The sequence below is a fragment of the Entelurus aequoreus genome, linkage group LG07 (genome assembly GCF_033978785.1).
Source record: "Entelurus aequoreus isolate RoL-2023_Sb linkage group LG07, RoL_Eaeq_v1.1, whole genome shotgun sequence".
In the NCBI taxonomy this organism is placed as follows: domain Eukaryota; kingdom Metazoa; phylum Chordata; class Actinopteri; order Syngnathiformes; family Syngnathidae; genus Entelurus; species Entelurus aequoreus.
Genome location: NC_084737.1, coordinates 58,605,286 through 59,088,773, shown reverse-complemented (window position 1 = coordinate 59,088,773; position 483,488 = coordinate 58,605,286). Strand labels below are relative to the sequence as shown.

The following is a 483,488-nucleotide window of genomic DNA, read 5'->3' as shown; positions in this document are numbered from 1 at the left end:
TGCAAGCCTGACCTTCCACCTTGCCGTTTGCAGTCTAACAGATCGAGGTCAAATGCTGCTATAATGAACGTTAGACATAGTTTGTTTCCTCACTCTGCTGACTCTCATGGCCCGGAGACATGCGTGATTGCACAGACTAATGCAGATTATGATTTTATGTGATTAAACAGAATTCTTTAAACAAGCCATTGAGAAGTGTGGTGTTCAAAGCGGCCTGCCAGATGCTAATGGGCTCTCAGCAACCATCGCCAGTGAGCTGAATGCTGACATGCACAACCTGCTTTTTACATGTCAAGGTCATAGACTCTGTGTTTTGTTTCACTCAAAGCTGCTCAAACTGTGTGTGTGCGTGTGTGTGTGTGTGTGTGTGTGTGTGTGTGTGTGTGTGTGTGTGTGTGTGTGTGTGTGTGTGTGTGTGTGTGTGTGTGTGTGTGTGTGTGTGTGTGTGTGTGTGTGTGTGTGTGTGTGTGTGTGTGTGCGTGCGTGTGCGTGTTTATGTGTTAATGTGTAATGTGTATAAGTATCTGCGTGTGTGTGTGCATAGGAAAGAGTAAGAGAGATTATTAAGGTCATGCCATGAAGCTAAAAGACCTTTCAGCTTGTGAGGCTATTCTATTGATTAATCATTATTTTTATGTACGGCTGTCAAATGATTAAAATATGTAATCGCGATTAATCACATTTTGTCCATAGTAACTCGAAATTAATCCAGATTAATCGCAGAAAAATATAATTTTTTGTCATTAATAAGTGGACTCCAGACAGATAATTTTTAAAGTTTTTAATACCATGACTGGACAATTAATTTAAGGCTTTAATTAAATGTTTTTTTTAAACATTATGCGTTTTAAAACGGCTCAACATATAAAGGGTATGAACACATTTTTAAAGAGAATGGAAAAAATACTTGCAGTAAGTTGGTGTCTTGCCACATTTTCTATTTGTAGGAATACAGAATTAGTATTCTTGCTTTACAGTAGGAGCACTTGCATTTAGAGGAGAGGTGCTACCAGATAGCAGTTTCACGCATTAATAACATAAAATGTGGATTGTTACGATCCTGCTTTGATTGTTAGGTGATATTTTTTTCTACATGATTAAGAGTTTCTGATATTCTGTACTTTACATGTTGTACAAGTTAGTAGTAGTAGTTTATTTTGGACATGTTAAAAACAAAGCAAAATAAGAAATAATGGAAAAAAAAAGAAATAATCTTGATAACATTACAGTAAGGTACAGAAATAGAAACAATTATTTCACAATGAAAACACATTAAAAAAAAATGTAACAATACATAATGCTTAGGTTTTTTCATATCCAAAAAGGAGTGGGAAGAAGTGAAACATATTTACTCCCAACCCTTATTTACAAATCAAATAACTAGTGTTCTTATCATCATTATTATTATATACAAAGATTAATTTATAAAATATATTATCAATAATCTTTTACCCACTTTATTTGTAGTTCCACAAGCTTTTTAATTTTCAACAGTTTTGAATGCAAGAAAAATGCATTTGTGTGATCCCTATATCCTACCTTATGAATGACCCTTATTGCTTTCTTCTGCAGGGTGATGAGTGGATATAGTGTGATTATGTAATTATTGCTCCAAACTTCTACACCGTAGTGCAAGTTAATTGCATTCATATATCTGCAGGACAATGTTTTAACCTTCTCTACTTATTTATTAATAAAATGTAATATTCCGCCTGTTAAACATTCGGACTATCAATCAGAAGAGTTTATAAAACAATATACAATATTGTAATATTGTGTAGTAAACTGTAATTACCCGATGTGGGCTGCAGAGGGCAGTGGCAAGCATGCCTGCAGTATTAAAGCTAGTCTCAGTGGTAGCAAAGAAGAAGACGAGATTGTTCAAAGAGTCTTCCTCCATCATTATCGCCGCTGCCATCACAATACACTTCATTTCAATCTGCCAAAAAACATTTATTTAGGTAGAAATATCGCAGAATAACAGAATGGCATGATCGTACTCTGAGACGATTTTTTCGTTGTTGTTTTGGTTAAACTGGATGTGAAGCGCAGCGCTATTATTGTAAAGCCGCCAACTGGACGTGTGCGATTGGTACGAGAAAAGATTTGACATGTTTTGACGAAAATTTCCGATAAAAGTGAATTGAGACTTCCTCTCTACCGTCTTCGTTTCTGCTGAGCTTGTATTCAATCTTACCAATGCAGTTTGAGTAACAATCTACATTTTATGTTTTCAATGCACTTTAATGTAATTCAAACATGGACGTGAAGCTTCTCCTCACTCCAAGCAGCAATGTGCTCAGCGTCCCCTCCAATGGTGTCGTCTCATGGCAACTGAAGGTAAAATTGTCTTGTCTTGTGTGGAGAACAACTTGCCATGGCTTAGGATCTGCGATTTCCATAAGGTCCCCCTTTCTTTGTGCATTTCTGCTAGCTATTTTCGAGCCTAGCTGTGGCTCAACAGTAACTAGACACCGTTACACATGTCCCTAAACTATGGAGCGGGTTGAGGGTCAAAAATGTAATCCGCGCATTAAAAAAACGATTGCAGTCAAAGGAACTTATAGTTAACGCGTTATTATCGCATTAACTTTGACAGCTCTATTTTTGAATTATACTAGTTACTGATGTCTTTATATGACCTAATGTTGATTAGGCAAAATCAACAGTAGGAATTGGATAATTCAGTGCAGTTGTGCTAATTAGCTTAGCACTAAGCACAAGGGGCACGGATACATTCCTTTAGCTTACAATGTTTCTCTAAACCACAAACTATTGTTTAGGGCCCACACAGCATTTTAATCATGCCTGCTTAACATCTCTAAATTAGATATATATTTTTTTCATCCATAGTGTAGCTAGAAATTATACTAATGTTGAGTTTGGGTTGCACAGCCAACCTGTATCTTCAACTGTACTAAAATTGGCTTGAGCAGCATTTTATATATTGAGCCATCCAAACAACTCTGTCAACCATGGTGCAAACAAAAACAGCACAAGTCAACTCATCATACTTGCCAACCCTCCCGATTTTCCCGGGAGACTCCCGAATTTCAGTGCCCCTCCCAAAAACCTCCCGGGGGAACCATTCTCCCGAATCTCTCCCGATTTCCACCCGGACGACAATACCGGGGGCGCGCCTTAAAGGCACTACGTGACTACAGGTTGTAGTCACGTACGCTTTTCCTCTATACAAAAAGGGTGCCGACCCAGTCACATATTATATGCGGCTTTTACACACACAAAAGTGAATGCAATGCATACTTGACCAACAGCCATACAGGTCACACTGAGGGTTGCCGTATAAACAACTTTAACACTGTTACAAATATGTGCCACACTGTGAACCCACACCAAACAAGAATGACAAACACATTTTGGGAGAACTTCCGCACCGTAACACAACATAAACACAACATAACAAATACCCAGAATCCCTTGCAGCACTAACTCTTCCGGGACGCTACAATATACACCCCCCGCTACCACCAAACCACGCCCCCCACCCCCCACCCCATCCCCCGAATTCGGAGGTCTCAAGATTGGCAAGTATGCAACTCATATGTGAAACATAAAAGTTAACTATATCCAAACACAAGGGAGAAGCGGTAGAAAATGGATGGATGGATGGAACTCACATCCATCCACACACATCTACACTCTCTACCCACCTGCATTTTTGCTTTATTTTTGCCTGAGGTCGTTGGGTAATTTGAGTGTTGCTGACTTTAGCTTGCATGAATTTAAAAAAAGCATGCCATGGCAAACTTAAGTGCCCCTGATCATTTACTGAGATAATCAAGATTATATTGTTATATTGTAAATCCATCCATCCATCCATCCATTTTCTACAGCTTGTCCCTAAATCCTGCATCCTTTATTATAAATGATAAATAAATAAATGGGTTATACTTGTATAGCGCTTTTCTACCTTCAAGGTACTCAAAGCGCTTTGACAGTATTTCCACATTCACCCATTCACACACACATTCACACACACATTCACACACTGATGGCGGGAGCTGCCATGCAAGGCGCTAACCAGCAGCCATCAGGAGCAAGGGTGAAGTGTCTTGCCCAAGGACACAACGGACTTGACTAGGATGGTAGAAGGTGGGGATTGAACCTCAGTAACCAGCAACCCTCCGATTGCTGGCACGGCCACTCTACCAACTTCGCCACGCCGCCCCTTATTATGATAATTATTATAATCATTATTATTATTATTATTATTACTATTGTATTATTTAATCATGTAGGGGTCCGGGATGGAATCCCGGTCAGGGCGTATGGTAACATACAGCCGTGACGCCATACCTCAGATGAGCAATACAATAAATGATAGACACATACCGGCTTGAATATCACTGAAGTCTGTGTCAGGTGTTGGGGAAAGTGGTCACTCTGGCGAGAAAATGGCTACAGGAACAAACAATGACATTTCAGGAGAAGGGACGAAAACAATAATCTCCCACAACAAAACTAAGTGGCCGTAACAAGATATCCAAGCAAGTGTGGCCAAAATGAAGAGGTGGACAGCACTGCAAAATTCTACACACAATGCCCCACAATATGAAAATGTTTTTAGAAATGTTTGCAAATGTATTAAAAAATAAAAATAACAATAAAAAAACTACATGTATTCACACCCTTTGTCAAAAGTGATCTCAGGGGCATCATGTTCCAACTGATCATCCTTGAGATGTTCCTACAGCTTAACTGGTTAAATTAAGCTGGTTGGACATAATTTGGAAAGGCACACACTCTCTACATATAAGGTCCCACACTTGACAGTGCATGGTAGCGTAAAACAAAAATGAAATCAAATGAGTTGTCTGTAGACCTCCAAGACAGGATTGTTTCGAGGCACAAATCTCAGGAAGGGTACAGAAAATTATCTGCTGCTTTGAATGTCCCATCAAGCACAGTGGCCTCCATCATCCGTAAATTGAAGAAGTTTGGAGCCACCAGGACACTTCCAGGAGCTGGCCGGCTGACTAAACTAAACGATTGGAGGAAAAAGGCAGAGTCAGGGAGGTGACCAAGAACCCGATGGTCACTCTGTCAGAGGTACAACATTCCTCCGTGGAGAGAGGAGAACCTTCCAGAAGGACGACCTTCTCTGCAGAAATCCAGCGATCAGGCCTGTATGGTAGAGTGGCCAGACAGAAGCCATTCCTTCGTAAAAGTTTGGCAAAAAATCACCTGAAAAACTTTCAGACCATTAGAAGCACAATTCTCTGGTCTGATGCGACATAGACTGAACTATTTGGTGTCATGATCCACGGTCCGGATCACGTTTTGTTTAGTTATGCTGTTAGTTTTGGACTTCCTTAGTTCCTGGTTTCACTTCCTGGTTTTGTTTTGTTTCCATGGTTACTCATTAGTTTCACCTGTTCCACGTTTGGACTTACACACACCTGTCTCACGTTTTCACATTTTGAGTCACGTACCTGCTGTCACTATTATTTAAGCTCCCAGTTGCCAGGCTGTCTTCCTGGCAACATCACCTTCTCTTCACTAGATAACTTTTACCCATGCTTCCATAGTTCCTGCTGAACTTTCCATGTCAAGTAAGTTTTTGTTTATTGTTCATAGTTTTGTGCCCACATGCATGTCTTTTGTTTCATAGTCTAGTTTTGTATTTCCGCCTATTTTGCGCACCTTTTGTTTTCATAGTCTTTTTACCTCCGCTGTGAGCGCCTTTGTTTATAACTTTTTGAGCTTTGTTAGTGTAAAATAAAATCATGTCCTTACCTCCACGCCATATCCACTTCAGTTCATTTGCACCACGGGAGAATAAATCACGCCAAAGACCAAGTCTTGACATTTGGCATGAATGCCAGGCGCCATATTTTGAAGAAACTAAGCACCACTCATCACCAGGCCAATACCATCCCTATAGTGAAGCATGGTGGTGGCAGCATCATACTGTGGGGATGTTTTTCAGCGTTAGGAACAGGGAGACTTGCCAGGATAAAGGGAAAGATGAATACAGCAATGTAAAGAGACATCCTCAATGAAAACCTTCTCCAGAGTCCTCTTAAACTCAGGCTGGGGTGATGGTTCATCTTTTAGCAGGACAACCCTAAGCACGAAGCCAATATATCAAAGGAATGGTTTAGGACAACTATGTGAATGTTTTTGAGTGACCCAGCCAGAGCCCCGTTTTAAATTCGATTGAACATCTCTGGAGAGATCTAAAAAATGGCTGTGCATCGACATTTCCAACCTGATGGAGCTTGAGAGTTGCTGCAAAGAGGAATGGGCAAAATGCCCAAAGATAGATGTGCCAAGTTTGTGGCATCGTATTCAAAACGACTTGAGGCTGTAATTGCTGCCAAAGATGCATCAACACAGTATTGAGTAATGGCTGTGAATACTTATGTGCATGTGATTTCCTATTGTATTTTTTTAAATAATTTGCCAAAAAATTTAAAGAAAAACTTTCACATTGTCATTAAGGGGTATTGTGTGTAGAATGTTGAGGACAAAAATTAAGTGATTGCATTTTAGAATAAGGTTGTAACATAACAAATAGTGGAAAAAGTGAAGCAAGTTAAAGGCCTACTGAAATGAATTTTTTTTATTTAAACGGGGATAGCAGATCTATTCTATGTGTCATACTTGATCATTTCGCGATATTGCCATATTTTTGCTGAAAGGATTTAGTATAGAACAACGACGATAAAGATTGCAACTTTGGGTATCTGATAAAAAAAAGGCTTGCCCCTACCGGAAGTAGCGTGACGTAGTCAGTTGAACATATACGCAAGGTTCCCTGTTGTTTACAATGATGGCCGCATGAAGTGAGAGAGATTCGGACCGAGAAAGCGACAATTTCCCCATTAATTTGAGCGAGGATGAAAGATTTGTGGATGAGTAAAGTGCAAGTGAAGGACTAGTGGGGAGTTGAAGCTATTCAGATAGGGAAGATGCTGTGAGAGCCGGGGGTGACCTGATATTCAGCTGGGAATGACTACAACAGTAAATAAACACAAGACATATATATACTCTATTAGCCACAACACAACCAGGCTTATATTTAATATGCCACAAATTAATCCTGCATAAAAACACCTGCGTGTTTGTTATGCTAGCTCCTAGCTCCTCTGCTAGCTCCTAGCTCCATAGAACACGCCAATACAATTCAAACACCTGATCAACACACACAATCACTCAGCCCAAAAGACCGTTTACCTAACCCAAGGTTCATAAAGCTTATATATTTTTAAAAAGTTACGTACGTGACGCGCACATACGGTCAAGTTATCGAATGTTTAGCAGCCAAGGCTGCATACTCACGGTACCTGATATTCAGCTGGGAATGACTACAACAGTAAATAAACACAAGACATATATATACTCTACTAGCCACAACACAACCAGGCTTATATTTAATATGCCACAAATTAATCCTGCATAATAACACCTGCGTGTTTGTTATGCTAGCTCCTAGCTCCTCTGCTAGCTCCTAGCTCCATAGAACACGCCAATACAATTCAAACATTTGATCAACACACACAATCACTCAGCCCAAAAACCGTTCACCTAACCCAAGGTTCATAAAGCTTATATATTTTTAAAAAGTTATGTACGTGACGCGCACGTACGGTACGGTACGTGTTATGCTAGCTCCTAGCTCCTCTGCTAGCTCCTAGCTCCATAGAACACGCCAATACAATTCAAACACATGATCAACACACACAACCACTCAGCCCAAAAGACCGTTCACCTAACCCAAGGTTCATAAAGCTTATATATTTTAAAAAAGTTACGTACATACGCAAAAAAAAGCCAAAGCTGCATACTCACAGTAGCACGTCTGCGTCTTTGTCATCCAAATCAAAGTAATCCTGGTAAGAGTCTGTGTTGTCCCAGTTCCCTACAGGCGTCTGTGTATCCAAATCAAAAGTCCTCCTGGTTAGAGTCTCTGTTATCCGAGTTCTTCCATCTTGACTGCATCTTTCGGGAATGTAAACAAAGAAGCGCCGGCTGTGTACTGTTGTGGCTGACTACGTTCGAAAAATACGTCCATTTCGCACCGACAACTTTCTTCTTTGCTTGCTCGGCTTCCTTCTCCATAATGCAATGAACATGATTGAAACAGATTCACGAACACAGATGTCCAGAATACTGTGGAATTATGAAATGAAAACAGAGCTTTTTCGTATCGGCTTCAATGTGGAAGGCATACCCGTGTTCGCCGGGCAACGTCACACGCATACGTCATCCTCAGAGGCGTTTCGAACCGGAAGTTTAGCGGCAAATTTAAAATGTCACTTTATAAGTTAACCCGGCCGTATTGGCATGTGTTATAATGTTAAGATTTCATCATTGATATATAAACTATCAGACTGCGTGGTCGGTAGTAGTGGGTTTCAGTAGGCCTTTAAAGGCCTACTGAAATGATTTTTTAAAATTTAAACGGGGATAGCAGATCCATTCTATGTGTCATACTTGATCATTTCGCGATATTGCCATATTTTTGCTGAAAGGATTTAGTAGAGAACATCGACGATAAAGTTGCAACTTTTGCTCGCTGATAAAAAAAAAGCCTTGCCTGTACCGGAAGTAGCGTGACGTCACCGAAGGAAGGATTTCTCACAATTCCCCATTGTTTACAATGGAGCGAGAGAGATTCGGACCGAGAAAGCGACTATTACCCCATTAATTTGAGCGAGGATGAAAGATTAGTGGATGAGGAACGTTAGAGTGAAAGACTAGAATGCAGTGCAGGACATATCTTTTTTCGCTCTGACCGTAACTTAGGTACAAGCTGGCTCATTGGATTCCACACTTTCTCCTTTTTCTATTGTGGATCACGGATTTGTATTTTAAACCACCTCGGATACTATATCCTCTTGAAAATGAGAGTCGAGAACGCGAAATGGACATTTACAGTGACTTTTATCTCCACGACAATACATCGGCGAAACACTTTAGCTACGAGCTAACATGATAGCATCGTGCTTAACTGCATATAGAAACAAAAGAAATAAATCCCTGACTGGAAGGATAGATGGAAAATCAACAATACTATTAAACCATGGACAGGTAACTACACGGTTAATGCTTTCCAGGCTGGCGAAGGTTAACAATGCTGTTGCTAATGACGCCATTGAAGCTAACTTAGCAACCGGACCTTACAGAGCTATGCTAAAAACATTAGCTCTCCACCTACGCCAGCCAGCCCTCATCTGCTCATCAACACCCGTGCTCACCTGCGTTCCAGCGATCGACAGTGCAATGAAGGACTTCACCCGATCACAGATGCGGTTGGCGGCCCGGAGACGGAGGAAGTTAAGGTGAGTTCGCCGGCTAGCGCTTCTGCTATCCATCTCTCAGTCCTCCTGGTTGTTGCTGTAGTCCGCCGCTAATACACCGATCCCACCTACAACTTTCTTATTTGCAGTCTCCATTGTTCTTTAAACAAATTGCAAAAGATTCACCAACACAGATGTCCAGAATACTGTGGAATTTTGAGATGAAAACAGAGTTTTTGGTATAGGATTCAATGGGTCCGTATACTTCCTTACCAACCCTTGACGTCACGCGCATACGTCAGCATAAAAAAACGTTTTCAACCGGAAGTGTGGCGGGAAATTTAAAGTTGCACTTTATAATTTAACCCGGCCGTATTGGCATGTGTTGCAATGTTAAGATTTCATCATTGATATATAAACTATCAGACTGCGTGGTCGGTAGTAGTGGGTTTCAGTAGGCCTTTAAACACACACACACACACACACACACACACACACACACACACACACACACACACACATGTACAGTATATGATTGTGACAGAAAATGTATTAATGTTTCTGAATTCACAATGTCATATCTAAATGGACAGTTTATTTTCATGTTTATCACACACTTAATACATTTTACACCATACCTGTTAATGATCCCCCACAGTTGAATTTTAGGTGAAAACCTCTAATCTAAATCATCAGAGGCAAGCTTGTTGCCGTGAATTATTTAAGGCCACACTTCTTGCCCGCATGGCCCACGAGCTGCTGTAAGTCTCCAGGTCTGACAGACAGTATATTCATTCAGCCAGGAAGCGCATGGTCTGATCCCCTGTCCATCTATCCATGGCTACAGGGTTCACCTGGGGCCTTCACTTTGTCTCTAGGCTGCACAGACGTAAGCTGAACATCAAATGTTACCTCATGTACGGTAAGTCCTTTTCATGACAACTCAGACTTTTTAAAATAATGCTATAGGTATGACAAAGAGGAATGGACAAGCACGCTTGATATCATTTTTAAAAGTGGTATTTTATCTGATATTTGGGTGTTATTTCTATTTGTTTTCATGTTGTTTGTCAGGTTTTTGCCATATTTTTGTTTGAATATTAAACATATTGGGGAGGTTGATATGTTTATGGTTCAATAGGAAATTGAGTGAGTAGTAACAAATCCTCCAAAAAAGAAATAGTGGCCCAAAGTTAACATACTCTTAAGGTCAATGTTTTATTGTTCATTTTTACAATTTTAAATCAATAATCCTTCATCCATGTACTTTCCGGGTTGCTACCTGTGAAATTAAATTCCATTTTTTGAGTTGGTCCGTCATTGTACCTTGGTTTTGCATTAGTTAATTTTAAAGAATGTCACAATCATAACTGGTGAGCTTGTGGACTTCTTGCAAAAAACATTTCAGCGAGTATATCTTTTTTATAATCCATCATTCTATTCATCATGTACTCACCAGGAGAGACAGTTATTCACATCTTATTAATCCTTCACTTCCTACAATTAAAACAATATATTCAGTCTGTTTTACACCCATTTCCGAATTTATTTAAAATCCAAATTATTAACTACGCCATTTGTTGTTCTTATTAATGTACTGAAGAATTTGTCTTTTGTCCACTTATTGTATTAATACTTGTTCCAAAAAGGAGAACAATGATTCATACAAAAGTTTACAAAATTATCCTCTCATGCATTTCCACAGCATCTCACTGTGTTAATTGAGCAGTGGAGGTTGACGGATAATTTCAACAAGACAACTTACAATACAGTGCTTCAGAGTAAGTGTGTTCCAATCTATATTCAAGCAAGGCACTCAAATCATTATGACAAGCTATAGTCACAGTACGCTACATGCAATGAAAATGGAACTTTAATGTCATTGCACTTAAAAAGTAAATCAAAAGTACATTTTCAGTACAAGCACATTCAAGATCAGACATACCTCATACAGTGTAGGCAAAACAGGAACACTTATGGAAAAATGTAAGAAAAAGGTGAAACGTGGGAAGAAGAGGAGGGGAGGAAAATCCAGTCCCAAACTAAACTCCTGTGGGGGGAGGGTGGCTCAGTTTGAGACCAGGAAATAACATCGAGCAAAGCACATATCAATATAGAGACAAACAACTTAAAGCGTTCAAAAAGGGGGAGGGCGCGGGCACCTAGCCCGAAGCTGCTGCCATCAGGGGCACTGCTCCCTCATACCACGGGGTGTGAAGCGACAAAGAGGTGGGATGTGGGGCTTGAGGTGTGTGGTGCTCGCCGGGTGTTATTGCAATAACACAGCCAGTCAGTCCAACAAAAGTCAACAACCAACAGGTGTGTGTTAATGAAAGACAGGGAAGGAGTTTAAAGCGTCTTCGCTGCACTGTTCTTTATGGACAGTCTTGAAGAAACAGACCTGCCACGTCGTTCCAACCGAGGAAAACAATACATATTAGAATGGCTGTGTTTGAGCGAGCGAAAATAAATTAACACATTTCACTCTAATAGTCTATTTCTGGTCCTCAAATTCATCATACTTTGCAGAGCAGACAGCTTCCCCAAGATGTTATCCAGTTTGCGATTTAGTCCAAAATCACAAAAGTTTGAGTGCCCATAGCTCTGCCCATTCTTTCAATCATTTGTGGTAGCTTTGGGCAAGCATCTTCCAATTTGTCGATATTCCAGTGCAACGCTTACTCTAATCAGCAGATGTCCTGTTATCATGATTCTGAATAGACAGATATCTTTAACGTCCTCGACTGAAAGAATCACCGCTTCTCCCAAGAATTCACCACATGTCTCGCAACAACGTTCCGTCAAGAGAGGCAGGTACCTACGGACCCGAGCTTCTCATCAAGATGATTTGGTCAATTTTGTTGAGAGACGAGTTAATCAATTCCATTGTTTAGATTTTGGAAAGCACTGCAAAAAGAGGCTTCGAGAGTGTTAAGTCAAGACAAGACAAAAGAAGCAAAAGCAGGGAGATAAGGGGAGAAGGAAGGAAAAGCGTCCACTTTCGTTTAGAGCCAGCGAGAGAGAGAGAAAAAAACATACCTCTGTTTTAGGGTCACTGTTCGGTTCATCAAATACATATAACTGTTTAGTTTGGGTGAACATTTGAATGGATAACAAAACGTTAACTGCTGGGATGAAATGCTCAAATAAAAATATAACAACATTGATAATGCAATTAAGGTCAAGTTACTGTATTTTATAATAAAAAATCTAACTAATAATAAAATAATTGTATTTTTAGAGTGAGCTGAGGACCTATATAAAACAAGTAGCGGGCCAAAACCAGCCCCTACTTTGGACAAACCTGGTCTACAGCATTTTTTATTTTTTTTAAAGAAAATAGCTACAATGCAGACAGGTGCAACAGTAACAGTTTTAACAGTTTGAATTCCAATGTTGTCTCCATTATCGCAGGGGTTACGTTCCAGATCCCGAAGTGGTAGGTACGCCATTTATTTGAACACTATATGCAAAAAAGTCTTTATAAGCTCTCCACAAACTCTACACGGCTTCCACACACTTATCAACACTTCCTATGCTTTTAAAACATGTCATACACTCTAAAACTGACACAATTTTAACATGAAACATTTAATTTATTATTCAACTCTCAATGTAGTCAAAAGTACTTTATAATCCATGACGCACTGAGACAGCAGTAAGTGAACCGCAAAGTGGCAAGTGAACAATATATTCATTTATGTATAGTTAAGGAAAGTTCTTTATTGACTGAGGTTCAGTATTCATAGTTCCACCTTGTAGCCTCTTTCCCAATCTCTACTAAACAAGGCCAGGACACTGCTTTCCTCGTATCCACTTCAATTGTATTATATATATATTAAATAAACTTTTAAATGTACACTTATTTATTACATCTTGCAACATTTTTAACTTCATGCAGAGGTACATAAAACTGCTGGATGCTAACTCATAATACATCAAATCAGTGGCGGAACAAGTCTGGAGGGCGAGCCCCATGGTGGGGCCCCCTAATTCCAAATAACAAAGCTCATCCTAACATAATTTTACAACATACGCATGCCTCTCTGGGTTTACAATCGACAAGCTTTAACCAGGTTTTCAAAAGTTAGCCAGCCAGCCATTTTTGCTGAAATATGCATTTTCCCGACATGTATTTATTTTCTTGCTTTCGCCACAGCATCAGCACGTTCACAAGATGTAGAAAAATTATTATAGGGGATCTGATTTTTTTTTTTTTTTTTCATTTTGCCTGTCATTCACACTCATTATGGAAGACAAGATCATGTTGCTATTTTGTATGCATTCTAAATAAACCTTAACAAAAGCCCAACTATTCAAATTCAACAGTTCAAATTCAATGCGTTAAGCTTTTCAATCTGGCCCGCCGGACATTCCCAAATCATTTGTTGGATCTTTAAGATTGAAACTGTAGCTGCCATTATGATGTGCAGTGATGTTTTCAAATTACCGTAAGTCTTGAACTATACAAAGTATTTCAATGGTTGGAATCTGCGCTTTTGCATGATATACTAGTTACTATGGTAATCTAAGTCACAGCAGCTCAGACGAGGCACCAAGCACTGTGGGTGGGGAGCGTTTCCACAGAGCGGCTAGCCTAAAATGCAGGTGTCAGGGACAGACGCGGGAGGAGATTTTTACAACAAAGTTCTAAAGCTTAGGGATATACTGTATATTAGATGTATCAGATGTATCCTCATGGGAGCGCCTCAGTTGATCAAGATAATATATCCAGAAGTTATTTTTTAAATGTTAACACATTTCTTTAAAACATGCTGTAAAAATGCATATCTGTTGAAAATATGTCTTGTAATAGCTACAAGCTGGAGGATACATGTTTTAATAACGATACAATTAAAAAAAAAAAAATAGTTAAAAGGTTTTATGGAATAATAAGTGAACATCATTCGAGGAATGCAAATGATGCATTTGTTCGGAATTAGATGACTGATTTAAACATGTTAGAAAAATGACACATCGTATTTGTGTCCTTTAGATCAGACCTGGGCACATTAAGGCCCGGGGGCCACATGTGGCCCGTTAAGCTTTTCAATCTGGCCTGCCGGACATTCCCAAATCATTTGTTGGATCTTTAAGATTGAAACTGTAGCTGCCATTATGATGTGCAGTGATGTTTTCAAATTACCGTAAGTCTTGAACTATACAAAGTATTTCAATGGTTGGAATCTGCGCTTTTGCATGATATACTAGTTACTATGGTAATCTAAGTCACAGCAGCTCAGACGAGGCACCAAGCACTGTGGGTGGGGAGCGTTTCCACAGAGCGGCTAGCCTAAAATGCAGGTGTCAGGGACAGACGCGGAAGGAGATTTTTACAACAAAGTTCTAAAGCTTAGGGATATACTGTATATTAGATGTATCAGATGTAGGCGGGTTTTTTTACCCTTCACGTTCATACTTGGCTGGGTTTGTTGCATTTTTGTTGTGTTTCGCTTGATTGTAAAATATGTCGATCAAGAAGGGGTGTGACGGTCATATGTTATCAATATTCAGTGTTTTATCACTCATAGTTAATATTGTAAAACCCACATTCTTTATTTTCATGTAAATTCTGGGTGTCTCATTCGGCCCCCGAGTCAAAATAATTGCCCAGGCCTGCTGTAGATAAATTACCAGTAAGCTTTGTCATTTAATCATTGGGACAAGTGGTAGAAAATGGATGGATGGATGGAATATATTGTATTTTTAACCCTCTCAGTTGTTCAAAATGGGTACAGTAAATAGCAAGTTATGCATAAAGTGTTAGGCAGCTGTATGAGCATGCTAAGCTTCCTCATTAACATGACACATTTAGGGACTAGACATCTACAATGACCAAAGAATGGCAAAGTTTGGGCCCCCAAAGCTGTTTGATTTTGCCATATTGAGGCAGCGCTTTTCACTTTCGGAACGTACCTTATGAGACCTCTAGTATGCAGTTTGAAAAATGCACAGACAGGCGTAGCAATTTATCGACTACGGCAAAGTTATTGAGTTCATTTTAATTTATTGTTCGATTAGTTGACTGTGACAGACTCTCACTGTCGGGGTTCCATGGACCATCAAGAACGGACATGACTTTGAGCAGGGTTGTGACTTTGTTTATTTTTTCAAATAAACCTTAGTGCAGGTCATTTTTCAGCTCCTCTTCTCTGCTCGCTTTTTGGTTCACTTTTCAGCCTCCCTCGTCTTCGTCTGCGTCTCCCGCTTGGTGGCTTCCGCTCCTAATGCGCTGCTGGCTCTCCAACTCCTTCTGCCCCGTCGTTCTCGGCTGCTGCCCTTTTACGCACTGGGAGGGGATTACACAATTGTGCGCAGCCGGGCGATCACACACCTGATGTCTATTACGGCAACGATCCCAGCGCGCCCCTCCTCGCTGCTGGCCCGCCGGCCACGCCTCCTCGCCGCCATCTCGGGGTCGGCTGCGCCGTGCCCCGCCTCGCTGTCCGTCTGCCGGCCACGCCTCCCCACATTGACTTACTACTATCGGCCTAGTCCTACAATTGTATAACAATGTTTAAATACATCCAATCCCATCCATCCATTTTTTACCGCTTGTCTTTTTTGGGGTCGCGGGGGTGCTGGAGTCTATGCCAGCTGCACAAGGCGGCTTACACCATGGATTTAGTGCTTTTAAATTTAGTCCAACTCCTCCTCCTCCCTCACTACCGTTATCATGGAAACAGGCTCCGCCTTCTTCCATGCTTTCAGTAGGTTCAGATGGTAGATCTGAGTGTGTCCGCCCGGTCGGAGCGTCAAACCTCGTAATCCACATCACCTACTTGCCGCGTGACCTCAAAAGGCCCTTGCCACTTCGCAAGTAATTTGGAGCTAGAGGTTGGAAGCAATACAAGCACTTTTTCTCCTGGTGCAAATTTTCGTAGCTGGGTCCCCTTGTTATACGTGCGCTGCTGACGCTCCTGAGCGGGAAGCAAATTCTCGTGTGACAAGTGCCCCACCGTGTGGAGTTTTGCTCGCATGTCCATGACGTACTGAATTTCATTTTTGCTGGAGCTTGACCCTCCTCCCAGCTTTCTTTAATGACGTCCAACACGCCGTGAGGCCTCCGGCCATATAATAGCTCAAAAGGCGCAAAACCTACGGAGGCCTGGGGTACATCCCGCATCGCAAACATTAGGGGATCCAGCAATTTATCCCAATTTGGTTTGTCCTCGTGCATAAATTTACGGATCATGGTTTTCAGCGTTTCATTTAATCTCTGCACCAGCCCATCTGTTTGTGGATGGTATACGCTGGTGCGGATGGCCTTAATTCACAGTAACCCGTATAGTTCCTTTATCGTGCGTGACATAAAGGACGTGCCCTGGTCGGTCAGATGATCTGAAACAGAGCTTGCGCAACACTCTTGGCAGAGATAGAGCGCAGAGGCACTGCTTCGGGATAGGGTTGCGTAATCCACCAGGACTAGCACAAAGAGGTATCCCTGTGTGCTCGGGTGGAATGGTCCGATGAGGTCCATCCCAATTCTCTCGAAAGGGACCTCCATAAGCGGTAATGGGCGCAAGGGCGCCTTTGGGGTGGCCGCTGGGTTCACCAGCTGGCAGTCTGGGCAGGCAGAGCACCAGCAGTGCACGTTTGCCAGGATGCCCGGCCAAAAAAATCGGACCATGACCCGATTAAGTGTCTTACCGTACCCCATGTGGCCAGACATGGGATTAAAATGCGCAGCCTGGAAAACCATTTTCCGGCAGCATTTTGGCGCCAAAATGCTGCCGGTTTGAGTGTCACGGCTCACTCGATATAGCCTGTCCCTAATAATTGAAAAGTGGGGGAATACCCGCGCTTACCCCGGGCGCATCAGCTGACCGTCGATGTAATCGACCTGGTCCCAGGCCGCATGCAAGGTTTCATCACGGGACTGCTCGAGGGGAAAATCCTCCGTAGGTTGCCAATGGGGACTGTTGGATGAACCCGCGTCGCCACTGAAAACCCCTTTCCTACGATCCGTGAACGCATCCCCACACATTGTGTCACCAGATGGTTAAACCCCGGCCAATTTGTCCCTAAAATTACGGGGTGCGTAGTGCGCGCCTACGGCAACTTTGACACTATGCTTTTGACCATAATACCAAATTTCCACTGGCACAATAGGGTACTCGTGCACATCCCCATAAATACACCTAATTCCCCCCGTGTCGCCTGCCTCAACGCCCCGGGTCGAACCAGGTTTTGGTGGATCATGGACTGTTAGCAACCCGAATCCACCATCGCCTGGTATGTACTCCCGCACCCTTACCGGGACACAGTACGTCTCCCCCAGATCGGGGGCGGGCGCTGGGGGGCAGACAACCTGCATCGCTTGCCCGACCTCCATAAGGGAGCAGTGCCGTCGCACGTGCCCGGGCTGTCCGCACCCACAGCACACTGGCCCTGGTCTCCGAGGTGCCGTCTGCGGGAGAAGCCCCCTCTCAGCAGCACCGGTACCTTGGAGATAAGGAGGAACAAAGGAAAGATTATAACCCCCCCCCCCCCTCCCGATGTTACTTGTGGATGGGTGTGGTGTAGGTATGTCCGTGCTGGGAACCTGCTCGCGGGTTGCGGCCGCCTCCGCCGGGCGGGATCGTGGCTCCAGGGGTGCCTCCTCCGGTGGCGCGAGTCGTCTGCGGGGTGCTGGGGTGGGCTTGGGCCTTTCGGCCGTCCTTGTGGTCGCCTCCTGCTGGACCGCCAGATGATCCTCGGCGATAGTCACCGCCTCCATCAGGTCCCGCGGATCGTGGTATCAGACCCACGCGGAGGTTATTGCCGGGATGTAGTCAATAAATTGTTCGAGCAAGATGAGCTCGAACATCTGTCCGATCCTTCGGGTTGTAGTCACCAGGTCGCCGCGTCACAAAGCTACTGCGCCAGGGCGAACGGGCGGTCCTCGGGTCCCAGCCGCAGGGCTCGGAACCGGCGTCGGTGGTCCTCGGGGTTACTGCCGACCCGATCCAAAATTGCGTGGCGCAGGTTGGAGAACTGCACTCGGGCGGCCGCCGGGAGACTGAGTGCCGCCCGCTGCACCTCCTCCGCCAGGAGCGTCAGCAGCTTTATGCCCCATTCTTCTTCCGGCCACTTACATGATGTTGCCGTGGCTTTGAAGACATCCAGGAATGCGTGGGGATACCCTGCCTCCGCCATGCGCTGCATGGAGCCCGTCTCCCCCGCTCCTGATGTCCCTGCTGCCCTGCCCATTATCATTTGCAGCACTTGAGTCTGCTGCTGGCTCGCCGCTGATACCTCGGCCAGAACTCGACCGAGCGCCTCTAGGGGGCTTGGGGCCGACATCTCTTCTGTGGTCCTGCTATATCGGTTCGCTTTTCAGCCTCCCTCGTCTCCCGCTTGGTCGCTTCCGCTCCTAATGCGCTGCTGGCTCTCCAACTCCTTCTGCCCCGTCGTTCTCGACTGCTGGTGATCAAGGGGATGGGTCAAATGCAGAGGACAAATTTCACCACACCTAGTGTGTGTGTGACAATCATTGGTACTTTAACTTTTAAGTTTAAACTCTGCGTCATAAGCGTGTCTCTTAATAGGAGCCATTTTGGGGTCTTTACATAAACATACAAATGGAAATGAAACGGCACGCCTCGCGCAGTCATATATCCCAGCATGCACCGCACGCTTCTTCTTCTTCTACGGGGGCGTACTTCTTCTACGGGGGAAAATGAAGTCTGCGGTTGCTTACCGTAGTTGCGATTGATTGATTGATTGAAACTTTTACCTGTTGTCGGCTCAATATTGGCACCGGATTATAAAGCGCACTGTCAGCTTTTGACAAAATTGGAGGTTTTTAGGTGCGCCTTATAGTGCGGAAAATACAGTATTTATTATTCTTCTATTAACTCTAGGACCCAAGTGCCTCTGCAGGGATGAAGAGAGATGTGACTCTGAGATGCCTCATAGAGTACATAGGAGAGAGTGGACAGGAGCTAATCTCTGACTACTGTGTAAGTATTGTTTAAAAGCAGGTTTGGATCAGTCTGAGGTACAAGCTTAAATTGGGTTTACTTTTATGTGAACTGACTGAACCAGCAGTTGTCAGGTGGAGGTCGAGCATGCAGCTAGTTGGCAGGAGCCCCAGGATAGCCAATTAGCATAGCACCACAGAGTGATGCCTTTCTGTCTTGTGTTTCTGTTTGCCCTAAAAAAAAACAATGCAAACAAAAAATACTCCCCTTAAAAAAGCATTAAAACATTTACTCTATATATATATATAACATATTACTGTTTGTTTGTTTATTTGTTTTAATTTCCGGTGGTTCTATTCAGGTTTTTTTATATGCAAATTAAAAATGCCAATAAAAAACATGTGGCTGGAAATGCATATTGTACCAAGTTTAATGTACGAGATCTCAAATTAGAATTCAAAAGTTTTCAAAATGGTCTTCACAAAAGTAATCATTATCTGAATTAAATCATACATCCATCCATCCATCCATTTTCTACCGCTTATTCCCTATTAAATATAAAATTAGATGTTTGTTTTTTTTAATTACGGTTTTTGTATCTCAAAGGTAACTGCAGAGAACTTCATGAGGACCTGAAAATGAAGAATATGAGCATCTACATCTGTCGTGAGCCAAATGCAGTAGGAATCATCATTGAGGGAGTACCAGTCCTTACTCATCTTGGAAACCTGGCCAAAGCGTGCTGCCTACTTCTGGAGTTGACGTTTGCACTTAATCTTGAGTATCCATCCAAACTTTCCAAAACATTTGAGGTGTTTCAAAGACTTTTTGTGGGACTCGACACACTGCGCCCAAAACCAACCCCCAAATTCATGACTCTCAAAAACAAGCTTCTAGCTTAGGCAGTGAGCCATGACTGTCAGCTTGCACTTTTGAACAGCTATTTTCTTGTGTCTGTTCAAAATCATTATACATTGTTCATTGAGTGGAATTCTTCAGAATGTTGTAACAGTTTGTCCTGTTCAGGTTTTATACAAAGCTTCAGGTCATCGTTTCTGGTGTGTAAATTAAGTTTTTTTTATGTTTTATACACACTAAATTGCCCCACTGTGAAGCTCCAGCTGGTCAGAAGGAGGGATCTGTGAGTTGTTGTTGTTAAAATGTTTCAAAATATACACACTGAAAGACACTACTGTGAAGGTGTTCTGCTTGTGAATTGTCACAGAAGTACAGATAATCTTAATGTTAAATTGTTTTAGCAAGAAACTGTACTGTGAATGTTCTAAGTAAACTTGAGATGCTGAGGTCATGCATTCATTTATGCACTGAATACTGATGTTCTTGACTGTTAATACTGTGCAGCTTATTGAAACAGTTTGGATATGGCTTGTGAAAATGTTTTAATAATATGTATACGGTTATAAAAAGAAAACTACTGTTAAGGTGTTCTAACAGCACTTTAAAAAGATGAGGTCATGCATTCTATGCACTAAATATCGATCACAATTGAAATATGGATGTTGACTGTTCATACTGTCCAGCTCATTGCCAGTTTGTATATGGTAATGATTTAATAAAGGTTGGAATTTGATGTCTTGATTTTTTTTATTATCATCTAATTAATTATTTTAAGCAGTTTCCATTTTCAAAACAAAGAAAGTGTAAGTTGGTCAAAATTCATCAAATCGAGTACAACATTTTTTTTTCATTTAATTGTTACTTATTTTAATTAAGTCTTGTGTGTTTAAAATGCTGATGTTTTTTACATTGATTTTACTCAATTTATTGGCTTTTTCTGTAAACGCAATTTAATCTTTTTGCATAAATCGAAATGCATATTATTAAGTTCTCCTTGCTCAAAATACCAATTAGTTGACTAAACTAACAAAAAGTGCTTGGAAAATGTTGCCTTATTTTTATTGAGTTAGATCTAGGCAACAGTTTTTACAGTGTACTTGGACTCCAAGTGTATTTTTTGGAAAGTATTGACAATATTGTCGTTAGCGATTCACTTGTAAACTATTTGCACACTCCCCAGCTCAGAGCCGAGAGAGGGCCCTGAAGGGACACCCGCACCCCCAGTCACCCGCCCCTCCAACAAATGCAGCTTCTTCTATCTTGTAGAGTTGTTTTTTTTTCAAAACTTCATCAGGAAGTTCCCTGCAGCCACTGCTATTAATGCAATTGTTTTGTCAACTGTTAATTAGAGACCCCAGATGTTATCTGCTTCTGTAGACCATGTAAATGTAATACAATTGAAGCAAATACTTGCCCACCCTGTATTTAGTATGAATAAAGTGGGATGTCCTTCATGAGCCCTAATCTTACCTGTTTTTTGAACGATTTTCTTCAATGTCAACCACACCCATGTGTGCTTTTCAGTTAAAGGGAATTGCACTTGCTCCTATTTCATAAAACCACTTTTTTTTTTTTTACCTATTAGTACCTGTTTTTGTGTATTTGGAATCTGCATTAGTCCCAAAAAATTGAAATCAAACCATAGAGGCATTGCAGATTTTTTTATAAAACAATCCCATAGCAAAGCAAAATTGAAGATGAGATCTCATGTATATCTTATATACATCTCCTAGACATAAAAGAGCACTAATCGAGACCAAAGTAGTTTTCTCATTCTTCTCAGATGTATCTCCTGAGAAATAAGGCTCACAGTGAGCACTGTGAGAGATCTCAAAGTTGTCTCACAGTTATCTCTTTTCCCGATTTCAACTAAGACCAAAATGAGAGATGAATGAGCTGGTCTCCAATATGTCTCAATTATGTCTCAGTGAGAGATATACATGGTTTTGTTTCTCACTACTCACTGTTTGAGTTCTCAGATGTCTCTTTTCTATTTCGGCAAAAATAAAATTGATGAGTATTGGTTTCAATATGTCTCAATGATGTCTCAGTGAGAGATATACTTGGTCTTGTCTCTCACTGCTCACCATTTGAGTTGTCAGATATGCCTCTTTTCTATCTTAGGAAAAATAAATGTAAAATAAATTTTAATTTGCACAATTTAATTATACCTCAATCATACTCCAGTTTATCTCATGCCAACATTTGAAGAAAATAATTAATTCAGGCAATATGGATATATGGTTTGTAATATGGTTTATTTACATAATGTTCTACTTAATTTGTTGATTTCTTATACACACGCCATGTACAGTAACTCAGTGACTACAATTGTGAGATTTAAAACTGAACCCAAACAATACTGATATGATCACAAGAAACTTTTTAAGACCTTTTAATATTTGTGAACTTTCTAGAGCAATGGTTCTCAAACTCTTTTCACAAAGTACCACTTCAGAAAACATTTGGCTCTCCAACCACCATGATAAGGACTAATATTAAAATACAGTAGTGTAGTAGGCTTAAATATTCATAAAAAAAGACATTGTTTTTTTTTTTAAAGTACATTTAATATATTGGCCACTGAAATATTACAGACAATGCAAAAACTTAATCAAAAATGATACTCCGTATACAGTACATATTTACAGACTTTTACAGCATCCACGGCAACATCACATCGGTGTGTATTTTCAGAGCATTTATAACAATGATCAAATATTTGATTTGTGGCTTCTTAGGCCAGTTCAGTTCTTAATTAGTTAAAACTTTTCAAGTGTGTTTGGGAAATGAACTGCAAACACAATGCCAGGCATAGATGTGAAGTCAAGGAAAACAACTTTACCCAATATGTCATCCAAGGATACTACTGTACTGGCAGAGGTTTCCAATAGGGGAATAACATGACTGCATGCACCATTTGTTACACTATCTTCCAGCAAAGAAAAACCTGCATGTTTAAATTCACGAACGGGGGCCCATTTGGCACATGATTGTGCTATGGTAAAGAAGAAATCAATTTGTTCATACTTTGTTTGTCTGTCATTTGAAAAAAAACTGTAAAATTGTTTCTTCTATTACCTTTATCATAGTGTTTTGATGTGAGATAATTTCTCTTAACGTGTGCCCTGTGAAAGATGCCTACTGTTCCAGAATTGATGCAGTGACCAGCATGTACAGTATTTGCAATGCAGAGAGGTGAACTGTGTCCAATGGAAGTTCACTAGATGCTCCATATAGTTTAATCCTAGACAAATCTTTGTTTTCCAACAGAAACTATCATCTTTAGTCATATGTCTGTAAAATTCAGCTATGACATTCCCTGGGTTAATAGTTTGTGAAATAACAGGAATAGACTGCACAAGTTAGACTGCATTTACCATCTGCATAGGTATATTTTGAGTACCATGTATGAGCCTTAGCAAATATCCATTTTTGTCTTCAAAGTGGAAACATGAATGAGTCCATAATGGACCAAGGGCCCTGACATTGTCTGCCAGGTGCACAAGAAGGTGTACATTTGCAGTTTCGTACCGCTCACCATAGAGTGTAGCCATTTGAGAACAAACATTCCACAATAGTTTTTCTGCATGATGGATCTGTTCAACCGATATAGAGTCCATCAACATAATGAAAATGGCTTCACTTAGTAGAAGGAAATGGTTGTAGTACATTGTTGCAAGAATTCCACGGAAAATAACCGTTTTTTGATTGATTTGTTTGATTGAGACTTTTATTAGTAGATTGCACAGTACAGTACATATTCCGTACAATTGACCACTAAATGGTAACACCCGAATACGTTTTTCAACTTGTTTAAGTCGGGGTCCACGTTAATCAATTCATGGTCCATAGAACAGCAAAAGATCCCGGTATTCTGATGCTTTAAAAAACATTCTGTGAGATGCCACTGATCGAGGCTATGTAGTTGAGGATGGAGGACAGTCTTCCTGAAATCGCCTGTCAATTTCTTTGTTATTCTTTGCCATGCTAAAGGGCTGACGTGCCTTTGATAAGGTTATACATTTTAAGTTTGCTCAGGCAACAGGGACCCTTTACCCCTTTGACAATGGTTTTGGTTTCATTTGCGATTTTTCATATCCAGTACAAACTTTTAATTGGTGCGCAGTGGCCCATTTGGATCTCTATGTTGGAATGGAAATACATGGGTGTATCCTCTTTCCCCGGTTTCCTGGCTGTTCGCATTTATGACATCCAAATTTCCCATTGTATTGCACTGAATTAAGGACTAATGCTTTAGCAGGCAAGTCGCATGTTCCAGCAATGGTGAGCACTTTACACACAAAAGGTTCACATGTCAACTCTGCAGGTTGCACAATAATTCCATTGTCTGCAAGCTTACTCAGTGTGTCACTTAGTGGTCTCAAAAATGTACCGTATTTTTCGGAGTATAAGTCACACCAACAGAAAATGCATAATAAAGAAGGAAAAAAACATATACTGTATAAGTCGCATTTTTTGGGGAAATGTATTTGATAAAACCCAACACCAAGAATAGACATTCGAAAGGCAATTTAAAATAAATAAAGAATAGTGAACAACAGACTGAATAAGTGTACGTTATATGAGGCATGAATAACCAACTGAGAACGTGCCTGGTATGTTAACGTAACATATTATGGTAAGAGTCATTCAAATAACTATAACATATAGAACATGCTATACGTTTACCAAACAATCCGTCACTCCTAATCGCTAAATCCCATGAAATCTTATACGTCTAGTCTCTTACGTGAATGAGCTAAATAATATTTGATATTTTACGCTAATGTGTTAATAATTTCACACATAAGTCGCTCCTGACTACAAGTCGCACCCCTGGCCAAACTATGAAAAAAACTGCGATTTATAGTCCGAAAAATACGGTAACCATGGATGGTTTTGAATCCCCATACCAAAGTCCAGCAAATATCATATTCTCTCTTTTTGTGCGTTCCATGAAGCTTAATTCATTGACGATACATTAAAAAGGCCACACTGAAAACTTGGAAGATTTGAAAATAGGTACCCCATAGGTGTTCCAAGTAAGTGAGATGTTTTTAGGGTCACTAAGAGGACCACCCCTGTCGACAAGCTGTTTGTAAACTTCTGCATCATATATAGCTTCAATGTTGTTAGCATCTGCCTTCTTTCTGCTTAATCTAAAGTTAAGCTTCTCCTGAAAACCTGGCTTGAGGAACAATGACCTTATTTGAGCCTTAATTGGAACCTCTATAAAGGATGAGGATCTTTATTCTGACACACTGGCCCCACAAGACAGGAATTTTATTTGTTTACTTTCTAACGGCCCAAAACAATTACTGCAGTATTTATGTAATAAAATAGGCGATGATGAAGAGCGGGATAAAAAAAAGTTTTTGAACTTCTGTACACTGTTTAAGCAGTCTGTATTCAGACTATCGGGACAAAGCAACTTGAACATTTTGAGCAAATCGCTTAGGGCCTAATCAGTGACTTTATGACAGTTTACATAACCCATGATGATCAGAAGGCACTCTGAAACGGTTACTGATGCATTGTCATATATTGGTTTGTCTGTTGTGTCCTAGAAATTTGACTCTTCTGCACACTCCTCACTCAAACTATCTTCAAATCATTCATTAAACGTATGTCCGTCATTGTACATCCAATCCCCCATATCAGGGAGAGCTTCCTCAAATGATTGAGATGGATCATACTCAGCATCGACATGTAGTTCAGTTGTTAGGCCATCAGGAGGATCTATGAGGGCTGATCTGGAAAATGGTTTTCCATTGTCTTTGATAGAGTCAAAAGTAGAAATATTTTCATGTGCTGAAATTAAAATAGAATAAAAATCATTAAAGGTTTTTTATAACATTTTGTCACAAGGATAAAACGTATAACGTCTCAGCATATCGCTCACATTCTTACACTCAAAAATGTGTCATATTTTAGCAGGATTTGCTTTGTGACAAAATTCACAACAAAACATTAGTCAGACACAGAAGACGGTGGGTCTACCTGGCAGGTAGGGAGAGGCTTGATGTTCCAGAGTGGTACATCCTGCATGGACACCTGGAGGTTGGATGTGTTCCATTTGAAGAGCAGTGTTTTGGGCTCCTTCAGGAGGCACCGCCTCCTGCAGTGTTCCCCTGCTGCTACCTCCTGACACAAAGAAGAGGAACCAAAAAACTCAAAAGATTAAAATTATTTTAAAAAAAGAAGAAAACATGCAAAACAAGAAGCAAGATCACATAAATTGAACACATTATACAAATCCAGCTAATGGAATGCTTTTTCCCCACATCTTGAACGCATTATAGTTCATGTTTACATATCTTCTGTGTTTGTGGTAACACATAATCCACAGTATTAAATGTAACTCATAACAATACAACACACACTATAAAAAGAAAGTGTGGAACTTCAGTGATAAACAATGCCAATTATTAGTAAATACACAGCAGCAAACCAAACCTATGAGAAAGGATCTTGACGAGGGATGCAACATTATTGTAAATATTGCGTTATTTTGGCTTCAACATTCTCACAATAATGCCGTGATGTGTGACGCTATCAAACGAGATCTCTCGTCAGTGTGTTTTTTCCTGACAATATTAAGTGGGCTGATCTGAGAAGTAAACTCGATCTCCCATGATAACCCGCGCAGTGTGGGACAACACAGTTCAAACAGGAGACATTATATAGAGGAAGTGTGCAGGAGTGACGGGAACGTTGGTGCTTCGTAGATCCGAGGAATTGTTGCTGTGAAATATCTCTGTGCCTATAACTGCCGTGTTAGATTAAACTAAAATAAAGTCTGCATACTGCAAGGTAAAGCATGCCACGTTCATCCCGACCATTTCCAAGTCGACCCAGAGCCGTTGCAGCTCACCAGAGGAAATGCACAAAATAAGAAATGTGCCGACACTACACACCACAATGTCTACAATAAGTTAGGGAATATGAATAATATATTAGAATGAGTTATATGTTAGAACCGTTTTTGGAAAATATTGTTGACGTGAAACCAAGACGCCAGCAAAGGAAAATATCCATTTGTGAGGTATTTACATGATTAAAAGTCAAATTATTAGTTACCTGTAACTCTTAAGAATCAGTATTCTACAAACTAATACAAAAATGTCCACTGCAAAGGACAGTTTCTTAGGAAGTTAAAAGTTTAAAGACACTAAACTAAACAGCAGTGATGTAACAATATCAAAATGTCATATCACCGTTACTGTGACCAAAATGATCACTGTTTGCATTATCATCGCAGTATTGTTGAATGTGCTCAAAAAGTAATCATATCCAAACTCATACCAAGTTGCATTAAAAAAAACCTTACCAGACACACAATATAGTTTTTTGGCAGAAGAAACATTATTGTTTTACATTTGTTACACTGAATGTTTACTGTTTATGTCAGTTTCAAGACACTTATTTGAAAGTTTTGGTTTTTGTTTGTCTTTGTGTGTTACTTGAAATTCTGGATGATTTTGCACCATTCCTTTGCACTTAAAATACCTGTTTATAATAATAAATAGGACTACAACATATGAACATTATGTTTGTGTTCAATTACAGTAAGTGTGTTTATCCTAAACACTCCTGCCACTTCATTTAACACACTTTGACATTTTTGTAACAATATCTTACCGTGGCTTTAACACTGTGACAATATAATACCGTGAAATGTTGATATTGTTACATCCCTAATCATGATCTGATGTTACTTACCAGCATTAACTTGAAGATGAAAAAGTTCAAAGAAGATTAATTACACATGCTGAGATAACTCATATTTCAAGTTTCATTCTTCATACGTAATGCTACTGTATTCAGGGTAAAAGAAAACAATATTTCCATGCTTGTTCCTGACAAACTGTGGACAGCTTTTTATCCATCTATCTGGTCTGTAAATCTCAATCAGAACTAATTCACATAAATGGGTTATACTTGTATAGCGCTTTTCTACCTTCAAGGTACTCAAAGCGCTTTGACAGTATTTCCACATTTACCCATTCACACACCCATTCACAGACTGATGGCGGGAGCTGCCATGCAAGGCGCTAACCAGCAGCCATCAGAGGCAAAGGGTGAAGTGTCTTGCCCAAGGACACAACGGACGTGACTAGGAAGGTAGAAGGTGGGAATTGAACCCCAGTAACCAGCAACACTCCGATTGCTGGCACAGCCACTCTACCAACTTCGCCACACCGTCCATAAACAAAGAACACGCATATACATATAACTTACTTAGACATTGCTCATCAGTCTCCACATTCACATTGGTGGCTGCAGGACGGAATGACTGCAGGAAGAAAAATAAAGTATCACATATTATATCTGCTGCCAGCTTAATGCACCACCACTATGCCAGTCTACTCACCAATTGTACAGTCCTTCTTGATCGTTTATTTGAGTCGACTTCTTTACCAGTTCTTCTCCATCGTTTTCCAGGTTTTCGTTTTGTCATTTCGACACTCCAATACTATGTAAATACAGACAAAGTTTGCTGGAATATACTGTGTGACTTCTTAAATGTAAAACTCAATATTATATTGAAGCAGTGTTTGTTCAGTAATTTATATTGTTACACTTCCAATGTTCTCTGTACATTTATTTCTATCATTGTTATTTCACTATGGGATGTATAAAGTGTATCTTATCACTTGCGATGCAAATAAACTCAAACTCAACTCAACTCGGTGGAGGTGAGTATTGTAGCGGCTGGCTACGGGGTGTTAGCCAATGACTTTGACTGGGGGGCGGGACTTCCGGGAGGGATAGGGTAGTGACGTTGATAATAGGGAGTGGTGGTTCAAGTTTTGCCGGGAAAAGGGTTAGAGTCTAACCTTTTTCCCGACAAAATTACATCTTGTGCAATAAAGACAAGAAAAACAAAGAAGTCGTATGTGTTATGTTAGTGTTAGAATACAACTAAGAATGACGACAGACACCAACTCTAGTTGACTCTTTACTCGGGAGCTCCTCAACTTCCTGTCCCACTCCCAAATGGGTCCGTGGTACAACACACTCAACAACAACCATTCCTTTACAGAACACCTCCCCCTTAAGTTTGACCTCTTCTTCAAAGCCAATGGTTATCTAAAATTATCTCTTTAAATGCCCCCCTTGACATTACCTAAACATTTGCCGTATGAAATCTTACTTACTTATATCTTTCTGTAAGACACACTTAGTGCATAAACATATATCTTATATAAACTGTATAACCCTGAAAATCAATATTACTTTTTCTTTTCAAACGATCAACTTACTTCCCATAAACTTCAAGCACATGAACAGTATGAATCAGATTACAATCCTCTTTCCTTTCTGTTTTTTTTTTTTTTTTTTTTTCTCACACACACCACATTGTCTCAACAGTCCTAAAGATCCAGACGTCTAGGAGGGCATGAGACTCGGCCTGATGCTGTGATGTACTTGTTAGATGCGTCTGTATCAGTATTTACGTGTCTGTTTGTTTCTGTAGTGGTGCGTGCAGGTGTGCTTGAGTTACCTGGCTCTGGAGTGTGCTCTGTGTAGTCTTGTGTGTCAGGCGTCTGTGTGTTGTGAATTGGGCGCATGTGTGTGCGATTACGCCTAAGTGAGCCCTCTTCAGTGTTGATAATGTAGGATCTCGGTGTAGACGCTTTCTGCACCACTGTCCCGTGTTTGTTTTCTTTCGGCAGCCAAACCTCTTGGCCTGACTGCAGCTGCGGCAGGACCCGGACTCTGTGGCGCTGGTTGTACCGGCGCTGCTGTTTCTCCTTCGCTCGCCTTTCCTCCTTCCGGAACTGCCTAATGCCTGGCCACCGAGGACGAAGTGCAGCGGGAACTTGGGGAATGTCAGAGCGGATCTGTCTCCCCATTAGGAGTTGTGCTGGAGAGTAGCCACTCTCCAGCGGCGTGGCGCGGTATGTCTGCAGCGCCCTGGCCTTGTCGCCGCCTCCTTTCCACAGCCCTTTGACTGTGGCAACAGCCCGCTCCGCCTCGCCGTTGGCCTGTGGGTATCTGGGGCTGCCGGTGACGTGAGCAAATCCATATGCTCTGGCGAAGGTCTGGAACTCTGAACCGCTGTACTGCGGCCCATTGTCGGAGAAGACCGTCTCTGGTGTCCCATGGCGACTGAAGACGTCCTTGAGAGCAGCCACTACTGTCTCCGCAGTAGCTACTTCGAGGTGTGCTACTTCTATGTAGCGTGAAAAATAGTCCACTACTAGCAGGTATGTACTATTTTTCCAAAAGAACAAATCCGTGCCGACACGTTGCCAGGGTCTCTCCTGCACTGCTGTCGTCAGCAGCGGCTCTCTCTGCTCTGCACGATGCTGTGAACAGGTGTTGCAGTTCTCCACCATCTGTCTGATGTGGCTCGACAGTCCTGGCCACCAGACCGCCTGGCGGGCCCTAGCTCGGCATTTAACGACCCCTTGATGCCCACTGTGTAGCTGCTGTAAGACTTCCCCCCTCAGCTCACCTGGAATGACGATGCGTTGGCCTCGGAGGAGCAGCTGTCCATTCATGGTGAGGTTGCCTTTTTCAGGCCAAAAGAGAGCCAGCTCTTGGGGCAACGCATGTCTCTCAGGCCATTCAGTCTCACAGTATCTGATCAGCTGCGCACAGATTGGGTCGGCTTTCTGCTTTGCTGCGATGTCGTTTAGACGGTGCTCTGTAGCGGGGAAGCTCTGAGTGACGGCGTCCAGGAACACTTTGACCTCGGCCTCTTTCTCCTTTTCCTCCGCCGTGAATGTGTGTTGGATTGGGGCCCTGGATAACGTGTCCGCTGTTATCAAGCTCTTCCCCGGCACGTGCACGATATCGAAACAGAATCTCAGAAGCCTCAGCCTGAACCTCAGCACTCTCGGTGGGAGTTCGTCGAGAGCCTTGGTGCTAAGCAATGGCACTAGGGGCTTGTGGTCTGTCTCCAACCTGAATTTCAGTCCCAGCAGGTAGGAGGACAGACGCTCACACGCCCACGTAGCTGCCAGAGCTTCCTTTTCAATCTGAGCGTAATGTCTTTCGGTGTCTGACATACCTCTTGAGATGAAGATGATTGGTCTCCAGGCTCCGTCTGACTGCTGCTGGGTGAGGACGCCCCCGAGACCAAAGGATGAGGCGTCCGCCGACACGCACGTCTCCGCTGTCGGTGAGTAGGCAGCCAGCACCTGTGTGGAGCTGAGCTCCTGTTTGAGTCTTTTGAAAGCCTCTTCTTGTGGCGCTTCCCAGCACCACTCGTTCTTTCCGCACAGCAGGTCTTTGATTGGGCGTGTGTATGACGCGAGGTGCGGCAGGAACTTGCTGAGGTAGTTGGCCATCCCCATGAGTCTCTTCACCCCCTCGACGTCCGTTGGTGCAGGCATCTCCTGTATGGCTTTGATCTTTTCGATGTCCGGTGTCACACCATCCACGGAGACTCGGTGGCCCAGGAAAGTGATGCTGTTCTTGCTGAACTCACACTTCTCCCCATTCAATGTTAGTCCCTCCTCCTGGAGCTTCTTCAGGACCTGACAGAGTCTCTCGTCGTGCTGGGTCTGGCTGTCCCCGTAAACCAAAATGTCGTCCGCGTGACACACTGCGCCTGCGCAGCTCTCCAGCATCTGCAACATCCGCCGCTGAAAGTGTTCAGGTGCAGAGGAAATCCCGAACGGCAAGCGGTTGAACGCGTACCGTCCGAACGGGGTGATGAATGTCGTCATCAGCTTACTTTCCTCTGCTAGCGGGATTTGCCAGAAGCCGGAGGTGGCGTCCAGCTTTGTGAACGTTTTCGCCCCGGCCAGCATGCCCAGGGTGTGGTCGACAGCGGGGAGGATGTATCTCTCCCTCTGAATCCACCCGTTTAAATGGGTTAGGTCTACGCACAGCCGCATCTTGCCGTTGGGCTTCGGCACTACGACTAAGCCAGCACACCAGGGTGTGGGTTGTGTCACCCTGGAGATGACACCCATGTCGACCATGCGATCCAGTTCCTTCTTGACTTTGTCGCAGAGGGGAAGAGGCACGCGGCGTGGGGAGGACAGAGCGTAGGGGACTGCATCGGGCTCCAGGGCGATGGTGTAGGGCTCCTTTAATTTCCCTAACCCGGTGAACACAGTGGGAAACAGCGCTTTAAAGTCCTTCTGCTGTGTTTCCACTGTATCAACACGCCGCACCAGATCGAGGGCCTTGATCGCTGGGAGGCCTATCAGAGGCTTGGACAGTCCATTGACAACATAAACATCCTGTCTGGTTGTTTTGCCCTTTGCCGTCAGACCCCCTTTAAAACATCCATCAACCTCAAGTCTGTGTTGCCCTGGGCCATACAGCACTTTTCTTGACTGTTGCAGTGCCCCGTGGATTTTTCTGAAGTAGATTCTGCTGGGAATCGCGTTGACAGCAGCCCCCGTATCCAGCTTGAACGCCAGCTCTCGTCCGTTCAACTGTAGCATTCCGATCCATTCATCCTCTCCCTCTGAGCTCACTTCGCCCAGGAACGCAAACTCAAACTCCTCCTCCTCACTCTGTATGATGTCGTGCACACTTTTAGCTGACCTGCATATTTTGGCAAAATGTCCTCTTTTGTGGCACTTGTGACACTCGGCATCACGAGCAGGACACTCTTTCCATGGGTGTTTTTTCGTGTTCCCACACTTGCCACACCCTGTTGTCTGCACTCTTTCCATGGGAGTTTTATTGTATTCAACTTTTCGCCCCATCTGGTTCTTTGTTATTGCTTCTACATGACCTGCTGACGGCTCTGCCCCCCTCAGCCCCGGCTGTTGTTTTTTCACTGCTGCACTTTGCTTGATCTGCGTTATGGCTTTTTCTAGGGTGAGTTCTGCATCTAGCTGTAAACGCTCCGACAGCCTCGCATCTAGGATCCCGACAACTAGTCTGTCCCTTATTAACTCGTCCCTCAGAGTACCAAACTCGCAATGTTCAGCTAACGTGTGCACGGCGGTGATAAAGGACTCCACAGTCTCGCCTGGTTGCTGACATCGCCGGTTAAAGCAGGCCCTTTCATAGATCACGTTCCGTTTACTCACGCAGTGTTTTTCGAATGCTGCCGTGACGTCGTTGTAGGACTTCTTTTGTTCCTCCGTTAGCTGCAGCGCCTTCAAAACGTCCTCAGCCTCCTCCCCCGCCGAGTACATAAAAGCATTCACCTGGAATTCCTGAGACTGCTTGTCCAGTCCAGATGCAATTCTATAGCGATTAAATCGCGTACTCCATCTTGGCCATTCCTCTGGTTTCGAAAAGTCAAATTTACTTGGCGGGAAGTATTGAGGCACTTGGGGCAGCGCTGCTAACTGTTGCTGTTGTTCGTCCATTTTTTTTTTATTTTTTTTTTCTTACGTCGTCTTTTTCTTTTTCGTTGTAATCTTCTCGGTTACACTGCTCGTTACTACCGTACCACTAACGTCACTCAGTTTCTGACACCATGTTATGTTAGTGTTAGAATACAACTAAGAATGACGACAGACACCAACTCTAGTTGACTCTTTACTCGGGAGCTCCTCAACTTCCTGTCCCACTCCCAAATGGGTCCGTGGTACAACACACTCAACAACAACCATTCCTTTACAGAACAGTATGAGCCTGCATTCCTGGGATTATTACAGTATCATAGCTTCTAGCAAGGTGGTTGCACCGTTGAATGCAGCATTTATACCTCAATTTTCGTAACACGGTGACGTTACAGCAGTTTAAAAAATACTAACTCGTGTGTGTTAAAGTAATTTAAATACCAAAACAATAAATGGTATTACTTACTTTCAGTCGTTATTCCTTCGATGCAGAATTGTTTCTTCCAATCGAAATCACATCACATCCGCCCACTAAATGCGCATGCGTGTTTTCCAAGAAGAGCAAATCTCGCGAGAATGTTGTTGAGACAGATCCGCATCTCAAAATTTAGATAAAGTTGATTTTCTCCTTATATGTCCATCTGAAAATAGCCATTTTTGGCTATGTGTAACTTTCAAAGGAAGGCAATTCAGAAAATTCACGCCTTCTATCAGACAGCGGCGGACATGACGCGTTGTTTGCCATCAACGTCAGAAGAAGAAGAAGCGGGAAAACAGTAGGTGGCGTAATATTTTAACGTTGTGTGCGCCAACCTCGAACTAAAACGAGGAAGAAGAAGAAAGCGAAGAAGAAAGAGAAGAAGAAGCGGGAAAGTTTTTGGAAATGACGACCGCAACGCTTGCGACAGAAGACTTGGAGAGGTAAGTATCCTAATATTTTTTAGTTGGTCAACCATGTAATGTTGTGAAGTGAAAATATTTAACTGTTGTGACAACGAGTGGTCCTTTAGGAGGTTGCGGTAACGCTAATGGCGTCTGCCCAACAAGTAATGTTAGTATACATAATGACCTTCACAATTTGATTCTACAGTGCATATTAATTTGGGGGTTTGACTTAAAAATGTTTTACAATACTGTTGTAGGTAAAGTAACAATCGACAAAGAAGGTCCGGGCTGCATTTTATTGGTATGGCTGGCTAGTAATAAATAAGAGATGACATCCAAAAGTGTTCAATGATTAACAAATTTGCTCCGCCATTTTGAAAGCAGCAGTACATTTGATTATTTGTTGGCAGTGGCCAGTATGTTTTGTATCATGCTATTGATTTTATAAACTGCATATATATTGGAAAATAAAGTAGCTGTGTGTGTAAAATTTGAAACATTCATTCATTTAAATGAAACCAGTATTATCAGACAGGTCTTGTTAAGACTAGTTACGTGATATAAGAATCATTTTCCTGTGATACGTGTTTAAAAAGTTATGATTGTCTTAACCTGGTCAAAATGCACCAATTTATGGTCAACCTCTTCAATACAAAGTCATTGGGGCTCGATATTTTATTCATGACCTTTTTTGTTAAAAATGCCATAACTTTCTTAATATGTACCCTATTATAAAAAGGTGCCATCAATCCCCCCGCAACCCAAAATAGATAAGAATTAAAATAAGAATTAAACTGTCTGGGTTGAGTTTTTTTTTACTATAGCTAGAACGATCATAAACAATCATTTTGTTTACTTGTTTTTGACAGAAGTTAAATATGATTCACCCAAATAGTTAACATCCATATGGAGTGACCCCATATATGTAAATACTTTCCATTTATATTATAGTTTAATCCATCTATTTTCTACTGCTTTTCCCTTCCGTGTCGAGGGGGGTGCTGGAGCCTATCCCAGCTGCGCTCGGGCGAAGGCGGGGTACACCCTGGACAAGTCCACACAGATCGACAGACAACATTCACACACTCGCATCAATTCAGTGTTGCCAATCAACCTATCCCCAGTTTGTGATCCAAAATTTGTTTTTTCATTAACAGGATGGACAAAAAGAAAATTACAACAAAAAAGAGGTTAAGAGTTCCCACAAAGAAAATGAAGGACCTGCATAATTCTCCTCCCCCAAGTGAGCAATCTGGTAAGTCTCTATGTATGTGTGGCAAAGCGGACTACGGATAAAACAAATTGCAGTGTAACATGTAGCTAACAAACTGGAAACAGGACTTTATTAGTTTGTTTAGTATTTAAAGAACAGCTGAGAATGCCACCTTGGGAAAGTCGCCCCAAGGAAGTTAGGTAACAGTACCCTAATTGTAATGAGGCCACACACCTCTAAGACAGCGATGGGCAAGCTCATCCTACTGCATATGCTTTAAAATGCAAATAGGGATGGGGAGAGGAAATAATCATAACATTGTTGTCCAAATGAGGTGACAAATACCAGTCCAAATTTGTATACTCAAATAAAACATTTTAAACACTTTCTCTTTTGCACTCTCTCTTCCAGGGTGTTTGGCATTCGTCAGATGGGAGGACGGTTATACCGGCAAAATCTTTAGACATTTTGTCAAGATATGAAGCTCCTGTGCAGATCTTAGATCTTAGAACAGGAGATTCTGTTTTAGCAAAGTGGTCAGATGGTAAATTTTATAGGGCAACTGTTGAATATATTTCAGGAAAAGATCAGACTCAGTCACCAAAAGGCTGCCAAACTCCGCAGGAGTCATTTTTAAATATGTTGGAAGCCAATGAGCCATCACACTCAACATCAGGGTCTGACACCATTACAGTAGATCGGAACCCACTGTCTGACATGATAGTATCACAGCGCTGAATCTATCAAGTGACGGGGCACTTGTAACAGGCAGCAACACTGTTGGACCATCACCACCCTATGGGTAAGCTTGACATTTATTACCTCATGCCTATGGGGCTACAAGTTCAAAACTCTTTATAAAATCAAATTTGGTAAATTTCCAAACCAAAAAAACAGCATTAACTGAAATATTATTTTATCTGCCATCAAATAATTGTTTCAGTAAATAGTATGTGAATGACAAATACAAATATTTAATGTATTTCATTGCCCAAAACTCAACATCTGTATCCACTTTGATTTCAGGATTAAAAGTTCTGAACTTGTTGACCCTGAAAACAATTATTTGCCATATATTTTATTACTTTTTAACCATGGTCAAAATGTTCATAGAGTGTAAATATCCACTCTACAATCTCATGTGTCAAAACTAGGGAGTAACAAAATGAACATTTCATGTCATGGTTACAATTGTTATCACAGTATTGATGAATGTGCTCAAGAAGTACTTGAACACACACTGAAATTTTATAAACAAGTTTTGTTGAGGAAAAAAAATTGTTACACAATATATACTTTCCTAATAGAAGAAATCTAAGTTTTTAAACATTCAGTTTCACGTCAAAATATAAATTCCGCATTTTTTAAAATGAAATATAAATAAAAATATATAGAAATATAAATACTAGTGTAAGGATGGGAGTTGAAGGATGAGTGTCAAAAAACAGAGCTAACTTTGCTTTCTTATCAGCAATCGAGCATTAACGAAACACCCTTGGGTTCTCAGAGCAACACACAACACCGGAAATGTGTCCCGTGAAACCTGTCCGACCGGAGCTTTCAACAATAACAAAAGTTCCATGGATGAATTAAGTAAACAATATCAAAAAATAGGATCCTAACAAAATTTGTGGAACGCTCACCTCGGCCGCAGGTACTTGCTGTTGCTCCGCACTGATTTTCAGGACAGGGAAACCAAAACAAGCTTACTAGTTAGCATAATTAGCATCATCGAGCTACCTTACTTGTTGTTGATACTGTTTCGTGATTGGCTGTTGGTGTGTCCCTTCCATTGCTCAGTAAATACTGTTAACTGATTGTCTGTTATAGTATGTCCCTGCCATTGCTCAGTAAATACTGTTAACTGATTGTCTGTTATAGTATGTCCCTGCCATTGCTCAGTGACACTTCCTGTTTTCTGTTTGCTGGGTTCCCTAATGCAGCGAATCTTGCTTGCTCGAATATTTTATCGAACGCATTTAATATTGACATGATTATGTGTCTATCGCGATATATATTTATTGTTTTATTGCCCCAGTGCTATGTAGTATTGATTCTTTAAAAAAATAATTGGGGCTTGCATGGGAGCACTACGTGCGGATAGAAATGTTCCTCTTTTTTGTGAATTTTCCTCTTCTTTTGTCAAAGGTTGCTCACATGCCTGTACTTCCTCTGTGAAATAAAGGAGGTAGGGCGGAAATCTCAATAAGCAATAGTTTAAAAAAACATATTCAAACCAAATATAAGTACTGGTTTGACAGTTTATACTTAATTGTACATTTCATAAATAATCCTGAGATATATAAAGTAATAACTTTTTGGTGATAGTCAATATGTATAACTTAATATTAAAAAATCTGTCATAATCTGTTAGTTGGTATTGTTGACTAAGTGAGTTGTCTATTTCCTTGCAGTCAAGATCAATCAATCATCAATCAATGTTTATTTATATAGCCCTAAATCACAAGTGTCTCAAAGGGCTGTACAAGCCACAACGACATCCTCGGTACAGAGCCCACATACGGGCAAGGAAAACTAACCCCAGTGGGACATCAATGTGAATGACTATGAGAAACCTTGGAGAGGACCGCATATGTGGGTAACCCCCCCCCTCTAGGGGAGACCGAAAGCAATGGATGTCGAGTGGGTCTGACATAATATTGTGAAAGTCCAGTCCATAGTGGGACCAGCAGGAACCATCCCGAGCGGAGACGGGTCAGCAGCGTAGAGATGTCCCCATCCGATGGACAGGATAGCGGTCCACCCCGGGTTGGGAGCAGAGTAGAAAAGAAAAGAAAAGAAACGGCAGATCAACTGGTCTAAAAAGGGAGTCTATTTAACGGCTAGAGTATACAAATGAGTTTTAAGATGAGACTTAAATGCTTCTACTGAGGTAGCATCTCTAACTTTTACCGGGAGGGCACTCCATAGTATTGGAGCCCGAATAGAAAACGCTCTATAGCCCGCAGACTTTTTTTGGGCTCTGGGAATCACTAGATTTCATCTTCAGTATTGGTCCAGTTCCTTTGTGTTTGATGTGAAATGTTTCTGTTTAGGAGTACCGTACAGAACGATTATAGATATGGTAAATTTTGGTCATGGTACATTTATTTTCATTATTGGTACGTCCATCATAGAGTAAGGAGAACAAATAATTTATGCACTGCTGATTTTGTAGATTAAGGTCTGTTACTTATATTATTATTATTATTAATAATAATATCATTATAGGCACACTTCAATTGTAAGTGATAGAATCCAAAACAAAAATCCGTAAAATCACATTGTATGAATTCTTTTTAAAGTAATTGATGTGCATCTTATTGCATGAAATCCATATTTTATACTTCAGATAAATGAGGTAAAAAAGAGGAAAAAAATGCACATTACCTGAAAATCATACAATGTCATTTTTTGTTTTGTTTTATATTTTACAGAATCACCAGTCTATTAAATACTTGTTCTCCTTTGGCCGCTGGAAGTTAAAATGCGGGTCAATTCAGTAATTTTTTTGTAGTTCAGTATTTCTCAACTCTTTTGATATTGCATATATATATATGGACAAGTTGGGTTTATAGAATGGTAATCTATGGTTCAATGAAATTTCATGATAGGTTTACCAAAGAGGGAACCATCGGTCCATCACCCTACAGCGGCAATACAGCTATACCATCACCGTATGGCCTCCACGTTAATTGTCAATTTCTAGCCTACCACCGTATGGCCTCAACATCAAAGGTCCATCTCCCTACGAAGACCATGCATCCTGCCCGTCACTGCATGACTTCAACACCGCTGGCCCATCACCAAATGTCTACAACACCTCTGGTCCTTCACCCGGCGTACACACCCAGCTAGCTGGCAAGCTAGCTGGGTTAATCCACCTGACAAAAAAAACCCAGCTTTCCTGGCACCGGACAGGAGACATGCAGGCAACCCATCTGTCGAGGACACTATCTCATATCGACCGCAGGCAGAAAAATCATGGACGCCATGTGATGGATGTAGGAAGGAGTTCGAAAAAATCCTGTGAGAAAAGCAACGACTCGAAGTAGTCCTCTTGAAAATAGGCAAGTAATTAATGCTAATTTGTTCATAATGTAATTGTTATGTTTACTTAAATTTGTGATTGGGACTTAACACATTCTTTTCTCATTCTGGTATTGTTTGTGCTATTTTTTTCCCTTTCAGATCCGGGCCAAGTCAGAGTACTCCAAACTGTCTGCGACCTGGAGACAATTACAGCGATGGCCCTCCTCAACAATCGGGCCAGCAGGTACTCTTTCCTGAGAGCGGCGTATTCATATCATCGTTCCACCTTGCTGCCATGAGTCATGCTTCAAAGCCCAATTGTATGCGTCTATTCCACGCACTTTTTGACCACTTTTTTACAGTTGAGTGTCAAAATGCTGTCCCTTTTGGTCGCCCTGGAAACAAACCTGCTGGAACAGGAAAGCGCATCCTTGACCGGAAAAAAGTTGAAGGAATCCTAAGTAAGTTTTCCCGAACTGAGGGTGTTTTCAGGCCAAAATTGTGTAACAATAATTAAATAGAAGTTCAATACAAAAAAGTTTGATCCCTTATTGATTACAGCACACTAGAAGCATAACTGAATGTTACATAATTACAGTTTGTGATTGGCCAAAAAACTAGCTTTGTGATAAGCAATATAGTGTTATGTCCATCAACTTGAAGTGTGGTTGTGTCTATTAATGTACTGTATGTCCAGGGTTTCCGCAAGGCATTAAATGGATTTTGCGTAAATTAAGGCCTTAAACGGCAATAAAAAGCATTAAATTCGTTGTCCAGAGGCATTTAAAAAATGTAATACAATTGTAGCACATGACCGATAGTCAATATGTTAAACGGTAAATGAAAATTAACTTAAGAACGTTACGGTCATCGAAATTGCTACGTCTGTCTGTGTGTTTCTTTTTTTTAGCTGTAGCTGTTAAACTGCATACAAGAGGTATTGTAAGGTGGGAACGCGACAAAAGCACTGCCTCCATACGGCAAAATGAAACTGCACTAGGGGCCTAAACTTTTCCATTCTTTGGTCACTGCAGGCGTGTAGTCCTTTACTGTGACACCATGTCAGAATAATGGGGAAGCTGAGCTTTTTTCATACACAACTCGTTTATTTCAATCACCTCCACTTCAACACATATGAGCTAACTTGGCTAACATTAGCAACTGTCGTGACGCAGACGCCTCAAGTGATCTACGCTGGCTTAGGATGGTCAAACAAGGCAATTTTCACAGCAGACCACAATTCTTTTATTCTCTGATGTTCCCACAATAAATGAATACAATACAAGACATGACACTCGATACATAACTTGCTATTTATTGTAAACATTTTAAACAGAGAGGGTGTAAACTACAATATATTTAATATGTTTAATTGACATACCTTTTTTTTGCATCTTATTGGCATTTTTCCAAATATCGTTCTGTATTTTTCTAAAATGTCTACGGCCATGCACAGTCAAAACACCAGATGCTACTCCAGAAAAATAAATAAATACAAATACATTGTCCAATTAAACAGCTTTGTAAGCCAATTCTAATACACTAGATAGTAACAGTTAATGTAAACTTTTCAACTAATTAACTTGTCTAATGCTTACAACTGTGTGTATACAGATAATTGTAAGCTTTTGACTATATATAATAACTATATGCAGTTGCACATGGGCATTACATTTTTTTAAGTACCAAAAAATGGGATTAAAAAGCATTAAATTAGATTTGCATTATTATTATTATTATTATTATTGCATTGCATAGATTTGATACCTGTAGAAACTCGGATGTGGCAAAATTACGAATGCCTGATTATTATGTTATTGTCTTACAGCGTATGTCCTGAGATGCGGTACCCTTCCTGATTGGGACAATATTGAGGAGGCCAAGCTCAAGAAAGCTTTGGTAAACAAATGTTGGGCCAGAGCAGGTTTTAAGTAGGCCCTGGTAACTGCCAAGTTCATTCTGGGGTAGGATGTTTCCTTTGTAAACATGTTAATATTTTGGTCTGGGGTTGCACAGTATATATTGTATAAAATTGCCATATGATGTAGCTTTTAGTACCACGTTATACTGTGACAATGCATATTGAGCTGTGCTGTGTCTCGCAAATTTGGCACCGATGCAACCTCACTAACAAGCTAGCGGCTAATATCCCTTCACAGTGCAAAGCTGTTTCCAAATTTAAAAAAAATAATACAACTGGAAATGACGCAGTATGTTACTGCTTACATAATCAGGTATATTAGTAGCTTTTGTAACCAATTTCAAAATGTTTCAATGATCATTTATGTACCAAATGTTGTATTGTTATCTCAGGAGGCTGTTCTATTGTTTTCAACAGTGTTTCTTAATCACAGGGCTGGGGCCCACTGTTTGGCTGCGAGTACCCCTTGGGGGCCGCCAACAAATATCTGTTTCTTAGCTGTGGTCCGTCCATATGGGATGCAATGGTACTCAGTTTTAACACACTTTAGTGTAAGATGACTAATTCAGTGTTTGTATTTGAGTGGACCCCAGACCCCTTTGTAGTGGAAAAGTTGGTTGGGCCCCAAGGTAAAAAATGTTAAGTATCCCTGGTTTTCAATGTGTGATTATTTTTTGTATGTAGACCAGTTCCAAACAGCCCGGTTACAATTTTATAAATGTATTTCCGTTTTTGCTTGGAATATTTAAAAAATGGAAAATGTTGTCATTTACTCACCCTCTTACTGAGATGAAGTCAGGTGGGTTTTTTTAACTACGGTACATGGTTTGCTCAACAAGGAGTTAAAAAAACTACACCTGACTTTTTCACGTGTGGGGCGGTATAGCTCGGTTGGTAGAGCGGCCGTGCCAGCAACTTGAGGGTTTCAGGTTCGATTCCCGCTTCCACCATTCTAGTCACTGCCGTTGTATCCTTGGGCAAGAAACTTTACCCACCAGCTCCCAGTGCCACCCACACTGGTTTAAATGTAACTTAGATATTGGGTTTCACTATGTAAAGCGATTTGAGTCACTAGAGAAAAGGGCTATATAAATATACTTCACAACAACAAAGTGAGTACTTGGGGTTAAATTAATTTATATTTGTATTTTTTGTATATTGTTTTCTATGTTGTTTTAATTATTGTGAATGTCAATATGTACATTATGTTTGTAATAATTAACTACATTTAAATTGTTGTATTTAATCTATTTTTATATCTTATGTTTTGTATTTTTGTATAGCCAAATAAAGTTATACACCTTTCAATATTTGAGTATTTTTTTTACTGTTATTTCTAATTAAGTCAGATAATTGAACTCTCAATTTGTTCTCATTATTCTCAAATTTGAGATATGATGGCTTTGTTAAGACTTTTAAGAGAAATAATCAAGACATGAAAGAGACATACATAAGATCTCTTTTATTGCTCATACATCTCATTTATTTATCTTTAATTCTCCTTCAAAATAAATGAGACATAATTGAGATCAGTGTCATACATATATGAGCTCTCTTCAGTGTATCCCACTTCTCAAATATTGCTCAAATGGTTGTCTCAACTCAACCTCCTTTGTCTCAGTGATGTCTTGTCTCTTTTTTGCTTATTTATTGCTCCTAAGGGTCCCTTAGGAGCAATAAAAGAGAAACAATTGATCACAGAATTAGACAGATATAAGAAGCTCAAAATGTTCTCAAGATACGAGATCAAGCAACAGATGAGCAAGCACATTTTTGCTATGGGATCTTGCGTTCCTTAATATTTCTTTTCAAACGAGCTGTTCAGAATTTCTCCAATTTGTGACATTTTCCCAATTGGTGATGTCAGCGGATATTTCCATATCCAAAGTTATTTGCGCGAGTCCCCATTGTAGTCAATAAGTTCCTTCTATTTCTCTATCCTCTTGTTGTGGGGCAGACTGTCTCATACATACACATGCATCTTCTGCTGTTGTCATTTCCAATACAAAGTAGTGTATACTTCTAACTTGTATCTGTCAGTAGACTCAATATGGAAGCGCTAAAAACTATAACACGGCTGACGGGGAGAAGTCACAGTCAAAGTGGAGGCACGTAAATAGGACTGCCCACAAAACGGCGAATCAAAAAGTGTTTTCAGGATGGTCTGTAAAACAAAATCTACACAACATTTTTACCAAAGAATCACAATTACATGTTATGTAGGCAACAAGAGAGTGTTTCAAATCTAATGTTGAATATTTCTGGTTTTGCTTAGCGATCTCGAAGCAATTTTATTTGGTACATGTAATGATAAGTGTGACCAGTAGTTGGCACTCAAACGTAAGAGATATGTGTAGACTGCACTATGATGGCAATATGACTCAAGTAAACAACACCAACATTTTATATGTTCCATTGGAAATATAGAAAATAACACACGGCGCTCTAAAATCTACCAAAATGTTTTAGTACGACTTTGGTTAGCTATGAAGCGCACCGCTTGATGTGCTTCAACATCCAAGTATTATTATGGTGTGTGTATAAGGTAAGACATAGTATCTGGTGTTTTGTTTCGCAATATTATGCAATAGCAACTTTTCTTACCTTCTGGTACCTGCTGATGTGTATTTTGGGATCTGCATAAATCATGAAAAATGTTGTGCGTCCGCCTTTGTCCGTGGTGACACCGTAGTTGATAAGCTTCTTCTTTTTCTGTATCTTCTTGTAATGGGACATTCATCCTCCGCTGTTGCCATTTCTAATATAAAGTAGAGTAAAGTTCTTACTTATATCTGTCAGTAAACTCGCCATGAAAGCGTTAAAACATACTGGTGTAGTGGGTTTACATTATTCACCCAAGGAACTTTATTTATTAAAGAGTTCCGGTCGGACGATTTTTTACGGGACACATTGCCGGTGTGTTGTTGTTTCCGGATGAGGAGATGCTGCTTCGTTATTGATTTAAGTAAAGTCTGAATGTCATTAAAACAGTTAGCTCCATCTTTTGACACTTCTTCCACTCCCGTCCTTGCACGCTTTACCGCTACAACAAAGATGACGGGGAGAAGACGCTGCCGAAGGTGAGCGACGTAAATAAGACCGCCCACAAAACGGCGCATCCAGAAGCGACTGTCAGAAAGCGGCTAGAAGATGATCTGTAAAACATAATCTATGCAACATATTTACCAAAAAAACACCACTACATGTTATGTCATACTTGCCAACCCTCCCGTTTTTACCGGGAGACTCCCGGTATTCAGCGCCTCTCCCGATAACCTCCCGGCAGAAATGTTCTCCCGACAAACTCCCGGTATTCAGCCGGAGCTGGAGGCCACGCCCCCTCCAGCTCAATGCGGACCTGAGTGGGGACAGCCTGTTCTCACGTCCGCTTTTCCACAATATAAACAGCTTGCCTGCCCAATGACGTCATAACATCTACGGCTTTTAGAGAGTAGAGTGCACAACTGCGCACACAACAAGGAGACGAAGCAGAAGAACTAAGAAGTTACAGCCATGGCGACGCTGTCGACGAGCAAGATGAAGAAATACACTTGCAAGTTCCAAAACGAATGGAAACAAGAATTTCAGTTCATCCAGGACAGTTTGAAGGGGAAGGGGTATGTATGTTACCTGTACATTTTGTAGAACAGACTTCTCCATTGAACACGGTGGCCGAAATGATATACTCATTCATGAACGGAGAAGTTAAACAGGACAATGCTGCCATCTACTGGATAGCCTCCGGAACACTGAAATTCAAGTATTTATTTTATTTATATTTATAATATATATATATATATATATATATATATATATATATATATATATATATATATATATATATATATATATATATATATATATATATATATATACACACTACCGTTCAAAAGTTTGGGGTCACATTGAAATGTCCTTATTTTTGAAGGAAAAGCACTGTACTTTTCAATGAAGATAACTTTAGCAACTATCACACTCCAGTGTTCTAATGGTACAATGTGTTTGCTCATTGGCTCAGAGGGCTAATTGATAATTAGAAAACCCTTGTGCAATCATGTTCACACATCTGAAAACAGTTTAGCTCGTTACAGAAGCTACAAAACTGACCTTCCTTTGAGCAGATTGAGTTTCTGGAGCATCACATTTGTGGGGTCAATTAAACGCTCAAAATGGCCAGAAAAAGAGAACTTTCATCTGAAACTCGACAGTTTATTCTTGTTCTTAGAAATGAAGGCCATTCCACGAAATTGTTTGGGTGACCCCAAACTTTTGAACGGTAGTGTATATAGCTATAATTCACCTAAAGTCAAGTATTTCATACACATATATATATATATATATATATATGAAATACTTGAGTTGGTGAATTCTAGCTGTGAATATACTCTCCTCTTAACCACGCCCCCCACCCCCGACCACACTCCCCCACCCCCCACCTCCCGATATCGGAGGTCTCAAGGTTGGCAAGTATGTGTTATGTAGACCACAATAAAGTGTTTTCAATTTAGAAACATTTAATCATAATATGACTCCTTTAATGCGCCCTATAATCCGGTTCGCGTTATACATGGAAAAAAAAGATAAAAAATAGACCATTCATCAGCAGTGCGCCTTGTAATCCGGTGCGCCCTATGGTCCGGAAAATACGGTACTCTCTAACCAAGAGTACAGTCTCCAATAACAGATAAAGTATATGAAGACGCTAGATTTTACAACAAAAAACACCACTTAGAGGTGTGTTAAATTCTATATATTAACAAAAGAAATAATTTTGTAAAAATGCATACCTGCTTAAGTTTTTAAGATTGCTGATTCGATAATATTGCTGTCAATCAAAAAGGGATTCAGCCTCAGACATATCATCCAATCATCATGCGAAAGCTCAGCGCCTAAGCCACTATGCACTTCCAAAGACACAGAGTGTCCAATGGGCGGAATGAAGCCGAGTATTAATCCAATGGCCGTCTAGTTTCGCTGCAGTGGACAATCCACTCAAAGCTCCCCAACAAAAGTCAATTGACGCTCAGCCTCAACTTTGTATACAGCATTATGACACAACCACAATGTATGGGAAGAAAATCACGTCAGCTGTTGCAAAAGTAGCTAATTCTAAACAAAACAAATTGTAGAGCATATTAATTCAAAGAAATGAAAACACAAAAGTATATATTTCACCACTTATCCTTTTTGACATTTTAGAGGAAGCTCAGCTTCCCTTGCAGTCTTAGAGCAATCATCCCCGTAGCAGGAAAAGTAATTATTGCCCTAACTGTGTGCCGTTGAGAAATGTTTCATCAGATTACATTTTTATTTTTAGTGTGCACTTTTCAAAGGCAGTGCCTGTTGAGTGACGTGTGACGTCAGCGAATAAGAGTAGAGTTAGCTCAGCACTTGCTGTGTGGATAACTGGTATGGGATTGGATGAAAAGCAGTCCCTGTTGAATGTGTTTTTACTGCTGGTTAATAAAGCAAAAGTAAAAGCCTATCGGTGTCTTTTCTTGGCCACAAACGGGGCATTATATTAATGAAGTGTTGCTGCAATTCTTCGGGTTTCCCTGTTTGCATTGTGGCAAAGGTTGAGAAAAGGTTGTTTTGATTATATGCGTGTCAGCGTATAAAGTTAAGCGTTTATTGCTAACATACACACTACTCGCATAGCATTCAGAAGTTTAGAGAACGATAAATGAAATTGACCTGTCAAGGTTATAGTGCATTCTGGGTGGCCACAAGAATCAACTGCAGCTGTGCACGACTGCTTTGACACAGCACAATGGGACATTTTTAGACAGCCTGCAACATATGATGGTGTGAGAGAACTACAGGAACACATAGACTTTATTATCAGTTATATTGAACCGTGCAGATGTGACGGTGATGAAAACAATGACGATGTAGTCTAGCCAAAAGCTATGGCTGACAGGGAGAGTTGCGCGCCTTGCTGAGAACACGTCATGCGGCATTCAGATCCAGGGATCATGAAGCCTGTGCACTGGCAAGAAGCAGACTTGAGCATGGAATGAAATAATCAAAGAGACAGTAGGCGACTATTATGAACTACAAACCACCCTGCTTGTGGCTGTGTCATTCTGACCCTTGCTTCCAGACATGCTAATTTTTTGCTCGCAACAAAGCTAAAAACACTCCTATGCCACAAGCACCTGATACACCGGGTACAACAACTGTCCACAGCTCAAAGTATTAAACCAGGCAAAGCTGCAGCACCGTGTAACATATTTAACATCTCACTTCAACAGGCAGTAGTGTTTATCTGCCTCAGCAATGCCACCATCTTTCCAATACTGAAAAAGCCAAAGCCAACTACCCTACCGCCCTATAGCTCTTACACCAGGGGTGTCCAAAGTGCGGCCCGGGGGCCATTTGCGGCCATGCAGGCTGTTTCTTTCTTTAAAAAAATTATAATTAATCAAAATCAATGTTATTATGAATTATTGACTTATTCAAAGCTCCATTTACATCACATTGAATATTCCACTTTGAGATAGTTTTTTGGGAAATGTTGCATATTTTGTGTTTGCCATTTAAAAAACAAAGTTTTTATTTTTTTTATTTTTTAAAGAAGGGCCTAAAACAAACAAACAAAAAACATAAACAACAATAAAAATTATAATTGACGGATAGATCTGAAGTTGACCTTGAGACAATTGTGTCAAAAGCAAAAAAAAAGGATGATTTTTTTTTTTTTTAACTTTACTGAGCAGGAACTTTTTGGATCCCCAATCATTTTAGTGCGACTTTTTTTTTTGAGTGTCATTGCTCAAAAAATAATAATTAATTAAAATCAATGTTGTTATGAGTTATTGACCTGCTTAAGGCTCCAATTATTATATCATCCAAAATATTCCACTTAAAATTTTTATTAGGTGAAAATATTGCATACTTTGTGTTTTTTCCATAAGAAAACAGGATTTTATTTGACAAAAAGGGCATACAACTTAATATTGACCTTCAATAATAATACTATATAATGTGAAGTGAACTATATTTATATAGCACTTTTCTCTAGTGACTCAAAGCGCTTTACATTGTGAAACCCAATATCTAAGTTACATTTTTAAACCGGTGTGGGTGGCACTGGGAACAGGTGGGTAAAGTGTCGTGCCCAAGGATGGGGCAGAAGCAGGGATCGAACCTGAATCCCTCAAGTTGCTGGCACAGCCACTCTACCAAACGAGCTATACCGTCCCAATGATGACACATGATAATGACACATTTTTTTATTTATTTGATCAAGCCTAAGAGGTCTCAATGTATATGTTTTTAAACATATATTGTATTGGTTTTTAAAATAAAAAATATCAAAATGGCCCCCGCTTGCTTTGATTTTTCAGTGTGTGGCCCTCAGTGGAAAAAGTTTGGACACCCCTGTCTTACACCAATTGTAGGGAAATGTTTTGAACGCCTGGTCATGCAGGATATCGAGAAGTGCCTTCCTGCACACCTCAGCCCACTACAATTTGCGTACAGGTCCAACTGCTCCACAAACGACGCAGTATCTACTATGCTTCACCTAACACTGTCCCACCTTGAGCATGAGAACACCTACACCAGGCTTCTGTTCTTGGACTGCAGCAGTGCATTTAACACCAGTAAACTGCAGCAGCTGAAAGTGAGCATTATCATCTGCAACTGGGTGATCAACTTTCTGATCCAGTGCCAGTAAACAGTTAGGGTGAGCAGCTGAACATCAAAGCCAATCACGATGAGCACAGGATCCCACAGAGTTTACATTGACAACGACCTCTCCAACCCCAAAAACAGCTGCTGTCTTCAAAAAGGCACAGCAGTGCTTTCACTCACTTCGCAGGCTCAGGAAGACTGGACTTCCTATCATGCACCTGACAACTTTCTACAGAGGTACAATAAAAATTACTCTCACTTTAAGAGTTTGAACCCAGGACCTTCGTATTGTGAGGCACATGCACTAACCCCTGTCCCACCGTGCTGCCCCATTAATCGATATATCGATAACATTTCTTTACATTCAACTACATCGATCTGTGCTCAGCAAGTTTGCCTTCCAAAAGGCAATCAATCAACTTTATTGATAGTAGAAAAAGGAAAACATTGGATTTAAGAACGGCCGATTTGATATGCAGTTTAGGACTTTTAATGATTAGGACGTTAAACAATATTCAAGTCTGTCATCGCCATCATTTATCAAAACAAGAGTAGCAGATATCTACGGTGGCCGAGAAAAGTCACAACAAATAAAAACACTACAAGACAATACCATGAAGCCACATAGCAACAAATTTCAGCTGCAGCACAATTGCAAAAGCTACAAGAAATTCAAATGCCACAACACAATAATATAAAACCACAAGGCAACTTTCAGCTACAAAGGATGTGACGGACACAACGGGAGTGACAGCGGAGCAAGTTACGGCTTCCAACTTCCTCCACTGTTGTAAACAATGTAATGTGTAGTGTGTGTGAGAGAAAAACATTTAAGTTGTTTATGTGAGAGCATTTCAGTAGTGTGTATAAGAGTGTTTCAGTAGTGTGTATAAGAGTGTTTCAGTAGTGTGTGTGAGAGTGTTTCAGTAGTGTGTATAAGATTGTTTCAGTAGTGTGTATAAGAGTGTTTCAGTAGTGTGTGTGAGAGTGTTTCAGTAGTGTGTATAAGAGTGTTTCAGTAGTGTGTGTGAGAGTGTTTCAGTAGTGTGTATAAGAGTGTTTCAGTAGTGTGTATAAGAGTGTTTCAGTAGTGTGTATAAGAGTGTTTCAGTAGTGTGTATAAGAGTGTTTCAGTAGTGTGTATAAGAGTGTTTCAGTAGTGTGTATAAGAGTGTTTCAGTAGTGTGTATAAGAGTGTTTCAGTAGTGTGTATAAGAGTGTTTCAGTAGTGTGTGTGAGAGTGTTTCAGTAGTGTGTATAAGAGTGTTTCAGTAGTGTGTATACGATTGTTTCAGTAGTGTGTATAAGAGTGTTTCAGTAGTGTGTGTGAGAAAAAAAAAATTCTGTTGTTTATGTGAGAGCATTTCAGTAGTGTATGTAAGAGGTAATTTTGAATAATGTCCCTAACGGCCCCTCATACGTGCGTATGTACCTATTTGTGCGCGTATGTATGAATATGAATGTATGCATGTATAAATGTATAAATAATTGTGTGTATGTACGTATGTATGTATGTATGTGTGTATCAGTGGCGTGCAGTCACTAGAGGCAGGGGAGGCGGGGCCTCACCTGCCATCATGGAAAGAAAAAAAATGTAAAAAGAAAAAAATAATAATTAAATTGTTGTATGTATCCAGTGATTATACTAAAGTTATTTTCCATTTAACTTCACCAGTTTTAGATTATTTTTATTTTTATTTTCACATTTGCCGTTCAAATACTGAGAAGAGACGGTGCGGTGATCAGCAGCCAGTTGAGGCACGTCACTGTTTTGTGCCTCAACATGGAATGTGCGCAATGACTCGGCTAACTGCTGAGCTGCTGTGCAGTGGGACTGTATTGCTATATGAATTATATTATACATTTCCATAGTTTAGTTAGCTGAGGTATATAATGTACAGTGTATTTTGTCAACAACTGTATGTGTGTAACATATTTTTTCAGCTGAGCATTCATAAAACTGCTGCCAAAGACGTACTGTCTGAGGCTCGCAGTAATCCAGCCTCCTGGTGGTAGAGGGCGGTAGTGATCCCAGAGATAATTCCTTGCCGCAGAAGAAAAAAAAAAAGTTAGCAATAATAAGTGCAGCGTTTTTTAATTTCCTCTCGCCTGAACTTTTATTAAAAACATGGAGGATTACATATGTAAAATAAAACAGTTTTCTAAACTGGACTTTCAATCGAAGCAGGAGGTAATAATTAGAGGTAGACCAACGCCGGAGCTAAAAGGTTTGCTTTTGACTTCGGGACAGAAGACTCGTTCTTTTCAAACGGCGTGGTACACACGCAAAGGCTGGATGTCCAGCAAGAAAGGTAAGACCACAATAATGTTTTTTTTATTAAATGTGCTTTTTTGTGTGCTAGTTTGTATGTGTAAAGAATGCTGGTATGAGCTTTTAAACATAACCCGTTAACTGCTGCCAATCACATGGTGAATAAGATACTATTTAGGGTTCATATGTTTGTAAATCTGACTGTGATGATGCAGTGCCTCACCAGACATTAACCTCACCGCACGCCACTGGTGTGTATGTATGTACAATTTGTCTCGCAGTATGTGCGGCAGCCAACGTGTGGCCCCAGCCACCAAGAGAGCCCAACCCAAATTTTTTCATTACTAATTGTTTACACAATTACTAATTTGATTGAACAAAAAACTGTGTCCGAGGAATTTGTCTGGCGTTCAATCTTGTCAACCCGCTGTCTTGCGTATGAGCGCATGCACATACACACAAGCAGTCCCATAGAAGCAACCAACAATCTGCAGTCATGTTGTTGTTCTAAGAACCAGCAAAATGGTAGGCTTTCTACGAAATGGCTCATATAAGTCAAATCTTAAAACATGAATACAGTAGGGGGTAACATTGAATCTAATGAAAATAGTGGCGTCTTGTCGGAAGAGCAAAATGTCAATACAAGCAGATGATTAATTCCTCATCCAGTGGCGTCAATAACTACAAAGTTTGATTCGCAATATGGCCACTTCATTATAAATTTCTCTTTTTAATTTCACATTCACAAAAGTGCAAGGTAACATGCCAACCCTGAGTACTAGATAGATAGATAGATAGATAGATAGATAGATAGATAGATAGATAGATAGATAGATAGATAGATAGATAGATAGATAGATAGATAGATAGATAGATAGATAGATAGATAGATAGATAGATAGATAGTACTTTATTGATTCCTTCAGGAGAGTTCCCTCAGGAAAATTTAAATTCCAGCAGCAGTGTACAAAATTGTAAAAAGTAAAAAGTAAATAATGGGGGTATAAATGGAGACAAAATAGAAAAAATAGTACAATAGAATAAAAATAAAAAGCAACGATGAGAATAAAAATATAACACTAAAATAAGAATATAACAAGAGAAACTAGGCAGTAGTGACCATGTTATGAAAAAGTATTTCACTGTTATTGTTTTGCATCCCCTGTCATCCTAGTACCCCACCTCCCCCTCAGAGAGGAGTTGTACAGTCTAATGGCATGTGGGACAAAGGAGTTTTTGAGTCTATTAGTCCTGCACTTGGGATGAAGCAGTCTAGCACTGAACAGGCTCCTCTGGCTACTGACAACGGAATGCAGAGGGTGACTGGCATCATCCAGGATGCTCACTAGTTTTTCCACAGTCCTCTTCTCTGCCACCGTCACCAATGAGTCCAGTTTTATTCCGATCGTAGAACCGGCCCGCCTGATCAGTTTCTCCAGTCTGGAGCTGTCCTTCTTAGATATGCTGCCCCCCCCAGCACACTACGATGTAGTACAGAACACTGGCAACCACAGACTGGTAGTACATCCACAAGAGTTTTTACAGATGTTGAAGGAGTGCAGCCTCCTCAGGAAGTACAGCCTGCTCTGTCCTTTCCTATACAAGTGGTCTGTGTTAACAGTCCAGTCCAGCTTATTGTCCACCCACACCCCGAGGTACTTGAATGAGTCCATGGTCTGTACCTCGACTCCCTCAATCACAATAGGTTGTGACCTTGGACTCGACCTCCCAAAGTCAATGACCAGCTCCTTGGTCTTTGTCGGATTGAGCTGCAAGAGGTTCCTGTGGCACCAGACAACAAAGTCCCTCACCAGCCTCCGAAACTCCTCCTCTCTGCCGTCCCTGATGCACCCGACGATGGCTGTGTCATCCGCGTACTTCTGGATGTGACACAGCTCTGAGTTGTAGCAGAAGTCAGCGGTGTACAGGGTGAACAGAAGAGGGGCCAGCACCGTTCCCTGCGGTGCTCCGGTGCTGCTGATCACAGTGTCAGATGTGATGTCCTTCAGTCTGACGTACTGTGGCCTATCGGTGAGGTAGTCTGAAATCCAGGCAACCAGGCAGTGTTCCACTCGCATTCTGTCCAGCTTGTCCTGGAGAAGGCGGGGCTGGATAGTATTAAAGGCACTCGAGAAGTCCAGGAACAGGATCCTCACAACGCCATTTCCCTTATCCAGGTGTGAGTGGGCTCGGTGCAGCAGGTAAAGGATAGCATCCTCCACACCAACGCCTGCCTGGTACGCAAACTGCAGGCTGTCCTGGGCATGTTGCACCTGTGGTCTGAGGAGGCTGAGAAAGAGCCGCTCCATTGTCTTCATTATATGAGAGGTGAGCGCCACTGGTCTGTAGTCGTTCAGCTCACCGGGGCAGTTCTTTTTGGGAACTGGAACAATGCACAACGTCTTCCAGAGGGTGGGCACTCTCCCCAGCTGCAGGCTGAGGTTGAAGATCCGCTGGAATCACCACACCTGATGCCACCAGTATCTGGTTCAGTGGCTGGTGGTATTTACCCTGCTAAACTACACCCTTTTCTGCACCTATACCGGGGGTCAGCAACCCGCGGCTCTAGAGCCACATGTGGCTCTTTAGCGCCGCCCTAGTGGCTCCCTGGAGCTTTTTGAAAAATGTATGAAAATGGAAAAATATAAGGAAAAAAATATTTTGTTGTTTTAATATGGTTCCTGGATGAGGACAAACATGACACAAACCGTCCTAATTGTTAGAAATCCCACTGTTTATATTAAACATGCTTCACTGATGAGAGTATTTGGCGAGCCCCGTTTTGTCCTACTAATTACAGCAGTCCTTGAACTCCCTGTAGTTTGTTTACGTACAGCTTTCTGCTACAGCAAGACGTGTTTTATGTCACCCCTTCTTTGTCTCATTTTGTCCACCAAACTTTTTATGCTGTGCATGAATGCACAATAGTGAGTTTTGGTGACGTAGTTGACTTGTTGGCGTGCTAATCAGGCATATTTGGTCAGTGCATGACTGCAAGTTAATCGATGCTAACATGCTATTTAGGCTAGCATCATTATGCCTTGTTTGTAGGTATATTTGAGCTCTAAATTTGTTTTACTTATGTCCTCTGTTTATTTAATTTATATTTGCATGTCTCATGACACATTATCTGTATTTAATATTGGCTGAATTTCTGACAGTTGTTTGTGTGCAATTATAGACTACAGCAAACGTTACACAGCTTGCAAAGGTTGTAATAAATCCATTAGAAGAAGACAGCCTGATGTTTCCTATAACTTGGAAACAAACGTCTATAACTTTGACTCTTGTAAGCCAGTAACTTCCAGGAGTTATCTCACCCTATGAGAAGCCTCTATTTTACTCATGTTTTCCAATTTTGTAAAAATGTGTAGAATAAATATTACATATTAACATTGCTGTCAACGAAGATCTGTGTCTGTCAGCGACAAATAGTAATTTTGATAGTAGGCTAATATAGCTAATATAGACACTAGGGTTGTACAGTATACCGGTATTAGTATAGTACCGCAAATTAATGAATCATATTCGGTACTATGCCGCCTCTGAAAAGTACCGGTCCGCCACCCCCCCCCCCCCCCCCTGCCCCCGCCGTCGTCACGTCATGTCATTGCTGGTTTACGAGCAGACGAGCAGGTTCGGTAGCGCAAAAATTATGGAGTACTTACAAACGGACAATGTGTGTTGACAGAAAAGGGAGAACGGATGCATTTTGGCTTAAAAACTAACGATAAAGGTGAAGCTATAACACTGAAATGCCCACAGGAAGAGGGGCTTTAAGACATGGCTAGCTAGCTAGCGGCTAAAGTCCAGCCCCAGTCGGCAGTGTTTTAGCTATACTTCTAAATCACTAATCCTCGTTTCCATTGCGACAAATACAGTAAGTTTCTTACAAGTATCATCCCTGCAGGACGAGGAATAGCTAAAGATGCTTCACTACACACTGTGTAACAAAATGTAAACAAACGCCATTGGTGTATATACACCTGACATCCACTGTAATTATACCAAGTACAGGAGCATATCTTGTCGATACCACTATGATTACGTCGATATTTTTTGGCATCACAACATTAAATTATGTTTATAAACTCAGGAAATATGTCCCTGGACACATGAGGACTTTGAATATGACCAATGTATGATCCTTTAACAATTTGGTATCTGATTGATACCCAAATTTGTGGTATTATCCAAAACTAATGTAAAGCATCCAAACAACAGAAGAATAAATGATTATTACATTGTAACGGAAGTGTAGATAGAATATTTTGAAAGAGAAAGTAAGCAGATATTAACAGTAAATTAACAAGTAGATTAATAATTCATTTTCTACCACTTGTCCTTAATAATTTTGACAAAATAATGCAATGAGAAATGACACAATATGTTACTGTATACATCAGCAGACTAACTTAGGAGCCTTTGTTTGCTTACTTACTACTTTTCATAACGAGGGGGGGGGGTCGCAGCTTGCTGCAAAGTTTGTTCTCCCGGGATGCAAACTGACTTTTCCGGACAAGGCGTGAAGGTAGGAACATATTTAATTATTCAAAACTCAAAAAGGGTACAAAAACAGAAAACAACCTGAAGGCAAGCGTGCCTATCGCATGCAGAAGCTAAGGCAAAAACTTAGGACATGAAACTATAAACATGAAACAACTAATCAAACTATGGCATAGAACAAACAAAACTTACTGTGGCATGAAACAAATAACTAGCAAAAAACTTGGAATCGGACATGAAAACGAGCAATGACGCCAGGCAAAGACAGGCTTAAATAATAGTCTCTTGATTAGAGCAAGTGCGTGTCCCGAACACATGAGGCAGGTGAAACTAATCAGTTGCCATGGAAACTAAAACAAACAAGGATGTACAAAAACAGGAAATAATGTAGTCTTAAAACTAACAGAAAATAACAAAAACATGATCCAGACCACAGATCATGACACTACTAAAAGACAAGTTGTCTTGTATGTTCACTATTTTATTTAAGGACAAAATTGCAATAAGAAACATATGTTTAATGTACCTTAAGATTTTTTTGTTAAAATAAAGCTGATAATGCAATTTTTTGTGGTCCCTTTTATTTAGTAAAGTATCGATAAGTACCGAAAAGTATTGAAATAATTTTGGTACCGGTACCAAACAAATTTGTTTTTTGTATTTTTGGTCCAATATGGCGCTTTCAACATTTCGGGATGCCGACCCCTGACCTTACACCCTACAATGGTCTTTTAAAGGCCTACTGAAACCCCCTACTACCGACCACGCAGTCTGATAGTTTATATATCAATGATGAAATCTTAACATTGTAACACATGCCAATACGGCCGGGTTAGATTAGTAAAGTGCAATTTTAAATTTCCCGCGAAATATTCTGCTGAAAACGTCTCGGTATGATGACGTTTGCGCGTGACGTCACGGATTGTAGCGGACATATTGGGACACCATTGTGGCCAGCTATTAAGTCGTCTGTTTTCATCGCAAAATTCCACAGTATTCTGGACATCTGTGTTGGTGAATCTTTTGCAATTTGTTTAATGGACAATGAAGACAGCAAAGAAGAAAGCTGTAGGTGGGATCGGTGTATTAGCGGCTAGCTGCAGCAACACAACCAGGAGGACTTTGAGTTGGATAGCAGCTTTGGCTTCCAAACATTTGATCGCTTGCCCGTACGTGCGTGCCGCTATGTGCATGTCACGTACGTAACTTTGGGGACATATATGTGCTGTATGAACTTTGGGGAGGTGAACGGTACTTTGGGCTGTGGGATTGAGTGTGTTGTGCGGGTGTTTGAGTTGTATTGGCGGGTTATATGGACGGGAGGGGGGAGGTGTTTGTTATGCGGATTAATTTGTGGCATATTAAATATAAGCCTGGTTGTGTTGTGGCTAATAGAGTATATATATGTCTTGTGTTTATTTACTGTTTTAGTCATTCCCAGCTGAATATCAGGTCCCACCCGCCTCTCACACCATCTTCCCTATCTGAATCACTTCCACTGCCCTCTATTCCTTCACTCTCACTTTCCTCATCCACGAATCTTTCATCCTCGCTCAAATTAATGGGGTAATCGTCGCTTTCTCGGTCCGAATCGCTCTCGCTGCTGGTGGCCATGATTGTAAACAATGTGCAGATGTGAGGCGCTCCACAACCTGTGACGTCACGCTACTTCCGGTACAGGCAAGGCTTTTTTTTTAGCGACCACAAGTTGCAAACTTTATCGTCGATGTTCTCTACTAAATCCTTTCAGCAAAAATATGGCAATATCGCGAAATGATCAAGTATGACACATACAATGGACCTGCTATCGCCGTTTAAATAAGACAAATTCATTTCAGTAGTCCCTAAAAATTTTTGTGGTCCCCTTTATTTAGAAAAGTATCGAAAAGTACCGAAAAGTATTGAAATCATTTTAGTACCGGTACCAAAATATTGGTATTGGAACGACTCTAATAGACACTTACACCATGTGTTGACTTAATTAAAAACACTTATAAAAGGCGTTTAGTTTTTTGTGGCTCCAAACAAATTTGTTTTTTTGTATTTTTGGTCAAATATGGCTCTTTCAACATTTCAGGTTGCCGACCCCTGACCATACACCCTACAATGGTCTTTTAAAAGCTGTACACCAGCACAGTGGCTGCATGGTGAAGGCTGATTGAGAGAATGCAGCACTGGCATTGGCTGCTGTCTCAATAAACTTTAGTCTGCATCCTCCAATCGCACTCTGGAAAAAGAGAGAGAGAGAGAGTCCCGCTGTCCTGATCACTAATCTTGTCCCGGCAGTACACCGCCTGCCACTACACTGGGATCTTTCCAGCGCGTCCGCAGTGACTCATTGAGACATCGTGTCATCTGTGGCGATAATACCGCATCTCTCGTCTGTCTCGCCTCGCGCGCACACACGCGCACACGGGAGGCAGAGTCGGACCGTGAACGCAACATCGCACCCGCGCTTTTTCTCCTTTCGGATATGACCAGCAGCGACCCATCGGACGTGGATATAAATGCACGCGTGTCTGGACCTGCCGACGGGACTTAAGACGACAGAGGTAAGAATATTGTAGTATGGCGCCTTTTTTTTTTTTTTTTGGGGGTGGGCTCAATTTTCTGTGCGTTTTCCCGTCACTTATGACGACATGCAATCATTTGTTAGACTGTTAAACATATTTTTTTTTTACGTTGACGACCATGTTGAGTGGGGACTCCTTTTACTGTTCCGATCCCCACTGAGGAAAGGCTCAACATTTTTTTTTTGGTAATGACGGTAGCGCGGAGGAGACTGATCACGTGGGCGCACGCATGCATTATTCGTGCTCGTGTGGCCTCACAGGTACATGCGCGTGCACGTGGGCGGCTGGCTGTTTAAACTGGGCCAACGCAACAGCGCGCTCACTTTTTCGCAAGGGAGGCAGGAGACAGAAACACTGCACCCCCCCCCCTCCAAAAAAAAAAGAAAAAAGTGTGTGATCAAAATGCATCAGACGCTGGCATCCTCTGGACTCACCATCTTTGCCAAGCAACCACAAGATGGTGGTGTGAGCGAAGAGGGGTGAAGGAGGTTTGGGTAGGGGCATTTAATAAGCATGCAAGTACAGCAGGGGTGGGCAATTCATTTTTACCGGGGGCCCATGAGCAACCCGAGCACTGCGAGGGCCACATCAACAACATTTCAATACAATTTTGCTCAATATTATTTTTGATATATACCGTAAGATGAATAATAATAATAATAATAATACTTTCATTTAACCTAACTTAACTTTATACCAAAAGCACTGCTTTGGAAATCATTTGTACCCCTTTCAGAGATCACATTTAGTTCCCCTTAAACATCCTCATGTTGCACAATGAAATGTAAGCATAGGATGAAGTGTGCATTCCTGTAACTTTCTTTAGCAACAGCATTCCATGATTAATATAAATAAATTAACATGAATAATAAATGACAGTAAAATAAGCACACGTATGACTGAGGAGTCATAGTGTAAATTTGTGTGGTGTTTGAGTTGTCCGACTTTTTGTGTGGCCATAAACACACCAGTGGTTTAGTGGTGTGCGTGTTGGTGACATATGACAAGTTGGTTTTGGCCTGGTTTGTACGGCAAAAAATGACTAGTTTTTTGAGATAGAAGTGTTTTACTGATGTTTTTGGTGTGGTTAAGGCCGAATGTAAACAGTTTTGCTCAATAAAGTGATCGATAGAATTCGTGTCCTCGAAGCATCTCTATAGACGAACACTGTTAGGGCCGCTTGTTGTCACTGTCACTCAAAGTTGCATTGCAAAATTACACATAATAAATGTGTTTATTTTGTTTAGAATTCAGATGGGATTTGATTTGGTGCGCGGCATTTTTTTGCTGTGTGCAGAGGACGCTTGAGCAGTGCGCAATTGCGCTGGCGCGCACCTTAGAGGGAACGTTGCTTGGCAGTCCATGTCTTGTTGAAAACACGCCATCCGTCATCAACTTTTCTCTTTTTAGCGTCTCGGGTGTAAACCGTGCATCACTTGTCGCTGTGCACCTTCACTCACTGGTTACACACGGACATAAATAACACTTTTCAAAATAAAAGCAGCACAGTTGTATTGTGCGCACGACATAGATGTTTTTTCAACTTTATTTTGTAATTTGTGATTGCAGCTGTTCACATTCACTCACAATCACGCACGAGCATACGTCCACACGGAAGTAATACAAATAACGCTTTTCAAAACAAAAGCAGCACCGTTGTATTGCACACTCGACATAGATACTTTTTAAAATTTATTTTGTAATTTATGATTGGCCTCACGCGGGCCGGACAGGGACGCACAAAGGGCCGGATGTGGCCCGCGGGCCGCAGAATGCCCAGGTCTGCTGTACAGGGCCGGGTTCTAGGCAGGGGGCAGTCAAAAATGGATGGGGGGCATCATGTGTACACGCCGCTCCGTCATGCTCCAGCACGTTTTGTCTGTGCTAATACTGCAGTAACATTGCCTTCTTCATTGAAATTGGTTGTTAGCTATAGTATGGGTCTGATTTAATACGATCCAAATACCACGCTCTAAACAGTGTGTGCAACCAATAAAATAGCATGTGTTGCGTGTGATTTACTAAGACTGCGTGGGCAATTGTAAAGTGGCGCAGACGGCTTTTTTTAAATGAGGATTTTGCGTGTACTAGGGTTGTCCCGATATCAATGTATTTCTATACTCTTCAATACTTTTTGATACTTTTCTAAATAACGGGGACCACAACAAATGACATTATTGTCTTTATTTTAACAAAAAAATTTATGTTAAGAAACATGTGTTTCTTATTGCAAATGTGTCCTCAAATAAAATAGTGAACATACGAGACAACTTTTCTTTTTTTAGTAAGTAAGCAAACAAAGGCTCCTAATTTGTCTGCTGACGTATGCAGTAACCTATGGTGTCATTTCTCATTCTATTATTTTGTCAACATTATTAAGGATAAGTGGTAGCAAATGAATTATTAATCTACTTGTTCATTTACTGTTAATATTTGTACTTTCTCTTTTAACATGTTCTATCTACACTTCTGTTAAAATGTAATAATCACTTATTCTTCTGTTGTTTGATACTTTACATTAGTTTTGGATGATATCACAATTTTGGTATCGATCAGATACCAAGTAGCCACATAATCATACAATGGTCATAATTTATGTCCCCATGTGTCCAGGGACATATTTCCTGAGTTTATAAACATAATACACATTTAAAACAAACGAAAAAACATTTTGTGATGCTAAAATATCGATGTAATCATAGTAGTATCGACTAGATTCGCTCCTGTACTTGATATCATTACAGTGGATGTTAGGTGTAGATCCACCAATGGTCTTTGTTTACATTTTGATGCCGGTGAGCTACGGTGTGTAGTGAAACATGTTTAGCTATTCCTCGTCCTGCAGGGATGATACTTGTAAGTAACGTACTTTAATTGTCGCCATGGATGCGAGGATTAGTGATTTAGAAGTAGCTAAAACACTGCCGACTGCGGCTGGACGTTAGCCGCTAGCTAGCTAGTCATGTCTTAAAGCACCTCTTCCTGAGGGCGTTTCAGTGTTACAACTTCACCTTTATCTTTAAGCCAAAATGCGTCCGTTCTCTCTTTTCTGTCTACACACATTGTCTGTTTGTAAGTAATCTGTGATTGTGCGCTGCCGAACATGCTCCTCTGCTCGTACAATCAGCGCCGTCACGCCCGTTAAACAAAAAGAGGCGATATAGTAGCGAATATGATTAATTAGAATCGCGGTACTATACTAGTTGTATACCGTACAACCCTAGTGTGTAGTATTCGGGGCATCGCCATGGAGCAGGCATGTGATTGTTTTCGTCTATAGTCAGAAATATGTCTTCTTTATCCCTGTAAAAATACTTTAAGAACATTTCCGTTTTTTTTTGTTTTTTTTTCGACCTACAATGTGTGTTAAAATCTTGATCCGTCTCTTTGCCATACCTGCCAACATCTACGGTTTTCCCGTAATTAGTACGTTTTCTGATAATCCAGTGGTAAAAACTACAGTTTTCCTTTAAAAATGTATAACTTAAAAATCAAAGCTAAATAGCAGGCAAATCCACGGACAGGGGACACAATATACAAGAAAAATCCATGTTTGGTTGGTTGGTTTACTATGATGAGTCTCGATTGGTTAAGATTAGGGCAAAACATTACAGAAAGATATGGCGACCCATCGAATCAGGAAGGGAAATCACAACAGACACGCACATCCCAAATGACGACAAGAGAGTCGGAGAAGAGCAGAGGGAATATTCAAGCGGGCGATTTATATATATATAAAAAAAACTAGTAGAAGATGGCAGAGGGATTCTCTTCCTTAGATGTTTCTTTTAGCGATGTAGACGACATCCAGGGTTTTAAACCCACAATGCGTCTACTTGGCCACATTTGGACAAATGTATGTGTCTGGATAAAACATTAATTTTAGTTGTTTACCATGTAAGCCCTAATCAAAACTGCTCTCGACATGGAAGACGTGGAATACACATTTAAGAACACACATGATTGTGGCAGACATGTCATGACTTTTGCTACAGTTAGCCTGTCCAAACACTACATTTCATTTTAATTGGTGTTTTAGAACAAGACAGGAGCTGACATTTCGTTAACTATATCTACTGTTTCTATTTTGACATTGAATAGTTGAATCATTTTGAAACATAAACAACATGGCTGCAATATATTTGTTATTTCATGCTATAAATCACATATGGCTGTTCAGATAAAGGAAGTTAGCTAATAGAATAAACATTGTTTGTACTCTTTATTATTTTTGTATGATTTTTGCATATAGAGCATTTAGAAGTGGAGAGGGAGTCGAATGTGAACACAAGTTTTAATTACTGTAGTGACTAAATAACATAGTGAATGAAACAGACAAAGTGATTCATTTGGATGAATGGGGAATGTGGTTATGTAAACTATGTTGATAATTTTTCAATTATTTAAGCAGAATCAGTATCACAATCAGAAATACTTTATTAATCCCAAAGGGAAATTAAGATTTTCAGCACAATCCCATTCTAGAGCAGACAAACATTACAGGGAGACAGAACGGATAGGCTCCAGCACCCCCCGCGACCCTCAACGGGACAAGCGGTAGAAAAGGGATGGATGGATGGAGAACGGGATTGCTGACGAGTCTGCCAACTTCTGGTGCCCCTTACAAAAAAGGTGAGAAACGTGGGGTGGTGAAGAAAAAAAAAAAATTCAGTCTAAGCTGGAGAGGGGGTCCGGACTGAGGCCAAGAAAAAGAAAAAACTCATAGCCATAGCACACATAAGCATGTGTGTAAGAGGGAAACATTAAAGAACAAAAAGGACATTAAATGCATTAAAAGAGCAGAGTTGATGCAACCAGCCATTTCTACATACAGCCTAAAAAAAACAAAAAAAAACATACACTGTGGTGGCCTCTGCGGCGTTCCATGCCATCGTCTGCTGGGGTGGGGGGAGCATGGCCAGAGACAGGAGCAGACCCAACAAAGCAACCAAGAGAGCCAACCCACCAAACACTAAAACATATTTAAATGGTGCTTCCATGGAGATACTCTCATTTACTGCACATTCAAGTTTCCATGCTCGTACCGGTGGCATTTGCTATGTTTTCAAACATGCAGGACACATCTACCACTTTTTATGGGCATTTTAGAAGCAGTCGTGCATTGTATCTACATGGACACTGTCAAGACTTGGTCTGTGGCGTGGTTTGTTCTCCCGTGGTGCAAAGGAATTGGACCAAACGTGGCGTGCAGGTGAGGACATGTTTAATATATTAACTCAAAAAAGGCTCAAAAGGGGATAAACAAAAGCGCTCACAGCGGAGGGAAAAAAACTTGACTATGAAAACAAAAGGCGTGCACAATGGCGGAAGTACAAAACTAGACTATGAAAACAAAACACTAGCACAAAGGCAAAAAACTATGAACAATAACAAAACTTACTTGACATGACAAGAGGGGCAAAAGGAAGAGCAGCATGGATCATGAGGGTGAACAGAGTGATGTCGCCAGGCCGACTGCCTGGCAACAATGGCCTTAAATACTAGTGACATGATTAGTGAAAACGTGAGACAGGTGCGTGACATGAGGATGTGAAACAGGTGCGTGACAAGACAGGTGAAAACTAATGGGTGACCATGGAAACCAAACCAAACAAGGAAGTGCAACCAGGAACTAAAAAAAAAGCCCAAAACCCAAGCAAAACAAAAACATGATTAACACAGACATGACAGAGCCCCCCCCCTTACGGACAGATCCCAGATGTCCCAACACAAAAAAATGAACAAGAGTCATGGGGGGGGGGGGGGGGGCGGGAGGGGGACATGGCGGTGGGTCGCCAGGCCAAGTGGCCCCGAATCCACCGAGGCATAGTCATGTGGCGGCGGCGAGTGGAACGCCGCCGCCACAGGCGAGGTGGGTGACCCGGGAAGGGCCACATCCGTGGCAGACGATGACGTGGGCGCACTTGGCGTGGCGGAGGACCAGGCAGCGGCCATATCCGTGGCCGACGAGAAGACAGGTGCGGCGTCGTCGTCATGGCAGGCGTAGAAGCAGCAGATGAAGCAGGCGGCGAAGCTTGGCGTGGCGAAGCTTGTCGTGGCCATGGTTGGTCTTGGCATGGTTGGTCTTGGACTTGGTCTTGGCATGGTTGGTCTTGGACTTGGTATGGTTGGTCTTGGACTTGGTCTTGGACTTGGCATGGTTGGTCTTGGACTTGGTCTTGGCATGGTTGGTCTTGGACTTGGTCTTGGCATGGTTGGTCTTGGCATGGGTCTTGGCATGGTTGGTCTTGGCATGGTCTTGGCATGGGGGGTCTTGGACTTGGTATGGTTGGTCTTGGACTTGGTCTTGGACTTGGCATAGTTGGTCTTGGACTTGGTCTTGGCATGGTTGGTCTTGGACTTGGTCTTGGCATGGTTGGTCTTGGCATGGGTCTTGGCATGGGTCTTGGCATGGGGGGTCTTGGCATGGGGGGTCTTGGACTTGGCATGGGGGGTCTTGGACTTGGTCTTGGCATGGTGTGTCTTGGCATGGGGGGTCTTGGACTTGGTCTTGGCATGGTGTGTCTTGGCATGGGGGGTCTTGGACTTGGTCTTGGCATGGTGTGTCTTGGCATGGAGGGTCTTGGACTCGGTCTTGGCATGGTGTGTCTTGGCATGGGGGGTCTTGGACTTGGTCTTGGCATGGTGTGTCTTGGTCTTAGCATGGTGTGTCTTGGTTTTGGCATGGAGCTGCGACTGGCGGCACTGGGCGTCGTGGAGCTGCGACTGGCGGCACTTGGCGTCGTGGAGCTGCGATTGGCAGCACTTGGCGTCGTGGAGCTGCGACTGGCGGCACTGGGCGTCGTGGAGCTGCGACTGGCGGCACTGGGCGTCGTGGAGCTGTGACTGGCGTCACTTGGCGTTGTGGCGCTGCGACTGGTGGCGCTTGGCGTCGTGGAGCTTGGCGTCGTGGAGCTTGGCGTGGAGCTGGTGGAGGTGGCCTAGCTGGAGGCTGTGGCTTGGCAGGTCGAAAGACTGGTGGTGGCGGCCGTGCTGGTGGCTGTGGCTTGGCAGGTCGAAAGACAGGTGGTGGTGGCCGGGCTGGTGTCTGTGGCTTGGCGTGATGAAAGACTGGTGGTGGTGGTCGTGCTGGAGGCTGTGGCTTGGCGTGACGATGCTGAGCCACCCCACCTGAACAATTCCCAGCCCTAGCCCCCCCCTCAAGGAGCGGATACCAGACGCGCGCCCTGCGGTCTGGAATCGTTTCTTTGGGTGGGTGGAGGGTGGTCAGGAGGGGGGCAGAATCTTCCCCTCCAAACTGTCCAAAAAGTCTTTCTTTCCCCCCCAACTGGGCTTTTGTGGGTGAAAAAAAAAATTGTGACTTGGGCGTGGCTTGAGTCCTGGGGGGCGGGGCATGGAATTTGGGTGGCTTGGATTGAACCGGTAAAGAATTTGGAAAAAAAATCTCCAGGTCTGTGGAGTGCTCCTTGAGCTGCCAGGCTGGCTGACTTCCATTTCCGCCCGGAGGGGGAGGAGCCCGCAGGAGTGGTGCATCCTGTCCACTCGCGGAAGTCTTTCCTTGGCGACGTTTCCGGGGCGGGAGTGACGCGCCGATCGGCACCAGCTTGCCTCCGGGCCCCCACATCATCCCCCTGCGCTCCCTGGGGGAAAAGCGCAGTGTTTCCCCTTCCATAGCGTGCAGGACTTCCCACGCTCCCTCGTCCAATTTTGCGGAAGAACTCTTCTGCTGGCGACATCTGTCAAGACTTGGTCTGTGGCGTGGTTTGTTCTCCCGTGGTGCAAAGGAATTGGACCAAACGTGGCGTGCAGGTGAGGACATGTTTAATATATTAACTCAAAAAAGGCTCAAAAGGGGATAAACAAAAGCGCTCACAGCGGAGGGAAAAAAAACTTGACTATGAAAACAAAAGGCGCGCACAATGGCGGAAGTACAAAACTAGACTATAAAAACAAAACACTAGCACAAAGGCAAAAAACTATGAACAATAACAAAACTTACTTGACATGACAAGAGGGGCAAAAGGAAGAGCAGCATGGATCATGAGGGTGAACAGAGTGATGTCGCCAGGCCGACTGCCTGGCAACAATGGCCTTAAATACTAGTGACATGATTAGTGAAAACGTGAGACAGGTGCGTGACATGAGGATGTGAAACAGGTGCGTGACAAGACAGGTGAAAACTAATGGGTGACCATGGAAACCAAACCAAACAAGGAAGTGCAACCAGGAACTAAAAAAAAAGCCCAAAACCCAAGCAAAACAAAAACATGATTAACACAGACATGACAGACACCATTTCTTTTTTCTTTTCTTTTTTACTGCTGAAGGTGCATGGGAGAGAGGCTGCACTTAGTCCGGTTAATACACAAAAATGCATACTTCAATAGGTTTTTTTCATATAAGAAATATTTTAATGTTATATATTTTATGTGAAAAAAACAAAAGTAATTTAAAATCGCTAAAGTACACCAAAACGCATCAATTTGATTTTGTTTTAATCAGCCTCTTAAGTCCCGTAGCAGCTACATTTTTTAAATAAAATTATGTTGCTGAATAGACAATGTGTCTACATTTTTTAAATTTCTGACACATATGACGGCGGATTGTCCATCGTCTATGCGGCACAAACACTTATCCTGCAGCCGTGTGTGGAACTGTTAGTTTGCACAATTACTAAACAAAACACAAATTAAAGCTTGCAAAACAGTGAGGAGTGTTGATAAATCACATTGCGTGTGATAAGTAATTATATTTGCATTTTTTCCTCCCAGTATTGTGAGCATTTTGATGATCGTATATTTTGCATACTAATGAAGACAGAGACGCAAAATTGATTATTCTGCTCACTGAAGAGACGCAATCCACTTTGCACAGGCTTAATAGATCAGCTTTGCTTGTGCTATCAAATTTTCACATGTATTAGTACTAGGGCTGGGCGATATAGCCTTTTATTAAAGGCCTACTGACATTTTTTTTAAAAATTTAAACGGGAATAGCAGATCCATTCTATGTGTCATACTTGATCATTTCGCAATATTGCCATATTTTTGCTGAAAGGATTTAGTAGAGAAAATCGACGATAAAGTTCGCAACTTTTGCTGGCTGATAAAAAAAGCCTTGCCTGTACCGGAAGTAGCGTGACGTCACAGGAGCTAGTATTCCTCACAATTCCCCATTGTTTACAATGGAGCGAGAGAGATTCGGACCGAGAAAGTGACGATTACCCCATTAATTTGAGCAAGGATGAAAGATTCGTAGATGAGGAACGTTACAGTGAAGGACTTGAGAGGCAGTGATGGACGTATCTTTTTTCGCTCTGACCGTAACTTAGGTACAAGCTGGCTCATTGGATTCCACACTCTCCTTTTTCTATTGTAGATCACAGATTTGTATTTTAAACCACCTCGGATACTATATCCTCTTAAAAATGAAAGTCGAGCACGCGAAATGGACATTTAAAGTGACTTTTATCTCCAAGACAATACATCGGTGACACACTTAGCTACTGAGCTAACGTGCTAGCATCGTTCTCAAATGAAGATAGAAACAAAATAAATAAACCCCTGACTGGAAGGATAGACAGAAGAGCAAAAATACTATTAAACCATGTACATGTAACTACACGGTTAAAAATTCTCATTCTGGTAAGGCTTAACAATGCTGTTGCTAACGACACTAAGGCTAATTTAGCAACTTAGCAACCGGAACTCACAGAAATATGTACTCTCTCCTTTTTCTATTGTGTATCACGGATTTGTATTTTAAACCACCTCGGATAATATATCCTCTTGAAAATGAGAGTCGAGCACGCGAAATGGACATTTAAAGTGACTTTTATCTCCAAGACAATACATCGGTGACACACTTAGCTACTGAGCTAACGTGCTAGCATCGTTCTCAAATGAAGATAGAAACAAAATAAATAAACCCCTGACTGGAAGGATAGACAGAAGAGCAAAAATACTATTAAACCATGTACATGTAACTACACGGTTAAAAATTCTCAGCCTGGTAAGGCTTAACAATGCTGTTGCTAACGACGCTAAGGCTAATTTAGCAACTTAGCAGCCGGAACTCACAGAACTATGATAAAACATTAGCGCTCCACCTACGCCAGCCAGCCCTCATCTTCCCATCAACAGCCGTGCTCACCTGCGTTCCAGCGATCAACGGCGCGACGAAGGACTTCATCCGTGGGTTTGGCGGCAAGCATCAGCTAGGCGTCTTCTATCAGGGTAAGTAGTCCTTGTTGTGTTGCTGTAAGTATTGTACTTAGCCGCTAAGACACCGATCGATCCCACCTACAACTAAGGCTGAAACGACGCGTCGACGTAGTCGACGTCATCGGTTACGTAAATACTTCGACGCCGTTTTTGTGCGTCGACGCGTCGCATATTTACGTCACGCTACCGTCATGGCGAAGCGCAAAGCAGACGATCAAAGCAGACGATGCGAGCGGTGCGAGTGAGGGGGAAAAATCACGCCAAAAGTCGTCAAAAGTGTGAAAGTATTTCAATACACAGCCTAATAATGTTGTTGTATGCACACTGTGTCGAGCGTAAATGGCCTATAATAGCAGCACAACGGCTATGAACGAACATTTGAAAAGAAAACCATCAACTAGTCAATTGTCCGCGTGAGCATACGTTGTCATCATTACACAAAAACATGAATGTGTCATTTGTATCTGCTAGGGGTGTAACGGTACGTGTTTTGTATTGAACCGTTTCGGTACGGGGCTTTCGGTTCGGTACGGGGGTGTACCGAACAAGTTTCTAAGCTAAAGCTAACTTTAGCTGCTAAAGTCTTAACAAGCTGCTTTGCTCATTCTGCCTCTGTCTCAGCACGCAGCATTGTCCCACCCACACAACCATCTGATTGGTACACACAAAGCATTATCAGCCAATCAGCAGTGCGTATTCAGAGCGTTACCAGCCAATCAGCAGTGCGTATTCAGAGCGCATGTAGTCAGCGCTTCAGCGTCTAGCAGATAGGTGTTTAGCAGGTGAGCATCAGGCAGCGGACTCTCCCCAAATGATAATAAACACCTCCCAGTCAACTACTAGTAACATCACTATGAGCCCGTTGACCTTCTAGAAACTTAAACTGCAGCTCAGCTCACTCGCAGTCCTGGCTTGAGGTGAAGGCTAATTACCTCTCAGTTCCAGCCACATCGACCCCTTTTGAGCGCCTATTTTCAGCTGCTGGGAATATTGTAAACAAGAAAAGAAGCAGAGCATGTAGACATGCTAACCTTTCTTCATTACAACTGTTAGTCACTCACTGGAATGAGTAGAATTGGTTATTGTGTACTGTGTTGGACTGGATGTTTATTTTGCACATTTTAAAAGCAATACTTAATGTTTACAGTGCTCCAGAATATTTAGATTGGCACTTTTTCGTATTGGATGTTTATCTTTATTTTTGCACATTTTAGCAAATAAGCAATACTTTCACTTTTGTTGAAATGTTTACACTGTTGTTACAGAATATTTCGTTTTACACTTTTTTGTATTGGATGTTTATCTTTATTTTTGCACATTTTAGAGCAAAATAAGCAATACTTTTACTTTTGAAATGCTTATACTATTGCAGAATATTAAGATTTGCACTGGATGTTGACTTTTATATTTGCACATTAAAAAGCAAATAAGCTACTTTTAATTTTGTTAAAGGTTAAAAGTTTTAAATGTTTACATTGTTACAGAATATTTAGTCATGTTGTCAATGTTGACTGAGTGGCCATACTTCTTTTTTTTTGTAAATAAAAGCCATGCCTTTTGAAAAAACTGGCCTACATTTATTTTTTCATCTTCATTTTGAATAAAAAAATAATCGGTAAAAGGAAAAAAAATCTATAGATTAATCGGAAAAAATCTATAGATTAACCGATTAATCGAAAAACATAATCTATAGATTAATCGATAGAAAAATAATCGTTAGCTGCAGCCTTACCTACAACGTTCTTCTTTGCAGCCTCCATTGTTCATTAAACAAATTGCAAAAGATTCAGCAACACAGATGTCCAGAATACTGTGGAATTTTGTCGAAGAAAACAGAGCTTTGTGTATTGTGTCCAATAGGGCCCAAACACTTCCGTGCATTTTATGACGTCACGCGCATAAATCATATCCAAAGGAGATTTTCAACCGGAAGTGTGGCTGGAATTTTAAAATTGCACTTTATAAGTTTACCCGGCCGTATTGGCATGTGTTTCAATGTTAAGATTTCATCATTGATATATAAACTATCAGACTGCGTGGTCGGTAGTAGTGGGTTTCAGTAGGCCTTTAATATCTCAATATTTTTAGGCCATGTCACGATACACGATATATATCTCGATATTTTGCCTTAGCCTTGAATTAACGCTTGATGCATATAATCACACCAGTATGATGATTCTATGTGTCTACATTAAAACATTCTAGTTCATACTGCATTCATATATGCTAATTTTAAACTTTCATGCAGAGAGGGAAATCACAACTAAGTCAATTTACCAAAACTGTATTTATTAAACAGTTATTAAATGTAATTTAATTATACTAAATTAAAGTGCACTTTTTGTACAGAACGCCACTACTATATTTTAAAACAAATAAAGTGCACTTTTGTGCATGGTGTCACGCAAGATATTTCAATAACTGTCAAATAAAAATTAGCTGCCAAATAAAAATTTGCTGCATACCGTATTTTCGGACTATAAGTCGCAGTTTTTTACATAGTTTGGCCGGGGGTGCGACTTATACTCTGGAGCGACTTATGTGTGAAATTATTAACACTTTACCCTAAAATATCAAATAATATTATTTAGCTCATTCACGTAAGAGACTAGACGTATAAGATTTCATCGGATTTAGCGATTAGGAGTGACAGATTGTTTGGTAAACGTATAGCATGTACTATATGTTATAGTTATTTGAATGACTATTACCATGATGTTTTGCGTTAACATACCAGGCACATTCTCAGTTGGTTATTTATGCGTCATATAACATACACTTATTCAGCCTGTTGTTCACTATTTTTTATTTATTTTAAATTGCCTTTCAAATGTCTATTCTTGGTGTTGGGTTTTATCAAATACATTTCCCCAAAAAATGCGACTTATACTCCAGTGCGACTTATATATGTTTTTTTCCTTCTTTGTTATGCATTTTCGGCCGGTGCGACTTATACTCTGGAGCGACTTATACTCTGAAAAATACGGTAATAGGAAATGAAATATTGCATGTCCTTCGCTATGTGGTAGGTTACTGCGTATGTTATCTCCTTCGGTTTTTGACTATTTTTTTCACAAGGTGTTGATCTGGAAATGGTTGCTTGGGCATTTTGTTGGGTGACACCGGCCGGAGATGTTGACATGCGGAGTTTCAAGCACTCTTCATTCTCTAGCGGGTGACTTTTCAAATGATGCTACAAATGAGCAGTAATGCTACTTTTTGTAGCAACACTTTTGCCGCATACTTGACATATTACTGTTGTTTGTTCAACATCTTCCCGCTTGAAGCCAAACCACCGCCAGACGATGTACCCCGTGCTGTTTTTCTTGGGAATTAATTCTTCCTTCATTTGTTACCAGATACGCACCTTCTTTCTCTCGTATTACCACTCGCACCGCTCCGCCAGCATCACAGCTAACGTTACCCATGCTGCTAACTCTCTGCTCCGCGAGAGCATATGACGTTGCACGCAGGACAGTATGTGACGTATGTAAGAAGGTGTGCTTGTTTTAGGTCTCTGTGAGAAGGAGAGACAAGAAAGAGTGAGAAACGCCTGTGGTGTAATGCCCGCAGCTAAAAACAACTGCGTGAGAACGTATACTCGAATATCACAATGTAGTCATTTTCTATATTGCACAGAGACAAACCCGTGATACATCGAGTATATTCCATATATCGCCCAGCCCTAATTAGTACATGCAAAACCTTAGTAAATCAGCACCCATGTGTCCAACTCCAACTTGCAGAAGAGGATTGCACTTTGTCAGGCCTCTACCTTCACACCTGTTCGACTTAGGTGTCCATCCTGGAGACTAAGTTCCTGCTGGTAGCTTTTAATCACAAATGGTAGAAATCTCTCAGGGTGGAAACTAAAAAAAGAAAAAGAAAAAACATATCATTAATCCATATTTTATCAACCAACACAACATGTATCTTAACTTGATGGTCCAATATTTACACAATTAAAAAATACAGTAGTTTTATGAATAATACAAAAACAATCTTCTCAAACTTGTTTAGTTTATCATCAGGTCAGCTGCATCATGCCTCACAGTCTCTGCATTCTCCACTCATTCTCTCTCCCACACACACACACACACACACACACACACACACACACACACACACACACACACACACACACACACACACACACACACACACACACACACACACACACACAAAAGGAAAACTTAACCGCACTGCCTACACTCTTGACATAGTACTGTTTTTTTTATCAAGTTGTGTTTTACTGTACCAACTAACAGGGAGTCCTGTTCTTTTAAATGATATGTATTTCATTGTGTTCTCTGTAAGGCTGAAACGACGCGTCGACGTCATCGACGTCATCGGTTACGTAAATACGTTGACGCCGTTTTTGTGCGTCGACGCGTCGCATATTTACGTCACACTACCGTCATGGCGAAGCGCAAAGCAGACGATCAAAGCAGACGATGCGAGCGAGGGGGAAAAATCTCGCCAAAAGTTGTCAAAAGTGTGGGAGTATTTCAATAAACGGCTTAATAATGTTGTTGTATGCACGCTGTGTCGAGCGTAAATGGCCTATCATAGCAGCACAACGGCTATGAACCAACATTTGAAAAGAAAACCATCAACTAGTCAATCGTCCGCGTTAGCATACGTTGTCATCATTACACAAAAACATGAATGTGTCATTTGTATCTGCTAGGGGTGTAACGGTACGTGTTTTGTATTGAACCGTTTCGGTACGGGGCTTTCGGTTCGGTACGGGGGTGTACCGAACGAGTTTCTAAGCTAAAGCTAACTTTAGCTGCTAAAGTCTTAACAAGCTGCTTCGCTCCTCTGCCTCTGTCTCAGCACGCAGCATTGTCCCACCCACACAACCATCTGATTGGTACACACGAAGCATTATCAGCCAATCAGCAGTGCATATTCAGAGCGCATGTAGTCAGTGCTTCAGCGTCTAGCAGATAGGTGTTTAGCAGGTGAGCATCAGGCAGCGGACTCTCCCCAAATGATAATAAACACCTCCCAGTCAACTACTAGTAACATCACTATGAGCCCGTTGACCTTCTAGAAACTTCAACTGCAGCTCAGCTCACTCGCAGTCCTGGCTTGAGGTGAAGGCTAATTACCTCTCAGTTCCAGCCACATCGACCCCTTCTGAGCGCCTATTTTCAGCTGCTGGGAATATTGTAAACAAGAAAAGAAGCAGAGCATGTAGACATGCTAACCTTTCTTCATTACAACTGTTAGTCACTCACGGCGGCACTTGGCGTCGTGGAGCTGCGACTGGCGGCACTTGGCGTCGTGGAGCTGCGACTGGCGGCACTTGGCGTCGTGAAGCTGCGACTGGCGGCACTTGGCGTCGTGAAGCTGCGACTGGCGGCACTTGGCGTCGTGAAGCTGCGACTGGCGGCACTTGGCGTCGTGAAGCTGCGCCTGGCGGCACTTGGCATCGTGAAGCTGCGACTGGCGGCACTTGGCGTCGTGAAGCTGCGACTGGCGGCACTTGGCGGCGTGGAGCAGGTAGCGGAACTTGGCGTGGAGCAGGTAGCGGAACTTGGCGTGGAGCTGCGACAGGTGCCTGGCGTGGAGCAGGTACTGGTGGCGCTTGGCGTGGTGGAGCTTGGCGTGGAGCTGGGTGTGGAGCAGGTGGAGGTGGCCTAGCTGGAGGCTGTGGCTTGGCAGGTCGAAAGACTGGTGGTGGTGGTCGTGCTGGAGGCTGTGGCTTGGCATGACGAAATTCAGGTGGTGGTGGCCGAGCTGGAGGTTGTGGCTTGGCATGGCGAAGCTGACCCACCCCACCTGAACAATTCCCAGCCCTAGCCCCCCCCTCAAGGAGCGGATCCCAGACGCGCTCCCCGCGGTCTGGAACCGTCTTTTGGGGTGGGTGGAGGGAGGTCGGAAGGGGGGCAGAATCCTCCCCTCCAAACTGTCCGAAAAGTCTCTCTTTTTCTACCTGGGACTTTGTGAGTGAGAATTTTTTTTTTGTGACATGGGCGTGACTTGAGTCCTGGGGGCGGGACATGAAAACTGGGTGACTGTGATTGACATGCTCTTATTTCTAAAAACATGTTTTGATAGTGCTCTATCTTGGACTTAGAGTCTTTTGCTGGGGGCGGATGATCAAAAGAAAAAGAGTTCAGAAAAAAAAATCCTGGTCTGTGATGTCATCCTGGGGAAGCCAGGCAGGCTGTGGCCCATTTCCGCCCGGAGGGGGAGGAGCTTGCAGGAGCGCTGCGTTCTGTCTGCTCACCTTCCCTGACGTCCTCGGTCTGGAGCGGCGATTCCGGGACTGCGGTGACGCAGCGCCATCCTCTGACCAAATGGAGCTAATCGGAATTAGCTTGCCATTTGGCCCCCACATCAAATCTCGGTCCCCCATGGCACCTAGCGCTTCCCACCTTCCTTCCTCCATCCGCCAAGTTGCTTGCGGAAAAACGGATTGCTGGCAACATCTGTCACGACTTGGTCCTTGGCGTGGATTGTTTTTCCGTGGTGCAAAGCAACTTAACTGGACATGACGTGCAGGTGAGGACATGTTTTAATATTTAAGCTCAAAAGGGTATAAACAAAAGGCGCTCACAGCGGAGGTAAAAAACTTGACTAGGAAAACAAAAGGCGCGCACAATGGCGGAGAACTATGAATATTAAACAAAAACTTACGTGACAAGGAACTGTGAACATGGCATGAAGAAGCGTGATCATAAAGGGTGCAGAGCATAAATATGGAGCATGAATGTGATGTTGCCAGGATGAACAACAGAAACAGAAAAGCTTATATAGTGACATGATCAGTGAAAACAGGTGTGTGACTCTAACCGTGAACAGGTGCGTGACATGACAATGTGAACCAGTTGAAACTAATGGTTGCTATGGTGACAAATAAAAGTGCACAAAAAGTCCAAAACCAAATCCGAACATGACTAAAACAAAATATAATCACAGACATGACATGCAGAATATTAAGATTTGCACTGGATGTTGACTTTTATATTTGCACATTAAAAAGCAAATAAGCTGCTTTAAATTTTGTTAAAGGTTAAAAGTTTTAAATGTTTACATTGTTACAGAATATTTAGTCATGTTGTTGTCAATGTTGACTGAGTGGCCATACTTCTTTTTTTTTGTAAATAAAAGCCATGCCTTTTGAAAAAACTGGCCTACATTTATTTTTTCATCTTCATTTTGAATAAAAAAATAATCGGTAAAAGTAAAACAATCTATAGATTAATCGAAAAAAATTATCTATAGATTAACCGATTAATCGAAAAAAATAATCTATGGATTAATCGATAGAAAAATAATCGTTAGCTGCAGCCTTAGTTCTCTGACCAGGAAGCATGTAAACACTTGCAACGTGAGAAAGTCCACATTGATGCAACTAGTAGCCTACATATTCGCTTTCATCGCCATTTAAACAGGCATAGCAACTGGGGGCTCTTTTCAACAGAACACCTAAAGCAGCAAATACACGCAGCTTTAACTTACAGTTGTGTCGATGTCACGATCGACGGCTCGCCTGCATAAAGCATCATATATTGCAAAAATAAAATGTGTTCACATACTGCAATGTAGAGCACAATACACGTTAAATCCACACCTTTTTGTTCTGGCGAGTTATTCAACTTGAATTTCCTCATCTCAGAAGGAAAATAATCTGATATATTCCGAACTTCCATCCATCCATTTTCTACCGCTTGTCCCTTTTGGGGTCGCGGGGGGTGCTGAAGCCTATCTCAGCTGCATTCGGGCGGAAAGACGAAATTACATATAATTGGATTTTGTTTCTAAGAACTTTTAGTCTTGTTTTTAATTCGTCAAAATTGGTTTACTGATGGCTGAGGGGAGGGGTGTGCGTGTGTGTGCGTGCGGACTCGCAGAGCCTCTGACACAGCAGAGGGACAGAAAAGAGGGAAGATGATAGTGTTGTAGCGTGTCCCTTTTCAACCGATTTCTACGCTACTGCAGATAATTTTGCCAACTTGTCATAAATACATTTTGTCGGTATGTTAAAATGTACTTTCTAAACGTCAACATTTAAAAAAAAAGGCGATTTAACTTGTAAATAAACAGAAATAAAAGTCAGCTAACAATGGAGTCAATGAGAGGTCCTCTATTCAGCCCATATAGCCCTCTCAATAACCATCCAAAAAACGGCAATATTGCTTTACCATATTTTCCGGACTATAAGGCGCACATAAAACCCTTTTTTTTACTCAAAACTCGACAGGCGCCTTATAACCCGGTGCGCCTAATGTAAGGAATAGGTTTGGTTGAGCTTACCCACCTCAAGGCTATTTTATTTCGTACATTGTGTAATGATAAGTGTGACCAGTAGATGGCAGTCAAACATAAGAGATAAGTGTAGGCTGCACTATGATGGGTCTCAAGTAAACAACACCATCCCATCCATCCATCCATTTTATACCGCTTTTCCCTTTTGGGGCGCTGGAGCCTATCTCAGCTGCATTCGAGCGGAAGGCGGGGTACACCCTGGACAAGTCGCCACCTCATCTCAGCACCAACATTTTAAATGTTCCATTGAAAATATAGAACATTACGCAGGGCGCTCAAAAATCTATCAAAATGTTTTAAGTACGACTTTGGTAAGATAAGGATTGTCGGCGCATTAAACATATGAGTATTATTATGGTGTGTGTATAAGGTAAGACATATTATCTGGCGTTTTGTTTGGCAATATTATGCAAAAGCAACTTTTCTTACCTTCTCGTACCTGCTGATCTGTATTTGGGATCTGCATAAATCCTGAAAAATTGCGTGCGACCGCGCCAACGCCGTAGTCGATAAGCTTCTTCTTTTTCTCTATCTTCTTGTTATGGGACATTCATCCTCAGCTGTTGCCATTTCTAATATAAAGTAGTGTAAAGTTCTTACATATATCTGTCAGTAAACTTGTCATGAAAGCGGTAAAACATACCGGTGTAGTGAGTTTAATTATCCACCCAAGGAACTTTATTTATTAGAGTTCCGGTCGGACGTTTTTTCACGGGATGAGGAGATGCTGCTCCGTCATTGATTTAAGTAAAGTCTGAATGTCATTAAAACAGTTAGCTCCATCTTTTGACCCTTCTTCCACTCCCGTCCTTGCACGCTACACCGCTACAACAAAGATGACGGGGAGAAGACACTGCCGAAGGTGAGCCACGTAAATAACACGCCCACAAAACGGCGCATCCTGAAGCGACTGTCAGAAAGCGTCTGGAAAATGATCTGTAAAACATAATCTATGCAACATTTTGACCAAAGAACCACCATTACATGTTATGTAGACCACAAGGAAGAGTTTTCAATTTAGAAAAAAAAAAAAAAAAGACTCCTTTAATGCGCCCTATAATCCGGTGCGCCTAATATATGAAAAAGATCAAAAATAGGACATTCATTGGCAGTGCGCTTTATGATCCGGTGCGCCCTATCGTCCGGAAAATACGGTATTTAGATTTTGTGACCTGAATATTAACCAAGTATTAGTGATATTGGTATTATAAGCGCTAACACAGACAAACATGGCACCGTGATCACAGAGAGCTACTAGCTTGTGCTGCTGTATTGACATGATTGGCTGGTGAGTTAACTGCAGCATTGCCTTGGAGCCCGTGAAAGTTTATTCCCATCCATCCATTTTCTACCGCTTATCCCTTTATTCTAGATCATAAATAATGCCTTTCACCTTGATAGTAGTAGGATGAGGAATTAATCCGACAAGTTGGTCAATATTGGCATCCGGTTTAGATGGTGAAAGAGACACGAAAAGACGCTTGGTTAAATCCGAGAATTATGAGTCATTCTTCATCTAAACAGGAATATATCAACATCCTAACAGTTGGCATCCCAGTGAGAGCAAACATTATATAGTAAGTGATATTTTATTATGTTTGTTGTCTCTCATGATGTCTGCAGTGAGTAATAATCAGTGATGTTGTCAAAGGAAAAAGCCAACTTTGTGATGCGTTTTTGAAATTATTGCGCCACAGTATGCTTTAAATGAGCAAAATACGTACATTTTACATGTTATTATGAATGTGTCTGTAACTATATTACATACATGTATATAATTACAGGGTGTATATAAAACCTTAATGGAGGTATTTGGATGTTTTTTTAAGCGCTTTATTGGCAAAATAGAGTAACTGCCATAAGCTCCATTGTAAGCAGACTTTTGCTTGCATTTATTTACGAGTTAGAAGGGGGAAAAAACATACAGTATGTGTGCTTGTCTAATAAAAAGATTGTGAAAGATAGGCATAATTCCAGAAAAAGTGCAGTTCCCCATTAAACTTTAATGAACAACAAATAAGTAATTTCAAAGTGTTATTCAAAGTAAATCAATAAAATACGGTACTATAACTTTTAGGGATGTAATAGCACGCCAAAATCAAGGTTTGGTACCAGGCTTGTGCAAAATTCTGAATTTGGTACTGTATTTTCATTAGATTTATTTGAGGAAGTTGAGTTTGATTGGCTCTACCCCACAAGATGTTCAATTGGAAATAATAAAAAGTGTAATAACATTTATTGCAATTCAGATGTTGTCACGATTAACAAAGTTATTGGGTTAAAGGGACCGTTTGCATTTTGCTCAAAGTTATAATTAAAAAAAAAATATGAAAAGATCACCGCTAGCTCACTTATGTTAACAGTAGTGGTATAGCAGAACATATATTTATTGTAAATGTCAACATGTTTCACGACTACTAATGATATTGAACAAAAATTGCTCACTGTTTTCTTGTGAAAAACATGCAGGGAGGTCATGCATGTACACAAAAGCAGTCCCAGAGAAGCATAATTAGATAGTTCTGACAGAATATACATTCAATGATACCTAACATTAGGGTCCATGTATGTTTTGGTATTTATATTTTCTTTCCATAAATGGGATTGAAAAACAAAAAAACATTTGTTTATTTGAATTTCGTTTTAAAATACAAACAAGAACATTGAAAAACAAAGACATTTTATATTTTGGTTTTGAAAAGAAAAATTAAGATCCCAAGTAAACAAAAACAGAAAAACAGACCAAAATGGATCTTAATCTGACACCAGAAGTCTTTATTTTCAAAGTAAAAGCAAGGATTCTCCGATACCCGTGTGTCTGGGTAAAATGTACACAGAAAATATTTTAGACATGGCACAAGGTCTGGTTTACAGATATCTATATTAGGGCTGGGCGATATGGCCTTTTTTTAATTTCGCAATATTTTAAGGCCATATCGCGATACACGATATATATCTCGATATTTTGCCTTAGCCTTGAATGAACACTTGATACATATAATCACAGCAGTATGATGATTCTATGTGTCTACATTAAAACATTCTTCTTCATACTGCATTAATATATGCTCATTCTAAACTTTCATGCAGAGAAGTAAATCACAACTAAAAAAATCACTATTTTTTTCATACGGTGTTGATCTGGAAATGTTTGCCTCGGCATTTTGATGGTGTGGACGTGTGGCACCAAACGGAGATATTGACGTGCGGAGTAAGCACTCTTCACTGTCTAGCGGGTGACTTTTCAAATGATGCTACATATTAGCAGTGTAGCCGAGTGTCCTGGGTTCGCCTATACCAGGGGTGTCCAAAGTGCGGCCGGGGGCCATTTGCGGCCCGCCACACATTCTGCAAATGCTTTTGATTGATTGATTGAAACTTTTATTAGTAGATTGCACAGTACAGTACATATTCCGTACAATTGACCACTAAATGGTAACACCCGAATACGTTTTTCAACTTCTTTAAGTCGGGGTCCACGTTAATCAATTCATGGTACAAATATATAATATCAGCATAATACAGTCATCATACAAGTTAATCATCAGAGTATATACATTGAATTATTTACATTATTTACAATCCGGGGGTTGGGATGTGGAGGGGGTTGGGGCGGGGGGGGGGGGTTAGGTTTGGTTGATATCAGCACTTCAGTCATCAACAATTATATCATCTGAGAAATGGACATTGAAACAGTGTAGGTCTGACTTCGTAGGATATGTACAGCGAGCAGCTATTGCAATTTTTTTTAAAACATTTTTTAAAAAGTGTAATGAGGTGAAATCTAACGAGAACATGTTGCAATGTTGACACAAAGCTGTCATGCAGGCTGTTTTTTTTTCTTTTGTCTTTCCTAATTTTTCTTTTTTTGCCATTGCTCAAAAAAAAGACAAACAAATTAATGTTATAATTAATTACTTTCAAGGCTCCAATTACTTAAAAAATGTCACTTTAAAATGTTTTATGTGGAGAAAATAGTGCATATATTGTGTGGTTGCCATATGAAAACATCAAAGTTTTCTTTAAAACAAACAAAATAATAGTTCAAACGTAAAATCGACAGATATATCTGAAGTTGATCTCGTAACTTAAGTGTTGAAAGTAAAAAAAACAACTAATAAAAATGTATCACTTTATGAGTGGGGCACCTTTTGGATCCCAAATATATTTAATGGGATTTTATTCATCTTTACACTGTGATTACTCAAAAATAATAATGAATTAAAATCAATGGTGTCCTGCATTATTGATCTTTTATGGCCCTAATTATTTAATTTTACTATAAAAAACAAAGTGGTCTTTGACAAAAAAGGCATAAAACCTTTTTTTTTTTTTTTTACTTCATATCAACCTGAAGTTGATTTAGAGATTTACTGTAAGCGTTAAAATGAAAAATAATAATTTGACTTATTTTTAACATTTAATGACCGAGACCCTTTTTTTTACCTTAAAGGTAAAAAAAAAAAGAAGAAAATCCATATGTTTTGCTATGTTTTGAAATTGAAAAATATCAAAATGGCCCCCGCTTGCTTTAATTTTTCCATGTGCGGCCCTCAGTGGAAAAAGTTTGGACACCCCTGGCCTATACAGTGTATTTATCTAATAAAGTAATAAACGGGAGACATTAGAGCAGGTTCGATAGCCACCGCTTCTTTATTGTCAACATCACACACTTCCTTCCACAACCACACACACCCTACGTCACAGCCCTACGGCAACAACTCTGGAGGGACAAAACTCCTCCTCCTTACCTATCACACTTGGGACACCCTGAACTCTTTGTTACAGCAGTAATGCTACTTTTTATAGCAACGCTTTTGCCCCACACTTGACAAATTACGGTTGTCTGTTCGACGTTCGACATATTCCCACTGGAAGCCAAACCACCGCCAGACGATGGACCCCCTGCTGTTTTTCTTGGGAATTAATTATTCCTCCATTTGTTACCAGATTCGCACCTTCTTTCTCTTGTATTACTGCTCGCACCACTCCGCTAGCATCACAGCTAACGTTAGCCATGCTGCTACCTGTCTGCTCTGGGAGGGCGTATACGTATGTGACGTATGACGTGACAGTATGTGACATGTGTAAGAAGGTGCGCTTGCTGTCTGTGAGAAGGAGAGCCCGGAAAGAGCGAGGAGAGCCTGTAGTGTAATGCCCGCAGCTAAAAGCAACTGTGTGAGAACGTATACTCGATATCACAATATAGTCATTTTCTATATTGCACAGAGACAAACCCGCGATATATCGCATATATCGATATATCGCCCAGCCCTAATCTATATGCACATGTAATACGAAAGTGAAGGCAACAAAAAATTTGATTGCACATTATAGTACATTTTTTCTTAAAGGACACTCCGCGGTTCTGTCTTTAAAATCGCTACTTCCGGTCGGAATATGAAAACATACATTTTAGTCAGATTTTCAGTTTTAGTTTCTGTTGACATGTGTGTAGATATTTCTGTAGAAGTCTTGGATCTTTGTGCCACGTCTTAAGTATTTTCTTTACATGTTAGCCAGCGTCACAGGCTCACGGTACCGTAGTAATTATCTCAGCTTTTAGACAATCAGGATTCCTCCAAGGACGCTCCATTCATAACAACATAAGACTGCCAAGGACATTATTGACAACAGGGATTTAATTACACGTATTTTGCTCTTCTTCATAGAGCACTTGACTCACTAAAACATGACTTTCTTTATCTAATGCTGGAACACACTGGATTTGGTATTAGTTTTAGCAAATCAAGGACTTTATCATAATATTAATAGTTGTGCCTCTCAGGCACAACCCCAGTTTCCTAATCAAGGTAAGCATTCTTCAAGGGTGTCTGTCATCACCATATTTGAACCTGCTGGCACAGAAATAATCGTCAATTAGCAGATGGAACAACTATTTTCCTAAAAATGAAACACAAATTCCAACTGCTATTGAAAAGATTCAAGAATTATCTAATATATCAGGACTTTGCCTAAACATTAAAAAAATAGAATTGTTTCCTATACATGAATATGTTAATACAGATATTTACAATGTCCCTGTAAATTCTGAGGCAAAATATTTAGGTACTAACCTATCCAAAAAAAAAAACAAATTAACTCTCAGAAAATAAAATTAAAGAATGCCAAACTAAAATAAATGAATGGCAACAAAGAGATGTGTCCATACTTCGACATATTTCGAAAGTTTATCCAGATGTATTTATCCTGGTTATTCTCATTTCATACCTACTAGAATAATAATAAACATAAAACAACTCAACTTCAATTTAATTTGGAGAATTAAGACTCATTACATGAAAAGGGGCAACATGATAAAATAATATAAATATGGAGGACAATAAGTTAAAAATGTGTTTAAATCAGTGGTTCTCAAACTTTTGCCACCAAGTACCACCATAATGACCAACATTAAAATACAGTAGCACTGTAGGCCTACATATTCATTAAAAACAAGGCAGAGGTTTTATTTTGCAAGTATATAATATATTTTTCTGCCACTCTAACATTACACACAGTTCGAACAGTAACACTATGTGTGAAAATAAAACACTTTACTTTAATCAAGTGATTATTTGGCCGACCACGAGTTAGAGCCCTGGGGCCGTACTTATCAAGCTTCTTAGAATTACTCCTAAGAAGTCTGCTAAGAGTTGACTTAAGAGTAAATAAATTATTCGCTGAAAGCTGCACTTAAAAGTTAGTTATCAAGCGTCTTACTCACACTTTCAGCGAAGTGTAGGACTGAATCTTAAGTGTCACACTCAGAGCTGAATTACGACATTACTATGTGCCGTAAACGGAATTTTAGGTGACGTCATTTCTGTGTCCATAGAAATGACCAATCACGGAAGGGAATCCATTGTCTAAGAATAAAGAAATATCTTGGAAATATTTAAGTGGACAATGGGAGTGTATATTTTGACAATAAACTGCAAAATAATACAAAACAAACTAGTCCCCGCCGGCACTCACACTACCGCTCCCTCTCTTCTATCGCCCACACACTCACTGACGTCACTCACCTCACGGCCACACACATACGCTACTGTCATAAAATGTTCTTTCCAATTCATTAATTAGGCAACTAATTTGAAACTGGTGTGGGTGGCTCTATATATACTAGCCCACTGCAGACACATGCAGAAATCAACAAGGAATGGAAAAGTATTAAATCTGTGACAAAAATAGAATCCGCTCTGTCTAAACGATACCGTTTGATCAGCTGCTCGTCATCAAAAAAAAAAAAACATTGTTCCGTTCCCTGAACGTTCGCGCACGTCTCTCTCGCCTCAGTGCCATCCCTTGCTGGCAACTCCTAACCACTTAAGACACCTCTGAAGGTCTCTTAAATATCGTGGAGAGTAGGAGTGATTCTTAGACTTAAGAACGTTGATAAAAAGCTTTTATTCTTAAGTTTGAGAGTAGGACTAAATTTCGCAAATTCTCAGGACTTAAGTGTAAAATGGCACTCTAAGAAGCTTGATAAGTACGGCCCCTGGTACCACTAGTGGTACACATACCACAGTTTGAGATTGGATTTAAATGGTATATTGACATTGAACCGGTGGAAGTCATGGATTAAAAAAAAAAATCCTTCTGGTACTGCATACCCCCAAAAATATTTGATAAATTACAAGGATTGAAGTTCCATTATATGTGACTTTTTGCTGTTAAATTATCAGACTTTCACAAGCAGATGTATTTTATTGGAAGTACACACATAACTTGTCCCCTCATCACATTCCAATATGAAAGAATAGATTTATTTGACACGTAATCAAATGGTTGTACTATGATGGTAAGTATTTGGTGGGTTGTAGATATTATGGATGCACAAAGAAACTTGCTTAATTATGAGCAACACATTTTCCACCACTTTCTGAATTTAAACAAATCGCACAAAGCATTGCCAAAACAATTGTATTTTATGTTATTAATTGTAATCCAGGCAAGCAAAACAATAATGCTAGTCTTACTAAATTTGATGAAGACACAATTTGAAAATACAAACATATTTCTTCCATTACCAGCCGAGGTGAAAAAAACTCACTTTAAAACCACAAACAATATTTATCCATATTTTTGGTTAAGTAAAAAAGTTGTTAGGACTTGGTCAAGGTGTTGACCGCAGATGCAGAGACGGGAAGGAGAGTCTTTGATTAAGACCAAAAGGTTAAAAGGTGATGGAGCAAACACGCACACCATATAACATAGCCAATGAGCGGGAACCTCAGAGGTCGGCGGGGGGAAAGGCCAGGTCACACGGATCATTGGAAAAGTCCACAACAGATATCTTCTTCACTCAGGGAGGAAATAAAAACACACAGAGGTTAGGTGTATAAAAACAAGGGTGAAAAAACGTACCTCGACTTGGCGGTCAAGCAATATAATGCAACGTGGAAGGAACAGGAAACAATAACCAGCAAGGCACACCAGCAAGGCAAAGGCAAGGCTAATGAACTGATTAGCTGCAGGTGTGCCTCAAGGTCCGCCCCTCGCCCAGGAAGAATGAACTGAAAAAAGAGGCACAACAGGGAAAATGCAGGGACAAGATAAAAGGGAAGGAAGGACAACCCTAAAACACAAAACAAGTATTGACAAATGTCTTTGTTGACACAAATTTAGCTTAGTTTGGCATTCTTTAATTCTATTTTCTATGCTTGTTTTCTGAGAGTTTAAAAAAAAAAAATTGATAGGTTAATAATTCAATATTTCACCTCAGACTTTACAGTGACATTGTAAATATCTTTATTCACACATTCATGGATAGGAAACAATTCACATTTATAAGATCTAGGCAAAGTCCTGATACATTAGATCATTCTTAAATATTTTTTTGATAATAGTTGGATTGTGTTCCTAATTTTGAAAAAAAAAATCGTTGTTTCATCTGCTAATTTACTATTATTTCCGTGCCAGCAAGCTCTAATATGGTGGTAACAGTTATCCTTGGGGAATGTCCACCTTGATTAGGAAACTTAGTAGTAAGACACAACTATTAATATGATTATAAAGTCCTCTAATTATCTCCCGAAACTTAATACCAATTAAATACTTGAAACCAATTAAATCCACTTGAGTAATGCTTACCTTGATTAGGAAACTGCGGTTGTGCCTGAGACTAGTAAGACACAACTATTAATATCATGATAAAGTTCTACAAACCCCGTTTCTATATGAGTTGGGAAATTGTGTTAGATGTAAATATAAACGGAATACAATGATTTGCAAATCCTTTTCAACCCATATTCAATTGAATGCACTACAAAAACAAGATATTTGATGTTCAAACTCATAAACTTCCTTTTTTTTTTGCAAATAATAATTAAATTAGAATTTCATGGCTGCAACACGTGCCAAAGTAGTTGGGAAAGGGCATGTTCACCACTGTGTTACATGGCCTTTCCTTTTAACAACACTCAGTAAACGTTTGGGAACTGAGGAGACACATTTTTTAAGCTTCTCAGGTGGAATTCTTTACCATTCTTGCTTGATGTACAGCTTAAGTTGTTCAACAGTCCGGGGGTCTCCGTTGTGGTATTTTAGGCTTCATAATGCGCCACACATTTTCAATGGGAGACAGGTCTGGACTACAGCCAGGCCAGACTAGTACCCGCACTCTTTTACTATGAAGCCACGTTGATGTAACATGTGGCTTGGCATTGTCTTGCTGAAATAAGTAGGGGCGTCCATGGTAACGTTGCTTAGATGGCAATATATGTTGCTCCAAAACCTGTATGTACCTTTCAGCATTAATGGCGCCTTCACTGATGTGTAAGTTACCCATGTCCTGGGCACTAATACACCCCCATACCATCACAGATGCTGGCTTTTCAACTTTGCGCCTATAACAATCCGGATGTTTTTTTCCTCTTTTGTCCGGAGGACACGACATCCACAGTTTCCAAAAACAATTTAAATGTGGACTCGTCAGACCACAGAACACTTTTCCACTTTGTATCAGTCCATCTTAGATGAGCTCAGGCCCAGCGAAGCCGACGGCATTTCTGGGTGTTGTTGATAAACGGTTTTCGCCTTGCATAGGAGAGTTTTAACTTGCACTTACGGATGTAGCGACCAACTGTAGTTACTGACAGTGGGTTTCTAAAGTGTTCATGAGCCCATGTGGTGATATCCTTTACACACTGATGTCGCTTGTTGATGCAGTACAGCCTGAGGGATCGAAGGTCACAGGCTTAGCTGCTTACGTGCAGTGATTTCTCCAGATTCTCTGAACCCTTTGAGGATTTTACGGACCGTAGATGGTGAAATCCCTAAATTCCTTGCAATAGCTGGTTGAGAAAGGTTTTTCTTAAAATGTTCAACAATTTGCTCACGCATTTGTTGACAAAGTGGTGACCCTCGCCCCATCCTTGTTTGTGAATGACTGAGCATTTCATGGAATCTACTTTTATACCCAATCATGGCACCCACCTGTTCCCAATTTTCCTGTTCACCTGTGGGATGTTCCAAATAAGTGTTTGATGAGCATTCCTCAACTTTATCAGTATTTATTGCGTCCTTTCCCAACTTCTTTGTCACGTGTTGCAGGCTTAAAATTCTAAAGTTAATGATTATTTGCAAAAAAAAAAGTGTTTATCAGTTTGAACATCAAATATGTTGTCTTTGTAGCATATTCAACTGAATATGGGTTGAAAATGATTTGCAAATCATTGTATTCCGTTTATATTTACATCTAACACAATTTCCCAACTCATATGGAAACGGGGTTTGTATATTTGCTAAAATATAGAACCCAGAATATAAATAGTTCTCCTTGGAGGAATCCTGATTGTTTGAAAAGCTATAATTATTACTACAGTATTGTGTTCCCGTGACGCTGGCTAACCATCCATCCATTCATCCATCTTCTTCCACTTATCTGAGGTCGTGTCGCGGGGGCAGCAGCCTAAGCAAGGAAGCCCGGCCTTGCCTCTCCCCAGCCACTTTGTCCAGCTCCTCCCGGGGGATCCCAAGGCGTTCCCAGGCGAGCCGGGAGCCATAGTCCCCCCAACGTGTCCTTGGTCTTCCCCATGGCCTCCAACCGGTCAGACGGGCCCTAAACACCTCCGCAGGGAGGCGTCCGGGGGGTGGTTCCCCTTCTTAAAGAGAGGAACCACCACCACGGTCTGCCAATCCAGAGGCACTGCCCCCGATGTCCACGCAATGCTGCAGAATCTTGTCAACCAAGACAGCCCCACAGCATCCAAAGCCTTAAGGAACTTCTTGCAGATGCCATCCACCCCCGGCCCCTGCCACCGAGGAGCCTTTTAGCTACTTCGGCAACCTCAGCACCAGAAATAGGAGAGCCCATCACAGATTCCCCAGGCACTGCTTCCTCATAGGAAGACGTGTTGGTGAGATAGAGGAGGCCTTCAAAGTTTTTCCTCCACCCATCCACAACATCCTGAGTGGAGGTCAGCACCACACCATCCCCACCATACACGGTGTTGACACTACTGACCCCTCATGAGGCTGATGGTGGTCCAGAATCGGTTCTAAGCCGTCCGGAAGTCGTTTTCCATGGCTTCGCCTTACTCCTCCCATGTCAGCGTTTTTGCCTCTGTGGTCACCAAAGCCGCACACCGCTTGGCCTGTCGGTACCTGTCCGCTGCCTCCGGGGTCCCATGAGGCAACCCTCACACCAGCGGGTTCTGGGATTACCGCCACGACAGGCACCAACCACCTTGTGGACACAGCTGCGATCGGCCGTCTCGACGATAGAGGTAGAGAAACTGAAAAGCAGACCAAAATTAATGTGTTTTCATATTCCAACACGAAAAAGGAAGTTTAAAGACAGGACCGCGGACTGTCCTGTAAGAAAATCTGTACGATGATGCACGATCGAATCCCTTTTAGCCTCCACTTTAGTATTATATGTGCATATAGATAAAGGGTTTTTCCTGGCTCAAATTGAGGCGGCGGTGGTACAATTCTGACCATGCGCCATAATTTTAACACAACATTTTTTCAGTTTTTATCAGTTTACGGTAATATGCTGTAAAGAACACTGTAAAATGTATTGACATTTTTATCAATTTGATGGGTAGTTTGTTGTAAAATCATAAGTCAAGCAGATATTTAAGTATTTATTTTTATTTAGACAAAAAATGTTTGGAAAGTATGATAATCCATCCATTTTCTACTGCTTATTCCCTTCGGGGTCGCGGGGTTGCTGGAGCCTATCTCAGCTAAACTGCAATATTTGTTGCAATAATGGATACTATTAAAGTTAAAAGGCATGCAATTTCAAGCAGTACATACTGTACATTTTTTTCTGTCAAAATGAAAAAGAAAAATCCAATACATGTAGTGAGAAAATATTAAGTACTTTATTAACACATATCATTTCCAGGTGTTTGCGGGCCAGATAAAATGTTGTCGCGGTCCAGATATGGCCCCCCTGAGTTTGACACTTGTGGCCTAAGCGCTTGCATAAGAGAATGATTGGCTCATAGCTTGTTCAGTGTTTCCCCCAGAAAATGTGTTAGTTAAGGTGGGGAGGGGGCGTCGCCTGGGATAGGCGGCCGGTCGGGGAAGGGGGTGGGTGGGTGGAAGGAACAGTGTCGCCATCACGTCTCCACCTCATCGCTGACACCACAGCCTGGGGGGGGGGCAATAGACTACCGCTTGGGGCGGTATAGCTCGGTTGGTAGAGTGGCCGTGCCAGCAACTTGAGGGTTCCAGGTTCGATCCCCGCTTCCGCCATCCTAGTCACTGCCGTTGTGTCCTTGGGCAAGACACTTTACCCACCTGCTCCCAGTGCCACCCACACTGGTTTAAATGTAACTTAGATATTGGGTTTCACTTTGTAAAGCGCTTTGAGTCACTAGAGAAAAAGCGCTATATAAATATAATTCACTTCACTTCACTTCACTTCACTTCACTACAGACTCTGATTACATTGAACACATTGTTTATTAATAAATAACCAAAAAACAATGTCTTATAATAAATAAAAATATTAAAGAAATAAAGAAGCCTACAATTTTTTGTTGTGTTTTCCGCTACATTTGCATAATGGCGATATACGATATATATCTCGATATTTTTTCCGTAAAGTACAAACAAAACACAAAACAGTCCTAGTTACCTGAGATACTAAGTATGTCATTATTATGACTTAGTAAGTCAATATTTTCGGGGTCGCGTGTGGTGCTGGAGCCTATCTTAGCTGCACCCTGAAAGGGACAAGCGGTAGAAAATGGATGGATGGAAGTCAATATTTTGACTTAGTAATTTGAGGTTAGTTTGTCTAAATTGTCAGACGATTGCTTGTCTGATGTCTCCATCATGTCCAGAAGTTTCTTCTTTATCTGGACGTCTTCTTCTACTGCATTCAGCAACTTTGTCTCGATTGGAAGTTTCCGTTGTTGTCTGTCGTGCTTGTGGCTGTTGAGTTTTGCCTAGTGAAAAAAAAATAAAAAATTATAAGGATTTTTACAAAATTACATTCAACAATCATGAATACATTATTTGGGATAAACCCACCTTAGCACAGGTGTAAGATAGTGACATGTTATTTACAACATGTCAAATGGCCCTCAACATCGTCGGGAAACAATGTGTGTCAATAAAGCACTTCGAGGTATTTTAATTTTGACTGAAAAAAATAAAAATTTATGCAACTGAAGTTTTACTTAACTCAATATTATTTATAACAAGAAACTACTCAAAGCATTTTTAATACAACCTTATTTAAATACATCTAAAACAGCTGAACTTTAATATATGCTTGCCATCTTGACTTCTGATTCCAAAGCAAGTATTTTTGTCACACTGTTGTCAAACAATGATAATATTAAAACAAATGGGCAAAATATGATTCCACATTGTTGAAAGTGGTCATCTGAGAGCATTTGTAATTGCATTGCAGTTCATATAATTTTTTTTTGATGCCCCAGATATACAACATCTATCTGCCTTTTAACAATATTACTTCCTACTAATGAAGTTAGCGCCCACATACCTGAAGTAGAGCTCTTCTCTCTTTCACCACAGAAGATTGTGGATTGCTCCTATTGGAATCTTGCTGCTCTTGTACATCATTCAACATATCTTTGTCTGTGACCAGGCTGTCAAGGGTGAATGGAGAATCCAAACTCCTGTGAGAGCTTGTGTCAATATCTGATGTTTCTATTCCAAATTGAATGGATGTAGTTGATGGAGACCCGCCCGAGATCTGCTCGCATAGTTCGAAGTACAGCAAAACAACTCTACCGTAACCACTTCTTCGACCTGCGTCGACTGATTATCTGTAGTCTCCACGAATCGCTTTCAGTTTAGTGCCGATGGTTGTTTTTGTGATGTCCTGTTTCCGATGAGGAAATTCCTCAGATGTCCCTCCAAGTCCGTACCGCTCCAAAATAGGGTAAGAATGTCACCATACTTGAACTGGCAAGTTTCCCAGTCAACACTTTGTTGAGTTTTGTTAACTTTTAACTCCAAAACGATGCTTAAAAGTATATCATTATTTCTTGCCGTGACCCGCCATTTTTGCTATATGCCGCCTCCGGAAATGACGTTTTGGATGTTTCTGATTCGCTAAAATGTTCTTAAGTCCTAGGCTACAGCGCCCCCAGTATTTTGGCATGCGTATGACACTCAGCGTATGTGTTTGCTTGGGGACAGTAATAGTTTTTTAAATGCGCACGTGTGGCTGGAGATCTTGTTAAGACGTTAGTTTAGGCGGTGGCTTTTTGTTGTTAATGCGGCCACCTTAAAAACAGAGAGCCACCGCCTAAACTAAAGTGTTTTTATTTATTTTTTTATTTATTTTTTTGTCCTGTCCAGCTTCTCAGGCAAATCATATAGTTGATGTAGATGTCCATATCGGCTGTTCAGATTTACTTTACAAAAGAGAAGTGTAGGATACTTCTTGAGAGTACTCAGGAATCTCCACCTGAGACAGGATCTACTGGTGTCCTTCTACCGCTGTTCTGTGGAGAGCATCCTCACATACTGCATCTGCGTATGGTTCTGCAGCTGCACAGCAGCAGAGAGGAAAGCTCTCCAGAGGGTCGTCAAATCGGCCCAAAAAATCATCGGGTGCCCCCTCCCCTTCACTAGTCACTTTATATTTTTTACTGTCTCGTTTTTTTACATTGCCTCTTAGAGTGGTCCTAGGCCATATTGCATATTGTGTATATTGTGTTGTTTTTGTATATGGTGTGGTTTCTTCTTTTTTTTTTTTTTTTGTTAAAAATGCAAAGCACCTTAGGGAAGCACCTAAATTTTGTTGGACCTGTACCTGTACATGCACAATGACAATAAAGATCATTCATTCTCTTGTTGCCTTATTTGTAAAGCAAGGCAAGGCAAGGCAACTTTATTTGTATAGCACTTTTCATACACAAGGCAGACTCAAAGAAAATAAAAGCAACATTAAAATGCAGACAATAAAAATAAAAACAGTGCGAACGTTAAAAGTTAAAAGATTAAAATATTTAGCTGAAAGCTAAGGTGAACATAAAAGTTTTCAGTCTAGTTTTAAAAGTAGTCAGAGTTGGGGAAAGTCTGACATATTCAGGAAGTTTATTCCAGCTCTTTGTTGCATAGTGACTGAATGATGCTCTCCCTTGATTTGAGTTTACTCTGGGAACCGCTAACAGATTGGTCTCAGAAGATCTTAGTGATCTAGAGGGCTTATGTAGTCGGAGCATATCAGTGATATACTTCGGCCCTAGACCATGTAGTGATTTATATGTGAGCAGGAGGATTTTGAAATCAATTCTCTGATGTACAGGGAGCCAATGTAAGGATTTAAGAATTGGTGTAATGTGCTCACATTTTTTGGTGTTTGTATTTGACTTTATTAAATGTATTTATATTATAATTTGGTGCTAAACTAAAGTCTTAACAAGCTGCTATGCTTCGTACTGCCTCTGCCTCTGTCAGTATGTCGCTGCAGCACCCAGCATTGTCCCACCCAAACAACCATCTGATTAGTTACACGCAGAGCGGTAACAGCCAATCAGCAGTGCATATTCAGAGCGCATGTAACAGCCAATCAGCAGTGCATATTCAGAGCGGTAACAGCCAATCAGCAGTGAGTATTTAGAGCGCATGGAGTCTGTGCTCATGGCACAGGCAGGCAGAGGAGAGACGGTGCGGGTTAGCAGAAAGGTGTTTAGAAGGTGAGCATTGTGCAGCGGACTATCCCCAAATTATAATAAACACCTCCCAGGCAACTACTTGTAACAGCCCTATGAGGCCGTTGACGTTCTACAAATATAAGCGGAAGCTCAGCTCGCTCGCAGTCCTTGAGGTGAAGGCTAATTAGCTTTTAGCGTAACATTAGCTAATTTTGCGGTGTGCATGTGCGTGCGTGCGTGGGTGTGTTAGGTACAGCAAAGTCCTGTCTGTCTGAGAGAAAGACAAGCATTATTGACCTACAGTTAAGAACTACCTCGCTGTGGGGGGAAGGAGCCTGAGCTAGTGCGCGAGGTGGAGAAGTTCCGACTAGACATAGTCAGACTCACTTCGACGCACAGCAAGAGCTCTGGAACCAGTTCTCTCGAGAGGGGCTGGACTCTCTTCTACTCTGGCGTTGCCGGCAGTGAGAGGCGACGGGCTGGGGTGGCAATTCTTGTTGCCCCCCGGCTCAGAGCCTGCATGTTGGAGTTCAACCCGGTGGACGAGAGGGTAGCTTCCCTCCGCCTTCGGGTGGGGGAACGGGTCCTGACTGTGGTTTGCGCTTACGCGCCAAACCACAGCTCAGAGTACCCACCCTTTTTGGATTCACTCGAGGGAGTACTTGAGAGTGCTCCCCCGGGTGATTCCCTCGTTCTACTGGGGGACTTCAACGCTCATGTTGGCAGCGACAGTGAAACCTGGAGAGGCGTGATTAATGGCTGCCCGGATCTGAACCCGAGCGGTGTTTTGTTATTGGACTTTTGTGCCCGTCACAGATTGTCCATAACGAACACCATGTTCAAACATAAGGGTGTCCATATGTGCACTTGGCACCAGGACACCCTAGGCCGCAGTTCCATGATCGACATTGTAGTTCCGATCACCACCTGGTGGTGAGTTGGCTGCGATGGTGGGGGAGGATGACGGACAGACCTGGCAGGCCCAAACGCATTGTGAGGGTTTGCTGGGAACGTCTGGCAGAGTCTCCTGTCAGAGAGAGTTTCAATTCCCACCTCCGGAAGAACTTTGAACATGTCACGAGGGAGGTGCTGGACATTGAGTCCGAATGGACCATGTTCCGCACCTCTATTGTCGAGGCGGCTGATTGGAGCTGTGGCCGCAAGGTAGTTGGTGCCTGTCGTGGCGGTAATCCTAGAACCCGTTGGTGGACACCGGCGGTGAGGGATGCTGTCAAGCTGAAGAAGGAGTCCTATCAGGTTCTTTTGGCTCATAGGACTCCTGAGGCAGCGGACAGGTACCGACAGGCCAAGCGGTGTGCGGCTTCGGCGGTCACGGAGGCAAAAACTCGGACATGGGAGGAGTTCGGGGAAGCCATGGAAAACGACTTCCGAACGGCTTCGAAGCGATTCTGGACCACCATCCGCCGCCTCAGGAAGGGGAAGCGGTGCACTATCAACACCGTGTACGGTGAGGATGGTGTTCTGCTGACCTCGACTGCGGATGTTGTGGATCGGTGGAGGGAATACTTCGAAGACCTCCTCAATCCCACCAACACGTCTTCCTATGAGGAATCAGTGCCTGGGGAATTTGTGGTGGGCTCTCCTATTTCTGGGGCTGAGGTTGCTGAGGTAGTTAAAAAGCTCCTCGGTGGCAAGGCCCCGGGGGTGGATGAGATCCGCCCGGAGTTCCTTAAGGCTCTGGATGCTGTGGGGCTGTCTTGGTTGACAAGACTCTGCAGCATCGCGTGGACATCGGGGGCGGTACCTCTGGATTGGCAGACCGGGGTGGTGGTTCCTCTCTTTAAGAAGGGGAACCGGAGGGTGTGTTCTAACTATCGTGGGATCACACTCCTCAGCCTTCCCGGTAAGGTCTATTCAGGTGTGCTGGAGAGGAGGCTATGCCGGATAGTCGAACCTCGGATTCAGGAGGAACAGTGCAGTTTTCGTCCTGGTCGTGGAACTGTAGACCAGCTCTATACTCTCGGCAGGGTCCTTGAGGGTGCATGGGAGTTTGCCAAACCAGTCTACATGTGTTTTGTGGACTTGGAGAAGGCATTCGACCGTGTCCCTTCGGGAAGTCCTGTGGGGAGTGCTCAGAGAGTATGGGGTTTCGGACTGTCTGATTGTGGCTGTCCGCTCCCTGTATGATCAGTGCCACAGTTTGGTCCGCATTGCCGGCAGTAAGTCGGACACGTTTCCAGTGAGGGTTGGACTCCGCCAAGGCTGCCCTTTGTCACCGATTCTGTTCATAACTTTTATGGACAGAATTTCTAGGCGCAGTCAAGGCGTTGAGGGGATCTGGTTTGGTGGCTGCAGGATCAGGTCTCTGCTTTTTGCAGATGATGTGGTCCTGATGGCTTCATCTGGCCAGGATCTTCAGCTCTTGCTGGATCGGTTCGCAGCTGAGTGTGAAGCGACTGGGATGAGAATCAGCACCTCCAAATCCGAATACATGGTTCTTGCCCGGAAAAGGGTGGAGTGCCATCTCCGGGTTGCGGAGGAGACCCTGCCCCAAGTGGAGGAGTTCAAGTACCTCGGAGTCTTGTTCACGAGTGAGGGAAGAGTGGATCGTGAGATCGACAGGCGGCTCGGTGCGGGGTCTTCAGTAATGCGGACGCTGTAATGATCCGTTGTGGTGAAGAAGGAGCTGAGCCGGAAGGCAAAGCTCTCAATTTACCGGTCGATCTACGTTCCCATCCTCACCTATGGTCATGAGCTTTGGGTTATGACCGAAAGGACAAGATCACGGGTACAAGCGGCCGAAATGAGTTTCCTCCGCCGGGTGGCGGGGCTCTCCCTTAGAGATAGGGTGAGAAGCTCTGCCATCCGGAGGGAGCTCAAAGTAAAGCCGCTGCTCCTCCACATCGAGAGGAGCCAGATGAGGTGGTTTGGGCATCTGGTCAGGATGCCACCCGAACGCCTCCCTAGGGAGGTGTTTAGGGCACGTCCGACCGGTAGGAGGCCACGGGGAAGACCCAGGACATGTTGGGAAGACTATGTCTCCCGGCTGGCCTGGGAACGCCTCGGGATCCCCCGGGAGGAGCTGGACGAAGTGGCTGGGGAGAGGGAAGTCTGGGCTTCCCTGCTTAAGCTGCTGCCCCCGCGACTCAACCTCGGATAAGCGGAAGAAGATGGATGGATGGATGGAGTTAAGAACTAAGTTATTTCACTTTACCTTTTTCTGTGTTGAAGCAGCAAAAAAGGAAATTATGTTAAATGAAGAGTTTCTGTCTCTGATAGTTGATATAATAATGTAAATGCATCATAAAGCCTACATGAACTCCATGGTGTTCAGGGATGAATAGTCTCTCCTATTGCTATTGTACAATTTTTGCAGCTATAGTTACATTAATCATTAGTAATGTAGCAGCCCAGTTTTGAATGGTAGGGTCCCTGCTATCACATGTTGATAAAAATATAACATTTACATAATAAAAATCAACTACAGGCTTCCCAAATGCTGTAATAAATTAAGCATGATGAGTTGAGCATATGTCAGCATGTGGCCCCACTTTTAACTCTTTTTTTCAAACGCTCATTGCAAACGCTTGTTTACAGTAAGTCATTAATTTGACTTAGTTACCTGAGATACTATGTATGTCATTATTTTGTCTTAGTAAGTCAATATTTACTAAGTCAAAATAATGACATAATTAGTATCTCAGGTAACTAGTACTGTTTTGTGTTTTGTTTTTACTTTACGGAAAAAATATCGAGATATATATCAAACACTAAACGAATGTGGCAGGGCATACAGGTCATCGCGGACTATAAAGCTGCCCCCCGTGCCTGTGACAACAGTATCAGCTTCCTAAATTATCTTAACAACTACTTTGCGAGGTTTGAGGCACTTAACACCACTCCGACGAGAAAATCCATCCCTCGCCCTGATGAGCAGCCGCTCAACCTGGACATAGCGGATGTCCGGAAAACCCTGAGGAGAGTGAACCCTCTGTAAGCACCGGGACCTCATGACATTCCGGGCAAGGTGCTTAGGGGATGTACAGACCAGCTGGCTGGGGTTCTCACAGACATCTTCAACATCTCGCTGACCAAGGCTGTGGTGCCATCATGTTTTAAGACGGCCACAATCATTCCAGTGCCTAAAAAACCCACAATCTCCTCCCTCAATGATTATCGCCCCGTTGCACTCACCCTCATCATAATGAAGTGCTTTGAGAGGCTGGTAAAGGAATATATTGGCTTCAGACTTCCCCCCACATTCGACCCATACCAGTTTGCTTATCGCCCTAACCGCTCCACAGAGGACGCCATCTCCTCTGCACTCCACCTGAGCTTAGAACATCTGGAAGGAAAGGACACACACGTGCGGATGTTGTTTCTGGACTTCAGCTCAGCATTCAACACCATAATCCTGCAGCACTTGGTCAGCAAACAGGCCCCCTTTGGATTCAGTACCCCCCTATGCAACTGGCAGCTTGACTTCCTCACAGACAGACCCAAGTCTGTGAGAGTGGGCAACAACACCTCCAGTGCCATCTGCCTGAGCACCGGCTCCCCCCACGGCTGCGTCCTGAGTCCGCTGCTATTCACGTTGATGACCCATGACTGCTGCGCCAGGGTCACTACTAACCACATTGTGAAGTATGCGGACGACACAACAGTAGTGGGTCTCATCCGTGACAACAACGACATGGACTACAGGGAAGAGGTGAAACATCTGGTTGACTGGTGCATAACTAACAACCTGGTCCTGAATGTCGACAAGACCAAGGAGATCATCGTTGACTTCAGGAAGCACCAGTCCAGTCACGCTCCACTCTTCATCAACGGCACAGCGGTGGAGATGGTAAGCAGCACCAAGTTCCTGGGGGTGCAGATAACTGACAATATAACCTGGTCCCGACACACCGGAGCTATTGTAAAAAGAGCTCAGCAGCGCATGCACTTTTTGCGTCGGATGAAAAGAGCACAGCTCCCTTCCCCCATTCTCACCACATTCTACAGAGGCACTATAGAGAGCCTACTGACCAACAGCATCTCTGTCTGGACTGGAGCCTGTAGTGCCTCAGACTGGAAGTCTCTGCAGAGAGTGGTGAGGACGGCGGAAAAGAGCATCAGGACTCCTCTTCCTCCTATCCAGGAGAATGCAAAAAGCAGCTGCCTGACCAGGGCTCAGAAAATCTGCAAAGACTCCTCCCACCCCCACCAAGGACTGTTTTCACTGCTGGACTCTAGAAAGAGGTTCCGCAGCCTCTAAAGCAGAACCTCCAGGTTCTATAAAAGCTTCTTCCCTCAGGCCGTAAGACTCTTGAATGCATCATAATTATCCCCTCAACTCCCCCCAAAATGGATTAACTCGCTGGAATAAAAAAAGACAATATAACATACATCCATAAACATGGATACATATAAAAAAGTGCAATATATTTATCTGTACAGTAACCTATTTATTTATTTATAAATGCACCTTATTGCTTTTTTAATCGTGCACTACCATGAGCTAATGTAACGAAATTTCGTTCTTATCTGTACTGTAAAGTTCAAATTTGAATGACAATAAAAAGGAAGTGTAAGTCTAAGTCTAAATATTGCCATTCAGCATACGGAGCGGAAAACACAACCAAAAATTGTAGTCTTATTCATGCGACGAAGCCGGCCTACTTCCCCCCCCCCCCCCAGGCTGTGGTGGCAGCGATGAGATGGAGACGTGATGGCGACAGGCCAAATTACACTGTTCCTTACACCCACCCAGCCACTTCCCCGTCCGTCCGCCTGTCCCGGATTACGCCCCCTTAACTAACAAATTTTCTGGGGGAGTCACTGATTTACTTTCCAATAATTTCTACAACTGTTATTTTTTTGTGATAGACTCATTGGAGCACATACTTGTGGTCACAAAAAACATTTATGAAGTTTGGTTCTTTACTTAAGTTAAAGTTAATTGTTACACACACACTAGATGTGGTGAAATTTGTCCTCTGTAACTTTTTACCACAACTGTATATATATACTGTTTGTGTATGTGTGTATATAAATACTGTTTGTGTATGTGTGTGTGTGAGTTGAGTATATATACCAATATGTATGCGTATATATGTACACATACATACATACATACACATATATATGTGTATGTATGTATGTGTGTATATATATATATATATATATATATATATATATATATATATATATATATATATATATATATATATATATATATATACAGTATATACACATACATATATACACATACATACACATACACATTTATATGTATGTATACATACATACATACAAACACACACATATATGTGTATGTATATATATTTATATATATATATATATATGTATATATATATATATATATATATATATATATATATATATATATATATATATATACAGATGTATATTTATATACAGTATATACACAAATATATGTATGTATACATACATACATACATACACATTTTTTATATATATATTTTTTGTAAATATATATATATATATATATATATATATATATATATATATATATATATATATATATATATATATATATATATATATATTGTACATACACAAAATACCGTAAAATATTGTAACAGTTCGATACGGTTTATATCACTATTGTCACATCTAACTGACTACTAAGGAGTGAAATTACTGCCAAAACTCCACAGACACACAAGAACAACTATTTTCTTCAATTATCAATCAATCAATTAATTTACTTACTTATATAGTCCTTAATCACAAATGTCTGAAAGGGCTGCACTAGGGTGACCAATGCAATGGATGCCGAGTGGATACGGATAATAATGTGAGAGTCCAGTCCATAGTGGGGCCAGCAGAGGATCCTCTTGCATGTAGACAAGTCGGGCCGCCGAGATTTCACCGACTGATGCATAAGGAGTGGTCCACCCCTGGTCCCGACTTGGAACAGCTAGTGTCTCCATGGAGGCTGATCCGTGGTCACCTGATAACCTCTCCACGCAGGAGAAGGGGGCATAGCAAAAAAGAGAGACAGCAGATCAACTGGTCTGAAAAGGGGTCTATTTAAAGTCTATATTTAACCCACAGTTGGGAAATTATGTTTTAACAGTTTGTAACAGCATGTTCAGCACGCAATTTCCTAAGTTCTTTTAACTCAGAACTTATTCGACCTGGAAATAGACACAAACTAAAATGTTGAAAAGTGATTGCATAGATTAGATTACAGGGTTTGTTTTTAATCATGTGTGTCCCATCTTCCAGTGAACTCTGCATGTAATTGTAAAACGAAAAACAAACATTTGACCTCTGCATTTGCATCTGTCTGGTCATTCGTGAGGTCTTTCTGGATTTGGTGCAACATTTGTGCTTGCTACACATTATGGTGCATGCAGTGTGAAACTTTATCATCGCAACTAAAAGCTGCATTATTGTTATCTAAAATGTAGGACATCGTTTTTAATTTCAAATAATTTGGGAAAACAGGTACAAATAAAACCTAATGTACAGGCAGCCATCCTACAGGATATCCATTCAGACATAAATTTGAGATGGCGCTCAAAGCATCGAGTTGTGATTATACTTTATGAATGAAAGCCAATTCCTCTAAAACATTCTCAAGGAAATGTTGGCAGGAGAATAATCCATAATAATGGTTATGTTTGTCAGCAGAAAAGCGTACTTTCTTGGCATTGCATGGCGTTTCAGTCTGCTAGAAGTGTTGCGAATTCCTGCTGGTCTTAATGTTTTAAATACAGGTTGAATCAATTGTTCTTACAGTATATCCACTCTTGTTCTGACATACAATTTACAAAGATGAGTACTGTACATGAAAACAATACCTGCTCTACTAAACTAGCTATTACCTAATATAACCATTACCTCATAAAATACACTTTAGCGTACTAAAGGTTTGCGTGTATTACAACATATGCAATTGCTATAGCGCACGCAAAGCTAATTTACTAAGCTTATACGCAGAGGATTGCGTCACTTAAGAGGGTCATATTATGATTTTTTTTTCTAAATTTTAAACACTTCCTTGTGGTCTACATAACATGTAATGGTGGTTCTTTGGTCCAAATGTTGCATAGATTTAGTTATACAGACCATCTTCAAGACCCTTTCTAAATGATCTTCTCTTTATTTAGATGGCTCCACTTGTGACGATCTGTCACTTCACTTCTGTTTGTGTGTCCTTGTTTTGTGTTTATTTCCTGTCAGCGCTCTAATTTGATTTCCATTTCCTGCATGTCTCCTCTTAGTGCTCGTTTCCCTCATCTGTCCCTGATTGGCAGCCTGGCACACCTGGTTGCAGTTGCCAATCAGGCTGCTATTTATGCCTGCATTGCCTGTTCCTCAGGGCTCGAGAATTGACTATGTTTAGAAACTTAATATGCATGACTACTTCTCCCTATTTTTAATATTAAAAGACTCTTACCTGCTCATCACTCTCCTTTTTCCTGCATCTTGGGGTCACACCTACCATGCGAGTTCGCGACACCACTTCTACAGTGTCTTCTCTCCGCCATCTTTGTTGTAGTTTTTAGCGCTTTCATATCAAATCTACTGACAGATTAAGTTTAAAATATACGCTACTTTTGTATTAGAAATGGCAACAGCGCAGGATGCATGTGCATGTAGGAGCCAGTCTGTCCCACAACAAGAGGATAGTGAAAAAGAAAGAGCTTATTGACTACAGCGGACCTGGGCAAATTAAGGCCCGGGAGCCGCACGCGGCCCGTTAAGCTTTTCAATCTGGCCCGTTGGACATTCCCAAATTGTTTTTTTAGATCTTTAAGATCGAAACTATAGCTGCCATTATGATGTGATATGTCACGCTTTTGCAATATATACTAGTTACTATGGTAATCTAAGTCACAGCAGCTCAGACGTGGCACCAAGCAGTGTGGGTGGAGAGCGTTTCCACAGAGTGTTTCCAGAACGTCCAGCCTAAAATGCAGGTGTCAGTGACAGACGTGGAAGGAGATTTTTACAAGAAAGCTTAGTGATATATCGGATATATCAAATTGTAGGTGTTTTTTTTATTTTTTACCCTTTGCGTTCATATTTCTCTGTGTTTGTTGCGTTTTGCTTAATTGTAAAATATGTCGATCGAGAGGGGGTGTGACGTTCATATGTTGTCAATATTCAGTGTTTTATCGTTCATAGTTAATATTGTAAATCCCACGTTCTTTATTTTCATGTACATTCTGGGTGTCTCATTCAGTAAAAAAATGTTTTAATTCCGTTCCGTTTAAGGCGGTCTGTCATAACATTTTTAGCTTTCAATCAGACATTATTGTGAGGTTTTGTATTAGTGTTCCTAAAAATAGATATACCGGCCCCCAGACATATTTTTTCTCTAAATTTGCCCCCCCGAGTCAAAATAATTGCCCAGACTACAATGCGGACCTATTGAAAGCCCTTCAAGTAAATTAATACCATATATCAGACCTGGGAATTCTGCGGCCCGCGGGCCACATCCCGCCTGAGGCCAATCATAAATTACAAAATACATTTTAAAAAGTATCTATGTCGAGTGTGCAATACAACAGTGCTACTTTTGTTTTGAAAAGCGTTATTTGTATTACTTCCGTGTGGACGTATGCGCGTGAGTGAATGTGAACAGCGGCAATCACAAATTACAAAATAAAGTTTAAAAAACATCTATTTCGTGCGCGCAATACGTATGTTATTTATGGACGTATGTCCGGGTGTAACATGTGAGTGAAGGTGCACAGCGACAAGTGATGCACGGTTTAGCCGCGAGACGCTAAAAAGAGAAAAGTTGATGACGAATGCCGTGTTTTCAACAAGACATGGACTGCCGAGTATTTCTTTCCAGAAATTAAAGGTAAAGCCGTGTGCTTAATTGGTGGTACACAGCTTGCTGTGTTTAAAGAATATAATTTGAATCGCCACTACACGACGAAGCACGAGGAAAAATACCGGAATCTGTCCGATGAAGAGCGCGCAAGGGAGGCTGATGCTTTGATAGTAAAACTGCAAACTCAACAAGGACTTTTTGCCATATTTCACACCCCCAGAATGCAGCCGTCAGGACATGTTTCGTCATTTCTCACAAAATCGCCAGAAAAAGTAAGGCGTTTTCTGACGGAGAGTTTATTAAGGAGTGCTTATTGGACTCTGTTGCGCTGATATGCTCGGAAACTTGGAGCTTCAGCTGAAGAACAGAACGGCCGACTTTGACTGTTTTTCGCTGGCTTTGGATGAGAGCTGCGATGTACGTGACACCGCCCAGCTGATCATCTTCTTACGTGGGATAACTGCTGACTTTCAAATCATGGAGGAGCTGGCAGCCATGCAGTCAATTAAAAGGGACAACCACAGGTAATGACTTGTTCACATAGGTAAATGCGTGTTTGGACATGTTAGGACTGAAATGGGACAAGCTGGCAGGTGTGACAACAGATGGTTGTCCAAATCTGACGGGGAAAAATGTTGGACTTTTAAAGAGGATGCAGGATGAACTTTAAATTAACCCTGTGCAGAAATTGACATTTTTGCAATACATCAGGAAGTGTAGTGTAAGCAGTATTAAAAATAAAACCATCAAAAGCAATCTGCTTTTGTATAAAGTTAAATTAGGTTAAATGAAAGTATTATTATTATTATAAATTATTATTATTTATCTTACGGTATATCAAAAATAATATTGAGCAAAATTTAATTGAGATATTGTCGAAGTGGCCCTCCACCAGTGCTCGGGTTGCTCATGCGGCCCCCGGTAAAAATTAATTGCCCACCCCTGCCATATATGAAGATATCCGTTGATTTCACACTTGGGATAAATGTCACCAAATGCGGCAAATTCCAAACAACTGGTTTCCCATAAGTATGAAGGAAGGCAAGACTGTTTTATAATAATCTCCGCAATGCCTCCATGGTTTGATTTAACAATTTCGGGACTTATGCAGATCCCAAATACACAACAGCAGGTAGAGAGTGAGAGCCAGGGAGAGAGAAGGGCAACCAAGCAGGCAGGAAAACAGAGCCCTTTCTTGCAAACATGAGGAAGAGGAGGCGGCCAGGCAGGCCTGAACACAAAGTCCCTCCCACAAGGCCTGGGCTGTAACACAGTATAAGAGAAAGTCAAACACAGATACAAATACATGGAGGAGACAATTTTCTGGGAGTAATAGTAGATGACAAAATGAACTGAAAATCTCATAAAAATTTAACAGAAGTTTGCAAGAATTATTTCAATAATGAACAAAGCAAAATATTTACTAGACCAAAAATCACTTTTATATTCTCTACTGCACGCTCGTGTTACCATATCTCAGTTATTGTGTACAAATTCAGGGAAATAATTACAAAAGCACACTTCATTCACTGACGGTGCATTTGCAAACAGTTACAATTATGTACAAAGCAAACTATAACCTGCTACCTAAAATATAAAACAATTCCTCTCATCAAAAGAGGAGACATACAACCTTAGAGAAAAATCTAAATTAAAACACTTGTATGCACGTACTACACTTTTAGTATATCAGTATGTGGAATTAAATTATGGAATGGGTTACGCAAAAAAGTCAAACAATGTATAAATATGATCGATTTTAAGAGGCTGTTTAAACTTTAAGTGTGTATACAAGGAAGAAACGTTTCGATAAACATCTTGATTTTTATTGAAAATGAGTTATTATTATTCTCATATGTGAATCATATTTACAATGTATTGATTTAAACTATGTTACGATTTGAAAAAACAAGGAATTAATTAATATATTACAAGTTGCTATGAAATGGAAATGTGTAGGATTAAATAAGATACTTTTTGGACATGTTGTAGTGAGAAATGAAAATGTGTAATATGTGATGTAACATGTTGAAATGGTATACATGTTCGAAATAAACCGAAAGAACAGCTTATTGTAAAAATAAAATTGGTTATTAATGAAATGTATTATTAGATAATACTTTTCATCCATAATACAAAGCGCTTATACTAAGGTATATGGACATACTGTGACGGGACAGCGGGAGAAGAAGACGGCAGAGAGGCGATGATGTCGTTAGCTGTCAGCGTGTTTAATGACAGCTTAGTGTGTAAGTGCGGTGTGTAACTATACAGCTAAAGAGATATAGTGTGACTAAGTGTGAGACTTATCTGAGCGTGGTTGCCAGAGGGTGTTGAGGGTGCGTGTTTAGATCCAGGCGGAAGTCCAATAAGGGCAAAGCAGGCTCGAGCGTCGGAGGGCAGGTGGATGGTCGAGGACAGGAGCGTGGCGTCGTGGTCGGTGGGCAGGCGTGAGGTCGAAGGCAAGGGGGAATCCACAGGTGGTCCAAGATGACGAGACACACAACTCGACGACAAGGAAGGATGATGGGAAGCTGCAGGACGACACAACATAAGAGACAATGAGCACGACAGGGAGGGAGCACAGGGAGAGAGTAGTCGGGAGCCGGTATGCGCCGCCGGTTTGCGTTACGACACATCCTTTCAGATGCCTTCAATAAGGCAGCGCGGGCAGACCTTCACACTTTGCGGCATCGTCTCAGGTGGGCTCGGGTGGAAGGGACTGCCACTTCGATCTCCTGGGAGGGAAATAAAGGAGGTTGAAATCCTTGCCAGCATTCAAAAGGGGGCATACCAGTAGCTGTGTAGGTCATGGAGTTAAAGGAGTACTCCATCCATGGAATGAACTTGCACCAGGAGTTGGGCTGTTGAGCAGCCATACAGCGCAGCATGGTCTCCACCCCCTGGTTGGCCCTTTTCGCTTGCCCACTGCTCTGGGGGTGGTAGCCTGAAGTCAGGCTGACCGTGGCCCCGATCCCCTTGCAAAAGGCTTGCCAGTCCGGGAAATGAATTGGGGGCCACGATCAGACACAATGTCGTGGGGATTCTGTGAATTCTAACCACATGCTGGACCAGCAGTTCTGTGGTCTCGGCCGAGGATGGGAGATTGGGCAAGGGTATGAAACGGGTTGCCTTGGAAAACCTGTCGATTATGGTGAGGATTGTGGTGTTGTTACCTTTCGAGGGGGGGAAGTCCAGTGATGAAGTCAAGAGCGATGTGGGACCAAGGTCGACTAGTGATGGGAAGAGGATGTCAGAGTCCAGCAGGAGGGCCTCCATGTAAGGCCATCAGAAGCGGCATCGAATGAATGCTAGTGATCTGTGGTTTCCGGGATGACATGTAAACAGACTTGAATGTGCCCAGTCGAGTACCTTATTCCTTAAGGGTTGCGGGACGAAAAGTCTATTGGGGGGTCCTTTTCCGGGACCAGGGTCAGAGCGTAGGGCCGTCCTGACCAGGCCCTCGATCTCCCAAGTTACCATCCCGAAGATGCGGGGGAAGGATGGTCTCTGCAGTTGGTCTAGTGGTGGGTTCCTCGGAGAAGATCCGCCAAAGAGCGTCAGCCTTAATTGCGTGAACCGGGTCTGTAGGTGAGAGTGTAATCAAATCGGCCGAAGAACTATAACCAGCGTGCTTGCCTATCGTTAAGTTTCTTTGCAAAACGGATGTGGATGAGGTTGCGGTGGTCGGTCAGGACCAGGAACGGATCTTTGGCCCCCTCCAGCCAGTGTCTCCATTCGACAAAGCTTCATGGACGGCCAACAGTTCTCGGTTCCCTGCATCATAGTTCTTTTCGGCTGGGGTTAGGCGTCTAGAAAAGAACACACAAGGGTGCAACACATTATTCTCATTTGATCTCTGAGACAATACTGCCCCAATCCCGGAATCAGATGTGTCTACTTCTACAGTGGACGGCTTGTCAGGGTCAGGGTGTATCAAGATGGGAGTGGAACTGAAGCTCTTCTTGAGGCTCAAGAATGCGCTGTCTGCCTCCTTGTTCCAGACGAAAGCTGTAATAGTAGAAGTTAGCGCGTGGAGAGGCGCGGCTACCTTGCTGAAGTCGAGTATGAAGCGACGGTAGAATCCCGCAAAGCCTAGGAATCTCCTAAGCTCAGTACAAGTGGTGGGTTGGGGCCACTCCACCACTGCCTTGACCTTCTTGGGGTCAGCTCGGATCTTACCCCTCTCGATGATGGGACGGCATGGCGAAGTTGGTAGAGTGGCTGTGCCAGCAATCGGAGTGTTGCTGGTTACTGGGGTTCATTTCCCACCTTCTACCTTCCTAGTCACGTCCGTTGTGTCCTTGGGCAAGACACTTCACCCTTTACCTCTGATGGCTGCTGGTTAGCGCCTTGCATGGCAGCTCCCGCCATCAGTGTGTGAATGTGTGTGTGAATGGGTAAATGTGGAAATAATGTCAAAGCGCTTTGAGTACCTTGAAGGTAGAAAAGCGCTATACAAGTACAACCCATTCATCATTTATTTATTAATGACCCAAGATGTTTACCAACAAAGAATGGAACTCACACTTCTCTGCCTTGACAAATAGACGATTCTCGAGGAGGCGCTGGAGAACAAGGCGTACGTGCTGTTGATGATCCAGCAGGTTGTGAGAGAAGACCAAAATATCAAGATATACGACCACAAACTTCTCGAGCATGTCTCTCAGCACGTCATTAACGAGAGCCTGGAAGACGGCTGGGGCGTTGGTCAGGCCGAAAGGCATGACCCGGTACTCGAAGTGGCCTAGGTGTGTGTTGAAGGCCGTCTTCCATTCGTCCCCCTTCCTAATCCGGACAAGATGGTATGCATTGCTGAGATCCAGCTTGGTGAAAAAGGTTGCAGGGGCAAGGGGTTCATGATGAGGTTGAGTTTGCGGTAGTCATCCTTCTTGCCGACAAAGAAGAATCCAGCGGCTACCGGTGATTTGGAGGGGGTGATGATACCAGATGCGAGTGATTCCGTGATGTAGTCAGACATGGCCGTCTTCTCTGGTATGGACAGGTTTTACAGGCGGCTAGAAGGGAGTACTGCGTCGGGTACGAGATCGATAGCACTATCGTATGGTCTGTGCGGGGGTAGTGATAGTGCCTGTGCCTTACCAAATACAGCTGCAAGGTCAAGGTAGACAGCGGGAACCCCAGATAGTTCAGATGGGGATGACTTGAGCTTGGGGTTCTCTGAAACGGGGGCTGCTGCCTTGATACATCTAGCATGGCATGCCATGCTCCAGGCTAGGATTCTCCCTGAGATCCAGGAAATCTGGGGGTCGTGCTGGCGAAGCCATGAATGGCCGAGGACAAGAGAAGCGACGGGGGCGTTGAGGATCATCAAGCTGATTTGCTCCGTGTGGTTGCCTGACCGGGATAGTGTGACCAGTGCTATACGGTGGGTGATGGGTCCCAGGTGATGCCCATCCAAGGCCTGAGCTGGTAAAGATTTGCCCAAGGTCACAAGCTCAATTCCGGCTTGACAGGCAAAATCACGATCCATGAAGCTCTCATCTGCTCCAGAGTCCAAATATGCTCCCACCTTCAGATTCTTTGACTTCCAAGATAACGTTGTGGGGAAAAGAATGCCAGGGTTGCTGCGACCCTGGGGAAAGGTGGTGTGGCTCACCAGTACTCCGCTTACTAGTGAGCCTGATCTTTTGGTCGTGTGGGGCAGGTCTGGATCACGTGACCCGCACAACCTCAGTAGAGGCAGAGGCGCTGCCGGAACCTCCTCTCCCGTTCCTCCGCGGCAAGTCGTGTCCTGCCCAACTCCATGGGTTCCACCCCTCTGGTAGGTGCGAGGAAAAACCCAGACTGGTCCGCCAAGTGGGCGCCTTCAGCCCGATCTCTGGCTGCAGTAGGGGAGTAGGAAGCGGTCCGAGTCCCCCACGCCGGCCGTCTGGCTGCGAGTCTTCGTTCCGCTGCTCGTTCCTTGAGCCTCTGGTCCATGAGCAGGGCCAACTGGATGAGGTCATGGTAGGTGGCTGGTCGGTCTCGTAACAATCCGTCCTTGATATCTTCGGAGAGGCCCCGACGGTAGGCGCTCAACAAGGCCTTATTATCCCACCCGCTGTCGGCAGCCAGGGTGCGGAACTCGAGGGTATAGTCTGCAACAGAACGAAAACCTTGCTGGACGGAGTGAAGACGTGAGGCGGCGTCTCCTCCATCGGCCGGGTGATCAAAAACTGCCCGGAAATCAGAGCGAAAAGCAGCAAAGTCCGCGCTGAGACCAAGGTTGCGGTCACCAGCTGACGTGGCCCACTGGAGAGCCCGTCCGGTAAACAGAGAAAAAATAAAGGCTATCTTGGCCACGTCAGAAGTGTAACGGGAGGGCTGGTGATGAAAAACCATGTCGCACTGGACCAGGAAGCTACGGCAAAACTCCCCTTCAAAAGCTCTGGGACTAGCGATCTTCACTTCGCAAGATGAAGGGGGCAGCATGGGGGCTGCCGCGGCGGAGGCCGGGGAGATTAAGTCCAGTCGAGCCAACAGGCTAGCAAAAGCAGCATCCTGTTTGTTTTCCAGTACGCAAAAGCGCTCTTGGTGCTGCTGGAGTGCCGTGTGCATGACCGTAACACTGGGGATGGGGGAGGCTCGGGAGATGAGCTGGGTATGTGTCATGTCTTTGCCGTCTGGTTCTGTCATGGCCAGAACGTACTGTGACGGGACAGTGGGAGTAGAAGACGGCAGAGAGGCGATGACGTCGTTAGCTGTCAGCGTGTTTTATGACAGCTTAGTGGTAAGTGCGGTGTGTACTTAAACCAAAGAGATATAGTGTGACTAAGTGTGAGACTTATCTGAGCGTGGTTGCCAGAGGGTGTTGAGGGTGCGTGTTGAGATAGAGGCGGAAGTCCAATAAGAGCAAAGCAGGCTCGAGCGTCAGAGGGCAGGCGAATGGTCGAGGACAGTAGCGTGGCGTCGTGGTTGGTGGGCAAGAGTGAGGTCGAAGTCCCGGGAAGGCAAGGGGGAATCCAGAGGAGGTCCAAGATGACGAGACACACAACTCGACGACAAGGACAGATGACAGGAACCTGGAGGACGACACAACACAAGAGACAATGAGCATGACAGTGAGGGAGCAAAGGGAGGGAGTATGCACATGTGGGAGAGCTAGAGACGTGTGGGCTTACTGTACTAGGTACGAGAAACTACGTTCTGGCGTCGGATCTCAGGTTGCGCTGGCTTATGAAGGCCGATCGCTCATCACGGGCAGGTGCGTTGATTGCCGATCGACTGCTGCCGCGCGGAAGCACGCCCGCAGCGGAGAGAGAGTGCCCATGGATGCCCGTGGGCGCACAACAGGAGGAGACAAATACATTGGATTGGTTTAGCATCTTTAATGCACAAAATGTCTGCGATGAGGTGGCGACTTGTCCAGGGTGTACACCGCCTTCAGCCCGAATGCAGCTGAGATAGGCTCCAGCACCCCCCCGCGACCCCAAAAGGGACAAGCGGTAGAAAATGGATGGATGGATGCACAAAATGTTTTAAAGTGACCCTTGACAAAATTCTGGACTTTTTACCTCGAGAGTTGTACGGTATACTTAGACTTAGACTTAGACAAACTTTAATGATCCACAAGGGAAATTGTTTAACACAGTAGCTCAGTTACAATGATGGAAAGTGTAAGGATGGAAAGGACAATGCAGGTATGAATAGACTAATATAGCGATAAAAAAATCTAACATATATACGAATATATACATAATATGTGTACAGAATAATATATATACAGATATATTATATTATGTCTATAACATATATACAATATATACCAACGACCATGTACAATATTACAGTATATACAGTATATGTGACAGCAGCAGCACAAAATAGAGAGTAGATCCAGCAGGAAATAGAAAATAGACATTATAAACAAAGAGAAGTAGCTAACATGTCAGGTGTCAGGTAATAGGCAGATGTCATCTATTGCTGTATGGCGAGTGATTATACAGCTGGATGGAGTGTGGAATGAAGGAGTTCTTGAATCGCACAGTGCGGGAAGGAAGCTGAAGGAGCCTGTTGGAGTATGAGCTCCGCTGTCCCTTAATTGTCAGGTGGAGTGGGTGGGCAGGATTGTCTATGATGGCGAGCAGTTTGTCCAGTGTCCTGCTGTCCCTCACTGACACAAACGCCTCCAACTGCGTGACAATAGTTTGACCGGCTTTGCGGATCAGTTTATAAATCCGGTTTGAGTCCCTTTTGCTGGCGCTGCTCCCCCAACCAACCACTGCAAAGTACAGTGCACTGGCCACAACAGACTGATAAAATATCTCCACAGCTTGCTGCACACATTAAAGGACCTAAGCTTCGTCAGGAAAAAGAGTCTGCTCATGCCCTTCTTGTAAACAGCTTTGCAGTTGTCCTTCCAGTCCAGTCTGCTGTTCAAGTGAACTCCCAGGTACTTGTACTGCTCCACTACTGCCACCTCCCGGCCCTGGATCTTGATGGGCTCCACCGTGGTCACTCTCTTCCTGAAGTCGATGACCAGCTCCTTGGTCTTGTCCACATTAGGACCAGATGGTTCGCCTGAGACCACTCCACAAAGTCAGCGATCAGTGTCCTGTACTCCAATTCCTGTCCCTCTCTGATACACCCGACTACAGCAGAGTTGTCAGAGTATTTCTGCAGGTGGCAGGACCTGGAACCTGTACCAGGACCGGTACTAATAAAGTACCGCGACTGACGAGGCCGCCGCGTCGTGACAATCGCTTTATTATTAGTTTTCCAGGACACAACCGGACCCGTTTATTACTCCACTGCACAGTGCACATGCTCCCTCTCTCTCCACGCTCCTTTACAAAAACACGTTGAGGCACTCTACAAGAATAGTCACCGCCTCTACATCCTCAGGAGGCTAGGATCCTTCAACGTCTGTACAAAGACGATGAAGATGTTCTACGAGTCAGTGGTGGCGGGCGCCTTCTTGTATGCCGTGGCCTGCTGGGGCAGCGGACTGAGAGCGAGGGACGCAAACAGGCTGGACAAGCTGGTAAGGAAGGCCAGTAACGTGGTGGGAGTGGAGCTAGACTCTCTGGCGGTGGTGTCAGAGAGGAGAAGTCTAGCAAAGCTCCTAGCCATTATGGACAACACCTCCCACCCACTACACTCGGACCTGGCGGAGAGAATGAGCACATTCAGTGGAAGGCTCAGACTCCCAAAATGCAACACGGAACGACACAGGAAGTCCTTCATACTGACAGCCATCAGACTGTATAATGCATATGTTCCTTTTTGACTCTACTTAAATGCATAATAGACTGTATTTATGTTATTCACATGTGAATGATGCTGTATAATAGACTGTATTTATATTATACACATGTGAATAATGCTGTATAATAGACTGTATTTATGTTATTCACATGTGAATAATGCTGTATAATAGACCGTATTTATATTATTCACATGTGAATAATGCTGTATAATAGACTGTATTTATATTATTCCCACGTAAAAAATACCTAAGTGTTTATTGTCTATTGTGAGCGAACTGTGGTGCTGAATTTCCCCCTGGGATCAATAAAGTACTTTCTATTCTATTCTATTCACTCACTCACTGACTCAGCCAACACATTGCCATTCTTAAAAACACACATACTGTAGGCTACTGTCATGAGTTAACCAGCTCCCCTGCTGTGTACATGTAGATACGTAGACGTGCACACAGCTGCTTGGCTTTATGCCAAATATTAGCGGAGTTAAAACTGCCCATTTAGCGTCAATTAATGCAAGTGAAATGTACGAAAGCCTATTGTGTGCCTTTAACCAGTTTTGTGATGTTCCTATGCCTTTAAGTTGATAGGTCAAGCTGTGACGTCATTTCCCCTTTAAAGCACGTCTTTGTCAGAATAGCCGGTTTCAATCAGTGGTGGCAGCCAGCCTTGTGTGCGTTGACGACTAAATGTAAGTTTTGTCACATACTGTTACAGCATTTGAACTGACTGTCGTGCCTTGCTACTTCTGCAAATGTTTGGTGCATTGTATGCTAAGATCAGTTGTTTTTGGGTCGATTGAGAGATAATTAGTCTCGTTGACGGCGTTTACATTTACGTGCAGTTTATTTAACGTCATTGCAACTGCGATGGCGGAGTTTGGCCTTTAGATGGCGACAGAGACCACATAATCGCCATGTATGGCTCTGAAGCTTAGAAACTTGTTGGAAGTTCATACATAGTTAAATGCAGTATATATGTTGTTGTTATGCACACCTTTATATTATATTATGTTATATTATGTATGCATATCCATGTATATTGCTGCATATTAATGAGTATATAATTGGATTGTAATTTTTCCTCTTTTCTTTGTTTGTTTAGACCACACACACACACACACACACACACACAAAACCATACACATTTAAATCAACAATAAAGATGATTAAAGGATTCTCTGGCCGGAATCTGTCCATTGTGTCCCAACTCTAAAAGAACTACTATCCCTTCCTTACATTGGTCCTTCGAGCCGGATAGAGTTCCACCATCAGACACTATGGAGTCATCACCTGCTGATCACCAGCCCTCTGTCAGGCCAAAGAGAGACATTCGACTACCACAGCATTTGGCCCCTTACGATGTCACCCTCCTTCCCTCTCAACTGCCTGCTGCCCAAATCTCCTCACTACCAGTAGGACAACACGGTGAAGCAAGGCCAACCAGAGCTAGGAGTGCGTCAGAGTACCAGTCATCTGCTTCTTCACGTCGATCCTCTCGGCGATCGCATGGGCTTCAACTGCTCCAAAATATTCCGGATGTTCAAACAGCTGCCCTAGAGGAGCGAATTAAAGGTTTGGAGCTTGCTGACCTACAGCAAGAAATAGAGGAGGAAAGGAAAGCTGACTTGAAGGTGAAGAGATTGGATGCACAAGCTAAAGAAGGACAAAGACTACAAGAGGATGCTCACCTTGCCAAGGAGAATATGGCAAGGGAAATGGAACGGCGCAGACACTTAAAGAAACTGGAGAAAGACTTACACATTGCCCGTATTGTCAAGTCTTTCCTGTCGGAGTCTGAAGATGATGCAATGTCAACAACGTCAGCTCCGCCCGCTACTGACATGCTTCAGCTCCCATCAATAACTCCAATGAAATCCGCTGCCGCTATCCCGATTACACAGCCATTGACAACGATTCCCATTCCTGTGCAAGGTGCACAAACTTGTGTCCCGACTTTAGTAGCCCCCACTACAACTCCTGCATCTGTGTCTTTCACAAGTCAACATATGCCAGTCATTCCCACATCTAGTTATGCATCAACAATGACACATGCAGCCGCAGTGCCACAAACCATGCAAACTTCTGTACCACAACCACCAGTTCCAGCTGGTGCACCTCCTCCTGCTGGGCAGTATGTTCAATACCCATTACCATCTGCTACTCCAGCCCCGGCAGCACCACCCTGGTCCTACCCGGGCATCGAGACGCTGATCGCTACTTCCTATGGCATTCCCAAACCAGTACTTCCAAGGTTTGAGAGTGGCCGGGAAAGTGATTTCGCCCTACTCAAGATGGCGCTAGAGAACTTGATGAATAGTCATCCTCACCTCAGCGAGCAATATAAATATCAAGTTCTACTAAATCAGCTCAAACTCCCTAACGCTCTGCAGTTAGCCAAGTCATTCATGTATGACCCAAACCCGTACACGGCTGCGCTAGGGGCTCTACAAGACAAATATGGCCAGCCTAGACAACTAGTACAGAGTGAACTAGGAGCTATCTTGAACTCACCAGCCATCAGAGTGGGGGATGCAGAAGCTTTCGACACCTTCGCTCTCTCAGTTCAGACCTTAGTTGGTATGCTGCGGACTTTAGAGGGACCCCTTGGAGGCGAGCTCAAATGTGGTTCTCACGTTGACCGCCTCATAAGTAAAATGCCTCCTGCTCACCGAGACGGATTTATGGAATACTGTCTTTGTCGAGGCATTCTACAGCCAGGTACCAACCAAACTTACACCCTGCCCGACCTGGCATCCTGGCTTCAAGTTAAAGCTCAAGCTAAGCGCCTCGCCAGCCGAGTCACTCACCTCTACAACCCGGGGCCTCCTCCTGCCAAGAGGGATTATAATAGTCCATGGCCCAAACAAAGGACAGCATCAATTCTCTTATGTTCTGGTGAAACCGGTAGCAGCCAGAGCACCAATCTGACAAAGTCACAACCCTTTAAACCTAGTCCTTATTGTCCATTTTGCAACAGTAAGGAGCATTATCTCAACTCATGCCTGGACTTCAAGAAACTGAATACCAGTGAGATTACTAAGTGGATCCAAGAAGGTAACAGATGTTGGAAGTGCGGTCGTGGCCACAAAGCTGCAGCATGTACGCTTAAACGCCCTTGTAACTTATGCAAAGAGACGCACCTCACAGTACTGCATGACACGATCCAAGAGTCATCTCAACAAGTCCTGATGATGAGTAACCAAAATCCCACAGTCTACCTGGAACAGCCTCGAAGCCCTCAAAGAGTTTTGCTGAAAGTTGTTAAAGTGCTCTTACAAAATGGAGACCGCACTCTAGAGACATTTGCTGTGCTCGATGATGGTTCTGAGAGAACACTCATCCTCCCCTATGCAGTAGAGCAACTACAACTTGCTAAGCATCCTGAAACCCTTCACCTGAGAACTGTTCAACAAGAAGTGAAAGTGCTCAATGGTTCGTCAGTCAGCCTTCACGTCTCTCCCATTTTCAAGCCAAGCAAGAAGTATTGGATTAAAAATGCCTTCACGGCTGAGAATCTGAGCCTATCTCAGCACACATATCCAGTAGCGGCCCTCCAAAAACGCTACGAGCACCTCAAAGACCTTCCTTTGCTCCCTATCCATCGAGCGCAACCGCTACTCCTCATAGGTTCTGATATGTCTCAGCTTCTTGCTCCTACAGAGCCGGTGCGAGCAGGCCCATCTGGCGGCCCCATAGCAGTCTGTACCAACCTAGGCTGGTCCCTACAAGGTCCGTCTGTGATTTATGCATCTTCCCATCAGCCTTCCTGTCTGCACGTTACCACTGAATCCCCATATACCGAACTTTTCAAGAATGTGGAACGTCTCTGGCAGATCGATACTCTCCCTTACGTCAGCGAGAAGATTGCATCTCGTTCCAAGCAAGACCAACAAGGTCTCTCTCTTTTACAGACTGACTCTAAGCGTGTACCTGTTGATGGTATCCAGCGCTACGCGACACCCCTGTTACGTCGCCAGCCAAGCACTATGCTATGTGCACCCTCAGATGCTGTAATGCCAAACTTGCGCAGCATTGAACGCAGGTTGGCCAAAGACCCTCACCTTGCAACCTCTTATCGTAGAGAGATGGACAAACTTATCAAAACAGGATACGTTGCTGAGATTCCTTCAGAGGAGGCAGCAAAGAGTACTGAGTCGTGGTACGTACCACATCATATGGTGCACCACAATGGGAAAGACAGAGTGGTCTTCAACTGTTCTTTCTTCTACAATGGCCAGTCTTTGAATGATCATCTCCTCCCTGGACCAACGTTGGGCCCTACTATGATTGGAGTCCTCTTGCGGTTCCGATGTCATGCAATAGCCATAAGCGGGGATATCAAGTCAATGTTTCACCAGATCCGCTTACTTGACCATGATAAACCACTCCTTCGATTCCTGTGGCGGAACATGGACAGGGAATCTAGAGCGCAGATCTTTGAATGGCAGGTCCTACCTTTCGGAACAACCTGCAGCCCCTGTTGTGCAGTGTACGCCTTACAGCAGCACGTCAGGGACTATGAGCCACCAGACTCTCTGCTCATGCAAGTGGTTGAGCACTCCTTCTATGTGGATAATTGCCTCCACAGTCTGAGTAAGGTTGAAGAAGCCAAAGCTCTCATTGACACTCTGCGTGAACTTCTTAGCAAGGGAGGTTTCGAGATCCGACAGTGGGCTAGCAACATGCCAGAAGTTGTGGCCCATCTACCACCTGATGCACGATCAGCAACTAGTGAGCTGTGGTTATCCAAAGCAAGTGATAACCTCCACGAACCCACTCTTGGACTATGCTGGGATTGTTTGAATGACACGCTAAGTTTCAACCGTCACACAACAGAATCATCAGTTGCCACTCTTCGAAATGTCTACAGTGTCCTGGCCAAGCTTTATGACCCCCTAGGATTCATTGTACCATTTACCACTCGGTGTAAGGTGCTCATCCAAGATATGTGGAAGTCCAACCTTGGCTGGGACGACCAGATCCAGCCTGCAGATCTCCTTGACAAGTGGTCAACCTGGGAAATGATCCAAGAGCACCGCTGGAATAAGGGCCCGCACTTCCTTTACCTGCCAGAAAATGAGTGGCCCAATTTGCCTTCATCTGAACTGGAACCGGATGCCACAGAGCTAAGGAAATCCGCCTTCGTTGGAACTATTTCCTGTGCTTCATCCACTCAGCTTACTGATTTCAGTAAGTTCTCCACATGGAAACAGCTTCTACAAGAGACAGCTAGCTCCCTTCATGGGGCGGCTGATGCTGGTGCTTCATCCCCACCTTCCGCCGTGGATTTTCTGCAAGCCGAAAAACTTATATTGCAAAGGGTTCAAGGAGATTGTTTCCCAGAAGAGTTGAGAGCGCTCAAGGCTGGACGGTCTCTGCCTTCAGACAGTCGACTTGCATCACTTTCACCAGAATATGAAGGAGCCACAGGATTACTCAGAGTTGGTGGACGGTTGCGGCATGCGGAGAGTTTAGATTGGGAGAGAATCCACCCTATAATCTTGGATCCAAGCCACCATGTGACAAAGCTTGTCATAAAGGAACATGATGAAGTAGTGTTGCACCCTGGCCCAGAAAGAGTTCTTGCTGAAATACGACGTAGATTTTGGATCTTAAGGGGCAGAGAAGCAATACGGAAACATCAGTATACATGTCTAGAATGTCGTCGTTGGAAAGCCAAGCCTGACATTCCTAAAATGGCTGATTACCCCCCTGCTCGACTGCGACTTCATAAGCCACCTTTCTATTCAACTGGAGTTGATTGCTTTGGACCTCTCCAAGTGAAAATTGGGCGCCGCACAGAGAAACGATGGGGTATTATCTATAAGTGCATGACAACTCGTTCTGTACACTTGGAACTACTGGAGAATCTTGATACGGACGCATTCCTGCTATCCTTAAGAAGATTCATCTCACGACGCGGCAAACCCTTTGAACTCCTCATGGACAATGGTACCAACTTTGTTGGTGGAGAACGTGAATTACGTGAAGCAGTTGCTTCAATGGAACCACAGTTGAGAGAGCAACTTGCAGAGCACCAGATTTCATTCCGATTCAATCCTCCAAGCGCACCACATTTTGGGGGCACATGGGAGAGAGAAGTAAAATCCATTAAGACAGCACTCAGAGTTGTTCTCAAAGACCAAACAGTCCCTGAACCAGTATTACTGACAACATTGATAGAGGTTGAGGCATAATGAATGCTAAACCTCTTGGTTACCTGTCTTCGGACGCCTCAGACCCAGACCCAGTCACGCCCAATCTCCTTCTTATGGGCCGTCACGATTCATCTCTACCTCAAGCAATCTACGATCCCTGTGGTCTCGGAAAAAGACGTTGGAGGCACAGCCAAGTCCTAGCAGATCACTTCTGGTCATCTTTCATCCAGCATTACCTGCCAGGGCTTCAAGAACGTAACAAGTGGAGGAACGATGGCAAGACCCTTTTGGCCGGTCAAGTTGTCTTGATAGTGGATCCTCAACTCCCCCGAGGATCGTGGCCTGTAGGACGGATCACTCAGACACATCCAGGAGCAGATGGACGGGTCCGGACTGCCAGAGTACAAGTGAAGAATCGCACCTACCTTCGCCCAGTCGCCCGACTGATCATGCTTCCACCTCTTGATGACGAGGACAATACCTCATAGACTTTCTTCTAGTTCCAACTGCCATACGGACAGTTGGGGGCGGCTGTGTACGAAAGCCTATTGTGTGCCTTTAACCAGTTTTGTGATGTTCCTATGCCTTTAAGTTGATAGGTCAAGCTGTGACGTCATTTCCCTTTAAAGCACGTCTTTGTCAGAATAGCCGGTTTCAATCAGTGGTGGCAGCCAGCCTTGTGTGCGTTGACGACTAAATGTAAGTTTTGTCACATACTGTTACAGCATTTGAACTGACTGTCGTGCCTTGCTACTTCTGCAAATGTTTGGTGCATTGTATGCTAAGATCAGTTGTTTTTGGGTCGATTGAGAGATAATTAGTCTCGTTGACGGCGTTTACATTTACGTGCAGTTTATTTAACGTCATTGCAACTGCGATGGCGGAGTTTGGCCTTTAGATGGCGACAGAGACCACATAATCGCCATGTATGGCTCTGAAGCTTAGAAACTTGTTGGAAGTTCATACATAGTTAAATGCAGTATATATGTTGTTGTTATGCACACCTTTATATTATATTATGTTATATTATGTATGCATATCCATGTATATTGCTGCATATTAATGAGTATATAATTGGATTGTAATTTTTCCTCTTTTCTTTGTTTGTTTAGACCACACACACACACACACACACACACACAAAACCATACACATTTAAATCAACAATAAAGATGATTAAAGGATTCTCTGGCCGGAATCTGTCCATTGTGTCCCAACTCTAAAAGAACTACTATCCCTTCCTTACAGAAATAACTGAATTTTGTAACAAATTCCTACAATTTGTGTTTTATCTTCTACAATGCTTATCTATGTACAATTATCCATAGTTTTGTTTTTAGTATGTATTAATACATGTATTTTTCTTAAAGGACAGACCAGGAGGGGCAACCATAAATCATGAAGCATTTCATAAAATGTCAATAAAGCGTTTTATCCTATTCTAACTTAATCCTTGATTATGGCAGACTATATGTAATATGGAAAATTATAAATTATTCTTTGAGTGCAACAAGAAAAGCCTTTTGATTTTTAACCATCTAAAATTGTTCTTTGAGTGTAATAGGAAACATATGTTTAATGTACTGTAACATTTTCTGTTAAAATAAAGGCAATATTGACATTTTTTGTAGTTTCTTTTTATTTGAAAAGTATCAAAAATTATCCATATACATTTTGGTACCGGTACCAAACTATCGGTATCGGGACATCCCTAGTTCCCTTACTGTACCAGAAAATGAACAAAAACGATTTTACTGAATGTGTTTGTACTCTTTTGCTTGTATAGATGAGAGATGGAGCTTACATTTTATTCATTATGTCCTTAAAAAGTTTTACATTTGACCTGTTCAAATCTATAATAATTTATACGAGCACATATGATTTATGCTGATAAAGTATAGGACAGATATCAGTATTGGCCAGTATCGTATTGTATCAGCAAAGAAAAGGTTGTTTCGGGACACCCCTCTTATTAAATTAAGGTTCTTTATTGGCAGAATTAGTTCTAGCGTCTCCTTAGTTCCAGCTACTCCCACCTTTACTGGACGTTTCCGGCTCTCTGATTTTGTCTTATGCCCGTCTTCATGACCATTTATGTATTTCACTGGAACGGCCAAGTGTTTTCAAATAACCAAACAGGCTTTTCAGTCTCTGGCTTCTCCTCGGCACTATTGCTAGGATGGGTTGCACTGCCTTCTGCCTTCATGCCTTCTGTGTCTCACCTAATGTATACCGTGTGGGAAGTCGGTACGCCTTTGTATGCCCAATCGAAAGTTTCCTACCGAAAAATCTCATTGCGAACACATGTATTGCTACACTCCTACTGTTAATTGTATTACTATGACTGAAAGTAATTATAGAAAATGAAATAGTGTTGTTGTTTGCCACTCTTCTGTCAAAACTGTTACCCCAAAATATGTGGGCATATAATTGCCACGAAATGTCACAGTAACCAAAGGTTACTATACCCCAAAATCCTTATATTAGTTATTTAACAGCCGTTTCTAAATACTTGTCGTTAGAATGTGCTAGGGCTGGGCGATTATCACGGTTAATTTTGTCATATCATCCGATTACGATATAATATCAGAATTTTTAGTAAATAATTTTTAGTAAAAGCTGATTTTCCTGTGCAGGATTATGCCGAGTACAGTTGCATCTCTTTTGTTTACTATTGCAGCTTTTAACAGGCATTTCCGCCATGTTTGATCAAGGTAATAGCTGACAACTGTCATTTTGTTCATATCTATATTTTTGTTGACTAGAGGTGCAACAGTACAGATAACCCAAACTCCGGTCTGTACCTCAGTTTTAGGGGCCACGGTTTTGCTTTGTTTTTGGTATATTTTGTGGGAGTAAGAGAACATTTTTTTTTGTTCAAAGGTCCTTTTTTTTGTTCAAAGGTCCTTTTTTTTGTTTGTCATCACAGTAAACAAAGTATCATAATACTATATGACTTTTCCCAAGTTAACATTTACTAAACAACACTTTCAAATGGTAAATTATTACTTAAATTATTTGATTACTTGTATAAATCAGTGCCTCTCACCAGTGGTTTGGCAAACAGCAAGCTGTTACCCAGATTGTAGATTTTTTTAAACTCAAATACTGTAATTTATATTTAATGAAAGTATATTAAAGTGCAGTTTGAATTTGAGGTGCTGTATAAAATAATATATACCAACACATAAAACATGTTTAATGATTATTTCAGGGAAAACATTTTTTTATCCATGAACTCAAAAATGATTTGAACAAAAAGTGTTTGCATAGTTGTTTAGTACAAGTTATATCTAAAGAGTTGAATAAGACCAAACACATAAAGAAAATGTCAGATTAAAAAATATATAATAATTATGTGTGTGTGTGTGTGTATATATATATATATATATATATATATATATATATATATATATATATATATATATATATATATATATATATATATATATATATATATATATATATATTTTTTTTGTATTATTATTATTATTATTATTTTTTTTTTTTCTGATTAAATAGCAGGTGTGTTTATTCTCCAAGTCGGAACCAATACAGTAGTTTAGTCACAAAGACATGTTGTGCATGCCTGTGAGTGCACATACAGGGCAAGATGATATAAAACCAAAACAATGCCAGTAAGACTTGGTATCGAAACAAAAAAACACATTTTATTTCACATCCGCATCCATTTTTATGGTTTTAAACTAATGGTCGTTTTTTGACCGGGGGAGGACTCCGAATGGAACAATACTTTGTTATATTTCTACGCGGCGAGAAAGGAGCAACTTTAAAATGCAAATATAGCTGTATTTATACATTCAAATATTTAAAACACCAGTCATGTGAAGCTTGGCGTGACATTAGTAATGTACATTTTTGTTCAAATATGAGACTTTGACTATGGTAATGTTGGCTGTGCAGACTACTTAATTCCCAAAGCTTTTTTTAAGCATGTGGAAATAAAGCTTTACATTTTTTTCTTTCTATTTTTAGACCTAAATAGGTTGACTCATGTCTTATTGTATTGTATTGTCGAATATTATTTTGACTGTATGAATTAATATACAATGTGCTGAAACTACGGCTGTTGCGATTCCTTAATTGCAAATATTACAAAATAGGTGAATATATTCAGCTATCCTAAATGATATACCACATAACAGTTACAAGTACATTTAAAAGTACAACCATTTACAACAGAATTAAAAACAAAAACATCATCTGCTAGATAAATTGTAGATATGAGGGATTTAAAATTAATACAAAAAATATAGGTTGGACCTTTGGAGAAGATTTCTAATACCAATTACATGGAAAAATCTTTTAAAATAATATTTGTGATGTTGCTGTGTTTAATTTAACAATAAAGCCAAAGAAAACTTCTGCCTTTCTGGAACTTCATTTGGGTTTTATCCAGCGTACAAGTGAGCAAAGGTGATGGTTGACTGCCATATAACATTTTATTTAAAAATGTAACTAATAAAGCAATCATTTTATAAATCTTCCAGCTATTAAATAGGAATAATAGCTTTACAATTACTTTACTTTGTTTGTAAAGAGAATAATGGTGCCCCCGTTAAGAATAACAATGAATTAATGCGTAATAATAAATTGCAAATTTAATAAATAACAAAGATATCCTAAAAACCTCTTTGTGCTGAAATCTACTGCATATATGAAACCAATTCTCAACTAATTTGACCGGAGTGCTTTACGAATTAGGTAAGTAATCATATATTATGTATAAAAAACAATATTTTTCTCTGAGCAGGAGATAAATCTGTTGACAGCAACACACATAGGCCTACTCAAGACGAATGTAAAAAAACTAAAACTTTTAGAATAGAATAGAATATAATGCCTTTTATTGTCACTATACACAGGTACAATGAGATTAAAAGCAACTCCAGTATCTGTGCGACAGTCTATAAATATGCAAAACTTAGGAAGGAAAGAAAATAAAAACAGAGCAAAAGGAGGTTAGGTGCACAGTCCAGTCCTGAGAACAAATGTTCTGTATGTGTTGTTTAAATATTTTACTATATACTGTACATATATACAGAAGCATTCAGACTGTGGGTGGAAAGTAACAATTGCACAGGTGTTAAACTATAAAATCAGTTTAAAATGTTGCTTCATAGTTTCATAGTTTGAAGCTTTTTTTAAACTTGATTTAGACACCATAGGACCTCCCGTCTTCTTCTGGTGTTATACTTTATGCCCAAGTCTCGTAAAACTGCTTCTGGCTAAACTTGTAAGTAGGGATGATGTTTGATAAGAAATTATCGAGGTCGAGTCTATTATCGAATCCTCTTATCGAACCGATTCCTTATCGATTCTCTTATCGAGTCCAGATAGGTTGTTGTATATGGAAAAAAACACACAATATTTGGTTTAACAAAAGCTCACTTTTATTATGTTAGAAAACAATTTAATCTAAAAAATAAATAAATATTGACTGTTACCCCCCTAAAAAAATAAAATAAAATAAATAAATATTGACTGTTGTTACCCAAAGTATATTAAGTGGGATTTTTTATAAAAACAAATATATACAGTAACACGAAAACAACCTGTCTCTGTGATCACTATAGGTGTATAAATAATACTATAGTGTTAAATAAAATCAGTCCCTTGGGCACAAAACTGAAAATAATACAGCTCTCCAAAAAGTGCACTTCTGCTGCTATTTGACATAACTGTTTGTTATGATGCTTTGACATTTTTGCACTTTATTTCTTTATTGAAAGAAAATTCTATGAAGAGAAAAGTTGTTTGCAAATGTGGTTACAATGCTAAAAAATGAAAAGTTAAAGCTAAAAAAAGAAATACACTTTATTGAGTTAACATTATTTAAGATGTGATGAGCTAGGGAATATTACAACTACACTACCCAGCATGCAACGGGAGTGACAAGCATGCGCGGTAGCCCCGAAAAGTGTTGCATGTCGTCACCCGTGAAAGTAAACGTCAAGAACTCAGCCAACACGCCTCGTCTGCATTATTTATAATTAGACAGACAACACATAAACAGTGTGATTTGTTTTGTTTACAAGGAAAGAAAAACAAAAGTTAAAAAAGGGAGATATATGTTGTATATATATGTATGTGCTGCAGTGTTGTATATATATGTATGTGCTGCGGTTGCTTTAAGAACGTTGCGACAGCTGCCGTAAACGAGGTGCGTTGCTAGCCTGGTTGCTATGTTTCCGGTTGGTCGTAAAAGTGTTCATGTGTTTGTACCCTGCTCAAATCTCTCAGTAAAGTTATTCATTTGATTATACCTTTTGTTTTGAACTTTATTACACCTTGGAGCGCTTTTTCCCGTCCATTTTTTTCCTGCTTTCGCTATCTGCGCCTAATGACTGAGCTACGTGACGCCATTTCTTGTGATGTCACGCGGAGCATTTCTGGTCGGGACAGGATTCGTTCCGAGGGATTCGAATAAAGAACCAACTATTTTCTTTACTATAGTGGTCTCGATAACGGGTACCGGTTCTCAAAAAGGGATTTGAGTCCGAGGACTCGGTTCTTTTCTGATCGAACAACCGGGAAAACCGGTTTCGAGTATCATCCCTACTTGTAAGCCTTGCCCACAAACACCCTACTGTTTTACTACTGTGGTATCTTCTAACAGACATTTCCGGCATGTTTGATGGAGGTAATATATGCTAACACTGACTAACTCAAATTATTCACAGTCATCTATCACGATTATACAATACACACAATTTGTTTTCCTCTCTCTTTTTTCTTTTTTTTCTTCATTTATGTGTTTACTAGGAGCCTCGCAGGGGACATGGTGGGGAAATTTTTGTTAGCAAAACAAACAAAAAAAACAACTTTTTTTTAAATATCCTGAGAAACTGTTGCAAGATTGTGCGAAACCTTTTCGAGATCTTGAGATAGTTTTCTATATCAATAAAATATAGGTGAATATGATTTTTAACTGATTTGAAAACAAAGTTGTCTTACTTACGGTTTAAAAAAATCATGGCTATTGTAATTTTTTTGTATTAATTAAAAACATTTATAATGTAATTTTTGTTGACAAACGTCTATGTTACATGACATGCAATTTTATTTAAAATATTCTTGAATATCCAAATCAAGGCTCGTACTTTTTTTTGTACACAGCAGTCATTCATTTAACATTGTAATTGTTTTTTCTTTTGTAGTGTGGTCCTATGCAGGCTGGTTTTATTATTGTTAGTATTTATCTTTAATTGCCACCAACCAACAAAAACATGCTATCAGCCAAATATGGTCGCCGGGCCAGACTTTGGACGCCACTGGTGTAGAACAACATGTTTACAACAGGGCGCAACACAACATGCTCAAATGCACAACATACAGTAGATGTTATATGTGGATGATTGTTAGCAGTTGTAGTTCAAAGTGTCAGTGACATTTTCCAGATAAGACCTGGGGAGCCTAAGGCGGAATCATTTTGTGATTGAAATGCAAATGATGGAGCGCTACTTCATTGGTATTCATAAGACTTATCTGCTATAATCAGTAAGAGTGAGCACAATGTTCACCATCCTTGGCCAAGGAGAGTGGCTATTCAGCCCCATCACTCACCATGAAGGACAATTTATCATCAAGTACTGTGTTAACACAAATACTCTATGACTTGTCAGTATATATAAGAAAACACATTTAAAATGCTTATAACCTTGCTTGAACAATAAATGACAATTTCTTCTCTGCAATAAATATTTTACTTTTTTTAACATTTTAATGCTGCAGATGTAGCCGCTGTTATTCCCTTATACAGTGATGCATATCATTTATACATAACCACTAATGTTTGCAACAAATGAGGGGGACCCTCTGGCTGTATTCAAACTACTTAAAGCAAACATGACTTATATTCTAAAATAGATAAAATACTTCAACCCACCCGTGGGTGTCTTACATTCCCATGGTGAAGTGGCTATGAAAGACTCACTATAATTATCAATAAATAATCAATTACATACTGTACTTATTTAGATAGGTCATGCACAGTATACACTATACTAGTTTCCTGAACACGAGCTCACTGTCTTAACAGCTGTATAATATGTTGTTAAATGGACTTTAGACACTACGGCAGTGGTCCCCAACCTTTTTGTAGCTGCGGACCGGTCAACGCTTGAAAATTTGGCCCACGGACCGGGGGTTTTTTTTGTTTTTTTTTCATAAAGAAATACAATCATGTGTGCTTACGGACTGTATCCCTGCAGACTGTATTGATCTATATTGATGTATGATGTATATATTGTGTTTTTTATGTTGATTTAATTAAAAAAATAAAAAAATAAACATTACTTGCGGTTGGGGACCACTGCACTACAGTACCAGTTTATTTGGCGGGTGAAGGACGCTGTAATACTACAGAACATTTGAATAGTACAATGGCATCTGTTCACATGAAGACATACGTAAGTGGTCTCCTGTATTGCTGGGACACATCCTGTGTTGTGTTACATTGTAGAAATACATTGTAGAAAATTACAGGAAGTTTTGAACTTCCTGAGTAGGTTGAGAAAAAAAAATAGTACAGAGACAACAAAAGATGAAAAAGCCAAAAATATAAAGGGAGAGTTTTTTTTTTTTTTTTACAATTGCAACCAAAAGAGGTCAGACTGCAGTGAAATACACTATGTTTACATGCGCACAATATTTCTAGATTAACCCAAATAAAATACATATTCTGAAAACCTATGAGACACATAAATCGGATTGCCAATTTCAAAGCATTTTCTGGATATTAAAAACCCGATTTGGACCCCTGGCATATACGTCATATACGTCACCTGAATATTTGGTCAGGTAATCGTGTAAATCGCTATTGCACATGCTCACTGATCAGATCACAAATGATTGTGGATTTGTTTGGCTGAGTTGCACTGAAGTTGTTTAGCGTGTAGATGTGTAAGAGCAAGGCACACTTCCTGTACCTCACTTTGAATGTGTACTGTGTTGGACACGGCTATTCAACTGCATGATGAAGAAGGCCACAGTTTCAAGAGCCCAAAGCTCAGGCCGGACATATACATTTGGAAGTTTGCCCCGACAGGTTATATTCCTTGGAGAGTGCGTTTACCTAATTACAAAAAAAACACATCGGCACTGTCATAAATTCATTATTTTGCCCTCTTTAATCGGTTCCTGCGTGTGCAGCTAGACAGGTAGTTAACAATATGAAGAAACAGAAGCTCCAGAAGTTTTGTTGTGGGTTGATGTTCCTTCTTTTGAATCATTTTCCTTCTTTAGTTTTATTTATTTACACTTCTTCCTTAATTTAGGTTTGTAAGACTGAAAATATAAGCATAAAGTAAACATTACAAAAAATGTACGTCCATTGTGTATTTTACACCAAAAATGTCCATTGTGTATTTTACATCAATAAAACAGGTTTAGTGTTAATACATTCACACAATAAACTACAGATGTTTATGCATATAGAAATTAAACATTATCATCTACATTGCACACAATGTGACTCATCACAGTTAAACCTAAGGTGTAGCATTATTGCTCTCTGCTGGTCAAATTTAGCACTACATGTAATTGAACGACCACAGATACAAAAGACATCACAAAGTCATAAATTTCAATACAAAACGAGCTAAATACCTTTACGCACACTCTCTACTTACAAAGATTTGACCAAGTTTCGTGATGAAGCTTACACATGTGGATTTTACCGTTGTCCAACTTGTTGCTTGCTGCTTGTCTAGAACACTATGTCCGGCACTTAAAATAGTCCGAAAGGAAACAATGACTCCAACTCTTGCTAGGAGCAGAACATTCATACTTTGTTGTCCAGTCGTTGTTAAATGTCCGATTTTTTGCAATTTAATATATTAATCTTCTACTCACCCCACTGCTGCTTCATTGTGACACATATGTGGGATGATGGGAGTCCTGCATACATTAGCCACCCTAGTTCAAAAGTTTTCATCAAGCCTATTTTGGTGATGATCGGCGGGCCAACAGAAAAGCTTGTGGCCCACGGGCCGCCATTTGAATAGACCTGGTGGATGGAACCAGTACGTGCCGTAGCAGAATATCTGGTAACACACCTACAGATAATGATTTTGATCAGGCAACAAAAAGGCACACATTTAGTCTTCAGGGTCCAGCTTTTTGGCTGAAAAACTATATTTTAGTTTTGTTCTGACATCATGACGTTATTGCCATCAATATTTTAAATATGTTGATTCACATCAAAAGTAGAATATTCTTATTGGATGAAAACGATAAGAATCTTAATTGCGTGCATGTCAACATACTCGTAGACTTCAGGCTAACACATCAGGTAACGTGTTAATTCAATACTTTGAGAATCCCGTGTCCATAGAGAAGTAGAACTCTGTGGCTCCCATTGAAGCTTCAAAACAATCCTCTGGACTACACAGAATTCAATTGCTAACATGACATCATATTACATCAAGCTGAGTTGGAAACATGTTGAAACCTTTTTAGCCTCTGATGATGTTGTAGTTTTGTTCTTGTCTGCATACAGCCTTAAATCCCTCTGGGAGGCTTTCGGAAGTGGAGCGTTTTGTCTGCCCATTACTGGTCCGCAGGGTTGTTTTTCTTTTTTTTTTTTTTTAATACCCCAGATGCTTTGACCCACACCCCCAGCGCTCAGTATGCCCTGCACAGATTGACCTGGCTTCTGTCAAAATTAGTCCGGCTGCATATTTTTAGTGCAGAGAGGGAGTGCTTCTGGGTTGCCGATGAACTCTGCTGCGCCATTTCTTGCAGAACCATTGTAATTGTTTAGATTGAGCACGGTCGACTCTGGCGGCCATGTCGGAGCCAGAATGACAGACAAAGCTGAACGGCTGTTTTTTCTGTGCTTTGTCTCAGGCAACAATTTGATTTCCTACAGCTTATAAGGAATATTATTTCCACTAAAGATGAATAACTCAATCTAAAAAGTTTGGAGGATAAGGCCATTAAATAAGTAGTCCAAACTACTTATTTAATGGTTGGACCGATCATGTACTGTGTTTTTCGGACTATAAGGCACACTTAAAGGCCTACTGAAACCCACTACTACTGACCACGCAGTCAGTTTATATATCAATGATGAAATCTTAACATTGCAACACATGCCAATACGGCCGGGTTAGATTAGTAAAGTGCAATTTTAAATTTCCCGCAAAATATCCTGCTGAAAATGTCTCGGTATGATGATGTTTGTGCATGACGTCACAGATTGTAGCGGACATTTTGGGACAGCATTGTGGCCAGCTATTAAGTCATCTGTTTTCATCGCAAAATTCCACAGTATTCTGGACATCTGTGTTGGTGAATCTTTTGCAATTTGTTTAATGGACAATGGAGACAGCAAAGAAGAAAGCTGTAGGTGGGAAGCAGTGTATTAGCGGCCGGCTGCAGCAACACAAACACGTAGAGAACTGGGACAACAGACTCTTACCAGGAGGACTTTGAGTTGGATAAGCGCTACCGTGAGTACGCAGCTGCGGCTTCCAAACATTTGATCGCTTGCCCGTACGTGCGTGGCGCTATGTGCATGTCACGTACGTGACTTTGGGGAAATATATGTGCTGTATGAACTTTGCGGAAGTGAACGGTACTTTGGGCTGTGGGATTGAGTGTGTTGTGCGGGTGTTTGATTTGTATTGGCGCTTTATATGGACGAGAGGGGGGAGGTGTTTGTTATGTGGCATATTAAATATAAGCCTGGTTGTGTTGTGGCTAATAGAGTATATATATGTCTTGTGTTAATTTACTGTTTTAGTCATTCCCAGCTGAATATCAGGCCCCGCCCGCCTCTCACAGCATATTCCCTATCTGAATCGCTTCCACTGCCCTCTAATCCTTCACTCTCACTTTCCTCATCCACAAATCTTTCATCCTCGCTCAAATTAATGGGGTAATCGTCGCTTTCTCGGTCCGAATCGCTCTCGCTGCTGGTGGCCATGATTGTAAACAATGTGCAGATGTGAGGAGCTCCACAACCTGTGACGTCACGCTACTTCCGGTACAGGCAAGGCTTTTTTATCAGCAACCAAAAGTTGCAAACTTTATCGTCGATGTTCTCTACTAAATCCTTTCAGCAAAAATATGGCAATATCGCAAAATTATCAAGTATGACACATACAATGGACCTGCTATCCCCGTTTAAATAAGAAAATCTCATTTCAGTAGGCCTTTAAAAGCTTTTAATGTTCTCAAAAATCGGCAGTGCGCCTTATAACCCGGTGCGCCTAATGTAAGGAATAATTCTGGTTGGGGATACCGACCTTCAAAGCTATTTTATTTCGTACAAGATGTAATGATAAGTGTGACCAGTGTAGTCACACATGAGAGATATGTGTAGACTGCATGATGACGCTTATAAACAACACCACAACTTTAAATGTTCCATTGAGAATATAGAACATTATACACATCGCTCAAAAATCTGTAAAAATGTTTTAGTATGAATTTGGTAAGCTATGAAGCCGCACCGCTTGATGGATTGTCAACATACGAGTATCATTATGGTGTGTGTATAAACGCCGCAAAATGGCCCCCATTAGCAAAACACATTACCTGTGTTTTGTTTTCCAATATTATGCAAAACCAACTTTTCTTACCTTCTGATGTGTATTTGGGATCTGCATAAGTCCTGAAAATTTGGCGCCCTTCCGACATTGTAGTCAACAAAGCTCTTCTTTTTCTCTACCTTCTTGTTATGCGGCATTCACCCTCCGCTGTTGCCATTTCTAATATAAAGCAGCGTAAAGTTCTAACGTGTATCTCGCTATGGAAGCGCTAAAATTTACTTGTGTAGTGGGTTTAGATAATTCACCCATGGAACTTTAGTAATTAGAGAGCTCCGGTTCGACGTTTTTTCAGGTGACACATTTCCGGTGTTAGTGAGCCACGGATGAGGAGATGCTGCTCCGTTATTGATTTAAGTAAAGTCTGAATGTCATTAAAACAGTTAGCTCCATCTTTTGACACTTCTTCAACTCCCATCCTTGCACACTACACCGCTACACAGCGATGGCTTGAAGATGATCTGTAAAACATCATCTATGCAACATTTTGACCAAATAACCACCATTACATGTTATGTAGACCACAAGGAAGTGTTTTCGGTAATCCGGTGCGCCTTTTGTATGACAAAAAACCTGACTAACCCGCTCATCGGCAGTGCGTCTTATAATCCGGTGCGCCTTAAGGTAATGTAAAAAATCAAAGGGTCTACTTTCTGTTACCTTACAATGTTTTCTCTTGGTTTACAAGATCATAAACGTGCACACATAATGCATACAACCTTGCGAACAGTTACATTAGGGTTTTCTACACCTTTATTTATTTGTGGTGGTCTGCCCACTAATGCTATTGAACCGCGACAGAAGGGTTGGGCGCTTTCGTAAATATGTTTTTTGGTGCTGTCTGCTCATCTTCGCTCACAATCAAATTATGATGTGTCTGTTTGGCATATCGTTACAAATCTGTCCACTTCTGCTTGTGTAAGGAAGCCGCAGGTCAATTTACAAACAAAAGCGACAAACAAGCTCGATGCTACAGTATGAACGAACAAATGGTCATCACACAGATAAACAGTCTTACTCACCCTGTGAACTAGGAAAGAAACAGCACAACACTTAACAAGAAAGTTAACCCAACACAATAAACTACCATAAAATGATTGATTACAAAAAACATGTAACTTTAATGGGCAGCACGGTGGTACAGGGGTTAGTGCAAGTTCAATTCCCGGGCTCGGGGTCTTTCTGTGTGGAGTTTGCATGTTCTCCCTGTGACTGCGTGGGTTCCCTCCGGGTATTCCAGCTTCCTCCCACCTCCAAAGACATGCACCTGGGGATAGGTTGATTGGCAACACTAAATTGGCCCTACTGTGTGAATGTGAGTGTGAATGTTGTCTGTCTATCTGTGTTGGCCCTGCTATGAGGTGGCGATTTGTCCAGGGTGTACCCCGCCTTCCGTCCCAGTGCAGCTGGGATAGGCACCAGCATCCCCCGTGACCCCGAGAGGGACACGCGGTAGGAAATGGATGGATGGATGTAACCTTAAGTGTTATTTACAGAGTACCTGTAATGTAAGGCATGCTGAGTATTCCAGCAACAACTCTCTTTGATCCTAAAATATAATGATATTAAGATGTACAATGAAAATACCTTGCCCATATTTTGGAATTCAAATGTTGACAGGTATTACGATGACATGTACGTTATCTATAAACTCAGTACACACTTACATGGAAACCAGGAAACGTGTACCACTGCAAGAAATGAAACTTACGCCAGTAATCATGTTGTTGGTAACCCACCTTCACAGACAAACTTCAGACCTGTGGGAAACACTATATTTCACAAGAAAGAGTAGTGAAAGTAGAAAAAGCGCCATTCCATCAATCGATCACTCTTTCAGGAAACAATCGTTTGTGTTATGTTATGTTTTAATCCATCAGTTCTTTCGTCACATTTTTCTACTAACTTAATTTCTGATAATTTGATATCATTTTGGTCAAAAGTCAGCATTAATTCTAAGTCTTAAATGATTTGAATTCAGACTTCACCTTGCAACTGACTCTTGTGTTTTCCCTATTATTCAGGCTTTCAGCAGGCTGGACCTAAGGCATCTGTGTCCTACATCTTTTCCTGTTCTGGATGTTCAGACGTGATCTTCAACAACCAACATTCTCAGGATGGGAAACTCTGAGGAAATCATGTTAATCTGCCAAGACACTATCTCACAGTTTTCAGCTTGAGGAAGAGAAACAAGCAAAGTGCGGTGGAACTTTGACCATGACGGACCAGGCTCAATACAGCAGGAGCATGTTAACTCGCAGCGGCCCTTCATGGATGTATCCCAACATGGCTTTTTTGTTGCTCTGGATGGTGCTCATGTCCATCTGTGTGGTCAGGACCCAAGGTCAGCAGTACCCTGTAGTCACCACCAACTATGGAAAGTTGCGAGGTGTGAAAGTCACATTACCCAATGAGATCCTGGGACCAGTGGAACAGTATCTAGGGATTCCATATGCATTGGCCCCAACAGGGGAACGAAGGTTTCAGCCACCGGAGCCGCCCATGTCCTGGCCAGGCATTAGGAATGCTACTCAGTTTGCTCCAGTTTGCCCTCAGTTTTTGGAAGATCGCTTCTTACACAACGATATGCTTCCTGTGTGGTTCACAGCCAACCTGGATACAGTGGTAACTTACGTGCAAGAGCAGAGCGAGGACTGCCTACACTTAAACATCTTTGTCCCTACCGAAAATGGTAAGTTCAAGGTTTTTTTTGTCGTGTTTGGGGGTCTTCACTCAGAAAAAATTATGCGTCTTTTACATTAACAATACAAAAACGATGAACAGAGGCCAATGGCATTCTGGGGTGTTTATGTTCCTAATTGACTAAAGAACTAGAAACAGTTTGTAAATTGTGCAGCATGCGGCAGATGAGCTGATGCAGCTGCAATGCATGTTGGATGACTTTCCTTTTATAGGAGCATGGGTGTGGGTTGAGCAACGAGTACTGGTGTTGTCCTAATTGCCATGTGCCCCCTTCTCCAAGCAACATGCCAACATAATATTTCTACCTAATGATTTTTGGGTGATTTTTAACAATATCTGGTTGGATAAACACAACACTGCACTCAGATCTAAGGTATCCCATTGGGGTATTGCTTGTCCATAGAGCAGTTTTGAAACTTTAACAACTTTCTAGGTGAAACTGTCAAGAAATAAGACACTAAAAATTAGAGATGTCCGATGATATTGGCCTGCCGATATTATCGGCCGATAAATGCTTTAAAATGTAATATCGGAAATTATCGGTATCGGTTTCAACCACCCAATATTCCTGAGAGACTCACGAATTTCAGTGCCCCTCCCGAAAATCTCCCTGGGCAACCATTCTCCCGATTTCCACCCGGACAACATTATTGGGGGCGTGCCTTAAAGGCACTGCCTTTAGCGTCCTCTACAACCGTCGTCACGTCCGCTTTTCCTCCATACAAACAGCGTGCCGGCCAAGTCACATAATATATGGGCTTTTACACACACATAAGTGAATGCAATGCATACTTGATCAACAGCCATACAGGTCACACTGAGGGTGACCGTATAAACAACTTTAACACTGTTACAAATATGCGCCACACTGTGAACCCACACCAAACAAGAATGACAAACACATTTTGGGAGAACATCCGCACCGGAACACAACATAAACACAACAAAACAAATACCCAGAACCCCTTGCAGCACTAACTCTTCCGGGACGCTACAATATACACCACCAAACCCCGCCCCCCCAAACCCGCCCACCTCAACCCGCGCCCCCACCTCAACCCCGCCCGCCCCCCTACCCCCCCATTTCCCGAATTCGGAGGTCTCAAGGTTGGCAAGTATGCTCTAGTATACTCTGGACTGAAGCTGTGTGCCTTCATTGTTTTTGTAGCTGTTGTTATGAGGCATGTTTAAAAAATATAAAAAATAATGCACTTTGTGAAAGTCAAAGTATAGTATTTCCCATAGTTGTAATGGGTATCAGGATTATCTCAGGGAAAGCATGTCCCAACTTCCAAGCTGCTGTTTTGAGGCATGTTAAAAACAAATTATGCACTTTGTGACTTCAATAATAAATATGGCAGTGCCATGTTGGCACTTTTTTCCATAGCTGGAGTTGAAGTTGTTCTCTTATTTTGGAAAACCTTGTTTTTGATTGATTGATTGCAACTTGTATTAGTAGATTGCACAGTACAGTACATATTCCGTACAAATGACCACTGAATGGTTAATCAATTCATAGTAAAGTTACATTGTTTAATGCATCCAGCGGGGCATCACAACAAAATTAGGCATAATAATGTGTTAATTCCACAACTGTTTATATCGGTATCGGTTCATATCGGAATCGGTAATTAAGAGTTGGACAATATCGGTATATCGGATATCGGCAAAAAAGCCATTATCTGACATCTCTACTAAGAATTGATACAAATGACTGATGAAGACACAAGGCTTTGTCTTTAAGTATTTTTCTCCTGAGAACCAACACCATTTGTGTTTTGCATAACAGGACTATTTATTTCCAAAATGTGTAACTCTGACAAAATGAATAGTTTGAAAATAAATGTCCACTGCAGAGGACACTGTGTCTCAGGAGGATATGTAACATTTTTAAAATTTAGAATGGTGCGAGGGGCAACTGGAACATACTTGCCAATTAACTTTAAAGCTTCAGTTTAGGACCACAGATCTTTTCGTCTTTGGCGATAAACTTCTTCACCATTTTGTATCCCTTTTCTGCAACTAACCAATGTATCCATTAGAATTTTGCAGAAATATAGGCAATGAATATGTCAACTACCAGGCTCAAAATGCTTTATTTTAATCCATTTTCCCCACTTGTATACTCACAAATAAAAATACAGGGCAAAAGAAAGCACTGTGTACTCTGAAACGCGAGGGGACGAGTTTGGTCATTTCAGCTTTCTCAGTTTTACGCATTTCTTGCCAATAACTAATTTACTGGTAGAAGCCAGTTAGTCAAATTGATAGCATAGCTTTCTATGGCTCTTACATGCAGTCAGTAACGTTTAAATCTGCTCTGGTTTTGTCATTAGGGTGCTCCTCAAAAGGCATAGAAAAAAATCACTGACTGCTGTTGTGTTAGTAATACTAGGTCCATGGATATTCCCAGTCATCATGTTCAGTTTGTATTCGAGGGCGTTTTGCCTCTCATCCGAGCAGGCTTCATTGGTTCATGCTCCCAGACTTAGATCGGTCAGATCTTGTCAGGCTGGATCTGAGAAAGCCTGTAATACTAGTTTCCACAGAGATTAGTGCATGCTTAAAAAGCCAGCTGCGATGATCCATTGGTGGAAGTATATTCATAAAAGAGTGTTTGTTAATTAATTTAAAAGTGTGTTAAAAGCTGGTTTCAACTGAATTTATGCAATAATACTTTTTTAGTGTGTGTAAATTGAGTAAATGGTAAACAACAGCTTTAATATGGATGCTTGGCTGTCACTTTTGACTAGGGTTAGGTACTGAAACTTGTATCATATGCAATCAGTGCCAAAGTAAACGGTACTAACCAGACAGAAAAAATAAGTAGCTTGGTGCTTCGTTTCAGTGCTAAATGACTGTAGTGCTTGAGGGTGATATTGTACAAGTAACATCTGTAAGTAAGTACGCAGAGTCTGACACCCTTTTTTAAAGTGTATTGCTGTATCTTAACACACCAACAACAGCCCTAAATACAACACCGTTAACACTGCAGTGCCAGGCTCGTCAGTAGCCACAACAACACATTATGTTTAATACCAGCACTGTTTCCAAAATACCGATTTCATACTACTACCAGTTAAAATTTATAATATACAGTGACAGTTCAAGGCGAAATACTACGCCTGGGCGATATGGCCTAAAAGTAAAATTACCGATTGTGTCCCCAAAAATTCGATTTACAATTTTTTCAGATTTGTTTCCGTAGTTTTAAAATAAAACAACATTGAAATACAAATTTAATTCAAAACAAGTGTTTCTTTTATTTAATCAAAAACTAGTAGTTTGAAAATACACTGCATCTTACTCCTGGCAAAATTCTAATTTGTATAATGTTTTTAGACCAGATATAAATTGTGCTTTTAATGGAAATACATTTCAAATAATTAAATTAAAAGCTCACTTTGGGAAGCAATACTTATGCTTCAATAAAATACTATTGTTTTAACAAAAATGTAGCATTGACAATTGCATGCAAATAAACATTGAGATCATTAAAGTTTACTTTCAACTTCTGTTTTGAATAACATACTTCTGTAAATAAAAATGGACATACACATATACATTGTATTCAAATAAATAATGAAGTAAAACATTGAGAGGACTATAGCAAACTTGCCAACCTTGAGACCTCCGATACCGGGAGGTGGGGGTGGGGCGGGGGCGTGGTTGGGGGCGTGGTTAAGAGGGGAATATATTTAAGCTAGAATTTACCAACTCAAGTATATATATATATATATATATATATATATATATATATATATATATATATATATATATATATATATATATATATATATATATATATATATATATATATATGTGTATATATATATATATATATATATATATATATATATATATATATATATATATATATATATATATGTATGAAATACTTGACTTTCAGTGAATTCTAGCTATATATATATATATATATATATATATATATATATATATATATATATATATATATATATATATATATATATATATATTTTATTATACATATAAATAAAAGAAATACTTGAATTTCAGTGTTCTGGAGGATATCCAGTAGATGGCAGTATTGTCCTGTTTAAGAGTGTCACAACATTGCTGTTTACGGCAGACAAACTGCTTTACGGTAGACTAAACGTGACTGCTGTTGTTGTGTGTTGTTACCGCGCTGGGAGGACGTTAATGAAACTGCCTAACAATAAACCCACATAAGAAACCAAGAACTCACCCTCGATCATTGTACAGTTATAACGTCATTGGGCAGGCAAGCTGTTTATATTGTGGGAAAGCGGACGTGAGAACAGGCTGTCCCCACTCAGGTCCGCATTGAGCTGGAGGGGGCGTGGCCTCCAGCTCCGGCTGAATACCGGGAGTTTGTCGGGAGAAAATTTCTGCCGGGAGGTTATCAGGAGAGGCGCTGAATACCGGGAGTCTCCCGGTAAAAACGGGAGGGTTGGCAAGTATGGACTATAGTTTGTTTTAGCCTTTTTCATTCACACATCTTGGTGGTGTGTAGCGCAACTGCTTTAGTGATCGCTGTACGCATTGTGCTTCTTTCTCATCAAACATTGCATCATCATACATACCTGGTGTAAATGATTCCACCATAGTAAGGTGATTTTTCGCCGTGTAGTTGTTGTTGTTGCGTCTTGTTCGGCTCATGAAGAGTTGTATTACCCGCACTCGGCTGAAGGCTTCGGTTTCAGATGTTGCAATTCATTTTTTAAACACATGTGGAACATTTGTTCCACGATGTTGCCGCAAAACGAAAGTACTGACAACACTTTTCATTTCTTGAGAACAAATGTATCGCTCTCGTTAGCGTTAGCATTAGCCATGTTTTGCTCTGTGTGCTGCTAAGGAAGTACAGGGGTGGCGCAAGCTACGGAAGCTCCTGAGGGGCAAAAAGTAGGCCAGAGCAAGAGGTGAAAAAAAAAATGCAACAAAAAACTTGAATATAGCGACAAAATCGATATGGCCCAGGACTACTAAATGCTTATGAGAACTTCAAACTCTGTAGGAAGTGACATGTCACTTACATTACTGTAAGTGCACCTGTCACTGCTTCCATCAATTGTTACTCAACCCACCCTGTGATTTTGCCTTTTGTAATGCCAAAGTATCTTGACAACCAACGATCAGGTAGAGATTACTTCTATTACCACATCAAGTGACTTGACAGATTAAGTGACATAAATTCCTAAAAATTTGAAAGCTAAATCCACTTTACAGCTGTAGTCAATGGTCATGCTGAGTCTTAAACAGAGACAGACATACTGTCCTTCCTCCTTTATCATCAAATCAACATTTTTGCTGACTTTACTGAGCAGCCACGACAGAGACACAAGCATAGCCATGTCTGGTACTATGGTCATCATCACATTTTCCCTTTGGCATCCCTCCTACTGTTCTGTCATTGTTAATGTTCCTGGACTTGACTTGCATGCTTGATTGTTAAGGTCTGTACTAAATAGGGTATTGTTTGAATTTGGACGATTCCAGTTCCCAACAATTCCCAATTCTGATTCTTTTTAGAGGCAGAATAAAAAATAATACTATTCTCACAAGGCTATTTTTAACAAGTGTAGAAATAAATACATGAATATCAATCCTTTGAACTAGAATGAAAATGTTTCTTTCCACAGGAGTACACGTTCAAAAACATTTCACTTTATTTGTTCATCTTTCTCGGTTTTACGCGTTTATTGCCAATAACTATTTTACTGGTAGAAGGCTATTTTTAAATAGTATACACATAAATACATGAATATCAATCCTTTGAACTAGAATTAAAATGTTTCTTTTCACAGGAGTACACGTTCAAAAACATTTCACTTTATTTGTGAAAAACATTTACACATATCGTTTTGTTTTATGTGTGAGGGATGTCCCTATCAGGATTTTATGCTGCCAATTCTGACGATGAAATTGGCAGTTACCGATAACATTTATTATTTGTATGTTTCTTAATTCATTGACAATGCAACAATTTCAACACAATATTTAAACGTGTCCCCTATTTTCTTTAATTACAAAACACAAAACCAGTGAAGTTGGCACTTTGTGTAATTCGTAAATAAAAACAGAATACAACGATTTGCAAATCCTTTTCAACTTATATTCAAATCAATACACCTACTCAGTGGCCTTGTGGTTAGAGTGTCCGCCCTGAGATCGGTAGGTTGTGAGTTCAAACCCCGGCCGAGTCATACCAAAGACTATAAAAACGGGACCCATTACCTCCCTGCTTGGCACTCAGCATCAAGGGTTGGAGTTGGGTGTTAAATCACCAAAAATGATTCCCGGTCGCGGCACCGCCGCTGCTCACTGCTCAAATGCAGAGGAAAAATGTCACCACACCTCGTGTGTGTCCCATTTTTATAGTCTTTGGTATGACTCGGCCGGGGTTTGAACTCACAACCTACCGATCTAAGGGCGGACACTCTAACCACTAGTTTTTGAAGCTTTTCAGGTGGAATTCTTTCCCATTCTTGCTTGATGTACAGCTTAAGTTGTTCAACAGTCCTGGGTCTCTGTTGTGGTATTTTTGGCTTCATATTGCATCACACATTTTAAATGGGAGACAGGTCTGGACTACAGGCAGGCCAGTCTAGTACCCGCACTCTTTTACTATGAAGCCACGCTGTGTTAACACGTGGCTTGGCATTGTCTTGCTGAAATAAGCAGGGGCGTCCATGATAACATTGCTTGGATGGCAACATATGTGACTCCAAAACCTGTATGTACCTTTCAGCATTAGTGGTGCCTTCACAGATGTGTAAGTTACCCATGCCTTGGGCACTAATACACCCCCATACCATCACAGATGCTGGCTTTTGAACTTTGCGCCTATAACAATCTTGATGGTTCTTTTCCTCTTTGGTCTGGAAGACACGACGTCCACAGTTTCCAAAAACAATTGAAATGTGGACTCTTCGGACCAAAGAACACTTTTCCACTTTGCATCAGATGAGCTCGCGCCCAGCAAAGCCGGCAGCGTTTCTGGGTGTTGTTGATCAATGGCTTTGGCTTTGCATAGTAGAGTTTTAACTTGCACTTACAGATGTAGCGACAAACTGTAGTTACTGACAGTGGTTTTCTAAAGTGTTCCTGAGCCCATGTGGTGATATCCTTTACACACTGATGTTGTTTTTTGATGCAGTACTGCCTGAGGGATCGAAGGTTCGTAATGTCATCGCTTACGTGCAGTGATTCCTCCAGATTCTCTGAACCTTCTGATGATATTACGTACCGTAGATGGTGAAATCTCTAAATTCCTTGCAATAACTCGTTGAGAAATGTTGTTCTTAAACTGTTCGACAATTTGCTCACGCATTTGTTCACAAAGTGGTGACCTTCGCCCCACCCTTGTTTGTGAATGACTGAGCATTTCATGGAAGCTGCTTTTTTACCCAATCATGGCACCCACCTGTTCCCAATTATCCTGTTCACCTGTGGAATGTTCCAAATAAGTGTTTGATAAGCATTCCTCAACTTTCTCAGTCTTTTTTGCCACTTGAACCAGCTTTTTTGAAACATTTTGCAGGCATCAAATTCCAAATGAGCTAATATTTGCAAAAAATAAAGTTTTCTAGTTTGAATGTTACGTATCTTGTCTTTGCAGTCTATGCAATTGAATATAGGTTGAAAAGGATTTGCAATCATTGTATTTTGATTTAAACAACCTGCCAACTTCACTGGTTTTGGGGTTTGTACATACAATTGTTTGATCATAACAATTCTCATTCTTTCCGAACATGTTTTATTGTAAATTTGTAAACAGGAGATTATTCTATTGTAACTTCATAAGCATGTTTCAAACAAACTAAACCAAGTCAATAGTACACAATAACTGAACAAAAGTAAAAACTACTGTCTATTACTTATTAAAATCCCTTGGTTTTTACCCTCAAGGTCCCATCTGTGTCCAGGAGATTGTTCCCTGAGTTTGTAAACATTTACAGAAACGAAAAGAAAAAAACAAGATTTAATAAAAATAAAAATAGTATAATATCAATCATGTAATTATATTAACCTTAGTATCAACAATAGGGCTGCCAAGTTTCAGAAAATGACAAGAGTGAGACTTTAGTGACATGATGGGTTGGAAAAAATAAGGCCTTTTTTTTTAACACCGATTAGGCCTCTTTTAACGTTGATTTTATACCTTAAAGGCCTACTGAAACCCACTACTACCGACCACACAGTCTGATAGGTTATATATCAATGATGAAATCTTAACATTGCAACACATGCCAATACGGCCGGGTTAACTTATAAAGTGCAATTTTAAATTTCCCGCTAAACTTCCGGTTGAAAACGTCTATGTATGATGACGTATGCGCGTGACGTCAATCGTTGAAACGGAAGTATTTGGCCCCATTGAATCCAATACAAAAAGCTCTGTTTTCATCTCAAAATTCCACAGTATTCTGGACATCTGTGTTGGTGAATCTTTTGCAATTTGTTTAATGAACAATGAAGACTGCAAAGAAGAAAGTTGTAGGTGGGATCGGTGTATTAGCGGCGGACTACAGCAACACAACCAGGAGGACTTTGAGATGGAAAGTAGACGCGCTAGCCGCCGACCTCACCTTGACTTCCTCCGTCTCCGGGCCGCCGACCGCATCTATGATCGGGTGGAGTCTTTCGTCGCTCCGTCGATCGCTGGAACGCAGGTGAGCACGGGTGATGATGAGCAGATGAGGGCTGGCTGGCGTAGGTGGATAGCTAATGTTTTTGGCATAGCTCTGTGAGGTCCCGTTGCTAAGTTAGCTTCAATGGCGTCATTAGCAACAGCATTGTTAAGCTTCGCCAGCCTGGAAAGCATTAACCGTGTATTTACATGTCCATGGTTTAATAGTATTGTTGATTTTCTGTCTATCCTTCCAGTCAGGGGTTTATTTATTTTGTTTCTATCTGCATTCAAGCCCTATGCTATCACGTTAGCTCCGTAGCTAAAGAGCTTCACCTATGTATTGTTGTGGAGATAAAAGTCACTGTGAATGTCCATTTCGCGTTCTCGACTCTCATTTTCAAGAGGATATACTATCCGAGGTGGTTTAAAATACAAATCCGTGATCCACAATAGAAAAAGGAGAGAGTGTGTTACAAGTTGATAGATGACATCATTGCCTGGAGGAGAGAGTAATAACGTAGTGGGAAACATAAAAAGTAAGTTAAAAATGCAAATTATGGCTAGAACTTTAAATAATTTTTCGTTAAGTTGGACTTTTCTTTTCTACATTGTTACATGTAAGAGTATCACATTTGATCAAAAGACTAAAGTGTTGTGATATATTAAGGACAGAACCAAATCTATTGACTGGCTCATTAACATGAACGATGGGTTTATTTTTATTTTTACTGTGACGGTGACGAAACACCTACATCTCACGCTGTAGACCAATTAAGGCAGAAAAAGTGGCAGAGTGGGTGTGCGTGTCCTCTCTGCTCTTACGAGAATGGAATGAACTTCATTGTGATTGCACTTAAAAGTACAAAGTAATGTATATTCAGTACAAGCTGTCTTAAGAGCAGACATTCAGTAGACACCGCAGCACCGTTAGTACGTTGAGGCCCATTATTAGAGTGATACGCGCTTTCATGTCTCCAAAACATCCAAAAAAGTCGCTGGATTTGTTGCTAGTCGCTTTTGAGAAAGAAAGTCATTAAGAGAAAGTCACCAAGTTGACAACTCTGCGCTGAGGTGAGGGTGAAAGATCGAGACGTCAAGACCCGCCTTAGGTTGCTTCTGATTGGTTTACAGCTAGATTTAGGCATACAAATTTATGGATTGGTTCTGGGATTGGTTATTTTGGTCAGTCAATCAGAATTACTCAAACTGCGGCAAGTTGCAGGGAAAAACATTTATTATGAAAAAAAATATAAATTGCGTATTGAATAGGGAAATATAAGTGTGAGAAATGTCAAGTGTGGCATGAGAATGGGGTAAATTGCGTGACTCTCACGCTCAAAGTGTGAGGCTTGGCAGCTCTGCTACACTGTGGATTAATGGCTCGATCCTCCTGTTACGTGTGCCAGGCAGTGATCGACAACAACATAGCAACCCAACTGTTGTTGTTACATTATTCTCTTTCCAACTCCTATTAAAACTACGTGTTCATTTCCTGTTGATAATTGTTTACTTTCTGCTGTAATGCTCTTCCATCTACACTTCTTTAACTTTACTAAGCACTTATTCCTTGTGTTGTTTCAAGCTAATTTAGCAGCTAGTTTAACTATTAGAATGCCTGCTCTGACTTGCTCTTACTGTGTGTGTAACATTTTTATTCTTGTCTTCCTGTAATACTGATACTAATGATACATAGTGGCAAATTTAGTTTGTTTGCCACTATAGAGGATTATTTACTGAGAGAAGCTGCTCCACACAGTGTATGGAGATGGACAGTTAGCTGCTTAGCCACATCTGTGGCAGATAACTCTTCCGGTTGGCATTATAAGATAAAATAAAATAATACTATTTATTGAGCTTGCACAAGCATACACAGTACACCAGTTCAACGAAATTTTGGGCACATAATGTTCTCCTCAGTGCAGAACAGCTAAATAATAAGAATATTTAGAAACAAATATAATACCATATTTTCCGGACCATACGGCGCACCGCCGATGAATGTTCTTTCTTCATATATAAGGAGCTTTAAAGGTGTCGTATTATTATTATTTTTTTCTAAATTGAAAACACTTCCTTGTGGTCTACAACATAACATGTAATGGTGGTTCTTTGGTCAAAATGTTGCATAGATTATGTTTTATAGATCATCTTCAAGCCGCTTTCTGAGAGTCGCTTTTGGATGCGCCAATTTGTGGGATATTTACGTGGCTCACTTTCGGCAGCGTCTTTTCCCCGTCATCTTTGTTGTAGCGTGCAAGGACGGGGGTGGAAGAAGTGTCAAAAGATGGAGCTAACTGTTTTAATGACATTCAGACTTTACTTAAATCAATGACGGAGCAGCATCTTCTCATCCGGAAACAACAACACCGGAAATGTGTCCCGTCAAAAACCGTCCGATCGGAACTCTCTAATACAGGGGTCGGGAACCTTTTTGGCTGAGGGAGCCATGAAAGCCAAATATTTTAAAATGTATTTTCGTGAGAGCCATATAATATTCTTTAACTCTGAATACAACTAGGTGCGTGCATTTTTAAGTAAGACCAACATTTTTAGAGTATAATAAGTCTCTTTTTCTTTTTAATAACATTGTTATTCTGAAGGTAACCAATAATAAATCAAATACTTCTTACCATTAATGCTGCATGGTTTTGCTGATGGCTTTGTAGTCTGGTTGATACGTGGTTATTTTTAACACTGTGATGACCAGCGCAATTATTCATTACTTATCGTGTTAAGCAATGTCAGCTAGGATTTATCTGAGAGCCAGATGCAGTCATCAAAAGAGCCACATCTGGCTCTAGAGCCATAGGTTCCCTACCCCTTCTCTAATAACTAACGTTACTTAGGTGGATGGCCCTGCGATGAGGTGGCGACTTGTCCAGGGAGTACCCCGCCTTCCCCCCGATTGTAGCTGAGATAGGCTCCAGCGCCCCCCGCGACCCCGAAGGGAATAAGCGGTAGACAATGGATGGATGGATACTTAGGTGGATATAGTAAACTCACTACACCAGTCTGTTTTAGTGCTTTTATGGTGAGTTTACTGACAAATATAAGTAAGAACTTTACACTACTTTATGTTAGAAATGTCAACAATAGAGGATGAATGTCCCATATTGAATGTTCCCTACCAGAACGATGGGGCTGCACCACGCACTGTGGGATTCTTCTATTACCCCCAACTCCAGCATGAATTTTAATTCCTCTCGAACCACTTTGCGTTTGTGTTCGGGGAGCCTGTAGGGCCGAGACCGCACCGTAAGCCCCGGGCTGGTCTCAATATGATGTTGGATGAGGTTCGTGCGGTCGGGCCAAGGGGAGAACACATCAGAAAAGCGCCGCTGCAGCTTGGCAACATCCGCTTTCTGCGCTAACGTGAGCAGATTGTCACAGAGGAGTGGGAGGGCAGGACCTTTGGCCCGAACTCCTCCTCCTCAACCACCGTTACCATGGAAACAGGCTGCGCCTCCTTCCATGCTTTCAGTGGGTTGATATGGTAAATTTGGGTGTCTCCGCCACGGTCCGAGCGTCAGACCTCGTAATCCACATCACCCACTTGCCGTGTGACCTCAAAGGGTCCTTGCCACCTGGCGAGTAATTTCAAACTGAATGTTGGAAGTAACACAAGCATTTTTTCTCCCGGTGAAAATTTTCTTAGCTGATTCCTCCGGTTATACACTCGTTGCTGACGTTCCTGGGCACGGAGCAAATTCTCACGTGACAAGTGCCCCACCGTGTGGAGTTTTGCTCGCATGTCCATGACGTATTGAATTTTGTTTTTGCTGGAGCTTGGACCCTCCTCCCAGCTTTCCTTAATCACGTCCAAAACCCTGCGCGGCTTCCTGCCGTATAAAAGCTTAAAAGGCGCAAAGCCTGTGGAGGCCTGAGGTACATATTACATATTACAGAAAAGAGCAGTGCGGATCATTCACAACGTTGGTTATTTAGAACATACTCATAATCTGTTTATGCAATCAAAGTTGCTCAAATTTGATGACCTTGTTAAATATAATACATTAATAATCTTATATAAAGCATTTAACAAATTATTGCCTCCTAATCTACAAAGTTTTTTTATAAGACGAGTGCAGGCTCATAACTTGAGAGGCTTTGGATATTTCTTATTGCCGACAGCTCAAACCACTCTAAACGTTTTTGTGTCTGTAAGCGGAGTAAAACTATGGAACAAACTGGACTTACAACACAAGCAATGCCAAACTATTAATCGATTTAAACTATTATACAAACATGGGGTCTGGTTCAAATATAGAGATAAGGGTCTTTAATTTGACCTGCTGCTGTACTCTGTCTGAAAGTCTTACATGTGCTCAATGTTTTCTTACGATTATTGCTATATTGTCTATTACTATTATTGCTTTGTTGTCTATTACCATTGTTGGTATATTCATTATTCCTACATTGTTGATACAAATTATTGTTACAGAGTAATAATTATTGTTACCTGTGGTAATGCCACTATGATACAACATCTCTATTATAATCCATGGAACAAAGTAAAAGTGAAACTCATGTGAATAATCATTGAATGGAGAACTGGGGGTGGGATTAAATAAATTATCTTCTTCCCACTCCCTTTCAGGCAAAACTGGACAATCATGCATTAGGTACTATACATTACCTTTTGCACTATATTCATTTATATTATTATGTGTTGTCAATTTTGTACTTTTTTTTATGTCATTGTCTGAAATAAATAAATAAATAAAAAAAATAAAAAAATGACCTCCATGAGCGGCAATGGGCGCGGGCGCCTTGGGGGTGGCCACAGGGTTCACCAGCTGGCAGTTCGGGCAGGCAGCACACCAACGGTGCCCGGCCAATAGAATGGGACCATGACCGGATTGAGTGTTTTATCATACCCCATGTGGCCAGCCATGGGATTGTAATGTAACCATTCCCCGGCGGCATTTCGGCACCAACAACTGGGTGGTTTCCTCTCCTGTTTGAGTGTCACGGCTCACCCGGTATAATCTATCTCTAATAACTGAAAAATAAGGGAATACCCGCGCTGTTCCCGGGCGCACCAGCTGACCGTCGATGTAAGCCACCTGGTCCCAGGCCTCGCGCAGGGTTTAATCTCGGGACTGCTCAAGGGGGAAGTCCTCCGTAGGGTGCCAGTGGAGGTCCGGGGGTGCTTCCCGCGAAGCCCCCGCCGGTTCCCCCTCGGCAGTATCGGATTAACCTGCGTCGCCACTGAGAACGGCGCGGACATTCCCCTTTCCTACGGTCCGTGAACGCACCCCCACACATTGTGTCACTAAACGGTTAAACCCCGGCCAATTTGTACCTAAAATTACGGGGTGCGTAAGGTGCGCACTTACAGCAACCTTGACACTATGCTTTTGCCCATTATACCAAATTTCCACTGGCACAATAGGGTATTCGTGCACATCCCCATGAATACATTTAATTTTCACCCGTGTTGCCTGCCTCAAAGCCCCGGGTCGAACCAGGTTTTGGTGGATCATGGACTGCCTACAGCCCGAATCCACCATTGCCCGGATGTACTCCCTTGTGCCCTTACCGGGACGCAATACGCCTCTCCCGGATCGGGGGAGGGCGCTGGAGGGGCGACAACATCATCTGTCAACTGCTTTATAGCCGGCTCCTGCACACGCCCTGCCCACAGGAGACGCGCGGGCCACGCCCCGTCCACACCCACATTGTTAATTCTACACTTCGTTTGCATTCACTCACTATTGGTAACATACACACCCCACACATTCATCAAAGGTTTGAATAAACCTTCTAAACTGCAGTTCTGCCTTGGTGTCGCCTCCTTCCCTTTGCCTAGTACACAACAGTATGTTAAAGCATATCAAGCTGTGCGGCTTCATAGATTACCAAAGTCATACTAAAACATTTTGATAGATTTTTGAGCGCCGTGTGTAATGTTCTATATTTTCTATGGAACATATAACATGTTGGTGTTGTTTACTTGAGTCATATTGCCATCATAGTGCAGTCTACACGTATCTCTTATGTTTGACTGCCATTTACTGGTCACACTTATCATTACACCATGTACCAAATAAAATTGCTTCGAGGTCAATAAAAAAAACCAGAATTAATCTGTACATTAGGGGCACCGGGTTATAAGACGCACTAAATCGAGTTTTGAGGAAAAAAAAATATTTTAAGTGCGCCTTTTCGTCCAGGAAATACGGTAATTTAAAAATTAACAAGGAAAAGAAAAAGAAAAAAAAATAGAAATAAAGTGTTGATGAAAATGTTTTAAAATAAAACAAACTGGAATTTGATACACTCATTTTACAAATTTGACATTGCAGCATGTTATTGCATACATTAAAACAAGTTAAATTAACAGCATTGTTGATTACACTTATGTATGAAATGACACACTTGTCACATGTTTGTATTTAACAGGACTATGGCCCGGTTACAAAAAATGTCTATTTGTTATTTGTTCGGGTTTTCAGCAACCTGAATCTTCTGCCTGAGGGCAGCAGCTGAAACATCCGTTGTCCTGAATGTGTACTGTCTTTTAAAATGCTGTGTGCCCTCCTGAGACAACAGGTGCTATAGAGGTCCTGTTGGGACGGAAGTGAGTGGCCAATTAATTTTTTGGGCGGTGTTGATGATCCTCTGAAGTGCGTTTTTGTCTTATAGGGAGATGTTGCACTGCTCAGATATTCACATATTACCTAATACTACAAGAAGGTTAAAGGCCTACTGAAATGATTTTTTTTTATTTAAACGGGGATAGCAGATTTATTCTATGTGTCATACTTGATCATTTCGCAATATTGCCATATTTTTGCTGAAAGGATTTAGTATAGAACAACGACGATAAAGATTGCAACTTTTGGTATCTGATAAAAAAAAAGGCTTGCCCCTACCGGAAGTAGCGTGACGTAGTCAATTGAACATATACGCAAAGTTCCCTATTGTTTACAATGATGGCCGCATGAAGTGAGAGAGATTCGGACCGAGAAAGCGACAATTTCCCCATTAATTTGAGCGAGGATGAAAGATTTGTGGATGAGTAAAGTGCAAGTGAAGGACTAGTGGGGAGTGGATGCGATTCAGATAGGGAAGATGCTGTGAGAGCCGGGGGTGACCTGATATTCAGCTGGGAATGACTACAACAGTAAATAAACACAAGACATATATATACTCTATTAGCCACAACACAACCAGGCTTATATTTAATATGCCACAAATTAATCCTGCATAAAAACACCTCAGTGTTTGTTATGCTAGCTCCTAGCTCCTATGCTAGCTCCTAGCTCTTAGCTCCATGTAAGCCGCCAATCCAATTCAAACACCTGCACAACACACACAATCACTCAGCCTTAAAGACCGTTCACCTAACCCAAGGTTCATAAAGCTTATATATTTAAACAAAGTAACGTACGTGACGCGCACGTACTGGCAAGCGATCAAATGTTTGGAAGCGCAGCTGCTACTCACGGTACCTGATATTCAGCTGGGAATGACTAAAACAGTAAATAAACACAAGACATATATATACCTTATTAGCCACAACACAACCAGGCTTATATTTAATATGCCACAAATTAATCCTGCATAAAAACACGTACGGGTTTGTTATGCTAGCTCCTAGCTCCTCTGCTAGCTCCTAGCTCCATAGAACACGCCAATACAATTCAAACACCTGATCAACACACACAATCACTCAGCCCAAAAGACCGTTCACCTAACCCAAGGTACATAAAGCTTATATATTTAAAAAAAGTTACGTACGTGACGCGCACGTACGGTCAAGCGATCAAATGTTTGGAAGCCAAAGCTGCATACTCACGGTAGCACGTCTGCGTCTTTGTCATCCAAATCAAAGTAATCCTGGTAAGAATCTGTGTTGTCCCAGTTCTCTACAGGCGTCTGTGTATCGAAGTCAAAGTCCTCCTGGTTAGAGTCTCTGTTGTCCGAGTTCTTCGATCTTGACTGCATCTTTCGGGAATGTAAACAATGAAACACCGGCTGTGTTGTGTTGCTGCTGACTTCCTTCGCAAAATACGTCCGCTTTGCACCGAGAACTTTCTTCTTTGCTTGCTCAGCTTCTTTCTCCCTAATGCAATGAACATAATTGCAACAGATTCACCAACACAGATGTCCAGAATACATCCAGAATGAGATGAAAACAGCTATTTCGTATTGTCTTCAATGTGGAAGCCATACCCGTGTTCCCCGGGCTACGTCACGCGCATACGTCATCCTCAGAGGCGTTTCGAACCGGAAGTTTAGCGGCAAATTTAAAATTGCACTTTATAAGTTAACCCGGCCGTATTGGCATGTGTTGCAATGTTAAGATTTCATCATTGATATATAAACTATCAGACTGCGTGGTCGGTAGTAGTGGGTTTCAGTAGGCCTTTAAAGGCAACTTTGTCAAATTTAAAACATCCATCCATCCATTAATACCGCTTGTCCCTTATGGGGTTGCAGGGGTGCTGGAGCCTATCTCAGCTGAACACCGACGGAAGGCGGGCTACACTCATTGGAGACGGCGTGGCGAAGTTGGTAGAGTGGCCGTGCCAGCAATCGGAGGGTTGCTGGTTACTGGGGTTCAATCCCCACCTTCTACCATCCTAGTCACGTCTGTTGTGTCCTTGGGCAAGACACTTCACCCTTGTTCCTGATAGCTGCTGGTTAGCGCCTTGCATGGCAGCTCCCGCCGTGAATGTGTGTGTGAATGGGTGAATGTGGAAATACTGTCAAAGCGCTTTGAGTATCTTGAAGGTAGAAAAGCGCTATACAAGTATAACTCATTTATCATTATTTATTTACACCCTGGACAAGTCGCCACCTCATCAAAGGGCCAACACAGACAGACAACATTCACACTCACATTCACACACTAGGGTCAATTTAGTGTTGCCAAGCAACCTATTCCCTGGTGCATGTCTTTGGAGGTGGGAGGAAGCCGGAGTACCCGTAGGGAACCCACACAGTCATTTTATACGAAAACAAATATAACAAAAACACACCAGCTACATTAGAGGTTTAAAGGCCTACTGAAATGATTTTTTTTTATTTAAACGGGAATAGCAGATCCATTCTATGTGTCATACTTGATCATTTCGCGATATTGCCATATTTTTGCTGAAAGGATTTAGTAGAGAAAATCGACGATAAAGTTCGCAACTTTTGCTCGCTGATAAAAAAAAAGCCTTGCCTGTACCGGAAGTAGCGTGACGTCACAGGAGCTAGTATTCCTCACAATTCCCCGTTGTTTACAATGGAGCGAGAGAGATTCGGACCGAGAAAGTGATGATTATCCCATTAATTTGAGCGAGGATGAAAGATTCGTAGATGAGGAACCTTACAGTGAAGGACTTGAGAGACAGTGATGGACGTATCTTTTTTCGCTCTGACCGTAACTTAGGTACAAGCTGGCTCATTGGATTCCACACTCTCCTTTTTCTATTGTGGATCACGGATTTCTATTTTAAACCACCTCGGATACTATATCCTCTTGAAAATGAGAGTCGAGAACGCGAAATGGACATTCAGTGCCTTTTATCTCCTCGGCGAAATGCTTTAGCTACGAGCTAACGTGATAGCATCGTGCTTTAACTGCATATAGAAACAAAAAAATAAACCCCTGACTGGAAGGATAGATAGAAAATCAACAATACTATTAAACCGTGCACATGTAAATACACGGTTAATGCTTTCCAGGCTGGCGAAGGTTAACAATGCTGTGCTAACGACGCCATTGAAGCTAACTTAGCAACTTAGCAACGGGACCTCACAGAGCTATGCTAAAAACATTAGCTCTCCACCTACGCCAGCCAGCCCTCATCTACTCATCAACACCCGTGCTCACCTGCGTTCCAGCGATCGGCAGAAGGACGAAGGACTTCACCCGATGCGTTTGGCGGCCCGGAGACGTAGGAAGTCAAGGTGAGGTCGGCGGCTAGCGCGGCTAGCGCGGCTAGCGCGGCTAGCGCGGCTAGCGCTCCAACAAAGTCCTCCTGGTTGTGTTGCTGTAGTCCGCTGCTAATACATTGATCCCACCTACAACTGTCTTCTTTGCAGCCTTCATTGTTCATTAAACAAATTGCAAAAGATGTCCAGAATACTGTGGAATTATGAAATGAAAACAGAGCTTTTTGTATAGGATTCTACGGGTACCATAACTTCCGTTACTCTGACTTCGTAACGCGCACACGTCATCATACCGCGCGACGTTTCAGCCGGATATTTCCCGGGAAGTTTTAAATGTCACTTTATAAGTTAACCCGGCCGTATTGGCATGTGTTGCAATGTTAAGATTTCATCATTGATATATAAACTATCAGACTGCGTGGTCGCTAGTAGTGGCTTTCAGTAGGCCTTTAAAAGAACACATAGAAAATAGAAAATAGCACCCTATTGGTATCCACGTAAATGTTGCAAAACCCCCCTATACTGTCCATCCATCTATTTTCTATCGCTTGTCCCTTTCGGGGTCGCGGGGGGTGCTGGAGCCTATCTCAGCTATTTTACTATTTTAACTCTCCGTCTAGGGCAGCACGGTGGAACAGGGGTTAGTGCATGTGTCTCACAATACAAAGGTCCTGAGTAGATCCTAGTTTGGGATCTTTCTGTGTGGAGTTTGCATGTTCTCCCCGTGACTGCGTGGGTTCCCTCCGGGTACTCCAGCTTCCTCCCACCTCCAAAGACATGCACCTGGGGATAGGTTGATTGGCAACACTAAATTGGCCCTAGTGTGTGAATGTGAGTGTGAATGTTGTCTGTCTATCTGTGTTGGCCCTGTGATGAGGTGGCGACTTGCCCGAATGCAGCTGAGATATGCTCCAGCACCCCCTGCGACCCCAAAAAGGGACAAGCGGTAGAAAATGGATGGATGGAACTCTCTGTCTAAACTATAGTTGGGTTATTCTGGATGAATTAATGATTTTTTGTTATGGTATTTAGCCCTTTGGGTAACAGTATTCAAAACGGTGGCTGCATTGTATCATTGAATAGGGACGGCGTGGCGAAGTTGGTAGAGTGGTCGTGCCAGCAATCGGAAGGTTGCTGGTTACTGGGGTTCAATCCCCACCTTCTACCATCCTAGTCACGTCCGTTGTGTCCTTGGGCAAGACACTTCACCCTTGCTCCTGATGGCTGCTGGTTAGCGCCTTGCATGGCAGCTCCCGCCATCAGTGTGTGAATGTGTGTGTGAATGGGTGAATGTGGAAATACTGTCAAAGCGCTTTGAGTACCTTGAAGGTAGAAAAGTGCTATACAAGTATAACCCATTTATCATTTATTTATTACCGTATTTCCTTGAATTGCCACCGGGAATATAGTATTTGCCTTCCTAGAATTACAGCCGGGTCAAACTCGTTTCGCAAAATAATTAGCGCATGCTTGGCACTTCCGCCGGGTCAAATATGAGTCATTAAATGACTCTCGCCTCCTGGTGGTAGAGGGCGCTAGTGATCCTTCTTGCGACTACCAGTACTGCAGGAGACCGGTACTGCAAAAGAAGACAACAAGCAGCAAGCATGAGCAACGATCGTTTGCTTGCACTTTTACCATGGAGGATTACATATCTAAAATAAAACAGTTTTCTAAACTGGACTTTCAATCGAAGCAGGAGGTAATAATTAAAGGAATATCTCCAGAGACTTTTAAAACTGAAGAAAGATAAGGAAGACTGCCTTTGATCAGAAGCAGCTGCACATGGACTCATTTACAAGTAAAGGTAAGACCATAATAACGTTTTTTTTATTAAATGTGCTTTTCATGATAAGGTAAGCGCCGGAGTGAGAAGAGGTTTTAAAATAATTAGCGCATGCTTGCCCATCCCGCATGGTTTTGGTAACCGCAAGAGTGAGAAGAGGTTTTACATTAATTAGCGCCCCTGCGGCTATTCAAGGAAATACGGTATGTCATTTCTTTATGGTCTTGGTCTGCTCAACTACAGTATCTAAAACCAGACACTTGTTGTGTCCATAGGATGGGCAGGTGTGAATGTTTTTGATTATGGCCATGTAAGTGGTTAGGGACCTGTCCCTATGATTTACTGTATTGTTCTGGACTACAGATGCATCGAAAGTTCGGCCACTTAAATTTTTGGGCCAAAATTGGCCTAACATTGTATCCCTGGCCAAAATACTGTCATCACCGAAACAGCACTGCCAAAACAAGATGTTTGTATGTCGAAAGCAAGAAGCATGCGATGTGGACATACTTTTGTACTTCAACATAATCGAGATAACACGTTTTGCAGATTGCTGTCTGTGGGTCTGAGTGGAAATAATAAGAGGACAGTGGCGGGGTAAGTGCCAGTTGGGGCTGCTGTGTGAGGCTTGTGTGACCATCTGTGAGCATTTGCTGCTTGTCAAGTTGCTGCAGAGCGGCATAAGTTAAGTGTCTAATGAACAATCTCCAATAAAACCAGAAAATATGCTAGATTTGTCATTAGTTGTTTTTAAATAATACGTACTGTACAGCAGACTTTTACAGCTAAATGTGTAGATATATTTTATACATACACCTTCCCCCCCAGATACATTTTTTTCTCTCAATTTGGCTCCTGAGTCAAAATATGTTATGCCTTGGCGAGAATGAGGACTCAGGTGCAGAAGGGGGACAATTGACACAGGCTTTATTTAAACAGTTTTCTTTGAACAGAGTGATTAAAACAAAGCGGCTACAGAATCTAGATTTGATACATTAGAGTAACAAAAGACATATAGGCATAAAGCCATAAACGGAAAATCACTCCATAGGGATGAAAAAGGCAATAGCAAAATTACACACAAATCTAATAACAAAAAAAACAACAATCTATGATTAGCTACAAAAAGGTACATCACTCATGCGGAGGAGACAAGAAACTATACACAGAAAGTACGCTATAAAGAGCTGAGATAACTACAAACTAAAGCGCTCCAAGAGGAGGAAAAAAGGAAGGCAAGGCACTATGAAATAACACACAAAAAACTTGACCAAAAACTTTAGCAAACGAAATTCACTCTTTCTCAAAGGAAACAAAGAAATCAATAAATAAGGCGAGGCAATACTTAGCAACTTGGTTCGAGACTGTGGGCGAAGGCTGGCGGTATGTGACGAGACGATATACTCTGGCACAAGACAAGAGGAGGACGAGACATTTATACACATGAGGGAGGGTGACACAGGTGGGCACAATCAGGCAATCAGGAGAGACATCAGACCAGTGAAACGGGTGGAAGGGCAAGTGACCTGAAACGAGAGGGAGAGTTAACCTTTCAAAATAAAACAGGAAATGACAAGACAACATGAAACCAGACGAAACCCAGACAAGACTTCACCCAGGTGTGACAACATATTTGCCCAGCTCTGCTCTTTAGGGTAAATTGTTGAGTGAAATGTTGCCTATCATTCACAATTCTTATGTAAGACAAGAACATATTTGTGTGCTGTTCTTATGCATTCCAAATGAATATTAGCAAAAGCCAGCAAACAATGCATGTTGTTGGAATTTGATCTATGCTGCCTATAAAGCGCTCTAAAAAACATCCATCAACATGTTATATTTTTTCTCTCTGGCTCTCAACAAAGGCAGATACTTGTCCTTCCCTCTCACCTTTTCTTGAAAGCACCTACTTATTCGGAATTATGATGACAGGACATCTGCTGATTGAAGTAAGCTTTTCCCCTCGTGTATCGACAAATTGGAAGATGCTGGCAGCTGTTCAAGGTACCCCAAAGCTGCCACAAATGATTGAAGGATGGTCAGAGCTGTAGGCACTCAAACTTTTGTGGTTTCTGGACTAAATGGCAAACTAGATAACATTTTGGAGAAGCTGTTTGCTGTGCTCTGCAAGGCAAAGTATGATACAATTGCGGACCAGAAATAGACAATTGGAGTGAAATGTTTTAATTAGTTTTCGCTTGCTCAACACAAACATTGTAATTTGGATTGTCTTCCCTGGCCTTAACGATGTGGCAAGGGTGTTTCTTCGAGACTCACCCTAGAGGATGATGCTCCAAATTTATTTACCGTCTTTTACGGACCCACACCTTTTGGTTGTTGACTTTTGTTGGACTGGCTGTCTGTGTTATCAATATAACACTGCGATCACCGCGTTTGGGGAACAAAGCGACTCTTCAGGCTTACACCAGAAGCAAAATAGATCCACTGAAAATACTCGTTACACACACACCTACCTCATCCTCTACATCCTAGGCTTCCTTGCTTCACTCCACCCCGCCTCCCTGTAATATTATGACCAAAGCAGACTTGCCTCCTTCCTCGTTGCAAGTCTCGAGTTGTGTGTCAAATGTGCTTTGATTGAGGTTTTTTTCCCCCTGGTCTCAAACTGTGTTAAATATCAAAGTTGACCAACTTTTCGGTTTATCGCCACAACCTTCTACTATGCAAGTGAAAGGCATGAATTATAATCTAAACAACTTTTACCAACTCAGAGGCGATGCAGCAGCTCGCCGGTTCAGTTTGTCAACAGTTGTATAAGCTAGTTTCCGCTCTTTGATCAAGGCTCCGCTAAAAGTACTTCCACAGTGTTTGCTCTTACAACAACAATGTTGCTAATACTTGGTTAACATGTAGGTCACAACATGTAAATTGAGTATTGTTGGCGGTTTGTCGATGGTTTTTAGAGGGGTTTATAGGCGCGATAGGAGATCCCCAATAGCTTCATTGTTAGCCACCTTGTACTTTCCGTATATTACAAATTACAATGCATAAAAAAGAGAAAGATTTGTGTTCTTGTGTCACGTAGGGATTTTGTGAATGATAGGCAAATAAAAAAAAAGTGTACTTCTCGGTTTAAGGTCATTTAGTGATTAAATGTTTTATTGAAAATGGCCAATGGTTGCATTTTCGGCTTTTGGACAAATTACTTTTATCAAAGAAACAAAACTGCTGTAACCAGATGTTGTGATGACGTAATCAGGAAGCAAGGGGTTGCCCGAAGTGGAGGCAACACATCTGCGGGCTCAACAAACATTCCAATATATCAGAGAAACACATGTGGACATCGATCTGCAAAACATGCAATGTTAAAATGATCAAGAGGGCGTTCTTCTGCAAAATGTTTCATCACTTGAAATCCCAACTTTCCAATCGCCATTCTGATTATCTGGAAAACACAGCACAGAAAAGGAAAAGTACCCTCTAGCATGTCGACTTAGTCTGTGGTGCCTTTAAGTATTTTGCCTGTAAATTATTTTATTTTATATTGTTGCAATACCAGTGGTAAATAAATGTTTTAAAATATTTTTTTATTGTTTAAGGATACCATATTTTCTAGACTATGTAGCACACAATATTAGCCGCACCCACTAAATTTCTAAAAAAATGTTTTTCATATATCAACCGCACAGGACCATAAGCCGCAGATATATAAGTTGTAAAATGTGTTATTTACACAGAAAGATCCTGTAAATGTTTATTTACATACCTTGTTTCCAAACTGTGTCTGTGAGAGAGCAGTAAAATGGCTGCTCAAACAAAACAGAAGTCATCGTCATGAACCCACTAGCTGCGGAAGCTAGCTCCCCAATCAGCTAAACAGACACAAAAGCTCCATGTGACCTTTTGTTGAATTTACTGAGAAATTTGTGAAACTGAAACAATACAAAAAGAATGCCATTGTAAGTTAATAATACTAACAAAGACACTCGTAATTGTGTTAGCATATTAGCTATTGCTAACAACGCTAGCGTCATTACATTATGATAGCACATTAAAAATATGCATGAAAACACTCCTACAGACAGCACACATGGAGCAGTTTAGTAAGTATGAACAGTTTTAGTTATGATGTAAAACTTACAGAGTGGAGTGATGAATGAGAAATCCATATCCATATACTGTATGTAGAAACGCAATGGATGGCGAGGAAGACTGAACAGCACTCCGGTTGAAAAAAACAAAGCACTACCGGTAAATGGAAGGACTCTGATCTGCAGTCAGCGAAAGAATAAAACATTGTATTTGCCTGTTTTTTTGGAAAACCTTTTGTCATGCTCGCCAGTGAAGAAAAATCCACAAATTAGCCGCTCCGTCTCATAAGCGGCAGGGTTCAAAGTGCAGTCAAAAAGTAGCGGCTTATAGTCCGGAATTTACAGAAAATATTAATTTGTACACTTGCAATGCCTTCATTTGAGTGAGGTCAGTATACAGTCAATGCCATAAATGCAATGGTAATAATAATTGGCATAATAATTTATTTCTGTGTTTCGGTTTTCAGCCTTGGTGTCCACATATTTTTTTGTTTCGGCCAAGAATGTGGAAGCAGAAATAACATGCTGTTGTAAAAAAAAAAAGAATAAATAAGACATGGCTATTTAGTTAAAAATAAACAAGTTTTATAACTTTTATATGAAAGGTATGCCTAAATGACTTTACATAGAAAATATATCGTGACAATCATTGGTACTTAAACTTACATAGCCAAATAGCCTGCCTTAAACTTTGAGTTGTGACAACATAGCACTGTTAATGGTTGGCAAAGAGCTAACATTGCTGAACATCTGAACTTGTTTTTCTCCCGTTGCACATGACATCCAAATGAAATTCAGTTTGTCTCTGAAGTGTCACAGTCAATCCCATTCAAGTAACATGACATCTACATAAGTCCAAATCACAGACGTCTTTTTTTTTCCTTCCTTAAAATGCTTCACCTTTTTCTGTTTTTCCTCAACAATGGGAGCAAATTCTCACAGAATTGATGCAGAATTCAACAGTAATCAGGCATGTGATTTTTCCGTCTAAAGTCGGAATTCCGTCTTTTTTAATCTCGGGGAAAAAAAATAAATTATCTCCCGTTTTTCCGTTTTTTTTTCCGACCCTAAATCAAGATTCGAGACGTAGTTTATATTACGCCGTAGTTGATTGGTCGATATATTCCTTGTGACCAATCAGGACATCTGTTATGAATGATGACGTTAATAACGTCATCATTCATAATGGTTATTAGCGCCATTTTCCATATGTAAACGATGTCGGTTCTCGAGAGAAAGGACGCTTTACGAGTAAAAGAAATTGATAAACATGTCAAAAATAAGTTTCGATGGGACTGGATGGAAAGGGAAATCACTGATACTGTTGGGAAGAAGGAAGTTACGACTTTGTTCAGTGATTTTATTCGGAAAATCGATCGTCCCGGAAAGGTTTTGTGATAATATTGACTATGGATCACGAGGTCTCAAGGCTTTGGAAGTACATGTGAAACGCCAAAAACATATGAAACAACTTGAAGCAAGGAAAACACACTTTTCACTAGCTGGTACTTTTGGATGTCAACCGAAAGTGAGCAAACCTTACGGACTTCATCTTGTTTACATCTACAACTGCCGTAGACATCGAGAGGAAAGATCCACCCACTTCAGTTGCAGACAGGGTTGTTAATAATGAGGTAAGCTAAAAAATATTTGCTTGCGAAATACGCATGTTTGTTTTAAATATTAACCAATTATTGCTTTGCGAAATATAAATGGTTTTTTCTAAAAATAAAAAGCCACGTGAAAATATATTATGAAATTACAGAAATTCAAAGAGTCGCATTATTGATTCTAGTTAACAATTTATTTGAAATAAATTTGCATATAATACTATTTTGTAATATTAAGTTCTTATGTAGTCTGTTGAAACTATTGTCAGTGGTGTAACAATCTTGAAGGTAAATATTTTCACACTTGTTTCATGCAATATGTCAGTGTCCTCACATTATTATTATTTCCTATTTTCAAATATGAGTAAACAATACTAAACATGTTTAATTATTTTCATAAATGTATATCCTATTTTGGCGAAAAGAATGAAATGTTTACATTACATTACATGAACTGAAGTAATGTGGTAATACTGTAAATAAACTGTAGATAATAACACTGATCAATGTGACACCTGTGGATGTGAAATGAACACAAGATGTAAATATTAGTGACTAAATACTGTTGGGACTGAACCATATACAGTGATTCATTAGGATAATTGGGTTATGCATGTTCTATTAATGATGTTTTCATGTCTTTAAACACTAAAATATTTTCTTCAAATGGTGCTGTCTTTGTTCATTTTAGCATGTTAAATTGGTGAAAAACCAGGAGCTTCTGGACCTGGCTGGGGGCCTTCGTCCCCCAGACCCCCGGAAATTGTTTCAGTCTTTTTCATTGTGGTCAAATCACATGCCTGAGTAATGATGGTGGCAGTGAGCAAGGTATTTTTCTATATTTTTACCCAACAAAAAGCCAAACTCCATTGCATGGCAGACATTTTTTTGTTTTTGATGCCCCCAATCTACCTAGTCCGCTGTTTTTAGTCTTTGACTAACCCGGTCAAGAAATTGTCCCAGTAATCTTTATTTTTCATTTTGTAGCTGCGTAAAATACAGATTAAACCAGGCTTTGCATGCAATTTTGCATCCTCGGGGGAATCCAACCCTGCCCCCACCCCAAAAAAAAATCACCTCACCTGTACATTTTAGGCTTTAGGTACAAACAAATATGTCTGTTACACATTTTCCTTACTCATGCCCACTCAGCATGATAATAACACACATTGCAGAGGTACGTATATGTCTTGCATTTACAGTATTTGTCACCCCCTGGGACATAAAGCAATTAAAAAGGATTTGTTTAAAGGACACCCTTTGTTTGTAGTGAGATGTGCAAGTACCAGAAAACAGGCATTGACATTTTCGAATCCCAGTTATGTGGGCAGTTGTTCAATTTTTTATGGATGTTGGTCCGGAGAGACCTAATCCTCACTGAACATTTATTTGTAGTAAGGAAGAAAGGCAGCAGCCAGGCGACTGTGCCCTGTGTTCCAACTCGGAGTCAGCCTTTAGGGACTATACGGAACAATTTGACTCATGCCCAACAAACCTGTTGACCAAGGTGTTCCTTGCCTCCAAAGTTCAAGTATCCCAGGGTTTAGTTTACAGGTGAGGCAAGTACCAAGTGTGAGATTGACAGAACCAAATATTTTGTCTCCGCAGGGTGGCCAGTAGAGGTAGCTTATATATCTAGTCCGAATGCCTCTGATGAGGTGTTTAATGTCCAACCCGGAGTAAACTTATGTTGTGCTGCTGACTTGGGAACACTTTGGGTGTCGCCCTAGTGAACCAGAGTAGGTGGCCGAATATTAGGAAGTCTGGGCTTACCCACTGACACTCCTGCCCCTGCGTCCCCCGACCCAGATAGATGAAAAATCATGGATAGATGGACATTGATGGCAGCAATGCCACCATTACTTAATACAAATGAAAACTACAATTGCATGATTAGATGCTATCCCACCGGGCCTTCCTCCAATTGTTTTTAATCACTATACATGTAGAACATACACTACATCAGGGACAGGCAACTTTTATGATGGCTTTGACCAATCAAATGCAACTGACCATGACAAAGGCTCGGACGACCCAATACATACTACAGAAATTACCTAAGCTTAGGAGACAGACTTTATTATCTTTTACAGTGCAAAAGAGTGTATCAGAATCAGAATCATCTTTATTGGCCGGCAGGGGTCGGCAACCCAAAATGTTGAAAGAGCAATCAATATTGGACCAAAAATACAAAAAACAAATCTGTCTGGAGCCGCGAAAAATTAAAAGCCTTACAATCAGTCTTATAATCAGGCATGTGATTGTTCCCTCTATAGTCGGAAATCCATCCATCCATCCATTTTCTACCGCTTGTCCCTTTCGGGGTTGCGGAAAGTGCTGGAGCCTATTTCAGCTGCACACGGGCGGAAGGCGGGGTAAACCCTGAACAAGTCGCCACCTCACAGATAGACAGAAAACATTCACACTCACATTCACACACTAGGGCCAATTCAGTGTGGGAAATCTGTCTTTTTTTTATCTCTGTAAAAATCTAAAAAAATATTTTCCGTTTTTCTACGTTTTTTCTGACCTTCAATGTGTGTTAAAATCTTGATCCGTCTCTTTGCCATACCTGCCAACAACTACGGTTATTGATAATCCATTCCGGTTTACGACCGCAGTGGTAAAAACTACGGTTTTCCATTCAAAATTATTAACTTAAAAATCGAAGTTACGTAGCGAATTTCCCAGTAGCTTGGCAGTAGCTTTGTTACTTTTTAAACAAGTAGCGATTTCCGTAGCTTAGCTATTTTTAGAACCATGTAGCGGTTAGCGAAGCTACATGCCAGTGCAACTGCACAGACAGGGGACAACCAACATACACTACCGTTCAAAAGTTTGGGGTCACCCAAACAATTTTGTGGAATAGCCTTCATTTCTAAGAACAAGAATAGACTGTCGAGTTTCAGATGAAAGTTCTCTTTTTCTGGCCATTTTGAGCGTTTAATTGACCCCACAAATGTGATGCTCCAGAAACTCAATCTGCTCAAAAGGAAGGTCAGTTTTGTAGCTTCTGTAACGAGCTAAACTGTTTTCAGATGTGTGAACATGATTGCACAAGGGTTTTCTAATCATCAATTAGCCTTCTGAGCCAATGAGCAAACACATTGTACCATTAGAACACTGGAGTGATAGTTGCTGGAAATGGGCCTCTATACACCTATGTAGATATTGCACCAAAAACCCGACATTTGCAGCTAGAATAGTCATTTACCACATTAGCAATGTATAGAGTGTATTTCTTTAAAGTTAAGACTAGCTTAAAGTTATCTTCATTGAAAAGTACAGTGCTTTTCCTTCAAAAATAAGGACATTTCAATGTGACCCCAAACTTTTGAATGGTAGTGTATACGAATAATTAATGATGATTGGTTGGTTTACGTTTAAGAAAATCCATGATTGGTTGGTTGGTTTACTATGATGAGTCATGATTGGTTAAGATTAGGGCAAAACATTACGAACAGGCCAATCAGAGGCAAGATATGGTGTGTCATCGATCAGCAAGGAATCACAACAGACACGCACATCCCAAATGACAACGAGAGAGTCAGAGAAGAGAAGAGGGAATATTCAAGCGGGCGATTTATATATTAAAACAACTAGTAGAAGATGGCAGAGGGATTCTCTTCCTTAGATATTTCTATTAGCGATGTAGACGACGTCCAGGAAACCCACAATGCGTGTACTTGGCCACATTTGGACAAATGTCTGGATAAAACAATGCCCATAACATTCATTTTAGTTGTTTACCATGTAAGCCCAAGTCAAAACTGCTCTCAACATGGAAGACGTGGAATACACATTTAAGAACACACATGATTGTGGCAGACATGTGATGACTTTTGCTACAGTTAGCCTGTCTAAATGCTGCATTTCATTTTCATTGTTTTTTTTAGAACAACACAGTTTTGATAATAAACAATAAACATCTTGTTCATTATTTCTACTGTTTATATTTTGACGTTGACTAGTTGAATCATTTTGAAACATAAACAACATGACTGCAAAACATTTGTTATTTTATGCTATAAATCACACATGGCTATTCCGATAAATGAAGTTAACTAATAGAATAAACATTGTTTGTACCCTTTATGATTTTTGCATTTGGAGCAGTTAGAAGTGGAGAGACAGAAATTGGCTATAAAATCCAAGGCAGAATCCACTAAAGCAGAAACAAAAAGGAAAATGCAAGCTGCTCAGAAATTTGCCAGGAAGGCTCATGTCAGAGCCCATCCATCCATCCATTTTCTACCGCTTGTCCCTTTTTGGGGTCACGGTGGGTGCTGGAGCCTATCTCAGCTGCATTCGGGCGGAAGGCGGGGTACACCCTGGACAAGTCGCCACCTCATCGCAGGGCCAACACAGATAGACAGACAACATTCACACTCACATTCACACACTAGGGCCAATATAGTGTTGCCAATCAACCTATGCCCAGGTGCATATCTTTGGAGGTGGGAGGAAGCCGGAGTACCCGGAGGGAACCCACACAGTCACGGGGGGAACATGCAAACTCCACACAGAAAGATCCCGAGCCCGGGATTGAACTCAGGACTACTCAGGACCTTCGTGTTGTGAGGCACATACACTAACCCTTTTCCACCGTGCTGCCCTCATGTCAGAGCCATCAAAGAAAAAATGCCAAAGTAATGTGTAAATAATGTAAATAACTAGATGAAGCATCTGTGGCTGTGAAGTGAACACTAGTCAGGTTGTAAATACTGTATAGAGTAGGCTAACCCATGTGGTTCCTGTGGTTGTGAACACAAGTTGTAATTACTGTAGTGACTAAATAACAGTGACTGAAACAGACATAGTGATTCATTTGGATGAATGGGGTATGCATCTATATAAACTCTGTTGATAATTTTTCATTTCTTTAAACACTAAAACATCTTTAAATGTGCTTGTTTTTGCAAATGTTTGCATGTTTAATTGCTGAAAAACCAGGAGCTTCAGGGAGGGGGGTGGTTTACCGTATCAACCCTTGCGGATCCTGAGATCCTCTGGCACTGACCTTTTAGCTTTACCAAATACTCGAACAAAGACCAACGGTGAGGTGGCATTTAGCCACTTTGGCCCCCACCTGTGGAACAGCCTGCCAGAGAGCCTCAGGACAGCAGAGACAGTTGATTTAAAAAATAAAAAAAAAGAAGGCTAAAGACACACCTTTCTAATCAGGCTTTTTACTTGTCATGTTAAACTCTTATGTTTTTTATTATTTAATGTGTTGTTTTCTATCCTATTTTAATAAAATTACTACTATTACTCTCTCAATGTTATGTTTTTATTAACTCATTAATGTATTATTTATATTTTATTTTGACATCTATTTTATCATATGCTTTATACTATTTATTAAATGGCGTTATTTTAATTATTCTCCTGTGCGTTTTTCCTCAAATCCTCAGTTCCAGGCCAAGTTTGTTTTTTGTTGTGTTATTGTCAATAATGCTGTGTGTGTGTGTGTATGTGTGTGTGTGTGTGAGTGTGTATGTGTGTTTGCGCGTGCGTGTTTGTGTCAGTGCATGCATGTGTGTGAGCGTACAGGTCTTTTCTTGTTTTATTTTTTTTGTACAGCACTTTGTGTTTGCCACTTGCCTGTGTATAAAAAAATATATATACATAACGTTTGATTTGATTTGATTAAATCACTTACTTCATTTTTTATTTTATGATAATAATAGGACAAGTGGTCTGCTGATAACAGACACCAGTGATCCTCTACTAGTTTTCATAATCTATGACGAAAACAACAGAAAGAGGAAAAGGAATGACAGAAGGACATTTCAAAGACTATGCGCAGAGAAAAGTATGATTGCTTTCATGATTGATCTGAGAGAACAAAGTTGGGACAATGTGTACAGTGAAAATTATGTAGATGATGTATATTGTATTAAAAAAAAAAAGTACTTTCATAATTCTGAATGACAAACATTGTTCGTGGAAACAACCGAGTAAGAAGCAACATAAGAACAATCAGCCATGGATGACAATGGTATTGAAAAATGCTTGTAACAAAAAAAAAATATATACTTTTGTAGAATATTTATAACACAAAGATCTATAGAGGCAGAAAAAAGGTACACATCACATAAAAACAAGCTAACAAGCATCTTACAAGCACGTAGAAAATATTATTTCAGCCAATCTTTAAACAGGAACAACAACAACATGAAACGACAAGGGGCATCTTAAATAGCATCATCAAAAATGGGTCTAAAACAGATTACCCTCAATATTCCTCAGATGTAAAAAAGGACAATATGAACAAAGTATTTGAAAGCTTTAATAACTAGTGCGTAAAGATTGGACCAAATCTGGAGGAAAAGATTTCAGATCAAGTCTCATTTGAGGATTTAAATGATTATATAGACAGAAATTCCAGCTCGATGTTTGTTCCTCACTAAAGTGACAGAAGAGGAAATCATCAAAATTAATTTGTTGCCATGTATTAACATGGCAACGATAAAAAGGTTATTAAAGACATTTCGGAACCTTTAATGTACATCAGTGACCTTTCATTTCAAACGAGTAAATTCCCAATTAAAATGAAAATTGCAAAACTTGTACCAATTTATAAGACTGGAGACAAACACCACGGATACAGAGCCAAAATTTCAACATCTATGGCATTAATCTCAATTACGGATATTACCAACGCAATACATCATAAACCGCTTTCAGCGGCAGTGTTTATGGATCTAACAAAAGCATTTGACACAATTAATCCTTCCATTTATACATTTTGTACCGCTTGTTCCTTTAGGGGTCACAATGGGGTGGCTGGAGCGTATCCCAGCTGCATTTGTACACCCCGGACAAGTCGCCACCTCATCACAGGGCCAACACAGATAAACAGATAACATTCACACTCACATTCACACACTACGGCCAATTTAGTGTTGCCAATCAACCTATTCCCAGGTGCATGTCATCATTAGAACAGGGGCTGGTCTCAAAGTTCATAAGAAGCTACTTAACCAACAGGAAGCAATATGTAAAGTTACGCGAACAAACGTCTGCAACTCTATAAAACTCTGCAAAACTATATCTTGTGGCATACAATACTGGGACCAAAAGAGTTCAACCTCTATATAAACAACATTTGTAAAGTTACAAGGGAGTAGAGTTGTCCCAATACCAATATTTTGGTGACGGTACTAAAATGTATTTCGATACTTTTCTAAATGAAGGGGACCACAAAAAAAAAAATATATATATATATATATATATATATAAATTGTTGGCTTCATTTTAACAACAAATCTTACGATACATTAAACATATGGTTCTTATTGCACTCGAAGAACAATTTTAGAAGGTTAAAATACAAATTAAAAGGCATTAAACACATTTTGTTGCACTCAAAGAACAATTGACAATGTTATATATTACATATTGCCATAATCTGGGATTAGGTTAGAATATAATACAAAGCTTTATTGACATTATTCTTTATGATTTATGGTTGCATCTCATGGTGTATGCTTTGAGAAAATTACAATCATTTGTAAATACTAAAAACTAGGGCTGGGCTGAGTTTGTAATATATATCGATATATTTTTGAACAAGATATGAATTAAGAAAATATTGCAATGTCGATATAATTTATTTCACGCTAAAATGACTAAACACCGCTTATTTGTTGTGTTCCTTGTTGCCCCCATTGAGTAGTCAAATCATTTTGAAACAAACAAAAAGATCATAGTCACACAATTAAGTCAAGTCATTTACTTGGCACTGACCACAGACATGTGGTCTGGTAGGACCACAGAACCGTACACGTGTGACAGTCCATTACATCGTCGACTGGGAATTAAAAAGTGCCTGCCTGCAAATGATTTGTTTTTATCCTAGTTTGATACATGTTGTATTATTTGCACAGTTATGTTATTTATTTTTTGTAGAAAGAATATGTTTCTATTTTATTCATACATTCTTTGTTTTTCTATTTTATTTATGTTATGTAATTCTGTGCTATGTATTCTGTGTTTCTTCTCTGTGCTGTTAATACCCATTTTGACTAACTGGGTTAATAAAAGTGTCACTGACTGTTTAAAGTACAGTTGTCATTCACTTCAATTTCAGTGAATCTCGCTCAAAAATGAATCTTTATATAAATATTTTCCCCGGAAAATATATCGAGATATATATCGAATATCGAGTTTAAGTAAAAATATATCGAGATATACTTTTTCGTCCATATCGCCCAGCCCTACTAAAAACAATACTACGACTACAAGTACACAGATAAGACATCTAGCAGGTAAAACACACATTGTTAAAAATAAAACACAAATTGTAGGAATTTGTTACAAAATTCAGTCATTTCACGTGCTTTATAGTTTACTTTACATGGGCGGTTTGGAGTATACCATACTGGTATATGTGTACAACAGGGGAGCTAGTTAACTTTATTACCTGTCGATCTAACTGCTTGTTATTTAATTGTTTAGCTAAGTTTGAGGCAAAGGTGGTAAAATGTAAATTATGCCACCTTTGGCAAGGAATGTTTTAAAGCAGTGCTTGCAGCACTTCTGTGTTTAAAGTGTCACCTTGATCGATGGTTTCGAATCCCAAATACCTCCATCTTGCGCTTCATGCACCCTTTTTATTAACCAGTAGAATTGCCTTTATTTACCATTTTTCCTTCCCTCGCTGTTTCTCCTTGTGCGCTCTATGAGTGTGTGCCCACTGACACACTAAACATGTTCCTCCCCTCTGTACGTCACCGTCGCATGGCAGCATGCGAATGAAAAACAGTTAGGGTATTTTTTAAAGGCCGCAGTACCGTTTTTACTTTATTAGTACTGGTATACCGTACAACCCTACAAATGACTTACAGTTAGTACTATTTGCAGACAGCACACCTGGGTTTTGTTCAGGAGAGACCACACACAAACTGATACAAATAATTCCAAAATAAATTTACAAATTAAAGAGGTGGTTTGACAAAAACAGACTATCCCTGAATGTCAGTAAAACTAAAATAATCATATTTGGTAACAACAGAACAGAATGTCAAACAGAAAATTTAAATTGACGATGAATACATTGAAAGATTAACATCAATTTTTGGGGTGTTATAATAGATGATACAATGAACTGGTAATCTCATATAAAAATAAATATACAATACAAGGTGGCAATAAATATTTCAATAATGAAAAAAGCTAAATATGTTCTGGACCAGAAATCAATCCATATTCTCAACTGCTTACTAGTGTTACCATATTTGAGTTATTGTGCACACATATGGGAAAATAACTACCAAACTACTGCATTTATTAACAATGTTACAAAAAAGGTCAGTGAGAATAATCCATAACGTTGGATATAGAGAACATTCAAACCCTTTATGTATTGAATAGAAAATATTGCAATTCAAAGAAATAGTGCTTTTGCACACAGCTAAAAATCATGCACAAAGCAAACTAAATTATTCTCAACAAAAAAGAAAAAACATTAATCTTCGGGAAAATCTAACTTAAAACATTTGTATGCACACACAATACCTAAGGCCTTTAGTATATCAGTATATGGAATTAAATCATGGAATGGATTAAGCAAATAAATCAAACCAAGTACTGATGTGATCCAGTTTGGGAAATCGTTTAAACTCAAAGTGTTAACAAAGTACAGGGAAGAGGAATACTGAGTAAATCTTGAACCTAATTGATGACCTATCACATATTCAGTAAACTATGTTAACTACCTACCTATGTGAATTGTATTGATATTTATTTATTCATTTATTGTTGTTGGGTTTAAGAACAAAACAGGAAGTTCCAACATGTACAATGAGCCGAGTTACCAGAGAGGGACACTGGAAAAACTAGTCTAGTCAAACTATCTAAAAAAACCTTAATACAATTCACAATCTCCTGAATTAAATTTTTTCAGGGGAACATAAGAACTTGTTTTTAAACAATACATCTTTTGAGAAAAAAAAATACTGCATTTGTGCATCAAAAACTTCACAATACTAGTAAGTGTAGCTAATAATACTTACCTGGGCGTAACCTTGGACAATAAACTGACCTTTGATCAGCACACCACGGACATTCAAAAAAGAAGTCAACAAAGACTGTCAGCCATCCGAAAACTTAAAGGACTCTACGTTGCACCTCATCTCCTGTTATTACTTTACCAAAGCATTGTTCAACCCATCCTTATGTACTGTTCCACATGTTTTTTCACCATGCTTTCTGTAACCAACCGGACCAAACTCACATGCATTACAAACGTAGCAGCTAAAATCATCGGCCTACCCACACCCAACATTTCAGACTTAAAGGCCTACTGAAACCCACTACTACCGACCACACAGTCTGATAGTTTATATATCAATGATGAAATCTTAACATTTCAACACATGCCAATACGGCCGGGTTAACTTATAAAGTGCAATTTTAAATTTCCCGCTAAACTTCCGGTTGAAAACTCCTTTGGATATGACGTATGCGCGTGACGTAGCCAGTAGAACAGAGGTATGGCTCCCCCATTGAAGCCAATACGAAATAGCTCTGTTTTCATCTCATTATTCCACAGTATTCTGGACATCTGTGTTGGTGAATCTGTTGCAATTTGTTCATTGCATTATGAAGAAAGAAGCTGAGCAAGCAAAGAAGAAAGTTGTCGGTGCGAAGCGGAGTATTTTGCGAGGGAAGTCAGCAACACAACACAGCCGGTGTTTCATTGTTTACATTCCCGAAAGATGCAGTCAAGATCGAAGAACTCGGACAACAGAGACTCTTACCAGGATGACTTTGACTTCGATACACAGACGCCTGTAGAGAACTGGGACAATACAGACTCTTACCAGGGTTACTTTGATTTAGATACACAGACGCAGACGCGGTACCGTGAGTATGCAGCTGCGCTTCCAAACATTTGATCGCTTGCCCGTATGTGCATGTCACGTACGTGACTTTGGTTAAATATATAAACTTTATGAACCTTGGGTTAGGTGAACGGTCCTTTGGGCTGAGTGATTGTGTGTGTTGTGCAGGTGTTTGAATTGTATTGGCGGGTTATATGGACGGGAGCTAGTATACTAGCTCCTAGCTCCTAGCTATAGCTAGGAGCTAGGAGCTAGCATAACAAACACCTAGGTGTTTTTATGCGGGATTAATTTGTGGCATATTAAATATAAGCCTGGTTGTGTTGTGGCTAATAGAGTATATATATGTCTTGTGTTTATTTACTGTTGTAGTCATTCCCAGCTGAATATCAGATCCCACCCGCGCGCTTCCAAACATTTAATCGCTTGCCCGTACGTGCATGTCATGTACGTAACTTTGGGTAAATATATAAGCTTTATGAACCTTGGGTTAGGTGAACGGTCCTTTGGGCTGGTTGTGTTGTGGCTAATAGAGTATATATATGTCTTGTGTTTATTTACTGTTGTAGTCATTCCCAGCTGAATATCAGGTCCCACCCGCCTCTCACAGCATCTTCCCTATCTGAATCGCTTCCACTCCCCACTAGTCCTTCACTTGCACTTTCCTCATCCACAAATCTTTCATCCTCGCTCAAATTAATGGGGAAATCGTCGCTTTCTCGGTCCGAATCGCTCTCACTTCTGGCCGCCATCACTGTAAACAATAGGGAACTTTGCGGAAATGTACAACTGACTATGTCACGCTACTTCCGGTAGGGGCAAGGCTTTTTTTTGTCCGATACCAAAAGTTGCGATCTTTATCGTCGTTGTTCTCTACTAAATCCTTTCAGCAAAAATATGGCAATATCGCGAAATGATCAAGTATGGCACATAGAATAGATCTGCTATCCCCGTTTAAAAAAAAAAAAATCATTACAGTAGGCCTTTAAACCACAGGTCCATCACTCGACTGGCAAAAACAATAGTCCAGGATATCACTCACTCACTACACCAATACATCATCCCACTACCATCAGGGCGCAGGTACAGAACTATCAAATTCCGGAGGGCCCGCCTCAGGAAAAGCCTTATCCCTGCAGCTATAGCCGCCCTTAACAGCAGGCCCGGCCGACCTGTCTGACAAGCCTGTAAATGTGTGTTGGTCATGTAGGATGTCTTTTTGTTATTTTTTTTGTGATGTGTAATGTCTATTGTTCAAATGTACGGCAGTGACAATGAATTTCCCCAAGGGGACCAATAAATCTAAATCTAAATCTAAATCTAATACATTTTAATTGCTAATTTCAAGATCACTTTTAAGTTTTTAAAGCTTAGATATAATGTATTATTTCACAAAATCTTACCAAGACAATGTTGACTTGTTCCATTGGCAGACTTCTTTGCTCATTAAAACTACAAATAACTAGCTCTTTTTTTTTACTCTTTATAAGAGGGGTATTTTTCTAGTATAAAAAGTTGAGGCAGCAGCAAGTAATGGCTTAGAAAAAAGCTTTATAATGTCTTCCAAAATCAGTGTATTTGGTTAAAGGAGTGGACACTTTTCAGACGTTGTGCTTGAAGGGCTACTGTACTATCACATGAAACTGCGCATCCGTGGGGCCGGAGAACGCCGAGCCGTGGGTGGAAGGGCAAGCCATAGCAGGAAGGGAATGTTGGCTGTAAGGCTGTGGAAACTAGACAGCTGCTGAAGATTTGGTTTCCAAAGGTCGAAAAACAAAGTAATTTCAATATTTTGCTATAAACTACAGTATAGTAATGCTAGCAACTAAACCTGGATGTTTTCGGGCGGATCTTACGGCGTTCATTGTGGCATTTTCTACCTCATCTTGGGCGGGGAGGCTTGTAACTCAAATTATGCTCGCAACTTAAAGCATAACAAAAAGGCAAGGGACAGCATGTATTTCAAAATGCTCCTAAGTTAAGATACCATTTTATGTCTGAAATTCACCAATTTTTACTGTATTGTACTATGACAGGACACAATATGCATATATATATATATATATATATATATATATATATATATATATATATATATATATATATATATATATATATATATATATATATATATATATATATATTAGGGCTGCAACAACTAATCAATTAAATCGATTAAAATCGATTATTAAAATAGTTGCCGATTAATTTAGTCATCGATTCGTTTTATCTGTGCTATGCGCATGCGCAAAGTTTTTTTTTTTTTTTTTTTTACTAAACATTTATTTATAAACTGCAACATTTACAAACAGCTGAGAAACAATAATCACAATAAGTATGGAGCCAGTATGCTGTTTTTTTTTCAATAAAATACTGGATAGGATAGAAATGTAGTTTGTCTCTTTTATCCGATTATTAATCGATTAATCGAAGTAATAATCGACATATTAATCGATTATCAAATTAATCGTTAGTTGCAGCCCTAATATATATATATATATATATATATATATCTATATATATATATATACATATATATATATATATATATATATATATATATATATATATATATATATATATATATATATATATATATATATATATATATATATATATATATATATACATATATATGTTTAAATGTGAGCGTGATTAGGGCTGTGTAAATTACTGAGCATGCAATATTTTAATCCACGAAGGTTAAAAAAGGTGACTACATTCTTACGTCCATTAAACACATAACTGCTACAATAACCAGGACCCATTTTTGGAATGCTGGGTTACACCTGAGGCCCATTCAGCTGTGCATGTTTTATTGCCTGTCAATGGTAGAAGAACAAAATCAGCACGAAGAGGAATATCTCACTTATTGAAATGCCTTTGCACCTGACGCAGGCCAGGCATAATGTTGATGTTCTAGCCTCGAGTCTGTCATCACATGAGAGATTTAGGGCGATAAAATGAGCTTGTGTCTGAGGAAGGGAAACAAATTGAATGATGTTAGTCAGTGATTGAAGCATGTCACACCGAATGACAACAAATACTTTATAGTGATTGTGATTCAAAATCCTTGTAACAGTGGGCCGAAGCAGGATATATATTGTTCTTATTATGATGGCAATGACATAAACTAAAGCCAGAAGTTCAGTTTGGGTCGCTGTGATATAGTTCAAATCAGTAAGGGCTGTATATGTGATTGCGGAATAGCGATAGCAATAATGGCATCTACAAAGATGGTATGATGTCTTACCAGCAAGACTACATGTATTCCACCCATGATTTCAAAAAAGATTGTCGTTCCAGATTGCTCTGGAGCAGTGGTTCTTAACCTGGGTTCGATCGAACCCTAGGGGTTCGGTGAGTCGGTCGGCCTCAGGGGTTCGGCGGAGGTCAAAACACACCCGACTCATCGTGTAAATAAAAACGTCTCCCTATCGGCATATTACGGATACGGCAACAGCAGAAGTCAGACTGATTTGCAAGTGTGTAATTTATTGTGAGTTTATGCACTGTGTTGGTTTTGTTGTTTGAACAAGGTGATGTTCATGCACGGTTCATTTTGTGCACCAGTAAAAAAAACATGGTAACACTTTAGTATGGGGAACATATTCACCATTAATTAGTTGCTTATTAACATGCAAATTAGTAACATATTGGCTCTTAACTAGTCATTATTAAGTACTTATTAATGCCTTATTCGGCACGGCCTTATTATAACCCTAACCCTTTAACCCTGGCCCTAACCCTAACCAAATAACTCTAAATTAAGTCTTTGTTACTTAGAATATGTTCCCCTAGTGCCCAAATAACTCTAAATTAAGTCTTTGTTATTTAGAATATGTTCCCCTAGTGTCCAAATAACTCTAAATTAAGTCTTTGTTACTTAGAATATGTTCCCCTAGTGCAGTGGTTCTCAACCTTTTTTCAGGGATGTACCCCCTGTGAACATTTTTTTTAATTCAAGTACCCCCTAATCAGAGCAAAGCATGTTTGGTTGAAAAAAGAGATAAAGAAGTAAAATACAGCACTATGTCATCAGTTTCTGATTTATTAAATTGTATGACAGTGCAAAATATTGCTCATTTGTTGTGGTCTTTCTTGAACTATTTGGAAAAAAAGATATACAAATAACTAAAAACTTGTTGAAAAATAAACAAGTGATTCAATTATAAATAAAGATTTCTACACATAGAAGTAATCATCAACTTAAAGTGCCCTCTTTGGGGATTGTAATAGAGATCCATCTGGATTCATGAACTTAATTCTAAACATTGCTTTACAAAAAAAGAAATCTTTAACATCAATATTTATGGAACATGTCCAAAAAAAATCTAGCTGTCAACATTGAATATTGCATTGTTGCATTTCTTTTAACAGTTCTTTTTGACAGACATTTTAGTGAGGGTCAAACCATCATGGCATTGATGTTCAGTTTATGAACTTACATTCATATTTTGTTGAAGTATTATTCAATAAATATATTTATTATAAATTGTTGCTATTTTTAGAATATTTAAAAAAAATCTCACGTACCCTTTGGCATACCTTCAAGTACCCCCAGGGGTACGCGTACCCCCATTTGAGAACCACTGCTCTAGTGTCCAAAAAACTCTAAGTAAGTCTTCGTTACTTAGAATATGTTCCCCTAGTGTCCAAAAAACTCTAAATAAGTCTTTGTTACTTAGAATATGTTCCCCATACTAAAGTGTTACCAAAAACATATAACTTTGTCTTGAATTTGAAAAAAAAAACCTTTTATTTTTCACTAAAGAAGGGTTCGGTGAATGCGCATATGAAACTGGTGGGGTTCGGTACCTCCAACAAGGTTAAGAACCACTGCTCTGGAGTCATAATAGTGATATCGGATAATAAAAACAAAAATAATGTGTGATATCTTATTATCTTTTGGCACAGAAAGAAGCGAGAGGAAGGAAGAGGAACAGAAATAACCAGTTATGGTGTAAATCATAAATAAAAACAAAATACAATTACTTGCAAATCCTTTTCAACCTATATTCAGTTGAATACACTGCGAAGACAAGATATTTAATGTTCAAACTGGTAAACTTTGTTAATTTTGCAAATATTAGCTCATTTGGAATTTGTTGCATGCAACATTTTTTTAAAAAGCTGGCATAAGTGGCAAAAAAGACTGAGAACGTTTGGGAAAAAAATGGGAACAGGTGGGTGCCATGATTGGGTATACAAGCAGCTTCCATGAAATGCTCAGTCATTCACAAGGATTGGGTGAGAGTCACCACTTTGTGAACAAATGCGTGAGCAAATCGTCAAACAGTTTAAGAACAACATTTCTCAACGAGCTATTGCAAGGAATTTAGGGATTTCACCATATACGGTCCGTTATATCATCAAAAGGTTCAGAGAATCTAGAGAAATCACTGCACGTAACATTGAATGCCTGTGACCTTCGATCCCTCATGTGGTTCTGCATCAAAACTCAACATCAGTGTGTAAAGGATATCACCACATGGGCTCAGGAACACTTCAGAAAACCACTGTCAGTAACTACAGTTTGTCGCTACATATGTAAGTGCAAGTTAAAATTCTACTATGCAAAGCGAAAGCCATTTATCAACAACACCCAGAAACGCCACCGGCAGATGGACTGATGCAAAGTGGAAAAGTGTTCTGTGGTCTGACGAGTCCACATTTCAAATTGTTTTTGGAAATTGTGGACGTTGTGTCCTCTGAATCAAAAAGGAAAAGAACCATCCTTATTGTTATAGGCGCAAAGTTTAAAAGCCAGCATCTGTGATTGTATGGGGGTGTATTAGTGCTCAAGCCATGGGTAACTTACACATTAATGCTGAAAGGTACATATAGGTTTTGGAGCGACATATGTTGCCATCCAAGCAAAGTATTTTTCATGGACGCCCCTGCTTATTTCAGCAAGACAATGCCAATTTTGCATGTGTTACAACAGCGTGGCTTCGTAGTAAAAGAGTGCGGGTACTAGACTGCTTATAGTCCAGACCTGTCTCCCATTGAAAATGTGTGGCGCATTATGAAGCCTAAAATACCACAACGGAGACCCCGGACTGTTGAACAACTTAAGCTGTACATCAACCAAGAATGGGAAATAATTCCACCTGAAAAGCTTCAAAAATTGGTCTCCTCAATTCTATTGGGAAGTCAGACGTGCGCTGCTATGGAAACAGAAATTATTGCGAAGAAGAAGTCAGTCCCGAAAAAGATTAAATTATTAAAATACGGTAAATATAGAACATATTACATATTGTTATGACTGTGTCTGTGAGTACATTATATATAGACTTGCAGTGTGTATATAAAACGTTGATGGAGGGTTTTGAAGTTGTTTTAGAGGGCTTTTTAAGGCTACAGTGGGGACTCCCATTAGCTGCATCTTTCAAGCATTATGTTCCTTCAAGCATTATGTTCCTAAACAAAAAATAAGGGTGTTCTTGTCTCTCATAATTATTGTGATCGATAGGCAACATTTCACAAAAAGTGCAGTTCCCCTTTAAGTGGGGATCCTATTATGCAAAACCAACATTTCTTACCTTTTTACTTACTTTCTTTTCAGTACATTTAGTTGTATTAGGGATCCCCATCAGTCCCGAAAATTTAAAATCAGGGCATGGTGGAGATATTTAGTTACGTCAATGGATATTTCCATTTTTGGGTTAGTTTCTGGGCGAAACTATATCGGGATCTGAGATTTGGTACATATCACCCTACACTCGTGTTATCGACAGCACAGTTTAGGGATGTTCTCTGTGTTTAATTAAGCATTACAGTAGTCCTTATGATGACATTGGGTTTATATGTATGAGTGCAAATGTGTATGTTGTTTGAGTGTTAATATTTAAATTGGGATATTTAAGACATTTCATGTTGCTCCTAAATTTTTACTGTGTTACAAAGTTTTTTTCATTTACTACTACTAGTGAAAAAGCTAATCGTAAAGCCCTATACGTATATAATAAATATACATAATACATGTTATATATATTATGTATATATTCTTTGTATATATATATATATATATATATATATATATATATATATATATATATATATATATATATATATATACAAAGTAAAGAGTAAAAGCGCTGTATTTTACAATCTGCAGTAAAGTATTCACTGCACAAGCTCTTCAATCAGCCAATTCATGGGTTTACCTGTTCGCCAATCAGCAAACCCAATTAGCCTTGAGACAAGCCCAGAATCCCGTCTTGCTATCACTTCCTGATATTGCTCTGTGCCATGCTTGCAGATGTTAGCTATTTCGGTAGACCAGAAAAAGTAACGTCCGTTACAATCACTTGGTAAGGAACAAAAATATTCCATGAATATGTGTTTATACATGTTTGATGATATTTTAGAAGATTGATGATCTCTATATTTGCCGTGTTTATACTCCAGTGTGTAGCGCTAGAACTGCACGAGCGCTACATGCTTCCACCAAGCTTCACAGACAGTGCGATATAGGACAGACTAAATAACTGCAAAAACACCACTGATCACTTTATATTTTTGCCGGCTTTTTAATTGAATTAATTTCTTTCAAATTCACAATTGACCTGTCATTATTGATGTTCAGTATTACTAGCTCTTAAAAATCATAAAATCTTTTGATCCTCGTCCTTTGAAAGCTACTGACCTTACTTACCTGAGCTCTCATATTATATTACGATAGAAGGGTTACAACATAAACCCGCATCAGCAATTAAAACATATCTTATGTGGTACTGTCAAAATTAAAATTGCAAAAAACATTTTAAACGTGAAAAAATAAAGAAATAAAATATTTGAACTCACAATTTGTAGGACCTTTTCAAGCTTCCGGGGTTGGCCGACATCGTCTCACAAGATGTAGTTTCTCTTTAAATATCCTTTTTGAAAATGGCCTTGCAAATATATGTGTTGTCTTGTCTAATCATAAAAGATTCAGACAAGGCGTGTTGGCTGAGTTCTTAAAGTTTACTCCACAGCGTGCTCATCAATAACATCCAGCATGGCTACATTCAACAACTTAAACGGGGCTATTGCGCATGCTCTTCACTACTGTGGCATGCTGGGTAATGGAGTTCTTATGTTACCTAGCTCATAACATCACAGTATATACCTGCCACCTAATCAACGTTTTCTTCTCCTTCGTTGTGGGTCAAAACTTCCTACCAAGTCTCGTTAACATCAGGCTACCTAGAGAGGCTACTGTCAACAACTTGTGATCTGATTGGCTATCGCAACTCTCTCTCAACTCTATGTGTTCTCAAATTTATCAATTCATTCATTCAATGTCACGTTCAACGTGAGGCCATCTAGAAGGCCTTACTGACAACAACGCGCAATCTGATTGGTTATCGCAACTGTCTATCAAACCTCTGTCCCCGTTCACCTACAGTGCATGGACGCCCGCATTGTTGATTCTAGCTGAATTCTGATTGGATACAAACTGTAACCTAAAATCAACAGCACTGGAAAGAGCATAATATGACATGAAGAGAATATGAATAAATTTTGATATTTAGGGAAAGTAAATTACAAAAAAAATTGTATCTTAAATTTTGATCTTGATTACTGGTTATGTTAGGCCAGCAGAGAAGGCCTTGCTGGCCCTGACGGCACACCACAGAAAATTATTACACAAATGTGACTGCAACCAAATGTTAAATGAGCAGTGATTTGAACTGTTACTACTCTCATTTTAATAAACAGCAGTTCAGTAATATATAACAAAAGAGCAAGTGTAAACTTGCGCTGTTGCTGCAGTGGGATCACTGCCTGGGCGGTCGGTGTGTGTGAAATCCTATTGAGCCTTGGTTCAAGAGATTTCTTGTGTTGCCATTCTATCATTTTACTTGACCTTTACATATTCTACAAAGTACGTGACCTATTAAGATCATCTATGTCTTTGCAAAACCACAAGTGTTTCCACGAACTGGACCGCAGTGGTTGGCTTGACATTTTTCCTGTTTGTCTGTTTCTTTTCTGGTATCCGCCGTTATTGGTAAATGGTGGATACCAGAAAAGAAACAGACAAACAGGAAACCAGATACATAACCTTCTCAGCGGCCTAGTGCTTAGAGTGTCCGCCCTGAGATCGGTAGGTTGTGAGTTCAAACCCCGGCCGAGTCAACTCAGCATCAAGGGTTGGAATTGGGGGTTAAATCACCAAAAATGATTCCCGGGCGCGGCACCGCTGCTGCCCACTGCTCCCCTCACCTCTCAGGGGGTGAACAAGGGGATGGGTCAAATGCAAAGGACACATTTCACCACACCTAGTGTGTGTGTGACAATCATTGGTACTTTAACTTTAACTTATTGTTTTGATGACTGATGGCGCGTGGCGATGACGTCACAGACGGGCAGACAGACTCGGGTAACGTTTAACGTCATTATCATTAAAAGTGCAAAAAACACTTTCAGAAAAAGTCTGTTCCTAAATCCCAAGTTCTCATTTCTAGTATTGATGACATTGATTGATTGCCTTTTAAAACTTATATTAGATCGATATATATCTTCCGGAAGACCAACCTGCCGAGCACAGATCATGGTAGCTGAATCTTAGGAATATAAATCGATAGATCGATGTAGTGGATGAATCATTACACCCTTAATATTTTGCCATCCTTGCTTATTCATTTTAATGGACTGCAAATATAACTCAGACATGGGGAAGAAGAAGACACAAGGAAATAGGAATCAAGAAAAATTGGCGTCACAAGTTACTACATTTTGAGACCCTTGGGCTGGCCTTGTGTTCATGTTCATCCAAAACATGAGACGACAAAAAGCTGCAGCAGTTGGATCGTCACGTTTGGACTTAAACTGGCTGAAAGGCACTGTTTGGCGGATATTGCTTCAACTTTGTTCAGCCAGGGAAACTTAAACTCCAGCCTGCAAATCAGACACCAACTCAGTGGAGCAGACATTGATTCGCTGGTATCCCAGCCACACAGGGATGTCTATTTGGGCAACAACAACTAATAGAGTTACACATCCAATGCTTTTCACTCCTGCACAAAATGAAACCAACAAATAAGTACCGTATTTTCCGGACTATAAAGCGCACTTCAAATCCTTTATTTTTTCTCAAAACTTGACAGTGCGCCTTATAACCCGGTGCGCCTAATGTCCGGAATAATTCTGGTTTTGCTTACCGACCTCGAAGCTATTTTATTTGGTACATGGTGAAATGATAAATTTGACCAGTAGATGGCAGTCAAATGTAAGAGATATGTGTAGACTGCAATATAATGGCAGTCACACACAAGATGTATGTGCAGACTGCAATGTGACTCAAGTAAACAACACCAACATTTTATATGTTCCATTGAAAATATAGAACATTACACACAGCGCTCAAAAATCTATCAAAATGTTTTAGTACGACTATGGTAAGCTATGAAGCCGCACCGCTTGATGGAATGTACTGTGCTTCAACATACGAGGATTATTATGGTGTGTGTATAAGGTAAGACATATTATCTGGTGTTTTGTTTCGCAATATCATGCAAAAGCAACTTTTCTTACCTTCTGGTACTTGCTAATCTGTATTTGGGATCTCCATATGTCCTGAAAATTTGTGCTCGTCCGCCTTTGTAGTCCGTAGCGACACTGCAGTCGATAAGCCTCTTCTTTTTATCTATCTTCTTGTTATGGGACATTCATTCTCCACTGTTGCCATTTCTAATATAAAGTAGTCTAAAGTTCTTACTTACACTACCGTTCAAAAGTTTGGGGTCACCCAAACAATTTTGTGGAATAGCCTTCATTTCTAAGAACAAGAATAGACTGTCGAATTTCAGATGAAAGTTCTCTTTTTCTGGCCATTTTGAGCGTTTAATTGACCCCACAAATGTGATGCTCCAGAAACTCAATCTGCTCAAACGAAGGTCAGTTTTGTAGCTTCTGTAACGAGCTAAACTGTTTTCAGATGTGTGAACATGATTGCACAAGGGTTTTCTAATCATCAATTAGCCTTCTGAGCCAATGAGCAAACACATTGTACCATTAGAACACTGGAGTGATAGTTGCTGGAAATGGGCCTCTATACACCTATGTAGATATTGCACCAAAAACCAGACATTTGCAGCTAGAATAGTCATTTACCACATTAGCAATGTATAGAGTGTATTTCTTTAAAGTTAAGACCAGTTTAAAGTTATCTTCATTAAAAATAAGGACATTTCAAGGTGACCCCAAACTTTTGAACGGTAGTGTATATCTGCCATGAAAGCGCTAAAACATACTTGCGTAGTGAGTTTACATTATTCACCCAAGGAACTTTAGTTATTAGAGAGTTCCGGTCGGACGATTTTTCACGAAACACATTTCCGGCGGATGAGGAGATGCTGCTCCGTTGTTGATTTAAGTAAAGTCTGAATGTCATTGAAACAGTTAGCTCCATCTATTGACACTTCTTCCACTCCCGTCCTTGTACGCTACACCGCTACAACAAAGATGACAGAGAAAAGACACTGCCGAAGGTGAGCCACGTAAATAAGACCGCCCACAAAACGGCGCATCCTGACGCGACTGTCAGAAAGCGGCTTGAAGATGGTCTGTAAAACATAATCTATGCAACATTTTGACCAAACCACCCTTACATGTTATGTAGACCATAAGTAAGTGTTTTCAACTTAGAAAAAGAAGGGAAAAAAATTACTCCTTTAATGCGCCTTATAACCCGGTGCGCCTTATATATGAAAAACAATAGAAAACAGACCATTCATAGGCAGTGCGCCTTATAATCCGGTGCGCCCTATGGTCCTGAAAATAAGGTACAAAAAAAAACTTTAGTGTCTGTTGTTAAGTTCATTTTTAAAACATTTTTTAAATACAAACTAAAATGTACAGCCACTTGCATTTTGCGAGTATGCAAATTGGATGATGACATACAGCCACACCTATATGCGGGTTAAGTTATTTTAACATATATACAGTTTCAAAATAATGCATCACATATTTACTTTTTAAAAACATTTTTTTACAACATATGTAAATTAGGAAATATTGTTCGACAACCAACCGTCACAACTTAGTCCAATTTATTTTTGTGGGAAACACTGATCAGATTACAAATACATATCCCGTTATACATTCAAGTTGTAGACCTGCTCTATAGGGGCCGTATAGTAAATACAATTACCTTGTCTTTCCGGGTGCCCCGCCTAATAAAATGAGCTGCAGTCAATTCAACGAATGAAGACCTGACCTGGTTGGATGGGTTTCCTCAGAGACCGTTGCAGCAAGCATCGTATCAGTTAGAGCCGATAACAACTGAATAGCATTGTTGTTTTATGTGCGCCTGCTGCTTCAAGGTTGTTTCTGCTGCCCACACCGCTCCATTGGACCTCTTCTAATGTTGAAGTGCATGACAAGCTGGAGCAAGTCTGCTGCACTGCACACTGCGTGTGTAATTTACAGTGGTGTACCCAATGAAGGAGAATCTAGCCTGGGGTTGGTTCTTGTCGCGCCTCATCCTCAGCCTCCATGCTACCTCGCTTGCTTGTAAAATAGATGCAGGGACATTAGGAAAGCAGAAGCACTCGCCGACAGCCCATCACTGATTAATAGCCTGTCACTGCTGCTTTCTTGTGCCCCGCTGTTGTATGTTGGAGAGAATGGAAATCAAATATCATTCCTGCCCTTCCATGTATGAAATCTTGCAAATACTTGGTCAAGTTAAAAACCTGATACAATTGTATCTGTTCTAAAATTACATAACCAAGAAATTGGCTTGGCATGGCTTGATTTTCAACATGATTGCTAGCGTGTAAACAGTCATAACACTTTGTTTCATTAGAGAAGAGCAAAGGGCAGTCACTTAACAATTTACAGGTAGAAATATGTAGGTTTCGACTAGATGCTTATCAGGAAATTGTCATTTTGGTTGGTCTTTGTGCCTCCATGTCTATATGTCAAACAATCAGTCACAGCAGAATACTAAGTGCCAGACACAAATAATCCGAATCAGAATCAGAATTAGAATAGTTTTTATTGCCATTGTTTGAGAACGGGTTCACAAACTAGGAATGTTTCTTGGTGCAATTGTGCAACTTTAACACATAACACAGAATAGGTAATGAAATGAGCTGTGCCTGAGCTATCAGATCTTATTATTGTTCATGTGCCTGATGGCCGAGGGGAAAAACAATGCTAATAAGATGCTAAACCATTATTTACATATCAAAACATACATTTAGTACATATAATTAGTAGTTATAAGGGGTAAAATTGCACGCTATATTGTACTTAACCTGGATATTAGGTCTCGGCAACGTGTATATATATATATATATATATATATATATATATATATATATATATATATATATATATATATATATACAGTACAAGCCAAAAGTTTGGAGACACCTTCTCATTCAATGTGTTTTCTTTATTTTCATGACTATTTACATTATAGATTGTCACTAAAGGCATCAAAACTATGAATGAACACATGTGGAGTTATGTACTTACCAAAAAAAGGTGAAATAACTGAAAACATGTTATATATTCTAGTTTCTTCAAAATAGCCACCCTTTGATTACTGCTTTGCACACCCTTGGCATTCTCTCGATGAGCTTCAAGCACACCTGTGAAGTGAAAACCATTTTAGGTGACTACCTCTTGAAGCTCATAGAGAGAATGCTAAGAGTGTGCAAAGCAGTAATCAGAGCAAAGGGTGGCTATTTTGAAGAAACTAGAATATAAAACATGTTTTCAGTTATTTCACCTATTTTTGTTCTCCACCTGTGTTAATTCATAGTGTTGATGCCTTCAGTGTCAATCTACAATGTAAATAGTCATGAAAATAAAGAAAACACATTGAATGAGAAGGTGTGTCCAAACGTTTGGCCTGTACTGTATATAATTTACATTGTATACTTTACAGTTGTTATCTGCAGACAAGTACACATCAAACATTAAAGTGGAGTCTATGGCCAAAAAAACCCTATTATTTTTTACACAGTCAGATGCATCTGCTCGATATGTTAAGTGATTATCTGTTTCAAGGTTCTCCTTTTACTTTGTTTTAGTGCAGAGTTTATAATCACCCCCTACATATTGACTAATCAGCAGGTTTAATCACAACTGCTTTAACTGCAAATTACACAACAGGAACAAATGGGTCAAAACGGAGAGGAGACAGATGGCGAGTTTGCCGTCTTAATTTCAAGCTGGGTTGTCATGTTGAAATGATAGTTCAACTACAAACTTAAAAAAAGGGTCAAAACAATGTTCCCATTTTTTGGCTGATTCTTTGTTTGTGTATTTATTGTGCTGTTTGAAACCATAGCCAGATCTTTTTATAATCTATAATTATAAATATTCATAATTTAATATTTATAATTTCATAATTAACTTTTTATTTTACTTAATCATGATATATATATATATATATGTATATATATATATATATATATATATATATATATATATATATATATATATATATATATATATATATATATATATATATAATATATATATATATATATATATATATATATATATATATATATATATATATATCGTATATTACCAAATAGTAGCCCGGGCGTTTATTTTACAAAATGGGGTCAGACCCCGGGCGGCTATTAGGACATGGGCGGTTATTTGCACAAGGCTTTTATTTATTTTTGCACCAGCCTGCACCAGGCCATTATTTGGTTACAATGGTTACTGTCCAGTATTTTTTTTTCGTACAAACAATTTTAAATGTAAAAGCTATTGTAAACATACAAACAAAAAAACAAGACTATCAAAAGACAAGAGATCAACAAGGCCTCAACATGGCAGTACTGCAACAATTGTCAAATAGAATACCAATACTAAAAATAAATACACTTTTTAAATAAAGCAGCCTACTGGGAAAAATAAAATTATGGTACCAAGTACTCAAGTATTAAAAAACACACCATCAAAACAGAACAATAATACTGTCACTTAAATAAAATAAAGGCTACAGTACTCCAAGTTTTAAATAAAGCAGCATACAAGAAAAATACAATTATGGTACCAAGTACTCTATAAAACCATCAAAACAATAATACTGCAGCAAACGCAACCCCAAATGCAACTCAACCCCACTCATCCTCCTCCTTCTCCTCCTCCTCTCCCTCACCCCCCTCATCATCATCCTCCTTTTCAATCACAAGTTCATTGAGGAACTGCTGTTCCTCATCACTCTCCTCCTCTTCCTGAACCACAGCAGCAGCCTGCTGTCTAGCCCTCAACAGCATCTCTCTGCCTGCCTGACATGGCTGTCCCTTCTTGAAGCAGTAAATGAGCTGGTCCTCACTCCCATCAGGTGCCACCGTCAGCCCACACACCTTGTAGGATACCAGAAAGCAACATTCAGCTATGGCTACTGTTTGCAACACGGACACACACATACACACACACACACACACACACACACACACACACACACACACACACGATTAAGCCAGCCACTTGTTGCACCAAACACCACCCCGGTGTCACTCGCGGTGGCATACAACTCCTTTGCCTTAATGCTGATCATTTTGCGGGACACACGGTGGTTCAGTCCACGAACGTGATGTATCCACTGACACAAATTAGCATCAAGCTCGTCGCTCACTTTCTTCCTACCTCCATCCGGGGGGGGGCGTTTTCCATCGATTGCCGACTGAGATAGTAGTTCTCCCTTTTTTTGTTTCCATTCTCGTACACGTTTTTGGTCAACGTTAAACTGCCTGGCCGCTGCCAAACCAGAATTCTGCTCCGCATACTTCACAATCGCTAGCTTGAACTTTAAGTCAAGTCAAACTTTCTCTTCTTCCCCCTTAAAGTATTCCCGTCCATCAGTTGTGGTGTACCGGTATCCTGTTCATTCAACTCACTGCTACTGTTGCTTGCCATGTTGAAACTTTTCCTCGTGGGTTTGTTGTGTGTTACGCTATATGCGGTGACCCACTGCAATATGTTGATTACCCAGAATCCCCACGTGACGTCTGCTGTTACCGTAATGACCAGAATTATTGCACCTTTGCTTTTCCTTTTAGCTTATAAATTGGGTTTAATGAAAATTAAATCAATATGATTTTAATCTAAATTATGCAAATAACAGCCCATGGGCGGCTATTTGGACATAGGCGTTTATTAGGAAGAGGCTGTTAATTCACAAAATGGGCTCAGACCCCGGGCGACTATTAGGACAAGGGCGTCTATTTGCACAAAGGCGTCTATTTGGTAATATACGGTATATATATATATATATAAATATATATATATATATATATATATATATATATATATATATATATATATATATATATATATATATATATATATATATATATATATATATATATATATATATATAGCAAAGGCTCTGCAACCAGTCCTCTCAAGAGGGGCTGGACTCTCTTCCATTGGGGAGTTACAAGCAGTGAAAGGCAATGGGGGGGGTGGTGGTATTACTTGTTGCCCCGCTGCTTAGAGCCTCTATGTTGGAGTTCAACCCAGTAGACAAGAGGGTAGCATCCCTCCGCTTCCGGGTAAGGGGACGAGTCGTGACTGTTGTTTCTGCTTATGCACCAAACAGCAGTTCAGAGTACCTGCCCTTTTTGGATTCACTAAAACGAGTACTAAAGAGTGCTGCTCCAGGTGATTCCCTTGTTCTGCTGGGGGACTTCAACGCTCACTTTGAGCATGTCACGAGGGAGGCGGTGGGCAATGGGTCCGAGTGGACCATGTTCTGTGCTACTATTGTCGAGGTGGTTGGAGCTTGAACCCGGGATGCTGTCAAGCTGCAGAAGGAGTTCTATCGGGTCCTTTTGGCTAGTGGGACTCCGAAGGCAGCGGACAGGTACGGACAGGCCAAGCGGTGTGAGGCTTTGGCGGTCGCAGAGGTAAAAACTCAGACATGGAAGCCGGGAAGTAATGGAAAATGACTTACGGATGACTTCAAATTTGAATATTCTGGACCCCTCCTGAGGTGGCAGATGGTTATCTGCCACCTCAGGAGGGGGAAGCAACGCACTGTCAACACCTTGTATGGTGGGGATGGTGTGCCGCTGACCTCGACTTGGGATGTTGTGGATCAGTGGAGGGAATACTTTGAAGACCTCACCAATCCCACCTAAACATCTTAATATGAGGAAGCAGATTTGTGGTGGACTCCTATTTTTCGGACTGAGGTTACCAAGGTAGTTAAAAAGCTTCACTGGCTCCTGGTCAGGCAAAAAAATCAATTACAAAATCCTTCTAGATACCTTTAAGGACATCCACCACTACACCCCTCTTTATTTGTCTGACCTCCTCCGCATCGTTACTCCAGCACGCTCCCTCAGATCCTCCTCTTCCATCCACCTTACTGTGTCATCAACCCGCCTCACCGTTACTCTGCTCCCAAACTCTGGAACTCTCAACATCTGCAAAATTGACTGCCTTCATACATTTAAATCAAGACTCAAAACTCATCTGTTTAAAATTGCTTACTTACTATACTGTCCTCTATTTGTTTGTTACATGTTCATTGTATCCTTTTATTTTATCATTATCTTTTAATTATTTGTATCTGTATATTGTAAGGGGTCCTTGGGTTTCTTGAAAGGCTTTAAATTTATTATTATTAATATTATGGGAGTTTGCCCAACCAGTCTACATGTGCTTTGTGGACTTGGAGAAGGCGTTTGACAGTGTCGCACGGGAAGTCCTGTGGAGAGTGCTCAGGAAGTATGTGGTATTGGACCGTCTGATTGTGTAAGAGCTTGGTCCGCATTGCTGGCAGTAAGTCGGACCCATATTCAGTGAGGGTTGGACTCCGCATGGGCTGCCCTTTGTCAGTGGTTCTGTTCATAACTTTTATGTACAGAATTTCTTGTCGCAGTCAGGGCGTTGAGGTGATCTCGTTTGGTGAATGCAGGATTAGGTGTCGGCTTTTTGCAGATGATGTGGTCCTGCTGGCTTCATCTGCCCAGGATCTTCAGCTCTCACTGGATGGGTTCGCAGCCGAGTGTGAAGCAACTGGGATGAGAATCAGCACCACCAAGTCTGGGTCTATGGTTCTCGCCCGGAAAAAGTTTGGAGTGCCATCTCCGGATTAGGGAGGAGATCTTGCCCGAAGTGGAGGAGGTCAAGTACCTCAGAGTCTTCTTCACAAATGAGGGAAGAGTGGATCGTGAAATCGACAGGCAAAGCAGTGCGGCGTCTGCAGTGATGAAGAAGGAGCTGAGCTGGAAGGCAAACCTCTCAATTTACTGGTTGATCTACGGTCCTATCCAACTCCATCCATCCATCCATCTTCTTCCGCTTATCCGAAGTCGGGTCGCGGGTACAGCTGCCTAAGTAGAGAAGCCCGGACTTCCATCTCCCCAGCCACATTTTCCAGATCCTGCTGGGGGATCCAATGGCGATCTCAGTCTAGCTGGGAGACATAGTCCACCCAACGTGTCCTGGGTCTTCCCTGTGGCCTCCTACCGATCAGACGCGCCCTGAACACCAGGTGTTCGGGGGGCATTCTGACCAGATGGCTGAACCATCTCAGCTGGCTCCTCTCAATGTGGAGGAGCTGCGGCTTTACGCTGAGCTCCTCCCAAATGAAATAGCTTCTCACCCAATCTCTAAGGGAGAGCCTTTCCACCCGACGGCAGAAACAAATTTCAACCGCCTGTACCCCTGATCTTGTCCTTTTGGTCATAACCCAAAGCTCATGACCGTAGAGGCCTACTGAAATGATTTTTTTTTATTTAAACGGAGATAGCAGATCCATTCTGTGTCATACTTGATCATTTCGCGATATTGCCATATTTTTGCTGAAAGGATTTAGTAGAGAACATTGACGATAAAGTTCGCAACTTTTGGTCGCTGATAAAAAAAGCCTTGCCTGTACCGGAAGTAGCGTGACGTCGCAGGTTGAAAGGCTCCTCACATTTCCCCATTGTTTACACCAGCAGCGAGAGCGATTCGGACCGAGAAAGCGACGATTACCCCATTAATTTGAGCGAGGATGAAAGATTTGTGGATGAGGAACGTGAGAGTGACGGACTAGAGTGCAGTGCAGGACGTATCTTTTTTCGCTCTGACTATAACTTAGGTACAAGGGCTCATTGGATTCCACACTTTCTCCTTTTTCTATTGTGGATCACGGATTTGTATTTTAAACCACCTCGGATACTATATCCTCTTGAAAATGAGAGTCGAGAACGCGAAATGGACATTCACAGTGACTTTTATCTCCAGGACAATACATCGGCGAAGCACTTTAGCTACAGAGCTAACGTGATAGCATCGGGCTTAACTGCAGATAGAAACAAAATAAATAAACCCCTGACTGGTAGGATAGACAGAAAATCAACAATACTATTAAACCATGGACCTGTAACTACACGGTTAATGCTTTCCAGCCTGGCGAAGCTTAACAATGCTGTTGCTAACAACGCCATTGAAGCTAACTTTGCTACGGGACCTCACAGAGCTATGCTAAAAACATTAGCTATCCACCTACACCAGCCAGCACTCATCTGCTCATCAACACCCGTGCTCACCTGCGTTCCAGCGATCGACGGAGCGACGAAGGACTTCACCCGATCATCGATGCCGTCGGGGGCTAGCGTCGGCTAGCGTCGGATAGCGCGTCTGCTATCCAAGTCAAAGTCCTCCTGGTTGTGTTGCTGCAGCCAGCCGCTAATACACCGATCCCACCAACAGCTTTCTTCTTTGCAGTCTTCATTGTTCATTAAACAAATTGCAAAAGATTCACCCGCACAGATGTCCAGAATACTGTGGAATTTTGCGATGAAAACAGAGCTTTTTGTATTGGATACAATGGTGTCTGAATACTTCCGTTTCAACGATTGACGTCACGTGCATACGTCATCATACATAGACGTTTTCAACCGGAAGTTTCACGGGAAATTTAAAATTGCACTTTATAAGTTAACCCAGCCGTATTGGCATGTGTTGCAATGTTAAGATTTCATCATTGATATATAAACTGTCAGACTGCGTGGTCGGTAGTAGTGGGTTTCAGTTGGCCTTTAATGTTATTTGTTGTATCACATGGTTCAAGTCAGTCAAAAATGTTTTATGCTAATAGTAATAATGGATTAGATTTATATAGTGCTTTCCTAGATGCTCAAAGCGCTTCACAGACAACTGAGAACCCATCATTCATTCACTCCACATTCACACACTGATAGTGCCAAGCTACATTTGTAGAATAGTTTAAATAAGGATTTCATTTTAAAAGCTTAAAATACAATATAAATAAAATTAATCTTTGTTGTAAGTTGATCTATATTTATTTCAGTAGAGAGACAAAGGGTAGATAGAGCGAGAAAATAGGACAGGGGGGATTAGTGACAGGGGGAGGTATGAGGTAAAGCAAACAGAATGCAATATGTCTTTAGAAAATATATTAAAATTGAATAGATACAATAATAATAGTACATAGAGGAAACTTCCCTCAGATATATCTCACTCAGTATTTATTATGGTTGGTTGGTTTAGCTTATTTCAAACGTGCATACAATGTTATTTGAGAGCACAGACTCCTCTAGCAGTTGCACAATTTGACATGCTCGAAAAGGAGCAGGGAAAAGCTGGGCTTAATTAATCCTACCATCACAGCAATCACCAAAACGTTTGTTCACTCTCTGTAATCTAAATGAACTAATATAGTATGAAATATGCAAACTAAATTAAAATGGCCAGAAATTATCATTGAGGTAAAATTGGCCAAAAAAGTAACTGTATTGAATCCAAAAAATCTGATAACACGCCTTACTAGCGTCAAAGTCAAAATTCTAAGCTTTTTATGTCAATGACTGTGTGTCCTATTTGCAGATATCCACGACGAGAATGGCTTAAAGCCGGTCATGGTTTACATTCACGGCGGATCCTTCATGGAAGGAACCGGCAACATGATCGATGGCAGCATCCTGTCGAGCTACGGCAACGTCATCGTCATCACAATCAACTACCGTCTCGGGGTTCTGGGTGAGTGCCCCAAAGAGGACCTTTTAATTAGTTTAGTTATGGCTGATTGAGTCTTAAAGTGACATTGGAGGATCAATTTAATGACTAATTCACTCTCACTGTTGCACCAATGAGCGGATCATTGTGGTGAAGGACATTTGCTCTATACGGTATGTGCAAGAAGATGAACAGTACAGACCCCTCGTTAAACCCTCTTTAATTGCATTCTGGAATAATTGCTAACTTGTACTGGAAATGTGTGTAATGCCCAGCAGCTGATGTATCATTGCTCAGCTTTATTACTGTGTGGGTTACCGGTTGCTCATTGTCTCTTAAAATGACATTTTGCCACGTTAGCCCATGTTCACATCATGCACAACACAACATGAAATATGTTAGCAAGGGTCACATGTCAGGTTTAGAATGCATTAGAGCAGGGGTGTCCTATCTTTTTTTATTCCATAATTGAACAATGCAGACTTGAAGATACCAAAACCACTCAGATGTAGGTAAATATATGCTGACCATCTGGACAAATCATTAAAATCTTAGCTTTGTGTTATAGGTAACAGCACATTACTGCAATATCAAATAATATAGCTTATATCTCACTCATAATGTACTAGTTTTAGTCTGAGAATATGTTGTGGGTCAATAAAAACAAACAAGAAGTTACTTGCAATCCGTCATCCATGTACCACACTTGTTCAGTCGGTTGGTGCTATTTCTCAACTGATTTGAACTCGACTTGAGTTGTCGCCTATTCAGCAGCATGTGAGCATATACTTTTTTCACTTTAATTCACGTCTATACAGTAAAGGCAACATCAATGATAGACAGAAAAACAATGATCTTAAAGCACATCCAATCAGAATGCTCATCTTTATACTGCTCAAAACCTAAAGGTGGCATATTTGCATGGTATTTAAAGTGGCATGCACTCTACATGCTGTGTGACATTTTTATATCGTATACTGTATATGTTTTAGAAAATAATGTAAAAATCATTTTATTTCGGTTTATGCCTTTTTTTTTGCACTTTAACTGCACGACATTTATCTTTCATTGCCGATGCGAGAGGTTTAGTTTTCTATCACAGTTGCGTTGCTGCGCACCACTGCACACATGCTAGCGCTGCTCTGCTCACTATATGCTTTACATGTCATTCGTTATGAGGCTAAGCCTGTCTGCACCGCTCGCTATATTTAGTTGCCTAGCTTGAAACAAAGGTGTTCTGTGAGAGGTATGCAGTGTGGAGAGGAAAAGGGAGAGAGAGAGCTTGCAGATAAGAATATTGATAGAAAACACAGAGGAAGAAAGGGATGTTGATGATGCAAATTTGGAAAACCTGCCCAATAGCAAAAATGTGCTGGGCCTCTATCGCTACTTAATTGGCACACGGTTGAGTAACTGTGTTTTTGCTGCTAGACACCAACAGTGGTCAACAGCTAGCACGTTGACATGCCCTAAAGCAGTGTTTCTTAAATAGTGGGTCGGAACCTCATGGGGGGTCGCAGTCAGGTGGCAAGGGAGATTTTGATGATTTGTATCTACGGTCTAGTTTTCATATTAGAACGATACACAAGCCTGTAGCTAGGTGACAGCAGTGGTCAATTTTACTCGCTGTTCTACCCTGTAGAAGTAGTAAGTGCACATGATAACATGTGCAAAGAGCTAACAGAGACAGAAATATGGAGATGTTTGTGACAGGAAAGGAAAGAAAAAACGGATTCTTCAGCTGCAAAGAAAACAATTGCAAATAACCACAGTAAAAAACAACAACCTAAATACGATGAAGCATATTCTTGGATTGGGCATAACTAGTCGGAAATAAGGAAAGGCTATGTGGCATTCTACTACCCTTTGCAACATCCTATCTCTGTGAGATAGCATTTTCTACTGCTGTTGCAATAAAAACTAAGTACAGATCTCTGCTTAACATTGAGCGAGGGTTTAGAGTAGCAATATCACGTTTGAAGACCAGATTTGAAACGAGGTGCAGTGCAAAAAGGGATCACTGCATTAAATAGGAGCAGAGTCTCTCTTGTTGTTGTAGAAGTAGATTTTCTGTGAGTGATGACAACTTGCATTGACGTTGAATGTGTTCATATAAAACAGACTAAAGCTGTGACATGAGTTTGAAATAATATGTAAAGGTTAATTGTCTTTCATAAAAAATGCTCAAACTTATGCACAGTAGATGACAGTTTAAAATATAGGGTTCAAGGCTTTTTAAAATTGTGTTATGTATAGATTACAGTATATGTGCAGGGAATGTAAATGCAAATATGAATTTTCATCCCTTTTATTATATATATATATGTATATATATACATTTATATACAGTAGTTTGGACACACCTTCTCATTCAATGTGTTTTCTTTATTTTCATGACTATTTACATTGTAGATTGTCACTGAAGGCATCAAAACTATGAATGAACACATGTGGAGTTGTGTACTTAACAAAAAAAGGTGAAGGTGAAATAACTGACATGTTTTATATTTTAGTTCCTTCACAATAACCACCCTTTGCTCTGATTACTTTTTCGCACACTCTTAGTATTCTCTCGATGAGCTTCAAGAGTAGTCATAAGAAAGGGTTTTCTTTCTGGGGTGGGGGACGTAACAGAAAATATTTGAGAAGGACTGGATAAAGCAAAGAAGACAAACAATGTACTGCTCAGTGGCCTTGTGGTTAGGTTGTGAGTTCAAATACCAAAGACTTTTAAAATGGGACCCATTGCCTCCCTGCTTGGCAGCGTCAAGAGTTGGATTGGGGGTGAAATCACCAAAATGAAAGTCCTTCTCAAAATGAATGCTGCTGCTCACTGCTCCCCTCACCTCCCAGGGGGTGGAACAAGGGGATGGGTCATATGCAGAGAGTAATTTCACCGCACCTATTGTGTGTGTGACTGTCAGTGGTACTTTAACTTTATATGATCTAATTTAAGAAACTGTTCAAACACAACGTGCTCACAAAGTACAAAGAAGAAGAATATTGATAAACATATTGAACCCAATCAAAAAATGTGACTGTCCTATTCATCTCATAATGCGAACCATAAATTATGTAACTATTTATTTATGAGAACTTTAAATATTGTTTATTTATGTATTTAATAATTACTTACCCATTGTATATAATTATATTTATTTACTCATTTATTTTTGTCACCGTTTTTTCCCAAATTAAGAACAAATTGAGAACAAACAAATGTGTTAAAACTGCTACGATACAAAAAAAGGGTAGGATTAAATAAGACTGTTTTCTTCCTACCCCTTTTTGGACATGCTGTAATGAAAAAACTGGAAATATGTGATATATTACATTGTAATTGTACGCATGTTCGAAATAAACTGACACCAGCACCAACCAACCATCAAACTTCAGATGAAAATCAGTTTAAGTTGTTGCAGATGTAATCTGCGCTTCTTTTATTTATCTACTTTCATAATAAGGTAATTATATTAAGTATGTAACTCACACAGTGTGTTCTACAAATAAGGCAAGGCAAGTTTATTTAAAGAGCACAATCCATGCACAAGACAATTCAAAGTGCTTTACAGAAAATTACAAAAAGGGAAAACATTCAATAATAATCATACAAATAATCACAATTCACATTAAAATCATAAAACCCTCATAAAAACAATTATATCTAAAATTCAAATAAAATAGTTAAGCTACAGTATAATAATATTAGTTGATATGCACAATTAAATACAAGTGTTTTGAGGCTGGATTTTGATATCAACATGCAAGCCATGATCAAACATCGACATTTAATCTTCATGTAAGTTAAGAAAGATATCCGATCAGCTGAAGTAAAATATTAACAGCTTGATGACTAATGGTGTGGAACAGTTTTCATCGCCAGGCCCCGCCCACTACGAATAGGTATGAAAAGGTACTGACCCATCAAGCACTTCAGGGTGTCATCATCATCATACACACTAAATACAATCAATGTCTGACCTTGTGCAGCTGAGTCTCAAAAGCTCTGCACATATGGCACTAATGGAGTTGATATCAACATGTAGTCATGATCAAACATCAACATTTAACTTTTATGTAAGTTAAGAAATATAGCCGATCATCTGAAGTGAAGTGTTAACAGTTTGATGGCTGATGGCGTGTAACAGTTATTATCGCCATGCTCCACCCACTACGAATAGGTATAAGCAGGTACTGACCCGTCGTGCACTTTAGGCTGTCATCATCATCATCATACACATGATGTGTATGATGATCATACACAGAATGTCTGACCTTTTGCACTTTAAATGAAGCTGCTAAAATACTGTAACTTGACCGCCCACTGATTTGTAACTCATATACCCTCTATGTATTGTACTTGTATTCTAAATCGCTTATCATTATGTAATTTCAATTTTGTTGTGTATTTTTAATCCTGTGTAATTTTAATTGTGGATGTTAAATGCGCCATAAAAGGACTACAGAACGAAATTAGCATGGTGCTAAATATGGTGCAGCCATCTTCTTAATATAACTGCACATTGTCCTTCAAATAAACAAATACAAACAAACAAATATACTGATCTTGGATGGAGCGTCAACAAAGGGAAAGGGACCCCTTTGTTGACTATGGTGATGTTATTGGAAATAGTCACCGCACATAGTTGTCAGAAAAGTTGTGCCAGTTGGGGAACTTTCTTCGAACATCAAAACTGAAGTGCAGTATGTGAACCGAACCAAAGTAAAATAAATCTCTCCCTCAGAAATCCTAACGGTTCTTGAGTCAGATTTCTCAGAAAGAACTGGAGTAAACGAGTCAGTTTGGGAACGAGAGATTAGAACAATTAACAAACGTGCTTGCTGCCATTCTCGACCTGTCAGCACAGAGGCTTAACAGCAGTTCTCTAAGGACATTTCTTTATGAGGTTATGGCGATTTTCAACAGCAGACCACTCAGTGCAGAACATCTGCATGATCCAACGAGACCAGAACCATTGACCCTTAATCATATCCTGACAATGAAGTCTACTGTAATTCTGCCTCCACCCGGACAATTTGTCAGAGAGGATCTGTATCTTCAGAAGAGATAGCGCAGAGTCCTGTATTTGGCTAATGAGTTTTGGGCTCGCTGGAAAATGAGTACCTGTTGAGTTTGCAACTAAGACAAAAATGGCAGAAAACCAGAAGGAATACAAAGGTCAATGACATTGTCCTTCTTCAAGATGATCTAACTCCACGCTGTAAATTGATACTGGCCAAGATTATTGAAGTCTTTCCAAGGTCAGATGGTAGGGTGAGAATGGTAAGATTGCTTGTGAGCACTACTTCAATTGATACGAGGGAACTTAGACTTAGACTTAGACTTAGACTTAGACAAACTTTAATGATCCACAAGGGAACTTGTTCAACACAGTAGCTCAGTTACAATGATGGAAAGTGTAAGGATGGAAAGGACAATGCAGGTATAAATAGCATGTAACTAAAACAGTCATTCTGGACAGACCTGTACAGAAAGGTGGTTACTCTAATAGAAGCAGACTCAAGTGAAGTATGTTAAAGTTGTTTGTTGCAACAGTTGCAATGTTAATATGAGAAGAATCCCACGTATTGAGATTTGTGATTCAGTGGGAGTGTAATAGTTAGATTTATATGTGCATGTGTTGTTATTTTGTAACCTAAATTTGTGGTATCATTTTGAGTCTGAAGAAGCTTTTATTGTGAAGTGGCATATACCAGAAACATTGTTGCGCTGCTATCACACTGTGTGGCAATTGACACATACACAAAAAGGAAGAAAAGACTAACTTTCCAGTCGTGCTTCTAGCTGACTAGTCCCTTCATATATAGCATACAGCCAACAACGTAGTTTATTTTTCTGTTACATGTATCTTAATTTTATCACATTGTTTCATGCTTATGTGTCGAATATATGTATTTTCTTTTTGCTAATATTTGTGTATGTGTTTTACTTAGTTTTCATGGTGGATCTGAGGAGCAATCTAAGAATAAAGAAGCCACTTGTGTCTGTACGTGCTCAGAGGCACTTACAAAACGGCGCCGGTGCGCATGCTGCAACTTCGTTTCCAGGAAGTAAGCAGTGTTGCCTAAAATGTATTAATACAATTAAATAATAAAACATTTAAACGGTATTACTCACCGTCTAGAATTTTACCACGGTAAAACAGAGAAAACACAACACTTGATGTTGTCTTCAATGACAAGATTTGTTTTATTCTTCCGTTGGAAAAAGCATGATATTCAGGTGTAATTAAACTAATGACTTTCTATATCATTCCCTAAACTAAAAAATATTTATCACTTTTTAAAATTCACCTATCCTGGGACAAGCGGTAGAACCTGGTAGAACGGACAATCCTGTTACAGTATGTTCGTTTACAACATTAATTTGAACTTTGTATAAATTCTACAGCACTGCAGCATCATTTCTGGTGTTAATCAATCAATCAATCAATGTTTATTTATATAGCCCTAAATCACAAGTGTCTCAAAGGGCTGTACAAGCCACAACGACATACTCGGTACAGAGCCCACATACGGGCAAGGAAAACTCACCCCAGTGGGACGTCAATGTGAATGACTATGAGAAACCTTGTAGAGGACCGCATATGTGGGTAATCCCCCCTCTAGGGGAGACCGAAAGCAGTGGATGTCGAGTGGGTCTGACATAATATTGTGAAAGTCCAACACATCAGCGAAAGTCCAGTCCATGGTGGGGCCAGCAGGAACCATCCCGAGCGGAGACGGGTCAGCAGCGTAGAGATGTCCCCATCCGATGAACAGGCTAGCGGTCCACCCCGGAGCAGAGTAGAAAAGAAACGGCAGATCAACTGGTCTAAAAAGGGAGTCTATTTAAAGGCTAGAGTATACAAATGAGTTTTAAGATGAGACTTAAATGCTTCCACTGAGGTAGCATCTCTAACTTTTACCGGGAGGGCATTCCATAGTATTGGAGCCCGAATAGAAAACGCTCTATAGCCCGCAGACTTTTTTGGGCTCTGGGAATCACTAATAAGCCGGAGTTCTTTGAACGCAGATTTCTTGCCAGGACATATGGTACAATACAATCGGCAAGATAGGCAGGAGCTTGACCGTGTAGTATTTTATACGTAAGTAGTAAAACCTTAAAGTCGCATCTTAGATGCACAGGAAGCCAGTGCAAGTGAGCCAGTATAGGCGTAATATGATCAAACTTTCTTGTTTTTGTCAAAAGTCTAGCAGCCGCATTTTGTACCATCTGTAATCTTTTAATGCTAGACATAGGGAGGCCCGAAAATAAAACGTTACAGTAATCGAGACGAGATGTAACGAACGCATGGATAATGATCGCAGCATCGCTTGTGGACAAAATGGAACGAATTTTAGCGATATTACGGAGATGAAAGAAGGCCGTTTTAGTAACACTCTTAATGTGCGACTCAAACGAGAGAGTTGGGTCGAAGATAGTACCCAGATTCTTTACCGAGTCGCCTTGTTTAATTGTTTGGTTGTCAAATGTTAAGGTGGTATTATTAAATAGATGTCGGTGTTGAGCAGGACCGATAATCAGCATTTCCGTTTTCTTAGCGTTGAGTTGCAAAAAGTTAGCGGACATCCATTGTTTAATTTCATTAAGACACGGCTCCAGCTGACTACAATCCGGCGTGTTGGTCAACTTTAGGGGCATGTAGAGTTGGGTGTCATCAGCATAACAGTGAAAGCTAACACCGTATTTGCGTATGATGTCACCTAGCGGCAGCATGTAAATACTAAAGAGTGCAGGGCCAAGAACCGAACCCTGGGGAACTTCGCACGTTACCTTAACATAGTCCGAGGTCACATTGTTATAGGAGACACACTGCATCCTGTCAGTAAGATAAGAGTTAAACCAAGACAAGGCTAAGTCTGACATCCCAATACGCGTTTTGATACGCTCTAATAAAATATTATGATCAACAGTATCGAAAGCGGCGCTAAGATCAAGAAGCAGCAACATAGATGAAGCATCAGAATCCATCGTTAGCAATAGATCATTAGTCATTTTTGCGAGGGCTGTCTCCGTAGAGTGATTTGCCCTGAAACCGGATTGAAAAGGTTCACAGAGATTGTTAGACGCTAAGTGTTCATTTAGCTGCTGTGCGACAATTTTTTCGAGGATTTTCGAGATAAACGGAAGGTGGGACACCGGCCGGTAGTTCACCATGAGGTCAGGATCGAGGTTAGGTCTTTTGAGTAGAGGATGAATAACCGCTTTTTTGAATGCTGGGGTCCTGGCAAGAGTCCTCCAAAAGCAGCTGGAGCAATATGAATCGAGACAGTCTGGCCTACGAGATACTTCCTGGTTACGTCAGTTGTCCCCGCTCTTAGTGAAGTGAAGTGAATTATTTTTTTTCTCTAGTGTCTCAAATCGTTTTACATGGTGAAACCCAATATCTAAGTTACCTTTAAACCAGTGTGGGTGACACTGGGAGCAGGTGGGTGAAGTGCCCAACGACACAACGGCTGTCACTAGGATGGCAGAAGTGGGGATCAAACCTGAAACCCTCAAGTTTCTGGTATGGACGCTCTAACAATCGAGCCACGTCGACCCACTCTTACATTTACGTCACCTATCTGCAGCTCAGTAGCACGAGCTTTAATAATGGTAAAATTTAGAGTAGAATGTCGAATTGTTTTTTGTGTTCTGTTGGTCCTTTACCTTGGTTTAGAGGAAGCAGATTAGAGCCACCAGACCACCGGCGTCTGATTTTCCTGCGGTTATAGCCGACCAATCAAGGGAGATGGGTGTCATGAAGATGTGTCACGTGCTGACAATCATTCTTATGCTGTTATTCCTAATTATTATTTAATGGTGGATTTATTTTTTTGCTTGTCAATGCTTTTTGTGGGCCTGGGTGATATGGCCTAAAAATTAAATCCACAATTTTTTCACCAAAAATTATAATTCAAAACAGGTTTGTCTTTTATTTTATCAAAAACTTGTATATTGAAATGACACTGCAAAGACTGCATCTTACTCAGCACAATTCTATTTTGAATAATGTTGTTCTTTTTAGATCAGATATAAATTAATACCTATAGATAATCTGTAGTTAATATTCCGTATATTCAGGCTCAATTATAAAAGGTTCTGGATTGTCATTTCACCCAAAATAGTCTTTATTTTCTCTCACAAAGTATTGTAGCATGTACATGTTCTATTAGTTATAGGGCATTATCCAACAATATGCAATCGTTGTTAAAGGGAAAAACGAACATTGTGATGCATCTAAGGAATGTATACAACGCCATATGCTTATAATGACCAAAATATGTAAATATTACATGTTATTATGAATGGGCCTGATACTACATTACATATTTAAAATATAATATAATACAATAGCTTTATTGTCATTGCACAAAAAAATACAACAACATTAAATATATGAATTAAAATAGTTACAGTATAAGATGATGATGGAGGCTTTTTGATGTTTTTAGAGCGCTTTATAGACGAAATAAAGCGAATACCCACTGGTGTGCCGTCAGGGCCAGCAAGGTCTTCTCTGCTGGCCTAACATAACCCGAAATCATGATCATAATTAAAGATTAAAAAAATGTTTTTATTTACTTTCCCTAAATATCTAAAATAATTCATATTATCTTCATGTCATATTATGCTCCTTCCAGTGCTGTTGTTTTTAGTTTTAGTTTGTATCCAATCAGAATTCAGCTAGCTTATGTTGCCATGCTGTACCAAATCTGCCCGAGGCCTTCAGAATCAACAATGCGGGCGTCCGTGCACTGTAAGTGAGCAGACACAAAGAGTTGATAGACAGTTGCGATAGCCAATCAGATCACGAGTTGTTGTCAGTAAGGCCTTCTAGCTGGCCTCACGTTGAACGTGACATTTACACTTCCTGTGATTGGATACTCACCGGGACCGTTAGCGGATGAATTTGAGAACGCATAGAGTTGAGAGACAGTTGCGATAGCCAATCAGATCACAAGTTGTTGACAGTAGCCTATCTAAGTAGACTGATGATAACAAGACTGTGATTGGATACTCACTTGTCATTCCAAAGTGAGTATACATTCACATTCAATTTAGCAGGAAGCAGGAAGTGTTGCGCCGTAGCCATACCGGCATAGCAGAGAAGGAGAACAAAATGTTGATTAGGTGGCAGATATATATTTGCAAGGCCATTTTCAAGAAGGATATTTAAAGAGAAACAACATCTTGTGAGAAAATGTCGGCCAATCCCGGAAGCTAGCTCAGCTGTTCTGGCGATGAAATGGGGAAATGCTCGTCATTTCCACTCGAATAAGCCGACGACATGTGGCACCACTGGCTTATACGGCGTCGAATAGGTGCTACAAATTGTGAGTTCAAATATTTTATTTTTTCACTTTTAATAAGTTTTTTGCAATTTTAATTTTGACAGTATCACATAATATATGTTTTAATTGGTAATGTGTTTTAATTGATTTTTAAACGCGCCATAAAATAACCTGTTTTGTACACTGTTGAGGTGATTCAATGGCCGCTTATTCCCTTCGGGGTGGCGGGGGGCGCTGGAGCCTATCTCAGCTACAATCGGGCGGAAGGCGGGGTACACCCTGGACAAGTCGCCACCTCATCGCAGGGCCAACACAGATAGACAGACAACATTCACACTCACATTCACACACTAGGGCCAATTTAGTGTTGCCAATCAACCTATCCCCAGGTGCATGTCTTTGGAGGTGGGAGGAAGCCGGAGTACCCGGAGGGAACCCACGCAGTCACGGGGAGAACATGCAAACTCCACACAGAAAGATCCCGAGGCCGGGATTGAACTCACGACTACTCAGGACCTTCGTATTGTGAGGCAGACGCACTAACCCCTCTTCCACCGTGCTGCCAATTCAATGACCAGTAGTGCGTAAATGTGTTCCTGTATAGTATTTCTCCAGCAATGGTCATGTGGTGACATAAATTATGGTATTTTGAGAGGTAATTATTGAAGTCGGACATCACTGAAGACCCCCCATGGCGAGTACCATTACCTTCATTGTTAGTGAAGTGAATTATATTTATGTAGCTGACTTTTGCTTGCGTTTATTTGTGAGTTAGAATGCATAGAAAAACTCATTGTCTTGCATAAGGAATGTGAATGATAAGCAAAATTCCATTAAAAAAACCTGCAGTTCCCTTTTAAGCAAAAATCACTTATCAGACATTGGATAAATGGAGGGCAGTGGATATTGTTAATGCTTTTGAAGATTATAACAAAGATAAGAACTGAATAACTTTTTAGTAGTGACTCTTTGCTGTCACACAGGAAGCTAAAACTAGTCAAGCATGACTTCTGTTTTACTTTGGATTTTGTTATACTGTGTAAAATGTGCTGAATGTCAGCCGGCTCCTTAGGTTCAAAAGAGCTTTTGACAGTTAATCTTAAGTGCGTGAATATTTGTTTTGTCTTTCTATGGCAGTACCAAAGGTGCACACATTTTCAACACCGCCCAACATTACTCTGAAGATATAGTTCAATACTGATGAATGAAATAAAATAAATTAAATAAAACTTGCGTACTGTTTACTAAGTAATTAAGAATTAATAACAGTAATAATATTATTAAACATATAGTGCTAATTGCAATACATGTTTTATCACCAAGATTCAATTGATGAAATAAATACATATCAGGATTTCTCCTCTAGCCTACTGGTGGACAAATCGGACCACATTTGGTCTTCATAAATTGCATTGCGTTGCCTGAAAGGATAATTTGTGCATACATATTTTGGTTGTAGTAAGGTGCTGGATGTGCCGGGAGACCTCTTAGATAACACTATGCACCATCTGGCTGTCACATGAGCCATATTGTGGGTGAAGTTTCATTTCTCGATGTGCCAAAGCCACATGACTCATTTATGCACCCCTCCACCTCTGGGGCTGTTTTTTTTGTAATCTGTGCAAATGTATGCACATGTCATGACAATGGTTGCATCAGTACGACATAATATAGGAACGAAAGTGTACAACTTACAAATAGAATTTAACATGGAAGACATGATACATTGCCATGTGCTGTCATATCTTTGAACAGGAAATACATTTTAATTCCACACTACTTTAGGATGACTGTTTCTTATGACTTTCTTCCCATTCCATTATTTTACATGACAAATGTGGTTTGCAATGAGCCTTAAAGGCCTACTGAAACCCACTACTACCGACCACGCAGTCTGATAGTTTATATATCAATGATGAAATCTTAACATTGCAACACATGCCAATACGGCCGGGTTAACTTATAAAGTGCAATTTTAAATTTCCCGCTAAACTTCCGGTTGAAAATGTGATGTCAATCGTTGAAACAGAAGTATTCGGACACATTGTATCCAATACAAAAAGCTCGGTTTTCATCGCAAAATTCCACAGTATTCTGGACATCTGTGTTGGTGAATCTTTTGCAATTTGTTTAATGAACAATGAAGACTGCAAAGAAGAAAGCTTTAGGTGGGATCAGTGTATTAGCGGCTGGCTGCAGCAACACAACCAGGAGGACTTTGACTTGGATAGCAGATGCGCTATCTGACGCTAGCCGCCGACCGCATCTATGATCGGGTGAAGTCCTTCGTCGCTCCGTCGATCGCTGGAACGCAGGTGAGCACGGGTGTTGATCAGATGAGGGTTGGCTGGCGTAGGTGGATAGCTAATGTTTTTAGCATAGCTCTGTGAGGTCCCGTTGCTAGGTTAGCTTCAATGGCGTCATTAGCAACAGCATTGTTAAGCTTCGCCAGGCTGGAAAGCATTAACCGTGTAGTTACAGGTCCATGGTTTAATAGTATTGTTGATTTTCTGTCTATCCTTCCAGTCAGGGATTTATTTATTTTGTTTCTATCTGCAGTTAAGCCCGATGCTATCACGTTAGCTCCGTAGCTAAAGTGCTTCGCCGATGTATTGTCGTGGGGATAAAAGTCACTGTGAATGTCCATTTCGCATTCTCGACTCTCATTTTCAAGAGGATATAGTAAATCCGTGATCCACAATAGAAAAAGGAGATAGTGTGGAATCCAAGGAGCCAGCTTGTACCTAAGTTACAGTCAGAGCGAAAAAAGATGCGTCCTGCACTGCACTCTAGTCCTTCACTCTCAAGTTCCTCATCCACAAATCTTTCATCCTGGCTCAAATTAATGGGGTAATCGTCGCTTTCTCAGTCCGAATCGCTCTCGCTGCTGGTGTAAACAATGGGGAAATGTGAGGAGCCTTTCAACCTGTGACGTCACGCTACCTCCGGTACAGGCAAGGCTTTTTTTATCAGCGACCAAAAGTTGCGAACTTTATCGTCAATGTTCTCTACTAAATCCTTTCAGCAAAAATATGGCAATATCGCGAAATGATCAAGTATGACACATAGAATGGATTTGCTATCCCCGTTTAAATAAAAAAAAATCATTTCAGTAGGCCTTTAGTAAGTTGTACTGAAGTCATCAGACACTGTTCTGGTCAGTGTGGCTATAGTTTAGTAAAGCTGCATGGAATCTGCACCAACACTTTAAATGCATTTGTACATGTCTTGAATTGTGTAGAAATGCTTCTGAGTTCGGATCTGGACCGCAGTCTGACAATTATTGATGGCTGACGGGGTATCTATGCTCAGTCTATGTGCAAAAAGAAAATACGGCATTGTGGAGTTGTACAATAAATGCTAACTGAGTTAGTAAACATTCTCTGGGCAAGAGCCGCTTTTGCCCATGCGGCCCATATCTTCTTCTTGCATATGAAAAAGCTACGTAATCTGCTCAAGATGTCGCAGGCACCGCACTGTCAGGATTAGGGAAGGCCAAGTCAACGATAATGTATTTAGAAGACGCAGTACGAGGCACCCTTACAGCACATGACCTTGAGTCTAGTCAGTTGGGTGCCGACCCCAATGTGGTAGTGTGGTGTTAGGAAGGCCTGGAAATTGAGTGGGTGAGATGTTCTGCCATTAAATTCTACACGAGCCCAGTGTATTGAAATCGGAGTCACGTAGTTTGACTGCAAAACATGAAAAGGGATGACGGGATGACAGACGTTGATGGTAGACTCTAAAGTTTAGAACACAATTGTGAAGATATTAGTGGGGGTCTGTCACGTCCTTGTTCACTACCATAGATGTTTGATGTTCTGTCTGAAGGGATGGAGGTGAAATTCCGTCTAGAACGGGTGAAAGCTTAGTTGGGGATGGACACAGGTATGCTTTGATGATCCCTTAGGACAGGGGTCGGCAACCCGCGGCTCCGGAGCCGCGTGCGGCTCTTTGATCACTCTGATGCGGCTCAGCGGCATACTTGCCGACCCTCCCGATTTTTCCGGGAGACTTACGGATTTCAGTGCCTCTCCCGGAAATCTCCCGGGGCAAACATTCTCCGATTTTCACCCGGACAACAATATTGAAGGCGTGCCGTGATGGCACTGCCTTTAGCGTCCTCTACAACCTGTCGTTGCGTCCGCTTTTTCACCATACTATCTGCGTAAGTGACTGCAATGCATACTTGGTCAACAGCCATACAGGTCACACTGAGGGTGGCCGTATAAACAACTTTAACACTCTTACTAATATGCACCACACTGTGAACCCACACCAAACAAGAATGACAAACACATTTCGGGAGAACATACGCATCGTAACACAACATAAACACAACAGAACAAATACCCAGAATTCCATGCATCCCTAACTCTTCCGGGCTACATTATACACCCCCGCTACCACCAAACGGAGGGGGTGGGGGTGGGGGGGGGTTGCCAGCCATGGTGCTGCAACAGGTGCTAGCCATGGTGCTGCTACTGGTGCTAGCCTTGGACTTGGCGCTAGCTTTGGTGCAGGTGGAGGTGGCCTAGCTGGGGGCTGTGGCCTGGCAGGCCAAAAGACCGGTGGCGGCGGCCAGGCCGGAGGTTGCGGCTTAGCAGGCCGAAAGACCGGTGGCGGCAGCCGGGCTGGAGGCTGTGGCTAGGCATGGTGATGCTGAGCCACCCCACCTGAACAGTTCCCAGCCCGAGGCCCCCCCCCCCTCAAGGAGCGGATACCAGATGTGCTCCCCGCGGTCTGGAACCGTTTTTTGGGGTGGATGGAGGGAGGTCAGGAGGGGGGCAGAATCCTCCCCATTAAATTGTCCAAAATGTCTTTCATCTTTTCCCACTTGGATTTTTGTGGGTGCAGAAAAAGAAACATTTTGTGGCATGGGCGTGGCATGAAAATCAGATGGCTTGACATGACTTGTTCTAATGTCCAAAAACATGTTCTGATAAAGTTTAGTTATTGACATGGAGTCTTTAGTTTGGAGCGGTTGACTGAAAAGAGAGTTGAGGGAAAAAAAATGTTTGTCTGTGATGTGATCCTCCGGCGACGGCGTGACGTCATTCTGGAGAAGCCGGGCAGGAAGCAGCCTTTTTCCGCCCGGAGGGGGAGGAGCTTGCGGGAACGAAGCGACCCGTCCGCTCGCGGAAGTCTTCCCAAACGTCCTTTGTCTTGGGCGTCGCTTCCGCGGCTGGGGCGATGTGCCAACGTCTTCGGACCAAACGGAGCTCAATGACACCAGTTCTCCATTTGGCCCCCACATCAGGTCTCTGCGCTCCACGGAGGAATAACGCAGCGTTTCCTCTTCCATCGCGCGCAGGACCGCCCATGCTCCCTCGTCCAAACCTCTTGCGGAAAAACTTTTTGATGCTGGCAACATTCTGTCAAGACGTGATCTGTGGGTTGTTCGTTTTCCCGAGTTGCAAGGAAGGTTGGAGTGGACAAGACGTGCAGGTAAAGACGTATTTATTTTTTACACTAACAAAAGAAACAAAAGGCGCGCAAAAGGCGGAAGTACAAACTTGGCTAAGAAAACAACACTAGCACTTAGGCAACAAACTATGGACGTGAAACAAATAAACACTTAGTGTGACAAGAATAAACAAAACTCACGTGGCAAGAAACAAGCAGCATGAAAACTATGGCAGCATGACAATGGCATGTGTAGTAAGGATATCAGATAGCATGGGTGTCAAGGAGGTAAACAGGGGTAATGTCGCCAGACCGACTGCCTGGCAACTACAAGCTTAAATACTGGTGACATGATTAGTGAAAACAGGTGCGTGACTCAAAATGCGGAACAGGTGAAACTAATGGTTGCTATGGTGACAAAACAAGGGAGTGAAAAAGCAGGAACTAACTGTCCAAAAACCAAACAGAACATAACTTAAACAAAAGATGATCACAGACATGACAGATTCCCCCCTCAAGGACAGATCCCAGATGTCCAAGAAACCAAAAAACGAGTCATGGGAGGACGGGAGGGGGACTTGGCGGTGGGTCGCCAGACCACGTGTCCCTGAATCCACCGGGGCAGAATCAGTGTGGCTATTTTAAAGAAACTAGAATATAAAACATGTTTTCAGTTATGTCACCTTTTTTTGTTAAGTACATAACTCCACATGTGTTCATTCACAGTTTTGATGCCTTCAGTGACAATCTACAATGTAAATAGTCATGAAAATAAAGAAAACACATTGAAGTACAGTATATATATATATATATATATATATATATATATATATATATATATATATATATATATATATATATATATATATATATATATATATATATATATATATATATATATATATGTATATATATATATGTATATGTAGTCGCCACTCAGAATGATTCAGACGTTAAGTTTCAGACAGGTACCTTTAATTCTCTGATTCTTGCGTACCATGTGTACAATGTGTACCGCGAAAACTGCAGAATAAACAAATACAAAAATGACCTTTGCTGTAGTATCACAAATAATTCTCATCACAAGCTTGCAAGTGTTTTCTTTATTTTTCACACTCACACTTCACGCAATGTTAGGGACGGCGTGGCGAAGTTGGTAGAGTGGCCGTGCCAGCAATCGGAGGGTTGCTGGTTACTGGGGTTCAATCCCCACCTTCTACCATCCTAGTCACGTCCGTTGTGTCCTTGGGCAAGACACTTCACCCTTGCTCCTGATGGGTGCTGGTTAGCGCCTTGCATGGCAGCTCCCTCCATCAGTGTGTGAATGTGTGTGTGAATGGGTGAATGTGGAAATACTGTCAAAGCGCTTTGAGTACCTCGAAGGTAGAAAAGCGCTATACAAGTATAACCCATTTATCATCTGTAATGTTGTCAACTTGGCGACTTTCCCGCTAAATCTAGAATCTTTCCAATTCCTCTTACTGACATTTTTTCTCAAAAGCGACTAGCGACAAATGTAGCAATTGTTTTGAATGTTTGGAGACATTAAAGCACGCAACACTCTAATGTCTCTAACTGACAAGCAGTGCTGCTGTGAACTGTTCCTCACTGAATGGCTGCTCTTAGACGTATTGTACACACTTTCCCGGCCTTAAAATAAAAACGCTACGCTATACATTGGGTTCAACTACATTCCGGGTTTCCCCTTAATGTATTTGATTATAATGTGCGCCACGGCTTCATATTCGCCGCCGCAACTGACAAAAGAAAGTAATATCATTTATTGTAGCGTCCAGAAAAAAACAAAGTCTGACGCCCTTTTTTAGCTTTTATTGCCAATGTATATGCTCACAATGGGCCCAATTCAAACAAGTATTTCCTCCGGGCACACACAGCTGTCTCCATGCTTCACTCCTAGACACATAACACTTCTTCATTCTCCGCCGACAGTGTGTTTACAGACAATGGGAAAAATTACCATCATAAAACACTAACATACACATTACCACCAGCAGGTAGTTATAGTATGAATGGCTACATATAGATATTATTTGCGCAGTATTGATTGATTGATTGAAACTTTTATTAGTAGATTGCACATTGAAGTACATATTCCGTAAAATTGACCACTAAATGGTAACACCCGAATAAGTTTTTTCAACTTGTTTAAGTCGGGGTCCACTTAAATTGATTCATGATACAGATATATACTATCAAATATATACTAACATCATAATACAGTCATCACACAAGATAATCATCAGAGGATATACATTGAATTATTTACATTATTTACATTATTGACAATCTGGGGTGTGGGATATGGAGGGGGCGGGGGGGTTAGGTTTGGTTGGTATCAACACTTCAGTCATCAACAATCAGCATCAACAATTTCATCATCAGAGAAATGTACATTGAAACAGTGTAGGACTGACTTGGTAGGATATGTACAGCAAGTAGTGGACATAGAGAGAGAGATCAGAAAGTACAAGAAAACATGTCTACATTTGATTATTTACATTTGATTATTTACAATCCGAAGACGTATTATGTGGAAGGGAGGGTGTTAGTTTAGGGTTGTAGTTGACTGGAGGTGAAGGAGGGTAGAGATGCCCTTTCTTTTATACCTGTTGGGAGTGCATTCCATATTGATGTGGCATAGAAAGAGAATGAGTTAAGATCTTTGTTAGTTCGGAATCTGGGTTTAACGTGGTTAGTGGAGCTCCCCCTGGTGTTGTGGTTATGGCAGTCATTTACGTTAAGGAAGTAGTTTGACATGTACTCAGTATCAGTACTGACTAATGATACCTGAACAGTGCTTCCGAAACCGATGTGTTGACGTAAGCTATACGCACAGGGTTGTCTGGAGCGCAGGCAGCGTGTCCGCGCTGTTGACGTACTTTAATATATTTGAGATATACCCAAGGACAGTGATCTTCACAATTTAAGATGACACTCGCGGCTTTTAATAAGAGAAAATCTCCCAGCAACGCGAAGCAAGTGTGATGTCAGGCTCTCTGCAGCTTGCTTTTCGAGCAACAGAAGTAAAGAGTCTCTAAACTCGAGTACAGTCTCCAATAACTTCAGAAATAGATGCTAGATTTGGTGCCAGATGTTTTTATTAAAGAAAGAGTGACTAAAAGGATTGGAGAAATTGCTTTAAAAAAAATAAAAAAAATTCTCAAAAAAGTACATGAACACATAGAACAAAACAATATTATGTAAGAAAAATATATATGTTAAAACTATATTTAATAACAAATGTGTTTTAAATGTATCATCACATTTTTGTGCAATTTTAAACAATACATGCATCATAGCAAATCATGCGATGACGTCATATTGACCACGCCTCCACCGCCACAGGTATTTTGGCAATTTAGGAGAACATTTGACATTAAAAAAAAGGTTTTACATTAAGATCATGCTTTGTCAGAGATATTTTGTACTGTTATTCGATGATATTTGCACCTAAATAAATGCTAGTACATCAGTTGAGGAATGTGGGGGCTGGTGGGATAGGGGGAATTTTTCTGGCTGGCTGGAATATTGTGTCTGGTCGAGTCTTCAATTACAGAATATTAGCAGGCTGAATATTAAATTGTATTAATTAACAGAGAACGTTAAAACACATTCATGCAGCAATATGAAGACCATTAACTTTTACAACATGTAATGTACAGAATATCAGAAGCATTTTTTCAGGTAGAAATATCACAGATTACAGCAGGGATAAACTCCAGCCCCCTGCGACCCCAAAAGGGACAAGCAGTAGAAAATGGATGGATGGATATTACCAAACATCTTTGACAATCAAAGCATGATCATAACAATTTACATTTTCTGTTATTAATGTGTGTATCTAAACATGGTGTAGCTCCTCCTCTGAATGCAAGTGCTCCTAAAGCAGGAACACAAATTCTGTATTTCTACAAAATCTGGCAAGACACCGACACACAGCAGGCATGTTTTATTTTATTTTTTTTTTATTGTCATTAAATGGTGTTTGTCTTTTAATGTTTAAAACACATTTCATTAAAGCAAATTAATTGTCCGTTGATGGTGCTAAAAAAAATTATCTGTCTTGGGTACACTTGTGAATGATGAAAAATTACATCTATCCTCGATTAATCGCGATTATTTTTAAGGTAACTATGAACAAAATGCGATATCGCAAATAAGTATTTTAATTGGTTGACAGCCCTAATATATATATATGTATATAGTATATATTGTGGAGTCTCACTCCAAAAACGCCTGACAGGTAAGCACATCACAGGGGAGGAGCCAGGCCATGGAGGCAGAGTGGAACACAGAGGACAACACCCCAGCCTAGGCCACATCATCGAGGGGCGGTACGTACCGCTGTATCTACTCAAGCAGCCTGAAGTGCCACCAGCTGTGCGGCCGGGTAGGGTCCAGCTACAAACTGTTCTTCACTCTGCCTCATTCAGGTCTGGCTCTCCTCTGTGTCAAGGCAGGTACATCAGGCGGTAACCTGAGACGTCCACTATTTCCCCATTAATGACATTGCTGGTTAAATGCTTACTGATATTTGTTTGTCTTATTTTATAGGCAAGTCCAGAGGACATTAAAGGGAGTGTTAATTGGGAAAGATTGAGAACCCCGGATGGGAAAAATGTATGTTTATTAAATGAGACTTTAAGTTTGATGCTTCCATACCCTGCCCTTCCTAAAAACACTTGTTCAATAAATGCCTCGTTTCGGATTTCTGCAAACCGTATATTCCGTGTCTTGATGTGAATCAGGTGCCACAATATATATATATATATATATATATATATATATAGATAGATAATTGCTGAAGGCATCAAAACTATGAATGAACACATGTGGAGTTATGCACTTAACAAAAAAAGGTGAAATAACTGAAAACGTTTCTCTGCAAGGACAAACATGGCTGCCAGTAGGTTATAATCACTCCGACATTCTCTTTGCTTCTTGGTGATGGAGTGACAACAGCGGGAAATGTGTGGCCGCTGTTTCGTGACAATTGTCAGAAGCAACTACCCACTGTGGTCATGATTCAAATGATGAGGTGATGCCGTCTGACATGAAATAAAAAGGCTGCAGCTGCACTTCAGACTCTTGCTGTGAGGAAGAAAACAATCCTGGCTGGTGTTCATGATTGGGATTAAGGTTGGATCTTTTGTTGCTTTGGCAAATCAATCAAAAGGTTTGACGAATGGATGTCAACGTGTCCCTCCACCATATTTGGCACATCATGCCAATTACAGCCCCTTTCCTGCTTCCTCACCCACTGTGATTGTGGCGCTCTTCTTAAAAGTAAACAGAAGTGGGAAGAAAGGATAGTGAATATAATTGCGTGCTGCTGCAAATGAAGTTGGAAGGCCGCCAAAGTGAAACGTGATTGTGCCATGTGCGGTGGATAAGAAAGGAGAGTTGCAAATCTCTCGCAAAAATGCAAACTTTAACATTAGAAAACACAGACAAAACAAAAACATGTTATGTATATATATCTTGGGACATATTCTTCAAACATACCAGCCCTCAGAGCCAATATAATATATGCATGTAAGGGGCACAGATGGAACGTTTAAAACGGGCGTGACCGAGCTGTCAGCAAATGATTTCAACTCAATGAGTTATTTTTCCACTCCATGTCTTAAAGGCCTACTGAAATGAAATGTTCTTATTTAAACGGGGATAGCAGATCCATTTTATGTGTCATACTTGATCATTTCGCGATATTGCCATATTTTTACTGAAAGGATTTAGTAGAGAACATCGACGATAAAGTTTTGGTCGCTGATAAAAAAGCCTTGCCTGTACCGGAAGTAGCGTGACGTCGCAGGTTGAAGGGCTCCTCACATTTCCCCATTGTTTACACCAGCAGCGAGAGCGATTCGGACAGAGAAAGCGACAATTACCCCATTAATTTGAGCGACGATGAAAGATTTGTGGATGAGTAACGTGAGAGTGAAGGACTAGAGTGCAGTGCAGGACGTATCCTTTTTCGCTCTGACCGTAACTTAGGTACAAGAGCTCTTTGTATTCCACACTTTCTCCTTTTTCTATTGTGGATCACGGATTTGTATTTTAAACCACCTCGGATACTATATCCTCTTGAAAATGAGAGTCGAGAACGCAAAAAGGACATTCACAGTGACTTTTATCTCCACGACAATACATCGGTGAAGCACTTTAGCTACGGAGCTAACGTGATAGCATCGTGCTTAAATGCAGATAGAAACAAAATAAATAAGCCCCTGACTGGAAGGATAGACAGAAGATCAACAATACTACTATCAGGAGACACCGAACCAAACACTGGAACTGGAACCACACGGTTAATGCTGTGCCGCCTGTCGAAGCCTAGCAATGCTGTTGCTAACGACGCCATTGAAGATAACTTAGCTACGGGACCTCGTCAGAGCTATGATAAAAACATTAGTGCTCCACCTACGCCAGCCCTTATCTGCTCATCAACACACGTGCTCACCTGCGTTCCAGCGATCGACGGCGCGACGAAGGACTTCACCCGATCATCAATGCGGTCGGCGGCTAGCATCGGATAGCGCGTCTGTTATCCAACTCAAAGTCCTTCTGGTTGTGTTGCTGCAGCCAGCCGCTAATACACCGATCCCACCTACAGCTTTCTTCTTGTCAGTCTCCATTGTTCATTAAACAAATTGCAAAAGATTTACCAACACAGATGTCCAGAATACTGCGGAATTTTGCGATGAAAACAGAGCTGTTTGTATTGGGATACAATGTGTCCGAATACTTACGCTTCAACCATTGACGTCCCGCGCAAACGTCATCATACATAGACGTTTTCAAGCGGAAGTTTCCCGGGAATTTTAAAATTGCACTTTATAAGTTAACCCGGCCGTATTGGCTGTGTTGCAATGTTAAGATTTCATCATTGATATATAAACTATCAGACTGCGTGATCGGTAGTAGTGGGTTTCAGTAGGCCTTTAAGCTGTATCGTCTTTTGTTGCGCCCTAAAATGTGTTATTTTTTTCATATCATCCAATCTCGATTAATATCACGATTATTTTTTTTATTATTAAAGCAAATTGTCCTGTGCAGAATTATACAGAGTACCGCATCCCTACTGTTTACTACTGCAGTATCCTGTTACAAACATTTCCACCATGTTTGATCGAGGTAGTATATGCTAACAGCTGACAACTGTCATGTTGTTCATATGTATAATTGTCCTTACTAGAGGTGCAACGATACAGGTAACCCATGCCATGGTCCGTTTTGGTTTTTAGGGCCACGGTTTTGCTTCTTTTGCGGGGGTAAAGAGAACAACTTTTTTGCCTCTCAAATTTATTTTGTTTTTTTGCTTGTCATCACAAACATTCTGCAGTAAACAAAGTATAATTGGTGTAGAGAATACTAAAATACTTGTATTTCAAGTTAACATTTACTAAACAACACTTTCAAATGATAAATTATTATTTGTAATCTTTAATTACTTGTATACATCAGTGCTTCTCACCAGTGCTTTGACAAACAAGCAGTGACCCAGATTGTGGAGTTTTTAAAACCCAAATTCTGTGTCTTATATTGAATGAAAATACATTTAAGTGCAGTTAGAATTTGAGGTACTGTAAACTAATGTATTCCAAAAAAAGTTTAAAAAAAAGTTTCATGATTATTTCAGGAACAAAATGTTGTTGTTTTTTTATCCACAAACAAACAAAAAGAACACAAAGTGTCTGCAGAGTTTTTTTTAGACCACATTATATCAGAGAAGTAGAATATTTGCAGACAAAACAACAAAACGTCTGATTAAAAATATTTAGATATGAAAATGCCTTTTTTGATTAAATTAGTGGGTGTGTTTATTCTCCCAGTCAGGACCAATACAGTCACATAGACGTTCTGAGTGCCTGCAAGTCTTCATTCAGGGCAGGATATCTGGGGCGCTGCAGCAGATAGTGAAAGTAAAGTGTGTCACTAGAGTTGCTGCTCCTTTTAAATGTTATGTTTCAACTTCTATGCTAGTGTTGGTCATATCTCTTTATTTTGTTCTTCTGGGCTGCACTTCCAGCTGTGTAAGGGAGAAGAGGCACAATGCTGATTGAACATTCATTACGTTGTGATGAGCCTGACTTTTGCGACTGGACATACATACTAGTGAAACATTATTCCAAGAGGTGTGTGTGTGTGTGCATGAGAGAAAAACATTTTAGTAATGTTTCTGAGAGTGTTTCAGTAGGGTGTGTGAGAGAAAAACATTTTAGTTGTTTATGTGAGAGCATTTCAGTAGTGTATGTAAGAGTGTTTCAGTAGTGTTTATAAGAGTGTTTCAAGAGTGTATGTAAGAGTGTTTCAGTAGTGTTTATAAGAGTGTTTCAGTAGTGTATGTAACAGTGTTTCAGTAGTGTGTATAAGAGTGTTTCAGTAGAGTATGTAAGAGTGTTTCAGTAGTGTTTATAAGAGTGTTTCAGTAGTGTATGAGAGTGTTTCAGTAGTGTTTATAAGAGTGTTTCAGTAGTGTATGTAAGAGCATTTCAGTAGTGTGTATAAGAGTGTTTAGTAGTGTATGTAAGAGCATTTCAGTAGTGTTTATAAGAGTGTTTCAGTAGTGTATGTAAGAGCATTTCAGTAGTGTTTATAAGAGTGTTTCGGTAGTGTATGTAAGAGCATTTCAGTAGTGTTTAAGAGCATTTCAGTAGTGTATGTAAGAGCATTTCAGTAGTGTTTAAGAGCATTTCAGTAGTGTATGTAAGAGCATTTCAGTAGTGTTTATAAGAGCATTTCAGTAGTGTATGTAAGAGCATTTCAGTAGTGTGTATAAGAGTGTTTCAGTAGGGTGTGTGAGAGAAAAACATTTCAGTTGTTTATGTGAGAGCATTTCAGTAGTGTATGTAAGAGTATTTCAGTGGTGTGTATAAGAGTGTTTCAGTAGGGTGTGTGAGAAAAAAAGATTTCAGTTGTTTATGTGAGAGGTAATTCTGAATAATGTCCCTAACAGCCCCTCATACACAAAAGCCCTTTCACACAGACACACGCAAACGTACACAAACACACACATTCACAGACACACACAGGATCACAGTCAATAAAGGTGGATTGTTCCGTGCAGGATTATACCAAGCACCGTTGCTTCCCTACTGTTTACTACTGCGGTAACTTCTAACAGACATATCCGTCAAGTTTGACCGAGGAAATATGCTACAAGCTGATCACCGTGGTCGAACTCACATTAATCGCGATCAACGATCACAATCATATAATAGCCCAGCCCTAATTGTAAGTATTGTACTTATCACACATCAGCAGTTTAAAAGTCAAAAGTTTACATACAGCAATGTTAATATTTGGTTACATGTCCCTTGGCAAGTTTCACTGCAATAAGGTGCTTTTGGTAGCCATCCACAAGCTTCTGGTTGAATTTTTGACCACTCCTCTTGATAAAATAAGTGCAGTTCAGCTAAATGTGTTGTTTTTTTTACATGGACTTGTTTCTTCAGCATTGTCCACACGTTTAAGTCAGGACTTTAGGAAGGCCATTCGAAAACCTTCATTTTAGCCTGATTTAGCCATTCCTTTACCACTTTTGACGTGTGTTTGGGGTCATTGTTCTGTTGGAACATCCGACTGCGCTCCAGATCCAACCTCCGGGCTGATGATTTTAGGTTTTCCAGAATAATTTGGAGGTAATCATCCTTTTTCATTGTCCCATTTACTCTCTGTAAAGCACTAGTTCCATTGGCAGCAAAACAGGCCCAGAGCATAACACCACCACCGCCATGCTTGACGGTAGACATGGTGTTCTTGGGATTAAAGGCCTCACGTTTTCTCCTCCAAACATATTGCTGGGGATTGTGGCCAAACAGCTACATTTTTGTTTCATCTGACATCACATGGACAAAGATAACACCTTCTGGCGTAAAGTTCTGTGGTGCGTCTTTTGTATGAAAATAGACCCGCTCAACGGCAGTGTGCCTTATAATCCGGTGTGCCCCATGGTCCGGAAAATACGATAGCTACTTTGTCTGGATTGTAAAAAAAACATTACAATTGTTTACTTGTTACTTTATCGAATTTAAATCACCCACTTTGTCATTGTAGAAAATAGTCTGATCACCGCTACAGGCTGCACCGCATTAATGCACGGGCTTCAGCCCAGGGGGAGCATACCTAATCAGTGGGTCCCGATTTTGACGGCGGAATGCAATGATTGGTATTCATAGCTGTCAGTCACTGACAGCTCAGCTTTGTGGAGCCGTATTGTACTCTCTCAGCTGTGTTGTTTTTTTCCTACTGCTCCGAGCAGAGGCGGAAACCAAGGTTGCCGGTGTGAGAGGCCAGTATGCTGACTACTGAGCTAAAAGCACAGGTAATCTCCCAGATCGCCAAGTAGGTACTCTGGAAGGAGATGTATTCATGAATAAATTATTTTTAAAATGGATATTTTTGCATTGTTTTCGGGGGAGCGCTGTATTGAGCTGGGGGGTGTTGTTGAGGTTTTTTAGGGGGAAGCAAAACTCCCTCAACCCCCGGGGCTTCCCCTTGAGCCAAGGTGGCACCGGCAACAGGCAAAGAACCAGCTCCAAATTAAAATTCCAACATTTTTGTACACCCTGAACGCACCATTGGCGTATCACACAAACACCAGACTCTACGTGCACGTAAAATGTAAATTAGTCTTAATAATGGAACATTAATCCTCTGTTTTACCTGCAATGTTTGTGACCTTATGAAGAAAAAGTGAGGAAGAGGGACGGTCTCACGATGAATCCGAGGGGGACATGTCTACACATGTGTAACACAGTCTGTGTTTCTCATTTGAATTGCAACATTGTTTGCACAATGGCTTTGGCAATGTGGCTGGTGTCATGCACTCAATATACAGAGACAAGTATTCACAGAAAAGGCAATTTTGCAGTAAAATTGTATTTTGTTATTCTTCGAACTCATAGAGCCAAGCAATTTGTTTTACAACATTGCTTCAAAAATAGTTACTGCATGAATCCTACGAATCAAGAATCAATACTGATGCATTTTTTCTTCAGAAATAAGTATTTGTATTCCCATTTATATATGAATATTTAAGTTAGGGGTTCACAATAAATATAATAATCTGTGTGACATAATTCTTAACATAATAATATTATACATTTAAAAAGTACTATTTTATATTATATTATGTATATTAAGAGACATCCGATAATAAATAAATAAAGACAAATAGCTCCAATAATGGCTACAATGGCATCAAGCACTCCTTACCTCCTACAGTATTTTTTATTTTTTGTATTTATTTATTCATTAATTTGAATTAGGACAATGCATATTCATCAACATAGAGCAACAATGTAAATATTCCGGAGTTAGCACAATAGCTAATTTTCATCTGTTGTGATGTGTAGTTACAGTAGGGAAGGGATTCGTTTGGCTCCATTCCTGGGTGAATCTCGCGTGAGTGTGGTTAATCAGTTTCCAACGCAGTCTGCTGATGATGATGGAAAATGCCACCCTACATAGCAACTGACACTGTGGTCAAAGTTGGAATTTCCACAAACACATTTTAAGATATTAAATTCGTCACGTTTCATGTGTTAGGTAAACTGCGACGGCTAGTGATGATTTGAATCCCCTTCTTACTGTACGTGCCTTGCTGTTGACCTGCCATAAACTCCACCTGAGCTCATTTTAAACCAACACGGCATCGATCGTGTGGGACTTCTTCACCGTTTCCGAGGAAGGTAGATGTTTGAGTATACAGACACATGGACACAACTTTGTTCTGCTCACATCTGTGATGACTCCCCGTAATAAATCAAATACAAAACAAGTACACAGTATTGCAACAAATAATCATTAAATGTACTCCAGTATTATTATACAAATATATATTCAAGTAACAATTGAGTAGGTATTTCTTTTCTTTGCACTAACATATTTTAACTTAGTGTAACAGTAATGGAAGATGTCTCAATAAGTAAATACAGAAATTCACCAGATACAGTAGGCCTTTACTGCTTTAGTGACAAAATTCACTTATCCTTCCTTAAAACTAAACAGACTACCGTATTTTTCGGACCATAGGGCGCATCGAATTATAAGGCGCACTGCCGATGAGCGGGTCTACTTTCATACAAAAGGTGCACCAGATTATAAGGCGCATTAAAGGGGTCATATTATGATTGTTTTCCAAATTTAAAACACTTCCTTGTGGTCTACATAACATGTAATGGTGGTTCTTTAGTCAAAATGTTGCATGGATTATATTTTACAGATCATCTTCAAGTCGCTTTCAGTCTGTCTCTTAAGGATGTGCCGTTTTGTGGGCGGGCTCTTTTACGTGGCTCACCTTTGACAGCGTCTTTTCTCCGTCATCTTTGTTGTAGCGGTGTAGCGTGCAAGGACTGGAGTGGAAGAAGTGTCAAAAGATGGAGCTAACTGTTTTTTAATGACATTCAGACTTTGCTTCAATCAATAACTTAGCAGCATCTCCTCATCCGGGGCTCACTAGTGCAACAACGACGCCAGAAATGTGTCCCGTGAAAATCCGTCCGATCGGAACTCTCTAATAACTAAAGTTCCTTGGGTAAATTATGTAAACCCACTACACTGGTAGTTTTTATTGCTTCCATAGCGAGTCTACTGACAGATATAAGTAAGAACTTTACACTACTTTATATTAGAAAGAGGATGAATGTCCCATTACAAGAAGACAGAGAAAAAGAAGAAGCTTATCGACTACGACTACAAAGGCAGATGTGCACACATTTTCAGAACTTATGCAGATCCCAAATACAGATCAGCAGGTACCAGAAAGTAAGAACATTTGATTTTGTTCTATATTCTCAGTGGAGCATTTAAAGTTTTGGGGTTGTTTACTTATTTTGCAGTGTACACATTTATTTTATGTGTGACTGCCATCTACTGTTCACACTTATCATTACACCATGTACCAAATAAAATAGCTTCGAGGTCGGTTAGCACAACCAAATTATTCCGTAAATAAGGTGCACCGGGTTGTAAGGCGCAATGTCGGTTTTTTGAAAATAAAAGGATTTATAGTCCAAAAAATACGGTACACTGACTCGTCCCAGAAACTGTGTCTGGATAATGTTTTTGTTATTTTCTGTTAGTTTTAAAACTCCAAGAGTTCCTGTTTTTGTACATCCTTGTTTTTTTTAGTTTCCATGGCGACTGATTAGTTTCACCTGCCTCATGTGTTCGGGACACGCACCTGCTCTAATCAAAATACTATTATTTAAGCCTGTCTTTGCCAGTTAGTCGGGCTGGCGTCATTGCTCTGTTAATGCCACAGTTTGTTTCTTGCTATGCCATAGCTTATGCTAGTTGTTTATTTTAACTCCAAGTGCGATCAGCCTTGTTTTCCGTTTGTTGTACCTTTTTGAGAGAAGATAATTAAATATGTTCCTACCTTTGCGCCTTGTCCGGAATAGTCCGATTGCTTCCCGGGAGAATAAACCTTGCAGTAAGCTGTGACCCCCCCGTCTTGACAGAATGACAGAATACACATTTCAGCAAAATATACACACGTTAATCATTAACTATGCACAGTAGCTTTCTATATATACAACAATAGTAATACATTAACATTTGTTTCAAAATCAGCATTGCCATTAGCTTTAGCATTAGCTTGATCATGTATAAAGCCTTGTTGACTGAAAATACATATATGATACACATACACCCTTTCAAACATGTTCAGTTTAGTTTCAGTTTATTTCGAACATGCATACCATACAATTACAATGTGATGTTTAAACACTATAAAGACACACTCAGGGGTAAAAAGGATTCGCATAAAGGCACTTTTACCTAAGAAGGCAGATGTTTGAGTATACAGATACACAAACACAACTTTGTTCTGCTCACGTCTGTAATGACTGCAAGGAGGAAGTCAGGTGTCCCAGTGTAATTGTAAGCTTATTAACATTAAAGGAAACAACACCGCGGTCTTTCCTCGTCTCCCACCGTGGTTACAGTGAAGCCAAGTGCTACTACATACACTTCAACATATTCTGGTACAGCAAAACAAGCATGTTCCCCGAGGTCACATGCGCCACCCTCTGGCATCGCACCGCGCCCCACTATTTCAGAAGGAATGCATGACAGTAACATTAGCTCCATATAATACAAATTACTGTGATTTACTGCTGCCATTAACATTAAACATTTTTAAGATTGCAATTATAAAATATAATAGCCATTCAACTCAAAAGATTATTCTGCTATTTACAATTACAGCAATCTACTGGTGCCTATAGTTACATCTTGTCACACATTCATGCCAGCAATTCAACTTCAAATGTGAAACGAGAATGTGATATACTCAATACATGCAAAGTGAGATATGTCAAGCTTCAATTTGTTATCATTTTGATGACCATGGCTGACAGTTTTTGAAAACCCCAAATTTTCTGAGATTTTCAATTTGAGGTTTTCATTGGTTGTTAGCCACAATCATCACAATTATATCAAAAGAAGGCCTGAAATATCTGGAGTTGCATGTTATAAACCTATGTCATGTATTAAATTCACTTTGCAAATCTAAATGGTGGAATAAATGAACCTCTGCACAATATTCAAACATTTTTGAGTTTCACCTGTATATGTTAGAATCCCTGCGAGGCAGTGAGAACTTGTCGCTGTGCACGCTTGACTGTATGCGAGAGAAGTTTGAATTCCCCCGAAAATTTGACTTTATTGCTGGTTGTATATACTGTTATTGTATACATTAGATACTGGTTTATCCTCTTTAATAAACGCCCCCTTCAATTACCAAATTTAGATGCAGAATTACTTCATAGTGATCACGAGTGACCAAAATATTAATCTCAAATTTAGCGGATCCAACATCAAATTATTTAATAAAATATATATTGGATGATTAAGTATCTATTTTTAATTGCCCATGTAAAATTGTATTAAAGTCTGATCGTGCTAAATACTGTACCTTTTCTTTTTTTACCCGGAATGATTGAGGCATACCCAATGACGCCTGATTGCTTCGTCATACAACCATCTCTGTGTATGCTATATTGATCCATATGAGTGTGCTACAATAAATACGATAACAATAAAATTAAAATAGGGGTTCTAATATTTTGCATATACTGAAATCTACAAGTTTATAACATGTTATTGTGTTGGGATGAATAATAAGAAATATACAGTGTTTTTTGTTGTCCATCACAGCTTTGGTTGTAAAGGACAACTGCACTCTTTTGGAATATTGTCTATAATTCACAATCCATATCTGAGAAAAGCACATGTATAATTTTTTTATATTTTTCAATGCCTTTTTATTGATAATACTGGTTAATATGCAGGTCACAAATTGTAGATGGGGAATTTTTGGCGGTATTTTGGATGTTTTTTAGAGGGATTTATTGGCGTAATAGATAACTCCCATTAGCTTTATTGATAGCCACCTTATACTTGCCGTATATTTCAAATTACAATGCATAAAAAAAGAAAAACAACAGAACGACAGCATAATTTTGCTACAAAAGTAACTCTAACTCCCTCAATTTGGTAGTCAAATTTTGATCTTTACCTGAATAAAAAAATTACATGCAGGATATTAGACATATATAAATTCTATAACATACATACACTTTACCATTAATGAAGATACTGGCTTTCAGGACAAATATATAGTTACGCTTTGACAAATTCACCTTTGTTTGAGTCTTCCACGCCTCTAGGTGTGCATAAACTACAATTGAATCTAAATAAAAATATCAATAGATGAAAAGAAGAAAGTTATCGGCTTGAAAAATATATATTGTGCATCCCTAATTTAAATATTAGCGTTTGGACAAGTAGGTGTGGGTAAAAATGTTTTGTGCTCCCAGTGTTGGGTTGCTGTCATCAGGTGAGCTGCTGCATTCTGCACCATCTGGAGGCAGTGCAGGGAGGACTGGTCAAGGCCGAAATACATTGAAATGCAGAAGTCAAGTCTTGATGTAAGGCTTAAATGTACCTGGTGGCGTAAGAGTGATTGTGAGAAAGGTGAGGGAGCAGCCCAGAATTCCAAGGGAGAAGCTGCTTAATAATGTCAATGGAGTTGGGAGTATAGTCAACAAGAAAAGCCTTAGTAACACACTTTGTTCGTGCATCCGAGGTCCCTCTGCTCAGGGAGACGTTTGAAGTCTGTTTAAAGTCTTCCAGTTGCACTTTCCTTAAAATAAACACAATAAACTAGAGGTTTTCAAATTGGGGGCTATATTGGGCGCACAATTTATTGTAAGAACACAATTGGTTAATAATGAGATGTGTTATTATATATTAAAGTAATTTGCTTGATGACCATTATAGGTGATACAGCTAATATAGCTTATAATACAGTATATGTACCTACATTAGATTGGTTTTAGCATCTTTAATGCACAAAATGTATCAAATTGGCCCCCACATTATCTTATTTGTTTTGTATCCTTGCTGTACCGGAAATTAACTGAAATAATTTTCCTTCGTGTTTTTTTTTTTACATTATTGCCAGTATGGATGTACACTGAACAAATATATAAACGCAAAAAATGCTCCCATTTATCATGAGTTAAACTCAAAGATCCAGATATTTTACTATATACACAAAAGCCCTATTCTCTCAATTAGTGTTCACAAATCTGTATAAATCTGTGTTAGTGAGCATTTCTTCTTTGCCAAGAAAATCCATCCCACCCCACAGCTGTGGCAAACAGTGTTGCGTTAGTTACTGAAAACCAGTAACTAGTTACAGTTACTGGTTACTTTTATTTCAAAATTAACTCAGTTACTAATACCAAAAAGTAATGTGTTACTGTGAAAAGTAACTATTTAGTTACTTATATGTTGTATTTATTTTTTTAATGCCTTTTTAGCCTTCATTTCAGTACTGTTATTGCAGTGGAGAATAATACAATCTGTTGATCAACTTGACATGCATTTGCATCACTGAACTCTGCTAAGCAATGTGGTCTACATACAACACACAAAGACAAGGATATGTTTCAAAGGGCCAATTTGTTTCAGGCCAGAACAAATTGACAAAACTATTTTCAATAGCTGCAACCTAACATACATAAGTAACAAACAGCATAATAACAACATAGCTGTAAACCAAGGAAGGCACACACTACATACACAAAGCCTAACCAGGTGTTTTTTTCTCTCAAGAAATTCTGAAATAAAATCATGTCTGAAGCCCAGAACACTCTACACATTTCCCCAGTTTTAGTTTAGAGATAAGGAAAGATTGGCCTGGCCCACTAGCATCACTCTTTATGTTTGTGAACTTTATAGTCTATACATTTAGAGTGATGTGATAATCAAACACTCTAGAAGTCTAGAATGAAAGAGTATATAAGAGAATTGACAGAGTGTGTGTACCTTCAGTGCACAGTGCCTCGTTAAAATCCAGCTGCTGTTGGAGGTGGAGGTGAAGTGTGTCTCTCTTTACTAGCTTCGTCAAAGCATATTGCTTTTGTAGCTGTTTGAGCAGATTTGAATTGCTAGTATAGGATATTTGACCCAAGACACAACTTACATTTAACTAAAATGTTCTTTTCTTTGTGGTTGACAAAAAAAAGTAGTGAGAATATCTCCATGTTAAAAAAGTCGACTTCTGATGTAAACACAGACACGCCCCCTCCCACACACACACATACACAGCGTGCACCTCTTTTCCGGTCGTCTCTTCTGCAGCGCTCCAATAAAACACACTCATATCTTCTCAGTTTCTAGCCGATACTACATAAAAAATAACATAAAATAACACAGTAACGCATCATGTAGTAGTAACGGTAACTGAGTTACTGAATATAAAAAATAACGCGTTAAATTACTATTTACCGCCGAAAGTAATGGCGTCACACTAACGCGTTACAAAGTAACGCGTTAGTCCCAACACAGATGGCAAATCAAGATGCTGATTAAACAGCATGATTATTGCACAGGTATGCCTTAGGCTGCCCACGATAAAAGGCCACTCTGAAATTTGGAGTTTTATCAAACAGCACAACGCTACAGATGTCGCAAGTTTTAAAAGAGCATGCAGTTGGCATGCTGCCTGCAGTAATGTCCACCAAAGCTGTTTCTTGTAAATTGAATGTTAATTTCTCTACCAAAGCAATCTCCAAAGGCGTTTCAGAGAATTTGGCAGTACATCCAACCGGCCTCACAAGCGCAGACCACATGTAAACACACCAGCCCTGGACCTCCACATCCAGCAGGTGCACCTCCGTGATCGTCTGAGACTAGCCACCCGGACAGCTGCTACAATTGGTTTGAATAACCAAATAATTTCTGCACAAACTGTGAGAACCCGTCTCAGGGAAGCTCATATGCTTGCTTGTTGTCCTCATCGGGGTCTCGACCTGACTGCATTTTGAATGCACAGAGATACTGTGACCTATTGTTGTGCTAAATTATGTTTAATCAGCATCTTGATATGCCACACCTGTGAGGGGGATGGATTATCTTGGCAAATAAGAAGTGCTCACACATTTAGACAGATCTGTGAGCAATATTTGAGAGGATAATGTATTTTGTGTTTATTGTAAAAGTTTTACATCTTTGAGTTCAACTCATGAAAAATGGGATCAAAAACAGAAGTGTTGCGTTTATATTTTTGCCCAGTATAAAATTGGTCCTAAATTGTATTAATTATGGTCCAAACGTTTTAAATTTGACTAGTTCAAACTTGCAGAGACACTGACTACAAAATAAATAATACAAGTAGATATGATTTATATTGTATCAATATTGGTATCGGCCAATACCCAAGGCTGTAATATCAGTAAACTATCTGGTCCCTGAAGTGAAACATTTGTATCGAGACACCCCTTGTTGTTACACTGGATGCCCTTTCCGACGCAACACTCACCGCAAATCGAACTCATGCCTTCTGTGATAAAAAGGCCTTAGACCACCTGGGATCTATCTTACAATAAACCTATCAGAAAAAAAAACAACTCTCGCTACATTAATTTGTTTATGTCATATATAATAGGGTTTTCTTTTTTCATGATTGAGCTATTATCGACTCATCGCTGCAAATACCGTGTTAGCATTTGCAGTGGCGGGCCGTGCATTTCCCACCTAGGCCTTCAGTGATGTCCGACTTCAATGATTACCTCTCAAAATATCATAATTGAAATACTATACAGATACACATTTACGCCCAACTGGGCATTGTACAAAACGGGTTATTTTCTGGCGCATTTAAAAAAGCAATAAACCCGCATCAGCAGTTAAAACATATCGTATGTGGTACTGTCAAAATTTAAATTGCAAAAAACATTTTAAACGTGAAAAAATCGACAGCTGAGCTAGCTTTCGGGGTTGGCCGAGATGGTCTGACAAGATGTAGTTTCTCTTTAAATATCCTTCTTGAAAATGGCCTTGCAAATACAGTATATGTGTTGTCTTGTTTAATCATAAAATATGCAGACGAGGCGTGTTGGCTGAGTTCTTAAAGTTTACTCCACAGGTGCTCAACCAAAACATCGCGGCCGGCATGTCTACATTCAACAACCTAAACGGGGCTACTGCGCATGCTCTTTACTACTGTGGCATGCTGGGTAATGGAGTTCTTATGTTACCTAGCTCATAACATCTAGAAGGCCTTACTGACAACAACACGTGATCTGATTGGCTATCGCAACTGTCTATCTCTGTATTTCCCCGATCGTTTACAGTGCACGGACGCCCACATTGCTGAATCTGAAGGCCTGTGGCAGATTTGGTACAGCATGGCAACATAAGCTTGCTGAATTCTGATTGGATAAAAACTCTATACACTATAAAACAATTGGAAGGAGCATAATATGACATGAAGAGAATATGAATACTTTTAGATATTTAGGGAAAGTAAATAAAAAATTACTTTTATCTTTAATTATGATTATGATTTCTGGTTATGTTAGGCCAGCAGAGAAGGCCTTGCTGGCCCTGACTGCCCACCACTGAGCATTTGTTTTTGTTTTTTAAGAGCAGTCATCTGTGGTTTTATATGCCTGACTGACAGCTGAGGTAGAATGGTAATGTGAAACAGTAAACTGTAGTGACGCCAGATGACTGGCTCGGTGACTTTAGTTGGAGGATCTCTAGCGTGTCTGGGAATACACAGATGTCATCGTTAATCTTGAGGCCTAAAATCACACTCTTGTTATGGCTAGTAGGCGCACAAGCTCTGTGCTCCTTGAATAAACTTCCCGCTGACAGACCTTTTTTACCTGACAGAAAAGGGGCTGTCATGACAGGATGTTCCAAAAGATTTCTTGTCTGCGAGCTGTCATCTCGTCTCATTCTACTTCATTCAGCTAGCATGACAGAGTCAGATCAACAGTTATCTGAGTTCATGTTTCAGAATGATGCTCATTCATCTGCAGAGATGCTGCCACAAATCCACCATGGGCAAGCACACGATACAGTGTGTGGAACCTACCTGTGAGTACAAAAATTGCACAGAAAAATGATATGTCGATTTCAACATGCTAAATGATGAGTTGTTTTTATTTTACTTAACAAGCTGTATCACAAACACTGCCATTGTACTGCCGCCGTCATAACAGCTTGGGTTGCCAACCACCCCTTAAAAACAGAATTGTTTTTTTATTTAGAAACACAAATATGCATCCTACAATTAGCCTAAGGCTATGTCTACACTAAGCCGGATAACACCTTAAACAAATAATTATTTAGCCTAAACCCCGTTTCAGCCACACTCAACTATAGCTTAAGGTCCCCCTCCTCGGACAATTTTTTTACATAGGTAAGTGCGCCGTGTATTTCTTGATTCTCCGGCTCTTAGCTTTGTATGGACTCGTTGATCGTTTACAAACTAATTTCAGAGAGGAAATGACATCAGAAAGAACGCGCCACAGCCAGCTTCATAATAAAGCGGTTTCGTAACTCGGAGGTAACCACTGGAAATATGGGGGCAAGTCATCCAGACATGCCCATGTTTCTCCTTCCGTCTGTACAGACCCTTGTGGAAATCACACATGAATACATTAAAGGCCTACTGAAACCCACTACTACCGACCACGCAGTCTAATATATCAATTATGAAATCTTAACATTGCAACACATGCCAATAGGGCCTGGTTAACTTATAAAGTGCAATTTTAAATTTCCCTCTTCCGGTTGAAAACAGCTTTGGATGATGATGTATGCGCGTGACGTAGCCAGTGAAACAGAAGTATCGGTACCCCATTGAAAACAATACAAAATAGCTCTGTTTTCATCTCATAATTCCACAGTATTCTGGACATTTGCGTTGGTGAATCTTTTGCAATTTGTTTAATGAACAATGGAGACTGCAAAGAAGAAAGTTGTAGGTGGGATCGGTGTATTAGCGGCTGGCTGTAGCAACACAACAAGGAGGACTTACTTGGATAGCAGACGCGCTAGCCGACGCTAGCCGCCAACCGCATCTGTGATCGGGTGAAGTCCTTCGTCGCGCCGTCGATCGCTGGAACACAGGTGAGCACGGGTGTTGATGAGCAGATGAGGGCTGGCTGGCGTAGGTGGATCGCTAATGCTTTTATCATAGCTCTGTGAGGTCCGGTTGCTAAGTTGCTAAGTTAGCTTCAGCGTCGTTAGCAACAGCATTGTTAAGCTTTGCCAGGTTGAGAATTATTAACCGTGTAGTTACATGTACATGGTTTAATAGTATTGTTGATCTTCTGTCTATCCTTCCAGTCAGGGATGTATTTATTTTGTTTCTATCTGCATTTGAGCCAGATGCTATCACGTTAGCTCAGTAGCTAAAGAGCTTCGCCGATGTATTGTCGTGGAGATAAAAGTCACTGTGAATGTCCATTTCGCGTTCTCGACTCTCATTTTCAAGAGGATATAGTATCCGAGGTGGTTTAAAATACAAATCCGTGATCCACAATAGAAAAAGGAGAAAGTGTGGAATCCAATGAGCCAGCTTGTACCTAAGTTACGGTCAGAGCGAAAAAAGATATGTCTTGCATTGCATTCTAGTCCGCCACTCTAACGTTCCTCATCCACAAATATTTCATCCTCGCTCAAATTAATGGGATAATTGTCGCTTTCTCGGTCCGAATCGCTCTAGCTGCGTTGAAAACAATAGGAAAATATGAGGAGGCGAACAACTGACTACGTCACGCTACTTCCGGTAGGGGCAAGGCTTTTTTTTATCAGAGACCAAAAGTTGCGAACTTTATCGTCGTTGTTCTATACTAAATCCTTTCAGCAAAAATATGGCAATATCGCAAAATGATCAAGTATGACACATAGAATTGATCTGATATCCCTGTTTAAATAAAAAACAATTCATTTCAGTAGGCCTTTAAGAGAATGCGATTGCAGCTATTTCGGATACAACACTTAGACGGCAAGAGAACTTTCGAATGTCGAGATCAGCTGTAATTATACTTACCAAAAAACTTTGTCCAATTGTCGAAGGAGAGTCAATGAGAATGCAGGCTGTACTTTCGCATGTCCAATAAAGATTTGATTAATTTATGATGTCTCAGGTGTGATTAATTCCAATAGGGCCCCACAGCACACTGGATTCCAGTTAATTGAAATACCGCAACACTGGATATTGTTCAGATAACTTAAATTTAAGAACTTTCACACAAAGCAACGCTGGAGGTGACTATGACGTGCGCATTTTCGGCGCATATGTATTAGGGCGCGTTGCGCCGGCTGACAGAGGGGTTGAGGGGGTCTTAAACGACCATTGTGTGTGTGTGTGGACAAGGATAAGGTTAGGTGGGATTTACCCTGGCTAACTTTAGCCGGTTTAGTGTAGAACGGGCCTAAAAGGGACACCTCTCTGTCTTTTATTCTCATGAGTAACATAAATAATTTGTAGAATATCAGTGGAATTAACGACTGGGTGATTTATATGACATTTTATGACAGACTTATTCCAAGCCCTCTTCTGTTAATCTCTGGCAGTGTAATAATCAGTGGTGTGCCGTCAGCGCCAGCAAGGCCTTCTCTGCTGGCCTAACATAACCAGAAATCATGATCATATTTAAAAATAAAAGTAATTTTTAATTTACTTTCCCTAAATATCTAAACATATTCATATATTATCTTCATGTCATATTATGCTCTTTCGAGTGCTATTGTTTTTAGTTTTATTTTGTATCTAATCAGAATTCAGCTAGCTTATGTTGCCATGCTGTACTAAATCTGCCCGGGGCCTTCAGAATCAACAATGCAGGCGTCCGTGCACTGTAAGTGAACGGACACAAACAGTTGATAGCCAATCAGATCACGAGTTGTTGTCAGTAAGGCCTCCTAGTTGGCCTCACGTTGAACGTGACATTTACGCGTCCTGTGATTGGTAACCGGTACCGTTAGCGGATGAATTTGAGAACACACACAGTTGATTGACAGTTGCGATGGCCAATCAGATCACAAGTTGTTGACAGTAGCCCCACTAGGCAGCCTGATGTTAACAAGACTGTAATTGGATACTCACTTGTCATTCCAAAGTGAGTATCCAATCACAAGTTGCAATTTAGCAGGAAGCGGGAAGTGTTGACCCACAAAGAATGAGAACAAACGTTGATTAGGCGGCTGATATATATTTGCAAGGCCATTTTCAAGAAGGATATTTAAAGGGAAACTTCATCTTGTGAGACAATGTCGGCGATGAAATGGGGAAATTTCCACTCTAATTAACCGACTACGAGGGGGCTATACGGCGTCGAATGGGTGCTACAAATTGTGAGTTCAAATATTTTATTTCTGTATTTTTTCACGTTTAATATGTTTTTTGCAATGTTAATTTTGACAGTACCACATAAGATATGTTTTAATTGCTAATGCGGGTTTATTGATTTTTAATTGCGCCAGAAAATAACCCGTTTTGTACACTGTTGGTGGTGTTTCAATGCACAGTAGGGCGTACATGTGTTTCTGTATGGTATTTCTCCTGCAATGGTCAGGTGGTGACATAAATTCTGGTATTTTGAGAGGTAATCATTGAAGTTGGAATAATAATACACCCTCCTGTCTTTCAAGACAGAAGGCACAGGTTCAATCCCTGACAAAAATTCAAGGTTTTGAGTCAAATACCATAAAAAATGTTTTACACATATGACAAATGACAGGCGAGGTGGTTCCACTTCCTGGGTTCCTTCAACTATTAGCCAACGCCACCGGTTTGTACAAGAAGTAATCGCATCAAACATATTTTTCTTTTGACCCGACTTTACAACATACATGAATTTGATTGAGCAAGTTGCCACTTGACGTGTAACTTGACGTATTATTTTCTTTGTCTTTATATTCGTTTCTATTATGAAAGTCTGCTTTCATTCCGGGTTCTTCCCTGAAAAAACAGCCAAAAGACCATAGAACATTTTTTGAAAGCAGAGCATGACAATCAGGAGTCTAACAATCAAAAAACAGTGTGACCTATTTAAAATTTAAGATGATGGCGGATGTTCCGAGTGAAAATAAAGTCCTAAAGAATTGGCATCTCAATTCAATCATCAACACAATCATGTTTTACATGCCTGTAAATATGTTCTTATATTCTAAGGACAGTGAATGGATCGCAACTGCACTGTTTTGACGTTTCGCCTCTCATCTATGCAAGTTTCAGTTTAATTTGTGCTTTAAAGGTCTACTGAAACCCCCTACTACCGACCACGCAGTCTGATAGTTTATATATCAATGATGAAATCTTAACATTGCAACACATGCCAATACGGCCGGGTTAACTTATAAAGTGCAATTTTAAATTTACCGGGAAATATCCGGCTGAAAACGTCTCGGTATGATGACGTTTGCGCGCGACGTCACGGATTGTAGCAGACATTTTGGAACAGCACGGTGGCCAGCTTAAGTCGTCTGTTTTCATCGCAAAATTCCACAGTATTCTGGACATCTGTGTTGGTGAATCTTTTGCAATTTGTTTAATGAACAATGAAGACAGCAAAGAAAAAAGCTGTAGGTGGGATCGGTGTATTAGCGGCTGGCTACAGCAATACAACGCCGTCCGCCAACGCGCCGCTGTCCTCACTGGTGTCTGGGTTGACTTCCTCCGTCTCCGGGCCGCTGACCGCACCGATGATCGTGGTGAAGTCCTCCGTCGCGCCGTCAATCGCTGGAACGCAGGTGAGCACGGGTGGTGATGAGCAGATGAGGGCTGGCGTAGGTGGAGAGCTAATGTTTTTAGCATAGCTCTGTTGAGGTCCCATAGCTAAGTTAGCTTCAATGGCGTCGTTAGCAACAGCATTGCTAGGCTTCGCCAGGCGGGACAGCATTAACCGTGTGGTTACAGGTCCAGGGTTTAGTTCAGTGTCTCCTGAGAGTAGAAGTAATAGTAGTATTGTTGATCTTCGGTCTATCCTTCCAGTCAGGGGCATGTTTCTTCTGTTTCTATCCGCAGTTAAGCACGATGCTATCACGTTAGCTCCGAAGCTAAAGTGCTTCGCCGATGTATTGTCGTGGAGATAAAAGTCACTGTGAATGTCCATTTCGCGTTCTCGACTCTCATTTTCAAGAGGATATAGTATCCGAGGTGGTTTAAAATACAAATCCGTGATCCACAATAGAAAAAGGAGAAAGTGTGGAATCCAATGAGCCCTTGTACTTAAGTTACGGTCAGAGCGAAAAAAGATACATCCTGGCGTACTGCACTGCACTCTAGTCCTTCACTCTCACTTTCCTCATCCAAGAATCTTTCATCCTCGCTCAAATTAATGGGGTAATCGTCGCTTTCTCGGTCCGAATTGCTCTCGCTGCTGGTGGGAATGATTGTAAACAATGTGCAGATGTGAGGAGCTCCACAACCTGTGACGTCACGCTACTTCCGGTACAGGCAAGGCTTTTTTATCAGCGACCAAAAGTTGCGAACTTTATAGTCGATGTTCTCTACTAAATCCTTTCAGCAAAAATATGGCAATATTGCAAAATGATCAAGTATGACACATAGAATGGACCTGCTATCCCCGTTTAAATAAGAACATTTCATTTCAGTAGGCCTTTAAAGTACTAGTACAGTAGAAAAACAAGTTGGCTTTATATGCATATTTGTGTTTCATTCTATCCATTAAACTATATGCAATTGTATTTTTACAATCCGCAAAGTATGTGAAAACACAGTTTAAGTGTCACAAAATGCCACAAATTCAGTCAGCCATCTTGAATATTATGCTTTGAATACCTTTGGCTATTTTCGGAGATTGACATCACAGTAGTAACACTTCTGTACTCTGACAATATTATCAGATCAGTCATACTGGAAATACGCAAAAATTGGAAAGAGATGTGGTGTTTATCATTCACAATCCTTATACAAGACAAGAACACATATGCTTGGCTTTTTTTATGCATTCGAAATCGTAAATAAATAGCCAAAAATGTATTCAACAGATCGAGGGTCCTCTCATTATGCTCTCTCTAAAAACATCCAGAAACTGCCAACACTATTCCATTTACATGACGTGACCTGAAAATTAACCAAATATGAGTGATATTGTTATTGTAAGCACCAATGCCGATTGGTATTTTAGATGTATTGATGGCAGTTAGGGGCAGCACGGTGGAACAGGGGTTAAGTGCATGTGCCTCACAAAAACGAAGGTCCTGAGTTCAATCCCGGGCTCAGGATCTTTCTGTGTGGAGTTTGCTTGTTCTCCCCGTGACTGCGTGGGTTCCCTCCGGGTACTCCGGCTTCCTTCCACCTCCAAAGACATGCACATGGGGATAGGTTGATTGTCAACACTAAATTAGCCCTAGTGTGTGAATGTGAGTGTGAATGTTGTCTATCTGTGTTGGCCCTGCGATGAGGTGGTGACTTGTCCAGGGTGTACTCCAGAGGTGGGACCAAGTCATTGCTTTGCAAGTCACAAGTAAGTCTCAAGTCTTTGCCCTCAAGTCTCGAGTCAAGTCCCGAGTCAAGACAGGCAAGTCCCGAGTCAAGTCCAAAGTCAAGACTGGAAAGTCTCAAGTCGAGTCCCAAGTCCTGCATTTTGAGTTTCGAGTCCTTTCAAGTCCTTTTAACCACAGACTAATATTTTTACACAGATTGTGTATGCTTTTAAAACGCTGTATGTATTTATTAAAACAAGTGCATTTGAAATTGCAGGAAAAAAAATAGTGCTGACTTTGCAATTCATAATAGCACTATTAACAGTAATTTTAATAGTTTAAACAATTTTAAACATTTAACTCATTCCTTTACAGAATAAACACATTTGCAAAAACAAACATTAACATACTATTGGTTGTATTTTATGAAAATAATATTACCACAGAGTTGAGAAGGAGCAAAGATCTTCAATATTTGTATGTGAAAATCACAAATAAATCTTCTGGGGGAGGATGACGCCCCTACATGGGTTTGGTTTACAAACTTTCAGCCCCACCTAAAACAAAATTCACCAGCCGCCACTGATTATGATGCATTCTCATTTTAGGCAAAATATAAGACAATACTTTCTTAACAGTATAATTGTAACCAGGAATAAGTCTTCAAGTAACAATATTCAAATACTAACATTGTTGGGTAAGACAGAATTTGGTTTTATTCTGAATCCAGTGAAACAGATTGGTGGTTTTAGCTGATATAAAAACTTTCAGGTGTTTATATATGTTTAAGTATTTGGCAGACGCTTTTATCCAAAGCGACATACATAAAAAATACATACATAACAATCACTGTAAACATGATCATTTAAGGGAAGAATGTAATACAAAATATCAATACAAAGTAAGGCTGCAGCTAACGATTATTTTTCTATCGATTAATCTATAGATTATTTTTTCGATTAATCGGTTAATCTACAGATTATTTTTTCGATTCATCTATAGATTATTTTTCCTTTTACCGATTATTTTTTATTTTATTTTATTTAAAGTGAAGATGAAAAAATAAAAGTAGGCCAGTTTTTTCAAAAGGCATGGCTTTTATTTACAAAAAAAAAAAGTATGGCCACTCAGTCAACATTGACAACAACATGACAAAATATTCTGTAACAATGTAAACATTTAAAACTTTTAACATTTAACAAAATTAAAAGTAGCTTATTTGCTTTTTAATGTGCAAATATAAAAGTAAACATCCAGTGCAAATCTTAATATTCTGCAATAGTATAAGCATTTCAAAAGTAAAAGTATTGCTTATTTTGCTTTAAAATGTGCAAAAATAAAGATAAACATCCAATACAAAAAAGTGCAAAACGAAATATTCTGTAACAACAGTGTAAACATTTCAACAAAAGTGAAAGTATTGCTTATTTGCTAAAATGTGCAAAAATAAAGATAAACATCCAATACAAAAAAGTGCCAATCTAAATATTCTGGAGCACTGTAAACATTAAGTATTGCTTTTAAAATGTGCAAAATAAACATCCAGTCCAACACAGTACACAAGAACCAATTCTACTCATTCCAGTGAGTGACTAACAGTTGTAATGAAGAAAGGTTAGCATGTCTACTTGCTTTGCTTCTTTTCTTGTTTACAATATTCCCAGCAGCTGAAAATAGGCGCTCAGAAGGGGTCGATGTGGCTGGAACTGAGAGCTAATTAGCCTTCACCTCAAACCAGGACTGCGAGCGAGCTGAGCTGCAGTTTATGTTTCTAGTAGGTCAACGGGCTCATAGTGATGTTACTAGTAGTTGACTGGGAGGTGTTTATTATCATTTGGGGAGAGTCCGCTGCCTGATGCTCACCTGCTAAACACCTATCTGCTCGACGCTGAAGCGCTGACTACATGCGCTATGAATACGCACTGCTGATTGGCTGATAATGCTTCGTGTGTACCAATCAGATGGTTGTGTGGGTGGGACAATGCTGCGTGCTGAGACAGAGGCAGAGAAGCAAAGCAACTTGTTAAGACTATAGCAGCTAAAGTTAGCTTTATCTTAGAAACTCGTTCGGTACACCCCCGTACCGAACCGAAAGCCCCGTACCGAAACGGTTCAATACAAAACACATACCGTTACACCCCTAGCAGATACAAATGACACATTCATGTTTTTGTGTAATGATGACAACGTATGCTAACGCGGACGATTGACTAGTTGATGGTTGATGGTTTTCTTTTCAAATGTTCGTTCATAGCCATTGTGCTGCTATGATAGGCCATTTCCGCTCGACACAGTGTGCATACAACAACATTATTAGGCTGTGTATTGAAATACTCCCACTTTCCCCTCGCTCGCACTGTCTGCTTTGCGCTCCGCCATGACGGTAGTGTGACGTAATTATGCGACGCGTCGACGCACAAAAACGGCATCGACGTATTTACATAACCGATGACGTCGACTACGTCGACGCGTCGTTTCAGCCTTAATACAAAGTGTCAAGACAGAATAAACTCTCTGCTGCTGCAGCAACAGAGATACAGTCTATAGGTCCCTAAGATATATAGATATCTAATGTATTCATACATTGTTTATGTAGGATATACGCATGTATATATAACCTAATCATATTGTTTCTTCAATTTAAAAATAGCTTACCGTTTTTTCCCCCTTCTCTGGGATTATATTCCCAGTTTTGATCTCGGACGTCTGGTCACTTATAGCGTATAAGAATATTATATTACTGTTAAGCAAACTATGAATAATAAAACTTGCCAAAACATGTGTCCGTTATCATAGCTACACGTATGACAAAAAACCGCGTGAAAATCAGTGGTATTCAGTGAGGTAAAATGAATTAAATGCGCTGACAGTTCATTGCTCCTGACAAATTAATTGCACTGAATGGAGCGGATCACCACTCCAAGATGGCGGCCCCGCGTCTCGTCTGCGCCAGTAGGCAGTAGCGCTCGATGCTGCGTACCCTTATAAGATGTCTATGGTTATAACGTTAGCAGTGAGTTTACAGCCTCACTCATTTAACTACACAGCAAATAAAAGTCATGTTACTTAGCCAATAAACGTTAGCTTACATTCAAAACTTACCCTTCTTTGTGCAACTTCAAATGTCGAACGAAGTTGGAAGTTGTTGCGTCTCCGTCTGTAATATTCGAACTGCGTGATTTGCATACGCAATTCGTTTTTTGTTGACCAAGTCGTAGTTTTTATACCCGAACAAAACCAACTTTGGCATAATTGTTTCTCTCTGCCGCATTGTTTGACAACTCTTGTTCGGTGGTTGTCCTGCAATTTGATTGGATGAATGCTGTGTGATGAAAACAACGTATAACTAATTTGATTGGCTGTTGTACTGAGAGCACACCAGCTGACAAGCAGCACACACGCTGATAGACAGACAGACACGTACAAAATGAAAGATACGGAGCGCTCCCAAATAACTTTTTAAGCTTTGGGTTTTGGGGAAAGTAGCAAGTCATGTCAAGTCAAAAGGCTCAAGTCCAAGTGAAGTCACAAATCATTGATGTTAAAGTCTAAGTCGAGTTGCAAGTCTCTTTACATTTTGTCAAGTCGAGTCTAAAGTCATCAAATTCATGACTCGAGTCTGACTCGAGTCCAAGTCATGTGACTCGAGTCCACACCTCTGGTGTACTCCGCCTTCCGCCTGAATGCAGCTGAGATAGGCTCCAGCATGCCCCATGACCTCGAAAGGGGCAAGCGGTAGAAAATGGATGGATGGATAGCTAGATAGCAGTTAACTAATGCTAGCTTAAGCTGCTATTGTTTTCCACACTGAGCCGACGGCTGCTTCTGCTTCGTCTCAAACTTGCTAAAAGTAAATTATAGACTATAATTCATGCATCTCTCACCTGGTAGTAGACAAATGTGGCCATGGTCTGACAGGCTGGTCGACTTTCACATCCACCGATATGGCGAAATAGACCCTACAGGACGCTTCCTGCAGGAACTTTTTTTTAACCCTTCGTGAGGATTGCGATTGAATCTTCATCTGAACGGAAGTATGTGAGCGCCCCGTCGGTCGGCATCCCAGCGAGAGTGGAAATATTACAGTAAGTGTTTGTTATATTCTGGTTTGTTATTGTTAGTTTGTATGTTTAGCACATAGCAATGCTGCGAATGCTAGTATCACAATGAAACTGCATCCATCACACGGCTTCTGAAACTTATTGCTCACCCTCTTTGTGTTCGAGCTCCAAAATATAAAATACTGGATCATAATTTTTTCCAAAAATAATAGTTGTCGGGTCTCACTTGATTAGCATTGTTGTTGATAGAAGGGGTCTTTGGTTCCTAGCATGACGTCACGTGATCACGTGACTGGCTCTCATTATCTCTCAAAATGGCTCGGGAATTTCTGTGAGTTCGATACTATTTTGATCATATCTATTTATTTGCAAACTTTGGAAGTCTTATGGTGTCATAGATCCGATATATTTGATAATAGCTTCAATATTGAGGCAACTTGTTTTTCCTCTCTACTGAACGGGACAAGCGGTAGAAAATGGATGGCTGGATGGTACTTTAAAGGCCTACTGAAACCCACTACTACTGACGACGCAGTCTGTTAGTTTATATATCAATGATGAAATCTTAACATTGCAACACATGCCAATACGGCCGGGTTAACTTATAAAGTTCAATTTTAAATTTCCCGCGAAACTTCCGGTTGAAAACGTCTATGTATGATGACGTATGCGCGTGATGTCAATCGTTGAAACGGAAGTATTCAGACACCATTGTATCCAATACAAAAAGCTCTGTTTTCATCGCAAAATTCCACAGTATTCTGGACATCGGTGTTGGTGAATCTTTTGCAATTTGTTTAATGAACAATGAAGACTGCAAAGAAGAAAGTTGTAGGTGGGATCGGTGTATTAGCGGCTGGCTGCAGCAACACAACCAGGAGGACTTTGACTTGGATAGCAGACGCGCTAGCCAACACTAGCCGCCGACCGCATCGATGTTTGGGTGAAGTCCTTCGTCGCTCCGTCGATCGCCAGAACGCAGGTGAGCACGGGTGTTGATGAGCAGATGAGGGCTGGCTGGCGTAGGTGGATAGCTAATGTTTTTAGCATAGCACTGTGAGGTCCCGTAGCTTAGTTAGCTTCAATGGCGTCGTTAGCAACAGCATTGTTAAGCTTCGCCAGGCTGGAAAGCATTAACCATGTAGTTACAGGTCCATGGTTTAATAGTATTGTTGATTTTCTGTCTATCCTTCCAGTCAGGGATTTATTTCTTTTGTTTCTATCTGCAGTTAAGCACGATGCTATCACGTTAGCTCCGTAGCTAAAGTGCTTCGCCGATGTATTGTCGTGGAGATAAAAGTCACTGTGAATGTCCATTTCGCGTTCTCGACTCTCATTTTCAAGAGGATATAGTATCCGAGGTGGTTTAAAATACAAATCCGTGATCCACAATAGAAAAAGGAGAAAGTGTGGAATCCAATGAGCCCTTGTACCTAAGTTACGGTCAGAGCGAACAAAGATACGTCCTGCACTGCACTCTAATCCTTCACTCTCACGTTCCTCATCCACTAATCTTTCATCCTCGCTCAAATTAATGGGGTAATCGTCGCTTTCTCGGTCTGAATCGCTCTCGCTGCTGGTGTAAACAATGGGGAAATGTGAGGAGCCTTTCAACCTGCGACGTCACGCTACTTCCGGTACAGGCAAGGCTTTTTTTATCAGCGACCAAAAGTTGCGAACTTTATCGTCGATGTTCTCTACTAAATCCTTTCAGCAAAAATATGGCAATATCGCGAAATGATCAAGTATAACACATAGAATGCATCTGCTATCCCCATTTAAATAAAACAATTTCAGGCCTTTAAGGGCAGATGGGACAGCTCTAGTCTCAATAGGACTAGATGCTCAAATACTAGATAGGACAGCTCCAGACTAGTATTTGACCATGATGAAACCTGCTCGGATAAAAAGAGAAAAAACACATTCTAAAACAGCCTGAACAGTCTAGTTACTGTGATCTACTTAAAGTTAAGTTAAAGTTAAAGTACCAATGATTGTCACACACATACTAGGTGTGGTGAAACTTGTCCTCTGCATTTACCCATCCCCTTGTTCACCCCCTGGGAGGTGAGCGGAGCAGTGAGCAGCAGCGATAGCCACGCCCGGGGAATCATTTTGGTGACCCCCAATTCCAACCCTTGATGCTGAGTGCCAAGCAGGGAGGTAATGGGTCCCATTTGTATAGTCTTTGGCCGGGGTTTGAACTCACGACCTACCGATCTCAGGGCGGACAGTCTAACCACAAGGCCACTGAGCAGGTGGCTTGTTTTCCAAATTCTGATTTAATCATATTCCACTTTTAAAATAGTCTCCTTAATTGGTAAAACCAAATAAATACATCTTGGGAACAGAAACCTGTGGTGACGGGGTATTGAGTAGAATCAGCATTCTTGTAGCTCCATAATGGAAGCGTGAGGCACACACAGAAAACAGTTGGGGACATGCATTTTATTTTCATGCCACTTGTATTCCTTCTATCGTAATATAAAATGAGAGCACAGGTGATTATGGTCGGTAGCTTTCAATGGACCAGGATTAGAAGATTTTACGATTTTTAAGAGCTAGTATTACTAAACATTAAGAATGACGACACAGTAATTGTTTCTTGCATCTTGTATTAGACAACTTGACAATATAATTACAAGAAAACCCTCCCAATTTGGTTGTTGAGGCCCTTTTTGTTTGTCCGGTAAGTGCTATTTTTTTAGTCTGTCCTACTGCGCTGTCCGTAGAGGTGGGAAATGTGTCCAGACCATGATTCTGCTTGGCTCACCACCCAACTCCTGCTGGTACTGTCCAAATCAGGGTATCTTGGCTTTCTCCACGGGTCCAGAAACAAATCTGTTTTCCTCCATCGGCTTAGGAACACTTCAGAAAACCACTGTCATAACTATGTTCTTCGCTGCATCTGTAAGTGCAAGTTAAAACTCTACTATGAAAAAAGCACAAGCCATTTATCAACAACACCCATAAACGCCCCCGGCTTCGCTGGGCCCGAGCTCATCTAAGATGGACTGATGCAAAGTGGAAAAGTGTTCTGTGATCTGACGAGTCCACATGTCTGTTATAGGCACAAAGTTCAAAAGCTAGCATCTGTGATGGTATGGGGGTGTATTAGTGCCCAAGGCATGGGTAATTTACACATCTGTGAAGGCGCCATTAATGCTGAAAGGTGCATACAGGTTTTGGAGCAACATATGTTGCCATCCAAGCAATGTATTTTTCATGGACGCCCCTGCTTATTTCAGCAAGACAATGCCAAACCACATTCTGCACGTGTTACAACTGTGTGGCTTCGTAGTAAAAGAGTGCGGGTACCAGACTGTCCTTCCCATAGTCCAGACCTGACTCCCATTGATACGGAGACCCCGGACTGTTGAACAACTTAAGCTGTACATCAAGCAATAATGGGAAATAATTCCACCTGAAAAGCTTCAAAAATTGGTCTCCTCAGTTCCCAACTGTTTACTGAGTGTTGTTAAAAGGAAAGGCCATGTAACACAGTGGTAAAAATGCCCCTGTTCGAACTATTTTTACACAAAGTGCCAACTTCACTGATTTTGGGTTTTGTAATTGACTTTCATTCATCGTTCATATTTGACCCTTTCTAATATGGAAATAATAAGGCTGTCGATTTGGAGTCTGAATTGTAAAATTGTATAAATGTGATAAGACAGAAACTTAAATACAGTTTTTAGTAACATTAACACTTTTGTAACAATATCGCTCAGTGATGCTGTAATAGTAACTGTATGTAGAGACCTACATTATAAACAGTGTCTCGTTTCAGACATCTCAGATATATCCCACTGCATTGGAGGAAAACAGATTTGTTTTTGTATAGAGGTTGAGTATGGTCCTCTGAGACTTCACATAAAGCATCGCTGTCATTTGTTGAGGCCTGCAGAAATCCTATTTTACATAATGACTGCACACAACACAAACAGATTACCACTAGGTTCCAAAGAGAAATGAGGTAATTAGCATAATATCTGTGGGGCTTGAGCGTTTCTAGGATACAAAGCCAAACAGTGATGTAGCTCAATAACTTGAGGGCAGCGAAGGAAAGGATACCAAGTGGGCCATTCTCAATCATGGGGGTAAACTCAGTTGAATCCTACTGAATGTGCACAACCACGAGCAATCATGTCCTGCAGCCACTGAGTTGTGTGAGGTCTGCATTTATTCCTTCATGCACTTACATGAATGACCTCTATGTGTGACCAAAGTCACTGAACTACTGTTAACTTGGGGTGAAATTGTATTTGTCACCTGATAATCTGGTATGTAACATTCAGTCCGGATTCCCCACACAATACACATGTCGACTTGTTAAACAACAACTTATAAAATTGTTATAAGTGAACCTTTACATAACATTGTATTAGGGTTGTACGGTATACCGATATTAGTATAGTACCGCGATACGAATGAATCATATTCGGTACTCTACTGCCTCTAAAAAGTACCGGTTTATTTAAGGACAAACTTGCAATAAGAAACATATGTTTAATGTACCGTAAGATTTTTTGTTAAAATAAAGCCAATAATGCAATTTTTTGTGATCCCCTTCATATAGAAAAGTATCGAAAAGTAAAATATCAAAATACATTTTGTTACTGGTACCCGGTACCAAAATATTGGTATCGGAACAACACTACATTGTATTATTAACATTATAGAAAACAAAAAGATGATAGAAATATAGATCAACTTAAAACAAAGAAGACTGTACTTTTGTTACCTTTGAGTTTTAGTCCGGAAAATAAAATATTTAAAGGGCATCAGTTTGCCTGAAATAATAATAATTTTAAAAAAACGTATTTAAACTATAATCAGTAAATAATAATTCATTTAAATTGATCAGCAACATTAACTCAGGAGCACAGTATATAAATCAATTCAGCCTACAAAACAAAAATTAAATAAACAATTTGTGCTGATTATAATTTTTTTTATAAATCAAGATGAGGAAGTCAAGATTAATGGCTGCAATGATCACATTTTTCAGTGCATGGTTTTTCAAAGCCGGGTTTGCAGCATGGTACTGCATAATACTGATGTTCCCCGGGGTCACACACGTCAGCCTAGTATCACACCCTACCCCGCCAGGGGGGGGGGCCCGTCCCAATTATTTCAGAAGGACCGTCTTTCATCGTTAATGCCACCAGTTTGGGAACACCCGTTAAAATACGTAAACAGACAAAGACAGGTGCATAGCGACTACACAAATCTGCATTGTGACCTATAACACAGACCTAAAACATTGATGTTTTGTTCATATAGTTTAGCATTGGATTGGTTTTAGCATCTTTAATGAACAAACAGTATCAAAATGCCACCTGCCACCTTTGCTTTTTGTGTTTGTGGCCCTCTGTGAACAATTAGACACTAGTGAACTAATCTTTCATATTATTGAATTGTTCATGTTATCATGTCCAGAACCTGTGGTGTCTTGCTATGTTTTCAAACATGCAGGAGACATGTACTATTTTTTGGACATTTTAGAAGCAGTTGTTCAGTGAAGCTACATTGACACTATTTGTTTTCTTTTTTTTTTACTGCTGAGTGCGCTCATTGGTGAGAGGCTGCCCTTATGCCGGTTTAAAGACGCAAAAATAATGCCTGTTTTTTTTTAATGAAATATATTTTGATATTATATTTTGTATGTGAAATAAAAAAAACAGCGGTACACAAATATTAAATGATACCAAAACGCTTACATTTAATTTGTTTTAATACATTTTTAAATCCTCTAACAGTTATAGAATTATAAAATGATGTTGCTGATTAGACAATCCGTCTAATATTTTTTATTTCTGACCGTCCAAAATGTTGAGACACAAACGTAGGATGGATGATTGACGTCTCTACAGCGCGAGCATTGATCCTGCAGCCGTGTGTGGAACTGTCAGTTTGCAAGTTCTTCTGACACGTGCTAAATAAAACACAAAATAGTGCTCGCAAAACAGTGATTAGTGTTGATAAATCACATTGCTCGCACTAAATTATTATATTTGCATCTTCTCTTCCCAGTATTGTGGCTGTTTTGATGACCAGCATATATTTTGCATATTAATAAAGGCAGAGACGCAAAATAGACTGCACGCCTAAAATATGCTCACTTAACAGACACAATACATTTTGCACACATTTAGTACATCATCATTACGTGTGCGATCAGATTTGCACGTGTTTTAGTACGAACCTTTGGTAAATCAGGCCCTTAGTGTACTGAGAGTGAACTAAACCGAGGTACGTACCAGATTGTGATGAACTTGTTATGCTTTAATTAATGTGTAGACTTAAGTGAGTACCACAGAAATGTTTTATAGTCTAGAATTGTACCCCAGAATTTACCAGTACGATGAGGCTGTACATTTAAGTGGATAGAACTAAACATGCACTCTTGGGACCTGTTTAGAACATAAAAAACTGTCAAAATGCAAAATTGTTCCAAATGTTGTATGTTAATATAAGCACTCAGCAAAGTGTGAACAGACACTGCACAAAACTGAACAGCAGTTCATGTGTGCATTGATGCAAGTGCTAACACAACACAAGTGGCACTGTTGCTAGGACATTCTGAAGTACAATAACAGTAGTCATATTTTCAGGGAAAATATTGTACAATATATCTTATAGACTCACTCTCCTATTTCATGACGGATTTGCGACCTGAGATTTCTTCGAAAAATGTTTCTCCTCGAGCCTTTCATGACTACCTCAGCTCTCTCCTTCTCTGACTCTGTTTTTCTCTTTTTATGGTCACGTCCATCCGAATGGCTCTCTCTATCCGTCACAGCCAAGGATGGCAAGGCTACAAGGTTAATATGGAGCTATTGCTATGAAGACTACGGGGGAGTTGGTGTGTTCATAAAGCCTTTTTTTTTTTTGCAGAAGCATGTCTTTAGTAAAACCATTGCATGGCTCTGTCTGTTGGCCCCAAGGATACAACTCTCATATTTACAGATATTCTACAGAAAAACTTAATGTGTTTTAAATAATTTTTATAACATGTACAATATACAGTCAGTGTTGTAAATATATTATATATATATATATATATATATATATATATATATATATATATATATATATATATATATATATATATATATATATATATATATATATTACATTTTGATACCAGTACCAAATTATTGGTATTAAGGCTGCAGCTAACAATTATTTTTTCTATCGATTAATCTATAGATCATTTTTTTCGATTAGTCGATATAAATATTTTTTTCCGATTAATCTATAGATTATTTTTCCTTTTAACGATTATTTTTTTTATTTAAAATGAAGATGAAAAAATAAATGTAACCAGTTTTTTCAAAAGGCATGGCTTTTATTTACAAAAAAAAAAAAGTATGGCCACTCAGTCAACATTGATAACAACATGACAAAATATTCTGTAACAATGTAAACATTTAAAACGTTTAACATTTAACAAAATTAAAAGTAGCTTATTTGCTTTTAATGTGCAAATATAAAAGTAAACATCCAGTGCAAATCTTAATATTCTGCAATAGTATAAGCATTTCAAAAATAAAAGTATTGCTTATTTTTCTTTAAAATGTGCAAAAATAAAGATAAACATCCAATACAAAAAAGTGCAAAACGAAATATTCTGTAACAACAGTGTAAACATTTCAATAAAAGTAAAAGTATTGCTTATTTTGCTTTAAAATGTGCAAAAATAAAGATAAACATCCAGCACAAAAAAGTGCCAATCTAAATATTCTGGAGCACTGTAACCATTAAGTATTGCTTTTAAAATGTGCAAAATAAACATCCAGTCCAACACAGTACACAATAACCAATTCTACTCATTCCAGTGAGTGACTAAGAGTTGTAATGAAGAAAGGTTAGCATCAATGTTCCCTCTAATTTTTCATGTGTGTGAGCAAACGGACAAACTCCCTGAGCATTCAGTGGAGCACATGTGAGCAACATCAGACATGCACACTGTGGCACACCAGCGTCACACCTGTCCCAAACCTGACATCATAACAATTTAAATGTTTTATTAAAAGAATTTTCTGATATAAGTGATGTTGCCCTCTTACAATGACAATAACAAAAAAACATGTTTTTCATGACCTATGTGCTAGTATTGTATGTCTGGCTGCGGGTCCTGCCTTTAAAAGAAATGTTCCCCCTTTCAGACATTACATTTAGTTCCTGTAACGTTCTGTCTTTAAAATACATCTTTTTATTAGCATTTATGAAATCTAGTGACAATATTTCATGAATAATATCCTTAGATTAACATTCTTAATAAATGTCAGTAAAATAAGCACACATCTGATTGAGGAATCAGAGTGTTACAACCTGGCATTTACACATTGTGTGGCGTTGAGGTTGTTCGACTTTTTGTGTGGCCATAAACGCAGCACTGGCTAAGTGCCATGAGTGCGTGTGTTGGTACAGGTGAGCGAGCGAGCGGCTTCTGTTGATATGACGGATGATAACGTTGGTTTAAACCTGGTTTGTATGGCAGAAAATTACCAGTTTTTATAGATAAACGTTTTTTTTACTCATGTTTTTGGTGTGGTTACAAACAGTTTTGCTCAATAAAGTGATTGATGGAATTCCTGTCCGTAAAGTGTCTCGACAGACGATAATTGAACTGTGTTGACAAATAATTTTTTATTCATTGGGGCCACTCTTGTTGTCACCTGTCACTCACAGAGTTGCATTGCAAAATCATACAGAATAAATTGTAATGTGTTTATTTTGTTTAAAGTTCAGATGGGATTTTTGATTTCCTGCGCGGCATTAATTTGCTGTGCGCAGAGGACGCGTGAGCGGTGCGCAATTGCGCAGGCGCGCACCTTAGAAGGAACGTTGGTTAGCATGTCTACATGCTCTGGGGTCTTTTCTTGTTTACAATATTCCCAGCAGCTGAAAATAGGCGCTCAGAAGGGGTCGATGTGGCTGGAACTGAGAGGTAAGACCGATGATGATGATGATAGTATAATTAAAGTGAAAGTTAATTGTTCGTTTGTACATAGTATATGTAACTGTTAATGTTGTAAAAGGTATTTGCACAACTGATTAACGTTAGCGTTAAAGAGGAGCGTGTCTTTGTAAACACTGAACAGGCACGCCAAACGCGCCTCTCAGAGCGAAACGGTGCTTTAGTTTATGAATTTACAACGCAGATAGAAATGACACACTCATGTTTTTGTGTAATGATGACAACGTATACTCACGCGGACGATTGACTAGTTGATAGTGATGGCAAGAACGCTGTCGGCTGTTTTCTTTTCAAATGTTCGTTCATAGCCGTTGTGCTGCTATGATAGGCCATTTCCGCTCGACACAGTGTGCATACAACAACATTATTAGGCCGTTTATTGAAATACTCCCACACTTTTGACGACTTTTGGCGTGCTTTTTTCCCCTCGCTCGCACCGCTCACATCGTCTGCTTTGCGCTCCGCCATGACGGTAGTGTGACGTAAATATGCGACGCGTCGACGCACAAAAACAGCATCGACGTGTTTACGTAACCGATGACGTCGACTATGTCAACGCGTCGTTTCAGCCTTAATTGGTATCAGGATTTTGGTACTGGCACCAAAATGTATATCGATACTTTTCGATATTTTTCCAAATAAAGGGAACTACAAACATGTCAATATTGGCTGTATTTTAACAGAAAATCTTACAATACAATAAACATGTTTCCTATTGCACTCAAATAACAATTTTAGAAGGTTAGAATATAAATTAATAGGCATTAAACACATTGGGCGTTTCTTGTTGCACTCAAAGAACAATTTACAACCTTCCATATTACATATAGTCTGCCATAATCAAGGATTAGGTTAGAATATAATAAAACGCTTTATTTACATTATATAAAATGCTTCATGATTTATGGTTGCCACTCTTGGTCTGTGCTTTAAGAAAAATACAATTATTAGTAAATACTAAAAACAAAACTATGGATGAATGTACACAGACACGCCATGTAGCAGGTAAAACACACATTTGTTAAATATAAAACACAAATTGTAGCAATTTGTTGTCATTTTACTTGCATTAGTTGACTGCTAATTGGGCAGTTTTAACTCCCCTAATATTTGGCATCAAGCCAAGCATGGGTGTGTGCGTCGACGTATCTACATGTGCACAGCAGGGGAGCTGGTTATCTCATGAGAGTAGTGTGTTTGTGTTTAAGAAAATGGCAACGTGTTGTCTGAGTGACGTCAGTGAGTGACTGGGCGAGTAAAGAGAGAGAGAGGTAGTGCATGCACTGCATTGTAGAATAATGAACAAGTCTGGTTGTGTCCTGCAAAACAAACAAAGCGACCAGATTCTCACAAATCGGCGACTTCGTCATTATGACCTAAAGCGGAGCTTAGCAGACCCATTGACGGGTAAAGTGAAGTGGGTTAACCCACGAAAACATCGACCCTAAAGGGAACGTCTGCCCTGTGCTCCTCTACTACTGTCTGCATCGGAGCAGAACACCAGGACAGGTGTAACAACTGCATTATACCTGTCACTATTTTAAACTCCTTGTGCAGATCTGAATGCTTATTATTTAAATGTTTACCTAAGTTTGAAGCAAAGGTGGTAATACTAATTGCCGCATTTGGCAAAGCGTGTTTTAAAGCAACACTTTAAAGCGTGTTGCTTCCTTGTTTAAAGTGTCACCTTTATCGTTGGTTTTGAAGCCCAAATACTTCAATATTGCGCTTCACGCACTCTCTTTATTAACTAGTAGAATTGTTGTTTTTTGCCATTCTTCCTCTCCAAAATGTTATTGCTTGTATGCACTTTGTGTGTGCGTTTTGACACACTCAACATCATGCGCCTTGGCTCTGTACTGACCGCCACATAGCAGCATTCAGATGAAAGAACGGTACCGGTACTTTTCAAAGGCAGTATAGTACTGATTTCAATCAATTAGTATCATAGTACTTTATATACATATATATATATACACATATATTTTTATATATATATATATATGTATATTTTTTATATGTATATATATATATATATATATATATATATATATATATATATATATATATATACACACACACACACACATATATATATACATATACATACATATATATATACTTTTATGTATATACATGTGTATATTTATGTATGTGTGTGTGTGTATGTATATATATATATATATATATATATATATATATATATATATATATATATATATATATATATATATATATATATATATATATATATATATCATATTAGGGGTGTCAAGTGATTCTTTTTTTAATCATATTAATCACACTCCAAACCTGTGATTAATCAGGATTAATCTCAGGTTATTATTTGCATCCCTAAATACAATTTGCTGAAGAAAATACCCTGATATTTGGGTAAATATGCAATTTGGTCGTTAGAATATCATGCAGGAATGTTTTTTTAAATGTGTTGCTGAACTGCAAGTCATTAATTTGCTCAATACTTGGTGAAAATGAGTATAATAAAAATTACGAGCACATTTGTAAGGTCTTTGAAATTTACAACAATCTTGCAAACAAGGTACAGTTACTAATCGATAATGTAATAAACGCATTCATAAACAACTTAACATAGTGCACCATTTAACCTTTCTTAGTTTAAACAGTTGTTTAAACAAACTGCTGATCTCTTGTTTTTGGTACAATGCGACCCGAGTTCGTTGTGATTACTTACAGATGTCCAACGTTCTCCTGGAAGCAAAATCATTTCACATTCAGTCCGTAGTTGCAAGTTGATGCTCTTGTTGGTTTAGTACAGTTGGTTCATCCTTGCTGCAATTGTGTCTCTCCAAGGTAGTGTACCACAAATCAGCTGTGCTGATATACAGTATATAGGGTTGACAACTCCCTGAAAAAAGAATAAGGGACACCTTCGCATAGATCAACCAAATGTTTTGGGGCCTTTTTATATTTTTGTGAAACAAGTCTTATAGGAGTGTTGCATATGACGTCATATCCATTTTTTTTCTTCGCGGCTTCATTGACATGATGGTCAAGCAGCTTGAGTGTAACATTAAAACAAGTGAGAGTGAGTGTAGAATTTGAGCAGAAAATGCCCTATTGCTGTTATGTTCCAGTCGCTCAATTACAGAGATAAGAAATAGCTTTCATGGAGTCCTGAAAGAATTGGCTCATAAAGGTAATAAAGTCAGGAAAAAACAAAAGTGCGTCAAAAGAAATGGCTCTTAAAAATATCACTTTCATCATTTTATGTAATACAATCGGACCATGCTTGTGTCAGCAGCGACCACTTTCTGTGATGCAATCGAGTTTATCCTCTACTATACTAGTAGTGTTTGATAGCAGAACTAAACGTAAAGAATGGACAAGAGATCACATTGTGTTCTTTTGTGGTTGCTACGCCTAAATATAACTAGAAGACCTGCTTGTGCATATAAACTAACATCATGTTAAGTCCTAGTAACAAATATTGTGATTGTTGGTCCATAGCAGAAACTAAACGCTTAGTTGTTGTGCACGAAACCCAAGTGCTTTATTTGACAGGGATGACCACATTATAGCGTCTTTGGTGATATTTGTTAGCATCAAGAAAATATCCTTAATAGTATTAATAAGCTAGATGAATAAATCTCTCGTAGGCTCAACAGCAAATGCTATTGCTTGCATCGTGCAGCTTTATGACAGAGCAGGTCTGCAACTTTCATCACTCTGAGAACTACTCTGACAAAAAAAGAGGTGAGATATTTGTGTATTTGTGTTGACTGGCAACATTTCAATTGTCCTTCATTGTTGAAGGAATTATCCACTCAGTGTGGTTATTGTCTTTTTTAGAGATGTCCGACAATATCGGACTGCCGATATTATCGGCCGATAAATGCTTTAAAATGTAATAACGGAAATGATCGCATAGGTTTCAAAATTATCAGTATCTTTTTAAAACGCCGCTGTGTACACGAACATAGGGAGAAGTACAGAGCGCCAATAAACCTTTAAGGCACTGCCTTTGCGTGCCGGCCCAGTCACATAATATCTACAGCTTTCCACACACACGTGAATGCAAGGCATACTTGATCAACAGACATACAGGTCACACTGAGGGTGATGGTATAAACAACTTTAACACTGTTCGTCATGCCTTAATGATGACTCCAGGTGGAAACTTTTCTTTCGGCACCGTCTTCCCCTTGAAAATCACCATAAGTGGCAGTTTCCTACCATTAGCATAGCAAGCTAGCACAACAGTAAAAGCCCACTTCTCTTACTCCGTTATGCGTATCGATTCGCTACCATGCTGGTCCCCTTCTTCTCCACAGTGTGCTTCACCGGGATGTCGAAAGTGAGCGTCCATGTTGGTAATGTGTTTGTGGGCATTTTTTTTAATTTACAACCCACATAGCAGCACTATATGCTCACTGGGGGCGTGCCTTTTGCATCTTCTCTCACCTGAAACCTTCACCCTATAATGTCTGCATGCTGTCCTCAGTCACGTCCGCCTTTCCTCCATATAAACACTGTGCCGGCCCAGTCACATAACATCTACGGCTTTTGGAACTCAGTGCACACACAAGGTGCACACACAACAACCTATATGGATTCGATAAGGAATCGGTTCGATAAGAGGATTCGATAATGGCATCGACATTGATCATTTCTTAACGAACATCATCCCTATATATAATATACATATACATTGATACACATAAATAAGGTTTACACTAGAGATGTCCGATAATGGCTTTTTTGCCGATATCCGATATTCCGATATTGTCCAACTCTTAATTAATTAATTATCACCCGATACGATATATAAAGTTGTGGAATTAACACATTATTATGCCTAATTTTGTTGTGATGCCCCGCTGGATGCATTTAACAATGTAACAAGGTTTTCCAAAATAAGAGAACAACTTCAACTCAAATTATGGAAAAAAGTGCCAACATGGCACTGCCATATTTATTATTTAAGTAACAAAGTGCATTATTTGTTTTAACATACCTCAAAACAGCAGCTTGGAATTTGGGACATGCTCTCCCTGAGAGAGCATTAGGAGGTTGAGGTGGGCGGGGTTGGGGGGCAGGGTTGATGTGGGGGGGTTAGGGGGTAGCGTCCCGGAAGAGTTAGTGCTGCAAGGGGTTCTGGGTATTTGTTCTGTTGTGTTTATGTTGTGTTACGGTGCGGATGTTCTCCCGAAATGTGTTTGTCATTCTTGTTTGGTGTGGGTTCACAGTGTGGCGCATATTTGTAACAGTGTTAAAATTGTTTATACGGCCACCCTCAGTGTGACCTGTATGACTGTTGATCAAGTATGCGTGGCATTCACTTTTGAATGTGTCAAAAGCCGTAGATGTGACTGGGCCGGCACGCAAAGACAGTGCCTTTAAGGTTTATTGGCGCTCTGTACTTCTTCATACGTCCGTATACACAGCGGCGTTTTAAAAAGTCATAAATTTTAATTTTTTAAACCGATACCGATAATTTTGAAACCGATACCGATATTTTACGATATTACATTTTAAAGCATTTATCGGCCGATAATATCGGCAGTCTGATATTATCGGACATCCCTAGTTTACACATCTGTTTTTGACTTTGTTATTTGTATTTCTGACATCTTTTACTTTTACCCTGATACATTTGTCTGAACCATCTGTCCAAAATAAAAGTTGGGTTTGTGATGTTATGTCGGTTGGTTGTCATAGCAACGCTAAGCGCCTCGCTTGACATGTCCACTGAAATGACAAGTGGAATCCCTGCCTGCTGCTCTGCTAGCTGGCTGTAAACTGTGCAGTGGATCTCTAGAATGGAGGCCTGTCCAATGAAACGGTGGAATAATGAGACAAGTTTCTGTTCAGGTATCTATTCCGTATTTTGCAGCCAGCGAGCAGGAGAGCATTCAGCAGCACTGAGGCTTTAACCAACTTTTCATCACAGATACCGCAACGCAAGACAGCAATGTGTAATGCATATTGGCAAAGCCATTGTACCGAGAGGCGGGCGCTCGGTTTCGACCTAAAATACAACATACTCATTTAGCCACCTACTTTCCACATAATAACACCGTCTCCTTTTTAATACGCATGTTTGCCGAGCAGTGTAGTATTAGCAGCGTAATCAAAACAGTGAAAAGCAGTTTCTCCAACTGTTGGAAGGCAATTCAGCATCAAAACTGAACCACTTTAGGCTGTTGTCACGTTTTTGGATGCTGGAAACAATAAAAAAGTTGAAGCAGATTTTTTTGCCTTTTTCCGTTTGTAGTTGCTGTAAGAGCCAGCATACTTAATTGGTGTTGATTTTTGTAAGTATTTTCATTTTTATTGTATTTGGATCTACTTATACTTTGTCTTGTCTGTCTTGTCACAGTCTCATATAAAATCAACAATAGTAATGATAGTAATGATATCAAAGCAAATATAGCTATGGCATCGGAATCAAATCGTTAACGGCTGATATCCAAATTCAAGTATTGGGATTGGATTGTGCTGAAAAAATGTGGATGGGTGCATCCCAAGTGACATTAGTCACATTGTTTAAATACTTTTACTTTTGGTACTTAAGTATGATAACTTTCAAGTAACATTCTAAAAGGTGACTTTTACTTTTACCAAAGTCATTTTCTGGTGACATATTTGTACTTCATACAAGACTTGTTTCTGCATTTAACTCATCTCTAAGGAGTATTGAGTGCGAGACCCGAAACCAGGTGGCCGGGTCGTAGGTCGGACAAGCAGCCGATGTGTGTGATCTTGGGAGGGTAAAGCGGGTATGTGTCTTGCCTGAGGACACAACATAGACTGGTATGGAGAAATCTGGACTTGATTCCCGGCCCTCCATTTACTGGACAACTACCTCTACCTCTTGAGCTAGGCCTCTCCCGACTGAGATAAACTATGAGATTGTAATGGTAGCTTAGAGTGTGCATTATTTCAGGGTTGGCCATAAGTTGTAGCCAATCCTTGCACAACCCATACTGATTGTTAGTACTAAATCAATACTCTGCCTCTCAGGATTTTGGAAGCTTTTCACGAAACTGATCAGGACCTGAACATATTTACTGCATTTACTTAAAGTATATACTGTGTAGCATTTACTGAACAATGTGGCTAAATTATTGGTTGCAATTTTTTTACACCAATATTGTTAGCAGTGGTATTTTAATTTTTTTTAACTGGTTTCTGAACATTCGTCCCTTTCACCCATTGGACAGCTAATGGATTTCATAGCAAAGCATTTGGATGACAGATGGTATGTGGTGAGGTGACAGTTGTGGGCTGTTCTGTGAGGGAGTGTGTGTCGTGTGTGCATGTGTGTGTAAGGGCAGCTGTTGAACAAGAGGATTTAATGCCTTGTGACCTAGATTGAGCCTAAGCAGTCCTCCTCAGTGCTGTTTTAGAGTGAATGAGTGTGCGGAGACACAATACTGTGTTATCGCTTGTTGCAGCACAAATCTGCAAACACTCCTGGGTTTGCAGCAGGGAGTCTGACAAGAATACAAATGACTGTTAGGATGTGACAGCAACGTGTTTTCAAGCTGCTTGCACTCCATCACTGTCCCCTAGATGTCCTCTACCAAAGACCAATTGTCCCTAAAGCCCTTCCAAACCCTACTACTCCTGCAGTAATGTCACCTTAACCTATAAGATACTGCCTATAGGTACATTAACTCCCTCTCTACCAATACCTCATTCTCCTTTAATGTGCAAGACAACAACAGTAAGTTTTTTTAAGTATGTTTTTTATTAAATTATTGTATTTAATCTTTTTATTACTGCATTGTTTGTGTCCTCTATGTGTTTTGTGTACAGAGTTAATGACATAAGTGGTATTTTGGGTATCATTGAGCTATATATTTGAACACTAAAACTTAATTGCCTGTTGTGTAATTTATTTTATTTTATTAGTTATTTATTTTTACCCCATATTTGTTCCCACTACCGCACCTTAAGTTGGAGTCCTTAATCTCGTTATATGCAAATATAATGACAATAAAGTACATTTTATTCTTCTATTCTATTCTAATTATGGGCCCGCTGCAGTGCAAGCACCCATTCACATGCTGATAAGCAGCAGAGAATTGGTGCTTGCAATGCAAGCTGCCCATATTATTATTGCTCATACTTTTAACTTTATTATTATTATAGCTCCGCACGTTTCTCTTACGTCTAATACGAGACGAACCGGCCAACGAACCCCCACATATACCGTCAGAAAGGTCTTCAAATTGGGAACATCTCGTATTACCATGGCAACGCTATTATGAAAATTAATCTCTACGGGCCCATTGAATAGGTACGCAACTGTCATAATGGCCATCAGAACGCTCCAACCTGCGAGATTACCTTCTCTTGTAGCTCAGCCATTCTTTCACGTAGGTCAGTGCTTAACATCTCATTTTGTTCACCCACTTGTTTATTTTAACCATAGCTAAGAAGTTTTTTCGTCCAATGTTTGGTTTTGGCTGGATGGCCATCGGAAGGAGGTGAGTGCCATCGGCCTTCCTCCATTAAAGCGGATGGCCTTCGCAGTAATTTACTAGAGCGTGAAAGCCCTGAAAATGTGCTTTTTTTTTGGTGAACAACCTGTCCTCACGACCACATCTTTTATGCCACTGTCTTGTGTTTCGGTGAAAACGTTGACACACATGTCCTCTATCAGAAAATGTCACTTTTATGGAGGTCATGTGTCCCATTTGGCTTCTGCTGGCCCTCAAAGGTCCATGGCACACATAGCAGGCCCATCAAAATTTCCGCGGGAATGTTCTAGTTTACAATACAATCGTCAAAGCGGAACTTGTTCCTAACCCAAGGACCATTTGTAAAGTAAAAAAGTGGGCACACTATCACAATTTTTTTAGAAGAAAAATTATCATCATTAATTTATCACCAAACCAGTCAGAAACAATTGTACAGCAAATCATGTTGTGGTGATGGTTATATTTTGGACATTATAAACAAGTTGCAGTACTTCCTCCACTTACTAGCCCAATAAGTTATATGACCAAGTTTATAACTCAAAACACTCTCAAATCAGTGTCTCGTATTGAAATTAATTTAAAAACATTTCATCCATGCTCGGTCTCCCCTAAATACAACAATTTTAACATGTAACATTATTTTTAAAAAGAAAGACAAACGTTTGGATAATACATTTTTTCGCAAAAACGTACTCTACACAACTACAGTAGTTTTATGAAGTAATGAAATATTGATGTACAGCATTTACCTCTTTCAGCAGACTGAAAAATACTTCCATCCATCCATTTTTTTTAACGCTTGTCCCTCTTGAGGTGGCGGGGGTGGCTGGAGTCTATCCCAGACTTAAAAATCCTATTTGGTCTGTTTTGATTGGTGTCTTGCCGTCTCATTAGATTCAACATGGACAATGAGCTAAGTTGCCGAAGAGGGAAGGCTGGGCAATGTCCATAACTTTGGCTCCTATATAGCGAGTAATGGCGTGAAAATGCGGATATTCTTAGTTATTCTATCTTCCACATTCATAGCAGTTGGAGAGTAGAGTGAACACTTTTCAGGCAATGCGCTCAAGGGGCGCGGGGTCACTTATCCCTGGGAGTTGCTGACTTCCCTTCAGACTGGCTCGGAGTAGACTGAGAAGCATCAGAACCAGACATGGAGGACATCACAACCCGAGCCGTGGGTGAAAAAACAAGCCTCACCAGCATCAATGAAGACTAGAAGCTGAACTGGGACGGTATAGCTCGGTTGGTAGAGCGGTCGTGCCAGCAACTTGAGGGTTGCAGGTTCGATCCCCGCTTCCGCCATCCTAGTCACTGCCGTTGTGTCCTTGGGCAAGACACTTTACCCACCTGCTCCCAGTGCCACCCACACTGGTTTAAATGTAACTTAGATATTGGGTTTCACTATGTAAAGCGCTTTGAGTCACTAGAGAAAAGCGCTATATAAAATGTAATTGATTGATTGATTGATTGATTGAACTGCTGCTGATGGTTTCCAGTGAAACCAGTGAGACTATAACAAGGCAAAATAATTGGATGTTTAATGACCCCTAAATAACCTTCAAATGCTGATTTACTGTAGTCTTCTTTCTGTATAGCAAACCCTAATCAAACAGAAAACGAAGACAGGAATGTGTGCCAATAAGAAGCCCAAATCTGCTATATGAAAATAAAATAAAGGAACATTCAAAGACACTGAGCCAAAATATTCCTGGACAGCAAAGGATGAAAACTTGGCAAGGAATTACTCGCAGGTTTAAAATAAATGAAGAGAGCAGAAAAGTGGAGTGGTGTGTGACAGCAAGAAGTCATTTTCTTTCACTGTGTGGACTTTTTAGATTTTAGCAGTTGTGCTATACTGACAAAATCTGTAAAGTTCTCCCTTTGCTATTCTGGTTTTTACTTCAACTTCCTCAGTTCAAAAACATGTGTATTTAAAAAATGAAGTTACAACCAAAGCAAGTTGCCTTCCCACATCCTTGCAGGCCTGTCCTAATTGTAGACTTGTTATCTATTGCCAAGACTCAGGAGACATGGTGTACCGAAACATTTCATTTTGGAAACCAATGCCTTTGCATTCGCACTCATTCCGTTCTCTGCCCAATGCAGATCTGCCATGGCTGGCTATGTTCCGGAAGCAATTTGGAAATGTAAGAGGGTGGCTGACATTCCAGGTCTACTCGGTGATGGAGAAAGGCAATGTGGGGAGGGGAGACGAGCAGAGAAGGTCTGGAAAGACTGCAGGCCTGCTTGTGATTCCTCTGCGCTGAATATTTAGCAGGAGCTTTGTCAGATATCTTTTGCCAGGCTTGTCAGTTCCTAACAGCCCATGTTTGAGTGCAGGCCATCGCATGTCCATGATGATTACACTTTAATGATGTGGGTGTTGGAGAGAAAGCAGGCCTGCCCCGGGCAGGCCCATCATGGCTGAAAACGAAAGAGCGGAAGCAGAAGACACTATTAAGGAATGATTGTCCGAATCTGACAAATCCCCTGACATTTGTTGACTGACCACATTTAATTGATTAAACATCCAGGGTCCACAGAAGGATATTCCCAGTTGCTTTACCTCTATTTTTCACGTAAAAAACTGTTTATATTTGGTTGGTTGGTGTGTTTTTTGCAGTTCTATTATTTCACTTCGACGTTAGGACCAAAACATCAAACATCAAATCAAGGAGCATTTCATTTCATTACTTAAAGGCCTACTGAAACCCACTACTACCGACCACGCAGTCTGATAGTTTATACATCAATGATGAAATCTTAACATTGCAACACATGCCAATACGGCCGGGTTAACTTATAAAGTGCAATTTTAAATTTCCCGCTAAACTTTCGGTTGAAAACGTCTATGTATGATGACGTATGCGCGTGACGTAAATCGTTGAAACGGAAGTATTCGGCCCCATTGAATCCAATACAAAAAGCTCTGTTTTCATCTCAAAATTCCACAGTATTCTGGACATCTGTGTTGGTGAATCTTTTGCAATTTGTTTAATGAACAATGAAGACTGCAAAGAAGAAAGTTGTAGGTGGGATCGGTGTATTAGCGGCGGACTACAGCAACACAACCAGGAGGACTTTGAGATGGAAAGCAGACGCGCTAGCCGCCGACCTCACCTTGACTTCCTCCGTCTCCGGGCCGCCGTCCGCATCTATGATCGGGTGAAGTCTTTCGTCGCTCCGTCGATCGCTGGAACGCAGGTGAGCACGGGTGTTGATGAGCAGATGAAGGCTGGCTGGCATAGGTGGATAGCTAATGTTTTTGGCATAGCTCTGTGAGGTCCCGTTGCTAAGTTAGCTTCAATGGCGTCGTTAGCAACAGCATTGTTAAGCTTCGCCAGCCTGGAAAGCATTAACCGTGTATTTACATGTTCCTGGTTTAATAGTATTGTTGATTTTCTGTCTATCCTTCCAGTCAGGGGTTTATTTATTTTGTTTCTATCTGCATTTAAGCCCGATGTGCTATCACGTTAGCTCCGTAGCTAAAGAGCTTCGCCGATGTATTGTCGTGGAGATAAAAGTCACTGTGAATGTCCATTTCGCGTTCTCGACTCTCATTTTCAAGAGGATATAGTATCCGAGGTGGTTTAAAATACAAATCTGTGATCCACAATAGAAAAAGGAGAGAGTGTGGAATCCAATGAACCCTTGTACCTAAGTTACGGTCAGAGCGAAAAAAGATACGTCCTGCACAGCACGCTAGTCCTTCAGTCTCACGTACCTCATCCACGAATCTTTCATCCTCGCTCAAATTAATGGGGTAATCGTCGCTTTCTCGGTCCGAATCTCTTTCGCTGCATTGAAAACAATGGGAAAATGTGAGCAGCCCTTCCTCCTGTGACGTCACGCTACTTCCGGTAGGGGCAAGGCTTTTTTTTATCAAAGTTGCGAACTTTATCGTCGTTGTTCTATACTAAATCCTTTCAGCAAAAATATGGCAATATCGCGAAATTATCAAGTATGACACTTAGAATGGATCTGCTATCCCCGTTTAAATAAAAAAAATTCATTTCAGTAGGCCTTTAATAATGTGTATCACTCCAAAAACGTCAGTGTAGAATATGTAATATCAAGATACATGAAATGACAGCCAAAGCGAGGAAGAGTCAGGCCTGAGCAGGCCTTTCCAAAGCTATTACGTGTCTTTCAACATCAATTACCCACTTCATAGCAGTGTTTATTAAAAGTCACATTCTATCTTAGTAACCAAATGGCAGATGATATTTTAAATGGAGTTGTTTCCACCAATGTTTCATTGCCTGTATTTATTTTCGATTTTAAAGCGGATCCCTCTCCTTTCATCATCCACCAAAAGCACATCCAAATGCAAAACAAACGTGACATTTTGATCTTGGCTTTTTTTTATTCGATATACACGGTTCAAAGACTTCTTTGACATTTCAAATCTGCACATCTGCAATGAGTTAAAGGGAGCCTCGTCATGCTCCACGACTTATAACCCGACGCGTGAATATGACACTTGTTTCTAACCAATGGTACATCTGTTCTAGAGTATTAGGATCTGAAGTCATGACTTGCCCTTGACTAAGTGAAGCTGGAGTACCTGGAGAGAACACACAGCAGCGAAATGAGAAGTATATTTCCCGCAGAATGCGGATAACCTACCAAATAGTTCCAGATTTATAATGCAAATGTTTTAAGTATGACACATATAGAAGCAGTAAGAGAAACATGTGAATAAGTGGCATTGAACGCGTTTAGGAGAGTCAATGATAAGTAACCATTGTACCAAATACTTTATATTTATGATGAACGACAACACTGATAATAAAACAGTAATTTAATAAAATCAAAATGATTTGACGAAGTACATAGTGACATTTCTAAAATGTGTTAGTATTTATAGTAAATAATAATATATTTTTTTGAAATGGTATTATTTATTGTAACTTGAATCTCCATGTTAAGGAATAATTCAAAGCAATTGAAAATATGTATTTATGTATAAATCTCTGTATAATAATGTTAAAGTATACTCATTCTCGTCTGTGTTTGATAAACTAATGGCAAGTTGATGGAAGGAGGATTTTAACCATGCAGCAATTGTAAAGTATACAGTCTATATTTCTCTTTTGTTAGAATATGCAAGGTTTATGCGGAATAATCTTGCTTTAATTACAAAACATATATTATATTGTGTGGTTTACAAGCATCTTTGCACATGGCTGCTTGTGCCTGTGAGTTGTTTGTGCAGCTCTGCACACTGTGCAAATGTCTCCCCATGGATGTCAAATAGATTCTAATTAGCTCTGCAGAATTTAATTACCATACACTGGTGGATCACTAGGGTAGGTCTCGGCTGAATGCATGTGTAACCAATCACAGTTTTTCACAGCTAAGCGTCGCTCACTGCCGCATAATGTCTGTGGTACATAAATTCTCTTTTTTGAAAATGACCTTCCTTTTACTTTTGCTCTTGTGCATAACCCAGTTTCAAGTGTTTGGCGGTGATTGAACATTTTTGTTACATTGAAAGCTATCAAAAACTGCCATAGCAAATAATTTATGAATTCAATCCATTCAATTAATCGCAATAGAAAAAAAGGCCAACCTTTATGGAGAACCTAACTAGCGCAGACAGAACAATACACAACATTCTCGTCTGACGCCACTCAAAGGCTAAGTGCTATCTTTCTATCTGTGTTCCTCTAATTGTTTTACAGCTTTCGTTATTCCTTCTCCAACATCATACTTGCCAACCCTCCCGTTTTTAGCGGGAGAATCCCGATATTCAGCGCCTCTCCCGACAACCTCCCGACAGAGATTTTCTCCCGACAAACTCCCGGTATTCAGCCGAAGCTGGAGGCCACGCCCCCCCCAAAAAAAGTCTGCCGCAGCTGCGATTGGACCTGACCAGCCTCCGGGTACAAGTACTGGAGTACCAATTGCTTGCCAGGGAAGATCTTCCCCAGGAAGCACGGATTGACCGGTTTTGGGCCATGCTAGGGAGAGATGGAAGATTCCACACTCTCGTGCATTTGATGAAAGCACTTTTGTGCGTGCCACACAGCAATGCATCATCAGAGAGGGTGTTCAGCATGGTTAGAAAAATAGTGACAGAGAATAGAAAGAGGATGGACAATTCAACCCTTAACAAAGCATTGTACTTTCAAGTACAACAATGAGTAGATGAGTGTTGTGTGTGTGTGTGTATATGTGTAAATAAATGAACACTAAAATTCAAGTATTTCTTTTATTTATATAATAAAATCAATATATATATATATATATATATATATATATATATATATATATATATATATATATATATATATATGTAACGGTGTAGAAACAGACGTTCATTATGCTTGATTAAATTATGAATGAAGTGTTGCAACAGCGCCTGTTGCTTGCGAGAAGTGGTATGTACTTTACCTGCGGGAAGTGCTCAGAACTGTGACGCCTTCCAATTGATAATCCCGTGACCCAAGTGGACTCACAGTCTCACAATTTGCACTGTTTTGCAGGACACTGTAATAAAAGAAATTCATAATCCACCTGGTGCCAGTGATATGTTGAAGCGACAGCAGTGTGGAGCTGCATTTTGCCACATACAGTTGTGGACCGTCATATATATATATATATATATATATATATATATATATATATATATATATATATATATATATATATATATATATATATATATATATATATGAAATACTTGAGTTGGTGAATTCTAGCTGTAAATATACTCTCCTCTTAACCACGCCCATAACCACGCCCCCCCACCCCCACCCCCGACCAAGCCCCCCCCACCTCCCGATATTGGAGGTCTCAAGGTTGGCAAGTATGCCAACATATTTTGCAGTCTTATCAAACTTACAAAGCACACACTCACCGCCTCACTTTCAGCTCGCTAGCTGCTATGCTAGCGAAGCTAAGCTAGTCCCAGTCTGGAGCTACTGCGTTGTTTGCCATTTAAAAGCTAAGTGCTATCTTTCTATTTGTGTGCTCCTAATTGTTTTACAGCTTTCTTTAATCCTTCTCCAACACATCTGGTAGTCTTATCAAACTTACAGAGCACCCACTGTCTGTTTCACTGCCTCACTTTCAGCTAGCTAGTTGCTAAACTAACGAAGCTAAGCTAGTCCCAGTCCGAAGCTACTGCACTGTTCACCGTTTAAAAGCTAAGGGCTATCTTTCTATTTGTGTGCTTCTAATTGTTTTACAACTTCCTTTAATCATTCTCCAACACATGTTGTAGTCTTATCAAACTAGTCCCGGTCTGAAGCTACTGTGCGCCGAAGGCAACAAAAACTTGACTCAGTGAAAGAAACAATATGATTATGGCTTCCTGTTCTTCGTACACCTTATTCATGGATAGGTTGACTCTTCTAATTTATATAATAATATAATAATTCTAATATAATAATTCCGTAACTTTAGGCGCCGCAGACACGTTTGCTAGCGTTAGCTGTAGCAAGCTGACTAGCCCAGTTTGCCTACAAGCCACGGTGAACCGGTTGAGACGCATAACAGATTTAGCCCTTTAGCTAGTCCTACACCTCAGTCCACCGGACACCACACCTTAGTCACAGGGGACTCCATCACCCGGAACATACAGTTTAGTAAATCAGCCATAATTAAGTGTATTCCCAGGGCCCGAGCACCCGACATTAAAGCTAATCTTAGGGAGCTGACTCGCAACAGGTCTCATAAACACATACAACAGGCTAATCACACCACTAGCTGCGCGAACATAGTTGTACATGTCAGCTCCAATGACCGAGGATGAGACAATCAGAGATTACGAAGAGGAAAATAGCAAAGACTTGTAATCTCGCTAGAAAGACGTCTCGGCATCGAATACTTGTCTCGGCCCTGTCTGTGAGAGGCAATGATGAGATGTATATAATTTCGCCACACCTAGTGTGTGTGTGACAATCATTGGTACAGATGAGTTTTTACCACTTAACGAGGCTTGTCCTCCTCACTATCGGAGTGCACATATTGCCCTTCTCCTTAAAAGGGGTGGAGGGGTCGCACTAATATCCCTTACCTAAGTAATAAATATAAATAATTTGAGGTGCTTACTATGAGGTCTGCCAAACCGCTACCTCTCCATCTGGCTGTTATCTATTGTCCCCCTCGGCCCTATTCAGACTTTATCAATACATTTTCAGAGTTAGTTGTTGATTTAGTGACACACGCAGACAACATATTTTATAATGGGGCGTACGCAGACAACATATTTATAATGGGGCGTTTTAATATCCATATGAATACCCCATCAGACCCTCCGTGCATGGCGCTCCAGACTATAATAGATAGCTGTGGTCTTCCACAAATAATAAATTAACCCACACGTCACAACGTTAATACGATATATCTACTCCTTGTAGGGGTGTCACAACCTCCAAAAGCCGATCACTACCTTATAAAATTCAAAGTTCTGACTCATTGTCAACAAACTACTAATAACCAACGCTTTAGCAGCCGCCCCATTAATGTTGACACAACTACGACTCTTGCTGGCCTACTGCCCTCTGTATTGGCACCATTCACTAATTTAAAAGTTTAGAATTGGATTGGGCTCTATCGATAACCTCACTAACAATTTTAACGATGCCCTGCACAACACCACTGATAGTATAGCACTGCTAAAGCTAAAAAGGCCCCTAAAAGGCATAACCCCAGGTTCCCAGAACAAACCAGAGCTGTTGAACTATCATGTAGAAGCAAATGGCGTGTGACTAAACTTGAGGTTTTCCATCAAGCATGGAGTGATAGTTTGATAACTTATAAATACGCTCTTACAACAGCTAAAACTAAATACTACACAAATCTCATCCATCTCAATAAAAACGGTCCTTAATATGTGTTTAACAAAGTAGCGTCGCTAACCCAACAAGAGACTTCTCCCAGTAGCTCCACCTTCTCGGCTGATGACTTTATGCAATTATTTACAAAAAAATGTTACTCATTAAAAAGGAGCTTCAATTGGGTTCTCCTAACGCAGATACAAATATATGTACGATGGATATTGAACTCCAAAATAATCTCTCTCTTTTTGAAGAAATAACATTGGAGGAACTCCCGCGACTCGTAAATGGGACAAAACAAACATGTTTACTTGACCCACTTCCTGGGAAACTTATCAATAAGCTGTTTGTAATATTAGGTCCATCAGGGCTAAATATTACTAACTTATCACTTTCCACTGGTACTGTTCCCCAAGCATTCAAAACAGCGGTTATTCACCTTGTTCAAAAGACCTAACCTCGATTCTGACCTCATGGTAAACTACCGGCCGGTGTCCCACCTTTTTTTTATCTCGAAAATCCTCTGCAAAATTGTAGCACAACAGCTAAATGAACAGATAGCGTCTAACAATCCGTGAACCCTTTCAGTCTAGTTTCAGGGCAATTCACTCTACTGAAACTGCCCTCGCAAAAATGACTAATGATCTATTGCTAACTATGGATGCTGATGTGTCATCCATGTTGCTGCTACTTGATCCGATACCGTCGATTATAACATTCTATTAGCATGTATCAAAATACGTATTGGTATGTCAGACTTAGCCTTTTCTTGGTTTAACTCTTATCTTATTGACAGGATGCAGTGCGTCTCCCATAACAACATAAACTGGGTAAGGTAACGTGCAGAGTTCTACAGGGTTCGGTTCTTGGCTCTGCACTTTTCCGCATCTACTGTATATGCTGCTGCTAGGTGACATCAAACGCAAATACTGTGTTAACTTTCACTGTTATGCTGATGACACCCAACTCTACATGTCCCTAAAGCTGACCAACAAGCCAAATTGTAGTCACCTGGAGGCGTGTCTAAATTAAATCAAACAATGGATGTCAAACAACTTTTTGCATCTTAATGCTAAGAAACGGAAATGTTTACTGCTAGACACCGGCACTTATTTAATAATACCACCTTAACATTTGACAACAAAACAATTGTGTCATGTCTGTGATCATGTTTTGTTTAGTTATGTTTTGCTTGGTTTTGGACACATTTTAGTTCTTGTTTTCACTCCCTTGCTTTGTCACCATAACAACCATTAGTTTCACCTGGTTCACATCCTCATGTCACGCACCTGTCTCACGTTTTCACATTTCGAGTCACGCACCTGTTTTCACTAATCATGTCACCAGTATTTAAGCTTGTTGTTGCCAGGCAGTCGGCCTGGTGACATTATCCTTTCTACCTCTGCTACCTGTCATTCCAAGCCATTGTTCCATGCACGTTTTTCATGCCACAGTAAGTGTTGTATATTTCATGTTTATAGTTTTTGCCTTTGTGCAAGTTTTTGTTTCATTAGCCACGTTTTTGTACTTCCGCCTTGTGCGCGCTTTTCGTTTGTTCTTTTTGTTAGTGTAAAAATAAACATGTCCTCACCTTCACTTCTGCCCGCGCCAACTTTCCTTTGCATTCCGGGAAAACAAGACACCCCACAGTCCACGTTTTGACAAAATTGTACAAAGTGACTCGTTAAAGAATCTGGGTATTATCTTCGACCCAACTCTCTCATTTGAGTGACACATTAAGAGTTTTACTAAAACGGCCTTCTTTCATCTCTGTAATATCGCTAAAATGTGTCCCATTTTGTCCACCACCAACGCTGAGATCATTATTCATGCGTTCGTAACATCTCATCTCGATTACTATAACGTATTATTTTCGGGTCACCCTATGTGTAGTATTAAAAGATTACAGTTGGTACTAAATGTGGCTGCTACACTTAAGACAAGGACAAGAAGGTTTGATCATATTACGCCTATACTGGCTCACCTGCACTGGCTTCCTGCGCACTTAAGATGTGACTTTAAGGTTTTACTACTTACGTATAAAATACTAAACAGTCTAGCTCCATCCTATCTTGCTGATTGTATTGTACCATATCTCCTGGCCAGAAATCTGTGTTCTAAGAATTCCGGCTTACTAGTGACTGCCAGAGCCCAAACAAAGTCTGCAAGCTTTAGAGCGTTTTCTATTCGGGCTCCAGTACTCTGGAATTCCCTACCGTTAACAGTTAGAGATGCTACCCCAGAAGCATTTAAGTCCCATTTTGCTCTGCCCCGCTCTCCTGCGTGGAAAGATTATCAGGTGGCCGCAGATCAGTTTCCACACGGGATGTACCACTGTTATATGCATCAGTTGGTGACGTCTCTGTGTTGCTCACTTATATACGTACAAGAGGATCCACTGCTGGCCTCACTATGAACTGGACTCTCACATTATTTACTTTTTCTTGCCCTGGTGTGTGATCTGAGCTGAGGATGTCATTGTGGCTTGTGCAGCCCTTTGAGACATTTTTAATATATATATATATATATATATATATATATATATATATATATATATATATATATATATATATATATATATATATATATATATATATATACCGTAATTTCCGGACTATAAGCCGCACCTGACTATAAGCCGCACCAGCTAAATTTAGGGGAAAATACAGATTGCTCCATATATAAGCCGCACCCGACTATAAGCCGCAGGGTTTTGATGTGTAATTAGCGTAGTATATCGGGGTTCCTGCTACCACGGAGGGGATTGTCGGGACAGAGATGACTGTTTGGGAACTCAAAGCGTCCCATTTATTAACAATAAATCTTTCAATCATTCAATCAAACTTTCACATCTTTGACATGGCGAACAGCATTCGTGCAGAGTACAAATAATACAACGGTGCAAAGTAATACAAAGTGCTCGCCTGTACGTTATCAAAATAACCAGCCTACCGGTATATGAAAAGTCAGTCTTTAATCATTGTGTCATCGTCTTCCTCCTGCGTACTAAAACCACCGAAATCCTCTTCGTCGGTGTCGGAGAAGAAGAGGCCGTAAATAAGCCGCACCCTTGTATAAGCCGCAGGGACCAGAACGAGGGGAAAAAGTAGCGGCTTATAGTCCGGAAATTACGGTATATATCACTTCCGATTGATTGTCATTACCTGCCATGACAGGTCTGGCTTTAAAAAGTATATCATTTCACAGTGTTTAGTTAGTGTCAGCACTCCTTCCTCCCTGTTTTTCTAGGGCGGCGTGGCTTGGTTGGTAAAGCGGCCGTGCCAGCAACCTAAGGATTTTACGTTTGATCACCGCTTCCGCCATCCTAGTCACTGCTGTTGTGTGATTAATAAAAATAAACTTCCTCAGTCTTTTTTGCCACTTGTGCCAGCTTTTTTGAAACATGTTGCAGGCATCAGTTCCAAATGAGCTATTATTTGCAAAAAAATAACAAAGTTTTCCAGTTTGAACATTAAATATCTTGTCTTTGCAGTCTATTCAATTGAATAGAGGGTTGAAATGGATTTGCAACTCACTGTATTCTGTTTTTATTTACGATTTACACAACATGCCACGGTGGAAGAGGGGTTAGTGCGTCTGCCTCAAAATACAAAGGTCCTGAGCAGTCTTGGGTTCAATCCCGGGCTCTGGATCTTTCTGTGTGGAGTTTGCATGTTCTCCCCGTGACTCCGGGTACTCCGGCTTCCTCCCACCTCCAAAGACATGCACCTGGGTATAGGTTGATTGGCAACACTAAATTGGCCCTAGTGTGTGAATGTTGTCTGTCTATCTGTGTTGGCCCTGTGATGAGGTGGCGACTTGTCCAGGGTGTACCCCGCCTTCCGCCCGATTGTAGCTGAAATAGGCTCCAGCGCCCCCTGCGACCCCGAAGGGATTAAGCGGTAGAAAATGGATGGATGGATGGACAACATGCCAACTTCACTGGTTTTTGGTTTTGTATTAATATCTCCGCCATGCCTCCATGGTGTGATTTAAAATTTCCGGGACTTATAAAGATCCTAATACACAAAACCAGGTACCAACAATTATGAAAAGTTGGTTTTGCATTATAAGAGCCCTATAGGAGAATTGTAAGAAATTGCAAGAAAAAAGTAAAAACATTTGAATGATTATTTCATCTTAAACATACAATTTAATTACAGCTTGACCAAGCTTTGAGTTGTGTTTACTTTTTTTGTTTAGGAGACGTCTGACCAGTAGCGGCATAATATTTTCAGCCGCACTAATGTTGTGGTTAATTTTGCATCAAACAATGTCAGGGGATTTCACCAACATGACCTGTCTGTCTGAGGAGACATACTGTAGGATCAGTGCTACATGAGGAGGAGTTGGGGGAGGGCTAGGGGCCTTCGCGGGCGAGTGAGTACCGCTGAGCAGTTTAGGGCAGAACTCTCACAACTACTTGGATGTCAAAACATATTTGGGGGTGAAATGATTACAGAGAGTCATTTGTATTATTAGATGAATGAAGAAAAAAATGTGCTCCAGCAGCAAGGGCACTTTTCTCTTGGAGAGCCAAAGAACTGGTGCTTAAACACCACTAGGGGTCTATATGTGTGCATACCTGACTTTAAGCCAGTGTAGGATGAAAATTAAAAACGAAAAGTGAGATACACCGTTATTACGATGAAATAAAACAGTAAACCAGATTTGACCTCCACAAATACATTTGGGGCTACCTGTTACGCCCCTGCTCATTAACACTTTACAGTATAATACGACCTCTGTGAATGTAGCGTGTCAATGCAACTCTGTACAGTGGATAGTATCATAAATGTTTTTCAACACAACTCTTAGGCGCATGGTCTGCCAGAGAATAAAAAGACACAGCATGAGTGAAACACCGCATTATGTAACCATGGTGAATGTTGGAATAGTGTAATACATTTTCACCCTTATATAAACGGCACATTTGTTAATAAAAATTGCCACATTCTGTAATAATCCATAACTTGTTACATATTGCAAAATTGTTACATATTGCAAGATTAATGTGGATGCTGCACTTTTTTTAAGAAAATGTAACAGGTTGGTGCATTATGTAGTAAACCTTTAAAACTGATGCCTTAAGTAGGTAAGGTAATTTATAAAAATACAAAAATACCTCATCAAAATAACTCACAGGGTTGTGCCATTTACAAAAAAAAACCCAAAAAGAAGCAAATTAAGTAAGTGAATTTGTATTTGAAAAAAAATGTGTTTCCGATTTTTGATTACTTTTTGTTTCTCCCGCCGTGTGCACAAACAAAAATTAGACAACGGCATCAATTTGTTTTGAACACTCAATGATTGTCAATGTCTCATTCAGTGGAATTAATCTCGAGCGAGAGGGCCAAGCGTGTTACGTACATCGAACAGCTGTCTGACAATCACTCTTTGCATTACATTTTACAAACTTGCATCATAGAAATCAAGAGAGACTCAAATGATCCACAAAATTGAAATGGTGTCATTAAATGAATCCATCAATCCAATATGAAATTGTAAATGCTTGACTATGTAGAGACAGAAGTGACATGTTTGTCATGTAAATGAGATAATTACTGTAAGATAGGGCTAGTTTATATATATATAAATTACTGTAAGATAGGGCTAGTTTATACAGGTATATATATATATATATATATATATATATATATATATATATATATATATATATATATATATATATATATATAAACTACCCCTATCTTACAGTAATGATCTTTTTTTTGTTTTTGTCAGTTTATATATATATATATATATATATATATATATATATATATATATATATATATATATATATATATATATATAAACACTGTTACAGTAACCCCTCTTTAATCGCATCTAAATTGTTCCGAGCCTGACTTGGGTAATTTAATGTTCACAAAGTAGGATTTTTAATTACCCTTAGACATAATTATGGAATCACCAAACTTCAATGATATTCATTCAGTTGTTTAATTTTGTAGAAAAAAGAACAGATAACAGACCAGACATAAAACTATAGTCATTTCAAATTGCAACTTTCTGGCTTTATAAAACACTTAACAGAAATCAAAAAAATAGATTGCGGTTGTCAGTAACAGTTTAGTTTTTAGATCATGCAGAGTAAAACAATGATGGACTTTGAGGAAAACATATGGAGTCATGATATACAAAGAAAAACTGCAACACTTAACTTTTACTTTTTTTCCACCACCTCTGGCTTTTATAATAGCCTGCAGTTTATAAGGCATGGACTTAGAAAGTTTGCTCCAACTATCTCTGATTGCTTTTGTCAGATCAGCTTTGCAGGTTGCAGTCTTGTCAAGGGCCATGGGTTGTATTTTCATATTTAGAGCATACAAACCGGTTTACCACCTCCCAAATAAGTTTGTTTTTAAATATTATTGTATTGGAGTCCACTAGAAATGAAATAACACCCATATAGCCACATTCTCACTCATTTTACCTTGAGTGTATCCTACTCAGTAGTAGCCAGAGGATCCTTTAAGCGCCATTGCTCTGGTCATTGCCGAGGCTTCCAGCACCGTCTCTACAGTACATGGAAATACTTTGTCACATTCTGGGCAATTCCTCCTACTTGGAACTTTGCTTTGATGTCCTCAAACCACGGACCGCCACAAATTTGGTAAACTGGATCATTGTGGCGAAGATTGCACCAACATTAGTCGTGTACTCAGCATTGAGTGTTCTGCCGATAACATTTGACATAGCTCATGTCAAATGCTCACCAATGTGGAGATGTGTAATTAATGAGGCAGGAGTCAAAAACAAAGTGCATCAACAGTTCTACACTTAACATGAAAAACAGACATATAAACAATGCTCCAATGGCATGACAATGGAAGCTTCCCTTAACTTTGAAATGGAAGTTCACCTTGGTGCAGGGGTCTTTAACGTTTTCCAGACCAGGGACCCTCAAACTGATAGAGAGATGGAGCGGGGCCCCCTTACTTATATATTTTGAATACAATTGTGTTTTAAATTAAACTGATCTTAACGATACTTTGTTATTGTGCAGTACTAAGATATTCAACAAATACCTTATTGAGCTGCTCATATCTAGCTCGCAACTGGAGCGCTAATCACTAGCCTGATATCACATGGACAAAGACAAGACCTTCTGGAGGAAAGTTCTGTGGTCAGATGAAACAAAAATTGAGCTGTTTGGCCACAATACCTAGCAATATGTTTGGAGGAGAAAAGGTGAGGCCTTTAACCCCCGAAACACCATTCCTACCGTCAAACATGGTGGTGGTAGTATTATGCTCCGGGCCTGTTTTGCTGCCAATGGAAAGGGTGCTTTACAGAGAGTAAATGGGACAATGAAAAAGGAGGATTACCTCCAAATTATTCAGGACAACCTAAAATCATCAGCCCGGAGGTTGGGTCTTGGACGCAGTTGGGTGTTCCAACAGGACAATGACCTCAAACACACGTCAAAAGTGGTAAAGGAATGGCTAAATCAGGCTAGAATTAAGGTTTTAGAATGGCCTTCCCAAAGTCCTGACTTAAACGTGTGGACAATGCTGAAGAAACAAGTCTATGTCAGAAAACCAAAAAGTTTAGCTGAACTGCACCAATTTTGTCAAGAGGAGTGGTCAAAAATTCAACCAGAAGCTCGCCAGAAGCTTGTGGATGGCTACCAAAAGCGCCTTATTGCAGTGAAACTTGCCAAGGGACATATAACCAAACATCAACATTGCTGTATGTATACTTTTGACCCAGCCCAGCAGATTTGGTCACATTTCCAGTAGACGCATAATAAATTCATAAAAGAACCAAACTTCATGAATGTTTTTTGTGACAAACAAGTATGTGCTCCAATCACTCTATCACGAAAAAATAAGAGTTGTAGAAATTATTGGAAACTCATGACATTATGTTCTTTACAAGTGTATGTAAACTTTTGACCACGACTGTATATATATATATAAATATATATATATATATATATATATATATATATATATATATATATATATATATATATATATATATATATATATATATATATATATATATATATATATATATATATATATATATATATTAGGGCTGCAACTAACGATTAATTTGATAATCGATTAATCTGTTGATTATTAATTCGATTAATCGATTAATAATCGGATAAAAGCGACAAACTACCTTTCTATCCTTTCCAGTATTTTATTGAAAAAAAACAGCATGCTGGCACCATACTTATTTAGATTATTGTTTTTCAGCTGTTTGTACATGTTGCAGTTTATAAATAAAGGTTTATTAAAAAAATATATATATATATTTTTTTTTTTTTTTCAAAAAGCCTCTGCGCATGCGCATAGCATAGATCCAATGAATCGATGACTAAATTAATCGGCAACTATTTTTATAATCGATTTTAATCTATTTAATCGATTAGTTGTTGCAGCCCTATACAGTCGTACATATATATATATATATATATATATACAGGGTTTCCCGCAGCGCTCTGTTGTTAAGGCGGAAGAGCCACCGCCTAAACTAAAGTCTTAACAAGCTGCTCCGCTTAGTTCTGCCTCTGCTTCTGTGAGTACGTCTCTGCAGCACCCAGCATTGTCCCACCCACAGAACCATCTGATTCGTTACATGCAGAGCGGTAGCAGCCAATCAGCAATGTGTATTCAGACATGTAACAGCCAATCAGCAGTGTGTATTCAGAGCGCATGGAGTCAGTGCTCCTGCGGTGAGGTGAGCAGAAAAGTGTTTAGCAGGTAAGGCAGCGGACTCTCCCCAAATTATAATAAACACCTCCCAGTCAACTACAAGTGACATCACTATGAGCCCGTTGACGTTCTAAAAACATAAGCGGCAGCTCAGCTCGCTCGCAGTCCTTGAGGTGAAGACTGATTAGCTTTTAGCGTAATGTTAGCTCACTGTGCGGTGTGTATGCGTGTGTGCGTGTGTGTTACGGACAGCAAAGCCCTGTCTGTCTGAGAGAAAGACAAGCATTATTGACCTACAGTTAACAAGTTATTTTACTTTACCTTTTTCTGTGTTGATGGAGCTGTGATGAAGCAGCAAAAAATGACATTATGTTAAATGAAGAGTTTCTGTCTCTAATAGTTGATATAATAATGTAACTGCATCATAAAACCTACATGAACTCCATGGTGTTCAGGGATGAATAGTCTCTCCTATTGCTATTGTACTATTTTTTCAGCTATAGTTACATTAATCATTAGTAATGTAGCAGCCTAGTTTTGAATGGCAGGGTCCCTGCTATCACATGGATAAAAATATAACATTTACATAATACAAATCAACCACAGGCTTCCCAAATATTGTAATAAATTAAGCATGATGAGTTGAGCATATGTCAGCATGTGGCCCCACTTTTAACTCTTTTTTTCAAACGCTTATTGCAAATGCTTACTTACAGTAAGTCATTAATTTGACTTAGTAAGTCATTATTTTGTCATTATTTTGACTTAGTAAATTACTAAGTCCAAATATTGACTTACTAAGTCATAAAAATGACACACTTAGTATCTCAGGTAACTAGGACTGTTTTGTGTTTTGTTTTTACTTTACGGAAAAAATATTGAGATATATATCGTATATCGCCATTCAGCACACGGAGCGGAAAACACAACCAAAAATTGTAGGCTTCTTCACGCGACAAAGCCTCCTTCACCACAGTCTGTAGTTTATTGCCCCCCCCCCCCCCCCCCCCTCCAGGCTGTGGTGGCAGCGACGAGGTGGAGACGTGATGGTGGCGACAGGCCGAATTACACTGTTTCTTACACCCAACCATCCCCTTCCCCGTCTGTCCGCCTGTCCCTGGCGACGCGCCCCCTCCCCCTGGACAGACACCACCTATATATATATATATATATATATAGCGTTTGCGCATGTGATTAATAAAAATAAATTATTTTGTATTGATTAACTATTTCAAAAAATCTCTATCCATCTACATGTACACTACACCCTTGAATTGTGTCAAGTATTAGCTGGATTTTTTTAACACTGCAGGCTTCTGTAAGTTATTGTATGCTGACTTTCAGCTTTATGTAAGTAAATTCCACAACTCTATAGTCAAACGTCCGCTTTATCCAATGATCAAAAATAGGCTGAATAAATCTCATCCATGTCGTTATTACTAAAAAAAATGTGAGGGCAATAAGGCGCATGACTTCTGTATTTCAAATCTTGCTGCAAGGTCTCCAAGTGCCATTGACTTAAAAAAAAAATATTGTGCTGTTTATTCAAAGAAACCAAACACAACATTTAACTTAAAATAACGACGCTTACTGTAATGGTAATAATAATGCAGTGAAATATGAAGTAAACGCCCCTTGTTCTTGCTGGCTAATCAGCAGCTTTCACCAATATAGAAACCGAAACTAGCCACTATATACACATTTGCTTGAGACTTTGGAAAGGGACAAAGAGAATGTGTGATTAAGGATTTTTGAACGTATGGCTTGTTAGGAGTGTGACTCCAAGATGTAGAGATGGTAGGCAAAGTGCAGAAAAGGAGGTATTTTAATTAATACAGGGTCTCAGCAGGTTTCAACAAGTCAAATTTAAGACTTTTCTTAGACCATAATAAATATAGTTTAAGACCAGTTCACATGCATATGACCAAAAAAGTACAAACACTTAAAGGAAAATCAGAGGGCCAGAATGACTTGGAAGTACTGTATATTAATTTATTCACAGCTCTTTCACATTGGAAAACAAAATGGTTAAAGTAACTAAATACACCAGAAGCCTCTACAAAAAAATGTGTTGGCATTTTTTAGATTTCCCATAAAACTGTTTTCATTTAACATTAACCAGAACATCAGCAATGATAGAAGAAAGCACAACAATTTATTGTCCGTTAAAGGGTCTGTTTGGCAGTGTTTTGCGGCTGTCAGAATTAAGGCAAATAGATAAAAACATCTACAGTGAGCAGTAGTGTTGTTGTTTTTGAAGAGAACTGTGGTTCCCACATCCACATCACACATTATGTGACTGCTCATGCTCATTATTTCACAGTATTTTTAAGTGGCTCAGGAATCTCTGAGATGTATTTTATTTTGATCATATCTATTTGCCAGCAAATGTGAGTCATTTGATGTTGTAAATCAGGAATATATGATAATCGTTTCAATATAAAGTCAACTTCATTGTTCCATTATGCTGGTACTTTAAATCCTTGAGCCTCATCAGTATTTGCATGCTATAATAAATCTGCATGGCTAGCATCTCTTCTCCCATTCTTCATTCTATTGTTCCTATATTTGCTCAACTTAAAGCCACTCATTTTCATGCACAGTATGAGCTGACCCGGGCATTTGCAATAACCATGAAGCAAGGTGTCGAGAGCAAATGTGGGTAGTGCACACAGACACAAATAGGCAACTACATGTTACAAAACAAGCCCAAAGGACGCTTATAATAGCGAATGTGGTGACGTTGGTTTTACTTGGTCTCATTGTACCAAAGACACCTGAATAAAGTGGAAAAGAAAACATTTGGCAAATCCCAATGAAACAAAACGACAAACATGCAAAAACAGTGTGCTTTCTAACACTATAATATTTTTACATTAGATTCAGTTTTTGACGCCCTTTTCAGTTGATGGCATAGGCTCCACGCTAAAAAACAGGCCAAAAGTCTTTATCTGGAAAAGAAAGATGTGAAACAAAAAAATATATATTGAAACTGTAATGTACTATACTGTAATTAGTAATGTACTAAACTGTAATTAGTAATGTACTAAACTGTAATTAGTATTGCGGTACTATATTAATACCGGTATACTGTACAACCCTACTTTGAACATGTGTAAAGTGTAAGAAAATCCATGTATATATTTTGGTCATTCATATCCAGGTATTTGTGTGGCCTCAAGTAGGCTTGGGCGATATATCGATATATACTCAATATATCGCGGGTTTGTCTCGGTTTGTCTCTGTGTGATATAGAAAATGACTATATCGTGATATTTAAGCATACGTTCTCACGCAGTTGCTTTTAGCTGCGGGCATTATGCTACAGGCGTTTCTCACTCTTTGTTGTCTCTCCTTCTCACAGAGACTTAAAACAAGCGCGCCTTCTCACATACGTCACATATGTATACGCCCTCGCGGAGCAGAGAGGTAGCAGCATGGGTAACGTTAGCTGTGGTGCGAGTGGTAATACGAGAGAAAGAAGGTGCAAATCTGGTTACAAATGACGGAAGAATTAATTCCCAAGAAAAACATTGTCTGCCGGTGGTTTGGCTTCAAGCGCGAATATGTCGAACAGACAACAGTAATTTGTCAAGTGTAGGGCAAGAGCGTTGCTACAAAAAGTAGCATTACTGCTAATATGTAGCCCATCCATCCATCCATCTTCTTCCGCTTATCCGAGGTCGGGTCGCGGGGGCAGCAGCCTAAGCAGGGAAGCCCAGCCACTTCGTCCAGCTCTTCCCGGGGGATTCCAAGGCGTTCCCAGGCCAGCCGGGAGACATAGTCTTCCCAACGTGTCCTGGGTCTTCCCCGTGGCCTCCTACCGGTCGGACGTGCCCTAAACACCTCCCTAGGGAGGCGTTCGGGTGGCATCCTGACCAGATGCCCGAACCACCTCATCTGGCTCCTTTCGATGTGGAGAAGCAGCGGCTTTACTTTGAGCTCTCCCCGAATGGCAGAGCTTCTCACCCTATCTCTAAGGGAGAGCCCCGCCACCCGACAGAGGAAACTCATTTCGGCCGCTTGTACCCGTGATCTTGTCCTTTCGGTCATAACCCAAAGCTCATGACCATAGGTGAGGATGGGAACGTACATCGACCGTAGATCGACCGGTAAATTGAGAGCTTTGCCTTCCGGCTCAGCTCCTTCTTCACCACAACGGATCGATACAGCGTCCGCATTACTGAAGACGCCGCACTGATCTGCCTGTCGATCTCACGATCCACTCTTCCCTCACTCGTGAACAAGACTCCGAGGTACTTGAACTCCTCCACTTGGGGCAGACATGTAGCATCATTTGAAAAGTCACCCGCTAGAGCAGGGGTTGGCAACCCGCGGCTCCAGAGCCGCATGCGGCTCTTTGACCACTATGATGCGGCTCAGCTGCATACTTGCCAACCCTTCCGATTTTCCCAGGAGACTTACGTATCTCATTGCCTCTCTTAGAAACCTCCCGGGGCAAATATTCTCCAATTTTCACCCTGGCAATTAAATTAAGGGCGTGCTGTGATGGCACTGCATTTATTATACTCTAATGCATATACAAACAGCGTTCCTGCTCGGCCACATGTTGAATGCTGTAAGTGACAGCAAGGCATACTTGGTTAACAGCCACACAGCTTACACTGACGGTGGCCGTATAAAACAACTTTAACACTGTTACGTTACAAATATGCGCCACACTGTGAACCCACACCAAAAAAGAATGACAAACACATTTCTGGAGAACATCCGCACCGTAACACAACATAAACACAACAGAACGAATACCCAGAATCCCATGCAGCCCTAACTCTCCCGGTCTACATTGTACACCCCCCGCTACCACCAACCCCCCCCCCCCCCCCACACACACACACACACACACATCAACCCCCCTCCCTGCGTCGGTTTAGGTGGGCGGGGTTTGGTGGTAGCGGGGGTGTATAATGTAGACCGTAAAAGTTAGTGCTGCATGGGATTCTGGGTATTCGTTCTGTTGTGTTTATGTTGTGTTACGGTGCGGATGTTCTCCAGAAATGTGTTTGTCATTCTTTTTTGGTGTGGGTTCACAGTGTGGCGCATATTTGTAACGTAACAGTGTTAAAGTTGTTTTATACGGCCACCGTCAGTGTAAGCTGTGTGGCTGTTGAACAAGTATGCCTTGCTCTCACCTACATGTGAAAGCAGAAGCTGCATACAACATGTAGCCGAGCAGGTAAGCTGTTTGAGCAGTCTGTAGAGGGCGCTAAAGGAAATGTCATCACGCCCTAAATGTCGGGTGTCTCCCGGAAAAATTGGGAGGGTTGACAATTATGGCGCTGTCTAGTGCCATTCATATAAAACTTGCAGGCCGCACTAACATTAAATTGTCGTATCAAGGTGCGAGCCGGGGCGTGTGTCTGAGACCCCTGGTTAAAACATAGCACAAAGCAAAAAAAACTTTGTATGCAGTGTTAATTCATTTTAAATTTCAAAAGAGTTTTGTGGCTCCCATTGTTTTCTTTAATTAGTGAAACTCGTCAAAATGGCTCTTTGAGTGATAAAGGTTGCCGACCCCTGCGCTAGAGAATGAAGAGTGTTTGAAACTCCGCATGTCAACATCTCCGTTGTCACCAACAAAATGCCGAGTATGACAAGAAAAAGTCAACAACAGAAGGAGATAACGTCCGCAGGAACCTACCACATAGCAAAGGACATACACTATTTGATTTCCTATTATGCAGCTCATTTTTATTTGACAGTTATTGAAATATCTTGTGTGACATCATGCACAAAAGTGCACTTTATTTGTTTTAAACTATTGTAGTGGCGTTCTGTACAAAAATTGCACTTTAATTTAGTGTTGTTTTAATATGTCATCTTAGTGACATCATGCACAAAAGTACACTCATAGCTTGTTTTAAAATGTCTCTGACAATCTTGCACTTTCTGTTTTGAAATGACATGAATGTTTGTGCCACTGCTTAACAACCGTTTAATAAATACAGTTTTGGTCAATTGACTTAGTTGTGATTTCCCTCTCTGCATGAAAGTTTCAAATGAGCATATATTAATGCAGTATGAACAATAATGTTTTAATGTAGACACATAGAATCATCATACTGCTGTGATTATATGCATCAAGTGTTCATTCAAGGCTAAGGCAAAATATCGAGATATATATCGTGTATCGTAACATGGCCTAAAAATATCGAGATATTAAAAAAGGCCATATCGCCCAGCCCTAGAATCAAGATAATTTGACAAGGTAACTTTACCGTGCAGTTAGAGATCTATGTGTAGATGTACAGAGATATTCATGTCAACTCTACAGTTGTAATAGTGATTGATATAGCTCTATTTCTCTATTAGTGATTTATGGACATAACACCCTTCCAATCTCATTCAAAGTTTTCCCTTTTTCACACAGTATCTTAAGTCTCTACAGTCTTTCAGCTATTCCCCCATTCCTCATCACAAGGCCATGAAATGCCACGCTCAAAATCACACCAGCTTGCTGTAGCCTGCCACTCCCTTAAATGGCATGCATTTCAGTTTGCCTCTGTGCCGTTAGTCACAGAAGATTATGTGCAATACCAGGCATGTCCCAAGGTCCCTTGCGGGTATCAACACTTCCAAATTACAAAGCTAAGCTCGTATAGACGCTGCCCGAGATGCTAGTTGACTGTTTAAGCTAAGCTGACTTTGCAGGGCATATCTCACATTTGCCTTCCCGTCATTTCCTTTGTTAATTAACGTTTCAACTTCCAGCCATGGGGGTAATTATCTTCTGGACATAGAGCACAATTAACTAGTATAACCGTCATGTTGTCAGAGAGCGCTGGCTACTGCGATAAAGGCCTGCGCATGGCCAACAGCTTCGCTTTTCTCAGCCCGCTAAATAAAAAGAATGTGAAGATCATTTGGATGTGTGCGTGTGTTTGTGTGTGCATGAAATGTTGACTTCTGGCTTTTGGTGGTCTCATATTAGTTACAAATGGTTCAAGCTGCCACAGACTTGATACCCCAAAGTGGCCAATGTAGCTGAGGTCACAGGCCAAATCAGTAGCTATTTGTTCTCAACGGCTTTCCGTCCCAGTGTTAATCAGATTCTCATTGAACTCTCCAAGATTATTTTTGGAAGAAAGATAATTGAATGGAAAAGCACTTCACACAGCCATAATTGTCTGAATAGCTGGCAACACAAGTGAGTACGAAAATTGTCTATATACTGTATATATATATATATATATATATATATATATATATATATATATATATATATATATATATTTATATATATATATATATATATATATATATATATATATATATATATATATTTATATATATATATATATATATATATATATATATATATATATATATATATACACACTACCGTTCAAAAGTTTGGGGTCGCATTGAAATGTCCTTATTTTTGAAGGAAAAGCACTGTACTTTTCAATGAAGATAACTTTAAACTAGTCTTTACTTTAAAGAAATACACTCTATACATTGCTAATGTGGTAAATGACTATTCTAGCTGCAAATGTCGGGTTTTTGGTGCAATATCTACATAGGTGTATAGAGGCCCATTTCCAGCAACTATCACTCCAGTGTTCTAATGGTACAATGTGTTTGCTCATTGGCTCAGAAGGCTAATTGATGATTAGAAAACCCTTGTGCAATCATGTTCACACATCTGAAAACAGTTTAGCTCGTTACAGAAGCTACAAAACTGACCTTCCTTTGAGCAGATTGAGTTTCTGGAGCATCACATTTGTGGGGTCAATTAAACGCTCAAAATGGCCAGAAAAAGAGAACTTTCATCTGAAATTCGACAGTCTATTCTTGTTCTTAGAAATTAAGGCTATTCCACAAAATTGTTTGGGTGACCCCAAACTTTTGAACGGTAGTGTATATATATATATATATATATATATATATATATATATATATATATATATATATATATATATATATATATATATATATATATATATATATATATATATATATATATATATATAGTTACACAGCAAAAGTAGCTTGCTAGATTAAAGCTACATTATATAAACATGTAACTTAACGTACAACTTTCCACCAAGCAAAAGTAAAAAGTCTCAGTTTGATAGTTTATTAGAATAAACACTAGCTAGAAACATGCCCTTTGTCTGGCTTGTTTTTTTTTTTAAAACACAGGAAACCAATTAAATGAAAGGCAGTGAAACAATAATAATGATAAATAAACAGAATAATATTTACTCTAATGGAGACAGCACAGGATACATTACTGTTTTAACAGAAACCCCACTGTTTGTATGTATTTTAGTGTGCATTTTCTTTGGCCCAAGCCTATATTGTTATTAATTTTCTCTGCCTACAGTAAATATAAACAGCATCTATCTATATCTTGACATAAAAACAATAACTTGCGTGTTGTTTGGGAACAGTTGATAATAGTTATTAATATAGTAAAACTTTGAACTGAACTTACCTTAATGTGTGTTCTTAAACGTGTATTCCACGTCTTCCATGTCGAGAGCAGTTATGATTTGGGCTTACAAGGTAAACAACTAAAATGAATGTTTTGGGCATTGTTTTATCCAAACGCATACATTTGACCAAATTTGGCGAAGTAGACGCTAAAGAAAAATCTAAGGAAGAGAATCCCTCTGCCATCTTCCAATATGTTTTTTATTTTTTTTAAATCACTCGCTTGAATATTCCCTCTTCTCTTCTCCCGACTCTCTCGTAGTCATTTGGGATGTGCGTGTCTGTTGAGATTTCCCTTCCCGGTTTGATGACCCGCCCAATCTTGCCTCTGATTGGCCTGTCTGTAATGTTTTGCCCTAATCTTAACCAATCGTGACTCATCATAGTAAACCAACCAACCATTCATGGATTTTCTTATATGTAAACCAACCAATCATCATTGATTTTTTCTATATATTTTTGTACCCTGCTCGTGGAGTTCAATCAATGTCAATCAATGTTTATTTATACAGCCCTAAATCACGAGTGTCTCAAAGGGCTGCACAAGCCACAACGACATCCTCGACTCAGATCCCACATCAGGGCAAGAAAAAACTTAACTCAATGGGATGACAGTGAGAAACCTTGGGGTGTGGGGACCCCCCCTGTTGTTGCACTAGTTAATTTCTCTATTTCTTTTCTCTTTCTCTTCTCCCTCTCTCTTCTTTTGTAGCTTTGTAGCTAATCTACCTGCTACATTGGTCTAAAAATAGCTATGCTATGGAAATCGCTACTCATTTAAAAAGTAGCAAAACTACTGCCAACTAGGGCTATATATCTTGATATATTTTTTGGTAAAAGTATTCATATAAAGATATTCATTTTTGAGCGATATTCAGTGAAATGGAAGTGAATGACAACAGTACTGTAAACAGTCAGTGGCACTTTTATTAACCCTGGTAGTCAAGATGGTTATTAACAGCACGGAAAATAAACTGTTTAAGTAGTACTGAATGACATCACATTCTGCGATGAGGTGGCGACTTGTCCAGGGTGTACCCCGCCTTCCGCCCGATTGTAGCTGAGATAGGCTCCAGCGCCCCCCGCGACCCCGAAGGGAATAAGCGGTAGAAAATGGATGGATGGATGGATCTTTCTACGTAAAATAAATAACATAGCTGTGCAAATAATACAAAATGTATCAAACTCAGATAAAAAAACACATGCTCATGTAGGCACTTTGTGATTTTCCTTCCTATCTTGCCTCTGAATGGCCTGTCCCTAACCAATCGTGACTTAACATAGTAAACAACCAACCAATAATGGATGTTCTTATACGTGCAAGCACGTCTTGGAAGGAGGGGTTTACTAGCAAAGGGAGTGGGAAGCGGGGGAGAACAAGGAACACAACAAATAAGCGGCTGTGGAGGGGGGTGTGGTTGGCGCGCCTCCTGCGGGAAGGGAGTGTGTATGGCCCGGCTTCGAAGCCCAGCTGGCAGGTGAGTAGATTGCCCAGCTGGGGCTGGTTGTCTAATCACCTGTCGCCTTTATCAGCAGCGTCCGAGGCCATGAGAGGGGGGCGGGGAGAGAGAGCAGATGACACACACACACACACACGCTGGAGAGACACACGAGAGACGCACGCTGGAAAGAAGCTGGAGAGACTGAAAAGTCGCAGAGCAGAGCACTGTCGCTGTGCGTAAACGAAAATAAAAGATTGTTCAAACAAGACTTCCTGTGCTCCAGTGCGAGGCTGTCAGTGTCAGGGGAACCCACGGCAGAGGAACTGCTACAGCGGCGTTTGGTAATTTTAACGTGAAATAAATTATATAGATATTACGATATTTTCTTAATTCATATCTTGTTTAAAAATATATCGATATATCTTACAAACGCGATATATCGACCAGCCCTACTGCCAACCTACTGGAAAATGTAGTTAAGCTACGTAGCTTCGCTACATGTAACGGGCTACTGCCCGTCACTGGTTTTGCAGTCCGCTTTTTGCCCCCGGCAACATTTTTAAGCCCAATGCGATCCCCCAGTCAAAAAGTTTGGACACCCTTGATCTCAGCGATCATTTCGCCACCTGTTGCTGTCAAAACATGATCCTGTGACTCCTTGGCCATGTCAGGTGGACAGCAGCAGCGAGTGGTCGCAGCACCGGAGACCGAGGAGAATGTCACGTAGCTCTCCTGTACTTTATTATTACATTTAGTAATCAAACAAGAGTCAAAGTATTTTGTATCTTTTGTTATATGCTGGCATGTTTACATTTTAAATATTTGAAAACAAATCTATCCATCCTTTTTATCCCGCAATTGTCCCTCTCGGGATCGGCGGGGTGGGGTTACGTATGGCTGTAGCGTAAACTGACCATACGTCCTCTTTTCCTCTTTTGCGGGGCTGTCGGGCTGTCCGGGCTGTCCGGCCAGAAGTTCTTAAATGCCTCAAATGTCCGGCATTTTGAGTTAGGGTTACGTGTATTTTCAATGTACGTTCAGGGTTAAGAAGGGGTTAAAAACAAAACAAATTGTGAAGGTGTGCGCAGCAGCATTCGTGAGGGAGGGGCAGAGACAGAGAGAGCGAGAGAGTTATGATAAACGCGCATGCGTCGCCAGGCTCTGCTTTTTATCGATAGATTTATCAGATTTTTTATTATTAAAGTTAAAGTTAAAGTACCAATGATTGTCACACACACACTAGGTGTGGTGACATCTGTCCTCTGCATTTGACCCATCCCCTTGATCTCTATAGCAGGGGTGTCAAAAATGTGCCCCAGAGGCCATTTGCGGCCCACAGCTAATGTTTTAAAGGCCCACGGCACATTCTAAAAATACTATTAAAATAAACAAAAACGTAACAAAAGTGAAATAAAAAAGCTTAAAGGTGAAATGTAATTTAGAAAAAGTTGCAATGTTGACTAATTAAAACAAAACTGTTTTTTTTTTTCTTTCAAACTGTCATTGCTCAAAACATAATATTGAATCAAAATCAAAGTTATTATGAATTATTGACCTATCCAAGGTTCCGATTACTTCACATCAAATATTCCACTTTGAAAAATATTTTTGGTGGAAGATTTTGCATATTTTGTGTGTTTGTCATTAAAAACATAGTTTTGTTTGACAAAAAAGGGCGGACAACAAACAAACAAAAAAACAACATAAGAAAAACTAAAACATTTTGAAATGAGGAATAAATCTAAAGTTGATGTAGACTCCAGAGATTTAAGCGTTAAATATAAAATGTATGTATGCCCTGGCACACCATTAGCATCATTTCATGACCGAAGCAAAACACTTTTTACACTTTTATAGTAAAATATATACACCTACAACTTATTAAATGAAAACATAGAAAAAACTACCAGCAGTGGTAAAGTTTAGATCCATGAAGGAAAGAAGAAAGTGAATGAATGTTTATAACTGAATACATTTACATATGTATACCATTTTAATTTTTATTTTTTAATGAATTAAGTAACGTTTATGACAACCTTTTTCCAAAACACAAAATAGAATGTGAGATATAACAGGATAATGCATACGTTTATAATTGTTTTTCTAAACGCTTACAAAAAAGTGGGACCCCAAAAATTTACTGTGAGACCCCATTTTGAAAATTCCTAGCGCCAACACTGCTGTCAACAGAGGAGAAAAAATGCTTTAATTAAATAAATATATTATTTATAAAGCAAGTTCGAAGATCATTGGCAAATTTTCACCTAGTCCCGGCCTTGGCGTGCTGCCCGCCTTAGCACGCATATATGTGTCCTCTTTTTGGGATTTCAGAATATGGTCAGCTTACTGTTGCGACTATATTTTAAAACGGGGTGCGACACTAATTTCCATGAGTCCCTTCTGGCCACATAGCTTCTTCTTCAATTTCTTCCTGACACACCCATGTTTTATTTTTTTTTACATTTCTGCCTGTAGCACGGTGTCAGAGGGGTTAGTGCGTCTGCCTCACAATACGAAGGTCCTGAGTAATCGTGAGTTCATTCCCGGCCTCTAGATCTTTCTGTGTGGAGTTTGCATGTCCTCCCCGTGACTGCGTGGGTTCCCTCCGGGTACTCCGGCTTCCTCCCACCGCCAAAGACATGCACCTGGGGACAGGTTGATTGGCAACACTAAATTGGCCCTAGTGTGTGAATGTGAGTGTGAATGTTGTCTGTCTATCTGTGTTGGCCCTGCGATGAGGTGGCGACTTGTCCAGGGTGTACCCCGCCTTCCGCCCGATTGTAGCTGAGATAGGCTCCAGCGCCCCCCGCGATCCCGAAGGGAATAAGCGGTAGAAAATGGATGGATTTCTGCCTGTGTTCAGTTCTCAGATACAGGCAATGACAGGCTGAAGGAGAAAGAAGCACCTCCTACTGACTTGTGATTGGTCAGAATGTGCCAAGCTCAAGCACATGGCTATTTTTAATATGATTTGCATATGAATCAGGGGGCGTGGTCTAAGTGCCTAGCCTTGCACACATCTGCGGAGGATTCCAAGTATAATGCGATGTAACAAAGAAATTATTTTGGATTTGTGAGTGCCAACACTTTCATACAACTTAATTTTTACTGGCCGTTTTATGGATTTGTTCGTACGTCCATTATTAGTAGGAAAGCCACGCAACTCTCTGTACATTAGGCCCATGGTAAATTCCATTTCATTACCAAGTGGATTAAAGGCAGTGCTAATTATATATGGTGCTCATAATAAATATGGACACTTTATCCCATTTTCTAAGGCAGAAACTATTAAGAACCTTGCTGCATTTTCAACAACAAAAAAAACGTTGTCTAAAGTCAAACCTAAAGTTCAAGATCTTTTGTTAGGGGCGGTTCTTGTGCCGAAGATTGGTTATTTGTGGAACACAATTTGTGTTTCTAGTTCACCCACCACGTTTAAGTTGCAAACCTCTTCAGCTGGTTCATTTTTACAACATTGATTTTAAACATTTGGAAAATGGAGCAAGAAGAAAGCGTGTGTTCGGAGGAATATGTTCAGCAGCGACACGAAACGACTGAGTGTGTGTAGGAATAGCTGACAAACTGGAAGATTTACATGTAGGGCACGTCAAAACAAATTGGTTAAAAGTTGAAGCCTCAGCAAGATGATAAACTGAAAGCTGAGGATACAGTATACTGAGGATACAGTATATGGTAAAAGATACATGATAGAGGAGGCAGTAAATGAGTGGAACAAAGATACATCACATAAAACATCCACAATTCACTCCATTAAATGCTGTAACAGAAGGAAGTATCTTCTATCGTGTTCGCTTGACTGGACTCTGTTGTGGGCGGTCTCAAACCACTGCGGTGACCAAATAATGTGTAGTTACAAGATAGTAATCTAGCCTTAACTTTGAGTTGCAGTGGTAACAAAAACCACATAGGGCCTGATCAATTAAAATCCAAATAATGAGTGCTAAAGGCCTACTGAAATGATTTTTTTTTTTATTTAAACGGGGATAGCAGATCCATTCTATGTGCATACTTGATCATTTTGCGATATTGCCATCTTTTTGCTGAAAGGATTTAGTAGAGAATATCAACGATAAAGTTCGCAACTTTTGGTCGCTGATAAAAAAAAGCCTTGCCTGTACCGGAAGTAGCGTGACGTCGCAGGTTGAAGGGCTCCTCACATTTCCCCATTGTTTACACCAGCAGCGAGAGCGATTCAGACCGAGAAAGCGACGATTACCCCATTAATTTGAGCCAGGATGAAAGATTCGTGGATGAGGAACGTGAGAGTGAATGACTAGAGTGCAGTGCAGGATGTATCTTTTTTCGCTCTGACCGCAACTTAGGTACAAGGGTTCATTGGATTCCACACTTTCTCCTTTTTCTATTGTGGATCACGGATTTGTATTTTAAACCACCTCGGATACTATATACTCTTGAAAATGAGAGTCGAGAACGTGAAATGGACATTCACAGTGACTTTTATCTCCAGGACAATACATCGGCGAAGCACTTTAGCTACGGAGCTAACGTGATAGCATCGGGCTTAAGTGCAGATAGAAACAAAAGAAATAAACCCCTGACTGGAAAGATAGACAGAAAATCAACAATACTATTAAACCATGGACATGTAACTACACGGTTAATGCTTTCCAGCCTGGCGAAGCTTAACAATGCTGTTGCTAACGACGCCATTAAAGCTAACTTAGCAACGGGACCTCACAGAGCTATGCTAAAAACATTAGCTATCCACCTACGCCAGCCAGCCCTCATCTGCTCATCAACACCCGTGCTCAAATGCGTTCCAGCGATCGACGGAGCGACGAAGGACTTCACCCGGTCATAGATGCGGTCGGCGGCTAGCATCGGATAGCGCGTCTGCTATCCAAGTCAAAGTCCTCCTGGTTGTGTTGCTGCAGCCAGCCGCTAATACACTGATCCCACCTAAAGCTTTCTTCTTTGCAGTCTTCATTGTTCATTAAACAAATTGCAAAAGATTCACCCACACAGATGTCCAGAATACTGTGGAATTTTGCGATGAAAACCGAGCTTTTTGTATTGGATACAATGTGTCCGAATACTTCCGTTTCAACGATTGACGTCACGCGCATACGTCATCATATATAGACGTTTTTGTAGTGGATTGTCCGAAGCTTAAACAGGCAACAAAAGTAGTTTAGTACAACAAATTTATTTACCCATTATCAGAAGTGCAGGTTGAATTAAGTTGGCCGTGCAGACAGACCACATGTTACTCAAGACACACACAAGCCAAAATCACTGTCGAGTTCCGGTCTTCTGCCATTTTTTATATGTCTCTTGTGCGTCATTGTTTGTTATCTAATGCGCCAATGTCTTTTGGTTATCCCTATCTGTTCCATAACAACGCGAATCCTTTAGACAGTCAACACATTCTGTAGACAGGTTGGCCCGACTTAATATTCACTTTTGTCCCACTGGCACAGAATAGAAGATAAATTAAATGAGCGTACATTCTTATTAGACATGCAATCTAGGTCAAAGGTCAGAAATTATACTACATACCCGCCTTCCAGGGTCTTAAGACCCTGGACCAAAACAATTTCTGATGTAGACCACTAATCTCTACCACAGATAGAGGCAAAAACCTCAATATTTTTATACGAGGCAAAAATTCCGTCTATGACCCTCCTTCAGAGCGATCGCTGTTACCAGCCTGCAGTAAAACCATCTCACAGAACACAATTAGTGGCCTACCCTTTGATTTAGTAAAGGAATAACAAATACTTTGATCATGAACATCATTGAACATAAATAGATGAATGTATATAGACTTATGACTGTAAGACATTTGCAAAAATATTTTTCCTGGCATTTGCAATGGATGTAGTTACCAATATTGTTAATTACCAATTAATTTTGAACACACAACTGAATTTCGTATGAGTCCATGTTCGATTAGAGCTCGTATAGATGGCTCGGTGGTGCCTCAGGCTGGTGGCCTGCCGACACCTCGTTGGGCTTTTGGCTGCCTTGGTGAAGAAAGAGATCCACTCAAACAGTCTGTCTCTGTCTCTTCTTGGGGTGTGGTTCAGTCCATTGGGCAGACTGTGCAATGGCATGTGCGCGCTGGCCGCTTTGGGGAAAACTCAGGTAGAGTTGGAGCTGTGGGGGCTTTGGGGAAGGCTGGGGCAGAGTATGGGGCGTGGGGCTTTGGTCCAGGCCCTCGGCTTGCTTCAGGCCTCCTCGCTGCTTCGGCACTCCCGATACTTCTTTCCACAGCTGCTGGAGTCCCGGTGGACACATTGGCTGGCAACCTTAGTTGTTCTCGTCATCGCTGGCAAGGTGTTGTCTCTCCTCTCGGTTCCTTCCAGTCAGGTATCGGGTGTTGGTCATGGATTGGCTTTGACCGTGCCCCTCTTAGCGAGTGCAAGGGAATCTGGAGTGGCTGCTTTCATCCTCAAATCTGCACAGAGGAACTGGCACACAAATTCTACATTTTGCAAACTTACCATTTTGGTCTCATGGTCTTTCCACCTTCCTAGGAAGCTGCTGGTCCTGAGAAGTGCTGATCTTGTGACTGAAGAAGATTAACCTGTTTTCTTAAAATAGGTGCCGTTGTTTGACCTAATCTTTTTGGGAAAACCATGTCGGGATATTAGATAATTCACAAAACATTTAATTACTGAATTGACACCCTCCTTTGAGGTTGGGGTTGCTTTCGCCAACCACTGCAATTGTCAATCTAAATCATTACGTTCCTTTATCCTTGTACCGGATTGATCATATTGATTAAATAAAACCTCAACACGCTCAAACTTGACCCAATCCAAACTCACCTCCCCCCTCTGTCCCTCTCACAGGGACAGTGTTAGTCGTAGTAATAGTAATAGTAATAGTAGTAGTAGTATTAGTAGTTTCAGAAACATCCAAGAAAAAGAAAAGGCAGCTGATAGTCAAGTGCAGCAAGAACAGAGGCGGAGGACAGGTCATGTTTGAGGTCACTGTTGGCTTTTGCAATAGTACTTTGATATTTTACAACACCTAGTGAATTATTGTGGCCTCAATAATTCACTAAATAGTTGTATTTAATTTAGTCTATCTATGATGGGACAATGCACATAAACATTAAGTTCAGAAACAGATATGTTCTGTACCAGATTATATCTAAATAGGTACTTTCCATCTGTAGTCCCTGGCTACCTAAATTAAAGGGATCCAAAAATCAAGCAATAAAATTATGACACTAATTAATCATAATAAATATATACATTCATAATAATCAATAATTAATCAAAAAATAATCATACTGTAGCATGTAATCAATGATAAGAAAAGTCACCAAATGCCCCTTCATGGACACATACTTACCATACAATACAACCACACCTTATTTGCATCATCACACAAAGACCATACATGCTCTTGTTCACATCTGTCATCATTCGTAAAAACAACCAAGATTTTAACAGCCATACCTCACAATTTACAACAAAATGCTCTCATGGATAAATATACTACACATTAAGTTGATGTGTCAACATAATGCCCCTCTTAGTGACCGTGTGAGCAGCCTTGATTGCTCCAAAGCCACTTTTTAATTTCAAATTTTCTATTCCTTTTGTTATAACATGGAGAAGGCTAATTGGTCTGTACATGTTCTGGTCTTCTTTATTTCCTGCTTTATGGATTTAATTATAGTAGCAGTTTCTCGACGTGGTAGGGAAAGTGTTTTCCGTTATTGATTTATTTATCAATCGTTGTTATACGAGCAATAATACAATCCTTATATGTTTTTAGGAAGATAGTGTCCAACCCATATATATATATATATCTCTAGATTGTGAGTCTGATAATGCAGTGAAGATTTTGTTGAACTTTGTTTCATTTGTTAATTCTAAAATTAGTCCATCCTGAATAAATGACAATTATATTTATAAAGGATTTTGAATTGTCGCTATTTTAAAATATTTAAAATCTCAGGTACCCCTTGGCATACCTTCAAGTACCCCCCTTTTTTGTCCAGGCGGAAACACCATACCCTCCTTTGAGAACTACTGGTTTAGCCTATAAAAAAAATCCTTTGTCTCATACATCATTAGACTGTACAACTCCTCTTTGGGGGGGGCTAGGATGACAGGGAATGCAAAACAATAACAGTGCAATACTTTTTTATATCATAGTCGTTACTGCCTAGTTTCTCTTATTTTACTGTTCTATTTTTATTCTCCTTGTAATATTTTTCTATTTTGTTTCCATTTATACCCTTATTAGTTACTGTTTACTTTTTACTTCTTCTTCCTGAGGGAACTCTCCTGAAGGAATCAATAACGTGTTATCTGTCTATCTATCTATCTATTACTAACCCGAGCACAATTCATGACGTCATGCTCATCTTGCAGACAGTTATTTCCATTTAGTTTTATTCTCTACATGTAATTCTACATGCACCAATGTCACATAGAAATTTGCTTTCTTTGTTATTTATTTACATTATTATTTCTGGTTTACTTGCTGTCTGTTTACTTAAGTTCTCATATTTTAGTCTGTCTTCCTGCTGATTAGAATTTGTTTAACGCTTCTCTACGTTTTGTTTTGACAATGGCGCTGAGTGTTGGCGCCTCTTTTCTGTACTTCTTCAGACTCTATGTTTCACAGTTTGCACAGATGCCCTTAGATGTATTAGAATATAAATTTAAGTTTTATTTTATTGTGTGTTTATTCCTAAAAAAATTAAAATGTCAATGTATAATCAATTTATCTGTATCAAATGTAAATTCAATATTATTAATTTATTTGTTGTATAACTATTAATTCAAAGTTACAGTGTGTCGTACTCTATGATGTGCGTGTGTGTGTGTGTGTGTGTTTGTCTCAACTTCAACCCAGGAACTGGATGGATCAGATAAGCAACAAGGCTGTTCAATACAATATATTACACACATAATTAATGACTAATGAATTTAACAATGCTTCAATGTCCCAGTCCAAATGTATGTATTGATATTTAAATGTTTATTTATTCATATACAGTATATTTTATTTTTCCTATTATCAAAACCAACCTGTCAGCCTTCTCTTCAGATTGAGTACAGCTGTCCACTATATATATTTATATATAGTTTTTTATTTATTTATTTATTTATTCTTTAAACCTAGCTCAATGCTAAACTAATCCAATGCTATGCTAACTCAATGCTAACCTAGCTTAATGCTAACCTAGCTCAATGCTATGCTAACAGTGTCACACCTCTTCAGCCCAATGCCTCGTACAGCTGACACTCACACAGCCTCGCCACTTCTGACACACTCTTATCTCAAAATGTCTCCCAGCTGAGACTCCTTTTTTTTTTCTCTTTATATGCGTCACACAGTCACTCACACAGAGAATTTACCAGCGAGCAAGAGCCTTTTTTCCCGTACTCAAAATCTCAGTGTGTAAAACAACTGTAATATCGCACAGTCACAATCACCAGTATAGTTAAAAACAAATTCAAATGACTGGAATTCGCTCGCAGCGCCAAAGAGGGGGAGCGTCCCTGCTTAGGCTGCTGCCTCCGCGATCCAACCTCTTGATAAGCGGAAGAAAATAATTATATGGATGGATCATTCACTCATGTGTTTTCTGTACATAACTTTGTCTATTTTCTCACACGCACACACATTTTGGACAATTTCCCAACTTTTACAGATAGCGGGGCTGTGAGAAAAGCGTGAGGGGAGAGGTTGATTTTTTCAGAGGGGAATTAAAACAGATAAGAAACCAGGTGCTACACAAATGTTAATACAATACGCGGATATATATATATATATTTAAAAAACACACATTTTTATCCCACAAACCACGCCCCCCTGGTCCGGACCAATATAAACAACCAACTAATGCACGCGTGCTTTTGTGGAATCGGCCGTCTCATAACACACACGCAGGTCATTCTTACTCATATAACGGCGATTAACCCGTTTAGCGGAGCAAACCCTGCTTTTCCTTCCTGACCAACACGGATAACCGGCCTAAGGCGCTGTAGAATCACCAGGAATCACCCACCAATCCTACAGTACATCGTGTCTGGTCAGTCCATATAGTTTCACCAAGGCTCTACCATATGGAGCCCTTAACTCTATCCATCTATACTGCAGCAAATTTCCAAATTCGTGACAACTTGGCTCAGTTGATCTCCTTTACCGGAGTCACTGAACGATCACCTTATATCAGGCTTTTTACCCGGCTGCAGTTTCCACATAGACAGATACGTAGGACCTTCATAGACGTCATAAATTTGTGTGGACCAAATGTCACACCAGTTAGCCAACCTTGCCTTAAATTTCGCTGTGTCCAACTCCGGCTAACCTAATGTACTTGCAGAAAAAAGCATCCTCTGCCAACAACGACAGAGGATGAAGAGGTTAAAAGAAATTTTTCGTCTCACATCGTCTATGCTTCTACACTCCAAACCACCAAAATTCTATCAACAATCCCCTTATGTTAAAAACAAGAAATCACAAGTTTTCAACAAACACACAGACAAATGATCACATGTAAAACAACTCAATCCAACCATAATTTACCCCATTCCAGGTTGTTTTTGGAGAACCTGACTAAACCTATCTTTTATCAAAAATAGATTCAGCAATTAGTCTTATTGATCCGGCTCTCTCCAGGCAGAAAATGTTTACACTTTAAAGCAAACTGCTTACCTTGTATTAGATGCGCGCGTGCAACACACTGTCTGCCTGATAGAGAGAGCGGGAGCGGTCTTCGACCTGTAGCTTCTAAACCATCCTGTTCGTGACGCCAATTTGTGTAGTGGATTGTCCGAAGCTTAAACAGGCAACAAAAGTAGTTTAGTACAACAAATTTATTTACCCATTATCAGAAGTGCAGGTTGAATTAAGTTGGCCGTGCAGACAGACCACATGTTACTCCGGAGCAAACAAGACACACACAAGCCAAAATCACTGTCGAGTTCCGGTCTTCTGCCATTTTTTATATGTCACTTGTTCGTCATTGTTTGTTATCTAATGCGCCAATGTCTTTTGGTTATCCCTATCTGTTCCATAACAACTCGAATCCTTTAGACAGTCAACACATTCTGTAGACAGGTTGGCACGACTTAATATTCACATTTGTCCCACTGGCACAGAATAGAAGAGAAATTAAATGAGCGTACATTCTTATTAGACATGCAATCTAGGTCAAAGGTCAGAAATTCTACTACATTTTCAACCGGAAGTTTAGCGGGAAATTTAAAATTCCACTTCATAATTTACCCCGGCCTTATTGGCATGTGTTGCAATGTTAAGATTTCATCATTGATATATAAACTATCAGACTGCGTGGTCGGTAGTAGTGGGTTTCAGTAGGCCTTTAATAGCGTGGGCAAAGTAAAAAAAGAAAAAAAAGAGTACTTCGGTGGGAATGTTGCTTGAGGTGATCTACCAAGACTGTGTTCACAATTGATAACAAGTGCAACATTGGTGCAGTCTGCCCTATTTAATATAGGGCAGTTTTATTTAATAGTATAGTATTTAATATATCCATCCATCCATCCATCTTCTTCCGCTTATCCGAGGTCGGGTCGCGGGGGCAGCAGCCCAAGCAGGGAAGCCCAGATTTTCCTCTCCCCAGCCACTTCGGCCAGCTCCTCCCGGGGAATCCCGAGGCGTTCCCAGGCCAGCCGGGAGACATAGTCTTCCCAACGTGTCCTGGGTCTTCCCCGTGGCCTCCTACCGGTTGGACGTGCCCTGAGGGAGGCGTTCGGGTGGCATCCTGACCAGATGCCCGAACCACCTCATCTGGCTCCTCTCGATGTGGAGGAGCAGCGGCTTTACTTTGAGCTCCCCCCGGATGGCAGAGCTTCTCACCCTATCTCTAAGGGAGAGCCCCGCCACCCGGTGGCGGAAACTCATTTCGGCCGCCTGTACCCGTGATCTTGTCCTTTCGGTCATGACCCAAAGCTCATGACCATAGGTGAGGATGGGAACGTAGATCGACCGGTAAATTGAGAGCTTTGCCTTCCGGCTCAGCTCCTTCTTCACCACAACGGACCTATACAGCATCCGCATTACTGAAGACGCCGCACCGATTCGCCTGTCGATCTCACAATCCACTTTTCCCTCACTCGTGAACAAGACTCCTAGGTACTTGAACTCCTCCACTTGGGGCAGGGTCTCCTCCCCAACCCGGAGATGGCACTCCACCCTTTTCCGGGCGAGAACCATGGACTCGGACTTGGAGGTGCTGATTCTCATCCCAGTCGCTTCACACTCGGCTGCGAACCGATCCAGTGAGAGCTGAAGATCCTGGCCAGATGAAGCCATCAGGACCACATCATCTGCAAAAAGCAGAGACCTAATCCTGCAGCCACCAAACCGGATCCCCTCAACGCCTTGACTGTGCCTAGAAATTCTGTCCATAAAAGTTATGAACAGAATCGGTGACAAAGGGCAGCCTTGGCGGAGTCCAACCCTCACTGGAAACGTGTCCGACATACTGCCGGAAATGCGGACCAAGTTCTGACACTGATCGTACAGGGAGCGGACAGCCACAATCAGACAGTCCGATACCCCATACTCTCTGAGCACTCCCAAAAGGACCTCCCGAGGGACACGGTCGAATGCCTTCTCCAAGTCCACAAAGCACATGTAGACTGGTTGGGCAAACTCCCATGCACCCTCAAGGACCCTGCCGAGAGTATAGAGCTGGTCCACAGTTCCACGACCAGAACGAAAACCACACTGTTCCTCCTGAATCCGAGGTTCGACTATCCAGCGTAGCCTCCTCTCCAGTACACCCGAATAGACCTTACCGGGAAGGCTGAGGAGTGTGATCCCACGATAGTTGGAACACATCCTCCGGTTCCCCTTCTTAAAGAGAGGAACCACCACCCCGGTCTGCCAATCCAGAGGTACCGCCCCCGATGTCCACGCGATGCTGCAGAGTCTTGTCAACCAAGACAGCCCCACAGCATCCAGAGCCTTAAGGAACTCATCCACCCCCGGGGCCTTGCCACCGAGGAGCTTTTTAACTACCTCAGCAACCTCAGCCCCAGAAATAGGAGAGCCCACCACAGATTCCCTAGGCACTGCTTCCTCATAGGAAGACGTGTCGGTGGGATTGAGGAGGTCTTCGAAGTATTCCCTCCACCGATCCACAACATCCGCAGTCGAGGTCAGCAGAACACCATCCGCACCATACACGGTGTTGACAGTGCACTGCTTCCCCTTCCTGAGGCGGCGGATGGTGGTCCAAAATCGCTTCGAAGCCGTCCGGAAGTCGTTTTCTATGGCCTCGCCGAACTCCTCCCATGTCCGAGTTTTTGCCTCCGCGACCGCTGAAGCCGCACACCGCTTGGCCTGTCGGTACCTGTCCGCTGCCTCAGGAGTCCCATGAGCCAAAAGAACCCGATAGGACTCCTTCTTCAGCTTGACGACATCCCTCACCGCCGGTGTCCACCAACGGGTTCTATAATTACCGCCACGACAGGCACCAACTACCTTGCGGCCACAGCTCCAATCAGCCGCCTCGACAATAGAGGTGCGGAACATGGTCCACTCGGACTCAATGTCCAGCACCTCCCTCGTGACATGTTCAAAGTTCTTCCGGAGGTGGGAATTGAAACTCTCTCTGACAGGAGACTCTGCCAGACGTTCCCAGCAGACCCTCATAATGCGTTTGGGCATGCCAGGTCTGTCCGGCATCCTCCCCCACCATCGCAGCCAACTCACCACCAGGTGGTGATCGGTAGAAAGCTCCGCCCCTCTCTTCACCCGAGTGTCCAAAACATGAGGCCGCAAATCCGATGACACAACTACAAAGTCGATCATGGAACTGCGGCCTAGGGTGTCCTGGTGCCAAGTGCACATATGGACACCCTTATGCTTGAACATGGTGTTCGTTATGGACAATCTGTGACGAGCACAAAAGTCCAATAACAAAACACCACTCGGGTTCAGATCCGGGCGGCCATTCTTCCCAATCACACCTCTCCAGGTTTCACTGTCGTTGCCAACATGAGCGTTGAAGTCACCCAGTAGGACAAGGGAATCACCCGGGGGAGCACTCTCCAGTACTCCCTCGAGTGTATCCAAAAAGAGTGGGTACTCTCAACTGCCGTTTGGTGCGTAAGCACAAACAACAGTCAGGACCCGTCCCCCCACCCGAAGGCGGAGGGAGGCTACCCTCTCGTCCACCGGGTTGAACTCCAACGTGCAGGCTCTGAGCCGGGGGGCAACAAGAATTGCTACCCCAGCTCGTCGCCTCTCACTGCGTGCAACGCCAGTGTGGAAGAGAGTCCAGCCCCTCTCGAGAGAACTGGTTCCAGAGCCCTTGCTGTGCGTCGAGGTGAGTCCGACTATATCCAGCCGGAACTTCTCTACCTCGCGCACAAGCTCAGGCTCCCCCCCCCCCCCCCCCAGCGAGGTGACGTTCCACGTCCCAAGAGCTAGCTTATGTAGCCGAGGATCGGACCGCCAAGTGCCCAGTATTTAATATATTTAATATTTAATATATTGTACTATCATCTGTGCCCATGGAGATATTCATTCATTTATATGCTCCAATGGTGCATGTTGTAATATTTGCAGCAGACATATGTAATATGAACCAACTTTACTAGGCGATATAAAAGTGCAATCTAGACGACAGAACCTATTCTTAGCACGCTGTTTGACGCCGGTGTTGTGATGTTAAGAAAATATATATTGCATATTTTTCTTAATCTCCAGACTGAAAAAACAAATGCCATTATAAAAATGCAACCAGACACTAAAAAAATACAAACATTTAATCAGTCCTTAAGTCATCCAGCAGCTATACTATGCTGCATAGACAAACTGTTGAATTTTTTTTCTTATTTGAACACTTACACAAACGGAGGATTCTCACTCCATCGTTTTTCTATCTCACAGCCATTTGTGCGTAACTTTGCCAGCTTGCCTTAACATTCCAGATGTGCCAAATTTAGACACAAAAAAGCTTCTGCAAAACAGTTTTGGTCTTGATAAATCACATTGGGAGCACTAAATGACTATATTTGCAACTTCTCCTCCCAGTATTGTGGGCATCTTGACAATCAACATATATAATGCATGTACATAAAGACAAATGTATATGCACACTTAATTTTTTCATTTAAGAGACACAATCCTTGGTGTACAAGCTTACTAGATCAGCTTTGGTTGCGCTATCAAGTTTGCACATGTTTAAATACGCGCAAACCTTTAGTACAGCGGTGTCAAAGTCAAGAATTAATTATCTACTTGATTAGTATTAGAACAGGCCCGCGGGCCACAGCCGCCTGCTGCTGTTTTGCACGCACCCATACTCCATCAGTGTTGGCACTAGTAATTTTTAAAGTGGGGTCCCAGGGACCCCATCAAGTCATAAAAATGGGGCCCCACAGTAGATTTTTGGGGTCCCACTTTTTTGTAACCGTTTTGAAAACAAATGTTAAATGTATGCATTATTCTGTTATATCTCACATTCTAAATTGTAATTTGAAAAAAGATTGTCATAAACGTTACTTAATTAATTTAAAAAAGAAAAGAAAACACATTTTTATGCATATGTAAATGTATTCAGTTATCAAGATTTATTCACTTTCCTCTTTCCTTCATGGATCTAAACTTTACCGCTGCCGGTATTTTTTTCTATATTTTTATTGTAATATTTTCAGAATGGGTTTGTTCTATTTTTGCCCAAAGTAAGACAAAGAAAACAATCTGAAGTTGTCTTTATTTTTTTAGTTTGAATGCCATGCTTTTGATAGTCCGGCCCGCGTGTACACAGATTTTCCTCCATGCGGCCCCTGAGCTAAAATGAGTTTGACACCCCTGCTTTAGTAGATCAGGCCCATACTGTATTGTTTGTCAGTTATGGATCCCAAATTCAGAGCCAAACAAGGTCCCAGTCAATAAATACCTTTAATGCTTAGCAGCAAAAAAGAGAAAAATTCAAAACAGGAAACAAAAAACATGCCAATAATGATGGTGGAACAAAGGAGGTAACAAGTGAGCAGGGCAGTGTCATGAGGAGAAAGGAGGACAGGGAACAGGAACTAGATAAACCTGCAGGATAAACAGCTCTAAAGAGCTTAAATGAGAAACATTCAATATTCAGAAACTACTTGCAAACAAAGATCCTGTTATGGTCCCCCTCCTGTGTCCACGTAGCCTATATACTTCCGACACTGATTGTTACTTTGTTACTCTGGTACTCTTGTTTTGTTCTGTATACTGTACAGTATTTTGTATATTGTTTGTATATTATACAGGATTGTAAATGTTTATTTTTTTATTGTATAGTAGTCTGTTTATTAAAATTCATATGTTTTATCTTTATTACTACTTGTGTGATTTATTTTTATTCCATATTTGTTTCCACTACCTCACCTTAAATTGGAGTCCTTAATCTCGTTGTATGCAAACATAATGACAATAAAGTCTATACGCTTAATGGCAGAATGGCTACAGTTGTGCCTCAGGAAGTCATAACATCTACGAGGAAGCACAACGAGGTCACAACGTCAATGCACAAAAAACTACGGAAGAAACAAAACTACAACAGAACCTAACACCACAAAGATTACCAAGAACTGATTTACCTTGGTAAAAACTAATGGGATTTTGGTGGAAAAAGAACGTCTGGGTACAATTTAGACATGTTAACTTTGGGACGTACTCTCGTGTTTTGCCAGTTATTTACTGTATACAGTATATTCATGGAGTAGGTTGAGTTATTTTCAGAGAACAGTAAATCTATACTCCTTTCCAAGCTGTACACTGACTACTAAATTGTAGCTATTGTAAAGTTGCATTGTCCATTAAGAATATATAATATCATGTGGAGTGTAATCACTTTTGTGAGATGCAGTAGATAGATGGATCTGACTCACTTGACTTGTGAACATTTGGTGTTTCTTCACGCCATCGTCCATGTACTGCCGCTATGTTTTGGGTGTCATTCATGCTGCTGTCAGTCATGTTTGTCAACGTAATATTTGATGGCTAATTTGCTCTGACATTTAGGTGATAAAGTCAGGATTGAAAAAACACTTAGAAAGATTGATCAGATAACCAACGCCTTTTTGTTCATTCCTTTTTGGAGGGGAAATGTGTAAATAACATTAGATTAACATTTCCATCATCATGGCTGCATCATAAACTGGGAGCTCATATCGCCAGTGTTATTTACATATTACTAGTGTCATAGGAAAGCTTTGGTCTTCCGAGGGAATAAATAACCCCAGCTGCACAATGAGCTGGAAGTTGGGCCAAGTCTCCTTTGAATCTCATTTCCCACACCAGAGCCGTATATCAACATTATGTTCTGCACAGAGGAAAGATTAAGCGGTCTGTAGAAAAATATGCTCCAAGTCCCGGAATATATGGAGTAAATTGGGCAGGTGTTGACAGGGGTGTTTTAGAGACTGGAGTGTACCGTATGGATAGAACATTTTTTTGGGGGGAAAAGGGGAGTGTTATTCCAATTATCATCAATCAATCAATCAATCAATGTTTATTTATACAGCCCTAAATCACAAAAGTCTCAAAGGGCTGCACAAGCCACAACGACATCCTCGGCACAGAGCCCACACAAATGACATCGATGTGAATGACTATGAGAAACCTTGGGGAGGATCGCATATGTGGGTATCCCCCCCTCTAAGTACAGGCCCTAGTGGATACAACATAACAGTGAGAGTCCAGTCCATAGTGGGGCCAGCAGGAGACCATCCCGAGCGGAGACAGGTCAGTAGCGCAGAGACGTCCCCAACCGATGCACAGGCGAGCGGTCCACCCCGGGTCCCAAATCTGGACAGCCAGCACCTCATCCATGGTCACCGGAACCGGAAACACCCGGCGAGGGGGCAAAGGAGAAAAGAAAACGGCAGATCAACTGGTCTAAAAAAGGGGGGTCTATTTAAAGGCTAGAGTATACAAATGAGTTTGACTATTCTCATTGTTATGATAGTTAACCGATTACGGAAAAGTAGTCCTTTCCTTCTTCATTTTTCTTGCCCACGACACATTCTGAAATTCGATTTTGAAAATGATTCTAATCTATCTAATCCGTACTTGCCAACCTTAATATATGTACACACATACAGTATATACACACACACACACACAAACACACACACACACACACACACAAAAGAAGTACTTGAATTTCAGTGTTGAATTTCACAGTTGTTCTACTAACTGTACTGTACTTGCTGCTTACTTAATAAAAAAATACTATTTAACAATGTAATCTTAAAATACGGGACGACTCCGTATTATAAAGGAACGGGTGGTAACCCTGTACACTCACCTTTCACTATTTGAGTAGCCTTTGTTCTGCCATTTGCTTACTGGCGAGCGATCTCTGAATCCGGGAACATATCCTTCACGGATTTGTTGAAAACATCCGCAAATGAGAACGGGATGTTGCTTGTAGCTATCAGCATAGCCATCTTTTTCTCGGCATAAGTTACACCCTCGGGTCTCCATTTAGCAAGGTGGCCCATAATACTGGGCTGTGACCGGTGCTGCGTTGCCGCAGCCTTGTACTTCTCTGACCGTTCATGAGTGACTATATCCGTTCGGCCACCGTTCAATGGAGAAGCCTGATCTACAAAATTTGCAGGCAGCATACCCCTTCCCCTTCGAGCTGTCCTGGATGAACTGAAATTCTTTGTTGCAAGCGTACTTCTTCTTACTCGTCGTCGTCATGTCTCTTCTTCTGCTTCGTCTTCTGTTCTGATTGCCGCGCTTGACTTCGAGGTGTAACCGTTATTATTGTCGGCGCCCAGTGAAGGATGGTGTAGCAATATTGTTGTCCAGGTAGAAATCGGGACAAATTTGTGAGAATGGTGGCCCAGGAGATTTTCGGGAGGGGCACTGAAATTCGGGACTCTCCCGGGAAAATCGGGAGGGTTGGCAAGTATGATCTAATCTTGTCTGAATATTCTGACTGATCTGAACTTTGTGAAACATGTGGAAGTTGTTCAACATACATCATCTGATGCACAACCCTGCACAAACCATTTTTATTGTTTTCTGTGTCGGGTCCTACAGACACTTAGGGATAGGAATCGAACCGGTTCCCAGTGTACCAATTCCTTGGAATCGCTTGCCATTTTGTCAAGCGATTCTCTTAACGGTTCTTCAGGGTGATGATGACATCATTACGCCATATCCTTAGTGACGTCAGATCGCAAAATGGCGATGCCTGGTTGGAACAGACGCTAACATTTTACAAGAAAAGATTGCAATAGCGCTACTTGCAATAATTATAAGGCTGCTATTTCATCAAGAGAAGGGCATACGAGCAATATGCTGAAACATTTGAACGCAGACATTGAAATAATTGAATGAAAGTCACATTTTTGAACCGCTCCGATCTCATCCCAGGCAGCAATAACGCGAGAACGTCATCTGAATACAACAGGTACTAACTCACCGCCTATAATGTTAGCGCAATTATTTGTTCAATTGAAATGAATGCCTTCTCATGAGGAGAAACAGATTCTGACTGGCTCCGAGGCGTGCAGTTCCCGCTCCAGTTCACGTCTGCCGCTCGACAAATTTCACCAAGTTTGTGGTCAAAAGCTTGCATCTATTTGCTACTCCTATTTTTTGGTCGGTGAATGTTCAATTGTAGTCAGAAAATAGTTGTGTGTTTTCCTCCCACCAGATTTTCCCTCAAAAAAAAGTCAATTTATGTCAGCATTTAACTTCAAATGTGAAACAAATATGTGATATTAACTCATTACATGCAAAGTGAGGTATGTCAAGCTTTTATTATCATTTTGATGATCTTGGCTTACACTTTTTGAAATCCCTTATTTTCTAAGACTTTCAATTCAAGGTTTTCATAAATTGTAAGCCACTATCATCAAAATTATAACCAATAAAGTCTTGACATATGTCACTTTGCATGCAACGAGTTAATTCTACCGAAGAATATTTATTTATTACATTTATTTACAAAAAAGTACCTTTTTTTTCTTCTATACTACATTATATTGTAGGCTTTGTGGGGTCATGTTGCCTCTAAACTAAACAAAATTGAGGCTTATCAATTTTTCTCGTCTTTTTTAAGTATCGATAAGAGAACCATTAAGGAACCGAATCGTTAAGCAGAATCGAAAGTGGAATCAGAACCGGAAAAATCGTATCAATTCCCATCCCCCCACAGTCACCCTTTGCCTGGCGCCCCAACCAGGGTTGATCAAGCCCTGGCTGGTTTCCAAGTGGCTACAACCCCCACTTGTCCCCTATCTTCAGACATAGCCATCTGGATGCCTTCTCTGCTGCCTCCTCGTTTGACTGGACGGCCCTCCTACTTTGCTCTGTGATGCCCTGAAGTTCTGTAGGCCTTTCTTGGGGAATGGCAGGCAAATCCCTGACAGTCAACTTCCACTGGCATGCACCTGGTCGGCCAGTGGAGATAAAACTTGGCCATTCACTTTCAATGGGAATGTTGTCAGAAAATATGTAGTATTATGGAAAATGCAGCATTTTTGGGCGGAACATAATATTATAATATTTATAACCATCATGTCAATGTCTGTAGAAATAGCATGTTAAATGAACTGAAATTTCCTACCAAAAATTTGCAAATTTACAGGAAAAGTGGGATGTGTTGACCTGAATATGTTAATGTTTAAATACTTTGAAATGGTTACAAATGGCAAAAAGTTTATTAATTAATTCAATCATTCAAGCCATTCATTTCGATGGGAATTTTTGGGATAGCACATTTTTGGGATAGTTTTAGAATTCTTAAGATCACAAGCTATGTTGTCTATTAAATGTAGAGTTCCAACAAGGTAATTTATTCTTGTTGATCATAGATTACCTGAATGTTAAAAATTAGCTGAAGGTTTGGAGATTTGTCAAGTCTGTTTCATAGAGGTGGGTATGACTGAATCTTGTGCAATACAAATAAAACACCATTTGTATGTCTATTTGTTTATAAAATATGTAGTACAGTTCAAATCTATAGACAGTTCAAATCTCAGTCTGAGCTTTCCTACGTGGAATTTGTATATTTTTCTGGTCTGGAGTGGATTCTCTCCTGGTACTCCATCGTCCTCCCTCATCCTACATACACGCATGTTCAGCTAATTCGACAAAATCATCCTTTGGTGTGGATGGGAAAACCACTGCAGGGTAATTGCTGTTGTTGGTATATTTGTGTGTGTGTTTTAACCTCTTTCTGGCACATCAGATGAGGTTGACAATGGGGAGAACAAAACATGACAGTACAGATTTATATGTGAAGTGGATACAGGGTTGGTGGTCCCCCCGTAGGCTGTAAAAGGCTGCCAAAAGCCATGTAATCCTCACCAGCACTTTGTTGTAATGCGTTGGCAAACCTGAAGCAGCTCTCTATCACATAGCCACCTGCTGTCTGTCGACCTTTATTATTTATATTTTCATCACTGACCCGGCGGTCCTTATCTTTTGCAGTTGATACTAAATTTGTCAAACTTTTGTTCAACTCTCTGGGAAACGCTCTTGCTGAGCTAAGCACTGGCAAAGAGAAGCCCCCAGTTGCCCCCAGCAGCCCTTTTAGAAATACCCAATCGGTTTGCTAATTCATACAAGTTACCAAAGGATATGGATGAGCTTGCAACCAATCTATTGTGGCCAGCCATTGGAAATTATTTGTGCCTAGTGGCTCATAAACACACATTATTGATATTGCTTGTCTGAGTATTACTTTCTGTAGGTTTATTTTCGGGAATGCAGCCATTGATTACACCTGCTTCTGAAGTTTTAAACTGGTGCATTAGCCTCAATGTGTCCAGAGCTGCCTGAAGACGTGGCAAATATAATTGAGATGAAAATGCCCCTGTTGCTATGATTTACAATGACATAACAGTCATTCATAAAGGAGAAATATCGTCTGTACTATCCGTACAAACCACATTCAATCAAACCTGCAGGTTGTAAGCTGAAGTTTATCTTCTGTCTTTTTTCATCACTGCAGGGTTTCTGAGCACTGGAGACCAGGCGGCCAAAGGCAACTACGGACTGCTGGATCAAATCCAGGCTCTCAGGTGGATCAAGGAAAACATCCAGGCCTTCAAAGGAGACCCAAAGCGAGTTACCATTTTCGGCTCTGGTGCTGGGGCCTCATGTGTCAGCCTGCTGACCCTCTCGCATTACTCTGAAGGTACATCTATTCACTCGCACGCACTGAGATTTTCCAACATGTGTACAGGACTTCATCTGTTGCCAAAGTCTGGTTTTATTTTTGGACTTCTTTACAAGGTCATATTAAGTCATCACGGTACATTAAATGTATTGTGATAACCACATTTTTCTGGGGTCTCATTTATAAATGAAGACAAAACCTGGCCTGAAAAAAGTGTATGTCTCTATTTATGCCATTGTTGTGATTTATGAAGGAAAAAAAAACGGGTAGGATAATGTCTGTACCTCCCATGCCAACTTTTGAGTTGCCTTACGCACATTATGGAGGCAGCTTAAAGTGGCCCTATCATGCAAAACCAAATGTTTACCTACTGGTACCTGCTTATTTCTATTTGGTATGTGCTTTAGTCCTGAACATTTTAAATAAAACCAGGGAGGCATTGCAGAGATATTTACAAAACTCTTGCCATCCTCCCTGCTTCCTCCAAACGTTCCGTTTGGAAGATGTCAGTCCTGTGACGTGTTCAGACCTGTTACGTTTGCAGATGTCTCTATATATGGTAAAGGCTTACTGAAAGGTCTTCGTGTGAATCCCCCATTTTAATTTATCGTTCGAGCATTTGAAGGCCAAATGAGGTATGACTCTAAGACCAAAAATACCCTCTTATTTTTTGTTTTAACCAGCACAAGTCACTAGAAAAACGCTTAGCCTCAAATGAAGTAAAACGTGCCTTACTTTTAACTTTTTTTGATTTGTGCATTGCGACTTCAAATTAGAAATCGCTGCGAGTGTGTGCCATAAGAGTCGTGCTTCTCACAAAATTTAAAAAAAAGATGGATTTTCCAAAAAAATACTTGCAATGGCATTCAATCGATCGCAAGGGGACTGCTTAGTTTGTCTTGGAAGACGTTTTGCCGCTCTTCCGAATAGGCTTCATCAGTTCGTGCTCATAGACTTAGATTGTTCAGATCTAGTCTGGACTAGGACTAGCTCTGACCTGAGATGACAATGACCTGGATGAATGAGAACCTACATAGACTCGGTGCCTACAATTTACGGCAATGGAGGAGACAATAAATTGGTAAGTAATAACAGTAGGTTAGAAATGTGTATATGATACCTTAGTATTTTTAGTTCATGTTGTTGTGTAGCTTAGCTTTCTAATGTAAGACAATTGTGTCACAGTAAGTAACGATTTTTCCCAAAAACTACTTTAAATTGGATCAGTGACTACTCTTTTTGGCAATGAACCAGTTAGTATTATAATCTGTTATTACGTTCACGATGACGCTCGTAGCGTGGTTTACTGTATAGCCGGCTTGAGCCTCCATTGTTTACAAGTGTTTGAAGCAGCATCAGTCAAAGTATTAACATGATATAGAATATAAAAGCATTTTATGGTCAAAATACACATGTATGCGTCGAGGATTAAGCATTGGAAATAGACAGACTCTGTAGAAGTTTAACCTTAGTGTATATTTACAGACCTGCAGCCTGTGGCGTCTGCTTCCTTTCGCTCATCCGCCTGCTTTGTCTCCTTATCGCGCTGACAATAAAACACAGTAAGCCCATAGATCTTGCTATATCATCTGAAATGTTGTGTCTTCATAAAAAGTCAGTCAAAACAGATGGTTGGTGCCGGTCATCGATGTCCAAAATAAAAGCTAGTAAGCTAAAAAACTGACAAATGTGGAATTTGGAGCCCAGTTATGCCGAATTTATGGTGTGCTTACCCAAAGTCAACTGGAAACGGCCCCGACCAGCTTGACCAAACAGACAACTGTCCATCGAGTAAGTCATGATAATATTATTCCTAATACATGTAACACATCACCGTACACAGTACATACGCTGTTGAGCTTGCTGTGTACAAACAAAAAAATAAATAATACTTAACAGATACTGTAATATAATTGTTCATGTTTTTCAGTCAGGACAGATTGTTGTCCTGTCACATTGTGTTGTGCATTACAAACTCAAAAGCCATTCAGCTGTTGACACAGTTGCTAGCTTACTTCTTGTTGTAGCTAGACAGCTTACAGCTAATACCGTGGCATTGCAATGTGTTCCTACGCTAGTAAAACATTTCCTAAGTGTTCGCTCTTACAATATCAATGTTGCTACAGCTTAGTTATTATACAGGTTACAGAACGTAAATAAAGTATTGTTTAGACTGACCATACGTCCTCTTTTCCCCGGACATGTCCTCCTTTGCGGGGCTGTCCAGGCGGGGTTTCTTAAATGCCTCAAATGTCCGGCATTTTGAGTTAGGGTTGCGTGTATTTTCAATGTACGTTCAGGGTTAAGGAGGGGTTGAAAACCAAACAAATTGTGGAGGTGTGCGCAAGCAGCAGCATCCGTGGGGGAGGGGCAGAGACAGAGAGAGCGAGAGCGAGGGAGTCAAGAGACAGACAAGACACAAGAGAGAGATGCCGAAACGTAAATGCAACTTCACGGATGATTTGCGGAAAAAGTATCCGTGTTTCGTCCTGGCCGTGACACATGGGAAGCAGAATGCACTGTGTGCAAAGCAGGTACGTATGTATCTGTGGCAAATAAAGGGGCCAACAATCTACAAGCCCATATCGACACTACAAAGCACAAAACAGCTGTGCAGGGCGAGAGCTCGTCTGCTAAATTGACAGAGTACTTTGTGCGACCTGGAAAAGGAGAAGACATTGTAAACGCAGCAGAGAGTATTTTAGCATTCCACACAGTCAAACACCATAACAGTTACAGGTCGATGGATTGCACCAGTGCTTTGTTGAAAAAAAGTATTCCCAGACTCAGACACGGCAAAAAAGTTTTCAAGTGCACGCACCAAAACAGACGCGATTGTCAACAGTGTTGTAGTGCCCCACAGCATCGACATTGCGCTAGAGGCGCTCAAAGAAATAAAGTACTGTGGAATCGCTACAGATAAATGGTAAATGGTTGTACTTGTATAGCGCTTTTCTACCCCTTTTTAAGGAGCCCAAAGCGCTTTGACAGTATTTCCACATTCACCCATTCACACACACATTCACACACTGATGGCGGGAGCTGCCATGCAAGGCGCTAACCAGGCCCATCAGGAGCAAGGGTGAAGTGTCTTACTCAAGGACACAACGGACGTGACTAGGATGGTAGAAGGTGGGAATTGAACCAGTAACCCTCAGATTGCTGGCACGGCCACTCTCCCAACTTCGCCACACCGTCCCGATGGGAGTAACCATGGTGCAGTAAAAATATTCCCAATCATAATCCAGTATTTTGACTGGAAGAAAGGTGGTGTACAATCAACATTGCTTGAGGTCAAAGATACACCTAATGAGACAGCTGACACCATTGCAAACTACTTGAGTGAAACACTGAGAAAAAAATAATTTGTCAGAAAAATGTATTGCATTTACTTGTGACAACTGCAACACAAACTTTGGAGGAATCAGACGTAATGAAGGGGGGAAGAATGTGTATGCACATTTGAAGAAGTTGCTGCAGAACAAGACGCTGATCGGTGTGGGTTGCCCAGCACACATAATGAACAATTGTGTCCATCATGGTGCAGACACACTTGATATTGAAATTGAGAATATCATGTTCAAAATCTACCAGTACTTCCACATTTGCACTGTGCGCACTGAGAGTTTGAAGGAGTACTGTGACTTTGTAGATGTTGAATACAGAAAGCTCCTTTCCCACAGCAAGACACGATGGCTGTCATTATTCCCTGGAATCGAGAGGCTGCTGCAGATGTTTCCAGCATTAAAGGGATATTTTCTGTCACAGGAAAAAACACCTGTAATGATCAAGAGGTTTTTTTGAAAATGAATTCAGTGAAATTTACCTCTGGCACATGCATTCACTCATGTGTGTGTTCGACTCACCCATTAAAGAAATGGAAAAGGAAAATAATTCCATTGTTGAAGTGCGTAACGTCTTGCAGAGAGTCCACTCAACACCTGAGGAACGGCAGAGAAACAGCTTCATGTCCCTGAAAGTTAATTGACTCCTGGCACAGAAGCGCACAGATGGACATGGAAAAGAATGTGAGCAGTTCTGTGCTGATGTACAGGGTCTCTACAGTGCATGGCTGCAGTATCTCCAGAAGTGGATGACACTCATGGAAGACTTCACCCCATTCATGTGGTTGGATCTGAGTCAGACACCAAGTTGGAATGATGTGGAAGCCTGCATCAAGTACCTGGGAGAAAAGGGGGTGCCAATTGATGATGCCAAGTGTTTTGATCAGGTCACCAATCTCAAGAAATTCACTGAGAGTAGCAACAGTGATGGAGAGTTCAATGGCCTTCAAGTGCACCAGAAGTGGTGCAAATATTTTTGAGAAGGCCAAAAGCATTGCATGTTACTCAGAGCTACTGAAGACTGCACAGTTTGTCTTTGCCCTTCCTTCTCACAATGGAAATGTTGAGTGGACCAAGGAAAAGAGCAGGTTACCTGTTGAGTCATTGAAAGGGCTTCTATTAGTACAATACAACTTCAAAGAAACATCCTGCAAGGACTTCCATGCTTATTTGATGAGCAACCGGAAACTGCTGAGGAAAATAAGCTCTTCAGCTAAATATGCATGGGCAAACAAGGAAGGCCAGGGAGACGAGGAGGACAATCAGGGAGATGAAGAAGGCCAAGATGACTAAATAAAAAGAAACGTGATACGCTACTTCTCCTTTTTTTTGTTTTAAATTTTGACTCGGCATTATTTATATATTTTTTTTTACATAAGCCAAAAATAATTGGCTAATAAATGGTACCTCTGTTTTTGTTGTTTTAACTGATTTGTGAAATACTCTTCACCTATGGTGTGTTCTCTGAGAACCTCTGTTTTTGTTTCAAATGTTTTGAGGCATTATTTATATTTTTTACATTAGAATGGTCCACCAGAATAAGAAGAGACATTTTAAAGAATGGGCTGCTACCTGTTTTTTGTTTAAATTTAATTTAAAAAAGTGAAAATACCAATGATTGTCACACACACACTAGGTGTGGCGAAATTATTCTCTGCATTTGACCCATCACCCTTGATCAGCAGCGGTGGCCGCGCCCGGGAATCATTTTTGGTGATTTAACCCCCGATTCCAACCCTTGATGCTGAGTGCCAAGCAGGGAGGTAATGGGTCCCATTTTTATAGTCTTTGGTATGACTCGGCCGGGGTTTGAACTCGCAACCTACCGATCTCAGGGCGGACACTCTAACCACTAGGCAACCTGTTTTGAGGCATTATTTATGTTTACATTGTATACAAGAGGTTATTTTGAATATTGCTACCTCTGCACTTTTTCTAAAACGGTGAATGTTACAGAATATAAGTGTGACTTATTTTGTTGTACTGTCAACATAGGAGAAAAAATGCTTTATTTAATCAAATATATTTTTTATAAAACAAGTTTGAGTATCATTGGCAAATTTTCACCTAGTCCCGGCCTTGGCGTGCTTGCCCGCCTTGGCACGCATATATATGTCCTCTTTTTGGGATTTCAGAATATGGTCAGCCTAGTATTGTTGGCGGTTTTTAGATGCATTTTTAAAGTGATTTAAAGGAAGTATACTTTGTTCCCACTAGGTGCATTGCTTGCCACCTAAAACGAGCCAATTATTATAAGTTAGAATGCAAAAAAAAACAAAAAAACCTTTGTCTTCTAGTCTCTCATAAGGATTGTGAACCATAGGCAAAATTCTCCCCCAAAAAGTGCAGTTCTCTTTAAAAGAAGGTGTTGATAAGACGTCCCTGCTGTGAGATGTTACATCATGTTGGTGATGTACAACCTCTTATGCTAATAAAAATGCTAATCATCTTTTTTACACCTATTACATATAGTACTGATAAGAATATCAATGAATACCGGTATCAATAAGGAATATCGATATTGGTATCGGTTGTGATAAAAACCTAACAATATACATACCTAGTAGTAGGTTTATTTTAACAGAGACAGAATATCAAGAACAACATGTGAAAACCATTAAATAAAAGTTATAATATAATTCGCATTTAATGAGGTAAATTTATATTTGATCCCCCTGCCAACCATCAAGAATTCTGACCCCAGCAAATTAGTCATGTGTCAGTAAGAGTCACGTCCTTTTAAGAAAGTAGTCAACTCATTATGTGGATAAAAGACAGCTGTCACACAAACACTCTCTTCTATTCAAACATGTCAAAGACCTCAGGAACAAGATTGTTGACCTGCACAAAACTAGTATAAGCTACAAGACCATCTATAGAAAACATGGTTGGAAAGAGACCACTATTGATGTAATAAATAGAAAATGAAAGAAATACAAGAGAACAGTTAATCACCCTTGCTGGATAACTGTTAGAAAGATGATGGACTGGCCCAAAATTAATAATCACCAAGGATTCTGAACTCCACAGACCAAGAAGCACAGCCAGTTTGAAGTTTGACAATCAACACCTGAATGATTTAGACAAGGCTTGGGGGGAAAAGACTCAAGCATTTCATCCAACCCTCTCCTTGGTTCGACCATGTGAGCTATACACCCCACTACTACAACACAACAAAAAGATAAAGATGTCGTACGGAGACTGGTGTTGTGGTATGCTGATCGTCGGTAACCTGGTTGTCAACATCTCCAAAACAAAGGAGGTGATTGTGGGCTACAGGAAGAGAAAGAATGATCTGCAGCCCATCCACATGAAGGGGACGCGTGTGAAGATGGTGCCAAGCAACGTTCCGTCTAAGGTGCGCGCCTGTGCAATTGCGCACTGCTCAAGCGTCCTCTGCGCACGGCAAATCTATGCCACGCACAAAATCAAATAAAAAAATAAGCGCATAACAATTTTCGACACACGGACACGACAGAGAAAACTATTTTCGTCATCACTGTTCAAATATTGTAACGTCTGTCGAGACGCTTTGAGGACATGAATTCCATCCATCACTTTACTGAACAAAACTCTTTATTGTCGGCCATAAACACATCACCAAAACATTAGTAAAAAAAAAAGATATCTAGCAAAAGTGGTCATTTTCTGCAGTACAAACCAGACCAAAAGCAACTTTGTTATATCAACAGCAGCCACTCGCTCTTTCTCACTTGCGCCAACACATGCACATATGGCACTTAGCCAGTGATGCGTTTACAGCCACACAAAAAGTCGGACAACTCCAACACCACACATAAAGTGTCATTCCAGGTCATTACACTATGATTTACCAATCAAATGTGTGCTTATTCTAGTCATTTATTAGGAATCTTAATTTATAAATATTAATCATGAAATGCTGTTAGTATATTAAATAAATACTAATAAAAATATATTTTTTACAAACAGGAAGTTGCAGGAATGTACACATGATCCCCTGTTTACATCTCATTGTGCAACATGTGAATGTTTTAATGGGAACTAAATGCAATGTCTGAAAGGAGTACAAATTATTTCCAAAGCAGGACCTCCACCCAGACAAACAATACAAGTACACAGTTCGTGATAAACAATATTTTTTGTTATTGTCATTGTTAGTGGGCCTAAACACTTATATTAGAAATGGAAATGACTGCTGTCATTTGATTATAATAATAAGAGAATGGTGTCTGTCTATCTGTGTTGGCCCTGCAATGAGGTGGGGACTTGTCCAGGGTGTACCCCGCCTTCCGCCCGAATGCAGCTGAGATAGGCTCCAGCACCCCCTGCAACTCTGAAAGGGACAAGCGGTAAAACATGGATGGATGGAGATTGAACTTGTTATTTAGTCAGGTTTGGGACAGGTGTGCTGCTGGTGTAGCCACATTGTGCACGTCTGATGTTGCTCACATGGGCTCCACTGAATGCGCAGGGAGTTTTTGCGTTTGCTCACACACATGAAAAATTAGAGGGAACATTGGTGCCAAGCTTTAAGTTCCTGGGCCTGCACATGGACACTGACCTCCAATGGAGCTTCAACTCCTCGGCGGTCGCAAAGAGGTCACAACACCGGCTCCACTTTCTGAGGATTCTCAGGAGGATCAACTTGAAGAGGGAGCTGCTGACCTTCTTCTACCACTGCTCCATAGAGAGGGTGCTGACATACTGTATCTCTGTGTGGTCTAGCTGCACCACGGCGCACACAAAAAGATCATCAACACCACCCAAAAAAAATCATTGGCCACCCTTCTACCCTCTCTACAGGACCTCTTCAGCACCCGTTGTCTCAAGAGGGCACACAGCATTTTGAGAGACAGTACACATCCAGGACACCGGATGTTTCGGCTGCTGCCCTCAGGCAGAATATTCTGGGGGCTAAAAAACAGATGAATAGACTGGAAGACAGTTTTTATAACAGGGACAAAATCCTGTTAAATAAGAATATGTGACTGTATCATGTGTTATTTCAGGCACAAGTGCAATCAGCAACCAAATGCAATACATTATTTGTGTGAAATAAACCAGTGCAAATATCTGCTGTCAATGTAACTTGTGTTAAATGGTGTAATATTCTGCTGCCAATGTCATGTTGTGTTATTTGTTCTAGTTTTTATATTTTTTTCTCTATACATTTGTTTTTGAATATGTATTTCACCATTCACGTATTATTATTATTATTAATGCACTGAGGGGAGAAAATGTGCCCAAATGTTGTTGAACTGGTGTACTGTGTATGCTTGTACAAGGACAGTAAAGACTCTTTTTAGGTTAGGTTAGGTTAGGTTAGGTTAGGTTAGGTTTCTTTATTAGTACCCAAAGGTAAACTTGTTTTGCAGCCAGCAAGATCACGACATCCATACATACAGAGAAAGTAACATCTTAGATATGCAATACAAAGACCTACCACATAACAAACATTGCCAAGATCACAAATTAGTACATCAATCAATCAATCAATCAATGTTTATTTATATAGCCCTAAATCACAAGTGTCTCAAAGGGCTGTACAAGCCACAATGACATCCTCGGTACAGAGCCCACATACGGGCAAGGAAAACTCACCCCAGTGGGACGTCAATGTGAATGACTATGAGAAACCTTGGAGAGGACCGCATATGTGGGTAACCCCCCCCCCCTCTAGGGGAGACCGAAAGCAATGGATGTCGAGTGGGTCTGACATAATATTGTGAAAGTCCAACACATCAGCGAAAGTCCAGTCCATAGTGGGGCCAGCAGGAACCATCCCGAGTGGAGACGAGTCAGCAGCGTAGAGATGTCCCCATCTGATGAACAGGCTAGCGGTCCACCCCGGGTTTGGAGCAGAGTAGAAAAGAAAAGAAAAGAAACGGCAGATCAACTGGTCTAAAAAGGGAGTCTATTTAAAGGCTAGAGTATACAAATGAGTTTTAAGATGAGACTTAAATGCTTCTACTGAGGTAGCATCTCTAACTTTTACCGGGAGGGCATTCCATAGTATTGGAGCCCGAATAGAAAACGCTCTATAGCCCGCAGACTTTTTTTGGGCTCTGGGAATCACTAATAAGCCGGAGTTCTTTGAACGCAGATTTCTTGCCGGGACATATGGTACAATACAATCGGCAAGATAGGCAGGAGCTTGACCGTGTAGTATTTTATACGTAAGTAGTAAAACCTTAAAGTCCCATCTTAGGTGCACAGGAAGCCAGTGCAAGTGAGCCAGTATAGGCGTAATATGATCAAACTTTCTTGTTTTTGTCAAAAGTCTAGCAGCCGCATTTTGTACCATCTGTAATCTTTTAATGCTAGACATAGGGAGGCCCGAAAATAAAATGTTACAGTAATCGAGACGAGATGTAACGAACGCATGGATAATGATCTCAGCATCGCTTGTAGACAAAATGGGACGAATTTTAGCAATATTACGGAGATGAAAGAAGGCCGTTTTAGTAATACTCTTAATGTGTGACTCAAACGTGAGAGTTGGGTCGAAGATAATACCCAGATTCTTTACCGAGTCACCTTGTTTAATTGTTTGGTTGTCAAATGTTAAGGTGGTATTATTAAATAGATGTCGGTGTTGAGCAGGACCGATAATCAGCATTTCCGTTTTCTTAGCGTTGAGTTGCAAAAAGTTAGCGGAAATCCATTGTTTAATTTCATTAAGACACGCCTCCAGCTGACTACAATCCGGCGTGATGGTCAGCTTTAGGGGCATGTAGAGTTGGGTGTCATCAGCATAACAGTGAAAGCTAACACCGTATTTGCGTATGATGTCACCTAGCGGCAGCATGTAAATACTAAAGAGTGCAGGGCCAAGAACCGAACCCTGGGGAACTCCGCACGTTACCTTAACATAGTCCGAGGTCACATTGTTATGGGAGACACACTGCATCCTGTCAGTAAGATAAGAGTTAAACCAAGACAAGGCTAAGTCTGTCATCCCAATACGCGTTTTGATACGCTCTAATAAAATATTATGATCAACAGTATCGAAAGCGGCGCTAAGATCAAGAAGCAGCAACATAGATGAAGCATCAGAATCCATCGTTAGCAATAGATCATTAGTCATTTTTGTGAGGGCTAGGTTAGGTCTTTTGAGTAGAGGATGAATAACCGCTTTTTTGAATGCTAGGGGAACAGTGCCAGAGGAAAGGGATAAGTTCATAATATTTAACACTGATGGACCTAGTAATACAAAAAGATCCTTGATAAGTTTCCCAGGAATTGGGTCAAGTAAACATGTTGTTTGTTTTGTCCCATTTACACATTTTGACAATTCCTCCAATGTTATTTCATCAAAGAGAGAGAAACTATTTTGGAGGGCGGTATCCGTCGTATATACAGTCGTATTTGTGTTAATAGAACCCAATTGTAGCTGAGATGCATTGTCTTTAATCTCTTTTCTAATGACTTCAATTTTCTTATTAAAGAAATTCATAAAGTCATCTGCTGAGTGGGTGGAGCTACTGGGAGGAGTCCCTTGTTGGGTTAGCGATGCTATTGTACTAAACAGAAATGTAGGATCATTTTTGTTGAGGTGGATGAGATTTGAGTAATATTTAGCTTTAGCTGAGGTAAGCATGCGTTTATAAGTTATTAAACTATCACACCATGCTTGATGGAAAACCTCAAGTTTAGTCGCACGCCATTTGCGTTCCAGCTTTCTACATGATAATTTCTGGGCTTTAGTTTCTTCTGTAAACCATGGGGTACGCCTTTTAGGGGCCCTTTTTAGCTTTAGCGGTGCTACAATATCAATGGTGTCGCGCAGGGCGTCATTAAAGTTGTTAGTGAGGTTATCAATAGAGCCCACATAATTTGGGAATGGTGCCATTACCGAAGGCAGTAGGTCAGCAAGAGTCGTCGTTGTGGCAGCATTAATGTTGCGGCTGCTATAGTAGTTATTATTATTATTATTAGTTTGTTGACAATGAGTCAGAACTTCGAATTGTATAAGGTAATGATCGGACATTACCTTAGTGTACGGGAGTATCGTAACTTTAGAGGTGGTGACACCCCTGACAAGCACTAGATCTATCGTATTACCGTTGCGATGCGTGGGTTCATTTATTATTTGTGTAAGACCACAGCTATTAATTATAGTCTGGAGCGCCACGCATGGAGGGTCCGATGGGGTATTCATATGGATATTAAAGTCCCCCATTATGATTATATTGTCGGCGTGCGTCACTAGATCAGCAACAAACTCTGAGAATTCACTGATGAAGTCCGAATAGGGCCCAGGGGGGCGGTAGATAACAGCCAGGTGGAGAGGCAGCGGTGTGACAAACCTCAAAGTGAGCACCTCAAACGAGTTATATTTATTATTTAGGTTAGGTGTAAGATTATAGTTTTCATTGTATATTAGTGCGACACCCCCTCCCCTTTTAAGAGGTCGGGCAACATGTGTATTGGTATAGCCAGGAGGAGAAGACTCATTTAGCGCAAAAAAATCGTCTGGTTTGAGCCAGGTCTCGGCGAGACCAACGACGTCAAGTTTGTTGTCTCTAATGACTTCATTAACTAATAGCGTTTTGGAAGATAATGATCTTATGTTTAAAAAGCCCATATTATAGGTAGTGGGCTGTTTTGAGGATTGTTTGTTGAAATTATCCGAAGTAGCAATATTAATAATGTTGCGTTTATTATGCGTATTGCACTTTAAATAGTTTCGACCATATCTAGGAATTGATACGACGGGGATATTCAGATTGTTTGCTTGATGTTGCGATAAACTGAACGCATCATAGTTAGCTACCTCAGTACAATGTATGTCTGCCTCTGACACGGTCACAAAAGAAAAAACATTATGTGAGTTGTGTTTTATTCTAAGAGAATTGCTATGTGTGCAGGGATTATCCAGCCTGACGCCGGCTAGTTCTAGTTTAAATGGCTTCTTACCCGGAGACTCCACGCTTCTTTGGTTAGCTTTTCTCTTTGTTGTTAGCCCAGCTCGGCATCCCCGCTTCTGCTTCCGCTCGCACCGCTTATGTCGTCTCCATTGGCGGTCACCGCTAGCACTTGACTCCGCTGCTACAAAGGCCGCTCGATGTAGCCCACGAAGTATTCCCATGCTAGCGAGGAGGTCCACCGTACATGCATCTTTCAGTCTATAACGACCCGATCCATCCACATCCAGAATTGTCTGTCGGTCGTATGTGATCACAGAGTGTTCACGCTTTGAGCCAGCCATGAAATTGACAGAAAAGACGGGTGTTTTTTGCCAAATCGCTCTACACTCCCAAGAGCGTTAGCATAGCCGCTGCATTCCCATGCGCCGCCATTTTGCCTCTGTACATGTACTCAAAGTTCCCCATAAAAAGGATAAAACATATACAATCACAAACAGATACGATTTGGGACAAGCCAGAATAAACAATATAATAAAATAATAAATGATAAAATAATAAATGAAAGAATCCATTGCACTAAAATACACTTAGGCAAAAATAGGCACGACAGCTTATTTAGTTCTGTGATGACAGCTGGGACAAAACTACATCTGTACCGTTTTGTTTTGCCTCTTGGGACTAAAAACCTCCGTGCAGGTGGGAGAAGCTGAAAAAGGCTATGAAGGTAGTGAGATACATCAGTTATAATGGAGGAAGCTATCCTCACTACCTGGATGTTGTAGAGGGTGGCTTAAGACAACTGAGACTCACCAATTAATTTACCTGACACTTTAACAATTTGATTTAGGGAATTCTTGTCCTTTAGTGACAGGTGACTGAACCATGAGACCAGGGAGAAGGACAAAACAGATTATATAAAAGCACGGTAGAACATGATGATGCCATCATCATCATGTTGACAAGGCCATCCTTGTCAACATTGGAATGAGACAGTTTTCTCAGACAGTACAAACGTTGGTGAGCCTTTTTACATACCGCATCACAGTTAGCTTCTAATTTCAGTTGTTTATCAAGTTTATCTATGTTATCTTAAATTATTGGCTAGTTTACAGTAAGGAAGAGATTCATATGGCCCCATTCCTGGCTGGATCTTGCATCAGAGGAGTAGGGGTTTATTCATTTTGCAATGCAGTCTGCTAAAAATGATAGAAAGCGCCACTCTACGAAGCAACTGACGCTGTGGTCAAAGTGGAATTGCCACAAAACACATTTTAAGATCAACAACAGTGGTTCTCAAACTTTTGTTTCACAAATTACCACCTCAGAAAAAAAGTGTCTCTCCAAGTACCACCATAATGGCCGCCCTTAAAATACAGTAGCGTAGTAGGCCTAAGTATTCAATAAAAACAAGGCAGAGGTTTTATTCTACAAGTATATTTAATATTTTTGTCCACAGTAACATTACACCCAGTTTGAACAGTAACACTGTGTTTAAATATAGGGAAATAAACACTGTACTTTATTCAAGTGATTATTTGGCATACCACTTAAAGGCCTACTGAAACCCACTACTACCGACCACACAGTCTGATAGTTTATATATCAACAGTGTTGGACTAACGCGTTACAAAGTAACGCGTTACTGTAACACCGTTAGTTTCGCCGGTAACTAGTAATCTAACGCATTATTTTTTTATATTCAGTAACTCAGTTACCGTTACTACGTGATGCGTTACTGCGTTACTTTACGTTATTTTTTATGTAGTATCGGCTAGAAACAGAAGCGCTGCGGTGTCTTTCTTCTGAATATTCCTCTGTCACACGCCGGAGAGAAAAAAAGAGGCGTGTGTGTGTGTCTGGGTGTGGCTGTGGGTGTGGGAGGAGGGTGGGGGGGCGTGTCTTCGGTTCGGCACACACGTGATCCGCGGTTGATGTATGAAACAAAGAAAAAAGGTGTCCGCACGTTCAGTCCACACACAGCGTGGTCATGGCGAGTGGAGTAACGGAGGAGCTTGAACGCCCCGCGCCATTTAATCGGTGGTGTTTATAGGTGCAGACTCGGTTGTGCAAAACGAGGCTTTTAAACACATGCTGAACGTGCTTGAGCCACGTTACGACATCCCGTCGCGCAACCACTTCAGCGATAAGATTTTGCCAGATCTTTATGAGCAGGAGAAGAAAAAAGTTCTGGATGATGAACTATCCCGAGCATCATCTGTTGCGCTCATGACAGAAGGGTGGACGTCCTGGGGAACTTTGTGACGATAAGCGCTCACTTTATCACAGCAGACTGCCAGATAAGAAGACACGCCCCCTCTACGAGAGTCACCTTCCGCAGGTATTGACACAAGCAGTGGAGGAATGGAGGATAAAAATATCCAAGTCACGTGATAATGCCAAAAATCAAATAATTGCAGTGAATGAGGCAGGACTGGACCACAGGTAGTGCAAGTAGTGAATTTGGCATCACATCTCAGTCAATAGGATGGAGCGCCTCCTTGGGAGGATCAGGAAGGAGGTTACCTACTTCCACCAAAGCACAACAGCTGCTCATGTGCTTAAGACAAAGCAAGAAATGCTAAAGCTGCCTACTCATAAAGCTCATACATGATGTCCCAACGAGGTGGAACTCCACTTATGATATGTTGGAGCAGCAGGCAGCTATATACTCTGCATTGACCCACAACACCCTGCAGAAAAATGTCAAAGACATCATCAACCTGTCTGATGATGTGAGAGTGGCAGAGGAGGTCCTCCAGGTGCTTCAACCCCTCAAAAGTGTTACATCTCTACTGAGCACTGAAACTTCACCATCTGTGTCAATGATCCTGCCACTGAAAAACAAGGATTTTACAATCCATGGCTCCAAGTGTGGAAGACAGCACCATCACTCCAGATGTCAGGCTTTATTTCACTATCTATGTTTCAAGGAAGATGATGTGCCTTCTTATGTTGCACTTTCAGTTGTTTTTTATTAATGGTCATTGGTCCAAGTTTAAAGAAAGGAGAAATGCCTTTTTATGTTGCACTGTTTTTCATTAATTATGTTAAAAGGAAAATAAAAATGCATGTCAAGTTGATCAACAGATTGTATTATTCTCCAGTGCAATAACAGTACTGAAATGAAGGCTAAAAGGGCATTAATGGGAGCTTTAAAAAAAACAACAAGCAAAAAATAAGTAACTAAATAGTTACTTTTCACAGTAACACATTACTTTTTGGTGTAAGTAACTGAGTTAGTAACAGAGTTACTTTTGAAATTAAGTAACTAGTAATTGTAACTAGTTACTGGTTTTCAGTAACTAACCCAACACTGTATATCAATGATGAAATCTTAACATTGAAACACATGCCAATACGGCCGGGTTAACTTATAAAGTGCAATTTAAAATTCCCGCCACACTTCGGGTTGAAAAACTCCTTTGGATATGATTTATGCGCGTGACGTCACAAAATCCACGGAAGTGGTTTGTACCCCATCGACCCGATACAAAAACCTCTTGTTTTCTTCGACAAAATTCCACAGTATTCTGGACATCTGTGTTGGTGAATCTTTTGAAATTTGTTTAATGAAAAATAATAATACCTGGGATTTTCTAAGTACCCAAAGTCGCTTTACATGTTTAAAAACCCGTCATTCATTCACACCTGGTGGTGGTAAGCTACTTTCGTAGCCACAGCTGCCCTGGGGTAGACTGACAATGGAGCCTGCAAAGAAGAACGTTGTAGGTGGAATCGATCGGTGTATTAGCGGCTAAGTACAATACTTACAGCAACACAACAAGGACTACTTACTACGCCTAGCCGATGCTTGCCGCCAAACCCACGGATGAAGTCCTTCGTCGCGCCGTCGATCCTGGAACGCAGGTGAGCACGGCTGTTGATGGGAAGATGAGGGATGGCTGGCGTAGGTGGAGCGCTAATGTTTTCATCATAGTTCTGTGAGGTCCGGTTGCTAAGTTGCTAAATTAGCCTTAGCGTCGTTAGCAACAGCATTGTTAAGCCTTACCAGGCTGAGAATTTTTAACCGTGTAGTTACATGTACATGGTTTAATAGTATTGTTGATCTTCTGTCTATCCTTCCAGTCAGGGGTTTATTTCTTTTGTTTCTATCTTCATTTGAGAACGATGCTATCACGTTAGCTCAGTAGCTAAGTGTGTCACCGATGTATTGTCGTGGAGATAAAAGTCACTTTAAATGTCCATTTCGCGTGCTCGACTCTCATTTTCAAGAGGATATAGTATCCGAGGTGGTTTAAAATACAAATCCGTGATCCACAATAGAAAAAGGAGAGAGTGTGGAATCCAATGAGCCAGCTTGTACCTAAGTTACGGTCAGAGCGAAAAAAGATACGTCCATCACTGCCTCTCTAGTCATTCACTGTAACGTTCCTCATCTACGAATCTTTCATCCTCGCTCAAATTAATGGGGTAATCGTCGCTTTGTCGCTCCGAATCTCTCGCTTCATTGTAAACAACGGGGAATTGTGAGGAATACTAGCTCCTGTGACGTCACGCTACTTCCGGTACAGGCAAGGCTTTTTTTATCAGCGAGCAAAAGTTGCGAACTTTATCATCGATTTTCTCTACTAAATCCTTTCAGCAAAAATATGGCAATATCGCAAAATGATCAAGTATGACACATAGAATTGATCTGCTATTCCCGTTTAAATTAAAAAAAATCATTTCAGTAGGCCTTTAATGGTGCCCACACACCACTATTGGTACACGTACTACAGTTTGAGAATCACTGATATTCAACGCTCTTTTGCCATTTAGCGGTTAAAGTGGATAGAGCAATTACCCAATTCATCACGTTGCATGTGTCAGGTAAGCCGCGGCAAATGGGGCCCTTCTTACTGTACGACTTTGTAAAGGGGTACACTTATAAAATCAGCAGTGTATCAAAGTAGTGTATTCAGCCAATTGTGTGTGGTTAGAAAATCAATCAAACACTTGTTTTTGGTCATCACTCACACAAAGCGCTTGTTTATATCCAATGTGCCACAACTATTTCTCTCTTCTTTCAATTTTAAAAGTTACACGATAATCAGTCCATCATAGCTAATCACAAAAATCCAGCATTAATATTTAAAGGTATGTCAGTGGTATTATTGTTAGTCTGCTCATAATGCGGGGCAAAATATGTACTTTTTCTTTCTTGTGTTTTAAAAAAAAAAGAAGATTACAAGCAGCTGTGCCTGCATGCTTTATACATATCCGTCAACATTTGCATTCAAAATATGGGAAATCTCTCAGGAAAACGGGTAAGAATAAGGATTCTGAATGTGAGTGTGAATGTTGTCTGTCTATCTGTGTTGGCCCTGCGATGAGGTGGCGACTTGTTCAGGGTGTATCCTGCCTTCCGCCCGAATGCAGCTGAGATAGGCTCCAGCACTCCCCGCGACCCCAAAAAGGGACAAGCGGTAGAAAATTGATGGATGGATAGATGGATTTTCATCACAAATCCCAGTTAAATGAATTAACTAATGGCCTGGACTCAAAGCAATGTCCTTTACATCACCAGATCATGTCACTACTGTGACCACTGCACTATCCACTGTGACACACTTTCTTCGCAGTTTGTGGATTGAACACAGCAAAAGGTTTTCCCGTGAGAAACCCAGAAATATTACAAAGATGAAAATAAAAACAGTTCTGGACTCCTTCACGGAGTTCAGATATTTTTCAAACTGGCTCATGTCATTATTTCCTCAATGTTAAAGAAAGTATGAGCAAAGTGTGAGCAGCTGTCTGCTCTTCTTTAGGTAAAGTTAATTACACTCCTATTTGTCAAGATGTTTATGCAAAGTTGGGATTTTTGGCAGGGATGTCTTTTCTGTTGTCTGCATGTCCATCCATCTCTGTCATGTTGGTAGTTTGATTGAAAGTCACTGCGCTCCTTTCACGGCTTGTGGAGTGTACCCGATGCAGTGGCGGCAGTACTCCTGATGGGTCCTTTTTTTGTAGAGAGCAAAATCTGGGTAAAAATGGGACTCGGAATACTGCAGGAAAATGGACAAAAATGGGATTTACCCACACAAACGGGAAAGTTTATAATTTTTTGTGCGTATGCATCTTCCATCCATCCATCCATTTTCTACCGCTTATTCCCTTCGGGGTTTCGGGGTTGGCGCTGGAGCCTATCTCAGCATCTTATGCACACTTTTTAAATTAGATGATTCTGACACTATCATTTTTAAGAGCTTAATTAGCCAATTTATTTTTATTAACAGTCAAACTACGTCCATTTGTAAGCTCAGAAGCATACCTGTAAATCCTGGGTTACTTCAAAGTTACAGTAATACAAATATTCGTTACAAAATGCCCAGGCACATTATCCCTTATCTGTAGATCATTCCTATTTTGATTTGACGCATTCTGAATGACTAGCTTGACCAAATCTGAATGTTCTGACGGAACGTGAACGTTGCTGGCATCAAATGTGTTAATTAACAGTGGCAGCAGCAAAAGATTGGATGCTGCTAGCCAAGCCTGGTGGGAAATGTCTAATTTCAGCCCAGAACCTACTTTTCATGTTGGCCTGGTTGAGTCATCATTGTTATCTGCCTACATAGAAGAAATATTGAAAGAAAAGAAGTACAAATACTGAAAATCTATTAAATTGTGCCATAGTGATCTATACCTGCTGAACTATTTTAGGATTATAATAAAGCAGTTCTTATGTTGATATGTAGTTATGGTATTTATTATATCCACCAGTGACTATGGATTTATAATGGTCTGTTCGCCATTTGTGTCTTTTATAAAGTACATAGGATCTCAAGATAAGCCAACAATAGCAAGTGTTCCGTCATCTATAGTGAGGTTCTGAACTTTTTACATTAAAATGTTATGTCATTAAAAAACACTACAATAGAAAATAGCCATGGCACTGCTTTAATTTATCATGAAAAGTGACCTAGAAAAACTCCCTACCAATGAAGTTCAAATTGAAATACTCAGAAGAAGGATGCGTGGCAGAATCACAATGGTAGGCCACAACAACAAAATAGAAAATTAGACGTGATAGGTGTGGTATTCATGGACAAGGATGTAGGAATCGATGTGCATGTAGAAAGATAATTTGCCAGTGTAATGACACAAATGGCAAATGATACAACATGTAAATCTGATTAATTATCTTTATGAAATTAATAATCATCATTTGTCTGAAATATGTCCATTTTCTAAAAATGTTATTAATAGCAAGATACATAACTTACATATTTTGCATACTGTATGTTTATTAATAGCTCCAAAATAATTTCAACTTAAATTAATGCACAAACCTTCCTCTACTACAACTACTACTACTACTAATAATAATAATAATAATAATAATAATAATAATAATAATAGTAGTGAATATAATAATAATAATAATAATAATAAAAATAGTAAATAAATAAATGATAAATGGGTTATACTTTTATAGCGCTTTTCTACCTTCAAGGTACTCAAGGCGCTTTGACAGTATTTCCACATTCACCCATTCACACACACAATCACACACTGATAGCGGGAGCTGCCATGCAAGGCGCTAACCAGCACCCATCAGGAGCAAGGGTGAAGTGTCTTGCCCAAGGACACAACGGACACAACGGACGTAACTAGGATGGTAGAAGGTGGGGATTGAACCCCAGTAACCAGCAACCCTCCGATTGCTGGCACGGCCACTCTACCAACTTAGTACTATTATTATTATTATTATTATTATTATTATTATTATTATTATTATTATTATTATTATTATTATTATTATTATACTAAAAAAACACTTGGAGAGCCCAGACCTCATCCAGGTTCTACCTTCCAGAAGTAAAAAATCCTGGATCCAGACTGGGATCCAGATCACCTCCAAATTATGACTTGTTCCTTTGGGTAATTAATGGTTCAGTCTAAAGTAGCACTGAAAAGTAAAAAATCCCAGAGAAAAAACGAAATGTGCAAATAAGAGCCACCACGAAAAAGGCCACTGTTGACACCCGTTTTCAGATTATCGTAACTGTCAAATCAACCTGTCAGTTGCATCATGGTGAATTCCATAATATGTATCTGCAAATGTCATTGCAGTTTATTCGTTGTTTGTCTTTTTTATTGTAAAAACTGTCAGCCCCGTAATAACATGTTTATTCTCTGAGATAACGTATGTGCTTCAGCCTGTCAGGATGAAGACTAACTAATCTCCGTAGCCCCTCACTCTTTGCTAATTATTCTCAAACTAAACCACTTTTGTATTACCCCTGACCTATTGCTAAACAATAAACCTTCAGCTGAAACTCTGGAAAATAATTTGGGTGCATCGTTGGATCCAACTGAAATCCAACTCTAATTGACCTTAGGGAGTATTTAAACATGCCATGCATTAATTTTGTGCGCATGTCTCTGTGTAAATTGCACTAATTCCCACTGCTATTTTTAGATATGTTCCAGAAAGCCATCATTGAGAGCGGCACTGCACTCTCCAGCTGGGCAGTCAACTACCAGCCTGCTAAGTACACACGAGCCCTGGCAGAGAAAGTGGGCTGCAACATGCTGGACACCATCGACCTGGTTCAGTGCCTGCAGAACAAGAACTTCAAGGAGTTGATTGAGCAGTACGTGACGCCAGCAAAGTACCACATTGCCTTTGGCCCTGTGATTGACGGCGATGTGATCCCTGACGACCCCCAGATCCTCATGGAGCAAGGCGAGTTCCTCAACTATGACATTATGCTGGGCGTCAATCAAGGCGAGGGATTCAAGTTTGTCGACGGCATAGTGGACAGCGAAGATGGGGTCTCTGCCAATGATTTTGACTTTGCTGTGTCAGACTTTGTGGACCACTTGTATGGCTACCCTGAGGACAAGGACACTCTGCGTGAGACAATCAAGTTCATGTACACTGACTGGGCAGACAAAGAGAATCCTGAAACACGGCGTAAGACCCTTGTAGCACTTTTCACAGACCACCAGTGGGTGGCACCAGCAGTGGCTACAGCTGACCTCCATGCCCAATATGGCTCCCCCACTTACTTTTATGCTTTTTACCACCACTGTCAGAGCGACATGAAGCCCAGCTGGGCTGACTCAGCCCATGGCGATGAAGTACCCTATGTGTTCGGGATTCCAATGATTGGCCCAACAGAGCTCTTCAACTGTAACTTCTCCAAGAATGACGTGATGCTAAGTGCTGTTGTCATGACCTACTGGACTAACTTTGCCAAAACAGGGTGATTATTCTTTTTTTATTAATTGTTTACCTATTATCGAATATGTTTGCTTTAGTCTTCCAATTAATTATAATAATATGATCTGAAATAATGCCATATCCATCTCCTAGCTTTGTATACACAAAAAAACCCAGCAAAAGACAGCAGGTGTAGGCAACATTTAAGCAATGCGACTAAGCTGCAAATCACACAAGATGCAAAATAACTACAGCGTTATTACTGTACTTTGTATCTCTTGGTTTATTCTATCAATATTGTTGCCATGCGGACACAAGACACAATGATCGGAGAGACTACACTTTTGGGAAACAGTACCAGACAATGTTTATAAGTTCATGGTCAAATCAAGCAGATTGCAGAGATGTGAATAAGTATATGTTTTTCCCATACAGATTATACAGTAGGCAGTCAACAACTTGACTTATAGCTAACTCGACTAGACCATGTATTTTGGTATGGTCTCAAGAGGTATCTTAAAGGCCTACTGAAACCCACTACTACCGACCACGCAGTTTGATAGTTTATATATCAATGATGAAATCTTAACATTGCAACACATGCCAATACGGCCGGGTTAACTTATAAAGTGCAATTTTAAATTTCCCGGGAAACTTCCAGTTGAAAACGTGTAGGTATGATGACGTTTGCGCATGACGTCAATGGTTGAAGCGGAAGTATTGGGACACAATACATCCCAATACAAACAGCTCTGTTTTCATCACAAAATTCCACAGTATTCTGGACATCTGTGTTGGTGAATCTTTTGCAATTTGTTTAATGAACAATGGAGACTGCAAAGAAGAAAGCTGTAGGTGGGATTGGTGTATTAGCGGCCGGCTGCAGCAACACAACTAGGAGGACTTTGAGTTGGATAGCAGACGCGCTATCCGACGCTAGCCGCCGACCGCATCGATGATCGGGTGAAGTCCTTCGTCGCGCTGTCGACCGTAGCTAAAGTGCTTCACCGATATATTGTCGTGGAGATAAAAGTCACTGTGAATGTCCATTTCGCATTCTCGACTCTCATTTTCAAGAGGATATAGTATCCGAGGTGGTTTAAAATGCAAATCCGTGATCCACAATAGAAAAAGGAGAAAGTGTGGAATCAAATGAGCCTTTGTACCTAAGTTACGGTCAGAGCGAAAAAAGATACGTCCTGCACTGCACTCTAGTCCTTCATTTTCACGTTCCTCATCCACAAATCTTTCATCCTCGCTCAAATTAATGAGGTAATCGTCGCTTTCTCTGTCCGAATCGCTCTCGCTGCTGGTGTAAACAATGGGGAAATGTGAGGAGCCCTTCAACCTGCAACGTCACGCTACTTCCGGTACAGGCAAGGCTTTTTTTATCAGCGACCAAAAGTTGCGAACTTTATCGTTGATGTTCTCTACTAAATCCTTTCAACAAAAATATGGCAATATCGCAAAATGATCAAGTATGACACATAGAATGGATCTGCTATCCCCGTTTAAATAAACACATTTCATTTCTGTAAGCCTTTAATACTGCAATACTGCAGCTATTGCAAGTACATAGAAGATTGACATTTATTGGCATGCACAGCAATAGTGAGGTTTTGGGTCACGGGTCACAGAATAGGTGTGAAACTTAAATTTGAGTAATTGGGTTCAGTTTCATTGCAATCCATATGTTGCTTCCACATTTTCGTTTTGTTACTGTTTTTTTTGTTGTTTTTTTCAAGATATGTTCTAACCTGTCTGGGATTATTTAAATTGGCCTCACCGACAACATTCATTACAGAAGACACTTGAACATTTTTTTTAATATTATTATTAAACAAGAAATATGACACAATGTTAAATAAAAGCATTTGATTTTACATACATTCTCATTAAGAGAACAAATGTAGCATGTTACAGTATACTGTACCTATTGTAACAGAGTCCCTGTTTTGATACCCTTGATTGAAAGAAAGCCTGGTGGGATCATATTTAAGTAAGCTCACAGTTCGGTGAGCAGGGAAGGCTTTTAGCATTCTGTTGTATTTGCCAGTTCAGCTGCAGAGAAGTGGCATATTGTCCCAGCATATGTTAGCGCAGAGAAGACAGGCGTTGTGTTGAACCCCACCACATGCTAGCAGCCCTGTGTATATAATCCTCATCAAGTCGCTGCTTGGGGAGCAGACATTGCATTATGAAACCTTTCATAATACCAAAAAATAAGAAAAACACTATATAAGTAACTATAAGTAACACTATAATAATATCTGGTAGATAAGACTTACTAAATTAGAAAAAATGTGTCAAATGTTTGAGTGGAACAAGTTGTAAGGAGTTTAACGCACCAAATGCCAGTACAAACAGTAAGAGCCAATCCACCGAATCAGAGCCATGCGTGTTGTGATTCTCTCAAAAAACGAACGTTTAATTTCAGGGGTTTTTGTCCAAAACTAAAAAGGACTCATTTGAGTGACAGGACTGAAAGTAACGAGTGAGTTTTTAAGCATATATTTAGCAAATACAATAAAAATTGTTGCGTTTGGACCAGATGTTCCTCCAAGGGAATTTAAGTTACTGGTCAATCCCCAGTTCTTTTGATGACATATAAGCTGAGTTTGAATTATCACCAGAACAGAATAGGTATTTAGTAATTTATTTTCAAAGCTTTGAAGAGACCAGCCTATGACAACACATTCAATAGCGTAGCCAAGTTGATCTGAAAAACTCTCGGAAGTGCTGTGTTCTTCAATATGTCAATAGCCCACACCCTCCGGAAAAAATACACATGTCTATTGTTCTACTTTAGCCTGAAACAGGATGAGATAAGGAAGGAGTACTGCTACTCCCTGCATACCGAGCCCAAGGTAATTCAAAGTGTACCATCGGTCATGAAAATGGAGAAAAAAATAGAAAGAACACAAGATGGAACACTAGCTATTTCAAACATGACTATAGAAAGAAATAACTCTTAAATATGGATATATGTAGATATCTATCTCCGTCAATACAGAATAGCCATATTTATGCTGATAATACGTATGTTGACAGTCAGCACATTGAAGTGATAAAGAAAGAAATGTTAAAGTGTGAACTTATTTTTGGCTTACCTGTGGATTGACGAGGATCTGATAATAATGTGGTAATGTGTTAACAAGTAACAGGACTATGCCAAAACCCAGAGACACGAGTAAAGTGGGATTTTAAGATTCATTGTTTTCTTTAAATAAATAAATAGGTTTGGATAAAACACATTTGTTTGTCTTTTCTGAAGTATTTAAATATGTTTGTTTCATGGCAACGAGACCATGCACCAAATAACTTCGTCAGAGTTGAATTAATCTTTAAAATTGTATTTATTTTATATGCAATCGGTCAATTTATATTACAATTAAAATTGTTGCGCATTTATAAATGTTGTTTTACTAAGACGCAAAAGGCCCCGATGAGAGTGGAATGGCCCACAACTGTTTCTGCAAACTTAAATGATAAAACATGATAATTTGTACTTTGTATTTTCTCAAGAGATATATATGAATAGAATGTTATTACCGCATACATTGATTTCAATTATGATACCATATACCTGGGCTGTGCTCAAATAGTGAGGTCTACTGTGTACTTAGTTTCACAAATGTTGACACTGACTACATTTCCATGCACTAAATTAGTATGATTTATCAAATAGTTCGGCTCTAAAGAAGCATCCCACAATCCATGGAAACACCTTAATCTGATCATGTTTATCTTTTGAGAAACCAGACTAACACACTTAGATTATGCGATTGGAAACCAGATCGCTCAAGTGGGTGTGTGCTTACAGAGAGGACCCTCTGTATCGCGAGTGCGCAAGTTTCAACACGTGGCATATAACCTGGAAGCAGATACCATTGAATCAAAACAGGCAACTACTGGAATTAAGAGGAGACTATATTTGCTTAAAAAATTAAAAGAATGGAACATTTTGAAGTGCATCGATGGGAGAAAAAACAGAAGAAGAGATGTATTATTATTAGATGGTAGCTAAGGCAATGGAGAATGTGGCTTCATTCGGAGTCCAGAACAAAATACGAGTGAGATGGAAGAGAAGCAGGCAAACTAAAAGCAAAAAAAGAAAGCGTGCACAAACCTCTTCACCCTGCAGGTGTGCACTCCAAACTGATTAGCAATGGCTCTGTATTCAGCATAATTGGCAAACTCGTCCCCAGCAATAGCAACCCTCTGCAGCGGTATTGGGGCAGAAACTGTCTTTTCCTTTGGATTTAAAACTCCTGCCCTTAATCCACATATTTTATTAAATAAAATCTGAGACATTAGAAAGTTTTGTTTCCATGATTCTTGGTCCGAAAATTCCTTCGAAACAACTCTCCTGACAGTTTTTCTTTGCTTCGGACCTGCATCTGCTGTGAGACCTTCTTGGTATTACCGTCATATTCGTGGCGTAGTCTATGATGATTTTCTTGATGCTGTATGCTATTTAATATCGGCATAGCCATTAGAGACGTAATATCTGTAATCTGTGCCAATATTACAGGACATCAGGTACACGTACACAAGAACTGGGCTGTTGACTTGTAAGGAGCTGCAGATGCCTAGTTTTGGTGTGACGTCACAGTCAACCGGAAAAGCAATACATTTACTCGCGCTAAAAGGAAATAAGCGCCCACCCAGTGTACTGTAAGCACATACGTGTGACCAATAGTCGCATTAGAAAGTGTGCATGGATACTGGGACTTCACATGTAGGTGTGAAAATACAAAAAAAAAACTACTTGAGAAATCAGTTGACTTTATTGCATGGAAACAAAGTCGGTGTACCACTGCCCCCAATCGATTACTGTTGCACCATCGCAGTATTGACCAGTTTGTTGTCCTTACTTTGGTCACCTCCTTTCACTTTTGTTTGTTGCTCCTCAGCCGCCATTATTTCAGTTTAGTTCTTCCCCTTCTGCTACCTATTTAAGAGGGTGACTGTTGTTTGTTGTTGACTGTTGGGGTCCATCACTGCACACTCATATTTTAGGCCATTTTGAACACCTAGCTACTGACAGTGCACTGCATACTTTCTCTGTGTGAATGCACTTTTGCACTGAAAATAATAAGTATAAGTAGCAAAGTGTGCAAATTGAAACACAGACCTGGTATTGCTGTTCATTTGTATTACGCACAAAGCTACATGTAAGTAACATTTAGCTGAGCTCAGGAGCTGCCGTCAAGTGCCAGTATATAATGTTTTTCTCTGCTATTTATTTTTTTACAGTGACCCCAATCTGCCAGTCCCACAGGATACAAAGTTCATTCACACAAAGCCCAACAGATTTGAGGAGGTAGCCTGGACAAAGTACAACCCCAAAGACCAGCTCTACCTTCATATTGGTCTCAAACCTCGAGTCCGAGACCACTACCGTGCAACCAAGGTTGCTTTTTGGCTGGAACTGGTGCCGCATCTCCACAACATAAATGAATTTTTCCAGTATGTATCAACTACCACTAAAATACCGCCGCAAGACACAACACCGTACCCTTACACCAAGCGATTCCCAAACAAAAACAACTGGCCCTCCACTACTCGCCATCCGGGTTTGCCGTCCTCTAACACCAAGCACACCACAGACCGGCAGAAAAGTGGCGACTTCACCGAGGAAGCCACCGTGGTGATTGAGACCAAGCGGGACTACTCCACCGAGTTAAGCGTCACCATTGCTGTGGGAGCCTCCCTCCTGTTCTTGAACATCTTGGCCTTTGCAGCATTGTACTACAAAAAAGACAAGCGACGGGCCGACTCAACCCGCCACGTTCTCACCCCGCAGCACAATTCAACACCTGCCAACGCGCCCCCTGCCGCCAACGACATGGCCCACCTGCAGAGTGAAGAGTTGATGTCGCTGCAGATGAAGCAGATGGAGCATGAGCACCACCGCGAGTGTGAGTCGATTCAGGCGCATGACGCTATACGTCTCGCCTGCCCTCCTGACTACACGCTCACACTGCGCCGCTCACCAGACGACGTACCGCTGATGACACCCAGCACCATCACCATGATCCCAAACTCACTGGCTGGTATGCAGCCTCTGCACAACTTCAACACTTTTGGAGGCAGTCAGAACAGTACCAACCTTCCCCATGGCCACTCTACAACGCGGGTATAGCTCTGCCGGGATTGGACCGGACCAGATTCCCACTTGAAGCAAGAACCAGTAAAACAAAGTCAAATGAAAGAAATGGACAACGTGAAGCACAGACTCCAAAGTTCAATGAGATGTTATTTTGCTATGCTGCCTTCTTGACAAAGTATACATGGTATAAATTGATGTCTTTTTAACATAAAATAAGAAATGTGAATGTTACTATAATAACTATGTGGAGCTAAGCTTCATTAAGTTTTTTTTAGAGTTTTACCAAAATAAGAACCCAAGTAGTGACTGTTGCGATGCATTTTAATACTAAACAAAACTATTGCATTGCAACAAGGACATAAAAAGGCAACCTCTGTAATATTCTATTCATTATTAAAAATGTATCCAACTCTTAACTACAGGGGTGTCCAAACTTTTTCCACCAAGTGGCCACATACTAATAATACAAAGGATGCGAGGCATCCACCCATCTTCTTCCGTTCATCCAAAGTCGGGTCGCGGAGGAAGTAGCCTTTCATCTCCTCCTCAACCCGGAGATGAAAATCCTCCCTTTTCCGGGCGAGAGCCATGGAATCGGACTTGGAAGTGCTGATTTTCATCGCAGTCGCTTCACACTCAGCTGCAAACCAATCCAGTGAGAGCTGAAAGTCCTGGTCAGATGAAGCCAGCAGGACCAAACCATCCGCAAAAAGCAGAGACCTAATCCTGCACCCACAAACTGGAATCCCTCAGTGCCCTGACTGCACCTAGAAATTATGTCCATAAAAGTTGTAAACAGAATCGGTGACAAAGGGCAGCCCTCACTGGAAATGGGTCCGACTTATTGCCGGCAACAAGCTCTGACACTGATCAAAGAGGGAGCAGACCGCCACAATCAGGCGGTCCGATACCCCATTCTCTCTGAGCACTCTCCACAGGACATTCCAAGAGACACGGTCAAATGCCTTCTCCAAGTCCACAAAACACATGTAGACTGGATGGGCAAACTCCATGCATCCTCAATGATCGTGCCAAGAGTATAGTTGGTCCACAGTTCCACGACCATGATGAAAACCAACCGGAACACACCCTTCAGTTACCCTTTTTAAATAGAGGAACCACCACCCCTGTCTGCCAATCCAAAGGCACCGCCATAGATGTCCATGCAATGCTGCAGAGTCGTGTCAACCATGACAGCTTTAAAGCATCCAGAGCCTTAAGGAACTCGCTTGGCCTGTCGGTACCTGTCCGCTGCCTCTGGAGACCCATGAGCCAAAAGGACCCGATAGGACTTCTTCAGCTTGACTGGTTTACCGCCACTGGAGGCACTGACCACCTTGCGACCGCAGCTCCGATCGGCTGCCTTGACAATAGAGGCACGCAACATGGTCCACTCGGACTCAATGTCAGTGCCTCCCTTGTAACATGTTCGAAGTTCCCCCAGATGTGGGAATTGAAACTCTCACTGACGGGAGACTCTGCCAGACATTCTCAGCAGTGGATATTTTCCAACTGTTAAAAATACTAAAAACAATCAATAATGTTAATTATATATAATCAAAAAAGCCTGCATGTCAGCTTTGTGTTAATAGCAAATTTTCAACCTCTCCTTTTTTTCCTCTTTTGTGTTTTTCTTACTTTAAGAATGTGACGCAGGCCAATAAAAATTGAGATGTGGGCAGCAGATGGCACTGTTTGGACACCCCTGCTTTACTGAGTGACAGAACATAAATTTACAAAAACAAATAACAGAAAAACTGTGGCAATCAAAGAAGGGCGAAAAAATCATGAAAAAATACTTTAAAGAATTCTCCTGTTGCTGTTTTATTTTGCCTGTTTGGTTCTGCGCTTTCTATTGAGGTGTAAATATTGTATACTGTATATATTTGTCATTATTTTCCCCATGATTCAGTCCTATTTTTTTGCAGTAGACCAAAACAATTCAAGCCTTTGGATGTTCAAGAGGACAAGCGTAAGCATTGTTTTAAAGTTTGTAAGATTATTCTGAGGTGAATTTTAATCCTCATTCCAGACTTGTTTGATGGCCCACCATGTGATCTGATCACATGTTTGCTGGTTTTACTTCCAAAAATGTTCTTTGTGATCTTTTTGTAATTGTCCCTTTGTTTTTCCATTCCACTCTGCTCTTTACTTACAATGTGCTCAGAAATGCATTATTACAGACTTTTTTTTAAAGGCAGTACTACTATTAGTTGTAAAGGAATATTTGTTGATATACAGTATTTCAAGTTCCACTCATATGCTAGCAATATGTAAAATAATATGTTGGCTTGTAATATATTTTGGGTGACAAAGCAAGTGAATGAATGTACATATTATTATTTATTCCTGTAAAACAAAAGCAAAATAAATTGCTAATTCTGATTATGATACAAATGGGATAAAATATTTGCTCAATTAATTTCTATTTAAAAAAAACTTGAAAAGATTTTTGACAACCTTTGGAAATGGTTAGTTTAACATATTTGATTGCTGTTTTGCCTTAAGTGATACAATAGATATTTCTGGCTGAACAACTGTATAAAGTTTTTCTGCAATGTTTTTTTAATAAAATATCAAAGTATTTTCTATAAAGAGAGAGACTACTTGAACGCCTCAACTGAGTCTGATTTTGAATATTTAAACGTTAAAGACAATCCTGGAAGACCAAGTTTTTAAACGTGAAGGTACAAACTTACATTTTAGTACACTTGGTACATATTTTTGTTGTTGGTCACAGTATTATTAATTTCTGTCTGGTTGCACATTTCTGACCTTCTTGTGGTGACTTTGACATGTAATATATACAATAATACAAACAAATAATACAAAATGTATGGGTGTAATCAACATCCCGGTTTGGTACTGTACGTTACAAATGGCTAGTCCAAACCAGCTATGTTTTTATTCCTGAATTAGGACTTGCATGTTCTCGTCACCATTAATTCGGTCAATGACTCACACGGTCACACCTGCTACACAAGCAACATTTTTAAAAGAAACCAGGTAATAGATTATTAAATATGCAACTGTTACACTTACTGGGTTTGTGTAAATGTATTAACCCCATGGAAACACCAGGAGATTTGTTTTTTTTGCCTCAACTCAACTCTCTTTTCCAGTTTCCATCCGAGATGAATAGGTGTCCCAATTTGCCGTTGCTGAATAACAGACACTGAGTGAACGAACCCTGGCATCCCATTGTCATTGCTCAAACCCTCAACTTCTACTGATTTAGAGATAGTAGATGAAGGTCTGACTGAATCAACCTGCAGCTGTGAGTCACTCATGAACCAATCATTGAGAACTGAACAACAGCCTCAGCCTAGTGACTGGTGATCTACACCTGTGAATGTGCGTTTGTGAAGAAGGTTGCTGATAACGATCTGTTAGCGATCGCATTTCTTTTTTTTTTTAAATATGCAAATGAAGCAGTGATTTTCAATGTATGTTGTTTGTGTAGCAGTAATTTATTTGATGTTTAATATGCTAGCTAATATGCTAACTCTCATTTAATTTGAAGGTAGTAATACCAACATTATTTTGTCAAAGGGTCAGTGTGTCACGCTTGGGTCTCATTTTAGTATGTAAGTAAGTACATTTTATTTATAAGGCGCTTTCCACGGATAAAATCACAAAGCGTTGTACAAAAACATTGTCAGGACATGGACTATGATGCACTTTCCTGCGTGGGTTGGTTTTCCGAGATGCAAACGAACTGAAGCGGACATGGCGTGGAGGTAAGGACATGATTTTATTTTACACTAACAAAGCTCAAAAAGGTATAAACAAAATGCGCTCACAGCGGAGGTAAAACAACTTGGCTATGAAAACAAAAAACTTGCAAGTGGGCACAAAAACTATAAACATTAAACAAAAGCTTACTTGGCATGAGAAGATCAGCATGGACTATGGAAGCATGGGTAACATGGGTAACAGAGTTATCATCAAGTGTGGAGAAGGTGATGTCGCCAGGAAGACAGCCTGGCAACTGGGAGCTTAAATAATAGTGACATGATTAGTGACAGCAGGTGCGTGACTCAAAATGTGAAAACGTGAGACAGGTGCGTGACATGAGGATGTGAACCAGGTGAAACTAATGGTTACTATGGTGACAAAGCAAGGGAGTGAAGAGACCAAAAACCAAGCAAAACATGGCCAAACAAAAACATGATTAACACGGACATGACAAACATAGGTGAAGTAAAACAACAATTTAATTAAAACAACTGGGACAACATCATAAAAAAGGATACAAAGTGGATTAAAATTGATAGTTTAAAAGGTGCATTAACTAAAAGCTTTACTAAAAAGAGAAGTTTTCAAATGTTTCTTAAAAGTTTCAACACAGTCAAGATCACGGAGGGACTGGTGCAAATTGTTCCAGAGTCTGGGAGCTATAGCCTGCAATGCCAGGTCTCCACGGGTTTTAAAACAAGTTTTTGGGATCTTTAGAAGACCCTGGTTGTGCCCTGATGAGTAGGGGCATAGCAAGTCAATGACCTACTGAAGGGCCCCACCATGCAATGCACGGAATGTCAGGACTAAAATCTTAAACTCAATGCGTAATTTAACTGGTAGCCAATGAAGACTGGATAGAATGGGGGTAATATGGGCTGTTCTGGGTGCACGGCTCAAAAGTCTGGCAGCCGCATTTTGTACAGTCTGAAGGTTCTTTAGCGTTGACTTTACTGATTTTACTGCGCGGATCGTCCTCCCAAGATGCAGCAGGAACTCCGGAGGCAATGTGCAGGTAAGGAAACGATTTATTCCTCATAAATCATTCAACATACCAAAAGACAAGATACAAAACAAAGGAGACGTGTGCCGATTGCACGGGGAGCTAAGGTAAAACTTAGCACAGGAACCGTGAGCAAAGAAGTAAGAAATCATCAAACGTAACTGTTGCGTAAAGCAAACAAGACAGCCAGACCGAGTGTGGCGAAAGGCAGGAATAAGTAGCTCTCTGATTAGTGCGCGGGAGCGTGTCCCGAACACTAATCAGAGGTGTGTGTGTGGCCCCAGCCTACAGGGTGTTGTGATGCGTCCAGTGCAGTAGTTAGAGGGAAGGTTCCATGTCTACTTCCCTCCTGCTTGCTAACCTCTCGCTTACAGACACTGCCACTGGCTAGCCCTTGTGGTGAACGGAGAAGCAGCATTGTGCGTCAGTCTTCTCCTGCCAGTACACAGCCTCTCCTTCACCAGGACTCCTGTCAGGCCTCCACGTGGCCACACACGGTAACTAGGGCCCCGCGGCCCAAGGCAAACATGGCAGGGGATCTCGCGGCCCAAGGCAAACATGGCAGGGGGATCTCGGAGCTGCAGTGGTCCCCAGAGGCGTGATGCCTTTGTGGACAAGCCTTGGCATCACCCAACCACTGCCCCGCTGCCTTGTGGGTTAGTCTGGAAAGACAAAAGGCTAGGGGAGCACACCCTGAGAGAAAAGCAAGTGCTGGTAGGCGCACCATAGACAGACCGGAGCTCTGACAGCCTCCTGCAGCTGTGAGGAGATGCCGGTCGTCCTGGGTTTCCCTTGCCACCGGATGCAGCTCCCCACAGCAAAGAAGTGACGTTGGAGTCTGCGCGTCTCCCTCGTCGAAAAAGACCTCAACGGCGGAGTGGGCGGATGATGGTTGCATAGTAGCTCCACAACGGTCACTAAGGCGGAGGAAGGCTGCAGCAAAGATGGGCCCCCAATTGTCTTGGTCTCCATGCCATTGGACCCTGGCCTTCTCTTTGCCAAGGACAGTGTGGTGGCTGTCTTTGCACCAGTCTCCCCACGTTAAAAGATTTCACGCACAGGCGTTCTCCTGAAGGCAATCCCCCCATTAGGAGGACAATCATACTCGTTTCGAGTGATCGCCGACGACGAATTAGAGGCAGGTGAAAATAATCAGCACCCATGACAACCAAGAAACACAAACCCAGAGGGGCTGAAACAGAACTAAGGGAGTCTTAAACTAAAACAAAACATGATCCGGGCAACGGATAATCACTCAAAGGTCAATTCTACTGGCAGTTTTTACAAGCATTCATTTAAAAAGGTCACAAGTAAATGTTACAGCGTTGGTCTCACTCCCGCAAAAGTTTTTCTAATGCGTACGTAAGCAAGTGCCTCCACAAGCAAGTCGCTGCTCGAAGTGAGCCCCAATTAATAATTATTCACTATAGTAAAAGAGAAGATAAGTCCAATGGATCAGGAAGTCCACGAGAATGGGGAAGAGCTCAAGGAAAAATAAGCAACGAGAGTTCACGAAGGACAACGAGATGACGACAAGGGAGTGCTATCAATGAGAGTATTTTTGTCAAAAAGATGTGTAGCTAATTAGGATTATTATTCTAATTTAAAAATATTATTATCTGAGGCTAGTTTCTCTTTTCTAACAATTTGACCACAGATAAATGTAAAATATTAGATAAGAGAATAAAGCAATATGAACTGCTACAGCCTCGCTCTCGATTGAAGTCGCTGTGAATGTGAGTGAGTTGTGTAACTTGTGCGGCTCTGGAAGTTGACACTAGCTATGTGCACATGGACATATTTAATTGGATTAAAAGCTTAAAAATGATTCATGTAAACACTACAATTAATGTAAATGTAACTCTGATCAAGACGGGTGGTTTTTGCCGGTAGTCATTCAGACTGGAGCGAATGTAAACACTTCTTCTGAAGTTCGGGTCGAAATCATCCTTTCTGTGCATGTCTGCATGTCAGCTATAGAATGGTCGTGGAGGGGGGGGGCTCAATTTAAGAGTTTCAGAATTAAGAGATGTCTTGCTGCTATCTCCCCCCATTCAACATGTACAGACGTACTGCTGGGTTTGTTGATCTAAAACTGAGACTAGCAAAAACAAAAGTATGGTCTGGAGTGTCATGTGTGGTTGTAACAGTAAAAGGAGGGACCCAGTTGTCGTCTCAACGAGCTGTTTTATTCACCATCTTACAGCTACTCCAAGTGCAAAGAATGACGTAACACGAAGACAAGATATCACAACATGGAGGGTTTAAGGTGTGATGCTTCAAAATGCATGTCAAAATAATATAATATTTTCAGGGTCTATGTACACCAGGCCTGGGCAATTATTTTGACTCGGGCGCCAAATTTAGAGAAAAAAATGTGTCTGAGGGCCGGTATATCTATTTTTAGGAACAGTAATCAGTGTTTCCCATAAACTGCCAAGATACCTGTGGTGGTGGGGGTGTGGCTATGGGCGTGGTCACCATGACATCATCGAGTAATTTGCATAATTTACTACAATGATATGATTCTCTCTAAAAAGGCTCAAAAAATGTATACTTACTAATTAATAATAACAGTTTTGTTTTAAACGTCCATCCATCCATCCATCCATTTTACAATATAATTACAACACTTTATGTACATATTTATATACAGATTTGAACAATAAGTTATTCACTGAAATATATTTATTAATTATGGTTCTTACAAAAATATATATCTTATAAAAGCTAAAATGTCTCTTAAAGCTCTGCCCCTTTAATTAGTGCATACTAAATAATTTAACTTTAGCCTACTACTACAACCATATTATTTACCAGCAACATAAAGTGAAACAGAGGCAGAGGTGTCCTGCCACAGTCAGTAACAAATAAACAGAAAACAGTAGTGGTCAAATACAAATAAGGCAACAAGAGAAATGTCCTACACTTCTCTTTTGTAAAGTAAATCTGAACAGCCTATATGGGCATCTACATCAACTATATGATTTGCCTGAGAAGCTGGACAGGACAAAAAAAAAAAACATTTTTATTTTTTTATTATTTTTTATTTGTGGCGGACGTAATTCTTTCGTGGCGGGCCGCCACAAATAAATGAATGTGTGGGAAACACTGCTAATACAAAACCTCACAATAATGTCTGATTAATGCTAAACACGTTACGACAGACGATGAACGATAAAACACTGAATATTGACAACATATGAACGTCACACCCCCTCTCGATCAACATATTTTACAATCAAGCGAAACACAACAAAAATGCAACAAACACAGCAAAATATGAACACAAAGGGTAACAAAAAAACTACTATCTGATACATCTGATATATAACTAAGCTTTAGAACTTTGTTGTAAAATTCTCCTTCCATGTCCCTGACACCCGCATTTCAGGCTGGCCGCTCTGGAAACGCTCCCCACCCACACTGCTTGGTGCCTTGTCTGAACTGCTGTGATTTAGATTACCATAGTAACTAGTATATCATGCAAAAGTGCAGATTCCAACCATTGAAATACTTTGTATAGTTCAAGATTTACGGTAATTTGAAAACATCACTGCACATCATAATGGCATCTACAGTTTCCATCTTAAAGATCTTGAAAATCTTAACAGGCATGTGGCCGTCTGGGCCCTAATTTACCCAGGTCTGATATAAATGGTAAATGGATCGTACTTGTATAGCGCTTTTCTACCTTTTTAAGGAACTCAAAGCGCTTTGACACTATTTTCCACATTCACCCATTCACACACACATTCACACACTGATGGCGGGAGCTGCCATGCACGGCGCTAACCAGGCCCATCAGGAGCAAGGGTGAAGTGTCTTGCTCAAGGACACAACGAACGTGACTAGGATGGTAGAAGGTGGAGATTGAACCAGTAACCCTCAGATTGCTGGCACGGCCACTCTCCCAACTTCGCCACGCCGTCCCGTACACAGTCACATTCTAATCTTGTCCCTTTCGGGGTCACGGGGGGCGCTGGAGCCTATCTCAGCTACAATCGGGCAAAAGGCAGGGTACACCCTGGACAAGTCCAGTATTCGCAGGGTCAACACAGATAGACAGACAACATTCACACTCACATTCACACACTAGGGCCAATTTAGTGTTGCCAATCAATTTATCCCCAGGTGCATGTTTTTGGAGGTGGGAGGAAGCCGGAGTACCCGGAGGGAACCCACGCAGTCACGGGAAGAACATGCAAACTCCACACAGAGAGGTCCCGAGCGCAGGATTGAACCCAGGACCTTCGTATTGTGAGGCAGACGCACTAACCCCTCTTCCACCGTGCTGCCCCTAATCCAGATTATGATCGGTTTAAATAAATGTTGCGTTCTGGCATCATGAAGTGTTTGTTATTTCAAGATGCGGAGGACAGCATGCAGCTTGCAGGTAAAATCAGTGCTATAGAAGACAAAATACAAAAAGTGCAGTGTCGCTTGGAAACGCTTGGCAAAACTTTAGCATAGCATAAATGTGAAAAGTAGGTAGTAGTGTAAAGTTCAGCATCAACATAACAGTCACATGGAGCGAACAATGAACCCGCGCTGCGTGAACAGTGAGGGTGTATAAGGGTGCATGACTAGTGTTGGCAGCAGGTGGGGACACTAACCAATAAACTCGAGTCTGGTGTGTAGCTCAGTGCTCCTAGCAATGGGAACATACACAAAAAGGAGGAAAGAAGGGCATACATGTCAAACATAGGCAAGAAGTACAACGAAAACAAGACAAAACATGACCTGTGGTATGGGTAATGACGCAATGAACTGATTCACCATAACTGATGGAAGACTCACTAAATAACCCTGGCTTTTTAAAAAAAAAAGGTATTTAATTCGACTGTTGGCGATACGCATAGTATCTCTCGTACACTAAGGGGCGATTGTGGTCATTTCAGCTTGTTTATCCATGTGGGAATGTAAATACAGTGGAAAAGGCAAATGCTACATGGAAGAGCTAGTAGCTTTCAAGTTATGTCTCTGATAACTACAACATTCCACTGCTGTTTGCTATTAATGTTTTAGTGTGTTGAAATGACACTTGTGGTTATCATGATTAGCGGGTTTGTCTCTGTGCGATATAGAAATGACTATATCGTGATATTCGAGTATATGTTGTCACACAGTTTATTTTAGTTGCGAGCATTACACTGCATGCGTTTCCCACTCTTTCTTGTCTTTCCTTCTCACAGAGACATAAAAAACAAGCGCACCTTCTTACGTACGTCACATAAAAAGACATAAAAAACAAGCACACCTTCTTACGTACGTCACGCGTGCAACATCACACGCCCTCCCCGAGCAGAGAGGTAGCTACATGGGTAACATTAGCTGTGATGCTAACGGTGTGTTGCGAGTGGTAATACGAGAGAGAGAAGGTGCGAATCTGGTAACAAATGGAGGAAGAATTAATTCCCAAGAAAAACAGCATGGGGTCCATCGTCTGGCGGTGGTTGAGTTGAGTTGAGTTGAGTTGAGTTTGAGTTTATTTCGAACATGCAAGCTTACAACATGATACATCACAATTTCCAGTTTCTCTTTTCAACATGTTCGAAAAGGAGTAGGAAGAAGCAGAGCTTATTTAATCCTACCTCTTTTCTTTACATAACAGTTGCAAAACTTTTTGTTCACTTCCTGTTCACAATTTTTTCACAATAAACTCCATAAGTAATCACAATAAAAATAAATAAATAAATAATAGTAAGAATTTAATAATAATAATTGGTGAAGTAAGTCATATTTCATATGATGAGATAAGTAAGATTACTTTAAGAATGAATGAATGGATGGATGAAATAAATTGAGAATGTTTGTCATGGTTCTTCTTCTTTGTACTTTGTAAACACTTTAAGTTTGAAGAGTTTCTTGAAGTGTATCATATTAGTACATTGTTTGATTGCTTTGCTTAATTCATTCCATGATTTAATTCCACATACTGATGTACTGAAGGTCTTAAGAGTTGTACGTGCAAACAAATGTTTTAAATTACGTTTTTCTCTAAGATTATATTTCTCTTCTTTTTTTGAGAAGAATTGTTGTATATTCTTGGGTAGCAGCTTATAGTTTGCTTTGTGCATAATGTTAGCTGTTTGCAAATTCACTATGTCGTGGAATTTCAGTATTTTTGATTCAATAAATAAAGGGTTTGTATGTTCTCTATATCCAACATTATGTATTATTCTAACTGATCTTTTTTGTAACACCGTTAATGAATGAAGTGTACTTTTGTAATTATTTCCCCATATTTCTACACAGTAGCTCAGATATGGTAACACTAGTGAGCAGTAGAGAATATGAAGGGATTTTTGGTCTAGAACATGTTTTGCTTTATTCATTATTGACGTATTTCTTGCAACTTTATGTTGTATATTTTTTACGTGAGATTTCCAGTTCAATTTATCATCAATCATTATACCTAGAAATTTGGTTTCGTTTACTCTTTCAATTTCTATTCCGTCTATTTGTATTTGTGTTTGACTTTCTTTTCTACTGTTACCAAATAGCATTATTTTAGTTTTACTGAGATTCAACGATAGTCTGTTTTTGTCAAACCATCTTTTTAATTTGTTAATTTCTTCTGTTATTATTTGTATTATCTCCTGTGTGTTCTCTCCTGAACAAAACGCTGTTGTATCATCCGCAAATAATACTAACTTTAAATCTTTTGTAACTTTACAAATGTCATTTATATAGAGATTGAATAATGTAGGTCCTAGTATTGATCCCTGAGGTACACCACAGGATATATTTAGCGTTGTAGACGTGTGTTCGCCTAGCTTCACATATTGTTTCCTGTTCGTTAGATAACTTCTTATCCAGTTTAAGACTAACCCTCTGATGCCATATCGTTCTAGTTTTTTGATTAAAATATTGTGATTAATTGTGTCAAATGCTTTAGTTAGATCCATAAAAACCGCTGCCGCACATTTTTTACTATCTATTGCATTGGTAATGTTTTCTGTAATTTCAATTAAAGCCATTGAAGTTGAAACATTATCTCTGTATCCATATTGGTTCTCTTCGAGTATTCTATTTTTATTTATGAAACTTTCTAATCTGTTATTGAACAGTTTTTCAATGATTTTAGAAAATTGTGGAAGTAGAGAAACAGGTCTATAATTTGTAAATTGATGTTTGTCTCCAGTCTTATAAATTGGTGCAACTTTAGCTATCTTCATTTTGTTTGGAAATGTACCTGTTTGAAATGATAGGTTACTAATATACATTAATGGTCCTGAGATCTCTTCAATAACCTTTTTTATCGTTTCCATATCAATTCCGTTACAATCAGTTGAAGTCTTAGATTTACATTTTTTCACGATTGTAACTATTTCCTCCTGTGTCACATTACTGAGGAACATGGAGGTGGGATTTCGCTCTATGGTATCATTATAGTCCTCAATTGGAACTGGGTCTGGAATCCTTTCTTCCAATTTTGACCCAATATTTACAAAATAATTATTGAAGCTTTCAACTACTTCCTTTATGTTGTCATTTTTTTAATTTTCATCCAAGAAGTATTGAGGGTAGTCCCTCTTAGTTCCATTTTTAATAATGCTATTGAGGATGCCCCATGTTGCTCTCATATTATTTTTGTTCCTGTCCAATAATTCACTGTAATATTCTTTTATACATGATCGTAGTATGTCTGTTAACTTGTTTTTATACTTTTTGTACTTAATTTCTGCCTCTATAGTTCTTTGTGCTATACATTTTCTATATAGTGTATTCTTCTTTTTAAAATTATTTTTTAATCCTTTTGTCATCCATGGTTGATTATTCTCTCTCTGCTTGTTACTGAGTTGTATCCATGGACAATGTTTGTCATAAAGTATTATGAACTTGTTTAAGAAATGTTCATATGCTTCATCAACCTCTTTTTCATTGTACACATTGTCCCAATCTTGCTTTTGTAGCTCAATTTTGAAGGCAGTCATCCTCTTCTCTGTGCATAGTCTTGGAAATGTCCTTTTGTCTTCCATGTTCTTCTTGTAGTTTCCATCATATATTGTAAAAACTGGCAGATGATCACTAACGTCGGTTATAAGTAGACCACTTGTAGTGTTATTATCAAAATCATTGGTAAAAATATTATCAATAAGCGTGGCACAGTGTCCTGTGATTCTGCTTGGCTTTGTGATTTTAGGATATAGACTGATGCTGTACATTGTATCAATGAAGACATCAATAGACTTTTGCTTGTTGGGGTTCAATAAGTCAATATTAAAGTCACCACATAAGAACATTATTCGTTGACCATTGTCCATGTAAGTTGCCTTGATCCATTCTTCAAATGTTTCTAAACTTGACTTAGGTGATCTATATATACAACTGATGAATATGTTTTTGCTTTTTTCCTGACATATTTCAATGGTTATACATTCCAAGATATTATCTAAAGAAAATTACATGTTTTTTACCACTTTGTAGTTCAGGTTCTTCATCACGTACACAGCTACTCCTCTTCCATTTTTGTTGGTTCTGTTGATGTAGTTTAGTTCATATCCCTCCAGATCAAAATCTATTCCTTTTTTTATCATCAATCCATGTTTCTGTGATAGCAATCACTTTGAAGGGTTCGTTGATGTGTTCCAAAAAGTTCTTAATGTTGTTGTAATTTGCATACAAGCTTCTACTATTAAAATGAATAATTGACAATTTGTTATCACATTCAATGTTGCTATTATATTGTTCATCTGTATAATAAAAACAATTATTACTGATGTGGGAGAAAAAATTCGTATCTGGATCTATATCATTTTCCAAATCCTGGTTTTTGTGATCTTTGATGCAGAAATTTTTTAGTTCCATATTTTCTTGTTCAACAATCTTTGATGTTGTTTCAATAATCTCTATAAGTGTAGGTGGATGCAATCCTGAATCTAGGTCCTCTTGTTTAGTCGTGCCTTGGAACATAGTAGTGTCGATGCTGAATTTAGGTGCTTGTTTTCTGTCAGAGTCCATTATCATCGTTGTTGTGGTAGCTGTGTAAACTTTAAAAATTGTCCAGGTCCTTGATGTCATGGACAACAAGTACTCTTGCTTCTGGACTTCCATTCAGCTTGATGTAGATTTTACAGTTGGCGCTCCAAGTTCCCTGGATTTTTTCCTGCCTTCTCAAGTCGTGTGCTTTCTTGGCGATTCCAGCATTACGTTTTGTGAGATGCTCATTCATGTACACATTTGTTCCCTTCAGCTTCTTTCCCTGTCTCAGCAATGCCAGTTTAGATTTTCTGTTCACGAGTTTCACAAGGACGACTGGAGTGGCGTTGTTGTTTCTTCCGTTCAGTGGGATGCATGTTTCGATGGTATTAATGTCAATTTCAATTTCTTTTGATTGCAGAAAGTTGACCACTTGCTGCTCTGCTGAGACCATATCCATTTAATCTGGTTCACCTTCATTATTCACAGCTTTCGCATAGGATCTTGGTTTAATTCGGTGCCCTGTCACGATGATATCATTCATTCGTTTATCCCATACTTGCCAACCTTGAGACCTCCGATATCAGGAGGTGGGGGGTAGGGGGTGGGGGGGGCTTGGTCGGGGTTGGGGGGGGCGTGGTTATTTACAGCTAGAATTTACCAACTCGAGTCTTGTTCACGAGTGAGGGAAGAGTGGATCGTGAGATCGACAGGCGGATCGGTGCGGCGTCTTCAGTAATGCGGACGCTGTATCGATCCGTTGTGGTGAAGAAGGAGCTGAGCCGGAAGGCAAAGCTCTCAATTTACCGGTCGATCTACGTTCCCATCCTCACCAAAGGTCATGAGCTTTGGGTTATGACCGAAAGGACAAGATCACGGGTACAAGCGGCCGAAATGAGTTTCCTCCGCCGGGTGGCGGGGCTCTCCCTTGGAGATAGGGTGAGAAGCTCTGCCATCCGGGGGGAGCTCAAAGTAAAGCCGCTGCTCCTCCACATCGAGAGGAGCCAGATGAGGTGGTTCGGGCATCTGGTCAGGATGCCACCCGAACGCCTCCCTAGGGAGGTGTTTAGGGCACGTCCGACCGGTAGGAGGCCACGGGGAAGACCCAGGACACCTTGGGAAGACTATGTCTCCCGGCTGGCCTGGGAACGCCTCGGGATCCCCCGGGAGGAGCTGGGGGGCGTGGTTATTTACAGCTAGAATTTACCAACTCGAGTATTTCATATATATTTTATATATATATATATATATATATATATATATATATATATATATATATATATATATATATATATATATATATATATATATATATGTATGAAATACTTGACTTTCAGTGAATTCTAGCTATATATATATATATATATATATATATATATATATATATATATATATATATATATATATATATATATATATATAGCTAGAATTCACTGAAAGTCAAGTATTTCATACATATATATATATATATATATATATATAAAATATATATGAAATACTCGAGTTGGTAAATTCTAGCTGTAAATAATATATATATATATATATATATATATATATATATATATATATATATATATATATATATATATATAGCTAGAATTCACTGAAAGTCAAGTATTTCATACTTCAGTGAATTCTAGCTATATATATATATATATATAGCTAGAATTCACTGAAAGTCAAGTATTTCATATATATATATATATATATATATATATATATATATATATATATATATATATATATATATATATATATATATATATATATATATATATATAAAATATATATGAAATACTCGAGTTAGTAAATTCTAGCTGTAAATAACCACGCCCCCCCAACCCCGACCAAGAAGCATTTGGGACATGCTTGAGGAGGTTGAGGTGGGCGGGGTTGGGGGGGGGGGGGGGGGGTTGAGGTGGGTGGGGGGGTGGGGGGAAGCGGGGGGTGTATATTGTAGCATCCCGGAAGAGTTAGTGCTGCAAGGGGTTTTGGGTATTTGTTCTGTTGTGTTTATGTTGTGTTACGGTGCGGATGTTCTCCCGAAATGTGTTTGTCATTCTTTTTTTGGTGTGGGTTCACAGTGTGGCGCATATTTGTAACAGTGTTAAAGTTGTGTATACAGCCTCCTTCAGTGTGACATGTATGGCTGTTTCACAATGCCTTGCATTGTGAAATGCCGTAGATATCATGTGACTGGGCCTGCATGCAAAGGCAGTGCCTTTAAGGTTTATTGGCGCTCTGTACTTCTCCCTACATCCATGTACGCAGCGGCGTTTTAAAATGTCATACATTTTACTTTTTGAAACAGATACCGATCATTTTGAAACCGATACCGATAATTTCTGATATTACATTTTAAAGCATTCCAATATTATCGGACATCTCTATTATTAACTAACATTGCAACTGAAAATAGTCTATCTATCCATCCATCCATTTTCTACCGCTTGTCCATTTCAGGGTCGCGGGGGTGCTGGAGCCTATCCCAGCTGCACTCAAGCGGAAGGCGGGGTACACCCTGGACAAGATTCCGCCTCAACCCAGGGCCAACACAGACAGACAACATTCACACTCACATTCACACACTAGGGCCAATTTAGTGTTGCCAGTCAACCTGTCCCCAGGTGCATGTCTTTGGAGGTGGGAGGAAGCCGGATTACAAACAAGCAAAAGCAACCATTTATATTGTTTTGGCAAATGAAGGGAAAGATTTGAGCATGGTTGCAGTTTGTGTTCATTAAGCTAGCAACAGTGGGCCATCACTCAACCGCAGTCCCACACCTGTCATTCAAGCACCCCTCTCTTCCTTCAGCGCCCCCCACCACTTGCCAGATAGCCGAGGCGAATCGATTGTCAAGGTGAAAAGCAAGAAAACCAAACAGGAGTGTTGTGGTTGAAGGTTACGTGCAGTTGTTGCCTCTGCCTGTTTGTGGAATGAGGCTGAATTGTACTATTAACTGCAGTAAGACTCCAACATCTTTTAATTCCTGCCCTCAACTGTGTTTTTGTGGGTCTAAAGCCCCTTTATTTAATTGAACATTTGCCTTCTGTCATTTCTGGACTTGGTCCATCCATTCCTTTCCGACATAGATGCAGCAATTCAACATGGCAAATTTCTGGAAATAGGAATGTTAACTCACTTCAGCAACACCACCCTCTACATATTATAGATATAAAACCTTTTATTTTACATTTGACACTAAAGGCCACAGTGGTATTAATAGGATGCAAAAGGGGGGTGGAACCAAACATCTTTTCGTGTCATTTTTGCACTTTCCAAGCCCTAAATGGCTGTCAAAGTGTATCAACTTGTTGGAATACCTCTTCAGACTTCTTCTGTCTAGGTGAGATGCATGATTTATGAGCTACAATAAACTTAGAGGTTGCAGGGACACGAAGAGAATCTCTTCTTTCTAATATGTGATGCATTACATTGTAATTGTATTGTATGCATGTTCGAAATAAACTGAAACAGAATACTTACTTATGTTGACTTATATCAACTTACTTATATGGGTATGCCAATGTAAAAGTTGTAGTTTATACAAAGCTCAGCTTTGAATGTTGTGTGTCGGCAGGGCCGGCTCGTGGCATAGGCCGTATAGGCAAATGCTAAGGGCGCCGTCCATCACGGGGCGCCACGCCAGTGCCACAAATGTTGGAGAGAAAAAAAAAAAGTTGGTACTATTATTTCTAAATACAAAAAATAATCCCACGTTAATTAAAATGCAAAGTAAAGATTATTTAATAGAAATATTATTTGTTACATAATTAATTTGAGCACTGCTGTGATTTGGTTAAAGATAATCATAACATAACATTCTCATATAATATGTTAATTTGCTTTCTTTAAGTAAAAAAAAAAGGTCAAAGACAAAGCTATTCGGTTTCTTGTGAATATACCTGTATACACTTCACTGCCGATGTGGGGGGGTGGGGGGCACCTAAAATCTTGCCTAGGGCGCCAGATTGGTTAGGGCCAGGCCTGTGTGTCGGCAATGATTACCAAGCTTTAGCATGCTGAGCAACGGATGCAATAATGTTTGTTCGGGTGTGAGTGAAAGTTAATTTTGTTTAGCTTTCCTAATGAGGCAAGCACCAGGCAGAAGTAGATTAACTTAACTCTTGCACCAACAAAATGAGGAGGTGGGGCTTGGCAGCACTGGCCAGCCATTCGGTCGTCCTCAGGAGTATGACCAATCACAGCACAGTAGGCTTGGTGGGAGGTGTACATTAAGAAAGGCCAAGGGGTTGAGTTAATTACAAAGAACGTTTCTGTGGGATACAGAACATATTCAGAATTTATGAAGCTCTACACCAGGGGTGTCAAAAAGTCAAGGCCCGAATTATCTATGGCCCCCGGGATGATATTTGATTCGTACTAGAACCGGCCCGCAGGCCACAGCCGCCTGCTGCTGTTTTGCACTCACCAATACTCCATCAGTGTTGGTGCTAGGAATTTTCATAATGGGGTCACAGGGACCCCATCAAGTCATAAAATTGGGGTGCCACAGTAAATTTTTGGGGTCCCACTTTTTGTAACCGTTTTGAAAACAAATTATAAATGTATGCATTATCCTGTTATATCTCACATTCTATATTGTGTTTTGGAAAAAGGTTGTCATAAACGTTACTTAATTTATTTTAAAAAATAATACAAAAGAAAACACATTTTTATGTAAATGTTTTCAGTTATAAACATTCATTCACTTTCTTCTTTCCTTCATGGATATAAACTTTACCGCTGCCGGTATTTTTTTTGTATATTTTTATTGTAATATTTCCAGAATGTGTTTGTTCTAATTTTGGCCAAAGTAAGACCAAGAAAACAATCTGAAGTTGTATTTATTTTTTAATGCCATGATTTTAATAGTCCGGCCCATGAGTGCACAGATTTTCCTCCATGTGGTCCCCGAGCTAAAATGAGTTTGACACCCCTGCTCTACACAGATTTATAAATATTTGTTTGCATGTAATCATGTGTAGGAGTCCAAACATGAAATAGGAGTGGTTCCCTTTTTATCATTATGAATATTATCCAAAAATCTATATTCTCTAGAACTTACAATGTTTTTTTTCTTGTAAATATGCCATTGTGAGCATCTTGATTTGACTAGCAAAAGGCCCTTTAAGTATGTTGAGACTTCAGATTTGCTTGTGAAGAATTGCACAAGTGACCTCTGCTATCCATTATTATTAATATATTAAAATAAACAGAACTTTGTTGACCCCAGTACGGGTGTATTTTAGGCTGAGGAGTTCAATGATGAAGATATAATGCAAACAAGAGGCAAACAAGACGTAGCCACCTGTGATGGTTTATTGATGGGGAGGGGCTCAGAATAAGACGTCATTGAATAGAGCAATATAGGATGTCATGTCAAAGTCTACAAAGGACACAATGAAAAGTCGCTGGTCACTTTTTTTTTTTTTTTTTAAGTGATTAGAAGGGTCTGATTAAACAGTGCTACAAAGGCGCTAAGATGGCGACACTGACCTGCTATGTCTTCTTTTTCTTTGGCAGACCTGGTGCCTCATGTATAAAATTGGATGCCATTTTAAAACATTGCTAAACTTTTGTGTGTAATGCTTTATCTGCAGGCTGGTGGCCATACACAAAGTAAAAGAGGCACCTTCCGACCTATGTATAGAGTGCTATGCCAATTAAAAATAAGCAAAATAATATGTCAAAGACCAATGTGACGGACTCGTGCCGTCTTATGGGTTCCCTGGACCCTCAAATGGAGACATCTTTGAGCCAGTTTGACTTTTGTTTATTTTTGCAAATAAAACCTCCAGTCCAGGTCGCTTTTCAGCTCCTCTTCCTTGCTCGCTTGTCGTCTGTCTCGGGCTCTCCTCCTCTCTCGCGTCGCGTCAGCTTCACGTTGGCTTCGTCTCCTACCGTCTCTCCCCCCGACGTTCACAGCTGTCGCCTTTTTAAACAGTGTGAGAGGATTGGATGATCGTGCCCAGGTGCGCGATCCGTGCACCTGGGCACGATTGCGGCGTCGCTCCCGGCGCGCCCCACCTCGCCGATCGCTCACCGTCCCCATCTCCTCGTCGCCATCTTGGGCCGGGCTCTGGCGTGCCCTGCCTTGCTGCTCGCTCGCCGGCTCCGCCTCTCCACAACCCACTACACTATAACTGCATGTACCATAAAACTAAAAGATATATTTGTTATTTAGGTTCTAACAAATAAACACCACCGGGTGTGTCTGAAAAACTGGAGCTCTATGCATGGTTGAAAGAGTGCATAAAACTATGTAAACTTTTTGCACATAATTTTTTTTCCAAACACTGTTTACTGTTTAACGTTTGCGGTGAAAGTTGCGCTTGCCTGCAGACACAATTTTTTGTGTGCAGCTACCATTATGAATGAGGACACAGGGTTTACGCTTGCGGGGCCGCATGTTAGTGGTAGTTGTCGTGATGCAAATGAAATGCACAAATGGAGCTTGCGGGTAAAAGGAATATTAATTACACCAGTAGTCAAACTCTACACAAACACTCTTTGCAGGGGTGTGCACATAAAACAGAACACTAGTGCGGTTAAGAGCACACAAAAAGACGATACGGAAACTCAAAACAAGGCTATACTTACGGTGAGGTGTGCCACAGCAGTCAATTCTCGAACGCTGACTAAAACGCCAGGCTGGCTTAAATAGCCTGTTGATTACTAACTCACCTCAGGTGGACTTAACAGCGCTCTGAGGCACGAGTCGCTTCAGGAAGGACGAACTAAAACAGGAAGAGAAACCAAAATAAGAGCGCTAGACCGGAACTAGATCATCAAACACAGGAAAATGCCAACAAACTCAAAATAAGGCACGGCCTGGTGTGATAAGCCGTGACAGAATGGACCCCCAACAAAAGGGATACCAGACGTTCTAGAAAACACAAAAACGAAAAAGTCCGAAGTCACGGGAGGGCGGAGGTAGGATTCGTCGGTGGGTCACCTTGCCATGTCCTCGCAACCAGCAGGGAAGAGTCAGATGGCAGCGACGAGTAGTCAGCCGCTGCGGCTGGCGAGGAGGGTGCCCACGAAATGGCCATGTCCGTCCAAGGAGCTGGACGCAAGTAGCAACGGTGCACCAGTAGCTTTAACAGTCCATTTCAGGGTCCTGGGCATTGCTGCCAATAGCGCGGAGGACATCTATGATAGGCCACAATGGTGGTCGCTGAGGAGGCTGACCTGAGCAAGGACGGTGTCTTAGCCGCATAGAAGGTCCACATCCGGGTCCTGGGCGTTGCTGCTAATGACGCAGAAATTGTCTATGGAACGGCCACACTCTTGGCCGATGAGGAGGAGGAGGGCGCCTCCACAGCAAACGAGGGGGACGATTGCCAGATGAGCGCTTCCACAAAAGGCGAGCAGAAGGTTGGGCAGGTTGCTGGGTAGGAGATCTGGCAGGCTCAGAGCTAAGTACGAGGATGGCAGCTACATGGGAAGACCCGCTGGAGGCGAGGACGGCTGTGTCGTGGGAAGACCCGCTGGAGACCAGGATGGCGGCGTTGTGGGAAGACCAGCTGGAGACAGAGGTGGCAGCGCCGTGGGAAAGCCCGCTGAAGACGAGGATGGCGGCGCCGTGGGAATATCCGCTGGAAACAAAGATGGCGGCGCCATGGGAAGACCCCCTGGAGACGAAGGTGGCAGCGCTGTGGGAAAGCCCGCTGAAGATGAGGATGGCAGGGTCGTGGGAAGGCCCGCTGAAGATGCGGACGGCGGCGTCTGCAGGCCCGCTTGAGACGCGGTGGGCAGCATCTGCAGGCCCGCAGGAGATGCAGATGGCGGAGATTGCAAGCTCGCTGGAGACGCAGATGGCGAAGGTTGCAGAGCTGGAGCAGCAGGTGGCTGGGCTTGTGGCGTTTGCAGAGCTGCAGCAGCAGGCGGCTGGGTTGGAGGTCCAGCTGGATGTAAGACAGGTGAATGCGGCCATGCAAGAGGTGGCAGCCTTGCTGGACGTAGGACAGGCAGCGGAGCCCATGTAGGAGGTAGCAGTGTGGCTGTGAGCAGGGCCGGTGGCGAAGGCCGTGCAGGAAGTGGCTGCTTGGCTGGACGCAGCTGTGGCTCCCCAGTTGCACATCTACCAGCACTAGCCCCCCCCCCTCCCCCCAGATGCTATGAACCACTGTGGGAGAACCAGTCACGGGTCGGAGGATTTTTGATTGATTGATTGAGACTTTTATTAGTAGGTTGCACAGTGAAGTACATATTCCGTACAATTGACCACTAAATGGTAACACCCGAATAAGTTTTTCAACTTGTTTAAGTCGGGGTCCACTTAAATTGATTCATGATACAGATATATACTATCATATATACTATCATCATAATACAGTCATCACACATAATCACATTGAATTATTTACATTATTTACAATCAGGAGTGTGGAGGGGGGGTGGGGGGGGTGGGGATATGGACATCAAGTAGTGGACATAGAGAGAGAGAGAGAGAGAGAGAGAGAGAGAGAGAGAGAGAGAGAGAGAGAGAGAGATCAGAAGGCATAAGAAAAATAATCTGCATTTGATTGTTTACATTTGATTATTAGCAATCCGGGGAGGGTGTTAGTTTAGGGTTGTAGCTGCCTGGAGGTGAACTTTTATAGCGGTTTTGAAGGAGGATAGAGATGCCCTTTCTTTTATACCTGTTGGGAGCGCATTCCACATTGATGTGGCATAGAAAGAGAATGAGTTAAGACCTTTGTTAGTTCGGAATCTGGGTTTAACGTGGTTAGTGGAGCACCCCCTGGTGTTGTGGTTATGGCGGTCATTTACGTTAAGGAAGTAGTTTGACATGTACTTCGGTATCAGGGAGGTGTAGCGGATTTTATAGACTAGGCTCAGTGCAAGTTGTTTAACTCTGTCCTCCACCTTGAGCCAGCCCACTTTAGAGAAGTGGGTAGGAGTGAGGTGAGATCTGGGGTGGAGGTCTAGAAGTAACCTGACTAGCTTGTTCTGAGATGTTTGGAGTTTAGATTTGAGGGTTTTGGAGGTGCTAGGGTACCAGGAGGTGCATGCGTAATCGAAAAAGGGTTGAACGAGAGTTCCCGCCAGAATCCTCAAGGTGCTTTTGTTGACCAGAGAGGAAATTCTGTAGAGAAATCTCGTTCGTTGGTTAACCTTTTTGATTACCTTGGTTGCCATTTTATCACAGGAAAGGTTAGCCTCTAGAATGGAACCTAGGTAGGTGACCTCATCTTTCCTGGTGATGACACTGTCACCTACTTTTATGGTGAAGTGATTGACTCTCTTAAGTTTGATGTGGGACCCAAACAGGATGGATTCTGTTTTACCCAAGTGGATGGATAGCTTGTTGTCAGCGAGCCAGGTGCAAGTTCTACAGAGCTCAGCACTGAGGATTTTCTCCACCTGTGACTTGTCCTTGCCGGATACCAGCAGGGCAGAGTCATCCGCAAACAAAAACAATTCACAGTCACATGCCGATGACATGTCGTTTATGTATATTAGGAACAGTAAAGGTCCCAATATACTGCCTTGGGGGACTCCACAGCTCACCGAGAGGGGGGGGGACACGGTGCCGTTCACCTCTACCACCTGCTCCCTCCCCTCCAAGTAAGACTGCATCCAGCTCCAAGAGGTTTTGTTAAATCCGATTGCTCTGAGCTTATCCAACAGTATAGCGTGGTTAACGGTGTCAAAGGCCTTCTGAAGGTCCAGCATGACCATGCCGCAGTATTTGCCCGCGTCCACCTCATGTTTGATGTGGTCGGTCAGATAGAGAAGGCATGTGTCAGTGGAGTGGTTAGTTCTGAAGCCGGATTGGAATTTGTACATGAGTTTATTAGTGGCAAGGTAACTATCGACCTGTTCATAAACTATTTTCTCCATTACTTTCGAAATGGAGCTGAGAATAGAAACAGGTCGGTAGTTGCCAGGTTCCAATTTCCTTCCTTTTTTAAAGAGGGGAGTTACTCTTGCTATCTTAAAATCTTTTGGTACTTGGCCTTGTGTAATTGATAGGTTTATTATGTGCGTGATGATCGGGGCAATGATGGAGGCAGAGTCCCTGAGGAATCTGGAGGGAATATTATCAAGGCCGGTGGCCTTGTTAGGGTGGAGCGCGCTCAATTTTTTAAACACCTCATCAGCTGTGACCATTTCTAATTTGAAATCATTGTTGGATACTCCTAGCTTTCTGTAGAAGGCTTTAATGTGTTCTACACCAAAGCGACCAGAGTGGTGGGACAGCTTGTTGACAAGAGTTGCAGCTATGCTGGTGAAAAAGGCGTTAAGTCTGCTAGCTACCTCCATTTTGTCTGTAATGAGGGAGTCACCCTCCTTGATGCTGATGTTGGTGAGTCTGGTTTTAAGTTTCTGGCTGCAACCAGGAAGCTGGTTGTTGAGAATTTTCCAGAGCTCACGTGGCTTATTCGTGTTTTCCTCTATTTTGTCGTTAATGTAATTTTTTTTTAAGGATTTAGTCAGGTTGGTTGACTTATTTCTTAATTTATTGCATTGCTTTTTGAGAGTTGAAAGGAGTAATTTGAGGTTGATATTATTGGGTTGTTTATCTACTTCTGTTTTACATTTTTGGTATTCAGAGTATTTCCTGTCTCTGTCTTTTATGGCAGCTAATAGGTCCGGATTCATCCATGGTTCCGAGCGGGCTTTGATCCTGACTGTTTTCACGGGAGCCATGTCATTTAGTATCTTTAGGAACGCCGTTTTGAAGCGATCCCAAGCGACATCGACCAGGTTGCTCGCGAGCACAGGGGACCAGTCCCACTCATCTAATTTTAAATTGAAATTGTCATTGGAGTATTTTTTGAGGGATCTGGATTGGGCTGTTATGTGGCCATTGGCTTTAGGTTTAGCTATTTTACGGGTGCAGAAGGTTAGATAGTGGTCGCTAAGACCACAGATCATGACCCCACTATTTTTTATTTTAGGCAGGTCTGAAGTGAGAATGAGATCTATGGTTGATTGGGTGGAATCACACACCCTTGTGGGTAGCGCTATTAGCTGGGAAAGACCGTGCAGATTACAAAACTTGCTGAAGGATCTGAAGACAGGCGCATCTTTGCGTTGAATATCTGTGTTCAGATCCCCAGTTATAATTTTCTCCATGTTGTCTGTCCCCGCCAAGCATTCTTCCAAAGCCCCATAGAAATCACTCTGATTAGGGGGTCTATAAACAGTCCCTATTAGTACCGGCTTAGCATTTTTAAATTTGATTTCCGCCCACACAGATTCCAGGTTATTGTGGTTAAGATCAGTGCGAGTTATGTATTTAATATCCTGGTGAATATACATACAAACGCCCCCACCATGTTTATTCCTATCCTTTCTGATAACCGAAAAGTTTTGTATTTCTATCTCTGAGTCAGAAATACTTTGATCAAATTTGGTTTCAGAGAAACACAAGATTTTTACCTTCGTGTTGAGGAACATTTCTCTGATTTGGTCGAGTTTGGCTCCAGAGAGGCTGTTCACATTAAGGTGGATGATGTGTAGTCCACTGGAACCAAAAAGAGCATCAGAGTCCACTGTGTTGTGGTACTGACCAGAAAAATTGTTGGTTATTATTGCTGTTGCAGTTGAAGAGCAAGGAGAGAGAGGAGAGAGAGGCATATTGATCGTCCTCCAGGTGAAGGGGGAGGGAGAGAAAGGGGGAGGGGAGGGAGAGGGAGGAGGAGGCCAGGTAGGGTTGCTGGGGGATGGGTTGGGTTTCCTTTTGGCGGGCTTTTTTGAAGACAAAGAGAAAGAGAATAACGAAAATGTTTGTGTAAAGGCGCCTCTAAATCCTGTGTATGGCGCGTCCTCGGCCGTCCGGGACCGGGGAGAGGTCGCATGGACCCCCGCCATCTCGTGCAGTTCCCCGCAATCACCGATGTCTGGGTCGCCGTCCACCGCAGCCGCCGCGTCGTTCACCGCCGCTGAGTCGCTGCCTTCTCTGATGACCGGGTCGTCCTCCACCGCCGCCGCCGAGCCTCCGACCGTGTCGATGAACGGGGCGAAGTCCTCCGCCGAGCCGCCGACCGCAGGAGCACAGGTGAGCTTGAGCTGAGACGAGCCGGTAGCCGAGTTAGCTTCGATGGCGACGCTAGCAGTAGCATTGCTAGTCTTCGCCAGTCGGGACAACATTAACCGTGTTGTTGCAGGTCCAGGGTTGAGTTCAGTGTCTCCTGATAGTAGAAGTAATAGTAGTATTATTGACTTTCTGTCTATCCTTCCAGTCAGGGGCATGTTTCTTCTGCCTCGATGTGCAGACAAGCACGATGCTAACACGTTAGCTCCGAAGCCAAGGTGCTTCGCCGATATATTGTCGTGGAGATAAAAGTCACTGTGTATGTCCATTTCGCGTTCTCGACTCTCATTTTCAAGAGGGTAGAGTATCCGAGGAGGTTTAAAATATAAATCCGTAATCCACAGTAGAAAAAGGAGGAAGTGTGGTATAATCCGAGCAGTTGTTTGGATTCCCGATCGGGAGCGAAAGAGGGTGCGACCGCTCATCTCGGCGTCTCAGTAGTAGTAGTAGTAGTAGGGGACTTGGCTTCAGTTTTGGGAAACTGGAAAGTCACTTTGGGCGGAGCTTGAGTCATTGACAGTTGGGGTGGCTAACTGTCTTCAGCCTTTAAAAAAAAGGCCGAAGACTTTTGCTGTTCCTCCACCAGCATGTCTGCGTGATCCAGGAAGGAAAAGTCTGTGATAAACCAGTCACTTGGTGGGTGCGTGGCTGTGCGGCCCAGTCGCTCGCGCTTTCTTGCACATGCCTTGTGCACTGGTGGCTGGCGTCATCCTGTTCTTCAGCAGGCTACACTATCTAATAGCCCCTAACCGTGAAAAGAGAGGCAAAGTGGTCAATGGGGTTCCCGTATTTAACCCCCTTTGGAGAGAAAGGGTGCAGCGCTTGAGCCCCCTACAGCAGAGGAGGTTGAGTGGGCTGCACGTTGTGACAGTGTGAAGAAGCTGGCTTCCGCCTTCCACTTGGCCAAACAGTTTCATTAAAGAAAGGATGATTCTCCGGTCCCCAGACAATCAACTACTCCGGTGAGTCCTTCAACGCTTCCAATTCCTCAAGCACTTTTCTCTCAAATTCTTCATCCGTATACTCCATTGCGAAATCACATGTTGGCTCAAGAATTCTGTCACGCTTCCGGGGCCGGGGCCGCATGTTAGCGGTCGTTGTCGTGCTTTCGAGATGCAAATGAAATGCACAAATACCGCTTGCAGGGAAAAAAAATTTTAATCACACCAGTAGTCAAGCTCTATACAAACACACTTGTGCAAGGATGTACACGTAAAACAAAACACTAGTGCTGTTATGAGCGCACAAAAAGACTATACGGAAATTCAAAACAAGGCTACATGTACGGTGAGGCGTGAAAAGAACAACAAGTGTGCCACTGCAGTCAATTTTCGAGGCTGTTGATTACTAACACTACTCAGGTGGACCTAACAGCGCTTTGAGGCAGGAGTCAAGTCGCTTCAGGAAGGACAAACAATAATAAGAGCGCTAGACCGGAACTATATACCGTATTTCCTTGAATTGGCGCAGGGAATATAGTATTCGCACGTCTAGAATTACTGCCGGGTCAAACTCGTTTCTCAAAATAATTAACGCATGCTTGGCCTTATCGCCGGTTTATTATTGAAGCTGGATCAAATTCGTTTCGCAAAATATTAATTTTATTATCGCATGTCTGTAATTTTCGCCGGGTCAAACTCGTTTCGCAAAATATTTAGCATATGGCTAGAACTTCCACCGGGTCAAATTCGTTACGTCACGAGTGACGCATCTGTCCTCATTTTCAAAATGGAGGAAACTGCTTTCAGTAGTTTACAATCGCACAAAGGAAAAAAGATAAAGAGCTTTTCAGTAGGATTTAAGGTCCAAGCTATTGAATACCTGTACAGTATGCTAAAGAGAACAGTAAGCAGCTATGTTTTATTAATATACCGTAGCTGCGTGTGTGAAATACTGTATAAGTCATTAAATGACTCCCGCCTCCTGGTGGTAGAGGGCGCTGCCGCGCTAGTGATCCTTCTTGCGACTTCCGGTACTGCAGAAGAAGTGAACACACGCAGCAAGAGATTTTTTTTTCTGTCCTCTGCCTGAACTTTTAAAATGGAGGATTACATACATAAAATAAAACAGTTTTCTAAACTGGACTTTCAATCGAAGCAGGAGGTAATAATTAAAGGAATATCTCCATCGAAACAGAGACTTTTAAAACTGAAGAAAGAAAATAAGGAAGACTTCTATAAACAAGTTATCGATGCTTTTGGTCAGAAGGAGCTGCAAATGGACTCCATTTATAAGTACAGGTAAGACCATAATAACGTTTTTTTTAATTAAATGTGCTTTTCATGATGGTATGCTTACATCACACTCAAAGCGCACGCCTAAATTTTATGGATTCCTTTTGGTAAACGCCGGAGTGAGAAGAGGTTTTAAAATAATTACCGCATGCACGGCCATCCCGCCGGTTTCCGGTAAACGCAGGTGTGACAGGAGGTTTTAAATTAATTAACGCCCCTGCGGCTATTCAAGGAAATACGGTAATCAAACACAGGAAAATGCCAACAAACTTAAAATAAGGCCCGGACTGGTGTGACAAGCCATGGCTTTTTGGGTGGATGTTGCCTATCATTCACAATCCCTATGTGAAACAAAAAAAAATCTATTTTTTGTGTATTCTAAATAGAAAAACAACGCTTGCAATAGATGGCTAACAATATAGCTAATTTAAGTAATCTGTTTCGCCTTTAAAGCATTCTAAAAAACATCTTAAAACCGCCAGCAATACTCCATTTCCATGCTGTAAACCTGCATATTAGCCAAAGATTAGCGACAAAGTTAGAATAAGAGTTAATGCCGAGGAACTACTTTAGGCAACACAACGCAGAGGAAGTACTGCAGCTATAGTCATACTGAGTCGGTGAGCTGCTGGATCGCCTCTGAGTTTTTAAAAGTGAATTCTAGATTATAAATTATGCCTCGCACATGTGTAGGAGAAGATTGTAGCCAACGCTGAAAACTTGGTCAACTTTGAAATTCAACTTAAAACCAAAGACACCGCTAGGAGTGGTGTTTCACTAGAGCCGGATCTGTTTACCACTCAGCGTCTAAAACTTGTAGCTCATCCTACTTATATTCAGGCTCAAAAACACAAGGTTCTTATCCTCATTGGCTCTCATAAAGTCTGTCATGATTAGTAATAGTTGTCGTTGTTGTAGGAAATAGTGACCGTTGCGATGCGTTCTGTAAAAATCGATGCGCTCAAAAATAAATGATCCAGCAATGCTTAAAAAGACCAAAATATGGTAATTAGTCCATGTTATTATGGATGTGCCTGTTACTACTTTACATACATACTTACAGCATGTATATTAAACGTTGATGGATGTTTTTGGAATTTTTTTAGAGGCTTTTATATGCGGAATAGATCAAATCCCATTGTTAGCCACTTATTTGTGGTATTCTTAGGTCCCGATGTGTTGTTTTCTGTCCCCGCACCTGTTCTCACTTTTGTCTGTCCCACAGAGTGGCGTGCCGAAAGCTCAAAACCACAGGGCACACCTGAACCCAATTAGTGGTCACACTATTTAACTGTGCTGGTGCAGCATGTTGGCGCCGGAGCTTTGTTTTTCCTATGACGTTTCCATGTTCGCAATATCGTCTGTGTACCAGCTACTTTCAGGTGATCAAGGTCTGCCTAATTACTCCTAGCTTTGCTTCGCACCCTAGTTTATGTTTTTTAGTTTTTTTTCCTATTTTAATGGTGTGGTTGTTTATGCCATCATTGCTTTTTGTTGTCTGATTTTTTAGCGCCCTCACAGTAAAGAGGAAGATTTATTGCTTGCAAAACTTTCCAGCTTTGGGATCCACACGACCCAAACGCAACACTATTGGTTGTGTTTATTTGCGATTTAGAATGCATAAAATAGAGAAAGACATAGGTGTTCTTGTCTCACATAAGGATTGGGAATGAGAGGCAACATTTAAAAAAATGTCCAGGTACCCTTTAAGAAACAAGTTGGGATGCATACCGCTACCTTCCATCCATCCATCCATCCATCTTCTTCCACTTATCCGAGGTCGGGTCGCGGTGGCAGCAGCCTAATCAGGGAAGCCCAGACTTCCCTCTCCCCAGCCACTTCGTCCAGCTCTTCCAGGGGGATCCCGAGGCGTTCCCAGGCCAGCCGGGAGACATAGTCTTCCCAACGTGTCCTGGGAAGACCCCGTGGCCTCCTACCGGTCGGACGTGCCTTAAACACCTCCCTAGGGAGGCCTTCGGGGGGCATCCTGACCAGATGCCCGAACCACCTCATCTGGCTCCTCTCGATGTGGAGGAGCAGCAGCTTTACTTTGAGCTCCCCCCGGATGACAGAGCTTCTCACCTTATCTCTAAGGGAGAGCCCCGCTACCCGGCGGAGGAAACTCATTTCGGCCGGTTGTACCCGTGATCTTGTCCCTTCGGTCATAACCCAAAGCTCATGACCATAGGTGAGGATGGGAACGTGGATCGACCGGTAAATTGAGAGCTTTGCCTTACGGCTCAGCTCCTTCTTCACCACAACGGATCGATACAGCGTTCGCATTACTGAAGACGCCGCATCGATCCGCCTGTCGATCTCACGATCCACTCTTCCCTCACCCGTGAACAAGACTACGAGGTACTTGAACTCCTCCACTTGGGGAAAGATCTCCTCCCCAACCCGGAGATGGCACCGCTACCTACTTTATGGATTTGTAACGACAAGCTACATTCACAGTCGGTCCCATTATAATGTGTTTATGAGCGAGGGTGAAAAGGTAAATCTTTTTTTGTTTGGAAACACTGCACATGGCCCTTAACAGGGTGTTTGTGCTTGTGTGCGTGTGTGTGTTTGTGTGTGCTCGTAATAATCATTCTAGAGATTTGTGATCTCAATTCTAAGGTAGAATTTGCAGAATTTGGAACTTTACTAGTGGGGCGGTATAGCTCGGTGGCCGTGCCAGCAACTTGAGGGTTCCAGGTTCGATCCCCACCTCCGCCATCCTAGTCACTGCTGTTGTGTCCTTGGGCAAGACACTTTACCCACCTGCTCCCAGTGCCACCCACACTGGTTTAAATGTAACTTAGATATTGGGTTTCACTATGTAAAGCGCGTTGAGTCACTAGAGAAAAGCGCTATATACATATAATTCACTTCACTTCACTACTAAAAAACAACCAAAAAATAAGGACAATCCAACCACGAAGGCACTAAGGTGAATTATGCCGTGTACCATTTTATTAAATGCTTGTGAACTAGCATGTATTTGTATTTGGTCACATAATCCTTTAGAGGATTATTCTAAGGGAATATGCTTTTAAATAAGTAGCTTCAAAAGTACACATGTCCATCACAAGCTCTCCAGAGAGTGGTGGCTCTTGCTCCCAGGACATTGGGGAACTTAAAGGATAGCAGCAGTTGGATTTTAGGAAGAGGCGGTATAGCTCGGTTGGTAGAGCGGCCGTGCCAGCAACTTGAGGGTTGCAGGTTCAATCCCCGCTTCCGCCATCCTAGTCACTGCCGTTGTGTCCTTGGGCAAGACACTTTACCCACCTGCTCCCAGTGCCACCCACACTGGTTTAAATGTAACTTAGATATTGGGTGTCACTATGTAAAGCGCTTTGAGTCACTAGAGAAAAGCGCTATATAAATATAATTCAATTCAATTCAATTCAAAAGAAGTGTAAACACAATAACGACATCTGGTAAGAGCTTCCCCGCTCCCCAACCCCACCCCGGTAGGAGTAGGGATCAGGAGTTGGAGGTCACCCAACTTAATTGAGCAAAGTGACAATGCCCAGGTGTTGTCTGCATTTGTACAAACAAACTGGGTGTTGTCCAAACTGGTTGGCCCCAAGGCTAGAACAACAAAGAGTAAGTGTCTTTGTGTAAAATGTATTTAAGGACACATGTCCAAGAAGACAAGAGAAGAGTAATCAGGCCCAAACTCTTTCTCCTGGAAACTGCAGTCTTAGTCTGAGGCTCGCTGAAACAAATAAAGCTTTTTGTTCGACGATTCCTCGTTGGCGTCTTCTTGGTTCATCACCCATCACATGACCATCAAATGTACAACAGCACAAACTCAGAATATATTTTGCGACATCTTGCAAAACCTCAGACTGGACATTAGAGACATGTTGACTTTGGTTGAAATCCGAATCAAACAACCTCAGGAGGCTTTCAACTTTAAAAAGTGAACTTGATAAGACCTTTGAGTAGGCCTTGTAATGACCAACATTCTACCGGTTTATAATCGCCTAAAAAGGTTACAACATTTTTGTTACAGTGCTCTATTTAATTTATGATGGGAAATGCATGGCCTTGGATGGCATGGCATTTGGCCTTACATAGTGCAAGTTTTTATTTGTGTCGTGTGCTGCATTGCTTGACTGGGGATGGATGGATGCACTGACTGTAAAGTGCAATGATGTAATGATGATGATGTACAAGCTTCACAAGCTGCTGACACTGTCCATCAACACCTTGCAGACATGTTTTTGTGCACACATTTTGTCTGTGGGCATGATGGACCCAATACCTGCTGCTGCTATATGAAAAGAAATATTGCAAAATAATGAATGTTGGCTGGCTTAGATGGCAGCAGGGCAGCGATCAGCGTTTTTATTTGCCCCAACAAGGTAGGCAACCGATTGTGTTTCACTAAATGTAAGGGCTTCTGTCTCATGTAATCGCCCTGAGAAGGGAGATGTTTGAGTATACAGATACGAGGACACAACTTCGTTCTGCTCACGTCTGTATTGACTGCCAACAAATCAAACACCAAACATGTACAAGTACACAGTATTGCAACAAACATAAAATGCACTCTAGTATTATCATACGGATTTTACATTCAAATAATCGAGTAGGTTTTCCTGTTCTTTGCACTAATAGACTTTACCTTAGTGTAACAGTATTTGAAGATGTCTCAACAAGTAAATACAAATGTTCACCCAATACAGTAAGCCTATATTGTTTTAGTAACAAAAGTCACTTATCATTTTTTAAGATTAAACAAACTACACTGAATTAGTCCCAGAAACTGTAGTAAATACACATTTCATCAGCAATATACACAGATTAATAATTAACTACGCACAGTACCTTTCTATATATTTAACACTGTTGATGCAGTTAGAATCTGCTTCGTCATCGGCAGTGCAATTAGCTTTAGCATTAGCTTGGTCATGTATGAAGCCTTGTCGACTGAAAAGACACATATCATAAAAATATACTCTTTCAAACATGTTTAAACACTATAAAGACACATTCGGGGGTAAAACTATTAACATAAAGACACTTGTACCTGAGAAGGGAGATGTTTGAGTATACAGATACGAGGACACAACTTCGTTCTGCTCACGTCTGTATTGACTGCAAGCAGGAAGTCAGGTGTCCTCTAGTATAGCTCCCAGCACAACGCACCCCCTGCTGGAGCCGTCCAGTACTACAATGGCTCTTATTAATGCTGGAATTACAATAACATTAGCTCCATATTCTACAAATAACGGTGCTTTACTGTTGTCATTAACAATAAACATTTTTAAGTTGCGAATATAAAATGACATAGTAATACAACTCAAGAGCTTACTTTGCTACTTACAATCACTGTATTCTACTAGTAACTAAATTTACATCCTGTCACACTCACACCTACTTTGGGAATCTAATCATGATTGCACTTACATCCAGCCGCTACAGATTGGTGTTATCTGCCCTTTAATTCCCCCCACAATAATGGAAGACTCAGACGCGGTCCAGTCTGCAGTCCCTCCATGATTTCGCAGGCTTTTTTTGTGATTGTTGCCGCCTGAAATTCCGGGAAGTGTCTTTATTGCCTTTTTTGTTGTTGTGCCGCGGAGCAGAAAACAGCTCCAGACCAATTTTTAAATGAGTCACCCCATTAACTGTAACACAACAGTTTTTTTTAAATCTCTCTTGTTTAAAAATTTAAATGGAAATTAAATGAATTTTGTGGCAGCTTTGACAAAAAGTTGTGTCAAAAGTTGCAATGTTTTGTCGATTGTTTCATTTAGGAAATTCCATTAGCTTGTCATTTTGTCAATTAACTTTTTTTACATGTTCTTGTGAGTAGCTCCTTCAGTAACAGACTGTTAAATCCACAGTGCAGTAACACACTTATGTGATTACTGTGATCTGCTTTTTTTCTTGGTTTGAAAAACATTTGCATTGTGGGTGTTAAGATATTGCTTTTGTTTTATTTATCCACACATAGTAGGGCTGTGAAAAAATAAATATTCTTAATTGAATTGGGATTCTTATTTGTAAAGATTCTGAATGGGTTATAAAAAAAATCAAAAATGTATTTTAAATAGAGGTTATTATTTCAATCCATCACTGCACTTACATGCTGTTTGTCTGGTGACGTCCTCCGTAGTGTATTTCCAGAAAGGGGGCTGGACCTGCGCCCTAACTTTTGATGTTGCTAATGTTTCACCATGGGGGACAAAGAAATACAGCCAGCCCTGTCTTACGGTCCGGTGCTGTTGTCTGGTTGAGAGGGGGCGCGTAACATAAAGGATAGACGCTATGGACAGGTTAGTTCTTAAAGGGGAACTGCACTTTTGTGGGAATTTTGCCATTTGTTTACAATTATTATGAGAGACAAGAATTTGCATCCTTTTTTTTTTCTTATAGGATTTTATAGATGATAAGAAAATGCTTGTAAAATGCGGCTAATAGTAGTCACCATTGTAGCCTTCAAAACCCTCCATCAACCTTTTATATACGCACTGCAAGTATATATATATAATGTAGTAACAGACGCGTTCATTTTAATATGTAATATGTTCAATATTTGCCGTGTTTTGAACATTTTAATCAATCGGGACTGATTCCTTCAGGGCATTGATTTCTGTTTCCATAGCGGCGCACGTCTGATTTCTGGCAGCAAATGTGTGTTCACACTTCCGCAAACAAACGTGAGTGGGTTGTAATCATTGCAAAATCCATGACAGAAAATGAATTTTTTTTTTTTTTGACAAATGGGGATTCACAATGTAGAGGTTGCCCTCTAGTGGGTTCTCCTGACACTGGCACGAGAGCCCGGTATTCAGGATTCAACAACATTTTATTGAGTCCACGCCTCAGCAATCGCACTCGACTTTTCAGTCCCAGTCTCTCCTGCTGCTCTGCTCTGCTCTCCAGCGGGTGTCTCGTTCTGCTCTCCAGCGTGTGTCTCTCTCTCGCTCCAACTCCAACTCCAACTCCAACAGTGTGACTCGGCCCCGACTGCTGCTGATAAGCATGGCAGGTGATAGGATGATCAGCCCAAGCTGGGTAATCCAATCACCTGCCAGCTGTGCTCCGAGGCCGGTCCTTACACACCCCGCTCCGCGGTAGGCCCGCAGACCACGCCCCCCTCCACATACCTCCACCACCAGACTCAGGCCGGGAAGCCGTCCGGCTGCGTCACGAATTGGTATAAACCGTCCGGAGTGGAGAACGCCGTTTTCTCCTTAGACTCTGGAGACAATGGAATCTGCCAATAGCCCTTGGTCAAATCCAGTGTCGTAAAAAAATGAGCAGTGCCCAGCCGATCCAGGAGCTCGTCGACCCGGGGCATGGAATTATCCCCAATAATCCGTACAGCTCTTTCACCGTGCGTGACATAAAGGACGTGCCCTGGTCAGTCAGAATCTCTTTCGGGATTCCGACTCGGGAGATGACTTGAAACAGCGCTTGCGCCACACTCTTTGCAGAGATGGAACGCAGCGGCACTACTTCGGGATAGCGAGTTGCGTAATCCACCAAGACTAGCACAAAACGATAACCCCGGGTGCTCGGGTGAAATTGTCCGACGAGGTCCATGCCAATCCGCTCAAACGGGACCTCCATGAGTGGTAAGGGGCACAAAGGCGCCCTGGGGGTGGCCGCTGGATTGACTAGCTGGCAATGCGGGCAGGCCGCACACCAGCGGCGCACGTCTGCCCGGATGCCTGGCCAATAGAACTGGACCATTACCCGGTTGAGTGTTTTATCATACCCCATGTGTCCAGGCATGGGGTTAAAGTGAGGCGCCTGGAAAACCATTTCCCGACGGCTTTTAGGCACCAACAACTGGGTGATTTCTTCTCCCGTCTGAGTGTCACGACTCACTCTGTATAATCTGTCCCTGATTAATGGAAAGTGATGGAATACCCGCGCTATTCTCGGGTGCACCAGCTGACCATCAATGGATATCACTTGGTCCCAGGCTGAGCGTAGAGTATCATAACGTGACTGCTCAAGTGGAAAATCTTCCATGGGGTGCCACTGGGGAGCCGGGGGGACTTCCCGCGAAGCCCCCGCCGGTTCCCCCTCCCCCTTGGCAGTGTCGGATGACCTACCGATCGTGAACGCTCCCCTGCACACTGCTTCACTAAATCATGAATCTCTGCCCAATTGGTTACCAGGATTAAGGGGTGCGTCAGGTGCAAATTTACAGCAAACTGGACACTATATTTTTGTTTATTAAATCATACTTGCCAACCCTCCAGTTTTTAGCGGGAGAATCCCGGTATTCAGCGCCTCTCCCGACAACCTCCCGGCAGAGATTTTCTCCCGACAAACTCCCGGTATTCAGCCGGAGCTGGAGGCCACGCCCCCTCCAGCTCAATGCGGACCTGGGTGGCGACAGCCGTTCTCACGTCCGCTTTCCCATAAATAAACAGCTTGCCTGCCCAATGACGTCATAACATCTACGGCTTTTAGAGAGTAGAGTGCACAAAAAGGAGAGAGAGTTCTTGGTTTCTTACGTGGGTTTATTGTTAGGCAGTTTCATTAACGTCCTCCCAGCGCGGTACCAACACACAACAACAGCAGTCACGTTTAGTCTACCGTAAAGCAGTTCGTCTGCAGTAAACAGCAATGTTGTGACACTCTTAAACAGGACAATACTGCCATCTATTGGATAGACTGCAGAACACTGAAATTCAAGTATTTTATTTATATATATATTTAATAAATTTAAAAATAAAAAAAAAATATATATATATAAATATATATATATATATATATATATATATATATATATATATATATATATATATATATATATATATATATATATATATATATATATAGCTAGAATTCACTTAAAGTCAAGTATTTCATCCATATATATATATATATATATATTATATATATATTTGGAATACTTGATTTGGTGAATTCTAGCTGTAAATATACTCTCTATACCCCCCCCCCCCCACCCCCCCACCTCCCGATATCGGAGGTCTCAAGGTTGGCAAGTATGATTAAATCGAATTTCCACCGGCACTACAGGGTATTCGTGAACATCCCCATGCACACATTTAATTTTCACCCGTGTAGCCTTCCTCAACGCCCCGGGTCGAACCTGGTTCTGGTGGATCATGTACTCCCCGAATCCTTACCGGAACACAGTAAGTCTCTCCCGGCCCGGGGGAGGGCGCCAGAGGGCCGACAACCCGGATCACCTGCCCCACCTCCATACGCAGAGATTTCTGACGCAACCTCCAGCACGCCTGCGCAGGCGTTTGAGAAGCCGTCTGCGGGGGAAGCACATCATCCGCAGCAGCCGGGACCTATGCGGCAGAAGAAAAAAAGGACAAGTGAGTAATCCTGGGCCAAGGGATCGGCGGACCCGCCTCGGCCAGTACTGCCTGTGAGGCAGAAGAAGAGGAGGAGTCAATCTTTCGGTGCCTCAGCATGCGGTGCGCGCTGCCTGCGCGGCCCCGGCACTGGACGCTCGGCCGCTTCTGCTGCCTTCTCCACCTTCCGCGTCTCGCGGTGCACCGTAAGGTGGTCCTCCGCCAACACCACCGCTGCTGCCAGGTCTTGAGGCCGATGGTAGCGGACCCAGGCCGATGTCCGCGCCGGGATCGCCTCCAGGAATTGTTCCAGGACCACCAGGTCCATCACTCGGCCGTCGGCCTTCCCCGGCTGTAGCCAGTGCGTCGCCGCGTCCCGGAGCTGTTGCCCCAGAGTGAATGGTCGATCCTCCGGGCCCAGACGCAGTGCCCGGAATCAGCGCCTGTGGTCCTTGCTGGAGCACCCCATCCTGTCCAGCATCGCCTGCCTCAGGTCCTGGAAACGCACGCAGGAAGTCGGCGGCAGGCTGAGCGCCGCTTGCTGTGCCTCTCCTGCGAGCAGTGGCAGCAGCCGCACTCCCCACTCCTCCTCCGGCCAGCCGCATGCCACCACCGTGGCCTCAAAAATGTCCAGAAATGCCTGGGAGTTCTCCGTCTCGGTCATGCGGTGAATGACCGCGGCCGCTGAAGTCGGCGAACGCTAATGATGGCGCTGCTGCTCTGACCCGGTCCACCAGCGACTGCAGGATCCGGGTCTGTTGGGCCAGCTGGAGTCAGAGCGCCTCTCTTTGCTGCTGGCTGGCCGCCGTCACCTCCGCAAAAATCTGCCCCAACGCTGCCAGGGGGTCGGAGGTTGTCATCTCTGTGATCAGGTTTGTTGGGCGCCAAAATGTAGAGGTTGCCTTCTAGTGGGTTCTCCTGACCACCACACACTGGCATAAGAGCCCGGTATTCAGGATTCAACAACGTTTTATTGAGTCCATGCCTCAGCAATCGCACTCGACTTTTCAGTCCCAGTCTCTCCTGCTGCTCTGCTCTGCTCTCCAGCGGGTGTCTCGTTCTGCTCTCTAAGATGTGTCTCTCTCTCGCTCCAACTCCAACTCCAACTTCAACTCCAACTCCAACAGTGTGACTCGGCCCCGGCTACTGCTAATAAGCATGGCAGGTGATTGGATGGTCAGCCCCGGCTGGGTAATCCAATCACCTGCCAGCTATGCTCCGAGGCCGGTCCTTACACACCCCGCTCTGCGGCAGGCCCGCAGACCACGCCCCCCTCCACACACAACCTTTTGAATTTGAAGCTGAGTATACTGAGGATGAACTGCTGTTTATAGAAGCGAGGACAAAGGAAGGGCGTTACGTTGGAGCAGACGCAAGCCGAGAGAGTGATGTGAAAGTGACAACGCTATAAATGTGGAACTTGGAGCCAAGCTATTTGACATGAATGGAACGCTTACCCAAATAAACCGGAAATAATATTTCTGGCCAGCCGAACCAATCACACAACTATCCATCGAGTGAGTCACACTTTAATTTTAATCACAATACACACAGCATATCATGCGTGTTATTAAAACTCCAGTACAAAGAAAACATGAAATGTGGGCTAATACTTTACAGATACTTTAATATGATTGTTCATGTTTTTCAGTCAGTACAGATTGGTGTCCTATCGCATTGTTGTGCACTAAAAACTCAAACGTGTTTTGTAATGTCGTAGAAGCTAGCTTATCTCTTTCCTTAGGGATCTTTTACGATTAATACCGAAGCAAGTCAATGTGTTACTGCGCTAGAAAAAGAGTTCATGTGTATTCGCTCTTACAATAACAACAGTTTGGTTATTATACAGATTACGGAAAGTAAATTAAGTACTGTTGACGGTTTTTGAAAGCATTTTTAAACTAACTAGCGTAGCTCTGCTTTCCCCGTTCCTCTACGTAGCTGCACGTGCCATCAGTCCATCTTAGATGATCTCGAGCCCAGAGAAGCTGGCGGCGTTTCTGGGTGTTTTTGATAAATGGCTTTCGCTTTGCAGAGTAAATGGTAAATGGCAAATGGGTTGTACTTGTATAGCGCTTTTCTACCTTTTTTAAGGAACTCAAAGCGCTTTCACACTATTTCCACATTCACCCATTCACACACACATTCACACACTGATGGCGGGAGCTGCCATGCAAGGCGCTAACCAGGACCCATCAGGAGCAAGGGTGAAGTGTCTTCCTCAAGGACACAATGGACGTGACTAGGATGGTAGAAGGTGGGGATTGAACCAGGAACCCTCAGGTTTCTGGCACAGCCACTCTCCTAACTGTGCCACGCCATAGTAGAGTTTTAACTTGCACTTACAGATGTAGCGACAAACTGTAGTTACTGACAATGGTTTTCTGAAGTGTTCCTGAGCCCATTTGGTGATATCCTTTATACATTGATGTCTTTTTTTAATGCAGTACCACCCGAGGGTTGGAAGGTCCGTAATATCATCGCTTACGTGCAGTGATTTCTCCAGATTCTCTGAACCTTTTGATGATATTACGGACCGTAGGTGGTGAAAGCATTTCATGGAAGCTGCTTTTATACCCAATCATGGTACCCACCTGTTCCCAATTAGCCTGTTCACCTGTGGGATGTTCCAAATAAGTGTTTGATGAGCATTCCTTAACTTGCTCAGTCTATTTTGCCACATGTGCCAGCTTTTTCGAAACATGTTGCAGGCATCAAATTCCAAAGGAGCTAATATTTCCAAAAAATAACGACGTTTTCCAATTCGAACGTTCAGTATCTTGTCTTTGCAGTGTATTCGATTGAATATAGGTTGAAAAGGATTTGCAAATCATTGTATTCTGTTTTTATTTACGATTTACACAACGTGCCAATTTAATTGGTTTTGGGTTTTTTACATCTATAGATGTATATATATATATATATATATATATATATATATATATATATATATATATATATATATATATATATATATATATATATATATATATATATATATACATATATATATATATACACTACCGTTCAAAAGTTTGGGGTCACATTGAAATGTCCTTATTTTTGAAGGAAAAGCACTGTACTTTTCAATGAAGATAACTTTAAACTAGTCTTAACTTTAAAAAAATATACTCTATACATTGCTAATGTGGTAAATGACTATTCTAGCTGCAAATGTCTGGTTTTTGGTGCAATATCTACATAGGTGTATAGAGGCCCATTTCCAGCAACTATCACTCCAGTGTTCTAATGGTACAATGTGTTTGCTCATTGGCTCAGAAGGCTAATTGATGATTAGAAAACCCTTGTGCAATCATGTTTACACATCTGAAAACAGTTTAGCTCGTTACAGAAGTTACAAAACTGACCTTCCTTTGAGCAGATTGAGTTTCTGGAGCATCACATTTGTGGGGTCAATTAAACGCTCAAAATGGCCAGAAAAAGAGAACTTTCATCTGAAACTCGACAGTCTATTCTTGTTCTTAGAAATGAAGGCTATTCCACAAAATTGTTTGGGTGACCCCAAACTTTTGAACAGTAGTAGTATATATATATATATATATATATATATATATATATATATATATATATATATATATATATATATATATATATATATATATATATATTATATATATAAATGTATATATATATATATTAATTTATAGATATATGTAGATATTCATTTATAGATATATATAGATATTAAATTACATTTGAAAAAAAGCTCCTTTCAAGTTAAAGTGACAACAGTTTTTTTACAAAATGTCAATCGAACCCATCCACTGTAAGTGTTTGAATAGATATTGACCTGAGTGCAGTTCAAATCTGTCAAGTGATTGTAATACAAAAACTTCTGTGAGTGATTCTATAGTTTTCTGGCTATAATAGCAACATGAAGCCAAAAGAACACTCCAAAGAATATAAAGAAAGGACGATTGAAAAGTTTACACTGCAAAAACTAAAATCTAAGTAAAATTAAATATCTCAAATAAGGGTGGTATCTGCTTATTTTCTGTCTGATAAGATAATTATTCTCACTAAGCAGATTTTATGTTAGAGTATTTTACTTGTTTTAAGGGTTTTGGTCCTAAATTATCTCAGTAAGATATTACAGCTTGTTGCTGTGATTTTATGACCTATATTGCGTAAAACATGCTTGAAACTAGAATATCAACTGTTGCAAAGCAGTGTCATCAAAACTCACAAGTATAAAACTACTTTTTTAAAGTAATAACTTCTTATTTCAAGCATGAAAAAAGAAATCATGACTTTGACACAATTGTGTCTCATATTAAAACAGATAAATGACAGCCAAATGGACTTTGCTGTTTTATTTTCAATGAAACAATAGAAAATACGTACTCATATAGTAGTACAGTTGGCACAGTACAGTAAACCGACAGTTAATATTTAAACATTTGACATGTGACATTTCAAACTATTTTGAACAGAAATAGTTCATGCACATTTAGATAAATTCTTCAAAATTACAATTAAAAAAAATTTGGCCGGGGGCCGGGCTGTATATATGCGCACTAATTGACTGAAAGAGCACGCACTTGGCGCGGTGATGTCATGTAAACGAAGGAAAAATGCATTTTTAGACAATATGATTTGCCTGAGCGGCTAGTAGACCCCGAGAGTAACAAGCGGTTGCATTGTTGCCTTTCCATTAAGAACAATAAACTAGTTTTTAGTATAAGTTTGCTGGTTTCAAGAAATGTAATGCCGAGCGCATATCATTATGTCAAGATAATGGCACTAGCATTTACTTAATTTAATAATGTTTTTCAACATATTGAGCAAAAAGGTCTCTTTTTTTCTACCAAGAAAAGTGCACTTGTTATTAGTGAGAATATACTTATTTTAAGGTTTTTTGGGTTCATTGAGGTTAGCTAATGTTACTTGTTTTGGAAAGTCTTGACAAGCCAAATGTTCTTGTTCTATTGGCAGATAATTTTCCTTAGTTCAAGTAAAATACCCCTAATTTTTGTAATTTTTTTCCTTGTTTTTGAACACTGACTTTTTGCAGTGTAGAACAGGACTCTTCATCCCATGGAGTTCATAGATCCATAATTAAGAATTTGAAGGAGTATATTGTGGTACTTTTCAAAATCTCCCTCAAGATTTTTTATAGCCATTGTTTGACCTCTCTGTTCACCAAGGGCCTAATTAAGAAGTGTATTCTGCTTTGTCATTGGCCCAAGCTTCCACCAGTAAAGCATGTTTAAAAAATGTGTCCTACCAAAAGGGTCACAAAAGGTGCTGAGACTTAAATTATTTAGCAAAGAAGGTGAGGGTTTCATATATAATCGTTGTACAGGTCAGGTCGTGTGGATGTTTTCAATACAATTATGTAAAGATGAATTGTTAGTGAGGGGAATAAGAGGGTTTCAATTAAAAACCTGAATTGAACTAAATAAAGTCAAGTACCTTTTAAGTGAAAGCAAACAGAAGTTTCTGTAGCCATGTACAGTAGGTTCTTTCTGCAAAGGAAGTAATACTTCCATGTATTATTGAGGACAAAGGTAGGCTTAGTTCCTGCAAATCAAACAAAAGGAAATGGGCCACACCTGAGCCGTGGAGTGAAAAGTAGGGATTAAGTCTTTCTTCTGGTTTCGGCTGGATTTGTTTCAGCTTTTGTGTGACTTTATGTAGGCCAGGTGTAAATAAATTGCACATGCAGCCTTGCAAATCTTCAACTTCCAACTTAATGTGAATGAAATCGATTGGATCTAGAGCAGATGTACTTTCTGAGCTGTGGCAATCAGAACAGACAAGGGGTATCAAAAGGATTATTTGGTGGGCTTCATAATCCTCTCAGGGTTTAATTCATGGTGAGAATAAAGCTCCCGTTGCTTAGGACCTGTTAGCTTTACTTTATTTGGACAGGTTTTTTTTGAGGACATGCAATTATGCCCAAGGAAAACCATTGATGATATATTATGATGTCAATTAAACTGTGTGTGTGATTCTAGAGCATCTGGAAAATGTTCACAGTGCTTCACTTTTTCCATATTTGGTTATGTTACACGCTCGCCTTTGGGAACCATAACCGGCATCCGCTACCGAGCGGGGGGTTTCGGGCACCCAACTCGCCTCGTCCCACGGAGGGAGGTGGGGGGTTTAATGTCTCCCGTCTAAAGAGAAGGGGGCAGCACGGTGATACAGGGGTTAGTGCATGTGCCTCACAATACGAAGGTCTTGAGTTCAATCCCGGGCTCAGGATCTTTCTGCGTGGGGTTTACATGTTCTCCACGTGACAGCGTGGGTTCCCTCCGGGTACTCTGGCTTCCTCCCACCTCCAAAGACATGCACCTGGGGATAGGTTGATTGGCAACATTAAAATTGGCCTTAGTGTGTGAACGTGAGTGTGAATGTTGTCTGTCTGTGTTGGCCCTGTGATGAGGTGGCGACTTGTCCAGGGTGTACCCCGCCTTCCGCCCGAATGCAGCTGGGATAGGCTCCAGCACCCCCCGCGACCCCGAAAGGGACACGCGGTAGAAAATGGATGGATGGATGGATGGTTATGTTAAAGCCTTATTCCAAAATGGAATAATTTAATTTTTGTCCTCAACATTCTACAGACAATACCTCAGATTGACAATATGAAAAGTTGCTGTTTTTTTATTTGCAAATTCATTAAAAAAAACAACTAATTACAGCATCAAGTATTTTTGAATAAGATGCCACAAGCTTGGTACACCTATCTAGCAGTTTCGCTTATTTCACTTTGCCTATCCCTCTTTGCAACACCACTCAAGTTCCAGAGAAGCGTTGGTTTTCATTTGGCATTTTCTCTGTACATTGCTGCATTCTTCTTAGTTGAGTCAGTAAGGTGACCGAAATGGTCTCTCTACGCTACAGCATTCCTCTGTGGAGAGAGGACAACCTTACAGATGGACAAGCATCTCTGAAGCAACCCACCAAACAGGCCTGTATTGTAGAGTGGCCAGAGAGAGGCCATTTCTTAGTAAAAAGTTTGCCAAAATGCACCTGAAAGACTCTCAGACCTTATCGTGGTAGAGGAATGTGCATGTCCCAATGATCCTAGGAGCTATGTTGTCCGGGGGGTTCTATACCCTCTGGTAGAGTCTCCCAAGACAAACAGGTCCTAGGTGAGAGATCAGACAAAGACCAGCTCGAAGACCTTTATGAAGAAGAAACAACAAGGATTCAGATTTTCCTTGCCCGGACGCGGGTCACCGGAGGTGGATCTCATCGGCGAGCGCTTGGTGGCCGGGCACAGCCCGAAGAGGCAACGTGGGTCCCCCCTCTAATGGGCTCACCACTCATAGGAGGCGGGCATAGAGGTCGGGTGCAGTGTGAGCGGGGCGGCAGCCGAAGGCAGGGCACTTGGCGATCCGATCCTCTTTGAGATAAGCTAGCTCTTGTGACGTGTAACGTCACCTCGCTGGGAGGGAAGGAGCCTGAGCTGGTGCGCGAGGTGCAGAAGTTTAGGCTAGATATAGTCGAACTCACTTTGACGCACAGCTAGGTCTCTAAGGGGGAGGAGTATATTTATAGCTAGAATTCACTGAAATTAAAGTATTTCTTATATTTATATATATATATATATATATATATATATATATATATATATATATATATATATATATATATATATATATATATATATATATATATATATAGTACAGTAAACAGTAATGAAAACACAGTTGTTCTAATAACTGTACTGTACTTGCTGCTTACTTAAAAAAAAATAACACTTACCTTTCACTATTTGAGTGGCTTTTGTTCTGCCATTTGAGTACTGGAGAGCGATCTCTGAATCCGGGAACATATCCTTCACGGATTTATTGAAAACATCCGCAAATGAGAACGGAATGTTGCTTGCAAGGTGGCCCATAATACTGCGTTGCCGACGCCTTGTGCTTCTCTGACTGTTCATGAGTGACTATATCCATTCAGCCACCGTGTTATGGGTTATAGATAAACCTACGGATAACGGAGACATATATAATAGTCTCTTTTTCAGGTGAGAGACGACGCTAAAGGCAGTGCCTTTAAGGCACGCCCCCAATATTGTTTGTCCGGCTGGAAATTTTGGATATTACAACTTGCCGTAGTTTTGAAGCAATGCATGATGGGAATCCGGATATTATGTGTCAGTGTATTAACGTGCCGGCTGGAATAAACACACGCTGAGAAATAACTCCGTGCCTGCCTACTTTATGGGTTATAGATAAACCTATGTGTAATATTCTTAGGTATTATGATCTCCGAGCGGTCCCTGAAGTATACACGAATATGATTGGCCCAAGGAACGAGGAACTTCCTGTTTTAGCGTTGCCTGAAATGTGATGTGTTATTCCAAGAGTCGTGAATAAAAGTACCGTTAGCAGCACGTCGTGTGTTGGCTCAGCTTATTTCAAAAATACGGAACAAGACACTATGGATAATGGAGACATATTTTATAGTCTCCTTTTCAGGTGAGAGACAACGCTAAAGGCAGTGCCTTTAAGGCACGCCCCCAATATACTGTAGTTGTCCGGCTGGAAATCGGGAGATTTTCGGGAGAGGCACTGAAATTCGGGAGTCTCCCGAAAAATTCGGGAGGGTTGGCAAGTATGCCGGAGGCAGCGGACAAGTACCAACAGGCCAAGAAATGTGCGGCTTTGGGGGTCGCGGAGGCAAAAACTCGAACATGAGAGGAGTTCGGGGAAGTCATGTAAAACGACTTCCGGGCGACTTTGAAACGATTCTGGACCACCATCCGCCGCCTCAGGAGGGGGAAGCAGTGCACTGTCAACAACGTGTATGGTGAGGATGGGTGCTGCTGACCTCGACTGCGGATGTTGTGGATTGGTGGAGGTAATACTTCGAAGACCTCCTCAATCCCACCTACATGTCTTCCTATGAGGAAGCAGTCCCTGGGGAATCTGTGGCGGGCTCTCCTATTTCTGGGGCTGAGGTTGCCGAGGTAGTTAAAAAGCTCCTCGGTGGCAAGGGTGAATGAGATCCACCTGGACTTCCTTAAGGCTCTGGATGCTGTGGGGCTGACAAGACTCTGCAACATTGCATGGATTGACAGACCGGGGAAGTGATTCCGCTCTTTAAGAAGGGGAACCGGAGGGTGTGTTCCAACAATCGTGGTATCACACTCCTCAGCCTTCCCGGTAATGTGTATTCATGTGTACTGGAGAGGAGGCTACGCCGGATAGTCCAACCTCGGATTCAGGAGGAGTAGTCCTGGTCGTGGAACTGTGGACCAGCTCTATACTCTCGGCAGGGTCCTTGAGGGTGCATGGGAGTTTACCCAACCAGTTTCCATGTGCTTTGTGGAGAAGGCATTCGACCGTGTCCCTTGAGAAGACCTGTGGGGAGTGCTCAGAGAGTATGGGGTATTGGACTTTCTGATTGTGGCGGTCCGCTCCCTGTACGATCGGTGTCAGAGCTTGGTCCGCATTGCTGGCAGTAAGTCGGACCCGTATTCAGTGAGGGTTAGACTCCGCCAGGGCTGCCCTTCGTCACCGATTCTGTTCATGATTTTTATGGACAATATTTGTAGGCGCAGTCAGGGCATTGTAGGTCTCTGCTTTTTGCAGATGATGTGGTCCTGATGGCTTCATCTCGCTGGGATCTTCAGCTCTCACTGGATGGGTTCGCAGCCGAGTGTGAAGCGAATGGGATGAGAATCAGCATCTCCAAGTCCAAGTCCATGGTTCTCGCCCGGAAAAGGGTGGAGTGCCATCTCCGGGTTGGGGAATATATCTTGCCCCAAGTGGTAGAGTTCAAGTACCTCGGAATCTTGTTCACGAGTAAAGGAAGAGTCGGCATGTTCAGTAATGTGGACGCTGTATCGAGCCGTTGTGGAAAAGAAAGAGCTGCTCCTCCATATCGAGAGGAGCCAGATGAGGTGGTTTGGGCATCTGATCAGGATGCCACCTTGACTTCTCCCTAGGGAGGTGTTTAGGGCACGTCCGACACCGAACACCTCAGGATCCCCCGGGAGGAGCTGGATGAGGTGGCTGGGGAGAGGGATTCTCTGCTTTGGTTGACCTCGGATAAGCGGAAGAAAATGGATGGATGGATGGAGATATACTGTATATATATTTATATTTATTTATATATCTATATAAATTATATATCTATATAAATTATATATATATATATATTTATTTATATATCTATATAAATTATATATCTATATAAATTATATATATATATATATATATTTATATATATATATATATAATTTTATATATATTTATAGATATATAAATTTATATGGCGAGTTGTTCTCCCAACAAGAAAGGACTATTTTTCGCCATGAGAAGCAAACGCCTGTTGTGCGTGTTGAAAGAGGTGGGTGGTGCTTCACTTCCGTGTTCAGATTACAGTTAAGGTGCAGTGTTAAAATAACATTCAGATTGTTACTGTGACTGCTTTAGTAAGTAAGATGACATAAAAGCTCAACAGAAATGAAAGATGGTCGGCAGGATGCCGAAAGGAGACTTTTTTATTGCAAACAGTCAAACCAACAATAAAACATGTCAAACCAATCACACACTTTTCCGGCTTCAAAATAATACACTATACATCCGGTTTAACTACGTTTAGGGTTTCTCCTTGATGTAGGGGCTTCTTATTAGCCGCCACACATAACAAAATAAAGTAATATAGTGTATTGTAGCATCCAGAAGAAAGTAAAGAAATTCTGACGCTCTTTTTAGTTTTTATGGCCAATTTTATGCTAACAACGTGCCCCATTTCAACAAGTATTTCCTCCGTGCACACACATCTGCCACTTTGCTTCACTCTTAAACACACAACACTTGGTCATTTCCACTGAAACGGTGTGTTCACAGACCATAGGAAAAATGACCACCATAACACTAACATACACATTAACAGCACCCATACGCATGGAGTTGTCTGAAGCGGAGGCAGCGTGTCCACGCTTTAAACGTACTTTAGTATATTTGAGATATAGCCGTAAACAGCATTTTTCACAATTTAAGATGACACCGACTGCTTTTAATGAGGGAAAGACTCCCAGCAACTCGAAGCAAGTGTGACGTCAGGCTCTCTGCAACTCGAGTCCCTTTATGTCACGGACATGGCGCAACAGAAGTATCTAAACAGTCTGTAAACACGGGTACAGTCGCCAATAACACCAAAAATAGATGCTAGATTTGTTGCCAATTGTTTTTCTCAAAGAAAAAGTGACTAACAGGATTGGAGTAATCTCTAACAAAAAATGTTTTAAACATCTCAACAAAGCGCATGGTACAATAAGCAGCAACGATTTAGAAATAGAACAAATCGATATTATGTAAAAAAAAATATATAATATGATATTACTTTCTGTGTGTAGTTTGCATGTTCTCCCCATGACTGCGTGGGTTCCCTCCGGGTACTCCGTTTTCCTCCCACCTCCAAAGACATGCACCTGGGGATAGGTTGATTGGCAAAACTAAATTGGCCATAGTGTGTGAGTGTGGATGTTGTCTGTCAATCTGTGTTGGCCCTGCATTGAGGTGGCGACTTGTCCAGGGTGTACCCCGCCTTCCGCCCAAATGCAGCTGAGATAGACTCCAGCACCCCCCGCCACAAAGGGACAAGCGGTGGCAAATAGATTGATGGAATACTATACTCAATAGTAACATATTTATTTTAATTGTATTTTCAAATTATTTTGCCTTTTAAAAGAATATATGCATCATAGCAAATCATGTGATGACGTCATATCAACCGCACCCCTAACCACGCCACCACCGCAACAGGTATTTTGGCAATTCAGGGGAAACCTGTTACGGCTCAGACTCCTGCCACCGCCTCTCATCCATATGTGCGCTCCAGTGAGAGCACAGTGGGCCACGTCCACAGGCGTTCCCTCTCCGCTGCAGGCCCACCTCCGCACGGCTGCAGGAGACCTGCAATCAGTGCACCTGACCGTGATGAGCGATATTTGTTTATAAGCCTGCTCAACCTGCTATCCCGCGCCGGAACGTAACCTTCTGTTGGCGTACAGTAAGCAATCACCGTCAATAAAACAAGCAATAAATGTCAATAAAACAAAATAAATATGGTTCAACCCCCCCTCACCTCAGAACCCCATCATCATAAACACACAAACAGTTAAAACAGTTGACACTTTTAAATACCTGGGCGTAACCTTGGACAATAAACTCACCTTTGATCAGCACACCATGGACATTAAAAAAAAAAGTCAACAAAGACTGTTAGCCATCCGAAAACTTAAAGGACTATACCTTGCACCTCATCTCCTTTTATTACTGTACCAAAGCATCATTCAACCCATCCTTATGTACTGTTACACATGTTTTTTCACCATGCTTTCTGTAACCAACCGGACCAAACTCACACGCATTACAAACATAGCAGCTAAAATCATCGGCCTACCCACACCCAACATTTCAGACTTAAACCACAGGTCCATCACTCGACTGGCAAAAACAATAGTCCAGGATATCACTCACTCACTACACCAATACATCATCCCACTATCATCAGGGCGCAGGTACAGAACTATCAAATTCCGGAGGGCCCGCTTCAGGAAAAGCCTTATCCCAGCAGCTATAGCCGCCCTTAACAGCAGGCCCGGCCGACCTGTCTGACAAGCCTATAAATCTGTGTTGGTCATGTAGGATGTCTTTTTGCTATTTTTTGTGATGTGTAATGTCTATTGTTCAAATGTACGGCAGTGACAATGAATTTCCCCAAGGGGACCAATAAATCTAAATCTAAATCTTATGCAATCTTGCTCTCTCTCTCTCTGTGTGTTTCTCTCCCGTCGTGTTTGATTTGGTCCCATGTCTTCCTTGTCCTTCCAGCGGTCTGCCTTTGTTCCCGTGTTGGCGAGCTGTGCGTCTCGTCCCTTGCTTACCGGACTGCCCTTTTGGATTCTCGACCTTCCGCTTGGACACGGACCTTCTACGCCCCACTTAACCCCCGACTATCTACCTGCCCACGGACTGCTTTCTTGCCTTGTCCCTCCTCTCCTTCAACATTACGGTACCACACAACAGTTAATTCACACAGTCTCACACACACACACCTTGGATTTTTGTCACATTTCATTCTCTCGCTAAGTATATTGTTGTTTGATTATTATATATATATATTGTATTATATATAATAAATCATAGAGCTTTACTGCCCCCTTGTGTCTGTGCTGTCTCTCCCTCTTCTAAACGTAAGAAAACCCAGACGTTGAAAAACCTAAAATGTCTTACATTACGATCATGCTTTGTCAGAGATGTTTTGTAATGTTATTCTGTGATATTTGCCCCAAAAGAAATGCTAGTACATCAGTTTAGAAATGTGGGGGCGGGTAGGGTGGGTCAAGTGATTTTTCTGGCTGGCTGAAATATTGTGTAAATTCTTTTATAACATGTTCTGGTCGAGTCCTCAATTACAGAATGATTAGCGGGCTCAATATTGCATTTTATTTAATAATAGAGAAGGTTAAAACATTGTCATGCAGCAATATGAAGCCACCCCCCCTAAAAATGATATGTCTAGGGTACACTTATTAATGATGAAAAATTATACCTATCTGCGATTAATCGTGATTAATTTTAAGGTTTTTCTGCATTCTTTCGTATCTCAAGTTATCATTACGTATATGTATTGTTGCATTTGAACAACTGTATTGTTGATAATAAAGGTAAAGTATTGGTATTGTTCATTATCAATAGCGCTATTTCTATTGGTATTTGTACTGCTCCATTTGTAGTGTAATAATGCTCATTGTCATTTCTGTATTATTTTTTATTTTCGCTAACTGCTTATTTGCTATTACTTTTACCATCATATTTGTACATGTCATATTTGCTGATGTTGCTCTATTGTTGTTGTTGTTGTTGTTGTTGTGTTTGCTGTTGTTGTTTTTGTCTCTCTGTCTAATCCCCCTCTTGTCCCCACAATTTCCCCCTCTGTCTTCCTTTTTTTCTCTTTCTATCCCCCCCTGCTCCGGCCCGGCTGCACCAAATGATTATATAAATACATTTAATAAAGTCAAATACAAATAACGCAACAAGAGAAGTATCCTAGACTTCTCTTTTGTAAAGTAAATCTGAACAGCCGATATGGGCATCTACATCAACTATATGATTTGCCTGAGAAACTGGACAGGACAAAAAACAAACAAAAAAAACAATTTTAAGGTTAACCATCAACAAAGTGCGATAATCTAAACGTTAAAAGTATATCAAACAAACCTTTGAAGAAGTGATCCCTGCAAACTTGTACGTTCTTCAGCTCAATCTGCTGACTGGAGTGCGTGCTTGTTGTTTTTTGTAAAATCTTGCACTCTTTCACCCTTTTTGTTTACCTCTCGACAAACTCTGAAGAAACTTTTATTCTTTCCGCGTTTTGGACAATTCCAACAGCCTGAAACAATGCAAGCAAAGCATTTTTCTTCAGAGAAAGGCAACAGAACCCCTTCTATTCTGTCAGCTCAACTTTGAGCGAATATCTGCAAATTTGTAAAGTGACAGCACTCTGCTCACAGTATATATACGAAATATCGGTCAAGAGAGTTGGGCCATATTATGATGATCTGAGAGATTTCTGAGACCATTTAGGTCCTCAGGCATGCTTTAATATGACAATAAAGTCTAGTAAATACTCTCTGCAAGAACCGATAAAACATATACATAAAACAATAAAACACACCAGTACCTAAAAAACCCACAATCTCCTCCGTCAATGATTATCGCCCCTTGGCACTCACCCCCACATAATGAAGTGCTTCGAGAGGCTGGTAAAGGAATACATTGTCTCCAGACTTCCCCCCACATTTGACCCATACCAATTTGCTTATCGCTTATCGCCCTAACCGCTCCACAGAGGACGCCATCTCCTCTGCACTCCACCTGAGCTTAGAACATCTGGAAGGAAAGGACACACATGTGCGGATGTTGTGTCTGGACTTCAATATCATCAACACCATCATCCCGCAGCACTTGGTGAGCAAACTGGCCCCCCTTGGTTTCAGTACCCCCCTATGCAACTGGCTGCTTGACTTCCTCACAGACAGACCCCAGTCTGTGAGAGTGGGCGACAACATCTCCAGTGCCATCTCCCTGAGCACCGGCTCCCCCCAGGCTTGCGTCCTGAGTCCGCTGCTGTTCACATTGATGACTAGGGTTCCAAAGGGGTGGAAATTTACCACGGGAAGTTAAGCTCGGGAAGTTTGGAAATATTGACCATTTTTTGATTATTCAAAGTTGGACACCGTCCATGAGAATGAATGGAAATATATGGGAATTAATGGGGAATTACAATAATTATATATTATTGGGCACTTGTCAATATGCTGCTGCATCTTTGAGGCATTTTTGACGTAGCTCTTTGCACAGTATTTGCAAATGTACACAATCTTTCCACCTACATTGGTTGGGGTGAAATGTCTCCACACATCAGATGGTGTACGTGGCATTATTCTGTTTGTATTTATTTATTCTTGTAAAACACTAATGCAATGCCACAGACAGATATAAATAGTCAGCTAAACAATTGGAGTAGTCTTTAAAAATATTTTACTGATGGAAAAATGAATAGAAATAGGCTCGACGTCCATTGCACCCGGTCTCCCCTAGAGGAGGGGGGTGGGGGGGTGGTCACCCACATATTCGGTCCTCTCCAAGGTTTCTCATAGTCATTCACATCGACGTCCCATTGGGGTTGTGAGTTTTTCCTTGCCCTTATGTGGGCTCTGTACCGCGGTTGTCGTTGTGGCTTGTGCAGCCCTTTGAGACACTTGTGATTTAGGGCTATATAAATAAACATTGATTGACATTGATTGATAGATGAATAAATTAACACTCAATCAGCATGCTAAATCAAACTATAACCTACATTCTTGTATGACAACAGAATGGCTAGCAGAACAGAAGGCAGAGGAAACTACACGTTTTGATTTAGTATTTGCTAGTTGAACTTTACAGATCACAAAAAAGGTAAATTTGGATCGCTAACGTTGTTAGCATAAATTAATGGGATTTAACATCGAGAAAATTAGCATCACGGCTAAAGGAGAAATATTTTCGGTTAATTATAAGACTGTGGTGGTACATAAACCTAGCTAGCTAGAGATATTGGCCCCAATATAATTTAACAAGTACAGGAACAGCTAGCTAGCTTGAGTGGAAGTCTGCTGGAGTAGTCTAGAGTCATACAGTAGCAAGCACCTCTATTAAACTTAAATACCATAGATCAAATATATTTACCCCAGTAATATCATCAAAACTTACCTGACTGGATGAAGTTCTTTGGCTCAAATAATAGTGTGGCCTCAATAGCCCTGCTGTAGTGTGTAGCATGCTGGGAATTATCTGTGTATGTGATGGAAGAATGCACTCCACATGTGATGGAGGAATGCACGGTGCAGGGTTGAAATTCTACTGAATTTGCATTAAATCAGGTTGTTATAGCTAATAATCATGCAGAAAGATCTATCATGTTGCATTCAATGTTTATTCCCATTAATTTCCCATTAATTCCTGTTAATTCCCATATATTCCCGTTAATTCCCATGGAAGGTTTCCAACTTTGAATATTCCCTGAATTTTGCAACCGAATTGATGACCCATGACTACTGCGCCAGGTCCACTACTAACCACATTGTGAAGTATGCGGACGACACAACAGTAGTGGGTCTCATCCGTGACAACAACGACATGGACTACAGGAGGAGGTGAAACATCTGGTTGACTGGTGCAGAACCAACAACGTAGTCCTGAACGTCGACAAGACCAAGGAGATCATCGTTGACTTCAGGAGGCACCAGTCCAGCCGTGCTCCACTCTTCATCAACGGCACAGCAGTGGAGATCGTAAGCAGCACCAAGTTCCTGGAGGTGCAGATAACTGACAATATGACCTGGTCCCTACACACCGGAGGTCTTATAAAAAGAGCTCAGCAGCGCATGCACTTTTTGCGTCGGATGAAAAGAGCACAGATCCCTCCCCCCATTCTCACCACATTCTACAGAGGCACTATAGAGAGCCTGCTGACCAACTGCATCTCTGTCTGGACTGGAGCCTGCAGTGCCTCAGGCTGGAAGTCTCTGCAGAGAGCGGTGAGGACAGCGGAAAATATCATCAGGACTCCTCTTCCTCCTATCCAGGAGATCGCAAAAAGCCGCTGCCTGACCAGGGCTCAGAAAATCTGCAGAGACTCCCCCCACCCCCACCAAGGACTGTTTTCACTGATGGACTCTAGAAAGAGGTTCCGCAGCCTCCGTAGCTCTGTAACAGCTTCTTCCCTCAGGCCATAAGACTCTTGAACGCATCATAATAATACATGATAAATAAATGATAAATGGGTTATACTTGTATAGCGCTTTTCTACCTTCAAGGTACTCAAAGCGCTTTGACAGTATTTCCACATTTACCCATTCACACACACATTCACACACTGATGGCGGGAGCTGCCATGCAAGGCGCTAACCAGCAGCCATCAGAGGCAAAGGGTGAAGTGTCTTGCCCAAGGACACAACGGACGTGACTAGGAAGGTAGAAGGTGGGAATTGAACCCCAGTAACCAGCAACACTCCGATTGCTGGCACAGCCACTCTACCAACTTCGCCTCAATTCCCCCCAAAAACGGATTAACTAGCTGGAATATAAAGACAATATAACATATATCCCTAAACGTGGATGCATATGCAAAAGTGCACTACATTTGTCTGTACAGTAATCTATTTATTTATATCTGCACCTTATTGCTCTTCTATCTTGCACTACCATGAGCTAATGCAACAAAATGTCGTTCTTATCTGTACTGTAAAGTTCAAATTTGAATGACAATAAAAAGGAAGTCTAAGTCTAAGTTTAAGTCTTTATGAAAGTATGAAAATATGTGGACGTAACTGACTTTGTTGCTGTCACATTAAATCAATGAACACATTTCTATGTATATACACCGAGGACTGAAAGTCACCAGTGGCTTAAAAATCCATTTCAAACCCCTGACTGGTGAACAATGTCACAGAGAGTTAAGAGCTATGAGTTCCTGCGAGGTACAAATGTGATGTCGTTTGGTCCTGTTACTCTGTCAGAGCAAGAACCTGAGTGATTTTGAATAATACCTATTCAGACGTGCTTGAGATGATTAATATGAGGCCCAATGGTCATCTCCCCAGCAAAATGTGAGTGGCAGTTCATTTAGCTGTAGGATATGTTGATACTGCTGGGTTTAAAAGAAAAACCAAAGGGAAAAGACAAAATGGAGACAGGTAGTGATAATTCCTTCATGGCAGCCGCTCTCTTTTGTGATGACCCACTGAGTATTGCTTTTGGCAGCTACAATTATCATTCAGCAGCACTTAATGATGCTGTTTGATATCTGCCAAGGTAATTTAGTGGGAAAGATTGAACCAAGACTCTTTTTTTCTCCACCCCCCACCTTTCTGGATTGTGAACGACCTCTGTGCTTGAAATGCAAATTATTTTGGCAGTGACAGTGTCCCGCGTCATCTCTGCGACAACATTTGCTCAAAAGCTTTGGAGGTAAGAGAAATCTTCTCAGTAATATTTACCAAACTTGATGTCAATCTAGATAACGGTAGCACGAGTGCACAAGGACTAAGCCGGAGGTTAAGGTCATCAGAGGATTTTCTGTACAGTTTTTTTATAGTGCTAATGCAAATTTCCTTCAAAATAATTTCATTGTACATGCTGAAACAAGTATTCACACGTACTCGACGGTATGTTCACTTGTGACAGTTGAATTGAGACGGACTGTAATAGACCAACCAGAAGAAGGAAAATCGGTGCAGTAAGAGGCTGAGAGAAAGCATCACACCAACAAAGACATTTCCTTTGGCCAAGAAAGGGATGTCATCCTATGCAAGGACACTGTGTAACACACATACTGTAGGGCCTGATCTACAACAGGTAGAAAGCAAAGCTGTGATCTACTCAGGCTGATCTACTAAGCCTGTGCACAGAGGATTGCATCTCTTAAATCAGCAAAATAGCGAGCACAATCCAGTTAGTGTGTTTGTCTTTATGTATGTAAAGAATATATGTTTATTATTAGAATGCTCACTATAGTATGAGGAGGAGAATCAAATGTAATCATTTAGGACTCACAATGTGATTCATCATGCCAGAGTCTGTTCTGCGTCCATATTTAGCACAAACGGCCGCACCACGATCAGTAGGAGGGATCCGCTGCAATGGAGAAAGAGTACCTTCCATGTTTGTGTCAACAATCAACATATTTCTGTCGGAAATTAAAAAAATGTTACACATATCGTCTGTCCAGCAATCCAAAAAACAACATTGTATTTGTGAAAAAATGTACCGTATTTTCTGGACCATAGGGCGCACCGTATTATAGGGCGCACTGCCGATGCATGGTCTATTTTTTATCTGTTTTCATATACAAGGCGCACCGGATTATAGGGCGCATTAAAGGAGTCATATTATTTTTATTTTTTTCTAAATTGAAAACTCTTCCTTGTGATCTACATAACATTTAATAGTGGTTCTTTGGTCAAAATGTTGCATAGATTATGTTTTACAGATCATATTAAAGTTCAAGTTAAAGTTAAAGTACCAATGATTGTCACACACACACTAGGTGTGGTGAAATTTGTCCTCTGCATTTGACCCATCCCCTTGTTCACCCCCTGGGAGGTGAGGGGAGCAGTGGGCAGCAGCGGTGCCGCGCCCGGGAATCATTTTGGTGATTTAACCCCCAATTCCAACCCTTGATGCTGAGTGCCAAGCAGGGAGGTAATGGGTCCCATTTTTTTATAGTCTTTGGTATGACTCGGCCGGGGTTTGAACTCACAACCTACCGATCTCAGGGCGGACACTCTAACCACTAGGCCACTGAGTAGGCCTAGTGGCCGCTTTCTGACAGTCTCTTCCGAAAACGCCGTTTTGTGGGCGGTCTTATTTACGCGGCTCACCTTCAACCGCGTCTTCTCCCCGTCATCTTTGTTGTAGCGGTGTAGCGTGCAAGGACGGGGGTGGAAGACGTGTCAAAAGATGGCGCCAACTTTTTTAATGACATTCAGACTTTACTTAAATCAATAACGGAGCAGTATCTCCTCATCCGGAAACAACAACACAGGAAATGTGTCCCGTGAAAAACCGTCCGACCGGAACTCTAATAACTAGAGTTTCTTGGGTGAATAATGTAAACTCACTACACCGGTTTGTTTTAGTGCTTTCATGGCGAGTTTACTGACAGATATAAGTAAGAACTTTACACTACTTTATATTAGAAATGGCAACAGTGGAGGATGAATGTCCCATAATAAGAAGATATAGAAAAAGAAGAACCTTATCGACTACTACAAAGGCGGAGGCGCGCAATTTTTTAGGATTTATGCAGATCCCAAATACAGATCAGCAGGTAGCAGTAGGTAAGAAAAGTTGCTTTTGCATAATATTGCGAAACAAAACGGCAGATAATATGTCTTACCTTACACACACACCATAATAATACTCGTGTGTTGAAGCACATCAAGCGGTGTGGCTTCATAGCTTACCAAAGTCGTACTAAAACATTTTGATAGATTTTTGAGCGCCGTGTGTAATGTTCTATATTTTCAACGGAACATATGGGGCGGCACAGCGTGGTGGGTAGGGCAGCCGTGCCAGAAACCTGAGGGTGTACAAATGTAGCTTACCACCACCAGGTGTGAATGAATGATGGGTTCTCACTTCTCTGTGAAGCGCTTTGAGTGTCTAGAAAAGCGCTATATAAATCTAATCCATTATTATTATTATTATATAAAATGTTGGTGTTGTTTACTTGAGTCATATTGCCATCATAGTGCAGTCTACACGTATCTCTTATGTTTGACTGCCATCTACTGGTCACACTTATCATTGCACCATGTACCAAATAAAATAGATTTGAGGTGGGTAATCTCAACCAAACCTATTCCTTACATTAGGCGCACTGTCGAGTTTTGGTCATGTCTGTTAATCTTTTCCTCCAATCAACAGCCACAGGTTTCTGCTTTGCCACTTCCCACATATACACATAAATAATTTCTTACCAGCAGCACATAAGTGTCTGATACAGTGGTCACCCCTTTCCACTACATTGGTTGGTCGAATCATTTCAATTAAAATAAATATTATTCCCATATTTTTGTAATTTGTTTTGAACTGTCCCAATTTTCATCCCAAAGACTTTCTTTGATACATTAGATTCTGTTATATTTTCTTTAATCCTCAGTTGAGCAACATTCAACTCTAAAACCTTAAAATAGAGGGCGATATAGCGCTACTACATTTTCATTTTTACTACTGGGCAGCTAATAGTCGATAGGCTACATTCTGGTCACGCTAAGTACGGCCAAAAACTTTTATATTGTAGCACTACTTCGATCCACACTCCCTCTACCCCAAAACAGCCACATTGCCTATGTTTCCTCTAAATGAGTTTGATTTCTCAAATAATTTGGCACTAAAAAGGCATGAAAACCCATGGAAACACCTTAATCCAGAGGTGTCCAAACTTTTTCCACTGAGGGCCGCACACGGAAAAATTCAAGCATGCGGGGGCCATTTTGATATTTTTCATTTCAAACCGTTACAAATTATATGGATTTGTTTTTGTTTTTTTTAACCTTCAGGGCTCTCTGGGACCATAAAGGGTCTAAGTCATGTTAAAAACAAGTCAAATTATTATTGTATTTTTTTATTTAACGCTTACAGTAAATCTCTACAGTATATCAACTTCAGGTTGATGTAAAGTTAAAAAAACCAAAAAGGTTTTATGCCTTTTCTGTCAAAGACAACTTTGTGTTTTATAATAAAACTGAAATATGCAGTGTTTCCCCCACTGCCCAAAACATTACGACAGCAATGTTTGATGTGAAGTAATTAGAGCCTTAAAAAGATCAATAATGCAGGACACCATTGATTATAATTCATTATTATTTTTGAGTATTCACAGTGAAAAGATAAATAAAATCCCATTACATATATTAGGGATCCACAAGGTGCCCCACTCATAAAGTGATACGTTTTTATTAGTTGTTTTTTTTACTTTCAACACTTAAGTTACGAGATCAAGTTCAGATATAACTGTCGATTTTACATTTCAACTATTATTTTGTTTGTTTTTATGCTCTTTTGTCAAAGAAAGGAGCCTTGAATAGGTCAATAATTCATTATAACATTGATTTTTTTTTTTTGAGCAATGGCAAAAAAAGAAGAAGAAAGATAGACAAAAGAAAAAAACAGCGTGCATGGCAGCTTTGTGTCAACATTGCAACTCATTCCACTTTTTGTAATGTTTCCAGAGTGTGTCGCGGGCCGGTAAACAATTAGCTGTGGGCCGCAAATGGCCCCCGGGCCGCACTTTGGATACCCCTGCCTTAATCTGATTGTGTTTGGCTTTGGAAAAGTTGGATTGAGACACCTAGATTTTGCGATTGAAAACCAGTTCTCTCGAATGGGTGTGGGCTGCGGTAGGGGAACCTTCGTATCGCCCATGCGCCAGTATTAACGTGCTGAATATATAACCAGGAAGCAGATCCCGTTCAATCAAAACATAGGCAACAACTGGAGTGAAGAGGAGATTATATTTGCTTCACAAACGAAAAGAACGGAACATTTTGAATTGCATCAATTGGAGATAAAAAGAAACAGACTTATTGAAAAAGGTAGCTCCAGATAAACTACAGAACAATTACGAGTGAGATGGAAGAGAATGAAGCAGGTACATCACAATGCAAAGAAGAAAGTAAGCTAAGCTTGTGCATGACAATAGCAACCCTTATGTGATCGAGGTACTAACGGTATTTTCCTTTGAACTTAAAACCCCTTCTATCAAGCCGCAGAGCTTATTAAATATACTTTGAGACTTTCAAAAGTTTTCTTTCAATTCTCAGTCCAAAAATTCCTTCCGAACAACTCTCTCACCATTCTTTGCTTCGAAACTGTGTCGAGCAACTCTGGAAGGACCTTCTTGCTCGTAGAGCATCTAGAACAGTGGTTCTTAACCTGGGTTCGATCGAACCCTAGGGGTTCGGTGAGTCGGCCTCAGGGGTTCGGCGGAGCCTCCGCCGTTGAGGTCAAGACACACCCAACTCATCGTGTAAATAAAAACTTCTCCCTATCGGCGTATTATGGATACCCCCCAAACAATTTTCCCTCTTATTTTTCATCTGATTTGCAGGTGTGTAATTTGTTGTGAGTTCAAGCACTGTGTTTGTGTTGTTCTTTGAACAAGGTGATGTTCATGCACGGTTCATTTTGTGCACCAGTAAAAAAAAACAACTTTGTCCTTAATTTGAAAAAAATTTTTTTTTATTTTTCACTAAAGAAGGGTTCGGTGAAGGCGCATATGAAACTGGTGGGGTTCGGTACCTCCAACAAGGTTAAGAACCACTGATCTAGAGCAATACTTTACTACACTGATTTGATGAATAACTTGCTTTGAAATCATAAGTCAAACAGTATTTATTTCTAGTTTAACAAAAAATATTGAATGTATGATCATATATTTGTTACATTACAATATTTATGTTTAAAATATATGCGATTGCATTGAGTACATGTATTTTTTCTGTCAAAATGGAAAAAACTAATACATTTTGTAAGAAAATATGAAGTACTTTAATGACGCATATTATTTCCAAGCTTTCGAGGGCCAAATAAAATGATGTGGCGGGTCAAATCTGGCCCCCGGGCCTTGAGTTTGACACATGTGAGTACATTTTCATAAATATTGTATCCCCTGCTGATTTTCTAAGTTCAACATTATACATAAATATGAACTGTGTAGAATAGGTTTAGAGACATAATGAGAATTACATCTAACTTACAGCCAAGATATTTAGCAACAATAAAAAAAACTAATGTTTAAAATGAAGGTCAAATATTTGGTGGTGCTTGTGGTAATTAAGTGGCAAAAAACAAAACAATAGCAACAAGCTCCCCCTGGCTCACGTACGCCCCCGTGGTAACTCTTTATGTAGTTTCTCTGTAGAATTTTTCTGTATTTAATAACAATAATATTAACCGGGGCAGGGAGGGGTAGCATCCCAAGCTGCAGCTCCTGCAAGGGAGCACCCATATAACACTGCGAAAAACCATGAAGACACATAAGATCAAGATAGGCTGCCTGAGGAAACCCGTGGTGCAACGCACAGGGCCAGTACCTTGTACGGCCCTGATGAGACGGAGGAGGACCCAGGCCCGGACATTCCCCACAGTGCCTGGAACCTCCAAGCACCACCGGCGCAACCCCGGGGCAGACCGTCGGAGGGGGGACGCGTGGCGTGGAGCGCTACCTGGACACAAGTCGAGGGACTGATCACCCTCGGCTGGGTCGCCCGGGAGAGGGTGTTTGATTAAGACCCGAAACACCCTATGACCCCGGGAGAATCACTGATGATGTGTCCAGGTTGCACCGTAAGGTGTATTATGAAACCGAGCTCATTTTAAATTTGATGCCTGCAACATGTTTCAAAAAAGCTGGCACAAGTGACAAAAAAGACTGAGAAAGTTGAGGAATGCTCATCAAACACTTATTTGGAACATCCCACAGGTGAACAGGCTAATTGGGAACAGGTGGGTGTCATGATTGGGTATAAAAGCAGCTTCCATGAAATGCTCAGTCATTCACAGACAAGGATGGGGCGAGGGTCACCACTTTGTGAACAAATGCGTGAGCAAATTATCCAACAGTTTAGGAACAACATTTCTCAATCAGCTATTGCAAGGAATTTAGGGATTTCACCATCTACGGTCCGTAATATCATCACAAGATTCAGATAATTTGGAGAAATCACTTCACGAAGCGATGATATTACGGACATTCGATCCCTCAGGCCGTATTGCATTAAAAAGCGACATCAGTTGTCAAGGATATCACCACATTGGCTCAGGAACACTTCAGAAAACCACTGTCAGTAACTACAGTTGGTCGCTACATCTGTAAGTGCAAGTTAAATCTCTACTATGCAAAGCGAAAGCCATTTATCAACAACACCCAGAAACGCCGCCGGCATTGCTGGGCCTGAGCTCATATAAGATGGACTGATGCAAAGTGGAGAAGTGTTCTGTGGTCTGAAGAGTCCACATTTCAAATTGTTTTTGGAAACTGTGGACATTGTGTCCTCTGGAACAAAGAGGAAAAGAACCATCAGGATTGTTCTAGGCGCAAAGTTCAAAACCATCATCTGTGATGGTATGGGGGTGTATTAGTGCCCAAGGCATGGGTAACTTACACATCTGTGAAGGTGCCATTAATGCTGAAAGGTACATACAGGTTTTGGAGCAACATATGTTGCCATCCAAGCAACGTTATCATGGACACCCCTGCTTATTTCAGCAAGACAACGCCAAGCCACGTGTTACATCAACGTGGCTTCGTAGTAAAAGAGTGCGGGTACTAGACTGGCCTGTGCTAGTCCACACCTGTCTCCCGTTGAAAATGTGTGGCGCATTATGAAGCCTAAAATACCACAACAGAGACCCCGGACTGTTGAACAACTTAAGCTGTACATCACGCAAGAATGGGAAATAATTCCACCTGAAAAGCTTAAAAAATTGGTCTTTTCATTTCACAAACGTTTACTGAGTGTTTTTAAAAGGAAAGGCCATGCAACACAGTGGTAAAAATGTCCCTGTGCCAACTTGTTTGCAATGTGTTGCTGCCATTAAATTCTGAGTTAATGATTATTTACATGAAATATCTTGTCTTTGCAGTGTATTCAATTGAATATAAGTTGAAAAGGATTAGCAAATTATTGTATTCTGTTTTTATTTATGAATTACACAACGTGCCAACTTCACTGGTTTTGGGTTTTGTAAGTGCAAACTAGAGTCATCCTGTGATTATTTTAGCTCCTGCATAAATCCCCTGGCCAGGTGCACCATATCTGGCAGTCAGAGGCGGGTCAAATCTGAGAAGACCTTCAGAGCCCTCAGATATCTGAAGAGCATATCCATTTTTGCTGAAATTAAACACCAGATGTGAGCAAGTAGATATCACTGTTTTCAACTGCACTGAGTAGAACATAGCAAAAACCAGCGCCGTTTTAAAGACAGCAATATTTGTCAATTTCCGCCACTGAGGACAATGAATCAATATACAGTTGTCCCAAAATGATTGCCCCAGTCACCATAAGTCATTAATCTTCTGATAGAATTGGCCTCAAAGATACTTTAGGCAGATGATGAATCAATTTCATGGCACAGCCAAAGTTAAAACCCACAGCTCAATATGTCGATAATAATAAAATACAGTATCATGGCAAACAGGTGTGGAAAAAAACATCTCTGTTAAAGGCCTACTGAAATGAAATGTTCTTATTTAAACGGGGATAGCAGGTCCATTCTATGTGTCATACTTGATCATTTCTCGATATTGCCATATTTTTGCTGAAAGGATTTTTAATAGAGAACATCGACGATAAAGTTTGCAACTTTTGGTCGCTGATAAAAAAGCCTTGCCTGTACCGGAAGTAGCGTGACGTCACAGGTTGTGGAGCTCCTCACATCTGCACATTGTTTACAATCATGGTCAGTAGCAGCGAGAGCGATTTGGACCGAGAAAGCGACGATTACCCCATTAATTTGAGCGAAGATGAAAGATTTGTGGATGAGGAAAGTGAGAGTGAAGGATTAGAGGGCAGTGGAAGCGATTCAGATAGGGAAGATGCTGTGAGAGGCGGACATAGGTGGATTAATGACCGGGCCTACCGGGCCCAGGCCCAGGGGGCCAGAGGCCCCAAGGGGCCAGGCCAACTTGGCCCCGCGGCCGCGACCCAAGCAAAACTACTTTTGCAAAAATAATAATCTTAAGCCCCAAGGGGCCAGGCCAACTTGGCCCCGCGGCCATGATCCATAGAGGGTAAGAGGCCCCAAGGGGCCAGGTCAACTTGGCCCCGCGGCCGCGACCCACAGAGGGCCAGAGGCCCCAAGGGGCCAGGCCAACATGGCCCCGCGGCCATGATCCATAGACGGTCAGAGGCCCCAAGGGGCCAGGCCAACTTGGCCCCGCGGCCACGATCCATAGAGGGTCAGAGGCCCCAGGGGGCCAGGTCAACTTGGCCCCGCGGCCACGATCCATAGACGGTCAGAGGCCCCAAGGGGCCAGGCCAACTTGGCCCCGCGGCCACGACCCACAGAAGGCCAGAGGCCCCAAAGGGCCAGGCCAACTTGGCCCCGCGGCCGCGAGCCACAGAAGGCCAGAGGCCCCAAGGGGCCAGGTCAACTTGGCCCCGCGGCCACGATCCATAGAGGGTAAGAGGCCCCAAGGGGCCAGGTCAACTTGGCCCCGCGGCCGCGACCCACAGAGGGCCTGAGGTCCTAAGGGGTCAGGCCAACTTGGCCCCGCGGCCATGATCCATAGAGGGCCAGAGGCCCCGAGGGGTCAGGCCAACTTGGCCCCGATCCATAGAGGGTCAGAGGCCCCAAGGGGCCAGGCCAACTTGGCCCCGCGGCCACGACCCACAGAGGCCCCAAGGGGCCAGGCAAAATTGGCCCCGCGGCCATGATCCACAGAGGGCCAGAGGCTCTCAATCATTATTATCAAAGCTAATTCTCAAATTGGATGGATCACACAACCTCACTCACATATTCTTTATCAATTATTAAAGGTTGTTTCTGAATTTTGATCACAGAACTTAATGCAAATATTCTTGATTGATTGACAAAGCTCATTCTCAAATTTTGATTACACAACCTTACTCTGACAAATTATCATTATCAAAAAGCTCTATCTCGAATTTGGATCACAGAATCTCACTCAAGTATTCTTAGCTGTGCCCCTCCCCCATCAAGTCTTTCATAAACCGGTCTGTTCTTTTAGAATCTCCTCATTTGGTATTTTGAACTCGTGAGAGACTGCTCAAAATTTGGTTTCCTTTCCCTCAGTTCAGACTCAGAGATAATTTGAAATCATTCAACAAGAAGTTTAACGCGCGCACACACACACACACACACACACTTGAGTTGAGCATTACTTGGAAATTCTTATATTTTCCATTTTGCTGTTATTATCAGCATCTTCCCATTTTGTCCTTTTCTTTCGAGAAAGTTTACAGTCTGACATTTGTCACTGCTGTCAGTTAATAACTTTTTGGTCTTTGACCCATTTTGTCATTTTCTCGATTCGATCGTCACTGACCACTCTCTCCTGTCTGGCAGACATCGTTGCTGCCATCATAGCTAGCAAGCTGCCTGCAGCGGGTCATCCCTATGTTCCCCGTCCCTATGTTACCCGGGTCCTATGTTCCCCTCTACCGGGGAACTAAGGACCCTTTTTAAAAAAAAGGGTTCTATGTTCCCCGCTGCGGGGAACGTACAACACTTTTTCCAGAAAAGGGTTCTATGTTCCCCGCTGCTTCCAATGCGCGACTAAGTAAGACGCACGCAGACACGCATGACAGAGACGCGTTTAAGTTGTCGAAGGAAGGAAGTTCGCGTTTGAGTTGCTCTATCTGCTGCCGCACGCCCTGTGACAGGTTAGGTTTAGGGATGGTTTTGGTCAGGGCACAATTTCGCCAAAAAAGTGCTCCACAACGCCCTGTGACAGGTTAGGTTTAGGGATAGTTTTGGTCAGGGCACAATTACGCCAAAAAAAAGTGCTCCACAACGCCCTGTGACAGGTTAGGTTTAGGGATGGTTTTGGTCAGGGCACAATTTCGCAATTTCGCCAGATACAATGCAGGGAACATAGGACCCTTTTTTAGAAAAAGGGTCCTAAGTTCCCCGGTCGCATACAAAGACCCAGGAACAACCGGGGAACATAGGACCCGGGGAACATAGGACCCGGGGAACATAGGCACGCTCCCGCCTGCAGATAGCAACATTTTGGTGTCCTTTGGGAAAATATTTAGAAAGAAGACAAAAGTACACACAGTTGTACAACTATTATCTTTATGATCTTTTTTTTGTTAGTTTCTCTGTTACTGTGTGTGGCCAATTAAGCGACTTTTGGCCATACCTGGCTGGTGACATTTAGCGACTTTCTGGTTGATGTTAAGATTAATAATAGCAACAGTTCTCTTCATCTTAATGCAATTTATTGTGTCTGTCTCTCCACATTTTGCCATTAGGTACTTTGAGCTCTTGTTGGTCAGTCACTCTAAGGTACATTGTTGCTGCCATCATAGCTAGCAAGCTGCCTGCAGATAGCGACATTTTGGTGTCCTTTGAGAAATATTAAGAAAGAAGACAAAAGTACAAGACATTGTACGATTACTATCTTTTTAAAATTATTTGTTTCACTGTGTGATTGACCGACTTTGCCGCTAGATTTCGCGTCTTTTGGCCATACCTGGCTAGCGACTAAAAACATCATTTAGCGACTTTTTGGTTGTGAAGATAAGTGGTAAAAGCAGATCTTCCTGTTGGTCTTCCCACATTTTGCCATTTGCTACTTTGCACTCTTCTTGGTCACTCCAAGGCATTTGTCCCTGCCTTCAGCTAGTCACTTGGCTCTTTTGGAATATATTTCACTGTAATTGGCTCTCTCTCTCTCTTTCTCCTCAGTACAAATCAGCCTGTTCCCTTGCCATTCATCACTGACCACTCTGCTCTCCTGTCTGTCAGACATTATTGCTGCTTGCAGATAGCTTGGGGTCCTTAGAGAAAATATCAGAAGAGAAAAGTACACAATTATCTTAATTATCTTTTTTATTCAGTCAGTCCTTCAGTGAGTCCCAGTGTGTTGGCGATTAAGCAACGTTGGCATTCAATTAGCGACTTTTGGCCATACATGGCTGGCGACTCAAAAAACTAGAAAAAAAGTACAAAAAGTTGTACAATTAATATCTTTATTATCCTTAATTCCCCTGAATCCTAGAGTGTGTTGCAATTAAGCAACTTTGCTGCTAGGTTTAGCGACTCTTGTTTTGGGCATACCTGGCTAGCGACTACAAACATTATTCAGCAACTTTTTGGCTGTTAAGATTAACGTTAATAAATTAAATCCTAATACAATTTATTGTGTTGGTCTCGCCATCTTGCTATTAGGTACTTTGAATTCTTGTTGGTCTCTGCTAAGGTATCTGGCTGTTGTCTTTGCCTTCAGTTAGTCACTTGGCTCTGGAATATATTTAACTGTACTTGGCTCTCTCTTTCTCCTCAGTACAAATCAGTCTGTTCCCTTGCCATTTAGACATTTTCTTGATTGGATCATCACTGACCACTCTGCTCTCCTGCTGTCTATCAGACATTGTTGCTCCCATCATAGCTAGCAAGCTGCCTTGGTGTCCTTTGTGAAAATATTTAGATAGAAGACTAAAGTGCACAAAGGTGTACAATTATTATCTTTTCAAAATATTTGTTTCACTGTCAGTGTGATTGACCGACTTTGCCGCTAGATTTCGCGTCTTTTGGCCATACCTGGCTAGCGACTGAAAACATCATTTAGCAACTTTTTGGTTGTGAAGATAAGAGGTAAAAGCAGATCTGCCTGTTGGTCTTTCCACATTTTGCCATTTGGTACTTTGCACTCTTGTTGGTCACTCCAAGGCATTTGTCCCTGCCTTCAGCTAGTCACTTGGCTCTTTTGGAATATATTTCACTGTAATTGGCTCTCTCTCTCTTTCTCCTCAGTACAAATCAGTCTGTTCCCTTGCCATTTAGACATTTTCTTGATTCGATCATCACTGACCACTCTGCTCTCCTGCTGTCTATCAGACGAATCAGTTGATTCTCTGCTCTCAATTGTCTATGCTAGTAAGCTGTTATTCTCTGCTTTGGAGTGTTGATGCTGGGTTGCTAGTTTTCTAAATCACCTCACACACTTGAAGGAAGCAGCACCGATCATAAACACACAAACAAACTCACACACACACACACACACACACACACACACACACACACACACACACACACATAGTTGGTTTATCTGCTGTGATAGGCAAAGAGCCAATGTGCAAAGAAAGAAGGGAAATATGGATCATAAACGTTTAAGTGGAGGAGCTAGAAAAAAAATTCAGCAAGAAAAGAAAAAAAAGGAATCAGTTTTACTTGAGAGTGTTCCAAATATCTCCAGCTTCTTCAGTACAAAGACATCTGCTGAAAGCAATTCTATAAATGCTACTGCAAATTCAGCTAAGGTTAGCAATGCACCTGAGCTAGCATGTAGCTCCCAAGATCCTGAGACCACTACAAGTGTAGACACTGAACCAAATGCTTCTGATGCTTATGATTCAACCAATTCAGCAGTAGCCAGTTGCTCGGATGAATGTGAGGTCACTGCACCTCTGGACAGCATAGAAAATGAGCTGAATCTTTCTTCAACACCATCTACAGTGACAACTCTACCTAGTGATCCCGCTAAATGGGCTGAGACCCTCACTGAGTCAATGAAGGAAGTTCTTATTCAAAGAGGTGCAAAATCATTTCACAACCGTCACAGCCATTATCCAGCTTCTGTGAGGAACAGTGGGCTAGGAGGCAAAACCCGATGCCTAAACAATGAACATTTTACTTCACACTTGCCCAATGGACAACGAGTACAAAGAGAGTGGCTGATGTACTCTCCCTCTACTGGTAATGTTTACTGCTTTGCATGCAAACTGTTTTCCCCAAAAACGCATTCTTTTGTGACAGGCTATTGTGATTGGAAACACTCAGAAAGATTTGGTGAACATGAGCGAAGTGCTGAGCACATAACCTGCATGCAAGCAGTCTTGAACCGCGCCAAAGGTGCCACAGTTGATGCAGACCTGTTCAAACAGTTTCAGGCAGAGAGCAGCTATTGGAGGCAGGTGTTACAAAGAGTTGTTGCAGTCATTAAATTCCTTGCAGAAAGGGGCCTTGCATTTAGGGGTAAAAATGAATCGTTAGGGTCTCCTCTCAATGGGAACTACCTTGGTATTCTGGAGGTCCTGGCTGAATTTGATCCCTTTCTAAAGGATCACATCAGAAAGTTTGGGCAGATGGGTCGAGGTAATACCTCATATCTGTCCTCCACCATTTGTGAGGAATTCATTGAATTGATGGGTGCAAAAACCAAACAGGCTATAGCAGATGAACTGCAAGCAAGCAAATACTACTCTATCATTGTGGATTCAACCCCAGATTTATCTCATGTGGACCAATTGACATTCATATTCCGTTTTGTTAGCAAAGAGGGCAGTGTTGTTGAACGCTTTGTGGGTTTTGAGCCCATTACTAGCCATACAGGTGAAAGTTTGGCTAACTGTGTCATGTCTGTGTTGGAAAATCTAGGGTTAGAGCTGTCAAATTGCAGGGGGCAGGCTTATGATAATGCCAGCAACATGTCAGGGAGGTATAATGGGTTGCAGGCTCACTTAAAGAAAAGCAACCCATTAATACACTATATTCCATGTGCAGCTCACTCTTTGAATTTGGTGGGAGTCAACAGCATTGACAGATGTGGAAATGAAGTCTCTAAGTATTTTGACTTGATTCAGTCTATTTACAACTTCACAACTGCATCCACACACCGATGGGACAGGGTATTTGGCAATTCCAACATAGATCTCACACTTAAAGCTTTATCCAACACGCGTTGGAGTTGCCGTGCAGAATCTACCAAAGCACTGTGGCAGAACTACAGTAAAATAAAAGCAGCACTACAGGTTATTTCCACTGATGACACAGAGAAACGAGACACACGAACTGAAGCTGACAGTCTAGTGCGGAAGCTGGATTCACTTGAGATGGCCTTCATGGCAGGCTTTTGGGACACTGTTCTGTCCAGATTTCAGGCCACAAGTCTGCAACTTCAAAAAGCAGACATGGACCTTGGTACAGCAGTTAGATTGCTGGAATCTCTGCGCACCTTTGTTCTCTCCCAAAGAGATCTATTTGATCATTTTGAGCAGAAAGCCTTAAACATGTTGGGTGGCACCCCATCTTACAGGGCTGAACGGACGAGGAAACGTAAAAAGTTTGCTGATGAATCAGCATCCCCAGATGTTGTGCTTGAGGGAAGGCAACTGTTTCAAATAGAGACATTTATTGCCTCTATTGATCAACTGAGTTCAAGCCTTAATCACCGTCTGGAGGCCTACAAACATCTGAACAATTTGTTCAGTGTCCTTTTCTCTTTGGATACAGAGTCCAATGCTTCAGTCCTTCACAAGGCCAAGATTCTCACTGAATCATACCCATCTGACCTCAATGAAAGTCTTGGACAGGAGCTTATACAGTTCAAATCTTTTATACAGCTCAACAACACTGATGAGGAGAGGACCCCTTCAGGACTGCTCAAAACAATAATACATTTTGGACTACAGCCTACGTTTCCTAATACATACATTGCGCTACAGATTTTTCTCACTCTACCGGTCAGTAACTGTGAGGGAGAACGCTCATTCTCTCTTTTGTCAAGAGTAAAAAATGAGCTGCGCACAAGAATGACTCAGAAAAGATTAAATGCGTTATCTCTAATGGCAATTGAGAGTGAGCTGACAAGAGAGTTGGACTTCAATGATGTGGTGGATGATTTTGCAAAATTGAAAGCACGAAAGAAACCCCTTGCTTAAAGGTGCACTGTGTAAGATTTTTAGGTTATTTCCAGAATTCACCCATTCACTAATGTTAGGCTACCTGTTTTCATGAATACTTACCACCACCATAAAATTCTAAGTATCCATTATGACTTGGAGAATTGCACTTTTGCCATTTCTGGGAAGTGTCACCTGGATTGTGAAGATAGGATTGACTTTAGGCAGAAGCTTGGTGCTTTCTCTGGCAAACTGAACCTCAAGCTTCATTCTCTGCAGCTTTGCATTCTTGTGCAGACTTTCATCCACAAGGAACTTTTCAACTTCCCCACTATCGTGAAGGGGCCATCAAAAGATTTCAGTGTGTCCAGCATGTCTAGTCTCTTACTCTCCTTTCTTTGAGCCATCTCTTGTTTCTCATCTGCCCTACTCTCGAATTTTGCCTTCATGAATTTACTCCAGTTGAGTTCAACCTCCCTTTTTGCTTGTGCTGCTGCCTTGAAACCTCTGAAGCTCCTGGCTCTTCTGTAAAATTATTGACCTATTGACTGCGTTCAGTGTGCCCAACTTCTTCAGTTTGTAGTCCACCTTGCCACATTGTCTCTCCATCCCAATGTTGTGCACAGGGGTGCCATCAATGTTACTAGCCTGTTCACTGACAGGGTCCATTGGGAAGGTCTCCTCATCCATCCTCTGCCTGGCCAGGACAGTCTTCAGATGGGGCAGCATGAGATCTGTCAGCTGCTTCACTTCATCCAAGTATTCGGCAGCCACGTCTGACACTGAGTTCAGGACATGTCCAGTGCCTGTCCAGCCACTATAGCATTCTTGGAAATGGGCTATCTTGACCTGCATGCAGCCCTTGTACCATGAACTGGCCTACACCTTTCTTTGTGGTGCTCTCCGATGCATGTTATCATTTTACCTTTCTCCTTCTCCTCAAGCTTAACCACAAATAGATACAGACTTTGAGCCTCAATTTGCTGCACAGCTGCCGTTATGCCAATGTGTTTTCCTAAGATATTATTTTATTTTTAATGATAGAAGGGAGGAAAAGGGGGCAAAAATCATGTCCGATTTAGTTTTTTGGGTGGGTTGGGGGGTTTATTTCATGATAGCTACCAACTTCCAATACATAATATCTCTCAAATGACCCAATGCACCATCACTGAAGTGGGCGTAATCATTTTCAAAAATGTTTATTTTTAGGCCATTTATCCCCTCCCCCTGTGTCTGTGTGAAACCTGTGCTTGTCAGTGTCTGTGTGGTATACCTAATAGTGTGTGTGCAGTATTTGCACTCTTCTGTACAGTACAGTGTGCATGTCTGTTCACAGTATACAGTATTTCTTGCATAGTGCGTGCGTGTGTGTGCGCCCACACGCGTGGGGGGTTGAGGGGCCAAGACCATGTCAGGCCCAGGGGGCCAAAATTTCTTAATCCGCCCCTGAGGGTGGGACCTGATATTCAGCTGGGAATGACTAAAACAGTAAATAAACACAAGACATATATATATACTCTATTAGCCACAACACAACCAGGCTTATATTTAATATGCCACAAATTAATCCGCATAAAAACACCTCCCCCTTCCCGTCCATATAACCCACCAATACAAATCAAACACCCGCAAACACACTCAATCCCACAGCCCAAAGTACCGTTCACCTCCGTAAAGTTCATACAGCACATATATTTCCCCAATGTTATGTATGTGACATGCACATAGCAGCACGCACGTACGGGTAAGCGATCAAATGTTTGGAAGCCAAAGCTGTACTCACGGTAGCGCGTCTGCTATCCAACTCAAAGTCCTCCTGGTTGTGTTGCTGCAGCCGGCCGCTAATACACCGATTCCCACCTACAGCTTTCTTCTTTGCGGTCTTCATTGTTCATTATACAAATTGCAAAAAATTCACCAACACAGATGTCCAGAATACTGTGGAATTTTGCGATGAAAACAGACGACTTAATAGCTGGCCACAATGGTGTCCCAATATGTCCGCTACAATCTGTGACGTCACGTGCAAACGTCATCATACCGAGACGTTTTCAGCAGAATATTTCGCCGGAAATTTAAAATTGCACTTTAGTAATCTAACCCGGCCGTATTGGCATGTGTTGCAATGTTAAGATTTCATCATTGATATATCAACTATAAGACTGCGTGGTCGGTAGTAGTGGGTTTCAGTAGGCCTTTAAATGTCATGCATGTTTGTTTTCATCTAAAGATGCCGAAAATGTAATTTCAGTTCTTATATGTCTTGTACATGTTAAAGAATGGACAATAAACAGCATCTTGAAGATGAGAGCAATGTGTGCGGGTGAAAAAAAAGAAGACAGGAATTTAAGTGGGAGTAGTGAGCATAAGGACATTGAGTGATTTTAATGTGTAAAAGTTAGTATGAAGGCTATCAATAATTTCATAAAATAACTAAATAAGAATGCCTGGCTTTATTCTGTTTTGTTAAAACAATATTTCAGTTCAGTTCAGTTTCAGTTTATTTCGAACATGCATACGATACAATGTAATGCATCACATATTTCCAGTTGTTTCATTACAGCACATCCGAAAAGGAGCAGGAAGAAAGTGATCTTATTTAATCCTACCCATTTTCATACCATAGAAAATGTTATCCCATTTCTTTGTTCTCTGTAACAGAACAGTGAATAAATAATAAACAAATAATATACATAGTAAGTAAACAAATAATACATACATAAATAATCTTTATCTGAAAAGAAAAAAAGAGGGTTCAAGATGTTCATCATAATTCTTGTTCTGTTTGAACAGTCTCTTAAACTGAATTATATTGGTGCTTTGTTTGATTTCTTTGGTTAATCTATTCCATAATTTAATTCCACATACTGATATGATAAAAGTCGTAAGTGTTGAACGAGCATACAAATGTTTGAATTAGATTTTCCTCTAAGGTTATATTTCTCCTTTTTGTTGAGAATAATTGTTGTACATTCTTGGGTAGCAGGTTATAGTTTTCTTTGTACATAATTTGAGCTGTTTGCAAATACACCAAATCGTTGAATTTCAATATTTGTGATTCAAACAAATAAAGGTTTTGTATGTTCTCTATATCCAACATAATGTGTTATTCTAATTTATCTTTTTTGTAACACGTTTGTTAGTGAATGAAACGCACATTTGTAGTTGTTGCCCCATATTTCTATACAATAACTCAGATATGGTAACACTATTCAGGCTTAAGCCACTAGCTATTGGCTCAAATTATGTTTTCAATTTTAGGACCTCTCATTGACTGTTAAATGGGAAATTTGCCCCTGTTTTTTTTTTTGCATTCTAACTATTTTTCTATCGTAGTAACACATTTGCGTGCTACGGTATTAGCCGTAAAAGCGAGCTACGGAAAGATATAAGTTAGCTTCTACTAGTAAACACGAAACGCGTTTGAGTTTGTAATGCACAACACTGCAATAGGACACAAACATGTAGTGACTGAAAAACATGAACAATCATATTGCAATATCTGTAAAGTATTTAGCCCGCATTTCATGTTTTGTTGGTACACAGCTAGTTTGTTAGCATATGCACTGTAGTTGTGCATATGTGCTTAGTGTGCTGCGTGTGTCATGATCAACTTTTAAAAGGAAACTTCACTTTTTTTTGGAATTTTGCCTATTCTTCACAATCATTATGAGCAACAACAACACATTTGTATTTTTTAAATAATTTTAAAGATGATAAAAAACGCTTAAAAGATGTGGCTAATGGGATTCACCGATGTAGCCTTCAAAGCCCTCTAAAACAACCCTCCATCAATGTTTTATATACTATACAAGTCTATTTGTAGTAACAGACACGTTCATAACAATATGCAATATGTTCAATATTTACTATATTTTGATCATTTTAATCAATGGGACTGATTTCTTCAGCACATTAATTTCCGTTTCCATAGCAGCGCACTTCTGACTCCTGGCAACAAATGTGTGTCCTACTTCCGGAAACAAACGCGGGTGTGATCTAATCATGGCAGACTTGGTAATAGACAACAAAGACGACAAATGAGGATTCACAACCTTATCTTTTTAAAGCTGAATATACTGAGAAGCCAGTACGAAAGAAGGGTGAGACGTTTCAGCAGACAGAAGCCGATAGAGCGAGGTGAAAGTGACGACAGTATAAATGTGGAACTTGGGGCCAAGCTATTTCGGCATAAACAGATTGCTTACCCAAAATCAATAGGAAAAAATGTCCCCGGCAAGCTGGACCAGAGTAACAACTGTCCATCGAGTAAGTCACACTTTAATATCCATCACGATACACGCAGCACATCATGCCTGTTATTACAACTACAGTACATACGGTGTCTGCCTAGCTGTGTACAAACAAAACATGACATGTGGGCTAATACTTTACAGATACTGTAATATTCAGTACAAATTGGTATCGCAGTGTTGTGCATTACAAACTCAAACACATTCTGTGTTGTTTTAAAAGTCATACTTGCCAACCTTGAGACCTCCAATATCGGGAGGTGGGGAGGTGGTTATTTACAGCTATAATTCACCAACTCGAGTATTTCATATATATTTCATATATATATATATATATATATATATATATATATATATATATATATATATATATATATATATATATATATATATATATATATGTATGAAATACTTGACTTTCAGTGAATTCTAGCTATATATATATATATTTTTTTTAATTTTATTTACAAAGAAAAAAAAACAAACTTGAATTTCAGTGTTCCAGTGGCTATCCATCAGATGGCAGTATTGTCCTGTTTAACTTCTCCGTTCATGATGAGTATATCATTTCGGCCGCCATGTCTGTAATTTCCTCGTTCTTCTGCTTCGTCTCCTTGTTGTGTGCGCAGTTGTGCACTCTATAAAAGCCCTAGATGTTATGACGTCTTTGGGCAGGCAAGCTGTTTATTTTGTGGGAAAGCGTACGTGAGAACCGGCTGTCCCCGCTCAGTCTCAGGTCCGCATTGAGCTGGAGGGGGCGTGGCCTCCAGCTCCGGCTGAATACCGGGAGTTTGTCGGGAGAAAATCTCTGCCAGGAGGTTGTCGGGGGAGGCGCTGAATATCGGGATTCTCCCGCTAAAAACGGGAGGGTTGGCAAGTATGGTAAAAGCTACTTTATCTCTCGCCGTAGTTAGCTTCTACGGCTAATATCGAAGCACGTCGATGTGTTACTACGCTAGAAAAAGAGTTCCTCAGTGTTCGCTCTTACAATAACAATGTTGCTACAGCTTGATTGTTACACAGATTATGGAACATAAATGAAGTATTGGTGATGGTTTTTGAAAGCATTTTTGAAGTGATTTAAAGTTTGAATTGACTGCTCTCATTAGCTGCATTGCTAGCCACCAAATACGAGCCGATTTGTACTTGTTACAATGCAACAACAACCCAAAACCTTTTGTCTTCTTGTTCCTCATAAGGATTGTGAACGATAGGCAAAATTCCAAAATAAAAATGCAGTTCCCCTTTAAAGTGTGACTCACTCAATGGACAGTTGTGCGTTTGGTCCAGCTGGCCGGGGACAGTTTTTTTGGGTAAGCACTCCATTTACCGTAATTTCCGGACTATAAGCCGCACCAGACTATAAACCGCACCAGCTAAATTTAGGGGAAAATACAGATTGCTCCATATATAAGCCGCACCCGACTATAAGCCGCAGGGTTTTGATGTGTAATTACCGTAGTATATAGGGGTTCCTGCTACCACGGAGGGGATTGTCGGGACAGAGATGACTGTTTGGGAACGCAAAGCGTCCCATTTATTAACAATAAATCTTTCAATCATTCAATCAAACTTTCACATCTTTGACATGGCGAACAGCATTCGTGCAGAGTACAAATAATACAACGGTGCAAAGTAATACAAAGTGCTCGCCTGTACGTTATCAAAATAACCAGCCTACCGGTATATGAAAAGTCAGTCTTTAATCATCGTCTTCCTCCTGCGTACTAAAACCACCGAAATCCTCTTCGTCGGTGTCGGAGAAGAACAGGCCGTAAATAAGCCGCACCGTTGTATAAGCCGCAGGGACCAGAACGAGGGGAAAAAGTAGCGGCTTATAGTCCGGAAATTACGGTATGTCAAATTAGCTTGGCTCCAAGTTCCACATATATAGTCGGCACTTTCACCTCACTATCTCGGCTTCCGTCTGCTCCAACGTCTCGCTCATCCTTCGTGCTCGCTTGTAGAAGCAGAAGTTTATCCTCCGTATGTTCAGCTTTAAAAAGATAAGGTTTGTCCAAAAATAGTTGTCTTTGTTGTTTGTTACCAAGTCTGCCACGATTAGAACACACACACATATTTGTTGCCCGAAGTCGGACGTGCGCTTCTATGAAAATGGAAATAAATCAATAAATAAATAATCAATGATTAAAATACGCTGATTTCTTCAGCGCATTTTAATCATTTTAATCATTGATTAAAATGATCAAAATACGGTAAATTTTGAACATTTTACATATTGTTATGAATATGTCTGTAATTTCCATTTTATATAGACTTGCAGTGTGTATACAAAACGTTGATGGGAGGGTTTTGAAGTTGTTTTAGAGGGATTTGAAGGCTACAACGTTGACTCCCATTTACCGCATCTTTCAAGTGTTTTTTATCGTCTTTAAAATACCCCCCAAAAAGACATGTGTTCTTGTCTCTCACATAATGATTGTGAACGATAGGCAACATTTAAAAAAAAGTTCACTTCCACTTTAAAGGCCTACTGAAATGATTTTTTTTTATTTAAACGGGGATAGCAGATCCATTCTATGTGTCATACTTGATCATTTCGCGATATTGCCATATTTTTGCTGAAAGGATTTAGTAGAGAACATCGACGATAAAGGTCGCAACTTTTGGTCGCTGATAAAAAAAAAAGCCTTGCCTGTACCGGTAGTAGCGTGACGTCACCGGAAGAAGGACTCCTCACCTTTTCCCAGCAGCGAGAGAGATTCGCACTGAGAAAGCAACGATTACCCCATTAATTTGAGCGAGGATGAAAGATTCGTGGACGAGGAAAGTGAGAGTGAAGGACTAGAGTGCAGTGCAGGACGTATCTTTTTTCGCTCTGACCGTAACTTAAGTACAAGGGCTCATTGGATTCCACACTTTCTCCGTTTTCTATTGTGGATCACGGATTTGTATTTTAAACCACCTCGGATACTATATCCTCTTGAAAATGAGAGTCGAGAACGCGAAATGGACATTCACAGTGACTTTTATCTCCACGACAATACATCGGCGAAGCTCTTTAACTACTGAGCTAACGTGATAGCATCGGGCTCAAATGCAGACAGAAACAAAATAAATAAATCCCTGACTGGAAGGATAGACAGAAGATCAACAATACTATTAAACCATGGACATGTAACTACACGGTTAATAATTTCCAGCTCGGCGAAGCTTAACAATGCTGTTGCTAACGACGCCATTGAAGCTAACTTAGCAACGGGACATCACAGATCTATGATAAAAACATTAGCGCTCCACCTACGCCAGCAAGCCCTTATCTGCTCATCAACACCCGTGCTCACCTGCGTTCCAGCGATCGACGGAAGGACGAAGGACTTCACCCGATCATCCGTGCGGTCGGCGGCTAGCGTTGGCTAGCGTGTCTGCTATTCAAGTCAAAGTCCTCATGGTTGTGTTGCTACAGCCAGCCGCTAATACATCGATCCCACCTACAACTTTCTTCTTTGCAGTCTTCATTGTTCATTAAACAAATTGCAAAAGATTCACCAACACAGATGTCCAGAATACTGTGGAATTTTGAGATGAAAACAGAGCTTTTTTGTATTGGATTCAATGGGGTACCAATACTTCCGTTTCAACGATTGACGTCACGCGCATACGTCATCATATATAGACGTTTTCAACCGGAAGTTTAGCGGGAAATTTAAAATTGCCCTTTATAAGTTAACCCGGCCGTATTGGCATGTGTTGCAATGTTAAGATTTCATCATTGACAGATAAACTATCAGACTGCGTGGTCGGTAGTAGTTGGTTTCAGTAGGCCTTTAAGTTTACATGGTAATGACTTGATAAAAAACATCCATCCATCCATTAACTACCGCTTGTCCATTTTGGGGTCGCGGGGGGTCACTGGAGTTGATAAAAACATGAAAAATTAAAAAGAAACCCGAAAATTTGGAATTGTGGAGAAACTTCTTGCCACTTCTTTTTTACATGATGAATATATTTTGTGTTTGTGAATTCAATGTGTTCTCATATAGACCTGATACATATGGAATGAAAGTATGTTTGCGTCTCCTACGTTTTTCCTCCTCATCCACTCTGTTTGTTATTTCTGGAACTGGATGCATTTTCCACAAACAACCAACTGGGGTAACCACAGGTTTTGAGGGCTTCCCTCAAATACCTATGCTCTTTCTCTTTGGCCTGTGGGATGGTAGGAACATTAACAGCTCTGTATTGTGGGGTTCTGAGTCAAAAAGTAGCTATTGGTCGGTATGTTTGGGTTTTCGGTAAACCCCGACATGGAGGCCCCGGTTTTCTCCAATGTAGACATCACAGTCCAAAAAAGGCAACTTACTGTCTTTAACATCCTCACGTGTGAACTAAATGTTTTTGTGCTCAATGAAGGCTTGCACTTCTTGGTTTCTGATTTTCACCCATGTGTCATCCACATATCTGTACCAATGACTTGGTGCTGACACTGTAAAAGAGCTCAAAGCTCTCTTTTCCATGTCCTCCATTAAAGGTTTGTTACTATTTGGGATACAGGTGATCCCATGGCGCAACTTTGTTTTTGTCGGTAAAACGTTCCCATGAATTGAAAGTATGTAGTGTTCAGGAAAAGTTACAGCAAAAGGCTAATCTGTTCTGGGTTTAGTGTGTTGCCTTTATCGTCGGGGCGTCGGGTGGGACTTGACAACAAGCGTCATGCGTGCCAGCCGACTCGCGTGTACCCCGCTATGCAAAGGGAGGCGAGGGCCCATTCTACGCTGCTCGCAGCTTTAGTTTTTTTTTATTATTCATTATCAATAGTGCTATTGGTATTTCTATTGCTCCATTAGTAGTGCAAAAATAACCAGCTAAGTTGACTTGTGGTTAGAGTCCGCCCAGAGACTGGGAGGTCGTGAGTTCAAACCAGTGACGTGCAGTGAGATTTGAGGTTGGGGAGCCACTGACCCACTAATCAGATTTACAAACATACAGTGTGATGTTAAGTCACTGACCCACTAGTCAGATTTACAAACATACAGTATGAAGCAATGGCACTGGCTTAAAATCACAAAAACACAGTATGATGCTAGAATAAAACATTTCAACACAATTAGCACACAATTAACACAGCACTGCAGAGCAGACACTAGACCAGGGGTCCCCAAACTTTTTGACTCGGGGGCCACATTGGGTTAAAACAATTTGGCCGGGCTGAATATATAATATATATATATACATATTCCTCGTGCACTAATTGACTGAAAGAGCGCGCACTTGCCGTTGATGTCACGCTATCGATGGGAAAATGCATTTTTAGACAATATGATTTGCCTGAGCGGCTAGGAGACACTGAGAGTAACAAGCGGTAGAAAATGGATAAGAAAGGACAGATTTTAAAAAATAATAATACAAAAATAAAGTAAAATAAAATAAATGTTTTCTTTTTTTTCACTTGGGACTTCCCGCGGGCTGGATTTTGGACGCTGGCGGGCCGCATCTGGCCCGCGGGCCGTAGTTTGGGAACCCCTGCACTAGATAGTATATCTTACCTTTACTTGTAAATGAAGTCCATTTGCCTTTCCTTCTGGACAAAGATCTCTATGACTTTGTTGTAGAAGTCCTCCTTTTTCTCTTTCTCTCTTTCTCAATTGAGAGAATTGCCAAGGAAGAAAGTCGTCCTTGGTCAGTCCTATTCCGACTGTATGTTTTGATTCTTTTCAATGCCGAAAACGACTTTTCCACAGACGCCATCGTTGCAGGTATAGTTAGCTCCAGCTGGAGCTGGAGTAGCTTTGTTGTTTTGTTGAGAACAAATGGCAGGGAAAGCAATAAAGATGTTTTTTGTAGCACAGCCACAAAGCCATTCTTTTCCAGCTTTTAACTAATCCTTTTGAAATGAACAAGTTATTTTCTGTCCTTGGACCACCTACATTTGAATCAAATCTGGCAGCTCTGGCGTTGGTCTCCCAGTATTAATGACTTCTTGCTTTCATTGAAAGTCCAGTCTTGAAAAATTCCTTATTTTAGAAATCCTCCATTTTTAGAGCGAAAAAGCATCACAGTTTGCGGTAAGCGTAGCAGTTGTTGTCCGTTGTTTTCTTCTTCTACTTCTTCTGTTGACAGTTCATGAACTTTTGAACTGTAAGTTGACAATATATCGCCCCCTACTTTGAGGCAGAGGTACTTGCTGCCTCATGGCCTGCCTTTTCCCCGTGGCAACAATCACACGCCCCCTCGCACGCACACACTCAATACACTTTGTGTGTAGCCGTGGAGGCACCACTTGTGTTTGCCTCACTTTTCGCCTGTCTTGTTATTTTGATCAGGAAACACGGAATTTCCGCAATTTTGACCATGAAAGTTATCAAAATACACAGGAACCACACCAAAATCACATAGAAAGCATGGACCAAAAGAGAAATATTAAAACATATTTTATTTTATTACTTAGTTTTTGAACATCTCATGGTTAAGCCTTTTACCCCCCTGGTGGCAAGGTGAGGCACTGCCTCACTTGCCTCCCCTGACAGCACGTCACTGGTTCAAACCCCGGCCGAGTCATACCAAAGACTATAAAAATGGGACCCATTACCCCCCTACTTGGCACTTAACATCAAGGGTTGGAATTGGGGGTTAAATCACCAAATGACTCCCGAGTGCTGCTGCTCACTGCTCCCCTCACCTCCCCAGGGGGTGAACATGGGGATGGGTCAAATGCAGAGGACGCAATTCACCACACCCAGTGTGTGTGTGACAATCATTGGGACTTTAACTTTTAACTTTAATGTTCATTGTTATTTCTGTGTTATTAATATTTACATCACTAACTGGTTCTTGGCTATAATTTTTGTATCATCTTTGTACATATGGTATTTGCTGATGCTGTTTTGTTGTTGTTGTTTATGTTTTTGTTGTTGTTGTCATTCTGTCTTATAACACTCTCGTCCCCGCAATTTCCCCATCTGTCTTCCTCTTTTTCTTCTTTCTATCCCCTCCTGCTCCGGTCCAGCTGCGCCAAACATTAAATAAGTCGCTTTAATGAAGTCAGATATAAAAAAGGCAACAAGAGAAGTATCCCACACTTCTCTTTTGTAAAGTAAATTTGTACAGCAGAAATGGGCATCTACATCAACAATATGATTTGCCTGAGTGGCTGGACAGGACAAAAAAAAACAAAAAAAACTTGACCATATATGGAGATATCCACTGACTTAACTGAGGCAAAATGCGTCACTCAAGTTTCAAATTGCAAGTGGCTTATTTGGAGCAAGTTCGGAAGAAAGCCAGATTGTTTTATAAATATCTCCGCCATGTCTCGATGGTTTGATTATACATTTTCAGGACTTATGGGGATCCCAAATACACAAAAACAGTTGGTATTGCATAATAGGCCCCCTTTAAAGTCCAGATCTTGGATATTTAATACTCCATTTATTCATATTTTTTTCAGCAGAGCATTAAACTAAATTAATTGTCTTGCATCGACAAATAAAAACAAAACACTAACACCGGCTTCCACTAATTGAGACAAAATATGAACTTCACAACATAAAAACAACTGCAGATATGAATTGTAGATGAGACTAATATTTGTGGCAGGAAATCAACTTCAAACAAACGTATCCTTTTTGTCATTAGCGTCACAATCACATCAGCACAGCACTCATTATGTCAATCAATACGTTACTTAGCAATGCACGAATAAGTCTAACTTTGTCTTTCTCTGACTGATGCTTAATTTGTGCCTCCAATCTTTTCTTCTGTAAACACCGTCAGTGTCAAATGAAGTGAGGTAGCAGCAACCTCTTGCTAATGATAAGTGGTTAAAATCTTTTTTTTAAAATCTTTTTCTTAGGAGTGTAAAAATCCACTCTATCCCATTTGATATTTGCCTCTCAACCTTTCAAAATAAGCCTAAATCTGCACGGATTTGGGTTAATAAACAGTAGCCTAATGGGGCTTAGATCATTGCCTGACACCCAGAAATGCACTGCTGTGCAACCCAGTGCTGTGTTCCCATATGGATGTGACTATTGTTGATTGGACACATGTGTGGATGATTTTTTTTTTTTTTTTTTTTACTTCAACAAGACAATAAAAAGAAAACAGAAACTGTTCTTGTTTGGACAGGGCCAAAAAACATTACAAACTCGACAAATGGACACAGCCCTTGCTATTTTAATGATTCCATTATATAATTGTACCACCGCAAGCTATTTCTCCAACATACACACCCACTCAGTGAGCTCACAATCCTGATTAAAAAACACAAAGTCTAAAATAGAGAGGTTTGACTGAGAGCATCACAACCCCAGGGCTCCTTCAGTAGCTGCATTTTTTTTCCTATCCAGCAAATCTTTTGATTCCTGTAGGTCCTATTTTAAGTATTCCTTTTGATGCCATCTTTTATACACTCCTTCATTACGTTCTCTGATTTAAGCTTACATCTCCAGTGGGCATGTAATTAACCATGAATCCACAGGGGGAGAAAAAAAAGCCTCAGTGCACTAAGATTGTTTTAAGAATATTTGTCTCATCCGTTCACCAATTCTACACCAACAGACTACTTTTAGAATCCCAATGTCTCATCCTCATCTCTGAGGCCTTAGTTTTTAGTGTTTGTTTTATTTATTTAACCATACAGCACAGTGGAGTAGTGGTTGACAGGATATCTTCGGTTCCATGGAACATCTATGTGTGGAGTTTGCTTTTTAACCCCGTGCAGTGACAGGCAGTAACAAGCTACATGTAGCTAAGCTACTTAGCCTAACTACATTTTCCAGTAGCTTGGATTTAGCTTAGCTACGTTTTTAACAAGTAGCTTTTCCTGTAGCTTAGCTACTTTTGAACCCATGTAGCTTACAAGAAAGAAAATGAACTGCCAATCCAGGCCAAAAACAAGAACAATTTAGAAAATACAATGACCTGGATGAATGAGAACATCCATACATATGGAGAAAATCTATGATGATTGGTGAGTGTTCGTATGATGAGTCACAATTGGCTAGGGTTAGGGCGAAAAACTACGGACTGGCCAATCAGAGGTAAGATAAAGCGGGTCATCGAAACTAGTAAGCAAAATCATAACAGACAGTCATGTCACATGACGAGGGAGTTGGAGACAAAGGGACGCTACAAGCTGACGACAAAAAAAAAAAAATACTTGAAAATGGCAGAGGAATTCTCTCCCGCAGATTACATTTTTCCAACATCCAGTAAACTCTCGTTAATGCGTTTCCTTGGCCATATTCAGACATATGTATGCGTTTGGAGAAAACAAAGCTCAAAACCTTAGTTCTTTGTTGTTTACTCTGTAAACCAAAATCATAACTGCTCTCTTCATCTAAGACGTCTTACACAAATTTAGGAACACATTAAGGTGAGTCGAGTTCATGAAAAGTTTTACTGCACGTAACTATTACCAACTGTTCCCAAACAACACACAAGTAATAATAATAACAATAATTATAATAATGGATTAGGTTTATATAGTGACTAGATATTCAAAGCGCTCAAAGAGAAGTGAGAACCCATTATTCATTCAATCCAGATTCACACAAGGGTAGTGGTTAGCTACATTTGTAGCCACAGCTGCCCTGGGGTAGACTGACGGAAGCGTGGCTGCCAAATTGCGCCTACGTCCCCTCTGACCACCACCTATCATTCATTCACCAGTGTGAGCGGCACTAGGTGCAAGGGTGAAGTGTCTTTGCCCAAGGACACAACGGCAGTGAATTTGGATGGCGCTGTCCAGAGTATTTTTTTTTTGTCAATATATAGATAGACGTTGTTGTTTTTTTTACTGTAGGAAGAGAAGATGAATAACATTATAAGGGTGGGCCAAAGAAAAGGCAAAGTAAATAAATACATACAGTGGTGCGTGGGGACCCCTAGAGGTAGTTGTAGGGTGTCCCCAGCTAAATGACAGATAGTTAATAATAATGAACCCTTGTTGGGCCCATTTGTACACTCTCAGTTACATTAACATTGATATTATACATGTGGGCCCATTGATATAAATGCCGTTAAATGTAGCTTTGATGGAGCAAGCTATTTTGCCGTGTAGCTTGTAGTATAGCTTGCTTCATTTTCTAAGTTGTTTGCCCATCACTGACCCCATGTATGTGTTTTTTTTTTCCCCACAGGTACTCCGTCTTTCTCCTGAATTCCAAAAACATCTATGTTAGGCCAACATTTTCTAACTGGTTGAGTAAAAGTTTGTCTGTGTTGCTAACTGCCTGTTCCATTGACGGGTGCTTTGCGGTGGCGAAACAGCTTGTGTGTCTCAATGACCCGAAGGTTATGCTGGCATGTGGCTTCAAAGGAAACATTTATGATCCAGGACCTTATATTTTTGAGCTCGAACACAAAGAGGATGAGCAATAAGTTTTAGAAGCCGAGTGATGGATGCAGTTTAATTGTGACAATAGCATTCGCAGCATTGCTAGGTGCTAAACATACAAACTAACAATAACAAACCAGAATTAAACAAACACTTACTGTAATATTTCCACTTTCTAATTCCGTTCAGGTGAAGATTCCATTGCAATCCTTACGAAGGGTTAAAAAAAAAGTTCCTGCAGGAAACGCTGAGGGGTATTTCGCCATATCGGTGGATGTGAAAGTCGGCCAGCCTGTCAGACCATGGCCACATTTGTCTGAGAGATGCATGAATTACAAACGTATAATCTAGAATTTGCTTTTAGCAAGTTTGAAACGGAGCAGAAGCAGCCGTCGGCTCAGTGTGCCAACAATAGCAGCGTAAGCTAGCATTAGCTCACTGCTATCAATCAATCTAAAATAGTCTGTCTGAATCGGCGCTTACAATAACAATATCAATCATATTTGGTTAATTTTCAGGTCATGACATGTAAATGGAATATTGTTGGCAGTTTCTGGATGTTTTCAGAGAGAGTATAATGAGCGCAAGAGGACCCTCGATCTGTTGAATCAATGGTTAGCTATTTATTTATTTATGCATACAAAAAGCCAAGCATATGTGTTGTTGTCTTACAAACACTGTGAATGATAAACACCACATCTCTTTCCAAATGTTGCGTATTTCCAGTATGACTGATCTGCGGACTTTGTCAGAGTGGAGAAGTGTTACTAAGGTGATGTCAATCTCCGAAAATAGCAGAAGGTCTTCAGAGTGCAATGTTCAAACAGGCTGACTGAATTTGTGGCATTTTGTGACGTTTAAATAGGGTTTTCACAAACTTTGCTGTTTGTAAATACAATTGGATATGGTTTATGGATACAATGAAACACAATTAAGCATATACACTACCATTCAAAAGTTTGGAGTCACCCAAACAATTTTGTGGAATAGCCTTAATTTCTAAGAACAAGAATAGACTGTCGAGTTTCAGATGAAAGTTCTCTTTTTCTGGCCATTTTGAGCGTTTAATTGACCCCACAAATGTGATGCTCCAGAAACTCAATCTGCTCAAAGGAAGGTCAGTTTTGTAGCTTCTGTAACGAGCTAAACTGTTTTCAGATGTGTGAACGTGATTGCACAAGGGTTTTCTAATCATCAATTAGCCTCTGAGCCAATGAGCAAACACATTGTACCATTAGAACACTGGAGTGATAGTTGCTGGAAATGGGCCTCTATACACCTATGTAGATATTGCACCAAAAACCAGACATTTTCAGCTAGAATAGTCATTTACCACATTAGCAATGTATAGAGTGTATTTCTTTAAAGTGAAGACTAGTTTAAAGTTATCTTCATTGAAAAGTACAGTACTTTTCCTTCAAAATTAAGGACTTTCAATGTGACCCCAAACTTTTGAACGGTAGTGTATACTTTTTTTTCCAATCTACTGGTACATTAAAGGGGAACTGCACTTTTCTCTGGAATGTTGACTTTCGTTCACAATCATTATGAAAGACATGACAATGGATGGATTTTTTTTAATGCCGTCTAAATGATAAATAAACGTAAATAAAAGTCTGCTTCCAGTGGAGCTAATGAGAGCTCCTCTATTTCACCCATTAAATCAGAGAAATAACCATTAAAAAAACTCCAGCAACACTCCATGGATGGATGGATTTGAATTTTAACCAAGTACTAGTGATATTGTTATTATAAGCGCTAACACAGATGAACTGAACTATGTATAGTGGTGACGTAATCATTACGTGTGTGCCTGTGTTTACATCTTTGTGGTCTGGTGCGTCTTCGCTTCCCTGCTCCCTGTAAGTTTATTGCAGATTATAAATGATGCATCTTCACTGGAAAGTAGATGGCTGAGGATGTAATCCTACAAGTTGGGACACTTTGGGAGCCATTTAGGACCTGCAACTGGCGAGAAAAACATGAAAAGCATTTGTTCCCTCCACCCCCCACTCCGTTTCTTTGTGAGGATAATGAGACATTTTTCATCTAAATAGGAATATATGAACATCGCAGCAGTCGGCATCCTAATGACAGCAAACCCTACACAGTAAGTGATGTTTTATTATGTTTGTTGGCTCTCGTGAAGTCTGCAATGAGTAATAATCAGTGATGAAGAAGAAAGAAAAAAAAAGCAAGCGCCGTGATGCGTTTTTGAAATTAATGCGCTGCGTATGTTTAAAATGATCAAAATGCGTAAATATTTTAAAAATGTATTATAAATGTGGCCTTTACTACATTACATATATATTTATATAAAAGCCTAATGGAGATGTTTGGATGTTTTTTAGAGGCTCTATAAACAGAATTAAACAGCTCCCACAGGCTCCATTGTAAGCGGACTTTTGATTGCATTTATTTAATATTTAGAATGCAAAAAAACCAAAAACATCGTCATGTCTTTCACATTGATTGTGAATGATAGGCAAAATTCCAGAAAAAGTGCAGCTCCCCTTTAACCAAACGCCTGATGATCCTTGGGTACTTCAATGTCTGTTTGGGTGTGAACTTCAGTGCATGGCCTGACACCCTGAGAGATCATGGACATGGCAACTTGACTGACAAAGGACAATGTTTGCTGGAACTAGAGCATGAGCACTTGAAGGATGTAACACACTGCCGATCCTTGCACTCAGCAGACTCTGACACTGATCATGCCATTGTACGCAGAAAACTAAGGTTGAGGTCAAGGTCAAGGTTTCTTTAATGGTACCCGGAGGTAAAATAGTTGTGCAGACATTTGTAATTCACCGTCAAGACAGAATGAAGCAAGCAAACACAAATCATGTAAAACATAAAAACATTGGAAAAATCCACAAAGGATCACCAGTATACAGGCACACTGTAGAACAATACAATATAATAACTAATAACTAATAACTAATAAAGTGCTATGGCGAAAAAAATACATTAAAAAAAAAATAAAAAATAACCATGTGATAGCTTTATTTAAACGTATGATGGCAGCAGGTACAAAAGTATTATTTTATCATTTAGTCCTACAAAGAGGAACAATGAACCGCCGACCAGAGCGAAGGAGCTGGAATTCACTGTGTAAAGGATGATGGGTGCAAATAGAGCTCGCCTTGCGCTGCAGCTGTGTGGCATAGATGTCAGGTTGAGTTGCAGCTCACCTATAAGCTTACGAGCCCACTTTACAATTTGATTTAGTGCAGACTTGTTTCTCAAGGACAAACCATGACACCAGGGAGAAGAACCGAATCGATTCAATATATGCCCGATAAAAGCGTGACAACATGGTTCTATCTACAGTATGTGGAGACTTGACAGTTTCCTCAAGCAATGAAGACGTTGGTGTCCCTTTTTACACATCGCTTCGCAGTTCATCTCGAAGGGCAGCTTTGGTTCTATGACCGTGCCAAAGTACTTGTAGCTGTCCACACAGTCTACAGGCTGACCTTTGATGACTGTGGTAGGTTTGGCATTGGTGTGGGTTCGAAAATCAATAATCATGTCCTTTGTTTTACAAAACCCAAAACCAGTGAAGTTGGCACGTTGTGTAAATCGTAAATAAAAACAGAATACAATGATTTGCAAATCCTTTTCAACTTACATTCAAGTGAATAGACTGCAAAGACAAAATGAGAAACTTTTTTTTTTTTTTTTGCAAATAATCATTACCTTAGAATTAGAATTAGAATTTAATGGCAGCAACACATTGCAAAAAAGTTGGCACAGGGGCATCTTTACCACTGCATTACATCCATCCATCCATCCATCTTCAACCGCTTATCTAGAATCGGGTCGCGGGGACAACAGCTCCAGCAGAGACCCCCAGACTTCCCTCTCCAGAGCAACAATAGAAACTTCCTCCTGGGGAATCCCGAAGCGTTCCCAGGCCAGAGAGAAGATGTAATCCCCCCATCTGGTCCTTGGCCTGCCGCGGGGTCTCCTCCCAGTGGGACGTGCAACGAGGACCTCCCTAGGGAGACGCTCGTGAGGCTTCCGCACGAGATGCCCGAACCACCTAAACTGGTTCCTTTCCAAGCGAAGGAGCAGCAGCTCTACTTCAAGTCTCTCTCGGGTGACTGAACTTCTCACCCTATCTCTAAGGGAGATGCCAGCCACCCTTCTGAGGAAACTCATTTCGGCCGCTTCATGACCCACACTTCATGACCATAGGTGAGAGTAGGAATGTAGATAGCTCGGTAGACCGAGAGCTTTGCCTTCTGGCTCAGCTCTCGTTTCGTCACAACAGTGTGGCAAAGAGACTGCAATACTGCCCAAGCTGCTCCGATTCTCCGGCTGATTTCCTTCTCCATCTTTCCCTCACTCGTGAACAAGACACCGAGATACTTAAACTCCTCCACCTGGGACAGAGTCTCGTTCTCTACCTGGACTGTACAAACCATCGGTTTCCTGCTGAGAACCATAGCCTCAGATTTGGAGATGCTGATCCTCATTCCAGCCGCTGAACACTCGGCTGCGAACCGATCCAGTGAGAGCTGAAGGTCACGAACCGAAGGTGCCATCAGGACCACATCATCTGCAAACAGCAGTGACGCAACCTTTAGTCCCCCGAGACGTATACCCTCTCCGCCATGGTCACGACTCTGCCTAGAAATCCTATCCATGAAAATCACAAACAGGATAGGTGACAGAGCGCAGCCCTGGCGGAGACCAACCCCCACTGAAAACGGATCCGACTTACATCCAAGCACCCGGACACAACTCTCGCTTTGGTTGTACAGAGATTGGATGGCCCTCAGCAGGGTTCCCCTCACTCAGTACTCCCTCAGCACCTCCCACAAGATCTCCCGGGGGACCTGGTCATACGCCTTCTCCAAATCCACAAAGCATATGTAGATTGGATAGGCATACTGCCAGGCCTTCTCCAGGATTCCCGCAAGAGTAAAGAGCTGGTCAGTTGTTCCATGACCAGGACGGAATCCACATTGCTCCTCTAAAATCTGAGGTTCGACAATTGGCTGGACCCTCCTTTCCAGTACCTTGGCGTAAACTTTCCCAGGGAGGCTGAGTAGTGTGATACCCCTGTAATTAGCACACACCCTCTGGTCCCCCTTTTTGAATAGGGGAACCACCACCCCAGTCTGCCACTCCCTCGGCACTGTCCCAGACTTCCACGCAATGTTGAACGTTGCTCAACACCCAGAGCCTTCAGCATGTCTGGACGGATCTCATCAACCCCCGGAGCTTTGCCACTGTGGAGTTGTCTAACTACCTCAGTGACTTCACTCCGAGAGATCGACGTCGATCCCCCATAATCCTCAGGCTCCGCTCCTGTCAGGGAGGGTGTGTCTGATGTAGTTGGGTTCAGGAGTTTCTCAAAGTGCTCTTTCCAACGCCCTACGACTTCCTCACTTGAAGTCAGCAGAGTCCCATCCCTGCTATACACAGCTTGGATGGTTCCCTGCTTCCCCCTCCTGAGGTGCCGTATGGTCTTCCAGAACGGCTTTGGTGCCGCCCGATAGTCCTTCTCCATGGATTCCCGAACTGCTCCCACACCCTCTGCTTAGCCTCGTCCACAGCCACAGCCGCTGCCCTTCGGAACTGTTGGTACCTTGCAACTGCCTCCGGAGTCCCCTGGGATAACATACCCCGGTAGGACTCCTTCTTCAGTCGGACGGCTTCCCTGACCACCGCTTTCCACTTAAGACCTTCTGACCACAGCTCGCAGCTGCAACTTTAGCAATAGAGGCTTTGAACATTGCCCATTCCTGTTCAATATCCCCAACCTCCACAGGGATAGCAAAGAAGTCCCGCCGAAGGTGGGAGCTGAAGTCCTTCCGGACAGAGGACTCCTCCAAACGTTCCCAGTTCACCCGCACTACACGCTTGAGTTTGCCAGGTCTGTCCAGAGGTTACCGCCATCTGACCCAACTCGCCACCAAATGTTTGATAGTTCAGCCCCTCTCTTCACCCGAGTGTCCAAAACATACAGCCTCAGATCAGCTGATACGATTACAAAATCAATCATTGATCTTTGGCCTAGGGTTCTCTGGTACCAGGTACACCTATGAGCATCCTTATGCTTGAACATGGTGTTTGTTATCGCAAGTCCATGACTTGCACAGATGTCCAATAACAATCCACCACTCAGGTTCAGATCAGGGAGACCGTTCCTCCCAATAACGCCAGTCCAAGTATCACTGTCATTGCCCATGTGCACGTTGAAGTCCCCCAGCAAGACTATGGAATCCCCTGCCAGAGCCCCATACAGGACCCATCCACTTGGCAGCGCATCCGACCCCACTGATTCCGACCGCGGATGGTGGGTCCACGTGGCGGAGAGGATGGTGTGTCCACGTATCTTCTTCGGGCTGGGCCCGGCCGGGCTCCGTGGCTAGCCCGGCCACCAGGCGCTCGCTGACGAGCCCTACCTCCGGGCCCAGCTCCGGAGGAGGGCCCCGGGCTTCCTCCGGGCCGGGTAACGCATCCTCTCTTTGTTTCTTTCATGGGGGGTATCGTAACCCTGATGGGAGATTACATGGCCTTTCCTTTTAACAACACTCAGTAAACGTTTGGGAACTGAGGAGACCAATTTTTGAAGCTTTTCAGGTGGAATTCTTTCCCATTCTTGCTTGATGTACAGCTTAAGTTGTTCAACAGTCCAGGGTCGCCATTGTGGTATTTTACGCTTCATAATGCACCACACAGTACACAGTTCAAATCGAGGACTTAGATTTCCCTCGCCTGGACGCGGGTCACCAGGGCTCTCCTCTGGAGCAAAGCCAGGGCTCCGGAACCAGTTCTCTCGAGAGGGGATGGACTCTCTTCTACTCTGAAGTTGCAAGCAATGAGAGGCGACGGGCTGGGGTGGCAATTTTTGTTGCCCCCCGGCTCAAAGCCTGCAAGTTGGACTTTAACCCAGTAGACAAGAGGGTAGCTTCCCTCCGCCTTCGGGTGGGACTGTTGTTTGTGCTTCTGCACCAAACAGCAGCTCAGAGTACCTACTCTTTTTGGATTACCTTGAGGGAGTACTGGAGAGTGCTCCCTCGGGTGATTCCCTTGTTCTACTGGGGGACTTCAACGCTCATGTTGGCAACGACAGTGAAACCTGGAGAGGCGTGATTGGGAAGAATGGCCGCCCGGATCTGAACCCGAGTGATGTTTTGTTATGACGTTTGTGCTTCTCACGGATTGTCCATAATAAACACAATGTTCAAACATAAGGGTGTCCTTATGTGCACTTGGCACCAGGACACCCTCGACCGCAGTTCCATGATTGACTTTGTAGTTGTGTCATCGGATTTGCGGCCTCATGTTTTGGACACTCGGGTGAAGAGAGGGGCAGAGCTTTCTACCAATCACCACCTGGTGGTGAGCTGGCGCCGATGGTGGGGGTGGATGCCGGACAGACCTGGCAGGCCTAAACGCATTGTGAGGGTCTGCTGGGAACGTCTAGCAGAGTCTCCTGTCAGAGAGAGTTTCAATTCCCAACTCCGGAAGAACTTTTAACATGTCACGAGGGAGGCACTGGATATTGAGTCCAAGTGGGCCATGTTTCGTTCCTCTATTGTCATGGCGGCTAATTGGAGCTTTGGCCGCAAGGTGGTTGGTGCCTGTCGTGGCGGTAATCCTTCCAAGCGATTCTGGACCACCATCCGCCGCCTCAGTGGGGGAAGCAGTGCACTGTCAACACTGTGTATGGTGAGGATGGTGTGCTGCTGACCTCTACTGCGGCTGTTGTGGATCGGTGGAGGGAATACTTTGAAGACCTCCTCAATCCCACCAACACGTCTTCCTGTGAGCAAGCAGTGCCTGGGAAATCTGTGGTGGGCTCTCCTATTTCTGGGGCTGAGGTTGCCGAGGTAGTTAAAAATCTTCTCGGTGGCAAGGCCCCGGGGGTGGATGAGATCCGCCTGGAGTTCTTTAAGGCTCTGGATGCTGTGGGGCTGTCTTGGTTGACAAGACTCTGCAACATCGCATGGACATCGGGGGGCGGTACCTCTGGATTGGCAGACCGGGGTGGTGGTTCCTCTCTTTACGAAGGGGAACCGGAGGGTGTGTTCCAACTATCGTGGGATCACACTCCTCAGCCTTCCCGGTAAGGTTCATTCAGGTGTACTGGAGAGGAGGCTACGCCGGATAGTCAAACATATACATATATATACACACATACATATATATACATATATATATATACACACATATACACATATATACATATATATATACATATATATATATATATATATATATATATATATTGTATATATATATATATATATATATATATATATATATATATATATATATATATATATATATATATATATATATATATATATATACAAAAAATAGAATTGGAAATTGGATTTGATGGCACATATTGTCGTGAACGGATATATTAATACAATTATGAATGATCCTATTAAGAGTTTTACATTTCTTAAACTAGATTACAAAATATTCTTAAAGGAATGGCCTAAAAAATTCAAATCACTTACCTAAAACTGAACAATAGCTTAACAAAGAGTGGATTAGGAAATCAAATATAAATAATACTTTAAGAAGCCTGGATTAAGATTTATAAATTAAATTAAAGTTTTTCAAGTAAAACATGCTTTCAAAATAAAGGGAGCCCCTCTGTTGTAAACCAAATCTGTTAGAGACAGTTACAAAACAGCCTTGGTAATACAGGGCAGGTAAAGCCAACTTAAATTGCAGTACTACAAACACAATGGTGGGTCCCTTAATACAAACTACAAAACAACATGGCTACCGGATTTGACGTAAGGGTCATAAATCATGATGTATTTCCAGTTTAGGTACCGCCGACTGAGTGTGAAGTCATCCCTTGTTGACCCCTTTCCTAGGTGGGAAGTATTAGCCCCGCCCCTTGATGTTTAGATGACCCTCCATCTCTTACTGACCCCCCTTTGTAGATGGGTAATATTACTACCATCCTGGGAGAACACTTAAAGTACCAGTAGAATGGAAAAACAAGTTGACTCTATATTGAAGCTATTATCATATACATCTAATTTATAGCACCAAAAGACTTACAAAGTTTGTGAGTAAATAGATACGATGAAAATAGTATCAATCTCACAGAGATCCTCAAGCCATTTTGAAAGATTATGAGCAAGCCAGTCACGTGATCCATGACGTAGAGGTGGGAACCACAGATCCCTTCTGCATCAACAACAATGCAAATCATGCAGACTTTGTGAGAGCCAACGACAACCTTGGGAAAAAAATATGATCCAGAACCTCGTATTTTTGATCCTGAATATTAGGAGGATAAGTGACAAGTTTTAGAAGATGTGTGCTTAACAGATCCAGCTTTGGAGAAACACTACAAAACTAGCATCATGTAGCAGTATTGCTCATTGCTAAACAAGAAATGCAAATTACAAACATCGCTAGACAGCAGAAAATATCCTTTCGTCAGATCTCCTTTACTACTATGACTCTTTCTCCAATGCCTAGTGAAACATCGGCAACAGACACATTTCAGTTAATCATGTCCCAATGTTCCCAGAACATGCAACCCCAGAACACAATCAGAAAAAGTGGATCTACTTCACTCGCACCCCCAGAACCGCCATGGAAGCCTTCTCTCCAGTGAGGCAGCGTCAAATATGCTGAAAACAGGGCCCTCTGCATTCCTTTTACTGTTAATATAACTGTATTCCAAACGGTTTACAATGACCAGAGTTGAGTTTACTGCCAAGATTTTACATCATGACAAATGTGCTGCATGTGAGAAACACAGATCGAGAGAATAAAATACAAGTAAGGTAAACTGGTTCTGTGATATATTGTGACAAGAGCCATAAATACCAAGCAGAAACAGTATGGAGGGAAGATAAGGTCCATTGTGAAAAATTGAAGAACAGAAACATAAAAATGTATGGTATTAATAATACTATTACAGTAAATCTCCTTGCTCACATAGAACTCCATCAGTTTTTTTTCCTACATCATTGAAAAGAAACCTGTTGGTTTTATAAAAACTGAGAACCATTTGGGTGTAAAGGAAACAGACCACAGACCAAGTATAGGACAGTATAGTGCTTTCAATAAGGACAGTATGGTGCTTTCAATATATATACGTAAACAACATATTTATGTCACATTCATAAATACTACAAAATAAATGTCAACAATGTGTTACACATACTGTATGTTGCTTCATTGTTCATTGTAAATGTATTCCTTATTTCCTTATTCCTTTTTGTATGCTAAATTGCTCAAAAATGCTTTGAATTGAACAAAGAACATTTAATCTGTAAATTTACTGAGTCGCATATCAAACTTTTTCATTGTGACAAATATTTTACGGTTTTCATAGAAGTTTTTACATAATTCATAGAAAGGCAAAACGTTTGATTTTATGTATGCAGTGCAGTGATATTTTCGTATATAGTTTGTTTCATTTGAAGTCGGAAATATGATAACAGTTCAGTAATAATCTAAAACCCAAAACCAGTGAAGTTAGCACGTGAATAAAAACAGAATACAATGATTTGCAAATCCTTTTCAACTTATATTCAATTGAATAGACTGCAAAGACAAGATATCTAATGTTCGAACTGAGAAATTGTTATTTTTTTTGCAAAAAGTCGTTAACTTAGAATTTAATGGCAGCAACACATTGCAAAAAAGTTGGCACAGGGGCATTTTTACCACTGTGTTACATGGCCTTTCCTTTTAACAACGCTCAGTTTGGGAACTGAGGAGACCAATTTTTGGACTTAGACTTCCTTTTATTGTTATTCAAACTTGAACTTTACAGTACAGATAAGAACAACATTTTGTTGGATTAGCTCATTGTAGTGCAGGATAAAAGAGCAATAAGGTGCAGATATAAATACATAGATTACTGTACAGATAAATATATTGTACTTTTGCATATGCATCCACGTTTATGGATGTATGTTATATTGTCTTTATATTCCAGCGAGTTAATCCATTTTTGGGGGGAATTGAGGGGATTATTTTGATGCGTTCAAGAGTCTTATGGCCTGACGGAAGAAGCTGTTACAGAACCTGGAGGTTCTGCTACGGAGGCTGCGGAACCTCTTTCTGGAGTCCAGCAGTGAAAACAGTCCTCGTGGGGGTGGGAGGAGTCCCTGAACGTTTGGGAATTGAGGAGACCAATTTTTGAAGCTTTTCAGGTGGAATTCTTTCCCATTCTTGCTTGATGTACAGCTTAAGTTGTTCAACAGTCCGGGGTCTCCGTTGTGGTATTTTAGGCTTCATAATGCACCACACATTTTCAATGGGAGACAGGTCTGGACTACAGGCAGGCCAGTCTAGTACACGCACTCTTTTACTACGAAGCCACGCTGTTGTAACACATGCAGAATGTGGCTTGGCATTGTCTTGCTGAAATAAGCAGGGGCGTCCATGAAAAAGACGTTGCTTGGATGGCAACATATGTTGCTCCAAAACCTGTATGTACCTTTCAGCAGTAATGGTGCCTTCACAGATGTGTAAGTTACCCATGCCTTGGGCACTAATACACCCCCATACCCTCACAGATGCTGGCTTTTCAACTTTGTGCCTATAACAGTCCGGATGGTTCTTTTCCTCTTTGGTACGGAGGACACGACGTCCACAGTTTCTAAAGACAATTTGAAATATGGACTTGTCAGACCACAGAACACTTTTCCACTTTGCATCAGTCCATCTTAGATGAGCTCGGGCCCTGCGAAGCCGGCGGCATTTCTGGGTGTTGTTGATAAATGGCTTTCGCTTTGCATAGTACAGTTTTAACTTGCAGACGTAGCGACAAACTGTATTTACTGACAGTGGTTTTGGGAAGTGTTCCTGAGCCCATGTGGTGATATCCTTTACACATTGATGTCACTTTTTGATGCAGTACCACCTGAGGGATCGAAGGTCACGGCCATTTAAAGTTGGTTTTCGGCCTTGCCGCTTATGTGCAGTGATTTCTCCAGACACAAGCACCTTCTGGAATGCACGCTGCAGCGCAGGAGCATAGGTAGCAGAAGCATCCAGGTAAGGAGTGGGATTCGGCCCACTGAAGCTTTATTGGGGTCAACCAGTGCTCACCAAAAATGATTCCCGGGCGCGGCTACGCTGCTGCCCACTGCTCCCCTCACCTCCCAGGGGGTGATCAAGGGGATGGGTCAAATGCAGAGGACAAATTTCACCACACCTAGTGTGTGTGTGACAATCATTGGTACTTTAACTTAACTTTTAGTTATTGTACTGCACATCCGGAGCAATGGAGCTCCTACTTTTCGCTGTTTAGTGGACTTTGACTGGCTTAATTGTCGAGTGCAGCAGGATGTCACTTCCGTGTCCGAGAATCCAATAAACTCGATCCTACTATTAAATGATGAATGGGTTATACTTGTATAGCGCTTTTCTACCTTGAAGGTACTCAAAACGCTTTGACAGTATTTCCACATTCACCCATTCACACACACATTCACACACTGATGGAGGGAGCTGCCATGCAAGGCGCTACCAGCACCCATCAAGAGCAAAGGTGAAGTGTCTTGCCCAAGGACACAACAGACGTGACTAGGATGGTAGAAGGTGGGTATTGAACCCCAGTAACCAGCAACCATCCGATTGCTGGCACGGCCACTCTACCAACTTCGCCACGCCGTCCCTACTATTGCAGCTCAACGTTCAGCTGCCTGATTTGATGAGGAAAGATTTAAATAATCCGAGCAACAAGGACTTTAGAGGGGTTAAGAAAAGGAAACGTGGGAAAAGAGGAGGTGTCAAACTGTGAATGAGGAAACGGCAGACAACCCGCCTCCCTTTGCCCTCCCTGGTTATGAGGAACGTCCAGTCCTTGCGAAATAAACTTGATGAGCTTCCAGGAAACGCTCGCTTGCTCCTTGACTACAGAGACTGCTGTATTATGGCATTTAAGGAGACGTGGCTTACCGTGGACGACTCGGACAACGAAGTGATAATTGATGGATTTGGCATTTCGTTTCGTTTGGATCGTGATGCACAAGCGACCGGGAAATCCCGCGGAGGGGGCGTGTGCATCTACGTCAACAAGCGCTACTGCAGCGCTGTCACACCTGATGCGGTCGCTCCGTCCATTTTATTTACCCCGTGAGTTTCCACAAATATTTTTAACAACTGTGTACATTCACTCCAAAGCAAACCCTACCACAGCCACAAGTACATTAGTGGACATAGTACAAAAAATGCAGTCTCTCTCATCTGAAGCACCTCATTTTATACTGGGTGATTTTAATCATGTGTCCCTAAAGCAATTCCTTTCTGTTTTTTATCAATATGTAACTAGTCCAACCAGACAGAACAAGTCATTAGATATTTGTTATGGCACAGTAAAAGATGCATATAAATCCATACCCGTACCTCCCTTAGGGTCTGCAGATCATAACTGTGTGATGCTCCTCCCAACATATAAATCGGTATTAAAGAAAGGAAAAATCCAGACCAAAGCAGTTAAAATATGGTCTGAAGATTCCAATGCCTGTCTGCAGTGTTGTTTTGACTGCACCATGTGGGAGGTGTTCTCGGAGTCTTGTAAGGACATTGATGAACTCTCTGATGTCACCTGCTCTTATATTTCCTTCTGCGAGAACATGATCATCCCAACCAAGACTATTAGAATTTATCCTAATAATAAACCTTGGATGGCTAAAACAGTTAAATCCAGTCTTAAGAGGAAGAAAGTAGCATTTATTTAAGGAGAAGCATCTGATATTGAGACAGCAAACAAGGAACTGAAAGTTCAAATATTAAAGGCAAAACAAAATTATAAAACACAAGTCGAGAATAAATTGGCTGTAGGGAACCTTGTTTCAGCTTGATCGGGTATGAAATACATTGCTTGCATTCATCAAAGTAAGGGAAAAAGCAACATTATAATAGAGGGCTACAGATCTAACATTGATTTGGCTAATGCTCTTAATACATTGTATCTGAGATTTGACCAGTAGCAGGATTTTAATGACAAAATTGAGGATTTGAGACTAAATCTAAAGAATGATCACCACTTCATTATAGAGCAAAGTTACTTCCATTGAAGACTAACAAATGTCAAGAGGAAGAAAGTAGCATTTAGTTAAGGAGAAGCATCTGATATTGAGACAGCAAACAAGGAACTGAAAGTTCAAATATTAAAGGCAAAACAAAATTATAAAACACAAGTCGAGAATAAATTGCCTGTAGGGAACCTTGTTTCAGCTTGATCGGGTATGAAATACATTGCTTGCATTCATCAAAGTAAGGGAAAAAGCAACATTATAATAGAGGGCTACAGATCTAACATTGATTTGGCTAATGCTCTTAATACATTGTATCTGAGATTTGACCAGTAGCAGGATTTTAATGACAAAATTGAGGATTTGAGACTAAATCTAAAGAATGATCACCACTTCATTATAGAGCAAAGTTACTTCCATTGAAGACTAACAAATGTCCAGGCCCTGATAGAATCAGTGGTATTTTACTTAAGTCATGCGCAAAGCAACTAAGTTTTATATTTTCTTATATTTTTAATCTATCTTTAAGTTTACAGCGTGTTCCAAGTGTGTGGAAGCGTGCCAAGATTCTCTCTGTGCCTAAAAGCAGCAGACCTATCACTTTGAATGACTTAAGGCCAGTTGCTCTTACTTCACTTGTGATGAAATGTTTTCAAACAATTGTAAAGTTTAATTTTGCAACAACAGAAATTGAGCATGTACTCGACCTTATGCAGTTTGCCTTTAGGGCACACAGAGGTGTGATGGATGCTTCAACCACGCTTCTTAACATTCTATTTAAACATCTAGGGAAATAAAACCCAAGCTAGACTTTTATATGTTGATTTTTCATCTGCTTTTAACACTATCCAACCTCATATCCTAGCTCCCGGCCAAAAGGCTGATCAGGGATTTTAATCTGAGTTTTAATCTGGCTGGTTGGATTTTAGATTTTTTAACTAATCGATCCTAACAAGTCAAGGTGAATGGTATTTTATCTGAGTTATCACACTCTTCAACTGGCTCACCTCTAGGATGTGTGCTTTCAGCCCTTCTTTTTATCCTGTACACAAACATGTGCCAGAGTAAGCATGCTAACAAGATAACATAATAGTGAAATTTGCAGATGACACAGTCATTGTCAGTCTTCTCAGTGGAAATGAGAATTTGTCAGCTGGTGTGAGGAATCCTTTTTACAGCTCAACATATCTACAAACCCCGTTCGCATATGAGTTGGGAAATTGTGTTAGATGTAAATATAAACGGAATACAATGATTTGCAAATCCTTTTCAACCCATATTCAATTGAATGCACTACAAAGACAAGATATTTGATGTTCAAACTCATAAACTTTATTTTTTGAGGAACTGAGGAGACACATTTTTTAAGCTTTTCAGGGGGAATTCTTTCCCATTCTTGCTTGATGTACAGCTTAAGTTGTTCAACAGTCCGGGGGTCTCCGTTGTGGTATTTTAGGCTTCATAATGCGCCACACATTTTCAATGGGAGAAAGGTCTGGACTACAGGCAGGGTAGTCTAGTACCTGCACTCTTTTATTATGAAGCCACGTTGATGTAACACGTGGCTTGGCATTGTCTTGCTGAAATAAGCAGGGGCGTCCATGGTAACGTTGCTTGGATGGCAACATATGTTGCTCCAAAACCTGTATGTACCTTTCAGCATTAATGGCGCCTTCACAGATGTGTAAGTTACCCACGTCTTGGGCACTAATACACCCCCAAACCATCACAGATGCTGGCTTTTCAACTTTGCGCTTATAACAATCCAAATGCTTATTTTCCTCTTTGGTCCGGAGGACACAATGTCCACAGTTTCCAAAAACAATTTGAAATGTGGACTTGTCAGACAACAGAACACTTTTCCACTTTGTATCAGTCCATCTTAGATGAGCTCAGGCCCAGCGAAGCCGACGGCGTTTCTGGGTGTTGTTGATAAAGGGGTTTTCGCCTTGCATAGGGGAGTTTTAACTTGCACTTACAGATGTAGCGACCAACTGTAGTTACTGACAGTGGGTTTCTTTTTTTTCTTTTTTTGTCCTGTCCAGCTTCTCAGGCAAATCATATAGTAGATGTAGATGCCCATATCGGCTGTTCAGATTTACTTTACAAAAGAGAAGTGTAGGATGGTTCTCTTGTTGCCTTATTTGTATTTGACTTTATCAAATGTATTTATATTATCATTTGGTGCAGCCGGGCCGGAGCAGGAGGGGATAGAAAGAGAAAAACAGGAAGACAGAGGGGGGAATTGTGGGAAGACGAGGGGGATTAGACAGAGAGACAAAAACAACAACAGCAAACACAACAATAACAACAACAACAACAACAACAATAGAGCAACATCAGCAAATACGAAATGTACAAATATGATGGTAAAAGTGATAGCAAATGAGCAGTTAGCGAAAATAAAAAATAATACAGAAAAGACAATGAGCATTATTACACTACAAATGGAGCAATATAAATACCAATAGAAATAGCACTATTGATAATGAACAATACCAATAATTTACCTCTATTATCAACAATACAGTTGTTCAAATGTAACAATACATATACGTAATGATAACTAGAGATACGAAATAATGCAGAAAAATGGAGGGGAAAAAGAGAAGCAACCTATATTAACCTTGTAGATTGTTATAGTTACAATAGGTTAAGCTTTGTCAGTGTGCCATGTGTTACCCAGTTTACCGTAGGGCAACAACGTTATTATAGGTTTGATGAAACGTGATTATGTGCATGAGTGTATGTATGTATATGTACTTGTATATGTACAGAATGTGTATATGTGTTTGTACAGTGAATGTATATGGACAGTATGTGTATATGTGTGTTTGTACAGTGAATTTGCGTGTGGATATATGAACTTTGAGTATGTAGGTATGTACTGTATTTGTGTATGTATGTGGGAGCGTAGGTAGCTATGTATGTATGTAACAAACGCACCCAAGTTCCCCGGGTGTCTTTGCCACTACGCAATTAAGGAGTCATGGGTGGAACCTGATATTCAGCTGGGAATGATTAATACATTAAATAAACAAAAGACATGTATAACTATTAGCCACAAGACGATCAGGCTTATATTTAATATGCCACAAATTAATCCCGCATAACAAACAACTCCCCCCTCCCGTCCATATAACCCGCCAATATAAATCAAACACCTACACAACACACTCAATCCCACAGCCCAAAGTTCATATAACACATATATTTCCCCAAAGTCCCAAAAGTTACGTACGTGACATGCACGTAGCGTGACATGCACGTACGGGCAAGCGATGAAATGTTTGAAAGCCGCAGCAGTGTACTCACGGTACCGAGACTGCGCATCCAACTCAAAGTCCTCCTGGAAAGAGTCTCTGTTCTCCCGGTTCTCCACAGGCCAATGGAAAGCACACCAAAAATGTCAAAAAGGAGTATTAATCCATGAAGTGGCTCCGTGGTAAAAAAACGCTGTGTCTGACAGGTGCTCCAGGTGGATTGTGACGTCACTTTCCGCTTCCGCCCGGTCTGATAGAACCGGATGCCTTTTATATCCCCACATATTATTTACGTACATATTTAATATTAACATGATTATTTAATACGCCTGTAACAGTTTATAATAAGTAAATGGATGACATAAGTATATATATATATTTATTTTCCCAGCTGAGCACAAGGTAACTGTGACTGGCAATTTATTATATACCGTAATTTCCGGACTATAAGCCGCACCTGACTATAAGCCGCGCCAGCTAAATTTAGGGGAAAATACAGATTGCTCCATATATAAGCCGCACCCGACTATAAGCCGCAGGGTTTTGATGTGTAATTACCGTAGTATATAGGGGTTCCTGCTACCACGGAGGGGATTGTCGGGACAGAGATGACTGTTTGGGAACGCAAAGCGTCCCATTTATTAACAATAAATCTTTCAATCATTCAATCAAACTTTCACATCTTTGACATGGCGAACAGCATTCGTGCAGAGTACAAATAATACAACGGTGCAAAGTAATACAAAGTGCTCGCCTGTACGTTATCAAAATAACCAGCCTACCGGTATATGAAAAGTCTGTCTTTAATCATTGTGTCATCGTCTTCCTCCTGCGTACTAAAACCACCGAAATCCTCTTCGTCGGTGTCGGAGAAGAACAGGCCGTAAATAAGCCGCACCCTTGTATAAGCCGCAGGGACCAGAACGAGGGGAAAAAGTAGCGGCTTATAGTCCGGAAATTACGGTATATATATATCGATGGACCCCTATGGCCATTACATTCCCCCCCAGCCAGCGGCTTATGGGGACCATAATAGGGTTTCATGTTTACCACATTAATAGTATCCACCTTACACTTATCAGTCAACCAACGAATACTGTAATTTACAGGACCTAACTTCTTCTCTACCCGCACAGGCCCTAACCATCTGGGTGCAAGTTTGGCAGAGAATTTACTTGAAGCTTTGGAAAGTGGGTGCGCCCTAATCCAGACCAGATCCCCAACTACAAAGTGTACATCTTTGTGTCGTGCATTATAATATCTGGCTTGTCGAGCTTTGGACGCACCTACATGTCTCTCCACTTCCTCCTTTAGGTGTGTGTGTGTAAGTATGGTGTGATATGCAGATGTGTGTGGTGGTGGAGCTTTGTGCACCAGTCATTCCAGGGGTCCCATCAGATTCCGCCCGAGAGTCAACCTGGCAGGGGTTGAACCAGTCGTCTCATGGACAGCGGTGTTAAGGGCAAACCGGAATTCAGGCAGCCACTTATCCCAGTCCTGATGATGGTTCCCTACGAAGGCGGCAATCATGGTCTTGAGGGTGCGATTGACTCGTTCTGTCATGTTGGTTTGGGGGTGGTAAGCTGTGGTTAGTTTATGGGTTACCCCCCAGGATTCGCACAGACGGGACATCAGTTGGCTTGTGAACTGTGGCCCTCGGTCAGACACAAGATATGTGGGAACTCCCCAGCGAGGGAAAATGTCATTTTTGAAAATTTGGCAGACCTTGGGAGTTTTGGCGTCTTTCAGGGCAAAAAGCTCCACCCACTTGGAGTAGTAGTCCACCACCACCATCAGCACAGAGTTCCGGTCCTTACTGAGGGGAAAAGGTCCCATGAAGTCCACCCCCAGCATCTCTCCTGGGGCGTTGACAGTAGAGGACTGAAGTTGTCCAGCTGGCTTGTCGTTGGGGTTTTTGTATTGTTGACAAGTCCTGCATGTTTGGACGTGACTCCAGACGTCTTTCCTTACTGTCGGCCACCAAGCTACTTCCAGAATCTTCAAGAGCGTCTTCATTCTCCCCAGATGTCCTCCGAATGGACTGTCATGAAAGTAGGCCAGGAACTGTGGCACCAGAGACAATGGCACTACCAGCTGATAATTGAAGCCGCCACACTTAGATGGTACTCCCCGGTACCACACCACTTGCTGAAGTTGATGGTGTATCCGGCCAGGCGTAGGTTGGTCAACAGAAGGTCCACATATTATTTACGTACATATTTAATATTAACATGATTATTTAATACGCCTGTAACAGTTTATAAAAAGTAAATGGATGACATAATAAGTATATATATATATTTATTTTCCCAGCTGAGCACAAGGTAACTGTGACTGGCAATTTATTATATATATATATATATATATATATATATATATATATATATATATATATATATATATATATATATATATATATATATATATATATATATATATATATATATATCGATGGACCCCTATGGCCATTACATTTATGTATGTGAGTATATGTGTATTTGTATGTACAATATATTTGACTCCCAGTGTGTGTGGGAGCCAGAGTACGGCCCCAGCCACCCAGAGAGCCCAACCCACGAACAGCAGGTGTGGCGCCTAGGGAACCAGGGACCACCGGCCCCACGCAGCCAGACCGGCCAGCGACAGGAACCTCAGAGCCAGGCCCACCGTGCCGCTCGTAAGAGCCAGCAGCAGGCTGCAGACAGACGCACCCGGCAGAGGACAAGGCACGAGAGAAGCAGGGAACAGCCAGAGCTCAAGCCAGCGAGAGACCACACCCTACACGGGCAGAAAGGTGGGACGCCCCACCCGGGGGGTCCAGAGACTCCCCGCAACCAGAAAGGAAGACGGCCACCTCCCCGGCCACCCGACCCAAGTCGGCCTCTGCAGGACCGCCCAGCACGGGGCCACAGGAACCACCCACCCCACCCGCAGGGACCCCAACGATGGAGATGGAACAACCAGCAACCGCCCTGTCGAGTTTCCCCCCTGAGGGAGGGGGACTCTAAATAAAAAATATTAATAAAATATATTAAAAAATAAATTAAGAAATACATAAATGAATAAATAGTAATAATAATAATTATTATTATTGTATTTAAAAAAAAATAATTAAAAGAAGATCACAGACATGCTGACACACAAGGTCAATACCCCAGCAGCTGGTCGACTCGCAGCACCTCGGAATACCTTGCAGCACCAAGCTACCACAATAGACGCGGGGACTAGACCCAGCAGGCCCCAAACCAAGACGGGCACCCGGAAGGGATGGACGGTGGGACCCAGGAGCTCCAGACACGTAGTCCGGATGCAGTAGCCTGAGGCGCCGACCCCCGCCTGACAAGCAGGCCCAGAGCGTACCCCCAGAAATATACATACATACAAACCCCGTTTCCACATGAGTTGGGAAATTGTGTTAGATGTAAATATAAACGGAATACAATGATTTGCAAATCATTTTCAACCCATATTCAGTTGAATATGCTACAAAGACAACATATTTCATGTTCAAACTGATAAACATTTTGTTTTGTGCAAATAATCATTAACTTTAGAATTTGATGCCAGCAACACGTGACAAAGAAGTTGGGAAAGGTGGCAATAAATACTGATAAAGTTGAGGAATGCTCGTCAAACACTTATTTGGAACATCCCACAGGTGAACAGGCAAATTGGGAACAGGTGGGTGCCATGATTGGGTATAAAAGTAGATTCCATGAAATGCTCAGTCGTTCACAAACAAGGATGGGGCGAGGGTCACCACTTTGTCAACAAATGCGTGAGCAAATTGTTGAACAGTTTAAGAAAAACCTTTCTCAACCAGCTATTGCAAGGAATTTAGGGATTTCACCATCTACGGTCCGTAATATCATCAAAGGGTTCAGAGAATCTGGAGAAATCACTGCACGTAAGCAGCCAAGCCCGTGACCTTCGATCCCTCAGGCTGTACTGCATGAACAAGCGACATCAGTGTGTAAAGGATATCACCACATGGGCTCAGGAACACTTCAGAAACCCACTGTCAGTAACTACAGTTGGTCGCTACATCTGTAAGTGCAAGTTAAAACTCTCCTATGTAAGGCGAAAACCGTTTATCAACAACACCCAGAAACGCCGTTTAAAAAAAAAAAAAAAAATGTTAATTTATTTATTTATTTATTTTTTTTTAATTATTATTATTATTTTTGTTTAATCTTATTATTTATTTGTGTGTGGCGTCGCACGGTTCTCGCTTCCTGTTGGGTGGGGTCCATGCCCGTGTGGCCCGACCTTGCGCTGTGGGGTCTCTGTTGGTGACTTGATGTGGTGGCGGCCCATGTCTGGTCTGGATGCTGTGTCTCGGTTGTTTGGGCGGTAGTGTATTTGTACGGGTTTGGGTTGGGGTGGTGGGGTCTTTTGGTGGGGGGGGGGTCTCTTGTTTGCGTGTTGGCGTTTGGGCTGGCTGGCGGGCTGGTGCTGGCTGGTCTCCGTGATCCTGTTGGCGTGTGGTTGCCGGTCGCAGTTTTTTTTTGATTGGGTGGTGCTGGCTGTCTGGGGGTATTGCGGCTGCTGTTTCTGCTGCCGTTTGTTTGTGGTGTGGGCGCCCGTGGCTTTTGGGTCTGGTGCAGGGGGGTGGCTGATGTTGTGACTGGTGGCAGCGCGCATGCGTGGTGGTTGTCGGGGCTGACAAACTGTGTATATGTATGTATATGTGTGTGTATGTGTATGTATGTATGTATGTATGTATGTATATATATGTGTATGTGTATACATATGTATGTATGTGTATGTATATGTATATATACACTACCGTTCAAAAGTTTGGGGTCACATTGAAATGTCCTTATTTTTGAAGGAAAAGCACTGTACTTTTCAATGAATATAACTTTAAACTAGTCTTAACTTTAAAGAAATACACTCTATACATAGCTAATGTGGTAAATGACTATTCTAGCTGCAAATGTCTGGTTTTTGGTGCAATATCTACATAGGTGTATAGAGGCCCATTTCCAGCAACTATCACTCCAGTGTTCTAATGGTACAATGTGTTTGCTCATTGGCTCAGAAGGCTAATTGATGATTAGAAAACCCTTGTGCAATCATGTTTACACATCTGAAAACAGTTTAGCTCGTTATAGAAGCTACAAAACTGACCTTCCTTTGAGCAGATTGAGTTTCTGGAGCATCACATTTGTGGGGTCAATTAAACGCTCAAAATGGCCAGAAAAAGAGAACTTTTATCTGAAACTCGACAGTCTATTCTTGTTCTTAGAAATGAAGGCTATTCCACAAAATTGTTTGGGTGACCCCAAACATTTCAACGGTAGTGTATGTGTATGTGTGCATGTGTACATGTGTATGTGTACATGTGTATGTGTATGTATATAGATATGTATGTATATTTCTGGGGGTACGTTCTGGGCCTGCCTGTCAGGTGGGGGTCGGCGCCTCAGGCTACTGCATCCGGACTACGTGTCTGGAGCTCCTGGGTCCCCGTCTTGGTTGGGGCCTGCTGGGTCTAGTCCCTGCGTCTACTGTGGTAGCTTGGGGCTGCAGGGTATTCCGAGGTGCTGCGAGTCGGCCAGTTGTTGGGGTAGTGACCTTGTGTGTCAGCATGTCTGTGATCTCCTTTTAATTCTTTTAAAAAATATATATTTAAATATGTATTTATTTTTATTTTTTAATATATTTTATTAATAATATTTTATTTATTTATTATTTTTTTATTATTATTTTCGCCCCCCCCTACCTCAGGGGGATGACTCGGCGGGGCGGTTGCTGGTTGTTCCATCTCCATCGTTGGGGTCCCTGCGGGTGGGGTGGGTGGTTCCCGTGGCCCCATGCTGGGTGGTCCTGTGGCGGCCGACTTGGGTGGGGTGGCCGGGGGCTGGCCTCGCCACGCTCTCCGGGGGTGGAGGGTGGGATCATGGGGGCCCGGTTGCCAGTGGGGCGGGGGCGGTCTTCCCGCCCGGTTGCGGGGGGTCTCCGGGCCCCTCGGACGGGGCGTCCCGCCTTTCTTCCCGTGTGGGGTGTGGTCTCTCGCTGGCTTGTGGTCTGGCTGTCCCCTGCTTTTCTCGTGCCTTGTCCTCTGCCGGGTGCGTCTGTCTGCGGCCTGCTGCTGGCCCTTGTGGGCGGCGCGGTGGGCCGGGCTCTGGGGTTCCTGTCGCTGTCTGGCTTGGCTGCATGAGGGCGGTGGTCCCTGGTTCCCTGGGCACCACACCTACTGTTTGTGGGTTGGGCTCTCAGGGAGGCTGGGGCCGTACTCTGGCTCCCACACACACTGGGAGTCAAATGTATTGTACATACAAATTCACATATACTCACATACATACATACACACATACATAGGTACCTACGCTCCCACATACAGTACATATACAAATACAGTACATATTTACACACTCAAAGTTCATACATCTATACGCACATTTATTATACAAACATACGCGTACACATACTGTACATATACATTCACTGTACAAACATACATATACACATACTGTACATATACACTCACTGTACAGACACATATACACATACTGTACATATACATTCACTGTACAAACACACATACTGTATACACATACTGTACATATACATTCACTGAACAAACACACACATACACATACTGTACATACACATTCACTTTATAACCACACATATACACATACTGTACATATACATTCACTGTACAAACACACATATACACATACTGTACATATACAAGTACATATGCACACATACACTCATGCACATAATCACGTTTCATCAAACATATATTAATGTTCCGGCCCGGCTGCACCAAATGATAATATAAATACATTTAATAAAGTCAAATACAAATAAGGCAACAAGAAAAGTATCCTACACTTCTCTTTTGTAAAGTAAATGGGAACAACCGATATGGGCATCTACATCAACTATATGATTTGCCTGAGAAGCTGGAAAGGACAAAAAAAAAATATTATAATAATCTATTTTCCTATATAATTGCTTTTAACCAGTGGTGTGCCGTCAGGGCCAGCAAGGCCTTCTCTGCTGGCCTAACACAACCAGAAATCATGATCATAATTAAAGATAAAATATATTTTTTATTTACTTTCCCTACATATCTAAAAGTATTATATCATATTCTCTTCATGTCATATTTTGCTCCTTCCAGTGCTGTTGTTTTTAGTTTTAGTTTGTATCCAATCAGAATTCAGCTATCTTATGTTGCCAAGCTGTACGAAATCTGCCTGGGGCCTTCAGAATCAACAATGTGGGCGTCCTTGCACTGTAAGTGAACGGGCACATACAGGTGATTGACAGTTGCGATAGCCAATTAGATCACGAGTTGTTGTCAGTAAGGCCTTCTAGCTGGCCTCACGTTGAACGTAACATTTACACGTCCTGTGATTGATCACTGGGACCTTTAGCAGATGAATTTGAGAACATATAGAGTTGAGAGACAGTTGCGATAGCCAATCAGATCACAAGTTGTTGACAGTAGCCTATCTAAGGCCCTGTTTACACTAAGGTTATCCAGGGTAAATCACACCTAACCTTATTTGTGTCCACACAAAACAATGCCACCGTTTAAGACCCCTGCCCCCCTCCGTCCGCCGGCGCAACGCAACCTAGTACGCATGCGCGGAAAAAAAACCCCAACCCACCTGAGCGTCCATATGCTCTAATCTCCCCAGTAGATGACTTTACTTCACTGTGAAGTTATTTAAAAGAGCTATATTGTAAATCGTTTGCAGTGCATTTTACATTTTTTTGCTGTGTTTTGTGTGCAAGTTTTTAAATTAAAATGTATCTCCTTTGAACAATATCCAGTGTTGTGCTATTTCAATGAACTAGAATCCAGTGTGCTGTGGGGCCCTATTGTAGTGAATCACACCTGAGCCATCATAAATTAATCAAATCTTTAATGGACATGAGAAAGTAGACAATGCGATAAAGAACATTTTACAACAATTACAACAAATAATGTAGACAGAGAATACCCAAAGTATTGTTGTTGTGGGTTGACTCCGCCGTTGGGGTATTCTTTCGTGAGATATGGCGTCAGGGGATAAGCTGGGTCACCCAAAATAAAAAAAAGGGCCAGGATCTTCATCTTCCAGCAGTTGTTTGGGACACGAGGGGGTGCAGGCTGCCTGGCCATTTCACAGTCACACCCATAAAGCAATAGTTATAGTCACACACTGGCTGTTTCACATCCACGGAAGGAAGGGACCAAGTTTTTCGGTAAATAGATTCACAGCTGACCCGGACATTTGAAAGTTCTCTTGCCGTCTGAGAAGTGTTGTATCCGAAATAGCTGCAATCGCCCGTTGCCTTTTCTTAAGGTATTGATTTGTGGTTTCCAAAAGCGCCTGTACATGTAGAAGAAGGAGAAACACGGGCATGTCTGGATGATCCGCCTCCATCTTTGTTATGAAGCTGCCTGTGGCGCGTTCTTTCTGATGTCTCTTCCTGTGTGTAACGCGGTCCTTCTGGCGTCACTTCCTGTGTGGGCGGGGTTTGTCTGGCGTTACTTCCTCTCCGAACTCACTTTGTAAACGATCAATGAGTCCATACAAAGCCAAGTGCTGGAGATTCAAGAATTACACGGCTGACTTATCCGTGTAAAAATTTGTCCCAGGAGAGGGACCTTAAACGCTGGTTTAGGGTGTCTGAAACGGGGCTTAGGCTAAATAATTATTCGTTTAAGGGGTCAAACAAATTAGTGTAGACATGGCCTAAGTAGCCTGATGTTAACGAGACTGTGATTGGATACTCACTTGTCATTCCAAAGTGAATGACAAGTGCCAGCAATCGGAGGGTTGCTGGTTACTGGGGTTCAATCCCCACCTTCTACCATCCTAGTCACGTCTGTTGTGTCCTTGGGCAAGACACTTCACTCTTGTTCCTGATGGGTGCTGGTTAGCGCCTTGCATGGCAGCTCCTGCCATCAGTGTGTGAATGTGTGTGTGAATGGGTGAATGTGGAAATACTGTCAAAGCGCTTTGAGTACCTTGAAGGTAGAAAAGCGCTATACAAGTATAACCCATTTATCATTTATCTTGTTAGACAATGTTGGCCAACCCCGGAACCTAGCTCAGCTGTTCTGGCGATGAAATTGGGAAATGCTCGCCATTTCCACTCGAATAAGCCAACGACGAGGGGCACCACTGGCTTATACGACATTGAATAGGTGCTACAAATTGTGAGTTCAAATATTTTATTTTGTCACTTTTAATATGTTTTTTACAATTTTCATTTTGACAGTACCACATAAGATATGTTTTAATTGCTGATGCGTTTTAATTGATTTTTAAATGCGCTAGAAAATAACCCGTTTTGTACACTGTTGATGTGATCCAATGCGCAGTAGTGCGTAAATGTGTTTCTGTATAGTATTTCTCCAGCAATGGTCAGGTGGTGACATAAATTATGGTATTTTGAGAGGTAATCATTGAAGCTGGACATCACTGAAGGCCTAGGTGGGAAACGCACGGCCCGCCACTGCTTTTAGCAGAATGAGAATGAGACTTTTAAAAAAAAGTTTTTATACGATTTTGTTATTTTTTAAAAGCCTTATTTAGTCTGGTTGATTTAAATACCAGTTTACTCACTATTTTTTTAACTGTCTACATTCAGCTATAAGCCTAATGACATGCAGTACTACACGGTCAGAGAAAATGCAAAATTATAAATATATACTTAAACTCGATAATAAGTCTAGCATAAGAATCTAATTGATTCTTATACCATGCTTCTCTTCTCTCCTCTCTTTCATCCTCTGCAGTTTACTGCAAGCAGTCCCACGCACGAGAACATCCCACCAATCCCCTTTTAGACTAACATGCATACCATTTGTATTACAATCCGTCCATTTTTTCTTAAAAAGGCTAACTTTTGAACAATTAGATTTGTTTGGATTATTCATTTTTAAAACCATTAATGCCAAAGTTTTAACATTTATCTACTTTTAGTTAATCTTTTATCACTATTATCCTGATATTGGGACGGCGTGGCGAAGTTGGTAGAGTGGCTGTGCCAGCAATCGGAGTGTTGCTGGTTACCGGGGTTCAATTCCCACCTTCTACCTTCCTAGTCACGTCCGTTGTGTCCTTGGGCAAGACACTTCACCCTTTGCCTCTGATGGCTGCTGGTTAGCGCCTTGCATGGCAGCTCCCGCCATCAGTGTGTGAGTGTGTGTGTGAATGGGTGAATGTGGAAATACTGTCAAAGCGCTTTGAGTACCTTGAAGGTAGAAAAGCGCTATACAAGTATAACCCATATATTACAAGAGTTTGTATCCATGCTTCTTTAAATAGCGGTAATGTCTAATCCACTTGGTGTTTAATAATATTTAAGACATATTTGTCTGTCACTGCATTGAAGGAATATTGATAGTTTTCCTCGTTTTGTACCATGTTCAAACAAGTGTAGTGTGACTTTATGGTGCTTCTTTTTTCCTAAAACTAGCATTGTGTACATGTAAATGGCCTACACAAGCAGATAACACTTTCTTGTTTGTCAGTATTTTTAGAACACCTCTATTGCAAAACTAATGTGCGGAAGAAATAAAAGTTGTAAAAATTGTCTTGACAACAATAATATTGCAAAATATATTTGTATGTTTATCCCATTTATTCCTAATTTAATGATTTTTTACTACAATTATACACACTGTATACTGCTTGTATACATGTAATATACTGACACTAATGACTAATTTTGGATCGTTTACAGTGAAAAGTACAAGTAACAAAAGTGCACAACTTATCCATGATGTAAACAAATGCCCAAATGTGCAATGTGTGCAATTGTATCAATATGCAGCAATACATGTGTCAAAAAAGAAGAAAAAAAAGATTGTCGCAGTATCATGAGCAACATGACTGAAAATGTGTAGTATTACATTTACAAAATGTCAATGTCAACAAATCGCAGGGCAAGATTTTCAGATGTTTAGAAATGTGAAAACCAAAACTGGGATATTATTCTTTTTGTCATTCCTCAGTTCCACTTGATCTGTTTGAATGACAGAGTGAAGGTTGGTGGTGTTGTAAGAGAGGCAAGAACAGGGGGTGAGTCAGACATGCACACATTTTGATGAGACACGTTTAGTTATGCGTTGTTTTCACAACTGAATCACTACGTTGTGTTAAACATGAAATGTATTCCTCAAAAAAAGAAAAACAAATGCCATCTGCTGTACGCACTTATAGGTTCTGGTATCTTTCTGGTACCAAGTACTGTAAAAACACTGGTACCTTGGGTTTGGAATGTCCCACTTTTTCCTATGATTCAGTTTTCAGTCAAAGTTTCTCCCAGTCTTTGTATGGTTTCTTGGTTAACGTACGGTCAAACTAGTCTGTTTGCCTGTGTGTCATTAAGCTAGTGATTCATTCTCTGTACTTATTTTTAATGAGTACAACTGTAAAATATGCCACCATCAGGCCAAAGAAAGTTGTGATTGCTAGCACTTTGATAAATAAGGTGAGAAACACTATTGAATTCACAAGGAACTTGATTCTTCACTGTTAAAGGTAAAAGTGATGTTAAATGTTAATTCATCTATTTAATTCCTCATTTATTTACAGACATTTTCACATTGTTTTATGCTGCTTACTATAATTATTCTGGCTCCAGCATCCCCGCGACCCTGAGAGGGACAAGCAGTAGTAAATGGATGGATGGAAAATGTATATTGTGTTCATATTATTGGATGGCTGGAACTGATTTGTTTAATTTACATTATTTATTATTAAAAAATATGCTTTGGTTTTTGTGTGATTCGGTCTTTGTCTGACCTTGTTGTATGGATAACAAAACACCTGGTAACACGAACCGAGGTCCCACTCGGTAGGGAAGGGGTGTCAAACCTACGGCCCGTGGGCCCGGATCAGGCCAACAGGTTTTATCCGGCCCGCGAGATGAGTTTGCTAAGTATAAAAATGAGCCGAAATTTTTGAATGAAAGAAACTGCTGTTTTAACTGTGTCCAATAGATGTCGCAATAGCAATGTAAAAAAAAACAACAACATATGATGTTAGTGCACCAGTTGAGGAAAATTAACAAACTACATAAATAACATCCTGTAATTTAATTTTGATATTATTTTTTTATATTGATAGATTGAAAATTAACACCAATTAGTTGACTGATGAACACTGTCACATAACGACAAATAAAAATGGAATACTATTAACCGCAACATGTAAGTATAAAAAACATTATGATTTGTACATTTTCAGAATGTGCTTGTTCTATTTTTAAACAAAGAAAACAATCTGAAGTTGTCTATATTTTTTAGTTATCTTGCCGTAATGGTACCAGTCTGGCCCACTTGGGAGTAGATTTTTTTCCATTTGGCCCCCAATCTAAAATGAGTTTGACACCCCTGCTCCAGGGCCAATGATGCAGATAATAATAGATAAATACAAAATATATAGAATTTTGATACATTTTTAAGATCATGAAATTATCAACATCATGTGTGCCAACTTTAATGTTTCAGTGATTTTCTTTCATTAACGCAGCTGATGCGTTTAGTAGTGAGCTGTAGAGTACCACCATTGTACACAAGATGGCAGCAAGAGATCTTCTTCTTAAAATTCCAAACATTAAACAATGGACCCAGTTTTAATCTGCTGAACCTTTGTTTTTGTTTTTATTTTTTAAAATAATATTTGACATTACTGACAGCAAAAAATGTATCCACACTTTGCAATTGAGACACTTGTGATTTAGGGCTATATAAATAAACATTGATTGATTGATTGATTGAATTATGGCGGCTTTTTTCCATTGCAGGGTCAATAACTACTAAGACCAATATATTTTTGGAAAGTCATTGGAAGTAAAAGAAAACGTTCTACTAAAAGGAAACCAAACTGCAGCAATACACCTCCTGATGAACAAGGGACAGCTGAACTCTCTGCTCGTCATCATTTATCATGGTTAATGTGCTGACTGTTCAGCCATTCTTCCATAGGGAAATAAACCTTTGATTATAGAGTCCGCTCACTCAGGGAAGCAGGCCCATCCTAATGCTCATAAATTAAATTTTGGAGCCCATGAACAAGCTGTTTCAAGTAGTGTTTAGTCTCCATTTCGAAATGGACAAACGAAAGGAAGTAAACACATCTCAAAGGGATCATAATATGTAATCTACATCTAAACACTAATTGTGGTGGTTAGGTCCAAATTTTGCATAGATTATGTAATTATTATTAGATTATTAACATTTTATACCTATTTATTATTACAAATAGCAACAGTGGAGGATTTTAGCCTACATGTTCATGTACGTACTAGTCCGCCCCACAACAAGAAAATAGAGAAAAATAAGGTACTTCAGAACCAAGGAAATAAAGGTGGGTTTATATTTTTTCTTCTTAGTCTACAAAGCTTTAAGTATATAAGCTACTTGTTATTATGATGTCTACCTCCCTATTTGAGAGAGCTGCTGGTAAAACTAAAAAAAAAAGTATATCGTGCAAAGGTTCTTTTATACCAGCAATGATCTTGATGATTATGGCTTACAGCTTATCCATCCATCTATCCATTTTCTACCGCTTGTCCCTTTCAGGATCGCGGGGGGTGCTGGAGCTTATGCTTACAGCTTATTAAAACCTCTAATTGAAAATGTCAGAACATTTCGGGTTTTCTAAATCTGTAAACCATGATCGTCTAAATTATAACAAATAAAAGCTTGACATATTTCACTTTGTATGTAATGAGTTTATATCACATATGTATTTCATATTTGAAGCTGAATTCCTGAAATGAATGGACTTTTACATGATTTTCCAATTGTTGGAGTTTCACCTGTAGGCCTATGTTCATCAATGCAGGAATATATCATTATAATTAGTCTTTTTTGTAGCTCATTGACATGGTGGCTGGTTTAACTACCACTACAAGTTAACAATGCTACATTGCTAACGTATTAATTAGGGCAGTAAAGGTATTATGGATGCCATGGTATTTTGGTTTCAAAGTCTTCACAATAACGCCATGACGTGTGACGGCATCATGGTGTGTTTTTTCTCTGGCACTTCAGCGTAGGTCGGGTCTTTAGATAAACTACATATCCTACAATCATCTGTGCAGCGCGGGAGCGGCATAGTGGGAGTGTGGAATACCATAAGCAGGAAGTGATTGTTCATCGTAGGTAAGAGGAATTGGTTTTTTTGGACATTTCCTGAATATTTCAGCAAATTCCGTCCATTTGAGTTATGTTGCGAACAAACACACAAACAAACCTGGTGAAAACATAACCTTTTTGGCAGAGGTAAGAAAGCCTGCGTTCTGTTCAAAGTGCACTACTATTTTCTAAGCCGACACAGCTGGTCACGTCGCAGAGCACAAGGGGAAATCACCCCAAAAACCTGTACACATCTTTAGTGCAGAAGCTTATCCAACTGGACTTCGGCAGAAGGCAGAAGAAACCTTGGACAAGTCGCCACCTCATAAACCATCATACAGAAATTATATTTTGGAACCAGGAAGCTAAACATCAGTGAATGTTTATACTGTCACTTTAAAGACATCAACTGTAAGTTGTTTTTTTTTTATGTTTGCTTGAAAGAGTACACATTCCTTAAAAATACCAATTAAATTATATTTAAAAAAACAAACATTAACATAAAATTTAAAATACATGTTTGTAGTAATAAATATGATAAGAACATTTAAACAGTATATTTGTGTTTAATTACATTCCTGCCACTTCATTCTTCACATTATGACATCTTTTTTTTTGGACATATACCACAATAATATCATACCGTGGCCTTAAAGGCCTACTGAAATTAGATTTTCTTATTTAAACGGGGATAGCAGGTCCATTCTATGTGTCATACTTGATCATTTCGCGATATTGCCATATTTTTGCTGAAAGGATTTAGTAGAGAACATCGACGATAAATTTCACAACTTTTGGTCGCTGATAAAAAAAAGCCTTGCCTGTACCGGAAGTAGCGTGACGTCACAGGTTGTGGAGCGCCTCACATCTGCACATTGTTTACAATCATGGCCACAAGCAGCGAGAGCGATTCGGACAGAGAAAACGACGATTACCCCATTAATTTGAGCGAGGATGAAAGATTCGTGGATGAGGAAAGTGAGAGTGAAGGATTAGAGGGCAGTGGAACCGATTCAGATAGGGAAGATGCTGTGATAGTGGGTGGGACCTGATATTCAGCTGGGAATGACTAAAACAGTAAATAAACACAAGACATATATATACTCTATTAGCCACAACACAACCAGGCTTATATTTAATATGCCACAAATTAATCCCGCATAACAAACACCTCCCCCCTCCCGTCCATATAACCCGCCAATACAAATCAAACACCCGCACAACACACTCAATCCCACAGCCCAAAGTACCGTTCACCTCCGCAAAGTTCATACAGCAAATATATTTCCCCAAAGTTACGTACGTGACATGCACATAGCGGCACGCACGTACGGGCAAGCGATCAAGCCGCAGCTGCGTACTCACGGTAGCGTGTATCCAACTCAAAGTCCTCCTGGTAAGAGTCTCTGTTGTCCCAGTTCTCCACAGGCCAATGGTAAAGCTTGACTGTCATATTTCGGGAATGTAAACAATGAAACACCGGCTACGTGTTAGTGTTGCTGCAGCCGGACGCTAATACACCGCTTCCCACCTACAGCTTTCTTCTTTGCTGTCTTCATTGTTCATTAAACAAATTGCAAAAGATTCACCAACACAGATGTCCAGAATACTGTGGAATTTTGCGATGAAAACAGACGACTTAATAGCTGGCCACAATGATGTCCCAAAATGTCCACTACAATCTGTGACATCACGCGCAAACGTCATCATACTGAGACATTTTCAGCAGGATATTTCGCAGGAAATTTAAAATTGCACTTAACTAATCTAACCCGGCCGTATTGGCATGTGTTGCAATGTTAAGATTTCATCATTGATATATAAACTATCAGACTGCGTGGTCTGTAGTAGTGGGTTTCAGTAGGCCTTTAATACCGTGATAATATCGTACCGTGAGATTTTGATACCATTCCTAGTATTAATACATTTGTTAAATTACCACTTCATTGCCATAAATTGTACAAACTGTCTACTCAATCCTCTTCCTACTAGGACGATGTCATGATCCGTGGTCCGGATCATGTTTTGTTTAGTTATGTTCTGTTAGTTTTGGACTTCTTTAGTTCCCGTTTGCGCTTCTTTGTTTGTTTTGTCACCATGGCGACTCATTAGTTTCACCTTCCTCATTTGTTTGGATCACACCTGTCGCTAATCATGAGATCACTATTTAAGTCTGCCTTTGTTAATCACTCGTCCTGGCTTCATTGTTTGCGTCACACCTTTGACAAGTAAGTTTTTGTTCCATGCCATAACCTATGATGAATCTAAACTTTACGTTTGTTAGGCAAGCTTGCCTTTTTGTTGTTTGCTGTATGCTGTGGACTGCCTGTATTTTGGTAGTTGGGTGATTTATATCAAATAAATCTAATCCTACCTTCACGCCTTTGTCCGGAGCCGTCAGTCTTGCATTCCGGGAGAACGAACCTCTGTAAGCCGACCCTCGCCGTGACAGACGATGGATGTCGATGCAGTTTTGACACCAAGTAAACACAGGCTCAGTACTGGCGATACCAATACTGACATGTTTATGTGAAAATATTCAACATATTTTTTTACACTGTGATTTGGCCTTTAATTTGCTGATCATAATTAGGAGCAGAACTAGAAAAATCCTTGCAGACATTTTGAACAGGCCTGCTAGCTACCTGTTGCTGACCTCTCTCTCGCCTGCCGTTTAATACTGACTATTGGGCTTATGCCTTTTAATGTATATTTTGTAAATGCAATCGCTGACAATGCTATTAGCTGGCACACTCACAGCTAAGAAACATGACAACATCTCGTTTCAGTAGACAGTTCCTAAAGTGGTAAATCTCAATATGAGATGCAAAATGCTAAACAATACAAAAGCTGGAACCCAGCACAGATCTGAATTGCTGTCCTTTGATTATTTTCAGAGGCTGCTTGATGATATGCACACCTTTTTCAGCTTTACCATTTGCTTGTGCATGTAGAGGACCGGATGTGACGTGATTAAAGCCATACTGTTTTGCAAACTGTTGCCAAATTCATTACAATTATAACAAGAACCATTGTCACAAACCACAGTTTCTGGTATACCATGTCTGGCAAATATGGATTTGACATGACAACAACATGTTGGCTGTTGCCCTTGAGAGTAGAGCAATCTCAGGAAAGCTTGAATAATAATCAAACACCAACAAATATTATTTGCCATTACAGTGAAATAAATCTGGGCCTACCTTCTTCCAAGGTGCGGTATCTGAATCAACATGGGCTCCGTTGCTTGTTTGCTTTGGTACTTCTTACAAGTTACACAAATTTCCAATCATGTTTTCAATGTCCTTGTTGATACCAGGCCAGTAAACAGTTTCTCTAGCCCTCCTTTTGTACTTTTTGATTCCCAGGTGTCCTTCATGTATTCTTTGAAGATATCCAATCTCAGGCTGTGAGGAATCACAAATCTATTGCCTCTCAAAAGTAGTCCATCTGCAACACTTAGTTCTGATCTCAAGTGGTAGTTTTTTTAATACAAACCTTTGGCCCAACCACTTTCAATAAATTCTATGTCTTTAGCGGTTTCATCACTTATTTGTTATGATTTAGCATCAGACACTGGTAAAGATTGCACAATCATGTTTACATGCTCTTCAATTTCTTTTTCAGTATAGTGTATCTGATTTAGCTTTGGTGCTCTTTAAAGTGCATCTGCTAAGACTAAGTGTTTACCTGGGATGTATACTAACTCAAAATCATATCTTTGCAGTTTCATGATCAGACGCTGAATCCTCGGCGACATTTCCTTCAGACTATTTCTCATGATCGACACTAGGGGACGGTAATCCGTCTCAACAGTGAAGGTGGGAAGTCCATACACTATCCATCCATCTATCCATCTTCTTCCGCTTATCCGAGGTTGGGTCGCGGGGGCAGCAGCCCAAGCATGAAAGCCCAGACTTCCCTCTCCCCAGCCAGTTTGCCCAGCTCCTCCCGGGGATTCCGAAAATACTAGTCCTTCCAACGTGTTCTGGGTCTTCCCCGTTGCATCCTACCGGTCGAACGTGCCCTAAACACCTCCCTAAAGAGGCGTTCGGGTGGCATCCTGACCAGATGCCCGAACCACCTCATCTGGCTCCTCTCAATGTGGAGGAGCAGTGGCTTTACTTTGAACTTGTCCCGGATGACAGAGCTTCTCACCCTATCTCTAAAGGAGAGCCCCGCCACCCAGCGGAGGAAACTCATTTCGGACACTTGTACCCGTGATCTTGTCCTTTTGGTCATAACCCAAAGCTCATGACCATAGGTGAGGATGGGAACGTAGATCGACCAGTAAATTGAGAGCTTTGCCTTCCGGCTCAGCTCCTTCCTCACCACAACGGATCGATACAGCGTCCGCATTACTGAAGACGAAGCACCGATCCGCCTGTCGATCTCACGATCCGCTCTTCCCTCACTCGTGAACAAGACTCCGAGGTACTTGAACTCCTCCACATGGGGTAGGGTCTCCTCCCCAACCCGGAGATGGCACTCCACCCTTTTCCAGGCGAGAACCATGGACTTGGACTCGGAGGTGCTGATTCTCATCCCAGTCGCTTCACACTTGGCTGCGAACCGATCCAGTGAAAGCTGAAGATCCTGGTCAGATGAAGCCATCAGGACCACATAATCTGCAAAAAGCAGAGACCTAATCCTGCAACCACCAAACCGGATCCCCTGAACGCCCTGACTGCACCTAGAAATTCTGTCTGTAAAAGTTATGAACAGAATCGGTGACAAAGGGCAGCCTTGGCAGAGTCCAACCCTCACTGTAAACGGGTCCGACATACTGCCGGTAATGCGGACCAAGCTCTGACACTGATCATACAGGGAGTGGACAATCAGACAGTCCGATACCCCATACTCTCTGAGCACTCCCCAAAGGACTTCCCGAGGGACACAGTCGAATGCCTTCTCCAAGTCCACAAAGCACATGTAGACTGGTTGGGCAAACTCCCATGCACCCTCATGGATTCTGCCAAGAGTATAGAGCTGGTCTACAGTTCCACAACCAGGACAAAGACAACACTGTTCCTCCTGAATCCGAGGTTCGACTAGCCTCCTCTCCAGTACACCTGAATAGACCTTACCGGGAAGGCTGAGGAGTGTGATCCCACGATAGTTGGAACACACCCTCCGTTTCCCCTTCTTAAAGAGAGGAAGCACCACCCCGGTCTGCCAATCCAGAGGTACCGCCCCCGATGTCCACGCAATGTTGCACAGTCTTGTCAACCAAGACAGCCCCACAGCATCCAGAGCCTTAAGAAACTGCTGGCGGATCTCATCCACCCCCGGGGCCTTGCCACCGAGGATATATTTAACTACCTCTGCAACCTCAGCCCCAGAAATAGGAGAGCCCACCACAGGTTCTTCGGGCACTGCTTCCTCATAGGAAGACATGTCGAGGTCAGCCGAACACCATCCTCACCATACACGGTGTTGACAGTGCACTGCTTCCTCTTCCTGAGGCTTCGGATGGTGGTCTAGATTTACTTGGAAGCCGTCCGGAAGTCGTTTTTCATGGCTTCCACAAACTCCTCCTATGTCCGAGTTTTTGCCTCCGCGACCGCTGAAGCCGCACACTGCTTGGCCTGTCTATGCAACATACACATAGAAGTGAAACATTTCTAGTCCATAAGCCAACCCAAGACATTCCTTTTTAATTTGTGCATATCTGGCTTCAGCTGTCGCCATGGATCTTGACGCAGATGCAACTGTTTTCCAATGTTTGTCTTCTGCTTGCTGCAAGACCGCGCCCAGACCATCATTTGAGGCATCTGTTGAGATTTTTAGTTTTTTGGTTGGATCGTAGTAGGCAAGCACGGGTGCAGTTGTCTGTGTGGTTTTTAAAATCTTCCATTCACGCTCATGTCTCTGTCTCCACTTGAACACTGTGGAAGTTCACATAGTAGTTCCCCTCAGAGCAGACATTCTCACTGACAAATTGGGTATACACTTTCCAATAAAATGTATCATGACCAAGACTCTGAGTATAACTTTCTGGTCTTCTGGGCAGGGCATACCCATGATCGCTTTTATTTTTTTCTCATCCAACTCATTACCCTTTGCAGACAGCTTGTCTCCCAGAAATTGTATCTCCTGTACACCAAATTAACATTAGGACCGATTTAGCTTCAGTCCATTTTCTTGTATCTGTAGCCGAGCTAAATTTTATTTTATTTTATTTTAATTTTGGTCAATTATTCACAACATTTTTTGTTGTGAACTTCCCCAAAAGTGTTTCTCATTGTAAATAAGTTCCTCTCTATTATTTTCCGTTACATACCTTTTTGTTTCCCTGGGGGGTGATTTGGCGTCGCACCTTTGTGACCAGCTTCAGTGAGCATTGACGCTCGGAGCTGGTAAGTCACGTTTATGTCTCTCTCCTTTTGTTTTTTTTATAAACTTTTTGGTTGTCGTTTTTAAAAGTGTTTTGTGGGAATGCACACTGTTTTGTGACTTGTTGGTGTGCATGTGTGTTGAATTCCCGAATGGCTGTTGAATTGTTGAAAAAAAAACGATCTTTTGTATGCTAAAGGATGTGTGGATTAGCTTGGTTAGCTTACTGCTATCTGCAGTTGTTGTGGGGTCTCCTGTCTCATGAGTTTGTGCACGGGTCAGGGGCTCTGCTGTGTGTCTGTGTGGACATCTTGTGTGCCGCTGTAGCATTTATATGAGTGTGTATTTTTTTCTTTATTCTTTAGTGGAGAGAGATTCCGTTTGCCGTGGACTGTGTGTGACGCCCTGTTTTTGTTTTTTCCAAAAAAAAGGTATGTCTGTTATGAGTTTTTTTGGCTTAGTTTATTGTATAAAAAATATAAAAAGAATTGATGTGGGTGGGAAAGATGAGGTGTATTGCTGCACATTTAAGGATCATTTTTCTTAATATATATTGTTATTTGCTGAAGTATATATTTTATATACTGTGTTTTATTTAATTAACTTATTTGAGACTATTATGGTTTTTTTTACCTTTATTATTATTATTATTATTATTATTATTATTATTATTATTATTATTATTATTATTATTATTGTTATTTCCATTTCCACATTTAAACATATATCATTGATTTGAGAGAGCACTGACGCTCGGAGCTGTGGAGAGAGATTCCGTTTGCCGTGGACTGTGTGTGACGCCCTGTTTTTGTTTTTTCCAAAAAAAGGTGAATAAATCCCCGTGATTCAACTCCGGTGTGTGTGCCTCACTAAGAAAATACACAACGCAGAACGCTGACTGTTACAAAATGGTGCCGTGACCCGGATTCTTCAGATCAGCTGCTGCAGATCGCCGAGGTTATGCTGTGAGCAAGTAAGCGTATCGTACAGCAATCAGAAAGGATCCGTTGATCGTTGAGACTTTTGATAAAAAGTGACTTTGTTTTACTGTGGCTGTGTTTTTCCACAATTTATCATTAAGTTTCCTCACGTACAGTGTCTTTATACCACGTGTCTCTGTATAGTTAAATTTTATTTTAACGTCATATTTCCACTGTTATATTCATTGTGTTTGAAATATAATGGACTTTACACCATTTGGGAGGGGTAGAGGGTGGATGCAAGCAGGGACTGCAGAGCAAGCTAGGCAGCCAGGCTGTAGCAGCCCTGATGGTACCCCTGTAGCAAGGCAAATGTTTTCCACTCCCACCGTTGCTAATAATGACACCCTGGCACAATTGCGTGACCTTTTAGGGGAGTTGGGAACCCACATTGGTGACACTGTTGTTAGCCGCATATTAGCCAACCAAACACCTTTCCCCACTCTAAGTTGCCCACACCCCATGACACCACCCCCGCTCGAGCCCATGCCCTCCCCAGTTGATTTGTCTCGACTGAACATCACGGTGAATGCAGCTGTCAAGGAACCATCGATGTTTAGGGGGGATGGCTCAGACAAATACACCGTACAAGAGTGGATAGATATGATGGACGCTTACCTGCATAAAAAGAATTGTCCGACTACAGAGCAGGCGGATGAAATCCTCAGTCATCTTTTGGGACGAGCTAAGAGTATCGTTAAAGTGGGGCTGAAGAGTAGTGCTGATATCAACACACACCCTGAAGTGGTATACGACATACTCAGAAGATACTTCAGTGACTCTCCCATGTCTGGCTTACCGATGGCTGATTTCTATTCTACACAGTCTGACGCAAATGAGAACCCAGTGGATTACTGGGTTCGGCTCAATACAGCAGCCGAGCACGCTGACCAGCATCTGCGGAAAAGTGGAGAGAAGATGGAGAACATGTCAGCGCAAATTGCTATGATGTTCATCAGGAACTGCCCCAACCCCGAACTCTCCAGTGTGTTCTGATGCAAGCCTATCAGCAAATGGTCAGCCGTGGAGGTGCAAGAAGCTATCGATGAGCACCAGAGGGAGCATCAGGCAAGGAAGAGGGCCATTAGAGCAGAGAAGTTCAAAATGGTGACAGCAGCTACCACTAACCTGTCAACCTGTAGTTGAGGAGCTGACTGCAACGAGAGCGGGTGTTCAAGAACCTTCCACACAGACAAAGGTGAGTGCAGTCACCACTTCAGAAGCAGGGGCTTCGTCCACAGGATCCATCTGACTGATGAGCGCCCCTTCCGACTAGCATATCGCCGTGTCCCACCAAGCCAATACCAGAAACTAAGAGAGGTCCTTTCTGAGATGGAGGAGAAGAACATCATACGCAAGTCGTCAAGTGAGTGGGCCTCGCCATTAGTACTGGTTTGGAAAAAGAGTGGGGAACTACGCATTTGTGTGGACTACCGGTGGCTTAATGCACGCACCGTGAAGGATGCCCATCCAGTACCTCACCAAGCTGACTGTTTGGCTGCGCTAGGGGGAAATGCCATATTTAGCGCCATGGACTTGACATCGGGGTTCTACAATGTCCCCATGCACGAACAGGACAAGAAGTTTACTGCCTTCACTACACCAGTAGGCCTCCATGAGTTCAACCGACTACCCCAAGGCCTGTGCAACAGCCCGGCAAGTTTCATGCGCCTCATGATGAGTGTCTTCGGAGACCAAAACTTTTTGACCCTGCTGTGCTACCTCGACGATGTTTGGTCTTTGCCCCAAATGAAGAGGAAGCCCTCAAAAGACTCGAAATGGTCTTTAAGCGGTTGAAAGGACATGGACTTAAGTTGGCTCCGAAGAAGTGTCATTTCCTCCGGCGAAGTGTCAAGTTCTTGGGCCACATCATTGATGAGAATGGGGTTTCCACTGATTCTGAAAAGATACAAGTCATTACAGACATAAGTGAAGTGGACTTGATGATGGAGGATGGAGTCACACCTTCAGCAAAAAAGATTAAGTCTTTTCTCTGTATGGTAATGTATTACCAGAGATTCATACAAAACTGTTCCAGTATGGCGAAGCCCCTGTTCTCTCTGACCGCTGCTGCGACTGGAAAGGCCAACGCAAAACGGGCTTCTCACTTTAAAAGGCTCAGCCCAGGGGATTGGGCTCAAGAACAGAGCGACGCATTCAACCAACTAAAGGCTGCTCTGTTGAACTCAGTTGTGTTGGCCCATCCGGACTTTGGTCGCCCTTTCATCCTCTCAACTGACGTTTCATTGGATGGATTGGGCGCTGTCCTCTCTCAAGTCCCTGAAGGAGGGAGCAAAGCACGTCCCATAGCCTTCGCAAGCAAAGCCCTGAGTCGCTCACAAACCAAGTATCCAGCCCATCGTTTGGAGTTCCTCGCTCTCAAGTGGTCAGTGTGCGACAAATTCAGCCAATGGCTGAAGGGACACTCCTTCACTGTTTGGACTGATAATAACCCGCTAACCTACATCCTCACAAAGCCAAAGTTGGACGCTTGTGAACAGCGGTGGGTGTCGAAGTTGGCTCCATACGACTTCAGTATCCAATATATCCCAGGCAGTAAGAACATCATTGCAGATGCCTTGAGCAGGCAACCCTTCATCAAGCCACGGGTCAGCAAGAGACTTATAGCAGAACCATATGAGGCTCTTCTCGAGGAAGCGCAACATATTCGGGATGACAGGATACAGGATGTGTTTCGGCTGAGTACCAACAGCCAAGAGGTAAAACTGGGCGGATCTGAAATGGCATGCAGTTCAATGAGCAGTGAAGAAGTGACGGCAGTCCTGGATGGTCAGATTGAGTGGGGTGAGGGACCCAAAGGGAGAGTGATCTCTTGGCTGGTAAATGATGTACACAAGATTGTTCCACCAGGAGAAAGTGCCTTACCCGTCTTCTCCCTTAAAGAGCTTCAAGACAAGCAACAGGAAGACACTATACTGGCAAGAGTCATTCACTATGTGGTACGTGGCAGGAGGCCATCGAGGAGAGAAAGAGTTAAAGAGCCTCTCAAAGTCCAGAAGACTCTAAAGCAGTGGGAGAAGCTCAAGATGTTGGATGGCATCCTATATAGAGTGAGCAAAGATTCACTAACTGGGAGAAGGCGGTACCAGTATGTTGTGGCTGCATCACTGGCCAAGCAGGCTCTGCAGGGTGTCCATGACGAGGATGGGCATCAGGGACAGCATAGGACTCTATACCTGGCGAGGCAGAGGTTCTTTTGGATTGACATGGAACGAGACGTCCGTGAATATGTCAAGTCGTGCAAGCGCTGTGTGGTGAGCAAGACACCCGAACCCGAAGGGAGAGCGCCTCTCGAGAGCATCAAAACAACAAGCCCTCTCGAGTTGGTCTGCATTGACTTTTGGTCAGCTGAAATCCCAAATGGAAATACTGTGGATGTCCTGGTCGTCACTGACCATTTCACAAAAAGGGCTCACGCCTTCCCATGTCATGATCAGTCAGCAAAGCAGGTTGCTCGTCAACTCTGGGATCGATACTTCTGTGTCTACGGCTTTCCAGAGAGAATTCACTCCGACCAAGGAGCGAACTTTGAGAGCCAGTTGATCCGAGAGTTGCTGCTGATCTCTGGGGTAAAGAAGTCGAGGACAACAGCTTATCATCCCATGGGAAACGGTCTGGTCGAACGCTTTAACCGGACATTGGGAAGCATGATCAGAGCTCTCCCTCCAAGAGCCAAACAAAAATGGCCCCAAATGTTGCAGACATTGACTTTCGCCTACAAATTGTTGCGTTTGACCAGATGTTCCTCCAAGTGGGATGTAAAACGCTGGTCAGTCCCAAGTTCCTTAATGACATATAAACTGACTCAAAGGTACCACCCAGCACAGAATAGTTATTTTGTCATTTTATTGTCAAATATTTGAGAATAGAGACCAGCCTCGAACAACACATACAAATGCGCAGCCCAAGTTGATCTGGCATTCCACAGGCCAAAGCAACTCTTTTCACACAAAGAAAGCCCCCATCTCCCCCCCTCTCAACACTGATAAGAAGAGAGACTTGGTGGAGGTTGTGTTCACATTCCTGATGGTTTAGGACCCTGCCTAAACAGGCAATCTGAAGACAAAGAGAAACTACTAAAAGAGAAAAATTAAGGAAAAATATGAGCTGATTCAAACATGATTATGAAAAAAGAAATAGCTCTTAAACATATGCATTATCCACAATCCCCCTTCAGATCTTATCCAAAAGATCTCTCCTACGAGAGCAACACCTCTAAAGCACGCCCCACATTAAAGTAGGTGCTGTAGTTTTTTTTTGTTTTTTTTTTCTTTGAGCAAGCTAGCAATAAAACAACAGCATATTTACATGGACGATAGATGGAGGGAGTCCACGTCAATGTCGTCATGGTCAGGGAAGGAAATCAACAATTCTCGAAAGTCTCCATTTTGCTTGACCCCCTTCAAAGACATAACGAGCCCAGAAACAGGGTGGGGTTGACCTTCTACAGCTCTAACAATGATGCGGGTGCATAGAGACTTAGCACAAGGGGCGATAAAGCAACCGCAAGAGGCTATAATGGCCAAGAAAACTCCAATGGAGACCAGGACAGACTTAATTAGGTCAGTCCACCTGCCAAATGTGCTTTGGAGCCAATCTTTAAAGGGGTCAGAGACCCCTGAAACTTCAGTAAGTTCCTTAGACAGGGCCTGGAGGCCCTCTAAGGCCCTCTGAACTGAGCCATCTGGTGCAGTGTTGTTAGGAATGAAGGTACAGCATTGGTCACCAAACATTGCACACACGCCTTCTTCCTTGGCTAGGATGCGGTCAAGGGCTATGCGGTTCTGGATGGCCATGAGGGAGGCTCTGTGCTCCCCGTATTGTGGGGAGCACAGATTGTACATTAGAATCCCAACGTTATCTGTAGGGCTTTGTGCTATGGTTAGACTGGTGACCCCACTCACCCTAGTGGGTACCAAATTAACTCCCCTTGTAACTCCTGTCTCAGCGGCCTCTCTAACTTCTCGCCGACGCCGCCATGTTTTATCTCGGAGGAGTGTAAAGGGCTCCTTTGATCTGATGAGAAACCCTGATGGCGTTTACTTTGATGCAATTGGACAACCAAGAGGGGTCCCCTCACAACACAAATTGTGGTGTGAATCCTGTGCAGGTTTCGAGAACCTTCCTATCATTGGTGCTATTTTCCCTGTGACTGCTACTAAAAATGTAGAACGCATTAACTATGTTTTTTATAATCTGTTGAGACTGACCAACCTGACTCGTGACGCCGTTGAGGGACTTGCTGAACAAGCAACACAGTCACCCAGGTTTTGGCTCTTAGCCATGCTAGTCATCCACCTGAGCCATAGGTTGCCTGCACCTGCTCCTAAGGTCAAAGCTACCAGGTCTTCAGTGGTGATGTCATTAGTATACACAGATGTGAGAGCTTTTGTAACGTCACCGAGGTGGAGTGGCACTTTAGGTGCTACAGAGGGGGCAAAGGTAGTTAATGCCCTCTCAAGGATATTAATTTTAATAATCCCTTTAGGGTCCGTACCAGCCTGTTCAACCCCCAAAACAACATAAAAGGGACTTGGCACAACACCCATTCCGATAATTGTAAGTGCAAGGGGATTCTGGGAACGATCAAAATTCCTCTGAAAGGTCATCCCTCTCTGAATAACTTCTAATAGTAGAGGTAGGCGGTAATGGTAAAAAGAGGGCCCTGTGTAGTGGGTTACACTCGTCCATGAGGGGCACCACCCACTAGAGTATGTTGTCTGCTTCCGCCACCAATGGTTCAGTTTTATGTCGTAACAAAGATAAAGGTTACTACCATGGTACAAACTATATTTTCCCCCGCAATTAATCACACTGCACAGGTCAAAAAAATAAGTCTTGCTGTCCCCCCTAACCCAGTCTATTTCAAGTCCGCCGTATGTTCTAAGACACTTGTCAGTCACTGTCGTCGGGAAGGAAGGACTGAGGCACAAGAACAGTAGAACAAGCCTAAACACCAATCCGTCAGGAAATACTACTGGGCGTAACATCCTGCTTTTCGTCTATCAAAATCAGAGTAATTCAGGTAACGAAACGGGGATAAACATCAAACTTTTCACTTAATATAACGACACAGATAGTTATGCTGAAAACAAGCAAGAGAAATTGGATAACTTCGAGTATAAAGGCTGGTCTCAAATAAGGATATACAATATAGAAGTTAAAAAGAGTAATATAGGTAGAAAATCTCTCTCTCAGCGTCGTCTTCTGGGCTGTAGGATTATGTGTGTGTAATTAAAGCCTCGCTCTTCTATGACCTAGAGGGGGAGAGGTTACTAGCACAATCACCCCTTATGTGTGTTACTTCGTTAACACACACACTAAAAATGAGTCGTTTTCTGCTCCCATTCTTCTTCAGCTGCCTCAGGCTCAAAAGGCGCTGCTGGGGGGTCGAGTGGGGCAGATGTAGTGGCGATGTCAGCAATGATATCCCCTGGTGATCTGTCAGGTTCTTCAGCTGTAGTGCAGAGGGAGAGGTGGTACCAGGTGTCCCCTCCACCAGCCAGTCGAAGGGCGTGGGACGTCCGTTCCACGTCCTTGAAGGGACCAGTCCACCTGGGCTCCGTCCACTTGTGTTTGATGACCTAGATCTTGACCCTCTCAGCGGGCGGAAGGGAATCTGGAGTGGCGGGCTGTCATCCTCGTATCTGTACAGAAGAACTGGCACACAAATTCTGCATTTTTTGTGTAAAATACCATTTTGGTTTTACGCTGAGTCCTCCTTTCATGGGGGGCTGCTGGTCCTGTGAATGGCTGACCTGTATGCAGCTCATAGGGTGAAAAACTCAAAGGGCGGTAAAACAGCCTTATTCACGGACCTTCGAATGAACATTAACGCTAATTGCAACATGTCAATCCAATTAAATTTGGTCTGTGCACAGATTTTAGCCAATTAGTTTTTAATGTTCTGGTCCATCCTTTCAACCTTACCTTGGGACTCAAGATGGTACCCCAAACCTGTGTTCTAGTCCGAAAGCCTTTTCGACCAAGGCTAAGTGAGTTTTTTTTTTTTTTAAATGGTTGCCGTTGTCTGACCTAATCTTTTTGGGGAAACCATGTCGGGGTACTAGGTCATTCACAAGTCATTTAATTACTGATATTGCATCCTCTTTTGAGGTTGTTGTTGCTTCCGGCCAACCACTGTGATTGTCAACACAAGTCAGTACGTACCTTTTCCCTTGTACCGTATTGATCATATCAGTGAAATCAAAGACTATACATGGTTCACCCTCACCTCCTCCATATTCTAAATTTGATCTACTAAAATACTATCGATGTGTAAAATCGTTATTTTCAAATTAAAATTAGTTATAACTTCTTACCCACGGGAAAAACGTTAAAACTATGGAATGTGTCAGAGTCGGACCATTGTCGATTTTGTTCCAAGGAGTCTGTATCCACCCTCACTCACCCCCTTCTGTTTCTGAAAAAGGACTGTGTTAGTCATACTATCACTTTCAGAAACATCCAAGAAAAAGGTCAGCTAATAGTCAAGTAGCGGAGGACAAGTCATGTTTGAAGTCAATGATAGTCTCCCTAGCCTCTGTTGTCCACTGGGGGGTGTTGCCAGGGTAGGGGACCCCCTAGCAATATCACAAACAACCCAAACTCCACTAAATATGCTTATATTTTATATTGTCACAAATACTAGAAAAATACTACCCGTATGGCGGATGCTCTATCAATAGTATTCTGAAATTTTACCACACCTGGTGGCCCCAATAATTGACCAAGTCAAGCTCATGTTGTAGAAAGTCGAATGATGCGGACACGTTTGTCACTGAACACTTTCTATCAGACCTCTGCCATGGCAACTTTGTGTATGTAATGAGCAACTATAATTATTTGATATGCTTAAATGTGTAATGTGTCGTTTTAGCTCAGCTGTTGTGTAGCTGCTAGCTCCTCGTAGCCTACAGGTGTCTAAAGTGCAGCCCATAGTTATGTGTTTAACACAACTATGTGCTAAACCTAAACAATTGAAAATGTGGTATTTGGGTGTCGGTGTAATGTTTGGCAGCTACGCCGTGTCTTATCATTGCACCTAAGTTCTTTGGTTTTGTAGGCGAGACAGACAGCAAGTGAACAATGTGGGACACTATTGTGTCCATTTATACCATGCTAGTTGTTTCAAAGATAGGTCAACATGAGCAACCACACCTTGAGTTCCAACATATATAAATATACAAAGGAGTCAAAGGTCTCCTGGTATGAGTGTCTAACTGGTGATCATAACATATGGCGAGTCGGGTGGCAGTACACACGGAAGCATCTCAGCCAGTCAGGGTTTTCACTGTTAGAGCAGTTGGATGTCAGCCATTCCTGTTGTTTCAGGCTGTGGTAGGAGCCTTGGTAGTGGTGTCGCAGCTTGGTGGTTAAGCCGTCAGGTAACACCAAGAATGTTCCTTCTGTGCGATTTGAATGTCAGGGTACAGTCTGTAAAGGAGGTCCAGCAATCTGAACCGGAAGTGGTTTGGTGACAGGTAACCTTGTTGTGACCCCTGCGAAGCCTTCAACCTTTAAAGAGGAAGCACACAGTTTCTTTGGTACCTCTGCATTCAGAATCGAATGGGTGGCGCCAGTGTCAATCACGAACTGATAACATTGTCCGTTGACACTCATGTCCAGCAGGGGGCCAGTCTGTATCTCCTGCTGGGGCTCCTGCGGTGGGCGTCCTTTGCCACGCTTTTGTGTTCGTTTGTTGGCACTACGGAACATTTCCTGTTCGGAAATGTTCGGACAGTCACGACTCCAGTGACCAGGCTGGTCACAGCCGAAACAGTTTCCACCCCGGACTGGCTTTGAAGCATCGTGTTGTCCACCACCCGAGTCCAACCGTCTGGTCGCACGTCTGTTGAGGATTCTTTCCTCCACCTGTTGGAACTCAAAAGCAAGGTCACCCAGTGCTGAATATCCCTAGCTGATTTTTTACTAATTAGTTCTTTTGACCTTTTATCTTCAGCGATCTGTAAATTAAGGAGTTGCTTCCTTGCTGCTCTGTCATTAGCCTTATCATCCTCATCTTGAGGAAAGAGACTGCGCATAGCAGTAGCTATGTTTGTAACGTATGGTGTTATCGGTGAGGTCGAAGATTCAGCCTTTAATCCTGCTTGTTGTTCTGTATTTTTGCCATCTTGTGTGGAAACACAACGATACAAAATGCTTCTAGAGCAGGGGTCACCAACGCGGTGCCCGCGGGCACCAGGTCGCCCGCGGGCACCAGGTCGCCCGTAAGGACCAGATGAGTCGCCCGCGGGCCTGTTCTAAAAAAAAAAAAAAAAAAAAAAATTAAGAATTTTTTTTTTTTTTTTTTTTTTTTTTTTTTTAAATTAAATCTACATAGAAAAAACACAAGATACACTTTCAATCAGTGCATCAACCCAAACAACCTCCCCCATGCACACTCATCCACACCCACTCACACAAAAGGGGTTATTTATTTCTGCTACCAATATTCTGGTTCCCACAACATAGACAACACATCTGCAAGGGACACAGTCCCTGAAGCACACATGATTGTATAGGCTGCTGGTCCACTAACATTTTCATTAATTACTATTTTTTATGTAATTTTTTTTATATTGTTTTACTTTCTTTTTTATCCAAGAAAATGTTTTTTATTTATTTATCTTATTTTTTTTATTTTTTTTTAAAAAGGGCCTTATCTTCAACAGACCAGGTTGTCAATGAAATTAGATTTGTTTAAAGGGTTTTTTCAACCAGGCCCAGTCCAGATAATGTCCAAGTCGGACTCAGCAACACACACCTTCATTCATGTACACAGAAAAAAATTAGGGAACACAACAGATTGCATATAATTTATAAACAAAATTACATTTTCAAAATAAGCATTTATGTACAGTCCAGATTATGTCCAGGTCACTCAAATTAGGGAACACAACAACAGATACCATATAATCTATAAACATAATTATACTTTCAAAATAAGCCTTTGAGGACTTCTCATCTTTTTTTTTAATGTTTTTTGGCATCATTATCGTTTTCAACCATGTAACTTTCTAAAGTTAGAAAATACTGAATAAATGTTTTAAAGAAAGTAATACTAAGTGAATATCTGTTTTTGGCCTTAAAAATAAACATTTTACCGAGTACTATAATTAAATTGACTAAATCATGATTGTCAATGAACTCTCCTAAAATAACAGAAACCACATTAAGCTTCATAAACAAACCAATCCTTAAACACATTTTTTCAACTTCCACCCAAAACAAAGACACAATATGACAATACCAAAACAAATGCAGGGTGGATTCAGGCTCCTGACAACAAAATTGGCAATCATCTGACTCTGTCATATTCCATAATTTTAACATTTTCCCTGTGGGTAAGAAGTTATAAATAATTTTAATTTGAAAATAACGATTTTGCACATCGATAGTGGTTTTATAGATTAGTTTGAATATGGCATCCCATGGCAACGGGCAGTCAAAAAAGTCCTCCCATTTTCCATTTGTGTTGTATGAGGCAGCCTTCAAAGATTTCTTTATTAAATAAAAATTATATATTTTTCTATTTATTTTAGTTCCTTTTTGCCAACTAGAATTTCTTATTAGAGGTTTACAAACTAATAATTTAGTAGTTCCATAATTAATTATTTGTTTCCATCTTTTTCCAATTACTCCAGTTAGTTAATAAAATGAAAAGCTTGAGCAAGCATCACCATACATAGCTCTAAATTCATCATACTTCATAATTTTACCATTCTCATTGATAATATCATTGACAAAAATGATTCCTCTTTCAAACATATTTTTCCAAAAGAAAGGCTTTCCATCTATTACAATATTAGAGTTCATCCATATTAACTGCTGCAAAATATCGTCTCTTTTTTCTGGCACATAAAATTGAAAACACCACTATGAGTGGATTGTTTCCTTTATGAACCCCGCCATGTTTCCCAGCAGACTCTCTGGGAGGGGATCACTTGTAAAAAAGGATACCATTTATTTTGATACAGTACATGGTTCAAGGTTGAGAAGTTTTAGGCCCCCATATTCATACTCTTTGTACAAAACCTTTCTTTTAATCTTTTCTGGTTTGCCGTTCCAGACAAAATCGAAGAACCTCCGCTCATAAATCTTAAAAAAGTTTTGTGATGGAGCTGGTAATGACAAAAACAAATAAATAAATTGAGGAATAATTAACGAGTTGGCAATAGACATTTTACCATACAAGGTTAGGGATTTCCCTTTCCATAATTGCATAATTTTGTCGAGCTTTCTTAGTCGATTATCATAATTTACTGAGCCTAGATCTTCCAGATTTTCTGGGACAACAACACCAAGGATGTTAACTGGTCCATCTGTCCACAAAACAGGCACTTTGCATTCCATTCGAAAGGACGTTCCCTTTAGATTTCCGATCCTTAACATTTTACATTTATCATAATTAAGCTTAAGGCCAGATTGCTGTGAAAATATGTCCAAAAGATTAAGAAGGTTCCGCAAACAATGAGGAAAAATCTTATCTTTGTGAATCAGCCTTTTCTGACATGAACTTCATCAAGAACAAACACAGAACACGCCTCACTGATGCACATCTGCAAGACTCACTCAGAGTTGCAGTGTCAAGTTACACACCAGAGTACAACACACTAGTTAACAGCATGCAATGCCAGGCTTCCCACTAACTGACAAAGAAACAGATAACAGATTTGGTGTCCAGTTCAAAGTGTGACATGATTTAAAAATTTGAGAGTTTACTTTTGTATTTTACATGAGTTATTATTTGTACAAACATGGTGCAAAGTAATTCATGATTTGTTAAAAAATGTTAGTGGCTAGCTAGTTAAAATGGGATATTGTGATTTCACAAGACTGTCTTAGAAGTGATCATTTGAAAATGTTCAATTTGAAAAATGTGCACTTAGAGAAAATATAAAAATAAAGTGTTGCATATTGATATTTATCTGTTTCTATATATATTTATTGTGAGAAATCATTAAGATGATCAGTGTTTCCACAAACATAAGTATCATTAATTATTAATAATAACAGAGTTAAAGGTAAATTGAGCAAATTGGCTACTTCTGGCAATTTATTTAAGTGTGTATCTAACTGGTAGCCCTTCGCATTAATCAGTACCCAAAAAGTAGCCCTTGGTTTCAAAAAGGTTGGTGACCCCTGTTCTAGAGTCTGCTACGGAGAGAGTGTATCCTGCTGTTAGCTTGTCTAATGTGTTGAGCCAAAGACTCCCACCTTCAGACACAGGTGGAAGTTTGTCAACAATGGCTTGCATGACTGCCACAGCAAAAGGCTTATATTGAAATCTGCCGCTTTTATCAGGAAAAAGTGGATATGCGTGTCCCTCCAGCTTTTTTGAGCGTATGTTGTATGCATGTGGTTCATGTGGGTGTTGGTCAATGTAGCCTTCCATTGAGCCATTAACAGTTACAGGAGACCACAAAGTCTGGCTCTGTTGTGTGTTGCTCAAGAATGTCTGATGTGCACGTGAGAGGCTGTCATCTACTGGGGGAGGGCATTTGTTTATGGCAACAAAATGGTCTGGCGTGTAAAGTGAGGAGTTTTGCGTTGACTCATGCATTATCTGCTGTCTAGTAAGATTAGGCATATTCGGGAGGTTTTCCGCTGGGTGGCTGTTATTTTGGGGCTTAGGCACCAGAGGTGATTTACACTCAGGAGACAGCGTTAGTTTTGGAGGAGGGTTCAATCTTAGAGAGGCTGTGTGAGCACCGCCCTCATTTGTCACAGAAGTAGGGGGCGGTGGCCTAGTCAAAGTCTGGGCGGGTCTTTTGAATTGTCTTACGCATGCGCGGCAGGCAAAAGACCAATCAGTCAATTCTGTCATTAATCATCGGTTCTTTCGTTGCATTTCGTTTTTCCACGTAATCCCCGTTTACTTTTATCATACGCCAAACTCTTAAATTCTCTCCCTGAGTGTTCCATTTTCACCAGCGCACACACACACACACACACACACATGAGCACGCGCATCCAGCACACACACACACACACACACACTGCACATGTAAGCACTCACGCACACACAAGCAAGTGCCTACGGCCCTACGCACACACACACACACACACGTAAGCACTCACGCACACACAAGCCAGTGCCTACGGCCCTACGCACACACACACACACGCACACGTAAGCACTCTCTCTCTGCGTTTCACTTTACCATAAAACTTCCAGTTACTTTTTTATTTTATTTTTTATTTTACCAGACGTTTGAGTTCACAACTTTTCGAGTATTGTAAACTCCCTCTTAATCCTTTCAAGGAACGTTCTCTTTTCGACAACCGTCCATTCAATTGATCATTACAAAGTAATGACTAATCACATTTTCCCCAGCCGCCATCACATTCTTGTCTGTCACACTCCTTGGCCATTGTGTCCAATTTTTTTTCCCAGGGGCCTCAAACCCCTGAACCATACGGCGGCCTTTAACCCCGTACTTTTATCATACAATACGCAGCTAGAGCCTCTAACTCTAACCCGTGCAATTTATCGTACAATACGCAGCTAGAGCCTCTAACTCTAACCCGTGCAATTTATCGTACAATACGCAGCTAGAGCCTCTAACTCTAACCCGTGCAATTTATCGTACAATACGCAGCTAGAGCCTCTAACTCTAACCCGTGCAATTTATCGTACAATACGCAGCTAGAGCCTCTAACTCTAACCCGTGCAATTTATTGTACAATACGCAGCTAGAGCCTCTAACTCTAACCCGTTACTATTTGCTTACTCGTCAGTGAAGCAGCCCGTCACGGTAATCTTGACACAATGACGTGAGTGGTATTCACAACTTTTATGCAATGGTGGCTACGGCAAAATGCAACCAATCTATCAAAATGCAATCAATCAATCAAAATCACCACTCTGTGTCTGGGGTACAATTCTGTGTTTGACTTACAGACCTCAGGACAGACTCCTAATGCAGATTTTATCTAAAAAGAAAGGTTCTGCTTACCTTGAATTATGTTTTGGCCATGTGAGTCTGTCCAGAAGATTGCAAGAGAAGGTCCAATTGTCAGCGTGTCATCTCGGACGAAGCCCCCAAATTGTTGCGTTTGACCAGATGTTCCTCCAAGTGGGATGTAAAACGCTGGTCAGTCCCAAGTTCCTTAATGACATATAAACTGACTCAAAGGTACCACCCAGCACAGAATAGTTATTTTGTAATTTTATTGTCAAATATTTGAGAATAGAGACCAGCCTCGAACAACACATACAAATGCGCAGCCCAAGTTGATCTGGCATTCCACAGGCCAAAGCAACTCTTTTCACACAAAGAAAGCCCCCCCCCTCCTCTCAACACTGATAAGAAGAGAGACTTGGGGGTTGTGTTCACATTCCTGATGGTTTACGACCCTGCCTAAACAGGCAATCTGAAGACAAAGAGAAACTACTAAAAGAGAAAAATTAAGGAAAAATATGAGCTGATTCAAACATGATTATGAAAAAAGAAATAGCTCTTAAACATATGCATTATCCACAAACTGCACCGCCCATGAGTCGACGGGCTATGCCCCGTTTTATCTAATGTACGGGAGAATTCCCAGACTGGTGAAACCTGTAGATAGGCTAATTCAGAACATGACCCAGAAGAAAATATCTGTTTGAGTTACAAACCTTTGTAAACCATCAAGTACCATAAGATAGTTGTTTAATCCAATGTTTGGGTTGAACTTGTATTACAGTAGCAGTGATAAATATTAGGTACTCCTTGTCTTGTTAAAGGTATATTTTTTTATTACCTTTGTAAAGTGAAGTGTAAGGTGATGTAAAAGGCACCTCTTTTTGCAAGTGTATCCAGGAGGTTTGCGCAGCCCTCCTTGGTCATTTTCTCAGTGATATGAGTAACTAATAAGTTGCATAACGTGAATGTATTGGAGTACTCTGCTAAGTCTTGAAGTATTTTGGTGAAGTTCAGAGGGGAGTATGTAGCCGAGCTAAATTTTATTTTATTTTATTTTAATTTTGGTCAATTATTCACAACATTTTTTGTTGTGAACTTCCCCAAAAGTGTTTCTCATTGTAAATAAGTTCCACTCTATTATTTTCCGTTACATACCTTTTTGTTTCCCTGGGGGGTGATTTGGCGTCGCACCTTTGTGACCAGCTTCAGTGAGCACTGACGCTCGGAGCTGGTAAGTCACGTTTATGTCTCTCTCCTTTTGTTTTTTTTATAAACTTTTTGGTTGTCGTTTTTAAAAGTTTTTTGTGGGAATGCACACTGTTTTGTGACTTGTTGGTGTGCATGTGTGTTGAATTCCCGAATGGCTGTTGAATTGTTGAAAAAAAACGAACTTTTGTATGCTAAAGGATGTGTGGATTAGCTTGGTTAGCTTACTGCTATCTGCAGTTGTTGTGGGGTCTCCTGTCTCATGAGTTTGTGCACGGGTCAGGGGCTCTGCTGTGTGTCTGTGTGGACATCTTGTGTGCCGCTGTAGCATTTATATGAGTGTGTATTTTTTTCTTTATTCTTTAGTGGTGAGAGATTCCGTTTGCCGTGGACTGTGTGTGACGCCCTGTTTTTGTTTTTTTCAAAAAAAGGTATGTCTGTTATGAGTTTTTTTGGCTTAGTTTATTGTATAAAAAATATAAAAAGAATTGATGTGGGTGGGAAAGATGAGGTGTATTGCTGCACATTTAAGGATCCTTTTTCTTAATATATATTGTTATTTGCTGAAGTATATATTTTATATACTGTGTTTTATTTAATTAATTTATTTGAGACTATTATGTTTTTTTTTACCTTTATTATTATTATTATTATTATTATTATTATTATTATTATTATTATTATTATTATTATTGTTATTTCCATTTCCACATTTAAACATATATAATTGATTTGAGTGAGCACTGACGCTCGGAGCTGTGGAGAGAGATTCCGTTTGCCGTGGACTGTGTGTGACGCCCTGTTTTTGTTTTTTCAAAAAAAAGGTGAATAAATCACTAAGAAAATACACAACACAGAACGCTGACTGTTACATATCTTCTGAAGCACTTTTGTCAGCCGTTCGTTATGTTCCTGTAGGGTAGAACCCCAAATGACATCATCTACATAACAACAAACTTTTTGCAGACCCTCTAACACATAGGTGTCAAACTTTGGCCTGTGGGCCAAATTTGGCCCGCCGTGTAATTTCACTTGGCCCTTGAGGCAATATCAAATTAACACTAAAGCTGGCCCGCCGATTATATATTGCGGCGGTGCCGCAATGTATAATCGGCGCATTCACCGCTAATTCTAATGCTTGCCAACCCTCCCGGGAGACTTCCATTCTTCAGCGCCCCTCCCAAAAATCATCAGGTCTGCTTTTCAACCAGTCCAACAAGTGCTGGCCCAGTCACATAATATGTGCGGTTTCTGCACGCACACACAATTGAATGCAACGCATACTTCATCAACAGCGATACAGGTTACACTGAGGGTAGCCGAATAAAAAACTTTAACACTGTTAGAAATATACGCCACACTGTGAATCCACACCAAACAAGATATGACAAATACATTTCGGCAGAACATCCACACCGTAACACAACATAAACACAACAGAACAAATACCCAGAACCCTTTGCAGCACTAACTCTTCCGGGATGCTACAAGGTGTGTGTGTGTTGGGGGGGGGAGGTTTGGTGGTAGCGGGGGTGTATTTTGTAGCGTCCCGGAGTGTATTCACAGTGTGGCGTATATTTCTAACAGTGTTAAAGTTTTTTATAATGGTACCCTCAGTGTAACCTGTATCGCTGTTGATGAAGTACTGTATGAATGTGAGTGTGAATGTTGTCTGTCTATCTGTGTTGGCCCTGTGATGAGATGACGACATGTCCAGGGTGTACCCCGCCTTCCGCCTGATTGTAGCTGAGATAGGCTCCGGCGTCCCCCGCGACCCCAAAGGGAATAAGCGGTAGAAAATGGATGGATGGATGGATGGATAGATGCGTTGCATTCACTCGTGTGTGCGTACAGAGGCCGCACATATCTTGTGACTAAGTCTGAACAATGTTAGAATGGATGAAAAGCGGACGTGACAACAGCTCGTAGAGTACGTTAAAGGCAGTGCATTTAAGGCACGCCCCCACGACTGTGGTCCAGGTGGACGAGATATAATGACTGATGAACATCTTCGTTCGATATTGAAGGTTGCCTCAGCTCAAACCCTGAGCCTTGACATTAATGAACTATAAGAAAAGATGCCAGGTATCTGGCTTGGGCACATCAGATTAGATCAGTGTGTTGCAAACTGAGCAGTTTAAAGTCCTGAATGGTTGTTTTATTCATTGTTATTTTATTTTCAAATTTATTAGCCTGTGGAAAAAGTTAATGTTGATATTTACCTCAGAAGGCTGCAAATAGAAAAGAGGCATTCCATTTTTATTTAAATTGCATTTGATATGCCATTGATATTTTTTAATTATTATTATTATTATTAGAAACTCGATTTTGCATGTCACTACATAGTTATATAAGCCTTGCTTGTTCAATATTCAATGCAAAACTTGTTTGGGTCGCGGCTTTGTTCAGTTTTAAATTTTGGCCCACTCTGTATTTGAGTTTGACACCCCTGCTCTAACATATTGTTCATGGCACTATGAAAGATCTCTGACGCTGAGATTATTCAAAATGGCATTCTGATAAATGGATACATACCAAAAGGTGTGTTAATTGTGCAGAACCGTGAGCGTTTGTCATCCAGCTTTATCTGCCAAAAGTCATGAGCTGCATCCAGTTTTGAGAAGTATTTAGCTCTCTTCATCTCACTTCCAATCTCTACACGCTTCAGTATCTGGTAGTGCTCACGTTTTATATTTTGATTTAAATCACCTGGATCCATGCTTATTCTCAGTTCTTTATTTTTATTCTTTTCATCCACACATACTGTGGTATTCTTAGGTTCTGGTGTGTTATTTCTCTGTCCCTGCACCTGTTCTAACACTCTCTCTCCGACAGTGTGGCGTGCAGCTGGCTCGAGACAGCAGGGCACACCTGATTATAATTAGAGTCACTCTACTTAACCGTGCTGGTGCAGCATGTGGGCGCCGGAGCTTTGTATGCAGTCACCACCCCCGCGTCCTCCCTAGTTCTGCAGGAGAAAGTCATTGTTTTTTACATGTCCAGTTTCCCAGCTCTGCCAAGTACCTTCATAGCCTTGCCTAGCGTTCTTATTTGTGTACTTTGGTTTTCTTTGTAGTTTTCTCATGGCGTGCTAGTTTTTGCCGCCATCGCCTTTTGTTTGCTGTCTTATTGTGTTTCCTCCACCTTTTGCCAAACGCTAACCGTCTCCGCATTTTTGGGATCCACAACACCTGCATCTAACACATATTATGGAATTAACCCACTCAGTTGGTTCTTACACTTTTGTAATCACTTCTAACCATACTTGCCAACCTTAAAACCTCCGAATTTGGGAGTTGGGGGTTGGGGGGTTTGGTGGTAGCGGAAGAGTAAGGGCTGCAAGGGATTCTGGGTATTTCTTCTGTTGTGTTTATGTTGTGTTACGGTGCGGATGTTCTCCCGAAATGTGTTTGTCATTCTTGTTTGGTGTGGGTTCACAGTGTGGCGCATATTTGTAACAGTGTTAAAGTTGTTTATACAGCTACCCTCAGTGTGACCTGTAAGGCTGTTGATCAACTATGTCTTGAAGTCACTTACGTGTGTCTGTAGAAGCAGCATACAATATGTGACTGGGCCGGCACACTGTTTGTATGGATAAAAAGCGGACGCTAAAGGCAGTGCCATCATGGCACACCCTCAATATTGTTGTCCGGGTGAAAATCGGGAGAATGGTTGCCCCGGGAGATTTTCGGGAGGAGCACTGAAATTCGGGAGTCTCCTGGAAAAATCGTGAGGGTTGGCAAGTATGCTTCTAAGTTAAGTTAAGTTAAAGTTAAAGTACCGATGATTGTCGCACACACTAGGTGTGGTGAAATTTGTCCTCTGCATTTAACCCATCCCCTTGTTCACCCCCTGGGAGGTGAGGGGAGCAGTGGGCAGCAGCGGTGCCGCGCCCGGGAATCATTTTTGGTGATTTAACCCCCAATTCCAACCCTTGATGCTGAGTGCCAAGCAGGGAGGTAATGGGTCCCATTTTTTTATAGTCTTTGGTATGACTCGGCCGGGGTTTGAACTCACAACCTACCGATCTCATGGCGGACACTCTAACCACTAGGCCATTGAGTAGGTGGCCTAAGTTACTCATTTTGTCCAGTTCAATTTTAAGACGCTGGTGAAGTGGCCCTGGGACTTTTCTCGGCGCATGCATCTCAAGTTTTGCGTCCTCTCTCAACTGAATCTGATAGGTGTATGGTAAACATCCCAATTAAGGCTGAAACGACGCGTCGACGTAGTCGACGTCATCGGTTATGTAAATACGTCGACGCCGTTTTTGTGCGTCGACGCGTCGCATAATTACGTCACACTACCGTCATGGCGGAGCGCAAAGCAGACTGTGCGAGCGAGGGGAAAAACGCACGCCAAAAGTCGTCAAAAGTGTGGGAGTATTTCAATACACAGCCTAATAATGTTGTTGTATGCACACTGTGTCGAGCGGAAATGGCCTATCATAGCAGCACAACGGCTATGAACGAACATTTGAAAAGAAACCCATCAACCATCAACTAGTCAATCGTCTGCGTTAGCATACGTTGTCATCATTACACAAAAACATGAATGTGTCATTTGTATCTGCTAGGGGTGTAACGGTATGTGTTTTGTATTGAACCGTTTCGGTACGAGGCTTTCGGTTCGGTACGGGGGTGTACCGAACGAGTTTCTAAGCTAAAGCTAACTTTAGCTGCTAAAGTCTTAACAAGTTGCTTTGCTTCTCTGCCTCTGTCTCAGCACGCAGCATTGTCCCACCCATACAACCATCTGATTGGTACACACGCAGCATTGTCCCACCCATACAACCATCTGATTGGTACACACGCAGCATTGTCCCACCCATACAACCATCTGATTGGTACACACGCAGCATTGTCCCACCCATACAACCATCTGATTGGTACACACGCAGCATTGTCCCACCCACACAACCATCTGATTGGTACACACGAAGCATTATCAGCCAATCAGCAGTGCGTATTCATAGCGCATGTAGTCAGCGCTTCAGCGTCGAGCAGATAGGTGTTTAGCAGGTGAGCATCAAGCAGCGGACTCTCCCCAAATGATAATAAACACCTCCCAGTCAACTACTAGTAACATCACTATGAGCCCGTTGACCTACTAGAAACTTAAACTGCAGCTCAGCTCGCTCGCAGTCCTGGTTTGAGGTGAAGGCTAATTAGCTCTCAGTTCCAGCCACATCGACCCCTTCTGAGCGCCTATTTTCAGCTGCTGGGAATATTGTAAACAAGAAAAGAAGCAAAGCAAGTAGACATGCTAACCTTTCTTCATTACAACTGTTAGTCACTCACTGGAATGAGTAGAATTGGTTATTGTGTACTGTGTTGGACTGGATGTTTATTTTGCACATTTTAAAAGCAATACTTAATGTTTACAGTGCTCCAGAATATTTAGATTGGCACTTTTTTGTATTGGATGTTTATCTTTATTTTTGCACATTTTAGCAAATAAGCAATACTTTCACTTTTGTTGAAATGTTTACACTGTTGTTACAGAATATTTCGTTTTGCACTTTTTTGTATTGGATGTTTATCTTTATTTTTGCACATTTTAAAGCAAAATAAGCAATACTTTTACTTTTGAAATGCTTATACTATTTCAGAATATTAAGATTTGCACTGGATGTTTACTTTTATATTTGCACATTAAAAAGCAAATAAGCTACTTTTAATTTTGTTAAATGTTAAAAGTTTTAAATGTTTACATTGTTACAGAATATTTTGTCATGTTGTTGTCAATGTTGACTGAGTGGCCATACTTTTTTTTTTTGTAAATAAAAGCCATGCCTTTTGAAAAAACTGGCCTACTTTTATTTTTTCATCTTCATTTTAAATAAAATAAAATAAAAAATAATCGGTAAAAGGAAAAATAATCTATAGATGAATCGAAAAAAATAATCTATAGATTAACCGATTAATCGAAAAAATAATCTATAGATTAATCGATAGAAAAATAATCGTTAGCTGCAGCCTTAATCCCAATCCTTTGAAGACATCACCATATTTGCTTACAATGTGTGCAACTGAGTGTGCTGCTTCAGGACAGCTGACATTGTAAATGTTTTGGATCAAATTCAACTTCATTGACGCAGCGCCCCCTAGCAGTGAATCATGGCCCTCAGGTACTACAGAAAACAGCACTGTGTAATCTTTGCCCTTTACAGTCATTTTTATTCTGCACTGTCCTTAGCTTTCAATGTCTTGTCCATTTTACTAGCACTTTTTTGTTAGCAATTTTAGGCTTTATCTTTATTGCATTGATCTCTGTCATGCTAATCAGGTTTGCTTGTGCACCTGTGTCATTTCTTAGTGTCACTAATGCACCATTTATTGGAAGTGTAGCAGTCCATATGTCTTCATTGCCAGAGTGTTTTTCAATTTTGTTTATGCTGCTCGGTTTATTTTCATTGACACATGATGACAACACGCCCACAAAGAAAGTTTCACTCAGGTTTGTGTCCTCGACTTGCCGCAACAGACTTTTCCCATTACAGTTGGAGCATCTTTTTTCATAGGCTGCATTGATTGATTGATTGAAATGAAACTTTTATTAGTAGATTTGCACAGTGAAGTACATATTCCGTACAATTGACCACTAAATGGTAACACCCGAATAAGTTTTTCAACTTGTTTAAGTCAAAGTTCCACTTAAATGGATTCATGATACAGATATATACTATTTTTGGTGTATTTTGGACATTTTTGTAACCACATTGTTTGCAGGAGTATTTCACCTCATTTTTATCAGTCTTTTGTGCCATATTCCTTTTAAATTTGTTCCTGACCACATTTATTTTCGCATTATCGCTAATTGAAGTGACCCTTTTTCATTAATGTCTTTGCATGCTGCTGGGCCACTTCGGTTTCATGGCACATTCGCCCTGCCTCCTCCAAAGTTAACTTAGCCTCTCTTGGCAGTCTTTCTCTTGTCCGTTTATCGTAAATGCCATATACAATTTGATCCAGGTCATATAGTCTTTTAAATCGCCAAACTCACATGACTGCGCTTTTAGCATTAAATCAATCACAAAGCTGTCAAAAGTCTCAGCTGTTTGTTGCACACGTGACCAGACACGTACCTCTCATATACAGTGTTCTTTAGTGGCGAACAATATGCATCAAACTTCTCAATCACTTGATCATACTTGCGCCTGACATCAGACAACATGTCGAAGACTTTGATGGCTTGGGGTCCAGCGACTGTGAGAAGCAGCGCTATTTTCCTGGTGTCGGAATTTGGAGTCCGATCCCACCGCAGCCATGTACAGTTCAAACTGCTGCTTAAAGGATCGCCAGTTGCTGTCCACATTACCAGCCAGCTTTAGTCCCTCTGGTGGCATCAATGTATCCATTTCTCCTTGAATCCAGCTGATGCTATTTTTTTTCACTTCTGACACCACGTGTTATTCATCTATTAATGACCAAACAACGAGCTTACGATCAACATTTATTCCTCTCTCCCTGAATGTGTAACGATGATGCTGGCGAGGAGGCATGATGATGCCGATTGTGCAAGGACAGCAGGAACTCCAGACAGCGTGCAGGTAGGACAAATTATTTATTTGCATAAATCATACACGAAAACAGAAACGAACAAAACAAGTGAACACAAGGAGAGCGTGCCTAGCACAGGGAAAGCTAACGGAATAGCAACACACAGGGAAGGCATAAGGCAACACTTAGCTTAAGGAACACAAGGGATGAACGTGACAGTTGCGTAAAGCTGCAGGCAAAAACAATCAGCACCCATGACAACCAAGACGACACAAAACAGGGGTGCTGAAACAGAACTTAAACCACAAGTGACTCAAAACCCAAAATAAACTATGATCCAGCACCGGATCATAACAGAATGCATCCATACATCTGAATATAAAGCTTGTGTCTTCTTTGTTGCGTTTACCAGAACATCATTATCCAGCACCATCTGCTGGTCACATTGTGTATCACAGTCAGTGTAGCTGCATATCATGACTGTCACAGTCTCTGTCTGTGTCTGTTTGTCTCTGTGTGTGTTTTTGGGAGAGTGGGCGTGTTTTGGGCATAGGCGTGGCTCCAGCTCTCAGCCTGGCACAGCTGATCCCAGCAACCTAATCACTAGTGATGGGTTGATGAGGCCTCATGAAGCGTTTCGACACATTGCAAAACTGTATTGATACTGTGTCGATACTGTGTCACTAAATACTGACATCTGCTGGACATTAAAAATCCCTACAGGCAACCTATGGACCGACTCAACTGACACTGATTTTATGACCTAGTATATACAATAATATAAACCAAGTCATTGTATTTCATTTAGGATTATTTAATATCTTCATTTAAATAAAAATATATTTTTATCTTTTTTAGATACAGTCAAATAATGTGAACATGTATCATGACTAGGATGGTAGAAGGTGGGGATTGAACCCCAGTAACCGATTGCTGGCACGGCCACGCTACCAACTTCGCCACGCCGTCATTCCTGTACCTTCTCTAGTAACAGTAGTGATGGGTCCTGCAACACAGATGCATCGGCGCATGCGTCGAGCTCATAGAGCGAAACCCTGTGTCGGTGCGCGTACCGCTTTTAGAAAGTCACGTGACCGATCATGAGCTGCTTTGGTCACGTGACCGATACGCGAACTGTATCGCACTGACGCCTCCTCTGTGCCCTGTGAGCAACATTCCCTCTAAGGTGCGCGCCTGCGCAATTGCGCAGTGCTCAGGCGTCCTCCGCGCACACCGTGCGCCGCACAGCCAATATATGCCGCGCACCAAATCAAACCCATCTGAATTCTAAACAAAATAAACACATTTATTCTGTGTAATTTTGAAATGCAACTTTGAGTGACAGTGACAACAAGCGGCCCTAACGGTGTTCGTCAACAACACGCATTGCGCCGCTTCCTAATAAACACAGTTTGGCGCGCAGGCGTCAGTGCGATACAGTTCATGAGCGGTCACGTGACCAGAACAGCTCATGAGCGGTCACGTGACCAAAACAGCTCGTGTTCGGTCACGTGACTTTCTAAAAGCGATACGCGCACCGACACAGGGTATCGCTCTATGAGCTCGACGCATGCGCCGATGCATCGGTGTTGCCGGACCCATCACTACTAATCACTCACCTGCCTGCCATCAACTCATCACCTGCAGCCTTCAAATGTTTGGACTTCACTCGGCGCGATCGCCAGATTGTTCACCTTTCTACATGTGGTAAGGCTTCTCTCCCGTTTGTTCTTGAATTCTAGCACTTTTGGATATCTTGTGAATCTGCCATTTTTGTGTTTTTTGGCTCCTCATTCTACCCTCGTTTTTTCCCTCTGCCTTCAGTTCCCTATAGTGATGGGTTGATGAGGCCTCATGAAGCGTTTTGACACATTGCAAAACTGTATTGATACTGTGTCACTAAATACTGACATCTGCTGGACATTAAAAATCCCTACAGGCAACCTATGGACCGACTCAACTGACACTGATTTTATGACCTAGTATATACAATAATATAAACCAAGTCATTGTATTTAATTTAGAATTATTTCATATCTTCATTTAAATAAAAATATATTTTTATATTTTTTAGATACAGTCAATAAATAACGTGAACATGTATCATGACCAGGATGGTAGAAGGTGGGGATTGAACCCAAGTAACCAGCAACCCTCCGATTGCTGGCACGGCCACTCTACCAACTTCGCCACGCCGTCATTCCTGTACCTTTCTCTAGTAACAGTAATGATGGGTCTGGCAACACAGATGCATCGGCGCATGCGTCGAGCTCATAGAGCGAAACCCTGTGTTGGTGCGCGTACCGCTTTTAGAAAGTCACGTGACCGATCATGAGCTGCTTTGGTCACGTGACCGATACGCAAACTGTATCGCACTGACGCCTCCTCTGTGCCCTGTGAGCAGCGTTCCCTCTATGGTGTGCGCCTGCGCAATTGCGCAGTGCTCAAGCGTCCTCCGCGCACACCTTGCGCCGCACAGCAAATATATGCCGCGCACCAAATCAAACCCATCTGAATTCTAAACAAAATAAACACATTTATTCTGTGTAATTTTGAAATGCAACTTTGAGTGACAGTGACAACAAGCGGCCCTAACGGTGTTCGTCAACAACACGCATTGCACCGCTTCCTAATAAACACAGTTTGGCGCGCAGGCGTCAGTGCGATACAGTTCGCGTATCGGTCACGTGACCGGAACAGCTCATGAGCGGTCACGTGACCAGAACAGCTCATGATCGGTCACGTGACCAAAACAGCTCGTGTTCGGTCACGTGACTTTCTAAAAGCGATAGGCACACCGACACAGGGTATTGCTCTATGAGCTCGACGCATGCGCCGATGCATTGGTGTTGCCGGACCCATCACTAGTTCCCTACCTGCCGTGTGTGCCTGCTCAGCCTGCTAGCCTCAGCCTGCTAGCCTCAGCCTAATAGCCACAGCCTGCTAGCCACAGCCTGCTTGCCACAGCCTGCTATCCTCAGTGTGCTCTCCTGGACTGCCAAGCCAAGGACTACGAGCTCCCTCCTTTCCCTCTGGTTTTATTAATAATAACCCTTGAACTTTAATTCTGCTTGTCTTTTCTGCATTTGGGTCCACCAGTTCTACCAACCGTAGGCTGACCATATTCTGAAATCCCAAAAAGAGGACACATATATGCGTGCCAAGGCGGGCAGCACGGCAAGGCCGGGACTAGGTGAAAATTTGCCAATGATACTCAAACTTGCTTCATAAGTAATATATTTATTTAAATAAAGCATTTTTTCTCCTATGTTGACAGTAGTGTTGGCGCTAGGAATTTTCAAAATGGGGTCCCAGGGACCCCATCAAATCATACAAATGGGGTCCCACAGTAAATGTTTGGGGTACCACTTTTTTGTAAGCGTTTTGAAAACAAATGACAAATGTATGCATTATCCTGTTACATCTTACATTCTATGTTGTGTTTTGGAAAAAGGTTGTCATAAACGAGCTCTCGCCCTGCACAGCTGTTTTGTGCTTTGTAGTGTCGATATGGGCTTGTAGATCTTTATTTGCCACAGATATACACGTTCCTGCTTTGCACACAGTGCATTCTGCTTCCCATGTGTCACGGCCAGGACCAAAACACAAATACTTTTTCCGCAAATCATCCGTGAAGTTGCATTTACTTTTTGGCATTTCTTGTTTTCATGTCTGTCTCCACTCACTAGCTCTCTCGCTCTGTGTCTCTGCCCCTCCCTCACGAATGTTTCTGCGTGCGCACCTTCACAGCTTGTTTTGTTTAACCCCTTCTTAACTTAACCCTAGAGTCTAGGATCGGCAACCTTTATCACTCAAAGAGCCATTTTGACGAGTTTCACAAATGAAAGAAAACAATGGGAGCCTTAAAACTCTTTTGAAATTTAAAATGAAATAACACTGTATACAAAGCTTTTTTTTTGCTTTGTGCTATGTTTAAACCAGGGGTCTCAGACACGCGCCCCGGCCCGCACTTTAATATGACAGTTTAAAGTTAGTGCAGCCCGCGAGATTTACATGAATGGCGTTCAAAAGCGTCATAGTTGCCAATCCTCCCACTTTTCCCGGGGAGACACCCGAAATTTGGACGTGATGGCACTGCTTTTAACGCCCTCTACAGCATGCTTTAACAGCGTACCTGCTCGGTCACTTGGTGAATGCATCTTCTGCTCTCACACGAAAATGACAGCAAAGCTTACTTGCTCAGCAGCCACACAGCTTACACTGACGGTGCCCGTATAAAAAAACTTTAACACTGTTATGTTACAAATATGCGCCACACTGTGAACCCACACCAAAAAAGAATGACAAATGCATTTCTGGAGAACCTCCACACCGTAACACAACATAAACACAACACAACAAATATCCAGAATCCCATGCAGCCCTAACTCTCCCAGTCTACACGCCCCGCTAGCACCAAACCCCCCCACACATAACCCCCCCATGCGTCGTTTGAGGTTAGAGAGTTAGGGCTGCATGGGATTCTGGGTATTTGTTGTGTTGTGTTACGGTGCGGAGGTTCTCCAGAAATGTATTTGTCATTCTTTTTTGGTGTGGGTTCACAGTGTGGCGCATATTTGTAATGTAACAGTGTTAAAGGTGTTTTATACGGTCACCGTCAGTGTAAGCTGTGTGGCTGTTGAGCAAGTATGACTTGCTGTCGCCCACGTGTGCAAGTGAAAGCTTCATGCAACATGAGGTCTGGCTGGCATGCTGTTTGTGCAAGTAATACAGAGGACAATATATGCAGTTCCAAATAGAGAGGACAATATATGCAGTGCCATCACGGCACGCCCTTA

At 41.1% G+C, this 483,488-nt stretch overlaps 2 protein-coding genes and 2 long non-coding RNA genes across 5 annotated transcripts; 2 read left to right on the top strand and 2 right to left on the bottom strand.

Moving 5' to 3' along the window:
- Nucleotides 1-22,625: 22,625 nt before the first annotated feature.
- Nucleotides 22,626-358,145, bottom strand: LOC133654087 (uncharacterized). Its single transcript, XM_062054092.1, has 5 exons — nucleotides 357,209-358,145; nucleotides 28,407-28,508; nucleotides 28,274-28,328; nucleotides 26,033-26,176; nucleotides 22,626-25,843 (listed from the first exon to the last, which is right to left on the bottom strand). Exons 1-5 carry the CDS (start codon nucleotides 358,130-358,132, stop codon nucleotides 25,644-25,646), a joined length of 1,425 nt encoding a protein of 474 aa, XP_061910076.1. The 5' UTR covers nucleotides 358,133-358,145; the 3' UTR covers nucleotides 22,626-25,643.
- LOC133654088 (uncharacterized) lies at nucleotides 39,591-42,731 on the top strand. Its single transcript, XR_009826830.1, has 3 exons — nucleotides 39,591-39,677; nucleotides 39,796-39,894; nucleotides 41,262-42,731. It is a non-coding gene; the product is annotated as an uncharacterized LOC133654088 (long non-coding RNA).
- Nucleotides 58,065-334,737, top strand: nlgn4xa (neuroligin 4 X-linked a). Of its 2 annotated transcripts, none has more exons than XM_062054090.1 (6): nucleotides 58,065-58,322; nucleotides 132,669-133,336; nucleotides 190,995-191,147; nucleotides 304,494-304,679; nucleotides 325,283-326,072; nucleotides 331,289-334,737. In XM_062054090.1, exons 2-6 carry the CDS (start codon nucleotides 132,862-132,864, stop codon nucleotides 332,175-332,177), a joined length of 2,493 nt encoding a protein of 830 aa, XP_061910074.1. In that variant the 5' UTR covers nucleotides 58,065-58,322; nucleotides 132,669-132,861; the 3' UTR covers nucleotides 332,178-334,737. The 2 variants fall into 2 exon arrangements, with proteins under 2 accessions (XP_061910074.1, XP_061910075.1); XM_062054091.1 differs by lacking the exon at nucleotides 58,065-58,322 and adding an exon at nucleotides 74,973-75,043.
- LOC133653139 (uncharacterized) lies at nucleotides 82,453-85,323 on the bottom strand. The gene is made up of 3 exons (XR_009826667.1): nucleotides 85,181-85,323; nucleotides 85,017-85,112; nucleotides 82,453-82,665 (listed from the first exon to the last, which is right to left on the bottom strand). It is a non-coding gene; the product is annotated as an uncharacterized LOC133653139 (long non-coding RNA).
- Nucleotides 358,146-483,488: the final 125,343 nt, after the last annotated feature.

Bases quoted from the DNA above. Each gene is read 5' to 3' on its own strand.
- nlgn4xa (XM_062054090.1), top strand. From the start codon at position 132,862: ATGACGGACCAGGCTCAATACAGCAGGAGCATGTTAACTCGCAGCGGC. The intron at 304,680-325,282 runs GTACATCTATTC...TGCTATTTTTAG, and splicing joins CCTCTCGCATTACTCTGAAG to ATATGTTCCAGAAAGCCATC. The intron at 326,073-331,288 runs GTGATTATTCTT...ATTTTTTTACAG, and splicing joins ACTAACTTTGCCAAAACAGG to TGACCCCAATCTGCCAGTCC.
- LOC133654087 (XM_062054092.1), bottom strand. From the start codon at position 358,132: ATGGACATACACAGTGACTTTTATCTCCACGACAATATATCGGCGAAG. The intron at 28,509-357,208 runs GTAAAAATCTTG...GTATTTACATAG, and splicing joins AAATGTTCCTCAACACGAAG to TATTGGAGTGTCGAAATGAC. The intron at 28,329-28,406 runs GTGAGTAGACTG...TTCTTCCTGCAG, and splicing joins CAAGAAGGACTGTACAATTG to TCATTCCGTCCTGCAGCCAC.